The sequence below is a fragment of the Erithacus rubecula genome (assembly GCF_903797595.1).
Source record: "Erithacus rubecula genome assembly, chromosome: 3".
In the NCBI taxonomy this organism is placed as follows: domain Eukaryota; kingdom Metazoa; phylum Chordata; class Aves; order Passeriformes; family Muscicapidae; genus Erithacus; species Erithacus rubecula.
This window is the reverse complement of record NC_136689.1, coordinates 39,727,285-40,294,797: the sequence shown is the minus strand read 5'-3', so window position 1 is coordinate 40,294,797 and position 567,513 is coordinate 39,727,285. Positions and strand designations below refer to the sequence as shown.

At 39.0% G+C, this 567,513-nt stretch overlaps 5 protein-coding genes and 1 long non-coding RNA gene across 10 annotated transcripts; 3 read left to right on the top strand and 3 right to left on the bottom strand.

The window, feature by feature from the left end:
- Window positions 1-14,455: 14,455 nt before the first annotated feature.
- GPD1L (glycerol-3-phosphate dehydrogenase 1 like) lies at window positions 14,456-39,498 on the bottom strand. Of its 2 annotated transcripts, none has more exons than XM_079301236.1 (8): window positions 39,360-39,498; window positions 34,674-34,851; window positions 33,820-33,960; window positions 29,967-30,105; window positions 28,677-28,789; window positions 20,788-21,021; window positions 20,285-20,391; window positions 14,456-17,407 (listed from the first exon to the last, which is right to left on the bottom strand). In XM_079301236.1, exons 1-8 carry the CDS (start codon window positions 39,410-39,412, stop codon window positions 17,311-17,313), a joined length of 1,062 nt encoding a protein of 353 aa, XP_079157362.1. In that variant the 5' UTR covers window positions 39,413-39,498; the 3' UTR covers window positions 14,456-17,310. The 2 variants fall into 2 exon arrangements, with proteins under 2 accessions (XP_079157362.1, XP_079157363.1); XM_079301237.1 differs by lacking the exon at window positions 39,360-39,498 and adding an exon at window positions 38,983-39,332.
- A 23,178-nt stretch (window positions 39,499-62,676) lies between these two features.
- On the top strand, window positions 62,677-173,971 carry OSBPL10 (oxysterol binding protein like 10). Its single transcript, XM_079301440.1, has 12 exons — window positions 62,677-63,332; window positions 93,674-93,855; window positions 95,576-95,655; window positions 105,675-105,866; window positions 125,527-125,737; window positions 133,914-134,068; window positions 151,486-151,632; window positions 157,886-158,369; window positions 166,917-167,103; window positions 168,511-168,693; window positions 170,365-170,518; window positions 171,202-173,971. Exons 1-12 carry the CDS (start codon window positions 62,692-62,694, stop codon window positions 171,244-171,246), a joined length of 2,661 nt encoding a protein of 886 aa, XP_079157566.1. The 5' UTR covers window positions 62,677-62,691; the 3' UTR covers window positions 171,247-173,971.
- A 2,050-nt stretch (window positions 173,972-176,021) lies between these two features.
- On the bottom strand, window positions 176,022-227,015 carry STT3B (STT3 oligosaccharyltransferase complex catalytic subunit B). Its single transcript, XM_079301439.1, has 16 exons — window positions 226,282-227,015; window positions 204,459-204,567; window positions 202,371-202,658; window positions 200,649-200,714; window positions 196,982-197,081; window positions 192,410-192,508; window positions 190,800-190,946; window positions 188,933-188,981; window positions 187,157-187,311; window positions 185,333-185,544; window positions 185,055-185,242; window positions 184,411-184,582; window positions 181,943-182,116; window positions 180,865-180,978; window positions 179,629-179,841; window positions 176,022-177,679 (listed from the first exon to the last, which is right to left on the bottom strand). The coding sequence occupies exons 1-16, from the start codon at window positions 226,791-226,793 to the stop codon at window positions 177,599-177,601; spliced, it is 2,679 nt and encodes an 892-aa protein (XP_079157565.1). The 5' UTR covers window positions 226,794-227,015; the 3' UTR covers window positions 176,022-177,598.
- Window positions 227,016-227,028: 13 nt separating this feature from the next.
- LOC306799867 lies at window positions 227,029-241,517 on the top strand. Its single transcript, XR_013773701.1, has 4 exons — window positions 227,029-227,124; window positions 236,741-236,805; window positions 240,278-240,417; window positions 241,361-241,517. It is a non-coding gene; the product is annotated as an uncharacterized lncRNA (long non-coding RNA).
- A 50,845-nt stretch (window positions 241,518-292,362) lies between these two features.
- Window positions 292,363-467,601, top strand: GADL1 (glutamate decarboxylase like 1). Of its 4 annotated transcripts, XM_079301443.1 has the most exons (17): window positions 292,388-292,406; window positions 292,490-292,563; window positions 298,071-298,206; window positions 398,312-398,481; window positions 399,273-399,399; window positions 401,077-401,167; window positions 401,785-401,891; window positions 403,384-403,499; window positions 409,427-409,506; window positions 409,622-409,676; window positions 412,999-413,115; window positions 419,033-419,097; window positions 419,342-419,423; window positions 426,203-426,402; window positions 430,901-430,952; window positions 433,905-433,994; window positions 465,695-467,601. In XM_079301443.1, the coding sequence occupies exons 4-17, from the start codon at window positions 398,332-398,334 to the stop codon at window positions 465,866-465,868; spliced, it is 1,506 nt and encodes a 501-aa protein (XP_079157569.1). In that variant the 5' UTR covers window positions 292,388-292,406; window positions 292,490-292,563; window positions 298,071-298,206; window positions 398,312-398,331; the 3' UTR covers window positions 465,869-467,601. The 4 variants fall into 4 exon arrangements, with proteins under 4 accessions (XP_079157568.1, XP_079157569.1, XP_079157571.1 ...); XM_079301442.1 differs by having other exon boundaries at window positions 292,363-292,563; XM_079301445.1 differs by lacking the exons at window positions 292,388-292,406; window positions 292,490-292,563; window positions 298,071-298,206 and adding an exon at window positions 303,402-303,422.
- A 15,183-nt stretch (window positions 467,602-482,784) lies between these two features.
- TGFBR2 (transforming growth factor beta receptor 2) lies at window positions 482,785-541,442 on the bottom strand. Its single transcript, XM_079301441.1, has 7 exons — window positions 541,314-541,442; window positions 514,402-514,573; window positions 512,550-512,740; window positions 499,796-500,595; window positions 497,072-497,213; window positions 489,273-489,400; window positions 482,785-485,164 (listed from the first exon to the last, which is right to left on the bottom strand). Exons 1-7 carry the CDS (start codon window positions 541,405-541,407, stop codon window positions 484,985-484,987), a joined length of 1,707 nt encoding a protein of 568 aa, XP_079157567.1. The 5' UTR covers window positions 541,408-541,442; the 3' UTR covers window positions 482,785-484,984.
- Window positions 541,443-567,513: the final 26,071 nt, after the last annotated feature.

Below are 567,513 nucleotides of genomic sequence, written 5' to 3'. Positions count from 1 at the left end.
TTATTGTGCCTCTGCTCACAGTGTAAGTCTGTCACAATACAAGCTCCATGGGCTTCTTGGAATGTGTATCTTGGCTCAGGCTCTGTGGAGCCTTCATGCCCTCTAAACTCTGACTAGGAAAAGAAGTAAACTGATTAGGAAAAAAATATGCAATTTGGTGAAGCCTTTCAAAGTAAATGTTTTAGACACAGGTGACTTTTTTATTTAAGATAGCAGAAGAAATGTGGTAGAGTTTTGCAAACATGAACTGCAGGTCATCAGAACATGATGCCTGTCACTCAACACGATAAGATATACAGATAGCATTTTTTTTTTTTTGTGAGGGATAAAAAAGACCCTTAGTAAACCATACAAACTACTGAAATGATTTCTTAATCATGAAACAAGGAATTTTACACTTTTTGGCAAAACTTTCTTTTTTTTTGTGACATTAACAGCACTCTTTATTTTTTGTTCTCATGTTTTATCCCCTCCTATTAAATAAGAGTTGATATTTAAAAGGAACAGAACACACCTGTGCACTGGTCTGTTTGGAGGCCTGCTTCAACTGGCTTGCAAGTAAAAAGTGCTTTATCTGATTGTTCAGTACTGCCAAGGTTCCTTCCAATGCCAGAACTACTTTGCCATGCCCCTGTTGCTGTGAGAATCTATTGTAACAGCATCGATTTTCCCCTCTGAGAGATTCCTGCCTTTTCAGTTTTCCACCTAGAAGATCAGTAAGTAAAAGTGAGGAAATGTGGGGCTAAAATTCATGCTGCTATCAAAATTAACATTAATTTTAAAGCTGTTTGAGCTATTCACATCACTTTCCCTTTGAGAGCTGATTTATTTTACATTGGATGTGTATTCTCACCATGCTTCCAGGATGCTATTCAGTGTTCATGTGTAATTATAAAGCTCTATTTTGCTCCCTAAACTCTTGAGGGTCAGTGTTGGTATTCTTTCAACCATCAGAACCAGAGCAATAAATTTCATGGCTTTTGGTCTGCACATTGTTGTTTGAGCATCCCAGTTCCTGTAGGGGAAGAAAAAAAGCAAAGTAAAAACACAAGGAACAAATTGTTTTCTCCTTCAGCTATATTAATATACTGTACACTCTCAATGTCTGTTGTGGAGGTCTAGTATCATGATTAATTCAACAAGAACTGGAGGGTTACACTTGTGGGCAATTTCTCTGAACACTGGCTGCCACTCTGACTTCCCTAGTTAGCCTATTTTTCTCCAGCAAACATATTCAAAGAATGAGTTTCACTAAAAAATGGGTAAACGCTCCAGAAGCTTTTCTGTGTCTGATATTCCTGGAAGCAAATTTCATTCTTTAACTTCACAACATAATACTTGACATTTTGAATGTTAATTGTGAGGCTTTAATTTTTTTGTTTTGCATCCTTGCACTGAGGGCTAGAACTGGAAAGCCTTCAGGGACCAGCTAAGCCTAGCTAGATTTTTTTTTTACATGTAGATAGCATCAGAAACAGAATAATTGAATGCTGCTGCTTGAACAATCAACCTTTTATTACAGAACTACCAAGAGAGAATAAGGTGGCCCATTCTCCTTATTTTAAATTAACCTTTCAAGGGAAGGATCGGCAAGGCTTTTAAACACCAGTCAAGATTGTAACCTCTTGTTTGTCAACTACTATAAGGAAGTAAACTCTGATTAGGAAAAAAAACATGCACTTTGGTGAATGTAAATGTGTTAGTAAAAGCAGAATAGTGGATAAAAGTATTATCAGGTTTCTCAGTAAATGGATTAATCCTGAATGTCTCATTATCTAATTAACAGAGTCTTCCATTTAAGCTGGTTTTGTTCTCAAAGCCTGAGGTATCAACATTTTTGACATTACAATCGAGCTCTCTAGAACTACTTTCTTAGCAACAATCTGGCCAGCTGGAAGTGCTAATTAAAGTAGACTCACAGGCCCAAGGAGTGGAGCTGACTGGAATTTCCTGAACGGTTTTTCTGGTTCTGAAATACAGCTTCCCTTCCCCCTTCCCAAATCCTAGGATTTTCAAATGTCAAACTCACTCAGACTTTTTTTTTAGGTAAGTAAAACATGTTAACATATAAAAGATGAATGAGATTTTTCACTGGTTATCAGCAGGTTTCAGTCCAAACAAAAAACTTGCTGTATTTAAACCACCTAGAAGTGAATTAAGAAAGCTAAGGGAACTTACTCTGAAGAGAGCAATAAAGGAACTGTATTTTCCATGAGACTCAGGTCTCACACAAGGAACAGGGATTTATGTCGGATGTCCAGGACAAATGTTCTCACCCTTGACATCCTCCTGTGCTAATCTGAGGATGAGGTATTTTCAGTTAGCATTAAATCAAAAAATGATTGGGAATATCCTAGTGGCTTTTCAGAATTAGCAAAGTGTAGGCTTTGAGCTACAAAAGTATTCAAGTAAATGATTTATAACATATTTTACCCTTCAGCAGCTTACAACCATATGGAAAAGCTGATTTATACCAACCCAAACCAGAAATACTTGATTTTTACTTTGGTAGTAACCTGTGCCATAGGCACATGATCAATCAAGGCAAATATTTCTCTGTAGGAATCCATATTTCACAAAGTAAAGATGGTTTTCATTACTGAGATACTTGGTTCTTCAAATGTTGCTGCAACAGAGAGAATAGATGAGACACCATATTTTCAAAATGGCCATTATTTGGCAAATCCATAGAAAATCTTTGTACATGGAGTTACTGAACATGAGGATTGTTCTGTTTTACAGCTTGGGCACCTAAAAATAATGAACATAAAATCAATACCAATTCAAGCAACAATCAAAGTAATGACAGTGCATGGGATTTTATCACCAGATGCTTGTTGCTACCCTAATGCTGGAAAAGGCAGGATTTAGCTGTATACATTCTGTACTCCTCTTATCACAAGTATTTCTTTCTTTACATGAAGATTATTTGAATTATATGGACAAAGTCCTGACTGTAGACACACAGTCATTGTACCTGCCAGAAAGCAGTCTTACAACATATTTCACCATACAGATAATTAACTTGGTGTTGGAAACAGTAACATACTGACTTTTAGATTTTATTTTTCAGTTTTGAAACCCATGACACTAAGTAAACTGTGTGGTGATAGAGACTGTGCTAAGAAAAGAAAGCACAGAGTACATAAGCCGTGTATTTTCTTTGCATTAGGTTTTCACCAGCTGTTTTATCTGCTCTGGGAATCTAAAGATCCCTCCCAGCCCAGTAACACAACTATGTCACAGATACTGTACTGTGAAAAAATTGCTTACTTTCAGAGCTGACTTCTGGTTGGAACACACTGTCCCTGTATACTGAATGTGTATGCTTAACTTCAGGGCAGAGAGAGCACATCTACGCAGTTTAAAAGGAGTTTGTAGTGAGAAGTGTGAAGTCTACGTACAAATCTTCTCAGGTCTGGAGTTGTGATTTTCATGCTTTGGGGCAGGGACCTGAGCTCTGCAGTGCACCTGCAAGAGAATGTCTGCATTTTATTTCCCAGGCTGCTTCCCAGCTGCTCTCGGCCGTCTTGCTCTCCAGCGAGCCTGTAAGCACAGCTCCAAGCACAGCTGGTGGCTCTGCCTTTGCACACCTGCAAATCAGAGGCCACCCCAACACTCAAGAGCGTCTGGTGCCCTGTGAGGAAGGAGCTTATTCTGCCCCTGAGCATGTCCAGGCAGGCTGTCCCTGAGGCACACTCATAAATACTTTCATTAGGGTCAGCAGTCTGCCACAGACCTTTAAATATTATCATGGAGCAAACGCGTCCTAGTGATTACATCATGGAGAATATAAACATTTCCACTGAAGACGTGCATTTTCTACTTGGTAAGAGTGGTGCTTGCCTAAGTGTTTATGTAAATCTCAGCAGGTAATGTTTATACAGCACCCAAGCCCAGTGCAAAACAGCTGGAGGAAAATATCACCTTCAATGATTGTCAATGCCATATTTGTTTTTAGATAATTAATGAAAGACTGTATAATTCTACTGTGGTTTCTTCACAGCACCATCCAAGTTTAAGGAGTGAGTTCACAGCCAACTCAGTTTGCTTGCAGGCTTAAATAAAATAATAAACAGTGAGCTATGTTGCTCTGCTGTGGTTGATACAACACCATGACACAGGGCTGAGACTTTAAGTGTGCCTTATATTATCCCAAATTATGAGGAGGCGACTTGAGCTTGCTGTGAGTGTAAATACACTGAGAGAAGACATGGCTGGCAGGTAAAAACCTAACCAAATATTATGGCTAAAAGCTGAAACTAGACAAATTCAGACAGCAAATAAAGTGGCTTTGCTGCTGGGGCATTTTGAATTTATTTTTTTTTAACACAGCATGATTAGCTATTTGACGGATCTATTAAATAAAACAGACTCTCCATCATTTTAAATCTCTTATTCTAAGCTATAGGTTTATTTGAAATGTACCCTTTACCAGACTTACATTGCCAAATTTTGTGGTCTTTGTTATACAGAACACAACAAGAGATGACTCAAATGATTTGGGAAACTACATTAATTAATTCAAATTATTTCCATAAAGTGACAGTCTTGTTAACACTGTAGTCATCCAGCTGTACAGTACACATGCAGTACCAATGCCTGACACATCTCCTGGAGTGGCAGCAGAATAAAGGATCTCATGAATCTCACCATGTCTGGACAATGAAAACTGGTAATGAAACTTCTGTACAGGGAGAATCAATTCTATGCAGAAGGACTGCAAGGTTTAAGGGTGGAAAAACTGTCATCCAGAGGAAGTTCAAAAGCCAGTGGGCTGAGTGCAGGATATGCAGAGAAAGGTGCCAGCTGACTGGGGCAAGGTGCCAGAGTGTACATGCTCTGTCTTAGGGGGCTGAAGTGCAGGAGAAGAGAACTGAGCCTTGCAGGGAACCTTGGGGATTCTAAATCTTGGGGAACACAACAGTGGAAGGAGAAGGCAGAGAAGTGCATGCAGATGTTTTACTGCCCCTCATACTAACTTTCTGTTAGTATGGAATAAGGACATTTGACAGCTATCCATTAACTGGAGAGAAAAAATTTAAGAGGACACAGTACATCACATAGTGGCCTGAAATCTCCAAGCAGCTGAGCAATATAGTATTGGTATTTTCAAATCAGCAGTTTATCTTTGCATCTAGACAAGTGCCAAAAGATTTCTGTGCAGCAAAGAACAAAGCAAAGAACCTGATGTTTGTATTCACAGAGCAGTCTTAGCCCTGAAACAAAACAAAACCAAAGAAACAATTCTCCCTAGTATAAGACACAGTCAAGTTCAACTCAAAGCAGGACACAGAAGTGCAGGCACCAGTGTTTTAGGATACCCAGCATGCCGCTCATGACTGTAAATCATTGGACGCTTTCATAGCATTAATATTACAGATATGCAAAGAACCAGCATGCAAAGCTCCTGATACCTGGTAGGTCTTGTGTCAGTGCATAAAAAAATACCTGCAGTGATACAAGGCACTTAGTGCACGCTCCAGTTCTAGCTTCCCAAAAAAATCCTTTGCAAGAGAAGCGGGAGTTTGAAGAAACAGGAGAGAGAATAATGTTTGTTATGACTGCATGTATTTATGGGGAACAGAGTGTGTTTTCTATTGCTGGCCTAGTAAAACCTGGGATTTTAAAATCAGAAATACAAATGTATTATTCAATTTCTCAATTCACTTAGTTTTCGACAAAAATTGCAGGCTTTGGGCTGTGTGAGAACAATGCATGATGTGAGACTATGGAACAGTCAGGGGGTGGATGATGGGCTGCCTTTTGGAGGGATTGGGATTTCCTCAGAACAAAGGCTGATACCATTTATGCCATGTCTTGAGAAAGCTTATCCTGTCAAGTCATTTATCACCCTGCTAACTAGCTACTCAGCATGGATAATGCTTCTTCCCTAGATCAGTGAGGGAAAAGAGAATTTTAGAAGAAAGGAAGGTTTTCATTTGGGGATTTGAGGAGATTGGGAGAAGAGCTGATAGGAGTTAGGATACCTAAGCTCTTTGAAAGATGAGAAAAACATACTAGGATTTTTCTAACAGCTCATAGTGCAGCTAAAATAGTCTTTCTGCTGAGGGCATCCCAGGTATTTAAACAATGTGAATTGGCACAGCCCTGTGGTTTGCAGTACTAGATTTGGAGTAAGTAGTGGATGTTCTGTAATAGATGTGGCTCTAATTACTGATATTAAGGTGAATGAAGTCCATCATATATTTGCAAATGTCTGGCTTAATGCTAACTATGAGACAATTATGATGTGACATTTTTAATTTTACAGATGTCCCCATCCCTACAATGAAAAGCTTCTTTTCCTATAAGCTTTGAGGTTGGCTCACCTAAATGATCAGGAAAGGTTCAGACTCTCTTGGTTGTGCTAGCTGCATGGGGGTATTTGTAAGAGCAATCTATTCCATGTAGATTTTTCTACAGAGAGCATATTCCTCAGTTGCCACATTTTTGGCATTTACAAGAATTTGATATCTTCTGGTAACCTCCCTCTTTGTCATGTTCACCTAGAATTGACCAATCAGTTAAGACTATGAAGATGAGGACAGGTAGTGTGATAGCTTAACCTTCATCTCCTCAGCACATCAGAAATCTGATAATATATATTAATATACACACACACACAGGCATACGAGAGCATGTCTCATAGATCCTGACAACTATTAAAAAAAAAAAAAAAGAGGTCACTAAATAAATCAAATCTATGATGTTACAAGAGCAGTGTGATTCTCTGAATATACCAATCAAATAATTACTCACTTGCCATCCTCACAAGGATTCAATCAGAGGCCCAGGAAAGAAGCTGTATCAGTGTGTGCAAATGAAGGTCATGCATCAAACTGCTGGGCTTTCTTTTTAAGTGATGCTATGATTGCCATTTCAGTGAGGGAGTAATCAGGGAGGGCATCATTTCATGATTCATTGTTCCAGCAAGAAAAAATATTGAAGTTAGCAATGATATATTTAAACCAGGTGTTACTTTGATGAAATCTCATTTGTTCCAAGGGAGATTTAGATTTGATATCAGAAAAAAATTTCTTCACTGAAAGAGTGGTCAGGCATTGGAATAAGCTGCCCAGGGAAATGGTGGAATCACCATCCTTGGAAGTGTTAAAAAAACCAGGTGGGTGGGTATGGCACTTGGGGGCACAGTTTCATGGTGAAGATGGCAGTACTGGGTTAACAGGTGGACTCAATGATCTTAGAGGTCTTTTCCAACCTAAATGATTCTATTATTTTTCCATGCAAGGATCCTTCTTATACTAGAATACTTCTTTTATGGGCTGTCTGAAATCACTAGTGAAAGTTTACTTGATGTAATTGGCAAGTAAGGGAAATATGAGTAATTTGATTACTTCAGTTCATCAGTGCTGAAATGCAGGATTTAATAAATTATCTTCATCAATAGCAATGAACAACACTGGGATACCTCAATGGGTATTTCAAGGCATCTATCTAACCAGATTTATAGGTGATGTCCTCCAGCCTGCAAAAATACTCCAATATATAAAGCAACACAGTGGAAAGCAACCAGTGATAAGAAAAAAACACACATAGAAAAGGAAAAAAGTGCTGGTGAAGACAATTCTACTACAAGGATAAGTATTCCATCATGTGTTTATAAGAGCACATAAAGGGAGCCATGAAAAGGAGCCTCTCTAGGAGAGGGGAACAGAGGGTTTGCAAATTCTCAGACTCCCTCACCTGAGTGTGAGTGATGCAGTTCAAGCACACCTCTGAATTTGGGGAAGTGATGAAGAGGCAGGACTTGAAGGACTACACCCCCCATGTACCTCCTCTCTGTGTATTCCTGCCTTGAGAAAGAAACCATTATTTCCCAGTTCTTCATAAATGTGATTGAAAATAATTTTTTTGAGATGAGTGACAGAGAGGCATAGACTCTCCATGATCATTATGCAGAGAAACTACCTTTACCCTGTGTGTGTGGTAGTGAAACCCCTGACACAAGATCTTCCAAAAAAAGCCACCAATTCATTATAATCAGTCAAGACTGCTGGACTAAAGCAGATGCAGTAAGCTGTGTTCATTCAAAGGCAGCACAGAAAATAAAAAAATTGCCAACCCAAATCATCACCAACCCCAAACACTGAATCCATATCAAACAGAAGATCAGCTATTTCTTGAGGTTAGACTACTGGATTTCCACATATTTACTAATAATATCAAAACAGATAATTCCTTTGAAAGCAAAATAATCTTTCTAAAGCTCTGTCTAGCTACACAAAGACTTGGAAATAGGTATGCCTGAGAAAACTGCATTGAATAGAGATAAATCACATGTTAAGACTAATACTTCAGAACTGAAAGCAGATTTGAAAATTAAACATTTTTCCTGTTCAAGTGTTGTCTGTGAATGCATTTCCTTTTTTAAAATACAAATTTAACACACAGAAACAGGTAGATAGCAAGCAGTCCCAGGGAATGATGTCACTGGTTCCTTAAGGCATGTACAGCAAGGTCAGCAATCTGAGGAACTGCCTTCTAACAGTCCAGTTGAAATGTTTTTATCCTGACTCAAGCAGGATAGTTTTCCTGCCTTGAATAGTTTAGGCTCCCTGCTCATTCACCATATAACATTATTATTACCATATATTATTATTACCATATAACTAATAGTTAATAGTAATAGTAAATCACATTCTCATTTTTAGTGATGCATTCAAGGAGGAGTCATGTGAAGCCTTGTTACCTGGTGCAGAGTTCCCAGTCATTTTAACATAATGAGTTTTAAATCAGTCTAGTCAAGCTCAATAATTGACACAAGGTACCTTCAGCTGAGCTTCTTCAGTGTTACCATTCTGTTTCCTAAAATATGTCTGGCCATGCTGGGCCTAATTACTGTCCCAACATTACAAGAACAGAGATGTTCAAACCTTCCAATATTTGCTCACTGCTCCTTGGATGCTCCCCTGATCCAGCCCACATGCTGACATGACAGGTTCTAGCTAAACACGGTCATTTCACATTAATGCCTCTTCAAAAGTCACATAACCACATCCACTACTCTTCACTTTAGGACTGATTACAGTAGCAATTAAAAAAAAAAAACAAACAAAAACCAAAATAGTGGTGCTGGCTTTGTGCCAGGGAAGAGAGCTTGGGTACAACACACAAGTTCTCAGATAGAAGCAACCAGGAAGATTTTCAGCCCTATTTTAGATGAATAAAATCACATCTAGAGTCAGATGTGTCCCTGGAGTGTTTTTGCTCAATTATTTTCATTTAACCTCAACCTCTGGTGACAATAGGGCAGAGCTGCTGGCAGCATTATACTTACTTGTTTTTAAGATCACATGAAAACGTTAATAGCCAAGGTTATGGCTCCCTTGCCATTACCTAGGGCTCCTGCTTCTAGCTCTGAATCTGCAATTACAAAAGAGAAGGAAGATAATTCCCACAGAAATTCAAGAGGAGCATTTTGAGGAGCTTTGCTTTGAGGGCTTATCTCTGACTACTTAGTCAGACATAATCCTGCTTAGCTTAGCTCTAAGAAAAATCACAAACTGATGAGGAGGTAACCAACACTTCTGATTACTTCTCACTTGTTAAACACAGGATGTGCAACCCTGAGGAAGCAGCAGCTATTTCTCTTGCCAGCCTTTCGCATGACCATCACCACATTTTCATGAATCCTCATGATCCTACAGCAAAGTGAGTGCAGTGCATGTTTCCTCTGTATAAGTTGTCTAGAATGCATGAACAGCATACTTTTCTCATCTTAGTTTTCCATTTCTTGCTTGTAGAAACAATACATGGAATGGAAAGGGAACTTGAATAGCAATGGTTTTATCTCTATGCATTTTGATAACACCAAGTGTGCTTGTAAAATCTCTTTTCTACTTCAGCAACTGATAGGTTCTCTGAAGAGACATTTTCCAGGTTTTAGTTTTGAAAGGAAAGCTGCTGCACTAAGCTGTTACCATGAAGCCATGCCTGGTACAGACTGACAGGCCAAAAGGGGCTTCAATCAACCCTCAACAGCTTTGTCTTCACTCTTCCTGTATTTCAGGGCATGTTCTTCTATTACCACCTCTTGCACTGATTAAAACTGACTTGGGCTCATTCTTTATGTTCCAACAAATGCAATAGTCTCCATCCTGTCTTCTCCACACATAGTACATGCAAGTTAACACTTAAATCAATTTACCTGTAGGGTTTGCAGTGCAACCCCATTCCCCTATAACCTGATTGCTTTTAGAAAACTAATTGTGCCTGCTAGCAAACACCTCAGCTGCTGTAGTCTTGCCCAGCCTTGTCAAGCCAACCACACTGTATTTTGGAAGAACAGCCACACCTGGAAATTGTCATACCTGGAAACTGCACATTCCTCTGTCAAATGGTTTCAAGGAGCTGAATTACCAGTTTTTGAATGCACCTGTGAATAATGTATAGTTATTCATAAGATGGAGATTAAATTTCTCAGGGGGAAAAATTATGTAAATGAGTATACTAACTAGGGAGACTACACCTAAGTGTAGGACACTACAGCTCCAGAGCAGGAATACATTAGGATCAATATGAGCAGCTTTTGTTACAAAGTTTAAGCAGTGGTGGGTTAAAGACCATTGCTAGCTACCAAGATCTTGGTGTGATCACCTACTCTAGAGACTTAAAGCAGCCTGAACAACTGCACCAGGAAATACCACTAAGAAACAACTTGAGCTTCTGCTATTTTAAAACAGTCAATATATGAATGAAGATGGGAGTGGCATAAGGATTAAACCTGAGAGTATGAAAGCTTGGAAGACCTTATTCCACTTAACCTCTCTGCTGGACATCAAATGTTAAGGCTAAATGCACATGGCAGTATGCTGATCCTTTTTTCCCATGCTGGCTAAAGCTCTGGGAGTAATGAAAGGTATTCCTTATCTATAGTTCCCTACAGCTTGAAAAAATGCAGATAAAGAAAAGAGGAGGCTAAGACTAAACAAAGGGAAGACTGGCAAGACTAAGTGCTACTGCAATTACCACCTAGCTTGAAGCTTGAAGAAAATGCTATTGATGACACCTACATTAAATTTTAAAAAAGCCCATAAACAACAAAATACCCTAAGCATCTCTGTCACATTCCATTGCAAATCTACACGGTAAGTGGGAATTAAAAAAAAATATAAATTTGGTTCAAACATACTGCTAAAAATACTTCTATAAAACCCGGGCTTTAATCCAAATCCACAAGCACAGCCAGGGCTGGCTCTACTTAGCTATCACAGTACAGAGCAGCTTGCTTCGTGCTCACTTTGCTTTCAAGTATTTAGAGCCTCCTAAAGCATGAATCCCAATACATATAGGTTTATTTCTCAATGCAACAATACAGAGAGTGGGTACCACAAAAAAAGAACACCATGTTTAAAATAAAAAAAAAAAATAAAAGCCTCAAAGCCTGAGCAGATGCTGTGATGCAAGTGCTTGTGTTTGACTTTGCATTTCAAATACTAGCATTTAAAATTATGTAGATCAGGAACCCAGCCAGTGCTTGCTAATAGATTTGGTTTGCTTTCCAGCTCTCTCCAGCCTTTAAATAGCAAAAAAAAACTAACTAAAAATCCCCAAGGCTGTACTTTCTGAGCCTACCACATTCCTACCACATTCAGTAATCATCAAACTGAAAGATACTCACAAAGTCATCAAAAACACAAACCATACAGAAAAAATCTATCACACTGAGAGGTGAGGTATGTTCCTATGACAAGAACTTGGTTCATAATAAACCTGGATTTGGAGAAAGAAAGGGCAAAGTGGTTCAATTAATGTCACTATTATTTTCACCTGAACATGAAATATGCACTATTCTTTACAAACGTGGCATTTCCGAGCTTCAGGGACCAGCAGCTCGGATGTGATACTGTTCCCCTGAAATAGTAGCAATGTTTTCAATTATCCCAACATGACTTATTGCCATCCCAGGCACCGAGGACAGGCTGGAAGAAATCTGTGCACTAGCTTCACAGCCAGACAGTTTTAAATGGATAGACAGACATTAGCTAGTGCAAAGGCAGCTGAACATTAATCCTCTTGGTGGCCTTGCTAAAATCCTGTGCAAAATTCCCAGCACCTTACAATGCTTATTTGTGCACACAAGCATTCAAAAGCAAGGTAAGTAGTGATTCACCTGTGCAGATGAGCAAGTGTGAGCATGTGCACACATCCACCTTCTGATGTGAAGAACTCTTCTTAAGGTTCACTACAACACAGCACATGCAGGTGCAGCTACACAAAGGTGAGAAGGAAGCTGGAAAAACAGGCATGAAGAAAAGCTGTAGGGTGAAGGACAGGACATGACTCTCATCCAGGCAAGAAAAGAAAACATGCAGTGGAGCAACAAACAGCAACACTAACATCAGACTGCAATGTGGATTAGACTGAACAGATCTGGCAGGTACATCCACCTAAACAACCAGGACTGCCCACAAAGGTCAGAGCAGTTACTTTATCTATCATTCACTGAATCCTTCAGAATAACTTACAGGAAGAGCATACTTTTAAAATCAGTAATTCAAACAGTTTCTAGTGACTTACAGAAATAATCAACAAATGGTTCCTAATTTCCCTTCAATTACCCTTCATTAAACTTAAAACAGATACTGTTAAGGAACATACAAATATAACAAATAGGTAAATTCAATTTAGACATAGGGAACTCTGACAGAGATACCATTATGCTGGATGCCACCCCATTGTTCTCTTCTAAAAATCTGGTTCTGCAATTGTTTTCAGTAAGAGCAGGATTAGACTGACAAATCAAGAGTTATCTCAAAGCCCTCACCCAAAGCAGGGATCGAAAATCAAGTTAGAACAGATTGAGAGAGAACCATGTTTCACTTAACCTGAACGCCAAACACTCTCCTTTGCACATGTTGGGATTGAAGGCAGATGCTCTTCTCATCCATTATTCAAAATGGAAGTATTACCTTTTAGTGCTTAGATTTCTATCAGCTCATGGCAAATCACAGGAGAAAAATCCCTGCAGCCAGGAGACAGGCATATTATTATTTTGCTTTTTAATAACATGATGGGCCATGTATTTCAGGAAATTTTATTTCAGCATTATCCAGTTTCACTGCTGTGAAATCTATGCAATTAATTCATAGGATTCCAGGCTTACAATGAAGTCCAGATTGGGAGCATGATGAAGAACCATCAGGACAGGCCATTGGACACTGACTACTTCTTTGCTGTATTTCTTGTACAGCCTGTACAGGATGTTATTTGCAGTCACACAATGAGAGACACCCAGCCTGTTTGCACTGATTTAGTGAGAAAGCACCACTCCTTTAGAAGATACATAAAACAAAGGTGTCCATCATAAATCTCTTGTGATGGTTTTTACTTTGCTGTTGACTCAGGCTAATTAGAATTTAAGCCCTTTTGGATGGACGTTTGAGATACTTGCATATTTATTCTGTTGGTTGATTTCATGCACTCTTAAAATAAATACAATTTTGAGGTAAAAGTACCACAAGAAATGACCTAATGGCTAAAAATCCATTTTAAAATTAGTAATAAAATACATCCAGGCACAGATTTGCTGGGCAACCATCTTTACTCATCTCAGTATCCCTATGTGTAAATGACGGATTAGGAAATTGCTCTAATTTTATTAACTGCTCTGAGGCTTTCAGTAGACAATGCATTATTCTGGTCACCAAGAAAACCATACTTGTTTTACAGTATGATATCCCACACTAAGTATCAGATCTTCCTTTCCCAGCATAAACACTTGTGACACCTCCCACCCCTTTGGCTGATGTACAGACTGACAGAACTGAGCACTATGTGCTCTTGTTACTTCCTTACGTCTTTCAACTTTTACGCCCAACAGAAACAAACATTGCTGGGTACAGAGTACATGAATCCCAGTGATACTGAAAGATCTCACTGACCATACTGGCCAACAACTGAGGTAGTGGCTATTGCCCTGTACTTGGGAGGGACTTAGATGACAGGCAAGGCAGTGCCTTGGGTGGAGGGCATATGTTGGGCATTTTATACCGCTCCTTCCCTCAATTCCAGTGGATCTACAACACATTCATCTGATGCTGAACTATAACCATCTTCTAAATACAAGGAGCACACTGTAAGACACGAGCAGTCATACAGAAACCTCGGGAAATTCAGAAATGGTCAAAAAAGTAACTCCAGAGCAGGCAGAATCAGCCATTTACCGACCAGTGCCCTCCAGTGGCTCCCACAGCAACTGAAGGAACTGAAGACAAGAACCTGCTCTCAGAGGCAAAAGACACAACTGTATTACTAATGGAAAGAAAGAAAGCGATGAACGCCAAATAGCTCTTTTTAAAACATATGTTCTTGCATGGCAACCTTATATCTGCTATCATTACATATCACAACCAGAAAAACCTACATTCCATCAAGTAAATAAAATATTTATTGCAAGCCTTGTAAAATGAGGCAACAGAAATCAAAGTGATTCCCAAGACAAAAAATGTTTATTTGTACTAACTCTTCAAACAGGTATACATTCAACATCTCTAAACAAAATCAGTACATATGATGAGGGCAAATTGAGTATCATTAGAATGTAATGTCTTCCTTAACAAAGTTCATAAACCAAGAATTAGTTAACAAGAATTATTAATTTAAATTATTAAATTTATGACCCCCTTACACAGAGGCTTTCAGTAAGACTATCCCAGTACTAGGCAAAACAGTATTTGCAGAGCAGGCTTCTAATCCTTCAGTTCCAGTACCATGTCACAGTATTTTAATGAACAGCAAATATTAGTGGGGATAAAATACCTAGTGTCAAGCTGAGTGTTCTCCAGCACTGAAAAGGAAATGCAAATAGTGAACTATCAATAGAAATTTAAATAAACTATTTTAGTTATTTTAGTTACTGAAACGTCACTTTTTGTCTGAAAAACAGAGTATTGTAACAGACTGGAGGAAAGAATTCCATAAAAACCTTTTCTCTGGGTTTGCCTTAGATTATAGGCTTCTCTACAAAACAAGAACAATGAAGATTTGGGACTTTCAGTGGTAGAAGAATTATCAGAATTAAAAAGAAATAATTTAAAAATATATATTAATTTACCACATTTAGCTCATATAGCCCTTTATGTATATTACAAAATGCTACTGTCCTACATACTGCATGTAAAAAAAAAGTTTATATATATAATGTATATAATGTACACATACAAAGAAAAAGCCACCAATTTGGTATTAAAAAAACAGAACAAAACAAAGCATAAGCAAACACACTGAAAGTTATGAAGTAATGAGGAGTGTATGCTCCACGTGTGCGTTAACATAACAGTGCTTCCAACCTTAGAACAAGGTTTCCTCTTATAAAGGTCTAAGCAGAGTGCTTGCTCCAAGTCAGCTCTGCCAGTGATGTTCCCAACTGCCACAAATGTCTGATGTCACTTAACTTCCAGACATCTTTTATATTTAGCACTAAATCAGAAGTAAGGCAAAATAACTTCTCACATCCCTGAATATCTGAGGACATTCACGAGATTTTCCAAATATTAATTTAAAACAATACAGGAACACAAAAAAATGTGGAAGGGTCTTCCTGTCTACATAAAGCTGTCCCAAAGCCTCCTTATTTCAGAGTAATCCATATGCAAGAATGAAAATTATTCCCAGGGATATGTTTTAGCAAATTTTGAATGACAACCTAAAGTTTCAGGATGGGTGTGTGCTCATGATTTCTGTTCTAAAACCACCACTGAGAACAGTGAACAACAGAACAACTGCTCAGATGTTAGGCATGGATATTCAGAACAGATGGGTAGTCTTGTTCTATAAATTCTAATGCCAACCCTTGTCTCCCAGCTGGAAGGAGTCCACTCTTAATGCACCTAGCATATATTTCACAAAAAAACCCCCACACTTTAGTACACAAGAAAAGCAAAAGTGATTTTACTTATCTATCTTCTCTTGCATCAGTCTTAAAAAACATCTAAAAAGAACCAACCAAATCAACCTCCCCCTTTAAATTCAATATAATCACAGATTTTCCAATAAAAAATAAAATTAACCTCCCTGATAAAATAAAGGCTCTTGAAAAAAACCTAGTTGAGATCCTGGGGAATAAAAGATATGGATGCTTTTGAGAAGCTTTCTGGGAGATTAGTTGTAAAGGATTTGATTCAGCACCCATAAAAGTTTTGCCCCGTGAAAGAGTGACTCCAGAACTGGGCAGATTGGATCAGGACTACAGCCCAGTAGATGTGCCAGTCACTGGTAGGCACTGAAATGAATGCAGTCATCATACTGGCACACAACCCTTCTGATGACACAGGCGTGTGCTGTATCAGGGAATTGCCCTGACATTCCTGGAAGTGTTGTGGGGAGCCCAACACTTTGCAGCAAAGCTAAAAACACAGCAGAACAACTTGGAGCAGTGGATACCCAACGGTATTCTTCACCACCCAACCAACAATACCAGTGAAGAACAACCACAGGTAAAACAAGAAAATGAACTGTAGGCTCTAGGGTCCAGAACCCCCAGGTCACCATCTCTGACTTGATTTGGGGAACTGGATTCTGCAAGAGCCAAACACTGAAGAACAGTAAGGGAGAAAGAGAAATACAAAAATACAAGGATTAAAAAACAGAAGGGGAGGCAGTGATCCCCCTCTAGAATATTCCCTTTAAAACAGTGTAATTAAAAACTTTAAATTCACTTAGAAATTGGTTTCAAAGTAGCCTGACAATTTCAACGACTGAAAAATCAAAATATTCTTCACTAGAGTTCATTGAAATATCCCTGTAGCCCCCTGAATAACTGCTACAACTTGTTTTGCATTAGCATTGCTTAAATTAACATAGTCATAAGCATGCAAAATGTTAACATTTAATTGTGTATACAGAATAAAACAAAGTTCTAACAGATATATTTCTAATACTTCACGGTTACAGGCTTGATTCTGATCAAAACCACTGGGATTCTTTCCACAATGTCCAGCGGATTTTGGATTAGGCTTTAACAAGAGACAACAAAGCATTGTGTTTTATGGTGTAGGAGCAAACTCAAAGTACACTTGTGTATATATACCAGGCATGTAGTGCGACTTTTGCATTGTGTATCTTAAAGGAGTTGCATTTTAGCCAGTAAAAGGACAATCACCAAGCCAACACTGCATGCTGTGTCAAACCAAGCCAGGTGACAAACACCGATACCCACTAGAGACATTCATGTTCCTGTTGCCTAAGAGCAGCTTTGAACAAAGCTTAATGATAGCTACATCCACTTGAACCCAGATATGAATTCGAAAGGCAGAAAGCTGCATTAGTATAACAGCCTGATGGATTTTACATGTGCTCTGGATGACTTTGAAGGCAGGATATTATCTCTTCAACAGGTCTCCCTTCATAGCAGATTTGATACACAGCTGTGAAGAGCGGAAACCTGAGGAAAGAGGGTGGGGAAAGTGAACACAGCATAAATTTACTCTTTAACATTTTCTTAAATTAAAGAAGCATAAAGGGGTGACCAGAGGGAGGGGGAAAAGGTAGAGATAGAAAAAATGTTTTCTTTTTTCTATTCGTCAGGTGCAAATGCTGGGCTGAAAAGCAGGGCATAACTACAGAAGCTGCACGCATCTCAGACAGAGTGACTCTCAGAAGCCTAGCTAGCTATAATGGAGCCTGAGACATTCATTATGTATGGCACAACCATAAAGTGATCCAAAAAATAACTTAAAAACATTTTTCCTGGCTGTTCTTACAGCATTACCCATCTGTGGTTAAAAAGGATGACTGGCACATCTGTTATGCAGCAGGTCTGTATCAAGCAGTAACTTGATAATACAGAATATGACAGGAAAAAAAAAAAAAAAGATCCAAGAAGACATTGAAAGTCAAATTTTTAATAAGAATCCAATATTAAACCTGGATTTTGAAATACAAAATTCCACATCTACTGTTTTTCTTTTTTTTTTTTTTTTTTTTTTTTTGGGTTTGGTTTTTTTTTTTGTTTTTGTTTTTCTATTGGCCACATCTTCAACAACCTCCAAATTATTCAGGCTTCTCTGATAATTTTATTTTCTATAAAGCCAAGATGGTTTACTGAAATTTGTATTTGCTTTCTGTCTATCCCAGACAGTAACAGCCAGACAAGTTCCATTTTCATTTGAAACCTGGTTTTAGGGGTTGATCTGTTCTCCAAGTACATATACCATTTCAGCATGGCCTTTTACATTGATGAATTTTCACCAATTGAAATAAATAATAAGGATCATTGGAGATGGTGAAATATTTAATTTCTGAGTTATTCAGAATGCAGCTGGACTAGGACTTTCTCCTTAGGAAAGGTGTCCCACCAGTGCCTCTAAAGCTTTATCAGTAATGCACATTTCAGTGTTGAGCAGTACAGAGCACCATATATGTGATGGGTTATACACTCTGCTCTCATGTATTACATTGCAGTAACTCTGCTATCAGCATGTTGCCCTGGACTAGACCGACTTGAGTTTTGTTTCTACTTCATTGGTGGAAAAAAAAAATCATGATATAGCCCCATAGCTAAAAACAATGACTTCTCCATTCCTTAAAAAAACCTCACTTATCACTCACGTGGTATGAAGTACTGGGCTGAAGCAAGGTTAAATTTGATGTTACCATAAAAACTCACATACAGGCACTAATAAAATTTGCTATGCCTATGTGAGAGGTGGCCACAAAACAGCTGAACCTTCTGAAAATAAAGTAGGTTTCCCACAGGTTTAGGTACAGTACTGGCAGTTACTTCTCAGTGAAGAAGCACCACTACTACAAATCCAGCCTGATACCTAAGTCCTGCTGCTTATCCCAGAGAACATTACTGCATAGGTCTGCCACACTTCACATGGAGAAACCTGTAACAAGGCTGATTGCAGGCACGGGGCCAGTAAACTCCAAATGCATCTTAGGCCTGAGCACATCAAGAGAGCAAGGACTACAACTTGAAAAAAAGTGACTGCATGAGTATCAACAGGCATCAACCCTGCTACCAAGGCTCTTCTGCTGAACGTTGATGTTTCAACACTTTTACACAGCCTTGGGACTAATTTTGTAGGACCTAAGTATGAAATTCTATCCTTATGAGACTCTTACCTTTTACTTTGAAACCATGGCTGCTCCATTGTGTTTTATATTTTAAAGTAGTAGTTTTTGAAAACCACTTTGAAAATTGCTTTCCAAAGTCTTGTTGTTGAATGAGACATTTTACAAAGAACTGACACATATATGTTGGCATACCAAAAGGAAATTAGCAACACTTTTTTCATATCTTTCATCAAAACCACAACCCAAAATCATCTATAATGTACTCAATTTGTTGTAAGATAGGACAGGATACAAAACAACCCTCAAACACAGCATCCTGTTTCATTTAGGGAGTCATAAACAGCAAAGAATGAAGCCAATGTTTTAATCAATTTTTTCTGCAATTAGCTTAATTACTGCACACTGAGGAGACAGACTTAAGTATTTTACATCCAAAGATAATATTAAAACATGAATCATTTAATGCAGCTGATCCTTTAAAACTAGACTTTAAAAAATGCTTTTGAAAAAAACAAATTAACAAGGCCTGGTCTTTTTACTGGCAGTTTTTTAATTTCTGATTTTTCTTCTTTTACAAACAGGAACAGATAAATGTAAGGAGACAACTGTGTGTGTGCGGCTATAGGAATCATTCGTGCTCCGACTCGAATACAAGTGAACCAAGCCAGGACAATTTGCTTAATTTCATACCACAAAAAAAACAAACCCTGACCTACAGAGGCAGATGGGAGGCTTTAACCTACGGCAAACTGGAAGTCACATTAAGAAGGAGAACTGCAGTATCTAAGCTAGAATTCATGAGGTGGAGGCAGTCACTCTATTCAGACAAATACCAAGCTCCTCTCCTTACAGGTCAGTAATGAATTTCCTGCTATGAAATGAGATATAGCAACTTTTCACAGCCTCTTTAGGAAGCTCTACTTTACTTCCATGCATTTTTTTCTTTTCACATATTAAAGCACACTTGCTATGCTCTTCTGTAGCAGCAGAAGGCAATAATACACTCTGCAAACAAAAGGACATTCACAAATTTAATACTACACTAACAGCTCTATCTACACCAATATTATTTTCAGGGTCTATTCACTTTTCTCTTTGATTCTAACTTTTAATCTGCTGTTATTACAGTGATTTTCTTTTCAGCTATTACTTTTATGAAGATATCAGAATTAAATATGCAGAAAGAATTATGGAGATAAAAAAGGGGTATGTGGAAGTTGTTTCATCTGCTCTTACTCACTTGTCCAGCATTTCTTTCCGCTTCAGGATGCGATACACTTCTGCGGAAGTCTGTGGTCCTTGGAGTTTCTGACCATTCAACAATTCATTCTCCAATTCTTCAATAGACTAAGCAATAGAGGGGAAAAAGAGAAAGCAAAGGAGAGCTATGATACACTTTTCAGAAGCCTGACAACATAATCTGGATGAAAAAAAAGTTACTGAGTTTTTTTCTTTTTCAACAGTGATCTTGAGCGAGCATATAGAATATTCTCCTATGTTCTTGTTTGTAAGTATTCTTAAATTTGCATCTCACAATGTCTTAGCTCTCAAGCTTTTTTTTTTTAAATCACCACGTCCCCACCTTTTAATTCTTTTACATTAATTCTAGCCAACAGACTCAGAAAACAAGAGGAAAGAGAAGGGTATGCTCTCAGTGAGCTACTGTGACTCAGACTACTACTACTGCAGCAAATGAGGAGTGCAGTACTTATAGGAACAGATTTCACCCAGTGAGTAAGGTACCTTTCCAGTTTTAACGAACGCTTCTGCTACACGTCGATTCCGGCCCCCGTAACACGTTGTGATGAGATCAGCAATGCCACAGCTCTCCAGGAAAGTGGCAGTAGAAACTTGTCCTTTGCAAAAAAATTTGGCAAAGGCGATCATCTCCATTAGGCCAAGGCGAATAACAGCAGCTTTGGTATTGTCACCGTAGCAAAGGCCATCACAGAAACCAGCTCCTACTGCTACTATATTCTAATAGGAAGAGAAATGGGAAATTACTCAATTACTGTTTACAGATGCCCTTAAGAATTCCAAACTTCACTACTGAAAGACTAGGTTGTTAGTTTGGATTTTTTGGTTTGGGGATTTTGAAGTTTGTGTGATAACCCAAAAAAAAAAAGAAAAAAAAGTACAGCAAGTCTTACATTTCCAAGGATAAAAGCATAGTTAAATCACTGACATAAGTTGCCCCTGAGGCTGTGGAGCAACTATTATCGACCACCTTTAAGAAAAAACAGGTTGCACTACACCCTAACAAAGTTTTAGCTAGATTGAGCTATTCCTGCCCTGTAGGGGTGAAGTTAGACTGACATGCTACAGTCCTTTTATCCAGATTTTCTGTATGATTAAAGCAATAGTACAGCCAAAAAGCATTTAATTACTTCTGTGATGACATGCTAAGGGACCAAATTCAGCCAAGCCAACAGTATCCAGCCTTTTTAAGTATGCAGAGTTTCTATAACCGTAATAGTTAATAAAGGATTCCCAAAAGGTTCATGACACAGGAAGACCTCCCTTAGCAAAAAAAGTGCTTCCTTTTCCTTAGACCCGGTGACAGCCTTCTACAAAGAATGTGCTGTTAACATTCAGCTATATGATCCCTGCTTTGGTTAAAGAACATAGACATTTCATGAGACACATTTGAGTGAAGTGACTATAAAAAACTGTTTTCTGGCTTGGGAGTCAGAGCAGACACTAGCCACAGTTCCACTATCCCCACTAAACAAATCCATCTAACACAATAAACCCTACCAAAACCCCCCAAAAATGGCATTCTGACATATTGATACAGCAAACAAGGAAGTAATGAATGTTAATATCTTCCTGCATGCAACTTTAGCAGCAGTGACCTCGACAGAAAGCACGGGAGAATCAACATTATGACTCTTAATATACACCCAATGCAGGGAAAAAATAAAATTAAAAAATCAACTTTAACTGTTGATGAAGAAAGAACAACAATCAGAAGATGTTACTGAAAACAACCAGCTGAATAACAGCTGGTTTGGTTTTGGACTGTAAAAACCACAAATGCCAGACAGCTGCAGAGCTGTGTGGCCAGTTATGGCTAGTTATGACTCTGAATCAAATTAGGCCAGAGGACCAGTAATTGCTTTTTGAGGCGCTGAGGTCTAAAGGTGATCCTAAAAATTGCAGATAATAATTACAACATTAAACCTGAAGCAGCCCAAGACAACTTTAAAATTTGGTCATTTAAATCATCTTGGCTTAGATCTTGGTTGTGGTGATTCAGTCAAGGTACGTTTTCCTCACACACACCTCTTGCAGAGCAACCTCTAACATTTTTTCATGCCAAAGCAAGATGAAGTCAAACAGACATTTAAGAAGTTTTCAGATGGGATAACCCATTCAAATGGATTTTACATGTATGTGAAGTCTAAGTATTTAGTACTCAGCTAAAAATACAAACACAAGCAACTTCAGGGCTTTTCCCATATACTGCTTGAACACCCCTATACTAAAGCCTCCCCTTTCCTCCAGCTTTGTCTGCTTGTCTTTCCACTTTGAAGCAGTCTACTTGATCATAACTTACAATACGATTTGGCCTACAGTATTTTGTTGTCTACTTGTACTTTTGCAGTGTTTGTCCTTGAAGCAACAGAAATACTCTTTTAAATAAGCCATACTAAGACTATTTACTTCTGAGGAAATGGGCTAGAGAACAAGGGGAGTTGTGAGTCCTGCTCTAAAACACTGAGATCCTTGTTTGGACAATGTTCCCATTGTATGTTGTTACACAGTTTGCAAATAATGAGAAAATGACAACAGATTATGCTCTAGAACACACCCCCATGCCTAGGAGACTGTTAGATTCTGGCATACATATCCCTCAGGCCACAACTATTAACTTGCAAGGTTCACCATCTGGTTTTATTAAAATCCTTCAAAAATCTCTGACAACTGCCTTGTGCCTAATTATACCTTGCTCAAAGATGAGGCACTTCTTTAAAAACAACAACAAAAAAAAGTCTCACAAAACTTAGAAATGAGTTATTCTTCAGTCCCAAACAAGACCAAAACAGACGGTTACTTGAAATCTCTGGCTGTAGGCACTAAGCTGAGCTTGTTTCAGGAAGATGCACAAGCAAAACACAAATCTACACACAAGAGCCTAGTGGAATTATCACTATTGTGAATCTCTGAGAAGTAAATGAGGAAGGAAGGGTGATTGACCTGGCAAAAACATCTTTCAGTATCTCATATGGTTGATTTTGAATGCTGCCACTGACTAAGACTACACCTGAAGTGTCCTGGTTTCAGTTAACTTCCTCCTTAGCAGCTGGTACAGTGCTGTGGTTTGAGTCATGAGAATAATGTTAACACATTGACGTTTCAGTTGTTTGCTAAGTAGTGCTTACTTTAAGAAAGGAACATTTTAGTGTTTCATGCTCTGCCAGTGAGGAGGTGAAGAAGAGTCTGGGGAGGTGGGAACATAGCCAGGACAGTTGATCCAAACTGGCCAAAGGGGTATTCCATAGCATAGAATGCCATGCCCAGTATATAACCTAGAGGCAGTTGTCCAGGAGCCATCAATTGCTGGCTGGGGAGAGGCTGGGCATTGGTCAGTGGGTGGTGAGCAACTGTAGTGTGAATCACTTGTTCTTCTTGGGTTTTCACTCTGTTTTCATTACAATTACTATTACTACTGCTCTTCTTGTCATTGTATTTTCTTTTATTTCCATTATTAAACTGTTTGTCCACTTATTCTCCTTCCCACCCCTGATGGCCAGAGGATTACTGAGTAAGCAGCTGCGTGATATATAGTTGCCAGCTAGGATTAAACCACAACATGAAGTTACAGGAATTCCTGCAAAAGCAATGGGTATGCATTTTCCAAGAGGAGAGAGTCCACATTTCTGTGAGATTAGAAACTGACTGTATTTGCATGCACGCATGGGAGTCTGAGAGCCCAAGAAGCAAGTGCCTGCTGACAAGTATGTTCCACAGGCTGGAAGATACTGTCACAATAACCTCAAAAACGCTACGACACAATGTTCCCCTTGGCCTGAGGCATTCAGAGCTCTCAAAATCACTACACGCTTAAGCAAACACACTTCCCCTACCTTGGCATTAATAGCTTTTTAACCTGTAACCACGCACAATGTGTTTTCACACTGCATATGGTTTTAAGTTACTAAAATACTTTGCCCTAAACAGCCAAGCTGTTCTGGTATCCTGAAGCTGGTGTTAGTCCTGGTCCTAGTTATTCTAGAACATTAACAGGGAATGGATTTAGTTATTTTATCACTAGGACAGTGAAGCTATGCTCCAGAAAAGAAATGCTGAAGCCAGGCAGTGCTCACAGTATGTGTCAGAACAAATGAGAGAAAGTGTCCTTTACTTGCACACAACCTGCTGCAAACATGCAAGAAGTCACAAATGCAAGATCAACAGCTGATCAAGAAAACAAGTACAAGCCTGTAGACTTTGCTTAGACAGTCAGTGCTCAGAAGTATCCAATATCCAGTGTACAGCACGTTTGTGGAGTGCTCATGAAGACAGCTTCAGCAGCCATTTCTGAGGCAACCATTACTTCTCTGTAACTAAACGGATCAATAAGAGAACTAAGCAGAAATGTTATTTCACCTTCCTTGAGGCAGTGTCACAGCTCAGCACAGCCTGCTTTCCCTCTGTTTACACATGAACCTGGAGAAGCTCATTGCTTCCCCTGATGGCTGAGAAAAGGTCAAATGAAAAGACTCAAAAAATCAGAGAGTATCAGCAGGACTGTCAGAGAGGTTAAGTATAAACTGTTTGCTGTCTCCTGGCAAACTCAAATTTCATTTCCACTTAATCTCAGGAAAAAGTAAAAAACTCTCACAATCAACTTCTATAGTACCTAGACTGACTATCCAACAGTGACTGCCCTGAACACATTTTGCAAGTAACAATGGTGAGTTACATAACCTGGTAAATCATCACTATACTTCTTTACTTAAGGCTTAGCTGGAAAGTTTAGACGAGCCTGAAGAAACCTGAAAGGCAACCACAGCTGCTGCTGCTTCTCCTTCCTACAGTAACTCACATCTGTCTTGATCCTTGTCTGCTGCCACTTGAGGGCTTTTAACTCTCCAGAACCCTGATCATCAGGCAGCTGGAGCATGGCCATTTTGCCATATCCAGAGGTTAGATTATTAATCCCCCTCCTATCAGCCACCCCTGGCACTGCTGCACTGGGTAAACCTGGGTACAGTTTACTCCCAAGATTGCAGCTACTACCAGTGTTTACATGGTCTCTCAAGGATGTGGCCAGGTTTGTACCCCAGCTCAGTCTTTAAGCATTTCCTAGGAAGGCCCATTCACCATCTGGCAAATGGCAGGTGTACTTGTAGGTGGCCTTGAGTCACGCTGCCTGTAAAGCAAATTGAGCACCTTGAAACACCTATCCAAATTTCAACTTCCTCAATTTCTGTTCTCAACCCTTAGATAAGGTCAACAGATAAATGTGAAATGCTCATCAGACCTCAAAAGAAAAAAAAAAAATCTTCACAGAGAACATGCCAAGCACTTCTTGTTCCAACAGTCAGGTTATGGTAGAAAATTGTTTCTCCTCAGTACCATCAGATTGTGTAAAGTCACTGCTACTATCTATTCAGCCAGCCTCCAAGCTGACACAAGACTGCATTTACACAGCACTGATTTCTGCACCAGCCCATTGTCACAAATCCAGATACAGTGAATGAAGTGGATATTCTATACATATCCACATATAAATAGCAATCAAGCACATGTTCTCTTATGATCACCCAGCTGCACTACCTAGTATTACAGTCTGAACTCAAACAGGCTTTGGAAACAAATTTCAAACCTATAATTATCATTGCAAGGGAAAGCTGTGCTCAGAGCATTCTTTGTTACCCTTCTGTATTTTTCCTAGGCTTTAGGCAACCATCCACAATGAAAATCTTCCCTGTTTAGAAAGGTTTGCAGAAATAAAATGTGAGGTAGAGTACAGGCTTTTAACAGCTAGTCCATTATGCCAGTAATACCAGGAAACTCTCCTGTTCCTAAACTGGTATTTCCAGAAAAGTGCAGAAGCTGGGAAAATATACTTTTGTCCATAGTGTACAGTTTCTCATCCTTTAAATATCAACACAGAAATTGCTGTTACTATTTCCACATCCAAAAAGACAGTCTGGAGTGACATGTTTGCCTGTTTACCTCTGTCTTCCTTGTTGTAGTCTGCAGTGCCACTACTGACATTTTGAATTGGCAATGCCATAGAAAGAGTAGAGCCTCTCTTTTCATGCCTGTCTCTCCATGCAATGTGACACTGTCACCTTCTGAAATTGGAACTTCCTCCAAGAGGAAGTTAAGCAAAGCTAATTTTTACTATTTTTTTATGAAGAAATTTTCCAAGTTTAACAAATTGTCAGCTGACTGAAGCTACACATTAGATATTACTCTAAAAAAATATAAAAAGACAATTTTTTATTACAAAGACTATCAGATGAATGATAAAAAACGAAGTTCTAGTTGATACCCTTAGCAAACAATTCTCCTAATAGAAAATATGTACAGCTTCTAACAAAAACCAATATTCACATCTTAGTTTTGCATTTTGCTTTGCACTATGGCAATAAAACCTTATCCATAGGTTTAATTTGAGCTTTCTCATTTTCTTTCAGAGCCAGACATGCTCCCAATGCATCAATAAAATTTTGTAATCTTTGACAGTAAAACAGCTCAGGACATTATTTACATGCTGCTAGCACAAGATTTAGGATCAACTATAAAGGGTTTTAAATGAAAAATTGCTTTAAAAATACAGTTTTATTAATATTTTCTTTTAGATTTAGGCAGTGTGGTATGTTTAAAGACATCACCTATACTTGAATGACAGATCTATGCTACTTTATACCAGTTTTGCTTTTAATTATGCAAGAAATCCACAGTAGATTTAAACCAGTTAATCTGTCCTTAATTCACTTTTTGTTTAGACCTTTTACCAGACATTTTTTGGAAATCTCAACTCAATTAACAAAATATACTGCAATCAATATGAAATGACTAGAGCACACAGAATATAAACAGCTTTTTGAAGTACAACTAGACAGTTCAGTCTGCAGGATGCATGGTGAATAATGAAGCAGAAGAGAGCAATAATGGAAGGCTACAAAAAAACCCCAGAAGTTTCACCTTAGTATCTTCCCAGGTCAAGAACAACAATCTATTTAAATTCTACTGCAGCTCCAAAGAAATATTGGTATGTTGCCTGATTTAGACCTCTACAGTGGAATTTGGAGTGTACGTTTACTACCTGCTCTGTTTGATAGGCATGCTCATCTCTAATGCCCTTTCATGAGATTTGTCTGAATAAAAATTTCCTGGGACAGAACTCCTCTATCAGACAAGAATTTAAGCTAGTCAGAAAACATCTTGCTGAGCAGATTTCAAAGAAAAAGAAAATCTGAAAAAATTTTCAAGTGTCTATACACAGGGATTTCTGTTCTGGTGACTCCCACGTCACCAGAGTATTTTAAAGTAATGGCTGTGGGGCTGAATTACAAGCTCCATAATCTCAAGAAATTGCTATCTATACAGTAACTCCACAGCATGTTGTCTCAAAACACCTAATCCTATCAGTGCACAGTGCACTGTGCACATAACCTCCTTTTTTCTCAGGCCTTCCAGTATGACAGCTGTCAAGATGAAATTAAGGAAATTAATATGACAAAAATTACACTATTACAGCTATCCACCTACTTTCACTAAGTAGGAATTAGAATTCCTTATGTTAAGACATCATTGCTTGGTATGAGAGCTTTGCAAGCTAATTAATTTAGTTTACACAAAATTTCAACAGCAAAACCAAAGGCAGACAAAATAATTATCCAAAACACAAATAAATAAGCAAGACAAATTAATTATTAAACCACTACACCCATCAGGAATTATTCAGGATAGGTATAATGTGAACTACAGTACTGTTTCCTAGGGTGCCAAACAACTAATGCCTCCTCTTCACAAATGGCCTGTAAATTAACCTGAAAAAATAGCCATTAAACAATGTTTAAGTTAGCCTTTTCTTCCTGCCAGCATCAATTTTATTATGAAAAGAAATTCTGGATGAGTAACTGTCCAAAATAACTTTTTTCCTATTCAGGTCATTTCTGTATGTGGTTATCCACAAAAAACTTATGTAGTATATGTCCACAAAATATAAAACATGAGTGCTCACATAGCTTCAATGAATGAAGAAGGGGATTGTTTTGTTAACAGGTAAGAAGCATTAATGCCAATTTCTTTCTCCCTTTCTTTTGGTGAACACACTGCTGCAAAATGAAAAAAGGGAACTAAAATAGATTTAGAATTGTATCAGCCAATTAGATGAAATCAATACCTGCCTCATGACCCTGTGAGAGATTAGTGGAAGATGTAGAAAGCAAACCTAGCAGATGATGAGACACAGATCTAAAAGGCAGCTCTCAGAAAATGCTGCTCCTTCATTTCCCCTCTAGTTCTTCTGGAAATGTTATGTGTCAGTTTTACATATTATATACAATGAACTTATTTTTTCAAATGGAAATACCCTCTTTTTTTTTTTTTTTTTGTACAAGGATCACTATTTTATCTGTGTATCACCTGCAGCCTGTTAATCTTACCTTCAGAGCACCACACAGCTCAACTGCATCTGCATCGTCTACTACAGTTATTCGGAAGTTTGGAGTCTGTAGGAGCTCTTTGAAGAGAAGGCCATTTTCCAAGATTTTGGAGCCTATTGAGAGAAACAAAGGAAAGCAAAAAAATAGTAATAATTTATTTGTATGTTAATTAGCCTTCCCTGTGCAAGTCAAAATGCCTAAAAAGCAGAGATAAGGTTGTTCTATCTCAATCCTGAACAAAATCCCTGTTTTAAGGGACCAATCACATGTCGACATTGCACTTGAAAGCTCTGCACTGAGTTACTCAGTACTTTTTCACAATTTATTGTCTGCTCAGCAACAGGTTCTAAATAACAACTCTGTTAATTCTCTATACACTGTTCATTTAACGATCACTGTCTTTAAAAAGAACAGCTAATAATAAAACAGAGGTGAATTAAGAATATGGTAGGAGCAATTCTACCAATTTTTTTGAAGTCTGCATTCCAGAAACATACCTACTGATAAAGGTATGTCAAGGCTGCTTTATTAAACAGGCATGCTGCCTCTGACAATTGTTTCTGAACACTAAGATGTTGTTCAGCCATTCAAAATTAAGTTCAAGGCAAAAACTCTGAATGAGATATTAGCTAGCAGTGCACAAAACTATAAAAATTAACACTGAAAAAACCCCTTAATATGAACTCTGTGCTATAAAGTATGAGTATCTGCATGCATATACACACATACAAACACATGCCTTTCTTGAAACTGTAAAATCCAAGACTAGGCACATCCTCAGGCTGCAAAGGTGTGTAGACACCAAAACAGAACTAAAACAATTTCTAGTTTGTGTGGGAATGAGGTATTTTGAGAAATTAAAACATGATACCTAAAAAAAAACCAAACAAAAAAGTCAAACCAAAACAAACATGCATGAAGGTACCATCTTTGACCATAGCATCTGAGGTGGGGTACAGAATTTATAATTGTTTATCCCAATTGGACCCCCCAAAAAATCTTAAAACACCATAATAAAATGAAGCAGTTTGTTATATAAAGGGTGATAAGAAACACGCTTTTATTTGACATGCTAAGGTTATAACCCTAGTATGAATAGGTAAAATTGTAGTCTTCTCCTCTATTCCAATATTGTCCTAGCACTTGGGAAATGTAAACATTCTAGGACATTCAACCAACAGCTTCTGGTAACAGTCAGCTAATGTTGAAAACAGTGAAATTTGAGCTATTTGGTGTGCACCTGTGAGGACAGGTGCGTGTTTTAAATATTCTTACAACTTGGAACAGTACCTATTGTGGTTTCACAGAATTTCTCTGCTGCCACCTCATTGGCAATGTTAGCTCCCATCAGCACACTGATGTCTATTCCCATCTTCTCTCGAATAATGTCAGAGATCAGTTTGAGTCCCTCCGGGCCTTCATCTATTCCCTGCAGCCAACATTAAATGGAATTACTTAGAAGTCATTCATTAGGCAAGCAAAGTAGAGATGCAAGCAGAACATAATTAGTCTTGTCCACAGGTCAGAAGTGAAACAAGGCCTATTCAGACACAGACTAAAGATGACAGGGGTACAACTACAGACACTTCTGCTATTTTGACCTCTCCAAGATGTCTTAGAATTGTTGGATGGAGCACCTCAGGATTTAGGACTAAACTCTAGATGATCAAACTGGTTTTTATTCTATCCTCAAAGACCTGATTCTAAGAAGTGCTGAACATTCTGCTTCATTAGTTCAGAAATCAGGTGCTTATTATCAGTGTATCCTTAATCAGTGAAGCATAACCAATTCATCAGTTATAAACCAGACCTGAACTTAGATTTGAAATTGCACTGAAAATCACAAAATGGCATCTGAATAATTTGTTTTGTGAAGAGATACCTGAACTAAAATAGCAGAGGCAGGTTCCCCACTGTATAACACCAACAACAGTTTACTAGTAGAAATACAAATGGAACAGCCATTCACAGATATGTAGAAAGCTGAACAACTGAGAATAATTTAACTTCTAAGGATATTTTTAATCTGTATTTATAATACATTCTTTACAAAGTGTGAAAAAAGGGTAGAAATAGGGCCTTAGAAAAGATCACTCCACATATTAACGCTGCAGGGAAGAATAGAGTCTGGTACCCTGAATTGCCTAAACTAGAATTCCAAATGAGACCACTTTCTTTCCACAACACTTTGGGAGGCTTTTCTCCCAGCCTGCTAAGTGTAGAATCCTTTCCAGCTTTTATTACAGGGGTATGACAGACCAGCTATTGAAATAGCAGTTCTTTCCTACAGTACACCACCTGTTACACAATACTCTTTTTTAATGCTGAGGATTTGATACTTTCAGGAATTGGTAATTTTGAATTATGATTTATAGGCAAAAAGTCTGATCCTGTATTATTTCCATATATACAAATACATACACAATTTGTAGGCTGCCAGTACTGACACTTACACAGATTAAAGGTGTTGCTCCTGATATAACATGGGGCAATTAAAAGACATGCAGAAATGCCTGTAAAAAATCTGCCAATCAAAACTAGTGCTTGCATTTCTGCATGATTTTTTAATTTGTATTGCGTAATGCACAACTCTGCTTTCTCACCTCTAATGAGCCATACAGAGACAACTTGAAAGTAAGCACACAATACATTGTTCCCTTATAGTGCCAAAAACGTCCCCACAAAATAACTATAAGGCCCCTCTTCCTAAACAGGCAATAATAAACAGAATAATAAACTGAAAAGCATGCACACATTGGGAACAACTCCAAAAATGTGAGTACCTCCACAACAATTATTCATGCCAGTGAAAGGAGACCAGAAAGGCTAAGGTGCCAGATTCTGCTCCATTGTGAAGCAGATGCAACTCCTGACAAAGTCAAGGAGAGCTGTATCTGTTTCTAATAGAGTTATATCCAATACTGAATGACAGAATAAAATCCAAACAGCCCTTCCTGCCTGCAAAAACAAGGCTCCAGCATGAGCATTTTCACTGGGCAGCAATGGTCTGCAGGCAGTACAAGTGACTATGGCTTGCACTCTAATATGCCTGTCAGAGCAATCCCTGGGGCTGGTAATAGGGAAATGAAATTGAGGCTGGTGTTCAGGCTGGCTGAAGAGTATTTTGAATGACTTTCAGCTACCCTGCTTCCTGTGCTTACTGCTGTACTGCACTCTAAGTTTCATATGGTTCCTCTCTCCACAGCCACACAGCCACTTGTTAGGTTTTCATAGACACAGAGCTAATGTAAAGCAACACAGATGCAAATGTTTCAAAGAAAATGCATATTAACCAGCAGACAAACATCTTTATTTCCCAAAGAGTCAGTTTTATTGTCAGACATTAGGTTCAGATTAGACTGATTGTCAGAAAGAAAAAAACAAGAAAAAAGGACTAAAAGATGACACACTGCTAATTTGACAATCAATTTAGAAAGCATGGAAACAAGATGTCCCACAAAAATTATTTTTCAGAACAGAACTGCACTTTAACTATCAAGACACTTTAAGAGGATTAGCATGAAATCTAAAAACAAGGACACTGATGAAAACAGCATGTCTAAAGAATATGTAAAAGTAGAGGAAAGAATGAATTGTTGTGTTAAATCTCTACTCTTTCTTCTCAAATGATACTTTTAATTATGCACAGTTATGTCTTTTCATTAAAACTGACATGTACGTTGCATTCTCCTGCAAAATATTAAGGGGCCTCACAGCATTTCTTTGGAAAGGCTGCCTATGGATGGATGAAGTGTTGCAATGTGACAGTGGGAAGATACCCAGTAACCAACTCTGCACTGCATAGCAAGTGCCATGTTTTCACTTCCACCACTACACTAAGTGTGGACATTTTGTTTTTTGTTTTGCTCAGGGTTTCTGTTTAGAATTTGGCGGTGGATTTTTTAAATATCTAAGTATTTCTTACCTTTCCCCACCCCCCAACCCCCTTTTTTTTTTTTTCTTTTTGGTCAAATATAGCCATTAACCAACACTCCATTAGAACACTGGTAATTAGTACCCACAACAGTAATTCCAAGCAAATACAGACCCAGGACCCTGACTTCACATATGCTGACATAAATCCTCATTTAGTTCAGCAATTTCATTAGTTATTCCTATCACTAGGAGAATATAAATCACATTTAGCAAGTGAAAGGAGAATAAAGTTCATCTTGAGCACTTTTAACAGTGCCTAATTTTAACCTTTTATGATATGAGGAGTTTTTTTTCTACAATTTGGAGCAAGAACACTTGGGAAGCATTACCTTTTCATACATCTCAGCAATACACCAGTCAGCACTGACAAAACAATAGATTTGATGGGCTTTGTTAGCCAAACTAAAGAGACAAGCTTGCAGTATGCAGTGATAGGAGTTTTTCGTTCTTTTTTGAACACAGATCCATAAATGTCATTTTCCAGAAATGACAGGAAATAAGTGAATGTGTGCTGAGAAAATGGCCTACAAAGCAACAAGAAGTCAGAATCTTCCAAACCTTGTGGGAATATGGGAATAGACTGTTATTTCCAGCTAAACATACAGAGGAAAAAAGCCCATCTACCCAAAAATAATCTCAAGAATAAGCTAATCCACATTTTAAAATTTTTCTGCCAGCAAAACTACAAACACTCCAGTGAAATGCCTCCTGCACCTCTGCCCTCTCCTGTTTCCTATGCTCAAACTGTCTTTGGGCGATGCTGAACAGATTCTGTTGTTGCACATAATATTTGACATGAACAAGAACACTATCCTTTCAGTCACATGAAATTCTCTCAGCAGCTCTTGAAATAATCAACTCAGCATGTGGGATGTGCATTAACAATCAAACCATTATGCTTGTTCTCTGCTCATCATCTAATGATGCTTTTGGAAACAAATAAAAGACTGAGAAGCTTAGTGGTGCAAAACATATTGACTCCCTCTTTCTAAAAGTCTTGTGAAAAGCCTCATTTTCCTCTTCCTGCAAGTGCTGTGTAACAATCCACTAATGACCGAGACAAATTCTAATCTTACACCTAGAAAGGTTTAATGGACCAATCAAGTGAATAGTGCACAGAGACTTTGCACATCAAAATATCAAATCACCTTGCCTTAGAAGATTCCATGACACAATCTCAGTTATTAATGCATGGTATTTATTGTACCTTTATGAGAGTTATGCCAAGTGCTTTCCTGGGTACTTGTCCTGTGATTTCATCGCAGACTTTATGGATGAACTGATGAGGAATGACAAAAACCAGCAAGTCTGCATCCTGTACCGCTTCACGAAGGTTTGGGATTGCAACCTGCATAGTCATGGGAGAGAAAGGCTGCATAACTTTTCAAAATTAACACTACACATAAGTATTATAAAAGCAGAAACACAGAATCAGTTAGTTTGGAAAAGACCTCTGAGATCATTTGAGTCCAACCTTGGAATGAACACCACCCAGTCCACTGGACCATGGCACTGAGTGCCCTTATCAAGTCTTTTCTCAAACACCACTTCCCTGGGCATCCCACTCTAATCTTTAGTCACCCTTTCTGTGAAGAAACTCCTCCTAATGTCCAAACTGAATCCCCCAGTTTCATCTTGAACCTCAGCAGTTTGGTCTGATGCTGAATGCTAAAAACTACTGCGTTTCATCACTGAAAATAAACAACAGCAGCATAAACTTCCCAGACCAACAGCTGCAATCCAAGGTTGAGGCCAATTTTTTTTAAATGGGTATAGTCAAAGCTGTTAATCTTGCTTTTGTTTTCACGTTTGCTTTCTAATACAGAAATGAGAATAACATAAAGATAATAGTGACACCAAAGAAGAAAGAGTGCCTTGGATTTATTTAACTGCATAATTACATCATTTTACTTGTTTAAATTTCTGATGTCATCAGTAAAACAGCATAGTCTGAAATATTATAAACCCTAGAGGTGTTAACAAAACAAATTTCTAACTCCATTTACAGCATAAGCAATATTCCCTCTGCTCCATAACTATAATTTAGCTTCTGAGCCTTACCACATTATCTGGAAGCTTGCATCCAGGGAGATACTTTACATTTTCATGGTCATTATTTATGATATCTGTCAGTTTTCTCCCATTAATATTCTCTTCAAAGACCCACATGTTCACTGTAGAAGCAAACTTCTGCAATTTTTTTACATTATTACCTATTATTTTGGCAACCGCAGAACCCCTGCACAAAAGAAAACAAAAACAGTCTTAAAAATTATGATTTTGCTGTAGAAAAAAAGATACTGTCTTTAAAACAATCACAATTTCACAGATTATTTGACCAGTTACCATACAGCATTTTGATCTAGCAAAATAAGTGGAAAAACACACAAGTCATTCACACCTGCTGCTTTCTCTCAACTACAGCTAGAGTAGGTTGGACTGAAACATTTACTAAATCATCCTTACTTATTTTGTTTTCTTATTGGCTATCCACTGAGAGTTTAGATTACTGCATTCCCCAAATCAAATTCACTGTATCTTCAAAGCTGAAGTAAATGTGACATACTAAATTTTATAAAATGTGTCATTTTCAACTTTAAGAGATAAGAAACTTCTTTGCTAAGATGAGTGACTCATAAGTTGTTGTACAATACTGATAGGCATTAAAAGCTAAGAATCATTTATATGTTGCAGAAGTTACAAGCTTCATGGCTATGCAGCCAACCTCACAGAACTTAACCATTGTAACAGCATCCTCTGAAACTGCAGGCAGACAAGTCCATTACTGTTACCCTCATATTGTCCCCAAGAACAGCATACAGTGAGATCTGTACTACAGTGATCAATTTTACTTCTCAAATCTCTAAGGAATAACAAAATTAATCACAATTACAAGAGGAGGAACAAATACAATCTTCCCTTCCATCATTCCATTAAACCTGTTAACCTAAGTTCCTGGGATAGGAAGTAGTTTCATAATTACAGACAACCTACTAAGGAGACACAAAAATTTTTAAGAGATGTGATAAAAATACAGAGTCATTGATCTGAGGCCTTCGTGTGTGTAGGTGTGTGTAAGCTGCAGTTTATCAGGAGGTAAGAACACTTTCCCAGCCTAGTTGTATTCACACAATCCCCCAGATTTATACTGGATGTTGCTTGTAATAAACCCATAGCTAGCAACTGAACAAAATGGGTTCATTCTGTTTCAAGAGCTTTTGATATGGCACAGCTCATTGTGCTGCTTTAAAGATGTGTGCTGGCACATGGCTAAGGTCACTTACTAAGTAGCAGGGGAAAAAAAATTTAGTACTCTAAGTAGATCTTTTATAGTTAAACCATAAAACTGTGTGTCTTGAAAGATTGGAATTTACTTCTCTAATAGTACTTCACACACTAAAAATGACCCTGGGTTCAGGAGGTGATACAGAAGACAATTGCAAGCCATCTCTCATCAGCTCATCCAGTATGGCTTCTGCTGCACTGGTACACAGCTCACCAGCTCAGCCTCCAAATGTCAGATCCACACAAACAGCAGACCTCACACCCTCACAGCACAGGTATCTGTTCCTTGAATGAAGGCACATTTACTCCTAGAGATTTATATACAAAGTCAGGATCCTGGCAAACCCACTGCCTTCTATTTTGAACTTCACTACACATTCTCTGTGCTTGCTGGTGACAGCAAGACTAATAACTGATTCAGCAACTCTTTGCCTGGGACTTTTAGTCTGCCAGCAGAAAGTCTGGCAGTGTGTACTACTTAAGTGAGACATTAATTCCATTACTATTTAACATTAAATGCCTGAGCTTTTTATTTTTTTACACCCTTTGAATGCAGTATTAAGAAAAGTGAAGTTTTTCCTAGTCTTAGTTTCTGAATTCAAGAAGATTCTCCTGATTGGCTTCTCTGGTTCATCATTTCCCATGATGATGCAACCACTCTTTTAGGACCATTTCACAGTTGGTCTGCTTTTCCCCCACCACTTTTTAACTGAAGCACAATGCCAAAAATCTCCTTAACTTGCCCTGATAACAGCAGCAGTGGAGGTCACAACATGCAAGTGCAAATGATACCATTATCTAACTCTACCATTGTCCTTGTAAAACTACCTCAGTCTGGCCACAGCTCCTCACAGTTTTCTACAAGTTCCTAGCTCCATAAACTCTTTGGTCCAGTAACTTCCCATCTCTTCTCAAATTTTACAGTTTCTGTTCAAGTTTGGCAATCAGGTTAATTAACAACTGGTTCCAAGAAAACAGTGAGGGATAAATTCTGGCTGTGCACATCTCATTAACCTGCCCTGGAAGTGGTATCAGAACAGGCTTGCAGTGCTGGAAATTACTCTGGGCACTGTCCTGGAATCCCAGGGCTCCAAGGCATATTCCCAAGGTGTATACCCTCTCTACACTCCAGACAGTTTACTTTATCCCCTGTCTTAAAAGGTCCTAATTACTTATCCACCAGCTGAGCAACCCTAAAAGGGCAAGGTCAGCAGACAGCACAGCTCCTGCTCGTCCATGCTGAGCCATCTGTCCTGTCCCATGATCTTCCATCAGGTGTCAAGTGACCCCTGCCAAGTCAACTTCATTGTTAAGGTGACCTTCCTGCAGCAAACCAACCAAACAAGTCTGACTGGAAGCAATTAATCAACAAAGGTGACTGGCTTAACCCTTCTAAAACTACTGTCCTGCCATGCTCCTTTAGGGTTTTTTAATCCCACATAGAGGTTAAAGGGCTATGAAAAAACAAAGATTTGTCTGATGGAATCATCTCACACAGAACCCCAAAATCACTGTATCCAACCTGCTCAAGATGCCAAACTCCACACAGATCAACTACTTACAATGCTTACAATTTAGGCACCACCAATCACACTCTCACAACTCAGGCTTCAAAAGTATATAATCCCCAAATATCAATGATCAGATGTTTATAAATGCTTCAGTTTCTTCGTAGTTACCTGCTGTAATGCATTAAATACTAATACTGTAATTATATATTTTAGGACCGCAGGCCACAGTTCAAAAGGCATTTAGAAGGTATACAAATTTAGTATAATTGAGTTAAATGGTTACACAGTGCTCTTTGCAGTCAGGGTTTGGTGTCTGTTATCCTGTAGTCTTTGAGGAAGAAACCACCTACCACTCCAGGAATTACTACTTTCAATTTTTGATTACTTTAGTTTCTGCTTTCCCGACATGAAAAACCCTGCCATTACTTATGAAAGAAGTTGTAAGCTATTTAAATACATTTATCCCCAAAAGAAATAGAGAATGCTACTACCAGGCATCAGCTTTTTTCTTCTCTCAGCACAGGAGACATGGGCATTTTGCCATCAACTCATCCTATTAGGCAGGAACTTTTCTTATTTATTAAATTGATCCAGTGAGGTGAAAACAAAATACATTTGCATGAGGTTATTGCTAGTAGGCAATATCTACAAATCCTTTTGCTTCTGCAACTGTTTGACAGTGAATCAAATACAAATGGAGTCAAAATTCCTGGAAAACTTTATCTAGACTTCAACTATGGAACAACAGCCACAACACTCTAAAAGATGAGGTCTAACTGCATAATTTCCTTGTGATATATAGTACAATGCACACATTTTACAAGCTAGTGCAAGGAAAGCAAGAGATGCTGCACTGAAATATCTGCCATTCCCTCAACGAGGGGATCACAAAGAAAAATAAAATTTGGCAGCTGCTGGTATTTTTTACAGCAGCAAAATCCAACTGCATGGAGTGGATAACAAGTCTAAGATTATCCTGATGAAAGACTGGCAAGTCTGGTTTAATAAAACACAGGGCCTTGCTCTACAGAATTCCTCCGAGTTTAATGTCTTACAACCCAATGCAACATGAATAATGTGTGCTTAGCATTAGTAATTGGAAGTGACAAACTGTGAAGACCTATTTCTATAACACATTGTACTTAATTTATTCAATGTAAAGAGGGATCTGGTGTAAGAAAAAAAAAACTAAAGAAGACAGGGTTATTAACACGATACTCCTCTTGAAGCATGATGTCAAGTAAGTCTATTGCTTTCAGAGGAAGAAGAAGCAAGTTTATTTAAGTCTAATTATAAACTAGAGATAAAGACAGCAATAAAACCTTGTCTCAAGCTCTCAGTGTGCCTCAGCATAATCAACTTGGGGGAAAAACTAAGGGATTTCAAATAATCTAGCGTCTCTTTTTTGAACTGTCTTTGAAAATTGGCACACAGGAACACAGAAAGCATTTTAGTAGACAAGTGAGGTTGTTATTGAAGCTCGACAGGGCGCAGTTGGAAAAAAAAATGTTTAAAATATACAGCATCTTTAATGTCTAGGTCATCTGCTATCGGACAAAGCACACAGCAAATACCAGGTTAAAAATATCTTAGAACAACTTCTTCGCAGGACACGCGGGCGTTCACAAGCACTAAAACTGCGGCTTAATTCTGCCGCTTCTTCCTCGGAGCACGTCACGGCAGCAGCTGCGCTCCGAGGGACGCGACAAGCCCCCGGCACGGCAGGACGAGCCCTCCCACACGGAACAAGCGCCACCAGAGCCCGCCACGGCCCGGCGACACCGTGTTCCACCGCCGGCACCGGGTGGCCTCACGGCCGCCAGCCCTGAGCGGAGCGCGGCCACGGCGCCCGGCGGGAACCGACAGCCAGGCCCGGGCGGGCACAGCCTCGGGAAGGCCGGGCGGCGGCGGCCGCCGAGCTGCCTGCCCTGCCGGGGGCCGCCGCACTCACCAGTTGCCCGAGCCCACGACGCACACCTTGAGCGGGGCGGCGGAGAGCGCCATGGCAGCGCCGCCCGCGCCCCGCCACAGCGGCCGCGGCCAAGAGCGCCGTGAGGCGACCGCCCCCCCTGCCGCTCCCGCCTCCGCCGTCAGGGCATCGCCCGCTCTCCCCCCGCCCCTGCGGCGTGACGGGAACTGTAGTTCCGCACCCCGCCCGCCGGCTCGGCGGAGAACGGGGGTAAACGGGGCCCTCGAGCAAAGCAGGCAGCCCCGGGGGCATGTGCCGTATCACAGAGCCACAGAATCGCTTGGGTTCGGAAAGGCTTCCGAGAGCATCGAATCCAACCTGTGGCCGAACACCACAACTGGAGCATGATACCGAGTGGCACGGCTTGTCTTTCCTTAAACACCTCCAGGGACGGGGCTCTACCACCTCTCCGGACAGACCATTCCAATATCTAATCCCCCTCTCTGTGAAGAAATTCCTTCTAATGTCCAACCTGAACCTCAGCTTAAGACTATGTCCTCCTATCCTGTCGCTTGTTACTTGGAGAAGAGGCTAGGCCCTACCTGGCTACACCCTCCTTTCAGGTAGTTCAAGATATCAGTAAGGTCTCCCCTGAGTCTTCATTTCCCAGGCTAAACACCCCCAGCTCCCTCAGCCCCTCCTCACAGGATTCATGCTCCAGACCCTTCACCAGCTCTGCTGCCCTTCCCTGGACTCGCTCCAGCCCCTCAATGTCCTTCCTGAACTGAGAGCCCAGAACTGGACACAGCGCTCGAGGTGTGGCCTCACCAGTACCAAGTGCGGGGGAAGAATCCTTATTGTCACCATTATCTGCTGAACTAGTGCCATATATTTCAGTCACATATGTAACAACAAAAATTCTGCTCTTTCCTAGCACTCTACAGCTTTGAAGAAAGTCTGTGAAAGTTCCCAGGTGTGGAGGAACCGATGTATCAGGTAATAAAGCAGTTTAGGTCTGGAGGGATCTTAAAAACAGAAATATAAGTGTTTTCAAATACTCCTTTGCCCTCAGCCTTCAGCCAAAATCATATTGTTCTCTGTCCCACGTGCTTCTCCGGGCAGGGGGAAACATTGGATGAGTTGCTGGTCTGATAGATGAGTGTGAGTCATCTGTGATAAACTTTTCCATAAATGTGTATTTCTACTGACACTTTTACTGTATTTGACAATAAATTATCAAGGAAAGACTGAGGCATGATCTCGTCATGGTCTGCTACTTCCTCAGGAAGGGAACTGGAGGGGAGAACATTCATCTCTTTTCTCTGATGACCAGTGAGGGCCCAAGGAAACAGCAGGAAGCTGGGGTGGGGGGTTAGGTTGGATATTAGGAAGAGGTTCTTCACCTAGAGAGTTGTTGGGAATTGGAACAGGCTTTCCAGGGAAGTGGTCACAGCACCAAGCCTACCAGAGTTCGAGAAGCATTTGGACAAAGAACATTGGTGTGATTTTTGGGGCTGTCCTGTGCAGGGCCAGGAGCTAGACTTAGTGGGTCCCTTCCAACTCAGCCTATTCTATGATTCTATGACAATGCCCTTGTCCCTGTGCCCAGGACAGTGCCCTCTCCCCCCCTTTATTAAAATCCACCACATATAAAGACTACACCCTTTTGAGCTTTTCATTGCAGCACATTTCTTTGCTCATATCTCTTCCAAGTGGCTTGCTAGGTGTTAGTTGTCAATGAAATGCTCTTTCAGTTAGAGGCTATATAAGACAAAAAGCTGGATTAACTGTTGTGTTATGGGTCATCATAGCTGAAGCAGTGTGAACTGCTACCAGTGTTTTCCTTTCAATTTAAAAGCAGGGTTTTCACTTACTCCATTTGCTCCACTGCCAGTTTGCTATCAAACTATAACAGATGGGGAAAAAAACCCAAAACAACAACCAAAATCAACATACCTAAATCCAATCTGCTTGCACTAGTGTCTTTATTTATCTATACCTAATGTGGAGAAAGCCCTCATCTCATTGTTTGAGCCCAGTGAGAGAAGGTTTTGCTTATGCTTGCTTTAGGCATTCAGAGACCAGGGTTGATAGTATCTGGTCTAGGTTTTGGGATTAGGGAGGGGTAGTCCTATAAAGTTGAGTAGTAAGTAAGTGACTGGAATCTAAATTCTTAATGAAATTCAGGGAACTGAATTTTATGCAAAATGTGCATCCTGAATATGAGCACTTCAGGATCATTTTGACAGTCTGGACAGAAATGTTAAAGTCTTTATTAGGCTTAATGTAATATTAAAAAATACAGACAAATTATAATTTCTATAGATTTTCTCAAAAAGCTGACAGTTCTTCAACAGTCTAGAAAGCTATGATCCATCAGTCTGCAGCATATTGTGAGGCTGTGGGTGTACTTCTGTATTTTATATAGGATTGCCAGTTTCTCACTGGTAACCTGCAACCTGAAATTTAACATACATTTACACAATGAACTAAACTGCATTCTACTTAGATCAAGTTTACACAAACTTGAAAAAAAGCCAAGATATAAACACAAATTCATCTTGAAGAACCCTCAGATGCATTGCAGAAGTACATTATGCAGGTCTACCATGCCACTTTAAATTTTAGAACAGAAAAAGGTAAAACAGACTATTTCAGTTGGAAGGAAACTACAACATATAGTCCAACTGCCTGATGAATTTAGGGCTGATTAATTTAAACTGCTTTTGAAGTAAGAAATGCCCAATCCTTTAAATAAAAACATTGCAGAAAATGGAGAAGAAAGGGCAAGAATCTTTCTACTGCTAAAACAAGTACTGCCTGGTCATTCATGTTAGCCTGAATACAATATCTTATTTTATGCTTCGTCTGCAGTCTCAGACAGCTGTGTTCAGGCAATCTAGCTGTACTGACTGCAGGTATTGTCCTCTTATCCTAGTGGGCCAAACTGACCCCAGCTGGAGATTTTAATCTTTTTCTCAAGGTTGGCAGAAGAAATTACATGTCAGCAGCTTGTGTTTGGAATCTGACATCTCACCTTAAATTGCTAATGAGAAGGATCAGGAGCAAAGGCAATCTGAAAGGTAATCTCAGGGAAATCAGACTTGCAGTTTCTTTCATAAAAAACCCCATCCTGATGCTGTAGCTGTGATAGTCCAGGTATAATCAATGAATTGAAGTCACAGATACTTGCATCCATATTCCATTCTCCTAAGCCTTGTAGAGCAACCACCCATAGAGAAGTGACAGTAAGATAAGATATAGATAAGTCAAACAACTGTTTGCTTGAATTATGGGTTTTAAGACCTTCAGATTCCGGGCTTTGTATGGAATCAGCAGCAGTAGGAGCACATGTTCCCTTATGCCAGCCTTACTATGGCAACAGTATGAGCTCCTCTGACAGCTGAAGCAGGCAACTGGGTTTATTAAGCCACCACTAAGATTTGACAGGTTTGATCTGACAACATCCCAAAATACAAAGTCAATATTAACTTTATTTAGTGCATATCAGAAAGCAGCTAGTTTGGTACCCATAATTTCATATTCCATTACAGAAAAAAAAAAAAGGACGTTTATTAACATAAAAAATGAATTTTGGATGGGGGAGAAAGTGATACACAATGGTATCACTGTAATTGTTTTTAGTTTTCCTTTGCATCTAAGTGGTTTGTAGGTCTAGTGTCAACAGCCATAGATTTGTTTTCTTCAGTGCTTCATTTGACTTCACACATGGTGATGAAAAAGACAGCATGGATTGAGCATCATTAGGAAGAAAAAAGGCAGCTCATGAAAGGACAGCATAAAGCTCTGATACTCTCTAGTTGCATTTTCTAGACTACCTATAGGCAGAGTCACTGTGCTTACAGCTTAATGTATTGATCTATTTTAGCTATTCTAGCTATTGCTGGGATACCTGTTCCTCTTTTTCTCAGGAGTTCTTTATTTGTCTGACAATCCAAGCATTTGTCGAAACCTGACAAGTTTCTTTCAAGACTCAGTTCCCAGAAATAATGAGATTCATCAGTGCTAATCTACAGCCACAGAGTCCTGTAGAAAGCAGAAACATCTGGCAACTGCAAAATACAGAAGAGGTACAGTAATATAAAATGTTTTGCTTCAATTGCAAGTTTCTGAGAAAAGGTCCTGATAACGTACTTAGAAATTTTCCCTTTGATAGGCTGGGTTTCTTGCTGAATATATGATAAAAAAAAGTTTTCTTAGGATATAATTAAATTATTTAAATAGCAGTTTTCTTTTAGTTTATTCTTAGTATTCTGCACAAAAGATAAGAATCTGTGTTGTATGTAATTAGATAATTATTTCACAAGAACATTTAAGCACCTTGAAAAACATTTCGAGTCACTCTAAATTCTGGTGATTTGCTAGGAATTTCTCTTACTCTGTTGTGAGAGTGTGGGACTTATAAAATTCTGTGACTCCTTTAGTGCTGTAAACTCCTGTCTATGGATATGGATTAGGCAGTATAGCTCAGCCTCTCTGAGTAGGTGACCTCAAGGGGAAGGAGATTAAGATGTAATAATTAAGACTTTCTTAAGACATCTCAATTTCTAAAGCATCTCAAATACAGACTTGGGGATGAAGTCCTGCCTAAATTAAACAAACATAGACATAACTGAATAATAGAATTAAGAAAGTCCCAGTCTTTTACTCTTTTGAAGGTGTATAGGATGAGGAGTTAGGTTTGACTTTTAACTTTTGGGATTTTATTCCCAGTGACTGCTGGGTCACTTTGAAGTCCTGCAAAAAGATGTGTACATGAAGGCCAGGAAATTCTAAGAAGCACAAACATTTTACCTTCCCTCCCCTTCACATCCACTCCCTATTCATCCTTTCCTCACATAACCTGTTTTCCCACTTCTTATCTGTATTTATTTTGTCAGGTCTCCGCAACTTTATTAAAAAGTTTCTCTTTCCAGTCCTGTTCTATTTTGTCTGACAAATCTGCATTTTTGAGGAGAAAAAGTTAATGAGGAAAGAAAAGTGATTTTGGGTTAAAAGCTATTTTGCTTTTCCTTACATTGAGGGAAAGGTGCTTACTTTATGTTTAGGGAACTACCCACCTCATGCAAGTGCCTTTGAAATATGTCAATCTTCCAAGCACATTACACTTCTATTCTCAAAGAAGAAAGAATGTTTTCAACTCTATCATATTGCATTTTGGCATACCTTGCAAAACACATACCATTTTAATCTATCTGTGAACCTAGGTCAAGCATAGATTATAAAGCTTAATAAATAAGGAGAAATGTGTGAAAGAAATATCTGATTTTAGCTTCATAAAGACCTTCTGTCTGTATCTTACATGTTGTAGTGGTACTGGCTTTTCCTCTGCCTGCACAACTTTTTTCAGGTTGTTTGTTGCAAGTTATTCCATTAAACTTCTGTGTAATATCTTTATTAATTAAGGTCATAGCATGATAAACATTTTGTGTCAGTAAAACGGCCATCCTCTCTCAATTGCCCATTTTCCTTTCTGCACTTTCTTTCTCCACCTTGTGCTAATACAAAAGTTGTCATTTGTGCTATCCATGCAGAAAATCATGATTCAGCTGAGAATCAGCTGTGTTTCTCTGTTTTTCGAACTTAAACTGTTTAACTACTGTCTCAGCCCATAACAGGAAGTCAAATATCTGACTAAGCAATTTAGTGCTATTAGATTTGTATTCTGGAATACAGAGTCTAAATATAAAATGGAGACAGAATTATGTGGGCTGAGGGCAATACACAAAAATGATCTTTGTGAATACGGGTGTCTGCCAGGAAACTGTTTCATGCCTACAATCATTAGGCAGTGGAGAACTATTTTTAGAAGATTTGCTTGTCATTGCTCTGTACTATATATAAACAGCATTAAAGTCTATTCCTTACAAAACAAAAAATAAAGGCAAGTTTTGCTCTAGAGATGTGGATTTTTCCCTTGTTCTTTGAAGTGCAGATGACCTCAAATCATTCCTTTCTTTTCTCTCTTCCATTCCTCTTGAAATTGAACTAGACTTCATCTCACCTTTCTCACTGAACCACTCAATGGCATGCAGAGAATGCTTTCCTTCTAAGCTTTCCTCAGCAAAGCACACAATAACAAGCTTTGTCTTTGGAAGCTAGGAAAATGGTGTAGGAATGATGATGTAGGAATATAGGTCTAGTTCCCTGCTGTTTAACAGTCAGCTTTAATAAAGCCTTAAATTTGCAATGCACAGATCAGCATCTCTGATGTGACCCTTACAGCTGCCAGAGGTTAACTAGTGCCTCTACTCTGGTGCTTATTCCAGCTATGTCCTGCACTCATCATTGGGTTCTGCTTTGTGCTCCATAGTTTCTCTGCCTTACAGATAGTGCAGTGAGAGGATCTCTTACAAAACTCTAAAATGAGCCTCCCACTACTGTGCAGCCTCAATCCATGGAACTGTGTTCCTGTTGCTGCACAGAGCTATTGTCAGCTATGTATAGTGTATAAATGAGGTTTAAGACGAGCAAATTGAAATTATTTACCTTCATTAGTCAAAAATGTTTTAATCGTGTTGCTTTTTTTTTTTTTTTTACCTCATGTCTGCTGACTGCAAAGGGATTATTGAGGGAGGAAAAAAGCCTCTGCTTTAACTTGAGTGGAAGTTTTTTACTTCTTTGTTGATTACTGTGATGCCACAGATGGTGGCAGAACTGCTGCACATTCACCATCATCATTGCCTCCACATTTTATGTAGGAGAGTTCTAAGTGGGCTTTCAAGCTCCTAACAAGCAGTAGTCATGATTAACTGCTACTGATTTCTTGGATTCCTAAGCACAGTGCAGTTCCCTATCATCATGCTGACTGGGCAGCTCTGGAGGGACACTTGGCACCAGCACATTGTTGCAGTGAAGGATCTGTGAGCAAAGAAGTATCTGGACTTGCAGTGAAAACTACTTCTGACTGGTCAAGATGTAAAGTGTCTGACTGGTCAGCTGAGTTATAGAATCATAAGTTCATGGATGTCAGTGACATTCACAAGATGGGAAGCACGGCTAAGTGACTGCACAGTTCTTTCAGCCGTAATGGAATCTGATGTGCTGTCCAATGATCTGGAATCAGGACAGATCACTTAGAATCTCTCTCTACTATGCTCCCATGACAATTACTACATCTAGAATGAATTTTGACTGGCATGCAACTAGACTTCCAGCTTTCTGAAAAGACAGAACCAGTTTTTCCCAAATTTTTAGTAACACAAGACATGAAGTTTGGAACTTCCAAAATAAGGATTCAGACAATAAAGGTATTTCTGTTAACACAGGGAATGTTGAGTTATATGTGTATATCCTCATTTCTCTTCATATATCAGATACTCAGCTTTATGCAGCCTGAAGAGAACATTCAGATAAAGTTATTGTAGGAAGATGTATTGACTGATTTTTTTAGAAGTAATTGTTCCCAGCAGTCCCTGCTAGTCAATAATATGCTTAGCTGATGCTCTCAATAGCTGTCTCTGAAAGTTGGTTTGTTACTGCTTAATAGCTTTTATTGACATAGACTATGTGAAATTGTATGCAGTTTCAAAATTGATTTTCTTTTTTCTTTATTTTTTTGCATTCAAATTTGATTACATGCTATTGTAATTTTCTGAAACAAAATAGTGAACTGTCGTGTCTGTCAAGAGAAACTGAACTGAGAACCATGGAATGTGTTTTTCATCATGTAAACACTATACAACAATAAATAATAGGAATTCACTATGAAACAGTTAATGTAATGTACTAAAATCAGAAAGTAACTTGGTTCATTTTAAGCAAAATGACAGTCTTGGTGTGCATGGACTGGTTAATATTTGATGTAGCAAGGAGACAAAAATACAAGAAGGATACTCAATTTTTAAATGGAAATGAGTAACTAGAAAAGTCTTTACAGAGCATTTTAACTCTGCTGCTGTCAGGGCCCTCCGTGGGCTCACAGGCTCTAGTTATCTTGACCGATCTGTAACCATCATTTTCCACGAGCCTTCTCTGGAACATCTTCCTCATCTCCCAGGCTTTGGCTGCCTTTGTTCACAGGTAACTGTAGTGTGGCAAAGCTATGTGATGTTGGATCAGGCTGCTCTGTAAACAGCTGGGTCAGGAGACAGCTGTGAGAAGCCTCAGAGGGACTAGGATGCACGTTTCCATCCGTGCACATTCCACCCGTTGTCTCAGGAGCTGCATTTCAGCCCAGCCCTTGCTGCTATGTAGATGCACCTGTGCTAATCCTGCATCACTGAGAGGAGTGAGACTACCAACAGGACAAAGATCAGCTGCACAGAAAGGCAGTTGATTTGTATTTCTAACTGTCTTTATTTGTTTAAGCAACCATAGAGTGAGTTTATTTGAGTAAAATTATGCAGGATTAAGGACTAGGGATGTATGAAGTAACAATGAATGCATGACTCATTCATGCCAGGTATGTAAAAAGCACAAGTTATTCCTGATTACAAAATTATTTAAGAATGGAAGTGAAAATACCTTCTTATTCCCTTGTACTATGATTATGTGAGATTAAAATGAAAATAAACCAGGTAGGATAAACAAATCTATATCTATACTGCATATAGTATTTAGTCTAATTATTCATGTAAAATATAAAAACTCCATCAACTACACCAGCTGGTGTTCCATTAGCCACAAAATACCTAATAGATATTGAAATCTATTTTCAATAACCTTAAGAGATTCTTGTGAGACTTAAGAGGATTACCTTATCCCATGGCTCCACCTGGGCAGTCTGGCTGGTTATTTGATTAAATCTCAGGTAACCTTCTCATAGTGGATTTTTTTTATGGCAGGAAAGAAGTTTGTGAGCCTTTGAGCTCAATACCAAGCCAAGATGTTTAATGAACACCAGATTGTGGTCTATCAGTTGTGTAAAGCCAAACAGCCTGCAGTAGTTCTACTATGTGGGACTCACAGGGTGTCAGTGAGGCCAGGGTAAAAAAAGTATAGGCTGCAAGAGTAAAAAAGCCAAATTGCACTTGGCACTTGCACTGGGATAGTCATGTCATTTCTTGGCCCCACTATCTGCATCCCTTCTATTTGCTCTTTAGAGTTCCTAATGCTCTGAATGCAGACTCTGTGATATTTTAGCTGGTTCACTGTACAGAACTCTGCCACACTGCAGCATACAGCTACAAACCTTGCTGTTCTCAGTCTGTACAGGGCATGAATATTGCCATGTGCTTGTCTGCTTTGTGAGTGGCCACCACATACACTATGGGAAAGTCAGCTTGTACCTCAGCTTCTGACCCAAAAACAGCTGGGCAGCTGCTTGTTTCCTGTGTTCATCTTTTTCTGTATAGTAGGTCATGGTAAGTGACCCTGTAAAGGTTTAGAACCACATGGTTTTGGACATCGGGTTATTGTCTAATTTTGGATCATTGTAATGGGAGTTTCTAATGAGATCTTTCCTATAAGCCCCACCTCCTAGTCTTTTCCACCCATGCAACTTATTGAAGGATGGAGGGCAGATGTAGTTTTGCAGGCTAGTCCCCTCTCTGTGATGGAGGCAGGACAGCTTCCCTGCTGCCTCTGGCCACCCTTAATGAGATGTAACCTTATTTCTTCCCAGCACTGTGCTGTATTTTTGCCTTTATCACTTAGTTTCATGCTGTTCCATTGCTGTGCCACCAAAAACAAAGCAAGCTGTGCAATCCTAATGTACACAAAGCTTCTCTGCATTGAGTGTGACAACTCCAGTAACCTTTGTATCCAGTATGTGCAGTCTAACAGTACCAGCAGCATCCAAACTCGGTTATCAGCACACCAAGCCAGCATGGAATGCCCCGAGTGGAACTGATCTGCAGCAGCTAGTTTGTAACTCAAGGGCATAGGACTTTTATTTATCTTATCTTCAGAGGATAAAAGCTCCCACAAGGCTTGCAACTTTCTGCTTTGTTATTCCGTGGTAGATTCCATGCATATTAACTAGCTGAGTATCAACACCTAGGACAAATTTAGCAACCAGAGTAACTGTGACTGATTCCAATGTTGTTGTTTGCTTGGAAATCATACACTTACCATAAATTGTAAAAGCCACAGGGTTCTGAAACAGTATTCAAAGACAGCAGAGAGTCAGCTTTTAGTGCCAGTCTAATAGAGTTTGAGTATGTTAACCAAAGTTTAACATCATGTGTTTCAGGAAAAAAATCATCAATGTCTGAGTGTGTCCTAATTTGCAAACACAGAAGTTATTTTTGCTTCTATTAAATTTTAGTTCCTGTTAACACTTGTGTCAGCAGATACAACAAAACACACTAACAGGAAAAAGACTTCTGAATGCTACTGTATAAAAAGATCACAACATTAATTAGCAATTAATGACTTTCACAGGAGAATAATTTTGTGTGCTGTAAGGAAGCAACTGCCTTTGGCACTAGAGGGAGTTGCTGTTTTCTAGCAGTAAACCTGTACCATGCAGCTGAAGTTCAAACATATGGGGACTTTATTGGTTTACAGACTTTGTATGCAAACTGACAGAGCAAAAGACGGGATAGAGACAAAAGAAGCATTAGACCAAATGTTTCTAAACAAGATGTGGTATAAAGTGAAATTTACAGCCAGTAAATATGTTACTTTTTATTGCAATTCTAAAAGTTAATGAATGAGTTGAATTAATGTCCCAATTTGGACTTAATTTGAGTCTCCAGTCTTTATGTTTAAAAAAGGCTGGGATGTCCTTCATTATCAAAATATAAAATCTAAAGATCTGTAGCTTCTGGATAGCTTAATAGTTTTTAGCAGCTAACTTAGATCCCTACTCAACAGAGATATTGAGTAAAGAGTTCTGAATTTCACATTCCTGAGTGATGCTTTAGTTAGTTACTTGAGTGCGGGAGAAGCAACAGAAAAAGAAATATCCCAAGTGTTTGGAAAAATAATGATGAACTATGGCAATATTAACAGTTTCATCACTAGTTTTGATTTTCCTAGAATCATAGAAACATTTAGTTTTGAAAAGATCTCTAAGATCACTGAGTCCAACCATTAACTCAGTACTGCCAAGACCATCACTATACCACGTCCCTAAGCACCACATCTATATTTTCAGACTTAAAATAAAATTCTAGAACTTGAAGTATGAATCTCCAAAGCTGGTGCAACTTATTTGCTGTAGATAGGGTTGTACAGGCATAAATGATGGGCCTGTAAGATACAATCATGTTGATTAATAAATAGGGTGAGGAAGGGCTGAGTTTTGGTCACTACTAGTAGGAAACAAACCCAGTAAATATCAGTAGATAGACATCAATAGATAACTCCACAGATATCAGTAAATATCAGTGGATGTCTTCAGTAGAAGATAAGGGATAAATCTACTTTCATTTCCATAAATGCATTTTGTGAATCAATAGCATGCCATGAAGTAATGCCTCAAAATAAAATAGCAATGATTTTATGTAGAGGAGAGGCTTTAGCACTCTTTGATATCCATTTGTTTAAAAAGGAAAATTCTCTTCAATTATTAGCACAGAGGGATTATCCTCTCTATAGTTATTCTCATCTCTGCAAACTTGTCTCCTCTGCTTTGATATTCTAGTTTATATCTAATACATAAGAATGGATACCAAGATGGTGTAGAAAAATTTGGATTGAAGAATAAATTAATTCAGTAGATAATGAAACCTCTTGTTATTCTTATTTCTTTTCTTAACTGCTATATAACTTGCTGTGTCTTTCAGAAGAAATATTATCAGTTCTCTTGGACATTCAGATCCTCATATTTGCTGCTAGTAGAGATGATACATTGTCATTTTTTTGTCTGTGCACCCATAAACTCCATAGCATGACTAATTAATCTGCTGTAATAACAGTGAACTTGTAGTTTATAGCTTAGCTTTCAAGTTTGCAAGAGTATTTATTTGAATGTTTTAAACTGTTTAGTGTGTTGGCCTTGAGGGCAGTAAAATGTGCACAAAACATACAAGCTTTGACCATTCAACACCTGTCATCAGTGACACAATTAGAAGTCTTCTGAAGTGTGTGAGCTGTCCAAATTATAATGCAAGGAAAAGTTGGCTTTCTAGTCATTAATTACCACATTATCTGGGCAATTTCCTACACCTTTAAACCTTGAAAATTTAATTAGAATATTGGATTAAAGAAAAATATGACTTAGCCTTTACTCACAGGGAAGAGTGAAATACATAAGCATTGTAGGTTAGGTTATTGCAAATGTATACATGCAATTTTGAGAAACCATTCAGTGAAGAAAAATCCTTGGCATCAGCCACATTCTCTGAGTGTTCTTCCCTTTTGAAGAAATAGAGTATGTTTCTTTTTTAAATATTTGCTTAATTCTTTGGAATCCATGCTTAAGTGGAATATTTTTTCTACAATGCTGAAATGTATTTGCTCTTTTGGTTCTTCTGTTTGCTCTGTGACTCCCAAAATAATGCATTCAGGTTCTCTCCTCATGCTGTGGTAGGTCTGGGGGAACTTTTTTGGAGGCATGAAATCTGAAATTCTTAAACTTTTCCAGCTTTTTTCAAAACTCTGTGAGGACTTTTATATTTATCTAGGAGAAGTCTTCATAATAGTGTGAATTATTTTGCTTTTCATTTGCATCTGAGCATGGCCTCCTTAGTAAGACCAAAGATATGAATTGCTTTAAATCCAAAAAGTTAGGGCTTTTCTTTCCTTTGACACTGTTATAATTTATAGAAATACAACTTAATTAATGTATTATTTCTGTGGGGAAAGTTAACCATTGTGAAGTCTGGATCCTATTGCTTAACTTCTATGATTAGTGTCTTTTTATTAGAAACTCTGCAGTTCTGGCAATACATTAGTTTTAAGCAGGACACTGGTGCACAAAGCAATACATTTCCCATTTGCTTTTTAGCTGGCAGTCCATTCATCTCCTGGTAGAACTCCTGTGAGGAATTAATCAGATTTAATGAGGCCCTCATTGTCTCCTTTTCGATACTATGAACTCTGCTGGTACACCCTTGCAAAATGACAAAATGTATTAGATGTTTTTCTTCTTCCTACTTGCATTTTGTGACATGTTTTCCTAGATTGTGCTGGCTGTCACAGAATGTAAGGCTTCATGTGGTATTTTGCTTGACTTTGATTTTGAGCTTTGTAAGCATATTCCTTAGTACCCTGCGGAGGTGAGCTTCATACCCAAGCCATCTTTTTTACTGACATTTTGAATTTTCAGTCATGTCTGCTGAGTTAGATTGCCATCCATCTGCTAGAAGCCTTGCTCTGGATTGAGTAGATCTTGAGCTAGGTCTAAATAATGTGCCCAGATTTAATTCTAAATCTGCCAGTCTTTTAAGCCCTTTCTGAAGCTTTTTAGTTGTGCCCTGCATTTCAATATTCTTTTCCTTCATGAGAAAACAAATTTGATTTTCCTGTTTTCATTCCACAGACAATCTAATGTACATTGATTCCATAGATAAAACCACAATTTTACTTCTAACATTTCTATGCTGCAGTTTCACTGCCTCCTTTGATCTGTATTAACAAGAGATGCCTAAATGTACCATGTATTTCAGCACCAGCCACTGTAAAAAGGTGACCTTCTCAATGTCATTTTTACTTTCAACAGCACCTATTGCTTTTGTGTAAAGTGTTTAACAGTGTTTGAACTTCCTGCCATTGTCTGGTGGATTTCTGGAGAGCAAGAGCTGTGATTAAACCTTTAAAATATGTATTTTGATTTTATTTCTGATGTTATATGACGTTAGACTCTGGGAAACAGGATGCATAGCAGAGATCAACCACATTAATTTTATTCCAGCTGGGTTTGAATTTTTTATCTTCTACATTATGTAGCACAATTTTTTCAGAGGCCCAGTTCTTCCCAAAGGGTGCCACTAACAGTACACAGGAAGTTCAGTGACCAGTGAAAAAGGAAGCTGTGTGCTTCCTGGTCAGTCCTTCCATGAGTGTATTCCTGGATAGCTAAGGGCAGAGAAAACTACAACTTTATTCTATTTATTTCTAGGGAGAAATATTAATTCCATTGTGTTACACATTATAAATGAAAAATATACTGTCTTGGCTCGATGTTACAACTGGAGAGTCATCCCTTTTGTGCAAACTTACATGGTTTATTTCTATAGCCTCAGTCTTGGATGAAACAAACTGCTCTTGACCAAATAAGAAGTTGGTAACCTTTGACTTGAACTAAAATGGAGAATTTTCCCAAGAAAGAGGCTGATATAAGAAAATTTTTCTATCTTTCCTTCACTTTTATTTTTCCCTTTTACCAAGACTCAAGCCTGAAGGACATGTACTACATTTAATCAACTTCATAGAGTTATGCTTATTTTATGTTAGGGATATGTTAGGAAATAACAAAGTAGAAATAAATTGTTTAATAAATTGTTTCTTTTTTCCCTATATGTATTAATTAATAAGGCTACAGTACCTCTGAATGCACATACGTTCTTCCTATCCTCCGTGAAGAAAATTTTCTTAAGCACAAGGAATGTGTCAGAATTGTTATGCATAAAGTTTGTGTTGATAGAAGTGGTATTTTCCTTCAAAACTTCTAAACTAAAAAAAAACCCCAAACCTGAAATCCTGTGACATCAGCTCATCAGTTTACTTTCATGTAGAAAGTACTCTTTTTTCCCTTAAAACCTTCTCTTTCTCATGTGATGGCTTGGGTTAGCTTGGTTACCTATGTTTCCCTTTGTAATATTTTCCTAAGATTCAAAATACCCTGAGTTGCTTGCCTGTGGGTGATGTCCTCTGCCTTATTTCTGATGCACTGCCTCATCAAACATCAGTTTTCCTTCTCAAACTCTATGAAAGTGAGAAAATGCTGTGGTTATGTCAGGAGGTTTGTCTTCTCTTTCTCCCTGGGTTATAAACTTTCTGGCAGTTAACTGCCAGGATTTTGACACATTTGGTTTTTGTAGCCTCTGAAGACTTCATCTAACCTAGCCTTTTTTGGCAAACTCCCCATTACACTCTTAGGCTGACACTGGAGCAGCTCCATCTCCTCTGGGATTTCTAAAGCAGACCAGCTGCTTTTGTTGCTATCAGAAGTGTTGTCTAAACTTGGTTAGAACGGAACTTGCTGGCAAAAATAAGGTGATAGCAACTGCCAAAGGCCTTGCTGGTGTTCTGAATGTGGAGTGGCAGTCCTCAGTGTTGTTAGCAAAAACACATGAATATCTAAATATCTTTCAAACTGACTGATTCCTGTCTTTATTTCTGCCCATAAACCCTGTTTTTCCTGGTCAGAAATACAATTCTATGCCCTTCTCTACTAAAAGCAGTATGAATTTTATTTCTGACATGAAGGAATCTGGGAGTGGATTAAATTAATGTGGGCTCTGGATTTTCCCATAATAAAGCCCTATTCTAGTTTATGAAGCACATGCTGTGTATGAGCTTATTTATAGCTTTTAGATGATGATTTTGTTCAAGGAGCTTTCTGAAAAAAAAAACAACAAAAAACCAACAAAACAGTGCATGATCTTTTAAAGACCTTTCCTGTTCCATTTGATATTTATACTAAAACCTCACATCTTTTCTACTTGTTTTTCATTAAGCATTTTGAATTGAAAAGTCTATGGAGAACATATTTGGACAGGGAAAGTTTTTATTGAGACCATTCAAAGCTTTGTTATGTTGTTTGTTTAAATTTTCATTTCTGATGACAGTTTCAAATATTTGTGAGATGATTTTAGAGATCCAATGCTTGTCTTGTCAGTTGGGGGTTGACCTCTCCTGATCAGGATTTCAAGGTCCCCCAGAATTGTTTCCTATTTTTCCCCAATAGGATAGTAAGAATAAATATTTATCTTTCATTTTATACAAATGGGATGTCAGAAAAAGAAAACAAATTACTCCAACCTCCTGTGTAGCTTATAAAGTAGGAAGAAAATTGTCTGTGTGTGCAAACCCTTAGATTCTTCTTCTCATTGTCTTTCAGGTGGCTAGCATCTGGAATCTGTTTTATCCACTTTTATAGCTTTAATGCTACCTCATTTTCTGAAAGTATAGCCCTATTTTTAGGCTGTAACACAGTACAGTATGGAGAAGTTTATGATTGATTGAAGCTGGCACAGCTGAGTTTAGAATGTCTGGATTTGTGGAACTGCATCTAAGGAGTGCCTGTTCCAGGCATCCTCTATGGAAAAGGCCAAGGTCAGGAAAAATTAAACTGAAAAATGGCTGCTTCCTGAACTTATACTATACATATCCTAAAAATTTAACATTTGTTTCTACCTTTGAAATCATGGCAAATACTTTTATATCAAGCCATGAATGCACATTCTATTTTGAAGAACAGGCTCTCAAAAGTCAAAGATCAAAGCTGACAGCTGAGTTTTAGAAACCAGAGGGACTGAATTATAATTCAGCTCTTTGCATATTTGAGGTTATCTCCACTGGATACTTCTGTCAAGGCTGAGTATGATATGAAAGAGTAAGCATTACAAGCAAATTCACCAGAGAAGAGGGAGAAACAAATATGCCTGTCTTTTTCTGTCCAGCAACCAGAAGAGGATTGGATAAATGATCTTGTCAGGCTTTTATAAACCCTAGTTTATACTGTTCTTCAGAATCAGGGAAGATAACAGTGTGTGCTGTGGGATCCTGTTGAACATGTTGCCTATCTGTTATAACAGCTTTAAACCTACAGGCCCTATTTGCATCAGGTGGACAATACACAGCACATCCATTTTATGTTTTGTATTGTTTGGGTTTTTTAAAGCTAATCTGTTATTTTAATATGTAAGAAAAATTTAATTCATGTGTTTTTCACAAGCTATTATAATTTGCCTGTTATCAGCCAAATTTAAAATCATTCAGTGGTGAGCCCTGGTAAAAAAAAAAGAGACATCATCCACAGCTTGGGATAATTACACACCTCACATAATCTAGAGTTAATTAAAGCATGACCCCCAAAACTATAAACCCCCAAACTGTAACAAAAGCCCAAACTTTACTACCTTTTACTGTCTTCTATGTGCTTATTGACTTTTTTTTTTTATTGGTAGGAGCTAAAATTTAAAACCAAGTGGTAAAATATATTTCAGTAGTTTATTGAATTTAGAAGAGATTTACTTTGATAGTAAAAAGCAGTTAAAATATAGGTGTCATGACTTGCTCAAAAGGTCTTGGCTTTTTTGTGTATTTACAGTACTCATAAAGAACTAGGAAATCTGTACAGTCTGCACAGCTTCCAAAACATTGTCATGAAAAATGGAGTGAACATTATGCATGTTTGAATATGACATTCTGCAGCTTCAGGAAGTGTTTCAAACAGACTCTGCCATTTGACATGTCTATATATTTTAATCCTACATATTGAAATATGCAAAGTGTTCTTAATGCAGATTTGTAGGTAAAAAAAAGAGGCAGTTGTGTTGCATTAGAAACTTGTGTTTGTTTTAATTAGATTTCTGCAGATGCTTGCAGAATGGAGACTGAAATTAGTAATCAAAGGTACTTTCTGCATAAGTAGTTGTTGGAAAATTTTATTGACTGAATCTTTCTGCCTTTTCTCAGTGCCAAAAAATCTTAAATGCTTGTGTTTTGGTTTTGATTTCTAGTACATAGTTCTTTCCTTTTATTTTTTTTTCAACTGTCACCTTATTGTGTGGTGGATTCTAACATTGCCTAAAGAGTATTTTTAAAGATCATGTGAGTAAAATAGAGCTCTGCTGTAGCTGAGTAATGGGCTTAGAGACCAGTCCAATTTGAATGAGAGTTGTTTTTAATCTGTAAGATACTGTTTGCTGATATCAACTACACAAATTGCTGTTGGTGGAGTGTGAGACCAGAGCCCAAGTGGCATAAACTAGCATTATTTTATGAATAAATACACACTCTGCAGCATAAATGCTCTATAGCAATACTTTTTGGATATGCAAATGGTTTTGCAGTTTAGACATAAGATTACAGGTGCACAGATATCTCATTTAGAAATCTGGGTGTTATTACACTGATATATGGCCTTATGCCTTATGAATAATAAATTTGAAATATAGCAGATTCCACTGGAACCACCCAGCTCTCCAAAAAATCAGGATAAAAGAGAACTTTAGCACTGGTTTGAGACATGAAAGCAACACTGAGTAACCTCAGTTTGGTCTTGAATCTGAATTTGACCTTTAGTGGCCTAGTATACTTTTCAAATCCCTAAATGTTTAACTACAGAGCTAGAAAAACAAGCAGTAAAAATGCCTGCAGATTGTTAGGGTCTGGTATATTGACATTTATCTGTAATTCCGCATCAAATAAAAAATGGTTTCTGTTATCCAGCTGGTTATGGATAATCACAGTGTTTTCTTCTGGCCTCAGTGTATAAAGGAATTTATTTTGAAGAACTGTATTTGTGACTGCCTATAAAAACTGTTCAAAGATGAGCTGGTACAGAATAAAACTGTTCTCACTAGCTAAAATACACAATATATAGTGTAAATTATATTTGTGCTCACTTAGTTTCTTTATGTACTGGCTTCCTATTTGTTTCCCATTGCAGTTCAAAGGGTTGATTTTAGCCATGCAGAAAATACCTTTCATGGTGGTTGTCATACTTATCACTTCCTCATGCACATCTAATGACATCCAATGCAAATATATACATAACGTGCATCATATAAATTAGTATTTTCTCCAGCTAACCATCCCAAAGTTTGTATTCCAGAGGATAAGCCATTTTGATCAAGTTTTGTTTCAACTGGTCTAACCTGCAAATTACAGAGCAATGCAGTGTAGCTGAGTAAACAAGCTGTGAGAGTCTAGCTGTGACAGCAGAAGCCTCAGCCCACATGCAATGCCTTGTGGTTGAGTATATTAACCTGCAGGCAAGTGCCTGTCTCCTGAGCTCAATTGTTCCTGGCAGTAAAGGTAGGCTGAATGCTCTTTGCCATATGCCATGTCTCTCTTGGCTGTTTCCCCATCACCAGCTTTGAGTTGAGGTTTAGATGTGTGATTATGGTGGTGGAGAAGCTGCTGACAACAGGATGAAGTGTGGCAAAGCAGCATGTTTGGCATACATTGCAGGCTTACATGCACCATGGAGGGAGGATAAGGTGAATACTGGCTCAGCAAAGCTAATGCTGAAGCTGGCAGGCTGCAGAGTTTGTGGCTGTTTCTCTGTGTTCTCAGAATCCTCAGGTTGGAAGCCTGCTACTCATGGAAGATGTCCTGCTTAATTTTAAGTAAAACAATTATATAAGAGAGAATATTACAGTTCTTGTACTGTGTTATTTAAAAGGCCAGATTAGAGAGTCACTGCTTCTTTTAGACCTTCAATCCCAGGAACCATGACACTGAATCTAAGGAAGGACTGGAGGACATGGTGCTGCACACTGTTCCACCTGCTGCATTCACTCTCTTGCTGTGGACAACTGGGAAGCCTCAGGGATGGTAGGCTTGGTGCAGGTGTTACCATGGCATGAGATGAACTTTAGGGATAATGTCCCAGTCATTCTGTTGCTGACACCTATAGACAAGGGGTGAAAAAGTGCACAACAGTATGTTTTTGCCATAAGTATTGCCTATGGTTTAGTGACAGATGGACTTAAGTCTCCAAAGCTCATGTGAAGTGAAGCAGTGTCTCAGAAGGACTCTGTAAGGTAAGAAGGAAGCCATGGTACAGCTGAGCAAGCCTTGGGCTTTTCCATGGACTGTGTTCAATACTTGAATGTAGACCAGGCAGAAATAGTTTCTGTAGACCATAGAGCTAAATTCCTCCATATAATTACGATGGTGAGAAGTTGTGTGACAATGTGGTGGTGGAAGGAGATAAAAAGAAATCAGAAATTTATTTTCTCAAATTGGTAATTTGAGAAAACTGTTTACTAGGAGAGTGTTAAAAAGGCAGAGAAACGCAAACCACTGTGTCCAGGAAACATAAGTTAGCAAATTAATTATGTGCTGACCTTGTTGTAGAAGCTAAACCTGTGTAGTTTAGCAAAGGACAGAGAAAGGTCTCTGTTTTCTGATAAGAACAAAGAGTACTGAATATGTTATCTTACCAGAAGTTTTACCTTCTAAAAGGTGCGATAAGTAATGAGTTACTTTGATTCTTTTGGATTCTGAATAAAGAAGTAAAATTTTGGTTTGGTCAGAGAGTGAAAGTAACATTCTAAAGGAGGACTGCAACATAGCAGCTGTGTTACCTTGGAAACGGTGTGAACCTTCATCATGCAGGTTGCATTAATAAATAGATAATTAAGAATACTTGTAACAAAGCTTACACCATGTGGTATTGCATCAGACTAAGTCAGTGTGTATTACCCTGAACTCTAGCTCTACTGGGACAAACCATTAGCTAAAATAAATGCAGATTCAGTAATTTTAAATAACAATACTTAAATGAGGTTAGGAGCTCACTCATATCAAGACTGCTATGAAAGGTTGTCCAGCTCTGCTAGGTTGCAGTATGTACAAACTAGGAAGGGAAAAGGGATGAAAAGAATGAAACATTCTCTTTCTTCAACACAATATAAAAGTTGCAAACTGTGACTCAAAACCACCATGGGTTGACCCAGAAAAAGGAATCCTTAGTATATGAAAGGCTATACCATAGGTTAAACCAGATGTCTTTCTAGTCCAGCACTTTATTCCTCCCACAAGTAGGTGTTTAGGGAAAGACTAAGAACAAGGCAGGTATTAATTAATCGATAAAGTAAAAACAATCTTTGAGGAGTCAGTAGAGCCTTTCTGAACTTCAAATGCACCCAAAATACTTTGGTCAACCTTGTTTAAAGGTTCTTTAAGAACAATTTCTTTTTATGTCCTTCTAGATATTTAGCATCCAAAGCCATCTCCATAAAAATGAGTTTCATGAGTGTAAATCATGTGAGAAAGCAGTTTCTTGTGCTTGTTTTAAACCAGTTCTCCATAGTTCTTGTTTCATGAGAAACAGTGAAGAATAACTCCTATTAACCTGAATATCATTTTATACATTGGTTGTTTATTTTTCAACTGAAAACCCTGCCCAGTAAGTTCTCTCCATATAAAAGCTGGAATTTACACTTTTCTCTTTCTACTCTGCCCTTTTTGAAGGAATATTATAAATGCAGGGTTGTACAGATACTGGCTGTACTATGGATTTATATAGCAGCAAGCTGTTATTTCTGTTTTTCCTAATGAGCTTATCACAGCTGTTTGTTTGATTACCCTTGAACACTGACTGAGATGGAGTTTTCAGAGGACTGTTTAAAATGTCTCGGAAATCTCTTGCCTGAGAGGCTATAGCTAATTTATAGATCATCATGCCTGCATAGTGAAAGCTATTTTCTCCCCATGTGCTTTACCTTGGCTTTTATCAGGATTAAATTTCAGGTGCCATTTTATCAGTGATTTAGTCACCACTGTGATATCCTTTTGCTATTTTTTCATATTCAATTGTAGTTTTAACTATAAGCAAATGAAGAGATTCTGATTTAAGAAGACACTGAACAACACAGAACCCAACTCATGGCGGTTTTCATCTATTTGAGAATTGCCCATTTATTCCTGTGCTTTGTTTCCCATCTACTAACTAGTTTATAACTTACAAGAAGATTTCTTATGTTACCACATCACAACAATCCTTCTAGCACCACTGAAGTGTGTTTTACGATTTGGCAAAACTCTCTTGGGGCGTAATATACTTCCAGCCTGTTACCCCTTTTATTTAAGAAACTTCCTGATAAGTTGAATTTTATTGTACAGAAATGTATGGAGAGGCTTCTCTATTCTTGTGTAAGGTCAGTTGTTTTCCTCATGAATTCCTGCAGAATTATCTTCCAATGAATTCTGTGGAATATACTACAATACTACATTCATTATCTATAATGTAGAAGATACACATGTAATGTGTTGAAGTGGCTAATGTGGTGACACAGTTCATTAAAACATATTGTTTCACAGTTTTGGCCTGTCATTGTAACATTATGAAGACAAATGAAGGGGTCTCATCCTTATCTCCACCAAGCAGGATCTGAGCTTCCCAAAGGAGCATTCCTTGTTCATCCAAATGTTTCCTGAAAACTGTGGTCATCAAAACTAGAGTTGAGCTTGAAAATGAGTATTTTTAGGTTGTGGTAATGGAGTTTCTTTCCATGGAAAATTGATCTGGGAATTTTACATGAACAGCTCAAGTAACAGATGTGGAAAAATAGTTACTATGAAATATTATATATTTCAAAATAATTAAATCCCTAATCTTTGTCTGTACCTCAAGAGTTGAGCGTTATATGTCCCACCTATGACATATTAAAATTCGAGGCAGCGCCTCAGTATTTAACTACAACATGAGAAGTTTAACCACCCAAAATTCAGGATCAGGTTGCCCAACATTTCAGCTACCCAACCACAACCCATATGGTAGGATTTTTCAGAGAGAAAACTGGGAGAATCTAAGTCAGGATCCTTCCTCTCTGTGCTGATTTATAAAAGAAGTGTACATATCTAACTGTGTGTGGATTTGTGTAGTTTGAGTATCTTCTGAGGTGCAGAACAGAAGGCACACGTGATACTATACACTCAAAAAATCTCTAGTACAAAGGATTGTTAAAACTGTTCCACAGTTTTTTTTTTTTTTTGTTTGTTTTGTTTGTTTTGTTTTTTAACTGTTAAACCTGTTCCGTATGGTTAAAGCGCAAAACCAGGATCAGTTTATACTTCTCAAAGACTCTCGAGTCTTCTCCACATTTCAGGTCCACAATTATAAAATGTCAAGAAAAATAGTTGCATCTCTGCTATGCAGAGAGGATAAACACTGTAACATAACTGAGGCACTTGTCTAAGATAGCAAGGAGGGCCATAAAAGTGATTTCGTGGGTCTGGGCTGAAAGTACAGAAGCTGCTTAGCTTGTTATGGTGATCTTGAGGTTGCATCCTCTCCTTATAGGAGGTGTGGACTTACAGCATTTTTTGTAAAGCCTGGATGAATGACATGACTGATGCGGTATGTTGATACACACTACCTGCTGTGGCTTGAGCAAGAATACTATGTTCATGACTGCTGGGCACAACACCCAGCTCACAAGTGTGCTACTGGTGTAGTGTACCACGGACCGCCACCTCTTCGGTGGTGACGGGGCACAGCCTGTGCAAGCGTCAGCCACACGCCTTGCGGCTCGGGCATCCCGCCGCTGTCCCCGGGCACATCCCGCCGCTGTCCCCGGGCACATCCCGCCGCTGTCCCCGGGCACATCCCGCCGCTGTCCCGGCCCGCATCCCGCCGCTGCTCGGTGAGTGCCTGTCATGTGGCGGGCGCGTCACGGGGGCGCGGTGCGGCCGCCTGGGCCGGAGGCGGTCTCGGTGCGCGCTCTGCCCCCGCCACACGCGTGGGTCTGCACGCCCGCCCCACACGCGGGCACCGCGTCCCTTGGGGTCACTCCCCGTGTCGCACGGCGTGTGCGTGTGTGTGCCGGCCGCGGGCACCATGCAGTCCGTGTGCGTGCTGTGCCTCTCCCCGTTCGCCCTGTGCCTCCGCGTGTGCGTGTGCGGCCCCCGCCCCTGCGCGGCCCCCGCCGCGGCGGCAGCGGCAGCGCCCTGCCCCTGGCTCGGGCGGGCGGGGCGCCCGGGGGGCCGGCGGGCGGGACCCCGCGGAGCCGAGGGGCGCCGACCGCCGCCCAGCTCCCCGCAACGCCTGGCGAGGAGGAGGCGGCGCGGCGGTTCCCTCGCCCGCCGCGGCCCGGCCCCTTCTCCCCCGGGCGCCGCCCCTCTCCGCGCCGCCTGTGAGTCAGGGCTTTGCCGGGCACGGGCGGCAGCCGCGGCCGGAGCGGACGGGCAGCCTCCGCCGCGGGGCTCCATGGAGAAAGCGGCGGGCGAAGGCGGCGGCAGCAACAGCAGCAGCCGTAGCAGCAGCCGCCCCACGTCGGCGGGCTCGTCCCCCTCGTCCTCCTCCGCCAGCCGCGGGCTCCCGGGCCGGGCGGCGGCCGCGGGCAGGCTGGATGGAGGCGGGGGCGGCGGCAGCAGCCCCGGCTCGGCGGCGGCCAGCCCGGGGGGCGGCAGGCGGCGGGAGCTGGTGCTGGAAGGGACGCTCAGCAAATACACCAACCTCCTGCAGGGCTGGCAGAGCAGGTAAAGCGCCGGGCCGGCCCCCGGCGGCGCTGCGGGGCCGCGTCCTCGCCCCCGGCCGCCCCCAAGATGGTGCCCGGGCAACCGGCGCTGCCACCCGACCCGACCCCAGCCCTCCTCGCTGCCGCGTCCCGAGACCGGGCTCCATTCCCCCCTGAGCCCGCTCTCCTTCCTTTTGTTTGGCTTGTTTCTGTGCCGAGTTTGGCATTAGGGCGGGCGAGGAGCTGGCCCGGCGCAGGGTCGGAGCGGTGCCCCCAGTGCGGCCGCCGCAGGTGCGGGCGGGGGCAGGGGAGGGCTGGGGCTGCTCATGCTCCCGTCCCTGCGTGGCAGGGTTCCTTTTTTGAGATCCTTTTTCTATCATGTTAGTCTCCGTCTCCTGTGAAGTTAGCTGGATAACTTAAGAATTAAAAACTTAGAGCCTCCCAAAATATATGCCATGCTTGTGATTATTACTGTGATTTTTTTTTCCCTATGAGGTGGGACAGTGGAAACAGTTACCTTTGTATTCAATAAATAACTTGCGTTGCTATGTCCTACCTGTTTGACAAGCCCTAATTTATGCTGATATGGTGACAGGCCTAGGTCCTGCAATGTGTTGGGTGTGGACAGGCTGACTTGCATCTGTCCTGAGGAAGGTCTGGTTTTGGTCTAGCTGTAGTGCAAAAAATTTTTAGAGTTGGAGCCAGACTGTGTAGTTAATAGTGCTGTTTTGGGATTTGTTGAAACAAAAGAGTTTTCCTGTTAATAGCCTGCTTTTTGTTACTCAACTTTGTCCTCTTAGTGGATGGATGAAGATGTGTGTCCAAAGCTCAACTTTTCAATATAAAGCGAAGCTGTGGTGATTTTAAAGAGAAGAAAATGCTATAGAGAGAAAAAAAGTACAGGACTAGTTATAAAGTTCTGTACAGACCTTTAAAAAAACTAAGAAAAAGACCTAAATGTGCTGTTCTTTATATTAGGTGATCACAAGCAATAAGAACACAGGAATGGCTGGGATCTTGATGTTCTCACAATAAATTTAAAGCATTTATAAGTGACAGTTGCGTAAATGCCAGTGATGCTCTGGTGCTGACTCCTGTGTGGTTAAATCAGTGCTAGAACTACTGTAGCAGTACTTCCTGAAGAATTTCTGGAGCTGGTCTGATTCCATACACTGGAGGCCATGCGTAGGTGTCCCAGCTATAAATTACAAGGAGCGAGTTTGGTATGAACTGGAGACACACTCATCTCTATTAAGCTTGACTGCTCAGCATAGGTATAGAGAACACCCTTTGCTGTCACTTGGGTTACTGTAGTTTTGTTCTAGATGCACATTAGACTTCTATCTGTTGGTTTATTTAGTCCTCCTGTAGTTTTGTTTAAGAAGCAAACACATTTTGATACTAAAATGTAGGATTGAAATCTATTACTAAAAATTAAAAGCCCCCCTTGCCCACTTTTTTCTCCCTGACACCTCCAATCTCTTTTTTTGTAGAAACAATAGCTCCTTTTACTGTGTGTGATTTTTAAGGGTTGTTATCTGAAATGACAAAAGAGAGGTAATTGCTTAGAAATCTTTGGGTCTAAAGCTGCCTTTTTTTTGTATTTGGAAACACTAGATCTTTGATAAGGCTACAGCTGGAAATAGTGTGCCTAATCTGTACACATCCAAGAAATTTTACCTGAAAACATAATGGAAAAAAGACAAGTGTCACTTAAATAGTTCTACCACACCACTTGGAAATTAATGATGGTTTACTTTCAGCTGTCTTTTTTAATACTACTTTATTGTCCTTTGTCAATTGCCCGTTTTATTTTCTTTTAGTGTGGCTTTTTGAGCAAGTGGTTTATCAAGAGGCAGCTTTTAGGCTAAGTAACTTTTTTAGTTTGCTCACTATGGTCTGTTGATGCGTGTAGCTGTGGTTTGGGATGTGGAATCTGATACAAGTTCTAAACAGATCATTTGAAACTTGAGGCTCACAGAAGCTGATCTTACTATATGATGTTCAATCAATGAGTAGTGATCCATGGGCTTGAGCATGATTGTCCGTTTGACCTTTGAATATTTGTTATGGAATGTGTTTACTGTGAATTGAAGCTCATTCTGTAATAGTGTTAGTGACTTTGTAGCTGGCACCTGCAGTGTATTTGTTAGCAGACAAATTAGTTTTGCATTTACTTCATTTGAAAAAACACAAGATTGTTTAACTGCATGATCAATACAACCAGATGGCATGAATATAAATAAAACGGAAAAATAAAGCAAAAACTGACAGAGTTCACTTATCATGGATTTGGAATGTTCTTCTTTAAAGCTCCTTATCCATTAGCCTAAAGTCATTTAAATGTAGTTGATGTTAGCTCTTGCCTGTGTGGTGTTGAAGTTGAAAGGCTTTCCTAGGTTATCCAACACTCAGTGTGCAGAGTAGCCTTTACAAGTTGAAGCAATTACTGTAATTTGAATTATAATGGTGTCACTTCTGAATAAATACTCCTTTAGCAGGCATATGCAAGGTAGTCTGATTTTGGATGAGGAAACTCAATATGATTAGTAAAGCATGACACTTCATTTGTAAGCATTAACTAAAGTACTTGAAGGCCTCAAAATCAGTCAATCTGGATAGCCACATTGCTTCTTATTTTGAGAATTTCTGAGGGTTTGTTGTTTTTTTACTAAAGAAATCTGTTTGTTCTGCTCTAGCAGATCAGGAACAACCTGATCTGGAAATGAGCGAGGCGATTCCTCACCTTTATGACAAGCAGCAGGAAACTGGTTTTGTGTTTTGGTTTTTTTTGAGGCAGTTTGTTGTGTGAGAAAGGTGTCAAGTGGCCTGGGCATTTGGAGTATCTCTGCTTAAATCTGTAACTTTCTGTGGATTTATTCAGGTATGGATTCAGAGAGTGGAGCTTAATCTGAAACAGACTCTTTGACATGAGAACACTTGTGTCTGGTCTGAGACATTAGGGCATCTGGCTGTCTTTACTATGAAATTACAAGTAATTGTGTTCTTAATTGAAGTACTGTTACGATGAATTTCTATTGGGATTTACTTGTTACGTGTGCGTGGGAGGGTAGAGCTTGTAGTTTAAGTAGAAGTTATGTGGATTTGAGATGGGGAAGTATGTTTGTCATGCAAGTCCTATTTTTCATTAATTAATTTGAAATTATTGAAATACTGCCTGTGACATTAATATCCTGTTTTTTGAGTAGACTGGCAAAATGTAAAAAAAATCTTAAAACTCCCACTTGCCTGAGGTAGTGGGAAATTCATGGTGTCTGCATCCCCTTCTCTGCTTTTTCCTTGAAAATACTTAGTAGTTCCTACACTTGCAGGGTATTATCCTGCAAGCATGTATAAAGTCCTGGATCATTTGCATTTGAGCTGGGACTTAAATTTGGGTTTGTAACAACAATAAATGGAGCTCTAGCTGATGGATGTTGTTGCTTTTCTGAGCTGAACTCTGTATAAGTTGTTCTGTAGCCCAGGTGTTTTCTAAAGCATTATTTTGGCCTACTCCTGTTTCCTCTCTGTTGGGAGATGTATTGTGTTACCAGCCTGCATGAATCATGCCTGACTTCTTGTGCTTGGGCACCACCAGACTCCTTTTGGGGATTAGCTGCATTCCCTGTAGGTCAACAAAGAGTGTAGTTTGGGGCAGTCTGGGGATTTTTTGCTCTCAGGATCTTTTATCAGGCTCTCCAATGCTGTGGTGTAGTCTCGTGTAGTTGCACAAAGCAGTCTCAGTCTGACTCCTGCCACAGTCCTTTCTTATTACCAGTGTCCCAAGCAGCAGGTAGCCATCAGATTTTAGTGCCACTTTAGGGACTGATTTCACTGGCTCCCAGAGCTTATGCTGCTCTTACTGCAGCTGTTATAGGAGGGTTTTCTATGTATGCTGGCAAAATGTGTCAACAGTGTATTGTGCTGTAGCACAAATATCTGAGTGTAACGTTATTATTATTATTTAAATTTTATATATATATTCCAGAGAACAGATTGTGACCTCTTAGAAGAATTGACAAAGTTATCTTCAGAGTAATAACCTTCCTCTGTCTGAATTAGCTGACTAGTCTTTCACAGAATTGTGTGATTGACACATCTGTTTGTGGAATTTTGGGGTAGTTAGCACCTCTAGTATTTGCCAGTTCTTCAATGCTAGTCAAGTTGTTCAAGCAATGAATTGGGGCATTTTTTCAGTATAAAAAATTAGTATATGGTTACTGAACAAGCTATTTGACTATGGTTGTATGGGTATACCTGTATAGCTGCTGAGAGGGAAATCTGTCCTGGAGAAATGAACTGGGGTTTTTAGTATAAAAATAATCCTCACTCCTAATAAGCCATACTAGCCATATTAAATAGACTAACAGTAGACAGTATCTGAGAATGAGAAAATAGCCACACACTTAATTTAATGTTTGCAAAGTTTGCTGAAATGGGCATTTCTTGTGTTCTTACTGGAATTAGATGAACACCAGCTCTCCCAGTGTGTATTTTTTCATCTTAGTTTGATTCTGTGGCATGTCTATCCAGGGCTTTGTGTAGTGTTGTAATACCTTCCAGGATTTATTTGCAGGATCTCTGAACAGGGAGACTCCCTGTTAAGGAGCTGGAGATACAATATATTCTGTTTCTTCTGCTTCTCTACATCCCCTCGTTGAATTTTGGAACCTTGCTTATAATTTGTTAGAAATTGTGGAAACCTTAAAATTTCATTACTTTTTTTATATTTTTGTGCTAACATTCTATTAAAGATTTTACTTGCAAAAGAGATTTTACTGGAGACTGTGTTGTCCCTTCACTTGTAGGCTCTCTTTGTAGTAGGTGGCAGTGTGAAAAGGAAGAAATCCACTTAAACCCAATTTATTTTAGTTCTCTGGGGCAAATGACGTTTCCTGTGGCAAACACTCAGTAGATGCATATTTTACATTATTTAAATCAAGACATATGTCATTAGTCTTAAATAAACTTGGAATTCAAAATGCCAAAAAGTCAGTTATTAGTAAATTCTGTTTTGGATTAAGGCACTAATCTGTTTTCTTAATCCTAAGATCGATGTAGCAAAAATAATCACATTGAAATGTAAGCTTTCTTTTTTCTTCCTCTCGTTCCTTTACTTTTTGCTGTTGAAACTTTCCCCCTTAAGTATCATTAATGCTCACTAAAAACAAATAAATAAAAATAAACAAATCAATATTTTAAAATGCATATTGCTAGTTTCTTTGTAGGAAAATTGAAGATAAGGTGTACTTCATCTTTGTTTAGTTAGTAGTTGATTGAACCTAACTGGTTTAATGACAGACTAGTTTGAATGGCTTTTGCTGCTGCCTCTAAACAGCTCTGTTGGGAGAATGGAGAAGGCATTTCAAGCAGTAAAGCTGGAGAAAGAATTCTAACAAGGTAAGAGAGAGGCTGAGAAATCCATCATTCTCTGCCCTTCAGTAATGCTTGCAGGCAGCATTTGGAAGAAGACAGCTTTGAACCTCAGGCTAAAAGTGAAAAGGATGGTCTTTCAGTTAAGGAATTGGCTTGCACTGTGGGGGTGTGGATTCTGGTTGGAGAACTGCCACGGACATTTCTCTTGTCCCCAGGCAGGTAACCCAAGCTCTTTGTTCCTCAGCTGCTTGTGTCACATGGTGTTGGGGCTGCTTATGCCTATGCAGAGGGTAAATTCATATAGTGGATAATAACCTAATGCAGAAATGCTTGGTGATAATGTAGGAAAAATCTGTTTGAAAGAGATGAGGCTCGGGCATTTTCACTCAGGCAGTGTGTTTGGGGTTTGCGAATGCTCTTCAGAGCTGAGCAGCAGTCTTGTACCAGAGGGAGTGAAGTGACAGTCAAAATAGAGTGTGGTCTTCCTTTCACCCAGATGTCACACTTAGCTTTCAGGCTGTGCAAAGAAGTGTCAGTTGGCACTAGCACTGAAACAGGCACTTGCCCTTCTCTGGGTATCTCTATTACTGGCTCATTTTGCTGCTGGCTTTTTTCAATGGTGATTTCTGTGCTTAGCAAGGCAATGATAAATGTGGTTAGAGGGAGCACATATGCACTTGCTGGCTCATTTAAAAAGCCTCACCAATTTATGAATATGGATTTTGTTCATGTAGGAGAAGTGATAGTAGGTTGTTAAACTAAGTAAGGTGCCTGGAGTAATTTTATGAGTATATAACTATTCAAAAGTTTTCCCTAGACATTTTATATTTAAAACCAATTGTTCAATAAGAATCTATTTCGTCTTTAACTTCACCTAATACTCTTACTTTGTTCTTTATGACATATTTAGAAGACTAACTTTCTAAGTGAAAAGGTTGCTGAAAATTGCCACAACAATGGCTTTTTAATGTACAACTATATTTGTTAAATATGTATTATAATGAATGATGGAAAAAAAGTAGTGAATTCGTTTCATTGAAAAATGCAGTTTGTCTCTATCTAATAAACTAATGCAACTTTATTTACAAGTATCTCGGCATTGTGCTTTAGATCTTGGGGACTTTTGTGAATATCTTCCTGAGATATTTGATTACTTTTCAGGACATAATCCAGAGAGGTGAAGCTTGCTTAGTACTTACTTGTTGCATATAAAAACGTTGCCGTAAATGCCATCTAAATGCTGCTGCACTTCACTTTCCAAGATGGCATTTAATTAGTAGGTAATTTAGAGCTGAAGGGTGGAAATTCTTAACTACTCAGTTGTATAGCACAAGCCACAGTTTTTGCTGTGCTTTATGTTTTGTCTAGACTTGTGTTTCTCTTTGGATATTGATCTGAGAATTTATCTTCTGGTGGTAGAGGATTCTTCATAGCCATGGGAACAATTTGCTGAGAGTTAATCACTACTTAAAAAACTGCCTGTTGTACTTAATGTGTATCGGCCTTTAACTCTTCACCGAATCTCATTATGCTGCACTGAAGATACCTCTAATCACATTTGGGCTCTTTGTTCATTATTTTTGGGCAGGCTAAGTGGTTATCTTTTGTCTGGGTTTGGAGTATCTAGACCAATGGAGTTTTCTTGCTGCAAGTCTTCTCTCCCAGTAACTTTAGTAATTTATTATAGTCCTGATGGTTATTCAGTGTTTCAGAGATTTTATTTACATGGGACACCAGAACTGTGTATGCATTCAGTTGTAGTTGCACTTGGGATCAAATACAAGGATAATGGATTCTGTTTGCTCCACCTCAGTATTGGCTGCTTAAAATGTTCAAAGACCATTAGCATTTTAGGTATTTTTTTGGTTATTTCTTAAAAATTAGGTTGTTTTGCCTCCTAAGTTTAATTGTTAGTCTGATTACAGCAACACTCATGTTCCCTAGTGCTGCTTGGATTCTTCAGGCAGGTATCTCCATGCCCACGCTCTTGTTATTTTCTATTTACTTAAGCTGCAACATCTTGCTGCTTGATATGCCATTTTCTCCTGGTATCCAGTATAGTACTTGATCCAGGGCCATATGGTATAATACTACCCAAGTGAGTGCCGGAACTGTCAAAATGAGGGGTAGCACTTCCCTTTTTTTTTGTCTGGGAAGATGTTGGAAAGGATTGCAGTGGTAGCTGTCAACCTGCAGACTGCTTTCTCCACAGTTGGCATGCTTCTGCATATCCCCAGTGATCTTTCTTGGGCTTTCTCATGGTTTGTGTAGGCCCTGTTTTTTGAGGGGGTAAGAATAACAGTTAATTATTTGTTTAGGAAGACAATTGAAAAATATAGTGGAGGAAAGTTATTATTAGTTGGAAGAATTATTTTACCAAAGTAATCAGTAGGTTTTCCTTGTGCTGAAGTTTTATGAGTCAGTTCTTTTCCAGGTGAATCCTGTATCTTGTAATTATGACTTTTCTGTCACTAGAGATATAATTTTATTTTGACAGTATTGGAAAGCATGATGTTGGCTGATGATAACCTATTTTCATATCATCAGCAATCTTTATGGAAATTTTTCCTCCCATGTAGGTCATTGCTAAGCACTCCAAAGTCAAGTACTGATTGCCAAAAAACGCTATTAGAAATACATTCACTCAAATAACCTCATTTAGTTATATTTTCAGGCTAGCTCCATCTTTTAACTGTTTCTAAGTGCACTTAATGTATAATTTTCTGTGATTTGGGTGCTTGCCCATTGTTTTTGATGAAGAGGAGCTAAATGCACCAGGTATTGATGTACCTTAACCTTTTTTTGTCATTCACTAAATGTGTGGTGTAATCTAACAATTTTTTTGGTGGTTTTTTTTGTTTAAATGGCAATTTGAAATTTGGAATATGAGTCTTCAGAATAAAAGATGGGGATACACTGATGTGTAGTATTAATTGCTATATGCTTGGTGCTTGTTTAGGACCCTCCTGCAGGCTGAATGTGGTTGCTGTTGGGTATCAGCATTTGTAGGTGCCTTAAGAGGTACTTGACTGAAAAAATCTTAGGCTGTCAGTTGGATGGTTGGAAGTTGAAATCCCTAAATCACTGTTTTTATTGTGGTTTTGAGTAAGTTACTACTTCAAGTTTATGTACCTTGTACATATTTCTCAGTGACTGAGGAAATTACTTTTTCCAATTGCACAGCCTTTCAGGGGTTATCTGTTCCTGTGTTAAGAGCTATGCCTTATATAGTGTGCATTTAGTCAGGTGTACAAGATTTTTTATTAAATAAGTTGATGTTTATTTGATTTGCTTGAGAATGGACTTGGAACACAGTTAAGAATAATGGTGAGACAGGAAGCACATGACTGTGAGTTGGGGTTATGTGTTGATAAAGCTTCAATGTTTACCTTATATACAGAATTGTGAACCACACTCCACTTTCAGCTAGGTTGTTTGCTACATCTTTCATTGAGGTGGGGCACACACACTGTGAGAAAATCAGCACACTCCAGTCAGAGTAGTGTGTTTAACCTCAGCTGGAGAGGGGGGGGTGTGTTTTTCCAGCTTTGGTGTGTAGAGAAAATCTTCCTAGTAAAAGATTTGTTTAAGCAAATGCAGGCAAGACCAGGCATTCTGCTATTTGTGTGCTTGAATTTATGAAATGCAAAAAGAGAGGAGGGAAGAAGAGAGGAAAAGGCTGATTTCTTATCTGTTGCCATTATTTGGACTTGTGTCAAGTTTCTGTGTAGTGCTTTTATCATGGTGATAGGATGAAAATAATGAGCTTAGTCATGAAAAAGATACCAAGGTGTAGACAAATTAACTTTATCCCAGTGCAAACCAGCACAGTGGAGGAGCAAAACAGGTTATTTACTTCTGCAAGCATTGAACATTTGGCATTTTTGTTTGTTTAGTTGGTGTGGGTTTTGGTGTTCTTGTTTTGGTTGTTTTTTAGCTGAAAGAATTGCCTTCCACACCAGAAAGTGTAGTGTGCGTTTTGTCTCTACTTTCTTCACTTCTCTGCTTTTCTCCTGTTTTATCAGCTTAGTGAGTTTAGCTTATGATCATCATGTTCATGTGTCAAAATTAATCCTGTTTTTATTATGCAAGTATAAAGAAGGGATAGTTTGGCAACAGAACAAGGGAGGAAAAAAAAGAGTAGAATGGCTGGAGAGTTTTAGAAAAGGGGTGAAAGCATCTGGAGGATGGATTGATCAAGGCAAATGGCACATGTAGTGACAGGACAAGAGGGAATAGTTTCACACTGAAAGAGAGTAGATTTAGATGAGATGTTGGGAAGAAATTCTTTACTGTGAGACTGATGAGGCACTGGCATAGGTTACCCAGAGAAGTTGTGGATGTCCCATCCCTGGAAGTGTTAAAGGCCAAGTTGGATGGGGCTTTAAAGAACCTGCTCTAGTGAAAGGTGTCCTCCACAATGGCAAGGGGTTGGAACTGGATGAGTTTCAAGGTCCCTTCCAACCCAAACCATCCTGTGATTCTCTGAAAGGGAAGAAACAGGGGTGGGACAGAAGTAAATGCAGCTTAAGACAGCACAAGGCTAGACCTTTATTTCTTTCCAAAAAAAAGTCTGAAAGTTGCAGAATGTGAATGCAGAATGAAGTCTTGAAAACCAAAATGAGAGAATTTGCTCTTACTGATACATTTTCATACTGCCATTAAGAATGGCACACAAGGAGTAGTGAAGAAAGTAGTATTTTTTAAATTGCAGAATGCATAGTGAGGATTTTTCTGGTTTTTCTTTCTTCCCTTTGCCACCTTCTGTAGCAGAGCTAATTTCAGGCAAGTAGAGTACTGATGTGAATAGCAGCCAGAGGAAGCTACTGACAGTGTCCACCTGGGTATACATTAACGTGCCAGACTTACCTTTGCCCTTTTAAACACAGTTTTGTTTATATGGGAATTTAAGCATCTGTGATGATGAAACTGTTTTCTTGCTAGAGGTTGTAAGGATTGTTTCTTCATTTTTGATTAGTACACTGATGATCTGGATTTTTGTAGAACAGTGTTTCTGGAAAAGTATATATGTTTACAAAGCAGCAACCTAATGCATAATGCATAACTTCTTCAGAAGTTATGATTGCTCACAAATCTATTCTTTCTTCAGAAGGATCAAGGTAAATACTCTGTATATCTCACAACACGTTAATGAAACCACCCTTTTATGGATTCTGTGGACTGTATACGTGTTTCTAAGAGACAGTGTTGACAAGATACTTGGTAAAGATGGCTGAATATCAGCTGTCAGGATAAAGACCAAACATAGAAACTTAAACTTATTGTTTCAGTCAATGAATTAATAGTCCTAAGAATAAAGGCAAGGGAAACACTATTGGATTGTGAAGTATTGGCGCAGAAAGTTGAAAAGTTCCAACTATTCTAAGATGATGTAAGAAACGTTTGGTTTCTGCAAAGCTTTGTTTGAACATGCTGGGTGCAGAAGAGCTGGAAGGAAACCAGCATGCTGATCTTGTTATCAAGATTCTTAGTTTGTATATTGTATTTTCTCCATATGATGTGTAAAGAAAATATTGCATTGGATATATTTGTTCTTCCCAGTTGGGAACTTCTTAGGCTGTGGATATAAAGAAAAATTTAAAATGCTAGGAAGAACAAACAGAAGGGAAGACATAAGATTGAGAACTTCAGAAATTGTCAAAGACCTTAACTTGCCTTTTGCTCCTTTTTTTTCTTCTCTGTATTTCTCTCCCTGTATATAAGAAATGTATGCAGTTCACAAAAATGGCATTAGTATAACATAGATGAGTTCTCAGCCCCTTGTATATGACAGTGAAATTAATATTTCTTGTCCAATGGGTTTTGCCAGTGAAATAATATTTTAAAAGATAGTTATAGTTGGGAGAAATGCCAATATTCATGGGGTTCAAGTTTGAGAATCTACATGATAAATTATCTGCAGTTTGAAAGTGAAAATAACAACTCCTATAACCATTGCTGTAAAAAACACAGAAGAAATTTAAAACCAGATGTTTTATTCCATCAACTTGCACAAAAAATGTTGTTGAAATAGATGTGTCCAGAAGGTGTTTGGCTGCTAGAAAGTATCTGGCATTTAATGTATTCACTTAGAATATATCATAGTACTTTGTGTCTAGAACAGCTATAGAGAATATACCCTCAATTAATTATGTAAGAAGTCCAGAATGGAATGGAGGAGTGAAGAATTGGCTTGAGGACTGGTTTCTCCTGGCATCATGTATGTATCTTTTTCTCCTGGAAATGGCCTTTAAAATTTTTGTTTTCCTTTTACTGGTGGTAATCAGATCTTATTACTATGATTTCTTTTGACATGAGTAATTACATGAGTAATGTAGATATGTCCACAAGCCAGAAATAACTAAATGAATATGAGGCAAGTATTAGAAAGCCAGATTCTTTAATACAGAAGCTTTGTATAGGCATTGTAACTCTGGTGACCTAGATTGATGAAGATAAGCATGCTTCTGACAAAAAGTGTTTCAAACTATTTCACTTTCTGTTTTGTTAGAAATGGTAAAGGAAAAGAACTGAAACCCATGCATTTATGTCTTTGTCAGTGTTGCAATGCATTACTCAATAAAAATAAAATACTTACTAAAACTGGTTTGTAGCACAACTTTTCTATTGTTTAATCTTTTGACACCATATTTCATGGTGATAGTGTATTCTTAAAAAACCCGAAGTTGTTTTTGTTTTTGTTTTTTTTCCCTAAGTTTATATTTTTCATCTGAAAACACCACAGGTACTTCACAAAATTTGGAGCATCAGATGTGATGCTTAACATTCCTGAGGTTAGATTAAGAGATGCTGGATCTCTAACTGACCACATCTTTCCTCATTAAATCATTGCTAGATTAAATATATATATTATTTTTCTTTTCTTGGTGTAATGGTGAGGTCTGCAAATGACTCTCATTGATTGATTACAAGATGGTTTTCAAATCTAAACATTGACTTTTCAGTTTACAGGAAGGTTATTATTTCCTGAGGTCTTTTATTCCTTGATGTTTTTAGCTGCAGACTAGAAAGTAACAGTGAAGAGTTTCTGTCTCCTGGCAATGATTCTTGCTGAGGACAGGGCATTTCAAAACAAGGATGAACTCTGAAGGTCTGGCAAAGAAGTTGGTGAAATGTGGTACGACCTCAGCAGAACTCTGCTGACTTAAGGCAGCTAATTGAAAATTCATGCTGTAATATCCATCGATGGGATGTGGTTATGCTTTCAACCTCATTGGATTGCATTATTGTAATACTGTACGGTCAGTGTCTTTCTTTGACAGGTTCTTGTTCTTAAAAAGTTGACTTCAACAAAGTAGCTTTTGAATATTGAAAAGATATCAACTTGAAATCTAATGGATCTAAAAACAAACTAGGAGTAATCTTGAATATACTTGAAACTTTTTCTGTCATTTAAAAAACACAAATGAAATGCTTACCAGTCCTTAACATAACATGTACTGAGAAAAAAAAAAAATCTTACCTAGTATGGCAGTCTATAATACAGTTACTTCCTTTTGTAGAAAATCACTATGTAAAATTCAGTTTTTTAAAAATTAACTGTAATCATGCTGTATTCCCTGTCCACCCTTCTGTTGCCAGTACCCCTGTTGTCTTTTGTTTCTTCAAGCTGTTTTGATCATCCTAAGACATTTCTGTGATTCCATATTCTGTTTGTAAAAACTACAGTTATAATTGATGCTGATGCAAGTCTTGTCCAGTTAAGTCTATGTATATATATAATACTTACCAGGCATCATACAGTGTATCTGCAACTGTTCCACACCCAATAAGGAATGCATGCAGTTTACTGTGCCAAGTAAAGTCATCATCAGGGAGACAGTGCAAGGGATCTGGAGGCTGCTGATAACATGTGTGGTTCATATTTTTCTTTTCTATTCCTTCTTTTCTCTGTTTCTCTCTGGGAGATTGCTTTAATCCAAACGTGCTTTTGAGGCTTTCTTCATAATTATCTCTTCTCCTCTCAAGTCCCAAATTGCATTGGTTAGGGGAAAGTTGATAATTTTCCCCAGAAGTGAAAGCTGGGGCACCTGATCTGGGAGTAGTTCTGTCTTGCTGGGTATGTTTCCTCCTGGATGAGAAAAATACAGCCAGAGACTGGAACACTAGAAACTTTTAATTTCTTGGGTTTTTTTCTGTCATTAAATAACTTGCTAACAGGACTGCTAGTTTTTCCCTCCAGTCGTCATATTTTGATAGTAAAAACCCTAGTGAAAATGTAATTATGCTGGGAAAAGCACTGGTACTCTTTTCCTTCTTTTCTAATTAAGATACCAATTTAGACTGGATAGTCATAGGAAGCTGTGAGAACAGCCAGTATCTTAAAGCAGAGCTCACAAATCTGAGAATGAATTGCAGTGAGCAATTGATAACCTGTGGGCTGTGACAGCCGTGTTCAGCTGCTCTGTCCTTGCCAGGGGGTCAGGGGTTCAAACTGCTGGTTTGCTTCTGAAGCTTTCTGGTAATCCAGTGCTTTTCCAGCCTTTATGTCCTTGCCTGCCCTGTGCTGCTTATGGGGTGAAGGCAGGCAGGTGATGCTGATGTTTGGCAATAAAGGGGAGTTGTTTTGCTGTGGTGGTTTGTGCTGGCTGCCCTCAGCTTTGGTGTGCTCAGCACTGCATGGCCTGGGGTTCCTCTGCAGTCTGAGCTCAGTGGTGGGAGCTGCTCAGCTGTGCTGAGCTGATTCGCAGCCCCTGGGCCCAAAGGGTAGGTCAGCATGGCACAGCTTGCTTCATTCATAACTGCTGTTGGCCAAAGGAAATGCTGTGACAGATCCTGTTATTTTGCTGTGCTCTGAACCAAAAGGCTGGCAGATTATTCAGGTATAGCTCGGGGCTTCCTGTAGCACACTGGGAGGTAAAAGCATTGGAAGTGTCTCCCTGTGCTTTGACCTTTTGCAGAGGGATCAGGTGATTGTGGAAAGTGGTGGGAGGCTTAGGTGGCTGCTCCTTGGGCATGGGGTTTCTTGTGGGAATCCCTGAGTTGAGGGATGAGCTGCAGAAAATAGCTGGACCGTCTAAGCAGACTGGAGCAGCTTACCACTGCTCATCACTTAGGTTATCTTTTCTCTATGCTAGTTTGTAAATGGAAGATTTAAAGCCTTGAGGAGGAGAGCTGAGCAGCTGCCAGCTGTAGTCTTGCTGCTTGAGCTGAATAAACAGATTGCCTGTGGAATATTAAGCTTTTCTGCAGGATCGGATAAATAATACGAGTCCTGTCTTCCTGCCCATGTTCTAAGGATCTCTGTCTTTCCCATTTATTATTTGATCTTGATTTTGGATACGGTGACAGCAAATGTAGGGGAGAGTAGTGCTATAGGAGATTGACTGGGGAGAAGAAAACATTTAAAAGTAGGGAGATCAGATATGAAAATGTTACGGGTGCTAAAAATTTGGGGCAGATGAGCTGTGACCTCAGGTTCCAGAGAGGAGGCTAATGACAAGATGTTTTTTGTAGGTTTTATTCCCCTTGAGCTTAATAATTGATTTTTCAAAAGTGACACTTGAACAGATTGAGCACAAGGGGTGGAAATTGGTATCTTAACCGAGGAAGCTGGAAAGCTTAGTGGAACTGTCACTAGTAATAGAGAAAGCAGCTGGTACAGGCAAAAATACAGTACAGTTTCTCACAGATATTTTTTACTTGAGATGGTGTCAGGACATCAGGAACAGATGTCTGAGAGACTGAAAATTGCCTACTCTGAGTTCTCATGTTGAGTTTTAACTTTCATTAAATAATTCTGTCCACTGGATTTAATTATTAGAATGTGGAATTGCTTGCTTTTTAACAGAAAAATAATAAATTATGAAATTAACTTGGTTCTGGATATGTGAAAACTATTTATGCTCTTGCAATTTATGTATCTATTACTTCCATTTGTTCTGTGCTTACATTTTTGGTTTGTTGGTGGTATTGTCTTCTGTTAGGTACTTGGGCTCTTGGATGGGTCTCTTCTGTTTAAAAGAGTATTTTACACTTGTGTGGTAGTTTATTCCACTCCCCTCACACTTTCATGCTGTGCACATTTGCCAACAGAGGGTTCAAAGGTTCACTTTAGTTGTTTCATGTTTGTATTGCTGAAGGAAAAAAATGAAACTACCCTTTGTGTTTCTCTTCACAGGAAAAAGTTCATTTCTCGAAATCCCTGCTATCAGTTTTTTTTCCTGAAAAAATTCTTTTTGTGCATTGTTACCTGCTCTTTCATTCTTTCAGAGACTGCATAGTAGGCAAGCTGGCTACTGCAATTCTAAAAGCAAGCATGAGATTTACTCTTAAAGGAGTCTAATAATACACCTAAATTTATTACTGATGTTTTAGTCTGTTATTAAGAAGTTTTTGCTCCAACTAATTTGTGGGGCTTTTTATTTTTTGTTTTTGTTGTTGTTATTTTGTTTTATATGTGGGGTTTTTTGTGTGTGTGCCTTTTTTTTCCCCTGTTCTTTGATCATGCTGTCTGCTTTTCAGTGCTCAAAATGAAATGAAAAGCAGAGAAGGATACCTTGTCAAATGTTGCAGTGCTGGACCAGTGTGAGTACTGAGGAGTGTGGTGAAGGCAGGTAGTAGAGTACCAAAGAGCACTGCAGAGAAGTAGTGACCTTCAAATGTCAAAAATTCTATGTAGGGAAAGAGATTAACAGCTTGTGCTCCATAAAGTGAATGAATAATACTGCTTTGCAATGTTTTATTTTGAGAAATAGTAAGTTTTTTGAAAAAAGCATGTCTCTGTAGTTCAAATTTTTAGTTGGGATATTTCTTTTTGGAATTTTCCCTACCCTCTGTTTTTTTGCTTGAGCGTTTCTGATTGTAATCTGGATGTCTCAGATACAATGAGCAAGAGGAGTTATTTTTTTGGGGAAGGAGGAAGTGGAAGTAAATCCTATGTTGTCTGTTTGTAGTGTCATGTAAGAGAAACTATTAGCTAAGGAGCAGCATCTGTTAAGACTTTGCTAACAGTTGATGACACTTGATAAACTAAAATAAGACTACAAGCAAGTGGAGAAGTATTTAACACACCATTGATTTTTTAATCATAATTAGTGACAAGGAAAAAAGCTAGTTGGAAGAAGTCTTTAAACTACAGTTCCAGGAAAGACATAGAAATAAATTCTAGGTCATTACTGAAGAGAACTTAGTGTGGCTGAGTAATTTTACTTGCTTCTGTTTTTTAAAGTTGTGGGCTTCTGGTAACTGAAGGAAAACATACTGCTTGTATTTGCAAGTTGAGGAAATGGTTAATCTATAGCAACAATCTATTCCTTACTACAAATCTCCCTGTAGCATTTCATTATGTCTGTGGAGTTTTTTTAAGAAGTTTGAAATGTAGCCTAAATGTTGAGGTACTAAAAGTAAGACTTGGGGTTTCAGCTGTTATTAGAACCATAAAATTTCAAGTCTGGTAGATATCTGACAACTTGGTGTTATTTCCTATCATGTGGAAAAAAAGCCTGCTGTTTTGCTATTTTTAATGCTGGTTTTTACCTTTACTTGAAGGTGAGAGCCTTTAAAACCTGACCTGAGACACTGTAAAAATCTGAAGTTGAACTAGAAGCCGACTCTGAGATGTTTTATTTGTCTTACTAAGATAGTTCATTGTTCCATAGTTTTGTCTTTTCTAGGCAGGTCATTCTGCTTTATGCCTCTGATGAGCAGAGACATTGTCAGCATGCTTAAAATATTTTTATTTTGCTGTAATATTGTCATTATTGGTCTAATTTCTTTAATACTTAGTACTAGCTTATTTCAAAAGGGAAGAATTCAAAGTTTCCTTTTGAAGTTGTTGGTTCATAGATGTTCATAGCTCGAAAGTTCATAGTTTCAGTTATGGCAAAGGAGTTATTTTTGTGTGGGAGGGTGGATTAGATCAGCAATTCCCAAATTGTTTTTAATAGTAGTGTGATTGTAACTATAGGAATGGCAGCAAAAATTGTTAACCTTTAAAGAAGATACTAGTGAGTTTGACTTCTGTAGAGCAGACTGATTGCTTTTGTATTAAGAATGACATCAAATTTTAGTTGAAAATACTTACCTGTCAGCTGATAAGCCACGTTGACTCTTCTCAGTCATTCAGTAAGATGCAACAGGGGATTTGACTGAAACATATGTAATGCAGGAGGCTCCTGAAAAAAGGAGTTTTGTAATTTTAAAATGTGAGCACAGTGGAAAATAATTTGGCAGGACTGCTAGTGCTGAGTGGTACAAATTGTTCTTACTATTGGTTTTTTTTTTACTAAGATTCTTATTAGTAAAGTAGTTGCTGTTGTGGGGCAGGCTGTGTTTTCAGCCTGGGAGAAAGTAGTTCCTAATTGAGTAAAAGCTTACTTGGCAGGAGTTTGGGGTAGTTGAAAGTTGGTAATGGGGCAACAAGTGAGCTTCTCTGTGCTGTCAAGTCAGGACTGCTGTGTACAATCACAAATGCATGTGACCTTGTGGATGAGTAGAATATGCTCCTCATTCAAAAGATAGAAGCAGCAATGTGTTTTACTGAGGCAAAATTGACAGAGTTAATAAATTTGATGGAATTAAGAAAGGTTTAGCAATGTTTTGACAAGGTTCAACAAGCGTGATGGCAAGGTTCACCTAATTAATTACTGAATGGAATAAATATACATAGGAAAAGTGAAATAGAATCAAGTGAGAATGATTCACAGGTAGACCTGGGATGTGAAGAGAAAGGAGGACCCTTATGTTAAGTCACAACGTTCAGGGGGGACCCCCTTGCTTACTTAACTCCTTATGGAGAATTTGTGGAGCTGGATCCAATCTTAGTCTCAGATTTGGACAAAAGTTGATCTGTAATGGAATTATCTGTACAATATCTGCAATAATGTTTAGCAGCTATGTGGACTGGCAGTGTTTCATTACAGTTAACTCAGCACGCTATCAGTCTGTCTCCAAGAATCTGTCACACGTAAGGGGTCTCTGTTTTGCATAAGGAAGGAATCTTAAACCTTGAGAGGCCTCCCTGCTCAAGGGGAGAGTCACCTGGCAGTTCAGCTACAGTTCAGGGAGAGCTCTGGTTGAATCCATCCTGATAGGAATACTTATGCAGTGAAGTAGTTGACTTCTTGGTGATGGTGTATACCAGGTAGGTGTCTTCATTTCAGCTGTTATCTTGTTATGTACTTTGGTTCCTTGCATTTTTGGCTTTTGAAACCACCTTTTGAAATATTTTTCCTGAGGCACCTTCTCTCCCTTGTACCGGAGTCAGGAGCTTTCCAGCCAACAGGTTCAAAGAGACCTGTGGCTTCTTAGTCAGCCTGTACCAAATTGCAGCCTGGGGTCAAGTGTATCCACACAGACCTACAGCTGAAAATACTGACAATCCAGTGGTTTCCATGTGATGTTTGTAGCTGCAGAGGATTTTTTTTTTCCTGCTGTGTGCATGACTCAGCTAAGTTCCCCTGGTACCCAAAGACTGGCCTGGCTGTGTTATTCTGACTCTGTCTCTCATTCCTAGATTGGCTGTACTGGGATGTGTTGCTGTGTGCTGCTGCTGGGCAGTGATGGGGAACTTTGCTCCCATCAAATAGGGGAAGGCTAGTGCAGCTGAGCTAGGCTTTTAAGGACCAAATCAGTAATTCTTCCTTGAGGAGGGAGAGTGAACTGATTTCACTTGATCTGTATTTTTCACTTTGCTCAATTATGTGACATAACACTTGATTGAGATTTTGAGGGAACAGTTGCTCTTTATTTTGCACCATTGCTGTGGACTGTGGTGTAAACATGTTTCAGCCTAAATCAAGTGATTAGAGTTTGGAGATATAAATTGAACTTTTATCTTAAGTTTAACCGTCTCTTTCCTCCTTCATTTTAGTTAACTGATTGGAGAAGAATTGTATATATTGAGAAATACCAAATCTATTTCATGTATTTTCTTGGAATGGAATTGTTCACCTAGAATGGAAGCAATGATAAGAGGATATCTGTGCTGATTTCTTAAGTCTTCATCCATGGCGATTACATAAAATGTAAATAAGATTAAATATAGTTTTTGAAAAGGTTTTAGTTTCCAGGGAAGTGTCATGTTCTTTAGAATTTCATATCAGTAACTTGAACAGAATTAAATATCTCTGAAATTGGTGAGAAGTAGCAAAACCCCTCAATTTTCACTAACCTGATAATTAGCCAAATGTACATATAATCAGGTGCAGAATAGTGTTTTGCTCTGGATAGTGGTTAGAAGTCTAGCTATTAAAGTGCTTTTTTAGTCTGCAGTGTCAAATGATTCTTCAGACTTCTGTTTATTTAGTTTGAGGCAGATTTAATAGAAACCTTTTGGCACATTCCATTGCCAAACTGTTCCGCTTGTCTGCTCCTTCAAGCCTCCATTTCATTTCCTCTCTAGATTGTGTCTTGTTTGTTGACAGCAGAGTGGTTTTAGTAGATGTTCTGATGTTCTGTCTCAATAAATCATGACATGTGACTGTTTTAATTAATTTCCAGCAACATGCTTCTGTTGAAAGAGAAGAAGAGAGAAGTAACAGTGAAGATAGTTCAGTGATTTAGATATTTAGTTTAATAATTACTATATACAAAATAGTGCAGGTATTAGAATAGAATTTTCAGTAGAGTTGTATGTCTTTCCTCTGACTTTAAGGTTTTTGCAGTGTGTCTTAAAGCAACTTTGATTTCCAGTAAGCAGTAAAAATGAATTTGAAAGAACTCTAATGACTATTTTGCTTGCATTGACATTTACTCCTTTTTTTATTTATGTGCAGGTTCTTGACTTACCACTATAGGCTGTTATTGTTGAATATAGGACTGTATTCACTGTGAGGAGCATTAGGGTTTACCTACGTAGATAATTTCCCTGGCTTTTAAAGTGGAGAGTCCAAGGCCAAATAGCTTGGGCTGCAATAACAGACTCCTTTTGTCTTTGTAATTGGCTTAAGATGTGACTTGAATGATAGTCCTGATTTCTGTACTCTCATTGTTAAATTGACCAAACAGCAGTACTTGAAAGTAGCTGAGCTACTCTACAGCTACTTTAATTGAAACTGGAGTAGTCTTGTTAATTTGAGCTACTTCTTCTTGCAGTCTTTGCTGTTTGTTTTGTGATCTGATTGCCTGAATAGTTTGCCTGATATTCACAACTGGAGATGTTAGGCCATCTCTTGGTTTGTCATCCAGTGCTTGTCTTCTTTTCAGCATCAGTGTTTGTGCTGCTGTCTAGGGTCACTCCCTACCTTTGCTGTTTGTTTCATTAATATTTCAGTCTCTGAAAGTGTTTTATCTCCAGGTGAAATCCTAACTAACATCAGGTCTGGCATAAAAACAAAACTCAGGATCATATTGGTTTTCTCATAGCTGAGTGTTTTTCTGTATTGCTTGGCAGCAGAAGATAACTCAAAAAATCTATGATACCTGAGGATGCTTCTCCTAGATTGGACATAATATTCAATAGCAGTAGTGCTGGGTTAATTCTTACCAGTGAGGAATTCAAGTTATTGAAGAGAGGGGAAGAGTTGGGAGAAAAGTCAGAAACAAATCAACTTTACCTCTGCAAATAAAGGTTCATCACTGGTGCACCTTAAGAGGGAAGCAATAATGAAGCTTAGGATGCAGCCAGTGGGATATAGTGTGTATTGGACACAGGGTGTGTGACTTTGTGAGGTTTTACTGCTTCCTTCATACATTTTATGACCTTCTAGTAACATAGTTCAGAGGGCAAGCTCTAGTTGCTGAGGTGAATGAGAGGGTTGTGGGGATATTTCAACTGACTGTAAATTTTCTGTTGAACAGCCTTTTCAGGGGTGTTTGTGTTTGGGACTGCTAAAATTTAGTAGCTGCAAATTGTAGAGAATTTGGATTACAGATGATAGTATTTTGAGATAAAACTGTGATTTAGGCCTGGCTGTCTTACACAAACTCAGTGAGAGATGGTTTTCTTTAAACTCTGTTGCATGGTAATGCTGATACAAAACCAGCAGTTCCAGGCTCTGAGACTGTGTGTTGTGGGGGCATTGTGTTAGGTGACTGAATTTGCTGCAAGTCTCTCATTAAGTTTCATGAGAACCAGGCTGTCAAATGAGTGGATTTGATTTGTTTGTGGATATTGTAATAGCAAGTAGCAAAAAAAACAAGCAAAGGTCACATTTTCTGTAGTCAATCCGAGAAGCCTCCTGGAAGATGTGACAAGTAGCAGACAGAAATCTCCATAAAATACTGCCCTTGGTTAAATCTCACTTCATCATTGATTTGTCTTCATATATTACCATCTTGGAAGTGTGTTCTCTGTGTGTGTGTGTGTGTGTCCCTACTTAAAGGAGAGACTGTTGAAAGAATAATACATAGTAGTGTCAGTCACTGTTGGACTCATTAGTGCTCTGAGCAGCTGCCTTCCCAGTGGCTGCCTTCACTGCTGCCTTCTTTTTCATTACTTTCCTTCAAATTTGGTATTTAGTTTGTTAGAGAGTTGTATCTTTTGGTATGCTAGGCCAACTTTTAAGCTGTTTTTTTAATTCTGTATTTTGTTTAAGTATTTCATGAAAGATAAATGGATGCTAAGCACCAGGCAATTTTTGATGTGAAGTGTGCCTGCCAAACCTGTCAGATCTTTTGAAATGTACTACAGAAAGTGTCAAGCAAAAAAAGTGACATATTTTTTCATAAGGTCTAATATTTCTGTATCACTTGCAATTTTGGTGGGGTTTTGTGTTGCAGAAAAGAATAGGCAATAAGTTTCCTGGCATAGCTGGTGTAGTTTTGGGAGGTGTTTAAAGCTGTGTGGTAATATACCTGTTTCCTCAGCAGCAGTTTTGATAACTGCTAATGTGAATAGAGGGATTTACAAATATTAAGGTGTAAAAGCTTCTTTCACAAGCTAGGTATAATTTATTGTCTCATTATATATATATATATATCTCTAAAACACATGCATATAATTTTTTTTTTAATTTTGAGAAAGAAAATAATATTTTTTCCTGATTTTCAATGTATGTGTGTCCCTCTCCCCCCAGCGTTTAAGCTTGGGGGACTTGTGTGTTTCTACTTTTGGAATTTCTTGGTAGGTGATTTGTTATGAAAATAAAAGCAAATTAGTTTTTGACATTTGCTTACTGACTCTCACCAAGTTTGGTAATAATAATAAGTTCTTCTAACAGTTGTTTCTGTGGGTATTCTTAAGGTACTTAGCAACTACAATATTCCTTGACTAACTACATGTATTCTACTTCTTTGCATCCTCTTGAGGATGACTAGGTGAAAGCTGAACATCTGAATGTAAAGCCCAATTTAGCTAGATTTAGGGATAATAGAAGAAAGTCAAGTACTTGATTTCTGATAGCTACCTTGTTTATTGGTGGGATTTTTATTGCTGGTTGGGACAGAAGAGTACTGCACATAGACTTGGAGCAGAGAAGCAGTTGTCCATGCAGGCTGCAAGGTAGGCACCTGTAATTTAACTTTCTCAAAGGAGCAAAGCCTTGCTCCTAGATAAAGTGGAAAGGTGGGACTGGGAGAAGATGAACCAGACTGCTTCCTTCCTTTTGGTGTCCCAATGACTGCAAACAACTCCTGTGGACTTGGCTTCAGTGAGAACTGATTTAGCTGGTGAGCCTTGTGTCATGCAGAGCACTGCCTTCTCCTAAGATGGGGAATGAAGTTGGTGTGTGTACTGCTGATTTTCTTGTGTGTCTTTCCTTCATCTTGTTTTAGAATCTCATTGAACTGTGCCTTTCTAAAGGTTAGCATCCTTTCATTACATTCAGTTCATTAGAAGTGACATGTAAGTACTCGATTCTTGCTTTGTTTTAGGTCTTTGTTGTTTTTCTTATGAAGGAAAGCATATTTTCCTGCCTGGAAGCTCTGTTTTTAATCTGTGATGTGAATTAAGCTGGGTAATAACATTTCCAGAATTAAAATTACAGCAGCCTGCTTATTCCCCCAGTTACCTCCCTTTTCTCTTGACCCACAGTACAAAAATTTGAGTCTGCTTAATTGTTAAATAGTAAATTCATAACTAGGAAAAGGAAGGTAGCAAGGATTACTAAATTCAACAAAGATTACTACCCATCACTGGGTAGCCAGCCAGTGTGATGGGCTGTGAGCAGTAGGTGCTGTTAATGTGTACCTTTTGTTTATGTTTGCTCATAAACTGCAACTCAGCATGGCCATGTTATACTGAAGCATAGATTAGTATGATGAATGTGCTTCTCCACCATTCTCTATGAATTCAAAGCCTGATGGGTACAAATGGATGCATTATTTTAGGCCTATTCTTCCTCTCTCTTTCTTAAAAAGCAAGCCCTAAGCAATTTTTAATGTTTATCCTTACTGTAGTCTCTTTTTTTCTGTAAAATCTGGGGAACATATCCATTCATCACTACAGGGAAGTTCAGACAGTTGAAAATAATTGGCATTGTAAGCAGAGGTTGATGACCTGATGAGCTGGGCAGTAGCAATTGTTTCTTCACTGAGAAAGAAGTGACATTCTGCTTCATAAAGAGGGCTTGCTGGTACTTGACAAGACAGAAGATGAGATTTCTCTGAATATTTTATTTGTGTGAGAATTCTGTGGGTACTAAAATCGTGAAGGGCATGATCAGCAAAAATAATCTGTTCATCTGTTGGCTGTGGATGCTACTTCCTCTTTTTCTTAACTGCATTTTAGATGTGGAACACCTCTAAAAGTATCCAGCAAATTGTAGTTCATCTTGACTGAATTCCAGTAATGCTGAAAGATTACTCTTCTAAAAACTCAGTTTTCTAACAGGGATGCTCAAAGTCAGTAAAGCTTTTAATGAATACTGTGGTTCTTAATGCTTTCTTATGTTAGCAAATGATAAATTGAGGAACCTCAATGTGGAAAGGATGGTAGAGTTCCTGAAATGTAAACATGTTCTCCTCATCATCAGTCTTTAAATGACAACTTTGGAGATAATTTTTTATAATAAAGTCCTTGGCTATTGAATGTGTGTGTGGCGTTATCTTTATTGGCTTGAATAATTCCATTAATTCTATGGATCAAGGTAAAAGTGGAAAGAAAGTAGCACATTGTGTAAATGTGGTGTTCAAGATGTCCTAATAAGATACAGTTTCCTAAAAATGAAATATTTCTATGTGACATCTCATTTAGTTACCGAAGCCATTAATTTTGCTTTTCTTTGACACAGTAATTTACTGTCTATCCTACAGCCCTTACCTATTTTAAAACTACTTCTAAAAAAAGGAAGAAAATTACAGAATAGTTTGGTTCTTTATTCTTGAAAAATATTCCTTTAGAGGGTTGTGGAATCAGTGAAGAATATGTGCTGGCTGTGACTGTGGGGAGATTGGAGTGGAGGAATAGGACAGCATGTTTGGAAACTCAGAAATGTTGAGAACAGTGGTTGAAGAAGAAGGTAGTGAAATTCTTCTGTAGTGAGCTGCTTCTGTTCTTGAGTTTATTTGGTGCTGAAGTATGGAGTAGAGCATAGTATTTGTCACATTGTCTGGAACGATGAATTCAGCAGTCTGAGAAGGGAAAATATAAGAATGTTTACTATTCCAGTGTGTAGGGAAGGTGATTCTGCTTATCAGAGTTTTAAATATGAGTGAATACGGTCTTGTTTCAAGTAAATGTACTGTATGAAACAATTTGCATTTTTATGGCTAAAGCAAAATAAAAAACAAATAATAAAGTATGTATTTTGAGACTGGTTTAGGAGAAAAGATGTGTGCAGAAGACCTAAAGCGGTGTTTTAGAAAGAAAAGTTCCTCTATGCATCAGTGAGTTAAGTAACTGGGAAAAAAATCTTTCAAAAGGTGAAACAAAGCTAGCTTGCTGTAGCAACAACACAGCATCCCTCTCCATCCAGCAATACTTGCTGTGTTAGGTCATAATACAATTACAGCAATTGTATTGTTTGGAAATTGTGGAAAATTGGAAGATTTTTGTCTTTGGTCAGAAGGATTTGTCTGTGCTAGTGTGCAGTATTCAGACACACATACCAATTTTTAACATAAAGTCTGGGATTGGACAGAATCCAACTATGAAGCATGGGCTCCAGCATAGGCTGCCTTCATGAACTCAAGGATGTGATTAATACAGTGCTGCTTTCCAAAAGAGTTGAGGTTGTTGCAGAAGTTTGAATCAGAAATCGAAGGTTTGATTAGGACTCTAGTTGTCCAGCTGCATATGTCTATAAAAAACTTATGTCACATTATGGATTCAAACTGGAAGTTGTACAAAATCTGGTCCAGAAAACTGACTCGAATGGTAAAGAAGGGTGTGAGGGGTATTCAAATTGCTAGGAATGCATTACACAATGGAAAGATTTAGCAATCCTACTTTGAAAATTTCTTGGGATTACAGAGTAGTGAAAACAGGGGTTCAGATCGTTGGTTTCTGAGATGTGCTCAGAGTAAGGGAAGAAAAGGAGAAACTTGTTTTGAGGTGTTTTTTCTGTTGGGAGCATAATTTTGGGTACTTTGCAGGTTTGCCTTCAAGTGACAGCTTCAAGGAGCAGTGCACCATGTTATGATGTGTAATTGAATTATGAAATACATAGAAATGTGATTCATTTTTTATTTACTTACTACAGTGTTGTTTCCTCTGGAGAATATGGAAATTATTAATTTGACTGGAAATGGGGAAATTAAAATTCTTAAATCCAGTGAGGTGAATGAATTACATGGGTAATGTTCATATTGTGTGCTTCTGATACCTATGTGTGGCTTTTAAAATCTTTCTTAAAGAATTCTTTATTGCCTCAAATCTTTTACACTGGTGAAATTCAATTTTTCTCATGGAAGACCTAATGTTCTTTGTTGGCAGGCTCTAGTGGTAAAGCCTATCTCCTTATCTCCTGCCATACTACCAGCATTTTATCACTCTTCAAAAGCACAGTCATTGCTTTTTCTTGAAGCCTTCTTAGATAGGGAACTAATAATAAATCATTGTAATACTATTTAATTATATGAACATGTTATAATTATTATTCTAATAAATGCTCGTATTAGTAGAAGCAAACCCAGTTGAAATACTTTATTAGTACAGTGTTTGACCTTCCCTCATAAGAATTCAGGAGGCAGCATATTACACTTCCTGGCATAACATGCATGTGCTACTTGACACTTTAAAATTCTTTTTAAATGGCTGTGAATGAATGAGTGAAGGAATGAAGGGCATGGTGAAACAAAAGTGTTTAATGAAGACAGTTGTAGAATTTATAAGACTTTTTATTTTTACAGAGAGGGCATTAATTTGAAATATGGGAAGTAAAAGAGAAATAAATTGTCATCAGGCCATATTTACAAACTCCTGGGTGACATAACAATTCTGGTAGTCAGATTTCAGCTTTGCAGAGGGTAGTGAATGTTTTCGCTTGTAATTGCTGTCAGGTGGTAATGGCTCTGCCTTTGGTTGGAATGGCAGAGGGGGAGTATCCTGATGGATCTCAGGAGCTTAAGGGAAGCTAGGCCAGAGGATCAGGAAGCTTTTAGTCTCTGAATGGATTTGAATCTGAAATGAGAAATCCATTGGCTTTTTTTTTTGTGAAGTAGCCTGCATTTTCTTGCCTGTAGTATTGTATGTCTATTTTGAACTGTGCTTAAGCAGTTAAATCTACTTAAAATATGCTTAAGTGGTGATTTTCTACCTTATCTCTAGATAGACTCTTTCAAAGACTGTTTATTTAAAAAAAATGTTACTCTGGTTTTGGAATAACAGAAAAATTCAGCAGTCTTTTGTAAGTGTCTTTCAGTAACAGTTGTTTCATAATTTCACTATAGCACTAGTTTTTTGTATGAGAAGTATGACATGACTGGGCTCTGCTATCTTCTGCCTGACTGTTCTCTAAAGAGTACATTTGTTTTCATTGCTGGTATCTGAGATTTAATTACAGAAATATGACATCATGGTTAAATGTGAGTAGAGAAATAAGGATGAGGTGGCAAGATGAATCAGTTGTAGAGAGATTACTGCTGTTATTTCCCTGGTAGGCAGAACAAATGACTTTTAGAAGTTAAAAGAGATCTTTTTCTTTTTGATTCAGCCCACAGCGCTTCTAAAACGGGACACGTACCTTCCTCTTCTCTCTGTTCTGCTTTATATGTGTAATGCTTTTCCATCCTCAGTTAATGAAAGACACTGGTCTCCATTTCTTCTGTGGTTTTGTGATGGTTTGAACTGGGTCATCATTTGGTCTGTGATGCGAGAAAATGTTTTTGAAAGCTGCTCCTGTTTTTCCTATCTCTTTGTGTTCCTCTTTCCTCCACATCTTTTGTGTGAAGCCTCACACTGCTTGATTTGACGTTTAATTCCTTATTCCTTCTCCTGGCTTTTTCTATCCTTTTAGCAATTTTCAAAGTGTATTATCTCCCTGCTTCTTTTGTGAAGCTATATTTGTCTGTGCAGTTTATTCTTGTCTTTTTTCTGTGGTACCACTGTGTGAAAGGTGAAGAGGGGACTTGCACATCAAACCATAACCTCTGAAAAGGAAATGATTGATTCTCTGTGATGTGAACAGTGTCATGACCAAGATGGTTGCAAAAATGTCCTGGTTCTTTTGGGACAAGAAAGAAGGCAGGATACTTAAGGGTGAAGTGAGGGCTTGTGAGAACTGGTTACCTTTTTCTTTCTTAAAATTACTGCTTGATTTCTACTGGAAACATTTCTTGCTTTTACAGGCTTCTAAGACATCATCACAAAAAAAACCTAAGGTACAAGGCCAGGGATGATGTTTGTCTGTGACTGTACATAAAATAGGTTGTGGTTGGCCAGAATTCCAGTTGCCACTACTGCTGTAGGAGTTACAACAAGGATGTGGAAGGATGCCATCTCTGCATTTGGGAATTTGCAGGAGTTGCTACTGTCGGATGTTATTATGCTGATAAAGGTATATTCTGTACTCGAATGGCTGGTTTCCTTCCCTGGGGTAGCTTTAAACCAATGCAAAGCCCATTTTTGTGAAGTTTACAGTCATTCTGGGAGTGCTTTGCTGGTCTAGCATGCGGAAGTTTCTGAGCTGAAGTGCTCGTAGTGTTTATGTAACTTAATAGATTCTGTTCTAATAGACTCAGAGGAACTTTTTTCCGTAAATCCATTGGTCTTAATAGGAGAAGAAGAGACTTGTTCTTGCCTCTCTTTTTCTTTCCTTTTTTTTTCTCTTCCAGCTGTTGTTCCTCCTTTTGTTAATTGTAGAGCTGTACTTTAGTAACCACAGTGGTGATTTCCCAGGTAGTAATCGATTGAAAAATGGCCAAATAACAAAGAATGAAATAAATTATTTGTACCTGAACACTAAAAGGACAATGAAATTATAATGAGGATGCACAGGCTCGGATTGAACATCATATGAAGTCTAGACTTGTTTGCTGAGCTCAGGGTTGATGAGGGGAAGCATTAGCTCTAGGGTCAAACTACTCAAGGGTGTGGCATCACTTCTGTCTAGTGCTCTGCTTTTCCTCTTGAGTATGTAACAAATATTCCCAAAATACCTGGAAAATGAGTATGAGCAAAATTAAAATTTACTATGAAATATGCAAGTCGGACTTAAAAAAAAAAAAGTTTTCCAATTCTGCTGTTTTGCACTGCATTTAAGTGCATTATTTTCTCCTACTAAGCAACCTGAAGAGAAAATAATTGTTTTTATAAGTGGAAGAATAGTACTGTAAAATAATTTAAAAGTCAAACACAAAAGGAAGGTTATGAACCAGTACAATACAAGTCAGTAAGGTAATCTGAAATTTTGGCAGTTTCCTTTTAGGGCATGCTTATTTTTAACTCTGCTATTGAAAACGTGCTTGTTATTCAGCTTGCTATTCGTCTAGTCCTTCTTTGTGTCAAAGATAACCTGTAGAGGGAAGGTGATGTGATGTGCTACATGTTTACAAAAGGGAGGCTTTCCATTTGTTTCTTGAGGAAAAGGATGCAGAAGATGGAGTCAGGGCAGAAGTGAAGGGTGTAATGATGCACTAGCTTAAAATTCTTTGGGACAGTCTTGTTCCTCTGTAGCAATTGAAAGAGAATTTGATCTTTGCTCTGATGCAAAGGCCATGGCAGTAGAGAGTTAAGCATAACTGCAGCAAAGGAAGGGGTCCCAAACAGAATATCTGGACTGTAAATCTTAGGCAGTAACTGCTTGCATCATGTCCAGGCTTATTTGGTGTGAATAAAGAAAGGAGCAGACCACCAACAATAACTGTAGGCTGTGAAGACAATCCTGGAAATGTTCTGTAATGGGAAATGGGAAAAGATGTTCTGTATTGGGGATACTGTGAAAGAGCTAAGCAAAATTTGGTAATTAGCAAAGTTGGGATGTACATAGTTACGGAAGTCTGAATAGTCACAGTTTCTGAAATACTGTACCCAAATTCTTATGATCTATGGTAATCTTATCTTAGAGGAAAATTAACAAATATTGTGCATTACAAATACCCATGTTAGTGGGATTAGCCACTAGGGGTGTTTTTTTAGAAGCAGCTGAGGGGGTTGACCTGCATTTGGGTGATCTTTGCTCTAGTCTCTTGAGGGTTATAGTAGATTGATCTTCATGTGAGCCAGGAGATTGCTGTCTGTTCCCTCTTGGTCAAGGGTTGGTGTTAAATAATTGTTCTGTTTAGTAGCTAGAAAAGTTCCAGAGGGAAATGAAACTTAGGATCTGTGCTGTTGTCAAAGATGGATTTATTTGTTGAGGAAAGGAAATATTTTCTACTCTTGAGACTAATATGCCAACTTTGAAATATCTTCACTTTCCTTTAGTGCACTTGGGCAACCCAGTTAGTTTACTTTTTGTTTGTATGATCTTTCAGTCCTAGGTATTGGTTTATTGTGAAATGGCATGTGTTATGAATAAAGGAATAGGTTGCCTACCCCTGAAAAGCCAAGCCTAGTAACAGTGCGTTATTGAACTGTAATTAGAAACATTACTTTAACCTCATTTGTATATTTATTGTCTTGCTTTAAGATCAGTCTGTGCCCTTTGTTTGGCAAGTGCATAAATAACTTCTGTGGAAATGCTATATGCTTGTAATTTCTTTCAACAGGTACTTTGTGCTGGACTTTGAGACGGGGATTCTTCAGTATTTCATGAATGAACAAACTAAAAACCAGAGCCCAAAGCCACGAGGAGCCTTGTCTTTAGCTGGAGCTATAATATCGCCCAGTGATGAAGTGCCACACATGCTGGTGGTCTACTCTGCTAATGGAGAGATGTACAAGTTGAGAGGTACAGTGCTGCTCACAGTGCCAGTGGAATTATTCTCTTCCACTCCCACTTCTGCTTATCTTTTCTCATGTCTCATTTCTCTTTTCCTTCCCTGTGCTGTCAGAAGTAGTGACTGTACTTTCTTACTACACAGTGTGTTTTAAAATACAGTGGAGGAGCAATCTGGAGTTAAGTACATGTGACTTGACAATGTACAGACTTCCAGGGATGGAAGGTACTGTGGCATTTTGATTGAATTCTATATCTTACTTGAAGAAGAAGGAAGGAAGAAGAAGCTGCTTTCCTTGCTGTCCACAGCATAACATTTGTTTTCTAATACTGTTCTTCCCTGCCACCATCCTGCAGATAATGTGCAGTAATGAATCTGATGATGGGAAAGAGAGAAAGAAAAAGGGAAGGGAAAGGAGAAAGGAAAAATGCCAATGAGAGTCTGCTAAGATATTACATAATCAGTCTTGAAGTAATTGAATGCTCAATGGGAATGAGCATAATGTTTTCCCTTCCCTTGTTCCCAAGTATAAGACAGGCAATATAGGGTATATAGGAGTTACTTTGGAATATTTATAAATAAGGAAGGAAAAAGAGGCAGTGTTCTGATTTTAAGATATTTTCAGTATGTTTGATTATTATGCTTCCAAATCAAACTCATTTTTAAAAAATAAACTGTTACTAAATATATATATATATATATACATAATGCAAGAAGTATTCTTAGTTTTTATTTTGACCACAGTTTGTCAGTTGTCCAGCAGGACTGAGCATGCAGGAGTTCCCTGTGGTGCAGTGTGTTGCTCTTACATACACAGAAGAATTCAGAAGCACCCAGGGAGAATTTCTGTTAAAACACTTTGAAAGTTGCACAGCTAGAAATCAGGAACCCTTGTTATTTCATTATGCTTTTTCAATCACTTGAAATTATCAAATGCTTACAATATGCTGCTTTTAATTTAATGATGTCTGTGAATTTGATTAAAATCAGTAAACAATTTTTATGTGGAGTCAATAGCCATTAAGATACTCAGTAGCAGAAGAAATAAGAGGAAATATTTACTGAAATTATCAACCCTGTATTGCCATTCTTAATGAGGATCCCTGTAGTAGTTGTTTAAGAAAAAAGCCACTCTTCTAAACCTTACTGTATTACACACGAACCATCTGAGACAAACTCTTCAATAATTTTTAAAGCTGGTTTTTAAAGATGTGTGGGGGAAATTGTGATGTTTACTCCTGTGTCTTTAAGTTGCATGTGAATGACATGGGTTTAGAGAGAGATTTAGCTGAACTCCATTAAAAGAGAAGCACTTAAGTACCTGGGGACCTGGTAGCTTGTCTGGTAGCTGATTGACAACCCGAGTGTAGAGCTTTTATGGATTTAAATGCTGTGATGTGACCCTTTGCCTTCACAAAGACAGACAAGTAAAACAAAAGAGGACGAAAAATTTTGAACAAAAATATCTTCTTGAGGTAGGTAGTTCTGCTTTTGCTAACATGTAAAGGAGATAACTGTGAAGAAGACTCAGAAGCTTATTTCTTCCAATTGGCCTCCTAAGTACAGGTTTAGATGTGTTGCTCAGAAAAACTGAAGTGTACTTACGTAGCATCAATTAGGATTTATACTGCATCCTAATCAATAATTAATCTTTCCTGCTCTGTCACCTCTTGTGCAAAAATGTGTATTGATTTATGTGTGATAGCCTGCATTTTCTTCTTTCTCTTCTAGCTGCTGATGCAAAGGAGAAACAGTACTGGATAACTCAGCTTCGATCCTGTGCCAGGCATCACAAGGAAAGTGATTCTAAGGTAAATAATTAAGAGTGAGAAGTAATTATTATGTCTTGAGTGGAGTAGGTGAAGATTAGCATAGCCTGGATGATTGGCTGCTGTAGTGAGTGGGTTGATGTTCAGATGGTTTTGAGTAAAAGCAGCAAGCTGTCATTTGTCACTAACTGGAGCAGGCTTGAGTCAGTTTGGGTGATCTTAGTAATGATACATTTTCCTACTTATGACAAATTAGTGAATTGCATGGGTAATTGAGTTGCTGAATCAACCATTTATTAATAAATACCATGTGATGTCCTGATTAGTATTAGAAGTGTTAACTAATATAGTTTTATTTAATTTTATGAAATTTAGTGACTTTTATTATAGGAAGCTTCAGATAGATGTTAGCAGCAGTCAGTCTTCATCTTCTTTACTAAATTGGAAGGAGCTCATCATATGAAGTTTTATTATTTACTTCTCTTTGCAACTAATTTTCCACAGTTTTTATCCTCAAACAGCTAAATATGTTGGGTAGCTGAAAAGACTGTGTAGACTTAGCTAAATAGTGGGTTGAGGCTGTCTCCAACCTCAAAGTAAAAATGGCATGAACTGTGGTACAACTAAAACCCTTTTTGAAGGAGAATTAAGTTGCTTGAGTATTCCAGTACTTTTAAAATTCTTATTCATTGGAATTCAATATAGTTTTTATATGGATGTGGTCCAGTACTACTCAGGTGCAACTCTATTTGATCAGGGTACTCTTACAGTTGCTGTTGATCTGCCACTCCTGTGCCAGATAGTGATTCCAACTTTTTATACTCAATTGTCATCACGGAATTATTCCTCAGAATATTTTCTGATCACTTCTGAAATGCATTTAAATGTTTAGCATCTATAATTTAACTGTGATGAGGTGGTAAAACTGCTGTTCAGTCTCTATGATATTGGTGACTTGTGCAATGGCATAATGCTTCTTATACTTCTACACTCTATTAATTTTCATAATATTTCTTATTACTGGTATTGTTTTTATTCTTTTCCTGCTTGTGATAATGATTCCATTTTAATAGTGAAATTTTATTTAGAATGGCAGTAATTTAGTTGAAGCTGATTTTTGTAGAACTGAAGCTGGGATCATATTTCCTCCTTAGGTAAACACTGTTGCACTTAGTAATAATTTCTGTTCAGACTACTTTTCCATGTTGAGCTCCTTCAACAGGAGTAGTATCTACCAATTTTCTTCTGAATTCATTAGTGTGTCATGAGAAAAATTTTGGTGTTACTACAGTGAAAATAAAGAGCAATTAGTAGAGATCCAAAGAAAGCAAACAGAGTTTTAGAAATTATCAGGAAGAAAAAGGGATAATACTTAGACTGCTCTAACTCTCTCAAATACTTGTCATGAATACTTTTATCAGTACCTTCCATTTCTGAAATGAAAACATGGAGTGGGGAAAATGAAGTACTTTTCCTCATATTTGTTATTCTTCTGTACAGGATGAACTCTGTGTGATGAAGTTTGACTTCACTGTAGTCTTTTTTTTCTGACGATGAAAATGGAAAGGGCAAATCAGTATAGTGAGTTCTCTGCAGTGGCTGAGTAGGAAGTATTTGCTGACTGTTAATAATATTGGTATGGGGAGCCTCAAAGAAAAGCAGTTGAAATCAGGCAAAACAAAAAACAAAAAACAAGCCCCAAAAAGGCATGAATAGAAAGAGGAGAATACTTTGGGATGCTTTTGGGATGCCAAAAGTGTCTATAGATTTGAGAAGTATTTGAAAAGTAAAATTTTATTAGAAGTCTTGAGTAAATGAGTGAGAGACTAGTAAATACAGTTTTTGTCACAGAAGATCTAAGGCACAACTTCTGGAAACAGGAAGGCTTTAGAATGGGGACCATCTTACTGATTTTTCTTGAGTATTCTTGCATAGTCACCAACGATGCTGTGGTTTGCTCCTGGTTCTTATGCTCATTGTACAAGAAAATAAAAGCATTTCCTTAACTGAGGTGTGGTGGACATGTGTAGCAGAGGCACTAAATGAAAGAATGTTTCAGCTAGTAGGAAGAGAGCTCTTGCATTTTTCTTTAAAACCAATGAGTTACAGAAACTTGGCATAGGAAGTTGCAGTATAGATGTACTTTGGAATAGATATGTTTTAATTAGCTAGAATCTGTTGAGTATAAAATAGAAAGCTGAAGAAAACAATTCTTCTTAGTTCTGTTACAAATCAGACTAGGTCACTGTTCACTTGAAATATTTGTTAGTGAAGCACTTTTAATTCTCTGCTTTTGTAAGCCCCAGAGCAAATAGAGAATATCTATCTTCTGTATTTTTAAACTTAGTAGTCCAGAAAATAAAATGTTGGGAATGTGCTTCAGTGAGACCACTGATGACTCTATTTCTTACTTCAAAAGTGGACTTGTAGCAATTTTATGCTTACCTGTTCCTAGAAACCTTTCTTGTGACAAGATTTCTCTCTTGTTTTGAATATGCTTTTTTTCCTTTTCCACCTCCTATTTTCTTAGTCCTGGCTTTAGCCCTGCATATAGTGCTAACTTGAATTTCACCTACAAGTACGTTTTAAAACTTCTCTCTGTTTTTCCTTATTAAAGGAAAGGATCAAAAGCTAGAATGCTACAATAATTAGACTTTGGGGATCAGATATTGTTTGTAAGGTAGCAATCCTTCACAGAAATTTCAGAAACTAGAAAAAAACCCCCTGCATTTCTCTTCTTTTAATTTTCTTTTTTTGTGTTCTTTTCCTCTAAGTTTCTTCATATCCACTGCCTGGTAGGAGGTAAGAGAAGCAAGAACTGCTTCATTTCTTTGTGGTTTTTTTTTTCTTTCTCTTGAAGATGATGGTACTTTATGCTAAATTATTATTGGCGTGGGAGTAGAAACATGCTCTTTAAAATATTTCAAATTTACATAAAATAGCATTATGCTATTTTTAGCCACCTTACTGTTTCTTTTGTGTTTAGCTTAGGGTCTGAAATTACATAGAAAGGTCTCTAATGACACAGAGATGGGTATATGTTTGGCTTACTTTTGCATAGTCAAGGACTTTGCAAAAATCTGTGGTTTTGGGTTTTGTTAAAATAGCTCTTCCATTGATAGCACTGTTGAGATTTGTTATTCTGCTGGCTGCAGGGCTGGATCTCTTTATTCCTCCCTCTCTGTATGCTTTAAGGGCTGTAGTAAGTGAAAACTGCAAGTTATCTGTCTCTCATTGTGTTCTGAGCTTCTGGAGTTTGAATAGATTCCAAGCTCTGTCTCTGCTGGGAACAGCATCTGGAAAGTTGGAATCTTTTGGAGTGTTTGCTCCCAGCTTCTTCTGCAGCTCAAATCCACCTTTTTCACAGGAATACTGAGGTGCAGAAATTTCTAGCTGTTCTTTAGGAGTCATATACTTGAATGGGCTAGAATGGGAAGTGAAAAATATGCAGTGAGAAGTATATTTTATGTTACACAGGTGGGATATAGTTTAAATGTGAAAATAATAATAATGAGATAACCAGGCAAGAGTGGGAAGGTTCTGAAGAATTCCAGCAAAGTAACTCTTAGTGACAGGTCATTCATGCTGGAGAGAGAACACATTTTTAACTCTTGAATAGATGTTATTGGAAGGGAATTTGTAGAAAAGCATGATAATTTGGAGGATGTTTTTGAAAGCTGAAGCTGTGTCGCTGTTTCTGTGAAATACTTAGAGATGATCATTCCTTCTTGTTGCACTGGATCTAGATCAGCATTAGTTTCCTTTCTTTTTCAAGCTACTGCCTGCTTCAAAATGCTGCTGAATGACTAGCTGTCATGACTATTTTTAAAGCTTCAGCTGGGGATTGGAATGGTGGAGGAAATTAAATAGGGAAGTGATTGAAAAAAGAAAGAAAAAATTGTATATTAAACACTAAATTTAGTTGCATCCTAATGAATGGTCCAAAGGTGAGCAGTACAGTTAATGAGTGGATGTGACATAAGCTAAGTCTCTGACTTTCTTTTAATTAAATTTTACATGGTAATGACAAAAGCAGTAAAAGAAAAGTGTTTCTGGCAAATAATTCCCATGCTGTCAGATAGTCTTAATATTCTTGGTATTCCCATGCAAGTCTCATTTCACTTAATTACAGTTTGCTCAACCTCTGTAAGTGCCAAATCAACTGTATTGGAAGAAATCTCCTGTCTGGATAGGATTGCTGGTTCTTTGAGACTATTTTAAGTGAATATTTTGTACAAGCTTTAATTAAAGCATTAGTCAAATTTGAATTCAGTGATATAAAATGCTTTCAAGAAGGAGTAGGCTTATGCATAATTTCTGTAGTAACTTGCAAGGACAATTTTGTATCCAGAAATTGTCACAAGCTTTTTAGTTTTTCTGTTTCATACACCTTTTTTTCTTGACTATTTAATGATGATGGCTGTAAAAGCACTACTGAAAACGAACACAGGTTTTTAAACCAGCCCTTAGTGCCACTGTGTAGATTGGTTGCTGGATTTGCATATAATCCTTGTATATCTCAGTGTGTCTGTATCAAGAATGTGACAGGGAGCAGAACCTTTATCTTATGAAGTTGGTTCTGAGCTCACGTGGTAACTTTCAGCTTAGGTCTGTGTTAGAGTAAGGACAAACTCTCCTTTGTTTCAGCTTTTGGGTTGGAGCTGCACAGTGAGCTAGCTGCTTAAAATTGGATGGTCTGGATTCATCTTTAAGCTGAGCTCATTTGCTGATTGCTTGCAGCTATAAATTGCAAATCAGTTCCCTTCCTTCTGCTGGCGCCTTTTGTGTGGGTTTTGTTGTGTTTCCCGTTCTTTGTTAACTTGGGCAACGGAAGTAGAAAAAATTGCATCCTACTAAAAAGAACTTGACCAGCTCTCTAAGGAATGTGGGGATCTGTCTCTGGTTCTCTACTTGATTACCTCCTGGAGTAATGGTGAGAAAAAAAAAAAGTCCAAACTGGCCCCTTTCAAGTGTCAGGTGCAGTAGCAGTTTGGCCATTATGTGAAACATCACCTGCAGGAATGCCTCAAACTTAATAGTTTTATCGAATTGTTATGAGGCAGATGTGCAATTTTTCTCCACAGCTGGAAGGATGACTATCACAGATCTTTGGTTTTTTCAACTGCCTTTTTGCCTTAATGAGTGGCCACAGAGATCCTTTTACATTTTTAAATGGATCATTGTCTGGGTATTTTTAACATCTGCATGGTAACTTTTCACAAAGCCAAATTAGTCCTCCGTGTTGTTTTGGTTGTTCTGTGCACGTCAAATTACTTTGTCTTTTGAGCTTCACTGTTCCCTCTCTTGGTGTGCTTGTCTGCTTCCTCTTCTCATCCCTGACCTATAGAAGTCAACTAAAGAATGGCACTTCTAATTGAAATATGCACTGAAATCCTTACAGTAGTGAGGCTGAGAGGGAAGCTGTGCTTGACTGTTGATAGGTGTATTTGACATCTTTTTTCCTCCCTTTGAAAGCTTCATGAAAATAAGAGTTGCTCACTGCTTATAAAATCTTTCTACAGAAATAGAAGAAAATCAATTTAGGATTGAATATGGTAAAATGATTCTTGATGAAGAAAAGATTTTTTTGATAGAATAATTATCATAGTCTCTTGCTTAAAAAACAGATGTATATTGCCTTACTGAAAATGAGGAAGCAATATGATATTCTACCAGAAAAGTTACTACCATAGATGGTACTTGACAGAAATGTGCAAAACTTCATAAGCTGGTCCCTTTGCAATGCTGAAGCTTGGATGTTATGTAGATTTTGTAATTTGCATTTTAATATTTGTGAATGATTATGATGTAAATGAAGCAGAACTGTGTCTACATTTATCTTTTATCAGTGTTTGTTTACTTAGGATGCATTGGAAAAGAAGTAGATGGGAATCAAAACACTGAATGGTGGTGTCTCAAAATTGTAATTACTTTCTGATAGCATGTGACTTCCCATAGCTCTAAAGCTGCATGCAGGGATTGGTTTTCTGCTGTATATATGCAGAGGAGTAAAGGAGTGTCATTTTGGTAATTATTATTATGAGAAAAACATCTGTGGCACAGTTCCTGTGAAAATGATGATTATCAATCATAAGCAGATATGACAATTTACTTCAGAAATTATTTTATTGATCTCTGGAACATTGCATTTACTTTCCAAAATAAACAAAATTGTTTGCTTCTGGTAAACGGTGAAGAACACTTCAGCTTCTTTGTGAACAGGAAGAAAAATCTCCTGGGAGAATGAGTCATGAAAACATTACTATAGTTCGTACTTACTGTTCTGAAATTCCATTATTTTAATTGTTAGGATTTTTGATATCCAAATAGAAGCATTCATTGCACTGTTTTTTTTTATCTTAGAGATGGACAAGCTACTAAAATTAAAATCTTAACCCAAATCTGTTTTAGCTAAGCATAGTTTAGCTAGCTTTAGGTCATAAAACCCATATGAATGCAAGTTGCAGATTAATCTTTTATTAACTTCTTTTTTATTCTTTTATTGGTTTCATTTTATTAGCAGGTGAACTGTTGGTACAATGGTAAAATGTAGCCTCAGGAAAGAAAATTTGCAGTCCTTTTGGAATGCTTCAGCCTGTGGATTTCTTGACTCATTATTGGCACCATGCATTACTAATTGTTGAAGAGCTTACATCTTCCTTTCATCAGACTTTTCAGTTATTTAGTTGTGAGCCAGAAAGCAGTGAGACCAAAGAAAATTACATATGATAATAAAGTGGGGCAGATCAGTCATATGAGCAGTGCTGGGGGAAGAGAGGGGAATTAGGCACAAAGGCCCATCAGTTACTGTCATTGCTTTGATTTCCTGTGAGAGTGACTTTAATGGCTGTTGTAGTATGATTTATAATGAGTGCTTTTAGCAGTGGAAAACTTTGCACAGGTTTTCACATTTAAAAGAAATGGAAAATTCTGATCTTTGCACAGCTGTGTGTCAGTGCAAAAGGGATGCTTGTCATTCCCAGTGTTTAATCTCAAGAAATTCTGCAAAAGAGGAGTCAAGTATTTGGCTGAGACATAGGTGTTGACAATGTGCTATAAAATTCAGAAGTGCCTTAGGGGCTGAGTGTGCAGTTCCTGGAGAGTCCTCTTCTGGCAGTGACAGGAAGAAGCTGTCAGAAGGAATTGGATGCTTCCCCCATTTTCTTGGATGCAGCAGGCACAGTGCTCTGGTGCTGTTCTCTGTGGCAGTGAAGAAGTGGAGTCCAACTTGAAAAGGTTTTGAGTGGTTGTAAAAACTGTCTCCTACAGACATTCACATGCATACTGGCTGTGACTGATTTTTCAAGTTTTAAGTTGTAAATTTTTGTGTTTGTCATGGGGCCTTGCCTAGAGATAGCTTCATGGGTAGCCAGAGGCCCTGGTACTGGTATAAAGGGACAGAATACAATGAGGTGAGGGGAACTTGCTTACAGATATGTCGAAGCTGGTATGTAGGTCTGATACTTGTCACAGACAAGACTATGTATGTATGAATTCCAGATTGCCAGTCTCCCTGACTGGGTGAGCTACATAGGATTGGTGACTCTTCTGTGCAGCAAGGAAAAGCAGAGGGCTCTAGGAGACTCTCTGGCAGAGGAGATATCTTCCTGGAGATCCCAAAGCTCTGTGCCTTGCCCTACATCTGAGCTGAGTGTCAGGTGCACCAGGCAGTGGACTGTGGGCAGCCCTTGCCAGGCTGTGCACCTGTGTATGTAGAGATTTGGGTTTACCTGGTTTCTCTGTAGCAGGGCAGCCTTCTTGAGCACCACCCACGGCTGAAACTAGAGATGAGCTCTTTTTTGTTTTTTTCTCTCCTGCTCCACTGATCCCTAAACTCCATGCCCTAAATGACTGTTCATCAGAAATTGCTGTGAGCTGCCACATACCTTGGCAAAACTTAGGAAGAGCCATCTTAAATGCACTGTGGTTCCACAGTGTGAACCAGTGCATGGATTTTTCCATGCATGAATATTGTTTTCTTTTAAGTGAAACTAATGGGAAAACTCACTGTTTTACATAGCTGCTGTTTGTTTGAATCTTAGGATCTGTTCAGCAATATGAAAGTAGCAGCTGTGTATTTTTATTCTTGTGATAGAATGGTACTAAAATGTCAGTGAATCTCAAAAGATTTCATTCTAAAACAAAAATAACTTTTATTAACCTAAAAGAGAAGTTGATTTTTTCAATTAAAAATAAAACTGTTTTGTTCTTCCTTTAACCCTAATTTAGTTTATAAGGATTGTGATGCTAGTTGGTTTGGAAAACAAACATTAGTGAAGTGTATTCTGCTCTTATATACTAAGAATACCCTTTTTCTCTGGAATATATGTTTGAGAAAGGAAATGCAGTTTCTCTCCTCCTCTTCTTTCTCCCAAATACCTTTTCCTCTGGCTCTTATTTTAATTGTAATTATGTCTAAGCCATGCTCTTTCAAATGGAAGATGAATTATAAACCTAGCAACCTTCTGTGCCCTTCTGACAAATTACACCTCGTGCTGCTTTTTTGCCTTAGAGTCAAATCCAGTTTTAATGCAATTGTGATTTATCAGCCAGGGTAGATAATTTTTGAACAAATGATTATTATTGTAATCTTATTGGCCATGGTAGTAAAGAATATATTCATTTTAAAAATAGTCAGACCATCATTCTTGAAAGCATTTGTAAATGTTACGTCTAGACCAATGGAATAATAAGTATTTCTATGAGATTAGTAGCTCTTTGCACGCTGGCAATGTGATAACCCATTTTTTAAACCTTCAAAAAGTCTAAAGTGTAGTTTTTTGTGTGGCGGTGGCAGAAGCATTGTTTCACTCCTCCTTGGCAGTGCCAAATAATCTGCCTTGTCCTTTACAGTCAGTGTGGTGGTAACATGAGGCCTGATTTTAACTGCAGTGCTAATGGGAACCTTTTCACCTTGATTTGAAGATTACCACAGAATTGCAAAAAGTGACCTGTAAGGTGTAAGAAGAGAGATAATACCCAAGGAATACTTTTGTATACTCACCAAAAGGCTCAGGAGAAGTACCTCATGTTGATGGTGACTGTCTTAGCAGTGTTGTAGGTTGCCATTGTTATTTGTGCAGAGTTAGGAGGAGAGGTGGAAGGGTGTTTTACTCAACAGGCTGTGTATTTTCTTCACTGTCTTAAAGTGCTGCTTAATGTTACTCTCTGAATTGGTTTGTGTTTCACGAGGTAAAAGTTATTCTGTGTCGGTTTTAATCTTACAGATGCAATCAACAATTCAAACAAAAGGGAAAAACTTTCTTATATTGCACTTTTATATATGATGTCCCATGGTGATCTGGTGCCCATCTGAGCTTGATTGAGAATTGGTCCTACAGACCTCCAGGATAACTTGTGTTTGAGGTCTGTGGAGAGCAAACTTAGATAGCAACACTGACAGATGGTTAGATAAAACCCAAATGTCCTGACTGATTTTATGAGTTAAAAGTATTTATACTGCAGGTACTGTTGGAGACTTATTTCTGGCCTTTTTTGTATATTGGGTTTATCCCAAGCTTACTCCAAAATGTGTTTATTTCTTTAAGCCATGTTTTGATTCAAATGTTAGTGTTTAATTGGTGTGTGGATTGGCCTTGCCCAAATTGCACCTCCTCTGATGTTGAAAACAATACTACACTATTTCAGAAGTTCATCAAATGAAGCTGTTAAGATTTTTTTTCTTCCTTGCTGTTCACACAAATTTGGTGAATTGTAGATCAATGGTTTCTTTAAAAATATTTGTGTTGGTGTTGTTGCTCCATCTGTAAAATCTTTCCTAAGCTTTCCTAAAAAGTAGGATTGTAAGAACTAAGCAGTATATTGTTATGTAAGAATTGGTGAAAATTTTTGCAAAGACCACTTTCAGGCAAGCCAAGAAACAAAGGCAATAGCTCTGATGTTTCCAAGAACATCTCTGCTGAGCCATGCATATGGTCCTGAAGTTACACCTCCAAATTTAGATTTGTGAGAAAAATAGAACAATACAAATGTATAGCCTGAATTGTAATTTTTTACTTGTGTAAAGGTTGCTAATACCACAGTCCTATTGCCTGTTCTAGAGCATCTCATCCTCACGAAGTAGAAGCTCATCTCTGCTGCCACCTGGGACAGTTAATTCTGCATCTCCAAGTGGCCAGAAATACACGAATCAGAGTGGGCCAACTGTTGTAACCATCACACATCACAAATCACCTGCAGCCGCTCGGAGAGCGAAGAGCCAGCGATCTGGTCAGCTCCACGAAGTCAGAGAGGTAAGAGAGCTGCTGTTTTGCTGTAACTTGGAAGTTATTTTGCTTCAGAAATAGCACTGTTGAGTCTTTTGAGTCTGACAAGTGAATGTTTTCTCTTTGTTTCCAACTGTACAACTGCTTTGTTTTGATCCCCTTGCTGAGCAGGAGGTGGGCTTTAGGTCTGGTTCAGCATCAGGTCAGGTGTTTACAGATTTTTTTTATGCTGATGTTAAAATTGGTGTGTGCACATGCTTAAAAGTGAAGTAGATTGCCAGCAACTCCCAGACTCTGCAGTGATGTTGCAGTACTGGAGGAAAATCTCTTTGAAGCTGTGTGCAGCAATACCTTTCAGATTGGGAAGTGGGCCCTGAAGCATTTATATATAGCTGGAAAAAAACCTACTTGAATAAGTCTGATGAATGTGTGAATGAAGGTGTAGCTCCCCACACTCAGCAGTTTGTTGCTATACTGCTGTAGTTTTAACTTTGTGTCAAGTTTATATTCCTGTCCTTGCAAAGGAAAAATGGTTTGTCTGTATCAAGTGAGTGAAAACCAGAGAAGAAAGCTTGTTTCTTTTAAAGCCTGTCTGTACCAGTGTTTAAGAAATTTAATTCATGCTGATTTAAGTCTATCTTCCAGACAACAAAAATAGTACAGAATTTTAAGCTTAAGTAGTATGGCAGATTTTCACAGAACACACTTTCATCTTTCATCCCTTACTATTTTTTGGTTTGTCTTTCATGTTAAGAATTTGAATAAATATTTTGGGACGTGCTCTCCATGAAGGCTTAAATTGATATCCTGAGGAGGAATGCTTGTTTTTCTTCTAGTTAACATGAGAAATAAAGAACTCACTGTCTGAATGTCACCCACATTTTCTTTACATTATAGAAAACACACCTCTGTTTATTTTTTATAAAAATTTCTTGTCTTTGTGTATCAATCATCTCCCTCAGGTTGTTTCTAGTGTACTAAATGTATTTGCTTTCATAGGTTGAATTCAGAGTGCACCTTAAACCTATTAATAAAATAAACAGTGGGAGCTGTTGCAATTTTGTCAAATGAAGCCGAGTAAGGCTGAAAGCAATTTAAAAGAGAGTGTTAGTGTATGTGCTGATCATAATAAGTTGGGAAGGGAAAAAGCCATCAGTTGTAAAGAACTACATCTGGAAGAAATAAATACTAACCTATAGTAAAACAATGAGAAAGAGGTCAGGTATCATCCCTGCAGAAAAGGCCAGTGAATTGCTGACTCGCTTGCGGTGTATTGCAGTGTGATATCATTCAAAAAAGGTATCTATTGCAGGACTTCAATCTGTAATGATGAAAGGTAATTATTTTGTTCTGTTTGATGTGAACAGTACCTAAGCTGCAGCACTAACTCCTTTTAGAGGGCCACAAAAAATAACAAAAAAAACCCCTCAGTCATTGAAGATATGGTAATGGCTGAAAGAAATGAGTGCTTTTCAGGGAGAGAAAATGGTACTAAGATGAATGATGCATAAGCAAATTTCATAAGAGGATGTGTGAAGTTTACCTTTTTATGTGTTGGATATTTTGTGTGTGTGTGTGTGCAGCTTCCTAAAGAAGAGCATGTGGAGAAATCTGACCTTCTGCCCTCTTTCCCAGTCTTGTGTAAAAAGTGGCTGCTTAACTGATGTTGTTCCCATCTTGTGAAAGTTGGGGACAAGTTGTGTCTGTTTTTTCCACATTAAGGAAGCAAATTTTATTTCAACATCATGCTGTCTGCACTGTCTTCTGTCCCTTTTTCCAGAGTGAATGCAATAGACTTGGGTATATGATACCTGTGTTTTCAGGGAATATCTTTGCTCCTTATATGAGTCAATCAGTGACTGTTAGATCCCTCCCTGGTTAAATTTAGCAATAAAGGAGTATGTCCAGAGCCCTCACTAAAGAGTGCTTAAATCTGTTCTAGTCCTGGATTTTTTAATCTGAAAAAATGAAAAATAGGCGCTGAAAGTACAGTTTCCTCAATGCCCAAATCTTTGCTTTTTATTTGAAATGTATTTGGTATGATCTGGATGAAGGGAAGAGACTGCAAAACAATTATAGATCAATGTCAGATTGAGTGATGCCACTGAAGCTCTGACTTGCAAATAAGTTTTTTTAATTTGTTCTATAAGTAGGACTGCATTAGTTAATTTTGCACCTTAAAAATACAGTTGTTGAGTCAATGGAAAAGTTGATCTGCTTCTGGAGAATGAGAGGAAGCATGCATGTGTTTTAAATTTCACAACAGTGTTATGATAGGGTAATGCTACCGTGTTATATATGAGATCTTTCATAAATAATAATGCTGCAGAAGAAGGCATCCTTCATTTGGCACATGTGGTGTTTTGTAGCTTGGACAATGTTCCTGAGAAAGTTGTATTTGAAATTGCTGCTCAATTCTGAACTTTTTTGATCTGGCTGTATTATTCAGAAAAAAGTGAGGTGTCTCTCCATGTTGCAAATAGGGCAGAATATACTCCTATATTTTATATAATGCAAGATGTTTGGTAATACTTGATTGATCTCTTCCCCTTCTTTTTACTTCATAATAAGAATAAACAACACAGAATAAATGATATTTCCTTCTGTAGTTTGTTCTGGTTAATTCAGTTTTATTTTTAACAGGGTAGAGAATTTTAGCATGAAATTAATTGTAGCAACGAGGTCTATTGAGCACCAAACTGACATGCAAAATCATATAATTGTAGTAAATATAACTTTCTAGGTCTGCAAAATGACACATGTAATAAGTGTTTCTGTTGTTAAATTGGGATTTCACCTTTTTTCTGAATTTTGATGAGTTAAAATTGAGCATAAGTATGGAGCTTTTGACTGCTATAAAGAATTTATGTTTTAATACTTGACCTACTTTTTTATAGTGTTGGAATTGAAAAGGTGCTCAGGAGCATTACTTTTCATCATAATGTAATTATTTATGGTGCTTAATATTGTTTTCTTAAATCAGATTTTTGCTTATATTAACTTGGTGTTAATAGTACAGTCCACACTGATTTATGGAATGTTACATTGAAACTAAAATTAACCATACATTAACTTGCGAGAAATGATCTACATCGTGTTGCACTTTATGCAGAATAATTAGAGATACTACCTCTTTATTTGAACCATAACTTAGTGTTAAAGTGGTACTTTGAGCTAATTTTTTTAGTAAGTGATTTTTTGGTAACCTGAGTCTCTGTGGTCTTGACATTTAATTCTGTTTTTAAAACTGTGCATTTTATTATCCTGTTAGAAATTTATGATAAGAGTTATGCTTTCTGATTTCTTTACTATAGGTGGTTAAAATCAACTGGAAGGTTAAGCCAAGTGGCCACATCACACTTCATATTAAATTTTAGCTGTCATTGAAATAAATGACAGAATGATCAGAATAGTGTTTATTTTGGCTGAGAGTGTCTGACTCTTGTACAACCTCTGCCAATGTTATTACCATTGTTGTTAAAGATCCAAGAAAGAGCCAGGTGTGTTCAGATTTTGTAGTAATTTATATTAATTATTTACAGATATTTAGAGAATTAAAACTAAAAGAAGTCCAGAGAAGTATTTCTTCCCACTCCTTAAAAAATCCAATGAAGGGTTTTCGGATAATTTTGAAATGTTACAACTTTTGATACCCTGACTGGTCATCAGCATGAGTTTCTGAATATTTGGTACAGGGAAATCCAGATTTCACAGGGCCTCTACCAGTGTAACATCTCTATTATGTGCCAGTGGGCAGTTCTAGAATTTGGAAAGGACTGCTTTTTGGTAAGATGAGTCCTACTGCTTCTTGCATGTCCTCTTCCATATTTAAACAGTTATTATTTTTTCCCTCCAAGAATTATGCAACTAAGTGCATCCTTCCTTATCATATGGGGAAATCTAGGACTTGGACCTAGGGCTTCATGGACTGAGGTTTAACAGCAATTTTGGGGGGCTACAGTTGTCCAATTTTATGTGGTTACTGGGAGAAAGAGGTGATTCTAAAACATTTCTGAGGATTTTTCAAGTGAGAAGTGAATGTCTTCAGGTTACTGTAATATTTGGATAACAAAGTCAGGAGCTGTGACTTGCTGCTGTTAGCAAAAAAGGATGCTGTTGTCTATAGACAAGTGTTTGTTGGGTCACAGAATTATAGCACTGCACAGGCAGCATTGTAGGTGACAAAGGACATGCAGTGCTTAAACCACTTGGGGAGACATTCAGACTTGAAGGACTTTCACGTGTTGATGTAAAACTTTGTAGTAAATGTTTAAGCTGATAGTGGGGGAAATCTAGATGTTTTTTGATCTATGCCAGATTTTACTTTGCAGCTTTGAAAAAATCAGGTTTTGCTTTTTATTTCAATTTTTGTTGTCCTTTTATTTCTCTGAAAGTATGTATGTGGAAAGGTCGATGGATAAGGCTAATGTGAGTCCTAGCAAAAAGAATGCTGTAGCCCTAGATGTTTGGCATAGTATTGAAGTTCTGTGGGGTTGTGCAATAAGAGTGCATAAGAAAATGGATTAAACTCCTTTAACAGGACATCATGCTTAGACTGTGAAGTATGCACAAAGAACATTATAAAATCCTGTTAACAATTTAAGTGGTTTTGGAAGTATGTGTCTAATTTTGTGGTAAATTACTTTGTGTAAGTGGGGAGAAATGCTTTATATTAGATCATTGCTTTCACTGACTGTTCTCACCTTGATTTGGAGTGCAGGAAGATGAGAGCTGCTTTGTTACAAAGATGACCTTTAGGAGTGCATGAGTAATGAATCAAATATTTGCTTTTAGGAGATGAAAATGATCTCACATTCACCTAAAGTATGGAGGTAGGATGGGCTTCTGAACTGTGCTAACTTCAGTCTTTCTGGCCTAGTAATGTGGGTGCTTTTATTTGGGGAGAGCTGATAACCATGATAACCATGGACTACAGCTACAGTAGCATTGCTCAAGTCTGTGTTGCTGTGCCTTTGCTAGTCAGGTATATAACTAGTTACCTAAAATCATGTCCATTTTTCTTTCTAGATATGTTTTAGTATAAGAAGTTACTTTGTGATGTTTTCTTTGTGGCAGTTTGTGGTTGATTCTTTGGATCTTCCTGCATTTCAAAACTAGTATAGTAAATACACTCTAGACAGATTTCTCAGTTGGACTGGCCAAGGCATTTCTTCTCTCATGGATACTGCAGAAAGTATTATACTGTTTCAGTTTTGAAATCCAAGTGGTCCTGTATTATATTCATTTGAGGAAATAATACAGTGGTGGCAATTTTGGAAAAGGAAGGGAGAGAATACAGGGGAGTAGCCTTTGCTAGTTACAGCTCTACAGTTTTTCCTGGACTTGTGTTTAAAATAACTTCCTCCAGTCCTCCACTGTACATAAGAAATTAGTGAAGGTTCATCCTATTGATCATCTTTTATTAAGTATATCATCATATATATAAGATAAGTAGTCTTTAACTATGGGTGGATGCTAATCACAAAATGAGATGTTACTGAAGAGGTTTCATCCTCATAACACTGCAACTATACTTTATATGGATTGTATGTATTGCACTTCCATTTGTCTGCAAACTCACTGTCAGAAAATTTTCACTTTAATTATCTGGGTGTGGAAAAGGAAATAATGTGTCCACTCTAAATCAGGTAATGTAAAAGTGCTTGGAAAAAACTTAAACTAAAACCAGTTTTTTCTCAGAAAGCAGTGGATACTTCTTGGCTTGAAGAACAGTGAAGCAGAAGAGACAGAAAACTCTTTGTGTCAGTTTTGTGTCCGTTGAAGTCAATACAACATGAACGAGGCCTTAAGCCTCAGTAGTTGCTATTTATTTGGCACAGAACATAATAGTGTAAGTTATACTGCAGCTACTGCTATTTAACTGTGCTTAGACACACTCTTCGACTTCAGAAGTGTTGGTGATACACGTTTGTGTAACAGGTGCATTTAACAGCCTCATTTGCAGCTGAGCTGGTTGATACCAAAAGGGTTGCTCCCAGCTGGGTTTGACCATGAGCCATTATGACTTGTTTAGAGACATTAAATGTGTAGCAGTATAAACCAGTTTCAAACCTAGCATGAGGTCTAAAAGGGGCAGCTGCACTTTCTTCTGAATTGGTGTTAACCTCTATTCTAGAAACCTGTGATTCTTGAACTCTACGAAAATACTGGTGTGAGCACACAGAGCTATTCTTCTGGCTGTACAGCAATGTTTGTGTGATTGCCTGCTCTTCATCTCCTTAGAGAGAAAAACAGAATTGTGAGCATGTAGAACACATGCAGTTATTTGTTGCCTTTTGTGGCAGTTTCTTTGGAAGGTGTTTGTCTTGTCTACAGTTGTCTCTTCTCCTGTATCTGATTATTCTATCTCAAGTTAGTCCTGCTAAGATCAGTAGAAATGTGTCTCCTAGGGAGGTAAATGGGATGCTTAAATCTCTGACACTCTTAGTCTAGTACATCCCAGAGTAGTGAATGTACATGTGCTTATAAAAATTATTCAGTAAGTAGTATTAACTGTCTCACTTTGTGGATGAGGAGATGGAAATTATTCTAATACCATAAACCCATTGTTATCATTACATAATGTGAGCTGAATACTTCTCTGATCTCTGAACCTTTACCTTGTGTTTGCAATACGTTTGAGGTCACTTAAGAGTGCATGTAAGTAGCATCTTCCTAAACTACCTTTTGTCCTGTGCATTTGATTTTGTATTCATGTAAAGGTTGACTCATCCTGGGTTCCAGATACCCAGGCAGGGAGAATTAAGGTTGCTATGGGAATCATAGAGCAAATGTTCTACTGAAATTACGCTGTTGGTCCATACGGGTTATGTCAAGAATGAACCTGGCTCATTATTTCTGATATTTCCTTTTACCAGCCCCCCTTCCAACCTGAAAAATATGGCTTATACAAACATGATCTTTTCAGCCTGTACTTCAGCATTGGTTGGGCATGTGCAAAGATGATAATTTTCCATCATTTAATAAATGGTAATTTATAAATTAGGGATAATACAGTATGTATGACAACTACATTCAGAAATTGCTGCAGCCTTCATTTTCTTAAGCAACTGCAGAGAAGCCAAGATTATTCTTTACAGTTATTAAAACATTTAATTGCATTTCAAGTAAATGGTAGGTTCCCAAGGGATCCTGAGAGAAGTTACATTTGAAGGGAATTCAGCCTCCAGTTTCTGTGTACCTTCAAAACATCCACTTAATTCTGCTTTATCTACAAAATTCAACTGTTTTGTTTTATGTGCATGTATAAAACAGCATAGCTTATCATATACATACTTGCATTTTTTGAAAAATACAGGGTTGTTTTCTTTCACAATTAGAGCACAAATACTGTAGATATTTAAAATCAGAGTTCTCAGTTTGAAAATTAAGCTTTAAGGAAAACATACTTCAGTAAATCTTTTCTTGGATGAGGGTGTCACATCTCATGGTCTTGTTCTCAGTGCAGGTTTCTGGGTGGCTGGCTGGTGTAGCAGTGGTTTTCACAGCAAACCCTGAACAAGGGTGGCAAGGGGCACCTTCTGCAACTCTCTAATGCAAATTACTGCTTCCAAGATACATGGGCCATTTTGTTAACCCACACTTACATGCATTTTTTTATTCAATTAAGTAGAAGGTATTTTTGAATGTTCCCAGTGGTAATATATGACAGTGTATTGTTAGGTGGCTGCCCAATTTCAAATACTAAATACAGAAAGTACTTCTGTAAATGCCTTCTAGAAGAAAGTCACCATAGAAATGGCTCATGTATTTTAAGCATAGCATTAAGTTTACATTATTATACACTTTCAGTGAGGGCTTACTATAATCTTCAACTCCTTGTGCAACACCTAAGGTACTGAATGCTACTCTAAGAAATACAGGAAACATTGTGAATTTGGAACAAATGTGAACAGTAAGCACTGTAGCTCTTAGTTATTTAACAACAGCCTGACAGCTTTTGCTACATGTTCTTACTGTAATGCTTGTCTTGCAGGTGTTGAATGCTTTGGAAATTTTGCTACATAGGTGCTTTTCAGCAGCTGCTTACCTGCTTCTTGGTTTAAATTCTGATTTTTGGCAGTATGCTTTTAAAAAATGGCTAATAAGATGATGGCTTGCAACATCTCATCCAACAATCAAACCTGAACTGCATCTGCCCAAATCTGATATATGCTTTAAATTAGCATTTTATTATAGGTACTAGATGCATATCTATCACTGATGAATTATTTTTAATTTTTATTATGGTTCATGTGTTTTTCTCTTCCCTGAGCCACTTTCTAGGCAGCATAGTCATACATTCTTACACATACCTAGCATATTTTTCTGGTGGTATCTCCTATGTTTTGGGATTACTGCTTACATTTGTTCTCCAAGAACCCCAGTTGTCTAATTGCAGTTTTATTGATGGGTCTAGACTGACAGAAACAAAGCAGATGGATGGAAAAGTTGCTGTATAAAGGTGGTTCAGCCATATTCCAGTGTGTCACAAAACGGCTACTGAAAATTATGGTGGTGTGTGTTGAGTCACTCAGGAATGATAAGATTAGATAGCCTTGATACTGACAGCTCACTGACCTCTTAGAAAATGTGAGGTGAATTGACTGAAAGATAGGAAAATAGTATCTGAACGTGAGTTTTTCTAAATGACAGGAACAAAATTCAGTTTTATGCTTGGACGCTGTAAGTTAAGTGGCTAATTGAGGGGTGGTGGTGAAAGGATCTATAAGCAGTCTTGGGAAAGGGAAGAAGCACTGGGACTTTGCATCAGAAATTTGCATATTGTATGGGATATTGGACATCTCTGAGTGGCAGTATGTATGTTTGCATATTCCCAGGTGGAATGGAATAATAATAATAATAATTTTGCATGATTCAGAGTCACTTTTTCCAGCACCAGATGTTGTGACAGAAACCTCTGCATCCTTGAAAATACTCATGTTGAAATGTGTAATTTATGTTCAACATGGCCTGTTCTCTTCTGAAGACTGATTTCACTCAAAGTCCATACCCTATCTTTTATCATTTGTGTCCTATGCTGCAGTAAACTGATAGAATTTTCCTGTGATTGCTGATGTTGACCTGATGGCTAGTAGTAACATTTTAGGAGCTCTTTGGAATGTTTGAAATTAACAAATGAGCCTAAATTCCTGATAATCAAAATATGCTTTCCAGATTAGGGCTATAGCTGTTAACTTCAACAAAATGATCCTTCTGAAGAAAAACTGCTACTCAGAAGAGCCTACAGAATAACATCTGCTTATGAGTAACATTTAATGACTTAAAATAATGACTTTGTGAGGTAATTTTTATAGTAAAATTACATAAGAATGATTTCCCACAAAGTTCTTTTTATAAACGGCTCTCAGTGCTGTATTTTGTGGTTTAAAATAGAACAGTGTGCTTCCTGCTTGGCTAGATGGCAGCCAGCATCCAAGATTTACTTGAATTTGTACATTGCTTCCTTTGCTTCCCTAATTTTATGGGTTATGGGTTGCTGGAAACAACTTGAGGTGGGGGAAAAAACCTTAGTAGCTGCTTTTTCTCTTCCCTGTGATTTTTTCCTTGCAATCCCAACTCTCTGTTCCCATTGAGTTGTGCTTGACAGTAAATGCAAAGTCTCAATAGATGGCTATTAATAGGATATGGTTAATAGAAAATACTCAAGAAAAGGGGTCACGGCAAGGGAACCCACTACTTACTAGTTCTTTTTGTACAAAATGTCATGTGTTACCCAGATACATGGAGTATTCACAAGGAGCTCTGACATAACAGGCAAAAGAGGAAAACTGTCATGTTTCCTACAACATGGGTTCACTTGGGTATTTCTAATGGCAACCAGCTCTTTTTAGAAAGATTTCACTTTTCACCTTGTGACTTGTGGAAGTGTCTCCACAAAATATTCCTGATGCTATCAGAGGAATTTTATTTTTCTCCAGTGTTTTAATACTTTGGCTTGTTTGTAAATCATCCACAGGGAAACAACATGAAGTTGATGTTGTTTTCTGAGGAAGAAGTGTTCTCCTTAGAATTTAGGCAGACAGGAGGTATTGTCAGAATAATTAAAAGATTTTGAGAGAAAGACAGGAAAAGCTTCCCTCCCCTCCCATTTTTTCCCTCTCCTGTATAATACGAAGCCACTCACAGAAAGTTGAATATATATCAGAGTATTGATTAAGACTAAAAACATTCTTTAGTTTAGAAAATCCAAGATTGTCTGTCTACTTAAATATTAGCTGGCAAAATCTGAATTTTTTTTTTGTCCTAGTCTATCTGCATGGATGTAAGGTTTTTTTCTCACCCTGGCCCCCTGTTGCTTTTCTATCATTCAGTAGCTCATTATACAGAAAGGATGCATTTAACCTTATGTCTGGGGTTGTCATGTGTGGTAAGGAGGTAGCAAAGGGAAACATTTGATTTGTTTTGGCTTGACATAGGTGGACTGTTTTGCTGAGATTTCTGAAGGCATTCTCAAGGATCCTGTCAGAACTGTTTCCATCCTCTTTACTCACCCTTTGTGTTGTTTACTGACCCTTTGTGTTCTATCTGGTGTCTCTGCTTAGCAGATATAAGAAGTGTACTTCTTTTGAAACTCAGACTGCTGAGATTGTCCTTGGGAGTGTTTTGCATGCAAGTAAAGTGTCTTCATGAAGTCCCAGAGAGCACTGACAATTACAGATATCATATACTTTTTGGTGTTTGGAGATAATTCTGTTAAATGTATCCTGTCTTTCATTCCTTTGAACTGAATGATGCTTCTGTAAAACAGGTAGTTAAGTTTGGTCAACTCCCTTTCTTGCTGAGCTTCTGCCTGTTTTAAAGGGAGGAAGGGAGCAACTTACTTTCATATACCTGAGCTGCAACCAACTGAGAATTTCTTGGAAGGGTAGATTAATTTTTCCTCCTCTGCCACTGCATGGAATGTTTAAGGCTTCCAAACCATTCAGCAAAAAAGACCTGTGTCTCCCTTTTCCCCTCTCCCCCACATCTGGTAATGTCATGGACTAAAGCAATAGTATTCAGACCTACCAAATAGGAAGTTTTACTATTGTAGTTGTGCAGCTAATAACAAGGGAGCTTGCAGGTGTGATTAACAAGCTACTGGCTAGTAGCAATGAGAAGATGTCTGTAGTTCATCAAATGATTAATGAATATTGTCTGTGCAAAAAAGAACTATATGATATTGTAAGGGTATGCAGTAGGTGTCCAAGTTGCAGAATTTGAAGATACAAAATAGGAATCAAATGTGTAAAAAAAAGAGGCACAGTTTCATGTTTAGTATATGAAAAAATTAACTAGCCAATTCAAAATTTTCATGATAGAGGTAAATAAGAGCTGCTCTGTGGAGAGTAAACCCTGTGCTGAGGTCTGTGAAGAGCTTGTAGCCCCAGGAGGTGCTGATGGCAACCAGTGGGACAGCAGCAGATTGGTAAGAGCTGAGAACAGGAAACAATTGAGTCAGCCTGCCACCTCCGCTCCCTGGTTTTCTGGTTGTCTTAGACCTGGCTTTTAGACTCAGTCCTGATGACATTTGAATTTTGCTCTGTAAGGTTTTCCTCACAAGGATCCACCCTGTGGAGCGTGTGGTGAGAGGGCTGAGCACAAAAAGCCAAAACAAAACCCTAAAGGAAATAATGTTTTGTTGGCTGAGACAATGAAGTTATGTAGCAACTGACTTTTCAGTTTTTCCTGTAACAAAGATTATGTGTTCCTGATTAGGGAAAAGACAACAAAATAGCAGATGGGGGTGGAGAGTGCTTGTTTTCATTCTCCTTTGAGGGAAAAAATTGAATTGTGGAAGCAGAGGCAAGGACTGAAGAGAAGAAATGTGCCCTAGTGATTAGCTTCCATCCTGATTGTCAGAGGTACAGTTCAGTTTGTTCCGACGCTTTTTGTGTCTCTGTCTGCAAATTACATGCCAAATGAAAATTAACTTGCTTCTTTGAAGCTTTGTTGATGGGATGTGTGTGTCTGAGCCTTAATAACCATTATATAACAAGTCATTCCAATTTTAATGTTCATTGTTTGCTTCGTTAAAATAATTGAGGTCAAGCTGGTTGCTACCCTGAGGTGATGATAATGGAGAATTTCCTGCTTGTTCCTGGTAATGGGAGGGAAGCAGTAATCAGGAAGGGACAGCTGATACAGGTGTCATTATCTGCTTCCATCTTTCCAAGACTCTTTCAGAGTCTCTCACTTGATGTTCTAGGATCCTTCCTTAAAACATTATCATTAGCATAATAATGTTCATAGGGGCTGCTCTGGGTCTTACTCCAGATTGAAGCTTGGTGGGTAGAATTCTTTCCTGTTTACAGTTTGAGGTTCTTTTTTGATCTGAAGGTCAGGTTTTATTGCAGGCAAAGTGTACAGATATGTTACTGGTGGTCATCTGATCTTTTAAGTGTTTCTACATGTGATGTTTTAAAAGTGCAAAATCATCTTGATAAGAGATTTCTGTTAGCTGTTGGAGTACTTCCAGCAGCAACCTCTGTTTTTAGTTATTTCACCTTAGTTATATATTAAGCTATAATTTTGGCTTCCGGGCTTGCATGCTATAAATGGAATCCCTTTGAAAGATTTGTTATGTGATTTTACTGAAGAAAATAATCAAGTCTGTAAATCCTCATCAGAAAATTTATTTTGTCAAGTGGTAAAGTGAATATAGCAAGTAATCTTGAGCAGTCTGGGAATGCTTTTCAGTAGTTCAGGCAGAAGTTCAGTTGCTCTGCAGTGGTTATACTTAATTCAAAACAACAGTGCATTAAAAAAACCCCAAAAAACATTCACTTTTACTGCATTTATACAAATTACCTTCATTTGCCAGACATCTCAATTGGTGAGCTGATGATTAACAGTAGTCTTGCATGTGTGTTGATTCTCTTTTCTTTTTCAGAATAAATAGTGGAAAGTGGTCCAGTTTAATGGAAAAAATGTTGGATTTGTGAATATGAGCTGAATTGGTAGGTAGTGTGTCCAATTAGTGACTGTGTGATTGCTTTAGTGACACTGGAGTTCCAGGTATCTTACATTTTGATATATATTCTTGATAGATGTCTGTGTGTATATATACACATATATTCTACTTACACTAGCTGTTTTAACTTTTGATTTTTACAATATGACAATTAGTGGTGTTGATGAAATATAGGTCAAGATTACAAGAGGAGTCCTTGCTCAAGGTCACAATTGATGACTGTATTAGGTTCATGTGGCAGCACAATATATCACATTTACAGTGACTTAGAAGGTTTTTATTTCTTGTGTGTAGACTCTTCTGTTCTTCATTTGCTTTTAGGAAAAAAGGTGTTTTCTATGAAATAGAAGAAAAAAATCCAAATCCCTGTGATATATGCATGTTTAACAATGGTTAAATGTCCTAACACACATATGACTTGTGACTTATTCTAGAATAGTTTGAAAAGCTGGTCTCACATCCTGTCGTTTCCCAGTGTTTTCTGAAAAGTTATTTTTTCTGGTACTATTTTCTAAAAAGCAAAAAACTAGTATTTCCAGAAAGTGTGTGTTTGTGTGTGTGTGTGCATGTGTCAGAGAGAGAGACTGTGTTTTTATATTAGAAAAACCCACCCCAAATAAAATGCCAACCAATTGAATCCTGCCAAAAAAGAGTGCAGTAGCAAACTGGCTATTCCTTGTTTTAAAAGGTAAACTTCTCTCAAGGACATCTTGACTTAGAGTTTTAAGGAAGTGATGCATGATGCATTTCTTTTACTATTTAAGTGTCTAAAGATTTTTCCACACAACTGTTTATTTTTGTAGATGCTCTTTTATTTTTTTTGTATAAGCACTTTTTTATTGTGTTGTTTGTTTTCCCATGTTTTTAATAACTGCTTTCAACTTGCATGCAGTCAATAATGGAAAGGATTTAAAAATAAAAATCACTGCATTAAATCTTTTGGAGGGATTGCCTACAGATAAGTCGTCAGACCACGTGCTGCTGGTGATGGTGCGCAGAGATTACTGCAGTGGAGAAAAAGAGTTATTAACTGATGGAGCAGAATGTCTCATGAATGATTTCTAGCATGTCACAGAGGAGCTTGATGATGCAGAATTTCTGTGGTTTTTCAGTGCTAAAAGAACATTTTCTTTTTTCTCTGGAGTGTTTTGGATTTTTGCTCATGCATGGGTAGGCATATCTTAATACTGACTGTAAAAGGATTCAATTATGCTATCAACACTATTTAAACTACATTTAAACAACATTTTAAAAACATTTAAAATAAATATAAACTAAAATTGAAGTTGCTCATATGGTTGGATTGTGGCTGGCACAGTCTGAAGAATCTCTCTCATGTTTTATAGTCTGGAAGGAGAGTAGGATGATCTGAAGTATTTAAATCATTATGTAGAAAGACAAGATTGGTGATGCTACTTGTTTTCTTGGCCAGCTCCATGTGGCCCCTGTGACAAGGGAGAGTGTCTGCTTGCCCTCTGAGGTAATATGGCTGATGTCATTCTTCCTTTGCTTTGAGAAATCTGAAATCACTGTCCTGGGAGGTGCCCTTGTGGCAGCTGTGGATTGAGAAGTTTTACAGATGGCAGTAAAGCTGGTGTTTGCTTTAGGTTGTTGTGATGCACTGTGTTAATTGGGCAAAATCCTGTAATAATTCTAGAAAGAAAGATGTTCTGATGATACACATTTGTCCATTGTCCATAAGACAGACTTATGCCTTAATGTTAGTCTTGGAGTCTGGATAGCAAAAGCATTTAAAATAAAATGATGTCAAAAGCAATCATGCTGAATGCTCTTGCATTCAGGTGTGGCTGTTCAGTTTTCTTCCTTTGAAGTTTCCATTTATTTTTGTTGTTGGATAGGAGAAAAAATCTTGAATAGAGATTATTTATTATTATACTTAATAATTTGGAATCTCTCCCTTTCTCTTTCTAGTTTCAGAAACAAATCGAAGCCTTAAATCAAAAATGGTATTCAGATTTTGTATGATGATTTCTCTGCATGGTAAAGATTCATGTATCATTTGCATTTTAACAAAATGTTGAATTCCTGTATTTTTTTCTTTTTGCAGGAAAAATAGCACTTCAGTTTTTCATTTTTACTTTCTAAATTAAATTTTAATAACTAATTTTGGCTTATTTACCGCATGAAAGAATGTTCTTTCATCTTATTACATCTGAAATAAATTTCTTTGCAAACCTAGGGTATCTCATGGCTTTTTCTGCTTATCTTCCACATACTGTAGAAATAACCCTGAAAAATAGTAATTTCTACTTACCATTTGTTTGGTAAGTGTTTGCATAAGTTTTTCATCTCCCATATTGTGGTTGGCTATGTGCTCACAGCAGGAGGTGGTGCAGTTCCAGCTGTGAAGGAGTAGGTAGCAGTTGCTGTGGCTGGGGTAAATAGGGGAAGATGTTGAATCAGCCCTGAGGAGGAAGAAGCAGGCAGCAACAAAAGCTGTGGATTGTCTGTTTTGGAGCAAGTGGTAGGGAGGGGATGACCTAGAGAGGAAAACATCACAGATGTTTCCTGTTGCATTCTGATATTCATGAGAGGGATGTTGGGTGGCATGTTTCTTTGAGTGTAGTGTTGTTCAGGAGAGTTGTGTGGCTTTGTATGGCAGGGCTTGGGCATGAGAGGAACCACAGACATGACTTCTTTGAGAAGCTGTCAGAAGCTGTCCTGTGTCAGAGGCAAGGCCAGCTGGCTCCAGGATGGACCCCCAGTTGGCCAAGCCCGTCAGCCTTAGTGGTAGACAGATTTAAGAAGGGGGAAGGAACTGCTGCTCAACAGCAGCCAGAGAAGAGAGCAGTGAGAATATGAGAGAAGCGACTGCAGACACCAAGGCTGGTGGTGAAGGAGGGGAAGGTGGTGCTCTCGTGCTGGGGTTGTGCCCATGCTGAAGCAGGATGTCCCTGTGCTGCCCATGGAGGTCCATGGTGAGCAGAGATCCAGCTGCAGCCTGGAGCACCCTGCCAGAGCAGATGCATGCCTGAAGAGCTGACACAGGTGTGCGTACAGGGTCTGTGACCCTGCGAGGGACCTGTGCTGGGGCAGTTCGTGGAGGACTGTTTGCCATGGCAGGGCCCCATCCTGGAGCAGGCAGAGAGCAAGGAGGATGCAGTGGCAGAGACAATGTGTCACAAACAGGATGTAACTCCCTCAACTGCCTCCCTGTACTACTCTGGGAAAGGATTTCGTGAAACTGGGAATGAAGTTGAGCCTGGGAAGAAGGGAGGGGTGGGGGAAAATACTTGGTTTTATTTTCTTGTTAGCTTACTCTGATTGGTACTAGTTACACTGATTTCCCCGAGTCAAGTCTGTTTTACCTGTGATGATAATTGAGTGACCTCTCTGTCCTTATCTCGACCACCCACCCCAAACTGTTTGTTGTTCAGCCAAGGAAGGGCAGTGATGGGCACTGGGTAACCAGCCAAAGTCAATCCACTGTAAGAACACAGGCAACACCTGAGAGTTTGTGACAAGCTAAAAGGTCTGAATCCCCTTCACACTTCAGGAGCAGCTGTTAATAGGGAGCACATGTCATCTGCTTGTTCTCCTGCACCAAGCAGAAGATGGAGAAAGAAGCAGACCATGTGTTTGAGCTGGTGTCTTCCTAGGATGAGGCTTTCTCTTACTGAACATTCTGCAATTAAGTAAATGCAGGCCTAATAATGCAATTTTCACACATGTAATTCCTTTTAATACATGTAGTCCTGATGGTTCTTTCAGTATTTTTATTGTGCATCTATCATAGAATTGTATTTTTGAAGTTTCAGAGCATTTTTGAGAATGTGAAGTTGTTTTGTGATATTATGAGAAGAAAATATGGATGAAGAGGAGGTGTCAAATCCAAAACAAGAGTGGAAAGAGAAATGGGTTAATACTTGGTGAGGAGACATGGGCAAATAGCCTTTGCTGTTGTTACTAGTAGAGAGCTACTACTTTGAGCTGTCTGTATTTGCAAATGGGAAGGATGGAGAATTGTAAGGTGCTAAAATAGCCCCATGTAAGAGCAAAATAATTCAAAATTAGGTTATTTCTCTTTGGAAAAGGAAAATTAAAAACTTGCCTTTCTCAAAAACAAAGTTTCTCATTCTGGTTTTGAAATGAGCTTAGAGTGCTAGTAGGTCAGGCATTTTGCCTCTCCTCTCCTGAGAGAGCAAAAAACAGAGTCACCAGTAAGACAGAAGATGATGCTATAACTGCATGACTTAGTGGCTGTTCTGTTAAGGGTTGATGTGTTCAAAGAGTTTCATCTTGTATGTTTTGGTGTTTCTGTGTTCGCTCCTCCTTGATTTACTCTCTGTAGAGCAACTACACTTCAGCCCTTCTAAAATGTTTTGTCAAGGTCTTTAAAAAAATTGGCAAACATGTAAAAAAATTCAGTTATTTCAATAATATATGTGATTTCCTTGTCTGTTGTGCCATGGAGTTGATCTGTCACTTTAGAATAAGGGAGGTTCTTCATCTTTGTTCTGGGCATTCAGCACTTTGAAGAGTGGTTTTGATCAGTGTTTGAGCAGTAGATGCTTAGCACATTCTAATACTTTGAATTCTACATAGAAGTTGCAGCTCCAGATGTCTTCTGCTGTGTCAGGTCCATAGACCAGCTGCTGGTATCACAACTATAGCATGCAACTAGGGAAAAGATGAATCAAAGGGCTGCTTTAAAACTGTTTTAGGTCAGCTAGAAAACAGTAAGACTTGGTCATTGTTTTGGATAAGGGTAGAAAATAATTGATTTTATTGAAATTGCTCCTAATCTAGGAAGAATACAGCTGACAAAAGCCTGTAAAGTTTTGGGTTGGATGGTAGCTGCAAACATTCAGTTAATTTTCCAAATATTTTTTAAACTCCCTGATCAGTTTATCTTACGCTCCTGTCTTATCTGCAAAAGAATGTAGCCCTGTATTAAGAGGGAGGGGAAAATTGAAATGTTTGAAGTTTTCAAAGTTTTGCTTTTAGTTTTATTTTTGATTTTATTTTTTATGGATGCAGATCTTGAATTTGTAAGCTGTTTCCAACAAAAAAAAAAAAAAAAAAAAAAAAAAAAAAAAAGTAGGAAAACTAGTCACTTGGAAATGAAAATGGAACATTTCTGTCACCATGAAGTATGAGAAAGTCAGGTTTTCAATTTCACACTCTTATGCAGGATGGGAAAAGGAGAGAAGCAGTTTTCCATACAATTATATTGTTTAGTCTTCCAGGGAGATGGTCATATTTTTTCTCCTGGCTATTCCTTCTGTTTGCCTCCTTGTGCTCTTTGCATGAAGGAGGAATACTTGCATAAGTGTGTGTCTGTGGTATTTTTTTGTTGTTTTATCTTTGAAGCAGCCACCTTGTCCATGCTGTGGAGCTCAGGTTCATGCTGTGTGACTTATGAAAGCAGAGCATTGCCTGGGGTTGATTCTGTGGTTCCCTAAAGCTGCATATTGGAAGGGTCTCTGTCACCTTCTGGCAGGTCTTGGTTTCTGCCAAAGGGAATTAAGATTGTCTGTGGCTTTACTGAAGTTTTGGCCTCTGTTTTATATGTTGATTATTAAAATGTCATGTTAACCTTCAGCAAGGCATTTGGCTAAATTTATGAACTGCAACAACAGCTTCTTGTGTAATTCCAGTCTCTTATTTGCAAGAGTGGTTATTTGCATCTCTCAGTTCAGTTTCCTTTCTAGCTTTTCAGTGCACTCAACATATATTTTTTTAATCAGTCAATTTACAGTAGTGCAGGAAGGCTGCAGGAAGCACACAATGCTTAAAAATATAATAATGATAATAAAAAAGTCATTAAGTTTATAATACATTTTTACAGTACAGTAGTGGGGACAAATGGAGCTTGAATCTTTGTTTATTATGATGTCTTCAATATATTTTTCTGAAAGCTTTGGATACCTCAGGTGTTAACCTGTAAGTTTTTGCAGTAAGTTTTTTGCAAGGTAAGTGTAAGAGGCTTGTCACAAGCATATATGATTTCCTACAGGCTGTAAAAATGGAGAAATTTGAACAACTCCTTTTTCTTTTGGCTTTAGGATTTTGAAAGCTTGATATTTTGCTTAAAGTGCAGCCTGCTCAAATACTGTTTTTACCTGCTGTACAAGCACCCCTTTCATCTTCATCTGGATGGTTCAAATCTAGAAAGAGGTTAACTTTCTGCCTGACAGCTGGTATTCATATTGGATATGAAATAAATACTCTTAAGTTGCTTCCTATGCTAATGTCTGTAAAGTTAAAAATTACTGCCTTTTGGAAAAACAGTTGCTTTGTGATGCTTGAGAAATGGGTAATGCCCATTTTTAAACTATGATGAGATAGTTTATGTAGGAAAGGAGGAGGGCCAGTGTAGCTTCCTTGGATGTCTCAGACCACATACAAAGGCAAGAAAATCAAAGCCTAAATTAATAATGGAGAAGGAAGTAGAATTGTCATACTTTTCCTTACAAAGACTTTCAGAAAGTATGAGTCACTATTAAACCTACTGTGAACCTACTATTTTAAGAGACTATTTTCTCTAACATAGTCTTGACATTTTTACAGGCCTTTGGTAGTCTCAAGCCCTTCGTTTTTGTAGGTGAGTATATGGTATGTTTGGATCAGAACATTAACATCCATTCGTGGCAGTTCTTCACATTTAGTCACTATTTCAATCCATAAGAATTTAACAGCTACACAGTGATATTTCCTGTAACAGCAGATGTTTTTTGACCTTTGCAGATCATGAGCCAAGCTGAAGGACAACAGAAGAATCTTGTACAAGCCATTGAAGCTCTCCCAAATTCTGGACCCCTTACTGCCTTGGATCAGGACTTGCTACTTTTAAAAGCTACCTCTGCTGCCACCCTGAGCTGCCTTGGAGAATGCCTGAGTCTACTACAGCAAAGTATTCATCAAGTGGGCCATCAGCATAACAGGACACTGTCATCAGGTGAGCACAGGCTGCCTTGGGTGTTGTTTAATGTGCATTGGGTGTTTTACTATGACATGAAGAAGGCAAAATTAACCATTCTCAGAGAGGCAGGTTGGGATGAGCAACTTGTGAGCTTCTGCAGCCTCAAGCACTGTAATTCTTTGCCTAAAAAAAGGATGCAAAATGTATTGCAGTCAGAAGAGAGGAGGAAAAGAAGTGGTCCTGAGTCTTCTCAGAGAAGTCCAATCCTAAAGAAAGCAACACAAAAAAAACAGGGCATGGAAAGGAGGTATATATAAACCTACATTTTTGATGTTAGTGGCAGTGCAGAACCAGCTTGGTTGTTTTGGTTTGCTCCCCTTGATTTTTCCTTTTTAAATAGATTTCAGTCTCAATACAGATTTATTGATAAAAATAATGCTATGCAGTCCTACAGTGAAAATAATTTTTCTAGTTTTCTGCATGGAAGGATGCTGCTGAGGTGGATTTATTTTGGTCTGTGGTTTTCTTTGAAACTGGAAAGAGTTCTCCATGCTTAACAGAAAACCAGAAACTAAAATTGGTAGCAAGTTTTATGAGCTTAAAATGTCAGTGTGATACTACACTGAGCTCTGCAAGCATGAGCCTTTCAGTCCCCTTGTACCTCAGTTTTTCCAGTTCACCCAGTTCTGGATCTGTCCATAATATTTGAAGTTGGATCTTGAGCTTTGTGGAAGGGTGGTTAGCATCTTCCCATGCATAAACTGCACTGCCAAGTCTTAACAACAAGAGCAAGTGTTGATCTAGGGAGTAGCAGCAGCAGCAGAACTCTGGGTGTGGGGTCCCTTTTTGTATTTTCTTTGGGTGCTTCCACAGCAATCCCCACAGCCTGCCCTTACTTGCAGTAGGTTCAGTACAGGGCAGGATGTGCCCTCAAGGCTGCTGAGATATTGCATGGTGGGACTGCCTCTGAGGCATCCCATTGTGAGAAGAATAGAAATGTGAGGGGTACTTGTGAAGCAGGAAAGTGATATGAAAGTAGTTCTTGGAAAAAACCAGTATTAATCCTTTTGACCCCAGTCCTATGGTATGTACTGATTTTCCCATATCCAGATTCTTATTGATTTCATGAAGGAACGTGATTTTTAAAAATTGCCATTTTCTTGTAGAAAATGCAAACCCTCCCCTTGCACTTAGCTAAGTAGTAATGATAAAGTGCATTGAATTAAACTATTTGCTATAACTTCATTTCAGAAAAGAATGGTTTGAAACAGAGATGAAAAGCATCCTTCGAAGAAAAGTTACTTTCTAGTTTCAAGGTCCCTGAAGGTTGTTTTTCATCTTGATGTGATCTAAGTGAGCTGTCAAGAGATAGATGACTTGAGGTGTACATGTCCTTGAATCTATCCACATAATCTTCTGTTAAATCCATGTCTTTGTTTTGACTTAATAATGCCTTTTGAGGATCTGTGGGAGAGAAGGGAGAAAAGCAAGCAAAACATTAGCAATTGCTAAAGGGAATCCCCACTTTTTTTTATTGAAAGGAATGACTATGAAATACTGATTTATAAAATCTAATAAGTGTTTTTGTTTGTCTTGCATGAGAATTCTTTCAGGAATCAAAATTCTGTAGCACTGGTTCACACCAGCATCTTTGTTGTAACTGTGAGAACTTGAATGCAAGCAGTTAATTCTTCAGTGTCTTCTTTGGTATGGAAGTAAAAAAAACCAACCAAACTAAGGAGGGCACTAAAAGCTGTTGAAATATTTAGTCTCTTCTCCCTGACTGAAATGATTTTTTTTCCCTAGGCCTTATTATGCAACACAGTTGCCTGAAAGAACCTGGCCTACAAGTCTTGATTACTGATTTTCCTACACACTTAATCTTTTCCAGGCATACTTTGATAGACTTAATGTTTCTGCTGAGTTGGTAGAGTTTCAGAGTCATCAAAGCTGCATAAGCTCATACCTATTCAGACTAAAGCCTTTAAGTAATCCCCTAGCAAACTCTAATTCTGAGAGATGATCTAGTTCATTTTGATTGTGTCCTCCAGGTGAATTCTTTTAATTTTATACCCAGCAGGTACAACAGAAGATGACCTTTACTGTCACTGTCAGGTGAAAATGACTCTTGTTAGTTTAAAAACCATGTGCTCCTGTGATAGGAATTCTCAAACCCCTTTCTTGTGAGATGCCATGACCCTGTGCAATCTGTTGCTGAATGCTTCCATCCCAGTGCTGTCTCATTACCTGCTGTGTGGTGTTAAGATTCTAGTGGGCATTGTGGGGCATAGATAAAGACAAGATAGGAATTTGGTAATTTATTTTCTTGCTTCTAGCCTACAGTTCATGAAAGCAATCCAGTCCAGGCAGGCAACAGTGTTCCTTGAGTGGAGTGTGAGAAATACTCAATTGCTTAGCTTGGGTGGCTTGAACTTACCTTTGAGTTTGCTTTCCTTCAACATCCAAAGCTTTCATTATTATGCCATAGAGAGGGAGAACTGCCTTAAAAGTGGATATATATCTACTTAATCTGCTTTCTCTGTACCTTTCCTCATGTCCTTGGGGTCTTTATACCCAATTGTGCAAGTTTTTATGACTTCCCTGGAGACCTTGCAGTCTTACTGCCTGTAAAGGAAATTAAGTGGCTGAGAGTTTCTGACCTAGTACTTAGGGAATGCTCTCATGAAGATTATAATTAGTTACTATTTTTAATAGACTTACTGACATTTATTGTTGTAAACAAGAGAAAAAAGGGTATTTTTTCTTTTGATGTAAATATTTTTGTTGCTTTGTTTTCCACTAATTAGAGTAGAAGGAAATCACCTTGATATTCACTTTAGTGGATTCTTTTTCAGAATCTACAATTATGCAGGTCATGACTTAAAATATTTTTATGGCATCCTTTCTAATGGAATAGTTTAAGGATTGCGTGATTTTTCCATTTCATATTTCTCACGAATTGCCTTAGACCTCAAGCCTACAAGCAGACATGAAGATTAAACTGAAGTCTTCAGTCTTGAAGGCTAGTCAATAAATTTTTTATTTCTCTGAAGCTTCATGGAAAGGTTTTGTTAATTGTCTATTTTGGAAGTTCGTCAACAAGATCAGTCAGTGAAGCAAAATCCTGTGTTTCTACTTGGGAGTTAAAATAATTTCAAAAATAATTTCTAGCTGTAATTATTAAAGATATGTGCATTGATCACTGGCTAAATTTTTTTGTAATTTTTTTCTTTCATTGAAATATCTGCCAGAGAAGGGTATTATTATCTGAAAGTGTTGACTACATATAGTGTGAGTTGAGGAGGAGAGATTGCATCTCTATAAAATGTGGAGAAGAGACTTTTGTCTACATTTCTAACTTTAGAAGTTCTAGTGTTATTTTTTTCAGCTCTGTATACAGCCTTTGGCAGAAGAGTATCTCCAGAGCCTGTTGACTGCAATTGTTAACATTCTTCCCTCCCAGACTGTGAACAGAGCAAACTTGAATGTTTGTTTTAATGTAGCTCTACCAGCGTATGTTGTATTTTAGGTCTGGGGGTTTTTTTTATATTTTATTCTAGGGTTTTGGCAGGCAGAATCCTCTCTTGTAGTAGCAGCCTGTACAGATCAATCCATTCTTTTAGTCTGCATTTCACATTAACCATTTATTCATTTATTCATTTACTGAATAAAGCATCTTTCTAATAGGAATTCTCTCCTATTTTTTTCTATCTCTCCTTTGCCTGCTTTTCCAAACTATAGAATGTTTCATTTTTAAAAGATTTTTTAAAAACAAAAGCCAAACTCATCTAGACAATGGATTTTCTGAAGTTCACTTTAATGTGCAAATGCGGCTGATTTTGGCAGCCATTGAAACAAATGGATTGGAGATAGTTCTGGAGTTGGGTACAGGATATACTTGAGGTTTTTTTTCTCTATTGCCTCCTTTTTGGAGAAAATAAATGGATAGGAAATACAAAATCTAGATATTTCAATCTGACAAATGACAGCTAGGAATTGTCTTGCAGCTGAGATGACAAGAGAGAAAAATGAACAGATAAGTCCTTATTTGTGTTTAAATGCATGTGGGCAGGGAAGAGTGAGGAAAGCAGACAGGGGAGTACATATGTTTTGTTACTAGGTACTTTACTAAAGTTGTCTTGGTCAGTCAGTTCTCCCTTAAATGCACCATCAACAGCCTTTCTTCTGTCAAGACTAACCAAAACAATTTGCTGCTCTATCTAAAGGCTAATACATTATTCCTTATATGTTCTTCTTTCATTGAAAGATAACATTATTTTCTAGTCCCCACACAACATCAGCAAATACAATCTCACATGAAAAGCAGAGATGCAGTTGCCATGTGCTGTTGCTGGTACAGTGTGCTGTAGGGATTCAGCAGAGAGACCAAGCTCACATCCATCCCTGGCAGGGCAAGGAGTCCAGATCTGGTACTGGTTTCTCCTCAAGGCCTACCACTGCACTGTTAGGAGATATTTGTTAGAGTATATTTTAAATATGTCATGAAAGTGTTATCAGTAGATGCTAGTTTATGATTGTGCCAGGGAAAAAAATAGGTTTGGTTGTTTTTTTTTGGGGGGGGTTTTTTTTTTTTGTTTTTTTTTGTTTTTTTTGTTTTTTTGTTTTTCTGTAGTCTCCCAGGCAAGACCAGAGGACTTAAAATTAGAAAGGTTTTTGTCATGGAATTGAGATAGGTGTTAAGCATATTTCATGCATCAGTTATCATGCAGAAGTGGGTTTGAAGATACATCAGGTACCCAGAAAATCAAAACCAATAAAAGGAAATTATCAACATTGCTTAACTGAAAAATCTCCTGTAAACCTTCTTTTTGGAGAGAACTCCCCCCACTCCTGCAGTGTGCATTTGTAGCAGGGATAGATGTTTCTCTTGAGGGCATTTGTGTGGGATACAACCTATTGTGCCCTATAAAATAGATGTTTGTGACCTGTAGTATTGCTTTAGGGAGAGGATAAATAGGTTGTGTCAGGATACTTGTACTTTGCTTAGGTACAGGTGTTCTCCAGTGCCTTAGTGTGCTTGTCTGCTGTGTGTTCATCACACAGTGGAAGCTGGTGTTGAGGAGAAGAGGGAAAGAAGCTATTTTTTTGGCATGTTCTGTAGGAACTCTTGTTTTGTATATACATATGCTCTGAACTTTCAGAGTAATCAGACTTGGGTTTTTACTCCTGGAACTACAGAACCAACACCCTGCAGGTAGAAGAGATCTGGCTGATTTACTAGTTGTGTATCTGGTATGTCTAAATTTTGCATCTTCATTATTGCAGAAACAGATGTTTTGTTTTAATTAGTGTAGTGCTTTGCGTAGTTTTAAAGCAAGTAGTAGTTATATAGCTGTCAATACTTTTATATAATTTGTGACTGTCTTTCTGGAGAATTCCTTTAGAGCTCTGGAATGTATCAAAATAGATTAGAATTTACCTTCTGTCACTGTCTTTGGCTATGACTGAGAACAGGAAAAAAAAAAATCTGGCTTAAAAAATCCAAACCAATGACAGCAGTTTTTTCCTATTCGTATCCAACTCAGAAGATAAACTTCTTCATATTATATTTTTATATATATATATATATTTTTTTTAAAGTCTTTATAAGAACAGGGATTTAACTAGTGATAGAGACTTTTGAGTCCCATGAAGTGGCAAAGATGGCAATGCCATTAGAGTGGATCAAATGATTTACAGATGGCAGCTCAGTCTGTGGGGAGTAAATTCTGGTAAAACAGCTGGATCAGTTGTGCCACAGCTATATCTGTACTATTTTGTGATAAGGGTAATTGTGCTAGTGCAGATCTGAGCATTTTGGGTGCACTGAAAAACTGAAGCCCCCCCCCCCCCCCCCCCCCCAAAAACTGTCCTGAAAAGTTTTGTAAAACTGATAATATCAGTAAAGTAGAACCAATATTTTTGTGGCCTTTTACTTCCTACATAGAGATTGTATTCTAGTCTTAGTTGATTTGAAGATGATTTCTGATGAGTTCTCTCATCAGAGATTGCTTTTGCCTGAAGTGTGAGCTGCTGTATTAGATATATGGCGGGAATTTTTTTCAATCTGTCCAGAGAAGAGATACTCTTTATTTCTTTAGATTTCTGTGCTGTGTGACTTAATATTTGTCTTCTGCAAAAGTAGTCAAATTTCAGATGCACAGTTTAACAAAACAGTTTTTCACATATGCAGAAGTGTTGTGGAAATGAATGTGCTTTAATATCTTTTGGACTTTAACTGCTGGGCGTCCTGTTGGTGTTGGCTAGGACATAATGTATTTTTAAGATCTATTTAAAAATTGATTAGGCTGACAAGATTTGTTGTTTTGTGAGGGTAGCATTGCCCTTGGTACAGGAGAAAAAAACATGCTTGCCTAGTTCTAACAGTTTCTATTTCTCTTAGAGACTCTAAAATGTGCAGAGAAATTCAAAGGTCTTTTTACACTGTATTTGCACTGAAGAGGAAAATTATTATAGTGTTTTTAAAATTATGATGAAGTAAATTTTCACACTTAAAAATTTCCCCTGAAGTGAGATACTTCTTCATGTGGGAGCTTTTTATTGTGCTTATTTACATAAACTAGATTTAAAAAATCAAAAATAACTGTTTAGAGTGAAGGCCACATAGATTGTTTGTGGAGAGAGAAAATGGATCGCCCAAGGAAATGATGAGATGACATATTTTTAAGGATTGGCATAAAGAGAAGTTAGTTCAATTTTTTTTTAGTGTCTCTGTAATAGGAAAGTAGCAGCAGTAATCCATTATTCAGCTTTTTTGACAGAGAAAACCAGAAAAATAGATCAAGATCTGTTATTGCAAAATAATGAAGAGTGAGAAACATAATTTGACAGCAGAACCACAGAAATGTTCATCCTTTGGCAAGGGGAATTTTGTGTAATTATATGAAATACACATTTTATAAAAGAAAAACTGGATTTTTTTTTCCCCTGTCAGTTACTCAGACCTTTGAAAATAATTTTATTCTTAATTATTTTCTTTTGCTTTCCTCAGCAAAAGATGGTGCCACAAAAGCACCCTAAGCAAAGTAGATCTGAACTTCTGCCATGTCTTCATAACTTAGTGCCATTTTATGGCACTAAGAATGTTCTGTAACTGTTTTGTCTAGCATTTGGTAAAGGCTCAGTCAGCTATGGGATTTGTGGCCCATTTTTTAATAATGGAAGTGCTAATGTAAGACTACACAGCATAACCTCTCGAGATCTAACCATTTACTTCACTTAGGAGGCAGTCTCTGGTAACCCTGGTAATATGGAGAGGAGAAATTGCAGATTCTTTAATGTACTTTGTGTTGCTCTGCATCATGTTAAAAGTTTGTCAGTGATGAGAGGAGATCCTCCCTGTGGCACTAATTGTATATTCATATATAAGTTATGGTAATGACTGAAGAGCTGTGATTTTTTTTTAATCTGTATCTCTACATTTTATAGTGGCATGTAATTAATAGCTGAAATTTTAAATCCTGTGCTGAGAGCTACTGATTTGACTGTTGAGACTATGTTTTAGAGCAGTTAGGGAGGAACAACTGTGTGCTTGCCTTAGCTGATCATACTTTCTGTATGATACAGACCTATCCAGGAAATCAAGTGCCCCCAGAAATAAGAGTTGTTCTGATGCCAAGTTCTGTTTGATTCATATTTAATGTATATCTTTCTAATGAGACCTCTTTCAAACTGTGGTCTTGGTACCAGTAAAGCATTTTAGTACTTAATCTAGAAAAAAAATTTAATAGTAGAAATTTTAATAGACAGAAATAAATACAGCTGCTAGGCTTAAAACTTTGATTTCAAGCAAAAGAAATGGATGGTTTACTTGGATAACTTTATAACTATGAAAATAGTGGGTAGAGAATTCTTGCTTAATTTCCAAGGTATGCCAGATAGAATTATACATAAGGATTATACAGTCTGGCAGTAGGACTAACATTCATTGACTTAAAAAAAATCACAAATAAGTTGGCCTGCAAGTTGCTTACTTTGGTTAATTAGGGTGTTTCTTGCTTCCAAAGGCAGGGATATTATTAGAGATACTGCATAAGCTAGTTCAGAAAGTACAGGATCATTTTTTACTGAAGTAAAACTGTGCATGGAAGCAGAGAAGATATACAACTCATTTACATGGGTAGAGTGGTGAGGTGAATGGAGGGAATCTGTAATCTTTCTCTCATAAACTGATAGCTATTTTCTGCTTCAGAAGGTATCCTGGGATGGCCTGGGCCCAAGTCACACTCCACAGAGGAACTGAAAAATGGTGCTCTCAGCTCCTTATCATCTGCTAGTGCCAACATTACATGGGCAATAGTACCATCTGCAGCCCAGGATGCACAGGCACTACAGCCAAACACTGAGGTAAGCATGCTTGTCTCTGTAGGGCATTGGTTAGACACAGACCATGTGTGATGGTGGATACTTTCATTGAGAAACTATCATATTTGTCTTTATAGTGTACTCCTTGTTTGAAGTTACTTGTGAAAATAAGTTCCATGCAAAAGTGCACTTCAAAAACTTGAAAAATATGTTGATGATATGTTTTTACTTCTCTGAGGTACTTGTATCAGCAAACCTTGGCAAGTGTACAATTTCTTTCCTAATCTTAAAAGCAATCCACCGATTGTCAGTGCACATTTCTATCCTCTGATGCAACTAAAAGCTATTTATTTATTTTTCATTCAGGTTTGAGATAGACAGGAGACATGACTTGCTACTTGTTCTTTCATGTTGCTGTTTGCTCTTGGGCACCTTTTGTATATAACTGACTGTTCTTTGAATTGAAAAATGATGTTATTTCCTGATCCCTTTTCCTGTTAAGTGATATGGGCAGAACTTGCCCACATCATCCTGCATCAACCAGCTGATTTGTGCTTTTGTGGCATTTACTTGGTAAAGGGCAGTTCTGAAGCATCCACTCTTTGAGGAGACTCACAGCTGCGTATCAGACATCTCATGCACTGAAAATTTCTCATCATGACAAACTTCTCCAGCTTCTGCTGTCTGCTTCAGTAACCAGTCCTGCCCACAAGGAAAACACCTCACTCTGAGACCCTAGAGATTATAGGGCACCTGGAGCACGTGAGACCTGGAGAACTGGAACAGAGTTTTTGAAAGAGCTGAAGAAACCAATGAATGTTTTGGGCAGTTGGAACAGCTTAAATTAAATTACATTGCCTTTAACAAAATATGTAATGGCTGAAGACATCAATAAAGCTGTTTTTCCAGTTCTTTTGTAGTATGTTGAATTGAATATAGTTTAAAAAACTTCACAGATAAATGAGGGGTTTTTTTTTAACATATTCCTTTGGTTCTCTGTCCTTAGAAAGGAATTTTGAATTCTGTTACTCCTAGCGTCCATTGACCAAGATATTTAATTTACCTGTAATTACTTTATATTAGGAAGTTGTGTAATTTCTTTTTTGAGATAAGCCAAGTGTACTTTTTACAGTGTGTTTTAAGACAAGAAGCTATTCAAGAGTTACTACTTATTAAACCACTGAAATCTGTTTCATTAGGATTTTTTTAGTCTTTGTTGGTATTCTTTCTTATTTTTGATCATCCTCTAAAGCCAATTGTGATGTGTAAGCATGAACTTTGTAGTGAGAACATAAAGAGCAGCAGCTGATTTTACTCACATTAAGGTATCATTTTACAGTAGAGTTGAGCCATTTATGACATGTTTTAAATGACAATACTTTTTATGACTCCAGTCTCTTCCTGTTGATTTGCTGATGAGACACTGAGTTGTGTGTGTGGCTTGAGGTATAGTGCTTTGCTTGTGGAACTCATGATTTATTGAGAAGGGAGTACCCTTGAAGGGGTGAATAGAAACAAGGAAGTGTGGCACTGTTCCTAGTACAGAATCCTCAGTGCTTTGTGGGCAGTCTTTGTGAAGTCAGCAGCCTGCATTTGAGGCCCTGAGGCATTAGCCATTAAAAAGAAGAAAAAGAGATGGGGACAGAAAAAGAGTAAGATTTTTGAGTTACAAAAGGTCAGCTCAATATGGTGTTTTTGGTAGAAACAGTAAGTAGAGGTTTGTGGATTGGTGGGGCAACAAGAAGCAGCTGGAATCAGGCATGCAATTTTTGTTACGTAATAATGCAGTGTAATGAGCAGAAGTTTGGTTTTGCCCCAAGGAAGTGGCTTAAACTAGGATTCATTCCTAGAAGTTCTTTACAAACCTCTTCCCTTAACACAAAGTCTGTGTGTATGGTGCTGAGATTGATACTGTTGGCTCTGAATTTAAGTGTTTTTTAAATGTAGCTGATGCACTTACCAGTTTTGATAATTTTGATGATTTTTGTTCTGAGAAACTTAACAGTTACCTGGTAAGAATGCTGTCTGAGCCAGGTAGTCATGCAGGAGATGATGTCTGACATGCTCAAAGTTATCAAAGATGTTTGATTTGACATAGTTTAACAGCTCTGTGAGCAGGATGTAGTAATATTTTAAAATGTATTGTGGCCTTGTGTGTCCAAAGCAAGAACCTAGATCTGGCACTGAGTAGGCACTTGATTTTCAAAGGTATAAAAGCACTGACTGTGCTAATTACTTAGAATGTATAATAATATATAAAAGGATATGCAAATCATCACTTGTTTGTAGTCCAGATAGTTTGTTGTTAGTGGTGATATTAGCAGAGAATGAGAAAATGCTTCTAGATGTCATTAGTTGACATTTTATTGACACTGAATGCACTGATTTCTTATTTTAAATTTTTCTGGTAGCTTCTTTTAGAATAAAAGCGGAATCCACAAGTGTAATTCAATTGAAGCTTATTTCTCTTAATGATTTTCTTTTTAAGAAAACCCAAATAGGCAGCAGATAATCTTGGTTTCCTGAAGAAGCTTCTGGGGTATTAATGGGACTCAACTTTCCAAGTATACCTGCCAGAAGAAATAAGCCTTGCTTTTACAGAAGTTATGAGATGAGAGTTCCTTTATCAGTGCTATCAAAATTAATTCCAATCTCTTCTTTGACTGGTCTGGATTTTTATTAAAAAAAAAAAAAATCTGTAATTTAAAAAAAAAAAAAAATCTGTAATCTCTTAGTCAGAAGCTGTACCCCAAAGGAATGGAGAGAGCTTTTGGCTAACTCTCAGTTTCATATAGTAGATGCACCAACCAAACAAATTGTGAATTGTCCTCTAGTCTGAGACAGAAAATCCTATTAAATGGTTCACCTTGAGGAGCAGCAGACTCAGCTGCTTATATTATCGAGCATTATTTATAAGGAAAAGATAATTTAGGAATGTGGATCAGCAGTGATTCTAAGAAGAAAACAGAGATGTTATGGTGGGGCAGAGTGGGTTGTGGGTGACTCTGAGGAATCTTTCCCATACAGCTGCCTGCCAGTGGCAGTAGTTTCCTGGCAGCATGAACGAGTGGCCCAGTGTTTTTAGTGATAACTGTGCTGACTCTCAGCACAGCATTCAGGCAGCACTGCATCAAGTGGCATCATTAACAAACCAGTGACAGGTTTTATATGTTTATGAAGAAATGTGTGGATCTTTGCAATTCTCTGGAATAACGAGGTTCATCTAATACAATTTTCTTTGAATAGTTAAGCATTCTTGAGGGATGTCACAAGTTTTGTAGCTGAATTTTGTTGCCATAGGTAACCAAGGTAAAACTTTTTGGTCTGTTTCTGTCAGGGTTTCAGGAATGCAGAGTTCCTTCTCTGGTGAAATAGAGTAGAAGCCAAAGATTACCCTCTTTAGATAATATGTTGGTGTTTACTTGCTTTGGTTTATTTAGGGTGTTTCCTGCTTCCAAATGAGGTGGGGGTATTGTTTGAGATACTGCTTAAACTAGTTCAGAAAATAAAAGATTTTGTGACAGATTATTTTCTTGTGTGTTCCTTGCCTGTTACTCCTTTAGAGTTCTGATATAGGACAGCATGAAGTTAAAGCCTGTTACCTTTACTAAAAGAAACAGCCTCTGAGAGTGAATTGCCAGATCAAGCAATTTTATCTCTTATTTTCCATATTTTAAAAGTTTTATAATTATATTTTAGAAGTTTGGTAAGTCTCTAAATATTAGTTAGTTTCTTCTTTTTGTTTTTTTTTTTTGGTCTGTCCACCTGAAGCATCAGATGGATGGGATAAGGGTTGAGCTGCACAGAACTGTTCTCAGTTTAATGATAGTTGATGTAAAATGCTCCTGTGCATCCCCTAGTGTACCACTTTGGATTTTCTAGCATAAGCTATGTTACAATTTCAAGATAACTTTTAGGGTTTTTCCTTAAAGCACAACAGAAAAAATCTGGTGTGAAATATGCCAGAGGTGCACTCTTCAGACCTGTGATGTGAACTTGGTCTCTGTCTAATCTGCCATAAATGAAACCCTGCTTTCTTCATGTAAAGTTTAATAATTTTGAAATTCTTTTCAAGAAATACTGAAATTAATTAGTTTGAATCTCATAGTAAATTCAGTTGTAATAAACTCAATGTCATAGTAGAATAAAGGTATGAATCACTTTAATGGGTGAACTACTACTCCAGTTCAACTAATTGTCATTTTGGGTGTCAGAATTCCTGTCTGAGCTGACAAAGAGTGACTGCAGTCCAAATGATTCCTCTGACAGCCAAATTCAAATAGGTAACAGGCTGTTTTTATGTGGGGTCTGAAAGGGAAGCAGTTATTTTCTTTGGACCTAATACTTTAGCTAAGAATTATTTTAAAAATTGTTCTGTAGTGAGATCTGGAATATAGCCCCTCTTCATGTGATTTTTATGCCTTAAAATGCCATGCCAGCTGATTCTTCCCATCCTGTGGATCAGTGCTCTCTGCTTTTCTGTCCCTAACTTTCCCCTGCCTGTGAGCATGAGCAGCTGTACGCATGCTCCAAATTGAAGTGTCTTTTTAATAGGATTGAAGTTTGAGCTCTGCAGGATTGAGCCTTTAGCTCTGATTATCTAACTGCTAAACCAGGTTTTAATTGTGATAGTGATTGCAAGGGCAGTCAAGTCCAGGTTATTAAAGATATTTTGGGCCTCTGGAGGATCTGAACCTTGATGTTTTCAGCTGTAGCAGGGAACTGTTCTATTTAGAGGAGGTACTGAATTGCTTAATTTTATAAGCTTATATATTTTTTCCCATTTTTTCAGGTGATAGTTTCTTTCTATCAAGCTATAATTTGTTTTTTTATCTGTATGTAAGTATATGTAGTATGACTTTAGAGCTATTACAGAATGTATTAGAGATGCTAAGAAATAATTTAAAAAATGCTCATGCAATTTTAGAAACTACGCTGGACAAAATAAATGATTTCTAGTTCAATATTATCTTTATTTATCTGTGTCTCAGCAGATGTGCCCAGGTCTGTGGATTGTTTCCTAGTATAATTTGTTTCTAGTGTTTCCTAATTCCTTTTTTGCAGTTGTCAGAAATCTGTATATTTTATGTTGGGAGATGAGCTTAGCCATGGACATACAGTGCTAGCCACAAGTGCAGTAATGGAAGAACAAAAGATGAGGATGGGAAAGTAATGTTTGCAGAATTACAGATGGTCCCTTTTCACTGTTTAGTACAGACATTACAGGGTTTTTCAATGTGCTCTGCTTTTTGTACTTTGCATGATTAAGTACTTTTCAGGCTGAAGAGCACAGTGAATGGCCTGTAATGATTTAGCTAAATTAATCTCTAGGCAAAGATGGTACCAGTTAATCCATTCACTATGCAGACCATCTAAAAAATGAAATCTGAGGTAATCAATTCAAGGTATATTTAGGGATAACCAAGGGAATGTATATTTAAGGATTAAATGTACAATTAGACTAAAAGTAGAATTAAATGACCCTAAGCCTGCTATAGAGCACTGACAATGACTAAGATAATCTAGCTAATTGTGATTTTTTTTTTTTTTTTGCTAGCTTTCTGGAATAGCTACTGTGTCAGCAAACAGTCCTCTAGTAAAACTGTTTATGCAAATAATTAATAAAAAATTTTATCACCAGTCAAACCCACTACATATTCTTGAATCACTTCCACCTCCAAAATGCTTGTGTTCCAGCTGCTGTCTATATAATTGAGAGTAATACTCTGTTAAAAAAAAAAAAACACCTTTATTCCAAATCTGCTTCTAATTTAAATAAACATGAGGTTCTGATTCATGTGGCATTCCATAATTACTAGTGAAAAGTCAATGAAATCTAATCCTTGGAGTATAAAGAACGTGGATTCCCTTGCACTAAGGCTTAAAAATTAACTTTAAGTGGATCAATTGCTTACTCTATTCAGTATAAAACTTGGGCCCCTTGCTAAAGGAACTCTGAAGTCAATGTTAATTTTATTTCAGGGTTGTGTGCCCATTTGTTATGTGCCAGTTAATTTGCTTTGTGCTATCAGTTTTATTTCTTAGTATGTGTATATAAGTGGGCTTGGTGATACTGCCCATTAGAAATCTTACTCATCTCAATAAGACTGTCAATTACTTGACTAAGTTGAGCTCAACTCTTTTACAGGGAAGGTTTGTCTCAGGTTGGCATTACTTTGTCTTGCTTAGTGAATCATCCAAACTGGCTTCAGCTGTTCTGTCTGGACTTGCTAGAAAAAAAACTGTTTTTTTCAGCTTGTGGTGATGAACTGTAGTGGTTCTTCATTTGAAAAGCCCAGAATGTGGAAATAAATCCCAGGTGTGATAACAGAATTTAATTCAAAAATCTGTCCCAGAGGAGAAGTTGGAAGGAGCAGGTGAAAAAGGCAGAACATTAATAGAGAGTTTTCATTTGGAGATGGACCAAGCAGTTGATTCATCAGACTGAGAACAATTCTTGGAAGTGTTTTAAGCAGAGTTCCACTGGCCTCAAGAAGTTAGACATGTAAAAGAAGACAATTTTCTAGCCCTAATTTGTTTCACATGCACATTGAATGTTCTCCTGCTATGATTTATAATGATTCAATTTTCTTTTGAAAGACTTAAAGATTTTTTGTTTTGTTTTAATTTTTTTTTGTGTGTTTATCAACAATATGAGTGTGTGCAGTGGATGAGCAGTGAAATTGCAGGAAGAGTCAGGGTGGTTTAATAAATATGTTGTCTTGGGGCAAGACTGTTAGTACTGCTTGGATTAACATGTCTTTACCATTTCTGTCCTCTTACAAATATGCTGACATGTGATACTGCGTCCAAGAAATAGCACTGTGAGAACTGGATTTACATATAGATTGGTACTGCAAGACCAGATGATTGTAAAGGTTAAATTTGTAGTTGTCCATCTTTTTGTGCCCTCTTTGCATATGTGAGTGGTGTATTATTGACTAATGTGGCAGTATTTTTCTGCTGTAAATTTGCTTAGCTAGCATACAAAGCGACATAAAAGAGAATTACAGCTGGCTAAACGACTTCATCTGTTACTTCCTAACTTTTCAGTTACTGGGCATTGCAGGCAGAATCATAATGGAATCACAGAGTACTCTGGCTTGAAAGGGACCTCCAGAGCTCCTGCAGCTCAACACTGTGAGAGCAGTGCTAATCAGGTCAGCTTGTCCCATGCTGAACACCTCCCACAGGGGAGGCCCCACAGCCTCTCTGCACAAAATCTTGCAGTTTCTCTAGGGATTTTGTCAGTGGGAGCAAAGGGTTGTTTGATAAGGAAGGGCATCAAACTCAGTGTGCTGTACTGTCAGGTGAGCAGCTAGAAGGGACCTACCTTCTGGGGCCCTTACCAGAAGGTATTTGTCCTCCTTTTCTTCACAGGAATATGAATAACCTGCTACTTCAGGTTTTTCCCCTAGAATCTCATTCTAGAGAGGATGCCTTGTTATTACAAGGGGGTGTAATAGAGTGGCACAGGGGAGTGTTTATAAAGTGCAGTTCTCTGCCAGGCTTTTCCCCATGCTGCTCTCCTGCACTGAACTGCAGCTCAGTGCAGTCTCTTGTCTTTAGCTCCCCAGAAGTTATAACCATGCGACTTTCAGGGTCCTTCTAGTGTCTGAAGTGCTGCCTGGCAGTGACTAGAATCTGTCCTGCTGCACTCTGAGATTTGTAAGCTTTTACACTTATTTTGGATAGTGTCAGATACTCTATGTGTTGCCATTTGCAAATTTAATTTGCAAAATAAAACTGAATATGTTTCAGGAAATTGTTCTTCATGAGTCTCTGTATTGCATTACAATGAGGTTTTGTTAAAATTGTTTGTGATATGATACTGTCTGTCTTATGGCTGTGATTTATGCTAGCATTCAAGGGTTTTTTTTGCTTTAATTTAGGGCAAGTCCGTGGGGCTTTTTTCTTTGCACATTTTTGTTTTAGAGTCTCATGTTATTATTTCTTTCTGATGATACCAGCGATGAAATATATTTATTCCCAGTTCTTACTGAATTTATGCAATACTGCAAAGTCCTCTTATATTTTAGGATTCAGATTAAACAGTTCTGTACTTAAGTAGTCCTCATTTCATGAAAGGTGCTCACAAAGAATGTGTGGACTGGTACTGATACTTAATATTTCCCTGCAGAGTCTGTGTGTTGGGAATTAGCTGCTTTCCAGCCTGTTTTCAGAATTGACTACCTTAGGTTTATGAAAATCTATTTTTGCAAGAGGGATTGTCTTATAAAGAAAATTTGAACATGTGGGGAAAAAGTGGTCCAACAAACATTATTTGGTGCATAACAAGATTATAGTGCTGTAGATAACCCAAATGAGGAGCTCTGTTTAACAGAATGTTTAGTCACTGATAAATTCTTTATTTTTAGACATAGTCTCTTTCAGAGATTATGAATTTATTTAAGATTTAAGAATTTTCTCTGAATGCTTGCACAAGCTATACTGCAATGTAAACATAGATGTTCTTTGTTTCATGTTACATGCATTTGTTCCTATTCTTTAAACAACAAACCAGTCCTTTTTCTTCTAAAATCTCTTATTGTCTGGTCCTCATCACTGCTACATTGCTATGTTCAGCCCTAAATATAGTCAGAGGTCAAACACATCTGCAATGTGGGAAGGTTCCTCAGCTTGTTCTTTAATGATTAAAAGACTTCTGTTCCCAGACATACTCCTGAAAAACATTAGCAAAAGGCATTAGTGCAGTTCTCTAAATGGTCACTATCTGGATGATGTGCTTGTTTCCAGATGCCTGGCAGATTGTTTCTGTTGAGAAGGAAAAAGATTGCAGACCTGTTTGTTACTCAAGGTAGAGGTTTTGTGATTGTTTTCTTTGCTTGCATTGTCTGTGTGTCAGCCTGTCTATGCAGCCTTAGTGTCAAGGTTCATTTCTTCTTTGCTCCCTTGCTGTGCAGTGACAGGATATCTCCTGAAGAAGGATAGGTATTTCTTGCTTCAGTAGATGTGTCTGCTATTACATGTTGTATCCAATTAATCTTGTGTGATAGATTGCCACACTTTGATCCTTGTGCTTGTCCCTAGCTGAGAGATTTTCTGAACATCAAGTGTGTTTAGCATATTCAATGAAAAACAACCCCAAGCAATAAACCACAAAATACATACAAATTTTCCATACACACAAAAAAGAGATGTTTTAATCACTGATGGTCCTAGTTTGAAGAATTTTATTTTCTCTGGAAACCTGAATTATCAAACACACAAAAAAATTGGCAAGAAATGAATTTCTGGGTACTCTAGATATTCTTTCCTGTTGTAAGTTTTTCTATCAAATAATACCTGGTTTGACCTATTAGTGCTGAATGATGAGTCCACAGTTACATAAATGCTTTGACCCCACACTGTCAGAACACAAACTTGGATACAGCAGTTACCTATTCAGATAGATATGCCTGGATTATTTTTCTTGGCATACATAACTTAAGGTAAGTAGAAAATCTGCCTATTGTACCATTAATGCTTTTTTATATGAAGGAGAAAGTAACTTGCTGATTGATTCTGTATGCAGATAACAGAAAGAAAGTGATGTTTTTGCTTACCATAGTGGTGGTGTGTGTAAGTTACAGTGTATTCACTTCTCCATTGTAAAATCTTTCTCATTTGATTCTCGTCGTCTATTACTTGCTTTAATATTTTAAAAGTTAACTTCAATTTTTATTCATCATTGTTAGAACTAAGCTCTAATGACAAAATGCTAGGAGAAATGTGACTGTGAGTGTGTGTTTTGGGGTTTGAGAGGGGTGGGTTCCCCTGGATTAGAGGAAAAAGCTTCTATGAAATACTCAGAGTAAATTTAGAAAATGCAGCTGAACTGAGCCTGCCTATTTTGCTACATTTAAGAAACCTTTTCAGGATTAAATGAAGGGTGTACACAGGCAATAAGTTTTGCTCTCTAAGTTCTCCATTTGAGATCTGCTTTGCTTCTGGGCTCATTACATGGCTTTGAAAACATAAAACTTTGAACACTGAACATCTTAAGTCTCTTTGAAAGTTACTGTAACTTTGGTATCCAGCTGCCAACATTGCAGTGGGCATATGGGATGTGAGGTTTTGTCTTTGATCTCCTCATCCTTTGCAGTCACAGATGCCACCAGAAGCAAAGGATAAATAAGACTACAGTAAGATGGAGGGAGGCCAGGGCTCAAGCAATGAGTTGACTCTACCACCACTTTTCCAGCTCCATTTTTCACCTTCTGCTGGTTAAGTTGTGTGGTGATAAACATTGAGAACACTATTTTCTAATTTTTTTTTAATCTGACCTGTTCTTGAAGAGTAGAAAATCTTATATAAAGAGTTCATGTACAAGAACTCCTTACATACAGGAGTTTGTTGGATGTTAACAAGTGTTACTGCCTTATAGTATAGGTTTGATAATCTGTAAATGACAATGCATTTGGAAGTTAGAGGAAAAGTGAGTGGATAAGGATGATGTCAGGAATCAGTCTTCATGGTGGGTAGTCAATGTGTTTCAGACTGTTTTGTTTCAAGATTAGGTTGAAGTAAATGAAGTTCCTATTAATTTAATTTTCTGTGTGGGACTGATTTATCTTTCAAAGCCTATAGTGGGTTTGTGTGGTGAGATTTTGGTAGTTGGGAGGCTACGGGGATGGTTTCTGTGAGAAGCTCTGGAAGCTTCCTCCATGTTTGACAGAGCCAGTGCCTACTGGCTCCAGGATGGACCTGCTGCTGGCTGAGGCTGAGCCCAGTGATGGTTGTAGTGCCTCTGTGATAACAGACTTAGGAAGGGAGGAACCAGGGAACCTGCAGAACAGCAGCACAGAGAGAATGTGAGAGAAGCTGCAGACACCAAGGTCAGTGAAGAAGGAGGGGAAGGACATAAAATGATGCAGATACCTACCACAGCCCCTTGAGGACCCTGTGCTGGAGCAGGGACCCTCTGGGGGCTTATGTTGGAGCAGGTTCCTTGTAGGATCTGGATCTGTGGATCTGTGGAGAGAAGCCCATGCTGGAGCAGGCTGTGCCTGAAGGATTGTACCCTGTGGAAGGGACCCATGGAAGTGCAGTTTGTGAACTGCAGCCCATGGGAAGGACTCGTGCTGGTGAAGTTTGTGGATGACTGTCCCCGTTGGGAGGGAGTCTGTGCTGGAGCAGGGGAAGAATGTGGATCACAGTTCCTCTCAGGCAAGGTGTGAAGTACTGACTGCAGCTCCCATTCCCTGTCCCCCTGCACCACTGTGGGGAAGCTGGTAGGATTTATTGGTAATAAATTGAACTAATTTCCTCAAGTCACGTCTGTGTTAGCCATGAGGTAATGGGTGAGTGATTTCTCCCTGTCCTTAATTCAACCCATGAGCCTTCAATTGTATTTTCTCTGTCCTGCACAGCTGAGAAAGGGAGTGAAAGAGAGCTGTTGGTGGGCACCTGGCTCCTAGCCAGGGACAGCCCACCACAAGCAGTAGCATGACAGTTTGCTAGTCTGTATATAAAATACTTCAGTAAGTACAACTTAGTGCACAAGTTACATTTGGTCAGTGCTAATGAGGGATGGGTACAGTAAACATGCCTGCTTTTCTGCCAGGTGCATTCTACAGTAACTGCAATTAAATGTGTGGTGCCCAGTGGAAGAAGAGAAGTGGCATATGCAAGTTAGTGCAGTGTTGTCATTTCTGATCCAGTGACAAGCCCTGCAAGAAGCTAACAGCTTATTATATGCTACTACTTTGGGGTGTTCTTACTGTATGTGCTTTACAAAAAGAAGTCTAACTTTAGTATTGGGACTGGTGAAAATCTTAGGGGGGCAATTTCTCACATAAATGTATGCATGCTAAAGCTCCCTGACCTTGTGGAATTATATTTAATCTAACACCCACAGAAAACCTGCTTGCAAGCTCTCAAGTTACACAAATGCGAGTATAAATGATGCTTGCAAAGCTGTGCTGTTATTGAAGGAAATCTTGACTTTTATATGCACTAGTAGGGACCAAAGATAATTAGAGGACTCTGCAGAAAACATGACAGTCCTTGTCTAGTCTGAAAATGCTAATTCTGTTTAATATTGCTTCTAACTTATTCTGTCATTCTCTAGATGCAAACGTGCTTTGTAAATGGGTTTTTTGCATTTTTTTGAGCACAGAAAGACTTAAAGAATGCTTCCCTTGGAATATTACAAAATGGTATATTTTTATCTTGATGTTTTAAGTTCCTAAGATTCATCCTCTTGCTCCTGACTACAGTCCTTTTTATAGTACATAAAAATGTTTTTATGCCTAAATGAAGATTCTTGGGAGTATTTTCTTGTAATTATATGAAGAATATGAGGTCCTCAGTTTGTCGCTGATATACATGGATAAGCATGTCCCTGATATCCCAGGATGTACATGGTCTCTGCTTACTACCATGGTCAAGAAAAGGCTGAGTTGCTCTATGTCTTCTTTACCTTGGCCTTTCTGGTAACAGACTTGGAGATCAGAGGGGAAGTCTGGAGGTAGACTGACCCTTGGGGGAGGGAGAACAGGTTAGGCAGCGTTTAAGCTGCACATATACAGCTCCAGGGTCTCTAACAGGTTATGGAATTTGGGAGAGGTTTGTGTAGACTAGAGGAAAGTGAATGACATTCATTTTTTTAAAAAAGGGCAAGAAGAAACACTCTGGGTGTTCTGGTAGTCATTTGGAGGCCAGTCACTAGTGTGTACCCCAGGGGTCCATACTGGAGCTGGCACTGTTCCACATCTTCACTAATGACCTGGATGATGATGCAGAGTGCACTCCTGGAAAGTTTGTAGGTGGTGAAAAACATGGGAGGAGAAAAACAGGGGGTTTTGCTGCCATAGAGAGAGAAATCTTGGCAGTCTGGACAGAGAGGAGTCTCTTAACGATAAGCTCAGGCAAGTGGCAAGTCCTGTATCTGGAGACATTTGAGAGTAAATTCTTGTATCAGTACAGGCTGGAGGCCACCTGGTTGGAAAGCAGTTCTGCAGGATCTTGAGGGGAGAACAAGCGGCTTCCTGGGCTGCTTTAGGAAGAGTGTTGCCAGCAGGTCGAGATCCTTCCCCTCTACTTGGCAGAGGTGCTGTGTGCAGTTCTGGGCTCCCCAGTGCAAGAGGGGCATGGGCTTACTGGGGTAAATCCTGCACAGGCCTACAAAGATGGTGAAGGTTCTGGAGCATCCTTCCCATGGGAGGGTCTGAGAGAACTGGGACTGTTCATCCTGGAGAAGGCTCAATGGTATCAATGTTCTCACAGAATGAAGAACAGCAAGACAGATTTTTCTCAATAGACTGACAAGACAAGAGGCTATGGGCACTTGGAAATGAAACTGAGTGCCAGAAAATGCAATTCTACTGTGGGCAGTGTTGAACACTGCCGTGGGTTGCCCAGAAAAGTTGTGGAGTCTCCATCCTTGGAGATAATCAAAACTCAGCTGGACACTATTCTGGGCAATTGGTTCTGCACTGCTTGAGCAGGGTATGGGGAAAGAAGATACCAAGAAGTCTCTTCCAATCTAAATGAGACTGATTCTATTACTTTCTTCCTTTTTCAAAAAACTAACCAAGATGAGACCCAAGTCATTCTTGACAGTATTGTTGCATTGTATGGTTTGTGAAATATGTTGGAAAACAAAGCTCTGAGCTGTATATCTATATTAATTACCTAACAGTTAATTTGCAGCACAGCAGTTAATTTGAAAAAGTAATTTGTGGAAGAAGCTGTAGAAGGACAGAGACACATTTGCCCTTTCACAGAAGAATAGCTTTTGACTCTGTGATTCTATCTCAGGCTTGTCAAAGTGTCTTTTTCCTAAAAGCATTTTTTAAAATGCAGAATGTTTCCTTCAGAAACAATTTCTTACCCATACAGGTTTCATCTGTTAAAAAAGATTCAGCATGTTTTCTGATGGAGACTGCTGACTAGAACATCCGTTCTGTGTCCCAGCAGATGACCTCTCTAAATTAATCGATCCCAGTTCTAATGAGGTGACCTGTTTAAAATAGCTCTATGCCGGTGTGTATTTTCATGTCTTTGGCATTTCAGCTTTGAAATGCATCTCTTCCTGGGATTTTTAGAAATAGTCTTTAATTCTCTCTTCAGATTTTTCCAAAAAATGCTGGTGCTTCAGCCCAGTATTGGAAACTAATTTTGATTAAAATTATTTTAAATATAAGCCCCTTTTTTGTGGTTGTTTGTAACTGGTTCAGTATTGGATTTCTCAGGGTCAGCACCTAAACTAGGCTGTGCTGTTCATTCCCAGGCTGGGCAGTGCACAGCTCGATGGCTTTTACATTATGCTCTGACCACTCAGAGGTGGAGCAGATTGCCACTTTCCTAGGTCAGTTTTGCAGTTACGTTTCACAGGACGAGGTAAAAAAAAAAAAGAAAAAGTCTGTGTCTGATGATTCAGAAAAGCTTCCGTTAAAGGATAATCACTCCACATAATCCTTTGCATTCTGCTGAATGCTTACGCATTGGATACTATAAACTGCATGCTATTTTCATGGAAAGAAAAAGAATTAAAGAATGGACTTTTATGACACTTTAAAGATACACTAGCTTTGTATTTTGTGGCTGTGTGTCCACTTGCACGGTGTTGTGCTTACATGTTGGTTTAAGAAAATGTGTTAGTTACAGAAATATGTGTTAAAGTTAGTTTATGTGCTCCTAAAAACATATTTAATAGTTATATAGAACAGCTAATGAGGAGAGAGGGAAATATAGAAAAGATACTGCTTTCTGAAGATGATTGCTCTTCAGTTCCTGTAGCATAAATTGTTAACTGCTTCTTTAAATTCTTTTCCTTGGAAAGTGAGAAAAGAGCAATTGTCTGCATGTCATTCACTGAAGGTCACTACTGTGTTGATGACTGTAAAAGCAGAGTTGTGTTTTGTGACCTTGCACAAGTCCTTAGAATAGGTATAGTTAAGGTAATTAAAATCTTAGTCTTTACAGTGTGGTCATTAAACACAATATATCGTAGTGTTACATAGTACTACTCATCCTCCCTCACGAGCAGAAAGGGTTTCATTTACAACAGTGCAAATGCTACTTTCCTGAGCATCCCAAGTGTCCGTAGGGTGGCTTGCTCTGACCGTGGATCTTTGCAGGGTAGCAGAGAGAGGTAATTTCACAGAATATTCTGAGTTGGTTGCTATTTTGTTAGTAACAATTAAGAGGAAAGTAAAACCTTACACCTATTTCATCAAGAAAGAAAGAAAAGATTTCCTGGCCCTGGGTGAATGTACATCTTTGGGAGAAAAAGCAAATTTTTAGTGCATAATTGAGTCTGCAGATGGGTAATGAGTAACTTGTTTGTTTTTCTGGTGCTGTTAACAACTTAAGGCTACGCAGTTGTTACATGTTCTTGTAAAGGGACATTACCTGCTAGCATGTTCTCTTTGTGTCCTTTTCTGTCTCCCAAAATTGTGCCGGTTCCCCTCCGTGCAGGAGAAGCACCAATCAGGATATCCTCTGGGAGTAGCAGCACCATTTCCCAGTTGGAGCTGCGTGCGTTTAAGCTCACTGATCTCAATGCCATGTGACTGGAAATGCAAGGAGCAGATTGCCATCCGGTGCACACTCTCCAACCCATCACATAGCAAAAAAAAAAAAAAAGTGGAAAAAAAAGAGGGGGTGGGAGTGAGGAGGGGAGGTTCCCTTGCTTTTTTTGTAGCGCTGTTAATTCCTGCCGGAGCTTGTTTGCCGCAAGCTCGGTTCATGGCAGTAACAGAAGCAGCAGAGCCCGTTCGGTAGCTCAGTGCTCTCAATGAGGTCAAGCTGGATCAAAGGGAAGCCTCCTGTGGAAGCATCTACTGTAAGTTCTGATACTGCTTTTTCCATGCTACCTCCAAATGAATCACAGCCTGTACCACTGAGCCGGGCTTCGGTGCTTTATCCTTCCCCCACTGATAATTTTGTGTGAGGTTGTCAGGTTTTGTGTTAATTGAACTTGTCAGTGAGGCGTCAGTTGGGTAATAATGCTGTGCAGTTTGGGAGAAAAGGGCTTTTCGGTCTCTCCTTTTATTTTCAGGGAGAGTGGGAAGAAGAAAGTGTGGTTTTGTCCTTTTGAAAAGCTCCAAGCTGTTGAGGTTACAGCTCACCAGATTCTGTTTTATGTAATATACATATTCTACTTTCTAAATAAAGCAACTGTAAAGTGCCTTGCAGATGTCCTTGGGTTTCACCAAATAGCTATTCTTTTACGAATAGCTACCTAAGCATTTAAGTAATTAAAAAAAAAAAAAAAAAAAAAAGAGGAAAAAGAGAAAGTACTTTATTCAAATATTGTAGTCCTCGGTAGTAACTAAATTTCAAAGAAACTCCCCTTACACAAGCTGCAGTTCACCTGAGGGGTCTCTAATGTGATCATTCAGAAATATTCCTTTGAAACCTAATTCTGGATATCAGCTGGTTTTAGTGAAACTTTTCAGTTGTGTGGGCTTCCACAGTGAGATGAAAAATTTCTTGTTTTATGTAATGAACTAGCTGTTCCTGCAGAAATGCAATTTAGCATGAAAGAATGCTAACTTTTGCAGGGAGTATTGTCTCATTTACAGCCCGGAATCTTTGGGCAGTCATGACATGCTGGGCTGTAATTTTTCATCTACATAACCCAATTTTTTTTTTTCTCTTGAAGTACAAAAAGCTTACTTGAATACATATCTGGAAGGCTTGCAGAGTGGTTTCAATGGATTGAACAAAGTAACTACCACCTGTTTGGATTATTGTTAGTTATATATTGTGAACCCTGAGGAAAAATAAAATATCACAAGCCATTATCCCTTTTGTTGTAAAGTTTCTCTTGAAGGGACTGGCATGGTGCCTGTCTATTGATATTCAGCTTGTATTTTTGGAAACTCAGCAGCACTTGCATTGTGCTGAGAATTGATGAAGTGTTGCAATAGTTATAAAGAGTTATGACACTGCTCTGCTTCCCAAAATCTAATGTCTGTGGGTTTTTTTTCAGAAGTGTGTTCTTTAATTATAGTTGTCTTTTTATCTTCTTTAGTTAATGTCTTGGCTTTCTTAAATATCTAACTTTGAAATTGGATAGAAAAAGAAAAAAAACTCTGAAATCGGGTCATGTCAGCACCTGTGTATGACATGAATATTTGCTGGGGAGATTTATGAAACAAACTTGAAGACTAATTTTCACCTGTGTACTTCTGTTTATTGAAAAGATGACTTGTTACTTAAATATGCTGTGAGTTTTATCTGACATCACTGCACTATAAATATGAGAAGAGAATGTGTAAATTAGCATCTTGTACTTCGTACTCCTATTCTGAGGAAAGGATCAAAATGCTTTATGAATCCATCACTGGATTTTTGAGTTTATTTTGACTTTGTATCTTTTCTTGGTTTTAACAGAGGCTGTCTTCAGTTCCATCGAGACAGCTCCATTTTTAAACATACATAGTGGGGGGAAAATACCCATTCTGTATCTTTTTGTTCAGATGTGACATTTCTTTTCATTTCAGCATTCATCTTCTGAGTTGATCCTAGTTGAAGATGAAATGACAGATACTGAAGATAATGAAGAGGAGGATTTAGGAGTCATGGATGATCAACGTAGTGTAATTCTCCATCTCATCTCTCAGCTCAAACTTGGCATGGACCTTACCAGGGTATGAACACTGTGTACATTTCTTATTTCTTTGCTATTGTTTTTTTCTTCTCATCCTTCCGTGTGTTTGTGTGCACAGCTGGTCTTGTGAGTGTGTTTTGCCCCTGTGGACAGTGAAGTTTTCTTCTTTATAAAAGTGTGGTCCCAGAGAGCTGTGGAGTGCTGTCTCTTGCCAGGCAGGCATCCACATGAAATGACCACGTCAGATATTTTAGAGATAGAGGGGGAGGGACAGTAAAAAGAAGAAGAAAAAAAAATCCTCCAAAACCCTTGCTTATTTTCTTGCAAGTCTTTAGAGAGTAACCATATACTGTGTGTGTAACTCACAAATATGTCAGGGTGCACTGGGAGTTTAAGGAACAATAATGGGAATTGTGTGGATAAAGGATATACATGCTCACATAACTGCTTTGTGGATTGTATTCCATGTAATTGCAAGTCAGCTTCAAAAAAAAAACTCAGGATGGTAAAGAAATTACAGTCTTCAGTATCTGTTCTTGTATGTGTTGAGCAGCTCATCAGTTTAACCTTCTGTGCATTCTAATGGTCCTAGAACCAGTATTGTCACAAGCTTTTCCATACGGATAGGAGCAAAGATATTACAGTGTCTTAGAAATTTTCCCTTAAGTCCACACTTCTTAGAGTTTTGGAAATGATATGGATGTTAAAGAAGCAAGGAATGCTTATTTTTGAATAGTCTTGTATTCCAGTGATATCTTCTCATGGGTTTTAATAAATAATCAAGCAGATTTTCGTAAATATATGGAATCTCCGTTCTTTGCACAAGGGTGTTCTCCTTAAAAATCCTCCAAAATAAATACCTATAGTCCACTTTTCACAAATAAGAGCTAATTCTGACACTCTTCACAAGTAGTACAAAGTTTGGAAAGACCTAAGAATTTCTCTGGTACATGAAGTAGTTTTGCAGGAAGTTGTTCTCATGGGCATTTTGATATTCTGAAGAGTTTCTCTGCTTTTCTTTCTTTTTGTTTTTATTTTACATATTAATCAAAACTTTAACTTCCATACAAAATAAAGTTTTCTCAATATTGTTTTTTTCTGCTTCCTCTGGAACAATTGTTAGTGGTTTAGAATAATTGCATTTTTAAGACTGAGCAATCCTGTGTTTTGGTGCTGAGTACCTGCATAGAAATGAATGATTTATTCTAAATAAAATGAAAGTTTCATAATTTAATTTTGAATAATTTATGCCTATCACTTTTTAGTATGTCTGGGGTTATATACAGTTCATTTTTGGTTTTGTTTTTCTTACATTCTTGCTTTTCTTAAGTCTTCCTTTTTTTCTGTGTTGGTTTTCTAAGGCTGTCTGAGTCTATAATATTCAAACTAGTCTAAGATTTCTCATCCACATTTTGTCTTTGGCAACAAACAAGATTTTTCTTTCCTGATTTGCACTGTCATCTTTTTATCATGGTGGAGTAGGCAAAGCCCAAAGACACACTGTTAATGTAAATAAGAGAAGTATAGACACTTATAAGAAAAATACTGAGGTAAATACCTATATGATAGCCTGTTTCTTACATGGGGCTCTTAGTGCACAGTTTTTAAAGATAATGATAAATGTTGAAATGGAAGAGAAACAGGCATATGGCATAGTTAGATCTGTTTGTAGTCTGTGTGATGCATGGATACACATATGATAAGTATTAATGAGACATGCCACATGTGCACATCACTTTTCTGCCCATTTTGAGGATTAAAAAAAAAATACAGGACAGCTGGCTGCTTTTTTTATCAACTTTGCTTACTGACATGAGGCCCTAAGGGCCACTGACATGTGATGGTAAAGCTGGGTCTGTTGGCTGCACTTCTTCCCATTTTTTGTTATTCCTCTGAAAGTCAGATTCCAGAGCACCTTGATGCTCATCACCTTCTGCTCAAAGTGGTTGTGGAGCAGTAGTTGCTAATATCAGAGGATGTTTTACATGTTTCCATTTTCCTGTGCCTCCTTCCCTAGGGCTGTGTCTTTTTGGTTCATTCTGAGAGCTCTGGATTGCTGCAAGATACTCACATGAACAAACAGCTTTTTCTGAGCCCTTGGTGGTTTTGGGTTCTGGATGCCTGAGTGTTACCTTCACATTCCATATCACAGGAAACAGCATCTTTTCCCTTTGTTGGCCATGGCCTTGCCCTTGCTGACAGCAGTCTCCCACAGTGAAGACAGTCACATTTGATGTTGTGGAGGTGCTTCACTTCTGGAATGTGTCATACTGCTGTGCCTTTTAATGAGGAGTTGAGGAGTAAAAACTGCTGTGAAGGAGATCACCTGCACTGTAGTATCAAACCTGCCTGGGGATTTGCTAGAAGGGGCTGGACACTGTGGTGGCCAAATAGACTTCAGCTGCTGGAGAGAGTTGGGTGGGGAGCAGTCCACAGCAGCAGGATGTGGTACACAGCTGATGCTTCAGTCTGGGATAGGGCTTTCAACCTCATTTGAAACTAGAATGGCTGGGAAAAAAAAACCCAAGTTCCTAAATTGTTTGTTCTTCAGACTTTTAAAAATTGAAAAATAGTGCCAAAACCCACTGACAGCCTTTTTTGGCAAATGGCATCTAATGGATTGCAATTAAAGCTAACAGTTTGTACAGATGGGTGATCACTCCCCTGCATAGCCACACCTTCCTTTAACAGTTAAAATGTATTAAAAACATAGGGTTGCCATTCTGTCTAAAAGGGCTGCCAGCAATTCTGCAGTGTCAACCTGTTGCAAATTAACATTGTGGTGTATTCATGATGTCATAAGTTTTTATTTTGGTTGCCAATATTCTTTTAACTTGCAATTTTGAAATATAAGTGGCATGAAAATGGCTTGTTTTATTCCCACAATGACACAGATGACAGCAAAAAGAAAATTTCTACGCCTCTAAGAGAAGGATATCTCAGCATGAGGTACCTTGGCTGGATTTCTGAAAAAATTAGGGGATGATCATGGCACCAATGTTTTTCCTCACAGTAAATAATAGTGGGGATAAATATCTCTGTTCTTTAGATGTTGTGCTTGTTTTTCTCAATTGCATTCAGTTCTAATTAAGTGATTCAAACCTAGGAGGTTATAATCAAGTTTTGATCCAGTATGGTCTTTTTAATCTCAATAAAAATGGAGGCATGCCTCTTAAACTGTTTTTTTTTTTCTTCTGAAGCCTGAGAAAGAATAAGAATAGATTATTATAACATTTTAGAATGCAGTGAGGTGATTTTTTTGCTTCAAACTTCAGCAACTTGATATTTATTCTAGAGAGTTTTGTCCAATTGGTTGTCATGCTTGCATTTTCTTAGAGGAGAAAATTAGCCAGTTTTGACTTCTTATGCAATTAAAAAAAAATTCGTAGTCCTGTCCAAAGCCAGTACAAAGAACATAGGTCCTAAGTGTATTTTTCAGGACACTTCATTCTGTCTGGCTGCAGAAGAGTTGAAAACCTCATTCCTTTAAAAGCTGGAGTGCTAACACAAGTGCACAACAGCCCTGTGTTGGCAAGAAGAATGCTGTACACTTGCAAATTTTTTTATTTCTGTTTTTCTTATTTCTGCAGAAATCAAGATAGAACCAATTAAAGAAAAATGATTGGTGTGATTTTTTTTTTGTTTGTTTTGCTGTATTAATGTGTGGTGGTGTTGCATATTGAAACTTTGTGAGATTATTTAGTGAAAGACAATGTTTTGAAGGCATATTTTATAATTCTGCAGTTGTGTAAGCTTTAAAACTCAAGTATTTTTATTTCATAGCTCTGCCTCCTTGTGTGGAAACAATTCAGTTCTTCAGTGAATCCTTTCCTGCCACAGTTAGGGATGTCATTTCCAGCTTAGTTGGAGTTTTAAAGCGAGATCATTTGAGCTGGAGTTCAGGCCTTATTCAGATTTTAAATTGATTCTTGAAACTCAGTAAGAGTCCAGTGATTCATCACACCTTGTTTAGTGGCAGTGCTGGTGTAGCTGTGTTAAGCAAAGCACATCTGGGGCTTAAGGGAGGAGATTCCAAGACTCTCTGACCACATACATCAGTGGGATAAAACCATGGCAGTCTTGGTGTTGTGCAATAAAATCTCCACCATCTGAAGTATGGTCTGCAGTTTTCTTCTCCTCCATTTGTGCTAATAAAGGTCACTGTCTTTAGAGAGAGGCTCTTGGACACAGGGAGATGCAGAGTGCTGTTTATTCAAATGAGTTTGCCCTTTCAAGTCTCTGCTGAAGGCACTACTGGTATTTCTATACAGAAGTTATGGAGGTTTTTTTTATGTTTTGCTTTCACTTTCCCCTCTGGTAACCTGATCTTTTAGTGTACAATTTATATTAAAATGAGATCCTGAATTCAGGATCTCAACTGCTGAATTGCATTTTTTTTTAAGATTATATTGGATAATGCATATTTGGTCAGAATGAGAATGCTGCAAGTAAGATGGAATTGTTTAAAGAGCTGAAAATAAGAAAACTTTACTGGCTTTCCACTTTGCCTGCAAAGTTTTGGATTTCACTTTTGAAAACCAGTTTCCTCAGCCTGTCACTGTCACTTCACCAGGACTGTAGGCTGTCTTTAGCTCTCAATCTGCCACACATAGTGTAAAATGAAGGTCCTGCATCATTCAGGGTCTCAATAGATTGGTAGCAGAAGTCATGTGGAGTCCTGAAGGCTTAGAGAGTACAGTCAGAGGAATCCTACAGATGGAACTTTGCTTGATTTATATCTAAACTTGTAAAAATCATTAGCCTATAAAGGATTATAGGAACACAAAGTGCAGAAAGAGAGCCAGCAAGCAGAGAAGTTACCAGACACAGCAGTTCTCTCTTTTTGCAGGGAGGTTCTGTGTCTTGCTGTGTAGCTGTAAAGACACTGTTTGAGCTGCTGTGACTGGAATTCTTGTTCCTGTTTACAAGTTCTCTTTGAGAAGGGCTGAATGATTAATAAAAGTTTGACAGCTTCTATTTCATTATCCATGGGATCCAAAAGGGCTGATCTGTGCTTTGGTCCCACTTAGAATAGCGAGCTGGGCCAGCAGGGGGGAAAGCAAAAGTGTTTGTGACAAACAGTGGCTCCCTGCCTGCTGTAAATAACCCTTGCTTTTGGGAAAGGGAAAAAGTAAATGCAATGAAGAATTTAAGAGCATAGCAGAAGAATTGCTGTGATAGAGGGCAGCTGTTGGTTTGCATCTGGCATCATCGAGCCACTTGTGTTCACATAAGATAAATTTGTGTGTGTCAGAAGTTCCTTCTGGTCATACCAGAGCAACCTGTGACAGACCTGCACAATGGGGGGAGCATGGGGGAGAAATAAATTATGTCCTGTAGCCCTTGTTTGCCTTGCAGTGCCCTCCAGGATGTTTCAATGGAAACTTCTAACAAAGTGTAATTGTGAAGTGGCTTTGGCAACATCTGCCTTGCTAGCGCAGGCCCTTGAGACTGTGTCCAAATCACTTGGGGCTGGCTCCCTCCAGGGCAGACTGCCTAGTGCTCAGCCCCAGGTTTTTTTCTGGGCCCATGGGAGCCTCTCTATTCCCACGCTATGATTGTAATGCTTTGTGCAGTTTTTGTTTCAACTTGTGTGAAATAAAGCGCAGCCATGCAGGGGCCCACCCCAGTGACATGGCACCCTCTGAAACTGAGGGGTGTGCCATGGGCTTGGGGGACACAGGAGAATTTAGGGATGGCAAGGGGTTTGACTTGGGAGTTATGGGGGGACATGACATACCATGACACTCTAGGGCAAATGGGGAGTGCTTTCTTGCCTGTAGCCTCTTGTGAAGGCTCCTTGAAATGGTTTTATACCTGGAAATAGACTTGAGATTTGGTTAGGATTTGTTGTAGTGGAGGGTGTGCCCCTCCCATTTTGGAGGGTTATGATTAGTTTGGTTTGTTGATGTTTGCTGTAAATTAGTTTATATCAAAGCATGTTTTTGTGTCCTGTAAACAAGGAAAACAATGGCTGGTTTGTTAACTGAGAGGGGAGGAAAAGGTGGATTTCCATGTATGTGGAACAACCCATCCCTGTTGCGTGAGCAGCTCTTGAAAGTCATAATGAAATAGGAAGCAGCTTGCATGGGTATCAAGGCCACTGCTTTTTCCTTCACTCATTATTTACACTGCAAAGAAAATTAAATTGTTGTGGCACGGGAGGGAAATAGACGATCCCAAAATTTGGCAGGGTCAGAATTGCAGCTGTCCTAACTGTTCTCTCTCCCCCTTTCCCCTCGGTAGTGTGATCACAGGGAAATCATATATGCCTTTGTCTGCTTTGCATACAGGTAGTGCTTCCAACATTTATTTTGGAGAAAAGATCCCTGCTGGAGATGTATGCAAATTTCATGGCCCATCCAGACCTGTTTTTGTCAATTGCAGCTGGAGCCACTCCCGAGGAAAGAATTATCTGCTTTGTGGAGTATTATCTCACAGCTTTTCACGAAGGCCGAAAGGGAGCAGTTGCCAAGAAGCCCTATAACCCAATAATTGGTGAAACCTTTCATTGCTCGTGGGATGTGCCTAAAGATAAAGTGAGAGCTTTCAGAACTAACGGTGCCTCCACAGCTCCTAAGGACTCAGCCAGGGAGCCTGGCCAGGACCAGTCCACGTGCTACAAGCTGAGGTTTGTAGCTGAACAAGTGTCTCACCATCCACCAGTATCCTGCTTTTACTGTGAGTGCAAAGAGAAGAAAATGTGTGTGAACGCTCACGTGTGGACCAAAAGCAAGTTCATGGGCATGTCAATAGGTGTTTCTATGGTAGGTGAAGGTAAGAAATGTGCTTTTGTTCTGCTTTTTTTGAGCTAATATATCTGAGTGTCAACAGAAATCCAAATGTTCTCTTACTTGCTTTCCCTCTGACCTTTCATTTTAACCTTATGAATGTTTGCTTTTGTGAAGTTTGGAATTAAAACTGTAGGATTCATATAACCTTTTCCTGTCCAGACATCATGTGAAATGCATATTACATGTATAAATGTGTGCTTATATGTGTGAGACTCTGTTAATATATATGGCCAGATTTCAGAAACAATTAAGTTACAATAGCAAATGGCAAATTATAGTGTATTATGTAAGAATATTTTTTTATCCTGTTCATTTTTAAAGTAGTGTGGGATTTGGTGTTCACAGTTGGAACAAAGCAATGAAAAAAGCCACATTTTTGCATAAGCCTAACATTTGTTTTTCATAGTTTCTGCAGAGAGTCATGATTTCTGTAGTGTTTGCAGTTAGTATTTTCATAAGCTTTCTAGAAAGTCACATAGTTGAGGTGTGAATCCTGATTTTCTTTACCATACATATGCAGACATACAATGCAGTGTCTGCATTGCAATAAGTCATAGCTCAACTTGAGTTCAGAAGTAGAAGGAGTCATAATAAATCCTGATCTGTATGGTACACACACTTGTGCCACTGACTGTTAATGCATTGAGATAAGTGTGTTTCTGAGAGATTTAGTCCCTTTGGCCATTTGAGGGTAAGATGCTATGTTTGGATTTCAGTGTTTTGCCTTAACTAGTTTTCAGACTGTAGTCTCAGAAGTATGAGGACAACTTGTTTATTTTTGTCACCATTAAGTTGAATACTATGGTATGAAAGACAGTGAAAAGGTGGAGTGGAAAGTGCAGTGGTTTGGTTTTGCGTATTAACAAGAAATTAATTATGATGAAAAAATACAGGTATATTCTGCTATTTCCACTATCTAAAAGTAAAGGCCAGTGGAAAGGTCTACAGGAGCTCCTTCCCTGATGGCAATCTATTCCTTTTTTTTAATAGAAGAGACATAAAACCTCCTAACTACTGTTTTTTATGTCCTTGTGATAAAGTCTGTATTAGCACGTGTGTTTCCTTCTTCCTATGACTTAGGTATTTTGCTTTGAATACAGAGTTAAGGAAGTTGGGAAGGGAGTGTCAGAAGGGAAATTGGTCTGTCTGTCTCCTGCCTGTACTACTGCCAGCCTTGGCTTAACATTCTGCATTTTTCTGGTACACATTCATTTCTAGTACTCTTCTGCTCAGTGAAGGGAACTATTTAATGGAAATAAAATTAAGCACAAAGTCACTTATGATTATGTAGGAGTAGGGAAATTTCTTTCTCTTGCTGCTAGCGCACAGAGTTCCCTGGGATTGGGGGTGTCTACTGTGGGGATTATTTAAGACTTCAAAGTCCTGATGTGTCCCAGTTTTGAGAGAGAAAGGGTCTAAGAATTAACCACTTACTCACCTCAAGGATTGTTTAATGTGTGCTTGTGAGAATAAATTCTTCCCTACACAATTACTTTTTTTATAATCCTGGACATATCCCAGGAGTGGAGGCTGGCTTTGGGGAACATCTGCACTAGCAAACTCTTTTATTCCAAGGTTTGCTGCTGTCTTTGTGATGTGCATTCTGGGAGGAAGTCTGGGTTCACCAGTTCGTAGTTACTATTCATCCTTTTGTTCATATAAGCAGTGCAAGAGCAGGGCCCTTCACAGTGACAGCATTTCTGGGAAGTGATGGAGACACTTCAGTGCAGCCCAAGCATTTCTGGGAAGTGATGGAGACACTTCAGTGCAGCCCAAGCATTTCTGTTACATGCTGAGGGCTGGCAGTGGGCAGCAAGAAATTGTGTACCACTGGGGCTTTTCTGTCATCTGAAAACAGCAAGCCTAAACCCGACAGCCTCAGTTTAAAATGTCAGCTTTGCAGTGCAGTTCCTTCACTTGAATCTGCACTTAAAAATTTTTTTTTGTTTATTTATTTTAGGTCCAGGGAAGTCTTCGTAATTAAGTTGTTGTGTGGATTTGTCAAGCTGTGCAAAAATTAGAATCCACTGCAGCTGCTTCTTTCTTATGTGCTGCATAAGTATAAATTCTTTGTAGATTGAGGTCAGCTTGAGTGCCAGGGAATAGATTGCTGAACTGACAAAAAGGAACTGCTGGACTAAAAGTGTGGAAAACTTAAGCCTGTATTTCCATGCCTAGTAATGCAGGGCTTAACACTTTATTTAATGTGAAATGTAATTTGGAGATTTTTTTTCCCTTGTATTTAGGGACATGTTAGAGTTGCCGTATTTCATATGGGGTGAATTAGTCTAGTAGAATTAGTGAGCTGGGCTGTGGAAAGGTGCTGTTAGTCAGAAGGCACTTGAAGCTACTTAAGGTGGGTAGAAACTAAACTTAGCTCCTTTGAGAAAGTTTTTGCACACCAAGACCTGACAGTAAGATTGTAGAATATTATTTTAAACTGTTAAAAGCAGATTAGGTAAATTTCTGGGGAATGGAGTATCACTGATCCTGCTTTTGATGGGAGACAAAGTAACATTTCATGGATCATCAAAATCTGTAGGTTTTGATTGTTGTGGGGCTTTTTTGCTACTGTGCTACTGGATGACCAAACTAATAATGTACCATTGTTGGGATTTTGTCTTATCCCTTTCTCCTTTTTTTTTTTACATTTCCCCTCATTAGTAGCATTCAGCCCTTTTTTTGCCTGTTGCTGTATATAAGTTAAATTATATACATGTGGGGGGCTTTGACTTTTTGTAAGACAAGTAAGGATTTTAGATGTGGCATCATGTTACTTGAAAGACAGTTTCTCTGATACCCCCAATATGCCTGTGTCCATTTTGACACTTGGTTTAAATAATTCTGCTGTTTGTTCAATATTAGTTTCATTATACTACAGATTAAATCAGTACTTATCAATATATGAGAGGTGAAAAAAAAATCTTTCCAAACAGACTGCTAAAGAACTGTAATTAATTTTGGATAGTTTAGTAGTGAGTGACCATCTTGTTCTAGTGAGGTATGTATCAGAAAAGTTCTGTTTGACCAGGTTACCCAGAGAAGTTGTGGATGCCACATCCTTGGAGGTTTCCAAGGCCAGGTTGGATGAGGCTGTGAGCAGCCTGGTCCCTGTCCACAGCAGAGGGTTTGGAAAAAGATGATTTTTAAGGTCCTTTCCTTAAAGGTCATTCTAAGATGAGTCTGTGACAATGACCAGAAACTTCATTGTATCCTAATGTTGAATACAAGCAGTTGGGGTGTGTTTTGAAACTTTGCTCTCTACTGAACAATATTGTGTGTGTGGCACCAACAGTTCAATGAAGCCAACTTCTACTGCAGCTGGCTCTTTGCAGAAATAAAGTAGCACTGAATTTTTGGACCTACAGTGTGCATGGATTATGGTAGTGTTTCTGTGGAGGCTTTGAATCATAATTTTATAGGGAGTCCTTAGCTGTATAGAGCACATTGCTTTTTATGCTTTCCATTAGAAGCTGACATAGAATGTCGTGGAAATACAAAGGTTTATAAAGGAATTTAAAGAATTCAGGGATTTAAGGATGCTATGGTCTTGGCACACAAAGGGTCCAGGTCAGTGTCTCAGTGGTGTGGTGTTTTAAGTCGCACCTCAAAGTGACTAAGATTTTTTTTTTCTGTCTGTGTTTTTTGTTTGTTGATTCAAAGTAACTATCTGTTGCAGAGATGCAGAGCAAGTGGGAGAGCACTGCTGGAAATCCATGCAGGGAGCTGTTTTACATGCTAGCCTTTCCTCATCTCTGCTTATGAGTGGTCTAAATCTGGCTTGCTAATGAAATGTCACAACTTTTCTTTGCTGTGTGACAAAACCCCCATTCTTCAGGGTAGTCAGCACTGAGTTTCCTCACGAGAAAGCCACCCTGAATAGAAAAGAGGGTATTTTGCATAAAAGAGCTTCCGTTGCATGTGCAGTCCCTAATTCTGGTTAATGTTAATTATGTACTAATGAAAGGGTGAGGAAGGAGATGAGGCTGTAATGAACAGGGTCACATTAAGATTTAAATTAGCAAAGGATGAGAAAGTCAATATAAATATTTAATAGTTTGTACGTGGTCCATAGAATCTTTAAATGGATACTGGTTGTAGGGTAAGGATGCTGTGGTGAGCACACCTCAGTGTCAGCTGTGCCTGTTCCTTTTCTGCTCTTGGATTTTGGTCCAGAGCAGCAAAATCCAACAAAATGTGTCATCTCTGATTTATGGGTTAATTTTGCAGAGAGCATAAAGTACATTAAATGGATTGCTCTGTATTGTCAAGTGGCTAGTTACATCTGGTGTTTTCACTTCTGCTGTTTTAAATGTTTTAAAAAGTAGTGAGGTATAGGCTTCCAAAAATCATTTTTCTAAATTGAAAATCAACTGGAAAAGATATGATACATAGGTAAAAGGTCCAGTGCTCTTTCCAGGGTAAATTTAAAAGAAAGCAGTGAATGTTCTTTCTTCTTTTTTTTTTTTTTTTTTTTTATCTGTTCAAATACATGTATGTGTATGTATTAATAGATAAAAACAGGTCTATAATTTCTATTACTGAGAAATGAGTGACTTTTTAATTTACCAATCCCAAAACTTGATTGCTCCATGCAATTAGAGCTATCTAAATATTTCCCTAAGTACTCATTTTTGAGTTATTTTTTAGCCCAGTGTTTTTAAAACCATTTTCATATGGCATGATACTCATTACTGAATTTAGCAAATGATTCCAGTCTTTTAAAAATGAGCAGTGCTCATCAGAGCTGCCTGGAAGGTTTGAGAAGTGAGAGCCCAGTTCTGGCATCTCCTGTTTTCCTGTGGGGATCTGGGCAGTTGGTGATGCCCAGCACCTGTGTGGGGCTCATCCCACACATAACTTTGTGTGTTCTGAGAAACACAGACAGGGTGAAGAGTTTAAACAAAGAAACTGCCCCAGCTCCCCCCTGTCCCACGTGCCATTTGTTCAGATTGATCTCCATGCATTAAATCCCACATGTCTCTTCTGCAGCTTATTGATCCAGAGCCTCCTCTGGGTTTTTTTGTGTTACTGGGAAATCAATTCACAAAGCTGCAGCATCAGTGAGGGACATGTAAGAGTCAAACTGGGAAGATGATATGCCAGGACTGTCACTTCCTTTAATGCAGGCTGGGGGGTCATGGATAGGGGTGTGACTCTGAATACATTGCTGTAGTCAAAAGGAGGAGTAAATGCTGCTTAGGGCATTTCAAGGGGGAATTACAATATTCTGTAATGGTTTGTCACAAATTCACCCTTCTCTGTAGCATTTTTTTTCTAACAAACTAGATTACTAAATCCACTGTTTCTCCCAGAGTACTAGTCTGGTGCATTCTGTGTGTAATTGTTGCCTATAAATACTTCAGATTTTTTCTTTAAAGAACTGTAAGTTTTTGAAAGAACTGTTTGATGTGAGAATAAAAAACTGAAAATGGGAGAATATTCTACAACCTTTTATGACTATTTACTTGTAGTCATTTTCAAACTAAATATGAATCATCTCTTACAGCAGGGAAGCAAGGGAAGAAAAATAGCCTGTGTGTTTTCCAGCAGTTGTTTTTAAAGATCAGTTGCAATGTCCTGATTATAAGCAGATGTTAAAATTACACATTGCAAAGTAACTGTTAGCTTTGGGATAATTGGATTTTAATTTCTCGAGACTGACATGTGGCAGGGTAGGGATTTAATTCAAAGTGTGGTACCTGTTAGAAATGTTGAATCCCTGTGTAATTTTTGGCTTCCTCTCCCCTAAGGGAGCACAGGTCACTGTTCGGGTGTGGTGGTGCAGCCACAGTGTTTGTGGTGCTTCTCTTAAACGAGGTTTTGCATGTGGGCTCTGCAAACAATGGAATGCAAAAGAGTCAGGTTAATACTAAAAGTGTTATCAAGTTGTGAGTATTTCACATCTGCCCTTTAATCTCTGTTAGACTGTAATTATGGAGCTGGAGTCATATTTCAAGTGAGATAGCACTTCATAAAAGAATGTATTTATTCAGGTGTTTAAGGAACCCAGAAAATATGCTACCGGGTGCTAAAAATACTGCCAATGGAGCTGGGATCAGTTTTTAATATCTAACCTGCTGTGGTGGTTAAATATTTACATTGAAGGTCACTGCTGCTGTTTGCTCTCCACTTTAAATATGCTTGGCAGCACTGCAGCTCTGAGTCCCTCCCTCTTGACTAGGGAGAAAAAAACTCTTGATCCCATCAGGGGGAAAGAAGCAAACGTGTACTCACCCATAAGGAAATTGTGTTTATCATACCAGTTTCATCTCATATGAGGAAACATCACATACAGGGATGGTCAGAGGAGGATGGGAGATAGAGGGAGACATGGAGGGCATGTAGAGAAAGGAAAAGGGGGGAGAGGGGAAATGGCTTTAAAATGGGAGAGTAGATTTAGGTTAGATAGTAGGAAAAAATTCTTTACTGAGGTGGTGGAGAGGCTGCCCAAAGGAACTGTGGGTGCCCCATCCCTGGCAATGTTCAAGGCCAGGTTGGATGGGGCTCTGAGCAGCCTGGTCTGGTGGGAGTTGTCCCTGCCCATGGCAGGGGAATTGGAACTCGATGATCTTTGAGGTCCCTTCCAACCCAGGCCATTCTGTGATTCTACAGTAGTTCTTTATGAACTGAATCCTGTTACAGCATCCATTTAATGAGTTTGATAACCAGAGCCATTTTTTGAGTAAAAGTTCTTCCTGGCTGTGTGTCCAGCATGAGTTGGGTAGTTCAGCCTTCCTGCAGTGTGTTCAGCTTGGATGTCTCAGCCAAGGAAACTTGAGGTAAAATGTGTGTGTGTGTTCTGGCTGTGTCCTCCTGGCCCCTCCCTGCTGGTGGAAGTTCAGCACATGACACCAGGAACTTGTAACTTGCCAGGACGAGATGATTAAAGGTCCTTTCAAGACATGACTTTTCTGTGTGCTTTTGCACTCCCAGCCCCTTGTGCCAGACCTGCAGGAGTGAGTGTGCTGTGTCACTGCTGGGAGGCTGAGCTTGCAGAGGTGCTGAGAACAACTGCATGAAGCTGTTCTGGTTTGCAAATGTTTTCCTGTGAAACAGTTTCAGAAGGCAGAAGTGGCAAATTGCAGTTTCCTGTGCTTGTATTCAGTTTTGTTAGCTGGTGCCAATATTCAAGATCAGGGATCTCTTAGAGCTCTGTGCTTTTTTATTTTGTGTTTCCAAGTTTGTGTTTCCATGCAACATTAAAGGCATATTTTCATATTGGCAGCAGTAATGTTGTGTTCCTATTTAATGCTTTTTCCTCATTAAATGTGAGATCACTTTGAAAAAGTAGTGTCAGTATTCCCTTAAACAGAGAGATCAATCAATACCACTTACAGTGTGTTCTTTCCCTGCCTGCCCCAGGATGAAGGCAAATGGGCTCAACCTCATCTTGTTTCTAAACAGATACTATTACTGTGTCAAAATAACTTTCCTGCTCTTTTTTTCCAAATATTTCTGGGTTCTGAATTCTTCCTGTGATGGGCTATTTTCAGTCCCTGTTGTGAAAAAATATTTTCAAAGCTGTCATTTTTGCCTTTAGGCAGTTAGTAAATGGGACACAAAAGATGTAAAACTCTAATAAAAATACACTGCAGACATTTGGCATGATCTAATTCTGCGTGCAAGGTTTATGGTGCTCTTTTGCTGGTCTTATGTCCTGTTATCCTGAAGACCAAACTGCACTTTTTTATGGGAATAGAGCTGTACCCTTAGCCCCAGGGGAAGCTGCAAAGGTCTGACCAGGAAAGCAACTTTCTTTGTGCAACTTCCAAGTAATGTTGAAAAACTGCTGCTGTTGTATATTCCTTTTAGTTGCAGCCCTACAGTGCTGAGAGTGGAGGAACCTTTACAGAATGAGATGGAATTACCAGTAATTTTCTCTGCCTGGTAGAGACATTGGACTTAGCGCTAGTAGAGCAGTTGCCCTGCTAGGCCCCTCTTTCATTATGTAAGATTTTTTCAAAGCCCATGTGAGAAACCAGCATTTGGAAATTAAGGAGCAAATTAATGGGAAATTTGTAGATGCCATGTTACCTTGTTGTACCCATGGAGACTTAGAGCCTTTCACAGCATCAAGAGGAAATTAGGGGAGGATGGGGCTTTTTCAAACTGAATGGATAAGTGAAGAGTCCCTTGGCCATGCCCATATTTTTTGTGGAGGGAGATAGTGATACAACACTGAGAGAGCATCTGAATTTTCAGTATGGCTTTTTAGGTGCACATTCTATGTTTTTCCAGCTTTTAACAGTAACACAAAGTAAGGAATCCAGTCAGATTTTCTGAAAAGTCATTTGGTACCATGCAGGACCACAGGGTACACAGTCAAATTGGATGCTTTTGAAAATGCTTGTTGGAAGAAACTTGTTCCAGAGAGCAGAGTTTCTTAGCAAACAGTGCCCTCCTCCAAGGAGAGGGGCACGTTGTTTTCTCTGTGATGTGCATTTTGGTGGTGGTAATTGATGGTCACTGACCATCAGCTCTTACCAGTGAACCTTTTATCACCCCACCTTCTCCTCTTCCTGCACAGGTGTTCTGCACTTGCTGGAACATGAAGAAGAGTATGTCTTCACCCTGCCCAGTGCCTACGCTCGCTCAATCCTCACCATCCCATGGGTGGAGCTTGGAGGGAAGGTCAACATCAATTGTGCCAGAACAGGCTATTCTGCCACAGTCACGTTCCACACCAAGCCCTTCTATGGAGGGAAGGTCCACAGGTACAGGAATTACTGCCTTACTCTTGTTCACCTGCTGCTGGATTTCAGGGGAAAGGCTCTTGGGCATCTGTTCAGTTCTTCTGTTGCAGTACTTTATAGCCAGACAGCTGAAGTTCTTTTCCTGTTAGTGCTGGAGATGACTTAAGCTTAAAGCTTAAGAGCTTTAGGGTAGTTTATTGTAGCAATACATATTATGTTGTTTAACTGAATTGGATGTATTTCTCTCATTAAAATAAAGTGAATGTATCTCTCCAGGCTTGCTTGTAGAAGTTAATGTAAGTGCAGGATCAGAAAAATATATGTGGAAAAAGCAGTATTTCTGCTACCCTAGCTGCTGCTTCTGTGTGAATCTTGTAGATGAACTGGTGTTCTAGGTGGAGCTGCTGCAAAGAGGAGAGAAGCAAAAGTGTCACTGCCCATAGGGGTAGCTCCCTCCTGGGGACTCCCACCTCTGCACTGAAATTCTAGATGGTGAAAATGTTATTTACATTCTTTGGTTCCCCTTTACTAAGGGTGCAAAGAGGCACTGTGCCAGACAGCCTCCTGTCTTGCTTCCATGCTCAAGCTGATGTCCCAGTCATTAACATCAGACCCCTTTCTTGTTATGCTGTGGACTGTGCTTTGCATGGCTACCTCAGTTTTATTTCAGATGGTGTAAATATTCTTCTGTATGTGTGTCAACCATTTCAATGTTGTGTTCAGATGAATGTTCTTCACATGGGGCTGTTTTGACAGGGTTTTTCTTTAAAAGTTGTAGAAAATAATTGATGCCATCAGGGTGAGTGAAAATTTGAAGAAGTCATGCTGTAATACTTCAGCAGTTATAAAATTTGAGTTTACAGATTACTTGACATGGCTTTCTAAAGCACACGTGTGCATGCTTGTGGACACACATATGAAACTTCTCCCTGCAGTTCAGTTTTCCAGTCCTACCTGTCTATTTTGCTCACTCTCAGACCAGTTCTTTGACTGGTGAGGTGGTTTAACTATTGCCCCTCAGCAGCTGAGAAGTGAACTTGCAGAGCTAAAGAAGAAAACAAAGATACCTGAAGTTTTTGACTTGGGTCAATGACATCATTATGTTCAGGTGTGAAGGTATCCTATATTGAAAATGGCTCATGAATGTCAGGGATTGTTTTTCATGCTGCTGAGGTAACCATTTGGCTCTGGGCTTGAGTCAAGTATCAGAATTTTAGGCTTGGTTACTGCTGCACTTAGCTAGAATGTCATCTGTGTTAGAAGAGCTTTCATGGAATGAGTCTTTCTTTTTTGGAGGCAGCATCACTGCTTTGCTTGAATAATTGATTGGTGCTGGTAGAAAGCTGCTTGCACCCTTATCAAGATAGTGCTTTCATGTGCTGATAATAAATGGTACTGGTTATTTCTGTGTTATCCCCCTTGAATCAGGGTAACAGCTGAAGTGAAGCACAATCCAACAAACACCATTGTGTGCAAGGCACAGGGAGAATGGAATGGCACCCTGGAATTCACTTACAGCAATGGAGACACCAAAGTGATTGACACCACCAAGCTGCCTGTGATCAGGAAAAAGATCAGGCCTATAGCAAACCAAGGGCCCCTGGAATCGAGGTAAGGGCAGAGACTTTGCAGTGCTGTCCTGAGCTTTGGGTGGGAGCAGAGCAGGGAAGCCAACTGCAGGTCTGAGTGCTGTGGTTCAAAAATTCCTTGCTTCCTACAGCACAGAAATCTGGACAGAGAGGCTGTGTGTTGGTTCCCTGGAGCATTAATTACACTGTAGTGACGAGTACATTGATTTTGTAGATGGGGAAAGTGCCTGTATTTGTTTTAATGAGCATCTGGAAAATGGTAGTGCAGTGTTTTCACCTGCTTCTTGGAGTGATTGCAACATGGTAGGAAACTCAGTCAGTTTGTTGCAAGTATATATATTGCATATCATTGAAACTGGTACTTCATGTTTAATATATTTTAGAATATATATTTATATAAACATATATATTATGTGAGGCAGTATGAGATATAAAGACACACATAGGAGGTTGTTTTGAGGCTCTTGGCACCTACATGATGTGTCTAACTCTGTCTAGGTACATTAGAAAAAAACTGTTCTGTATTCACTGTCAATAACAGTTGATGTTTATCTTCAGAAAAATCAATACTTTAATTGAATTTAGGAACATTTTATTGGGGGATTTAAAAATATGAGTTAAACTACATTTTATTATCTATAAATGTCTGTTTTACAATGGTGTCTTGAGTCATTGTGCAGGGTCAAATACAATTTGTCTACTTTCTAGACCACTTGCTTATCCACAAACTTATTTTTCCCCTGTAGTGTGGAACATAAAGATTGTAGTAAATAAGGAAACCAGTAGCTTTTCAGTGTATTTATTGTGTTTTGTTAGATACTAGTCAGCAAATTGCATCCATCCAGTGTCTCTGCAGGATCTACAGTTTATCACATTGTAAACACAGACTCATTTAAACAGCCCTGGACATAAATGAAAGCTATGGTTGCTTTCAGACAGAGGGTAGTTTGGATTAGATATTAGGAGGAAATTCTTTACTGTGTGGGTGGTGAGCCACTGGAACAGGTTGCCCAGAGAAGGTGTGGGTGCCCCATCCCTGGCAGTGTTCAAGGCCAGGTTGGATGGGGCTCTGAGCAGCCTGGTCTAGTGGGAGGTGTTCCTACCTGTGGCAGGGAGGGTGGAACCAGAGGATTTTTAAGGTCTCTTCCAACCCAAACCATTCAATGAGGGTTTTTTCAGTGCTTTTCTGGGCAAAGTTTCTGCTAGACTGATACAAGGCACTGTATCTGAGTGTGGTCAGCTGTGTGAGAAACGTGTAGCTCTGTGCTGGTAAATATTGTAACTGGGAATAGAGCACAGACCTAGAGGGGCTCCCCAGAATCAGTTCCTCTGTTAGTGATCTCATTGGGCCAGTCAGTGACCCAATTCAATGCACTCTTGGGTTTTGGCTGACACTCCATTATAATTCAAAAATGTGACTGCAAAAAACTACAGAATTAAATGCCTGTCTGTCATTTGGTGGGCAGAGGGACATCAATAAGAAATGTGAACTGGAAATGGTAGTTGAGTGAATCTGAAAATCTGGTCCACAAACCTGATGAATATCCTAGGAGAGTGATGGTTCCTGAGCTGTGGGACCTGGAAAACCGGCATGGATAGTGTGGCCTCAGCCTGCTGCTCACCAGCCTGGTGCCCAGCAGCCCTGGGCTGTGGCAGAGCTGTTGTCACCTCCCCTGTGCCCTCTCCCTGGCAGGCGCCTGTGGCAGCACGTCACCAGCTCTCTGAAGGAGGGGAACATCGATGCCGCCACGGAGCACAAGCACCGCCTGGAAGAGAGGCAGCGAGCGGAGGAGAGGCAGCGTGCTGCACTCACCACTCCCTGGAAACCCAAATACTTTGCCAAAGAGGTACTTGGAGTCTCTTGGTTTACAGTCCGTGGATTTTGTCATGGGCTGGTGTTGTTATGTAGCACTGATGGCTTAAATTTTCTTTTTGACAGAGTCTAGCTCTTGAAAGAGAGCAGTGGACTTTTCCATGTGAACTTGTTCACTTTTTTTCAATTTGATTGCTTTTGATCTGGTTTCAGTTTGATTGCTTTTGATTTTTGGTGCCTAGTGTTAGGCACATAAGTGATGTGTTTTTCTGTAAAATCCAGTCCTTATTTCTCAAATTCTGCATGCTCACATCCACTATAATCTTAGCATACCAAAATGGGCATAATCCAGGGAGATTTTATCTAATGTAAGCATTGACAGCCCAAACACAGTCTTGGGTTTCATGTGTGTGAAAGGAAACAGATTTTAGCAAGTTCATCTTTCCCCTTTCTTGGAGGAAGGGTGGAGGGGAAATGAGACCAAGTGAGGGAATTGTTGTATGAGCTCATATTTAAACCAGCATCTCTTGCATCTTCTCATTGCATCTCTTCCCCCTTGTAATTTTTTCCCTTCTGCCCACATGATTGTCAATTCATTAAACACAGAATTTTCAGCTGACGGGGATGGCTTCTTGCTTGATCTTATTTTAGCTTTTGTGTGGATATATACAGAGTGTATAAACCTTGTGTGTAAACTCTGCTTAAATTTTCTTACAGGGTGACGGTTGGCTGTACGTGAATCCTCTCTGGAAGACCCATTGACAGGAGAGAGCAGTTGCCTCCTAACTTTACCTGAAAGGCATTAAAATGATACAGTATGTAACTTCAGGATGTCCTTGGATAGGTCCTGTTCCCAGAAGATCCCCACAGGAAGTTATGTACTGTGAATGACACATCTCAAAATAACCCTGAGCTCGAGTTTATTCAGGAGCCATTTGGTGTGTGCAGATCCACAGACACACAGGCACACGTCCCTAAGTACCCACGGTGTGCATGTGTTGTGTGTGTTATTTACACTACATGTAACAGTTCCAGCACCAATAGCGACTCAAAGACCTTTTCCTCCAAGTGTTAGGGCACAGAACCCTGGCTGGACTTGGCCAGGGTTCCCCGAGTTGTGTGCTTGCAGGATCAGGCCCTGTGCTAGTATTTAAGAAAATACTTTTTTATTAGTACTGGTTAAGGTTTTTCTATTTTTCACTTTTGCCAAAAATGTTTTGCACTTAAAACGTGACGTGTCTCTTAATGGCAGTCATTCTGTCTGAACAGTCACCGAGAAACTCACTTTGACATAAGAATGATCCACTGGCTGTGCTCGCTCTGCTTGCTGAGTTCAGGGCGTGTTTCCTGTCACTGATGAGTGTGAATTTCCTGCCACCCTGTAAGAAGTAGCAATACCTTCTCCAGAATGTTGTTCTTCACACTGGCCCGTTGTGTCCTCGCTGCTTTGTCTGTTCATGCTCCAGCTGTTCAGTCAATCTCTGGTCACCACCCCTGAGCCAGCTGCTCTGGGAACTTTGATCTTGCTGTGTAATGTTCTCTGGCTGCTGTCATGCCAACACTTCTGGCTTACATGTTCCACTAAATGGGATTGCTTCTGATAAAACATTTGGATGAGTAGAGATGATGTAACTGGCCTTCCCAGGTAAATGATTCCCTGATGTAAAAATAACAATTTAGTAAATTATTCCACTGAGACACTAACTTTATGAATGAAGCAAATGAAATGGGGTACAATTTGTTTTGTAGTGTTAAAGAAACCATAATTTAAAACTCCTGTTGTTTGATCTTGCTTTGTAAGGTACCCACTGTGACACTGGCAAAGTGGATTCTGGAAGTGTGTTAAGGCTTTGTCACTTTTTAGTTTGCATTTGTTGGAAGTGAAGATGTTTTTGAGAGATGGCAGCAAAGGGCACATGTAAAATGTGCTCAGTGCTTCTTTCCACAGTGCCCTGGAAGGGAACCACCATATTTCCAACACACAGTAGCATGGATGCCTGTCTGTAGAGCTGAGTAATTTTGTGCCTTTTGTCTGCTTTGTTCATAGAATGACTTATGCTTGATAGTTACTACACAAAGACATCTAGGTAAAGCACTGCTCACATCTGTCCTTGTGCATCCTGCATTTTGTTTTTTTGGTAGATGTTAAAATGTCTTGAGCAGCTCAGAAGACTGAGCAGAGGTGGTGTGTGTACACAAGGAAACATTCCATTAGTTGTTCCTTTGGATTTGAACTTTAGATTTCTATTTAATGAAGGTGTGGCTACTTTTTCTTCCTAAATGCTATTTAGTCTTGTCTGTCTTGTTTTTTTTTCTTTTTTTCTTTTTCTTTTTCACATTAGAAAGATTCATATTCTAAATTATTTAAATCCTATTTTTTAAAAAAAGTGGATTGTATGAGCTTGGTTTTCTAACTGACACTTTTTTTTAAGAGAAAAAGAAAAAAATCTTATTTTTTAGAAATAGTTGATGTAATAGTTTTCTGTAACAAAACCAAAATGATGCTGTTGTAGTAATTACTGAACTGCTACTGAGTATCATCAGGAACACTTGTACTTTATCACCTGCAAGAATTTGCTTTGTAATGGATCCTCTCTTGTTCTAGAGATTACTCTGATAAATACCTAAAAGTATTCCTACAGTTTGTAGTATCATCACAAAAAACAATGGAAAAAACAGAGTAAAACCCATGGAACATCCTCCCAGAGCTCTCCCACACACCAAAGAACAAGACACATCCTCACTAAATAGCCATGGCAAACCTCTGTGCCAGGCATGCAGGCCTGGGCCCCTGAAGGAGTAGACCTCTTTCAGCTGGGATGGTGTGACTGTCAGGGCTACAGAGATGCTGTAGCTGTCCTTTCAAGGAGAAATTTGAATAATTTTCTGCTTGTAATTTATTGAAGATTTTCTCTGTCTGCATGGTTGGTTGTTTCTGCATGCTGAGGACATTCCACTTGTGCTCTGACCAATGTTTTGTTCTGTTCTGATGCTATGAAGAATCCCCTGATGCCATTTCCAGTTTCTTTCCCATGTTAACTTGGGAGACACAAAAGTAAAAAGTCCTTTCAGAAAAGATCCCATCAGCAAGAGATTCCAGAACAAGATTCACAAGTGTCATTTTATTTTTCTGATAGTATGTTTTCAGTATATTTTGCAGGACTGAAAAGTAAATATTCATAAGCCTTATTTTCTGTAGGTAGTTCCAATAGATGTCTTGGAATTGCAAGTAAATACTTTCCTTCTCAAGTAGCCAATGTACACTGAATTGTAATGTAAAAACTTCCATGTACTCCATTTTTTTTTTGTGCACACCTGTAGAAAGCCTATGCAACCTTTTTCTTTCTTAAATTAGAAATGTTCAGAAAGAAAATTTATACCTTTATCATTTAAAAGATGCTCTGGCAGTCTCTTCTGATTTGCCTTCCTTTCATAATTTGTGAATTTCAAATGAGAATGCTCATGAATAAAAGATTTGTTTCATTTAGTAGTGGGATGCCCTTTCTCTTTCCATGGAAGCCTTAGTTCAGTGGTGTCAGTCACTGACTGTCCAGGAACTGTACAACACCCCAGCATGGTTCCCATGGAAGTGATTTTCCAGGTTAATCCAGGTTTGGTGTGGGGCTTTTCTGCTCTTCTTATTCCCCCAGACACTCTGGAGGTAAGTTTTTTGTTTAAGTTGGATAGTTGTATCTAGGGAAAATGGGGCTGTGAAGCAATAACAGCTTTAGGAAAGGCTGGGGAACATTTGCTTCATTTTGGCAAGTAAAAAGGAAATAGGTAAAGTGTACCCTTGCTTCTGAAAAACCCACATCATTTAATCTTTATCACCAAGAGAGATTCTTGATTAGAACCTCTTGAAACACTAATTATTGCAGCATTGGACACGTGCACGGGGAGGAAAACTGTTCTTAACAGATTGTGGTCAGCATTTTTCAAGTGTTAGATAATGCCCTTCTGGTTTTCTTTAAACAGTCATCCACAGTGCTGGAAACAATCTTGCTGGAACACTTTGTTTTTATGCAAAACAGAAAACAACACTGCCTGTAAATGGGGCAGGAAACACTACCCAGTCCTGTTCCTTGCCTTCCATGGCATTGCTTCAAGGCCCCATCTTGGAGCAGTTTATCCACTTGGGTTAAAGGTGTGAGGGGTTTTAGTCACAGCCAAATAGGATTTTTTTTCATTTTCATTTTTTTTTCATCACTCATGATGAGACTGGTATGTACCAATGGTTCTGTCAAAGCATCCATCTGCTTTTAAAGAGTAAATCTGTCATGATATTTAATTAATGACTTTTCTCCTTGTTATGAAATTACTTCTGCAAGTCAAAATATTTCTTCTGGGATTACAAACAGTGCTGTTGCTGCCTCATTGCTTCCACCAGAAATGATTAGGAGATACAGAACCTATGCAGTATTGAGATCTAGACACTTGCAGCTTTAGTTCCTTAGCAACTGCTGACCTGAGCCTACTGGCTCAGGTGTTTTTTGGTTTTTTTTTTACTGTTTTGTGGTAATTATGCTTCAAAATTTGACATAGTAGAACAACAAAAGGAAAAAGGATGCCTGGAGCTAAGGAAATAATGAGTTTATTAAGGGAGGTGTATGTGATGAAGAGGGAAGATGCTAATAGTCTTCACTAGCAGAAGTGCTGTTGAGCTCTCATAAAGAGGAGGCAGGAGCTTTTGATTCCAGGATCCATCTACACAGTGTGCAGATTCCTGAGGAACCAAGGAAGGTGAGACAGTGCCAATTCTTCCTTGTAATGTTGCTTTTTCTAAGTGGATGCCTCAATGACTCCCAACTTTTTATTTAATTTTAACTGCAGAACATTGGCAGAATCCTTGAAGTCATGTTACATTTAAGAAAAAATAAAGCTCAGGTAAGTAGTAGGCAGCTTTAGGCCCAGGCTGGCTGGGATCCCTGCAGTTGGCTTATTTCTGTTTCACATGCCTCAGGTTCAGTTTTTTTCTGCTGTTGAACAGAACACTGTCACCTAAGGCTGAAGACAGTCTGTCCAACTGTAAAGGTACCTGGAGAGGGGACAGCAATCTTGTATTTCCTTTTTTAAAACAAGGCTGTTACTGCCAAGCCACAGACTGACTGGCAGCCTTCTGGTGTTCTTCCAAATGTTGGATCCCTTATTTCTTAGCCACAGTCAGGATTCAGACTGGCTTGGAAGCAGCATGACACTAGAGATTATGCATCACATAATCAGTCAGCCCTTCTGCTGGTGAGTGAGCAGCTGTAGCAGCTTCAGGAGCTCCAGATGCTGGAAGGAGTTGCTGCAACGTGTGGTTGAGAAGGCAGGCTGCTCTCCCCTGGAAATATGACAGCCACCTTCATCTCATCACAGCACAGGCCCTAGATTTGGCTCAGTTTAAATTGAAGGGATGTTAAGAAGATACCATGGCTTCATTACAGCAGCTTGGTGAAGTCAGGGGAATTGCATTACAGAATTCTAATGTCTTAATTTATGACTAGGACTACAAGCAACCTGTATCAAGTTAATCACAACAAAACTGACACAACAGCTTTAACACAAAACTTGAATTAACTTTATTTTCCCCTACAGTTGACAACTGGTCTGCATTGAGCTTTAAAGCAACAAAATAAAATGAAATCTCCAAACGACAGGGGCCAGAAATCCAGATTTTAATTATCTTTGTGAAAATGTTGCAGCTGTAGTATTGGTCTGTATAAACCATTGGAGTCAAAAATGAGTTCATAAATCAAAAAAATATTCTACACCTTGGGAAAGAAGTCAGCAGTAACATTCTCACAGAACACTGTAAATTTACATTTTCTTCATGAAAGGTACATACTATTCTGCATTTTACATCAAGTTATTGATGCAAGTTTTGTTTCTATAAAAAGTTACAACCTGTGGCAGGAAAACAAATGGCAAAAAACCCTTTCATTTTAATTAAAGAAAAATTTCAAGTCTGTATAGTTTCCTTATAGCTGGAAAGTGAACACTTTCAGTCTCCATTCATATTTTAGTGCATTTAATCTGACAGTTTTCACCACTTAAAAAATAAAACCTAACTGAAACCAGTATAAAAGACAGACAAAGCAAATAGCACTAGAGCAGGAATTTCTTCAATTGATTTAAGCACTCTAAATAAAAATGCAGAGAAAGAGGATTTCCAGAAAAACTTCCACCCTTGCCAGAAAGGCAGTGAGGGCTGAAGAGGTTTGCAAATCTACCTCTGATAGCCACAGAAAAGGGGTTTTGTATACCTGTCAACCTTCTTTTCCCCAATAACCAGGCTATACTTGTTTTACCAATGTAAACATTCACCTGAAATAGTTTACTTTCTGTTCTTGAAGCACCAGCAGCTCCATGGTGCTCAGTTGTATGTTGTTAACAGCATTCATTACTGTCGTTTCAGATCTTTCAGGAGGTTACAAATTTAGCCCTTGTATCTACAGTGTGCAAGATTTGCCTTGTCTACCTTGTGAAATGACAGTGTAAGGCAGCAATACTGCAATCCTGTGTTGAACAAAAGCAGCTTGTCCAATTAATCTGTCCTGTCACCTCTTGTGAAAACTGCAGCTTTGCTTCTTGCACTCCAGCTCAAAACCAGCCTGCAGCAAGAGTAAAAGGACATTGAAAGAAACCATTGAAAAATAATCATGGGAGTAACTTGTTTTGAAAGTTGAATTTGAGAGAGCTCTGCCACCTCTTTCTTGTTGAAAAAGAGTCATTTTCAGATGTCACCATTCCAGTTTTCATACTGCTGCTATTCAGCTGAACAGTGTTCTCCAGAAAAGATTGACAAGTAATGCATGTGCCAAGGACCAAATTACAGGGTTCTTTGGTAAAGTCAGTCCAAATTTTCAACAGATTTGAAGGATAATATGTACCAATAAAAAAAATGCTGCTAGACTTGGATAGCAGCTCTGTCTTGCTTCACATTACAAATCTAAAACAGCTGTTCTCAATAAGCCAATATTTTTAATCAGACATTGCCTGAAAATTTTGTACAATAATCTGGACCAATGATGGTTCTGTACCCTCATGTTGCTGTGAAACATGATTTGAGCTAAAGGCAAAGACTGGTTATCTCAAGGACAACTGCTTCGTATTAGCAATCAGAACAGTGTGTTTAAACTGTCTTCCTGTTGGGTCTCTTGCCTTTCTTTAAAATTAGTTTATTCTTAATGTAGCCACGCTTCCTTTTGGAGGTCTAAAAAGAAAAACAGAATAACAGGTATTAGTTAATGATTTAGTCTTGACCGCGGTTTAATGATGTGCATTCAATGTCTGAGCTTTAGACTGATTTTAAAGAGCTTAAATGCTAAACCCTCAACTAGGCATTATCCAGTTATTATTTTTAATGTTGGGATTGTTAATTCCTGCCCAACAGTTGCTTTTGCACAAGATGTGCTTTTGTAACCCTGTCTACCAGATCTGTAGAATTCTTTCCAAAGCATGTGCTGAGGCAGAATTAATAATTAACCAACATCATAAAATTCTAATATGTCCAAAGAGCACAACTGCTGTAAGTGTTAGGTTTTTTTGGAAATACCTTCTTGCATCTTTTGTACTGTTTGAGTCTCTTAAAAGCTAGGTGGAAGTATTTGCTCAAAGCAGCATTTTTCAGAAGAAAAAACCTTGAATAATCCCATTTTAGTCTTCTAAATTCTGCTGTTGATCTGTAGGTTGCTTAGTTAGCTTCTTGCACGTTCCTTTATCAGCATATTTTAGATTTTTTTTAAGGTAATAACAGGGGTGAGGGGAACATTAATGTTGGTCATAGGTAAAATTAACTTCAAATTTGTGCACATAGTTTGTGGCAGGTAGAACTGTACATTCAACACACCTGCCAGGAGGCAGCTCCCACCCTTGCTGCACTTTGATGTGGGTCTATTATTATTTTAAAAAGCTGTATTTAATCAACATGACATCAACAATGTGATTATAATAAAGTGAGATAGATGCAAACTAATATGTAATATTGTATCTCTGAGCTTGAGCAATATCATTCCTAACATGACAGGAGGTGGACTGAATTTCCAGTAAGGAAGCAACTGCTGGAAAACTGTGGCTACGAAGGGGCCCTTAGAGTATATTTAAGAAATCCTAGTTTGGACACTTGCCCCCTCCTCTCCACTGGTTCTCTGATTTCTTAATGGGAAGTAGAGCCTGTTTGTACTGCAGCAGTTGGTGATGGGTCAGGAACTGCATCTACTTCTAGACAGAGAATCTACACAACCAAGGCTCAAGTGGGGTCAGTGCATCTACCATAGATAAATACAGCTTTGCTTGTCACTTAAGATCACAAGTTACAGTGTGAAGTGTGTGACAGGCACAATAAAGCTTATAATTTCAAGATATGTCTTGCTTCAGTGGCAACTCCTAAATGCCCTATTTTATGTACTTCCCATCAAATCACAGAAATAAGCATCTTTACCATTTAACATTCTCTACTTGCAGAGAATGTTTTCTACTTGTATTTCCACGACACAGTGTAAGTCTACTGCCTATACCAGTTTGTTAGACAGGATTCTAGACTTGCTTTTGCAACATCTATTTAAATATATAGGAAACAGATGTTGTGAAGGAGAGTGCTGCTAAGTCTCCCCAGCTCCCTTGGGAACAGGCCTTTCTTAATAAGCTGAAGGAGGGCAGCACAACAAACACTTTAAAACCATGAGGATGACTTCAAGCAGTAAGCAGACAGACACTAAAGTTCCATCAACAAAAGTTTCATATTTAATTTATTTCATACAAAATTGCCATTTGTAAACTTCTAGGCATCACTACTTTCAAACAAAGTCAGAAAGCAACTTCCACATTTACTTAGTGAGCCATAGTTACTGAAACATGAATTGATGTACTTTAGAGATTATACTTCAGTTACATGAAGACTTAAGAGTTGTAACAGCCAGTGACAGACTCTATGTCCAGTTAGCATTCTGCCTAAAAAAAATCTAGCCTTGTGTCTTCACATGCTTTTAAGTTAAGCAGACAGTAAATTAACAATTATTACCAGCAGGCAGGTCTGATATTGGACACTAACATGAAGAGTATCCATAACATTCTGGCTAGTGGAAATATATAATTCACCAGCTATGTGATTCACTGTTAAAAATAAACTCCTGACCCCTTTCAGTTACTTCACTGGGAACCCACCTTCTTTGACAAATACTTCTGTTTCGGTACAATGTTGGTTACTCTAGGTTTATGATCCAGTGTCTCTCTGTTGTCTAGTTGTTTGACCTTGTATATTCTAACAAGCCAGTGCTCTGAGGTAAAGGCTTCCTCCAGATGTTTAAATTTAATGTCTTTGTTGCCTATCTCCGCATTGCGTGTACGGTCAAATCCTGGGGGTGTCCGAAAATCCAGCTATAAAAATTAAAGTTGCATGTTAGTTTGAGACAAAACCCAGAACACCAACCACTGCAAACTGTGAAACTTCATAAGGCAATGCTTTCAGCTGGCCCAAGCCAAAGGGCAACACTTCTCTTGCACTGGTTACTACTACACAGAAAAACCTTTAAGATCCTAAGGGCCAAATTAATTCTTACTCAACGTCACAGGAGACAGTACTTAATGTCTCAGCAAAAATACCCTGTCTGCAGTCAGAGATGAAACAATTCAAAGAACAATTTGAGGTGCAGCAGCCTGCAGTGTTTTTTCAGCAGAGCTGCTGCCTTTGTGCTCTTGCTTATACTGCAATAATTTGCACTTCCATGGTTTTCCGTGTAGTCCAGAAGCAGTTCACAATTATCAGTTAAATTGGGCCCCGCTCTGTTACAAGTGAAGTCCACTGAAGAAAGGATTCTTGTGCTAATACACCAGAAGGAAGGGCTTCTGGTGGGGGCAGGGAAGAAAGGGAAAAAAAGGAAAGGAGAAAACCAAACAGGTTTAGCTCCATCCATGTGTCTGGTGTTCCCAAAGGAAGTGACAACTGCTGCCCTTAGCATACAGTGTAGTGTTGTTTTATACAGATGTGACTTGGATGGAAATCGTGTAGTTTCTGACAGACATTAAACAGTCAATAGTTCCACTTGTGTGTTGCTATTACAACAAAACAAATCTAAAGCTCTCCACAATACCACAGTTGATGCTTTAGTGAGCACACAGCGCACAGTGCAATCAAGATACTCATCTGGGGCAATGTGAAGGACACAAAAAAAAAAGAAGTACAAGTGTGGGTTAACAGCAGAAATGCTTTTTGCTAAAGGTTATAAACAGCAGACCACGACTTTTTATTTTTAATTTGTAAATCTCACTCTAACTGCAGATTCTGCTACTACAAGCAATGCTTAATTTAAAAGCATTTAATTTAAAAGAGAGAAGATACATCAACATAATACTTGTTTTCTCACATTTCAGTTAAGATTCAGAAGAAGTTGTAGCACTAACCTGCATCTCTCCAAATCTGTAATAGGACATTTTATACATGAGGCAGTTCAGCAAAGTTGGAGAGCCTGCCTTGTCTACCCGGAATTCTCCCTGAGGGGTAAAGTAATCACTTTCCTTTAAAAAGAAAAGAAGATATAAAGAGTCAGTGTAAACTAAAATCATAAGGGTATCTCTCATTCCTTTCCCCACAGAAAGACCCCTAAGAATTTCAACTGGCTATTACAGTTTAAAAGTTGATTTAAAGGAACCCTTAAATGAAAGGGATGGTGCTCATTAAAAGTGACATAGTTGCAAACTACCTGTTTGTAACCAGACCCCAGTGGATCAGTTTTCCTAAATCTGTACTTTTTTTCTGTTAAAAGTTGTCACATCACTGTAAGTGGTTCTGGAAAAGTTACCTAAAACTGCAAAATTTAGTTGGGCATCTATTCTTCAGAAAGGCAACAAACACAATATTGTTAATATACGAGATCTGCAGGGTCACTATAAACTTCATATATTCTCTGTGTTGAAACAAAAAATTTCTGCCATTTTCATCTCAACTACAAGATGAAAGTACGCACACAGGCTACTCCCTTAAGCCTGTGTTCAATATCTAGGAGTTTTTGTTAGGCTTAAGAAAATATTACTACACCCTTCTGCCATCTCAGAGGTGTTTGAACAGCTTAAACCCTACATGAGTCAATATTAACACTTTCATTTGTCTCCTACTATTACAGATTTTGAAGAAATTTGTAATGCTGTTTAAACATCCTGAATGCTCCTACTTTTTTCAATCATGTGATGATGCACAGAGAGACATACAGACTAGAATTACAAAAAAATCCTACTTTTAGTATCGTGCAAAAATGTGAAAAGCTTTTGAGGCCACTGACCTTTCAGAATCAGAAACATTGAAAGAAACTGGGCTACAGGCAACAGCACTCCTACTATTCTAGAAAAACAACCGCAGCATGTTTCAAGTAAAATGGCAATAAAGTAGAAGAGATTTCCCTCCACTGTAGTGACCACTCCCAGACAAGTGATAACACAAATGAAAGGGTTTTTTAAAAGAACAAAAAGCAGAGGTTCCACTTACCCGTATATCTTTGGGATGTTCCCCCTCTGCTATTCTCACCATCCACAAGAACTTATTAATATCATCACCAGAGTAGCCAATCACACCACCAAAAATAATCAAAACATAATCCACATCCAGGCTTCTCATGATCTCGTATGCTGCAGACTCATTTGATGACATTGCCTTTCCCACCTGTATCATTGCAAAAATATCTTAAATTTCTGATAGCTGCCCACTGAACAGCTGATCAATACAGCCAGACCAAAGCCCAGGAATCCTGTGCCATGTGCTCTAGCATGGCTCTGCTTGAGCAGGGAGGTTGGAGCAGGTGACCCACTCCTTTCCAGCCTGTGGTTCTGTGATTCTCTAACACCTACTTGTCAACAAAAGCCATCATTTTTGTGAATATTTAGAAACTTAAAAGCCCAAACTAAACTGAAATACCTTCTCTTCTGTAAGAGGAGTGCTGCCGGTTGAAAGGAGTGTTTTGAGTATGAAATGTATCAAGAAGAGTTTTCCTGTTGTGGCACCCACAGAATTTTCAAGTCAAAACTTAATTACCAAAAGCTTAAGTATTGCAGAAAATACCTAATTACGAATTATTTTCAAAGCTTTAGACACTGCCCAAAGTGCACAAATTATTTGAAATGCGAATTCTTTTTTTTTTCTTGAACTCTGTACTTCATTAATGAAGCAGCCATTGTGCATTGCACTAAGCAGCACACAAGCACCCTCAGCACTGAATTCAAGGTAAATCTACACAGATAAAATGTCAGAATAAAACTTTTTAGAGCTGTATCCAGCACCTCTTGTATCCTGGTCACTTCCCACACTTAGAACAATTTGGTCAGCAACTGGCATGCAGTTCAGCAGTTTTGTTTGCTCTTGAAGCCCTTGCACCTAAGGCATAATAAGATATCGCTGTGGTGTAAGGGATTAACTGCAATATACATAATATTGCATCTGACTTAGTATCATTCAGCTAAGAATGTAATCAGAGAGCACTAAGCTTAGGCAGCAAGCTGTCAAAAGACCAAGAACCTCAGCTTCTTGGCCTCTATCCTAATTAATGTGAGGTTATTTGCCAGATTTCCATCTCTGTGCAGGAGAAAATCATCTGGACGTCTCCTGGGCATGCCCTATTTACAGCACAAGTGCAGGTATTGGCCACAACACCATTTATTGCTTGGGTCCCCCTTTATGGAGCTTCATTCCAAAATGGAACTTGACAATGCAGCAGCCATTACTCAGGAGAATTCTTTACTGAAAGCCATTATTGCTAGTTGCTGCAATGTGGTTACTGTCCTTAGGCAGCACAGATGACTTCCACAGTCTTTATTCACATGATGCACCTTGTCCTACAAGAAACTGAGTATAGATGCAGTATCTGCATTTCTACCTCCTGTAAATATCTCTGCACAGAGATATCAGAGGTGAGTGTCCCTTAAGACACACCAATGCTGTCAGGTCAACAACCAAATTAGAAGTGCCTCAGAGCATGTGGCATTGCAGGTTGAGTGACATCAGACTAATATTAACACCATCAGTACAATTTCCCAAGCTTGCTTCTAGCTGAATGTGAGTTTCCTATCCTGGAAGAAGTGTGGATGTATGATCCCTCTTCCCCCAGTACACATTTTTTGCTCAAAGCACAGCTTCATTAATTTGTTGGCTTTTTACACTGCTTTTGGGCAGATCTGGTCCACAGCTGTACTCACTTCTGACATAAGACAGAAAGAACACAAGAAATTATCCTAACTTCTTCAGCCCTTCCCATTTTGCCCTTGTAGCAAAACATTCTGGGAAGAAATATGATTGACGACAACTCATTGTACAGCACAGGTTGGTTGCCCAAGGTGGTGGCCTCTAACCACAGGCAATGTTAACACCCCACCTTTAAGCACACATACAAAGCTTAAACTTACTCTTCAGAAGTGAAAGAAATTAAACACGCAGACTTTTTGTCTATCTGCAAATGTGAGAGTACAGAAGCGCATTCAGTCTGCTGCACTTCCACAGCTAATCATAAATAATCACTCCCTGTGATTTCCCACGTCTGAACATTTGTCAAGTCATGATCAGTTTTCATAATGCCATTCAAAAATTCACTCAGCAGTGACACTGCTGAAATGCAAGGATCCTTACTTTGACAGGCCAGTAATGCAGTGGTACCAGTTGTTACAGCATTCCCAAGGGGAATGGTTACCTTACGTTTTGTCAAACCTCCCCCAAAGAAAAGAGAAGAAACTGAAGTGGAAGTGAAGTTTTGGATGCTCCAAGCAAACAAAATGAAAACTCTGAAGCAAAACTGATGCTTATATTTGGGTTTTAACAAATGAAAAAAGTATGTTCCTTCCACAACTGTGTTTCTCACTCTATGCAATTTCTCCTTAATATCGATCACTCTAAGAGACATCTGCAATTTCCTACTGGACTGCAGTACACACATTTTGTGTTTCTGCTCCATAGAGAGCTGCCACCCTTACCAAGGCGATGTGGCTGTTGTTCCAAGTGTTGTTATCAACCAGGGTTGTCCTGTTGGCCATTCCTGCTATCTGATATCCATAATCCCACCATGACATCACTCTGGCGTGCTCGTCCGTGTTCTGTCTGAGCCAGTAATAGGCTTCTCTGAAGTCATCCAGGATATTCCGAGTGCTGGAAAACAGTTCATTCCATCTGCATCTGTACAAATACTACCAACAAACTAACTGCACCATGATAAGTCTGGGTTTATAAATAAGGATCTTCTTATGAGTTCAGCTCCCTTTGAGGGATTTTGTCACTAGCAGTCATAAGTTTGAACTCTCTGACAGCTGAATGTTGAACTGCTTTTGAAGATGACTAAATGTGTTTCCAGTAAAATACATATTCTGAAACAAGTTCTCAGTTGATTCCAAGGCTTTTTTTTAACCATCATTTTTATTGGTTTTGGGTAGGATTATTTTTATTTATTAAATATTTCAGAAAATGTTGCATCTTTTTGAAAATTAGAGTTTTTTTTTTATTCGGGTCACAATTCCTTTATATACTAAAGAATGATTTAAAGAAGGCAAAGCAAATTGCTAATACAATAGCAGTAAAAAAGGCTTTTGCCCTTTAATCACTTCAGACTGTAGACCTTACTTACCCATCATGGTTATAGGAGGCGAGAACCACGCTGGGGCTGGAGTATGCATTGCTGGTTACCCAGGTACAGTGAACAGCAAACATCATCAACAACATCAGCATCAGCATAGTCACGATGTTTTTAATATTGGGACCCAGCCCTTCTTCTGTTTTTTCCTGCTCAGACACATGCTTCCTCACTTTGCCTGCCTAAACAAACACAAATGAATCTGTTATGGCAACTTCTATCATCCTTGACACTGGAACCCTACTTTTCCAACTCTTGCTTCCTCTCCTCACCTTATCATACAGGTTGCCAGGGTTCCTTTTGTCATCCTCATCACTGCTGTCTTCTACTGGCGGATTTTCCCTCTTCATATCATCACCCAAGTAACGCTCAAAGACATTGGAGAAAGCAATTGCTGACAGCATACAGACCACTGGAGTCAAAGTGAGCATCAGGCGAACCATCACTCCAGCAAAGTAAACAGCGCTGATTGCATACAGAGCAACTGCAAGGAAACACATCTAATGGTGACACTTAGAAAATAATACTCACTCTGATGGCACACGTACATGCTCTCCATAAAACTACTTCTGGAAGTGGATTGAGCATCTGTGTGTATAAAGGCTTGAGTGTGCATCTTGCATTTAATTGCTTTTTAATTTACAGACATACAGCTGAATTAACATTTATCCCTTTGAAGCCTCAAACCCTTCCTGAGATTCATCTCAACAACTGTTAACAAAAACACAACTCCATTTTCACTATTCATTAGTAACGTGTCAGAAGATACATTATTAGTGAAATTTAATATTACACACCAACAATACTACTGGAATAATAGGTAACTTCATTTGATTAAAAGAGTCAAACAGCTCTAGACAAAACAAGTTATTAGAACTGAAAAAGCAAAAGGAAGTGTTAAAATTTAATATTTACATGGAATTGTAAGTCGGAGTTATCTGTGAACAAATTGGGGGCTTGTCTACATTATAATTCTATACAGATGAATAACATGGTATTAGAAGTCCTATTCTGAAGAAAATATTCCTGAGCAGTATTACCTCCATTCTGTCTTCCACAAAACAAAGATTTTCAGAATACTAGAAAACATTAAGAACACATTTATTGAAAAGATAAAAAACCCAAACAATCCTGTATACAGGATTTCTGATTGGGAATATCCAATAGTGGGTTCCTGGTGGTAGAGTCCTTGTCTGTTACAGTTTAACACTATCTTCTTGTGAAAGATTTCCACAGAGATCAAGGGACACTGATTTATCAGATTACATCATATAAATATTTTCTACATTGTAGTGAGGGCATTATGGTTCTCCATCTTCACTCACAGGTCTCTTTATGCTGTGTTAAATGGAAGGTGCAGCCTTCTAGTAGGAGGCTGAAAGCATATTGCCCAGCACTGGTCTTGACAAACATTCATTGTAAGGCACACATGTCTTAGGTAGCCTAGGTGACAGTTCTATTAGCCTGGAGCCTCCTGTCCCTCTGAAAGTCCAAGAACCAAGTGATCTTCACTCCTCCATATGGGTTACAACTGTTTACAAGCCTCATTCAAAATCAGAAGCTGGCTTTCACAATACAGCTTTGCACAAAAAAAAAGTTGTCACTGACATAGGGAGACTCCACACTTCCATTTCGGCTTGTGCCTTATGCAGCACTTGTTCCAAAGCAAGTGATTCACTAAAATAGCAGGAAACTGGAAAGTAAAGGCATTTTGAATGGGATTTGTGATGGGATGAATGCCAGATGCCCAGAGTAGGGACCCTGCCTTTGCACTGAGCTGTTCTCCTGGATGATCTGTATTGTGGAACTGTATCCTGCCAGAACATGCAGCTCCTGCTGCAGAACTGAACACAACAAATAACTGCATCCCACCTCCTGGGACTACACTCCATCACCACTTCAGCAACCTCTGCACTTTCTATAAACTGTTTTAAAGACTGCTGGGTGCAAGCAAATCTTAATAATTGCTTTTAAACACATCACTTTTAAATCATATTTTAGAACTAGCCACACAGCAGCTTCGAGCAAACAAAACCAAAGTAAAATCAAGTTGAATGTAAACTTTTTCAAAATAATTTAAAATTTTTTTCTCTTACCAAAGACTCTTTCATCATTGATGTTTTTGATACAGAACCACAGCCCTGCTGGGAAAGTACACACGAGAATATGCAGATCAAAAAAGAAGGAAACCCATGTTGTAGGCTGATGCTCAGACACAGAGGCAATGATCGGGATGTGAATTTTCGCATACCTTTTTTAAAAAAAATTCAGTTCAAATTATTTTGAAAAGATAAAATTATTAAAACTTGTAAACATTAGGAATTCTGAAATTCATCTCAAAGGAAGCATTTCAATTTTAAATGGCAAGAGCCCTAATCAGCAGAAATCTGATGAAACTCTCACACCAAAGAAGTCCCCAGGCCTTACTGTATCTAGAAAGCATTTGGTGTATAGTTATTTTAAACAACAATTATTTCCATACTTACTAAGACAATGAAAATTACGGATGTTTAATTTGTTTATGGCTAAATATGAAGCCATATTCACCAAAATGAAAACACAGAGCTATGGCAGCACCGTTACTACATTTTTTAAGAGAATTATCAATGCCAGTAAATCTCCTAAATTTTCAACATTTTATTGCAAAACCTTTACACAGAATATCTTAATTTTCTTAGTAAAGAAAGTTACAGTATTAAATACCAGATCAGTTACTGATGCATCCTCATTCTTTCAGATGCTGGAAAAAATCAGGCCTTGTCTACACTTGGAAACACATGTCATCTAAACAACATGTCAAACACTCAGTGCAGACAAGGACAGAACTGTGCTCTATATTACAGACAACGATACATATGGACCTAATCTAGGGTGCTACCATGATTGAATGGTGAGGTATCAAACATATGTCCTTTTCTTCACTGAGATCTAGACAGCATTCAAAACTGTATTGTGCAGTTTAACACAATATGTTTTTCTAATGTAGACAAGCCCTCAAAAGTTTCATGCTTTCTACATATACATATATGTGTGTGTGTATATATATATACACACACATATATACATACATATACAGGCAAAGAACAACATGTATATATTCCTCAAGTAAATCTGAGGCTTCTTTACTGACATCTGTTCTACTACATTTATTATAGAGCTGGATCAGTATTCTATATGAGCTGGATTTTTAAGCCTGAATAAAAGTCTGAACTGCACAAAGGTTGAAGTTCTATCCTTGCTTTAAATATATTTTAAAAAAATATTACCAACTGAATTTCACTTTATAATAATTATCTGAGAAAAATACTTTCTATTTTATTCTTTTTCTTTGGGCTGACTAAAAAATCCAATAAATCCAATATAATATTTTCAAAGGTTAACAAAAATAAAAGATTAACAAGATTTTTTCCTGTAAATATGCAGTAATAAAACCATTGTTCAGAGCAGACATCTGTATATACAAAAGGAATGTATTAACGTAATATAGAGGCAACGTGCAAGATCATATGAGCAACATTTTTGGGATTTCATGCAATGTTGCACAATTAAAATAGTCTAAGGCTCTTAGTAATTTTTAAATGTGTACTCAAGTGTTGGCATAGCTTTCAGTTATTTCACACTGACATACACACTAGATTTTCATACAGAAAAAACAGAACATTGCATATTCAAATACTTGAAAAAAGCAAGAAATTTCATAGACGAATTAGTGAAATGGTTGTAAAGACCATGAAACAGCTACTACAAATACTCTTTTTAGGTAACTGATTCTCCTTGACTGAAATACTAAATGGATTGGGGATGAGGAGAGCAAATGATTGTTCGTTTTCAGTAAAATGCTACTGATATCTAAATCTTAAATCCCTACTTACCCAGTGTCCCATAATGAATAAAATCTGCCACTCCAAGGAGCAATATAACCTGAAAAAGAGAAGGAGGAAGAAAAACCTTTTTGCTGCCTAGGTTTTTAAATGCAATAATTTTTCTACTCCCTCAAGTTATAACACAAAGCCAAAGAAATTTTCATTTGACTTGTAATATATCTGAACCATACCTACTGCATTAGGCAGGCTATAAAATCTACCAACCATGAAGCAAACTGGTTTTAGAACACACTTACAGGATAACATTGTACTTGTTAAGTACAATCTGAGTATCAAGACACGCACACTTCCAAAAGTCAAAGCAATGCAACACTAACTATTTCTCAAATAATATGACAGATTGCAAACTATACTCTGTGAAGGAGCATTAGAAAAAGAAAGCATAATTGATAAGAAAGTATTTCAGTTTTCTGAAATGTCAGAGCAGGAAACTGGGAACAGTCCATAGCCAAAACACAAACACTAAATGAAACGCTGGTTTCCTTTTATTTCTCTCCTGGTGTATCTACTTGTGGCATGGAATATAAAAGCCACTATTAGACATGCTGATAAGCTTTGCATATTATTTTATAAAACAAGGCTTTTAGGCAAGTTGAATATGATATTTCTTTGCAACTGTTTCAACTCCTCCTGAAGAGAGATACAGACAAGGAGAAAAAGAATAGGTTAAATCCTTTTATGATTACCCAAGTTTTTGGGCATGACTCACTCTTCCCCCATCTTACATTCAAAATTAGTATAATGTGACTGAAAGGATTAGTTCAATACCTAATTTAGACATTTAAATATTGTGGTTAATATTCTTAAATACAAGACATATTTTTCCCTTCAGTATTCAAATGAAGAAATTGCTCCCAGTCCACTGCATGCACATGAAGAAGGAGCTATCAGCACACAGGGAACTACTGGTTATGATCTTCTCTAGATGTAGAAAGCCTTCACCTGAGGGTGCTGGAAGAGCTGGCCAGCATGAGAGCTGCCCACCATCTTCACCTGGGTGATAAGGGTGCCTGGTGCCTGGGAACTGGCTACTGCTGCACCTCCAGACAAGGCAGGATGTTATATGCAGGAACCTACAGGGACTAACTGAGCTGCTGGAAAGACCATGGAACACAGTCTCCTGAAATACACTGATAACTGTTTTCCTCATTGCTCATTTAGAAGAAGAATGGAAAGGACAAATGGACCATTTGACTGGTTGAAAACTGGCTGTCCTGACAAGCTCAAGATAGTACACAGTGGATCAGGGTCCAGCTGGTGGCTCATAGAAAGTAAAAATATCCCAGAGGCCAAAAGGAACTGTACTAAATTGAAAAGAGTGGCTGACATGCCTTGCAGCAGGCAGGACTTCAGTCCAAAACCTGAAGCTCATTCTTTCAAATGTTGCACCTGGGATAAAGGGTCCTGATGTGGGCACCCTCTTCTGAAAGAGGATTGTTACAAAAATTGAGAGAGATCAGAGTGTTGTGAGGTGGTCAGGAGCCCAGATTGCACAGACTGTCAGAAGCTGATGAAGCAGGGATACTGATCAGTGAATTTCAGAAGATGAAAACAACACTTCCCAAGAACTCCAACAGAATACATATTTGGCTGCATGCTGAGATTTTTGTTTTGTTTTGTATGTCCATCTGAAAACTTTGCTAACTTATGCATGGAAAAGCAAATCAAACCACCATGTTTTAGAAGACAAACAAACAGACGCTAAGAATTCTTTTGGAATAATGATACCATAAGTAACAAAAATAAAGCTGCAATTAAATAGTCCAAAATGTTGAAACAACTACTTTAGGCTAAACCAAATGTTGATCATCTGGCTTACAAGCTGTAAAGGTAAATGAGTTTCACATTTATTTACCTGTGTATGTCAGATAGATGACACTCAGGAATACAGTACCAGCAGCTAATGAGACGCCCAAGAAGAACAATGTCTGAAATTCTTGCTTTGTTAATCTGTCTCTCAAATACTGCAAAAATGCATAAGCCTGCAGCAGTGCAAAAACACCTATGGAAAGAGGAAAGTTCTTGTTTAAATGCTCAAAAAGAGTACATCTGTTAATAAAGGAACCAGCATATTTGCCCATATTTGAATTGGAAAAAATAAACACAAGGAACACCCTAACATCTAGAAACTATATAACATCACTTTCTGAGAAATAATCTTTAATACGTAATAGGTATGACACTTTCTTGCAATAACAAACTTCCAATGAGATAAAATATTCTAAAGGAAAGAATCACCTGAAAACCAGATTGCATTGATTATAACACAGGTTAACATACCCAGCTAGATGTGGTGAAAAATTAAGAGACAGACTTCAGGCAACAGACAATGCTAATACAGAAATACAGATATTGAATAAAACAGGAGGAACTGATGAAAGGAAAAACCAAACCAAATAAGTATTAAATCAACTGAATTATATAAAGTTCATGTTGAAACACCAGAATTCACTGGTGAAGCACCTGACACCCTTCAAAAGGAGATTTAGAGTTTAACATTAAAACCAAAACTTGGATATGCTAGTTCAGCTATTATTCATTTCACAGTACATATTCAGATCAATCTACTGATGCATCCTTTCAAAAGTGAAAATTCAATGCTGGCTGACAGCGGAATAAAATAAAACAAGTTCATCATCTTTCTTCAAATTAACAACGAATTCGAGGTACACAATGAAATTCACTAATTCTGAACTCCTAGAGAATGGCAAAAATTCTATTCACCAAATAAAAGTAAAATTCTTCAGAATACAAATATGGCTTGTTAATTTTTTTCCCCATTATATTCGGACTGCTGCAAGTCTCCATTTTGAAAGTATTTTTGTGCTAAATTTTAACGATGGTCCCATCACTGTCCCAAATACATTTTGGTAAGTGACTAAATGTAGGAGAAAATCTGGGGAATCTAATGAATTAAACTATATCACACAAACAGTGCATGAACTTAAATTCAGTGTTGGCAGAGGTTATTGCTGTCTAGAAATCAAGATCCCTGCCAACAACTACTGAAAAATCAACTCAAAGAAATAAAAAACAACCCAAACAAGATTGAAATCACTTATTTAAAAAACACCCTCCTGATTAGTAATTTAGCCTGCTTAAAAAAATTACAGAAGATTATCAACTCCAAAACCAAATTGCTCAGTAAAAACTGTTACCAGTAAGGAATACTTCAATTATACAATTCGTGAAGGCAACATTGTATTGTAAACCAGCAGAGATTATCAATGTGTAAAGCTTGTCAGAATGCTAATTGATCCAATCTTAAGGAATCATTTTACTTCCATTATCCCACACAAAAAGAGGATAATGTGTCAATTGGAAAGAAGACTTCCCAATGGACATTAAATTATGCCTCTTTCTTTAACAATTTGCTTTGTTAGCTTGTGTTTTTTCTAATACAAGGAAACAAAGCTGCAAGTGTTCGATGTTTTCCTGTGTTAAGCAGAAGTTTAATTTTCTTACCTGCAGCTGCCATGTGTTCACTAGTTCTAATTGGCTGAAATCCCACAAAAGGTATTTGCATCGATAATATTAACCCCACAATGTAGAAAGTGCTATATGCTAGGAGAGAAAAACATGAGAGGGGAAGACAAAGATGGGAACAAAATTAATACACGTTTGAAAAAGCATTGGCTCCATCTTCAAAGAGAAGTCCATCTTCTCCCCTAAGTTCACTGACAGCAAAACAGAACTGTACTATGTTAAATATTTCAGACATCTTAATTACTTTTTTCTTCTTTGACTAGAATAAAGCTGTCTATTGCAACCAATTTTAGTGGATATAGCACAGTATTGTTCTTTCTAACTTCACTGTTTTTTTCTCCTCGAAGGTAAATAAGCCATTTACCTAAGATTCTCCATCCTGAAAAAAAGTTCTCTTCCCATCTTGTTTTTGAGAATTGTGAATGTGGAAAGAACTCTCAAATGACAAATGACATAGGAAGCTTTCTATATGAGGAGCAATTAAAAGGACCAGACCTTAAAAAAGCGAAGAGTCCACTACTTCTTCAGAAAATGCAAACAGGCGCCATTGCTCTTTATTTAACAGAAGAGCAGAGGGAATGCAAGAAACAGAACAACAATCCAACTAAAAATTAATATTAAAGGTATGTATGATAGAGCTGTATCAACCCAGGGGATTTATAACTCCCCAGAAAATAGAGGCCAAGAGCATCATTAATATTAAAATTACTATTATTAATATGAATTCTTATTGCATATGCATTAACATTTCATATACTTTATTTTGAAAGAGTTTTTGGTCTTCAATATTACAGGGTGAAGAGGAGATGGAAGGGGAAAAAAATACCAAATGTGAAAAGCCATGAGGCTGATTACATTTGAAGTAATCAGCCAACCTGAAGCCCAAATGAAGTTCTGGTCCCTCAGTGGCAACCAGCAATAATCCACCTGTCAGATTTATTAACTCCTACAAATCCTAAACCACCATCTGGCTATAGATAACCTGATCTTACAAAGAGATCCCTGTTCTCAGAGTCCTGTACTAACCTCCATGAGATCAGTTCATCATTGAGCAGTGGTGTTATTTCCACAGCACCTATGTGGTCTCACTGAGGGATTATGCTCCCAGGGCACTGAGTCCCAAACCAGTCAGAAGTGACAGGGAAAATATTTCCAAGCACTCAGTTTATTTTTTCAAGCACCTGTATTGCATAGCTTGGCCTAGCTACTCATCTATGCCCTCTTAAGTCACTGAAATGCATTTTCCTGTAGGAAGCTCAATTTTTGAAGAATCCACTACAACATAAATCATTTACTGTACCATGCAACTGTTACAACACTGCCATCCTGTGGAAGTTCAATGATTGGCATAAATCACTGTATTTCACATTTGTTAGACCATTGTAAATTATCATTTTTAAGCCCAGTCCTGCAACTGCTATACTGGCTATGTGCACTGCTCATCCCCACCCCAATTCCTTACTCCCACTTCTTTCAAAAAGCTATGTACTACCTGGTACAGAAAAGATTTAAAAAAAGGTAATTTACACAACACAACAATTTTTCTAGGAACTTAGAAACATCAGGATGATATATCATGACAAACTTTTCATGTTCCTTTATATTCCACAGTTTGCACAGTCTTTGCAAAAACAGTATGTTAATTTTGATTCCTGCATGTTGTCCTTATGGTTATAATTTTGACCAACTCCAGAACAAATCCATTCTGATCTACTGGATAAAGTCATTTTACAAATAATTTAATTTGCAGTACACCACACAAATACAGGAGTGACCTGCTGAAAAGCTCCAGAGAGTATAATCATACATTTGCCACATACTTCAAAATTAATGGATTACAATCACCATAAATAAAGTATCAAATTTTAGTATATTGAAGTAGTTGATACAAATATATGCCTGTTCACTGTTTGAATGATATAATCCAAGACCTATAACAAGAATTACTGAAATGAAGTTTTAAATTCTGGAAGATCCTCAAGTATTTTATTAAATATTCTGATAATTATACAGAACCTAAAAAAATTGTACCAAAAACTATTAAATTGAAGTGTGCAAGCCTAACATAAATCTCTACCCTTCCAAGTGTAAAATAATTTATTTTTTAAACATATGAGAAACTAAAGAGAGACTACAATAATAGAAAATAGAGTCAATGGTTGCTGTATCTGAATAAAGAAGTTGTTCACCTCTCTGCTAATACACTGCAATTGTAAGCACTTGTTCATAATGACTAAATTGGAGTATCTGAATGAAAGGCACTGGCCATTCTCAAGATGAACAAATAAAAGCACAGCTTGAGCTTTCAAATGGAGGTAGCATCATCACTATTGATGCCAAATGGGTCAGAAACTATCTGGCTAATAGAGTCATCTGCCTTCCAGCCCTAAAATACTTTAAAATTGGCAAACCCTTCACATTCTAGAAATTTTTACTCACTACATGATTCTGAATTATACTCCCAGATTTATCAATCATGTCCCATTAACCTTTTCCTTGGTGTATGCACACTCTTATGAAAAACATATACAAGGAAACCACCACTATTTTAAAAAATTTGGTTCTGCCAAATACTGTTTCTCTACCTTTATGTTATGCTGGATTAAACTTAATACATCCTTTATAAAATTGCTCATGCTAGCTTGAAATAAATTTAAATAACTGATCTAGAGATTAAAACCCCAAAAATTCTGCATAATAATGAACATAATGTCGATTTCGCTAGCCATTGTCAGCTGACAATATTTTTCAAATGTTTTAGCTGCACATGGATAGTTTTTTTAAAGAATTATGAGACTGCTACAGGCATAGTAGCAATTGCAACAGAAACTCCCCAAATATCTTTATTCTCCCTATTTCAAGGAGCTTTTGCAAACTCTTTTGCCTATCTGAATAGTTTGGAGGTGAAGCACACTTGAATTTCCTCTCAGAAGTACTTGAACATTCTTACCTGTTTTACAAAAATATCCTGTTAAACAAACCTAGAAATGACACAGTAATATGAGATGTACAGACTTCTCTAGGGCTTCCCATGAAAGCTTAAATTAAGACAGCAGTTGCAATGAAACAGCAGAGCAGTGATCACATTTTCACTCTGACAACTCCATGGCAGCACATATCCCTCACTGCTGAAGGGCAATAACAGCTCAAAACACTGTAGCTATTTGCAAAACAAACATCTGCCAAACCCTTTAATTCCTATGAACATGCAGTACTATTTTCCCCACATGAGTTCAAAGACTAGTTCATCGCAAACTGAAAAAGCAAGAGCACTTATTCTTTATTGTTTCTGGCTACCATATTGCTTCAGGATTTTATAATTAGTAGATTTAATTTTCTCTTGACTAATTTATAGAAATCAGAAAATTAAAAAATTCAATAAAACAATTTTAAAGGGAAATAAATTACTTTTCCCTTAAGATGAGAAGTAGTTAATGAATAAGTTAAGTAATACTAGCATTAAAAATTAAAGATGGGTTAAAGCTTTTTCTTCCTCTCTTTTTTTAATTTTAATGAATTTCCAATTCCCAATTACATAGAGGAACAAATAAGTATGGAAGCAATATTTATAGTTTTGATAACAAAAATTCAAAACTCAACTTGAGTAAATGGAGGAATTATTGTGGCATATAATGGTTCACAAAGATGTATACAAAGTAATTTCTCTAGCAGGGACTAAAAACCCATTAAAATAATTAAAAATACCAAGATAAAACAGTATTAAAATGAGGAATGAAAATATATTTACAAATATGAAATGCCTTGTGATTATGCTTCAGTTCACATTATGTTCCCCACTTACCTATGGTAAAGGCTTTACATTAAAAATGTTCCAGCTAATTTCTAAATCTCAGAATACCTGAATTGCTTCCTAATGATTCCATTCACACACCTACATCATGGCTGACTGATTTTATTGGTAAAGTGTCAGTAAAAACAGTTTACACAGTATGTAAATGTTAGGCAAATCAATAAAAAGTTAGGCTCCCAGGATTCCTATTCACACATTCCTGAAACTGGAAGGAAGGCTGAACAGTTAATCCAATAAAATTTTAAGGATTCCCATGGAGTGGTCAGACTCTTACTGTGTATGCCTTGTCTCAGTGATCTTAAACTTACACAGCTGCTAGCATTTCCTATGTCTTTATCTATATGTTTGCATAATTTCTGGTGCATACTTTTAAAAATGCTAGTTGTTTTATATACTTGGAAAAAAAAAAAAAACATGATTAAAGGCACACATATGTAATGCATACTTAAAAGTATTAACAGGATTATTTTACATCAAACCATCCATTTTTCTTTCCCATGCACTAAAAAGGAAAAAATTAATTAGTAGCTACATATACAAAATTTTGGAAGTGTGACTATGTTTCAACTCCTTATTTCCATGTTGTAGAAAATAACTGACTATATTCAGTAATCAAATTAAAACAACTCAATCTGATGTGCAATTACTTAACACCCACTTGATACAAAACACATCAGTACAATAATTTTGTATCTCATGTTTAAGTATTTGAGCATGACTTTGCAATGAACAGAACTTACCAATGTAGACTCTCCTGCTGTACCTTTGCATCAGCAACAGAACAAACACATGCAGTGGAATAAGGTTGATGATGAAAACATAACCACCCCATGCAGAGACCTACGACAAATGGAACAGGAAATCAGATCTGAAAATATCTGCAAATTCTGAGGACAGCACATGCTGGATTTATACATCTTGATGGTCTAACAAGAAAACACAAAGCTTGTCTACACAAGCAGTCAGAACTAAAACTAGTACAAACAGAATCCTTCTCAATATCTATTACAAAAGTAAAACAAGCCACAACAAAGCCCACATATCAAAGGTGTTTGAAATGGGCTGATGGATTTCCTAGGCTACCCTTCCTGGATCTCCTCCTTCCAGGATAATCTGGTCATTATGGCAAATGAAAATGTGATCCTGGAAGCTTTTCCCAATGGTCAAGGTTGCAACACAAGGCAGTGGTAGGAACTGTAGAGCTATGAGCTGGACTTTGATGATCTCTGTGGGTCCCATCCAACTCAGGATATTCTATGATCTCATGTAGGATTCAAAACTTTCTTTTGACAAATTTAGCACCATGCACTTTTTGCTGAAGACAGGGAACATTGTCTCCAGGTAGAAAGGGAGCAAGGTACATCTCCAGGAGCAGAACTCCAGGACTAGAGCAGCCAATGCAGTGTAAGGAAATAAACAAAAAGAATAGTATAGATGCACATGAAAGCAGGACTGAGCACTGTGGAATTATATACAACAATATTACAGGTACTGCAGACCTGTGGCAACAAGAGCTGTTGAGAAGGACTGCTATGGTGTACTTAGAACTGAAACTGAAACTACAGTGGTATTAGCAGATCACTGATTGCTGGTTTAGGTAAGGATTTAATGAGCTATCATTACAATGTGTTATTGAAATTTCTAACATATTTAAAAGAGCTTATATTGACTAGACAATCTGTATTTTAACACGTCCTTTTATCAAATTACAGTCTAGACTTCTCTCATATGCACCATGCTTACCCTAGATCTTCATTTTTAGCATATAGTAGCTAATGTGGTTTTCACTTTAATTGTACTTTAGGCTTTAGATTCATGTAGCTATTTTTAAAGCCCTACAAGCCAAGAAGAAATCCAAATTACTCTGTTTTATAGAACAGATTCTAAAAAAAACATGAGGCCAAGTATTACTGTCTTTTGACACTAATACTACAAACCCCAGCATTTCAAAATTTATGGTAAGCAATTCAGACAACGTGAAACAAGTAGAAAAAAATAATCTAAGTTTCCTAGTAACTCATTTCAGATTATCAAAATCCTATTGCCTAATTACTTGTTTGAAGTATCATGGTTTACAGAGGTAAGTTTATTTAATAGGAGAAAACAGTGTATAAAGACACATAAGATAGAACAGAGTTCAAACTTGGAAATAAAACACTGTCAAATTCAGGAACAGGTTTGAATGAAGGAGGTTGCAGTTTGCATGGACCAGAGACCTGCATCCCTAATTGCCAAAATATGAACCCAAATTTAAGCACCAAAAATTACATTGAAGATGCACTTTGGAACTATTCAAACAAAACTGAGGCATCCTCACAGATTGGTAAAAAGGGTGGAGACATGCTGTTACTCCAATAGGATTGCTTCAGTGTAAAGCTTTCTCATGAAAAGCTGTATGAAGCAGAAGCTGAAGAAGTAAAATGAAGGCTAAAAATATAAATCCTAAGAGAAAACACCCTTCTCTATACTGAATGCAATGCAAGGCTATGAGTCAAATTACCACAGTGAGTTAGGTATATATTACAAGGCAGATTTAGTTATCAGGAAAGATTTGTCAGTTCATACTATCCATTCACCTTTCAAGCTGTTCTCCAAACTTCCCATTCAAGGACTGACTCTCACTACCTCAAAATTGTGATCTACCTTCCAACTTACACTGAAAATGACTAATTCAATCAGAGAAAGACAAATTATTGCAGTGAAACAAACAGTACAACTATGCTTTGTCCTAAAAATTTACTCAAGCAAAATATCTAGAAGGGCAAGTCCTCGAAATTCTTTCCAAAAGGGAAATACAATGTAGGGAAAGCCATCACCTATGTGGGATGAAGTAGATACAATGAAGTAAAATTCTATCATCTAATCACTGAGATTTGAAGCTAAAATACAGATGAATCTGAATCTTTCATGAGCTGACAGAACTTGAAAAGAAAATTACCAGCACCCCCATTTATATTCAAGGATTGATTGTCATGATGACATTGATTCTTAAGTTCTGATACCATGCACACACATGATCACACACTCTCACATATAATCCCACATACCAACATGATAAAAACCTGTTATTTTGTGATTTTTTATCAGTAAAATTGTGAAAGTATTGTATTTGTTCTCTGTATGTTTATGAAGGTATCTTTAGAGAATCTTGCCAATAAATTGGCACAATATAAAAAAAATACTGTGCTATATAAATATAATGATGCAAAAACTTACTTTCAGCTTTTGTACTGCACTCAAAGATGCACCAAAGCTGCAGGACCCTTTCACTATAATGCTATATAAACAGTAATGCTGTGTATAAAGAAGTGGCTCTCTATTAAGCAATGTGGCAAAAAGGAGGAGAAATTGAATGAAATAAAGGCACTCTTAACAAGAAACAGCTATCTTAGCCTCTTTGGTGACAAACAAAAGGTTATTATTTCCTATATTAACTGCAAAAGTCTCCCAGGAAACCAAACGGACATTAAAACCAGAGGAAAACTAGACAGCATCCAGACAACCTTTGAATTAACCTTGACTTTAAGACACATAAACCAATCCAGAAGTTCCTTGTTCTTGCAAACCTAGTTACCTGATGGTAGAAAGCAGTATTTGAGACCTCAGTCTTAACTGTCACCAAGCAATTAGCCTGGCTGTCCTATCACTGGCTATTTGGAGGATAACTTATTTTTCATGCAGCCCCAAAGTTTATCAGTTGGGGGCAGAGGGGGAAAAGCCTTGATTCAAACAGGAGCATTCTTCAAGTCCTTAAATTTCAATGGATGGAGGAGGGGGAAAACCAATTCCCTCCACTTTTCTATTAGTTTTATCTCCTCATTTTTGCAACTATTTTCCCCTTCCGTTAGCCCTTAGGAAAATCTCTGCAATAGCCTCCATTTTCACAGATCAAGAATGAAAAGTGCATTTATGATCATTTATTATGACACTGAAGTCATTCATCAGTTCTGGTGGTAAGCTTTACATAATTATACCCATAGAAATAGCTTTCAAAATTATAAAAATGTAATTTTGCCCTTACATTCTAAATATTCTGATCATTATTGCATTATAGTAATGACACACAGACACATATATATCAAAATTATACCTTAATTTACCTGTACCCAAATAAAAATCCAAATGAATCAGAGCACCTATTCACAGTATGGGAGAAATTTGTAAGTAAAGTTATTATATTTAATTTTTTTCCCAAAAAGTGCTTTAATCATGTTGATTTAAATACTTTTACTGTTACATATTATGTTGTTTAGTCATATATTTAAGGTTTTAATAACAATACAAAGCAAGAATTTTATATTATGGCTCCAACAAAGAATAAAACATCCTTATTTTCTTCTTTGTCAACATATAGATTATGTAAGTTACTCAAATAGTTTAGCTATTATATATATATAAAAGCCTTACCATGTAAAAGTAGGATAGACAGCAGCAGATTGTCCAAAAGACTGACCCAGTTTTCACAGACTTCACCTGGAAAAATAGCCAAGTATTTATGAATGACAAATCCTGGACAATACTCTAAAGTTTAATTTCAAAACAATTGTTGAGAGAACTTCTTTAGCCCACATCAAGTTATATTTTATGCTTCTGAACTGACATCCATAAAACCATAACACAAATGCAATTCTTTCACACACAAAAGCAGGTCAGGTGTATTTCTCTAGCAAAAGCTACAATCCAACTCCCTGCCTTATGATTTGATATAGAAAGGTAGTTGCAATGGCTACTTTCTCTGAGACATCAGAGCACTTTATAATTCTAAGTGAAGAACATCCACGCCTTAATTTGTCTGGCATCTGACCCAACTCTGCCATTATAGAAAAAAGAGTTATCCTGTAATTTCAAAAAACTCACTTAAGGTTAACGAGAACATCAGATACCATTAAAGTTTTAGCAGGATCCAGAAACTACTCCAGAAATAAGAATTTGTCTGAAACTCCTGGGGTGACTGTGGTGAGGGAGAGCAGGAATGAAGAACAGATATTAAAAAAAGCTAGAAAGTTGTTTATAAAATGTATTTGATTCTACAAGAGTTCATGCAAACAGTATTGAACTCTGCAGTTTAATTAAATATGAATTCCATGAGAACAGATAACTACTATCACTCTAAAGTAACAACATAGGTTGATTCTATTATTGTTATCAAACACAGCACACCTTTCCAGCTGCAGCTTATTTTAAAACCAGATTTTAAAAAACTGCATTTAAGTAACACCAGTCATGAAAAAATTCTCTTCCATTATATTCCTACCAACTATATCCCAAGTTTGAAATATTCTAAAGCTAAAACATTTGTGAATATGCATCTTCTTATGCAAATGAGAACTCTTGACAAAATTATGGAGAAAGTTATAGTGACCATGTACTTACATGGAGTCACTCTAAATGAAAAGGACAAGCATTTCAGAATACACAAGAGACAGTACCCTACAGTGTCTGTGCTGAATTAACAATATGGTTATGCTATTTTTGTTATTTCCAAAGTAGGTCCAACAGTCAAAAAAAACTCCAGCTTCCCTTAACTCCTTCCTGCAACACCACCTTACACATGAAACTATGCACAGATTAAGGAGAGGCAGACATTCTGCTTTAGCAAGCAGAATAAAAAGACATAAGGCTGCTTTTTTTAAGCACACAAGTAACACTAGTATCTGAATCTAGATAGCTTTGACTATTTAATTTGGATCCTTAGCTCAAAGCCCAAACCCTCCATACAGTCAAAAGTCTTCCCAGAAGACAATTTAAAGCACTTCATATTCAGAGACTACTGCTTTTCACCAGCTGTATAAGGAGGCTAACATTTGATGGACACAATACTAATACCCCAAACTGGAAAACAAACAACCCCTCTGTTTGCTTTAAATTTATAGACTCATCATCATTTTTTACTACTCCAGGGGACACATGCTTCAGTGGAACTGTGCTTTTACACAGCAAACTGAAGAGCATGATTATGGAGTGGTTCAGACCACGTGACTTCTCAGCACTTGCTTAATCAAGAGCCAAGGGGAAGAGGGATGAGAGGGAGGAAAATAACAATTCAATGGATTCTAAGAAAAATCACTCATTTGGCTGGAGGAGGAACCAAAAAACCTTTCCAAAGCAAAAGACTCAGCAATTACTTACCCATAAATAGTATGTGAACTGCAGTGCAAAAATAGCTATGCCTTCATTGTCAAACGATCCTGCTACTGATCGGGATATGTAACCTGGAACTATGGCGATAAAACAGGCAGCTAAAAGCCCTGCTCCCTGGTTCCACAGTTCTCTGGTGAGCAGGAAAGTAGAAATTGCTGTAAGGCCGCTGAAAACTGGTGCTAGAAACACACATACATCTCTTATATGGACTGTCACATTAAGCATATTTAAAATCCAATGTATAAGGCCTGCTGTCACCATCAGTCCTGGGTATACCTACATGGAGATAAAAACCAAAACAAACCAGAACACTGGTTATTACAGGAAACTATCATGGTAGGTTTGTTTACATAGAACTTGCAATGAAACAGTAATTTTTTGAACAGATATAGCTGTGAGTATTAGCATAAGCTAACAGAATTATTTTAGTACTACTTTAATCATGTTTTGACAACATCACTGAATAGCCTAGGCTCTTTAAATTTTATCCAAATGCTAACAATAACATATAAACTACTTCATAAATGAATGAGCAGCATACAGATAATATTCCATCTTGCTTGACATTTATCATACAATGAAAAGAACTTGTCATTAAGACATGGAAGCAGAAAGCAGAATCTGCAAGAGAATTTGAAGCCAGCTACCAGTTTAAAGGAAAAAATAAATCAAAAAACAAGCCCCAAAAGCCTAAGACACCAAGAAGAAAGCCAAAATTTCCCAGTTAAACCCATTTTCCTTTAAAATATATCATGCTATTCTTTTACTTCTTGGTACCAATGAAGAAAGAAAATGTGCTTCAACAAGACTTAATTTTTTAAAGTTGAAAAGATGATGGTCAGGCAGTTGAGTAATATATTTTTGCAAGATATCTGGAGACATCCTTGGATATGAGGGAGTAAAACAAATTTCTGTAAAACTGAATTAAGATGTGCTCCAGGAAAGGTACCATAGACTTACACTAATCTATTGAACACAACACAGAATACTAGAGAACTTCAGAATATTCTTAATAGGAATTCTACCCTCCCACATTTATCAACATTAGAAAAATCAATACATCCTAGAACAGTTAATATGCACTTCACCTGCCTTAGTTTCTTTCAAAAACTAAGAAGGACATTGTACTAAATTAAATTAACAGATCACTGAACGTTGTTCCCCTGCATGTAGCTAAATTACTTTTCCTAAGAGATTTTATTTTGTAAAAGACAGGTATGGAAAACATGCACTTACACGCTGCATAAAGAGTGTCCAGTATCTCAAAGATACTAAAACAAACAGTGATCTAACCCCTAGAAAAAACTTGTAAAAGCCTTTAAGTGGTATATACTAAAAAGCCTTAATGAAGTATCACACTTTAAGAAACACATGGCTGCCTTACTTAGTGTTCCTAAAGCTATTTCAATGAATGATATTTGCATTCTGATTTGATAACATTGCTTTGTACACCTTTTCTGTCTTGTAACTTGCATTAATACCAATCTTAACTAGTCCTGATACTTTGTACAGGTGATGTATGAATGATGATGATGATCAGATGCCACACTGATCTAATTTCACAAGGTTTTCTCCCAGTGAAATCCTAACTTTTTTCCATACATACATGAAGCCTAGTCAGCATACATCATTGCATTAAGACTTGTACTTTAAGAGACTTAGGTAACAATTAAAAAAAAAAGTTTTTTAAAAAAATTGCTTTTCCTGTTTTGATTTCATATACCAGAATTTTGTTTTTGATTTCATATACCAGAATTGCAGGAGTCGTAATACCCTTATTTGTTACTATTTAAAATTTCACATGTAAGGAAGTTCTGTATTTCTTGGTCACAATGTGCTACTGGATATAGACTAAGGCATGTTGACTTACTCTATTTCTGCAACTGAAATTTAAAAACATCTTGATATTCTCACTGCAGCAATTTGACAATTAAAAGCATATTTTCTTAAGATTCTCCTTTCAGCAGTGTCAAATTTGTATTGAAAGTTCAAAAAATGTCCTGAAAAGTAATCTTTAATTATTTTTTACTTATTAAATTGATTTTCTTTTAATAAAGTTATTATTGCAATACTTACAGTTCCACCTACTATTCTTCCTAGTGGATACCATGCTCTTTCGTCAAACCAATTTAAAAATTCATAAAACCCATGAGATGCAAGATGATGTGTTGATCTATAGTTAAACCTAGAAAGAAAAAGAAGGATAAGATAAAAATCAAGAACTTTAGCATCTCATCTACTATGTAAGTACAATGACCCTCTCTAAACCTGTGGACTAAATTATTAAGTTCTCAGCTACTAACCACTGTATTTTCTTCTCTTCTACAGCCAGTGCATATATCACAGATGACAGTTTACAGTTTTTGGTGAGTTCATTTTTATGTGTAAACATTAAAAGTTTTCTTTCACTCTGACACAACAGTGGTTATTTTTTTAATTACTTCCTAAAACCAGTCATTTTCAAATACAGTCTTCCAAATGCAGTCAATGCAAGACTCCCATTCTGAGACAGGACAGCTACATGCTACATTTGCTGCTGCCCTACTTCATGTAAAATTGACAGGTGACTCATTCAATAACAGGCAACAGGAATCAGACTGTTCACACTATCAACCTTCTTTCAATCAGTAAGAATTTACACAATGTAGAACCTCTGTAGATGAAGTTTTATCTTCAAAGTTTGTACATTCTCTGTGGCAGAGAATTTCTTGTACAACAAAAGGTCTCTCATGCACACCTTCAGTTCAGCCTTCTCCACTGTGTAAAAACCATTAGAAAACACCAACAGACTGATATTAAAGCATTCATCTTCTACCTTTCTGGCACAAAATACCTCAAACACCCAACAACAAATCTTTTAAACTATTAAAATGTCCATTAGTTCTTGAAATTAAGTCTAAGGCTGCAAGAAGCACTACAGTGCATGTTATCCTAAAACAACTCTTTCATGATTATTCAAAGGCCAAACTAAAAAGGCTACAGATTCTGAGAATGTGAAGCTTTGTAGAGAAAAGCCTGGGTGAACACAACTTCTAAAACAAGCAGTACTCACAAAGCCAACCCTTCTAATAGATACGTCAATTGAATTTTGGTTAACCATGTGAAATTCATCAGTTAAAGAAGTGTTAAAGATTTTATTCATTAATTAAGTAGAAGTTCTGGTGACGAAATGCAATACCATAAGAGACAAAAGGTTAGACTGCCAAACTATCACGAACGACTTTCAAAGACAGTGCTAAAATTCAAGCCCAGAAAAGCTTGTGTTTTTATCTATTTTATGGAAGTATCCCCTTACATCAGAAATACGCATCCCTTCTGACAAAAATTTTTAAACTAAATCAAATTACTTTGCATATCTAGGATTCCCAAAATATCACAGGTTTACTTTGAACTAATTCGTTTCCACAGAATAAAGTTAAGGTCATTTAAGACTGCAAACCCTATTAAGTTCCTAATTGTTTAATCTGTACAAGTAATATCTGAAATAAAGCCACATTGAGGTCATGAGCAGATATCTTATCTACACAGTGGAAGAACAAAAAGAACTGAAATTCAGGCTCAGATGTCAGCAAATTTGCATATTTCAAGTATCTGAACTATCACAGTGTCAGTCAAATGACATTAAAAATAAATAAATAACGAAGAGTGAAGTACTTTCAGGAACACTCTTACATATGTTAAACAGATGTACAGGATACATTAACTGATAAAACTGTGGACTTTCAGAAGTCATTAGCCACGTTTCTATAAGAAAATTCACATGAACATCAGTCATTCTGACCTAGAAATCTCTGATTCGAACAGCAATGTGACATTGGTTTCTAATAAGCCTACAACTATTCCCGTTTGACAAGATTTCTAAATATTAATTAATTCTCCAGTTCTGAACTGTCATCTCTAATGTGATTTCTGAAATGCTGTACCTATAAAATTAGCCTCTTATCTTAGGATAGCAAGGTCTGTTGTTAATTTGTTTAGTGCCAAGTGCCTGCAGTATGGTACGTAACAAATCAGGAGTTTCATATTGCACAGGACACACAGAATCCATCCAGCTAGATTGGACTGAAAACACTGACAACCCAGAGAATGTTATCCTAGAACTTCAAAAAGGGAACAAGAAAGATGTTTACTAACATGGATTACTTTCAAATTTTTAAGTCATGACTCAAACTCACAGAGGCTACAAAAGTATGACTAATATTTACTTTTACAGCATCAAAAGATTAGTTAAACAAATGAAATAGGCAAGAAGAATACATATTGACATTCTCGTCATGTTTCCAAATAGCAAAGCTTCGTAACTGACTTCAGAAGGATGCGAACAACTGTCTTGAGCTTTGGCAGCATCCCATTAAGTCTCTAATAAGAATGAATTACCACTCAAAATTGAAATGCAACCTAACAGCATTTTACTTCTACCACTTCAGAGGTAAGAATTTAATCTTCCCTCCTAATATGCTCTTAGACAGATAAATCTATTAGCCCTTCTTTCAAAAAAAGTGATTCTTTTGACACAAATGAAAGCATGCAGTGACAGCTGGGCATGTCTTTACAGCAGAAATTACTGGCAATACTATAGGTACATTAATTTTTCACCGTGAGAAGACCCACGAGAACAAGACACAACCTTCTAGACACAAAACCTAAATCTAAAAATATTTAGAATCTTTGACTTTAAAAAAAAAAAGTGCCCACTTCACCTCCCACTAGGCTACCTGCAAACAAAAATAAGTAAAAATGTCAACATAAACATATGCACACATCAGGAAAAGATTGCTGTGATGTTGCTATCAAAGCCAGTTTCAGGCATCAACAAATTGGCAGCAATGGGCAGTGCACCAGAGAAAACTGTAGTCTGGCAATCACATGATCCAGCATTATGCTTTGATAGCTCTCCATGGCACTTTTCTCTGTTAGGGACAAGCCTGAATCTTGTGAAAATGTTTCCCTTTAAGACAGAATGGAGAGCACTGCTAACAAACAGTGAGAATCACAAACCAGTCACACCTTCTTACTATCTCGGTACTTTTCAAACTGTGCTTGAAATGCAGCACAGTTGTATTGTATTTCTACTGCAATGCAATCACAGTACCTGCAACTATCTATAGGTTTCACAGGGGCGTAAAATAGCCCTGGAAGATATTAGAAAAACCACCTTTGCCTATACCTGCATTTGGGAGATTCAGGGGCTGCACGTGAGGGAAGAATCAGAACAGAGGCAAGAACAGCCAGTGCTGGGTAGCAGTTGCATGTCAGGTTTGGGGATCACTGCATGCCCCAGTTCTTTGACTTGCAGCAGCAATAAGAGGTGGTATTTATGGATTTTATCCAACCCTCCTTCTGACCTACTCCATCCTATCCAAGGAGACACTGGAACTGAAGTACACTGCTGGCTGCACTGACTAAACAGCATGCAGTACGATGTGTCAAAACCAGAGTGAAGGACAGGATCCCTTTTCTGCCACTCTCAACCCTCACATTTGATCTTGAGGTATGGAAACAGATTATCCATTTCCCAAGATTCCCTCAATCCTGCCTCACCCCCTTGAGGCAAGTCGATTTGAAACAGACCTGAGAAGAATAAAGAACAAAATTATGTGAAGCACATGTTAATTAAATACTTAGCTAGAAAAACTGAGTTAAATATTCAAGTTCTCAGTCCATGCTGTGAAGAAGATACACACTTGATAATATTCAGCTAAGGGCCTTACACCAGGAAACACTGACTTATTTCAGTTCACGCTTTAGGAGGAAAAGTGATGCTTTGCTTTCTTTCTTGCCTCTTTCTGTCATGTCTGTAGTTTGAACTATTTCCTCCTCCAAGCTAAGCTTTAAAGGAATAAACAATCCTAAGTCTGCTCATTTCAGAATTCAAAGCATCAACCACCAAACTAGGCTGGTATTGTAGTTTGAACCTTTGGGGGCATGCCCTAATGATCACCTAAGTGCTCTGTGTATGGTACCATTAATTTTGTGGCACTGTTGGAGATACCTACATTACAGATTATTCAGTAGACAACTGGAGATAAGTTAATAAAAATACAGTTCTTGTTTCATATATTTTAACAGAACAGAATACAAGCAGCAACAGTAAAATAACTGAAACAGAGGCATAATCTTTTTTTTAGTAGCAACATTAATTTAGAAAGCTTAACTAGGCAACTTACAAAGCAAAGCCTGTGAAGTTTTCACTTATATATTATGCACTGTTAATACATAATCTTAACTATCTGTTCATGCTTAGGTTTGATTTTTATTCCTTGCTACGAAGTGCCTTTTTGATGACACAAGGCAATACTGTAGGATGATTACTTAATGCTAGTCACAGCAATCACTTTCTATCCAGGAGCTACAGAATTCTTCAGCACTTCACAGCAACAATTACTGCTATATTTATAAAGAGACATCTTTGACGTTCCTAGGTTTAGTATTTTCTTGACAAAGTACTATTTAAGGTGAGTATTAAAATAAAATTCAGCCTACTGAGAAAAAAGAACATACAGAAAAGATCAGCACATGTATGGCAATGCAGTTACTTCATCCAGATATTAACAACACTTATGGAAAATTACACCGACAGCAATGGAATTCATTTGACCCCTCCATTCCAAGAGTGCAAGACCAGTGTGTTGCTTCTTGTGGGAATGGTGACTGTCTAAACCCCAATCAATTTCATGCTATTATTGCCCCATCATCTAGACTTTTTATCCAGCATTTTACAGCCATCTGAGAATATGTAATCTCCTTACAAGCAGAATCTGTTGAAAATTTTCTAAGCCTTCAATTATAAAGGCTTCTGTGCTCTAAAAGTCTTCAGCTGCAGATGCACAAAATTTTCACATCTGCAGACTCAGAAAAATGACAAGATACAAACTGTGAACATTACAAGCGATCTGAGTAATTCTAGGAGTCAGTTTTTAATGCAAATGTAGATTACAGAATCAATTCGGCCATACAGAATCTAATTAGAGATAGCAAGTCTAGATTCTTGAAAAAAGATAGTTGGGATTGACTCTGTATCCGACATATTCTGTGCATCCAAAAGAAGAATATATTCAGCAACACTTTATGGAAAATCTAATGAGAAGCTTCAGTAACTTCTATTGAAATAAAGAAACATATATACAGTATTCAAAATTAAATTTTAAAACACCTGCTTGCCCACAGACTATACTACAAGCACAACATCCTGCAAGTCTCATTCTGAGCTCTGTATCTGCAAATGAGCAATTAACACAATGAGTTCAACACAAGGTTTTTAAAATGGAAGTGTAGCACCCATCAACCACATAATGAATCCAAGCACTAATGAAGTCTCTCATCAGGAAGATTTTTACTTGTGTTACTTTATAACCTCAGTAAGTGTATGTATGGGCATTTAACCCATATTCAAATAATCAAGATTAGAATTTTGGAGCAGCAATACCTCCACGCAAAAGTACTAATGACACGTAAATTGCTTTTCCTAGTCCCCACAACCCAAACCTAAGGTGTTAGACCTGACAGTAAGACTGCAGAAAACATACACCAAGTGCTAACTCTCTCATGTGTAAGAACCCATGAGATAGAGGGCGATCCTCTGTTTATCTGAGCCAAAACTGACTGCAAAAGGAACCAACCAGGTGATTTTATTTCAGGAAAATCTCACATTACTTTATTTTTAACTTACATTACTGTCAGTGGAATGGTTTCATTAGGTCCTAAGTGTAATACAGACACCATATAATTTGTCCCTAATTAGCACATTGATATATATTTTAAGTCCTTATGTGACCACAAATCTTTTTTTTTTTTTTTTTTTTTTTTTTTTTTTATTTCTCTGGATACACAACTTCCATGGTTTAATGTGGAAATTGTTATCACTTTGCAAACTCAAGTTTCTGTACCTCCCCAGACAACAACCACCCAGGGAGTGATGAGCACATGAACTCTACCCCATCTTTCACAAGGGACACAGAACAGGTTTGCACAGTTCTTGCTAAACTTGATTGAAAGATGATTATTAAGACAAGTCCACCATAAAAAAAACAAACCAAAACAAAAAACCCTTTGACTGATGCAGAGTTTAGTATCATCCTAATTCTGGTGGTTTTAGGGGGTTAAATAAGTGATTTTTGATTGTTTAGTTTTTGCATTTTTCTATCAAAAATATCTGGATACATAATTTCTTTTAGCATTCTTAGCGGGTCCCGAGGCTGCCCTACATTTAGGGAGGATCTGATGACCTGTACAGGTTTTGATGCAGGTAGGGCCATTTGAAAAGAGGAATACACGTCCTTCAAGCTGTCAATCACAAGCCTTTGACAAAAGAATTGAAAGCAGTATGCCATTCTGAGTTTCCTCAGGTTCAAATTTGGTCGTGGACCTGCTTCTGATTTCAGATTTCATAACTCTGAACAAACCCACCCACTCAGAAAAATGTGACAAAGGGCTCCCTTGTTATACTAAGATTATTAAGAATAATGATGTAACAAAATGGCAGTGATGTGGCCACCTAGCTTCAAAAACAATGGAAATTTTGAGTCAAATGAGGAAGAATTTTCTGTTCCTGGAATCCAGCTGAGAAACAAAACTCCTTTCGTAAAATGTTTAGAATAATCCCTGAAGGTAAACCAGGAGAAAGCCAAGGCAGGAAAAAGGGTAGATGACACAATTAGCAGGGCACCCATTTTCTGAGGCCCAACATACAACTGAGCTCAATGGAAATCCCAAAGAATACCAGAATGTTTATAGAATAACCATTAATAATTACCATTAAGAATATCAGAATGTCCCCAATGTGTTTAAGAAGGATTACAGCCTTTCTACTGCCACTACTTGGCATGGAATTTTCCCTGCCTGCAATAAGATGTTACGCTTCACAAGTGCTAAAATCAGGAACTGCAGGCTGCCAGTAGTTTAACGATACAAAATTCTACAAGGAGCATACAGTCACTCTGCTTCTTCAGAGAACCCAGGGCACCTCCAGTAATTTTGCTAAGAAACTGTGAGCTTTTGAGAGCACTCCATGATCACAATTTGTATTTTTCACACCATATACCACCATCCAAAACCACGATATGCTTCCCATCACCATGTAGTGGGCGTGTATCTGTCTACAACTTCAGACACTTCCCCTGATGCCTATTAGGTTTTTTATGACTTTTTCTCTGTCTTGCTTTTAACTACTCCATATCTCAAGGCAAATTATTATGAAAAGCACTGGTTTTATCAATATTAAAAGGCATACTTTGCCAACCAATTCTGCCATTCATAAGATGTAAGGACATTTTAGACCTAAGAAGAAAGTGATGATGACATTTTTCTTGGGACAGTCAAAAATTCCCTAGAGGTTTCAAAGAAAAGATGGAAACAGAGTAATTTGAAATTTTTACAGGCAAAACCGGAATGTCTATTTTCTTTTTTATAGACATACACTTTACCTCAGATACCACACTACAACTGACATCCAAATTGATGACAATGTTGGCTCTACACCTTTTGACTGCATCACCCTCTCGAGAGGTATCAATTCTCTCCTCAATACAGTATTAACTACCACAAACTCAAAAACTCCTATAGTGCTATGTTTGTTTCTTTCTGAGTGCTTTTGGGCTAGTCTGTGGCACAATAAGCCTGGTATGCTGCAACTCTGAAGGCTTTACACAGAATTCAAGAGTATGTTCAAGAGGGTGTTTTTCCAGATCAGATTTTGTGCTGTACTTGTTTTAAACATGATGGATACAGATTAACTCCAAGGTCTTCTAAGTTAAAGGCTGATACATGAGGATGTGCTTGGCAGGAAGGAATTAAAAAGCTATTAGCTAAACAATATATTTTAAGAGTAAAATATCCTTTCTGTGAAAAATTTGATACTAAAAATCATTGAGGTGAACATGACTACTTCATAAAAAGTAACAGGGAACAGAGGACATCTAGCTCCCAAGACACTTTTTTCACCTTCTCCCAGTATAGAAAAGCAACCTGTAGCACCTAAATATCTACAATATGAAGTGAATACTAGCTTTTGTAATAGTCTGGAATACAGAGTACAACAAAGGAAATCTGCTATTCATTGCAGATATTTAATAATATTTTAACTTCTTAGAAGTATGTGGCACAGCCATCATCTGTATTACATAATAAAGTCACCTATATGAAATCGAGAAAGTACCAGCTACATCCAAAATGCATTTGAACAAACTTCACTTTCCATTAAGTGAAATTTAAGACATCAGTCTGACTGCTTCTACCCTGTAAAATACAAGACATGGTAAAAAGCAAACAGGACCCTTAGAAAGGCTCCAGATCCCTCAAACCACAGACAATATTTAAGCAATGACAATCTTATTTCTAACAGAACGCTTAAACAATTATAGCACCATAGAAAAGCTTTAGCAGAAATTATTTTGTACAACCCTCAATAGTCAAGAGTCAGTTACTTTAACTTCTTCATAACACAAAGGGTAAATCCAGCCAGAATCAGAAATTAGATATCAAACCACTGTGCAAATTATGGCAACAGAAAGCTCTTTAGCTGACAGGAACTAAAAGTATCTACAGTGTTGTGGCTGCACATCTAAGTCAGTTTAGTAAGTTAAAATAAGGTAGCTTCTAATCCAAAAATCCTTACATATTTGCTCTTTAGTACATTTCTTAATGTATCTGCTATTCTTCCTCCTGCATGTAGGTCAGTCTCCCTTGCCTGAATTCTCTGACTATACTTGCTATCCATTGGTCTCTCTGTAGGTAGATCATGTTTAGTCCAAGAATCTGGATCTCTCATAGTGCACCTGTTGAACTTCATCCATTGCCATATCAACTTACTGACTTTTTTTTTGTGGATAATACAAAGGGTCATCAGAGCAGAACAGACACAGTCTAACTTGAAGAATTTCTGTCCTGTTAAAGACCTAATTTTATCTAACTTAAATATGTCTGCTCAAATTCTGCTTAACCTTTCAGTAAGCTGACATAAATAGACACAGACATTGCATTCCTAACGACTATAGAATCAATCAGGCAATTTTCACCTGTGGGTATGTATGTATATAGATAGAACCACCTGCAGAACAAACCAAACAATACACATAGGGTTTACAGGAACCTAGAGACATATCTAATTATGCCCTACAATATAAACCTGAAAAGAAAAACACATGAATAAAGCCCAAAGTACAAAGGTGTTAATGGTAAAAAAGGTATAGAATGCCTTGCACTAAATTACATATGCAAATTTAACTGTGGCAGTTATCCTTCAACTAACCTTTGCTAGCTACAAGGACTGCAGAAGCACTCCTAATCTGCTTCTGTCCACAAATAGGATAAATTAGATTGAATCACAGCAAAAAAGCAAACCACTTTAAAGAAACTGTAAAAGACAACAAAAAAATGCTTCTATAAATACATCGGCATCAAAGGGAGGGCAAAGGAAGACCTCCATGCTTTGCTGGATGTGGAAGGAAACAGTGACAAAGGATGGAGTACCCAATGCTTCTTTGCCTTTTACACTAAGACCAGCTGTTGTTTGAGTACCCAGCTCCCTGAGTTGGAACACTGGGATGAGCAGCAGAATGAAACTCCCATACTACAAGGAGAAATGGTCAGAAATCTACTGCACCACTCAAACACATGTGAAGCTGCATGGGGCCACCCAAAGGCACTGAGGGAGCTGACAGAAGTGCTCACCAAGCCATTTTCAATCATTTCCCAGCAGTCCTGACTAACCAGAGAGATCCCAGTAGACCGAAGTCAGATAACGTAATGCCCACCTACAAGAAGGATGTGAAGGAGGATCCAGGTAACTCCAGGCCTGTCAACCTCACCTTGGTGCCAGGGAAGGTTATGGAGCAGGTCATCTCCAGCATAAACACCCAGTGCATGCAGGACAACCAGGACATCAGGCCCAGTCAGGATGGTTTAAGAGGAGCAGGTACCTCTTGACCAACCTGATCTCCTCCTATGACAAGGTGACACACTTAGGGAAATACTGTGGATGTTGTTTATCTAGGCTTTACTGCAGCCTTTGACAACATTTCCATATTATTCTGGAGAAACTGGACTGCTCATGGCTTAGACAGGTGCACTCTTTGCTGGAGAAACAACTGTCTGGATGGCCAAGCCCAAAGAGTGATGGTGAATGGAATTACATCCAGTTGGCAGCTGGTCACAAGTGGTGATCAATGTTGGGGCAGGGCCAGGCAAGTTTAATTTCTTTATCAATTATCTGGATGAGGGATCAGGTGCACCCTCAGTCAGTCTGCAGATGTTGGGTGGGAGTGCTGATCTGCTGCAGGGCAGGAAGACTCTGCAGAGGGATCTGGACAGGCTGGAATAATGTGCCAAGGCCAGTTACAAGAGGTTCAACAAAGTTAAGTGCTGGGTCCTACACTTGGATCACAACTTCACTGAACACTGCAGGCTTGGAAAAGAGTGGCTAGAAAGCTGAATGGTGGAAAAGGACATGGTTTAACAGCAGCTGAACATGAGCCAGTGTGTGCCCAGGTGTCAAGAGGACCCATGGCATCCTGGCTTGCATCAGAAATAGTATGGCCAGCAGGATCAGGGCTTGTCCCCCTTGATCATCCCCCTGTGCTCAGCACTAGTGAAGCCACATCTCTAATCCTGTATACAGTTTTGGGACCAAAAAGAACACTGAAGTGCTGGAGTGAGTCCAGAGAAGAGCAGTGAAGGTGGTGAAGGGCCTGGAGCACAGTGGGGAGCAGCTGAAAGAGCTGGGTTTGTTCAATCTGGAGAAAAAAAAAAAAAAAAAGGCTTATGGGGAACTTTATAACTCTCTGCAAACACCTCAAAAGAAGTTGCAGCCAGGTGGGGGTCAGTCTCTTCTCCCACATAACAAGTACGATAACAAGAAGAAATGTCAAGTTGCACCAGAGGAGATTGAGATAGGTATTCGGAAAAAATTCTTCACCAAAAGAGTTGTTAAGCATTGGAACAGGCTAGCCAGGAAGTGGCTGACTCGCCAACCCTTGAAGAGTTCAAAAGAGGTTGGATGTGCTAGTGCTGGGTTATTGGCTGGACCCATTGCTCTAAGAGGTCTTCTTCAACCTAAATAATTCTGAGACCTCAACTATTGTTATTGATTTTATTCTGAAGCAGATTAAAAGTGTCCAGATGCTCTATTAATACAGTCCAACAGAAGGGGTGATGGCCCCTAGCTAAGGGCAAAAAGAGTTCCAGCTGTTTGCAAAGTACCGTATATTTCCACACTGGAGCAAATTAATGTAGGAATAGGATGTCAGCAATAAAATAAACAAAGATCAAGAAAGTAGCTGAAAACTGAAAGTGGCCTTCATCCTCTCTCATAATACACTGAGTGGAGTCTATCTTTCTAACCATATTTTGCATTCAGATACTTTCAGTGTCTGATTTAGCCTCAAATAAGTATGGCAAGCAGAATTTAATATGAGTTATCAACTACTTCTATTTTATATCTTTCATAACATTTCAAGTCAGTCTAAATTAAAAAGAAACCCTAAGTTTTCCGTGAATTTAATGTAACCTGTGGATTGTACTTAATGGTTACCAGTGTTTCTTCAAAGACTGTGCACAGGAAGCACAAGGGTAATAACAAAATGTTATTTGCTTTTTAGGTATTCTCGCAGAATTGCTAACGATGAGGTGTACTGTGATGACTGCAGTGCTCAGCATTTAAGACAGTATTTATAATTAATATTAAATTCCTGCCATGTACAATCTGAAATTGAAGTTACATGTTTATTTTCTCATTACGTGATAGAACTTCTAGTATTGCTCAGTCTTCCTCTACCATAGATATTGACCTATTTCACTGTGCTCCTCTATAATTTTAGTAAAATCTCATGCTTGCTTAGAAATGACCTTAAAATGTGAAGGTGGGGGAACACTGTTATGATGAGCTAGGCTTGCTATTACACACATATGCTTTGAAGCTGTCACAAATGTTATTACAAAAATATTCAGAGACTACACTCACCACTGCCTCCTCTATACTATGTTCAGGAACATTCCCCTTTAAAAGCAAACCACCTCTGACCAGCCAGCTACACTGGCATATACAGTTTGTTAGCTACAGCCCCTCTGTCTTAGAACAGTAAAAGGATGGGTTTCATTTCTAAAGCCATTTTATTAAATCAAAGCATATCCTTTCGCTGCTGCCCCACTGACATAAAGTGAATGAGTGATTGCCCATGAAAATGGGGAAAGTAGGATGCTAAAGCAAGAGGTTCAGTTTCAATTTAGGTGGGGTTGAAAAGTCATGTACTGCAGGGGTATATGCGAGTTGTTGGGAATGACCTGGTGTAAGCTCCCAAGGGACAGTTCTTAGGTCACATAATCCTAAATCTTCCCTCTCCTTGCTCTCCAAATGTGAATTAAGCTGGTTTGTTCCAGGACCTTTCATGCTTCAATCCCCACCAGACCATATGCCCTCTCAACTCTCTCTCCACAAATGTGCTGTTCTGTGGCTTTTTCTTCTTGAAGGTAGCCCTGAAAGAAGACAGCAGATGGCACCGTGTGGAACATGCTCTCACAAAGCAAAACCAGGATGTGCATAGCTAAGAATGTTTTGTTGAAACCAGAGTGCAATGGAAGCATAAGAAAACCCAAAAAAAACCCTGAAGCTGACTTACAAAAGCAAAAGCCAGAAAATAAAATTCAGTGATGGACCAATTATAAGCATGATATATTTCACACAAAATATATCTTATCTAAGCTTGTATATAGCAAAAACTGGGTGGGGCTAATGGTGGTGAAGTAAAGGCGAAATAAAAAATTAAATCACTACAAATTCCTCAGCTCCCATTTAGCCATAGGAGAATAATTACAGTCGTCATTACTAGCTGACCTGAGACATCACAAATTAAGATACTGTTGCTAATGTTTAAGCTAGTCTCTCCCATGTCAAGATTCATTTTCTAGTCGGAGAATGAAAGATTAAAACTGTTACAGAGTAAAATTAATTGTGAGACACATGCAATAGCTTTTCAGATGTAACTTCAGACATCTGACAATAGATGAATCATTCCAGTCACCTGAGTAAGACAAAACAGTCAAAACACAGTACCATCACACAGCTGCTTGGAAACCCCAAACACTGCCTTGGCTTTCATGACTTTCATTCTGCAATAGTGAGTCGAAGAGACATCCATTTACTGTCATTGTAACCACCGATACAATGCCAAAGCTCCAATTTTGTTTTGCTGACTTTCTAAATTAGAAGAATTGCAACTTTAAGGCATTTTACCTATTGCCAAAGAAAGAATTAAAGATGCTTTAAACACCTTTAATACCCACACATGAAGATGAAAGCACTTTATCAAGATATTTCAAAATTATTTATGAAATTCTAAGTTATTTAACTGAACTTCCAAATGCTAAACTTAAGTTTAGAATAAAGAGTTATCATATTCAACGTATGCAGTAGACTCTATATATATATGTAAAGCCAATAAACATAGAAAAGTACTCAGGACAGAAAAGCTGGTTTTGTTGTTTTGCCTGTGCATCACTCTAGTTTCAAATCCTTTGGTTACAGCACACACATATTCTATTAAATGTGTTACTCTGAATCAGCTGCATCCTTAAAGAGGTGCCTTCCATGCCCAGCCTTTTTAACATATCAATCTATTGTGAAGATAGGATTAAAAATAAATAAAATCACACTTCTTGAATTTAAAGAAGTTGGCTATCATTTATAGCAAAATTACAAAAAGAGAATACAGAGACTGAAAAAAATAAAGCCAAAACATGTAGGCTGCCCAGTCACATGTACTAGAACAGTTTAAAATTACTTAATTACATGTTATTTCTTCCTTCTGCAAAATCCATATTAAATCAACAGGATAGAGTGCCTATCCATACAGTGAGCCATTATTTTAAATAAATGTAAATAATACTGTGTAAAATAGTCTAGAGGAAAACAGCTATCCCACTAAGAACACTACCAAAAATCAATAATCAAGCAAACTCATATCTTCCAGTGCAATGTAGTTTCCCAAGGAATTTGTTTAAGTGAGGGAAGTTTTGAAAAGGTGTTTTGCAATTCCTCAAGGATTATCAGCTGAAGAGAACTTGAACATGCTCTTTTACCTAACAAACTAACATAACCCACATAAATTGTCTGCCACAGAAAATTGTATGATAAGCATTGTAACACCTGGAAGAAATTATCATTTACAGTTACTTAAGTTGGATGGGCTCTGAAAAAGTAATATTTGATACTGGACTTGGGTCTCCCATAGCAGACAGACATTTTAAAAACTGTTTCCTGCTCTTGAAGTGCTCATGTACAAATACGAAATTACTCCATGTTTAAAAAAGACCATTTCTTTTTCTAAAGCACAGGAATATTGCCCCACATAATAGCAAGAACTTTTGAAGTATAGCAAGTATTTAATTCTCGAAAATGCCAAAGGAACTTTCACCCTGGGAAAGCAGCAGTAAGTTGGGAAATACAGTTCGTTTCTATATCCTTAAATTCATTCCCCAGGCTGCTTCAACTTATGTAAGGTGTGGTGCAGCATTAGGGTCAATTTCACGGTACCTCTCCTGCCCAGACCTAGCAGCTATCCACATTTAAAACACCTCAGTTTGATTCCCAAGAACAGCTCAGATAAAGACCACAAACTTTGCTCAGCTATGGGGCTGGAAACAAAGTCCATGTGCTGGACATACTATAAAAAGGCTGCAGCAATACATGTCCTAAGTTCACTTTGTTCTCCAAGAAAGTAGTAAGACTGATGGCTCCAAGTTTTGCTAAAGGAATTAATAATAAAAACATTGTCACACATCCTTCACCTGCACCTACAGGGTGCAGGGCTCCACAGGTCCCAAAACCAGCAGCTTTAATGGCTTTCCTACGTCAAAAGAAGCCCTCAGAAGTAGCCCTAAATGTCAGTACAAATGTACCTCAAAGGGCTTGCAAGAATGAAATTTTCAAAAAATCAGGAGGAAAATCTGCAACACATGCACAGTTAGACATTAAATGGAAAATAACCTGACTAAATTAGAGGAGATTCTGGTGGAACAGCAAAGACAGCTCCCTAAACTTAGTGTACCCTCAATCCATTAAAAACCTATTAGTTCCTACAGGATTTTGAATTTTCTTGCTAACTATATTGGCCAAAATTTTTATTTTCCCCTTCCCCCACCAGTTCAACATGAGACAGATTCAAAAACACGAGTATTAGGATTACAGGCTGCCCAAACTAGAGACTATTAGAGAGAGTTCTGATAGGAAGCAAAAGCTAACCTTTATAAACCACTCTAACCCTACGTAATCAAATCAAATTTCTGTTTTAAAAATGGAACATATTAAGCTCTTCAAATAATAGGATATCTGCCAAAAAAAGAAGTCCATTCAAGGATTTTCATCGTAGCATTTGCTCTAGTTAGTCAAGTGTTCGTAAGTGTTTGCTGAAGACCATTATAAAAAAACCAACATAGCATTAAAAGCTAAACTCGATGGTTCAGTTGACCTAGCCTACATAAAACATTTGGATATGTTTTCCTTTTCATGTTTCATTCTACTCCCCATAAATCAATAAAAGGGTCAACACCTTGCAAGCACTCTATCTCACCTCACTCCAAAAGAAGTCTGTAGGGAGTCTCTGGACTCAACCATACTCTGAACGTGTTTTATGAACCTGCCCCTCCTACCTATCATGCATAACCCCATTACTACACCCACATGAAATCTGATGAGGTGTTCACCCCAATTACAAGTAGTGCAAATGAGGAAAGAAGCACTGTGTGCTAAGTAGAGATGGCAGAAGACAATAGTAATGCAGAGCAGGGATTTGATTCTTGCATGACTGCTATTTTATGAGGCCACACAGTGAACTGCTTTTCAGCTGCATCACTCCAACTGAACAAATCTAGCCTGAGGTCTCCCCACTCACAAAGCAGTTTCTGCTATGCCTTCAACTCTGTCCAATGTTCTTTTTCCAAATTATCCTCTTTCCATTACATTTCTAATATTTACCTATATTTGCAATTTCACAAGCAGTAGAGAAGTCCAGTGCAGTCAAGTGCACATCATCTTGATCTGTTACCACCATATCAACCGTACAGAAAAATTTACTTGTCTTCAATACAGCTCTCTCCAAGTAGGTGAACAATACCTTACAACTGAGAAACCCCAAAAGCCAGGCTAACCTGTGCTAACAGTTTCTCAACCCGTGTCATACTGTAACAGAAATGATCATAAAAGATGCCTGATTTGGGTCCTCCTCCTTAAGTGCTAGGTGGTGGTGTGGTGGTGAAGCCTGGAAGACTATTCTCACATAAAAGTCTCTAACCTTTCCTTTCACGAACACACAGGCACTACTGAATCAGATCTGGACTTCATGCTAGAATATTTTTCCTACTATAATAAAATAGCAGAAACAAGTTTGAGTTACCTGAAATTCGGTTAAAATTATTATTATTACTAGAGTATAAAAAACCATTCAAATGTTAACAGTAAATATAATCTTAAAAAACATATTTCGATAAAATAGAAATAGAATACTTTTCACTTCACAGAATCAAAACACTTTTGAATGTAGTAGAGCATGTAGTATGTTTTTAATATGAATCTCATGAAATTTCCAACATCTCAAAATTAATTCAAAGTGATTATATTCAAACTGAACTGGAATCAAATTCTTTCCTGAGGTCTGGAAGTTGTCTAAGATTATAAACAAAAGGAATTGTTTTGGGAAAAAATAAAAGTCTGTGAGAAATCTTTCCTAAACAGATCCACATTTATGTACTTCACTTGAACAGGACTGTGGGATGGGTTGAAAGGCTCCAGAAAGACAGATACAGTTAGGAGACCAAAGTGGCTGTTAACTCTCAAGAACACATTTAGTACACAATCTGCTGTCTATTTTCCCAGCAAAAGGCACTAGCAAGAGAAGCAGTGGCCAGATCAATCACCTGGGTGGGCATTGGTTATTGATATTATTGACACTATCCTCTTTGCAGGATTTTCCACTCTCCTTATGAGCACCAGCTTAACACGCTGTTATTCACTTCTTCTTTCATCACCTGCTGCTCCAGTGTCTTAACATGCTCTGGTTTTATTTGTATACACCTTCCTTCTGTCACTCAATCCCAGTTTATCCTCTAGCATCAGTCATGATGTTCAGATGTTTCAGATGTCTGATGTTCAGATTCTTCCTCAAAAATAAGAGAATAAACTGTAATATAAAAACTGGTGGCAAACCAGCTCAGGAAACTAAATTGTTGTATTATTTTGAATTTACTATGACTGCTTTATAGCAAGCAAGAAGAAAAAAACCAGGACTGCACAGTGGGCAACAGAGAACTCCCAAAGTCAACTATCTGACCAGGTAACATAACACAAACTCATTAACCACCAGTGATCAATCAATTCCATGCACATTTTTAGATTCACTTCAGTTACACTTCGAATTTTAAGGGAAGTTTCATGTCATATTTATAGATGTTAAATTTTGTTTTCATTAATGAAACAAGTTTACAACAGCTAAAGGATCCATCTGGCAAACACAATCTGAACATAACAAAAGTGGTATATTTGACGGTGCCAGAGATAAAATTCTCAACTTCCTTTAACCTGCCTGTCTCTGAAACTCGAACAATGACACCGACCATCGGTTTATTTTCACCAGTTCATCCCCATTCACGAAACCCCACTAACACTAGATCATGGTATCCGTGAAGAAATTGGATTGCTTTTCTATCTATATGTCATATTTGCTACCAGGACACTTATGTTACCTCAGAGCAAGGCACAATAAACAATAGTCATCCCTAATGGCAGGTAAAAAGCTGGTGGTTTGAGCAATCAGTGCTGCTGATTTGGAAGAGCCAAAGATGTATGTGAGATTATGGTAGTGCTTTCCAGCACCAAGAACTGGCAGGGGTGCAGAAGACAACATTCCCACAGGAGAAGGTAGGCAAATGGAACTGACAAAGCCTGCACTGGTGCACCACCCTGCACGTGCAAACTGGTACAGAGAGGGTCTCGTGCTCACACATGAGCTTTGGTATTCCAACCTAAGAAAGCTTTCACTAAGGTAACTGGGATTAGTATCTTTTAGCAAGATGTTAAAATTCTCGGGGGAAAGAGCAGTTTGATCTCATGTCATGGGATATGATTAATGATCCAGATACAGATCTCACATGTGTGACTTAATGGCAAGAACTGCACAAACAGAATGAATGCACTATTTTGACAGTACTCCCTGAAGACTACTGATGCACCAAAAGTTGTTATAATTTCACTTGGAAGCAGTATCAGAATGCAACAGTCTTGATAGATATATACATATCTACATACACCTTATACATATACATATATGTATACATATGGACACATATAATTATTTTCTATTAATGTATACACACACATATATATATGATGCAAGCAGCCAAAAGAAATAGAGTAAGGACATGCTGGAGCTTTACTTTAGTGCATAGAAAGTAGCCCCTGTGAAGGGCTCCACAATTTTGGTTGCCTCGGTTCTGCAGCTAGGTTAGCATTTAAGGGAACATCTGACAGTAACAATGTTCTCAACTCAACAACTGAGTTAAATCTGCTGCTGTCCTTTCATCTGCAGCTTTCACTCTGCACTTGTGTGTACACAGCACCAAAATTAAGTTCCTGGTCGACCCAGCTACCAAACTAGCCAACACAAGAACCACATTTCAGACATGAAATCTATCAATTCCAATGTACCATCACTATCCATGTTTCAAGTTCTTGGCCTTAGAATGAAATCCTGGAATTAAATGCTGGGAGCCTGTCAATGGCACATCTTAATGTCAGTGCTGCCTGACTTCATGTATCAGCTCACCTGATCTAGAAGCTGCCAAGAAGTACACACATTTCTCAAAGTCTCTGGACCAGCTCAAGTATGGAAAGTAAACACGACATAAGAAATAAATCAAAAAGTGAAAATATTGCACAAAGTAGGTAGTCAGTGTGAAAAACATCTCTAGTGAACCTAGTCCTAATGTACAGGTCACAGGTTCTTAAGCAACAGCACGGTGACCTCAAAACACCAGTTTGGTTTTACCTTGCACAGGCATTGTATTTCAGTGGAGATCAAAAACCAAACACTGTCCTCTCTCTACTGCCTGGCCTATCGTACTACATTTGGGTCACTTCTGGAAGAAATGCCAACACAAGTGAGTTGCAGTGGCTGATTTTACAAAAGCAGCAAATCTCCCTTCTATCCCAAATTAAAACCTAATTTTACTGTCAAAAAGGCAGCTCGAAAGGGATGTTAGGGAAAAAAAAAAAAAAGAGTGGTATTTGATTCAATTAATATGTAGAAAACCCAAGGTAATTCTGCCTTTCTTCCCATCCTTGATGGTTTCATATGTCCATACCAGGAAACTGGATTTCTAGGTAAATGGAAAAGCTTCCTATACCATAGGGGCAATAATATTTTTCCATTCAAAAGAATAAATGATTAGCCTAATGCTCCTCATTTCATGAGATATACCTCAGTTTCCTTTCTGGAGCACAAAACAAATACTAGAGAATAGGTGACTGACTTAACAACACACTGCAAAATATCCTACGCCAGCTTGACAGGAAAAGCCAAAAGAATTGAGAAAAATATCAAACTGTTCCACAGAAAAGTCTACAGCCACTGTCCTGAAAAAAAAAAAATCTCGTTTACCTGGAGAAGCTGCTAAAGAAGTGGTTAAAAAAATTTTGAAACAGAGCACTGCTACCAGTCTTTTCATAAGCTCCTTTCCCATATTACGTTCAGACTTGTAAGACCCTTGCAACTCTAAAAAACCATTCCTACCTAGCTACTCCACACTGCTTAAGAGAGCAACATCAGTTTATACTTTCCAACAGTTTTTCTGCTGCAATAGAGAATGCCCTTTGTTTTCATTCAGTTTCTACCATTTTAGGTTCTCTTTCCTACTAATTAACTTAAGTGCATTTGCCTCTACCATTTCTGGCATGCAGCAACACGACACTGGCATGATTCTTGACATTTCAACTGCTTCTCACAAACCTGCATTAAAATCAATGAGTTTTGTCAACTTCATCTATTCCCTAATTAACAAGGGTACATCCAGCAGCTCGGGCAGCAATGCCTTCTGTTTGTGTACTCAGGAAGATGACTTTGCATCAATTTACACATTGCTTTAAACAGGAGTTTATCTTTACAGCTAGATCATTACTATGAACTTAACTCCCACAGCACCATTTTAGTGTCCTTCAGGGCTTAGTAACAAGTTACACAACTCAGCACTGTAAAATTTTCGTTTATCCAACAAGGATGAGTCTTGATTATAAAAATCAGGTAAAATTTGCACAAAAATTCAAGTTGCATGCTTAAAAATTTCCTCCATAAGAGAAAGGTAAGCCTTTATGCTTAAATTTAGATTAGAAGAGAACTACTCCACAGGATATAACCTCAGATTCATAGTCTCATTGTAGATGTGTTTAAACTATGCTCCCACTCATTCTTAACTCTATTAATTAGAAGTTGGCACTTCTTCCATTCATTTGTGTTTGCAGAAAAAACACTTAAATCATGGACAATTACTCGGCATTTTGAAGATATTTTGAGATACTTGACTTTCACATCACAAAGGTTTATTACTTCACACAGCATTTAAAAACAAAGCAATTCCTTGTTCTCTACTATTCTGAGCCATGATTTGTGAATGGATTACATTTGCGGGTGGGGGGGGAGAGAAGTGAGGGGGGAAAAGCCAACTAGAAAAGAGGAAGTTGCGCTTTTGAAAGTATCAAAGTGGAGCGCATGCTTTGCAGAGAACGCAATTCCAGCAACAAATTCAGATGAAATTTAACACAGAATATCTAGCGTGCACTTCAAAACGAAGCATCTCCTTCCTTCGTGCAATTAACAGTGAGACCCAAGACCTAAAATTTTAAATTAAAATCAGACAATTCACTATTCTAAAGTCATCTGCCACTTACCCTACTTAAAGTTCTAAAAACCCTACGGATTCCCAGGATGAAGTAACCAGTAGTATAAAAATTCATTGTCACGTTTTTGAATTACAACAACCCTGCCCCACAAGTCTTGTCATCTTTCACTTCGCCTTGCTGCAAGGAACGAGTGCAGCATTTCTTGATCTCATGCATAAAATGGTTTCGGTCCCCTGCAAGGGGGAAAAAGAACAGGCGGCTTCTACAGGAGGGAAAGTAATCTCTGGAAAAATCAAGATGTGTGGGAAACAGCAAAAGTCCTTGGGCTCAGAAACGCAGCTTCGAAACACCTGGCAGTAAATCAATGTCACCCATTTCGCCGTAATCCCTCAAGTCACTTTTATGAAGATTACTTCCTGCAGTGCATTCCTCACTCTGCTCCCTCCCCGGCCGACAAGGACTCTAGTAAAGACCACTTCGGGAAGCCGCACCGCACACGCGGGACCGGCGCCGGGGCGCGGGTCACGCCTGGCACAAGCGTATCGCTACGAGCCCCCGACTCCTGCCCGACTCCCGATTCTCCGCCAGCGCCACAACTTTCTTTCCCCTTGCCCCTCGGAGAGTCCTGCCGCAACTCCAAGGGATGCGGGGGAGCTGCCGCCGCCCCGTTCCCGAGGTCTCCGCCGCAGGGGACACCCCAGCGCCCGGCACCGCCGCTCGCACCCGGCGCTTCCCTTCTCCCGCGCCGCGGCGGCGACCCCTCACGCTCCCTCCGACCTGCCACAGCGTGTCCCGTCGCACCGCCTCCATCTCTATCTCCTCGCCTCCCTCCTCGCTCCCGGGGCGGCCGCGGCTGCCGGCTCACTCCGGGGAGCAGGCAGGGGCGCAACTTGGTGGCGGAGCGGGGGGCGGGCTGCGGGGCCCTCCCGCCGTCCCCGCGGCCACGGCGGAGGGAACGCGCGGCTCTCCCCCGCCGCGCCGCGCTTTCCCGCCTCCCCGTCCCGCCCGGCGGCGCCGGCGACTGACCAGGGGTCGAACTCGTGGATGATGCTCTCGAAGCGGATGACGGCGAAGAGCCGGGAGCTGAATCCAGCCAGCCAGGCCAGAAAGAGGATGGTGAAGGAGAGCAGGGACTGCCAGCCCGCCGGCTGCGACAGGCCCCCCGACAGGCCGCCGCCCGCCCCGGCGCGGCTGTGGAGCGGCGCCGCGGAGTTGGCGGCGGGTCTGTGCTTGTGGTCGGGGGCCGAGTGCTCCGCCATGTTGTACCCGGGGCTCCCTCGCAGCCTCTCCCTCCGCCCGGCGCGTGCGGGGAGGAGGAGGCGGAGGAGGGGAGGAGAGGAGGGAGGAAGGGCAGGGGGCGGGGGGCTCGGCGAGGGGCGGGGCGGAGCCCGCCCGTTCTTGCTCGGCGCTCCTCGCTGGCTCTCCGCCGCCTCCTGGCGCACCCGGGCTCTGCCGCCGCCTCCTCCTCCCGCCGTCACCGACCCGCGGGGCCGGGGGGGAAACGGCGCGGCGCGCGCGGACCCGGGGGGCGGGGCCATCGGCAGGAACGGGGCCGGGCCAAGGAGCGGAGGGCGGGGATCGGGCCGGCCCGGGGAGCCCGCGCGGCTCCGAGCGGCAGCGCCGCGGTGGGGAGAGGGGCTCTGCCAGCAGGGGCTGCGGACGGGATCTAGGCGGGAGGGAAAGGGGCGGATCGCCTTTCCCTTCCTCCCTCCCTCCCGAGCGCGCCGTTTGACATTGCCGCCCCTCCGGAGCGGGAGGAGCTACCGCGGGAGGGCGGGGCTCCCAGGAGAAGGCGAAGGGGCGGGACCAGTCCCCTCCGGTAGCGCCTCCTAACAGGAACTCTAGTGACGGCCTGTCACGGAGCGACAGGTATTTAAAAGGGGCGGGTCATCCCCGGGCAGCCAATTGGAGCAGCACGGCTCCGCGCGCAGGGGAACATCGCGCCCGGTGCCTGCCGTTGGGGCAGTTGATTGGCAGCGGTTTGGTCCAATCGGAGCGCGGCGTGCCAGTCACGTGGGCGCCCCCCGGAGCCATGCCAAGGCGCTGCGGCGCGTGTGGGCCGGAGGGTGGTGCCGTTCCCGGCGTGCTCTGGGGCGGTGCGGTGTGGAGTATGCCGGGAGTTGTAGTCCGCCATGTGGGGGCGCAGCGAGCCCCAGAGCGTGTGAACGGTAACTCCGTTTGTTAGGAATGTTTTTTTGTCCTGGTGAAAGCTGCCTTGGCCTGAGACAGAGTCATTTGGGAGAGCTTCGCCTTCATGCAGTTGAGAGGAGTAGTTTAGGGCAAGGTCAGCACGCTGCGTGTACTCCTTGCCGTAGCTGGGAGCACTTTTACAGAAACCATCAGCGCATCGGTTGGGTTGGAAGAGACCTTTGAGGCCGTCGAGTCCAACCTATGGCCGAGCACCACCATGGCAACTCGACCATGGCACTGAGAGCCAGATCCAATCTTTCCTTAAACACCTCCAGGAATGGTGACTCTGCCACCTCGGCACAGTGACCAGCAAATGGACATCCTGGATTTTTTTGGGGGGGCTGGTGGGATGGGATTTTTTTGCGTTTTGTTAATTGCTTTTTGGGAGTTTTCCTGCTGAAATGATATTTGGGAGCCTTGGAACTTCCTCAAATATTTTGCAAAACCTGTGGATAAAAGGAGAAGGTGAGGAAAACTGGAGGTTTCCAAGGTTGCACAGCCAATGGTGTTTGAGTGCTGGCCTTCTTTCTACCCTGAGATGGCAAAAGACAGCCTGCTTTTAGAAAAAGTATAATACTAAACACAGCCAGAGTAAAAGTACGTGGCTCTTTGCAGTGATCACACGGCCAATGTGTTTTGTGGCTTTTATGTAGGAGTTCAGTTTTGAAATTTTGAAGTATTGGAGCTTGGTGTTTGTCGTCTGAGATCTTTGATGCACAAATGTGGCTCTTCAAAGGTATTGAAGACTTGCAGTTCAAGTCCACTAGTATTGTGCCTTAGTTGACTAATACAATTCTAATTAGTCCTTGCTGTTGTCTCTGGTTTTATTTTGTTTGGCCAAGAAAGAAAGCTGTCTTTATGCACAGTGGAAACCTTTCTATTACAGATTCATACAATGGTTTGGGTTGGAAGGGATCTTACTTACAACCTCCCTTCTATGAGCAGAAGCATCTTCCACTACACCAGGTCGCTCAAAGCCTCATCCAGCCTGGCCTTGAACACTTCCAGGGATGGGGCATCCACAGCTTCTCTGGGGCAGCGTGTTCTAGTGGTTCACCACCCTCCCAGTAAAGAATTTTTTCCTAACATCAATCTAGACCTACTTCCTCTCAGTTTAAAGCAATTCCCCCTCTTCCTGTCACTACCTGCCCTTGTAAAAAGTCTGTCTCCAGCTCTCTTCTAGGGCTGCTTTACGTACAGGAGGGTGCTCTGAGGTCTCCTTGGAGACTCCTCCAGGCAGAAAATCCCCAACTCTCTCAGCCTGTCTCCATAGGAGAGGTGTTCCAGCCCTCTGATTATTTTTGCGGGCCTCCTCTGGGCCCATTCCAAGAGGTCCAGCACTAATGTGCTGGATACTCCAGAGGTGGGTGCAGCCTTCCATTGAAGCTGTTCCTTTAGTGGAAAGCTCTGTTCAACAACCCTTAGAGAATGTAGCTATTTTTCCTCAATCCCTGCAGTAGCCGAGGGGTGTGACTTGGTCAGTGTATTTGCAGCAGAGTAACTGTATTGTCAGGTGTGTGTATATATGTTTTGTTCTGAGCACTTTGATACGCTATTGCTCCTGAAGGACTCCATTTCACAGAGCCACAGAATGAGGCTTAGGAAAACTTCTAGAAGATATGGAGGTTCAGTTTTGCTCAATCTAGTCTTTAAAAGGCTAAATTTTTATTAGGTAAGGATTTTTATTTGTGTTGGTTGTGGTTTGTTTGTTGTTGCTTTTTAATGCACTGTATTTTTTCTTATTCTTGTTTAAATAGGCCAATAATATGTTCAAGACAGACTATATTAGATATTTGCCCCTTTTCTAGTGTTGTCAGTGAGGCTTTTTTAATGAGCTGACCAACTGGCATTTCAAGTGAAGGATTTTTTTTTTTTTTTAATTGGCTCATGAACGCAGAGCAAATGCAAGCAGAAATTTGCAGCCATCAAAGTGTTTTATAAAAGGTACTGGCTGATTTTACAACAGGCTCAGTCCTGGTCTACTTTTCTGAATTTCTGTTCTCTCAGTTGGCATCCTGTTTTTGGTAACAGCAGTTCAGGCTTAACGATGCAGCAGAGGAGCTGTTTCAAATGGCAGTGTTGTATGCTGAGAGAATACCTTTGTGTTTTCTTTCCTTCCTGACAATTTTTTTAGATGTTAAGGAGCCAAAAAGGACCAATGATTCATATTAGCTGGGAAAAAAGATGTGTATATCAGAGCTTTTTGAATGTATAATTTACTACTAATGTTAACTTTCCCTGATTTGGAATCTGATTTATTTAAAAATTATTGCAGATCATGATGTGGATAAGGTTATATGGTGTTTACTTTAAATTTCAGTGCTATAACTTTTACTTGCTACAGGGAGGTTATATCATTGTGACTGTACTGTCAGAGTTAGATAAGACAATTTTTTGAGCATAGACAAGCCCAGACAATGTGATTTATTTGAATGCTGACTAATGGTAAAGTGTTTCTTTGTCATTGGTAACAAATGATATTGTTGCCTATTCATTTTCAAACTGTTCAAAAGGTTGTACTCTTGAATATCTCAGAGCTCAGGCAATGAAATTTAGTGGCAGCAAAAGATTTATTAACGTTTCTGTAAATATATTGTTTGACAAAATCAATCAAGCAAATACGCACAGATGGAAATTAAGAGACTCCTATAGGTGCAGGAAGGATTGAGTGGGTTTGGTGCTCTACTGCCATGACAGTGGAGTCATGGAAATGAAAAGTAGATTTCTGTAGAAAAGATGCAAAATGTGCCTACTGGAAACTGCATTCAACCCACACTAATAGCTTGATAGGGAAGGACATTTGCCTTTTCTCTCTTTTTATTTTATATTTTCTTATTTTTACTTCCTCCATTACGTGCCCCCTTCCCCCCCAGTCCCCTTGTGTTCTTTGATTTGTTTCAAGATAATTTGGTTTGATTTGTTCCACTGTGTGTGGTGGTGCATTATTTGAACACAAAACCCTGCAAAAATGTCCACGTTAGTGACTGAGAGGTTGACTTTTCATAGCGGTTATGAACCATTTTGTGTACAGAAAATCAGTTTCCTATTCTGAGCGTGTAAAATAATGGACAAATGCCTTAAGGAAGGGAAAAAGTCTTTCATTTTCAAGCTTCCTTAATAATGGAATTATTCAGGGGATAATGCCAAATGCAGAATTCATACTATGTTTGTACAAACTAGAAAATCTCGAAAGCTGTGGAACTGCATATAGGAAAATGTCAAATGAGAGCTCTTCATTCCTCAGCAGAGCTACTGTGTGTCAGTACTGCTGAAAGAATGGCAGCAAAATTCCTGCAGAAAAAATTGCACCTGGACACATCCAGGAAATCAATTATTAATCAGAAGTACAGGCTCATGGTTCATATTTCTCATCGAACTTCATTAACAACAATTCAGCAGTGTTCAATAACAGGAGTAGACACTCCTTAGTTTAGAAAGCCATTTGAAGAACAGTTCAGGTTTGAAGTGAATCAACGAGTTTCTTAAACAGTTTTTCCAACTTTGTGCTCCTGCAGCTGAGCAAGTTGTTAAGCTTAGTATTAAGATATTTTGAGAATGTCTTTAGAAATTAATGATACAATACCTCCTGAAATGAAGAATATTAAAGTAGCACAGTTAAGCATAATTTGGTGTGGTGGAGGATACTTGATTTCAGCTATGTGCTCAGATGGTCATTGTTTAAAAATGCTCAAATGAAAGGAAACATAGTCCTATTGCCTGAAATTATCTTTGGGAACCTGATGTTTAATACACTTTAAAAAATTACTCTTAGTCTCCATATAGACAAAAATGGCATGAGTTTATTCTAATTGTAAAATGGGTTTAATTCAGCAGCTGCAACCCTTTGTGGATATGTGTAAATCACTTAAGCAGTGATACAAGACAGTCTGTAAAGAGTTTTGCACCTGTGTAACTATAATGAGGTTTGTAATTGATTTGAGTAGAAATTGCACAACTGGTGTGTTTAGACAAGGCCTTCATCTGGCATTTAATTCAATAACAGGAGGAACTCAAACCTTACAGCGTTTTATTGCTGATTCTTCCTCTCCCTTTCCAATAGTTTAAATGTGTTGATGTTGCTCGTCTGCTTCTTCTGTCTTAATTATCCTGCTTAACTTGCCTTTCCCATGGCCTGTACAGTGGTAAAAGTCACTCTAGTCTGCATACACAGGCCTACTTTTTACTCTTGCTAGCCAAGCCCTGACAATAATCATCTGCCACCATAACCTTTTGCATTAACCTGACCTCTTAGGAAGAAATGAGTCCTTTCCATCTGCTGGGCTGGTGCCAGCCCTGCTAAATCTTCATCCTTTGTTAAAAAAAAAACTGAGGAAGAGACATACATTGGGCCTTTCATTAAATCAATCAATAAATAAATGGCCTTACTCAATGTTCTACATGTGTATTTTCTAACCCACAAACGTAAGTGCTGTGCAGCATTTAAAATCTGTGGATCTCTGAAGTACCTATCTTGAAACATGTTTTATCATCTGTAGTGTTTGCAGGCACCTTAATCAGCATTTGGTTGTTCTTGGAAAATCCTGCACTCAAGTGTTTTTGCAAAACTTTCATTTTATTCCTTCTGGTATGAAGGAAAGTGCAGCCTTGGGGATGATCAACAAAAAGTTTTTAAAAAGGCAATTTTCTTCAGGGGCATCACTAAATGGCCCATCTGAAAAGTGATGTTTAACATATGAATGCAAGGTACTACCTAGATTTTGTAGGTAGTGGGTCTTATTAAAATGCTTTGTTGGAACAGCAAAGCTGCTCAGGGAACAAGCTGGAGAGTAAAACCAACTTCTGGGGAGTGGCGTGAAAGCTATATTCAGTTTAAGTATATGAGATCTCTCACTGCTTAGTCGCAGTTAAGGTGAATTTTGTTGAAGTGAGAGGGGAGAGCCGAGTACAGGAAGGAGGCATTCTGCTGTTTGCTGTAACACCAGATACTGTTACAGCATCAGGGTAAGATGTGTGGAAACAGCAAAGAACAGAGGGGTAGAGAGGAAAAAGAATTTTTAAAAGTTATTTAAAGCCTGTTGAAATCAGTGGGAGATTTTTCTTGGTAGCATGTTGATCATCCTTAAATTGAATTTTTCTTCATTGCCTCCCTCGCCAGAGCATTCCACATAGTTTCTGGTAGCAATTGAATGTAGGAGAAGGTGAAAAAGCTTTTATTTGCACATTGTCTGTAAACTGTTCCCATAATTCATTAAAGCTTAGCAGTTCTGAGTTTAGTTTGGCTGATAAATTTGAGCCTTCTCAAAATTCATGTGCAGTATCAAAGAATACTTCAGTGCATTAACTAATTCAGTAGCTAAAAAAAAAAAAAAAAAAAGAAAATCAAGTAGTAAAATATCAGCAAAGAATTCCCTGTGCCTGGAAATTTCACTATAAGTATTGTGCAGTATCTTCCCATAACTGAGTTTGTAGTCTAAATGTGCACAGCCTTGAGGAAAGAGAGTTTTACAAAAGACTGTTTCTAGTGCTTTTCTCTTGGTAGCGATTCAAACTAATTGCCTCTTTTCTGTTTTCTAGACTACTTGTAGGTATTTTTCTGGTCAACAGCTGCATTAATAACTACATTAGAATTGCAAAAGATTTTAAGTCACATTCTTGTGGAAAAAACTGTGCCAAAATTCACTATGCAATACAAAACAAGAGCTTATAGGTGGTTTGGGATAGTGTAATTTCAAACCATCCTTGCATGTAGATCTGAAGTGAGAACTCCATATCACAAAGAGGACTCAGCAATGACTGCTTTGACTTTATATGACTTGAATTTCTTTTACTTCTGCAGTGGCGTCAGATGATTCAAGGCTTCAGAAAAATGGATGTATTGAGGTGAAGTTACTTCAAGGTTTGTCCTGCCTTCTGTCCACATATGAACTGGAACACCATGTTCTGTAGTATATAATCTGCAGTCTTCTGTTCAGGTCTTCAGGTCCCCAGCAATCTCTTTTTGCAAATGACTCTAGTGCCTGAATCCCAGATATATTGTTATCCAGATGAGTTTCTGGGTTGTTGTTTTTCCTTTCCTTTCTTTTTTTCCTCCTTTCTTTTGTTTTGTTTTTTTTTTTCTTCCTTATCATATGTGTTGTGAAACAACATATCTTAATGTTTAAAGTCCTCTCCTGGGGAAACTGACCCCACAGCCCCACAGTAACTAATCCTTACTCCTAAACTCTCTTCTTGTGCCTTTCTCTCTTAAATAATTGTTCCACTTTATGTAGAATCTTAAATGTTGTAATCCCAGACATAAAAATCATAGTATTTCAAATTATTTTCTTTAGAATTAATTTCTAATTGCTAAAGGAAAACAGCCACATAAATTTGATGCAAAAATGAAGATCTTTTCATATCTGACTATAGCAGAAGTACTGATGCAAAAACAGGACTAGAGGACAGACTCTTCTGCCAAAGCAGCCAAGCCACTGTTCAAGGCAGGGTGCATTGGGCAGGTTATTCAAGCATTTCATTCTCCTTCGTTGACGTGGCAATCAGCAAGTAATACAACCTTAACATAACAAGCCATGTCATAACTATTAAATACCTCTTTGCTGTCTTCTGGTGTGAATTCTGTCCTCTAACATTTTTTCCTAGTTTTTTCTTTTGTGGTCTCTGTACTTCTGCATTTAGAGACACTTGGGAGGGAGGAAAGGTTGCATGGGGTTGTCTTAAACACAAAGATACAAAATTGCCTTACAAATGCTGATTTAATAACTCTGCTACTCTGACACATGCATACAGCCTCCCTGGTCTCTTCCTTCTCCCACGTTGTTTGATACTGTGCTTTATTTTTACAGGAAACCAGTGTTGCTTGAGATCACTCAAAATGGTCAAGACAAGTGTAATAACCCTAATTTCAATATTTCTCCTTTCTGAGCTAGAACAGATGCACTTTGGTCTTGTATGAAGGACTACAGTCAGTTTTGTTTTAGCTTCTTTGTGCCATGGATTTTGTGCCAAAATATTGACCTTCAAAATTGTAAGTGTGAGAGACTGGACAAATCTTCCAGCTGTTCCCTATACATTCTACATGCCTCAAGTGTGGCCCTGTATGTACAGTATTCAAGATCCAACCTGAGATTCTTTCCAGTCCCATAACCTACTTGTCACATAGGTGCTGTTAAGGGGGAGTAGAGAGGTAGAAGGAAGCACCAGCCTCAAAACTGTATGGCAGCTTCCATGCTTGATCTCATCCTTAACAGAAATATCTAACAAAATGACATAAAGAACTTCTCAACTTTAATTTAACAGAGATGTATTTTGTGAGTGCAGTTTCAGTCTTTCAAGTGCATGGTATAAAGTTGTGTTTCATGGGCTGCAGGGATATCTGTCATGGAGCATTTCTTCCCCTCCTCCTCCTTCTCCTTGGAACTTGGTGTTCCCTCTGTTGTTTCTAATTCTTTTATAACTCTTCCTCCTCCTTTCTCTAGCTGATTTCTTCTTGTATTTCTTGGATATGTTTCAGCTTGGCTGTTGGGCTCAGCCTTGGCCTACAGTGGATCCACTGTAAAACTTCCTAGAACTGTGTCTGGCACAGAGCAGTCCCTGACCTCTTCCCACAGGTTTCCAAGTCCACATAGGCAAACTGGATGGGGAATATAACCAAGCTATCTGCATCATGAGATCTTTTTGCTGCTTACCAGGATATTTTTCCTTTACTCAAATGTCTTTTTGTACATACTGTTCTATTTATACAATGTCATGTGTTGAATATTATGTTTGGAGACTGTATGTATTTATGGAGTCATAAAACTTTTGAGAATATCCTATTTCTTAATATTGAGAATAAATTCAGGAATTTCTATGGTAATGGGCCTCTTTTTTAGAGAAAATATCCCCATTTTCTTACAAGGTTCTTTAATTTGCTGAATTGGTTTACTTACATCTCTTTCATGTGAGTTCCACCTGAAGCAGAGATGCACTTCATGATTTTTATTGCAGGCAGATGGTAAGATTTGTATGGAGATCCTAGACAATTTTTATTGGACTGTTAATTACTAGCATTTGAATTATTAGTGTAGAATTATGCTAATATTTTGTTATTTCTGCAACAGTTGCCCTTCTTCTGGAGAAAAGCATGACTTGTATTTGTGATTTTCTTGTTTTCTTCATTAACTCATTGTGGTAGGTAACAACAAGGGGAAGACAGTGTTCAAATGCTCTTTCAAAAGCAGTAGAGTAATTCTGCCAGACTTGGAAAAAATGCAGTGTCATTTTACTGCAGGCCCACCATCCTACTGTGACCTGTAGCTTAATGTGCATTGTCCTAACCTGGACTGTCAAGTATTACTTGTATATGGTTTCTTCTAATGGGATAGGAGAAAATTTTTATGAATACAGCCAGCACTGGTTCTCACAGCTAGAGACTAAAAAAGCTGTGAATATTAAGTACAAAGACTGACCATCTTTTACTTAATTCTCTATTTTAGTTGAGAATGATAATATGCCTCTGAAGATCAGCCAGGTCCTCCAGAGTATTATAAGGCCTGTCTGTCAGCTTATATATAATACAATTATAATACAATATACTTATACAATACATTTTTGTTTTGGACTCCTACAGAGACTCCTAAAAATTCAGAAATGCAAGGTCAAAACCTGAGCGCTTTTAGGCAGACAAACGTGACTCATAAATTTGTGATGGTAAGAAGTTTTCTCTCTCTGTTACATATTAGAACAATCTAAAGAATGACAGATCCCCAGTAGGATGAAAAAATGAAATATCAATATTTTAGTTCCTCTGCCTCCATATGGTATTATTATCCTTTTACTCATACATCCAACATTATGGCACCTAGATTCTTGAAAAGGAAGCAGAAGCAATTGGATTCCTAAGCACTGGTGCAAGGTAGGTCTGTAAGAAATGCATGTGCTGAAGGATGAGAGATATAATCATGGCTTGTTTCACCCATCCATACTGGAGAAATGAATACCTCTCAATGCAGATTTTAAATTTGGTAATTAGACATTCTTATGCTTGATCTTAAGTTCATTTTGGAAGTAATACTCTTGTAATTTCTAACCCTCCTGTTTTATTAACTCTTAGGAAGCCACACTTTTGTGTATTGGGACATCAAGTGTAATCAGATTCCATCTCACTAAAGCACTGCTGTGTAAACCACTGCATCTCCTGTTTAACTGAGAAACTGAACATGCAGAGGCTTTATGTTAACAAGGAAAGGATGAATATTTAAATTGTCCAGAATGGTATTATGGCTCTTCTGAGCCACTTAGTACATAGTTGCTGGCATTGCCTCTTTGCCTATGCTTATGTTGTCCTTATTTTCAGGCATCTGCAAAGATTGGGAAATGCTCTGGAGTTATGAATAATACACTGGTAATAGAGTTGAGATGGTAAGTGTTCAAAACAAGCTCATCAGTATGTCATGAACAAACAAACACTGTGTTTCTACCTGCATTTCTAGTCAACTCTGAATTTTTGGAAAAATACAGTTTCTGAGGCCTAACTTACCTGTGGCAGAGCCTTTTCCCACTGGAGGAAAAGAGAGCAGTTCTTTTGGTAACAACTTTGTTTACAGTTTTCAGTGTGATTCAGTGGGCACTTGTAATGACTCCCTACATGGAGTTTTCCAAGCACCTGCTTCCAATGACCTTTGATTGCCTGGAGAAACTGCTCTTCATTGAAAATTGAAAAGAACTGAAGACAGTTATTCTGTTGCAATGATTATACTCTTGGTCTACTGTGAGCAAGGAACTATTCAAGTCACTGCTGATGAACGGAATTTACACATAAAGTAAAGAACTGTGAGGATGTGGTGGTGTATTTTGCCTTTTAGACTCTGTTTTAAATGTCTGTCCTGAAACCTAATAAAATCTACGTTTTGTAGGGCTCTGAAGAGCAGTAGTGTGGATTGGCATATGTTTTGATCTGATGGGAGCTGAAATTCTATTCTTAAACCATTAATACTAAATAGACCTAAATTTCCTGCACTTCAGCTGTGTTGCAAGGGAATTGATTGTGATAGCTGAGATAGAAAAGAAAAAAAAAAAAAAACTGTGATGGTAGTTGTGGAAGATTTTACTTCAGTTTTAGAGAAATGTGAGAAATATTTTTAAACCAAAACTTTTATCCTATCCTTATGGTGGAGGGAAAAGAAAAATGTCTCTGCCTTAAGGAACACATATGAAATCATAACCAGCAGGAACATTCTTGCTGCTTAGCTTCTTGGTTAATCTAATAACTTGCCTACAGTGACAGAGTTAAGCATTTCTTGCTGTGAGATTTCAAATTCTTTTGAAGATAGAGTGGCTTGGATTCTGATTGGACTGAATCCATGACAAAAGAACTGGGACTATGAGATGAGAAAAATTGGTAGACTTTCCTACAAGAGTTTCTATCTAGGTGTGGTGAATTGTTACCAGAGCACACTTATGGTGATGTATCTGTTGGACTTGTGTCTTTTATGTCTTGTCCTTCCTAGAAGCCAGGAGATACTGCTGCTACTGTCAGGATCAGTGATAGCCTCTTGCAGAAGCCCTTTGGCTTAGTTATTGGATCAAGAAACCATCTTTCTTGCCAGTTTTCTTGGCAGTTTTCTGGGTATATTTTTCAAATATCTTTTTTTCCCTCTAGGATAAGTAACTGATGAGCTCTGAAAAAATGTATTTCTGTGCTTCCTCTAGAGATCAGGATGTCTTGGACATTTGTATTTTGTTTATTTATCAGGGTATATTAAAGAGACAGATATGAGGATTCTCTCTAGAAATAGATGAGGTAAGGATACCTGCAGATTTTGGGTAATATGGAAAAGTTGCTGGTGAGCTAGGAATATTTTTCAAGATTTATTTTTAATAAAATCTATTTTTGCATGTTTTATTTCAAGACATTAATTTTCAAGTTGTTAAAATATGTAATTCTTAAGTTCAGCACTTATGCTTGTATTTCTCTTTAAGCACGTGAATAACCCAAATAAAGTGCACAGAGTTAGTCTTATGCTGAAGTATTTTTGCTGAATCGTGTCCCTAGAAAATTTGATACATGCAAAGAAAAACATATCTGAATATATGAGCATTGTTCCCAGGTTTGGTAGAAATATTTCTGCATTCTATGTGTACTTCTTATTATAAGTTTCCCTTGAATGCTGTTTGAATATAATTCTGCTGTTCAGCAAACCAGATGCAAGAAACATGCCATAAATATCTTGCCCTTCTCTCCTTCCTTCCCTCCCTCCCCCAAAGTTGCATTTGGCAATTGTATCATGCTTTATATTGATGTTACTATTTTATAAAGAATTTATAAAATTTTGGACAGTAACAACCAGCTTTTGTGCACTTTTCCATAAGCACAGAGAAAGTGCAAGACCATTTACTCTCCTATTCCAATCCAATATAATATTGATCATTATGCCCAAGAAACTCTATTATCACTCTGGAAACAGGATTAAACCACCCTTGTCTGTAAGAGTTACTCATAATTCATTTAGGAAGAATCAGCCCATAGGAGTGGATCTCAAATTTTTACTTTTGGTGACTGGGGTGTATAAGCTCTCAAGAAGGTGCATGGGATATATCCTGAGGAAGGTGAGTTTGTGAGGTTACTCATGGGTCACCAAACTGTAATAAAGAATAGCTGATAGGCATAGGCAGTGCAAAGCCCAGTTATTACTCTTTCTGTCCAATAGGAAACTCGGCATGGTTCCACAATGTATCCCTTCTATTCCCTGTGGAGAAAAGGAAGCCATGGCTGGGTCTGCATGTCACAGCTCTCTGCTGTAAGAGTTGAGTAGCTGGGGTTATGCAGAGCAGTGGCTGCTAACATTTCCATGGGAGGATTCACAGCTGGGCTCCCAGGAGTCTTTCAGGCTCTCTTCAGGGACATGGATCAATAACTGAGTCTCACTGTTTTCCTTGGGGGTGTAGGTAGCAAGAATTGCACGGCAGATCAGCTCTCTTGTAAATGGTTGTATGTGGAACTCCAGGTGACAATGTTAAATTTAGATATTTTGGTCAATATCCCAAGTGAGGCTGGAAAGACTGGAGGCCACTGTGTAATTTCAGGAATTCTCACTAATGTGATCAATCACTGATGTGATTGCTCTAACTTGATTTACAACTACAATTTTTCTTAAATACTTGTTGTGTACCCTTTGTTTACCTGTGTGTACCTTTGTTTACCTTTGCTCTTTCACTTTGCCCTGGGCATGCAAATTATGTTGGACCACAATAAAATGTAAATGTGTCAGAGTCATGTTTTAGAAGTGTAATTATGATACAGTACTTGTGAAATGGTGCTTAAATAGAAATGGTTTTGTTGTGATTTTAGAATTGTTAATGGGCTTGTCAGACTTTTCAAACTTAGTATGTCCAGGAATAAGGAAGGACAGAGTTTTCAAAAGATGCTGGTTTTTTTTTTTTTAATTGGTTAAAAAAAATTATTGATCATCTTCATTTATTCTATGAGTCATGGAATCTAGACATGGGAAAGACTTCTTACTTTATGTAGTCTATTGCCTTCCCCAGCAAAATGGTTTTCTGCCATAAACTTTTCCCGTGCTTTGGGCAATTGAGTTTTAAATATCCCTGCAAATAAACAGCATTTTCACTGCTTCTCTAGGTAAGTTATTGAACACCTTATTTTTTTTTTCCCAAGCAATTTCATTATATTTTACTTTATTTTTAGCATACATATATAGATAGCTAGAAGGATATAGATATCTTTTAAAAGACAGAAATTTGTTATCTGATATTTTCTGGGTTAGATAGAGTGGAAAAAAAAAAGTTCTTTCCAGTCCAATGCTGTAGATACCCAATTCCTCAGCAAATGTTGAGGTTTTACAATTATGTTTTCATATCTATTTCGGTGCAGAAAGGATCCCCTGAAAAGTGAGAGAGGATATACTACTGAAAAAAATACTTTCAAATACATAATGACTTAAAAAAAAAGAGTCTCCTATTGCCATGACTACTTATCACAGCCATTTTGCATACTGCTAATTGCAATGTCAGGTAAGCAAAATGAGATTTGTAAATTATATCTCTCTATTTTAAATTCATTACTAACTCTTGGCTACTGTCCCTAATAATTCTTGCTGGCAGGCACTGCAGATCTTTGTAGGCATTCCTTCTGAACTAAAGGAGTTTTTGTTGAAACAAATTGCACTGGTCTTCTTCTTTTAATTTCTCTAAAAGATTAAAGATCAAGTAAAGAAAAACATTATAGAGGTACAAAAAGCTAGCATTCACTTTCATTTTGTTTCACCTTTAATCAAACTGTAACTGCTCCTGCTAGAAGTGTTTTTGTAGGACATCTATTTATCCAGAAATGTAATGGTTTGTCACCTCTTTGGGACAACTTATGTGATAACAATGACTTAGTGTGTTAGACTGTACAATAAGGGGATGATTAAAAGGAATTTCAGGACAGAAAACAGGTCAGTTTAAGAAAATAAGCCTAAAAAATACAGCTTGCTAAAACAGTTCATATCAAAATAAAGATAGCATCCTCTAATTAAAATTTAAATATATCTTTAATATTTCAAGTTTTAAAATATTATTTTTATTCTTTTTCTAAATAGCTAGAATCCAAATAGATTAAAGTCTTCCAATATTTTTATTCTTGGTAATAGAATAATTTGTGTTTAAAATTTGGCAGGCTTACATTCCTTAATAAATGGTATCTTAATGAAACCACATGATTGACTACATAGCTGTAGATCAGTTCATGACCAAAAAAAGGATTTGAGACTATTGCCTTCATCCCTTAATTTCATATAACAAACTTCTGGTGTTTTCCCTCAAAAATGATAAAGTTCTTAAGAAGCAGATCTGCAGCCCTCCCTTCCCAAAAATATTGTTGGGATTTCCATGCATGTTAAAATGCTTGAAGTACTTAATGAATTTTAAATAAGTTGTGTTTGATTTTTTTTTTTTTCATACTTTCTTTTGCAAGGATTTTGGCTTTATCCATAGGATACCTATAGAGATATTTTGCTCAAAATAAAACAAAAATGAGGTAGAAATGAATCCATAAAGAAGTAGTGCTTCCATCTGAGGAGTTGTTTTCTACCTTTGGTTGGCAAAATTGCAGAGCAAAATAAGCAAGTGAGCAAGCTCAAGAAGTTAAAGATAGAAATCTTCTGAATTTGTGCATTCCTGTGAGGAACCTTTGGACTGGGATTAGTTTCTTGTGAGAAATATTCGCACCAAAGCTTCAGATGGAACTGAGAAAACATAATGTATTTAATTGATTAGGACTTTACTGGATAACCAGCAGTGGTGAGACCTCTAACTACCATGAGTAAATGTGATTAGATGTTAAAAAATTGCCAGATTTTCATTAATCAGACTTTATGTCCAAATGCAATTTCCAGAAAGTAAAATCTTATTTCCTTTACAAATTTGTCTTTGTCTCTTTACTGCTCTTATCCTGAGAAATTTTTAATTTTCAAAGCTGATGAATATCTGCAGTCATCTCTCATATCATACATCTGCACTCCAGTCTAGCAATGTAGCTATAGCTCCTCAGGATACACCTGACCTGGCTTTAAAACTGCTCCTGTGGGTACCCAGCACAGTGTAGCCAGACTGGGGCCTGGAGTTTTATTTAGGCTGTTTAATGCATTTAGGCTTTAACAGTCTGTCCTGAGACCCGTCCTGCCTTGGGATGGACTTTTGTTGGGCACTCAATAGGTTAGTTAAGTCAGCTTGGATATGTACATCCAAGCTACCCTGTCTAGTGTCAAACTAGCTTATTCTTTATTCCACTAAGTTGCATAGGGTAAAGAAAGGTCAGTGTGTTCAGACTCCTGTGGAGGGAATAAAGGGATTTGCAACGTCTAAGTGGCCTGCAGTAGCTTGAAACTGAAAAAAATACAATGCGGGAGTTAGATCATTGCCTTGAGTGTTTATAATATTTGATTTCTCTCCCCAGTAGATGTATAAATGACCAAACTCTGACAAGAGTAATGGATTTGAACAAATCAACCTTAACAGAGAATATTACAGTCTAGAGTATTCAGCCCAATCCCTATGTCATTTAGCATAAAAGCAGTCAAGCAAACCAGTACCAATTTCTTGTATCACTCCCACACTCCTTAGATTACTTGTCTGAGATTTATTTTATGTAAATAATACTATAAAGTGGAAATTATAGTGTTAAATGTAAATTATAGTATTAAAATATATATATTTATTACCAGTGATAGAAATATATTTATTTAAACCAGGATGTAACAATATTGCAGTTTATTGCCCTTTGTTCAATACCATACTTTACTCTTTTCTTCTAAGTACTAGTAATGATAATAATACTTAGCACTTATAGTACCCCATGTATTGAAAAGACCTTTGCTGCCAACAGCTCAGTATCTTGTGTAGACTAGTTAGATATTGTATCTCCATTTTAGAAATAATCTGAGACAGAAGATCTTTAACAACTAGCCTTTGAAAAGTGTTCCTAATAGTCTCTCACTGAATTCTTGTATGTATAATTTCCAAAGGTTCCTGGTCTCTTCTGTTACTTTCAACAAGGGAATAAACTCTTACACTAAAAAGAGGAGCCAAGGAGGATAATTGAGAGTGTGTTTGCAATTGAGTAAGATGCTGTTTCCTCTAATGTGGGCTTTTTCTTTCAGTCTCCATCCACAGATCCACTGCTGCAGAGCTCAGCAGGCAAACCTCAGGTAGTTACACAACTTTTCCTTCTCACTTTCTGTCCATCAGTCATCTCAGTATTCTTGCATGTTATCTGCTGATTTATCATTGGCATTGCCTCTAATTGTAGTCCCTTCCTCCCATTCTTCTGTTCTTACATTCCTATGCTTGCTTGCAAGTGGCTGGAGAATCTTAGTGGTATAATTGTCTTGGGTTTACCCATCCAAAAGAATGTTAAAATCAAGAACAGTGTTCCAACATATGCTACACCCTACACTTGCTACCACCATCTTTTATATGCAGGAGTTCACATTTGGTTCTGGCTTTTCTTCCCTCCTACACTTACATTTCTTACACATGCACACATACACACACACATCTAGTTTCCTTTCTCCAATCAAGAGTAAAATTTAGCTGCTTAAGTAAAAGTGTATATTGGTACATACCCCCAGTATTGGTATATTTGAGGGTCTGCAGATATAACATTCAGAATGAAAATATAATGTATTTTATCTGTCTATGGTAAATCTTGTAGAAGAACCTGCCATGAGGCATTTATACTCCAGGAAAAGAACTGAAGACAGCATTAAAAGCTGTCCTGTGGGTCTTTTTGGTCTCTCGTATTATTTTACAGTGTAGGGCTGATGACTTTCATATATTGTATTTAACATGCATTAAAAGTTTCTTATATTTTTAGGATTCTGTTTATGTATCAGTGTATTATGTAGGATAGCATATGAGGGTTTTTATCACTGAGGTTTTATCAAAACTGGACGGAAAATAAAATTGGATAATCCTCTTTTTTCATTTGGAGGGATTTCTTTTTTTAAATAGTTCACCTCTTCCAGTGTTGGTTTAAGGAAAAAAAAATCTGATCTGAAATGGGCTTTTGAACAAAGGTCTAATTTAAATATAGATAGAAGAGGGCAACATTTTTTCCTTTACTGTGTATTGTGCATTCCAGCCAAATCTGCCAGTACATGTTGATGATTATTTACAAATAAGTTTCTGTTTCTCTCCCACAAAATATTTTCCATCTTGAGAATATAGTCTTCCAGTAACAGTTTTATGGTTAAAGTTGTAAAAAAATATTTTATTAAAAGCTTTTAATGCTGACTTTCATAAACAGAAACTTTTCTCTTTTAAATTTTGAAGTGTGATATGTAGTCAAGAAAGGGACTTTTTTGGACTTGGGACTTGGAAGAGACTCAAGTTTAGCTGCACAAACTGTTTTTTTGAGAGGATGGAAGCTGAAAAGAAATTGTTTAAATTTTTAGAGCAAGAAAATATTTCCTTTTGATAAAGATGGAGAAATGTCTTGTCAGGACTAGTGTGAGAAAGCATTGCAGTTATTATTAAGTAGGCAGGTCTTTCCCTATTAGATTGTGTTCAATGCAGTGGAAATACTACAAATGCTTGAACATAAATTAAAAAGAAATGTTTCTTAAATCTTACAAGACCAAATACCTCTTCTTAGCAGAAAGGGAAGTGCAAAGGGCAGAGAGGCTTTGCTTGTTTTTATATGTCATACTTGGGTTTTTAAACCAGCAAAGATGAGATCTCTGAGCATATTCAATAGTTTGACACTGCTGAAAGGAGAATTTCAGGTAGTTATCTCTGATTCCTCTTCCACTTTCCCTTACTTCTGCCCCAAGGTCCAACTTCTTTTTTTATAGCCACTGTTACTTGTTCAACCAGTCATAAGTGGATTCAGCTCATTAAGTAAGCAGAAAACAGGGTGTTATTTTGCTGAACTAAGCAGGCTTTTGCAATTTTACTTGTTATGTTGGTCATGAAAAAGTGAGTACATAGCAAACAAACAATCATAGTTCTGAAAAACGTACAATATTTCAGAAATCAGAGGGATTACTTGTGTGTTTAAGCCCTTATGGGTTCAAAACCTGAGAATGAAACAATTTATCTTTTCTGATGGAAAATAAAATCAGGATACTTTTATAGTAGAACCACAGAATTTCTGCAGTCGCTATCACCCCAGAGTAATTGAGAAACAAGGTTATTTTTTTCATTTAAAGGTCTGCATGGATGCTAGGATTTCACAAACACTGACTAAGTCAAGGTAAAATTGGCTTCCTCTTTAGTTTAAAGCTGGCAAACTTTCTTCTCCTTAACCTCTCTGATTTTAGCCCCTTCTGTTTTCCAGAAAGTTTGGAGACAAACTTGTCTGGAAATGCAACTCCTTTCCCCCTTTTGTTGGTTTGTTCAGTGCTCTGGAATAAGCAAGTTATGTTTCCTTTCTATTGAAAATGATGATGTAATGGGCAAAACATAAGAAATTGCTAATGAAAATGCTGATGTCTTCATTCCACAGGAGAAAAAATAAAAAGTGCCAAACTAGGCTCTTCTATAAGCTTTTTAGGTTTTCTTTTCCTTGAAGAGCTTTGGCTGGTTTTTTCAGACCATACTTGATGAAAATAATATAATGTCTTCGGCTTTTGTTGCAAAATATATTTTATTTTTTTAAGTGAGGAGAAAACACCAGATGAATGTTGATTTTCAAAACTTGGTTTCTACTGAATCAACATGTGCTATATTTCTGCAAGTATCCTATGACTTCAATAAAATGGGTTCTGAAAATAGATACCCTTCCAAAAGGCCAAAATTAGACATAACATCCTTGTAAGTGCATGTGTTCAAGAGCAGTGTATTTTAAGACCTGCATTTTAATCTAAACATGTGTTTGCTATCAGCTACAAAGGTTAGGCTTTCACAGTTTGTTCTTTGCACAAGGAAAATCAGTGAGGGGTTTTATTGAAGCGTAAAATATGGGTGCTTTTACCTTTACTAACTGACAGTGGTGAAGACAAAAGAAATCAAACCAATGGTTCAGCATATTTTAGCCTGGTTCCAGCCCTTTTTTCTCCCTCTGAGTATAGACACACTCTCTGAACTGCAATAACAACCCACCTACAGTGTTAAGGTGCTCATTACTGCACATGTCACAAGGGGAACTCAGAAAACTATCTCTTTGTAAGGAAAAACTATTTATAATGTCTGATATTAAAATTTAAATGCTTATTCTTGTATTACTCATCTTGAGGAAAAGGAAATCTTGTATGAGGTAATGAAGTTTTATGTACACCCTGAGTATGAATATCTGTGATAGCAATTGTTCTGTAGACAGAAATATCACAGAAGCATTTCTAGATGCACAATAGAAGGATCACAATGATTAATTACCTGAATTTACAACAAAAGAAGTGTTGCACAATTTAACTCAAATATCAGTAATATAATGGAACTAGGTAGCTCCTTCCACTCTGGAAATAGGGTATTGAAAAAAACTCAGAAAGGTCAGTAATGCCATTTGTCCCGTTGGCTTTCTGATACAATGCAAGAAATAGATTGGTTATGAGTTGTTATCCATGGATTGCATAGATTACAGAAACAGAAAAAAAAAAACAACAGAGTTATGAGGGATTTTTTTTTTTTTCATTTTGCATCCAGCACTTAAACTGGGAACGCAAATAAAAAAAGGGTACTCCCTTGATGCACCAGTAGTTTACAGCTCTTAATTATAAATCTTAACTCAGGCCTAAATGCATTCCAAAATGTTTAGAGTTTCCTAAAATCTAAAACCTTGTTTTAGGGCTTGCAGAGCAAGCACTTTTCAATCTGAGATGTATAGAAGAAGCCTCAGTTGGGCATTGTCACAAGAAGACTTATTTGAGAGCCTGTTACTAAATCTTGTCCTTCAATATGCAGATCCAGAGTCATTGTGATTGCTATTGCCTTTGCAGATGAACAAGCTGTGTTGCAACTGGTTTTAGGAATGTTGTGTTGCCATTAATTTAGCAGCCACTTTTCTTTTTATGGGCTTTCCTCATTTCAGAACTTGAGACTTATCTACATGGAGCAATTCATGAAAATTAATGTGAGTCAACTAAAGATGTGACTTAGAAATAGATCAGTTAAACGTCATTAAAACCCCTAAGGACCTTCTTATCCAGAATTCAAGTAGTCTTAATTTAATTTAATTTACTTCATCAGTGAAGTTAGATCATTCAAATGTAGTTTCTAAAGGAGAACATCCACATTAGGATTTAATGTAGTTTTACAGCTTCTCTTTAAAGTAACATTTTTAGTTAATTCACTTTCCTGATTGTCCTCATATAAATAAATCCCTAATCCCACAAGTGTTTTTAGTTCTGGCTAATCCTTGACACTACTTAATAAGGGACTGCATAATCCAGATAGTGTCTATACCAATTGCTGTGTTGGAAAACATCCAATTTTCAGTCTCTGCTGCATCTGGTAAGACTCTTTTCTGACTATTCAGCTTTACCAGCAAACTATAGGGCAGTTGCAAGGCAGGCTAAACCTACAGCAAGAGGGTTTTGTTCCCCAAAATCAATTAGCTGATCTAATACAAGGAGACTTCCATCTATTAGCCAAGCCAAAAAGCTTTTAAGATGATCTGCAGGGGATATCTTTAGCATCTTCATCCAGACTTTCCCTGAGGGGTGAACCATTTTCAGCTAAATGTCATGCTTGAGAGGATGCTTGAACCTTGCTGTGATGTTGCAATTGTTGGACAGAGCTGGAGAGGTCTGTGTAGGGGGCCATTTAAATTCCATACTGGATTTCATAGGTGTCAATCAGCAAGGGCTGCAGAGAAGATGTATAGGATCAGTATATTTTCATCAGGTGGCTCAGGCACTTGGGTAATTTTAGATATTTTGTGTAGATTATGGTGTTATATATTTCTCTAAAAGGGCTTAATGCTGGTATGAAATTAAAACATTTAAACTGTGTTTTTAAACCAAATCTGAACTGCTGTGCTTTTCCTTTGCTTGCTTTACAGTGGACCTTTGAAGTAAAGACACAGAGATGAGTAAAAATATAGGAATTAGTGACATAGTTGAAGTAGAGTAGTGTTTATGGTATGTAGAGATGTGAATTTCTGTGTTGTGATGAAACTGCATAATGGATCCTGCTGTGCATGAGAGCTGGTTTGAGCTGGGATAGAGTTAATTGTCTTCCCAGTGGCTCCTGTGGGGCTCTGCTTTGGATTCCTGATGAAAAGAGTTGAGAATAGAGAGATGTTTTTGTTATTGCTGAGCAGGGCTTGTACAGAGTCAAGGTCTTTTCTGCCTCTGGTACTGCCCCACCAGTGAGAGGGCTGGGTGTGCACAGGGAGTTGGGGAGGCACAGCTGGAACAGCTGTTTCCCACTGACCAGAGGCATTTTTCATACCATATGGAGTCATGCTCAGTGTACAGGGAAAGGAAGAAGGAAGGGGGGGGACTTTTGGGGGATGGTGTTTGTCTTCCCAAGTCACCATTAGATGTGATGGAGTCCTGCTCTCCTGGGGATGCTGTAGCACCTGCCTGTCCATGGGAAGCAGTTCATTAATTGCTTGCTTTGCTTTCATTGCATGTATGTGTGTCTTTTGCTTTACCTTATTGATCTGTCTTTATGTCAACTCATAAATTTTCTCACTTTCACCCTTCTGATTTTTTTCCTCCATGCCACCAGGGGGGAATGAACATGTGGCTAAGCTGCTGAATGAGGTTACACCACAACAGCATGCATCCCTGGTCATTTGGGTTGAGTAGCTGAAAGTAATGAAGTGGGTGGACAGATGCATCCATCATTTGTATAAAATTGGCCACAGAAACGGTGCTTTTAACTGTGCTGGCTTACTGAGCTGCCAAATTCAGAAGGGACTTTTGAGCTGAATTGCTTTTGGATTCTACCAACTACATTGACCAGTTCTCCACTAGCTACAGTGGGAGTGAGAGCATCTAGCTCACATGTAGAATCTGATTTTTACAGGTCTTAATCTAGAGGTAAGTCCTAACTTTTTACTAAGCATCTAATGGGGCTTTTTGATCTTTGAATCTGTGTATAAACACTAACATGATGGTACAGTAAATTCCACATTAGAGCTCTTAGTCTTGGATGGAAACCACCCTGACCACAAGACTAAACAATCCCACTCACATGCCTAGGTTAGACTTCTTTGAAAATTTTTGGTAGATTAGGTTTCTCCTGCTGACATTATGCCAATTGCCCGTGGATGGTCTGTATAACTCCAATTTTAGGGATCACTGAAATAGGAGTATAGACATTTGCTCTTGTGGGGAAAAAAACCACACAAAAATCCAACCAAAAACCAACACCTCAATAATATTTTGAAATTCTTCTGTTAATTACATTTGTATTTTAGGTCTTGGTCAAAAGAAAGCAGTTTCAGTGGCTAGGTCCCAACTAATTCTGAGTTTATAATGGTGCAATGGTATCATTGCTACTTCCTTGGGAACCAAGTTTTCCAAAAAGGTTTCTTTCCCACATATTTAAAAAGGCCCTAAAACCTAGCATCTGAGCTCTGATAAATCATAGCCTAAGGTGGTCTGGTTGGAAAATGAGAAGCCACTGAATAAGGAAAATGCTGAAATTTCACTCTCCATAGGGATTACCAGTTTCATTAGCCTTGGTGAAAACCACATTTCACTAAATTTAGAGCTGCAGCAGAGCTCAATACAGATAATGCATTTAATGTATGCTCTGGGCAGTGAAGTTGAAACTATTTTCAAGTAATTTTCTTCTGTGTTGGATGCAGCCATCCTGTAAGTCTCCTGATAACTTAGAATTTTTCTTTCTCAAAACAGCAAGTGATGCTGTTCCAAAACACCTAACATTTTCTATGACAAAAATGTATCATCATAGAGTCATGTTTTATCACCACCTGGTAATATAATGTCACAGTATGATAGCACATGCAATTTAAAGATATGTTTTTTTCCTAGTTCTGTAGTCATGTCAAACACTGTTGAATAATGTAGAAGCTTTTTTTTTTTTTCTTTTTTTGTTCCCACACATGACTCTTAACTCTACCAAATTAAAGACAGTTCAGGTTAGGTGGGGGGGCAGAACCCCCCCATGCATTCTCCTTAGAAAATTGAAAATGTAGAGATGGTGTATTTACACAAGGCAATATAAGTGTGCAAATAAGAAAAGAAATGATGATATGGGAGACAAAGCATAATTCTATGGCAAATGTGGGTTTTTTTCATAATATTGTTAGCCATGGAAATATGCCGTTGAATTTTTATTATGGGCAGATACCAGACATTTATCTCATTTTTCATAGCATCAACTGTTCAGTTTTCTGCCCTGAAGCCTTTAAAATTTATTTTTAACAATGCACAAGTAAACTCAATTATATAGTAAATATAAACTTTGTAATAGTTAAGGTGAGGTGACTTCATGGCCCATCACTATGGCTCTTGGTGACAACAGTGATCAAACAATACTAAAATTAAACAGTAGTTTACTTAGATCTTTATGTTGGTTCTGGAGAGATTAATTTTAGCAATAAGCTTTATACTTCTTCCAGATTAAATCTGCAATTTTCTAGGACAAAAATTTTTGTCTCATAGTAGCTTTTTGGCTATATATTTTAATCAAATTGTCTACGTGGTTTTTAACCTATGTTTAAGAATTTGGAGATTTTAAACAATCCTTTGATTCAGAGGACCCTGAACTAGATGGTATATGTCCCATCCATGTTGAATGGCCACCTTATGTGTTCTTTATTTCAAAATGGGAGAAATGCCAGTACTTGCAGAGGCTTAAGACATAGGGGAGTCTGGCCAGGTAGAGTTAAATATGTGGTGATAGAATTAATACAAGGTGATAGAATTAATGTCTTGTGAAAAGACAACTGTTTTCAAAGTTATGTACTATGTTCTGTATGGCTGAGTAGTAACTAAACCCTTCAAGCCTCTTGCACACCATTTCTCTAAAGGGCATGTATCTTACAGGATTTTTAACAGATTTGCAGTTCTCAGCAGGGACTTGTGTTCCTTGGGACTGGAACAGCAGCAAGTTGCAGTCTTTCCCACATTACTAAACAGGCAGAAGAATAGAATAGAATAGAATAGAATAGAATAGAATAGAATAGAATAGAATAGAATAGAATAGAATAGAATAGAATAGAACTCTACTATAGGGAAAATTAACTGATCTACAGTATTTTGCTTTATTTCTAGTGTGCAATTTATTTTGAAAGGCTCAAGGGTGGCTGGAAATAGAAATCTCAGAGATAAATGTTTTTGTCGTTGTTTCTTTAAACAGAGGCATTATCTGAAAATGGCACTGCTAGAGTACCTACCAGTTTTTTCAGCTTTTTCACTTTCCCCCCCTTGGTGTGAAGGAAGGAGAAGCTAAGAAGTTAAATTGTATTAAAAGGATTTCCATGAAATATATCACAGCAGCAGTGAGGAAATCTGTTGTCAAACTTGGAATCAGATGATACAGATAACCATTCATGAGTAGGTTCCATCTCAAACCCTGTAATTTATAGTTCACAGGAATTGTGAACCAAGTAAGCAACAACTGGGGCACTGTTCCATATTTAAAATCCTGCCTAAATCCAGAGGGATGAATTTTAAGTGTGAAGTCTGACTCTAGGGATGGTGAAGAGCTGTCTAAAAGTGAGTAGGTTTTTTGGGGTGACAGATGCGATCACTTTTTCCATGAGGCCTAAACACTGAGGAGTGCATAGGCTTACTACTGAGAATTATTTGGCTTTTTTCAAACTTGATTTAGTGGCTGAAAAAGTGTTTTCCAGATAATTGCTGAAATTGAGCCAATGCAGTGTCTACTGTGACCTCCATATGGTAGATCATAGACTCTGCTAGCAAAGGCATTGCTTAAAGGATTTTTGGAAGAGGAACTCTGTCTTCTACTCTAGTGAATTGCACAATTCTTCTTGCATTTCTTGACCTCTGTAGAAGAGTAATGACATAAGGGAAAGAAATACACTTCTGTATATAAACAGGTGGATCACAACTGTCTTCTTCTTGCTGGGAGGCTAATAGAGCTTTTTCTTGTTTAGCAGTTGTGGGAAAAAAAAACCCTCCAGTCTGCAGGGTTGGGAATTGCCTATTGCCTACTAAATTTCCTAATAGCTTCAGTTAGATGCTTTATTTTGTCCCCTAAGTTGTGGTGGAATGTTACTCATTGTGCAACAGGTGCACATTCCCCACTAGAACTGACTGTGGAGAGCAGTGCAGGGTTGTCATATCTGTGGTCTTTTTCCACAGGTGGCTGTCAGGTCAGCTAGATGTTAATGAACTGTCTTTGCCTCTGGGTCTACGCCCTCTCAACTGCACAAACTTTCCACATGCTGTTCTATCAGACTATACTTCCTTCAAGGTTTTACAGATCCTTATTTTCCCCTCATGGCTTCCTTTTAGTCAGTCTGCTTGCCTTCACCCTCTTCTCTATTACTCTGGTATGGAGCTTACTCCAGGTGTGTTGGAAGGATGAGGACAAGGAAATTAATCTTCTTGTCAGGAAGACTTTGGGCATACTTTTTCCTCTTGCCTGGTTCCTCAGAGGCATCTCCACTTTGACAAAAGCTTTGGTTTTGAATTCCCTTGCTGAAAGAGACTATAAAATGCAGCTTTCACAAAGTGTTATGAGATGTAGGTGAGATGAAGAGCCAAGTGATATTAGTATTAGAAGAGATAGGTAACTACCCTTCTTCAAAAACAGCATTTGTCATTCTTCTGTCTAATGGACTTGTTTGTATCTCTTGAGAAAGAGGCAGTAAGCTAATAACCTACCATCTCTCTTAGGAAGCCAGTTTAAGGAATTGTTTTCAGTATCTCTTTGAGTGGAGTTGACTACAAATTAGTATATTTCTTCCCTGAAATGGATGTATTTTCTATTATTATTCTGTCACACCACAGCCTGTCTGTTACTCTCTGTGGTACTGCTAATATTGTGGCATCTTCATTCCACTGCTCTCTGGAAGCAGTTACCTCTTGTCTACAGTGTTAAGATGAATAAAAGAGAAAGCCTTTAATATGGTGTCTGAAGATAATGATCACCAGAATACTTTTGCTTCAAAGGCTTTTTAAAATTTTGCTAGCTTTGCTAGCATTTTTTATTTAATCCCACTTTTATTTATTAATAAAAAGCATTAGTTTACAGAAATAAGTAAAGACAGCTGAAGATGATAATTTTTGCAAGGATATAGAGGTGTCATAAAAGTATTTTCCCCAGAAAAATAATGAAACAGAAATGAGATTGATGAAGGCTTGCAAGTAAGCTTGCTCCCTCTTAAAATGTTATGTTTTTTTCTTTGTCAATAGTGCTGACTATGTTGGTAGATTCTGAAGGGAAGATGTGATTAAAATGGGCAAGAGCTCATTTCTGATTACCCTCCGAACTCCAAAGAAGAAAACAGACTAAATGAAAATAATAGGGGCCAGTGCAACAGACCAGCTTTTTAAAATTAGCTCACCTGTTTAATATGTGGGAGAAATAATTTGTAGACGATGTAACCTACTGGTTATGTGTTGCCTTTTTTCTTGTTGTTTCTTTGTGTTTGCCTTTAATTACAGCAAACTCAAATACCCCAAAACTTTGGACAATAACAGACCTGTCATAGAACTGACTCTTTTCCAAGCAGTTTTGAATGCAAGGTCTTGAGTATTTAATAGGATCCTCATAGTAAGAGCTTGGAATTCTTTGTTGAGAAAGAGGAAGGAACTGAGTTGGAAGGGACCCACAAGAATCATCAAGTCCAACTTCTGGCCCAATACATCACCATTCCCAAGAGTCACACCAAGTGCCTGAGAGCACTGTCCAAACTCCTCTTGAGCTCTGTCAGTTTTGGTGCTGTGACCACTTCCCTGGGGAGCCTGTTCCAGAGCCCAAACACCCTCTGAGTAAGAAACCTTCTCCTAATATTCTACCTAAACCTCCCCTGACACAACTTCAGTCCATGAAGAAAAGCAACAGGCTAGGAAAGGATAAATGTCTGTGTAACAGTTATCAGAACAAGTAAAGCTATATTTGGCCATGTGACTTTCTTATTATATACTTTATGTAACTCAGCAGGTAGATATTCCAGCTGTTAATAACTTCTGGCTGTACCTACACACTTCATGTGAGCTGCATGGTTCCACAATGCTTGGAAACATTGAAACCTTCAAATGGCATGTCTCTGTTACAAGCAGTTTTCCTTGAGCTGGAGCTTGAGCTCACACAAAGCCCCTGCAGTAGGACTCAGTGGGCCTCAGAAGGCAAGTTCATTTTGCTGACCTCCACAATAAGATGCATTCTGAGGGCAAATCAGTCACAGTATCTTGCAGCACATCCCTGAAGAAAGCTTATGTGCTCTCAAAAATATAGGGGGTTTCTCTGCTAGATGCACTGGTTGGGTTGCTGTAGAGCTGACCCTTTAGAGGCTTTTGCAGGGAAGCACTGCAAAGAAGTGACAAATTGAGCTTGGGCCTGAGCTTTGGGCTATTTCTCCACAGTTGTTGAGATGTTATCAGTTAGCTGACGACTTATTCTCTCACTAAGCTATAAGCAAAACAGTAATTTTGAAGTTCATAGTTTCTTAAACCTTCTGATTCCTTGCATCATAATTTTTTAGCATTCCATTTTATTGATTCTGTTCTGTAATGTTAGTGTTCTGTACTTCCCTTGTCCTCTTTGCTCTAGCTTGCTGTAACAGTTCACATTAATGTTAGAAACTGACTTCCAAAAATCTGTTTTAAAACCCACTATTTATTACAAAAGTTCCTGCCTAGTTTATAATTTAGAAATCAATTTCCCAGTAGAGTCATTCCAGAAGAAAAAAAAGGAGGTCTATCCATAGAGCTGATGAATGCCAAAATTAGTAAGAATTGTCTGTCCAATTGAATATATATGGATGTTGATAATATTTACCTGATATGGCCTGCCTAAAACTGCTCATAGTCCTGCACTCTCATGACAAAAGGAAACCACTGTGATCGATATCAGAGATGATGGAGTTCTGTTGCAAAAAGATTTATTTATTTTTGAAGAGCAAGTGTTCATTTTAAAATAAAAATCTATGTGAACAGAACACATTTTAGGATTATGCTAAACAAACAACCCTGAGTTCACTGTGAGTTAAATTTTTGTTCTAGCAACTCACAGGCTGAATGTTTGCTTGTTCAAGCTGTGTATCTTTGTCTTCCATTCATTGCCCAGTGAAGGGTTGAGTGTAGTCTGTGTGTGTCATGCCTACCCAGTGTATAACATGTGTGTCCCTGTCTGCAAAACACATCTGTTCTCTACAGGGCTCTGCCCATTTCAAACGAGGTGTACTGCAAACTGCACAGCGGCTGAGTATGGTGGTAGATTATTCTTTAAAAATGTATGTTTTGGACTGTGTTACAAAGCTTTGTGGTTTTATTATGTTTCTAATCGACTCTTGCTATCTCAAAGGCCAAATCTCTTAAATCTCCCTTTTACTATTTAGATAATTTGGCTACTTGCTATTAGGTATCTGTAATTGAAAGAGTTGACATGTATACGCTTGCTGGAGTTGCAGAAATGAAAGGAATTCAATGTTTTAAAACCATTCAGCAGTGATAAAATTGAATAGATCAACAATAAGTTATGATATGTATAGATTTCATGTTTCAGATTTCATGCTGGTGCTCTTTTATTGCTAAGATGTTTGTACCTATGTAGCTATCAATTTAGCAAACACCTCTTTAATTGTATAAACTCTTGATCAGGAAAGGGAATCTGGCAGAAAAAAATGGAAATATTTGCATCAATAACTATATTTGTAAAAAATTCACCATTGAAACTGAGAAGCTTTCACATTTGTTTATGTTGAAGAGTTGTAAAAAGTTTCTCTCTCCTGAGAGAGGGAAATAGCACCCGATTGTTACTGCCCTTCACAGAAACACTGCAGGGAAATACTTACTCCTAATATTTCTTGACCCAAGCACTAAAAGCATTTTTATAGAAATAGGTTGTCTGGTCATGTATCCTGGTCATATATCTCCAGTAAATTAAAATCCCAGAAAAATGCTAGAAAATACGAAATGCAAGTATGCATTGTGCAGTGCACACTCCAGTGTGTCCTTAGTTATCATGTCTTTATGACCTGAGGCAATCCGAGTGAATTTCACATCAGGGTATATGAAATAAGATGAATAAAGGGCTGCTCTTGGAAGCTATTATTCATCAATCAATTAACTCAGAAAAATTTTTAAAATTCTCATCTTCCTGCTTCAGCTATATTGAATTAAAGTGTGACACCCAGGCAGCTAAGTTTTCTCCCTGAAATATATGCCTCAATGCAGTGTTTGAACATCTGTATGCTTTCTGAGGTGAGCAGATGCAGCCACTTCTTCTGCAGTGTGAAGTAAGGAAACATGCTATGTCTCTTCTCCTGGAAAATTACAATATACCCTTACATAGATCTCATTTTTAAGTAAGATTGAACATATTTGGATGAATGAAAAACAGCTGGATTTTCTTAAAGGCAACATAGTCTTCATTTTATAATTTGTGCTGTATCCTACAATTCTAGCTGCTTGTTTAATTTTTGAATGTGTAATGAATCTTTAATTTCTGATTTACAGTGAAGAACACAATGCTTTAAGCACAAAGTCTAAAGGCCATATTGCTTCAGACTGGCCTGAATTATTAGGGGACATTTCTAGATTAATAACTAAAGAGCCCTGCACAGTAGAGAATACATTTTAATGGTCATGTTTTAATACTCTATCAAAATATTGTGCTATATTTTGCTATGTTTAGCTGCTTGAGTCAAACACTAGAGGAAGAGCTTGGAGTTTATTTTTAGTAGGTCATATGTTTTAGAATGTCTCTATATAAATTTCAATTTAGAAATAGTAATGTATAAATATTTAACCTAAAGTAATTTTAAATGTGCCTTTTATCCTTTTCTTGGCAATGCGATCATAGTCTATGATCAAAGAGTAAATTTCAGTGTGCTAAAGGTACTTCTATCAGCATAATATACTGCTTTATCAGGCACAGTCTTTTTGGATGTCCCTTATGGTTGACCCAGTTCAAGGGAGATAAGATCTATAAGGGATGGATTCAAGTAGAGCTCATCAGTTCTCAAAACTGCTTATTTTATCTGTGTATTTTTGTGTTACAATGTGCAACATGAGCACAAAGTTTCAAAAATGTAGTTTCCTAGGAAGTAAATAAAATTGTGAGAGCTAATGCTTAAAATTGGCTTGTTTGAAAGGAATTCTGTTTAACACAGTCTTGCTTAAGTGAGTACCTAAATATAAGGTATTTTCCAGCCAAGCTGGAAAAGACAGATTTATTGGACTAACAGCTGCCACCACTACTGATAAGTGCTCAGCATCTGACTTTCCTAGCTGCTGTTAAATCACGTACAATTCCTTAGGCTGGGCAAGTAAATAAAGATAACTGAGTGCAGTAATCTGTGTGAAACCAGGGGAAAGAACATGGGCTGCAGGGAGATCTGAAAGACCACACATAAGCTAATCCATATGCATGTGGCTTTGCTGTTAATTGCAGCCTCAGCATCTGTGTAAATAGCTTGTTAAAAAGCCAGGCTGATGTTATAAGCATGGTACTATTCTGGTACTATTGTCCAGTACATGGTGCAGAAACATGTCAGCAGCAATAATTGCAGAGAGACACACCTTCCCCTTCAAATATTATTAAATGGGAAACAAAACTAGGAATAAACAGTTGGTATGGAGAGACTTTAAAAAATGTATTGGTGGATCTCCAAACAAAATAGCCTACACAAACAAGAAAGCAGTTAAAAAAGTAATTGAGCATGTGCACAAAGGAATGAAGGTGAGAAAATAACAGTAAAGGTTTTCTTTGCTATCTTTCTGGGAAAAGATGGAAGAGAAGCAAATAAGATGCTGTTGTGTCTGAAACACTGGGAAGACTGATATAAAAGTGCTTATGGAGTAATATGACCCCACAGAAGGAGATCATGGACAGGAGGCTGTTGAAATAGCATCTTGCTATTTTCTACTTAAAGAAAAGTGGAAGAGGAAATAATTTTAAAAAGAGCTGAGAAGTCTTGTAGCCCTGGAATCTCTGGAAACATTAAGATTCCTTGTTAATGACAAATTTGTATGTGGCAGACAAGTTTCTTATGGGAAAGACTGCCAGGAAACATATATCCTGTGCAACAGTAAAGTTGCATTCTCCTGGGAAGGTATCAAAGTTACAGTGGCTACTAGGAAAAAAGCCCAAACCAATCTACTGGGTTGCAATAAAGAAAATGAGGAATTAGGATATATTGAGGCTGATGCTGTGGTTTAGGGTGGACATCAGAAGGCAGCATGAAAAGAAGAAAAAACAAGTGCCCAGTCTGTGGACAGGTATAAGGACTAGAAATGCTTCTTACCCCAAAGCAAAACTAACATCTTAGTGGTCAGCAGCAGTATGGGGATTGAAAGAAACCTATTGAAGTGATCACCACATGTAAGTGATCCCCAAAGTAATGTATACATATTTATATGTATTCATGTCAAATAATGTTTCAAGTTATGTTATTGGACTGGCAACCAATTACATTCCAGTTGCCTTGTAATTCCACCTGATAGCTGAGCCTAGAAAGTGGTTAGATTTAGGAAGAATGTCTACAAAGTGATCAAAGGTAGTAAAACCTTTCTGAAGTCAGTGAAGTGAGTACATATTCTCTGTAAAAACCCATCCTCCTCCAGTGATAAGTTATTTTTTAGAATTTCCTGTGGTCCAAATAGGGCTGTACCTCCCACTGTTGAACAGCAATGAAGTCCTTGATGGAAAAGAGAAATGAAAAGTGTCTAGCAGCATGCAAATATATTTCAAGGAGAAGGATACATACAGGGCAGGGTTGTTTTAGAAGTATATTCCCATGTTTACTGTATGAGACAATGAAATGTTTTTAAACTCCCCATAGAAAAGAATTGGCAAACAAACCAACTACCATACTGTGTACAGTAATTATTTGCAGCAGACTACAGTGGTAATGTAATTCCACAAGAAACGAGGGAGGTAATATTCAGATAATATCAGAACTTGTACTGAAGTCACACTAAAAAAAAAGTCACTGGCCTTATCCAGAGACTGTGGATATAGGATCTGTTTTAGGATAAAAATACCATTTTAGGTGAACTCAAGTACATGTTTTGGTATCACAAGGAAGGCAACTACCTTTACAGTTAGTATTGGGCTGACCACAAGTAGCTTTAAGTATCTGTCTGTCTTCAAAGGAATTCTAATGTCAGTTGAAACGTGCACCAGAAAACGTCCTGAGAGCAGTACTGATGGCATTCTTGAAGGTATATGAGGCATCAAGGAACAAGCAACACATATTATGAAGGTGCAACAAATTATGAGAGCATTCTGTGGAAAGTATATTAATGAAAACATGGCCGAGGGGAAGGTGAGAGGAACTGAGCTCTGTAGATTTCTAGGAAATAATTTTCAGGCCTTGAGATGCCATTAGGAATATGTAATATTGATGTATATTAGAGGGGCAATGAGGATGGAGAACTGTCTTCTTGGATGCTGCATGCTCTTGCAACTTGCCTTTGATACAAGTTTTGATACATAGCAGTCCAATGTAAGATAAGTCATGTGTCCAAGAACAAACATTTGAAGAATAAATGTGCTATAGCCAAAGTATTTGCCTAAGGTACTTGCTCAGCTGAAAGGCAAGGATTCTGTGGTTACTAAAGGTCTTAGCTTGCAGAAGTTGTTAGCATCAAGAGACAAAAAGAATTTGCTTTAAGAAAGAGTTGTGGACCTACCTTTTGAAAACCAATATTTTCACCAACTCACCTCTGTGTACCACCACTGTGAGCATCCCATCAGAAAAACTGCATTCCAAGTTGAGGGTTGTGAAAGCTGCAGAACTATGTAGTGTGGAGCAAGAGTCACTGTTTATAGCTGATACTGAACTGACTTTCCTGAACACAATGCTCACATCTCTGTGAGATGGATTCCAGCAATGGACTATACTGTTGTATTTGCTTCTTTTCTTGAGCGGTATATGTGCTCTATCTCTCAACATAACTCTAAGCAGGGACTAAGGAGTAAAAGAGTCTATTCTGTGGCATTGACCAGTAAGGACCATGTAATGCATGAAGCTATTTCTTACGTGAGATGATGGGTGAGCTCTGTGGTGGGGACATTCTGTTTAGAGAGAATTGAGTCATAATCTTAGGAGTTGGCATGAAATGCACAGCAGCTCATATATAAAATGTGAGACATCACTAAGTCTGGTCAGAGAGCTGCCTGCTTGGTGGACATAAATATCTAATTGAGGGCATGTATATTACCGGATGATGAATTCAAAGACAGTATGTGCTACAGTCTTTACCCATCTCAGTTCTGGCAGAAGGTAAGAATACATTTTACTTCTGGTCACAGTCAGCCATAAGACAAGTGACATATTTCTGTGAAGTATCTGATGAAGGACATGCAGTCAAGAGCTCTGCCTAGGGAGCCCCAGGGTTGTTTTGCAAAGTATGTGTTTGGCCTGGGATTACTGTACTCACACAATAGTCCACACTGTGCTGCAGCTGGATTTAGCTAAATTGGCATCAACAGGACTTGGAGCACGAGGGCACCTTCCGATGGGTAGCACAAAATGATGGTACAGCACAGTTGGTGTGCTGTACAGACAGGCAGGAGACTGTTGACTTAATGCAAAACAGAAAGGAAGGCAGACAGGAAAATATTCTAACAGATAAGCAGGAGAAGATAAAGGAATGCAAAGCTAAACAGAGAACATTTTTCAGAGTGAAATGGATGAGTGAAGGTCTTATTATTGTGCTTAGATGGTCAGGTTTGGATTCATGCAAAACAATGGCATAAGGCAGCAATACAAGATGTGGTAGGATCCTAAATATTTGAGCAACAAATAAAGTTGAAGACAACCCAGGATTTTTGAGCAAATCTTAGGAAAAAGCTGTACTGACATAAGAGAGACAGAATAAATTAATAAGAGCAAAATGGAAAGAATACCACAGTGCAGAATGCTGAGAACTGCTGTTTGGAAGCCTGGACTCCAACAGCAGCTGATAAAGTAAGAAAAGATCAGCAGACAGTGGAAAAATAATATTAGACTTGCTAGTTCAGCCAGAGAAATACTAACTGATCAGCAGCTATATTCAGAGAAAAGACTATACTCATACTGTGACCTTTCTGTTGAAAACACCTACATACACAAGGGGAAAAAAAGAAAATATCCTGAAATAAATCAAATGTATTACGGGCATCTTACATGAAACAATAGTAATCCTCCATTTGGACTATTTATTCAGTTTGGTCACTTAATTTCATTTAGGCCATAAATGAAATAGGAGATAGGGAATAGTAATGAGAAGGATCAGAGGCATGGATAGAGTTCCATACATGCAGAGATTAAAAAGATTAGGGTATTTACGTAACAACAGGGATGAATAAGAGGTGAAATGAAAGAGGTGTATAAATTATTAATGGTTTAGAGAGGGTCAAGGGGGTGCACTGATTTAACTGTCTTAGAACTCAAGAACAAAGGGTTCACAAAAAAATCACAGACTTTCGGTTTTAAACTGGCAGCAGAAAATCGTTTTTACACAAATGTGGCATCACTCCCTCAAGATCTGAGGCAGTGAACTTCCTGGCATCAGTAAAAGGGTCTGACATTTCTTGCTAACTTGGTTCATCATCCAATAACATTTGATCTGAATATTTAAGAATCCTTAACATATTGATCCTTACAAAATGCTTCTAACACAGAAAAGTGGTATCATGCCACTAATGGAGTGAACAGAATTGGCACTGGGGCATCACTAGATGATTTGCCTTGGACCACAGACAGAATCTCATGTAGAGCAAAACTGAATTTTAGATTGGTACCTTGATATGAGGACAATCTTTTCTTTTTTTTTTTTTTTTTCCCCATTATTTATTTATGTTGGTGATGCACAGCTGTTCTAATACAGCTGGCTGCATAGCTTCTTATGAAAGCACTTGGGTCATGTGTCATGGTGCTTTCCATAGTCATGTGTTCAGCACCTAATGGACTGACCAGAGGATTTGCACTTAAATTTGATTAGTCCTCATGGAACTGGGTTTACTGAACATGCCCAAATCAATGAGGTTGGGTATACTTGCAAGAAGTGGTGCTTCCCTGAAGCAGTGGAAATAGTGCTGATTCTCCACACAGCATATGTTTGTCCATGTCTATCAAAGAAAGCTTTGGCTGTTTTTCAATGCCACCTCCAGAATCAATGATCTATCACAGTCCCTGCTGTTTGCTTCCATGGAAGCTTTTCACTGACATTTTCTCATTTTTCTCTGACTACCCTGTGCTGGGCTGGTGGAAAAGAAGACTGGGCATAGAGCTATTCAGGTGTCTGGCAGCTCCCTCCTCACTTGTGCCTCAGGAAAAATAAGAGAAGAGAGTAGAAAGACTTGATCAGTTGTTTTGATGAGTCATGTATAGATGAATATTTCCAGTTAACAGTGGTGTTTAGTGCATGACAACAGTAATGTAGCTTGTATTAGAAATATTCAAAGCATGGCTATTATCTGGGATGTAAGTTTTCAGGGTGTAAGCTGACTTCTACCTACCAGAGGTGAAGAAGGAACTTTATGCATCAGTATGGTATCAAACAGCTCCTTATTGAGGGAGAAAGTTTAAACTGTTGCATGAATTATCTGCCTGTGGCTACTATGGCAGACATAATAACAGATTCAACAAACTGTTACTTTGATTGAATGCAAAAAATCTAAAGTATAAACCAGTAAAAATGCAACAGTGAGCTATTTGGAAGTTACTGGCTCTTCCTTTGAGTGTAAAATGGTACAATGCACCCTTCACAGTGCGTGAAAGACAAACTGTGCAAATAAATTTGTTATTTTGTTAATGTACATTCTATGTCTGTGATCTTGGTTCTACATGAATGGCTAAGTATAAATGCAGAGTTTTTCTGAAAAAGCCTGTTAGGATATTTGTACTCTAATGAGACCAAAAAACCCCCAACCCCCCCAAAAAACAGCAAAGCAAAACTACACAAGATTTTTGCTTATAGTTCAGAACTGTCACTTTGCTTCCAATAGAGACAGACTAACAAAAGCTGCCAATTCAGCCTGAGGCAAAGGGATTGGCCAAGACCTGCAGCTTCAGGTTCTGAACTCTTCTATTACACCAACCATAATCTTGTTTCCTAGTAGTCTCTTTTCCTAGTAGCCTCTCTCCACTTCCTTTTATTTAATGGCAGTACAGAATTTCACTGGTTACCAATGCCAAATAATGACACACACAGTTTTCTGTGTCCACAGAAAATACCTCAAAAATATATTCTGATTTTGCCTTCATTCTTGCCACAAGCTGGGGATCTGAATAGATGAAATTGCATCACATGCAGTGGGAGTGTGTGTTGTACTTATATGTTTACCCTCAGATAATGGGGGTGCAAGAGAAGAAGGGTGTTCTATTTTTCTAGTAAATCTGTGCCTCATAGCCAAGATAGATCCTTTTCTTCAGTTATTTTTTGCTAGTAATTTCCTAAATTTATGGCAAAACCATTTGCAATTAACTCCTCAAGTAAATAGTGTTTTAAACCAAGCTCTTCTTTCCATTACTCCTGTCCTCAGATCATTCCAATTTTAATCTTCAGTGGCTTAATTTTGTTTTGTATTGACAATGCTTCTTTGTTTGAGTCATCATACCACTTATTTGTATGCCATGATCATGTTAAAAACAACTCACCCCAGAACTGATCCTTGAGTAAATACAAATAAGTGCCTTCCAGTGTCAAAGTGCCCCTTTCAAACTGTCAGCTACCCAACACTCTATTTCCATTTTTCCTTTCCATCTAACAGTTCATCTTTTACCTCTTTCTTCTCTAGCATTATTTATTAGCTTTCCACATAGCCCTGTATCAGCTATTTTGCTGTAGACTGGACAGAGGACATCTGAGGATTTTCTTTTAAAGCCAGTTCTCTTTAAAAAAAGAACGCTGTCAAGTTTAGTCTGGACTTACCTGCCCTTGAATTAATTTTGTATTTATTTCTGTCTATCAGCATTATCTGTTTGAAAGCACTATGTTCTGTTGAGGTCCAAATAGTGCAGTAACTGGATCACTTTTTCTGTTTCACTGCTTCATAAATACAATAAATGCTGGTACCTTTTCATATGACAACTTGAGACATCTATTAAAAGTGTTTTCATGTGAATGCATGTGCTAAGGCTTTCAGAATACCATCTTGGAAATTGGTAGATGCTGTAGAAAGCCCCCTGAGTTTTATTTCTAACTCCTCTGTGGTAAGTAACATCCCACACTTGCATTGCCAATATTCAACTTTGCCTCCAGGTCAAAATCAGTAGCCTGAGGAAATATTAATTTAGTTTTGGATCTGTACATCTTGTTTTTCACCCTATGTCACACATCAGGGAAGCTGCTAATCTTGGGGACTTTCTAGGCTGTTCCAAAGACTCCACCCCACTGGTGCATTCTCTCATCATATGGTAATTTTGAGAGCATTTCATCCAGTTTCTTTGTAATTGAAGACTTGGAAGAAAATCTTTGCCCCAGGAAAACTTCCAGTAATTCAAGCCAACACACTTTAGCTTTTTGTCAAAGCCTCTTTGGTGCTCAGTGCATGTACATATATATACATACACAAATAAAGTTAATTCCTCAATTGCCATGAGTCTCAGCAAGAGGCCCCTGATTTTTTTTTTCCTTTTTCTTTTTAAATAACCTTTTGGGATCTAAATGGTGGGGAGGTTTTTCAAAGACCTGCCTAACCTACTTTTTTTAAATCCATGTATCCATGTCTGCTGTCTTGAGCAAGGCTTTAGCTGCTAGCACACCTAAGCACTTTTGCTAATTCTCTTGGCCTCTTTCACTGAGCTCCGAGTCAAACTTTCCTTCATCTTATTTTCTGTTGTATTCTACTGCTGAAGTGTTATCTGTGGTTTCTTGATGTTGAATTTCTGTCTTGTAAGTTCTTTGTGGTCTGAAATTGATGTGTAGATAAGAGCAGCTTCCTGTATTGCTGAAAGGACCGAGATGGGCGGCTGGCTTGTCACGGCAGGATTTTAGCTTATCAGGCTCAAACTTTGCCTTTACAAGCCCTGTTCTAGCTGTTTGAGTTCAATATTCCCATTAACGTAAGCAGCTCAAGAGAGGTAAACCATCAGAATCCTTACTGGCTGGGCTGCCTTTGCATTAGCCCTGTAGCACTGCTAGTACCTTGAATGCTGCACCCTTCTGTCACCAGAACTGATGCATAAACTTTTTCCTACCATGCAATATGCATACACATCTCTTGTTCACCTTAGCAGAAGAAACTGGATTGTTTTATTTGCCTTGGTGGCCTGGAATTCACATCTCTCAAAGAAACATCATTTTTCACTGTGATTTAGCACTTCCACTCAGCACTTCTATGCTGAGTGACACAAGACCTCTGTTGGTGCACTGACATGCATAGTGACTAAAATAATAATAATAATAATGTTGTGAGGAAAAATGCAATGTTACAGAACGTGAAGTGTTAAGTGCAAGGGATACCTATGCATCTGGGAAATGCCACAGCACAAAAAGACAGATAAGATTACCAAAATAACTGAATTTCTTTTGTTCTCAGAGGGACTGACAGTTGTGAAAAAGATTAGATCTTTGATGATCAAATAGACATTCATGGCAGGTGTAAAAGCCTCCTATTTGCCAACAGGAAGTCATAATATGCAGGTCTTATGAAGGAACAAACATTTCTTTTGGATGTGACTGATTACTGCAGGATTTGAAGTGAGTGTGGGGTAGTATCATGTGTGAGTATAAATTCAGCATCTCAGACAAGATGAGCAATCCGATCTTTTGGATTTTACCTTAGAAGAGCAATGGCCACTGATCGTGAGCAAAGATAAATGCCTGAACTACATTTCAAAGATTTGTTTCAAAGGTTTGTTTCAAAAGAAATCATAACTCTATCATGACTGCTCACTTGATAAATTTCCTGTTTCATTCTGAAAACAGATCCAAGGTTAACTGAGAGCATCTACATGTTTTCTTTTTGGTTCAGATGATGCTGCTCTTTTTTGTTTAGAGGTAGAGGGGGAAAAGAAAGAAAATGTAGCTTTCAGCTGAAGTTTACACTGTAAAAGTTATTCTCATTTTGGGACCAATTCTTTACTGGTGTGACTCATTAAGAGGACTCCTTTCACAAGTTGGGATTACTCACTCAAGTAAATGAACTAAAATGAAGGCATTATCTTTTAAGATTAAATGATAAAATCTATGAATTAGACACTTATAATAGAACCATTAACAATTTTTAATTACAGTACAACTACCACCCGTAGCAGTAGTATATGGTAATAACTACTCATTCTTTTGCCTGCTCTTTCACTGTGACATATCATTATGGAAGGATTATTTAAGTCCTATTTTTAGATTCAGAATTATGCAGACAGAGAACAACCAAAACTGGAGGTGCTGTATTAACAGCTCACATGTTATTTCAGGTGGTTTGAGCTAAAAATAAACACAGTAAAAAATAATTATGTCTTGTGCTCAGAGGGGCAGTTTATGGGGCCCAGAGGGATTCAGGGCCAAATGCTGTGTGGTGTGCAGCCAGAGAACAGTCTGTGGACTCATTAAATGACCTTATAATCTTAACAATTCCAATTAGGTGCCAAAAAAAAAAAAAAAGGATTTGGAGGCCTATGGTGGACTTTTAACAATGAGAAAATTATGACAGATTCCGTATATACTGTTCAGGTCTGCAAGACTTGTTTGTCCATGCAACCTACTAAAAAAACTGAGAAATCTGGTCTGGGACCATATCTGACCAAATTAAGCACTGCTTCAAACTCTCCACCTACAAACTTTGTAATGCATACTGTGGATAATTGATTGTTGCTCAATAGAGATTCCTAGGCAGGCTCCTAAATCCTCTTTGTGCACTGTTATCATAGTCCCTAAACTGTCTGTCTTTCTGTCTGCCTCAGGTATGGGTTTTATTAAGAATATATTACAATCCTTCTGTGGAAGTACCCTAATGAAAAAAGGTGTTGGTAAAAAATATCTCTATGAGGATGCTCAAGAATTTGGATAATGATTCTCTGATGAAACATTCTTTTTCGAAAAAAGGGGTCATTTAGTAAAACTAAAACTTTCTGCAGAAGTACACTCATTTTCATGAAGTATCTGCAGGGTGAAAGCTTTCCAGGTGCAAAGACAAAGACTCAGCTCTCCCATCATCAGTTGCTGGCACTTACCAGAGGTATGAAAGACTAAGAGTTCAGGGACATAAGTTGGTTTAATTATCAGCTCTGTAGAGCTGTAAGCTATAGTAAAAGCTCTATTACCTTAATTGTTAGGATGTTGATTGGGAGGTGCTTTTCCTTGCATGCTTCTCTTTCAGAATTCTGGCTTCTGAATATTGTGTAAATTAATGATGTTGTAACTTATGCAGAAAAAATACTCACTTCCATAAACACCTGATTTGTTCTTGTTTCTAAATGCCATCTATTTTATCTCTGATACAGAAATTGTTTCCTGTTTTCCATACTCTCATGTGATTTCTCTCTAGTAGACTGTGTGGGCTTTGAGTCTCAGATGATCCAAATTATTTTTCATTTGTGATGAAATGAAAATATTCTTGCCTTAACATTATCAAAAAGCTCATAAAAAGGAATGCATTGAGGTACACTTTAAAGGTTTTTCTCAAAAGGTAAGAAAGATCTTGCTGTCATAAGATGGAAAGCAGTTGGAATTTTTATAATAAACTGCATTTTTGTGTGCAAAATGTAAAAAAAATCCCTGCCACTGCCTTGTATAAATCAAGGTTGTAACATTTATTAATATCTTCTGAATAGACATGGTCATTTTTTTCCTGTGGAGGTGTCTTGATATGATTTGCCTTGACACTGTTCTGCTGAGGAATAAATAAGATAACTGAGAAAACACAGGATGATGGAGAATCTGTACAGCATTTAGAACACATAAAGCAAAACATTTAGTGTGTTGAACTTCTAAAAATGCACTTTGAATTGCTGTTTATTTTTTGAGATACAAGTTCACTTCTTCTAATATGGGCAAAGTAAAAAAAAAAAAAAATTAACCTCCCCTCCCATAATTTCTGATACAGCCTTAACCAAACCTCTCCATTTGCAAATTTCTACATTGATAGCATTTATAGCTCTATTTCCTAATTCCTTATTATATGGCCATCAAAATATGTGCCTAGATCTGTTAAGATCCATGTAATTCCTACTGCAGTGTACTTCAGGATCTGTCTTTTTGGTTAGGTGAATGGCTAAAAATTATAGGAAAGGAATGTATGTGGGAGTGTTAATCATCTACACGTGTTGCTGAAATGAAGAATTGATATAAAGATTAACAGACTGACGTTAGTGCAAATGAAAATTTGGTATAGCTTTTAAAAATACAGACCCTTTTGGCTTTGGTTTATGAGATCTGTCAAAACTTTACATTATCTTTAAAACAAATCAAAACACTTTCCACTGAATCACTCTAATATTACTTAGCTCTTTTGCAATACAAAGTATCTACCAGAATATGTGATCTATAATGCTAGAAAGAACTGTGTGTTCATCACTGATGGTAGGTAAAACCATTCAAGCAATCACATCCAAATTGTCCTGGGGTATTCAGTGTTCAGGCTGTGCCAAGCATCTCTTATTTTTCCCACTGTGTTTTGGACTAGTAATTGGGAAAAAATGGTACAATCACATGGATCTAGTGTTCTTGTTGCTTAGAAATACATGACATTTTGGAAATAACAGAATTGTAAATTTAAAGCTACTTCCACACAAATGTCACCTGAACAAACAGTGCTTCTTCAGCAACAGATTGGATTCACACAAGTGCCATTAGGTTTAGGAGTCCCATTCAAATGAAATTAAAATTCTTTGGTTGCTAAATAAACCTCTAAATCCAGTATAATGGTAACAAACAGGTTAATAATCAATATTAGATGTGTCTCATCTCTTATCCTATTTTAAAGATAAAAACAGTGACTAACACCATATCAAGCAAGATTTCACCTATTTTTTTTTTTTTATATTTCTCCATTTTTCTATTGAAATATCTCAGCATAATGCCAGTGGATTACTCCCTTTATGGCTCCTCTTTAAGGAACCAACAATTGTGTTGCAGTGTTGCCCTGTGTGTACATTATCCCATTATTAGAAATGTGGGATAGAATCTGAATAGTTCTCACCTTGGTATGTAATGCTGTAGAATGGATCCAGTCCTGCAGTGACAAAAAACAAGTGTGTGTAAGCATTCACCTTCTTCCTCTCACTTCATTATCAGCCACATTTTTAAACTAGAATTTAATTTCAGCCAGGTGATTCTGCCCTGCATTTCTTCAAAGCATGAAGTCTTTATACACAAACATGTTCACACTTGCCTGCAGCAATGAAAGCAGGTAAGAAAATGAAAAAACAAAAAAATTCACAACTTTCCCTTTTCATGTGTTCAATATTATACATGATATGTGTTCCATTACTGAGGTACTGTATTGAAAGATTTATAACTTGTTTGTCAGTGTAAGGCACAAGGATATTTTCTGGATAGACACTACTCCTGAATGGAATGGAATTCAGCAAGCAGGCATCTGACTTCAGAGCAGTTTTCAGTTTTGTTTTGAAATCAGTGGCCAAGCACAGTGGCCCTGAGCTAAATAGTTAACCTTTGTGTGGCTTTTTTTTAATCTCTGAAATGAAAATGAAACTCTTTCCTTATTTCCAGATAAATTATAATGCTTTACATGTACATCAATATTTGTACAGCTTTCTGAGATCTTAAGAAAGAAGTTGCCAGTGTTATTATTATTTTATTACTCTACCTTTTGAATTATGTAACTGTACTACTTTTTACCCTTTGAAAGATGGATTTTACTTTGAGATTTTATAATTGTCTCCTATGACATTCCTGCTTTGAGAATTAACATCTTAAAAAAAGAAGGAATTTAACTCTCATTCTAAAGGAACATATTTAGAAGTTTTTGGATGTTCATGTAAAGAGGTGAATAATTTGTAAGCATACCTCAATTTGAATATGAAGTTTGTCTGAAAGAAAGAAACCACACTGGAGTAAAATATGTAATGAATATACAGTTTTATGTTGCTCTTAATGACTTTCCATTTTGGATTTCCATTCATTTCTAGTTACTTTTCTGCCACCAAAGCTGTCCCCCCCCCTTTTTTTTTTTTTTCCCCAAAGGACCCCTTGGTTCATTCATTAAACAAGATGATCCTGCTCTGGGGTTTAATCAAAGCTGAATAGCAATGAAGGCTTTTGTCTCTGAAAAGTCTTTTATTGTGTCAACATTCCTTCTTTTGTTCTGTTAGTGATTTTAACTTTTCATGTCCTGCTTTTTGTTTCTTTTTTTCAAGGACTGTGAGGTACAGGACATTCCAATTACCAGACCATAATTCTCTGTTCTTTCAGGCATCTCATAGGCACATCCTCAAGGATACCTCAAATAAGTGAATTTATAAAGAAAAAAGGTTAACAAAGTAAAAAAAAAGCATGATTTTGGTTGCTTCTTTATTTTTCTTGCTCTCTCTTCAGTATTAAAGGCTGATTCCTGGCCTAGTGTGTAAGAAGTAATGAATAACTGATTTCAGGGGCAATGAACTAGCTGATAAATGCCAAATGTATAACCTATTCTCTATTACCAATGTTAACCACAGCACACTGGGAATATTGATGTGTAAATAAACAATAAAAGAACATGAGAGGAAATCATGACTGGTACACTTAAGAGCAGTAGGTACTGCATTCCTTGACTTCCAGAGATGCTCACAGAGGAGCTGAAGTGTGGCTGCATGAGCAGGCAGTGAGGGGGATTGAAAAGTGAGTGAACAGCTGAGCCTTGAGGGTTGTGATCTGTGGCACAAAATCCAGTTCAAGGCCGGTAACAAGCAATGTGTCCCAATGATTGATACTGGATTCAGTACTCTCCCTTGAAGTGTTTATATTTTTCTCTTGACCTGATGGTAACACTCTAATTCAGCCCAAGGAAATGTTACTCTTCTTTTTTCTTTCTTTTTTTTTTTTTTTTTTTTTTTTTTTTTCATGCAAGGGCACAGAGCTGGCTTATGTTGAACATGGGGATGAGCAACCCCTTACAACAATAAATACTGGGGGCCATTCAGCTGGAAAGCAGCTTGGAAGAAAAAGGCCAGTGAGTGCTGATGGTATCCAAATTGAAAATGAGCCAGCTCTGTGCCCTTGCAGCAAAAAAAACCTACTTTATTGTTGGGATGCATTAGGCAGGTCAGGGGAGGTGATCCTTCCTCTTTACTCAGCATTGGTGAGGCCACACCCGAGAGTGCTGGGTCCAGTTCTGGGCTCCCCATTACAAGAGAGACTTGGACATACTGGAGACAGGCCAAAGAAGTGCCATGAAAACTATTAAGAAACTGGAGCATCTCTCCTATGAGTAAAGGCTGAGAGAGCTGGGCTTGTTCAGCTCAAGAAGAGAAAGCTGAGGAGGATCTCACCAATGTACACAAATAATCACAGGGAGAGGGCAAAGAGGACAGACACAGGCTCCTTCCTGTGGTACCTAGTGACAGGAACAGGGCTGATGGGCACAAACTGACATACAAAACATCAGAACATCCTCTGAGCATCAGAAACCACTTTTCCCCAGTGAGGGTGACACAATGGAGATATTCAAAAGCTGTCTGGATGTGGCCCTGGACAACAAACTCTAGGTGGTACTGCTTGTGCTGGGGGCTTGCACAAGATGCTCCCTTCCAATGTCCACTTTGATCATTTTTAAGTAAGTGTTTTAAATGAAAATTAAAATGCAGATTCCAAATAAGTTGAAAAACATATTATCTATGATTATGAGGGCAAATTCTCAGCATAGTATAGGAGATTTTTAGGCTTTTCATTAGTGTGTATGAGAAAATGCTGGTATATCTTGAAATGTCACAGACTAAGTTTACCTCTAAATATGCTGTGGAAAATACAATAAAAAAGATTTCCAGACAGATGGATGTCAGAATTAGATATATTCTTGTGTGGAAAATGAGACTGCCTCCATGTAGACATTTTTGTAAAGAAAATTATAATAAAAATGTGAAAATAATTGAAAACTGAAATACAAATTCAATATACATTACTGCTATTATTGAAACTTCATGCCCTTTAACTCAAAAGAAGCTTTATAAAATGTTATGCTGAACTGTGACAAGACTGAAGTTATTAAAAAGGACCATAGTAAAAGTACTGCATTAGGAATTGAATATTTTTTTTGTGGGAAGTATAGACTGAGAATCTCTAGTGATAATAATAGAGTGGACATGTAGAAGTACATTTGGACACCCCTGATATCTGAGCACAGTTATGCAGAATAGTTAATTCAAGCAGCACTGTTCTTATTACTAAAGTAGAACACTTAAAAAATTCTAACTCTGCAGATAACAGAATTTATTCCAAAAGTACTCTTTGATGTATAATTAGGTAGATACCATTTTCCCCCCCCTGTTAAGGTTCTTAAGATATGTTATCTTAAACTTCAGCTGACTTCACAATGATTCATTGTAGCAAAAGAAATTATATAGTCTAGAAATAGAAATTATATAGTGTAGAAATATTTTTACTGTGGTAAAAAGGTCTAAAACTAGTCTCTTTAGCTATCTACAGTTTTCAGTGAAATCCTCCTGTTAAAGAGAAGCAAGAATTGTAGGAAAACGTTGTTGACATACTCAGGAGAAGACAGAAACCCTGGAAACAAATCTTGCATCTGTTTCCTAGAGGAACAGTAGAAGCATAATTTTTCTCCATAAAGGATATTCACATCTGTTTGGAATATCACTTTAGAGGATTCTTTCTGTTCTTGTGGGCTTTTTTTTTTTTTTTTTTCACTGATCCTGCCTGTGCTAGAGCAATCTGTCTGCTAGCAAACTACATCCAGTGAACCAGCTTGCTTCCCAAGAGCCACTCTTGCACCAGTGCACCATCATTGTCCAGACCTGGTTCTGTGAAATGTTGGATGGTAGAAATTAAACTGAAAAATGAAAAATGAAAATCTGATCTAGTCTCCTATTTTACCTTCTGATTTTCCAGTAGAATTGCATGGTTCCTCTCTGCAATGAGTGCATGTCTGTGCACCTCCTAGAAATTTCCATAGAATCATGGAGTTGTTAAGGTTTGAAAAGAACATTTCAGATCATCAGGCCCAGCTGTTTGGCTCTTTGTGCCTTGCTGACTATTGTTGAGTTTGTCCACTGGGTGAGGGTGTTCTAAGCAAGCCTTGACTCCTTTCCCACCCATTCCACCTCTTGGTATAGCTTTTATACCTCCTGGCCCCATGTCAGGGCACCAGCTATCTGATGTACTGCACACCCTGTAATTCCTTGAGGAAGAGTATGTGCAATGGAATTTAAAGTTAGAATATATAGACTGTTCCTACTGCTGTGTGTTTAAACTAGAAAGAGGAGAAGGTGAGAGAAAATCAACCTTTTGTGTGGAGTTTTGGATTACTCCCAAAATACAGGCTTGGACTGTGGGATTGAGCCGATCATCATGTAAATTTTGGAAGTTTTGTTGATCTTTTAGATACCCTGACATCTGTAGAGCTAGAGCTTCATTTGTTGCCTGTTGTGAAGCCACTTTCAGGTGAGGAGAATGGACTGGACGTACTGACAGCACATGTGTTTCAGAGGGTGCATGCTGCTCTACACTGTGCCAGCTGGAATTTCCAAAATGTTAGATGGCTTGTGTTGAAGTACATAGAAATTGTACACAAGTCAAGGAAGATCAAAGACAGAAATAAATGTGGCCAAGGTTCCTCTTTTACCAGAATGGGATGGTGTTTCTGAGTCAAGCAGATACAGTAAAAATTGTTATTTAACCGTCTGCTCTAGAAATGGGGCAAGATCCGTGGAGCATTTCCAGTCCTAAATAAATAGTTTTTCCTGCATATCTTTGACAAAAAGAGACTGTACTTTGATTTCAAACTCTTCAAAGCATTTCTCTGTGCCTACCAGCACAGTTTCCTCCTTCAAATAGCACTACTTCATCACAGTCAGGAGAGGATCATCCTCGCAGTAGTGGTAAAGCCATGTGGTGAAAGATAGATGGAGTTACTGATTTCAACAGAAGGTGCCAGGCTCTGAAAAATCTGAAAAATCCATAGTTATGTCTGGTTTGATATATTAGTACAGGCTTAGTAAAGTAACTTTATGGACCAGTGTTAAAAAAGAAAAAAAAAAAAAAAAAAAAAAAAAGATTATTTATTCCTTTGTTTCCTGATGCTGTTACATTTGAAGAAAGTTAGTTTAAAATAATCCCTTGAGAAATCAGACCCAGCTATTAAAAACAGAGACTCACAAGTAACCTAGCTTTGGTTTGCTCTTTTGTACAGCTTGTTCATTTTGATTGTATCTTGGTATAAATCCTTGTCATTAAGTGCTCATATACCTTACAGGCAGCATTTGATGTTTCCTTCTGAATGAATTGGATCCGTTCCAGTAGCAGATACTGTAATACTTATAATTTACTTTGACAGTGGATTATGTGGAACTGAATGTCCTAAGGCATGCAAGTAAATCACATCAGCCTCAGGTTCTCAGCCATTGTGACTTTTGCTCCTTTGATACTGGTGCTATAGATTCCTTTGCTGGTTTGGCTTGACTTGTTTGCCTTGTCTTACCCCTCCTTTCCTTTACACTCCTACCCACTCACTGACTAATTTCTTCCTTGATTTTTAGAATTCAGTGACACCTCAAGGAAAGTCAGAAATGACTTATGCAGGAAAAAGGTAAAGAGGAAGAGAGGTCCCCTTGCTGTGTTTTCAGGCAGTGCAGTCATGGTGTTGTAGATGAGAACTAGAAAGTGAAACTATAAGGAAACGTGGTTCTTTGTTGCTATTTCCCATCTCACCACTGAAAGAGTTAATTATTGTTAGTTGAAGGAATCACATGGGACTCTTTATCTGGACAATTGTGCTTTTACCTCTTTTTAAATTCATCATCTTCTCCTTTCCTTGAGCCCCATGGGACGTTAGCTTTTTTCACACTTGACAAGTATGCCCCTGCTGTGTCTCTTCATGCTCTCATTCAAGAGTAAAAGGATGGGATAACTACATCCACTCATTAAATCTCTCCTAGCTTCTTCAGAAATCCTTTGATTCCCCTTTTTTTTCTTTCTTTCTTTCTTTTTTTTTTTTTTTTTTTTTTTTTTTTTTTTTTGATAGCCATGATCATATTGATCCATTTTTAACTGCTGTTGGTGAACATACTCTGCTTCATGGCCACACCTGTATTTGTTGTGCTGGGCATGATTACATCAATTGCCAACTGGATTGAGAATGGGTAGAAGACGCCCTCAAAGGTTTTCAAGTATGTTAATATACTCCCTAATCCAGACTCCAGTTGTATCAGTAATGGAGGAAAGTTCAAATGGAAGGAAGGGCACTATTAGTTATGGGTCAAATGACAGAGGAAAAGCAGACTGTGAAGTACAGCCTTTGTTTACCTGAAGCCAGCTGCTAGTCTCAGTTGTGCTGGAGCTACAGCACAGATAACTGTTTTTACAGGTGTTTTGGTTTCAAACATCTGCATAGGAGTGGAGGAACCTTTTGATGTGTGTAAAAACCTGTTCTGTATTTATTCCGGTCTGATCAGATGCTGTGGTTGTATCAGGCCTCTGGTCATGTTTGGACTGATAGTCCTGGAATTCCTCACATCTGTCTTCCAGGAAACAGTCTGATGGCCAGTCACCCTGAATGGCATCTGCACCAGCAGAGGGGAAATAAGCACCTTTTCAGATTTTGCCACCACATTGTGACACACATGCCACTCCTACTGTCAGAGTCCTCAGGTGCCATCAGCTGTGAGGGAGATCCTTACATCAGCCCTGCTACACCACACAAACACAAGGAATTGCAGCCTGGAGGGAGTGCCACACAAAACTGTGCTGCTTTATTTGCCCAGGATGAGTTTGCAGCTGTGTCAGGGGCTGCAGAGGCCACAGTTTAGCTAATAATGGCTGAAGCAAAACCCCTGGTGTCTACTTTGGTAGACAGGCAGTCAACAAACACAAGTGAGAGGAGGCTCAGTGCAGAGGTGACCAGATGAAACATAATAATAGATCATGATGAAGCTTAAGCAGATGGGATGATCTCATGGTGTCCTTTGATTTAAAACTTTACAAAGCCATGAAATATCTCAGTACTGTTCCCTGCTGGGAAAAGTGTCTGCCTTTTGCTTTTCACTTAATGCAGTCAAAATCGGAGAAGCATACAAGCTCTATGGTGGAGCAGATTTTTTTGGAATAAATTAAATTCTTTTAAGCTAATGGATGGAAACTGTAGATATAGTGTGAATTTTTAAGTACAGTGCAACTTCTCTCAATTTTCCCTGCAAATTTTCCAAGGGTAGTATGAGTTGCTGAGAATAACTAACTGTGCATCAGCAATAGCTTCAATAGCAGCTAAACAAGAAATGTTGAAGGCTCAGCCTTTATCACAGCACTGAGAAGGTTGCTTTATTTTAGAACCTGTGCCAGCACTTGAATCACAACAGCTCAGAATGACCTTTCTCCATAACCAGCAGTTTACAACCCCTATATCCACAAGGACGAGCTGAAAAACTTTTTAATGAAAATGAAAGGTATTTGGAAGTTTGCCGAGAGGAGAGGAGAGGAGAGGAGAGGAGAGGAGAGGAGAGGAGAGGAGAGGAGGAGAGGAGAGGAGAGGAGAGGAGAGGATGGAGAGGAGAGGAGAGGAGAGGAGAGGAGAGGAGAGGAGAGGAGAGGAGAGGAGAGGAGAGGAGAGGAGAGGAGAGGAGAGGAGAGGAGAGGAGAGGAGAGGAGAGGAGGAGAGGAGAGGAGAGGAGAATAATTTGTGGGCTGACTTGCGGCTGACTCCACATTAGATTTCTTAGCTCTTCCAAACCTTTTTTCTACCTATGAAGTAATTACTGAATATTACATTACATTACATTACTGAATATTACAATACATGTAAAATTATTTCTTACAAATTTTTTGGTACTTTTATAATGTCTCCTTTTTACTATTGAAAAATGTTAAGAATAAAATAAAGCTTGCTTGTCCTCATATCTTACTATAAGATTTAGAAGGCACAACTAAAATGGAAAATTAAAAAAAAATGCAGAAGGGGCTTTCTGTTGAAGTGAGAGGAAATTCGGTTTTCTTTTAGACTTTTCTTAAGATTTTTAGCCTCAGTTTTATGAACTGCTCTGAATAAGCCATGTCCCATGTTGATGCTGAGTCTAACTGATCTCAGGTAGTCTCAACAGGGAGCAGTTTCCTGGATCAAGGACTTGTTTATTTCTGTGTGTGCCAAGATGTTTTGCTCCATCATTTCAGTCTGAGTGATTCCCTAACCACTGGGATTCCTTTAATGGATGAAGCTCAGGCTATTACTTGCTTTGTTTAGAAATCAAATTGGACAGTAATATTTTTCTGTATATTTTGGCACTTCCAACCAAAAGCAATAAACCTGGTGAATCTCTTTTTGAGATGTTCCTGCATCAAAACACGTAGAGAAATTCTCTTTTATACAGTTTGATCTTAAAAGAGACTGACAGCAAACCCTTTGATACTGATTTGCAGAATCATGAACAATTTACTGGTTTTGTTACTTTAAGTTGTTTTTTTCCTAGTCTTTTAAATATGCTTATTTTAATATGTATTGGGTTTTAAAGGAGCATTATAATTCAGTGTAATTAGCTATAGTCCTTGAGTCTGTGGAGTAAAAGGTTTTACATTTTCCATTTGGATTGTTGAAGCTGTAGAAATACTTAATTTCTTCCAAGGATAATAACTAACTATTTTTGAGTTACCTCAGAGTACTTCCTCAGGTAGGACTAAATTTCAGCCATGAGTAAAGTAGATATTTATAATAAACTTGCATATGGAAATATTTCCACTTTTGGGTCATTTGCAGGTGCAAAAAACTATTGGAATTAAAAACTTGGCTACAAATGGAAATATTAATTTTGGCCTGTCTGATGAGAATGTTTTAAAATGAGAAAGTATTTAACCCTACAGGTTATTTCAAAATAGAAAAAGTTTATATCAGAGTTGTGGTAATCGAATCCAGGATTCTGATTTAAGAATATGTTGGTTTAATTTAAAGACATTCCTAATCAATTTAAGGCAAATTAAAATAATCCTGCTTTAAATGTAGTGGATTGAATTGAGTTACATGCAGTGATTTAAAATGCACACTTAATCAAACTGGCGCTACATTTTATAGACATCTCTGTAGGTTTCCATTTAGCTATAGAAAATTGGCACCAGTACCAGTTAGTTTATGCCAGCACAGATCCCTGACAAATGTAGCAACTGGAACAAAATGCAGTTTATTCCATTTTACCTTGGTCATTTAGCTATTTTTCTTGTGCAAGGCCAGACCAATTTTACTCCATTCTCCCATTCCTCATCCAGTGATGCACCTTGAAAAGATATTGCACATCAGCCGATGTACAGTGACTGTGCACCTGTCCAAGGGGGATGATGAATAATGTGAATCAGCTTAGGTGTCATGGAGAGACAGCCAGGCTGCCTTTGGTTACCTCACTACTTGCTGGGGATTAAAAAACTGACATGGACTGTGACTGTGTGTCAGCTGATGCTTGGTAGCCTGTTCCCTTACTGCAGTTTTTCTGTACAGCAATTTCTGGGGCTTCCCAGACAGCTTTTTTTCTGTACCTGAGTAAACGCCTTTAAAATGTTAGCCTAAATTAAATGGAATCTATTTTCTTCTGTTGACATGCATATACCCAAGTTAGGTTACACTGCTTTAATCTTTTATTAATCTAGAATACCTCTAAATACTTCTCTCACTTTACATCGCTGTAAGTTGTGTGGTTGCACAAACTTCTAGGAGTTTGGAGTAATGTAACTTATTTGATAGTTACAATAAAACTTGTGTTTTGACAGTTTTTAAAATCTAAATGAGCAAATAAATAAGTAATTTGATCCAGATGTTGTCATAGCTGGCTATAGTAACACTTGTGTGTCACCACTGTGTAAACCTCACAGCATACAGAATGAGCAACTGTCCATGTAAAGAGATTGAAAATTCTGGTTCATGTTTGTGCTGTAGCCCTGCACACACTAAAAATTAAGTCAGGTAATTAATCATTGTTAGAGTAAAACCAACATTGCCATTAAACTGCAGAGCTCACATGATTTGCTTGTCTGCTCTTTTCATAGCTGAGGGTAGTACCTTACCTTGTTGCTAAAAATGGATCTCAATACACATCCTTTTGCACCTAGGTCAGTAATCTGGTTCTCATCTTGTTTTCTTTCCCTTGGCCTCTCAAGTAAAAAACTCATGAAAAACCTTTTGTTTTGCTCTGTTTTTATTTCCAGCTTGAATACCATGAATGTGCATAAATCGTGTGGTTTCCCTAGCAAGTGATTATGATGAGCTTGGAACTGTTTGAGCAGCAGCAATAAACAGTTGTTGACTTCTCTGAGGCTTTTTTTTCTGTGTCAGAATTGAGATCTACCCCATTGTATGGCTCCAAGGTTTTGTTCCAAAGGGAAAAAAAAAAAGCTGAGCACTACATTTTTAATGGCTGAGTCATTTGCCTGTGTCCCAACAGCAGAATCTCATTTTAGGGCTCCTCTGAAATTCAAGTTTGTTTCTACTTGCAAGCCTACAGTCTGTAGGCTAATGTAATTTATATTATTGTAGTAGCTGATCACAGTGATTTTTGGATGTCATTGTTTTTGAGATTGCATGGTGCCTTTGACTGAAGGATTTCAAAGTATCTAAGAACAACATATTTAATTAACCATTACCTCAGCTTTACCACCAGCTCTGCTTGAAGTAGATTATGGTCTGTGCACCTAGAGTGGGCTGTGAGAGAGTTCACCTTCTGAAAATATTACTTGTTTACAGTTTTTCTCTTCAGCCCACATATTTGCATTTCTAATTGAGTGGTATATCACTTTAGCTCATAAGAAAAAATACCTCAAGTTTATAATGGTTATGGCACACATGGAAGTGATTGCTCTGTCTGTGAAACAAAAAGATCAATCTGAAGAATTTTCTTGCATTCTCATAAAGAAAAATTGTACAACTAACATTTGAAATTTATAGAATAACTGCAAATTTTGCTACAAAACAAATTTGTAACTTGAAGTATAATGAGATGTTGTTCAACACCAAGAAAGAGTTGTCAATGTACCATAAAAAAGAGTCTGTGCACTCCTAAGTTGCAAAACACTTACTCATGACATCCCAAGGTATATAAATGTGATTAATTTTTAAGGTTCTGTTTATTACAGAATCATCTATTAGCATTTAATGAGAATACTGTCAAGACTATGTAGGAAATAGTTTATATTTAAAGGGATGTTGCAATTTTAAACATTCTAAAATTAATAATTCATCTTGCTATTACATCTTGTTCCTATAACTTGTCCTGTGCATACAACTTTTCTGTCTGAAGGGAATCCCACTGACTTCAGAACAACCCATTGGGGGCAGTTGGATTTGTTTGTCTGGGATGCCATCTGAAACCAAGCCAAGAAACACAGTCTTAGCACTCCAGGCTGCTTATTGATCTGGTGACTGTGTTGGCTGTAAGAAGGGAAAAAAAATAAGTGCTTTTTTTCTGTAGGCTTTAAGTGTCTGTCTCCCTTGCTGACTGCACCTCTGAAAAGTCAGGTCTTTATCATTGTCCAAGAACAACTGTCTCCTTTTTCTCCTGAAAAGCTCGTGACTAGACTTAATGAGGATTTAAGAGAACTGGTTTCTGTTTTTAGCTCTAATAGTAGCTTGTCAAATCTTGATGAAGCTTTTTGCCTCAATTTCCTAATCTGTAAAATGGGCATAATGATACTGGCATCTTTCTTGTGGGGCTTTGAGGTGTACTGATTAAAAATGCTACTGTGACCTTTCCTGTAGCTACTATCCCCTCGTAAAAGGCCTGATTCTGTTAGATGTTACCTGAATGGTAATGAGACCTCTTAATGCTTAGTAATGCTTAATATTTAATGTTCATTCTGTGCTCAGTACTGTGTAGAAGGAGGTTCAAATAATGATACTTTTCTTTTTTTTTTTCTTTTTTTCTTTTTTATTCACATCAGGGATTTTAAAATTATTTTTCCCTATTACAAGACTGTGTTATATTTTCTATTTAATGTTTTGGAAGTCTTCAGCTACACTAACAGAAGGACATTAGTTTTGCATCCTGTTCAAAAGAATTAGGAGTGCAACTATGCTGGTGCCACCATTGCTTCCAGTGTTAAATTACATATGTTTTCTCATTGTTTGGGGCTAAAATATCCTTGAGTGCCATGCATAACAGTTAATTCTGACTCACTAATACTAATGAGTGTGGGTCTGATGTATGACAGAATGCTTTTCTGCCAAGAAGCCACTCATACCTCCTGCAGCTGCTGTTTTTGCTGTTCAGCCTGGAAGGAATTTTATAGACCTGTTCTTCCTACTTCCCAGTAAAAAAACAAAAAACAAAAAAACAAACCAACACTGTTTCAGGAGAGAGAAGAGGCTGAAATTCATTCCAAGTAAAAATGTTGACATATTAACAGGATCCTTTCAATAGCTTCTTGAGGTGAAGAAATACTAAGATGTGAATATGTGAAAATATATGTGATTTCTCTCTGACACATCTTATGCCCCATCTTCCACATATACTTAACATATTAGTTAAGTGCACTTATTTGGTAGCTTGCTATTGTTACAGATCATCTAAGGAAGCTTCTTTGTAAGTTTGTACTCCATTTAAGCGAATTGCAAACTGTCCTCTAGTCAGTTAAAGAAGCTTCTCAGATAACTGAAGCAATTCAATAATTCTGTTATGGAGAAGGTAGAGTGAAATTTCTCCTGTCCTACGGTAAAGGTAAAAGTTTATTCCTAGATAATATAGTTTTGTTGATTGCATCTGAAAATAATGCTCTTGTATTTTTACTGAAGTTGTGGGACAAGGTGACCACAGTAAGGAATCCAGTGTTCCATCTACTCCTTATATTTGCAGAGATAAAGAAAATATAAGACTGAAAAAGGCAGCAATCTGATTAGTTAAAAGTGATTGTAATTTGTTTTGCTGTAGGTCAACAGCTGTCTAGAGGATAAGATCAAAACCTGTTCTACTTTGCTTTCTTTAGTCTTGTGCTGAAATGGTTTTATTTTTACTACTTGGCCCTTTTCCCGGGGATTCTTGGGAATTTAGCTCAAATGAATCGGAATGCTTTTTTTTCCCAAGCAAAGAGTGAATTGTTCTAGGTGTAAAAATTACCCTTGCTTTATTAATGATTTCTTTACATGACAGTGTAGAGCCTAAAGGCATCAAATCAAGACTCAAGTAATCTTGTTTAGAACTTGGCTATTTGATGAAGCTGCAGCCCTTTTTGTAGAAGTGCCTAATTTTATGCGCCAGGAAAGTGAGATATTTCAGGAGGTTTCCAGAATTATTTCTTTAGGCAACAAATTAATGGCAAGAGGCATGAGAGTCAGCAGCAAGGAATGGAGGCAATTGGTGCAAATATTGAGCAATCTGAAAGGAGCAAATAACAAGGTATGGCACAGAAAATAATTCATAGAGGGTGCAAATATTTTCTGTGTAACTCATACACAAAGATCTAATTCTCCAGTCTTAAGAAACTGATTTGTTAGCGGGGAGGGAAAAGAAATTGTGATTTTCAGATTGCAGGTTTTCTGAGTTGTGGTGTGATCAATTTTTCAGAATTTTATTCTTGGGTCTCATATGTGGCCACCTCTGAGCATGCATAAAATCTTCCTTAATTGCTTCTGACTTGCTCTTTGGTTTATGTCTTACAAGCTGATCTATTAGATGGTAACTGATGAGAAGAGGAAGAAAGGGTTATTTTAATTTAAATTAATCTCTTTGTGACAGCAAGGTTTGGCTGAGTGGGTCTATTTATTAGTAGGACCAACAGGTCAGGTGGCTAAGAGTGTCTCAGTACAATTTTGTTTAAAACACGCTTTAAAATGCACACAGCCTGAAATCTTGACTTCATGATTGATTATAGAGCTGGGGGCTTGGATGTTTGGTGAGTTGACCTCGCCACCCGATCTGGAGAGCTCAGCTTCAGACAAGGTTCAGTTTACAAGGTATTTTAAAATTAGCTGGGACCCACAGTGTGGCTGCACCGGGATTTGTGAAGGAAATTGACAAATGAAGAGCCCAGGGATAAGTATTGACTTCTTGTTTCAAGAAGGAGTATCTGTGTTCTCTAGCCTGAAAGCCCTTGACAGCATCTTGTGAAGTTATCTGTTTCACAGATCATTACATTAGAGAGGCTCCTTATGCCTTAATTTCGTGTTTATATTGCTGTGCTGATGAATTATTGTGTATGACAATGCCCTTTGTAAGGAAACATTAGCACAAAATGATTTTTTTAGATTGCAGACCCGTAGGTAGAGATGCTTCTGTAACTGCATGCAACACACATCCTGCTCCTGTAATTTCCAATTAGGAAAAGCAAGGAGCACATGGGCAGCACCACACAGGGGTACCACAGGTGGCTGACACTGTAATGGGAAGCAGCCTTGTGCTGTTGGGATAGCACAGGACCTGAGATCTGCTGAGGGGTCTAATTTATAACCTGCTGCAGGAGCTCCTTTAGCACAGATTCCTGGTACAGAAAGACAGGAGCAATAGTGTGACAGTGTGGCGAGGATGCCTCTCTCAGGACAAGAATTTTTCTTTGTTTTATGAGCATCATTTATGGCTGTGACCTTCAATGTAAAGAAAAAAATATCTGTTTTATGGTAGTAGTGAATGCATCTAGGAAGCAGTAAGAGGCCAATCCAGGTCTCAGCAGATGTTTCCACTGTGGTAGAATAGAAAGGTTGCTACTGAAGAATCACTGATTTTTATGTGATCCCTGCTCAGCTGTTGATAAAGAAGGAGAGATGGGGCAAACTTGGGAAAATTTCAACTAGATGATGAAGAAAAATTATAGTGCTCCAATGCTGTAAAGGAGACATATCTCCTTTAAGAAAAGAAATGTGAAAGAAAAGAAGGTAAGTCCAATGTCCTTCTGCAAAAGAAGGGATCAATGCTCCAAAGGAAGATGTTTTCCAAGTATTTGAGGGGCTTTTTTTGCAAATGCTACAATGCTCTGGCACTAGCTAAAATCAAAATGTTTGTAGGAAATGCCATTGTAAGATCTATCTGTCTGTCTGTCTGTCTGTCTATCTATCTATCTATCTATCTATCTATCTTTAAGATGAACCAGAACAGCTACAGCTAGGTCTGAATTTGGGGAAAATGTGCCTATTATCAGACTTAAGTTGGGCTTTAACACTAGTTCCTGTTCCTTGCCACTAGGACTAAAAAAACCCTTTCAGAGGGCTTTATACAGGACTTCTATATCCAGAAATTTTCTGGAGAGACCCAGAGTAAAGACAGTACTTGGAATCTTGCCAGATTCTGCTGGCTTGGAAATGTGTGGGTTGTAACTATTGGGTCCAATTACTGCAGATTGATGACTCCCTGTGAAAGGGACTCAGCCACATTAAGATAAATAGTAAATTGACTTTCCTTTACATTTTTTCAAAATCTTTAATGGGAAAAATTATATATATGTATGCAAATATGTCCTGAATCAGTAAAGAGATGAGGCCATAAATAAAAAAGATGGCACATTCTTGCATTTATTTTTCCAGGGGCAAAAAGATGTTTCTTCTTCTCTGACATTTTTCTGCATTTCTCAGCTTTTAACAATTTCGGAATGGAAAGACAAGGGAATCCTAAAGTGATGTTAGAGATGATCAATTCAGACTTCTCACTATTTGTCTGTCATCCATCTGTCCTGGTCCCCAGAGCATGCTGTTTCTTATTGATGGAAATGGGTATGTTTTCTGCAAGCACTTCAATTAAGACAGCATGTTTTCTTTTTATTTGCATTTTTCTCTTTAAGAAGTCAGTACTGTAAATTAAATTTTAACACTTAATAAAAGTTAACATTAAAGGAGGATTCTTTTGGTTGATTTGTTTGTGGAATGTATTTTTTAAAATGGAAATATCCTTAAATAGATTTTAACCATTTTCTAAAGTCTCTATCTTTTTTTAACTTATTCACTGGTGTCTGAAATAAAGTGGCCTGTGCTCCTTCAGTGATCTACAGTTAATGCCTTTGAGTCCTAAAGGAGAACTGTGCATTTCGCATTCATTTATTTGGGGAAACTGAGAGGTTTCTACCTTCTACCTTTCCCCTAGACAGCTCAAAATCTCTGCTACACTGGATCTTCTTTTTAAAGGCTTAGAGTCCTGAAGTTGGTGTCTCTGCTCAAAAGAATAGTATCTCTGCCCTTTCTGTGATCTTTTCCTGACTGTACTACATTGTACCAGCTAGTGAGTTCTCTCTGATAAACATGGTCATAAGTAATATTTTGTATTTTTAATTGGTAGCTGTTGTCAAACAGATTCCATTGTCTGTTCTTAACTTCTTGGCTATTGTCTAGCTAGCTTGGATTCTGATGTTTTACTACCTTGCAGAGTGACTTGGTTTTATTGGCTTTGTAGAGAAAAAAAAATTACTCTGTAAAATCTATGTTGAAAAAGCAGTAGGCAGAAAAAAAGAAGACTTTCAGTTTTCTAAGCAAGCACATGTTTTTGGTTTTTAACAGTGTGATTTTGTCAAACTTCTTGGAGCAGGAGACCTTTAAGTGTACTTTGCACAACTCCACATACATCACTTAGGCAGGCAATGTGTGAATTCTTGTTCATAACTGAAATGTTTGTCATTAGACACTAATTTGTACTATAACGCCAATAGCTGTTCAAATTGGTTCCTGGGCTCCTATTGTATTTTCAGGGCTTGTTTTTGTCTTTGTTTTTGTGTAGTACTGATGACACATTCATTTAGGAAAAAGGAATTTTATTAATACTCCTTCAGCAGGAAGGAATTTTGGCACCTACATCAATGCTGGTAGTAGAGAGCATCTGCACTGTTTGCTGTGATCATGCAGAGAAAGAGTTGACTTCAATTCTACAGCAGTTATGTCTATAATTTCCCTCAATTGCAGTCTACTTTCATTTAATTTGTGCTCAAGGGCCCTTCACATAGAATGATTTCTGCTGGGTGAAAGATCTTGCTACAGCTGAGAGGTCACAATATAATACACTCTATTGATTGTAAGGAATACTTGGTGTTTGCTGTATGTAGGATGCATGGAGAAATCCATTTTTAATCCAGAAATAAAAGTAAAATATAGATTGATTGTATCTACAGCTTGCAATTGAATTCATGGAGCCTTGGTTTCTGTTTTGAGTGGTCTGTCACCAGCTTAACTATACAAACTCTTTGGGTTTTGAATTTACCTTTGTGTGACAGCTGTTTTGTGGTGTTATCATTGCCAGATGTACATGTAAACAAAGGCCTGCAGAGGAAATGGTTGTGTGACCATTAGTCCTTTCCCAAATTCCAGAAAACAGATAATTTAATGCAATTTGAGAAACAGTTATAGTACTCAGAAAAAAGTATTTCTAATTCTAACATGACCACAGTCTTTACTAGCAGGCAATGAATAAAAATAAATCAATTCTATTTGGGAAAGAAATCAGTCCACAGGTGCCTTCACAAAAGACAGAGGAGGATAAGGACAAGGCTATTCATTCTTCTCCGTTCTGTCTTTGTTCCCAGGACTTATTGGACCATCTGTGAGTTTTCTGTCTGCACAGGTCACAAGTGCTCAGATTGTTCCCAGGTAAAAAAATCACAGCTTCTGCTTTAAATTCCCTCCTCTATGCATTTGTGAAGGAAGGAAAAGAAACATTTATGAGTATTGGGGAAGGCTGCAGGTGGTCTAAAGCATTTTTAGTGGTGAAGTGTTCCTTATGTTGAGCAATACAGCTGGAGACAACACTTCCAGTTTTGTTTGTACGTCGTGGCAGCACTTGGTGAAGGAGAAACAGCTGTGTTGTGAGATCTAGAGAACAGGCACTAACATATATGAGATTCCTGGCCATACTACTGCGTCATACTGCCTGACATGGCTAATGTGACCACCTCAGAAACAGGGTATTTCCCCTGCTGTTTGAATTCAGTCTCCTTACATAAAACCCCTTTGTGTATTCAGGAGCTAATATGTTAAAGGAAACACAATTGTGTGTATTTTTTTATTAAAATCCAATAAAACCCTACTTAAAAAGAAGAAGGACTGCAATAAAAGCTCAAAACTCATATCCAGCCAACCTATACAATCTACAGGACAAATCTATAATGATATAAATTATGCCAAATTGTTGACTTTAGAGTCACAGTACATCTGCACATGATGGTGGAATTTGTCTCAGAGGATTCACCATATCAAATTAGGCTTGATATCAATCAACTCTGAACTTGTCTCTGAATGTGGCCAGCACCAGATGTTTCAGAGGAAAGGTGGAGGAAACCACCTGCTTCATATAGAAGTGGAGCTAATGTGTTCTTTGCTCTAAGTGCCCTTCTGAGTAGTGGTTAGATACAGGTCTAAGTCTGAAAGCAGAAAATGTATTATTATTGTTGTTATTATTATCATCATCACCACCACAAAAATCTGTGGAAACTAGATATTTATGCTGGTATTATGCATGCAAGTTTGCTTATACGTTTGTACAAAGCTCTTTTATTTCAAGCTGTTTCAGTATCAATATGTCCTTCATCTGTGGCAAGAAAGTCAGCCTGTATCTCCAGAGAAACTGAATTTGTGATGCCAACCCCCCAACAAACAGCAGCAGGAGAGGAAGTGACAAATTTTGGAACTCTTTTTAATGGGTTTCTCATATGTAGGAAGAAGTTTTGCGTTTATTAATTTAATGTTTTACATTAGCTGCAATACATAATGAAACCCTTTCTAGTGTTTCTGAACCTTCTGTAGCAGTCCTGCTTATTTTCATGCTCATCAGAATTAATATGAATTCAGTTAGACTATTGAGTTTCAAGCTGCATTTCCTATGATTATGGTTTAGGTCAGCATGGATGGAACTCAGGCATCCATCAAATGCTATGCAATAATTAAAAGTGTATGAAGAAATTTGGATATTTATTGTCTGTGTGAAAGGGTGATTCTTAACGCATAGAAAATAGCAAAAAGTTACAGAAATGGCATTGTGTTTACTTCCAGTTTAGCTGCTTACTTGAGCAGGTGTTGTCAAGAGTAGGAGTAGGACATTAAGTGTTGTGGTGTGGGCTGCATGACCTCAGAGCTCAAGGTCAGGCTGTCCCAGAGGAACAGTTGTGCTGCAGCCTCTTTGGACTGACTGAGATGAATGGCTGTTATGAGGTGGAGAGCATTTTCCAGATTGTTTGAAGTTTGTGACTGAAGGACAGTTGTGAGCTTTTGTTCTTTCAGTGTTTTAGTAAGTTATTGAGTAATGCTCTTGGCTAAATTAGTTCTGCTATTTCTGTCAGTTATAATTCTTTTTTCATTACAGCTCTCTATCTGTGCTTTACCTACCAAAGTTACAACGCTAAAAATCACATAGGAGCACACAGAATGTCAAACTGTGGTCTTCCAACATCAACATATTTGCACAAGTAATATCAGCCCAATAGCCCAAGACACCTAATATTATTCTTTTACAAAGTGGAAAAAGAAAATGCATCTTAGAATTTTAATAAGTAAAAATAACCATCACATGATGTGTACAGTATTTAAATTTGGGGGAAAAAAAAAAAAAAGAAGGAAAAACAAGCCAGAGAATATCCGGTAGACTGTCAAAGCTGAGACTGAGTCTTTTCCTCTCTTTCCCTGTGCACTGTGAGGAAACTGATAACAGCAAAAATTGGAATTTCTCTTATGTCACCAAAGGCAGGCTGGCTGCTAGGAGTGCCTGGATTTCATGGCTGATGTGACCTTTGCAGTGACAGTGTATTGCCACAAGTGCTAAGGAATCACAGCTCATCAAACTCAAGAGATGGGGCTGTCTCAGGATTTTCAGCCTGGTCTGAAACCACTGAAAAGACTTGTGTTGGCTCTGGTTGCTTTAGTCCAGGTTATAACAACATGAGGAGTTTTCTTATCTTGTATCTTAATGAGTTTTAAAGACAGTATTAGCAGTATTTGCTAGGAAGGACCTAGCTCCCCTGCCTGTTATGTGTACATTGGAATTCTGAGTTCAAAAATTGGTGTGTATGCCAGTCTTTAATGATTGCAGGAAAAAAAGAAATCTCACTAATACCTAGTTCTAATTTGGTTTTAGTTCTTAATGATTCCTAAGGTGGTTAAACTGAAAGATGAACAACAAAATTCCTCTGAAACTTCAAGGACAGATAATAATATTTATTTTTATTTTTTTTTTTAAAGGACAAAATCATTCTATTGAGGCTTTTTCTACTTAGCATCTATATTGCCATTTCTTTAGTTGCTTTTCAACTGCTGGGTATATTTATAACCAACTTCTATAAAACTAAGAACAAAAAGTCTGGTCCTCTTTTTAAGAGGCTTTTTTTCATGCTTCTTTTTTTGACTTTGGGAAAATGAAGTCTATTTTTCGGTTGTTATATTGGAAGGTATGGTTTGGGTCAAACTTAATGATGGCCTTGTGGTCACGCAGGAATCCCATCCTACCTTACATCTAGTTTGATTTTTTTAAACTCAGGGCTCCTGTTGTTTTTGATTCTGATAATTAGAAAACCCTTTCCTATACATGTCAGAAAATGCCTCCTGTTTTTCTCTCATATCTCTCCTTAAAACTGTCTATTTTAAAGCAATATCCCTTAAGAACTCTGGCAATATCCTGGCTACAGAGATAACGAGCTAATGTACAGAAAAATAAATGCTTGACTCTCATTGTACAGTCAGCAAAAGTTCTTGTTCATGTTCTTATCTCACAGATTATAAGCAAGGATGCAACTGGTAGGCAAAGATGAGGTGGTGTGGAGACCTGATGTTACTGATGTATAATGAACACAGAATACGAGTTGCTTTAAAGTTAAACACTTCTGAGACATGCAAGAGAGGTGTTGAGTTTTGACTTATTGGAGATTTGTCACATAGTGAGTTCTTCAGTGAAATAGTCCCCTAGAATTAGAGGAATTTAAGATGAGCTGTTACATGTTGGTGAAGATTGAAAGCTTTATTTCTTTCACATTCATATGGTAGTATGCATGGAAAACCTGGTCAAAGTACAATAGGCCTGAATTACCTACAAAATGATAGTAATTCATCACAGAACAGAATAATCTTCCTCAGATTCTGCTAGAAAATAGGTCCTTGAACACAATGGAGGCCTTCACTGCCTAAGTCTTTGAAGGAAGAGACCTCTTCCAAGTCATGAACAATTCATGAAAAGCAGAGTTGAGTTCTATTTGTGGGCTAGTTCATCTTCCATTGCTGTGGTCTGTGGTCCAAGCTGTTCACACAAACACTTAAGGGTAGCAGTCCTGCCAGGCAGCAGGTGTCCTGGTGTAAGAGGATTGAGTACCAATAAAAAGTCAAACCTGCAATATCTGATGCATTAACCTACACATAATGAGGCAAATCTTTCTTATCTCATACAATAGAGCTGAAACCCAGACAATAAATATAGCTTCAAACCTCCCCATCCCCCTTTTACAAAGTAAGCTTCATTTTGACACAGAAATGAGGAAAGTCATTTACTGCTGGCTTGGGTACAATGCTCTTGTTATCAGACTAGAGTCATAGCTGCAATAGCAGAGTATAGCAGAAATACATGGAAATATTATTAACTTCCAAATTAAGCTCAGTATTTGTGAGTTGCAGTTGGGAGCAGAGGATTTTTAATTAGAAATCTTGACAAGGCTTAAATGAATTGTATTTGTCCCAGTAAAAAGTGTGGCCTTGATAAATTTCTGCTACTGAAAAGCAAGTTAATTTCCCCTGTTCAATTCTTCTTTTAGTGACTGTTATACATCATAGGAACTAATTTATGGGGGAAAGCACTGAGCGGGAATTGATGATTATTTTAAGAACAGATCAGCACAAAATTACTCACATGAGTAAAGCAGACTGGGATTTGGTTCCCCATTCAAACTCCACAAATGCTATTATCAGATGCTTCAGCAGCTGGAATCACTTCCCCTCATCTTTGTGGCATATAAGAATATAGTGTAACCCAAGGGTTTGCACTTCATTCTCATACTTGAGGGTCATGGGAGTCCTGGCATCCATTTTGTGCTTTATTGATTAAATAAAAACAAATAATTAGTACTGTTTTACCAGTTTTAAACAGGTTAACTCTTAAACCTGTAGAGGCATGCTGTGTTCTGCTTGCAATAAGAAGCAGATACCATTAGAAGCACATGCCACAACTGCTTATCACCACCCTTTGTGGTGTGAGATGCTGTCACTCATTCAGGGCTTCCAGCAATGCCTAACCCTCTTCCATTGAAATGAATCCTGTCAGTCTACATTTGCAATGTAAACTGTTTATGTTCAGGTGGGTGTTGTGGCCAAAGTAGGTTAGGGAATGCATTAACAAGGGGATGCAGAGTACCCTTCACAAGTAAGGCACAATCTGCTTGTTTCTTTCTTTCTGCTGGTTTCTGTTATCATGGCCACATTACTATCCTTTCCTAATAAAAGCTGATGCTTTCCCAACCACTTTTCCCACCTCAGGAAAAATGAGTCCTGTGGAAGTCTATGAGCCTTTTTTACTGCAAAAAGGCCTTCTGGGCTGATACCCATTAAAGCCACATCACTGCATGGAAGGGAATGTTCACTGGTCTTTGTTAGAACTATCACAGTCACAGACCATGGCAGTGTTTCTCCAATGTGTTTGGTTGTGATTTGAAAATGGCACTGCCACAGGAAAGGCAGAGGAATCAGAAATTTTCCTATTTTTCAGTGGAACACCAGCCCTATTCGTGACACTCTCTCCAAACTATGGAGAAATGCTGGGGGAATGCATGGAGCAGATATCTGGAGAATAGACCATTTCTGTAAAGGAAAGGGTTTTTTTTTCAAATGCTGTGTGTTTGAAACCTTTGTCACCAGTCCCTGGGCAGATGTAATTCTGATGGTTGGCTCCAAGAGACCAGTCCAGGCTGCTACATTTTTGTAGACATTGCAGACTGAGCCTCTGCAGAAGTGTGGTCTTCTGAACACACAAAATTCCCAGAGCAGTCAGTGATTTCAAGAACAGCATTTGGCCTCATGCTGTCAGCTTCAGTAATTATGCAATTCAATTAAATTCAAGTGGGAAAGTCACTTGGACAATTTTGAAAAATCATACCTTTAATGAAGAAGAAGGAGGAAACAGACATAAATTTATATATCTATAAATAAATAGGGTGCATACAGACTGTAGTATATGTTGAAAGTTTTGCTACTAAGATAATTCTATTTTCTTAAGCTGTTAGACTGTGCTCATCCCTGTGGCACATGACAGCTTTCCATTACTGCATCAAGCCATATATCTTACATGTCTCTTACGTAATTATTGTCAGATTCTTCTTCTAGCAGACAAATCTTGTTCAATTAGTTCTCTTATTTTGATGGACCTCAGGGATTTTATTTATTTGGGGTTTTTTTCAGGTTACATGCTCCTCTGCAAATATGCAGATAAAGGAAGATCAAAGGATTTTGCCTTGCACTTGAAACAGAAGGTACAAAGGTCTGCCAAAGGCTCGTTAATCCATGACTGATCCTGAGGTTTCCAACTTATCCTCTGTTACTTTGTCATATGAAGCCTTACACAGGGCACTTGGAGTGCAGAAGGAGTATGCCCTGGATGCCAGCCAAATGAAAGAAGACAGCTGAGGGGTAAGTGCTAATGCTGCTGAGGGCTGGGGGATCTGAAAATAGAAGGAAAATAATTGCTGCTGATGTGAATTTTCCAGTACACATGTGAGAATATGAGGATAGAGCCAAATAGATTCAGAAAGGGTTTTCACTAACACCTGCCTAAAACTCAGCCTCTGTCAGGCACAGAGGCTTTGTTTAGATCAACCATTCCAGCACTTTAACGCAGCATCTACTGCCAGGTCTCCTCCACCATCCTGTTGAGTTTGGGACTCTCTCCCTCTCTCTGTGTTATTTTTTGGCTCTTTCACAGCAAAATTATTCTGACTTTCCTCTCTAATTCGTCAGAATTCCAATGCTGGTTTTCAGCATCAGTGTCAGTCTTTTCCATAATGCCCAACCTGGGGTAAGATGAGGACCTGCACAATTATCATAAGACCATCTCCTGTGCTGTTTTTAAAGTAAAACTTCTTGTTACCTAAAGTGTCCCAGGCAAATACCTTGTACTACCTTTATTTACATGTACTTCACAGCATTTTGTGCTGCAGTGACAGCTTTTAAAGGCAAATTATTTATTCTCTCAGGTGTCTGAGAAATCTGGTCTCTCTGTGTCATGCTAGGCAGTTACCCAGTACATGATTGCTGTGATGTTGAGTAGGATAATCAGCTTTTAGGAGTGTGTGATTATCAGTGGAGTGCATGGACTTGCATATTCTTTTTAAAAAGAGTGAGTTAGCAGCTGGTCAGCTTGACTCTGGTGCACTCCAGGGCAGGTAGGTGATCTGACAGACTCAACATGGTGTGACACACCAAAGGGCAGCACAGTAGTGGAAAGTTTAAAAAATGACATCTGACATATACAGATACAACCATACAAACTCTTCCTTCCCCTGCTTCAACTCATCATGGTGCCCTTTTGGAAGGGTTTCTCCAGTTGGCTGAAGCTTGCTAGCTCATTTGGGAGAGCTCCATAATGAAGTTGCAGGGATTTAGAACTGAAAACATCAGAAAAACCCACATATTCACTCTTTGCCCTCCCAGCTGATGTAGAATAGCCCATAGCCAGAATGACTGGGTGGAAAACTGAGTTCTGCTGGTTTGATCTAGTTCCCTGATCCTAAAAGCCAACTAGCTTGATTTTAAAACCTTTATCACATATATGGTAAAAGAGAAGTTTGGGTTATATACAGAAAATTGAGATTTTTGAGCTGCAAATAGTTTTGATTTTGGTATAAAGAAAAATTATTCATTCTACTGTATACAGCCTTAAAGAGTCTTACACAGAAGAAATCTTTTACCATTGTGATCTCTCTTGTGGAAGAGAAAGCTTTGGCTGGAAGAGGAGTGAGGGCCCCTGGCCACTTTCCTTACACAGTTTCTGGACCAGGCTTCTAAACAGAGAAAAACTGCAAGGATTTATCAGAAGAATTATTCCTGGCATGTTTTGTCAGCTTTGAGTTATTTCTATTGCTGCTCTCAGTTGGTGAGAACTGATTTATGTAAGAATATAGCTAGATTTAGGTAGTACTAGACTCAAACAAGTATACACTGACTTTCATAAAGTTTATGATACAAGCTTGGCACTACACTAACTTGGTAAATGGAGATTTGGTTCACATCGAATTCATATTTTCTCAGTAATTTTACTTACTCAGTCTTGCCTATCCTTGGTAAGTCAATATCTTATATGTACATATATAACAGGTAAATGCTATCTGTCTATGTCAGACATGAAACACTTGCCTTCCCCCAGAACTGTTATAATGAGATATATTTGCCCTCAATGTAACATCTGATGATCTTGAAATATCCGAACCATATAATTTCACGCAATTTATTCAAGATGACATAGTTTATTTTTGAATATAATTTATTCTCAAGCAGTCAGTTATTAAAATCTACTAGAGAATGCATTTAGATCTGTTTTAGCACTTATTTCTCCTCCACACTCCACAGAAGATTTAAAACATTCAAGTATCTCATTTCAACTCCATTATACTTGTGCTGCTTGCTTGACAGAAAATGCACTTCTCATAAACACGTTTTTCTTGTATCAACACTTAGAATTGACTGGGAATCAACAGAACAGAATTGGCTGCCAAGGCCTCGTGTGAGCCACAACTCCTGGGAGCTTGTGCTTTGAATGTGTATCAGCTCTCCTTCAGAATCAGCAGGGTCACTACATCCACAAAGTACAGGGCCATATACTTTCTTTTACCTCTGAGTGTGTAGGAATGCCAATCAAATAACATCTCCTGAGGGATGTAGTGGTCCAATTAGGTTCCCAGACACTCACCAGCTGCAGCATTTTCCTTAACATGAGGGAGAAGAAACATGGTCTGCTGTCAGCTGCAGCCTAAAGGATGTCCTTGGGACATCACCCAAAATGTTTTTGTTATTGTCAGCTTGGTTTTTACTACATAGAGTCTTTTTGGTATCTGGGATCAGGATCTCCCTTTCTCATGCTTGGACTAGATGATCTGAGATGGACTTTTCCAAGTTTGATAATTCAATGATTCTAATTGAGTGAAATGGGCTCTCTCTGTGCTCATGGAAGTACAGGCAATCTGTGTTCCTACAAAAATATAAGGTTTAAACAGTTAACAGGAGAGCTCAAAAAAAAGATTCTTAGGTTTTGTTTTTTTTAAATTTTTCTTTTTATTTTCTTGAACTCTGAATAGATAGAGGAAAAAAGGAAAAAGGAAGTTCTACTCTACTGACTTGAAACATATACGGACATTATTTTCAAGAGCTTACTAATGTGACTGTCACGTCTTTTACACAAAAATCATCATTTGCATTTTCCATTTAAGGACTTCATATGCTTTATAAACTGACTTGAATCCTGTAGAGATAGCTGACAGTTCCTAAAGAGAAAAAAGACCACATTATTATTATGTCACTTCTAGAAATGCTAATGGCAGGATGTGAAGGACAGTGTAATTATAGTGTTGCTCTAGTGATTCTTCAGTAAAGGTTTTCTCAGTACTTTAATTATAAACTACATATTTCAGCAGTTTAACTTTCTAAATTCTCAGTCAAACAGCCTTTGGTTTGATTCACACTTTATGATGTTTGTTGGTATAAAAAAGCCTCGTCTCCTCAAAGGCAAAATCCCACACAATTGGGAGAAGCTACATCTATGGAGGGCAGCTGGACTGAGGAGAAGAGGCAGAGAAAGAACTGTCTTTTTCCGCATAAGAACTAAAATGTTGTGGAGAAGTAGGTACACTGAAGTAAACAGGAGTGATAAAACCCTTGGAAGAGAACCCAAGGAGAGAATTAGGCATATATCAAGCAAATTTGGCAGGCCAAGCTGAAAATCTGCAGAATATGTAAATGAAATCAGATGAGGTCAAAGCACAGGAAGAGTAAGAGATTTCTGCAACTCTCTAGACAGCATTATAGGGACCTGCTACCTCAGCATATCTGAACTTAGGGAAGGAAATTTAACACAGGGAAAGAACAAAACCATCAAAATAACAGCTTCTTAGATGCTTGTCCAGCAGACAGAATTGTACATATTCTAGAAAATTATTTTTAGTTGCTAAATCCATTTGCAAAACTTTGGTTGAAGAAATTTACTTCTCAGGCAATCTACACTGAAATTCCATTGGGATTTATATGCAATATTTTCAGACTCATGCCTATGAATTTATGAATAAGAGCTGACTTACTGTGTGACCAAACACTTTCCTGAAGCAGGGCCAAGAGAAGGGACAGATAATTCTGTTAAGCTCTTTAAGAAAGAAATCTAAAAGCCGATAATATCATTTGAACAACACTGCAAACTTCTCAACATTGGAAAGCACAAATCCAATGATTAGCAAGATTCCTTTGTTCAGAGAACAGCAATTTGAGAAGCCTGGTCTGCAAAGCCTCCAAGACCTCATTAGGAGCTTGTAATCCTTAGTTTGTTTACATACTGTTACAAGGGTACACTGACAGTTTTGCCTCAAGAGCTCTTTGTCCTTGGTGGGGAAGAATATGAAGGTCAGAGGTTTAACTTTTGTGATAAGACAATGTGTTGTGTTTGATTTTAGAAATGATGACATGGGAGCTGGGGATGGGGATTGAGAGATGGAGCCAACACATGCAGTTCTGAAACAGTTTGCAACAGCTTTTGAATAGGATTGGAGAATACCTTGATTTCCTCTTGTTACTGTCTGTTGCCAAACCCTCCCTCATTCACCCGTCTTTTTACTTTAAGCAAAGGATTTTTGAAAGTGGGAGGTATCAGAACAGTTCAGATATTTAATTTCCTGTAAAAATATTATTTTTTTCTCCTTGACAAGGAAGGTGTAACTGGCTTCATTCTGAGAAACCACAAAATTCATGGGAAAGCTGAGTTATCAGCTTTGGTGACATTCATTTTCTCAAGACTATGCTACAGCTGGTTGTCTCCCCCTTCATTTTCCTGCTGTGAGATGCAGTGCTCTGCTGTGGAAATGGGAGTGCATTTATGTGCCTGTGTGTGGGGAAATAGCCAGCACTCAAAAAATCTTAACAAAGATTTATGAAGCAAATTATGTTGTTTGTTAAATTCCCAGATGGAAAATCAGAAGCTCTGACATGGTGAGCAGGGAGGGTATCAGAAAAAAGCTGTGATTCAGGCAAATAGAAAGCCTCATGATTTAATTAAAGATGAATTAGTGTTCTCTTTCACTAATAGCAAAAAAGGTGTTTTGCACTGCGTGTATCCCACCTGCTGACACCCTACCTGTAGTGGAGTCCTGCATTCTCCATTTTTGTTCATTTACTACTGGTATAAGAAGTATGTGGCTTAGGGAGGGGCAGTACCTACCTGGTGAATATATAGTAATACTGGTAATAGAAGGAATATGCTGCCACAAATCTCTGCAATGCAGTTGATTTCAGTCTAGGAATTAGTCGGCTTGGGGAGAAACACTGTTGAGCTGGGACTTGTCAAAAGAGAGATTCACAGGCTACCAGAGGCAGGACTGATGGGGCACTGACGGGTGGCAGCACTGATGCTCATCCTGGGTGAGGAAAGGAGAGCATCCAGCTAACTGGGAGGCAGAGCCATCCCTGTTCCTCCAGCTGTTTGCTGATCTGCCACTACTACCAGGCTTACATGGGCAGGAAACAGGAGAAACAGTGTTAGTACTGAATAGAGACACCATGGCAGCACCAGCAGATATTAATTTTCTAATTATGTGGTGCTGCGTATTTTTGAATCATGACACTGCTGTGTCAGCAAGTGCTGCCTGTCACTAAGGTCTTTGTGCTGTGACTCACTGTTGCCTCATGCAGCACAGGGGAACTGTAAAGCAGTGTTATCTGAAAATTTCTCATTTCCAACATTTTGTTTTCAGTAACATTGTCAATGTTTCTGAAAATCACATTATTCTTCAGTTCAAAGGTTTTCCTTTTAAATGCTGTGTATTGTGTTTCAAGTGAAAAGGGTATTCACCAGCACTCAGGCCTATAACTAACCAAGATGCTTCTGGAAATGCTGAACTACCTCTTCTGTGTACTAATAAGAAATAATAATGTTTTCTTTGCAGGAATTCCAGCTGTTATGGGGAATGATGCTGCAGAAGGGCTGCTTAGTTTGGAGCATTTCTATTCCAGTGATGCTGTGGCAAGCAAATCAACAGGTTTCAACAATCTGTATTTGTTAGTCTAGCTCAGCAGTGACAGGTGGGTAAACTGCATTTCTCATTGACCTGTCTGCTCAGGCTCTGCTCCCTCCTCTAGACAGTGGTGTTGCATCTCAAGTAAACAGAAAATTTAAAAATTGAAAAACAAACAAGTCAGTGCCATTGCAGGTGGGAGGCATTCCTGGTCCAGACAGCTGCAGACAGTGGCTTTTTTTGGCTCTGTTTGTCTGTGAATTGAATCCAGGGTGCTCAACATGTATGGAGTTACCCACAAATTTACAGTATGTGGGCAGCAAATGACAACCTGCAGCTGTATTTTATTGCTGCTGTATTTTATGACTGCTGTGTGCTCTGTGTTTTCTCCATGATATCTACTTTTACCTAATTGTAGCTATTAAATCAAAATCAGATAACAAGGCCTTTTTAGAAGGCTGAATGGAATGGTAATTTGGCAAAATGCAGATGACTCTCTTAAAGTTGTTTATTTTTTCTCTTCTTCTCTTCTTTCCTCTGGGAAATGTCCATCATGAGTAGAAAAGTTCCAAATATTTTTCATTTGATGAATCCATAATTATTGCCCATTTGTTTCACCCTGCTGTGCTTCAAAGTGAGAGTAACTGAAATTCTGCAACAAAAAAATTAATCAGAGCTTTAAAAAAAAGTGGATTATTTTAAAGCTTGTAAAGTACACAGTATGAGGATATTCTCTAATCTACTTTTGTGTACTCTGATAATGTTTCTTACTGCTCAGAGCTGCAATGCTATGAGGACACTAATGGAAAAGATTCTTTGTTATGACTAGGAGAAAAAGAGCTGAGAATTCTTCTCCTGCTGTGATGCCAGTGAAAGTGTTAAAATACAAGCTGCAGTAAAGGACAAGACTAGAGATAAATGCAGTATTTGAGAGAGAAGGCAAGAAGTCCAGAACCACCTAGTAAGGTATTTGTTCAGCAGAGCTTTTAAAAAGTGCACTAATGGCCCATTTTACCTATCACCTCAAATCAATGAAAAATGCTCATTGACTTAAATAGGCATTGCTTCAAATGCTGAGATTTCACAAATAATTATACTCAGCATAGTGATGTTACCAGTATTTCTCTTCAGGCTGAATGCTGCTCCCTCCATTGAGTGTCCTTGACTTCAAAAAATAAACAAGCATTCTGCTTTTCCTACCTACATGAAGTGAAGCCATGGTACTCCCACCACTACTCCCAAACCAGCTGGCAGATGTTGAAGAAATTATTTTAGATTGAAGCTGTAGTCTGGACCCAGATAACACTGCTGGGTGGGAAAACCACGTGAAAAATATGTCTTTGTTGCATATCATCTTACTGGAGCACAGTTGGTGACTTTGGAAACCATCTGACTTTTGAAGGTGGTTTTTCACTTCCTGCTGTCAGGCTGTTGTTTGTCCCCAAAACTGCCCTAATCCACACTTCCCAAGGAATCTCTTCTAAGTACAGTGGCAAAAAGGGTAACAATGTTCAGTGCACTGCCCTCTCACCTAAGTTTTTTTTTCAACAGTTTGAACCCTGACTTGATTTTTTTCCTTAATGGTATGACCATCATTAGTTTTCTTAGCTAATATTGCCCACTTTGATATGTATTGAAACCCTCAGCAATGTATTTTATCAGATGTATATTATTATCAGAAATCTGTCCAAAAATATATAATATCCAATGAAGAATAAATAAGATGGTGACTGGAAACATAACTGGATTCCCTCCAACCTACTAGCATTATCAAGAATAGTAATAGCAATAGAAAAATCTTACCTCAATTTCTTGGCATCGTCTTATCTCAGATAAAGGCATGATGATATTAAGGAGCATAAGCTGGTTCTGGAGGGCATGAATGAAGCCACTGGAATGTATCCTACAGCTAAGCATCCACTTTTAAAGTTAGTACAAATGCCACCTTACCTTGTGTGGACAACGAAAAACTCACACTGAAGACACAGTAAGACAGGAATAACTTACTGAGGTAAAAAAGGAACTGCCTAGGAAGGAACACTTTCAGTGTTAGGAGATTTGTGTGTTATCTGTGATGGTCTCCTATCAAAGTATTAGTACCTGCACTGTACTGCATTTCAGGAACCTGAGTATTTTCTAAGTTTTTATGTTTATATCAGCTCAGGACTGATAAGGACAGAAATTGAACTACTTATCCACCTTCTCTGCTTTGAATTTATCTCTTTCTTATGAATATAATCATTCTCTCATAAATAATCCAGAGGTGTAAACTAATAAGAGAAAGAATTATAGAGTCATAGATTTGTAGAATAATTTAGGGTGTAAGGGATGGAGCTTACCAAATCCAACATAAAGATATCTGTTTCAAAGCTAATTTTTCTGTCTTTTGATAAAAAGTAGAACCTCATGGGCCACTAGGAATATCTTTCTGGATTTTCTGTATACATACATTTCAAATTCAGGAGGAAAAGGTTTATAATTTAGAAAAATTAATTTAGAGCTTCCATACTAAAATCAAAATATTATTTACTGGACAAAATATTGGGGAAAGTTTCATTGTGCTTTTCAAGGAGGAAAATAATATGTGAATGTCTTGTTTGCTGTTTTTTTGAAGGTGGAAAACTTGATGCACGAGGGGCTAGTTATACAGACAGACTGGTACATAAACAAATAAGCTGATCACAGATCACCAGCTTGGAGATCAGTTACTGCAAATATGCAAAGAACTAAAAAGCATCTATGTGAATTATACAGATGCAGAAAAATCTTTCTGAAGTGCTCTACAAAGGTATGTGATAAAAGTGTTCATGTGTTCAGAGGTGAACCTGACAACTAATAGACTAAAATCACCTTTTTTGCCCCACCAATTTGAACCCAAGGAACTCAAAGTTCTTTGTTCGCAAATTAAATATTAAAAAAGGTTTGCCATCTCTCAAGAGCTGATATGGAATGTGACACTTACTGGCAACCTCACACAGGATCATGAGATGAGGTGTGCAAACAATGCCATGTTAGGATAGGCAGGATATTACTGTGTGATGTATTATTGGGCCAGCACACCTGGTTTACTTCAGGTGTATTGGACAGGTGCTTTGCAGAGCTCCTCTTTCTGTACCAGATGTGCCAGTGGCTTTGCAGCCTCCCTTAGTGCTCTACCTGTACTGCTCTCTTCCTGAGTCAGGTGGAGGTAGGTTTCTTACACATCTCTCTGAAGCCCAAGCATGGTACTTAAAAAGCCTTGCAATCAAAATAAAATAGTGTTTGCTACTTTTGCCACCAAATACTGCTTTGCAAGGCTGTGGTACTTGGCTCCCCTGAGCCATCACAGCTCTGTTGAGCCTGACATGGGTGGCCAAGAATGGCAGGCAGCTCTGTGGATGGTGATTTCCTCTTGAAATGATGTGAACTTGCCTTGACTGTTGACAGTTTGGAAAAGAGCAGCTTGATCTTCAAAATGCTGCATTCTTCAACAAGAGTTGAAATAATTTTCTTTCTTCTCTAGTCCCTCCTCCCTTTGAGGTAGATATGTGCTGAGTTCTTAGGAGAATGCACCATTTCTTAACCTATTTTAGAAGAGTTTGCTTTGATGTTCCTGTCTATGCTCTGTGAAATTAAAGTGAAACACTCCTGTTACTTCACAAAAGAAGAAACAAATATGTTCATATCTGAAGATAAAGAAAGCTGGCATTAACAGAGTAATTATGCACAGCTATGTTAGACAAAATGGTTAACTTGTTTATAGGTGATTGTTGTAAAGGAGATGTCGGCATCTGCCTTCCTCATTTTCTGTGTTATGAGAGGAATTTGAAAAAGAGCTGTGGAAGTCCAGTGGCAGCTTCGGAGGGGGCCTTTGCCACCATCTATTGGTGAACGAGGGGAAGAGGCAGAGTGATCTGACCTTGCTGGTGTTCCCTTCTGTACCCACTGCAAGATTTGCTTTATTTCGAGGTTCTGGGGTAACAAACCTGTGTTTTCCTCATCTTTCTGTGTGATAGAGTGCAACATGACTGTAGTTATGCCCCCTGAGTGAAGAACTGTCATAGACAAATCTTAGCAGCTGGCCTGTTGTCCCACACACCTCTCAGTGGAGCAGAAGGGAGCTTGTAAGTCACAGAGAAAAATGCTTTTCTAGTGTAAAGTCTCTTGTTGAATAATTTTTGTCCTGGTTTCTGGCAATGGAATAGGGCCTGGTTTCTTTGCTGGTTTCAAGAAAAATCACATTGGTACTTGAGTAGAGCCCCATTGCTGCTGACAAAATTTGGAATACTGCAAAGCTAGAGAAACTGCTGGCATTCCTGCACAGTCCACCAAGAGGGGCACTTGTGAAAGGACATCACTTACAAATAAAATGTTTGCAGAATCAATCTATGCCTCTAAAGAGACAGGCAAGAAGAAAAGTGAAGAGGGCCAGTGTCAGCAGCTGAACCAAAAGTAAATCTGCAAAGTCGTCTCTAGATATGAAATCAGCCTATTTTATTGGATTCATCAACTCTACTTGCATATGCAAATCCCTCATGAATAAAGCTTTTGTAATGCAGGCTCCAAAATGAATTCAGGTAGAGTTAGTGATAGCAGTGGATGAGCACAGAGACAGTTTAAAGGGATTGCTTCGTTTTCAAATCAACAAATTGCTGTGGCTCTACTTAATCCATCAAAAAAAGGAAAAGAGAACAATCTGGCAGCCAGGCAGGAAGATAGAATGGTAAAGGACATAATGTTCCCACTATTTTGGGATTCATTTTCACTGTGAAACTGATGGCATTAGAGAACAGTTGTTGAACACATTTGGGGAACAGCTGTGTTATTGCTGAAGTGTGAAGACCAAAGTGTGTGTAGACCTGTCGGGGTGCTCAAGAAGAATAGTCTGGTGGTGGTGGGGAGAGGCTTCTCTTCATTGTTAACCATACTCTTACTCATTTTAACTATGAGTAAAGAAGGACTGGCAGAGTCAAATGACTTCGTGAGCACTTTTTATTTCCATGAAAATGGCAGTTATTATATATGATAACTTTGATAGCTGTATCAATCTTTCTTAAATAAGATTAAATAACTTGGATCAAAAATGCGCCTTCAACATTCATTCACAAATACTCTGGTCATTGTTAAAGTATCTCTGTTCCTTGAATAAGACACTTACTCTCCCTTTCTTTTTCCTTTTCTCTCGGTGGGGCTGCTATTTTGCTTGTGCTTCCGAATGGACCGACCACAGAGAAATAAATTGAGAATAAAGAAATGTGTCTCATCTCAAGATGACATGAAAAAGACTTCTGAAGTTATCTTAAGGTAATTTTTGTTCTGAAAAAAGTTTTATTCACTGCTTCACTCACTTATCAGAGCCTCCTTGCCAATTCTAACCTGCATGATGTATTTGAAATCTGTATATATTTGTTATTTCTGGATGAATAACTGAAGTGAAAGGATGAATTGCTCTGTAGGAATTTTAGTATGTTTCACATTGGCTTATCTACCTGTTCACAACCACATACATGTACAGATCTTGGACAAGGATTTGCTGTAGCCAGGGAATAGTGAGCAATCTGTGATGGTGAAAAGATGTCAGCTCAGGTCTGCTGAAGTGCAAGGGCTCTCAACTATTTTCAGAAATACAGAGTCAAACAATCTCTGCTTTTCCCACTGTCTCAGTGTGAGAGATATGACTGTCATCTCACTACTGTTTTGTACCTGAAAAATTAATATTTCCCCCTTACTGGATTATTGTTAGTTTCTGAAAACAAATATTAATGTTATTGAATGCATGATGCTGAAGCATGAGAAGTATAACATGGATGTAGAAGGTACTTAGTAGTAGCTTCTTGTAATTAGGGTGTCTTTTGTGTTTTCTTGTTGGTAGCACAGTTGCTTGCACTAATTGTGTGCAGGCATATTGAACATTTTCTACTCTGCTATGTGAATAAATGTCCAATTTACATTAACAATGGTGTCCTTTGCTAATGCAAATGAGAATTCAAAATCTTCTGAGTAGCTGAAATTCAATTTGTGAAGATCAGAGCAGGTGTTCCATCTCTCTTTAGTCTATATTGAGACAGCCAAAATGCCACTACAACTTAATCTTGACTCATATTTCTTGCATTTACAGCTATGCAGTCTAGGACAATTTATATCAGCCTTTTATTATTTGTGGTGATTTAATGTCTTTACATTAGATTATGTCTTTAAATTCAATATGTTCTTACTGTGCTATAAATTCAAAACACAAACACAGCTCTTGTTCTTGAAAACGGACAGATGAAAGAGAAACAAAATAAGAAAAAGTAACTACCTGCCAAACTGTGTGGGAAGAGAGAAACAAGCAGTATATACCTTAAAAAACACAAGAGAATAAAAAATACGTGTTTTTAAGAACCTGTGGTTGTAGCACTAACAGAGGACAGGAATCTTAGTAGGGTTATTATGACATTGTTCCTTCAAAATTTACCATTCTTCACCCTCTTTGCAGTATCACACCTTTTCTCACTTGGAATGCTGAGGTGAAGAAAGCTTTTAGTGCCCAAAAAGACTTGTGGGACATACTTAGAGGGCATGTTTGCTTTATGCTGGGGAGTTTGAGCCATTCATTTGCTGTCACTCACAGATCCTGTTTGCTCTCTTTCTGGGGAAGGCAAAGAGTTTAGCATTCCCTGGCTGCAGTGGCTCTCTGGCTTTGCTATGATGATATTTACCTGCCTTAGGTAAATATATTTGGTTTAGTAGGAGAGAACAGAGTAAGTCATGGGATACTTGTCTCTTTTCACCAGCCCATCTCACAGATGTTCCTATGGGAAGAACAAATTCTGCCTGAATAAATTAAATATGACCTACTGTGATTTAGGTTATAACAGTAAGATTTTCAGTAGTATTAATGATATTATAGAGATATCTGGGTTTATTGTGACGGAATTTGGGGATTTCAACCTTTCCTACACTTACAGATGACATTTATAAGGGCAAACACTCTGGTGTTTCATGGTTTACCATTCACAGAATCACACAATGGGTCAGGTTGGAAAGGATCACAGTGGGGTCATCTCACCCAAGCTCCCTGCTTGAGTAGGGCCATCCCAGAACACATGCATTGTGTCCAGCTGATTCTGGAATATCTCCAGTAGGGGAGACTCCACAAGCTTTCTGGGCAACCTGTTCCAGTGCACAGTCACACAGCCAATAACTTCTTCCTTCCTTGTGTTCAGGGAAGCTTCCTGTGCTTCAGTTTCTGGCTGTTGCCTCTTGTCCTATTGTTTGGCACACCAAGAAAAGCCTTGCTCCATCCTCCTGCCACCCCTCCTTTAGATACTGTAGATATTTGTAGACAAAACTTCACCTTGTTTATAGATACTTCACATGCTGATACATTGCCAGGTACATTATTGACAAAATTTTAGAATTTAGTTCTATGGAGGTTTTAGTCTGTTTATATCGTTTTGGAAAAAAAAATAAAGGTTTTGTCAAAACACTTGAATATGGAACACTGAATTCAAATCAGTTATATTTGGATTCCAAAATATTTCCCTGTTGGCTCATATTTTCCTCTCCTCATAATGGGACTGTGACTGTCTGATCCCTTGTGAGAGGAGATCTTTAATGATGGAAGAGAAAATGCAGCTAGGGAGCACAATGCACAGGGGAGAATAGGAGCATTCAGCAACCAGTGTATGGCTTCCATGGGGTATTGTAATTAAACAATCACATAAAAGAGTCAGATTTTCATATATAAACAAAAAATAGAGACCTTTCCAGCTTTATGATATGTTTGTTTTATTTTGCACATGAAGTAAATATTTTTAAGACAGGAAATTGTCTAATGAAAATTCTGTGTAGTTGCTAAAATATAGATTAGCATCACAAAAACCACATTTAGGAACTGGAAGAAATTTGAAATAAAAACTGAGATCATCTTATAAATTTATTCATTTTCATTTTGGTCTATTATTAGCAACAACACATAAAATTCCTTTTCCTTGCAAGGGTCTAATGACTCTTCCTGGTGTTCCTACAGTCTTTGTAGGTTTCTTAGAGACTCCAAAATAGTGTTATTTCTTCTTCAGTCTGTGGGACACCATCTCATCATCCACAGGACTGCAAATCAATTTGGATCTTCTTTGTATGCTATTAACTTTGTGAAAAATCATGTTTATTTCTGGATCTATGTGAGATACATAATTATTGAGGCAATACAAAGACTATAAGAAAATTTATCAGCACTCCAGTCATTCTTGAAAAATCCATCTGACCTGAGACATCCAATCAGCAAAGGTGCTTGGGGAAATCATAGCAGGAAATGAAATAAAAATAATGTTCTAAAGGGAAGATGCTTTTCTGATCAGCAAGAGGAGTATTAGGAACAAACTGGAGTTTTGATTTCTTATAAGATATTTAAATTAATCAAAACCTTTTAATTGAGTGGGGTTTCAACTTGTTATGCTCTGCCTTTTTCAATTGAGGCTCTCCCACACCATAGTTTCTGACACTTCTAGCCTTGACATTTCTAATAATGCTTTCAATACATCTTGAAAATTCCTGTGAAAGAGGATTTATGTGATGAGTTAATCAAAGCAGACTATATAGCAATGTGTTTTTATCTCAGATAAATGTATCCATGTTCTGCTGCTGAAATTGATAGAATAGTTGAATGGATGCCGGTGACCTGCTTCTTACTGTTTCTATGCTACTGGATTTTAATTTTTTTTTTTTTCATTCAGAAATGCATAAGCAGGATATATGTTTGGTTTTCTTCCTAATCTTGCAGCTGATTGCATAAAACCTCCCATCTGTGGCTTATGCTGGTTGAGCATACAAGCACTTGCTTTGATAAAATAGATGCTGCAGAGATTTGATGCAAATGAGTTTTTCATGCAGACTGTTTCTGTGGGGCTGCTGGCAGAAAGTTCCTAGGGAAAGCACATGCCTGGCAGAGCTCTGTAACCCAAAGAAACCTAGAGGGTAGCTGATGAGGACTGACACACAATGAATAACAAAAGATTGTTTTAAGGTAAGGCTCACTTGGAGAGTAGTAGTTCTCTGTCCAAGATGGGCAGCTGTAGACTGTGAGATAAAAACCCCAATTATTTTTACAATCAGCTTGCCCAGGGTGTCTCCCACTGTACATATGAATGGTGAAAGATCCAGTGGACTCCAGAACAGCAGCTCTTGCCCCTCTTTCTTCTTGCAATCCCAGCTGATTTATCTGCAGTCCTCTGGAGGGTTCAGTATGAATTAGTATGCTGAGAAACAAAGGCATTTATTACCACTGAAGGGAAACAAGAAGTTTCAACAGTTGCTTCTGTTAGCAAAAAAAGGATGGTTTGTAGTGTTACCAGTAAAGCATTGTGACCATATGACTTTCAGAAAGGTTACTGAGGTTATGTTAGTATTTGCCTGGCTTCTTTTAAGCTGTCCCTAAATTATGGAAGCAGGGAAAGGAAAAATAACTGGAAATTTCCCAGATGTGATGCCTCAGGCTTTGCCTAGAGTCCCAGGATACTGCTCATCCATCTGCTCTTTGCAAGAGAAATGCTGATTTGTGTCTGCCACAGGGAACTCATTTTCCAAGGCTTGGCAGTAATGGCAGCAACTGCAGATTGGGGTCATTAACAGTGTAGCAAGAAATACCCTCAGCACTGGGTCTCCTAAAAATGCCTTCAGGTCCACAATTGTCGTTGCCACACTAGAATTTTTACTATCTGCTCACCTTGGAGGGTTTTCTCCAAGCCACCTTGTAGACAGTGTCAGACAAGCTTAACCAGCAAAGCAAGGCCAAGCAGAAAATGTAATTTTCTGCCAGTATAGAAGGAAATGTTATAAACACACACACAGAGTCCAGTTAGTCTAAGTAAGTGGGTAGCCACACTTATCCTTTCTCAACCAGAGCCTAAATGAGTCTGTGTTCCATCTCTCTCCAGTGTCACTCCCCACTTATTTATACTGCCTCAGCTTCAAAGTTTGCACTGAGTAGCAAATGGGACTCTCATCCTCTTCTCTGTAGGAATTTAATCTCCTGTCATCTGTTTCAAAGGCTTGAGTGTCTTCAATCACCCGTGGTCTATATCATTGAGAACTGAGGTTTGGAATAAAAAAGTGAAGGCTTGGTGTCTTGATCTGGAGACAGACAATGGGGCCAGCTGGCTGGCTACTCTTCTCCAAGTTGGGTTGAGGAATTTATACTTTAGTATTCTGTGGGAGCTACTGATGTCACTTATATAGTTATGGAAGAGATGGATTATCCATGAATTCTTGGAGTTCATGGTCTCCAGTATATTGTCAGTTTTCAAAGGACATTTTACATGACAGTTCCTGCAGAAAGACAAATAGTCCAGCACACATCATCCACATTTGCCTTTAGTGTTTGCACCTTCAGTGTTATACAGTCTATCTCTCACCCATTACTAGACAGCCTCTGACTACATTTGCTCAGGGCTTCCTTTTGGAGAACAGCAGCTTTGTCTAGTCAGCACCTTTGGCAGAGGCTTACCAGCAGAGCTGCTCAGTGGAATTAGTGCACCATCTGCACTCTCACTTGGGTTGCTCCTTGTGTGGATGGTGCCTCCCATTTGTGACACTTGATGCCCTCAATCCTGTACTGAATGAGGCTGGAATAATTTTTCACTATCGGTGTCTCTATTACATGTCCCTAGGGAAGGACAGGGATGTGCTGGTGGATGAGAGGCTGGACATGAGCTGGCAATGTGGGCTTGCTGCCCAGAAAACAAATCCTATCCCAGCCTGCATCCAAAACCATGTGGTCAGAAGGGCAAGGAAGGGGATTCTTCTCTACTCTTCTCTGTGAGACCCCACCTGGAACACTGCATATAGGTCTGGGGTCCTCAGCAGAGGAAGGACATGGACCTTGGAGTGAGTCCATAGGAGAGAAGCCAAGATGATAAGAAGGATGGTGCACCTGTCCTGCAAGAAAAGGCTAAGATAATTAAATTTGTTCAGCCTGGAAGAGAAGCAACTTTAGGGTGACCTAATTGCTGCCTTCCAGTACCTGAAGGGAGCCTACAAGAGAGATGTAGAGAGACTTATGAGAGACAGGACAAGGGAGAATAGATTCAAACTGAAAGAGAGTAAGGTTAGATAGATATTAGGGAAAAAAATTCTTTACTGTGAGGGTGGTGAGGCGCTGGAAAAATTACCTGAAAAAAAATTAAGTAGTGGATGTCCAATCCCTGGAATTGTTCTAAGTCAAGTTGAATGGAGCTCTGAGCAACCTGGCCCTGTGAAAGGAGTAGGGGAGTTGGAAGTAGATAATCTTTAAGGTCCCTTCCAACCCAAGCTATCCTATTATTCTATTTATTTAATTGATCTTTGGATTTATTTGGACTACTATCACTGTATTTATTCGGACTACTATCACTGTTTCCCTGGACTTCTAGTCATATCTATCTCTCTGTCTGTCTGTCTGCCTGTCTCTATATCAAAAAATGTTTCTCCAGCTGTTGTTTGTAGGACTTTTCCTGTGTTTTTCTGTGTTGCACATATTACTAAACCTTTCAGCAGTAGTATTAGTTACAATCTTCCTTCATCCTTCTGTTCACCTTTTGCACTATCTTTTTAAGAGTTAAATTATCCAGGGAATTAATGTTGTGCCAATTTAGTACAGAAAGCTCTCAGTAATTATTAGACTAACCAAATAATTAAAGTGTTAACATGTGTCTTTATAGTATTTGATCTAGCAAAGCATATGAAATGTGGGAAGTATAAGTGATTTTATCCTCTTGAGAAGTGCAATATTCACTCAAGTATATGCTGATTTTAGAGTCTTCTCTTATGAACTGGAAATTTAAATGTTGCTTGAAAAGACCTCCTACTGAATTTATTGACCTGTTGTTAGGAGTTTGACATGAGGGAAATCACCTCCAATTAACTCAGAAATTAAAAAGTGTTCCTAGCACTTCAGATCATGAAAGTTTATGCAAGCTTCTTAAAATACCCAGGAAGGATTTAATTATGTATCACAAGCTGAGAAGGTGTATAGGTGTTTGCAAGATTGGATTTTTTGGATAATAAATCCTTCAAGGCAGAGATTTTATTTTCAAGTATACATCTGTACGTGAAAGCTGTTTCAAAACAATCTAGAATGTGACTTTGAGGCCTGCCAGCTATTTTTGCACCAGCACCTCATGTGGCCATTCTTAATCCAAAGAGAGGATCTTTCTGAAACTGCTTCAAGGTGGTTTGGAAGTGGATTAATATAAAGGCCTCCTTACTGGGGCATTAGAGTGAGCATAGGAGGGGAGTGCCCATGGAGCTGCTTTTGTGGGAAAACTCTGGCCTGGCTGTTTTCCCACATCGATACAGCTCATCACAGTAGGGCCCTGATATTGACTGGAGCTTTTCTCTGCTCCTGCACCACATAAGCATTTATGACTGACAGCACTGCAGATTATTGAGTTGTTTGAACTGTTTATAGCTGCACTCTTGTTTGAAACATAAAAAATATCTCTTTTGGGTAGATTTCCTCCTGGTAGCAAACTGTCACTTTCCAGGTTGTGTGCTGCAGTGAGATGAATGCTTAGAAAGCAGGATACACTTGATTTTATTCATAAAGCATTGCTCATGTGATAGAACATCCTGGCTGCATCTAATTAATGATAATTCACTGTGGGCAGGAGTGTCTTTCAAAGCAGTTATTGACTGCCTCAGCTGGATACCTGAAGGGTTTATGCTGCAGGCCACACACCTGGAAGAGCATTAGTCTGCTGGGAATTTATTTTCCAGAATGCTTTACTAATACTAAGTAAGTCGTTTTGTCCTGTGATAAGGTTTTTCTGCTTATGTGGTGTTTATAATCTACACTGGGTAATGCCTGGCTTTGTAGAGCACAGCAGCATCTGTCTGACACTGATGTGAAAGCCAAGACAGCTGAGTGCAATAATTTCCTCTTCCAGGTGTGTTACCTGAATAGAGTTGGTTTGCCCTCCTTAAAGGCCACCAGAGCTAAACTTTGCTGGAGGATGGAGCTCTGATCTGGGCTTTACTACTGCTTGCTTTCTTTTCTACCTTCTGTTTAGTTTTTGTGGAATGAAGCTTCAAAATCAAATGTAAGAAAGAAAGATCAGAGTGTAGGATGACTGGAGAACAGAAGCATACACAGCCTCTAAGAGAGGGGAGAAAAGGGCATATTGAACCATTTGTGAAAAGAAAAGGAAGAAATTGTAAGTACCAAAAAGTGCAGAAGAGAAAAGGGAGAGTAAGGAACCAGGTAGCATCTTTAAAGAAACATGGAAAAGCTGAGGGTAAAGAAAATATGGTTACAAGAGATGCTGAAAAAGGGTTGCTTTTAGGAAAAATGGGCCATGAGAAGGTTTATGAGCAGTATGATTTGGGATGGAAGGGAAGAAGTCTGGAAAATATCTGGTTAGAAGCTATGTTGATAGCTTCACAAATCTGAGATCTAGATGGAAGAAAAGGCTCAGAAGCTCCAGTGGGTTTTGGGACAGGCAGGAAGGAGACTGGTGGCTGAGGGGATTAGGCATTTTGGGGAGCTGATCTGTAGTCCTTACGTTATAGGGAAAAGTGCTAAGGCTGATCAAAGTATGAAGGCAGGAGCTACTGTCAAGAAGGAAGAAGGTAGCTAGGAAACACTTTTTCACACAAAGGAGCTTCAATGTCATCCAGGACTTGTACTGAGATATGATTCTTGTTCATATACCTTGGAAGCTGCATTATGGGTTCACAGCTCTGCAGGAGTAGATTTTGTGGCAGAAGTGAGTAACTTGTGTTTTTACCCTTCCCATGAAAGAGTCCAAGAGCAGTATGAGTGAAGATATTTCTTTGCATTGCTGAGCCCAGTGCCTTCACAACCAGAGTTCCTGTGGGCCTTCAAGCCTGGTACAGAAAAAAGCAACAAACAAAAAATCTTCCCTTTGTGTCTTGAATTTATATTCTGTTAAAATTTGTGAAAAGTCATAGCATCTGAATCATTTAAGGTAGCAAAATTCTATATATTTCTCTCTTGCTTAATTGCTTAGTATGGAACATTGTGTTGCATTGTTTTCTAGAAATATCTTTTATATATCTACATATAATTTATTTGAAAACATAGAGCCCATGTGGATGAGAACCTGCATGGTGAATTATCCATCTGCAACAGCACTTTTGAGAGGCTCTTCCCTTACCTTTATTCTTGTGGAAAATACCTTTACCCTTCTTCTCTCTTGTGGAGAAGATAAATATACACAGAGCACCATACTTAGAAAATCTTGTTAATTGTGGATTCCTGCTTGTTCTTTTTCCATCCAAAAGTTAAAGGAGATGGGCTAGAGATTGTTAAGGCACAAAATGGTTATGGAGATACTCTGTTACCTATCACTTGCATGAAATAAGTACAGCAACACCTTGCTGTAGCCTGCTGTAGACTGTGAGCATTGTTTTCCTGTTGTCTGCTGCTTATGGTGCTCATTCAGGACAGGAAAAGTGAAATGTTGCCTGGAGTTATTGGGCAACAAAGCCAGCTTGGGTCCTGGCACTGCTGCATTTGCACTTCTTGTAAGGCTTGTCCTGCTTTGGTTCAGGAGGCTCCTGCTACCACACAGCCACTTCCTAATTCCCCCTGGTGGGATGGGGGAGAGAGTTAAGGGTATGAAAACTCATGGGTTGAGATAGAGACAGTTTAATAGGCAAAGAAGAACTGTACAAACAAAGCAAAGCAAGTAATTAATTCACTGTTTGCTGTGGGCAGGCAGGTGTTCAGCCATCCCCAGGAAAACAGGGCTCCATCACATCTAATGGGTACCTGGGAAGACAAACACCAATGCTTTGAATCTTTTCCCCTGCCTCACCCAAATTTTTTTTGTATGCTGTACATGATGACATGGAATATCCCTTTGGTCTGTTGGCCCTATTACCAGGCCATCCCAGCTGTGTCCACTCCCAGTTTCTTGTGCAGCCCCAGCCCACTCACTGTGGGGGTGGTGTGAGGAGAAAAGGATTGTGTGAGCACATCTGAGCAAAAACACCCCTATGTTATCAACATGGTATTCAGAACAAATCCTAACCCCAGCCCCACACTATCTACTGTGAAGAAAATTAGCTTTACTGCAGCCCACTGCTGTAACTGACAGTGAGGTAATAATATGATTAAGACATAAGATTTTATTTCTCTATTAATCACAGACATTGGCTTTTATTGTAAATATATTTTGTTTACAGGGTTAGTGAGGTCCTTATTTTCTTGCTTTAATGTCAGGGCAGCAGAAAATGTGTCTTTTTCTAAGTCAATAAAGAAACTCCAGCAATAGCACTTGCTTGTGTGTGTGTAAGATAGCAGTTTTTACTGTATAAATATGCCTTAAAACAGAAAGTTCTTTTCAGTGCTAAATTTAGGGGTTTGCTGTTGTAGAAATTTAGCCATCTTGGAGAAGGTTAACCACACAGAACTATGTCTTTTCCAGGCCTGTTACAACCTTCTAGAGTTAACTTTCTAGATGAAGGAGTGACACCCTTTCCTGCTAAGAGTAGACCTGGTTTGATGTCTTTACCATGTCCTGGTGTTTTCCTGAGTTTTGTGCTGGAATCTGCACCTCCCAGTCCCTCTTTCTGGTGGCCAGAAGGAACACTAGCATGGATTCAGTATATCCTGCCCCACAGTTCTGTTCCATATCAGGTTAAACATGTCCTCTGGAAAGCAGAGTGCCTTAGCCCAAGCTGCACTCACTCCTACCTTCTGGGGCAATGAAGATATAAGGTAGTGAGAGTAGAAGCCCTTCACTGAGAGGGCTGGGACAATGAGAAGTGTGAAGACTGAGTTCTCCTTGAAGCATTCTTAGTTGAAAACTACAGGTAATATTTGGGCTGGGTTGGCAAGAGTAAGGCTGTTTTCTGCATGTTCCCTGCAGCAAGCCTGTGATACCTGACTCACAAGTGTCACAAAACCCAAATGAGTAACTGCAGCAGGCTTGACTTCAGCATGTCTTTCCTTGAGTGTATTTGCATTTGTGTCACTTGTTCAGATTTCCCCTAATCTAATGGTGATTTCCATCCTCTGAAGAACAGCTAAATAATCAACCTATTTGACCTTTCTTAGGTCATGGATGGAAAAGTTTGAAAATACTGAGCAAGGCTTATACCTGCACCAGGTGATGTATTGCTGCCTCAGGGCCACCTGGAAGTTTCTGCCTCAGAGGATGTATCCTGTTTGCCTATCAATTGCTCTAGGAGAAACTTTTAAAAACCTGGATTGAAAGCCAATATAAACATAAAGTCAGAGAAAAGTTCTATATTTTCTTCCTTTTGAGATGCATTTCCAATATTTTCAGTGTACCAGTCCTGCTGATAAAACAATCTGACCCATAAAACCTCCAACCACCGTCAGCTAAAAGCCTCTTGAGCAACAGAGTATCTGGTGAACCTGGCAAAATGAGTCTGTTGTGTTTAGTGTACACATGACCTGTTCTGTAGACCACTGAAGGTGATTAATCTCTTTTGTTCTGCAAATATAATTGTATTAAGATCACAGAATTATTTAATGAGGTTTAGCCATGGAGATGCTAATCTGTATCTGGAATGTGCTCCTTAAGCTGTTCCATCTAGATCTTCAAGCTCAGACTCTGACAATTAGGGTGAAAGTGGTTTTGTCTGCACAGGAAAACTCAAGAATCTGAAATAATTAATGGATTTAATAGGTGGATTTGTTAAATCAGATTAATTCCTGAACTTCTTCCAAAGCAAATTAAACTAAACCAAGTTAAGACCACTTTCATTCTGACTAAAAGCATCCACTTGCCAACTTAATGCAGTTTAACTAATCTTATTAAAAAGTGAATTAGGATTACTTTTCCTGAATACTCTCCCTAGTTCCTTTGCATTAAAACATAAATGACTTTACTTGTGCCTTCTTCAGGGCTTGGTTAAATCTGACACTAAGATTAGATCCTATGATTAATACTCAGGAAAATATCTACATGGCTGCTAGGAATAAAGTGAATAGATTTTTATGAAGTTTGATGTGCAAAATTAAAACATTCCAGGCTATGCATCTTACCTATTTTCCATGTTTGTACTGTGGATGCTTACGAGCAGAGTGACAAAGGCATCTAATTTTATCAGCAAACTGGATGGAAGTAGTGTAAAGGGTGGGCAGGTAGAATCACCTGAATTCTTATTGTTCTAGGACCAGAGTACTCTGAGGGTGTTATGATCCTCCTTATGTAATCTGATTTTCAGCTATTCAATGTTAGAGGTGAGTTGTACCTTAAGTCCTGCTGAGTGCTGAATGACTGGGAAAGTTTTGAAGTTCTTCTCTGTTACATATCTTGACTTTGAGCTGCTGGCAGCTCAGGTGGAAAGATCACTCTGTGTGCCCAACTCCCTGGCCTTTTCATGAGTGTGGCAGAACCTTTGTCTCCTGCAGTTTCACTCTAAGGAGTGTGCCTTTTTCCACTTTTTGTTGGTCTAATCCCAGTGGAGACCAAGTCCTGGGAACTTCTGTATTTGATCTGGCTAGTCTATAGCAAATCTGTCTTAGCTATGAAGTGGTTAAAATAAAAGAATACAGTGATATTTTCATTGTACTTTATATTTGTTTATTTTCTCAGGTCAGTAATAAAATCTAGTTTTCTCACTTTAAAAAGAAGACATATATTCAGTATGAAGTTGAAAATAGCACTATCTGCTCTTTAGCACAGTGTGTATGTAACTATAAAATACTTATTGTTGAAAACTGGTGTGCAATCAGCTTACTCACTAAAGGCCAGGAGAAAGAAAAATCATAACCATGCAGAAAATCATAATCAGTATTTAAAAACACGAGTAGATAAATAATTTTCTCTCTCAGTGAATTTGCCCTTCTTTAAATATCCTCCTACAAGATTGCAATATGTAGTTCAAATTCAGGAACCAGTGGCAGCAGAGTAGAAAGGGGGCTGTGAAAGCACATCTTTTGGTTTTTAGTGTGACAGTGTGTGTCTCAGCAGTTGGTCTGTGTGCTCTCATGTGGGATATCAGTGCTTAAAATCCTTATGATCTTTCTGATTTTGATGAGACTTGTCATGTGAAGAAGTCGTGATTCCTGTCAGCTGAATTATAATGCACAATTATGCTGCTACTTTTTTAGATCTGTTGAATCGTGATTCACAAAATCATCCTAAAGCTGTCCTTGCTTTATTGACTTATGTCTCAGTTGCTGGAAATGGATTTTTTTGATTGTAAGAGGGTTTCAAAGGCTAAGAAAGGCACCTCTCTTGTGAAATTTTTTGAGAGAACATGTCATGCTGTGTTTGAGCCAGTCAGTGTCAGAAGCAAGATGGGCACATTGTTCCAGTGTGGCACCTGAGCTCATCAGACACATCTTGACCTGAACTAGTTACCACACAGCTCTGTGTTGTGCTTTTATATTAGCTTCCTAGAAACTCTTGTGTGTTACTTCATTGCATGGTGTAGTTAGCCCTGAAGGAGACACACCAGCTGCCAATTAGGTGTCTAGAAAATATTTGGGTAAAGGTTTTTGAAGATGGGAAGTGACTCTATCTTAATTAACACCATGACCTCTTTATATCACTCAAGGAATGTAAAAATGAACTTAGAAAGAAGGTAACTGTAGCTCAAAATTACAGAAATTTTTTTCTCCATTAGTGGTGATACAGGAGGTCCTTGGTCTTGAATACTTTTTGGTTCCTTTGCAAAAAAAATCTTCTCTACAGTGCATGCTAAATAAAATAATAATTCTCTCTGAACCGACAATCCACAAACTGTTATCTTATATACCTGTGGGGGTTTTTTATGTGACTTTGTTTGAAAGGACAAAGTGGATATCAAAATATGAAAAGTTTTCTTCCTTGGCAAGTGGCCAGGTTTTACTCAAGAAGAAGGCAACACACTTTAAATGTTGATCTGTGGCACTTCCCCCAAACCTATTTGATCTGATCTGTTACTAAATCCCAACACTTTGTAATGCAATAAACTCCCAGTCTTTGATTACATCTGACACCAACAGAGGAGCACTGATCAGAAAAATCTCTCTTTGATTTCTCTGGGTAGTGGATCAGATGCAGCAGTCAGAAGGAAGGAGATAAAGAATAAATGAACAACACAAAAAAGTGAACTTTTCATCCCTGTCCACAAGATGTTCTTTGGAACTTCAGATATTCAGTTCTTTTTTATTCTTAGAGTGAGCAAAACTGTTCTATATAAAAGTCACTGAATAATATGAAATGGCTTTCATAAAAAATATATATCAATGCATACATGGTGATGGGGCATTTCCAGTTGGTCCTTATGGCATATAACCCTCCACACCCATGCATTTGCAGACTCCTAGCCTATTCTTAGAAGCAGATACAAGTCACAGATCTATTCAAATGCCAGCATTGTATTTATCAGTCTTCTGTGTTTAAATCTGATTAGAGATAGTTGAAAACTTTCAGATTCTTGAATCTAATAATTCAAACACTACTCATATCCACAAGTCTTCAGATCACCTCTTGGGATGCAGATACCATGTCCTCTCTGGTGTCTCCATTCTGAGACCAGAGGTTTCCACAACATGAGAACTCTCAGTCTCAGAGAGTTGTTGCTGGTCCTTCATATTTCTGTTGTAGCATTGACAAATTCACAACTCTTTCTTCATCTTCAACAGTATGGAAGCTCTAGCTATTGTGTAGGTTTCTCAAGCATTCAGAGTAGTCTCTGTTTGTCCAGAATCCCATCCCACTCCAAGATCTTCCTCTTCCAAAGCTGATATAATTGCTTGTGCATGTCCTGAGCTCACTACATAGTCCCATGCCACTACAGGTGTGACAGATTTTAGGTGCCTTCACATGGAGGAATTGTGTGTTCTTCTTAGCTGTACTTTTAAACAGAAATATTTCCTTGAGTTATGGATTTGAGCTATAATTTTTCATGTTGCCTTCCATATTCACACTGTTTCTGTGACTTGGGTAAGTGATGATTAGAGCTATTCTGAAAGTAACTGTTTTCATATCAGTAGCAGAGCTGAAGTGAGAAAGGACAGGCACATTAATTATACAGCATACTTTATTTTCAATGCCAGCTCCTGCTAGGGCAGGAAATGTTTCTCCTTACTCCAGAGCCTCTTTTGGCTCATGCACCTTTGGAGTTGGAAGCCAAGGTATTTCAGGAAGTTTCTGGTTCATTTAAAATAAAATGTACAGTAATTAGACAAAGCAACCAGTGCCAAATGCAGTGCATCACATATGAAATACTTAATTACAGAGAAAAGTTATGTGTTCCAATTGACAGAGTAATCTGTACTCTAATTTACTTGTCTTACAACTCATTACATCTGAGATATTGATTTTCCAGTAGATGGCTTTACTGCTTTTTATCTTGGAGTCCTTGGTCTGAGTCTGATCTGTGAACCTCTGTCAAATGAGCTTGGGAAGCTCAAACCTCTCTATTAGGTGGTGCCTGTGGAATAATCAAAGTAGACAAACTTCAATAGCACTGGTAATTTGTAAATAAAGGGCAGATAGAAATAAGTCACTTCAAATGAGGTGTCTTTTGAGACTTATAAGATGATGTCCTGGCAGGTAGCTGAAGTGAGTAGTGATTACTTTTTAATTATATGTACCTTGACTTTTAGGGTTTAATATCTCATTTATTTCAATTATACTGTGTGAAGCTTCCTACATTAAGCCGAAGGGGGTAGAAAAACTGGAATCATTAAACCTTGTTCTGATCTTTCATAAAAAGTTGAATACCTTGAGAGTGTGCTTTGCTACATGAAGTAGTAGCTCAATTACAGAAGAGATCAAGTGCTAACCTTGGTGGGGGAGGCATGAGAAACTATTAACCTTTTTAGCAATTAGCTAAAGCACTGCATTTAGAGGAGTTTTTAGAAATCATATTTTTCAGGAGTTTTCATAATTTCTTGGTGTCAAACATATTGGCAAAAGTTATTTGTGCTAAGCAACTCAAAGCAACAAGACTTCATTGATATGAATCATGCTCCCCATATTTTCTTTGTAAAGGTTTTTTTTGTTTGTTTGTTTTGGTTAATTTCTTTTTTTTGACAGATAACTCACTGGGACATTATCTTTTGCATTTAACTTTTTATTTTTTCCCCCTGTAGTAAATGGGCAATTTCCAAAGTGTTTCCTGACTAAATTATTAGTGGGTTCATTGTACTAATAAGTTTTCCAAGTAACTCTGGGATCTTGACCAGCCTCAAGATCCATTTAAACCTGTATTTCCTAAGACCAGCAGTATCCAATCTTGCATCTTAAGATTAGAATCTAATCTTTCATTGGAAGATTTGCAGTTACATCTCAATGCACACTGATATCTGAAAGCAAACAGATTAGTGTTACTGAAATATATTTTTTTTCAAGTAGCTTCTTTTTAATCCTAGTGAAATCTTTATTTCAGTAGTATCTTGTGGAACTGAGTTTGTTTTATCAGTTTTAAAAATCTCTTCTGTTTTAGAATGTTTCCTTATTAGCTAGGATCCAGTTGCTGCATTTCCCTATACGTTACTTATTTCATAGATATGTTACATTCCCAGATTTTGACTTTTTTTGCTTTTCAAGCAAAAATTGTATTTCTTTTTCTTTGCTTTCAATCTGTTCCAAAATGCAAATATTTCTGTGTATTTAATTGTTTTTATTGCCCTTCCCTGTTCTGTACTATTTGTGCTTTGGTTTTGGAGATATTGGATGACCAGAAAGCAAATGTGATTGTGCTGTTGATTTCATATAATGGCACTTTGATATTTTCCAGATTGCTTGTTATCTGTTTCTAAATGAAGGCTAAAAGGTTATTTGTGGTTTTCATACTGCCACTGGACTTTGTGCTATTCAGAAAGATGTCTAATTCTTTTACTAAGTGATTATGGGCACAAGCCATCAGAGCATGCAAAGAGTTCATCCTGTTCCTTTCATTATTCAGCATTCAACTCCATTTAAGATGCATTTGCTGCTAGGTTATTCAGTTCCCTAATTACATTAGGTTCCTTAGTCACGGATCATTCTGTAAACCGTGTGAGTTAGAAGAAAATAAAAAGGTTCTCTCTCCTTTCAAAAAAGACAGTTTACTTTCCTCAGTATCAAATCTCAGATCACTTGCATTTTATAATATTTCTTTTCAATCTTATAGTCACATGGGAAGACATCTGCCTTTTGGGAGTGCCATTTCTTTTCAAGGGATGTCCTCACTTAAAGGCTTAAGCACAGGGAACAGAGTGCAGGCTTAGAGTCCAAATTATTCCAGTCCTATTGGTTATTCTTAGATCTAACTTCTTTCTTCCACATGATTTTTGTGACAGGTTTGAACTGGTAGTGCTTTCAACAATTTCTTTTTCATATGAGGTTGTTTCTGAAGATGTTGCCTTGAGGCTAAGCAGAATCTGGATTTTATTTAATTTTTGCCTTTCTGTACCAATTGGAAAGTTGTTTAGTCCAGGGGCTGGCAATCTTTTTGGATCACTGCTATATCCTGCCTGAGTGCTGCCTTTTCTCCCCCATTATTTAGACCTTTTCCTTGCTGTGTGGTGATGAGAACCATCTGGCACCTGAATTAGGTAGTCCCTGCAGAAGAAATAGGTTCTTATTTATCAAAGGAAACCTTGCCCATTTACAATAAGGGACTGGTACACGTTTCAGTTTCTGACTTCCAGAACAAGGCAAATGTTATAGTGCAGGCCTGAGGCACAGCAGCCTGAATATTATTTAACTCACAGAATGAGGCAGCACTGTAATGAGATCACTGAGGATATCATAAGGATGTGTCTGTGGGATCACAAGTTACTAGGGCTACTGGAAGCAATATAGCAACCTTGGGGTATAAACTTGCCAAGAGCTGCTTAGCCTTGCTGATGTATCTAAACAAAAAGAACTCATGTATTCACTCACAGCCTTGCTCAGGGCTGCATGAGCATGTCTGCAAAAACTACAGCAAATTTCTGCTTTAGGAGCTCTAGTTCATCACTTCAGATTGTAATTTTTCTTTCACATGGATGCTTGTTTTCTCCTACAACATAAGTTTATTAAAACTAAGAATGGAAGCTGAGGAGTTTATATTTAGAGTGTAGAAAAATCTGGAGGTCATTTAAGTGGTCTTGCTCAGAAGAAGAAAAACATGTCTGCCTTTCAGTCAAACACTTGTAAATTATTATGGTTTTGATTTATAGCAATTCTTTCTCATTTTACACATGATTGTGTAAAGATGACCTGCATGCCTAGGTGCAATAGACCAGAAAGGCTGAGTGGAGTAATAATGAGAATAACAGAACTGTAAAGCTTGTCATGCTGGTATTTGCATTCCCAGTGTCAATGCTGCTTGGCATCATGACAACCCCATTTGTATCTGTTCATACCTAAAATTGACTAATTGCCAGTTTTCAGCAGTGTGCAGAAATTTAATACATCATTAAAAGATCACCTAAGAAAGATTTCCTGAAAGTGGTTTTTCCTTTCCCTTATCCTTCAGAGTCTATCAGGTTCTTAAACTTTAAACTTGTATCTAGTAAAAGTTTCAATTCATTTTGGATGCTAACAGTAAACAGGCACTAATTAAAAGTAAAGACAAAATAACAGCAAAAGTATTTGTTACTGTCTTCATCATCCCTGGAGAAGGCTGAGGTGCTTGGGCACTTTTTGTTCTACCTTTTGTTGCATTTGTGACCTCGGTTTTTGATTAATCTGAACGGTGTAGAATAGTAATGATCTTTCTTGTACATGCCAAGATTGTGGCACTTTATAAAATTTTTGCTTTCTCTCTAATCTTTACAGCTCCACATTCCCTCCAATCAATTAGTTCTGTGAAATCTCCTTCAACATCACTATCAGGGGTGAGAAAAATATTATTGATTTCAGCGTGCAGTCATTCCAGGAGTTTCTTTATGAAGCATTATGCTATCAGAAGCTGTGGTAATAGGGACCTTGCAATGAGAAAGCAAAATCTCAACAAGACATGAGTACTGACCCCATGTGCTGTTTCCATAACAATAAGGTGGAGCATGACCTTGACCTTATCTCAGAAGTGCTGTATTTGAACTTAGATTCAAGCAGTGAAGATAATAAGGAAATTAATAGCATTCGTCCCATGTTAAAGGAAAGGAAGACAAAGGAAGACATACTGTTCTTTTTTGTCTTCTTCCTTGTTCTATAGATTTTTTAGATGATGTATGAGTGTCTACTATGCTGAGAATTTGTACATTGTGCTGCATCCACTAAGAAAAGTCCCATATTTACTGACAAGCATTTTGTTTGGTGTGAACTCAGTTAGAAACTTCATTGTCACTAGAACAGAGCAAACAACTAAGAAAATGGAGCTGAGAATATATCTGTACTTCATGCTGTACTTGTGTGTAAAATTAGAGTGGGTGAATGCTTTGGTACTCTAAAATCTATTTAGAATGCACTGTTGTATGGAGCAGTGCAGATATTTGGGGGAGAGCAGGGGACTTGCAGGGACTGCATGAGAAGTAATACCAAAAAAATGAAACTGTATTGTTTCCACTGTATAATGGAAATTAGTTACACAGGTACTGATAGAAAGACACAGGGACACATTTGCATAATTTTATTTTGCTCCTAATATTCTCATAACACTTACAGAAAATATTAATGTCAAAAGTTGAACGGGAGGCATTGTTAAGTGGTTCAAGCACATGCAACGTCCTTGAAAGTTAATTAAGGGTATTTCTGAGTCTTGGTTAACTGTGTAGTTGTATAATCCAGAGCATCTTTATTTTGAAAAGATGTACCTAATGATTTGTCAGGGATCTAATCAAATCTTTGCAGTACTGACACTTGACCCTATTTTATTGAGCTCATCTGCTAGAAGTTTTTGTACGTACAAATGGACTGTAGTTCTGTTTCTTCCCTTGTGCTTCTGATGGTTTCCTAGCTTAGGTCTAAAATTGGCCACAATATCTCCAAACATTTGGGTATGTTAAGCACCTATTCCCACAATTCCAACTACAGGTGTAGTTGGACCAGGACTCTCTGGGAAGCTGAGGTAAGTGCTGTTCATGTGCCTTTTGACAGTGGCAGTACCCTTAATTGCTTGGGGGTTAAAAAGAGCCAGAAAACAATAAATCCTGGACGTGCTTGTATACCTCAATTTTCTTACCACTCTGAAGTGTTTTTTAGACTTTAGCATCTGTCCCCCTGGGACGGTCCAGAATTGCTTTTCACAGCTTGTGAGTGGTCTCCCAAGCTGCTGAATCTTCCCAGTTTAGCTCCTCTTTAACCTCAGTCCTTCCTGGAGATGGACCAGCATTTCTGCTAAAAATGAATGTTCCTCTCTTATCTCCTTCCCAGAGATTTTTCTTCTTACATTACAAACCTCTTTTGGTTTCTCTGGTAACTTTTCACTGCACAGAATTCCCATCTTACAGACAGATAAGTACAGTGTTAAGCATCCTTCATTAGTTTCCTAGGTAGGGAGAAATGCATAAAGACACAGAGGCCTTTCATGAGGCTGTGCTTGTCTTTGCACTTGGTTCAAAACACTGCATAGACTCTTATCCTTGCATTTTTCAAACAGATCCTCAATGGTTAGGTTTTTTTTTCTGTTTTCTCTTTTTTTCTTCCCCCCACCCCCCCTTTTTTTTTCTGTTATAATATTTCTTAGATGGTTCTGTACATAGGTATATTTGCAGTCTTAACAAATGTAGTGGTCAGAGCAGGGGTACATAATGCTTTTGTGGACACTTTGACATCCTGGCATCCTTGTTTGTCTCATTTCCTTTATGCAGAGGGTGCTTGTACACAATGTACTTGCACACCCTTGCCAGCTTCAACCATTTTGTGCTTGTGAGTGCACCCAAGATAAAATGAAGGAGGGTTAGGGCACATAGAACACAAGCCACTAGGAACTCAAGTTGTTTTAATCCTTACCATCATATTCTCAGCAAAGGTCCCTGGGGGTGTTACAGATCGTATTTTGTTGTATTATTTCTACCAGGTCTGAAAACAAGATGTGATGGGTGAATAAAGTGTCTGGTTAATAGGAAATTCATGCTTTTCTGTCTTTTGAACCCTTACATTTAGCAATCCATGGGTTTATTGAGGTCTTCTATATAGTTTGTTTCCCATACCACCTCAGAACAATGTTTTCAAGGCTGAATAGGGGAGATATTCTGTGCTCTATGTGTCTGTAGCTTCCTGTTTCTTACCCATGTTGCCTCTATTTACATAAGAAACACAAAGCCACAAGTTTGGCTTACCACATGATAAACGAGCTTTCACTGGCATCATTGCATGTCCAATATGCAATCAATCTTAAAACTCCTGTGACCCTCTAAAAACTGACCAACAATTTCCATCCTGTAGCTCCTGAAGAGTGTGAGAGCTGTGTACACAAATGAAACAAGGCTGTAACATGTAATATTTTTATCTTCTCGGACAGACAACACAGCATTGCCACCAACACACACACAAACGCATATTCAAACACACTGCTGACTTCTTCAGTGATCTTGATCTTTAGTTTTCCACACCATCTTTTCCTTTTGTTTCAGGAGGGCCCTGAAACACCTTTCAAAGGACTGAAAGGATCTCACTCTCTGCTTTGCAGAGTTGTTGTTTCTGAGTTCAGTGCACCATGGAGCAGAGTGAAGCAAAGGGGCAGTGTGTATCCATATGCATCTGGATGATCTAATTTCAGGCCTGCCAGTTTTTTCAGTGATAAGCTGGCAATATAGAGCACATATAAGCTGCATCAAAATGATTTTTGAATGAGATTTATCCCCATAAAGTGGATGATAAATGGTTTTCTTTTATCAGACTTTTGCAAATGAGATTAAAACAACATTATTTTCTTGGAGTAAGAGAACAGCTGGCACAAAGTTAATGTCTGTAGGTTGTACTGTGCTTACCTGACCTTGCAGAGATGTGTAACAACAATGGGGAACATCCAGGCAGTTTTTCTGCTTCCTAAATCCTGTTTGTGTTTTACAACCAGATGCTGCCTGGAGTACTGGTAGGCTTAGGTGGGTTATGTGAGCAGTGGGAGAGGCTTTGGCAGGAGCAGGCAGTGGACAAGACAGCACCAAGTCTGCCCCAGCCTTTCAGGGAATCATGTATACATGCCAAGTCTCTCCCAAAACTGTGGGAAGCACTGCTCTGTGTTTCTTCAGCATTTTAGAAGGGCTAGCATATTTTGCAGAATATCTTGAGTATGGTCTCCGCAGGGTTTGCTCATCCTGTTGCTCACTTGGTCTTGGTCTCTCTTGGATTCCAGGAAATATCCTGATTTTTTTCCCCTGGCTCAGATACTGTGAAACAATCTAAGACCTGCATAATAAGCCTTATAGCCCATTGCAATTCTCAATTTGTAGCATGGCACGAAGAATTTGTGTTGCATGCCCTTAAGATGACACGAGAAGATAAAGGGAGCCAAATGTATATGGACTTGTCAGTATTACTTACGCAAAGTAGCTCCTGAAATGAACTCTTCTGAGAATTTTTTTGAGGAAACAAGCTGGTTCAATCTGGGCCACTGGGAGAGATAACTTCTCATTATCAGGGAGAGCAGTGGATTTTTTTTCCCTTGGATGAATTCTCAGTCTACATGATAAAACTTTTCCTGTTCTTTATTGCATTCAGGCAGAGGTCCTGTCCTTGTCTCAGGAGCTCTCTTGGCAGGAGGCTGTACTGAAGAAGAAAACAGGATTGCAAAGGGTTGCCCTCACAATAAAGAAAAGGACTTGAGAGGTCAGGGACGAGCTGACAATGACACTAGAGTCCTTCTGTTCCACTGACTTCACAAATTTCTTCCTGCCCCAGAACTTTGCAGAGGTGGGAGATGGAAGGGAGATTTTACAATCTGACAGTGATTCCTCTCACATCATATTTTGGTATTACATCTACATTTCCTTCTGGTGATTTTGCTCAGAGATATCCTATGGTATATTTATCTGTAACTGTTCCTTTCTTGCCTATATTTCCTCCAGTGACAGAAGAAATAAAGTCAGGCAGTCGACTTACCATATGTCATTGGTGAATGAGCTTTGACTGGCATCCTTACTCCAGGGGAATAAAGGACTTTGTTATGCAGAGTACGTGGTTTGTAATCTCCTGTTTCTCCCATGACACTTCTCTTCAGCATCTCTCCTATGAAAGGGAAATGCAATTGCCACTGCTTGATTTTTCTCCTGCTTCTCAGATGTTATTTTTCTAAGAATTCCTAGCTATGAGTCTGTCAACAAAGTCTGTAGCTGATGGCATTTTGCCCCGTCTGTCACAACTCTGTATGCTCTGATAAATTAGCTGTATAGGATTGCAGATTTAAATTGGAAAGTAGTACAAAGTAATGTTTTCTTACTGTTTTTTTCCTTTTGATCTTGGATGGCTAGTCTATAATCTACTCTGCACCTAGTGATCTGTGTACTCCCTTTTGCTAAAAGTAGCTATTTCAAAGTTTTGGGTTCAGTCCAATGTTGAATATCAGGCTACATAGTGGGCAGGAGAGGAAACTAATTAATTCCCTGTTTTATTTTTGGGCAATACTCTATAAATATTCTTCAGTTTGAGAAGTGAAGTTTGCACACTCTCCAAGCAGAACAGATCCTCTAGATCCGGTGATGGTTCATCAGTTGTCCCTTGGCATCCCTTTGTGTAGTCATGCACAGCACACAGGACAAATAGAGACATGAAGTGCTGAAGATTAATTCAGTTAAATTCTCATGCAAGACCCCGCTAGCTCTTGCAGTAAGCTCCTATACATAAAAATATTCTTATAAAATATTATGTTGGGGCTTTTTTCCATTCTGGAGAAAAAGGAAAGGGATAGTCCCCCCAGAAATGGGAGGTTAGTTAAACATCTAAAAGCACTAGATGTTTGAAATGCATCTATAGACATATGTCTATAAACAAGCTCTGAGAACTGTGGAGAACAAAACATCCTGCTGTGCCTCTGTGCCTGGTGCCTACAGAAAGAGTTCAATGGAAGTGGTCTGTGTTAATCTTTTGTGCTTGGAAATCTGAACTCTGATGTTCAGCTCCTCTAAACATACGTGAAACAAGGAGTATTAGTGATTCTACTGAGCAGACAAAAATCAAAGCCTGAACAACAGAGAAAAATGTTCTCTCTTTCAAACCACTCTTCAGCTTTTCTGGAGAACATCACTACAGGACTGGCCTAGAAAAGAAAAAAGAAATTGGGGATTTCAGAGTGCTCAATGTCCTTGCAGTATGTATGAACACTGCCACTAAAGGTATGCTGAAAATAAATTCCTTTGAAAAAAAGCATTGTTAGCAATCAATAGGAATTCATGAGTACAATATTTTATAGATCAGAAATTGAGATTAGAACAAGTAAAGGTTATAGACCTCGTGTGCTCATCAGGCTTGATAGAATTTAGTTTTCTTCCAGGTTGAATAAACTTTATTTCATACTGTTTCATTTTAATCATAATGATAGTGTGCTAGTCTGAAGAAAAAGTATGTTCTAATTTATGCTTCAAAATAATTTCTAAGAAATTTATTCAGAATAGAATCACTCAATTTATGAGATAAAGAATGCACTGGTGGATATAAGATGTCAAACTTAAAAATATAACTCTAAAATTTGAGACATTTAGTGCAATACATTTCTCTGTATACTGACCTTGTTCTATTTGTTTTTCCTGTGTATTTTTTATCATTATATCTGTAGCTGTTAATTTGTGAGGTGTTGCCTGTGCAAATGTGAAGGGGAAAAAGCAAGGATGAGAACACCTCATTTAGTGTGAGGTTATTTTAAATGTATATAGCTCTATCTCATTGTTCATTAGTGATATAAATTGAACCCAATATCCAACTCTGATGTACATCTGCATATTTAAGTTGGCCAGAACTGCATCCCAGAGAACCTTGAATTACATGCCTGTTTCCAGTAGACTAATATAACCCCACAAATCTGACCAGCTTTGTGCAGGAGTGTGTGTATTACTCTGTACATAATTTTTAATCTTTGGGTCATAAATAACTTAGTGGAGCATTATATTAGTTTGTTTTATATAATTCTAATGCTGCAGCTGTTTTATGTTGTAGTATTTGGCCTCCATCTTACTGGGTGGATAACACAAATAAGCAAGCACTTTTAAATAATTTCAATTTCTCTGAAGTGGTTGGGATTTCTTCCCCAGCTCCTTAGGTCGCTGTCAATTAAAAACTGTTACAGGGTTATTACCAAGACCTGTATTGCTTTGGAATGAACCCTCACTTTTAAACAAGATTCCTGCCCTTATGATCTTTCAGTTTTAAAGCCTTTTCTCCTGACCCTGACTCTAGACAGACATCCTCTTCCACCTTTGCTCATGGAATAAACAAACATTATGATTTGATTTCCTCTGAGAAGGAAGAGGGAAACAATGGTACAAAGACTGCTGTGGCTTCTCACAGGTAAAAGAGAAGGGCTGTGTGACCTTAGGGTAGAGAATCAGGCCATGGCAGAGAGAAATTAAGCCCCAAAGGCCTTCAAAAGATATTTAAATAGAACAATCCTTTCTTTAATGGGCATGCAGTATGAATTAGTACATGAAATGTGAGCTACTAGTGGTGGCAGAAGAATTCTGGTTGAACTTTGTGTGGGAGAACACAAAGGGGTTATAAAATGTGGGGTGGCATATGAAAATAATAGATCATGCAGGTGAATGAACACATCCTGTTAATTTTGAGGCATTATTTTAGGTTTTTAGTCTTCTATATGTGACTGTTATTTTAAGTGGCGCAGAGAGAAAACAGCAGATGAGGTGGGTAGATGGTGGCAGAAGAAGGGATATTTGCAATGGAATTAGGAAGAACAAATGGTGCCCTTTGGCATGCTAGAAGGGATTTAACATTCTGGGCATGAGGAAGTGTAGAGAAACATTAGGACAAATGGCCCAGGGGTTGTGGGTTCACAGAGAAGGACAAATATGGAAAAACCCCTGAAGTACAGGATTTTTCTGAATGCACAGAAGTGCATTAAATGGAAAGAAGCTTTAAAGGATGGTGTAGTGAAAACCATGAAACAGGCAGGCAAAGCAACCTCAGACAGGCTGAAAATTATCAAATTTCAACTAGTTGTAGAATGGGACTGTGTCTGAGGAGCTCACAAGGGATGGTGAGCACAATTAGAGAGCAAAGCAGAGAATTTAATTCAACAGCACCAAAGAAAAGCTTGATTAATTGCCAAAGGAGCTTGTAGAAAGCATAGCTATGTAGAAGATGTGAAATATCCTATGATTGTGATCATCACATGAGCTACAGTTAATTTTTTCTACCAAGCATGTAACACTAAATCTTCTGATTTAAACCTATTTCAATTTGTATGTATCTATGGCAGATGTAAGGAAAAGTGTAAAAACTGGTGTCTTTTAGGTTTACTATCATTAGTCCTTTGGGGTAAGGAAATTTTTCTGTTGAGTATGGGTCACCACTTGTACCAAAATCTGATTTGCCCATAGATTATTGCTCTACTTTCTTGAATAAACAGAAATTTATAAAATACCAGAGTTCTATGTCCTAAAAATGGCCTGTGAGGACCTGGATAAGTAACAGCTGAAGCAACTTTTATGATGGCAAATTCTGATTTTATATGTCAGCGCTCTCCAGTGAGATGATCCAGCACTCATGCTCCTGCCACTATGAGGCCCATTCAGATGAAACAAACAGCATTAGCTTACATGTTGCAGCTCCCATTAAGGATGCTTTCATTGGTAGGCACACTCAGTGCATCATCTACCATTGATGTAATTAACAAAGTATCTTCGCATGTTAATGACTCTCAAAGCTCATTTCACGGCACAACTAATTTGACAGCTGTCTAAATTACAACAATGTGTGTTAATATTATATTTTCTTAATGCTGGAATTAAAGTTTGTCTTTGAGACCAAAATTACTGTCTCAATCTGTACTTCACAACACTGACATTGATAGTCTGATAAATTGCTCAAAACAATTTTCAACCAGTCAGAACAGATATGATTTTCTTCACTTTGGATGAATATCAAAAGTGTTTAGATCCCCATCCAACTGTTTCATCTTGCCAGATATTGCTCGATAACACAATGTCATTTTGTAGTGACAGACCATAATTTTGTTCATATTCCAAACATTGCCCTTTATAGGATACAGAAGCAATGCTTGAGCGCTGAAGTTCATTTCACAACTTACAATCTAAAATAGTATCATAAACACACATCACATAGAATATCCTAGTGAAGGGTTATTTTAGGAATAGTTTCAGAAAATATGGTGCGATATCACACTTTTTAGATCCAATTTGTAGCTTACATAAATTCTGACAAAAGAGTCAATCACAAACAGAGGCTGAAAATCCAATGAAGCAATGGGACAAAACTCTTGGGATACAGGTTTCAGTAGCAGCTAGTGATAATTCCCAAGGAAAAAGATTTTTTTATTTTCAAGTGCAGTTTTCTAGGATCCTGAAATGAATAAGCAGAACTACAGATCATAAAAATACAAATACCAAAGGTGAATTGTTGGTAATATATCCTATATTTGACATGAAACATGAAATCCTTGACACCCTGGCAGGTGTATTTTAATTTCTGTACATTGTTTTAACCAAATTTTTCTTTATTAATCAAAGTAAAAATGCTCATGAAACTCTGGCAAACTTTTGATGATATTAAATCATACCATATTTTCCATAATTTGAAAAATAATTTAGTTCTTTTTTCCTTTCTACTTCACCTTTCTTTATTTTTTTTGCTTTTAATTTTGACTGACATTGCAGAAACTTTGCAGAGCACATATTTGTGCTGATGACAACAGAGAGTCTATGCAGGAAATTTTTTGAGCACTCTAAATATAGATGACAGGATTTTAAACTACTTGACCACCTGACTTTTCAGAGATTTGAAGGGGATTGATCTTACACAGAGGGGGAAAAATATTAAAGGCAGCTGAGTCAGAATCATGCTCATATATTTTAAGAATCCTTTTTCCTTTGCTTCCCAGCCTTTTGTCTAAGACACTTGGTCACATTTATATCATTTGCTAGATAGAGGAGACAGGGATAGGTCAATTTCTTGAACAATTTTCTCTGCTCTGTTGTGTTGCCTGTCAAGAGTATATTTTGTTGTAGTTACCATTCAGAATAACATTTTCTTAAATTTTGTTTAGGATCCAGAAAAAACCCCAAAGGCATTTCTTTATCATACTTTAGAAAAAGAAAATACTATAGGGCAAAAACTATAATTTAAACAATGGGTAAATTTTAGGACTTGCTTTCTGTTTTTAATGCATAAAAATATATAAAAAACAAAATTTAAGAACTGTGGTATCTTCACACATCAAGCCTTTGTACTGCAATCACCAGTCTAAGAGAGTCTTTCTCTATAGCTGCTACATCGTGTATCTAAGCCACAACAGTTTTTATAATGGGTAATTTACAGGATAACTTAATTAAATAGGTGGTATTTGATAGCAAAAGCTGACTGTTAATCAAGGCTAATTCTGTGCGCAAATGAACTGGCATATCTTGGCAAGATGTGCTTCAGTCATATACACCATGTTACTTCATACTTCTATTACCTCAGGGCTTCTTTCTTTGTACACAGTTTTACCCTGCCTCTACTGGTGACTACACAGTGATCCTGTAGATCCAGGAGTTTATTTTCAAGGAGCAGGGCAATCCCTGGAGGAAATAATATGTACAATCACCCTATTGCAGCAGCACAGATGACCAGAGTTTTTTTGCAATAGATGCTTTATATACATGAAGGTGGAAAGGGTCTCTGCCTCAAATGGCTTAGTAAATAAACACAACTAGGAAAAGTTAACTAATACTGTCTTCACTGACAAGAATTGAATAAAAGAGTAATTTACTGGCTGGCCCTAGGTCATGCAAGAAGCTGATAGTAGTGCTGTTGATTAAATGTAAGCATCCTCAGTTCCAGTGCAGGGCTTCATCCAAAAATAAATCCTTATTTGTTAGACATCTGAGTAAGAGCATCCTGGTAGATATCCTGACAATTCGTTCTTTAGAAAACATTCTCATAGTGTTAAGTTTAATTTTAACTTTTTTTTTTTTTTTCTTTTAAGTCCCACAAATCTTTAAACTTATATTAAATTATTGGAAGAAAGACTGAGAAGTGGTTAAAGGTGGTATACACGATAACTAAAATACTCTTGGGATTCAGTTCTGTTTTATTGCATTTAGCCTGCTCAGCCAAGTAATATATATCTAGTTCCAGGTATTTTCTTCTTGTCTCAGTTTGTATAGTGTTGGTAGGAAATTGGTACCATAGATATTCTTTACAAGAGGGAATGATGTATGTCCCTCCATAAAACAATTTTGAACAGCTCACAAAAGCTGAGAAATGCTGGTTAATTTTCCCTTTGATTTTCTGCAGTGTTGAGGAACAGCTCCCAGGGTATTTATTGGCTGACCTTGGAACCTGGAACATCACAGTCTGGTGTTACATCCTGCAGACCAGTTGACAACCTCAGTTTGGATGTGTTATAAATGTGTGAACACCATCTGTATGTGTGTTTTAGTGCAGCTCTCTTCTCCCTCCAGCACAAAGCCTTAAGGCCTTTGATTATTCCTTCTGTGGTTTGCTGAGGGCTTGATAACCAAAGGATGATGTTAAAGTTTCATTCTTAAGAGACCTGTCAACACACAACCCAGCAGTTTGCTGGGAGGAAGGGATGCAGGGAAGAGAAGCTGCATTATGATTCAATGTATTACCTCACACATCTTTTGCTTATGAAATGAAATATTCCATTCAACCTAATAACACTTTTACAACATTCAAAGTGGAAGATGTAGTCTGCTGCTACTGGGTTTGATAGAGCAGATATAACAACTTCCATCAGGTTGTCATGGGGAATGTCACAGCCAGAGCACCTCAGTGTGGAGCATTTACCTGCTCTGCCATTTGCCAGGAGCTGCTGCAGAGCCCAGCCTAGAACAGTCCTATAACATTTGTTTCTGTTATGCAAATATCTGGAAGATCTAAAATGAGAACTTAATCACATTTTTTGCCACCTGTTGGGTGCAGGGCTTTGCAAGGGAAATTTACTGGTGGACCTTACAGGCTTTTATCAGCTGGATTGGCTTTTCCCAACAGGAGAAGCAGCTGTTCCATGCCAGACCTGTGTTGGACCTCAGCACCAGCCAGGTAAAAAACAAGTGGAGTTATTATTGTCTTCTGCCTGATGTTATCTGGGTTCTTCTAATGTGCTGATCATTGTTTTAGCTCATCACTTAATAATTTGATGAAATTAGTAGCAACTACCATACGGATGTTAGCAGAAGTACTGGGATTCTTGCCTTATGAGAAAAAAAAACAGGAAGTAATGCAGGTCAGTCTCTATTATTGGAGTGATTTGTAGGTTCTCTCAGATATGTATGAAAATAAGATTGCCCTGAGGACAGCCAGGATATTTAAGAATATTGTCTAAATCTATTTACAGATACTGAATTCTAAGTTCTGATGCTTTATCTCTATATTTTTATATGATGAAAGCAAGCTGTCTTCCCAATTTTAAGGAGATGTTATTATATGACTGTATAAATCTGCATTAGGCTTGGATCTTGGATGCTTTAAACAATTCTGGTTCCCCCATCTGTAATAAAATGAAAAATAGCTTAAAAAGTTAGTGAGATGAATAACAAAGATAATCACGGGTATTGAAAATTTCCATAATATGAAGTTAAGTATGCTAACACTGTTTGGTCTGGAGAAAAGCTGGCTAAGGGACAACAAGCTAGAAGCCCCTAAAGCTTGACATAAAGAAAGTGAGTAGAGTTCATTATCCTTTCCAGGGCAAAACATAGACACCTGAAATGAAATTAGGAGGTGTCAGTTTCACAGCAAAAAGAAGCACTTCTGAATATAATGGGTAGTTCAGCCAAGAAAGCTATCAACATAAGATGCTGAAAAATATTAAGGTTTTATAGAGCAGTTGACAGATTCATGAAAGAAAATTTAAGCAAAGCTGCCTAAAGAAAATTCTTACATCTGCCTCAATAAACTGCAGGAAGCTGGGGCAGTATTCTGGGTAAATGTTTATTTTCTTACACTCTGCTCTAGGCAGAGTGGTATTGGCCAGTGGCAGAGTTGATGATGTGGCAGAGATCCAGCATGGTACAGCTGTTCTTTCCAGTCCTACATCCTGGAATCAGAATCACTGCTAGAAATGGGAAATCTACTCTGTTTCTGAGATGAAAAGTTCTATCTAGATAAAAAACTTCATTTTCCAAAAAGAATACATTCATGAGGACAGATGCATTTTTAATACCAAATTAGATAGCTATTGAATGATTGTAGGAGAAATAAAGGCAAAACTTTAAAAGGCTACCTTTTTTTTTTTTTTTTTTTTTCAATCATGTCCTTTCAAATATTTTGTTGCCATGTGCAACTGAGACATCGGCATTCAGGGTTGCCTCTGCCCTGGTCTGGATCTGCCAAGGCACCTGGATGAGTCAGGCATCCCTTTCTTGCTGAGGTTCTGCAGAAGCTGGCACCTTTTTGTGTGACCTTCTAGAAATCCTTGACTGAATGCCTGTGCCCAGTGCTGTGTCTGGGAATTACAGTTGTATTATCTGGGTCACATGTAAGAAAACCTGGCCAGGTATCCTAACAAAGCAGATTAACATTCATCTGACACACACATCCTGGAATAGTGAGTGCCTCTTCCTCACAGAGATGCAGATCTGAATAGCAAACACTTTCTCCTTTTGTTTGGATTTTTGCTGTTCACCTGTGTTTTGATTTTATGTTCTGTAAAGGTATTCCAGAAGCATTTTTCTTTCTAATGGCTAGCTAAACATAAAGAAAGACTAAATCTTAAACTATTCATCTAAACCCCAAGCTGTATCTCTGATTATATTTCTGGAATAAGTAGCTTTTTTTTCTTTTAGATTTTTTTGTTTTTTGTTTTGTTTTTGTTTTTGTTTCCCAGTCTTACTAAGTCTTTTGTAGTAATTCTTGGAGTAAAGCAGCATGATACTCCTACCCATTACTAGTTTTCTACATGGCCAAGAAATGCTGGCAGTATCTTTGGACTTCAATTCAGATATAAAATAAAAAGAATACTGGTTTACAATTTATTTTACTCTAGTAACTATTTCATAAGCACCATTATTGTATACAGTAGGAAATAGGTATAGCTATATCCATAGAATAAAGCAATTTGTGAGGTCTGTCATAAAAGGCTAAGAGAATGCTGCCTTTGCTTGACATCCCTTTTAACTGCCTCTATAAAATTTAAGGAATTGCAATAAAACTTGGGAAAGTGCTTTGACTGGTGAGCACTATTTGACAGCACTTATGAGATTACTATGTGCTCAAAGCCACTCGGAATGTTTGCACATAAGACATTATTTAAAATTATATTTATTTTCTGATTTTTTTCTTATTTTTAGCTTAAAATACCTCTGAACCTGTTTATTTTTTTTTTCTTTAAACAGAAAGATCTTTAAACAGTTCGCTGCCTCCTTGGCATTTCTTCATTTTGCTTTTCATTTTGTGTGAAGTCTCCTGGGCTCTGACCAGTTCAAAAGACAACTCTGTAGTTTTCTGTGGTAAATGACTGACAGTGTTGGAAATTATGCTCTTTGTCTGACAGACAATTGTATTCACACTGCTAAGCAGTGTTTGGACAGAACTTTTAATTTAACCCTCCTGGCTTCTTTTTTTCTTTCTTTCAGCATTGTCTGTATTGTGATTCCTACCATGGCAATATACCTTCTGTCTATTGCAGCTGCAATTTTTTCTGTGATTCCAAATGCATCTTTGGTGAACAGTTTGGGGTCTAATGAAGATATGCTTTGTGTATTTGTTGTTGCACAGAATAACCTGAGACATCCATATTAAAGCAGGTTAAAGGGCAGCTCCTGCCAATCAGTAGGAATAGAGACCATAACTTTCTGACAGCTGGTAGTGATTGATGGTGTCAGTCAAATAACTAATAAAAAAAGAAGTGCTAATAAAACTATGAGTTTTATGAAAACTGTAAACAAAACAGCTGAAGGTTGAATATAGCTGGAGTTTGAATAACTCTTATCATCAAAGTTTTGGCATGTTCATGAGAGGGTTTGGGAGTTTTTTCATACACTGTAATTATCTTTCTGATATTTGACCCAGAAGAGAACTATGCATAGGTCTCATGAGCTCACATGCTTAAAATTGCTCATGTTTTTTGATGCTCTCAGTCTGAAACTTGCAATATAGTGCTGCTGGATTTGTGAAGTGTTGGATTTGTGGGGGTTGTGAGACATTTCCATGAGGCTGGCCAATTCTTCCTTGGAAGACATGTACAGTAGATGTTGGGGCAGTGTGTTTTACTCTGCTGGTCAAACATATGTACCAGCTCAGGGCTAGAATCTGTACTGCTTCAAAGAGAGGGCAAAGTATGTGTGACCTCCATCTCTACTTCAGACTCAGACTTACTGCCAGGATGCACCACAGAGACAACCCAGCTTGTATAGAGGTTCTCTAACTCAGATCTAGCCGCAGTCATTGCTATTTTCAGGCCACTCAGGCCCACATTAAAAATGTTGATGCTTAATAAAATAAAGAACACAGTCCTAGTTCTGCTGTCAACAGTCCTGGCAATGTATAAGCTTTCATGAGTAATTGATTTACTTTAATAACTGGGAAATGTGAAAAGGTAGAAAGCTTTTAAATTAGGAAAGTTATGAAATATTTGTGTATATAAAAAGAAGAATGAATTTAGTATCTAGCACAGACAGCATGCCATGTTTTCATTCCAATGTAAGAATTTATGTCATTTGAAAGAAATTATGCTGTTACCCATATGTCTCTTTTCTACAGCCCTCAATTTTGAGATATATAAACATCTTAGAAACTGTATTGCATTTATATCAGTTTTATCTGTACATGTTGCAAGTGGATGTATAAAAGTTTTCTGAATGTTATTTGTTACAGGTCATCTCTTGCTTTGAGACAAGAAGTGAATAAAGCTTTGGAAGCTCAAGTTCAGATACACAGTTCACAGAATGGGGTTCCAAGATACAACAAACACCATTAAAATCCCAACTTTGCTTTTCTTCTCTTTCTACTCATGTAAATGCAGTTGTAGACCACCATTCTCACCTTTACTCATATCAATTAATTTCTAGTGCAAGCTACAAGATACCTACAGAGTGCCCTACAGGATCTGTTTCTCTTGTGAGCCAAAAGATGCCTTTGTTTCCATCCGTCTAAAAAAGAACCAGAGACTTAACCATCCTCCATTTTTTTTTTTTTTAATAGTTAAAAGATGACAACATATTCCACTATACTTGTCTGTACTTGTGTGGTGTGCAGAATTATTCCATACTGCACAATAATTAAGCAGAAAGTGTATTCGGTGTATCTTGAGGTGCCTTTTAACTACAAATGGTAAATCTTCTCAGATTATGGAATCCTGTGGTCTGCTCAAGATTCAAGGTTCTGTGAGGAGTCCAAAGAGCAAGAGGCAAAAACTTGAGGCTGTAGTTTAAAGCAGTCTCAGGAACATCCTTTCCAAGCAAACATGAGCAGCTCAAAGCAAACACTGATGTCTGGAACTGAGTGATATTCTATTTATATGCATACTTGCAATATAACATATGCTTATTATAGAATTATATAAATAATTTAATTTCATAATAGAATTAAATTGAATAAGTTTAGCATGTATTAATAATCATACTAGCTATATTCTGCTATATTACCATGATATAACTGTCTCTGTATGTATAATCCTGATAAGGACTTGCACAAACAGAACAGGTTTTTTTGCCTATATAGATAATTATAGTAATAATCAATAAATGCATTCATTAATCATACAGACCGGTGAAGGTTAGTTCCTTTTGTATGCAGCTGCTCTCATGAGCCTTTTGGGCACAGAACAAGAGTGGGGGTTATTAAAGAGCTCATGGACTGATTAAAAGGATATTACCCTTTTGCTGTATATTGCCTATTGTAGAGCTCACACACCTCAGAATGTGCTATTACTAAATAATTTATTGACTCTGAATAAGGCATGTTGATGCACATGTGAGTCTGATTCTGATTTTATTTATGGGGTGGTTCTGAAAGAGCAGTGTGATTTATGTATCTATCTCCAAGTCAGTGGAGAAAAATCTACAGTCCCACATCCCTTCCTGTTTCAATTTTTTTTTTTTCATTTCTACATGTGCTTTTCTTAGCTTCAGCTGACCAAGTATTAATATGAAGAATGTCCCCATTCACCCTATCTTTCACATCTCCCAAGTAACATAATGTAGCACTTCTGTTTTCTAAGCAGCATCCTACAAAGAATGCAGAAGCTACTGTAAATTTGAGACGGTTCATGGAAGTGGTGACAACATTTTTTAGAGTGATCCTTTGGTTTGTTATATGGGAAGAGTAGATATAACAGGCAATCTGAATTAAAGAGGATGTTGGAAAAGTGCATTAATTTTTAGGAGTGGGATAAACTCACCCACCTTTTGATTTCATGGCCAGAATTCTCCCCATTATTTAAATTATTCTGTCTCTGGCTTCTCACTTGTCCTTTCATCTTCAAGATGCATATATTTAATGTCTTAGCTCAGGTTGGATTCTGTGGGCTTTAAAAGATTGAAGCCTTTTTTAAGAGAATGGTGAAGGACAATGATTGGAAGGAGAGGGTATTTCAAATAAGCAAAACTGTGAGGGTAGTAGAGATGATTGAGATGATAAAGAAAATAAGAGAAATTTTATAAGATCTCTTTCCCTGCTGTTCATGTTCACACCTCTTCATTATGAAAATTTGCCACTTCTTTCTACGTTAGTCTTCCTGAGGTGAAATCTGCCTGTTGAGATTCAGTCCTGTTCCTTCAGGCCTCTTGGATAGTCATTGATGTTTGTCCAACAGCAGAAGAAATGTCTCACCAGCTTTCATTTCTCTCCATTCAGCTTGTGGCCGCAATTTGGCCTCAAATAGCTGTGAATCCACAGTTTCTCTAACTGTTATGACAATTGCACAGACTCTTTCTTTGCCTTTGCTGATAAACTTATACAACCTCTCTGTTTTCCCCAAATCCCACAGCTGCCTGCAGTTCCAAGGACGGTTTTGAATGGCAGGATGGAGCATCCCCTTGCTGCATAGAATGCAGGCCATGGAGCTTCTGCTGTGTGTTAACTGGTTAGCACCTCCTTGTACAAATAACAAGATCATTTCTGCATCATGTTCAGCGTGCTCCTTGCTGTGTTAGTGGCAGAGTTTACAGGTGGAAATAGAATCTATAGCCACATTGATTTCTCTCAGTTGGCTTCAACAGTTGTTGGTTGTGGATTTCTTTTTGTGAAATAACAAAGCTTTTGATTGATGTTGTTACATTAGGAAGGCTAGGACTGTGTTTACAGTGAATCTGCAAAGCTATAGACAAAATGCATTTTGACTGTTTTTCATGATCTTTATACTCTCCCATCCTTGAAGAAAAATAAGTACAAAACAATGGACTTCTTTTGGAAGTTGTAAGGTGCTCAAATTCTATAGGGCTAAGGACTTATAACTACACAGAAAACATAAAAATGTATATCTACAAACACGTCAAGAACATTTTATAAAGTAACATAAATGAAAGTTTTTAATATTAATGAAGTGTTGAAGATAATTTTTTTTGTCATATAAGCTTATATATTAATACCATTATGCTGATCTTAATTGATTCTCTCATAAGAATTACAGTTGGTAATTCTGTATTCATAGGAAGTGAATTTCTTCATTAGCAATTATTTTATGGCTCATTTTAGCTGTGAAATGACAGTCTAACTACATTTTCTTTACCTTCCTTTTTCTATCTTTCCAATACTGCCAATATGAAAATTCAGCATGTCAGACTTCTGGAGAGCTCTGATTTTTTGTCTCCCTCTGAGCCCTCAGTCTGTTAGCCAACCAAATGGGATTCAGAGGTCATACTTTTAATCTGCTGTTGCAAAGCTAGACTGAAAGGTGCTGCTAAGCTACACATGTCTAAGCAGGGATGTCTGCAAGCTATTGAAACGATGTCAGAATTTTTGTTAGCGCTCATTTCTGCATTTTCCAAAGGAGAAGTTAGGGACAGAAGGAGCAACTGAGAGGCAGTCCATGAAAGACATTTTATTGTACTGGAGTGTCTCTTATGGTAGAAATGAGGTCTTTCTCAAGTAAATGGGGAGATGTACAGCATCTCAAGCATCTAAAAGCAAGCACACTGAATTGCTCTCTGAGAACTCAGAACATGGTTGTGTCTGCTACTTCCCTGTATTAAGGGTCATTTTTTGACCACCGTGTGGTGGTGATGATAGAAGAACTGTAATTTTCTGCAGCTGATATACACAAGTTTGTTTTAAGGGGATAATGTCTGCTGGAAATAACCTGGAGGACAGCATTAATATTTTTTTCAGATGGCAGGTGAAAGCTTACTTTCCCTTGCTTGGTCTAAGTGGATTTGTTGCCCTTGCCATTTGTGCAGTATTAAATGAAAACAGTGCTCACTGAATAATAATAATGCTTTAAGCTAATAAAGCTTTTAAAATTATTTATATTATTATATATTACTGTTTTTAAATTATTTTTCCCTGTCTAAATCTGTCTTTTTCGTGCCCTGAAAGAAAAGCAAAAATCTGAAACATTTAGCTGATTGTGATTTTTAGAAAACAGGTGCACTGACATGTGTGCAATATATATTTCTGGTAAACAGAGCCAGATCATCCACATTTCAGCTCATTTTTTCCAGCAAGGAGATTTTTGAAGACCTAGCGAGTTGAAAAGAGCAGAGCAGGCAAAGCAAGGGATTGTATTATCCATCCCTTTCACACTCAGCACGTGATGTTTTTCTGAGAAGCAAGAAATTTGTTTTCCAAAGACATTGTCAAGTTCACTGAGATTGGCTGACTCCTGGTAGCAATGTAAGCTTGAGACAGCAGTGACAGGCTTTATTTCAGCATATCATACAGAATAATCTTCCTTCAACTGGAATGATGTCTGAGTTACAGCACCACCGTGAAAATTAACAGACACATAGATCAGCCAAGCAGTAAGTGTGCAGGACTTCTGATCATGCACATACAGCTCCTCTCAGCTCTGCTGGTGATACTTTCCATAGGCAGCTTCTGTTTGAGGGGTTATTCTGCAGTTGAGCACCCCGTGTTCCCTCTCCAGCCTGTCCTTCCAGGATCTGCAGAGAGAGCAGAATATTGCAGCAACATTTGGGCACTAATTATTTTTGCAGGCAGGAGCTCATTTTGGCCTTTGATTTTGAACTGACAGTTAATAGATAGGGCAGTTTCAGAAGTGGGTGTGTTTTACAGCACTTGGCAAATAACTGCCTAAATCACAGTTTGCAATCACAGTGATATAAAACATCTCACTCTTTACTCCCTTTGTTGAAGATATGTGTTCACAAAGAAGATATATTTTTTTCAATACAATGAACAGCATATTGGCATTGATAAGGTGAACTTTATGAAGAGTAATTGGATAAATGTTATTATCATTGCATTGCAGGCAGAAACTGAGTTTGCATTTGGCTGCACAAGATGTATTCCTACAGGGAAGGGCAGCCTGAGGCAGCCAGGTACAGGGTGGAGCCTACAGTATGGACCAGGGCAGCTGGAGTGTGCAGGGATCCATGGCTGTGTCTCTCCTGCAGGAGAGACAAGGGACAGGGAAGGAGCCTTGGGGCTGCTAATACTTGTTTTGCAGTCTGGCATTGTTCTGTGTTGTCAGGACCAGTTTTGTGGTCCCCTTCTCCCTAATGATATCCTAAGATGTTTTGCACCTTCAAGGCTTCTGTTAAACCACAGATAATGCAAGCTATAGCCTGCATTTTGTACTGATGAAATGTTGTTTTGATGAGTTGTGACACTGCCATAGCATTATTTAAAATGCTCTGAACTGAGAATAATGCACAATTAAATAGTGTTTATGCAATCAGGCTATGGGGCAACCACAGGGGACTGAAGGGAAACCCTTGGCCAAACATTATACAGAGTGATGAGGCAATGCCACACAGCTTGAACTTTATTTAGCAGTGTGGGTAAGGTCCCAAACCTTAGCTTGGTGTATCTGAGCTGATGTAAGCTGCTGTCTACTAATAAGTGTGACATTTGTGGTTATTTTCTAGCAGTCATCTGATAATCCTGTGTGGGAGCAAGAACTGAAATTAAAGACCTCTGGTTTTCTAATTCTTGTGTTCCTCCTCTCCAGAAAATGCTGCACTGAAGTACAGTAAAAGAGAAATGGCACCTAAATAATGTAAAATTATGGTTCCTGATGACATACTGTTTTTGTTGTCTCATCAGTTCAATGGAGAATTGCAGTAGAGCAGGAGTAATTCTTTTCTCTGGAGCCTCTGGGAATTCTGACTTTATTTGCAGTAGAAGTTGGGCTGAATTTTGGAGCAATAAGAGCTCTAAGTCAAATGCATTACTAAAATTATATGCTATGGATGCATGAGGGATTAAAGAGTTTAAAAATAATGATTTACTTAAGTCAGCCTTGAGGATCAAAACTTTGCCTTCAATGGTGTCTCAAGGTGGACTTTAGTATCTCATGGGAGAGTATCATGGCTCAGTGTAACACAGATAATTTGGCATTTGTCAACACTGTGGATTAATAAAGCATTTACAGTATCTTTTAAGTTATTAGTGCAGGCCAAGTGTCATGCTCTTACTGTTGTAAGTGTTTGTTACTGAAATGCACAATTTCTGTTTGTTTTATTTTGTTTCTTTTTTTAGGAAAATGTCCTTGACATTGGGAGTAAGTGATTAAAAGCAGCAGGAAATGTAGAAGAGAATTCTTGGTGGTCTAATAAGGGATTTAGAGACTCCAGCAGGGGAGAATTATTTTATAAATTTAGTATGAGAATAAATAGTATTATCTCTGTTTTGCAAATGCAGAAACTTATTCAAGATGATTTCTCATGGCCCTTTGTGTTTCTTTTCTTAGCTAACTACATCATGCCCCTGTCTCCAGCAGAAGGGCAGGAAGATGCATAGAAACTGAACTTCTTAGCTGGGATTATCTCATAAGACAACCTTAAATTTTGGCAGCAAGTCAAAGGTTTACAGCACATCAAGAAATGAAACATGAGGACAGTTCGTGGTGCTGCTATCAACTCTCTCTGTATGCACATCTAACAAGCAGAGGTCAGAGTAATTATCTCCCAGTCACTTTTGGGGTCTTTGTGGCAAAGGAGGCACTATGGAAGAGCACTGTAATGCTTGGGCAGTTTTGGCACAAGGCAGTTTCTCTGTGGCCCTCTCACAGCAAGCTCATGGCCTGCTCTCAGTTTGGTAGGAAAGGATCTGATGGTCAGTGTGCCTGGTTCCTCTCACTGAGCCTTTTCCAAAGTGGGAAATATTTTATTTGCTTCCTTGCCATGTGCTTGTTGGAGCAGAGTTCAAATCCTCTCAAAGGGGCCTCTTAGGAAATTGGTACAGTGAAGTTGAATATTGTACTTTGCACAGGTTTGCTGCCTTAAGCTGGAGGTTCTATTGACAGACCAATGGAGTAATTGAGAAGGGTTGTATGGATAAAATTAACTGCTAGCTTCTAATGTAAATATGAACATTTAGACAAAATGAGAAAAAGGGCAAAGTGACTACCTAATTATTATGAAAAATGGTATTCATGTTTTGTACAATTATGGCTATATTAAGCCTATTTCAACAACTAATATGCAGATCTGATTCAGAAGAGATTAATTGGTGATATGAACACTTAAGCTATATAATTTACTCTGATTGAAGAGGCAATCCTAAAATGTGGCATTAGCAGATGTTGGATGAATTTTTGCTCTGATTCCATTCACTGAAAAGGCTAGGTAAAACTCCCCTTATTCTAAACGATTAAATACTCTAATTTCTGGATTTGACTTGCATCTCTGTTTTGTTTCTTTGAATTATTAGTCAAGAGTCGTTGCTGTGGCAATAGCCAGTTCTGTGATGAAATGAAGCACATTCCAGATTCAGCTGTTAAGGTCTATATGGGGGCCTTGGGCAGGATTCAGCAGGGTGCTTATTAGAAAACACCTGCCCCTTTCTGTTTAATATTCAACACCATATTTTTGTTCTCCACAAAATCACTGGTTATCACAGGGCAAGTCTCTGGGCACTCCACTAGTTGCTGTGAATAATTCACTGCCACTCTTCTCACCCTAGAACAGAGAAGCTGTGTTTCATGTATCATGCTGGCACCAGAAATTCCCTAAATCCATATTTTCTGAAATGGGTGGGAAGATGCAAGTTATCTTAATTCCATTGACAATGAAATAGTTAAATATATTAATTCACTCAAGCTCATGGATTCTGATCCAGAACCAAAATTTCATCTGCACTGTGTGGATACCCCTGAAAATTAAAGTAGGGGAAGAAGTAGACAAATGAATAAACTGCACTATCTCAAATTCACACCATAAAGCCTGATTATGATTAGAGTTCAATTGGAGGCCAACAATATCTATAGTAGGGCATAGTTCAGTTTCATTTGCCATAAGCACAGAAATCACACCTGGATGCCAGTACACATGCTATGCAAACTTGCCTAAATGCTGTAAAGTCCTGAAGTATTAGCAGAGCAGAATCCTGTAACAACTGTGTCCAAAAAGCCTAACTATGTGCAGCTAACACAGATATTAAATTGAATGCTTCTCTTACTGTTATAAATGGCTGCTTTGCTGTCTTTGTCAGCAGAGTTGTGGCATTCATCCCATTGCTAAGAATAAGAATAAGATGACCATCTGCATTTCTGCAGAGTGATGGCTACCCAGAGTGAGTTCAATAAAAGAAAATTATGGCTTTGTGCTTTGCTACAGCCGATAAATCACAAGCAGGTCTTGCACTGAGGCAAAAAATGAAAAATAACATTATGTGGCAAGACTCTTTATAGGGTACCAGCTGAGCAGCCACTTGAATTGTAATACCCCCAAAATGAATGTCATGCAAGTGGTAAGTAATGACCTATTCATGAGGAGCTGAGCACGCTGTTATTAGGAACACTGGTGGATACATGTCAGGGACCCTGGAGATTGTGTGGAACAGTGTCAGCACACATAGGCCAGCTAAGAGGGTGTTTTCTTCCTTCAGAATAATTCTCTTCAGTGCTACTTCAGCATATCATTCCTCTCCCTTTCTGTGACCTGGGGTCTTCTGCAGCAGCCTATTCTTTTAGCCTAAAAGACTGTATCCTGGAAATCAAAGCTGGTTTAAAGACAGCCTCAGGGACCCCTTGGAGGTGGTATAGACCTTCTTTTTAGGGTTTGGATATGACTGGGGTTCTCTGACCATATACATCACTTTAAAACTTCCAGTTATCTTATTTCTCAAGTAATAAAGACCTTTCCCATTGGTAGGGATTCTAAAATCATCTGAAACTTAAGCAGGAATTTTTGGTCTCCCAAATCAGTTCTTCCTAAAGGCAGTTGATTTTCTGATTGTGTTTCCTCTTTCAGCTTACTTCAAAATCAATGGTTAAGGTTCTAGTAGTTTCTCCCCAGTTTAGTTATCCTGAGTGAGGAGTGCATTGCATGCATGGTTTTGCAAATGAACAGAAATATATACTAAATGAAGATGGAGTAAATGCTGTGGAAAGTGCTTTTCTAAGTAGAGTTTTGTCTGTTATCTCATAAATATTCATTGGTGTCTACAATATAGTAAGGTATTTTCAAGATAGTAGTAAACAAAATTATAATTTAGAGACTATTTCTAGCCATTTACTTACAATAATAGGTTAACAACTGCTTAAAGACAGATTTTGGTCTGAATTTAGTAGGAAAATCATTAGGAGTCTCTGATCAAATCAGGTGCAATACAGATCCTACTGTGGCTCCAGACATGCAGAACTGCAAACCCATCTATTTCTTTTTCAATTTTACAGTCTCTGCTTAAACACATGGTGATTGTCAGTCAAGAAATGCCTCCAGGTGGATTTTCCCAAAGGACTCAGCATGGTGTCAATGGGAACAGTGCTTTAGAAAACATCAGCTTGAACAAATATTGAAAAGCACAATAATCACTAAAATTCAGTTATCTAGAACACTATTACATGCGCAGTGGGGGGAAAGGAAGAAAAGCGAAAAAATTCATTTTTGAATCTGAGATTATTATTCTTTATTGCTGATTAATAAGTGTTTGGGCTGTATTTATTCTCTAAAGGCCCACTAGATGTCAGCACATATCTAGGCTACCACAACTGGAACAACAACCATCTGGTAGTAAAAAAACAAAACCCTCTGCCCTGGAACAAAGTAATTTAGGCAGCACATAGTCACTGGCTTGAAGTGTTTTGTTTGATTTCATAAAGATTTTAGGTACCCACATGTAACAGACTTTTTTTGGCCATCAAAGCAGGGGGATTTTGTGCATGTTACTTTCTGTTCTTGTTTTGCATAGTACTTTCATTGCCATCTCCATTTGGTCCATTGCCTTTCAGGATGCACTTCTTGTATGAAAGTCTACCAGGTGCAGCTTTGTAGTGAGGATGGCTAAAGTTTTGCTTTTACTCAAGGTTTAATGGCCAAACTTATTTTAAACACGATTATGACAATTCTGTTTAAAGTGGCAAAAAATCTGAGTAAAACTTCAGATATATTATTCATAGCATAATATGACATGAAGGAAAACCCTCGCCCCATGTGTATTACAAGTGTGTTCAACTCACCTGTATTTCATGTAAGAAATAATGAAGAAAAAAATCACTCTGTTATGCATTCAGACTGTTTAAAATGCATAGACACAGTTCACTGCTTGCACTATTTTAAAGTTAGATCAAAACCCTGCTTGATCAATTTTGCCACACAGTAGCAAGGATTAGTATTCAACCATATATATGTTCATATGCTGTGTATTCATTACTTAATATTTGCCTAGATCCAATGTCAAAACAGAGAAGAATTTGGGTGATTTTGGCAGGTAATCAATTTTTCTTAACCATCCATATCTTTAGGCCAGCACTGTTTTGGAAAATATGACATATAAACTGGAAACTGTTGTTTGGGGTTTTTTTCTAATGCTGTGCAGTGCATGGTCCTTAGCTATTCTAACAATTCAGACTTACACCTCTTGCTAGCTGGAATTAGGGGACATCATGTCACCACTGAATGAAGCTGTAGTGAGCTATAGTGCAAGCCCTGCAGCTGATCAGTTATCAAGAAAGGGATCTGTGCTCCTTGTTCACCCCACTTCATCAGACACTCAGCTGGGGTATGAGGGCTAAAACAGCTAACTTACCTGCAGACACCATCAGAGCTGCTCACTAAGGGCAGGTACAGGGGAAGCCAGGGGATTGGTGCCTCAGTGAAGGATCTGAAGTTGGCTGTGGTGATATACATAACATGAAGTCATGCCCTTGAGCCTCTAGCACTAAGGCTTTAATTTCTCTGTTGCCGCTGGGGCAGTGGCACTGCACATAGGCATGGCACTGAGTTACAGTTTCCTGCAGACTCTGTGGGTATGGGGAGCTGGAGAAAAAGCAGAGAGGATTTTTGTTGGCTTCGAGTGGCTCTAGCCTGTCCTCAGATGTGTCCTGGCACGAGAGGTGTAATGTCATAGCAGTTGTAGCCATTCTATTTGCACTTAGCATATTTTACTAAGTCCCTATCCCAGCATCTGGTCTGCATTGTGTGTTTGCAGCATGGCAGAACATCCAGCAGGTTTCCAGGCTAAAGTGTGTTGCACTAACTGGCCCCGTCCATTATGCCTGTGTTAGAGCACCAGTCCATGTGAGGAGGTGCTTCATCCTTGCAGTATTTCAAACCTGATAAAGAACTGACCAAATACAAGACAGGGAGGGATGCAGAGTAAGGGATAACTTGGATTCCAGAGCGAGGTCAAGTCTGCCACCAAATTTTGCTCACAGGAAATACATCCTGCTGAACTAGAAACTTTACTGACCTTATTCACACTATGCTTAAGGCATGTTGCCTAGCAGCAGAGATCTTTGCAGAATTTAGCCACAAACAATGTCTTGCTGTCTCATTTGTTAATGAAATTTAGGATGCATTGGAATTTCCATGCCAAAGATGGAAGACAGCCCCTGTGGATCTCACACAAGCAAAACAATGCAAATCTTGGTAGGCTGGCTTTATTGCTCCTGGAAAATGAAGACTATTTTAATTGTGCTTGACAACTTATCTTTTTCTAATGTGAAATAAAGGAATTAATCTTGTTTTTAAAACAGATTGCTCTGAATTCTTAGTATCTAAGCAGGTTAAAAAATGCTGATAAGTGGGAAGGAGCTGAGGAGGAGTAGTACTTGGTTTAAAAGTAAATTTTGTGTGACCACTTGCTGGTTTCCTATCACATGAATGCTTGAGAAGTCCGTGAGGAGCCTGGATGAATAAATGTCAGTGTTGGAATTTATTAATACTATGTCTGCCTGGGATAAAATCAGTGATTTTTATAATTTTTCTGATTTGGAAACCTGATCCATATGGCTTTTCCCCCTTAGCACAGCCCTGTGCCTCTCTGATACAAAGCTGAGAATGATTGTCTGCAGTGTTAATGAAGGAACGACAGTAGTCCTTTAGCTGGCCTTTGAGTGAGAAGAGGTTCAGCAAAGGAGAAGTGAACCTTGCAGTTTTCCAACATATTCAATATTCTCTATTACTATAGCATCAGCCAAGGATAAACAGGGAAGATTTTGGCTCACCATTTAGTGTTCTCTTTCTCAGATTTGGTCTTTCTCCATGGATGAGTTTTCCTTCTTAGAAAAGTTTTTGGTTTTTCAGATTTTAAAACCAGAAAGAAAAATAATGCTCAAGAATTTTAAGTCTGGTGAAAGACTGGAAGGTGATTTTCAGTGTTAATGAAGTACTTCAAAACATTTTCATTTCTGCTTGGTTCTTGAAAATGGACTATAACATTGACTGGTGGAAGCTTGCACATCTTTGCTGCAGTCTGTGCTGGGAATTAAAATTGGCAGGTAACTTGATTTAATAGCTCTGCAAACTGTTGCAATGTGATATAATATGCACATGTACATTGTTTCTTAGTGTTGTGTTTTGTCTCGTAAGAGCATTCCTCAAAAGAAGCATCCTCAAAATCCATTCACACCAGTCCCCATCACTTGAATCAGGCCTTCTCCTTGTGGAGGATCTGTACATTTTTACTTGTTAGCCCTTCCTTGGTATTTAAGTTTTGTGTTCATCTTTGTCCCATTTTGTAAGTAATTCTTGGTAATAAATAAAGTCAAACCTGAGGTTTTCAGTCACTATGTTTTGCTCCTTAGAGCAGATATCTTCCTTCCCAAAAGAAAAAGATTGTAGGAATTGATTTCACATCTCCAGTTCAGACATTAGGTATAATACAAGGTATAAGCTGTGTGGGGATCTGTTTTGTCCAGTACTTGATATCAGTTGCTTTTCCTCCTCTAGCCTTATTTTTGCTCCTAAAAGGATCAAAAAAAAGATAACTTTGTATCTTATCCATGATGGTGGATACTGGGATTCAGAGACATAAGGTACACCTTTTGAACAAGGAAGAAAATTAATCACTGGAAATAATTAATGTAAAATAGTACTGGGTTCTTGAAAATTTCTAATGTAGAAAATCAGAATTCAATGCTTTCTTTTGAAAGATTTGTTCAATTTGAATTGCACACAATCATTAGTCTTGATGCAGGAATTATCAGATGAAGATCTTATGGTTTTGAATATGTTGAAGTTCATTAATCATTAATCCAAAATAATTGGTTTATTGCTAAGAAGAAATAACAGTGTCAGAATAGGTCCTTGCCTCTCAATGCCAAAACCTTACTTGCCAAAAGGAGGTAACAGGTTCAGAGATGTTTTGATTAATTCAATATTGTTTTTAAAAATGAGAACCTTTTTCTATGTAAATTATATCCTCTTTCTATTTATAGCATTTCACTTTTGGTGAAAAGTGGCTTCTTTTCTCAAAGTAAGATTTCTTTTATCAGTTATTCATCATGGCCACATCTTTTTGGACAGGACTTTTTGGGGATGCAGTGCTGCCCCATGTAGCTATAAAACCTGGATTTTGGTGTGTCATGGAGTTAGAGTACTTTAATGTCCTGAAGCAGCAGAGGAACTCTGCAAGCTGAGTGACTAGTAAACCCCTAGTTATACATTCTGCAGGGGTGCTTGTCGCTTTCCATGATGAATCAGACAAAATGAAGCTGGCCATTAGAGTGCAGTTGATGTTAATTGAAGCCATGACTCATTCATTTGCATTTTTCCTTCCCACAAAGAATATTTAAGTGAGACCCTTTTCTCCTTATAAGGTCTTTAAATCTGTGTCTAACTACATATCTGAGAAGCTACTGATCCCTGTGGTTGAGCAGAAGATCTGGAATCATGGCCATATACAGCACTTTGCAATCCAAAGCTGACCAGGATTTTTGGGCAGCTTGCCTTTCTGTAGCACTTGTGGGCCACTGGTTTCTTTGCATCTCTTTGCCCAAGACCTATTCCTCAGTCAATTTACTCATCATGAACCCACACCACTAAAGTAAAAGGCAACCAAAGACAGTTTTTTACATTTCTTCTTTTTTTTTTTGTTTTCCCTGCTGAAAATTAACTAAACAACAAGTTGCAATGAGCATACCACTTGCCTTGTTATAGTAAATCATGCAGTAAGTGACAGTCCTGGGCTCATTTTCAATTTGAATTGTATTTGAATTGACCATGAAATATAGAAAGAAAAACATTGCAGACAGCAGCCGAATTAGTTGTGTCACCCAGCAGGCAGCATCTAAATAAGGATCCTGTCTTCACAAGGTAGGAATGGGTTGGCTAGAGTTCCCTAAATATTAAAGCTTTGCAACAACAGAATGTCATTATAAAATGTGTCCCTTTTTTATACACTATGAATAAAAAATCCTGTGGTGTTGTGCAGTAAGGATATAATTTTCATCTGAGTTCTGCAGCTTGCTTGAAGGTTCTTCACAAGATTTTTACCACTTTTCTATTACATACTAATGGACTATAAAAACTGGGGATTAATTAGGCCCATTAAATGCTAAAAGATTAACACTTTTATAATTTTTCTAACAATTTAGAAGTGAATTATACAGTTGCACTGCAATCATTCCACTTAATTTTACTTTTCATGTCATTTTTCTCCCAGCATTAATTTTGTCCCTGTTGCAGCATCCAGCTCATGACATATCTCACTGCAGTCCATTATCTGACCAGTGGAGCCTGCTGAAACAGGGAATTTTACTTAATTGGAAAAATGCACTGATGCAGAAAAGGTACATGTAACTTCTTGCACCAGCTATACCTTTTAAAAATGCATCATTACAAAGATGACAAACTGCCATCCCTTCTTTGATCAGAAAGATTTTTGGGAGCTGCTGGAGTCAGGAAGTAGAAGGACTGAAGCCAAAAATCACTTTCATGTTATATTATGGAATAGATGTATAAAGAATGATAGTGCTGGGAAGCACCAGGTCAGAATTTTTAGAAGCTCTTCAAAGTCATCAGTGAAATCTGATATGAGAGTCCCACTTCATTCTCCACTTAGTAGTGTTCTCCAGGTAGACAGTATTCCAATGTTCTTCACAGGCTTACCTGGATAAATGAAAGTAGAAGGAGTAGTCAGTCAGTCAGCGAGTTATAGGATTGGGGAACAGCTGTTTTTCAGCTGAGATTTAAAATAAACTGGCAAAATTACAGTACATTATTCTACTCCATAGTGGCTAGAGGATTTCGGCAAACCACACCTGAAAGCTATCAAATAATAAGCAAAATTAATCAGACAAGAAGAGTGTCTGGAAGAGTTCAATGACCTGAGTCCTGCTGACACAACCTCTCGTGAAAATGAACCATGCTGACACCAGATCAAATGTCACATGGCATTAATTTTCTTTTTTCTGACCTTGCCTGGCTGAACGTGCTGGAGCTGTTAATTCTGTATACTCACATCAGAAGGACCTAGTGGAAGAGTCCAGTGGTAGCCAAGCCTGTCCAGTAGTGCAGTGTGTGAGCTTGGGCAGCTCATTCCTGGAGTAGGGTCCAAGTTTGACTCCTTGGTGGTTGGCAATTGTGATCTCTTTTCCTTGATCCTGATAACAGAGCAGATTTCCAAGTCACCTACAGCAAAATCAGCATTCTTGTGGAGGTGAAAAGAGCAAACCTCAACCTGAAAAATACAGTAGAAATATCTCAGTTTATACCTACTGAGAAGTATGATAAAGCAGCTGTAGCTGATCAGCTTCTGTATTCTTAGCTCAGACACAAATCATAATCAGAGACAGTTTTAACATTTTGAATAGTATGGGGAGAAAAAGATGGAGATACATGCCATAATATATCATCTGAAAAGGTCTTGTAGGCATAGTCATCAACTGTTTAAAGATTTCACCATTCATATATCTTTTTTAACAATCTGTTTCTTTCAGAACCTGTACACTTTAGATTTGACACACTTCAGGCAGAGAGGTGATACTGCTACAATACCATATCCCAAGCCTAAAGAAACACAAATAATGCTATAAAAGTTGTGCACATTCTACCACTGGCTCATTTTTTTACTGCAGAAATGTTGATTTAGTTAGAACCTTAACTGTCTTTTGCCTGTAGTACCCTCAGCATCCCAGTAACAAAAAGCCATCTGCTTTTTCCAGCCTCCATTTAACACCCAAGCAGGAGGAGTCATGCTGTGCCCAGCATTATTTGCACTCATGAGGAAGAAATGGGGATATGTTCAATGCACTTTTTAGGGTTTGCCTAACAGCTTTGGAAATCAGTGGCAAGATTCCCCCTGATGTTAGGAGCTTGTATATATATATATATATATATATATATATATTGCTCATCTAAAATACCATATTTTAGGTGCTCCCCATAGATTGTTCCTTCTTCCACAATAAAAGACAAGATGCACTCCACAGAAATCTGGAGGGGTAAACATCTCACTTCAGGTATGCTCCGTGCTCATTTTAGAGCCTGATAAATGTTGAACAATGCAAACTGATCTGCAGTTATTTTGTGGGAATGCTTATTGTGTTAATATTAAAGACTTGTATGGATGAAGGATATAAATGTCACATCATTGAGAATTTTACAAGAACACCTATCTTTGTTAAATGTAGTGAGTTGGTGCTGTTAATGACATTCTGGGAATCAGAATTTGTGGGCGAAAAAAAGATCTTCTGTATCTGTATCCTCTGCATCTGTAAATGTTCACTTGTAAGAAACACATTCAACATTTGAGATGCTCTGCTTTGTCATTCTTGCAGTAGAGCTTTACTTACTTAGGCCTAATTAATTTTCGGTTTAATCTTTCTGTGCTTCAAGATACATGGACTGAATTTTGCTCATCATCCCACCCACTTATGCCACTTATGTCAGGTTTAAATATGAAAAAGAAATCAGTGTTGTACAAAAGGGATACAGCGTGACGACAAAACATTCTGTGCAGCAGAGGATTTGGTTTTTTAATATATATTAGGGCTAAAAGGACGACTGTTTTGCAGAAAAGTGATTAAAATTATTACAAGATAAATGCTCTGCTCAGGAAAATTATAGAATGCAACTTGCATCAAAAGGATAATCTCAAGGGGATAAAAATCATAGCAATGCTAAATGGAAATGCTTGATGAATTTACAAGGAGACTAATTAGCCATGACACTGCTAACATTGCTTCTCATTGCCCAGTATCTCAATCTAACATCAGAAAGGTATGAAGAAATGGAAAATATTTGTAATCCATACATTGTGAGAATCCAGTCGGTCTACCACAGGAGAAAGAAAAAATTGATGGTTTTTAGGTAAGTGTTCCACACAACTGGTAGCTGAAAACAAGTTTTTAATTACCATCTGCCAGCAAGCACAGTGTTGAAATACACATGGTGGTAAACATTTTGGAATCCATAAGTCTTTCTGGGCTGCCTTCCTAAGAGATAAAGAAAACAATTTTGGTGTGTATTTAGCTGATGAACATTTGGTCACCCACAAAGTCATCTGCTTGAAAATGTCTTTGCCATTACTAAGTGTCTATGAGAAGTGAATCTAGCATGACAGTGTTTAGAGGAAGAGAGGTAAAGATGTGGGGCCAAACTTAGACTACATTTAAAAGTAAGACGTGTATAAAGCCTATATTCTCTTTGACATTGCCCTGCACTTCCAAATTCTTTGAGGTGGGTAATGAAATGTAGGTGAGATTGGCTTTTTCCAACTGTGGAGCTTGTAAGAGAGTGACTGTGAGGAGAATAAGACCCTTTTTTTGTCAATGTTGGTGGCAACAATGGGAGGATGTATCTTCAGAGGGCTGTGGTACTGTAGGTAATGGAGCTGAACACAGTGCTCATTGAAGCTTATCCAAAAGCCCTGTTTGTCCAAAACAGCCTGTATGTAAATATTAAATGCATATTGAATGCATGGTTGTGAAAAATCTGTATTTTTAGCAACAGAAAGCAAAATAGAAAATTGTGTTGCCAAGACATAAAATGTGTACTATATACTTCTGGAATTTATTATTGTTTTCTGAAACTACTGAGGGAATTGTTTGTTCCCATGACTGAAAAGAGAGCACTTTTTAGAATGTTTACATTGGGAGATAAAAGTTCTAGTCCCAGCTTTTGCATGAAATTAAAACAATTTTAGTTCCAGTAGTTCTTAGCCTCCCCATCAACACTGAATTGGCTTTAGACAGCTTTTCCCTCTTTTAAAATTGTTAGCTTAAAAAGATAAAAGTGTTCTGCAGGAGTTCAGGGTACAGACACCTATCTTTATTTTTACTTCTGTGAAAACTGAGTCAGATGAGTATGATGTCTGATTTTCTAAGGACTCAACACAGTAAGATAGATGTCAGCATATGAAGAAATCAAAACAAAAAATATTCTATGACACCAATAAGCTAAGTTTCTGGGTTTGCAGTAGAATATCAAAGTTGCTTTCAGCAAATATTTTATTCTCCTCTGTATATTCCCCTCAGCAAGAAGATGGCATCCTGTGGTATATACAGAAACAAGTGAACTAAAGATCTACTGTGCATCATTAAAAAGTTCCCAGCTCTGATTCCACAATTACCAGGTATGGGTAAATCTGTGGCCCTTTGAAGGCTGAGTATGGAATGTGCAGTCTGGATATATGGGTGCTGAGGTAATGCAGACATTAACTGGTGAATGGGTTGCCAATGCAAGCTTGAATTTTCATAAAAAAAATCCAGGCTCGGGAGGAGGGGGGGAACACTCAAGAAATCAAACTGACAGTGTGTAAGAAACCCCAGCTTATCAAGAAAAGCTGCTGTGGCAGAGCTAGCAGGCCAACAGGATTCCAGCTCCTGGTGCCACTCGCTGGTGTCTGCTGGAACGTGTCAAACGACTGAATACAAATGGGCTCCAGTGGGAGGGATGGCCTTTCCTTGCAAATATTTCTTCAGCTCTTAAGTTGCCCCACAGCAATAATGCTTGGCTTTTTATAGAACACTGCCTGATTCATTGGCAACCTTTAGCTATTTTATTGATTTAGCATTTCTTCAGAGATGCAGTGAAATATATGACCTGTGGACAATGTGATTTTTTTTGAAAGCCAATGCTGATGTCAGGGGTATGTTGGCTGGTTCAAGCTCTACTGCCTCTGGAGTTCATTAGAAGTTGTTTTAAATATGCTTTCTACTCTGTTTATGAACTATATTTCTTTTTCCACACTTGGTAAGGGTGCTGTTTTACACTGCCTTTGGTGTGTATTTCAAATCTTCTTGGCTGAATTGAGTCATTTCACGGTGAAGTAAGTGGAATGTAAGAGAAATGTGCCATGGTTAGGACACTGTGGCTTAGTATATCAAAACCAATAAAAAATGCGGGAGAGGTTGGGAGGACTTCTGGAATCCATTTTATTTATTTGTTAGAAGTAATGAAGCAAAATGTTTATTGTTTGTGTCCTCTGAATGTTAATCTGCTCAGCAGTTGAAATCACAGTGAGAGGCAATAGCAGGCTCTGATGGAATTGTGTGTAGCTTTTCTGAACACAAGGCTAGTTGGTAGGTTACTGGATCAGAAGCTAATGAGCAGGCAGGGCTCAGGATTTGGGGTGTGGTGAAAGTGGGTTCACCACACAAGGATTTTAGGAAAAGAGGCACAGACCTGAGCAGCTAACATGTTGACACATGGGTGGGTTAACTCTGAAAACTTCTGAGCCTGTGACAGCCACCACTCACCATTTGATGCTGATGTCTAAATGTAGATCTAACTTCAGGTTTCTATTTCTGAAAACTGATCTAAGTTTTGGGAGCTTTTGCTGCTAAGGACAAAATGTAGCACAACAGACATAATGGTATTCACTGTCCTTTGGCAGATACTTTGCAATACCAACATGTCAGGCTGAGCATCCTTCAGCTCCTGTACCTCTGTGTGTATCAAAATATGAATTCGACTGAAGGAGCTCCTACTTTCTTCCTCTCTTTCCTTACTCTTGTTTTATCTCTCCAGGGATCCCCACAGGTATTATGATTGCAGCTGCTCAGCTACTATTGCTGCACAGTTCCCATTCTTCTTTTCCACCGTAGAGATGGAGCAAGAAGACCCTTGATAAGATTAAAGGTGCTTCCAGTGCAGTGAAACTTGAGCCAAGGAGCTCAGAGGCAACATAGTATGGCAGCACCACTCCACACCACTGAGCATAGCACAGTGACAGCACTGAATAAACAGGAGAGAAGACTGGAGCTGATGCATCTGGATTTGGTGGCAGAGGCAGTAGCTGTTGTTGCCACACACGATTAACAAGATGTGAAAATAGCCTCATCTAGAAATAGAGGGATTTCCAAACCTGATGGGTCAGGTTCATGCTAGAGCCAGCGATAGTGTAATACAGAGTGAAAGCAGCTGGCCTTTCCAAATTCTGTCATGAGCTGTAAATCACGACGTGCCTCTTCTCATGTAAACAGACCTACTGTAACAGCTCATCTCTGTGAAACTTTAAATAGCCAGGGCTGAAATAACTCCTGTGTCACTCCAGGTTTGTGCTGATGCATAAAATTACACTGGGATGGAAATACCATGGTGAACCAGACTGGAGCACAAATGGTTGTGACTTTTTCATGTTTGCCTGAAGCCAGGCTGAACTATAAGTGGTTTGTTCTTTACCCAGAATCCTGCAATGGCCAGCTTTTATGGCTGGTAAGGGCTGCTACATTGAATGGTTGGTGTTGAAGGGTGGATTAGAGCTCCCAAAAGAAGTTCAGATGAAATCTTCCCATTCCTCCCACCAGCACAGGCCACAGAACTCAGGGTTTTGTGATTGTGAGTGGCAGCAGGTGTTACAGGCTCTCGGGAGTGGCTCAGAATTTGTCTGAGGACCTCAGCTGACACAGGCATCCTCTTTCTCTTCCTAAAAAAATGGTGTCTTAGAATTGATTCTGATGTTTTAATCTTTAAAGCAGGGAGCAGTAAGAGCAATAAAATTTAATCAACAGAGCACTTGTTTTATCAAGTAAATGGATAATTGTGACATTTGACATTCTTATGAGGCTCTGTCTCTCGAACATTTGCCTAATTATCTCCCTCCTTTAAAGATTCTACTCAGATTCCTGTTTAGCAGTTCACTGCATAATCAGATTCAGCTTTTCTGGAACATTTCATTACTGTTTTTGTTATTGTTATATAGTGCATTTTCTTGGAAATGTCAAGTATGTTGTCAAATATTGTACTAATTTCAGTTTTCTTTGTGTCAGAGCCCTGGACTTTATTAAGAAAACACATACTGTGAGTAGGTCATTCCAGTAACTAGCTCCATCCTAAAGAGCCGTGGCATCACTCAGTTGAGAGAAACTCTGTGTAGTTAAAGGGATCCTCTCAGAATCCCTTTTAACTCTGTTTTCTGTGTTCCTTGGATCACCCATTTAGAGCAAAGGTCTTTGCATTCCAGAAGCATGCTTTGGGCAATGCATGTGTCACCTAGCTATAGCTGTCAGAAGTGAGGCTTTCATTAGTCTGCCTTCTAAGTTAATGGAGGAAAAACATCTCCATGAGATAACTCATCCCCAGTGTTTGCAATAACTAATCTTATGATGAGTGGAATTTCCCTCTGCTTCTCCCAGCTGATAGAGGAACTGTAGAAAATAGCCTAGACCAGATATTCAAGACCTATACAGCAAAAGTTAGGTGAAAATTTGGTCTGCCCTGTCGAAGTATCATTCTGTTCCTGACAAGGCTGTGCAGGTTTCAAAAGTGACAGGACAAATGCATGGACTGAAAAATAAAAATACATCAATACTTCAGGGAGCTGTATAGTGCTAAGGGTTTCCATCCACTGTTGGATGGTTTTTCTATATGTTAACTGTTGATTTTGTTTTCCTTAAACACCCGGTTCTGCCTCTGTCAGAGAGAGGATTCCAGCAGGAAGGACCTCTGGACACACCTGCCATCTGCTGCTTTTACATTCCTGAGCTGTGCCTACATGGAACATTTCTTAGTGATCCCTGAGGTGCAGTTACAAGGGATAGATGTTGTGATTTGGAGAAATAGTACAATTATTCTGTATGATCTGAGCTCCCTTCCTGCTTCCAGTAGTCCACAGACCATGTGCCAGCCCTCGGCATGGAGCTGGCATTGAGTCCACAAAGTGAGCTGGTTTCCTGAATAGATGAGAAGGCAGGTGGCAAGCCAAAAAAAGCTAGTTTAAAAGCTTATGAATGGAGAATGAAAGGCACAGATGTGTAAAGAAATACTCATATGATAGCTCTAGACAGACATTAATGAGTGTATGTCCTAACTATCATACCAAGGTTATGAGCCCCTGCTTATGTGCAAGACAGATCTAGTTTGTCTGGCTCAAACACTGGCAGTTCAAACTCTCCCTTAATTACAAGATTTATGCCTTTGCCTTTATCCAAAGAAATTAAAGAGTAATTAATTCTCTCAAGTTCCTTTGGTTTTGTTCTCATTACCATAAAGGTAAAGGTGCCAGTTAGAGTTGGTCAGACATTTTTATAATTAAAGATTTAAAATTTAATAGTGAAGAGAATGTTTTACACTTTGGCACTTCTGGTTGCTCCATCAAATATTTTGTGTGATCTTCATAAGAGTATGAACACAGTGGGGTGCTGAAATACTTAAAATAATTTGTCCTCGGGGTCTCCTCCTCTTGATTTTAAAAAATTGTTGTCCTGTGGTGGAATGGTTTATGAAGTTTCAGCAGTGTCACAGTAGTACAGAGATTAGTCCTGAGTCCCCCACAGGATAAGGAGTCACAGGTGGATGTTCTGTGTGGCTGGCACTCCTCTGAATCTGCCAGCACATCTGTCATTTGTCCCAGGGCCAGTGGAGAGTCATGATGGCTCATTTAGCGTATTGATGGCAGGGCAACTGGAGCTTTTCACTCATTCAGAGCATGATTTTCCTTCTTGTACAGCTCACTAGTCTATCAGAGCGATTTCATGTTGGGGTTTCACTCACAGCTTCCAATTTATTCGGATTTATCTCTAAAAACACCAGGAAGCATTTTGGCCCTGCTGGTTTTGGTGGGAAGAATCACAGAGGTATTCCAAGGGAAGTTAAAATACGTCTCCTCTTGCATCTTTGATCTGGTAGATGACCTTGTCCTTTCTCCCCTTCTTCCTCCTGCCTCCTTTTCCCATGCACTCATGTGAAACACACTTTCTTGCTGTGTTTCCTCTCCCCAGCATTCCCACAGATGCCTTACCTGCACTAAGTGCCCACCTGGTGGTGGTTTGTGTTGGAGGCCTTTGATCCCTGCCTGGTGTGTCCTGGCAGGTGGAGCTCCTTCTTCAAAGGGAGGAGAGCAAGCACTGCTGTCCCTGCACACAGAGATCAGCAGTTTCCTTGCCACAGGAGCAGTGGCTGTAGTGCTCCTCCATTGCCTGCCTGCTGAGACCAACAATTCAGATTATTGTGTGCTTTCAGGGAGATGTGGGAAGAGCACAACAAGCTCCCTGTGCTTTGGAAGTTATTCCTTTTATAACTGATTCTTCCAGATAGACATGACTGTTTATATTAAGAGAATAAATAAATATGTGTTTGTTTTGAGAAACACGACATCGTAGAATAGATTTAATTTCATTGCAACATTATCAACATTGATAGCAAATATCTTTAAGGAAGAACAGAAGGTTAATGTATTTCTTTGTTTCTTCTTATCATCTTTGTATTGTTTTTCCTTCAATTTGATCCTGCTGCTGCAGTCTGAGAACCTTTATGCAAAGCACAGAGACAACTTGGCTCTCATCAGATTACTCATTGCCTTGCAAAACTGGATTTTAATGGGTACTTGATGTCATGTTGGAAAAATATTCTTTTGGGCTGCTCCATGACAACATAATTTTGATATTCAAATCCTTGAAAAAAAGTGCTTGCATGCTGATTGGATCAAAAACTGGATCTTGCTTTTAAGAATGCCCCACTGAAAGCATTGATTATGTTTAAATGTCTATCAAAATGAGCATAACTTTTTAACCAAATGAGGAATCTCTCTTTAACTGCCCTTTTTTTGAAATAGCACCAGTGACACATGATACTTTCCTGAGTGTGTTTCTGTCCTGTTGCACCTAAGCAGTGAAATGTAATAGAAAGGAAAATCCTCACGAGCAAATACTGAAAAATCCACGTCTTTTATGGCCGTGCCTACCATGGAGGGAAGTGGCACAGCATGAACACACTTACAGGAAGTATCATATGCACTAAGGGCACTTCTGCAAGACTGTAGGAATTCACAACCTCTCTGTTTCACTAAAAGCCTTCATGAAAACAATTTTTTTTTGCTTACCTGTGGCATTTCTGCAGTTTTTCAGAGGAATATTCATATTTATCCTAAACCCTTGGGAGGAAATTCAGCTCCATTCATGAGCCAGGAAAATGTATATACGACCATTATCTCTCACTTATAGCCTTGTTTTGAAGGCTTAAGTGCAATTTTCTACACAGAGATGAATTTCATTCTCCAGTAGTTCTAAGGATGCTGTTAAAATTTGCCATATGTCACACTAAAAGGACAGCTCATCTCACAGTCCCTGTCCTTAACCTTTTTTTACACATACACAACCTATAAAATATCTTTACGCAAAGCAGAATTGCATCCTGCCTGCTTCCTATCTTTCTTCAATATCAAATAGGTTTTATTTGGTTGGTCAGAACAATATTTGAATTTGAGATTAATGCAGCAAATTCTGCTGGCTGCAACAACAACAACAACAAAGCCTAGAAAGAAGAGATGGAAATGTTGACCAGAATAGTTCTAATATTTTCCAAACATGAGTATTTTCAGGATTAGAATCACAGAATCAGCTAATCATAAACATTGGGAAAAACCTCGGAGATAATCAAGCCAAACCATTAATCAGAGATTTCATGGAGAAGGGAACTTACAACAATAAAGAAAGGGAAGATATCATCCCATCCTCCATTAATAGCCCAAAATCCAGTGGTTCTTGCTTGGCCTTTGTATGAGGAAGTGTTAAATCTAGGCTCAACCCAAATTACAACAGCTGTTCTCACGTCTTGGAACATCACTTGTTATCCATCTCTAGGATGGTGTGTATTGACTCTTCCTGGAACAATATTTTTAATATGCATAATACAGAAGCGTTTATTGCAGCAGATGAGGCAGGCCACATAGTTTCCTTTACTAAAAGGCCTGAAGCCATCCAGAGTGATTCCTCTCTGGTCAAGCAAATATTTGGATATGGTCTATTCTAAAGATAATATTCAAACTGAAAACAAATAGGTTAGTGTTAAAATACTTTTCCGTTCCTTGGCTTGGTGTCTGAACCATAAAAATTGGATTTTTTTTCAGTTTTATTAATAACTGGGAAGAGCTTCAAAATAATATACTTTTAGTAATGTACATATTAATTATGATGTGCACTAGTAAGTGTTAGAGCAGGAAGCTTTAAGCAAGTCAAACAGTGCAGACTATATTATGCAAACACGTTTTTTGTAGTTGCAAACTCCCACCAAAGGTAAAACTGATGTAAAATCTTATAGATATTTTATTAACAAGATACAGCTGAATCATCTTAATGAATTGCAGGGCTAACCTTGGCCTGTAAAAATTTTCTGTGAAAATAGATAATATTTGGACCTATTTGTGGCTGAAGGACCCACCCATGGTGTGTGCCTATAGTGTATCTTGGATCTGAACCGACTCACCAAAAGGCAAAGGTGCCAGACCCGAATCAGAGTCCTCCTGGGCTTCTGTCCAGCAGAGCGCAGGGAGAGGAATTCCCGGGATCCTCCCTTCCAACAAGAGTCTGGTAACTGGCTTTTCTGGCACCAGCTCAAGGTCTCTCTTCTGCAGCTTTCTTCAGGTGGATTTTCAGGGTTTGGCGGTCGTATTCACCTCTGTGAAATACGTGCTGCCAACACTCACGAGTCCAGGAATCCAGACGCGCACCCAGGGACGCCACGTGTCCCGTCTCTGAGGGTCTCTTCAGGCATGAGACCTCCCCAGAGAGGGCATGCAGGTGGTCACAAGTCTGGTTCTCTCGGAGGCACCGGCAAGAAAGCAGCTTGAGACAACCTTGTGTTGTTTTAGGGCTGTTTATTTATCTTATCTTTAAAAATGTTTCTGCCAGCCTGACACAGGTCCGCTCTGCAGGTCGACCATTGCAGAAGAACCCCTGGGCGGGCTGTGCCAAGGCCTTTATACTCTAAACTACGTATACAATATTTACAAATTCTCCCCAGTGCCGTGCAATCTCTTTACAATGTCCAGTTCTTTCCCCATCCAATCTGTGGTTCCCAGGGTGCAACTTCAGCATGGATGACATGAAGAAGAAGGAGGAAGAAGCCCACCACACCCAGGATCCTCCATCTTGGCCACATGGCCCTTAATATAAACTATCTAAAAACCTACATATACTACATTCTAATATTCTAATTTGCACTCTACTTGTCATCATTTTCTGCGTCTCTTCTCTCAGCGTTGGCAGATTCTCCCAAGGAGCCAAATCCAGCCCCTGCAGCTCCTGGGCAGCACTCGGGGGTCTCAGAGGGGTCTGCCAGGGGGGTCTTTGCATCCCCAGAGGAGCCAGGGAGATACCCTGGACTCACATACCTTCAGCTCAAGAGTCAGTGAAAATTGTGTTACTAAAACAACAGGCTGGAGGGATGACCATTAATATGTAAATAACTGGTCATTCTTTGCTGAGCTGTAGCCCCTTTTCTGGTTTGTCAAGGTTAAGATTTAACTCAGAAATGGAACTGGTATGATAATTATTGAAAAATAGCATTGCTGTTTCCTTTGTAATAATCCTGCTATGCAGTAGTGCTTTTCCAGTTCCCAAGAAGTATTCCTTTTCATATAGAACTTAATCTTGGTACAGAATCAATATTTTTCATCTTGTGGCTATGGAAGTCTGCTGAAGTAGGACAAGTTACATGGCTTTTGCATTTTTTTTTGTTGCTGGAGGAATGTATCCTGGAAGATCCTCGGAAGTGTATTCCTTAATATGGGTTCAATTTCTCTCTACCTCTGGCATTTACAACACCATATCCAGCCAATGTATTATGTTTAAAATTAAACTTCTTCTATAGTTTTGGTGGAATGACCCAGTTATTTCATAAGATTTCCCTACATACATGGTATCCTCTTATTAACAGGTGTATCAACTATCTTATACCAGTTTCTCATTCCCTGCCTGTCACCCTCAGGAAACAAAACTAAGGGCTTCTGCTTGAACTGTTACCATTTCCATTGGGTAGCTAAGCAAATTTTACATGTAGGCTGTCATTTTTTCCTTTGCTTGCTTTTCCCCTCCTCTCTTTCCCCCCCGCTTTGTCTCCAAGTCCATTTCTAATATATTTGTGGAGTTGCCCTTCAGCTTCATTAAAGCATTGATTTTTTTTTTTTTGGTTAATTTATCTAATTCCCAGTCAAATGAGGACATGGTACTTGTAAATCATTTAGTTCCTCATTAATCTCTTCCAGTGCTGGTTCCATTTTTCAGCTGTCTTCCAATTTACTATCTCTAGTGAAAAATATCCACTGTTCCCATCACTTGTCACAAGTAATGTCACGGTTGCTGTGGATCCATTGGCCTGAATAATCAACATGATTTTTTTTATTAGAAATCAAAATATTTGCTGCTGCTGTAGAAAGCTGAATCTTTAATCCCATGCAAGGAAGTTCACAAAATGAAATGCAATAAACAGAAGATCTAAAGCTTGCCCTGTTACTTTGTGCCAAGTCTTATTCATTAGTTTTTCTTTAACAATAGCTGCAGAATTTTAAGATGCAGCTGAGAACAGCAGAAACCCTGAGAACTGCATCCTTATGCCTTGATACCTCACTGGCAGAAATCCCATTGAGGGAAGAGGAACAAGGACTTCAGCATTCACTTGAGAGTAGCAAGTATGAGCTTAGTCAGAACCCACAGATAAAGAATTCTCTGCTGCCATCCTTGCCTCTAAAAAATGATATCAAATCAGGCTTACAAGCTGCTTATAGGTAGATTGGCAGGACAGGCAGGGTGCCTGCTCATACAGCAAACTGGCAAGAAAATAATTTTCCTCTGAAATGGAACAGTGCTTTTAAGGGCAGTAGGTGACACTCCCCCTTCCTGATCAGCACCAAACGCTGCCCTAGCAGAGTAAGAAAGGGAATTAGACTGAATTCCCTGCTGAAGGAAAGGGCTGTGGTTGCCCATAACTGTTACATCAGTTTTATTGTTGAGGCAGAATAGGCCTCCCCTTTAATGCTCCTTGGCCAAATCTGTCCTGCAGCTGTACAAGACTCGACTCGTGTCCCCTAACACTGCTCTGGACTCTAGGACAGCTTTGCAAAGTGGTTTTCCTTGCATTTCAGATATCTGCAGTGTATTTTGGTGTGAGCAAATATATACTTTGTGATCTTTAAGACATTAATCTCAACAACTGTTGTTATCTTATTTTGAAGAGAGGCAGATTTTACCAGTAGACTCTTGATGTCACTCATCCTGATTTTTTTCCACAGTCTTTGTGCAACAGTCACTGAAAACAACTTCAATGCCATGGTTATTTTAGTTGCCATCCAGTGACTCATCTTCTGTAATGGGATTTAAGGAGCATTTAATGTTCCTTGCCATGCATGGGGTAATTGCTTGGACAATAGAATGATAAGCATCTTCAATTTACTATAGATAGAGATGTTAGACTGATGGTAAGAATTAAAATACGTGGGCATTTTGGAGGCATCAAAAAAACTCCACTGCCTTTTCAAGAACAGAAGTTCTGCACACAGAAAATCAGGCCACAGTGTTTCTTCATGTGGCAAAAGGAGGAAATTGGTGTAGCTTTGTTTGTAAAGTATATGCTGGTTAAATTGCAGCCCCTTGCTGATCTGTCTAATCCTTTTAATGAGGCTAGGTAAGCAAAAAGGAGGCAGTAATGATGCTGATGACTCAGAGATTTCTCCTTGTGGAAGAAAACAAGCAAAAGATGATTGTCTAAACAGAACAGCACAGTGGCTCTCCAGGTGTCCTTTGCACCTGTAAAATGATTGCTGGATGGCAAAGGAACCAAGCTCAGAGGCTCCCAGTGTCCCTGGGCACAAGTGCTAGAATACAAATTTGTACATTGTGAGAGTGTAAGATTTGCTGTGTTTCAGCCACCCTTCAGCTTGCAGGAAGCCTAGATTTGTGTTGGTCCTTTATGTTTGAAAAATGAGACAGCACCATAACAGCTCAGAGGCAATAACCAGCAGACAGAGACACTGGGGCACTTTGTTCTGCTCTGATGAGTGGAATTTAACACATCTTTTTCACTGCAACTGTGTGAACTTATCTGAGGATAAGGGATGGTACTTCTTTTACACTCCCTTTTTGTTGTTGTTGTTGTTGTTGTTGTTGTTGTTGTTTGTTTTTGTTTTTGGTTGGTTGGTTGGTTGGTTTGGTTTGTGGTTTAAGGGGTACTCTTTGTATTCAATGATTCCCCCATGTGAAGTTCTGGGACATCATCTCTACACCAACATTGACTGTTTATTGTGACTTTTCTTTGCAAAATTTGTACTCACTCCTGTTGGCCTGGGACTGCAAACTCCATGGAGAGAATCCTGATCACTAGGTGACAGAGTTAAATTACTTTCCTTCACTCAATGAGCTTTTAATTTCTCATGTAAATTGAAGCTAACTCTGTTGTTAGGATACTACTGGGAGCCAAGACAGCAACCTTTCTCAGGCTGTTTAAAGAGAAGAAATTATAACAATGATTAAACACCTGCTGGAGATGTGATATTTTGCAGAAAGCATGTTTTCAAAGAAGTGTTGCCTTCTTGGACCAATGAGTCTTTTCTATTCTGTTTTGCACAAAGTACTCTATGTATGTGTAGAGTTTCTTTAAATAAAGCTCTCTTTCTTCTCCATTACATGAAGAACTATGTTGCATTATCCTTTTCGCTGCCCTCCTATAGCCAAAATGCAACATAACTCAGCCAGAGAGACTGTAAGGACTTCTGCTCCATAAAACAGGAAAGCACTTTTGTTAAGAGGAGCTTTTTGAGGGGCCATTTGAATCCCATTGGGCAGAAGATGACTGTAAATGCATGTCTTCATTTTCTGAATTTACCACTAGATTGTGGTAGAAAAGGGGGAGCGGTGGCTTGTCTGCTAGCTGTGCTTCCAAAGGCAGGAATAACACTCCTCCTTTAGACATGCTGATAGTCTACCAGCTGGATCACCCCTCAGATGGAGCAACAACTGGTGGAACCTGGCAGGGCCTGGCACCAGGCTGCCAAGTGATGTTAAATATCAGTGTGCATGGCCAGACGTATTCCAGAGAGCCAGAAAACACTCACATTTGCTCTTGAGTCCCTTGAGGGAGTTCAGGGTTTATATGCCAAGAGGGAAAGCAGACAGCCAGCAGTTTTACTTATCCAAGCTTCAGGGTAGGGAGGTAAATACAGAGAGAAGTGAAATGTATATGCCCTAGCCCTTCTGTGCATCTGGTACTGAGTATCTATTTCACTTGAACAACATGGCCTTCTGCCATTTCAACCTCGTGCCAAGAAAACCACAGCAATATATGTTTGGTGCCAGCTGCACAAGTTACACACACACACACACACAAAAAAAAAAAAAAAAAAAAAAAAAAAGCTAGCTAGAAGAAAGTTTAGCAAGTTTAGAAGATTTAGATGATTTCTGCAGGGGATTATTTTTTTCACCTGCAAGGCTTAATTAGTAGGATTCCAGACTGTAATCATGCAGTGCTTGAAAACATGTTGGATTGCATTAAGACAGGTGGGTTTTTTCATGGGATGCAAGTTTTGATGATATAGTGAAGTTGTTGAAATATCCATTAGAACTTCCTCAGACAGCTCCAGCTCACGCACAGTGCTTTGGATATTGGAACCCATTTTGTTGCAGACCAGAAAGTTCCACAATTGACTTCCTTTTTCTTCACACAGTTGTTACATCAGTTTTATTTTTGAATTTGTCACTATATAAATCTACATGACCTTTACCATAATCTTGAATAGTTGTATCAGGGTTAGTACAATGCATGCTCAAATGTACAAGGTAGGTGAGAATGTCAGAGGCAGCACTGAACATCCCTGTGCTCTGCCTGGGGAGCTGTTACCCTGCTATACACATGAAGATAGAACAGACCATAGTGCATTTCACAGAGCAGAAGGCTAACTGAGCACTGCCTAGTATTTTTCACTTTCTATCCATACACTATAAAGCAAAAATGTTGGTATACATATTTCTAGCAACTGTGAGTTTTTACACATTGGTAAATACCATAATTCTCTTCTGCTTGTCAAGATGTGCTACTTTTGAGTGTGGGGCTTCAAAGGAGGCCATTTAGAAACATGATTTTCCAATTTGGATTGGCACTTATGTGCCCCCCTAAAAGCAAGTCACTGAGACTGCAATTTTGAAATCCTGCTTAAAAGAAGCAGTATCTCTGTCTTGACATGTCTGTGCACTTACTGCTGGAAAACAGTTAAATCACGGGAATATTTATAGCACCAGTGGGAGAATAAAGTTGGTCCCTTAACTGTGACAGAGCCCATTTCAGCCCTGTCAGCTGTCTCTCTTCTTAGCTGAACATCAGAAAACAAGTTCCATTCCATGGTGGCTTCATGCTGCTCTCTGCTGTGAGCTGAAGCTTCAGTCAGTGTAAGTGTGAGTCTCTTATTAGACCCTTCTGTCTGTACTGGCTACAGCTTCCTGCTTCTCATCCCTGGTCTCTTGAATCTAACATCCATTTGTTCTCTGGGTTGTGTAATGCTTCATGGAAGTTTTCCAGTCCTTCTGTGTGTAGGAGATTTTAAGCATATGCTAATTTAATTGTAAATTATTGACAAGATGCATACGGAAAGATCTGTTTGTATGCTTTTGATACTGGAGAAATCTGATCAGATATTTTCCATCAAGGAAGCCTCTTGTCCTGGTTTCCCCTCTTTGTATGCTTCATTGAGACTATCTCCTGCTTGGCAAGTGGCCTGAGAAACTGAGAGCTAGCCCTCACAATATCCATAGCTGCACATCCATGAGGGGTACAGTCAAGTTTAGGCAGCTCAAGCAGACTCATTATGTTCATGTTTGCACTTTCAGCTCTTCAGTGACAACCATAAATTCCTTTCCTGCTGTTTGGAGTAGGGAGGCTCAGTGAATGTGTTGTGAGACATGCTCAAAAGAGCCCAAAGAACAGTTTTCAGGCCAGTTGGATATGATTAATTAAAACCACAAGTGAATTTCCTTAGCTAAACCCAGCAGCAATCCTTCTTTGACCTTTCAGTTACTGTGGGTTGTTCTTAGGATTATTTTTAGGATGTTGTTAGGATGATTGTCACTACAATTAAGGGCCCCAAGCTTTTTTCCTCCTAAAAGGATAACATGTTCTTTTTATTTCAGATTATGGAAATCACAGACCTGTCCAATCTTGCACTTGCTCAAAGGCTCCTGCCTGCTCCTGCCATGGCACTGCATCTCATTTTTCTCACCTGGTTGTCCTTTGCCTTAGAAACCCACTAGAAACACCCTGTCATTTCTCTTGCTTTTTGGAGGCTGATGATGGAGGATGTGCATGACCAGTGTGCCCTGTGATGCCCCTGTTGGCAACTGATGAGAGGGTTGGCAGAGGCAAGACCACAGTACTGCATGGAGCACAGATATACCCTCTCATGAGACCCAGTATATATGTGTGTATATCTATATATATCTATATATATCTATATATATCTATATATATCTATATATATCTATATATATCTATATATATCTATATATATCTATATATATCTAAAAGGAGCCTTTTGCAGGGTCTTCCCCGAATCTTTGTACAGATCCCTGCTAATTAGCTTTGTTGTAGAGAATATAGTTTACATTTTCATCCAGCAAATTGATCTTGTACAGACTTCTCTGGCACATGAAGGTTCAAAAAATATTTCTTTTTCAGGTCCAGAGACTGTAGTGCTGAGGCCCCGAGTTCCTCCAGTTAGCTGCTGGAAATTAAATCCTGCTCTTTGATTCATGACTATGTCTCTTTCCTATTATACCTGAGCACTGCTACCCTAAACACTGAATTCTGGAAATTTGATTCTGAGCTTCACAGTCTTGGCCTCTCCATCTGTGTGCACAATGTCCTTATATGTTCTGAACTGGTGTCTCTGTTTAGGGGTTGCTGTCTAATATTTCTGGGACTTGGAATTTGCTCTTTTAGATTCTTGGCAGAGGGACCTGAAGCTGTCCCTCTGCTTTATTATTTTGGCCTTTAGCCTTTGTAAGGGTATGTTCTTCTTTCCTGAGACCTGTCTTTAGCTCAGAAACCTGTGAGAAATCTGTGGTTTTCTCATCTTTTGTCCTCTAGTTCTGCAGGGACTCTGACCTAGTTGTAATCTGCACAGGTCACTGTTATTGCAGGGCATGGGATCTCTGAGACATTTTGGTCTTGATATTCTTTTTTCCATTTCCTTTTACAAGTATTAACCATCTTCCTTTTCCTCTTGGCCTCAATTTAGTATCTCATGCAACTTCATACTTTGCCCACTTCACAACATTTTATCTACTTGATGATGTTGGAACAATTCAAAATGTCTTGAAGGTCCTTGATTCAGTTGTAAGATTATGAAAATATCCATATGGAGAACATTTCCTGAAGATGAATCAAAACAAGATAGTGAAATTCTGTCTTATCATTGTTTTTAAAACCAGCATATATTTGCATATATTGCACTTGGACATAGATTGCTGGAGCTGAAATTGTCCTTGTCAGGGTAAACATTGCAGGAAAAAATCATGTGAGATCATTAATGATTCCAAAATAAAACAGCTGGTTTTTTTTTATCTTCCTCCTGTATAAACAAAAATAAAACCAAACCAAACCAAAACAACAACAACAACAAAAAAGATTTGGTGACTAAACTTTGATGATCTGAACTCTTCCAGTGAAAATTTTACAGATTTTTCAGAGCAGTGTCAAATGACTTCTATTGTTGGAAAAATATTCTGGTTTTATCACACCTAAATATATACCTATTCTATTTCAGAGAACTTTTTTAATAAATAGCCCCTCTTGGCCATATGTTGATGATTAAAATTGCTTCACTGAGGAGACTCAGTGAGCTGAGAGTGAGATCAGAGCCCTTTGGTAGATAAGCACACCTGTAAGTGTACTGCAAAGCCTAAGATGCATCTGAGGTCAGCTTCTGTCTCTGACTGTCATTGGATTCAACATGAACAAATGTAGAGGGCTTTCTAGGCAGCAATTAGTTCAGCAATTTGGCCTTAAATGGGCCTCTGCTACACAGTGTGAATATTGTGTAGGGGCAGTGTTTCTAAAGCTGGACAAATCTGGGGCCAGGTAGTGTAGCTTAGCTCATTTTCACATGGCTGAATTCTCTTCCCAGCTTTGAATGTGATGACTGAGCTGAAATGGCTTAGTAGGAACATGCCAATACTGTTCCACCCCAAAATGGGGCCCAGGTAGGATGTGGGAGAGTGGGAGTCTGGATGGGTGAATGCTAACCCCTAAATGGCATTGATGATCACAGTGCAGAGCTCAGGGCAGTACACAGCCCTGCTTATTTCATAGAATCACAGAATCATGAAATGGCTTGGGTTGTAAAGGACCTTAAAGACCATCTTGTTCCAACCCCTTGCCATTGGCAGGGACACTGCCTACTGCACCAGATTGCTCAGTGTCCCATCCAGCCTGGCCTTGAACATTTCCAGGGTGGGGCATCCACAGCTCCTCTGGGCAATGTGTCTGTACCAGGCCAGCTTCAAAAGTGAAGAATTTCTTCTGTGTATATATTACAGTATTTAGTTATTATGATTGAACTACTTGAGTGTTTTGTGTTCCACTGCAACACATTGTAATGATGATCACTGTGGTGGTAGTGCCATAATGAGGCCAATTAGCTACAAGGCTAACAAGGATCGTTTCCAACAAGGAAAAAGTCCTTTGCTATTAATGCCTATCAATTTCCAGCAATAGCAGGGAAACTTTGTGAAAATGTGAATACTCAGTCCACTCACAAAGTCCATTGTCTTTGAAATGGTTCCATATTCTGTGACTATGTGTGTGTAAGTGGAGTAAGACTGGAAAACATTTGTTTCTTCAAGAGGGAAAAAACTATGCCCACATGGTCCTTTTGCCTTAGAAGTGTTGCCCCACTTTGAATTCAAAGTAGCCTCCTTTTGGACCAAAATAATTTATTCCCATGGAAACTCTGCATTTGCACATCACTGCTCTGAGCCAAGTCCTTTCAGGCTTTTGTCTCCAAGTGCTCTGTCCTGTACAATTCTGATCATGTAGTCATAATCCTGTGCTTTGGTTCCCTTTCCCTTTTATCCCTAAAAATGCATGGGTTTCATCTCAGTTATAAGGTGACCTAGCAAATACATCTCCTGTCACCTCATTCATTTGTTTAATGGTCAGTGCAGTCCAGCAACAAATGTCAGACCTTTCACTCTTTGACTTTCACTTGCAGGGGGAAGAAGCAAAGTTCAATGTGTGGCATGTCAGGGATGGACAGAGAAGCACAGGCCTAATTAGAATTCTGTTGGTGATTTTCATCCAGTTCATTTTTAAAAACCTTGACAGGACAGTACTGTTTTCATAGGTCTCTGATCTGCAAGTCATAAGTGTCAAAATGTATCAGTGTTCTCCTCCTCTGTGTTGTGACTGTTAATTTATTTTTCTGCTTTTAGAAGAATAATGGTCATCCACTCAGTTGGGTTAAAATCCAAAGTTATCTGGAAATCCTAGGGTATTTTTTTCTGGATAACTCCAGTTAAAAGGATTTCTGATAAAGAATGAAATTGATAATATATTTGAAATATATAGGATTTTTGTATTCTTTTTTAATTTAAAAAAAAATTATCATTTGGAGGTTAAGTTTTATTTATCCAGGAAGAGGTATTATGAAAGATCTTATTATGACATCGTGTAGTGTGTGATTGTCTCTGGCCCCTGCAACTTGATCTTGGCAGAGGGATTTATCTGAGTACTGTACAGAGACACTTGAGGTCATGGGGGATGTTTGTGTATTAAGTAATGAAACTCAACACTTGGACCTCTGGGGTATGACTGGTTTGCACTCACACATGCACATGATGCAGAGATGCTCACCCAGTGCTCTGCAGACCCTTCCACCAAGCCACTGTGCAAAGATCTCCTGGCTATGACTGGTGGCAAAAGGGATCACTGGAGTGAGGCTTAGACTAAAAAGGGTTGGTAGACAGTAGTCTGCAATATGTCACACTGAAGACTTTTGTAACACAATAATTCCCAGCTGAGCTGCTCACAGGAATGGCTGGTGTTGTCAGAGGCATGGGGATAGTCCTGCATGGAGGTTTGGCTGGATTTGTTTAGTAATAAGTAGAAATAATTCCTTCTGACAATGAGGAGGCTCCTGACAGGCTCGTTCAGAGACATGACTTGGTTTATTCAGCCTGTCCCCAGCAGAGAAGGGACAGGAAGGTGTCCCACTGGGAAACCACACAGAATCCTGGTGGTGAACCTGAGCTGGATGCAGCCTTTTGTCACAGATAACTCTACTCAGACCATAGTCAAGAAAGGGAATGTGACAAGGGATAACATTGTACCACCCATTTGGTGAGGGTGGTAGAACCATGTGTTTGCAGTTAAGGCTAAGTTGGCTGCTAAGAAAACAGCTGCACAGGTTTAAGATCTTATAGTCTCCTTGCTGATTGCTACTCTGCCAGTATTTACTACTGCAGTGGGAAACGTGGCAAGAAGAAAGGTGTACCCATGCCTCTGCCATTTCCAGTCACAGTCTGTCATAGTGGAGACACGTCCTTTGGTATTGCCAGCTATCAGGTATGTTGGGACATCATGGAACTTCGTTGTAAACTTTTTGAGAGGGGTAGAAACTAACACTTCATGCTGAAATTAATTTTAAATTAATTGAAAATCATGTAAAATAATGCTCTTTCAGTGTCAAATTAAATCCTCAGATTCATATCTAAATACTCAGAGATGTGAGCACTTGTGAAGATTTTTTTTTTCTTTATCATGGAATTATGAATTTATTGAAGACTCAAATAGTGGTTTTTGGTACTTTGCCATCATAGATGCATGCTACTTGAATCTTTATTGCAGCAGATCAAATTCTTCTATGCAAATGGCAAAAATGAAATCCAAGAAAACTGCCTTCATTAAGGTATAAATGAAACCATTTGCCATACTTACAAAGACATTCCCAACCTGCTTTTGGCATAAAATGTGTCTTTTACAGCTTGTCTTGGCACACACATCTTCTGCTCCTAATTATGAATGCCTTGCAGTGACACCAAATAAGCAATAATTCCAGCTGCTCCTGACAAAAGAAGACACTGCTGCACTGCATTATTTCTTTGATGAATGTATCTTCCCAATAAGCTGAAGCAGGCTTTGCATCAGCAACATCTGCAGCAACAGGGAGCTAGAAAGTGGGTCAGGTATATTGATGGTTTGGAGAAGGAGAATGGATGAAGGAGGGTGTGTATGAATGTGGATCTGCTTTTGCCTTTGTATTTTCCTACAAATACCTTGCTAATTGATTCTGGTGGCAGCCACAGGGGAGGCTTTCAGTGCTTTACTTGGAGCTTCAGTAACCAGGGCTGAAAAATCTGACTCTGTTAGAGTTAGTAGTAATTCATTTTCTTGACTCATATGGGGACAGCATTTCTCCTTGTAATTCCTAAACATGCTGAGGGCAGGATCTTAGGTAGCACCTGGATTATGCTATTTGCCCTCAGCACTGCTCATTACTACTGGCTCTGAAATAGTGTATGTGACAATGACAGCTTGAGGTGAAAAAATGTCTAAAATAAAATGACAAATTTCAGGAGGGAAGGAATTAAAATATGTGGCCAAAGAGTTACAATCACCCAAAGAAAAAGGTAGATGAAGACCATGTGTTGTTTTGAGCCTGGTGTTAACATGCCAGGTAACCAGGCAGGAGGAGGCATTGTGAAAATATTTGCAGTGTGAAGTTTGATTCCCTGGGGAAGAAAAGAGATGGTGGAAGCAGCAGCAGCTGCAGTCAAACAGAGAAATCTCTGCTTCTGCTGTTTATTTTAAGAGCAATATTGAGTTTATGTTGTGTTGATGGCTCTGGAGACTGTCTAGGTTTCTTTTTGCTGGCTGGGCAGGGCAGATTTAGAGCATGCTCCCTTTGAGCTGCACATTAAATTCTCTAATGCATAATCTGTTAAGATCACCTCGAAAGAGGAAGAATCTTGGAGGAATCACCTCAGCCATCAAATACAGTCTTTTGCAGTAGCAGGAAGCCCTGTGATAAATGCTTCAAACAGGTAAGTCAACAGAAACGCTACTCTTATATCCTGGAAGCCACAGAACTTCCCTCAAACTCGTAATTACAAAAGACCATGATGCAAAAGGCAGAAACACAAAAAGCACACCACATGGCAGGAAAAGAGCAGAATAGACTGGGGCAATACCAGTGTGTTCAGACTCTAAAGTACACAAAGAATTTGTCCTTTTAAGATGTTTAGAAGGTCCTACAAAGCAAACAATCCATCATGTTATTGATAGAGACCAAAACCTTCCAAGCTTTTCCTTCCAATCTAGTTTGGAAGGATTTTTTGGCTTCATTCCTGGGGACCAGCTTAACCCTTGGTGCCTGAGCAAGATGCATCTTGATTTGGACAATAATTCATCCTCTATGTCCATTCTGATTTTTAGTGGCCTCTGAGACAGCTAATTAGATTCTGTGTTAGAATTGATGATCCTGGATGTAGTGATAGTGAGACCCAGAAGAAACTGGACACAGACTTTCAGATGCATCTGATGTTGACTGTTAACTCACTGTCAGAGAGATTGTGTCAAATCTTGTAAAAACAACTCTGAAAATAAGCTAATTCTTTTTTTTTTTAATTTTTTTTTTTTATTTTTTAGTGTTTGCTTGTTTTTCTGTTAGAGCTTTCTGGTGAGGGAGAAGGAGCTCATTAGAGACTAGCACAGGAGTCTTGTTTTCCTGTGTTGTCACTCTGTGCATCTATCTTATTTTACTCTCTTGTTTATAGTAGCATGGATCAAATGGAAAATCCGTCCTTTCCTATACATTTTTTATAAATTAAACTCCTTCAGGTGGGACTGCTGTCAAACTAGGTTAAATTTTTGAGTCTCTATCATGAACAATGTCTGTTAAAATTACCGTTTGGTGTTTCAAGGCCACTAAGGGCCACATGCTTCTAGCCTTTAAACAAAAGGGAAAATAGCAGAAGTGTTGACATTGTGCTGAAGCTTTCACTTGATTTCTTGTTCACATTCTTTACATCAAGAGGTTGTATACTGCACTCTGGAGCAGGACTCAGAGAAGAGGAGACTGTGAAAGAGGCAGTAGTTATGCTGTCCTTAGACAGAAAATGGCACTGCAGCACACAAATCACCAGGTAGTTCCCAAACAGACAAACTCCACTCCGAGTAGCAAACCTTTGAAAAGTCTCATACGTAGTTCCCAACATGTGGGAAAGGTTGGATTTACAATCCCACAATATACCAAAAGATCCCTATTCCTTTTAGTGCTGACTATAATCTGGAAACTCCCTGAATGGAGTTCTGTTGTTTATCATTTTGCTGCAACATTTTTATTGAGTAGAATTTTTTCTTGGACCGGTAAGGGAGAAATACTAATTAACTATCTCAATTTTTGATAATTTGCCTAATTATAAAACTAATCAGCATCTAATTTTTATTGTTCTGAGAATTAGAATACTGAAAAAAGCCTTAGAGTAACAAAATGATAAATATTTTTTTCCTAATGATTCTGGACTGGGCCAGACATTTAGCTATTTCCTCCAACAAACTTATATATACTTTGGAAAGGAAAAGAGAGTACTCTTTGGCATATTTCTCTTATTAAACCAGTTCTTAAAAGTAGCCTCTGAGAAAATGAGAGTGATAGAGTGTTCAAAATAATCAGGGATGGGATTGTCAAGCAGAAAGTTCTGTTTGCTGTCAACAAAAGTTTTTCTTGAAAACTCTAATGGCACAGTTACTCCATCCATTCTAGTACTAAGAATACTCAGGAATTTGTTTGACATCTGTAAAGAACACAAGACATCCATAATGGAAAAAAAGCCCTTACTGTCACTCTGCCCCCTGTAAATGAACTGAGTTACAAGAGGTTAGGATTGAAGACTATGTTCATGCATTTACAGAGAGGGGTCAAAAATAGTAGCAGAGTTGTCTTTTGATGGACAAACACTGTAATAAAAAGCAGATGATCTTAAAGAGTTATCTTGTAAAAGGGGAAGTAATCTGAGACACCTGATTTTGCTACGGTAAATCAATTTATATTAGGGAACTACACTATTTATTGAGAAGTTCTAAACTATAGAGATTGACCTTTGAAGTGAAATCAAATATCTACACGATTAAGAAGAATTATCTATGTCAATATATGTAGATCTATTCTAAAAGGCAATATGCTGGTCTAATCTAGTGATCTAGTGATTTAACGCTTCTAAATACCAGTGGTAAAAGAATTTGTTTCAGTGGTTTTGATAGTTTTTCTGTGTCTGAACTGATAGCAGAAGTGTATCTAGACAAACCTTCCTAAATAGATTCCTTATGTGCAGGATGCAACACAGAGGATGTGAAATTACGTATTTTGGTTTTAAGTTGCTCTTGGCATTAAATGTTTGAGGACAGTTATGATTCAGCAGGGAGTGCAACCAGGTTTAATGTACTATAGCTGGTTGTGAAGTATATAATTTAATAGCATCTTTCTCTCTAAATGTATTATATACTTCTCTGTACTGCTTTATGTAAGTAGGTACTGAAAGAATGCATTAAAATGATGCATTTTCTCTTTATTTAATTCTTAATAGTATGTGTGTTCATACATCTTGGTTTACACATTTGGCAGATATTCCCTATAGTTCAGCTTATTTGTAAAATATTACTGGGGTCTTTTCTAAAACAAGGTGGAAGTTAATTTTACTTTCTTTCCATTTCACTGCTGACAAGCCTTGTATTTCATGACTCATTTGGCTCTACTCCTTCTGATGTGCTTGTAGAGTAAGTCTTTGTATTCTTTCATTTTGTCAAGTACAGAAGACTATGCAGTGTTGTCATCTCTACTATTTTTAGTACAATTGGTTGAGTGAGCAGTCACAGTTGGCATTTCTTTACCTCTATAATCCAGAGAGACCCCAAGAGAAAAGATGTCTTGGCAAAGAATGCAACTAAAGTTTGAATGGGTGATGTCTCCGGAGAAAATCAGTTCTAAATGTTTAAATTTAAAAAAATAGCATTGGTAATAATGATTCCTCCTCTTTACTGCCTAAGCTGCCCATACCGTGAAGGAGTCTACATAACTGAAAGATCCAGGATTTTAAAATGTATCCTTTAAGTTGCAATTGTTGGTTTTCAGCTAAGTTTTTATCTATTTTTCACCTTAAAATTTCTCAAAACCACTGTGTGAATTGCTGTTTTCAGGAGACCAATACACACAATCCTAATACCTAATAGTACTCCAAAAGCATTTGATGGTGAAAGAAATAGCAGCTCACAGACTCCAGCCCTTCAGCTGTGTCTTTGCCAAATTGAAAATGTAACTGAAAACAGTGAAAACAACCTTTTATTCAATTCTTTTCTATTTTCTCATGCAGACACACTGCCATTTCTACCTAGAAGCTCCAGTTTCTTTCTTATTTATATGATAGTCGTATTGCAAAAGGTCTCCTAAGGTATTCATGTCAGAAAGATACAATCCAGGGATAAAGTTGTGCTATAACCATTAGGTGCCTCATCTTGTATCAGCACCTTCCTCAGTTAAACTTGTCCTAGGTTTGCCTCAGCTCCAAGAGCAGAAACATCTGGCACTTTTCATGGTGTTTTCTTTGGAGGAAGTGGTCTTCTGAGTCCTTGAGAAGCAGAAAGAGGGATTATAATGTTTTAACAACAAGAATTTGGATTTTCTCCTAGTTAGGGGCTGGTACTTCCACTTCTGTTTTGCCCAGTCATAATTTAAATTGGCTCTTTCTCAACTCAAAGTGTGAAATGTGCTCCATGTGCAGGGATGCAGGAGATGGGAGTTCAGATCCTTGACCTCTCAGGAGTATATTGTTAACTTTCAGCAGCACATTGGTGTTGCTTTGAACTTCCTGTCCCTTTATTGGCTGCATGCAGGGCTGTTTTCTTTAATCTAACAAAGGAGACTTTTAAAGTTATGTAAGAGCTTAGAATGCTAAGAGGAGTGAGCTGCTTATCTTAATTCTTGGCCTGAGAGGTGCTTTTATTTCTTGTTTATCTCCTTTGATCTCAGAATATATGCTCTGTCACCAACTAACCTTTTTCTTTGCTAGAAAAAGGCTGCTGGGGAAAAAAAACCAAAAAAGAGTAATAAGATTTGCAAATATTACTGATATGCACTGTGCAGTGTCCAGCTTCTTTCCTGCTTTTAAGCTTGATTTTGGAAGGTCAGCTTGTTGCATATGCTGCCTATTTGCACCAGGGACACAGCTCTGTGTTGTGAAAGCTGTGTGAAAATCAGATGCAGCAGGACAGACTTGAATTGCAGTTGAATGTGTGTCCACTGGAAATAAGTGTTCACTTCCCCTCCTGCATGGGGACTTAGATATCAGGACTGCTTTTAGTTATCACAGTCACAGTGTTTGGTGTAGCTGTGCTTTTTTACAAAGTGTATCCTCAGACAAAAAGGAGCCATTGAAATACTTAACTTCTGCCTGTGCTAGCATGAGAGAGCAGACATAGGCCAAAAATCCCTTCTGGTTTCACATAGCTAATACTAGGATGAAGTTATGCCTTTCCCTATTGCTGCTCCATTTCTCTTGGAAGACTGAAAAGTAGTAAGCCACTTAACTGAAACCATCTCTCTAATCTACATGCAGTATTTACATTATCTAAAACTTGCTCCTATTAAAAAACCTCTTTGTTCTGGGTGTGGGATGCTGACAGCTGTTTGCATCTTGTCTGTTCCTAGTCTTTGTATCCCAGCTATGACATCAACTGTTATAATCCCTGCATGCAGCAATTTTTTTTTACCTCAGACTTCTTTATCCATAACAGGTGCTCACACAAAGAGAAGAAATTGTGCTCATTGCAGTGAAATTGTCAAAGGTCAAATCAGGTTTGAAGATGGCTCAAAGAAGCTTTTTTTCTTTGTCCCCAAATGCAGTCTTATGCTGCTTGGTGTACATTGTTTGTACACAGAATTCTACATTTTCCATGGAAGCAAGTGTTGGGAGTAATTTCATTTACAGAACCCACAGACTAGTTTTTTTTTTGCTAAATAACATTGCTCAGTGTGGTTCTGAAATTGCCTGCTGCTTCGCATCCTTTTAAAATATTATGTGGTCAGACTCCTGATTTGCAACAGGAAAGAATTCATGTGAAATCTGTCTTGAATTGATATAAACTTCATTCTTTCCTCAAGTTTACAGAGATGGGAAGCTGAAGCATTAACCTTCCTTAGCAAGGTTACATGCTCTGGAAGACAATAGAAATATCTTGCAGTCTTGGAAATGCAGATATCTTTACAGTCTGGTGTCTCTATCTGCTTCCAAATGTTTCCACACAATGAGCTGTACTGGATGGAGTGCTAGACCTGTTTGAGTTCATTTCTTGGACTCGTGTTACCTTCTGGGGGCTGTGTGTTACAAAGGACATGAATCTTGACTCTAGAAACAATACTCATGCCTTTTATTTTATGGCTTGCTAATGTGAAAATTACAGCCTTTGCTGCAAAGGTATTTCAGGGTGGCATGTACTTAGCCTGCTCAAAATTTCCTAGTTTTATATTTTTTGGAAAACTGCAAAGGAATAATTTTTTTTTTAGTGTGGAATAAATTTGTAAATGCATTACTTTATGTGAAAAACTGGATATATAGGGTTTTCTTAAGATTCTTGACATTTCAAAACCTCAAAATGGAGAGTTTACTCATTCTCTGCTTTGTCACGTCTGCTCTTGTGCCCTTCAGAGTTTATTGTCTCAGGAATACCTAGTGAAACCTGATTCAAAAGCATCTATAAAAAAATTTAGGAAAAGAGACTTTGTGGGAGAATCTAATGATGATGTAGCTGACTGAGGAGAGAAACCCTGTCTTTTTACTAATTTCATCTTCAACTTTTGTAATATTCCTACAGGGATTTTATCTCCTAACTTCCAAGATAACCTAGGGGCTGATCTAAGGTCTGTTCAGCCAGCACATACAATCATTTGCTACCTTCCTGTCCAAGGCAGTTTCCAGCTGCAGCAGCGTGTGGCTCCAGTGGGCCATGACTCAAATACCCAGCCTTGAGCAAGAATTTGCAGCTTGCCCTCAACACTGTGTTTCTTTTGGTACTTTGGCATATCTAACCCTGCTAATTTAGAGAGAGCTCATACATGCCCACACTAGCTGCAATAACCACAGTAGAGTGATATCTACTGTTACTCTAATTTTTTCTATCCCTCTCTGTGATTCCCTTGGCCTAAACTAGGTTAACATTCTTCCATTAAAAATGGAAAGACAAAAGCTATGTGCATGTTTATATATTTTTGTTTATTGAAATAAATCAAATGCAGACACATAATGAGGGTGAAACCACTTTGCTTTTTTAGCTATTTTCCCCTAAGCTTTGCTGTCTAGAACACAATGACATAGGCAAAAAGAGGTTATATATCTATGAAAATATTTTGGTGATATTGTAAACCATAGGAATGAGGCTTGTTAAGACATTTTCTTTGTAATCAACTAAATCTTCAGATAAAACTAGGCTCTTATTTTTAGATTCTCACTTTTGTTGCAGTTTTTGACTGTGATTTCCTTATTGCACCCATTCCTTTTTGTCTGATTCAAAAGTCAAACTGAAGGCTTGCTCTAATAGGTTAATAGGTTGCTCATCCTATTTTTAATTTGCAGGAGTGATTTAATCCTTCTGAATTAAAGAAGGGGCAACTCCATAAACCTGAGTAATGAGATTCATTCAGCATTATTTCAACATGAGGATCTTTTCCAGAAAAATACTTGATTAATACATAATGGGTGAAACTGTGTGCTGATTCCCAAATCTTGAGAGGTTCCTCCTTCTAAGAGATTTTAAATTTTTTTGCCTCCCACCAAAATCAGCTTTAGGGAAGGGATAGGACATGACCTGGTTTGCCAAGATTGATTAAAGTAAAATGTACAAGACATACCAGTTGTTCAAAAATAGTATAACAATTTTAAGATCAGGAATTGAAGGCAGTCTACTGTTAAATAATATATGTTGCATGGCTGTTTTTATTAAACATGGGCATAATAAGATCTGTAAGTCTCATTATTGACTTGAATGAACTACAGTCAGTCTTGAAAGGTTATAGACAGATCTATTTGGATTATCCCATTTTTTTTTCCCCCCAAGAAAATACAGATGTGATTTAACTACACAACATGGATATCTAAGCTGGGTCTGTGAAACCACAAAAGACTTGCCAGCTAGTGGAGTAAGTTTCCATTTAAGCAGCAAGTGGGGATAAAACTAGCAGCATGAGATTGTCAGAAGACTGAGCTGGATGTCCAGCCCAGGCCTCCAGTGGAATGCTGAAAAGTCCTTCCAGTACCTCTGAATTTTGGGCTGGTGTTTCCTGCTCATCCTGGCCCTGGCATCACCAGCAGGGACAGCACTGGGTCCTGGCATTTGGCATGTCCTTGCCCTGCCTCCCAATGGTCCAGAATATTTTGCTTTTTGTGAACTGCTCCCTGTCTTTCCTCCACCCAGTCTTTTTTATATATGTGACTCTGGGCAGCTGCAGATGTGCTGTCCAAAAGAACATGTGGCCTATTTGTGTGTCAAGGGAACGACATTTGTTCACCTCTGGTTTGCAAAATATCATCTCCAGAAAATGTCCTGCACTGCAGCTTAAATTCAGTATTTGCACATTCCTGCTGGCTTTGTTGTCTTTGCTGATCCCTTGAGAGTCCAAACCTTGGCAGCTGATGTTTTGTTGCTTTCATGTTCTGAACAATGTGTTTTGCCAGCCATCTAATGCCATATTGCTCCTTTGAAAGCATCAGATGCTGCAACTCGAGAACCCAACTGCATCTCCTCTTTACTGTGTAGAATGATCAGTCTTCACCTCTGCTTGGCCTCCTCTAGCACGGCAACACTATTCCTCTAGGCATCAAAAAGGTAATTAATGGTCTTCAACTCCTTAATGCTTTTTCTCCCCTGTCTCAGTTACCTGCACCAGACTGCTAGTGTTTGAGTCCCACAGGTGATGTTTACACCAGTGGAGGTAACCATGACACTTCAGTTATTCATGGCCCAGGATCTGGATCTGGTTTTCACAAGCTCAGGAATCCTGCAACTTTTTTTTTTTTTCCCCTCCATTTGTAGTTGTGAATTCTTTTTTGGTCTAAAATGGAGCCCACAGCTTCTTCTGGGGAAAAGACAGAGGAAGAGCTGAGACCCTAATTTATGCACCCTCCAGGTTAGATTTGTAGAGGATACAGTAATTTTAAAAGCTTCCATCTTTAAGGCAATCTAAGGGCCTGGCATTTATCTAAATAATTTCTAAAAGTCAAGACCAATCACATGTTATTAGAGTGTGCATACCAGTATTATGTATTACGAAATCTTTGAGCCTCTTTTGGATAAAATTAAGGTTTTTTGTTTGAAAAGCATCCTTGTTCTGAATTTTTTAGTAGTGGATTTGAAAAAAAAAAAAAAATACATCTTATCTGCAAAAGGAACTTGCCCTCTTTACCACAATTCTTTTTCCCTTCAGTAAAGAATGAATTGTTATTCTAATCTTCTGTGTTAACAATTTGTTTACAGCGTTGGGATTCTGCATAGTTTGGAGGAGGTTCCTGACTTGTTGAAAAGGTTTTGTGCTCAGAGAATAAGCTTCAGCCAGGGGACAGGTAATGAGATCAGAAAGGCCACTGAGACCTTCCAGCTTTGTAATATCAGCAAGTGGATGTTGTAATTTTGCCATATCAGCCTGGTAAGCAGCAGAGAGAAGATGCAAGTTCACATCCTGGCAAATGCAACAATTTAAGAAGAATGTTAGTTCATCAATATTTTAATGCAGTTCTCAATAGTTTATGTGCAACACAATTCAGTTGTGTGGTCCTGGCTGCTTTCAGGGAGGTAGGCATTACTCGTCGTGTCAAACCTTTTAGTCTTCACTGTATACCACAGCTCATTATGGGGGATCATAGCTTCAGGTGAGGTAACCTAATTCATTTATGCACAAACTGGGCAAGAAATTCATAAATATTTAAAACTGATGTATATTTACCAGTGTAATATTGCATATTGAATTAGTTGTCTGGTTTGCCTGCCAGCATTTCAAATTCCGAGTTTAATTATCACGTTACCTTAGTCTGATGGCCAGTGTTTTAATGGATTCATGCTGCTGCCCTTTCCTTCAGCTCCTCCTTAAGCTCTTCTGAGCTCATTTTTGACACAAATGAACTGAAATCTTGTCAGCTTGTGCACTGACAAATGAAAATAGGTGACTAATGTTGATTGTCTTTTGGTATTTCTTCTGCTGCTTGCCAAGAATGTCTTTTATACTGCAATAATTTAGAATCTTACACACTCAGGGTAGTCATCTTTTTCAGACTGATTGCAGTCAGTTGACAAAGAATATCATCTTGAGCAGATGCTCACCAGTAGTCAACCCTACTTATAATTACTTAGCATAAGAAGAAAAAATTAAATAAGACACAGAGGACCATTTAGTCATATGGTCTGCTCTGCTCTGTATTCTGTGCCATTAAATTTCACACATGTACAAGCACTGAGAGGAGTAGCAGTAGCCTGCATTTGGCTAAAACCTGTCTCCCAGAAAGGCATCTTGTCCTGGTTGAGGGACACAAAACCATTAAAAATTTCTTGGTGCCTTTATTAGTTGCTCCAGTGATATGTTGTCACCTTAAAAAGAAAAATTGTGTGCTACTTTTGAATTTGTCTGAGTTCAGTTTCTACCACAGCTTCTTGTTATGCCATTCTCCACTAGATTAAAGAGCCCTTCAGAATCCAGTATTTTTTTTTCTGCATCGGGTACTCATATGCTGTAATCAAGTCAATCTTTTTGATACGATAAACAGATTGTGCTCTTTACGTCTCACTTAGCAGCATTTTTCTTCAACTCTCAAATCACATTTTCAGCTCTTAATCTGCCCCCACTGCTATTTTTCAACCTTTTTTTTTCAAAACATGTGCAGGAACACAGTATGTAAGATTTGTATCATGAGAGATATATCCAGAGAGAAAACATTGTTCCCTGTTTCCTACTCCCTTGATGCAGGTTAATCCTTCCTTTTAGCAACATCACAGTCAGTGTTTAGGATGAGTTGGTGACTACAGCCCCTAAATCCTTTCCAGCGAGTGCCGTCACCCTCTCAGTACACAACACCTACAATCCTTCAAGCTTATTACAGGGATTTAGCTATAGTAGATGTATTTTGTTTGACAAGGTCCAGTTTGCCACTCAATTCTGACTATTTCACTTGGTTGCTTGGTACCTTTGCCAGTTTTTTCCTTTTGGAATGGGTCATTTTCAAACATACCCATTCAAAGAAGGTTCTTTTTCTTGCTTTTTGTCATCAGTCATTTAGGCAAGGCCTAGTCAATTTTGTGCTTTAAATGGTTGCTGCTTTAATAGTATCATGGGGTACCATATTTTTCTTCAGACTTAAAATCTGAACCATCAGTGTGCATGTAACCAAACAAGAAATCTCATTGAAGAATGAATTTAGGCAAATTTGATTAGACCTGGTCTTCATAAAAAAACCCTGGAATTATTTCTATTAATTACTTTGAAATATTTTTAAATTAAATGTTTCTCCCTTTATTATTTAGGGTGCCAGTGTTGGCCTGTATTTTCTTCTCATTGTACTTGATCATTTTTTGACTACTGGTATAAGATTAACCCCTCTTTGGAATTTCACAAATCACTATTCTTACCTTTCTTCATTACTAGCAGGTTGGAGCTGCTCTTCATAATCCTCTTGAGATACGTCTACTTGTTTCTTTTGTAGCACAGAAGTATTTACAGAACATATTTACATTTTACACATCAGCACAAAACCACTTATGAACTACATTTACTGCATGGGCCAGTATCATCACTGGGTTTTCTTTTGTTCCTAACACACTTTAAATGTCCTCTTTGTCTTCAGCTTTCACAACTGTGGATATTTTTTCTTCCCTATTAAATTATTGATTTCTGATATTGTAACTTGCTATTTGCAGCAACTGTAATTTATATAATTTATCTTTGTTTTCCATTTGCTTTGTGACTGCCTCATTTGAGGTTTTATGGTAAAGGTACTGCTCTCTGTGATTGCAAAGTCACAGTCTTTTGGCCATTTAAGAGGGGTTTTATGAGAGCCCCTCTTTTGACGTTCACACTAAATATGTTTTTCCTTGTCAGCCGTCCCTACTGCTTTTCTCAGAAATTTGGGGAAATTAGCTCTTTGAAGCAGCAGAAATGCAGTTTTGATGGGGCTTGTCTTTCATTTACCCATGATGAATACAATCAGACCACAATTGCTTGTTCCCAGGCAACTACAAACTCTTAATTTAGTGATACCAACCCCTTTTATCTATCAAAATGAGGTTAAAGTACTTATCTCTTGCAGTGTAGGGTATCTATTGGGCTACAAAATTACCTTCCCCAATTGTACAAGTCATTAGTGTCTTGGTAGGATCTGCTGTTAAGCTACAAAAGAGCTACGTCTGTTTCCCTGCAAATAAGAAAAATTAGGGTACTACGGTGAATAGATGTTTAATTCACATGTGAATATTTCACTACTTCTAAACATCTCTGTCGAATTTTAAACAGGATTGAATTTTAAGGCCAGGACATAAAATTTTGGGGGCATTGGTAGTTAATTTTTGGATGCTGCTAGACCTTCCTGCCACAGCATCACTCAAAGCTTGTTTACCTTTTTCTTTCAGAAGGTAGTAATTAGGAGGAAATTTATTTTAAGAGTTAGTAATTAGGAGGAAATCAAGGGATGAGGATTAAGAAGGCCTATGTTGCGCTGAACAGGGTGGGTGTCCTGGAATGAACTAGAACAGGGATGTCAGCCACAACTCATCTAAAGCCCTTAAAACTTGTTCTGTCAAGTTGGAGAAGTAGAATGGGAAGGGACCTCACTGCAGTATACAGCTATATGGGGTAGCAGAGGGGCAGACATTGATCTCTTCTCTTCTGACCAGTGACAGGACTGGAGGGAATGGCCTGAAGATGAGTCAGGGGAGGTTTAGGTTGGATGTTAGAAAAAGGTTTTTCACCCAGAGGGTGGTTGGGCACTGAAGCAGGCTCTCCAGGGCAGTGGTCACAGCACAAACCCGACAGAGTTCAAACAGAGTTTGGACTCAGTGCTCTCAGGCACACGGTGGGATTCCTGGGGATGTCTGTGCAGCAGTAAGAGCTGGACTTGATAATCCTTGTGGATCCCTGCAACTCAGACTGCTCTGTGATGCAGTGCATGTTCGGGGCTGCTGCCAGCGGGCTGGGCGAGCCCCGCTCAGGGCTGCTTGCCCGCAGGGGAGCCAGGCAGCCCCGGCCAGGGCTTTAAGGCACCGGCTCAGCCTTCAGAGGCAGCGAAACCAACCCGCTACCACAGGCAGCGACCGCCACAGCCCCTGGGTTTGGCACCGAGGGCAGCCCCGGGCGCGGTGCGGGGCAGTGGTTGGCAGCCGGGGCCGCGGCTGGCAGCCGTGCCCGTCGCCCTGCCCCGCGGGAGGGGCGCTGGCCCGGAGTGCCGAGGGTATTTATAGCGGCCCGGCAGCCCGCAGGCTGCGGCAGCGGGCAGGGCTGAGCGGGAGCGGCCCCGCTATTCTCCGGTGCAGCGCGGCGCCGAGATGCAGGGCGATGGCAATGGTAACTGTAATGGCAATGGCAATGGTAGTTGTAATGGCAATGGTAGTTGTAATGGCAATGGCTGCGGGCGCGGCCGCTTGTCCCCGCCGTGCCCGGGGGCGGGGGCGGGCTCGGTCCGGGCTGGGAGCGGGGAGCCGCTCGCTCTCCGCGGTTCTAACACTTCCCTGGCCCCGGGGGCTCCTGCAGCCTCCCCCCCGCGGGTGTCCCGGGCTGGGCGAGCAGAGGGGCTCGGGGCCGGAGGAAGGAGGCAGGGTGAGCTCCAAGTGCAGGTGCAGGGCTGCCCGCCGGGGACACACCGTAATATCCTCCTTTTGTTACAGCGCAGCAGCAGCTCAGCCAGGGTGGTTTAATAAGGCACTTGCTGTGCAACAGTTGTCATACAAACATTGCAGAGCAGTATTTTTTGTTGAAATAAGTGATCTTTAAAGAGGGGTGCCTTTTATTTAAACTTTTAATTTTTGTTCATCAGGCACCAGAATAACATAGTGATATATAGTGATTTGCTTTCAAGTTAATCCTGTTTTATAAAGGTGTTATCAACTTCTTTACCTGCATGAAGAGAAAGGCCTTGCATCATTAATGAAAAGCAAAAGTAGACCATATGTTTATGAAAGTTGGGACTGTGGATGAACTATGGCTAATACAATAATGACACTGTTGGAGGAGCTCAGAAAATGCAGATTAAGCTTGCAAGGTTAAGAGAAGAGGAAGTCCTTAGGGTTGTGAATGGAAGCTGATTGCTAAGTCAGAAAATAGTAAAAGTGTTTGCAGATGGCTCTCCCTCTCTCCCACAAGATCAATATTTTTGATCACAATTTCTTTACTGATCTCAAATTGTGACTCTCCTATGAAAACCATCAAAAATACTTGAGACCTAATAAGTTTCTTTTATATTTTACCCTAAACATGGATGAAACAGTGAAAAAGCTTTTATTCCCAGGCTGAGAAGTCTCCTCTTAGATTTGTGGGTGATCCAAATTATTAGCACTATATTGGTTAAAAAATCTCAGAAAAAAATAATGTATTTGAAAGAAAACTGCAGAAACTTAATATTTAAGAAACAGTCGATCCTTTTTGCTTTATTTAGTGTAAATTGAATGAGCATTGTAAAGTTACATGACAGTTCTGGCGTGGAGTAAATATGTTCTGGTGCCCGTAGTAGTTTCAGGCTGTACTGTAAGGACAGCTGTACAACGTGAGTAGCAGGAGCAGTACTGTAGGAGTGAGAGCAGCTCTCAAAGTCATTTGCTTCAGATGCAGCTTATATTTATATCCTCTGCCAAAGCAACACCAAAGATAACACTGCCAGCAGTCACTAAGACTGAGATACTGGTGGTTTAGCTGGGTAATATTCTTCTTGTTCAAATATTGCCTGTTGTACGCTGCCAGAAGTCCTAATTTCCTCCCTCATTTCCTTCCAAACCATTCGTGCGTGCTGGTGAGGCAGAATGTGTCTAATGGTAATGTGATCTCCACCCTTGTTGCTGCAGGTTTTCCAGTCTCTCTACCTCATTAATGAGTAACATCTGTTATTTCTTTGCATTTTCCCTCTCATGAAGAATTCTTTACTCTCACACCTGTGTTTCCACTGTTTTTGGTGATTTGCTGTGTTTTCTGCCAGGTTATGTCTGGTGAATGAGCTCCTTTTAAGTAGGATGGGGAATGAAGTTAAGCTACATTGTAGCCTTCTCTATAAGCTCAAGCTATTGTAAAAATTTTGCTCTGTGGTTCCTGGGGCTGTACAACTTTGCTGCCAGCTGAATTTGGGTTTTTTTTTTTCCCCATAAACAAATGTGAGCCCATTGTTAAAACTAGACCTTCTGGGCTGATCAGTGCAGTTCTCCTTTCAGTACTGATATTATGGGCTCTTATCTTTTAAAGTCCTATTGGAAAGCATGTGGGAGAGAGACTGAAAAAACCTGCCTTGTGTTTGCTTTGCACAGCTGGAGCAGCTGGCAAAGTGAACGTGCAGAGAGTTAACACTTGCCATAGCTGCTGTGGTGAGCACAGTGGGGGGCAATCTGGGGGGGTGACAGTTCGGGCTCTTATCCTTATTTTTTTTTTTTTTCCTTTTCTTTTCTAACCCCCCTCAATGCATCTGAAAGTGACGACTTAAATTTCTTCTTGCTGGTTGTTAGTTGAGCCTAATTTCTTTCAGATGTTACCATTGTCTACAAGGCAAGCCTTAATGACTGCAGGGATGAGTAAGAGGATGTTTTTTTTAGCTGTGCTTCCATTCACACTGAAGACAGCAAAATCCCATCAATGAGAGAGTGTAAATTCCTACTGCTAGCTGCAGAAAGAGATCTTCACTGCATATATACTTCAATCATTTAGCATCAGGGTGGTTTTCCAAGGTTGATTTGGCATGGAGAATTTGCTCCAAGCAAATTCTGTGCTTGGAGAAAAAAAATAGGTGAGCTGTTTTCTTGTAGGGTGTAAGTCTGAGTGTGTTAAGCAGAGTTTAAAGCAGGTTGCTAGCTCATCAACAGTCAGAGCTGGCAGTCACAAGAGGAAGGGAGCAGCCAGCATTTGAGCAATATGCTGCTTTTTAACTTCTGAATTGCTGGTGGCTCAGGGTGTATTTGGTATCAATGGGAAGTTACGTGGTTTTATGCCACCAGCAGACTGGGGAGACGAGCTGGCAAACATTTCGTGTGAAGTGTTGCCATGTTGCCATCTCAGACAGCTGTAATGTGAGGCGTGGTAAAACACCCTGGAATAAGGCACTGGTAATGTGACACTCAGATTAGTATTTTGGTCAGAGCAGCAGAAGAGGATCTCTCCTGTGTCTTAAAATCTGATCTGATAAAAGAGGTACTTAGATCTTTTCTAATGTCACTTCATCAGAGGAAGGGAGACTTCATTTTACAAGAAACGAAGCTTGCATCAAATAAATCCATTCTGTGTGAGTGCATTCAAAATTGCTTTAAAATTAATAGGAATTTTCTCGGCAGTTAATGAACATTTAGTGAAGAAGCTTAATTTGACATTTGAGAAGTTCAATAAACAATTTTTATTTCTTGATTAAGGTATCTTTTAAACTGTCACTTATACAACCAAAAATTGTCACTTTTTCCTGCATTATGCGATCTTGTTGCGTACTGATTCAGCTATTATTGCCTATTAAACAGTTTCGATTTCGTGTGCCTTAATTTCCCAGCTCTTGACTATTTTAAGCTGCCTGCTTCTGTAAAGATCATTTATATTTGCATAAGCTTTTATTACGTATTCAAGGCAGAAAAAATGGACACACTGAAGTACATGTCTTTGTATTTCTGACTTCCCCCCACTCTGGTTCAGTTGGAGATAGTTTTTTATGCTCATTCCAGATGTTTATGGAAACTACTTCTTCAAGCTTTGCAAAAATCAGAAGTTAAATTTCTTATGGCCTTTTTTTGCTTTGTCTTGTGTCACAAACTGCAGAGGTTGTAGAAGGTAGTGGTTGGTAAAGCATTGATAAGTCCAGGATACTCAGCAGGACATGGCTAAATTTGGGCTGTTTCCCCTTTTGTTCTCCCATATGTGCACACTAGTAATCTTATTTTAGCATTACTGGCGTTTATACATGTGCAATGAAGGAATAATAAATTGAAAAGGCAAGTTGTTGTGGTTTTGTACTATGTCAGTAGTGGCTGTTTCTGTTGATAATTGTTGTCAGCCTCATCTAAGGGCTATAAAAGGTGTCTTTGACCTGTTTCAAAAGTATGTATGTATGACCATCTCTATTACCATTTCTTGAGTATATGTGATCTTTTTTCTTTTTAATGAAAAACTTGTCAAGTGTCACAATTGAAATAGAATTGTCTTTCAAAGTAAAATCCACTGGACTAGAAGCTTTTCAGTACCATGAATGTTGTGAGAAAGGTGGTTCTTAGTGACTGTGGTCTTTTGTCAGCAAGGTAGCAATGGGTCTTTCCAAATCTTGATAATTTGGAAAAGCTTGTATCTCTAAAGCTTAGCAATCTCTGCCCTTTGCCACATCTCGTTTTATGTATGCTGAAAAGCCTTATAAATATGATCTTATCCATTGGCAAATGTCACAGTTTCCACAAGAAAGATTGTCTTTAAGTGGCTTGGCATCCCTCTGCTGGTTGCACTGCAGGACAGCTTGCAGGGTCTCATTGAGCTGTTTATACCAATTTTTCACAAGCAGCCCTACTCCATTGTTCAGGGATTATTGAGCCCTCTTTGGGGCCAATATATCATGTTAAAAAGCTCTGGCACCAGCCTGAAGGGGAAAGAGCAAGTGACAAATGTTGTATGTAACTGGTATTTGGTTGCAGCACGAGGTCAAACTGATTTAAGTTTTGGCATGGTCCAAATAAACAAACCCCAAACAAAATAAGGTATCCATTTTCTGCCTTCATTGGAGGAAAGATGGGTGCAGGCAGTGTGGTGGCTCTGTTTGGGTCTCTTTCAGTTTGCCATTGCTGAGCCCTAGCGTGCACAGTCAGATCAGATCTGTATTTCCACCAGGCACCATCCAGACTGATGCCCTAAGAAAGAACTGCTGGTGTTTTCTGCTGGCACCTGCCAGTGCCATACAGCAGCCTGGCCTCTTGCAGCTCAGGAGTGCTTTCCCAAAATCAGGTAGTAAGCCCATGGCAGGGGGTTTAAACATGCAATACTGTGTCCAGAGCCCTGTTGGGTCCCTCATCTGTGTGACTGATCTCTGCTGATGTGACTAGCAGCATTAAAATAGCCTGGACAAGGGAATTTGGTCCATTTTGAAAGTGCATGGAGCTACTTTAAACTACTTTTACATTGAACTGATAGGCTAATAAATTATGAATATCTGTGTAGGAATTAGTTCAGAGAACCAGTGGTCTGGAAAGTTACATCCTGATTAGCTATGCACTAGTTTCCCCATGTTTGTAAATGAGGGTCTATCTCAGAGTTATGTTGTGGATGTGAGTTATTGAGCAGCAATTGGAAATCCTTTGTAGGAAGCAGAAAATCTGGAAGTGTTTATGATATTAAAAAATGAGAGGAAAAGACTTGTTTTGACTGTAGTTTGAAAATGCAGGTAAAACTTCCTAGACTTCTCATCTATTTCTACATTTTAACCTGCACTGAATCCCATAAAACTCGGTTTTAGCAAATTACTGCCTTAGTTGATTTTTGAAAGACTGGATCTAAAATTTGATTTTATATTATATTAAAAATATAGTTCTTGCATGAAATTGCAGGCTGTCAGAAACCCTTTTAAAACAAGTTGCAGAGCTTCCATTTGGAAAAAACCCCTATTTGTGTTTTCATTTTTTATTTTTTTTTTCCAATGGGAACCAGAAAAATCTCAGGAATTCTGTATGCTCTGTGGGTCACACCTCTATTCACCATTTCTGTTTGAACTCAGCTTCCTGAAGTTAACTTAGCTATCCCATGCATAGTGTTTTGACTGAATTGAATGTTGCAGATTCAGCCATTTCCCACTGAAAAAGGAATGAAATTAAATGTTCATCATCAATACTCAACTTTTAATTAAAATGAAAAGAGTTTTGTTTCTCATATACTTCCTACAGTGTTAGCAGATGTTAAGATTTAGAGCATGTGAGAAGGAATCCCACGGGGGTCAGGGAGTTGGGATTTCCATTTCATAGTTGACATTTACCATTTCTCAGTTTTGCATCAAGGTGAATTCCAATTCTCCGCAGCCTTTCTTCCAACTGGAAATGTTACAGCACGAATCATTCCTGCATTTACTTGGCTAGGGCACTGCAGATTTGTTATGAAAAATTAACATCAATTCCTGAGAACTGGCTGCAGAAGAATGTATGAATCTTATTTTGTGACTTTTACCTGGTTTTTTTTGTTTTGTTTTGTTTGTTTTTTCTTTAGCGAGTCCTGCCTAGGACTGTACAACAAGTGTGAGCACTGAGCTAGGAAGAGTGCCCCTCAGAACTCAGGAAATACCTCTGAAAGCCTCTGTCACAGCATGGTCCTTGCATTCCCTGTCAGATATTCATCACTGGGTCTTCTCATTTCATTCTCCCAACCCTTTTTTTTGGAAAGGGAAATTCAGGTGTGGGATGGAGAATAGGATCCATTTGTTGTGCTGTCACTGTTCAGTGCTAGCATGTGCTCAATGAGTCTATTCAGGGGTTTTGGAGCCCAGACACAAGCACTTTTGTTTTTCTTGGGTCCTTCTCTATAAAGGTCACATTTGCCTTTTCACATTCGGAGGATTCCTGTGTGGGGGTGGCTGTTGCTGACCTACTGAGAGGAAGCACCTAACTTGTTCTCTATGCACAGGCCTGGTCCATAAATCTGCAAAACAAGAATATGTAATATAGGGGGAATTGCATAAGCCCTACCATACTCATGCATACTTCTTTTTTTCATGTGGATAGCTTTTCCAGGACAACAAGTAATTTTATATACTGGATTTTAAGAAAACTGCATCTCCTTTACTTGGGGACAGGCCTGGGAAATCAGTTTACCAAGAAACAATATATTTTTGCCTTAAGACTGGAGTGGCTTTGCTTTATTCATATGTACAGAGAGCAGTGATTAAAGAAACAGAAGTGTCTTTAAAGATTATTTATACCAAGGGACTCAAATAGCTGCATAGTGTGGGACAAGTATGTGTTTTAATGCTTTGATACATGATATGGCACCACAGTAATTCATTAAACATGGTGGTGTGGAGTCTCAGTGCTGAAGGCACTTGTTTTGTTTTGCTGGACACACTGAAAGAAGACCCATGACTTGATCATACAGAATGAGAAATTTATTTTTTTTTTTCTGATTAATGCTGGCAATTACTACTGCATTTGTTACAAAGCAGAAACAGGCCTTTGGCCAAAGCCAGCATTTTGCATTCCCTTGAATAGTCAGTGGTGCTAATACAGTATAAACTGAACAGGATTTGGCTCTGGCATTCAAGCACAAGCTACTCTTTTACAAGAACCCCCTTCTGTTTTCTCATTTGCTTTGCAAGCAGTAAATCTTTCTGGTCATTTCATGCTACTCTCCCAAATACTGTTAGAACAGACCAAGTATGATGCTTCAGCTTTTTTTCATAGTGCAAGAATTTAGCAGTCAAATATGGAAACACAGATGAAGCTTTTAAAATATATGGTAGTACTTACATAAAGATATAGAAACATCTGAAAAAATGTTTATTTTTTTCTGTACATTATTCCAACTCCAATTAATTTATGTTTTCTGCTGGGAAAATAATATTGATCATAAAAATGAAATGTTGGTTGGAAATACTTAGGCTTTTGTAATAGAATATTTCTTTCAGGATGAAATATGAGAATTATGTACTTGATTTTGCTGCTGCTGAAGCCAGTGGCTGAATGCCCAATTGCCTTCAACTAGAGCAGAATTGAGTCTTCTCTTTTGCAGAAGGATATTTTAAACAGTCAGTAATTCTTAATCTCTGTGTTAAAGCACTTCCATTTGCTAAATTTTTATTTCTGTTTCAAGCCTGGAGCCATTTGGATGAAATTGTATTTGATGTATTTTCTGGAAGCCTATTTTCTGAGTCTGCTTCAGAGTGTATTTCTGTATTCTCAAAAAGGAAAGAAAACATTTATTATAGTCACATCTCTAGATGGTTTCCCTCTCATATTTGAAAACAAAAGAGGTGTATGTGACAAGATGCTGTTTCAAGAAGTGGGCTTTCCCTCTTCAAAGAAAATTGTTCCTTTAGTGCAATCAGGTGTGTTTGAGACAGATACATAAAAGGCCCAAAATTTTTGTAAAATATTGTGAGCATTAGATGATTTTTTTTTTTTAAATTTTTTCTTAAGAGACAACATGTATCATCAGCATAGTGTGTTTCTTAGCCTGGATGTTGATAATGTGTCAGAGGCACCTATTTAACTGTGGCATAGAAAGTGAACCTGGAATCTTTTTGGAGGTTCATCTCTAAAGCATAATAAATTGGTCATTGTCCTCTTTTAAAAAATGTGATGAAAAAATAATGTTATGGAATTTCAGAGGTTTATCATCTACTTAGTTTTCCTCTTCAGTGTTTTACTGCAACCGAGTGGAAGCACAATAATTTTTTGATAGAGTTTACTCATCTCATAAGACCTCCAGAAGTCAGATTAATAAAAGTGCAAGATTAAGTATCACTAGCTGCAGAAAGATCATGAGGGATGAGAAGAATGTATTATCCAGTAGTGGTTTCAAAAACCTGAAGACTACCTCAGAAAAACGTGTGGTTTTTGGGGCTTGATTTAGCACCTGATTATGAAATAATAGTTTCTGCTACTTTCAAGTAATGGTCTTCAGGTATATTCCAGGGCAGAATTTGCAACAAATTCAGATTGAAATCATAAGTGATAATCAAAAAGTTATTGAGGAAATGGTAAATAATTGTAGAGAGTATTATTCCATTCAATAAAATATGGGGAAAGTTATAAACTTTTTGCTGGACCTTTACAGAGGTAAAATGCTGTTGAAATTAAGTCTGTCTTCCATCTCTTCATTCTAACCTCTCTGCTTTGCCTTTATTTCATAGACTGTGCTCATGTTCTGTAAAAGACAGAACATTGGGGGAGACAATCACCCATTTTCCAGAGCACATCTTCTTCCTCAGGATCCACAAAGCATCCCAGGCAGGCTGTAAAACTGTGTGCAGAGGTGAACAGACCTGCTTCAAACAGGCAGCTGTTAGTCCTATGACTCAGCTCCCTAAAGACCTGGTAGAAAAAGTAATGTAAAGTTCTGCTTTTGCAGAATTCCTGTGAAAAGATCGTTGTAAAGTCATGGAAATAGTAGTATCTTGTCTCTGTGCAAAAGTGACAGAAATAGGGCTCAGGGAGTTACCGATAGAAACCTTTTACACAACTCTGTTTCTAGCAGACACCTGAGAGTTTGAAGGAGAATAAAACCCCCAAAACTAATGCATCAAACAACAACAACAACAACAAAATACCCCATACAAACAAACAAAAAAAAGAAGTTGAAGAGTTATGAGTGGTCTTGCTATGCCATCTGTTCTGTTTGTAACAAAAGAAAGTATTAATTGTAACAAAGGAAGTATCTGTGCCCTGCTATAGATATTAATCTTCCTCGCATTTTTTTTAAGATCCTGTCCTCTTTTTTTTTGTAGAAACAAAACATCTTTGGCATACATAGAGATCATAGACTCTCCAGGTGATGTTAAGGCTGATATTCTTTTTGGTGTTTTTTGAATTCTGAACAGTACTTAAGGCAGCTATTTATGCTTCAAAAAGCTAAGTCTCAACACAAAATTAGTCTCTGTTCTCTCTGCCCAAAGCCCTGATGCCTTCCATTTCCTAGTAATACCCAGGGTTTCAAATCTTGTAAAATTGACCTACTAGCTTATGTTTCCAGAGATAAACATCTAAGACTTTTCCAAAGCTGCAGTTTTTTTACAGTGCCTCTGCTGAGGTGTGCTGGAAAGCATGATGAGAAATGACATTTTTGATTTCTGTGATTTTTCCCTCTTTACCTATTGAAGATTTAATACTGTTTGCCCGCTTGTTCTCCATCTGTCCGGTAAAAACATCTATGCCTTTCCTATAACAATGGACTGAAGGCTACTCGGTTCAGAAAAATTTAGTATGCTGCCCCAATTGGATTAAAAATAGAAGTAATTTCAGAAATGCATGGTGGGGAGGGGTGGGGGGGGTGGGGAGAAAGGTGTGTGTGTCATTTTTGTTGGCAGCATTATGAGAAGTGTGAGGTCCCATCTCATGCTAGAATTTTATCTTGCTTGTCATATCTCTCCTGATAAATCAAAATGAACTGAATAGCTTCTCTGAGTCACCAGAAAATAAAAGCTCATGGGATTAGCAGGGTTTCTTTCAATCAATGGACCTTGAAGTGACGCACACTTCTAAGCAGCACTGTTGTTCTTCTATGTCCTCCTGTGCATGAGGAGCTGTAATTATGATAAGCATGATGAATGTGTCAGGCTGCAGTGCTTGGCAGTCCTCTGGAAATTCAGTTGTTCAGACCTGTGAAGGAGCTGCCTGTCTTCTCTACTTTGTAAGTGGAGCAAAAGGTAAAGCAGTAAGATAAAGCGGTTTTGGGCACAGAATTTTCTCCATACACCCCAGCCTTGCACCATCCTCACTGTAAAGGAGGACAGTGCTGCCCACGGTGGCAGTGCTGCCTGGGGTTACAGATCTCAGCTGTCCCAAAGCAGGACCAGTGAACAGATACTGCCTGTAACCCAGATAATTGCCTACAGTAGTTCCTGCTTCTCCTTTCAGCGCGATACCGTTTCAAATATCTATTCCCTTGATATCTCCAGATGTCTCAATTTCATCTTCATCCTCATGCTGATGAAAACCAGAGTCCTGATCTCACCATATGAAATCAATACATGAAAGAGATACGTGGTTGCCACTGCTGGCCAGTGTCTTACAAGCATCTTGGATAAGCTCTCAGGGGTGATGTAAAGGAGGAAGTAAAAATGTGTTCATGCAGCACATAAGGAGAGTGTCTCATGGGTAAAGGTGAGGGAGGGGAAGGAGATCATCACTGGAGAAAGGAATAAACAAGATAATCTGCCCAACAGATTATTGTAATCCAGGACTGAGGGCACTTAATAGGATAAGGGCAGAAGGAAGTACAGGTATGTGACATAGAAATGTTTTATTTTCATGGAGTGTGGGTCAGTGAAGCATTCTGCAAAGAATAGAGAAGATTCCGAGCAAGAGGACTGGCTGGGGGGAAGGAACAGCATAAAGATACAGGAAACAAAGCTGAACATTATTTCATGAAAGAGTGGGAGCAGAGGGATGGCTTGTGGGGGGAAACATTTTCAGCTAAGAAAAATGTCCATTATCTTTCACTGTATTTCTATTTATACAGCTGTAACATTTTCTAAGCCAGAACTGTATTTTCCTCTGTGTTTGGAATGTCCCTTGCATGCTTTTGTATGTTAGAGAAAGCAGTAGATACAATAGAAGTAGGCTATTATTGCCTGCAGAATAACAGTTTGTGTTTGAAGTAATGTGGTTTTTTTTTTTGTCTGTAAATACTCTTCCACCAAAATCTAGGATTTTTGTACAGGTAAAAAGTCCATATGAGCTTTTTCTAGAGTTGACTAAATCTCCAGCAGTGAAAGAATATTGTTTTAGTTTATTATTTATTTACTCTGGCTTTAATGATGAGTTATTTCTCTTACAGTTGGTGTTTGCAAGCAGGAGATGCTGCAGAAGAAGAATGCTGTTTTGGTGGATGGGGTCATCCTAAATGGTCCAATAATGGACTCCAAAGCAGGAGAGAAGTTTGTGGAAGAGGCCTGTAAGATTATAATGGAAGAAATTGTCCAGAAAGCGGATGATGTAACAGAAAAGGTAAAGCCATAGAGTGTTGTTGAGACTTTGCAGTGAAGATCGTGAACAATCAATCAATTTCTTATAAGCTGTATTTTATTGCACTCTAAGTAGCCTCAAAATTGCTTCTAGTCCTTGCTTGGCTCCAAAAGAAAATACAGCCTTACAAGTTAATAAAGAATGTATTATAAAACCTTCCAATAACCTAATTAGCATACATATCTGCCGGAAAGTTATGGTGTTTTTTAAAATCTTAGAATACAAAGGTCATTTTCTTTGAGATCACAGATGGCTGAAGTGTTTTTCATGTTTGGAGTGGGGTTATTTGTTTGCTCCTCAGGGCCACTGGTGGTGGAGAAGGAGGGAAGTGGGTGTGGTACCACAGTGAAAGGAAAACATTTTAACATTGCTGTGGGTTCTGCAGAACCTGCTTAAGAGGCTGTATGGGAAGAGGTCCTGCAAACACACCATGCTTGCATTTGGGCAAGCACTGCTTGCTCCCACTCCTTGGCAGAACAACATCTGAATATGCCGTGATTTACAAATCCTTACCTAAGGACAGGATTTGAGCTGCAGGCCTCTTTTTTTTTATGCCTTTCAGCACACATTTATGGTTGAGTGCTGCCTGAGACATATAAAACCACCATCCCATGAGGCCAGTTTACTGGATGTATTTTCTGGTGGCACACTGCCCTGTCATGGGAAGTTTTGTGAAAGCAGTGCTGAACGGGGTGATTACTTTGTACCTCTACAACCTCTTGCTCCTGGCTAAGCTGTTCACTGATGCTGTCTGCCCTGCTCTCCATCTCTAGGTCTGTGAGTGGCAAGCCCCTGAAAAGCTGAAGCAGATTCTTGACCTGGAAATGAGGGACACTGGAGAATGTCATCAGAAGATCCTGCAGCTCTGCCGTGATGTTATAAAATTCAGCGTCAAAACCAGTAGGAATGAGATTTTTAGCACAGTTGCTCTGCAGGCTGACTTAGATGGGATAATGTTCACAAAGCTCTGTCACTTTTGGGGACCTGGGAGCATGAATGCTTGTTTCCCTCCTGCCTATACAAGTGTGCAAATAGCTGTTTTAATGGATTCTGGTCACCATAAGTTTGACTAAAATATGTAATAATGGCCAAATAATGAAAAAATAATTAAAGTAATGCCATTTGCATTAATAGTAGATTCTGTAATTTTGAAGTCTTGGGAAAGTCACCTAGACAGATAATGTAACAGTCTAGCAAAATAGGCAGGAGAAGGACCTTTTTTTGTGATTTCCTGCAGTCTGAGTGATGAGATTTGGAGTCACCATCCTTGCCCTCGTGTGCTCTTAGTGATGATGATTACCCTCCATTTGTTATTGTTCTATTTGAGCAATAGTCTTGTAGGGTGTTAATTTGCTGATAGGCAGTAATTCCTGTTCCAGACACCATGAGAAGAGAGCCTGCAGTGTTTCAGAGACAGTATGCCACATCTCTGCAGGATTAGCTCTCTACAGCTAACCTTCCTGCAGCATGTGCAGGGTAATTCAATCTTGATGGAAAGGGATGCACAACACCTGCTCAGGAAATAGCACTGTGAATCAGTAGCTCAGAATCTCAGATGTCATGTGGCTTAGGCTGTATTTTGGTAAGAAAGACATCTGATGTAGTTAGTTGTGCATTTCTGTTCTGCATTCCCTGCTACAATCACTGTTGCTGCAGAGTAAAACTGTAAAATAATTTGGAGACAGAATTTATGCTTTTGAAAACCACAGAAGAGTAGTGATACTGACCTGCAGGGGGAGTGTACTAATAATATGTTGATATAATTAAAGAGCTAGTGGAAGATGTTTTGTTTATCTTACTTTTGCAAATTGCCTTTAGATTATAATTTGTTACACTGTCACATTAGCAAGCATGTAGTATATAAAAATATGCTGTGCAAATAGTCTTTAGTTTGAGCATAGACATTTTTGAAGCCTCTGTTATAATATAAATGGAATCATACTGTTTACCTGGTCTTGCATGTAAAAATGTTGTGCTATGGATTAAAATTTAGGTGGTGACTCCACTGTTGAACTGAGTTGTTTTTATAGGCAGCAATAGAATTTTGTCAAAATTAGTTATATCTCAGTATTTCAAGGCAGGTAAACAAATTCTCTTAACTTCTTATTAATTTTAAATATGCAGCAAAACTTTCCAAGCTGTTAGACTGCCTCTCTCTCTGTTGAGACTTTGGTGGGAGAGAAGCCACAGCTGCTTGGGATCAGCAGGCTCTTGTATTCTACTGCTTAGCAAAATTTGGCTAAGCATCAACTGTGGCCTCTCAAAACCCCTGTTTAAAGCCACTATGTACCCTCAATTGTCAATCCCTTTCATTTTTTGTTGTATAAAACTTGTAAACAACTTGCATTTGTTCTGTGCACCACTTGCGTTTCTCAATACATGCTTAGGGGTTTGAAAGTGCTTATCAAATTTACTTTCAATGGAATGTCCAACTTTGGGAAAGGACAGCAAATCCAGAGAATACTGAGTGAATGGAGTCAATTGTGGTTTGCAGTAATCAGCATTCAACTGAGAGGGAGGGTGATGTATTATCTTTTCTGGAATATCCTGTCACTTGCTTTTCATCTGTATTTTCAGATCATCCAAGATTTTTCAATCAGCTGTATGCAGGAATAGATTATTACTCGTTAGTGGCTCGTTTCCTTACAGAAGCACTGAACCCCAGTGTGTAAGTGTGGTTCTTTGTCCTCCTGATGATAAATTAACATAACGTGCTTTTTGCAAGAAGAACTTCTTTGGCTTCGTTGCTTTTGATTTCTGTTTTCAGTGTTACAGAAGAAGTAGTAATTGTCCAAGATTTTGGGAGACAAAACAGGCTGATTCTGATTGGCTGGAGATGGGGTTTAGGAGGACAGTTGTTTTTTTTTTCAGTGCTATTAAACCTACACTTTTACCTTACTTGGTACATAAAAAGGGATTAATCAGACTTCAATTAGTTGTTCATTCCTTTGAGGCATTCTGAACAGAGTTGAATGTGAATGGTTACCAGCCTACTGTTTATTTGAAAATGTAAAGCTGAAATTTGAGCATGTGACCTGCATTAAGACCAAACTCAGGTGCACTACTTTGAGAGTGGAAGTGTCAATGAGATGCTGCCAGAAAATAAGCAATTGCTCTACTGGGTCAGATCCATAATGTTTTTAGTTCAGAGTCCTACTGCTGGTGGTGATCAGCTGCTGATTGATTAGAGAAAGGAGCAAGAAGCCTTTACCTAGTTTTAGCAATGTTCTGTGCCATGAGTGCTGTAGTTTTAATACCAATTATCATGCTATTATTTCTCTTTAGATACACATATGAAGTATCCCCTGTGTTTCTGTTGGTGGAAGAAGCAGTCATCAAGAAAATGATTGAATTCATAGGCTGGGAAGAAGGAGATGGTATATTTAATCCAGGTAGGAACCTCAAGCTGAGTTATTATAAACTGCCTAATTCCATTAATTCTATGAACGTTGGCATAATGTAAAATATTTGAAAATGCATGCAAAAGTGTAGTGATACAAAAAAAAAAAAAAATCTAGGCTTATCTTATGTGTTTCTAGTAATAATTCAATGATTCTGACCAGTGAATGAATGAAAACACTTCTACATTAAATATAATTATATGGAATTATTGGAAATTAATTGTTTAATGGTTGGAATTAATTGTAGCTGGTGCCCTTCTTGACCTTATTAACAATACCAACAGCCTCATTGGAAGGAGTCAACTTAGCTGACAGACAAGGAGCTGATTTATGTGCTGGATGCCAACCCATAGTGCCTGAGGGCATGGATCTGTGTATCCTGCCTGTGAACTGTGGGAGCAAGAGTTTACATGATCTTAACTCATTTGAATTTTTATAATTTTATTAAATGTTATGGTAAGGCAGGCCAAACAGATATTTCTTAGTCTGCTTGATAAAACATATTTTTCAAATATTCTGTAAGGCAGTGCTTCAGCCCACTGAACTGAAATTATGAAGCACAATGGTGTTATTTCACAGATTATTCAGAAAACAATTAATTGTGCTAGATGTGAAGCTTTTATATCTATTTAAAGGGTGAGAAAGAAATTAAATGAATACATGAGCTTAAACTCCTTCCCCCAAAACTGAAACAAAGTAGTAATTCTAGCCTACACATGAGTAGTAGAAAAATAAATAAGCTAAAAATACCCATTTTTAAAATATGTTACTGGCATGGAATTCTTTTTCACATCAAATTTTATGTGTATTTTTGGTAGAAGCCTTACTTTTACGGGAGAATTTCTGGCTTAAAACTTAGTGATCTACTGAGAGAAGAGAAATTAATTGTCCCTTTTTTTAGTTCTAGTTTCATGTAAAAGTTTTTCTTCCTGCTTTGTTTTTTTTTCCTTCTAGATGAATAAAACCTGTCCTGAGTGAATAAAACATGTTCAGATCTTACCTTGTAGTTCCCACTCACTGTGTTTGTTTTTATTTTTTTCCAAAGATCTTTTTGTTGTTTTTTTTTTCCAGACATTTTTGGTTTTTTTCCCAAAGACTTTTTTCTCCTATGGTCCTCTGAGGTTTGGTTGCCCAAGAGACCTCCAAGGCTCTGAGCTTGGTGCAGGCAGCTGAGCCTGCTCTGCTTCAGTGCAGAGGGGAAGGTGCTGTGGCAGGGTTTCCTCTATTGGGAAGGACTGGTGGGACACAGCTCTTATTCCTCAGGAGACATCCCCAAAGAGCCTCCAAGAGCCTCTTTCCATGCCTGCTGCAGAGCCCCAGGCTCATTTTATGTATGCAGCCTTCAGGGGAGGAAATAAACTGTGATGGATGCATCACTAGGATGCCTGTGGGGTTTATTTTTCCCTTAATAGGTCAAGCACTCAGATGCAGGAATGGTTCTCGTGCTGTGGCTAATACAATATTTTTATGTCTCTTTTTGCAGGTGGCTCTGTTTCTAATATGTATGCCATGAACTTGGCAAGGTACAAATTTTGCCCTGAGATAAAGGAGAAAGGGCTTTCAGGTCTGCCAAGACTGGTTCTGTTCGCTTCAGAAGAGGTAAAATGGAAACAAAGAAAAGCTTTTTCAACTTTATTTTTTCAGTAGCTGCAAAATGATATAATTTACATATCTGATGGGGCACTGGTGCAATAATTCTGACATCAGTGTATGATGTGGAATATTGGAGCTAACTGGAGAAGTCTGATGGTTAATTTCCCTGCAGAAGCTTTCTTGCTTTCAGAAAACAAACACAGATGTTCCTGCTTTGAAAACTGCTGATCTAAGAATAGGTTGTGCATGGGGCAAACCTGAAGCAGAATGCATGTGCTGTATTGTGGAGGTCTGCAGCATTTGATTTCCCACAGCATTTGGTCTAGCAGGAGCTGTAGGTAGGTTTTGGATGTCAAAGGTTTTTTTCTGCATGTTTAAATTTGTACTAAACTGAGTTCTTGTGGACCTGTGAGATGGCTCTCAGCAGCTCCCATTTTGCCCTGTGTCTGAGTACAGATTGGTTGTGGTACAGAATCAAACCCACCATATGCCCCTCAGAAAAAAAATGCTGGACCTCTAGACATTTTTTCTTTAAATAATTGAAAATATGTGGCTATTTTTTGAAGTTTTTGAATAATATCAGTCCAAAATGCCTGTGGAAAATTGAGTTACATTCATAAATTTATTCTGAAGGTAGTTTTTGGAGGCTTTTTTCTCTTCCCTGTCCCCTCAGTTTTGAGAGTTTATCATTTGATTAGTGCAGAGTTGTTATTGATTCTGACTCTACTGTATAAAGACCTCAGTGGAAGCCTCCACAAAACCTTGTTGTATTAGAAAATATAGACTTAGTAGAATAATTTTAGCTCAGACATTTATGCTCCAAACAGTTTGCAGTGTAAATTGATGAAAGGCTTATTTTGAAGAAGCCTAAGGGATGAAGGCATTGTATGTTTTCTAGGACAACATCTCTTTTGAAACTGAGCCCACATGTCCTAAATAAAGGTGGTTTTTAGTTTTTTTCCCGCAACAGAATATATTTTCTTGTTTGTTTTCATTTTTTTTCCTGTAAAGTGTGTGTATGAAATGACATACCAGTTCTTACTTAATCCACCATGTTGCATCTTCAAAACAGGGAGGAAAAAATTTGAAGTTTGAAGAAAGTTCCATAAATACTTGTGAAGTGAAGCCCATGAAACTTTTATCATGAAGTAACATTTTATTTCATTGCATGGTTTAACTACAATGTATTTTCTTACTCTGAAATAAGCAAACAATGTCAAAATAAATTTCAACTGGCTGCCAGAATAAATTTATTTTTATGTCTTTGGTCCACCAGGAAGGCCAAAACCATAAAACATAGAACTGACCAGGAAAAATAAATTGGTGAATTATTTGTAAAGCCATGCTTTTGATCTCTAATACTTAGTTTGCTTCACACAACCACGTAGTCTTTAGTACTCAATTATTTACTGTAAAACTGATGTTTTTAATGGCTAGATAATGTGACTATTTTCTAGGATCACTAGTGTTTATTCAGTGTTATGAGGGAGGAAATGGGTATATTCATTTATATTTATTTTAGATCTGCCTGTATTGAGTCCAAGCTACATGACCTTTAGGAAACTTTGGTTCAGATATGCCATATTAAGAATATATGTAACCAGTATTTAAAGTAACACTTCATATGGATATTTCTTTCTCCTTTTTTAGAAAGGGAACTAAGAAAGCTGAATTAGTTGGTCCTCTTATGACCATAGCTGCTAAATGTTCTCTGATGTATTTTTTCTTAAAATTATGCAATGGGATTTAGCATAATGACTTCTTGTAATGAGGAGGGGGGAAGAAATTCTTACATATTTTCAATCACTGTAACAGAAAGGATGAGGACTGTGAGCTTTGATTTGTTGAATGCCACACCCTTGGCCTTGCCCATCAGTCCAGCCTGTTCAGATTCCTCTGGAAATCCTTCCTACCTTCCAGCAGATCAATGTCCCATGCAGCTTGATGTCATCCTGAGGGTGCACTCAATCCCCTCATCCCAACATCCTTCCTTTTTGTTGGATTTGTTTTCTTTTGTTTTAACTGAAGAGGTACCTGGAGAAGGAAATTGTAAAACCTCCACCCCACCCAACAAAACAAACAAAAAGTAAAACAATACTTGGAGAAGTCAACAACCTGGGTTTATCTTCATCATGAATCATGGCATGAGGCTGCAATGAACTGAGTATTAATAATGAGTCAAAACACGACTGTCCAGGGCCCTTGTGCCATTTTAGGGCTTGGCTGCTGTGCTGAAATGAAATGATTTTTGCCTTGATTTGCCAAGTCTCTGAGTTCCAGTTTGGCACTTGTCAGGTTGAAAGCGTTGCCCTGCTGCAGGCCAGGGAATGCACAGACTGTCAATGACTTATGTGACTGGGGCTATGCATTTTTTGTATGTTTTTTGGTAACAAAGATGGATATTTAATGCATTGCCCACCCAAGGTCCTCACATATTCTGCTTGGCCTTCAGGAATAAAAAGGCTCCTGCAAGTAAATGCTTAGTTATTCAAAACGGTGGTGATAACACAGTGAACACTGTTTATGCTGATACTCTGTAATATTTTTGCTGGACCATTACAGATTCCCCTTGAGACAGTAGCAGCAGAAGAGTAATTGTTATGTCCTGTTTTCTAAAGGCATGATTTGTGACTCTGGAGGAGATAAATACGGTTCTAGTTATAGATACCAGCCCATCTTTTTATTCCCTTCTGCTATTTGAGTCCCATCTAAACTTTATTCTGGCACAAGTATGTGTTACACTGATCTGAAAGGTAGAAATGTGATAAGTTTGAGATAAGCAAGGGTAGGAGAAGATGTGTAAACAGTTGAAATGTACATGCTGATATGAGCAATTTTTTAGATGAAATGAAACTAAATTCCTCCCCAGTGCAACTTGATCATGAAGGTAGTAAAGTGAGAGAACACAACATTAACTTATCATGTTGTCTCCTGTTGGAATTACAGCAGACAAAAATGGGTAATAAAACAATCTCATAATAATGTAATTGTTTTATGCAATTATGTTACTAGGAAACTTTTTAAAATCAAGAAAATACAAATTTATCTTCTGTTTTAATGAGCACAGGTAGAAAGTGCCTTGTTTTTTTGCAAACATTATTAGGAAATGGAAACTATGTCTAGATATAGGTAAAATAGTACAGCAGTACATCTTAAATGCACCAATTTGATCTTGTGCTCAAAGATGGCAATTTCTTACTACAAATGAATACAGATTTAATAATTTTTCCAGGCAAACTAAACTGTAAAACACATGGCAAGAGTAATCTGAACTCACAGTATTTAAAATAATATTTTTTCACCTGGGTTTTTCTTTATCTTTTTTTTTGGAAAGGAAACTATGGAAAGTGAATTACACTCACAAGGCACACTAAATGCTGCTAAATGTTCTCTGATATATTTTTTCTTAAAATGGTGCAATGTGATTTAGCATAATGGCTTCTAGTAATGAAGAGGGGGGAAGAAATTCTTGCATGTTTCCAATCAATGTAAATGGAAGACCTCTTCTTTCATCAAAGGAAGCATATTCCAAGTCTATGTAGTATTATGGGTCTTGTTCTTTTTTCTGTCTTACTGAAGGACAGAATTTTCCAAGAAGTACAGAAGTACTTCTGGAGGGAAAAGAAGGTATCTTGCAGCCTGTTTGCTTTTGTATTCCCTCTTCTCTTTTCCTCTGCTTTTTGGTATAATCTCTTGGGTACTCAAGCCTCTTTTATCTTTCTTCCAGTCTCTCCTACCATTGTTTATAATAAAATATATAATTTACTGATTGTCTGCTTGCTAGTATACTGAATGTGCAGGTCTGCTGCTCACTCAGTTTGGAGCAATCTGATTATTCTTGGTGATTCATACCTTTCATTTGAAAGTAATGGCTAGATATCAGTGATGGAGGCAACTTGTATTTGAAGTGATTCACCAGTCAATCAAAAACATCTCCAAGCTTCTGCTGAACAGCACACAGCCACTTACAATCATTATTACCTTTATTGATGCAATGTAAGACTAATTATCCACCTATGTATGTTATTATTCTTGCAAGAGTCTAAATGATTAAGCCCTAAAGGCCTTGTGGATGTGTCATGTTACAAATTAAGGTTTTTTTAAAACTACTCAGTGGCATCAGGTAATGCCTTTGTATGCCTTTATTTAAAAGGTGGGTGATGGTGGGGGAAACCTCTTTGTCAAAAAGAAAAAGAGCCCTCTGAGATCATCCATCTCATCAAAAGAAGCGTGACAGGCTTTAATACCCTTAATATATTCATGCCCACACATTAAAATATTGTACATTTTTCATAATTATGTTCTGCAGTAACTGCATTTGTGTGAACTCTCAGGAAGAAAATGGAATTAATTAACCACCTGGCTTCACCTCCTGTATGAAAAGTAACAATTCTAGACATCTTTACATTTGCTGGAGTATGCATTATTTTAACCCTTCAGTAATAATGTGCTAAAGAGACAATTTCATTTTTGTGAGAAGGGCAGTGATAATCCAAAGGTTGGATGGTCTTGGTTCTGAGAAGAACTGCCTGGTCCTACAGGACGTGGTCTACTCTCAAAAGTGACTCCACTGCTATAAGTGGGTAGTTTTGACTTCTAAATATCTTTGGGTTAAGAAGTATCTTGAATTCCCAGGCTAATCTTGAAGACAAATTAAGCAGAGATCAGTGTACTCTTGTTCTGGAATAAGACAAATTGTCCTTGTGCTGGAATAACAGTATCCACAGTACAGCAGGTCCTTATAAAGGAAGTATGGTTAGATAAACCATTACTATTAGTTGAAAAAAAAAAGTTCATAAAAAGTATATAGTGACCTGTGGGCTTGAATAGCATTCTCACCTTAGTAATTTTACCACATTCTGATTAAATAAACACCCATTTCTAAAATCCAATTTTAGACTCACTTTGCAGACTTCACAGACTGATGCCCTTTATCCAGTGCAATGTGAGAAGTGGGCTGCATGTGTCTGTGTACACATTCAGATATGTCTCTGTGATGAGACCTAGCTGAAATTTGCTAAAATAAGTAACTCAATTTTCTGAAAAATGTAGACTGGCCCACACTGGAACCTTTTGCAAAATCCACAGTAAAATCTGAAGATGTACTGAGTCCTGTCTAAAGTCTGCTTGCTTTCATAATAGTTTCTAAGGTTCACATTCACAGGAATATCTTCACACACCATGATTTCCAGACCCTTTTGCAGAGACAGGATGTTGAAAGCCTTGCAAATCCCCACTTTACCACATCTGAAGCTTTGGAAGGTCTTGGGACTTGAGCTCCTTGGTCCTGTGAACATGGCCACAGGTCAGTTCAGCAGAATATCCTGTCTTTGGAGTATCTGGTCTCTGGTAGTGGCCACCAGCTGAGTATTAGAGAAAGCATACAGAATTTTACAAGCATAAAGTAGAAGAGGCTTCAAATATGCATCTTAACTAAGGATCCAGTTTCCAAGGAGTGGTGTTTTTGGACTTTCAGACCTAATTAACTGCTTCCAGGCTGTTGAGTTACATAGCCTTTAGACCCTTTTCCTCATGCATTTCCTAACTCTTACACTTATTGATAGTTTTGACTCAGTACTATTAAAACATTTTGAAACAATTAGTAATTCTTCCCTGATAACACTTAAAAGCTTCTACTTTTCATTCTAAGAAAAATTGCATGAAATAGAGCTTCTAACTTTTTTTGTTAAGCCTGCATTTAAAACATGGTGCACAATCTTTTTTGTCTTGTTTTCTCCAGTTTTCTGTATGTGTTAAGTACAAGATGGGCTTTGAGATATGTACCTTATCAATTTGCTTTTTGTGTTAGAATATGCTGTTGTCGTGGCTGTTAGGTGGTGTTGTATTTGTTACTGTTCCCTATGTTAAGCAATTAGTTTCTCTTGCTTAATTGTGTGTGCACTTTTTTTTTTTTATGCCTCTCTCACCTACAGTGCCATTACTCCATGAAGAAGGCAGCCTCCTTCCTAGGTATTGGTACAGAGAACGTGTACTTCATCAAAACAGATGAAAGGTAAGAAAGTAAAAGCCATGACTCTGATCTCTGAGCCTTTTTGAAATGCAGTAGTGCTGTACATAACTAACCTATTTGAATGTAACTGAAAAAGTTTTAAATCTGTGTCCCTTAGAGGTAAGATGATACCTGAGGAACTGGAGAAACAAGTCCAGCGGGCCAGGAAAGAGGTGAGAGGGGGAGAGAGCATGAAGGAGAGAGGAGTGTATGCAGACTGTGTGCTTGTGTCTGAGTGAAAGGAAGGAAAACTAAGAGTGACCAAAATCCTAAAAATAGGGCAGTTAATGTAACAATGTCTTTCTTACAGGTGCAATCTGTTTGCCACAAACTTGTGGAACAAGGCAAGGCTTATGGGTTCTACACTCTTAGAAGGGAGGAAAATTCCACAGGGTGTTTCCTGCTAATGAAAGTCCCGAGTACAATGCTGCTCTGAAGTGTTTAGCACATTTCTTATAGGATTTCTTTTGCCCTTGATCCCTTTTTAAATGGATGCAGTATGTTTTCCTAAAACGATTTTTCAGTTAATTACAGCAGCTATTGCTCTACTGCCTCTGCAGTGAGCAGGAACTGTAACATGTGGCTTAGTCTCTAAAACTGTCTTACGAGCTTCAAACTCTGTCCTTTCCATTATTCTAGTGAGAGTGCAGAGATGTGCCTCTTTTCCCCTAGGGATTTTGCCAAGTAGAAAGTAGAAGGCAAGAATTTGGAAAGGCACTGATGCATGTAGACATACATTCCCACACTCTATAAGACAGCTCTTACCTATAGTCAACATAATTTATTTTGGAGAGCTGGTAGGACTAGATGTGGCTTCGAGGAGGATCTTCTTTCTGCTTGGTTAGCTCACCCTATTTCTCACTTCCAGTTTGTGCATCAGAGCAGTAGAATTCAGAGCTCAGCCCTTAGTCCATGGTGACTGAATACAAAGTAACTAGTGCAGCAACCATGGCATGGATGGTGATTTCCATGGGATACTGTCTTGGGAAATCTACCTTTGTGGCTGAGAGAAAAGCCAAGGCAGTCCTGTCCTGTCCTGCACTGGCATGGCCACAACAGCTCTTAGTAAGTTCTGATTTGGATACATTTTCTGCCAAACCACCATCTCCTACTTGGGTTTCATGCTGGATAGCAGAGCTGTTGATACAGGGGCCCCTAATGACCATGCAAACTCTCTTGCTTGCCTCTTTCTGTACTTTGCATTTTCTGAGGAAGACAACCTGTACTTTACTCATTTGAGCAAGCTGAGGGGAAGGGTGGGGTGGAGAATGGGATGAAATAAAATAAAGCAAAACAAAGCAGGCTTCCAGGAGAATCAACCCTTTGCTTTTGCATAAACAGTATTCTTGTTTGTTCTTGTAACAATACATGTAATGGCCATTTGAAAGAAATCATCTTGCATTTATGACTTTTTTAGAATGGTCAACCTCAGTATGCTACTCTGCAATTTAAAAACAAATGTTCTATATTAAAATGCTCTGCTTACAGGAAAACACTATTTCACTTGCATTTTGAAGGAAGTTACAGGTGTATTGGAAGGTTTTCATTTCATCAGAGCTTCAGTGTGTCCTTGACAAAGTGCTACTTTACAGCTTTTACAGAAGGACACTTCAGTGAATTACAGAAAATATTTTAATGACTCTAGACAACAGAGGATGTATTTGCTAGTGATTGAAGCACAAAATGATCGCTGAATATGAATGGCAAGAGTCTTTTCTTTTAAAAGAATTTAAGCAGGAAGATTAGTTTAACTATATTGTCAAGAGTAATAAAAATTTAATTCCCTGCTTTGTGGGAAAAGTATAATGGTAGCAATTACTGGAATTTGTAGAGATCTGAGACATGTTCCTGCATTCAGTTGTGCTAGCAATTGGCTGCTTGAGAACCTTTGACTTTGATGTAGCTGTGGGACAAAATTGCTGGGAACACTAGCAGAAAATAGATGCATTGGATACATCTTTGCCTCACTTGCAAGTGTTCTGAACTCAAGCTTCAGGCTGATTAGTAAGTTTGATTAACTATTTTGCTAGCTTGTACTCAGAATAAATGACCACGAAGTGAATTAAAGACTGGTAAGTCTTTGTGAATGTATGGGATTAATTTAAGTTCATTCCAGTGTTACTTTTCACTGCTTTAGCCATTTGTAAAGAAAATCTAAAATATAAATAAATTATGATTATGTACCATTCTAACAGTCCTCTACATTGTAAAGAAGTACAAAACTGTCAGGGTGTAAACATGAATCAAGCCTTTCTGTCTCTGTAGATGCTTAGCAACATTTAAAAAAAAATATATATAAAAAAAGAAAAGAAAAAAAGAGAAAAATTATTGGATTTCAGATGAGTGAAGATACATGGAAGATTTATGTGGAGTTTGATTTTTCAGCTGCTGTCTGATTTCACTAAAGCTCCATTGAGTTACCTCCACAGACACACTTACATCATCTGAAGATCTAATTCACTGCAAATGAACTTCAGTGATCCCAGCTTGTACAGCTTAATAACAACTTTAGTGCCTCCTCAGTAAGTGTGTTGCTGTTCTGTAGGCCAGATGCTGACCTGTGCTGAGCAGTTCTTCCAGCATGCATTTATCAGCAAATGAGGCTGCACAGTCATTGCTGGGGCTCATACCCCCAATTTCATGGAGTTGTTACAGACTCCACCAATTCTTTTCATTGCTGCAGTTTCTGCTCCTAACTGGACCAGACACAGGGATCTGTGAGCCTTAGCTGAAGGGAAGCAAAGGTGGATGGCTGTCAGTGGCTGACTGAGACCACAACCCAACAAAATTTTCCTTATCCCACCTGCCTGGCCTTGACTCCATCTGAGATTTCCAGCATCTCTCTCCTAATATTCATTTACTACCTACAGCTCTTCTTCTTTCCTAGGCAGAGGAGTGGGAGCCAGGGAAGAGCATGGAGCTGTAGGTCAGACCACACCAATTGCCACACCAAAGTGGCTGCAGGCAAACCACATTCCCTTGCTGAAGTTTCCTCTTCACCAGGCAGAGAGCAGGGCTTTGTAGAGACAGTGCAGGTCTAAACCCTAAAGGGATGAGCCCTTTCCTTGCATGGGTACTCTGCTGGCTGAGCTAAGAGCTTTATTTTATCAGTCAGAATGACAGCATATATGGTAGGGAAATGTGAAAGACTGAGAATTGAAAATCAGGGTATAAAGAGAGATGTCATAGGTCCAGTATGTTTTGATTTTGACAAAACTAGCATCTGTCAAAACAGTCTGAAGCTGCAGAAGTCTGCCCTGGGAAGGTGTTAACTAGAAATAGAAAATGCATTTTTTTTTTAATGAAGAAAAAAAAAAAAAAGCGCTTCAGCACTATTAAATGCAGTAACTTCTGCTGGAAAACTAAAATGTAGATTGTCACAACTTTGTCCTACATTCCTAGATCTTTTTGTACTTTAGCTCTGCAAGTATACAAGGAAGAGATGAGCAATGCAAATGATAATTTTTTTTTGTTATGTTTTGGATCCTATTGCAGGGGTCAGCACCATTTCTTGTCTGTGCTACAGCAGGCACAACTGTGCTGGGAGCATTTGATCCTCTGGATAAAATTGCTGATATCTGTGAAAAGCATGGCCTCTGGCTTCATGTTGATGTGAGTTTGTATACTGCATGGTTTTGTTTAGCACTGCTTTTTTATAATTGCTATTTTACTTTGACTGTTGATATTTCTTTTTAGAAGCTGGGCTCTAATAACATTGCTTTCTCCTTGCATGGGGGCCAGAAATATGTTCTGATTTGACTATGTTAATATACTGCAAAACAGCAAATAACTTAGTTCTGACGAACAGCCAAAGCCGTTTTGTTATTGTTGGCTTATATTTCAAAATTATTTTATAATTTTCTTGCTCCCTCCTAAAATGCTTCAAGAGTGATTATATACAAACAGAAGTTTTGATTCTCCCAATGTTCTGTTGTGGTATAGACACATTAGAACTGTGGTGTGAGGTTTGTACCCGTTAAAATAAAAATATGCTTCTGGCTCAACCAGTCATAAATTATTCTGTTTCATATTTACAGTTTTGAATTTCCTTTATATGTCCTTACATTTTCCTAAACTGTTCATAAATTTGTATTAAAAAAAATTCTTTGTAATTTTAGCTTTTGATATTAAAATCTATTCAATAATCTTTTTGGAATAATAACTGTGCCTATTTATGACTTGAAAGGGTTGTCTGTAAATGTATTTTTCTAAAGATAGGCCACTTCATATTTTCTAAAATTGCATTCTCTTTATAATTGCGATGCCACAAATCCAGAATGGCTAGATTAAAAGTCATGGAGCAATAGGAGAATCTGGAGCAATATTTGTGGAGATTTCCAGACCTGCTCTAAATTTCTGAAATGTTTGTGTAGTGTTGAATCTCTAAAGAAAGATCACAAAGGCAGTGATGCATGTTTCAAATGAATGTCTCACAGACATTAATAAATAAAGTCGCTGTACGTGTAAGTCAAAAGAGTTTTCCTATATTCTTGGAGACAAAAATGCAGAATTTAGGGCTAATATTTAAAATGTCTGCCAAGCCTCCTCATGGCTGTGTGCTGCTAGAAGGACTCATCAGATTTTCTGCGGAAGTGCATCACTCACTTAGACATCTCTCTTGCATGTCTGTGTTTAGCGGGTGGAATGAGGGATGTGGTTGGGATCTGTGTTGGACCTTAGGTGAGTCAGATGTGGCTGCAGCCATCTCCAGAGGCTGTAGAACTGTGAGCAGTCTCCCTGTAGCTGAACTAAAATATGGTGGGGTAAGCCTGGGTCTTGTTCTGAACCTCAGCAGGCTGGTAATGTTTTGAACAGAGCTCACTTTATTCTGATTTGTGTTAAACTCAGATAAAATGTCCAGGAATATCTCTATGTTATTTTCTGTTAATTGTTAATTGTTTTCTGGTTGAAGGACAAATGCCGAGTGATATATTGTTTTTACAGTCTGGAAGATCAATTGTTCTCTTTAAATATGATTCATATCATGAGCCTCCCAGTGGTTCTCAGAAGTTCTATCAGTATTTTCTCTATCTTTCACACTATATGAAGGGTTGGGTGGATGGCTGTTTCTCTAGTTTTCATTAAAGTTTTCTAGCTGTATTTGTAAGAGAACAGGATATGAGAAAAGAGGGTAAGCCTTCCAGAGAAGGGACATCAGGCACACATGTATATATGAGTGTGCTATGGTAAAATGAGCAGACTGTGATTCTTAGTGTGGCATTTCTCTCACAGAACCACTAGAAATAGATTTACTGGAATTGTATGTGAGCAGGTACAATTAAACTGGGTCTCTGCCATTCAGAAAGACTATAAGAAAGAGTTGGGTTTTTTTCTTTGTCTTTTTTTTTGTTTGTTTTCCTTTTAAGAAAGCATACCTGCTATCACTATAGGATGGAATGCAATATTTTTGAAATCTTAGAGAATCTAAAGTCTGCTAAAAGGCCTGGTTTTTGTTGAATGATTTACACATTATTATGCAGTCTAACAAGTGTGTACTGCTGTTTAGGCCTGTTGTAATTTTGAAGGAAAAAAGATACAACATAATCAAAATAAAGAGCAAAACCCAGGTAAAGTTGTCTAATTTAGGACTTTTCATGCATCATTGCTAGGCATCAGGATTATCTACTGTAAGTGCTCTCCCAAGCTGTTACTAAGAATATCTTCTATGAATGTCAGTGGTGTTGTTTCCAGATTTACACTGATTTATCTCATTTCAGAATATTTTCTGATCCCAAAAATTGATGTGTTTGCCTTAGGGAGACTCTTTTCATTAAATATGAAATGATAAAGCTTGTGATTCTTAGGAAGGGCAAAAGAGAGAATGTCAACAGAAATTCAGTAAGCTTCAGGAAGATAAATTTCAATAAAGTCAGAAATAGTAGATAAGCTCTGATATGAAGACAAATCATAGAGGAAAAAGTGAGTTAAGGAAAATGTTTTAAGAAGATAATACCAGTAGGTCCAAACTGCCCAAGCAGTCAAGCTGTTCAGACAAGCTCTAAGAGCAGAGGCTATACCAAGATTATTTTGTTCACATTATAGCATTCCAGTTGCTTACTGTATTTTAATCTCCATCTCTTCCTTCTTTATAACTTGTTTTGTATCCTCAATATACCCTCCATCATTTGTATGTCATGTATTGTCTTCACATAGCTTTAAATGATATTTATTTCTTTCCTGATGGTCCTGGTTTTGACTATTTTTTTTCCCTCCTATTATTAGTCCAGTAGAGAAAATCAGGCTTGGCCTATTAGCCCTTGCTTAGGTAATTAGCTTAATCAGGCAGTGCACACTGTGATTCCTATCATTCATCTGTAAGTTATTTGTTGCCTATGAAACAGCAATTTTCCCATACCTTGCTACCAATTACATGGTGTGGGACAGTCCTGTTTTGACCTGCCCTGCCTTGCTCTCAGCTGGATTTGTCTTCAAACAAAATGTGTTACTCTAGTCTGATCAATCTGCCTTCCTTCTGTAGTCTCATGGATGGAGGAGAAGCAGTCAATTGTACTGTGTCTTTGCAATATCTCATAAAAAAACAGAGAAATGGGCCAAGCTGCAGCTCTGGTAGTGGGTGAAAACCTGGCTGGAAAACCATTCCCACAGAGCAGTTAGCAGTGCTTCACTGAAAGGGGAAAAATTTTGAGCTGGATTCCACAGAGGTCTATCTTAGGGTAGAAATTATCTGGTATTTTCATTAAATAACTTGCGTGAAAAAGAGTATGCTGACAAATGTGAAAATGACATAAGACTTCTGAAAAAGGCAGTGGGAGGACAGGATTAGAAATCAAAGAGATTTTGACAAATTGGAGGAAAAAGTGGAAAAACTAGGCTACAGTTCAGTAAAGATAGAACTCTAAGCTGGTGTGCTCAAGTACACAAACACAGGCTGGGGATTGTTGGCTAGATAACAGATCTTTATTGTAAAGCCCAGATATTTTTCTAGTTCACAAACCAGTGATATTTTCAAATAGAGTTAAATACCTTTCAGAATTGTATAAAGGAGGTGCATAAAATTCTTTGTTTCTGCTTCACATGCCATCTGCTTTATCTAAATTTTGTCCAAATAAAAAGATGCTTTTCAGGAAGGCCCTACAGGAGAAAGATGAAGAAATGTGAGAGCAATGTAGATAAACAGAATAATATCTAGAAATTATGACCAATGAGGAAAGAAGGAAAGCACTGATGTTATTTAAACTAGAAAAGGCAAATAAACAGAACACAATAGTCTACAGAAGCTTTAAAAGGTGCTGCTGAAAGAAAATTACTAATCTGTTCCCCTGAACTGCTGGAGGTGTGACAAATGGTAACATTGTTTAGGACTGGCATTTTAAATTAAAATGGTGTTATTCCTGTTGGACACAAAATAAGTGGTTAAATTGTGCAGCCTCCATTGTTAGAGAAGCCTTCAAAACCAGACAATGCCAGTAATTCTCAGCCTTCTTAAATGCCTTCTCCTCCATGGTGTTTTGGTTTTTGTTTTGGTTGGTTTTGCTTTTATTTTTTTGCTTTTTTTTTTTTTTTTTTTTTTTGGGGGGGGGGTAGATTTTTTGGTTGTTTTGATGTTTTTCACCCCTGGATCCTTAAGCACTTGCTCTTTGAATTAGGTAAAGAAACACGGATCACAAATTCATTTTGTATTACTGTGTCTCAAGGAGAGTAGTATCATTTCTCTCATCTTGATCTCCATTTGTAGTCTTTTTAAAAAAGGCAGAACGTAGGGCCAATAATGCTGTGGAGGCAGCAATTGCTGGTCTCTCTCTGCATTTTATTTTTCCCTTCAATGCTCATTACAGGTGTAATTTATTTGTTGATTAATAACCTCTAGAAAAGGTGTGGTTGAGAGAAATGAGAGTATGGCTAATCTTGCCTTTGGGGGTGGCACACTATTGAGATGACCTCTCAAATGCCTTTCTAGTCCTGTTTTTCACAAACAGTGAGAGTGTCAGCTTTTTCAAACACAAAAGTTTTGTTTGCAAATTTTGTAAAAGTTTATTATATTTTAATGGATTGTTTATAAATTCTGAAAATCAGGGAGTAACTTAGTGATTGTTTTGACTTTATTGAATCATATGATGAGAGGAGTAAAATTTATCTCTGAATAGGAAGTTCAGTTTGACTGTCATCCTATAGCATGGCAAATTTGGACTAGCTGGAGAAAAAAGTTGCAAGTCATGGTTCTGCAGGATTGCCATGAAATTTGAGGCAAAAAAATTTCCTACCTTAGGTCCCACCTGTAGTTTGTGCAGCAGCCCTTGTCTCAGCAAGGATGTTGTGAGCATGACAATGTAAAATATGATGCAATCTATTAATTTGTGGCATTAATGAGAATGACTTTTTAAGACAAGTTAATAACTTACATCTCCCTTGTGAGCCTTTGCCATCCTGTCTCTCAGAGATAGCAGATCTTGTTCCTGATGTATGGCCTGTGAAGCAAATACTGATGATAAATTAGCTTATCAGCTATCACATATTTTTATTTCAAGGAAAGAGAAAAAGAACAAAAACCAAACAAGCATATATTTTCTATGCTTAGGTAGTTTGCTTAAGTGTATTCTGCCTGCATGAATATTGAAAATCGTTTTATATACTTATTTATTTAGCAGTAGCTTCTCATATGTACCGTGTGACATGTTCTAGTGTTTGCATGGTCTCCTCACATTCACACTGTGCATAAATGTTGTTATTTGGGAGCTGAAGGTTTACAGCACCTGATGATCCTTGAAGAATTCATGAATAAAATCACATTCCCTGGTTCAGGTTTTCCAGAAATCAAACTTATTAATAAAAGCTTGTTGTCTGGGTTCCTTCTCTAGTCCCTGGAGAGACACACCTGCCAAAGCAGTCACCCAGAAATGGATGCTTAGAGTAGATGGAACTTAATAAGGAGTTTCAGTGGAGAGCTCCTCCCTACAGAGAAGATCTAAGTGACTCTTAGAGCACACACTTAGTTCTTAGATGAGCTGAGGGAGTCTTAAGTCATTTTAAGGTCAGTTGGGTTGATGGTAGCAGAAATGATGCTGCTGCCCACTGACAGACTGCTTTTCATATCTGTGCAAAGTCTGAGCCTGGCCTTTCAGTTGCTGGAGATTATCACTGTCCACTGTTTCCTCTGTGAAATTCTCAGAAAGGAATTGGCTAGCAGGAAGAAGATGTGCAAAGTGGGGCTTTCTAGTGTCATTGCTAGTTTAAGGCTGGGGGCAAGGAAGCAACTCTATATGGAATCAGGAATGAGTCTGGTTATGCAAGGATATTTCATTTCATTGCCCTTGCTCACACAGAAGGGCCACTCTGGTTTGTGGCTCTTGTAGTGGCACAGACCACAACCTCCTCTATTTCAGGCATGGCCCCAGACTGCCATCTTTATTTCAGGAAATGAAATTAAAGGCAAAAATGTAGCCTTTTAGCCCTGGTCACTTAAAACAACGTTTTAAATGAGATAAAACCTCTCTAGAAATTATTAGTTGAAGTATTATCACAATAACTGTATACAAATAATATTTTCTTGGCTCTGTAAATGTTCCAACAGGCTTCTTGGGGTGGCTCAGCTTTGATATCGAGGAAGCATCACAGACTTCTTCATGGTATCCACAGGTAAGTCAGTTTAGTCCATGGGTTCACTTACTAGGGATTAAGGTGGAATTTGTGTGGCCTGTTGGCTTCCATAAGTGCTGCAATTTTAAAAATAGTTGGAGAGATTTCTGAATCTGTGGTAGGGGTGGGTGTGTGGGAAATCTGATTTGTTTGCTTGGATTGTGTTTGGTCTTTTTTGATTCTTGAGCAGCCATGATTATAGATGCAATTTTCACCTCCCTTTTTCCATTTATGATTTTTGCAGGGCTGATTCTGTTGCCTGGAATCCCCATAAAATGCTGTTGGCAGGAATCCAGTGCTGTGCTCTTCTGGTGAAAGACAACTCTGTAAGCCCTCCTGACCTCTTTTTTATTTTAATTTTCTTTTTTTCCTTTTTTTTTTTTTTTCAATTCTAATAGGCTGTCATTTCTGTAATATAAAAGTGGAAATAATTAGAAAACAGCTGATAGTCAGTTTTACTATGCTGCAGTACAAAGACTGAATTATATTATTTTGTATTTCACCATTTAATTAATAAAGAGTGAATAAAAGAGCAGGGTGAAAACGATCCAAGTCACTATACTCACAAGTGGTCAGATTTTGCAGCTGCTGCCCTTGCTAGTTAACTTCTGCACATGATTTGCATTCAGAATGGAGTATTTCATCACCTGGGCCTGGCACACTTGCCCACAGAGCTCATCAAAGCCCTCAGAATAGCTGCCACCCATGGGGACTGCAGCAGAGCTGCGTCTGTTCCAGGCAGCCAGATCTCATCTGCACGTCCCCCTGTCCAGGGGACACCAGGGCAGGGCAGGGATGGCAGTCAGGGCACAGCTAAAGGGGCTGAGCCTGCTCCCCACACTCCACCAGCTCTTCCTCAGCAGCAGGGTGATTTGGACTTCCCAAAAGCTGTGATTAATTTAAAGGTCTAGCAAGAGAACAACAGAGTTTTGATCTCAAGATGACTCTGCAATGTAGCAAAAATCCCTTCCTGTGTTTTTGGGACATTTTTTTATCTTAAAATCCACCAAAAACAATAAGGGGTTCATTATTTCAAGCTTCATTTTAAAATCAGATCTACTAAAACCATCTGCCCACCATTATGGGTGAGTTTTACCTCATACTCCATAGGTTATAAATGACTGAACATCACAAAGATATCGAGCACTAAGGTTTGCATCACTATTTTATGGTCATGATTTGTAAATTGCTTTTATAAATCTCTGTCAAAACACTTGATATTTTCTAGTCAGCTGCTGGGGTTACCTATCCATGTAATTTGTTACTAACTTCTGTTAGTAAGGACTGCTGAGGACCAAAGAGCACAGTTGGTAGTCAGCACTCTCTTGGAGCTGATTGCTCCAGGTCAGGGGTGAGACTTCTCAGCAAGGAGAAGTGTGCCACCTCATTTCCTTAGATTAGAGCCTGTGGGATTGAAGAGGATTAGATTTCAGGGTTACCATCCATCACATTATCTTTATTCCAAGCTGAAAAACAGAATAAAGCTATTGACTAAGATTAATGTGGTGTCTTAATTGCAGGCTTGGCAAGATTTCAGTGTTGTATTTTTAACTAATTAGGCCCAGCACATAGATATCGCCCCAGGTGATGATAAGGCTATTTGCACTGAATAGTGGAAATTTCTCAGGAAGAAAAAGGAAAGAAATGCAGAGGATTGAAATGTTCTAGCTGCTCCAGCCTTTCGAGTCACTTTATGAACTCTGTTCCTGCTTCAGAGCTCTGGCAGCCTTTTTGTGGTTCCCTTCTGTGCATTGTGAAGTCTGGTAGAGCAATCCTATTGCACTTTTAAACCACAGCAAGGCAATATTGTATTAGAAATACTTGTAAAGCTGAATCTTGAGTCTTTGAGGGGTGAAAACAAGTATTATGGATCATAGCATCAGACCCCATTGTAGAGTGAGACATGTTCTGGAATGCAGGTTTGTCTGCACTGGGAAGAAAGGTTGTTTTACTCTGTGTCTAATTCCTGGAATATGGGCTCTTACACATTCTGTGTGTGTGCCAATAAAGTCTTTATGTGCAAACAGACACACACATACAGATTTGAGTACCTTCTTATTAACTAGCTGGAGTATAAATCCTTAAGAAAAAAAGATCAAATGCATATTTAAGACATTTTGACAGAAAAGTGTTGCTTCACTTTGATCCTCTCCATACCAGAACAGGCAGCTGAACCCAGTTTCTCATTAAAAATGCTATTTTTGCACCAGTAAGGGAAGAGAAAAGTACATGTCTCAGTTTCTCACTCGGGAGCTTGTTCCACTTCTCCTAAAGCACTAAATACCTATGGCTGGGATGTATATTCACATGTTTATATGTGAACAGAAGTCCTTCACACTGTGGTTAGGATGCATCAGTGGGAACTGGATGCTGACATGCAAGCTGAATCTGGCACACATTGCTCTGCTAGTGAATGTTCAAGGAACCTCAGGTAGATTCTGAAGTTCTGAATTATGTAAGAAATCAAAGCAGCAAAATGTTAATCATGAATGTTAAGTCCCATTTATGAATTGCCCTATCTCCCTTTGAAAGACTGAGGAAATTTTGTTAGCCCATCTTCCCATTTGCTTTGTGGTCCATTTGGAAATTGTGGAATACTTCAGAACTAAGCTTAGTTGATTATAATTAAGCAAATTAACCCCCTTTCTTTTTCATACTTTCTGTATGAAAGATAATCTTTAGAAGACATCATCACATTTCAGTTGTACTGGCAACACTGTAATTTTCCATTAACAAAAGTAATAGTGGCTTTTTTTTGTTTAGCTTTTTCTTTTGCCATATTGCTTCAACGGGGTTTAGCAGTGTTAATTTATTTAAGGCACTGCAGCTGGTTTGTTAGAATGAAACATTGTAATTAAATATTCTCCTGTGCAGATTAAAAAAAAAACTTAAAAAAAGATCAACTGCAGTGAAATGTTGATAAAATAATATCTTCCAGCCTTAGTGAAACAAAATTGGAATATTTCCAAGGAAGGTAGATATAGAAAAGAGACATATGTGTTTGTCTTGATTAGAAGAGAGAAGCAATTTCACCAAAGGGAAAACAAGATTGGTTAATCCTTTGTAAAAGCTCAGATCAATGACTGCAGTTCTTCAGCGCTTGAAGCACTCAAGAAGGGCTCAGCTATTCCTTTTTCACTGTCATGCCCTGAGTAATTTTCATCACTTCTCCAAGAAGTCTTACTCAGAAAACACTGGTATTGCTGATTCATGACTTGCAGTGACTGTTCAAACACAAAGCTAGATGGACCAAAAAATCTCAAAACATTGGTGAAGCCAGTTTGGATCTCCTATGTTCCTAAAACACTGGGAATCAGTGTTGGGTGGTACATACTCCCTTAAAATCACAGAGCTACTCCAATTTGTCCTTGCTGCCATCCATATCTGTGTGAAAATTATTACATACAAGCAGAGAACTCCTGTTCATCACCAGTGCCAAAGTTCTGTGACTCATGGGAGTGAAGCACTAGTTAAGGTAATTAAGAATCAGTTCTAGGTATTTAACAGAATTTTAACTTATTAGTTAAGAATAAAGTCTCAATGTAGCTAATGAAATCTCATTTTAGTTCAGAATGTAATTGATTAAGGTGATGGTGGTAGCCATCCACATGTAATCTCTTTTTCATCATTAGCAATGTCATTGAGATATCTACCTCCCAGATTCCCCTCCAGGAGAGCTGCAGGAAATTCTCTATTTTCATTGTTTTTGCTTGGGTTTAATACAACTGACAGCATCTTCTCACCTCTTGAGACAAATTGCAATAGTATCTTTTCACATTGTACTGCTTTTGACAATTTTCAAGTATACTATTCAAAAGATTGTCCTTATTGCCACAGAAAAGACAAATCAGGGCTTGTCTTGGGGAAAAAGATAATTTATTAATAAAATTGAAATTCACTTTTAAGTAGCAATGTAAATGGTAAGAGAAAGAAGACTTGCTATAAGTAAGTCTGTTCAATGAGAAAAATATGTTGAATTATGAAACTGGAGCTCTTGCTTTCAGTATCAATATTTTTTCATCAATTTGCCAATAATTAGAACACACAAAAGCTATACATAGACTTGATCAAAATCAAAAGCTCTTTGAAACTTCACAGCAGACTGGGGCCTCTATGAAAATAGTATTTCCATTTCCTAAACTTAAACTTACTATAAAGCTGAGAATTTGCATTAAAAAAGGTAGAAAGATAAAAGATGCTGAAGAAAGAAAAAGTTGTCCAATGGGGCAGTTCTAATGAAACTTTTGCAATTCTTCTGTTGGTGCCTTCTTGGAACTGAGAATGCTAAGTCAGAAAGCATATTTAAACCTTTTTTTTTTTTCTTTCTTTTTTTTTTTTTTTTTTTTTTTCTTTTTCTTTTCTGCTTTTTCTTTGCTTGACTAGGAAAATTGAGATTGACTTTTTTATCTTCCCTTTCTTTCTTTTCCCTTCCCTTTCTCTTCTGGAACATTTCTCTCTTTGTCACAAAGGGTGATTTTTGTTTCTTCTCTCTGCTCCAGTGGCATGCAGGAAGATGTCACTGTACTTACCTCTGGAGATTGATGCTATCAGTATCTTCAGCAGTTCTTAGTAAGAAAAGTAGGTGGAAAAGGATCATCAAGCCAACATGTATTGTCAGCTTCAGATGCACCAGGAGACCCTGATACTACCTGCCTTTTTTACATTACCAACAATACAAGCTGACTCAGGGCCATCAAAATATTTGTTGCATTTTCACTCTAGAGCATTTTTTAAAAACTGTAACTCTGCAACTGTCCTGTGATCTTAAGTGAACTTCTCAGTCTTTTGTAATATTGCCAAGTGTATTTAGGTTTCTTGTGACAAACAATAGTTACTATTTATTGGATGACAGGCATGAGGGGAACTACTGTTCTATGACATCCTCTATTGTGCAGCTGCATTGCATTCTGACAAGGCAGAAGATAGTTCCAGATTGATCAACCCTGCTGTACACTTGCTGCAGATAGATCATTCAACATTTTAAGTCAGAAAGAGACAGAGCAATTAGCTTAAATTTGTGGATGCTGCTGCCTTTTTGCTTATTTTCTTTTTTTTTTAAACACCATGTCTAGTGAACTTGCTATTCTCCTGAAAGTAAAGGTATGAAGGTCTAAATGAATAGAGCACAATGTCTTGACAGAATGACTCCTGTTTCTGTTGTGCAGCTGCTAGCCAGAGGAAAACAAGCCGTGAAAAACCTCAAAAGTATGGATGACTCAGTGCTTGACTATTCTGTCGTTTCTAATGTCATCTTCTTGATTTGAGAAAATTGGAAAGTAGGTGTTAGAATATTATATGCTGCAAAACACTGCATCCATCATTGGCTTTCCAGCTGTGGCTACCCTGTGCTGCAGCTGCACATTATCACTATGCAAAGGGAGAGCACACACCAGCCTTTTTTTCCCCCAAGCTGTCATATAAACTGTCTTTTCACAAGGCTGAACGTGCTGTTCCTGTGACTAAGCAGCTCAGACCAAATTTGCTGTATTTTTTTCAAACAAATATTACAATGGGATTGTCAAACCCTCACAGAAATTGTGGAGAAATCTTGGTGGTGTTTTCTTTTCGTGGCCTATAAATAGGTGTATAGGTGGGGTTTTTTATTTTCATTGCTTTTTTGGAGGGAATTGAAAAGTGTTGGAGAGATGCAGAGTTACTCTGTGCCAGGTTGGTGGGTTTTTTTTTTTTTTTTGGTTGGTTTTTTTTGGGGTTTTTTGGTTTTTTTTTTGGTTTTTTTTTGCTTAACCTTTTTACTCCATTTTATTGCCAGTCTCAAAGTCATAAGTAGGCTATTGGAATGTAGATCAAGAATTGTATCTCTGTTGTGGGAGTATGACACTTTGATTAAGAATGATATCAGACACTGTGCCATTTCCAAATCAGACTTGCAGCAGATGCAGAGGAAAGGGCAAAATGAGAAATGCTTTTTTTGTTGGTTCAGATTGAAGAGTGATATTGAACTGGAAAATGAGTTGTGCTCTTAGCAGTGACAGATGCACGTTTTCTGTCTCCTGGGGCCCTCCTGGGGCCACCCTCATCTCTGCTCTTGTAAACTGCTTTCTACCAGCCCTTCTCTCTACTTAATAGTTTTGCAGGGTATATTTTGGTATTACACTCTTCAGCCAATGGTCAGTCCTGTGTCTCTTCTCTTCCTCTTTAAACCTGTAACATCTTTAAACCTGTAACAGCCTCTCTGCTTTCTGTTTCCCAGCCTTGTTCTCTCCTGGAACTTGCCACATCACTCATTAATCTGTGTCTGTTTTGTGCTACTCATCTCTGCCCAGATTGTATCTCAGAAATCGTAGGCTAGAGATTGCTGAATAAAAATAATTTTATTTGGAAATCATGATTAGCATATGTAAATATCTTTTCTTAAGTTTGTTTTCAAATGTTGCATTTTTTCTGAAATGTGAAAGAGAAAAAATTGGGTTATACTATTCTGTTTGTGGTTTTTCTGCTACAACAGTCAGCTTATGCTAAATCCACAATGACTGTTTGATGGTTAGAGCTAAACATTTATTTCTTTGGGCTAAAATCTGCCCTACCTGCAGCTAACCAAATCAGGAATGGATTGAGTCACTTGTGAACTGTAGGCAGTTCCTCAGGGATTGTTCTTGATCGGGGTTATTACAATGCCAAGACTGTGAGTTCACGCATGGGCCATTCAGTTGGATTGGACTCAATGATCCTTGTGGTCCCTTCCAACTTAAAATATTCAGTGATTCTGTGATCTAAAGACTGGAGCAGTGGACATAGGTGTCTTCTTCTCTCTCTTTCACATCCATATATGCTTTAGGGCAACTGTTTCTGTAGTGCCTACTCCCATGGTTTCTTGAGATACGAATCAAAATTTCTCCAGCTTGCTGCTCTTTCGTGACACTATGAAGAAAATAATAATAAAAAAAGTTACTGGTTGTCAATGTGAATTAGCTGACTTTGGGCTCATTCAGGGTTCTTAAATCACACCACAGGCTCTGGGTGTCATCCTGCATATCCAGATCTGTTTTAATAAGCATTTGATACAGACAGAAGAAGAAAGTCTTTGGCTTATGAGGAGGCTTGGAAATGCTTATCACCAATTGAAATTCACCGTGTTTCCTCACAGGGCCTGCTGAAGAGGTGTTACTCTGCTGAGGCTGCATACCTGTTCCAGCAGGACAAGTTCTATGATGTCAGCTACGACACTGGTGACAAGTCCATCCAGTGCAGCAGGCGTCCCGACGCTTTCAAATTCTGGCTGATGTGGAAAGCATTGGGAACTACAGGCCTTGAGGAGAGAGTGAACAGGGCACTGGCCTTGGCAAGGTACCACCTGACAGTTTTGAGAAAGTCTAGTCTGTTTGATTGGCTGAAATGTTGGCACTGCTGGTACTCCATATCCTGGGACAGACCCCATTGTCATATTTTGCCTCTATCCTTTTGTTTGTGCATAATAGGTGGAACTAATAATGATAATAATCAGTGTTACTACATTTGCTACAATATTAAATAGTAATTATGGCTTTTAGCAATAAGCATAAATGTTGGTAAACATGGAGGTCAAAATTACGCTATCAGTCTATATTGTGGAACATTTATATTATCTGAACTAGACATAGGACAGAGCTACTAAACACTTTCTTTTATCTCAACTATGTGTTCTGGTGTTGGTGTAAAAGAAGTTTTATGTGCCACTATCCAAGCTGTGTCTGGCAAGGACCAAATTGTCCTGTTCACATCATTCCTTGTGAAAGAGGAAATGCAAAAAAACTGAGCATGGAAAACTCATATTAGAACATTGTGATAATATTAGGATCTAGCAGAGGTGTATGAAAGCAATGTTGTTCTGATGTACTGAATGTTTTTTCTCAAGTTTGCTGAAGTTCTTAATACTTACAGTTTGTTCTGTTAGGGACTGAAACACCTTTTTCTTGTGGTCTTCCCGACACCTGTCCTCTTCCATTTCATTTAGTTTTTGGTCTTGCAAAACTGAGCTTCACAAGTTAATTCAGCAGAATTCTTGGTAGAAGGTGTCTATAAAGTGATGGTGATGTCTTGGTTTCTGGGAAGAGACTTCCACACACAGGGGCTTTCTCTTCTCTTAGAATAAATTATTTTGAAATAATATAATGGCCCATTAAAAACAGTTCACTTTAAGTAAAATGTTTGTTCAGAATTTATGCAAGAAAACCACAATGAAAGCTACACCAAACTAGCTACACACTACCTTAAGTCAAATAATTGGCACTGACATTTTACTTTTTGTATGAAATGACAAGTAGAAGAGAATTGAATGTTTACTTCAGTCAAAATTAAAGGAATAGTCTAACTCTAATGAAGTTACTTTAAAAGAAAATAAAAATGTCCCTGACATAAACCCAGAGTGGATTTGAAAGGAATAGAAAGAACCAAAACCAGAAAAGCTCAAAAAAGCTGAGATTTTATCTCTATTTAATTTCTTTAAAGTGTCTCAGTTTTTTTGGCTGGCTGTGTGTTTTTTAATATGTTCTGGTTAAATTGCATCTTGTTTTTCTTGTGAAGCATTGTGCTGCTCTTTGTCTGTTCAGAGTAAGTAATTCTTTCCACTATCAGTAGGAGAATTCAGCCTTATCAAGGTCACTGGCCAAGGTCATTTGACTGACTGTGTGGTGATTAATGACCTTTCTGGGATCGATATTTCTGTTTAACATTAGGATTCAGATGGTAACACTTCTAAGGAGTGACTGGCTTGTCTCTTCTGGTTTTTGGTTTGTTTTTCCTTTAGGAAGTAATTTAATTTTTAGGCATTATCTGATGAAATAGATTCTTCATCTTGAGTTTGCATGGACATGGGCACTGTACCAGGTTTGCCAACTACTCAGCTGTGCAGCCTTTCTCCTCTTTTGTTACATTAGATGTTGCTTTGATGCAAGGGTAGTATTTCAGTGTTCCTGAACACAGACCTGTATTAATTCTGGAATTAGTCGACTGACTATAGAATTTAAGGGCAAGATTGCTTTTAATTTTTTTGTTTGTAGAGAAGCAGAGCTGCAAGGTTTTAGGGTAACTGCAGGCATGTATTTCTGATGCAGCAAATCTTGCCTATTGGCTATTGCAGTAATATCTTCTTGTTCTGGAGAATGAATCATGCTTCCAGGGTATTAAATATCCCAGGAATATTGTGATGCTATCTATTTGGAAAGGCTTACTTTTTAAATACAGAGTAGAGCATCCAGCTGATCACTTCAGAATTTTTTTGTGTATTTTCTTCCCCCCAATAATTTTTGATGTAAGGATGTTTCTTTATAAAGTACACTGAAAAGAAAATTGAAGTAAACTGCTTTTAGAATACAATTATAGTTACTATATAAGCACCTCTGCTTTATATGCTTCATCTTCTCTGGAATTTTTCTGCCTGTTTCCTCTTCTGACACCCACTGTTAGCAGACATATGTCTACTTTCACAGCAGATCTCCACCCCTCATTTTCTGCAAGGCTTAATCATAGTAAATGACATTTCTCTGTGTACTTTGGTCTTCACTAAGACTCAAGCCCTTCTAACATACTACAAGTGTGACATGATAATAAAACTTCACTGTCAACTGTGGAAAGATGCACAAAGTAAATTGCTCCACTGCCATCAAATGATCCTGCCAAGATAAATCATGGGGAATGGATTTTCTAGTGGCTGCCTTCTTAGGATATTGGCAGTGTAGTTAAGAACATGATTAACAGTGTTGTGAACGTGACCTGACCATCAGGTAGCCTACGTCAGATTTTATACCAGGGTGATATAAAATAAAGATGCTTGAGGTAAGAGGGAAAGGTTAAGCATTGCAAAATTCCTCTAACCATTCAATACCTTAGAAGAAAAAAGAAAGTGGTTATGCATAGGTTTCACTTTCATAATTTATCAAATGACAAAAATAAATTGAAGGCTACTGTCATACGAATAGCCTGCAGATTTTGCAGAATATTGGTTTTATGGCTTGGACAAGTATATTCTAATAAACAGGACAGAAGCAGCAAGCTTTTTGGACATAATTACCCTGCAGGTAATCATGTCTCTCTCTTTCAATCTAAGCAGTAGTGTGGACATTAACAGCCATTTGTTTGTCAAACAAACAAATGCACACAGGAGGATCTGAATGGTCATGGCAGAAATGACCAGAACTGTGACTTGTTCCAGCTGGAGGAAACACCTCACAGAGCACAGCACATCTCCTGAGCTGCTGTGACTTGCTCCAGGGAGAGAAAACACCTCAATGGTGCACAGCACAGCTCCTGGGCTGCTGTGACTTGCTCCAGGGAGAGAAAACACCTCACCAGAGCACAGCACAGCTCCTGGGCTGCTGTGACTTGCTCCAGGGAGAGGAAACACCTCACCAGAGCACAGCATAGCTCCTGGGCTGCTGTGACTTGTTCCAGGGAGAGGAAACACCTCACAGAGCACAGCACAGCTCCTGGGCTGCTGTGACTTGTTCCTGTGAGAGGAAACACCTCACAGAGCACAGCACAGCTCCTGGGCTGTGTGTTGTGGGTGCTGTCCCTCCTCCACAGCAGTGGCTTTGCTGGATTTGTGCTGGAGCTGGTGAGTCACAGGCACAGAGCTGGCTGGTGATAAACAGCATGACAGCTCCCCAGGCACTGTTTGGAAAAATGTGTGCCATCTGGGGTATTGTTTATTGCTTCCCCAGCCAGCCTGCTTCTGCAGCACCTCTGCTGAGGAGAAGGCATTGCAGAGACAACTGTGCTAGAGGTGTCCCTGCCAGAGGCAATTTTGAGGCATGTGGGTAGGACCAAGAGAGGTTGTTCTCACAATACTTCTCTTTCTCACCAAAAAGAATTACTAGTGTGATGACCAGTAATGCAGCTTCTGTCAGGAAAATGCCAAATAGTGAATGCAAGGCAAGAACAGATTTGTGCACAATCATTAATTTAACTGTGTCAGGTTTATTAATGTTAGACAGCAATATCTTCATGAGGAAGACTAAAATTCTGTTGTAATGGAAAGGCAGTGTGAACGTGTAGTGAAATTCTTTGCATTTTTCTTTGTAAGGCTTTGAAGGGGGGAGAAAAAGGAGAGAATTCCCATCTATGCCCTCTTTGCTTCAGAATTCCTCTGTGATATGTGCCATGGTGAAGTTATAGTCATGTTTTAAAAAAATATCTGTAAATTTAAGCTGTTTGTATCCAAAATTTTGGTCCAAATCAATCTTTCCATTGAATGCTTCAGTGTTTTTCACATGTGTCAGATGGGAAAGAAAAGAAAATTTTCATTTTAATACACTGTTAGCACAGAAGGTCCAGGGATTGTTGTACATAAGCAGTGGCCCACTGAATGGATGCTTGGGCTGTTGTACTGTGTGGAATGTGGACAGCACTGGGAAAATTGCTGAGCTTGAAGTATGTTCAAGTTTTTAAAATCTGGGTTAAGCTAAGAGATTCTGGTGGTAGTGAATGCCAGAGGTGTCAGAGTGACCTTAAATAACATGGCAGCCCAGCACTGGCACTTGAGAACAAGGGATGGAGGTAATAATTTGCCTTGGGAAAGTTCACAACCTGATGCAAATAGGATCAATTTGTGGCTCTGCTGAAAATCTGTGCCTGAGGCCAGAAGTTGGCTTCTCCTCAGGGCTTCTTGGCTGGCTGTAGCCTTCTTTTGTTTCCAGGAACTGATAGCTATTGCATTTTCACAACAGGTAGAAATGAGGTTTAACTCTGTTGTTTTCTTAGTGTGAAAAAAAAAAAGGAAAAATAATTACATGTGTTTACCCTGTGTTTTGTGGTTGACTGTGATTATTGTTTTGTTCTGTGCTTTAACCCCCTGTTTTTTTAATTACAGATATCTAGTGGAGGAAATTAAAAAAAGAGAGGGATTCCAGCTTCTTTTGGAGGTAAGTGAAAAGAGAACTGAACTATTATAATTGTTAAGAAGTGTCAATTGCTTGATTTTGTTCTTTTTAGTCAATTATCAATTTGTATTTAAAGTATCTAATCTAGTAAGTTTATGTATTGGAGATCCACAGGTATGATTGAGCACACATAACATGTGCTGTGCTCCCTACCATCATTCCACCTAATTTCCTCACTTCTGGTCCTGTATTGCCTCAGGGGGTGTAGATGGAGCACTTCCCTTTGAGAGCAAAGATGCTGGCTGTAAAAAAAGCAATGCTTGCCAGACCTACAGATAAGACTGTGTGCTGGATGGAAAAATAGTTTGATCCTAAAAATGGAATTTTCATTTTTAAAGTCCATATTTTTTCCCCTTGTTCTATTTTGACTCCCTAAAAATCTTGATCTTCCTAAAAACTACCCAAAATTTGCGTGTTTCACTTGTTTTGCTAAACCTGTCAGCTTATATCCTGTTTTATCTTGCTTGGGGGAGAGTGAGTGAAGGCAATAGAGCTTAAGTATTGTTTTTCCACCTGTCCTCAGCTCTTTGGTTAATAAGGCTGATATCTGAGGATGTTGCAAAGACCTGTCATTTTCATAAAAAAATCTTTTTGAATTGTTGGAAAAGTACTTGTATGAAAGACAGGCTGGTATGTGGGATAAAGAGGAAGAGAGTACATGGAGGAAGATGGGAAATGGAATAAGTGCGACCATGAGCATTCCAGGTTAGGCTAGACAAAATATAAAATGTGAAAAATATTTTATATCCTTCATATCATGTAAATTTGCTCTTGAACTTTGAAAACTGCTGGTCAGTTGAAGAGTTTTTGGCCAGCAGCACAGGATGGGGTTAGCTGTTAAAAGCTGTCCATTTCTTATTATTGTTAACCTTAGCAGAGAGGCCAGATCTGCTGTAGGTGTGAAAACTCTTGGTAAGAGCAGAGGCTGCTGTGTAGTTCCTGCAGGAATGGGACACCTGGATTAAAAGTGGGTTTGCAGGGAGTGTTGTAGCATGGACTATGAGAAAAAAGTTGAGCTGCTTGAGTTCTATGAGTTCTTCTGTGAGTTGAGAAGTCAAAAGGGTTAAGAGAGTTTTCAGGAGTGCAGGGGGATAAGCAATGAGAATAAAAAGAGAAATGCTATGAGGCAGCAGGGACCAGCTGTGCAAGGCCTCTCTGAAGGGAAGATGGGCTTCAGACAAGAATCTTAGAAAGATGATCCTCTGATACATGCAGTGAGGAAAAAACATGTAATGAGAATTGCTCTGCAGCCTGGAAATGCCACTTGAGCTCGAGTCATCTTGAGCTCTCCAAGAGTGGTATAATTGCCTACCTGCTTGGATAAGACCTGTGACAAGATAACCAGAAATAGAGTGTGAAGCATGGCTGGGGGTAGTTTTCTAAGATGAATGGTATTTTCAGAGGGCAATGATGTATTTGATGTGTGAAAGGAAACTGAGATAATCAAGAAGGCAATATGGTGATGTATGCCATCTGTCTGCTCCTGCCATCTGATTTTAAATAGTTTTTCAGAAAACCCTGTAACACTGAGCTAGTGCTTGTTCTTATGGGGAAGGCACTGCCTTTTCAGGGTCTGTGTTTACATGTGTACACAAAGCAAGCTCTTTGGGGGAAGAAATGGGACTTCAAGAACCAATCTTCATTCCATTCAGCACATGGCAGGTTTGCAGCTCAGTTCCTGCTGACAATTGTATTGTTCTTGATGATTAAATTGTATAACATATTCTTTGAAGTGAAGCAGAAAATGATGTGAGCAGCTCTCAGTGACCTTTCATAGAAAAACGTGTCTCAGCTGTTGGGCTCTCCTTGTTCAAGGGACTGCCTGGGATTATAATAGCAAAGAGGGGATGTGATTCAGCTGCCAAGCTCCCTTTTAACAGTGCTTTTTATTTTCCACTAGTACTGATGGCATGTGAGATGGGAATGGGGTGTGTGAGTTTGCAATCCAAGTTATAATCCATAATATAATCTAGATGGCATCTGCATGCTGTGCTGCAGATAGTGGAGGTCAAGATTGACTTTGTGATTTACGGATTGTGTTGGATAGGATCAGAATGTATATCTATTCCTCATATTATTGTTCTCTATGCAGGTAAACAAAAAAAAAAGTTCCAAATTAGCAGGAAATAGTAGAGTCCCTGGACTGGCCTGCTAGGAACATTTTCTCTATCATATATGATACAAATACCTCATAAGCACAAAATGCCTAATTTTATAATGCATAATGAACAGCCACTTCTGCTAGGAGACTTGCAGCCAGCTCTGCTGAGTTTAAAGGCAAAATTTCCCTGGAGAGAAGCAGACGTGGAGATTCAGCCTTCACTCAAAAGGCCTGCTTAGATGTTAGACAAGACATTCAGGATGTAGTGCACACCCTGCAAGGTGTCTTGAGATTCATATAAATTGTGGAAAGTGAGAAATTCAGCATTAACTCCAGCACTGTATAGAGTGCTCTATGACATGAGAGGAGATTGGCATTGTTCAGTAGAAAAATGGCAAGGTGTGCATCTGTTAAAATGGTCACAAAAATTGAGTTTTTGTGTTTTGTATAAAAGCCATCATTGGAAATTTCTATTTTAAAACCCCCAGAACACTAAAAAGAATATGTATTCTTTAAAGTTGCTTCAAATATGAATTCTGTAAGTTACCTTTCTGTGCCTCTATTATATTTTTCTAACCAAAGTTTTTTACTGAGTAAAACAGACTTAAAGATGGATATAGGAAGAAGAAATTAAAAAGGAGCCCCTGGAAGCAGGAAGAGGAATGGATGATAATGGATGAAAAATTATTTTTAGTTTCAAAAAAGGGAAACAAAATGTGACTCGGAGAAGGAAGTTTTAAAGGAAAGTACAAAAAATAAATCAGAACTCTTTGAAAAGCTGTGATATATATCCTTATTGCAACTTATAACCTATCACTTGTTCTCTTGTTTAGCCTGAGTATGCAAATGTCTGCTTTTGGTACATTCCACCAAGCTTAAGAAAAATGGAGGATGGACCTGAATTTTGGCAAAAGCTGCACCAGGTGAGTGTCATGTGTTACCTGAGGCTTACTGATTTATCTGTGTGCCAGGTAAGAATGTGAAATATCCCTTGGCTTTGCCTCACCATTATATAACCAATCAGTAGACTGAGGATTTAATCCTTGAATATATATTGGTAAAAATTGAGTTTTTTCTTGGTTTTGACAAATCTAATTAGTTTTCCTGTAATAAAGTGATGTAGGCATTAACAAGTATTCAGTTTGTTATCCAAGATGTTAGCAGCTGGCAGACTGAGAGAAGAGGAACAGTGCTGGACCATCTTTTGTCTTGGCAGGTTATACATTACCTGTTTAATATATTTAGTGCTGTCCTTGGAACTTGGTTTGCATTATCTGTGATAATCTATGATAAGGCAAGCAAGGAAGTGCTTCAGAATATATTTCTGATGTTGAACATAAATGACAACATGAATACAATGGGAAAGACTGTGGGAAAAACTTCACAGATGAGTGTTTTGTAACTTTGTTATCCTTGGAAAAAAAAGCAGCAGTAAAATTTTGAATTTTCTAGTGGAGAATCATTAATTAAGACTTAATTAAGAAGCCACTAGACATTGTGGTATTATGTTTTGCTGAATAAGTTATTCTGTGAGGAATTGAATTTAATTCATTGTTTGTTCATCTCTGGAAGATCTTTGGTATTCTGTATTTATTTTTTTCATAGAATTTGCTACTAGAAATTAAAGCTGGAACAAAGATGTGTATATCATCTGCATGCTATGTAAACGAGCTTACATTCTTTATATACATGCTTCCTGTAACATCTGCTCTCATTTCAGCAGCTTTCACAGGAATTGCTTTCAATTTTTGCTGGAGACTGGTGTCTTTAGGAGGAAGATCTTCCTTAACCCCATCTGTATTGTTTTGGAAAGCATGCTTTTGTAATACAGATGCATGCATAGCCACAGTATGGATGCAAGGGCATGGAATTGACCATGTTTTCACAAAGTTATGTTCCTTTTGTTTGGGGCTTCCCCTCCTCAGCATGGAAGGCTTATATATGAAAATGTGTTTATGTATAAGTGTGTGTGTGTGTGTATGCATACAGAGCTGTATCACAGCTCATCTACTCATGGAGGAGTGAGAATTTGGGAAGGAGCAACCAGAAGGCATAGAAGAAACAATGCTGCAACTGGCTCTGATTTACATGGCTGCAGATGGGACCAAGGAGGGAAGGGATGAAGCACAACAAATGGCTTGGAGCACGTATATTTGAGTGGCTTAAAGAGTGTAACCTACTGGTTCTTTGCTCTGTCACTCTATGGTGCTTCTAGTCAAGGTAGGGAATAGATACCTGCCTTTATTTTATGTACCAATACAGATAGATTGATTCTGGAAATACAGATTTCCTAGACAGTTTTTGGAAAAGAACTTGGAGGGAGAGAAGCTTGCATGCAATTCCTTCCAACAACTGGCCTCTGCTGCAGATCTCAACCACTCTTTTCATGGGCAAGATGATTTTTGTATCTCCTTTGATGAAAATCTAAGAAATCCCAAATCCTAAGACAAACACTATTTCTTCCCCACAAAAGCCTGAAAAAAAAATCTAGTGCAAAACAGACCAAAGCTCCCTAGGAAATTGCACAAATTTCTCTCCTGGAGGAAACAAAAAATTATGATTGTTAGTTGTGTTATTTTAGACACTGCTGGGAAGTAGTTTGACACTACTGAAGTGAGCCTGTTTCACAGTGAAAACATGTTATTTCACCTCTCTGATTCTCTGCAGGCGTAGGTCTGGGGTTACTCTGCTTTTTGGATGCTGAGGGCCAGTTTGGGACACAACATGTATCAGTGAGCAGATGAGATGACAGCACTGGGTCAGAAAAATAAGACTGACTTGACTTTTCCAGCTAAGATCAATTTGTTTTAACATTGCTGATGCAAACAGCATGGTCATTATATTACATTAATCAATACAAATATATTGCTGGACAAGAAGGAATGCATCCTTCTCAGCAAGGTGTAAATGATAAAAGCATTAAGGCTGGAGAGATTGTTACATGGTGCTTTGATGGACAGATGGGGCTCTGATGGTTCCTTGATTGCAAGCAGTTCCTGAATATTCCCATAATATCACTAAAATGAGCATTAAAATGCTTTCATTCACAATTTCTTTTTTCACATCACATTTTAACCTCACAATTATTCTCTTTATCCAGAAATCAATCTTCCTTTTTGTTGACCTGCATAACTGACGATAATTAAGGAAACATATGTCTTAAAAATCCCCAGGGCAAGTAATTGATTTTATTCAACTACTTGTTCAGCAATATTGTTCAGAATAACATGCTGTCTTCCAAGGCTAGTTATATGAGTTTTAGTGCTGGTGAATGTTGATAAGCAAATTGTTCAGCTCTAAAGTCCTCAGTTTTGTGAAGTATTTGCATAGTCCTGTGCAAAATAATCCTGGAGGTTTTCTGCTGTACTGGCTCTTCTCCAGTTTCCATGGCCCACTTTATATGGAAATGTGTCAGGACTGACTGGATGGTAGCATGATGCCTGATTCTGTCAGCCTTCTTGTTGTCCTACATAGAATGTGTCTCTCAGAAGCTTACTTTTTTTTTCTTTTTCCCCTTTTGGGTAGGCTGTTTGTTTTAAATTCTGGAGCCTTCACCTTCAGGTGTGAAATTTGCACTTTTCAGAGTCTCCTACATTCAGAAGTGCTAGCAGCCTGAAAGATTTGGAGCAGCCACTAACTGGTCATTTGATTCATCCCCTGAACAATTTAGGGAGTGAGAAAACACCACAGTGGGAAGTAAAGAACAGCAGGAATAGTGCATTCTTCTGTTCTGTGTGAAATTGGGAATTCTGTGCACATCCACAGTCTGACAGCACTTTGATGTTTTGGGGTTGCAGCAGGAGTTGGCTGTGTAGTGAAACTAGTCCTATAAAGAGTGCAGCAGGGCTTTGGATGCAGTTAGATGTCCATGAGACAGTGCATGCCCCGAGCACTGAGCAGCACTGAGGCAATGGCAGGCAGTGCAGCCTGTAAATGATCTAGCTGTGTAAGGTGTGCTCCAGTGCCATCCTTCACAAGTAAGGAGAGATTTCTTATTGTAGAAACCATGCAAACAGACCCTCTGTGGTCCTGAGGAGTTGCTGGTATGACCGACTATAGGTATCTGTAAGTGGTGTTAGTTTGTCACTGCAGACTGGGGGCTGCTGCCTCTGACCTGGAACTGACATAATTGTGGGGATGAAGGAGCCATGGCTTTGCTAGTGCTGTATGCGCCCCCCAGTGGGAATTTTTCTCCTTTTCCTTTGCTGACACACTGCAGGATTTATTCTGTTTACTGCTGAGAATGGTCAGTGTGTCACAGGGTCACGGTGAGAAAAGCTGAACTGGAAATTGCAAGCCAGAAATGGGAGTGAGTAAAGAAGTAAAAACACACAAGCAGATATCATTTTAATTTTTGTATTTTCTCCATACATACAAATACCTATGCATATTTTTTCTCATAATAATGTTATCTTTAGAAAAGCCAGCTTTCTCAGCTCATACTGAAAGGCCTGCAGATGATGTAGAATTAGCAGATTGTTAGTGATAGCATCTCTGGAAAGCCTCCTGGCAGCACAGAGGATGCTAGAGCACAAGGAAGAGTTTGAGGGGATACATTTGGTACTATCTTATTGCCAGCCAGCCATGTCTTGCTCATTCTGGATCAGTTTGTAGACTGCTGACACTCAGACTTTAGTCTTGCAGAGTGAAAAACAGCACAGAAGTTACTGTCTTTAACACACCCATCCTCCTGGAGCATTACTGTAGGTAGAATACCATGTAATGAATGCTGCTTACTAAAGGAGGCTAGTGGTTTATTGCTAAGTATCACTTTAGACCTCAAAATCTAGGTTCAAAAAGTGGCAGTAGGTTTCTAGTAGTCTTTTGTGATTTACTAAACTTTGCCTACTTTGTGGTTCTAAAGAACTATGCTGGAGTATTAGATTTCAAATGGTTCAGTAAAGCTTTTATACACAGTTGTTAGTTTCAGTAATTCAGATTTCTAGTGTCTTGTGTGGTGCAGTTGGTGTGTTTTGGTTTTGTTCTGTTTCTTTCCTTTCCTTTTGAGAATTTTTGGCCAAGAAATACAAAATTTATTCACTCTAATAGAAGGCTCAGAATGCAGTCATATTAAGGTTGTAATGTCCTACTAAAGCCTGTATAGCTTGGAATGCCATTTTGCCCCTCGCCTCTTAGTGAAAAGTAACCTTATTGCAGCCTTTCTCTCCTATTTAGGAGAAGAATAAATCTGTTATCTGATGGCATATTTGTAAAATAGACTGTCACGCTGAATGATGTTGTGATACATTTGCATAATGAGACATTTCATATCAAAGCATAAGTGTAAAGAGGGTGAAGAGGTGTTGCCTTGGCAACCCCTGAATCTTGTGGTCTTAATCAAGGACCAGATTCAGCAGTATTTATGTATTCAAAATACCTATTGATTATGGTACAAAATTTGAATGGGAAAGGAAAACAAGACCTCCAGTTGGTTATAGTAACAAAGTTTGTCCTCTGGAAGAAGAACAAGAGAATTTTGGAACAAAAGAATATCAGTTTTGGAGGAGCAAGAGAAAAACTACGTAAGTTATAACCACAGTACTAAATGCAGTGAAATCAGTTTTATGCATAAGAAAGGTCCCAAATATGTCACTGCAAGTATATTTCTACTTGGGATTTTTGTGCAAAATGTTATTTGATTTGTTGCATCCCTGTGTACCACTTTGTGTGTGGTACACAGAAAGAAAAACTTTGAGTTTTTCTTACACTTATGATGTGTTCAATACTTTAATGAGTGTGTTTGAAGAATAATGACAGGGACAAGTTTCTGTGAACTTTCCTTACATAAGTAACTTTTATGGTAGTAAGAAGACTCCTTCCTCTAGCATCTAGCTCAGTTTGACACGAGTTTCAGTGGAGGGCCACAACAAATGACAGGAAAACAAATGATAAGATTCGCATAGAAATATTTGGGAGTTAGATTGGACAAATTGTTGGCTTCCAAGACAAGGTGACCAGCTTAGTGATGAAGGAAAGGCTGAGGATGTTGTCTATCTAGACTTCAGTAGTGCCATCCCTCAATGTCTTTGCTTTCTCTTAAAGCACCCTTCAAATCTATTGTGAACTTCAAGAAACAAAAGTCTACAGGTGGAAGAGATTGCCAAAGCAATCTTTTAGACCTTCCAGGGGAAGGTGGATTGCCATTTCAGCATATCACATGGGAACTCAGTAGGGTCTGTTTGAAGAAATTTGATTTTTCAGGGAAATCAAGGTCAACAGAAGATTCAGATTCATCCTATAAAACTTAATGGAGTTACCCAAGGAAGTTACTTGAGGAATTTACTATTTTCCACCATCTTTAATGTGGAGAACAAGAAAGGGAGCTCCCAGATCATGACTTAGGCAACCTGCAGTCAGAAACACCATTGGGAAAAACTTAATTATTCAGAAGGGGAACCTAAGAGATACCATGATCCTTGATTGGCTTCATTAATAAATACAAGTAAAAAGAGCCTAACACTAAATCCTCAGCATGCTGTATGCTGTTTTAGATCTCTATTTCACAGGCTTCTGGGGAGAAGGGTTGCAAAATCACCTCCCTATGAGCAGACCTAGCTGCATTCTCAGTATTGTGCTCAAGAGGGGCAGAAATGCAGCATTCCAGGAGAGGTGAGATCAGGAAACCCTGTGGAGGCAGGGCTGCAGGCAAGGACCCTAGGGGAGAGAGGCACAAGCAGCACTGAAGCCACAAAATAAGTAACATGGTAATAATCAGGACTTATGTTGTAGTGTGACCATTCCTCAGCAGAAGGTGATGCTCAAAAGTTTAATCATAAAATAAGCATTAGTTTTTTTAAGTAACAACACCTCTTATTTTGCAACTAATTCTGCATAATATACAGCAGCAGATGAATAAAATTTTTGTAGTTTGGCTGCATATAAATGACTGTTGGTATTAAGAAGAAAGGTCTAAGCTTTGATAAATGAGAAGAAACAGTACAGTATAATATAATAGCTGAGAAAAATTATAGCAGTGTTTCAGTACCTCATTAATGAGGGATTTGCACACTTTGCCTTTTAATATGTGTCTTTTTCTGCAGTTTTATATAACTCATGAGTACAAAAGTGACTGTAGCTCTTAATTAAACAAGGTATTTAACATTACCTTGTTTTAAATGTATCCTCCATAGAATTGGGTTATAAGAATAAAAATGCATGAATCAATGCACTTGGCAGTGTCCATTTTACCTTAGTACTTGACCCATGTGTTAGGGGCACTTCAGTGTCTATTTTACATTGGTGAGGCTGTACACATGCTTAACTTTCAGCCACATATAATGGTGTGTGGGAGTGACCTGATCTCACACTTGCTCTTTTGTGGGATGTCTGGCATACCAGGTGTGTGTATGGGGCTAGAACAGGGGTATTTTTGTATGACTCTATTGTAATTACAGTAGATGTAATAAGACAAGGCAAGGATCTGAGCTGCTACTTCCAGCCCGTGCTTTCTATGATAGTCCTAAGTGATACTGTAGTAATTCACAACATGACAGTCATAGATATTTCTGTTCTAACTTTTTACTTTGCCCTTTATTCCAGTCTGAATTTTCAGGGGTGTGTAGTGTCAGTTGGGCTCCAGTTAGAGGCAGTCCCATTCATGCAGAAATCTTTACATTTGATAGGTCAGTGGTACCTGTGTCAATTGATGCAAATAGGCAACAATCAACATCACTAAATAATGCATCTGGCAGCAAAACAACTCTATTTTAAAAGCACTGCTGCACAGCTGCTAAAACTACTCCTCAATTCTTGGGAGGAAAAAGAAAAGAGAAGAAACCCCAATGATTTTGATGCTGAATGGTTTACTAGATGAGAATGCAGGGCAACTTTTGTCAGAGACTTAACACTGAGCTGTGTGTGTTCAAGGCACACTGGGGACTGAGGTCTATTGATCCCTGGTGCTCAGCCTACTGAAACAATCAAGGCTGGAGGGAGGGAGTCTGCTGCAGCTCCATATGCTGCATTCAAGTTGAACAAGGATTTCATCTTCCCCAAGCCACCTGCAGAGCAAGATTGCTCACATCTCCAGAGATGAAGTAGGTTTCACACTAGTCATTTCTTGCTCAAAATCCTTTTAGGGATAATGGAGGGTCTCATAATTTCTCCATGTGGTAATACACATAATGGCATGAAATGAAGCTGGGGGTGACAGACAAAGTGGAGAGGAATATTCTCAGAAAATGCAATCACAAGAGTCCCACAGATTTAAATTCAAAGTAAATGACCAAGCCTTGCAGGGAGATGACTGCAAGGTGTGCTTCCATCATGGTATGTAATGCTTGTGACAATGCCTTACCTGGCTCAGGTACCAGGAGACTATGGCCACAGGCTGAATATGGTACTTAATTGGTTAAAAAGGAACAGTTGACATGACTGCTCTTTCAGGACCAAAGCAAATCATCTATGGTGGTGTTATATATTTTGTGTAGGCATACTCCTTTCTTACAGGGAAAGCGTGGGTTCCACTGGTCCAATATCTTAAAATTTTTGCATACTGCCTGAGGGTCATCCTAGCTTTCAGTTCAGGTATAGAAAATAACCTTTTTCATATCTTTGCATTGTTAAAAGCTTCACATGTAATGAATCTTTCTGTTTGTAGACAGGAAGCTTCTAAAAAGTCTTATTTTGTAACTGATAGGTCGACAGAAGTGGTGGGGATTCAGTGGAACTGCACTCTGCTTTATTGCACAGACTCAGTTGACTAAAGGGCGCTTAAGCACTGCATAAGAGCTCCTTGGTATTTCAGTGTGAACAAAGACAGTACTTTTTAACTTGTATGGCTTTCAAACAGATACAGCCTGTTACCTGGAGCAGCAGATGCTTTACTCCCATTGTTAAGCATCTCTTAAACTGTGGAAAGACCAAGAGGGTTACACAGCCCCATTTCTTTTCCAGAAACGTGAAAGTGGTGTAATTCATAGAAATTAAGCAGGCAGTTGGCAACATGCCTCAGAAAATTGTTTCCTTTGTGTTTGAGCAGAATTGAAAAAGCTAATCTGAAAACTATGTCAACTATGACATTTTTAAAAAGCAAATATTAAACAATTTTCTGAGTATAGAAAACAAAAATGAATTTGTAATGACTATGAGTTTATCCTCTCTTTGTTTGCATTAAGAGCACTTCAGTGTCATCATTGTTTGTACCTTTCACCATTTCCCAACAGCATAACAAAAATAAGTAATTCTTACTTGGAGTCTTGTTGCCCCACAGAACAGTATTGCATTTTTATTCATTTCTGAAATAGACATTAAAAAAATTTACGTATATTTTGTAATGCAACACTGTGAAACTCTTTAGAGCTGTCCATATGCAGTGTTTCAATGTGTGTTCCTATGCATACACATGTATATGGGGGTGTATTTTCCCCCTGGGATTATATAAAACAAAATTATTATTGGAAGGGAGAGGATGGAATAACATACAGTATTACTCAAGTAACTCCATTGTAAAAAAGGCTTGTGAAAGGAATCACAGAACAGTTGGTGTTTGCATTGCAGGTCTTTGAGCTCCCTGCTTAAGCAGGTTCCCCAGGAGTTGGTTGTCTGGGTAAATGTCCAGGTGATTTTAGAGTATCTCCAAGGATGAGATACTCCACAACCTCCCTGAGCAGGTGTTTAGTCACCCTGACAATGAAAAAGTACAGACAGATTCCTGAATAAATAGCACTTGTTTTCCCAATCAGCATGTATTTTCCTCTGCTTAAATGAGACTAATTACACTTCCTTTGCTTAATTTTGGAGTTAGAACATACTGGCTAATATTTTAAATGGCCTTTTGTGCCTCCCTGTGAAGAGAACTGCTTTCAGTAAGAAAGCAGAGTTTGAAGGCACTCAACAGAGTTTGTTCTGTCTGACCTTATGGACTTTGTTCTCCTACAGCAGCACTGTGCTCCTGAATATCTGTGCACCCTTTATTCTGCTCTCTCAGTGCTGTATGCCCATTAATAACCAATGATAGAAGAAAAGAAGTTCGAGTTACAGGTTGAACTCCAAACTAGTGCTTTTCTGAAAGTATCATAGATCATGTTTAATAGCCTGTGGATCAAAATGAAACCCAGTATATATCACAGGGGAACTCAATAATTGAAGCATTCTGGGAATGTCTAAGTGCTGGAGTGCCAAGGTGTCTAGAAGCTTCATTCTCTGCTAAGTTTTTACCTGAATAAAAGCCCTATAATCTATTTTTTTAATAATAAATTGTAATAAAATTTTAATGCACTGACTTAAATTATTTTATCTGATATTCAGGGTAACAATAAACTCCCTTTTTCTGCCCCTTCCACCTCCTTATTTTCTGCAAATGAGGAAAACAGTCCTTGAGAGACATTAGCATTTCAGATTATCTCCAGCACACTTGACTTGTGGCTATCTGGTCTCTGTCCTGGGTGTCTGCAGAATGGTCCCTCAGGAGCACTGAACCAGTTCTCTGGCTCTGTGAAGCTGATCTATCTGTCTGCCAGCTCTGAATTTACTCCTTTCATATGAGAAGCCTCAAGGGCTCTCTGAAGGATCCTAACTGGTCTCCTGGTGATGGGAAAGCTATAATTTGCAAGGCTGAAGCTGCACAGGTGGTACTGTGTGGGTATGGGGAGGATGTATAGTTTTGTCTCAGAAAAACAGCAGTAACAGAAGGGTTTTGTGGACTTGCTGCTCTGTGGTTTTGCACAAGGGATAAATCATTTTACTATTTAAATGTGATAGAAGGAAGGTTGACTTTTGCAGCACCCTGACAGAGAAAATATTTGGAATGAAACTGTAGTAATCCTGGCAAAATTGAGACCCTTGGACCTTTCTTGACTGAGTATTGGAGGGCTGGTGTGCCAGGGCTGCATTGTGTGACTGTGCCAGACCTGGGCTGGTGCAGGCAGGGCTGGCTGGTCTGGAGCCCTCAGGGTCTGGGCAGCAAGACCAGGTAAATTCCCTCTTTTAATGGTTTTAATGGTGCCCCTTGAGGACCATCAACTTTCCACTGCATAGTTTCACCTTGTGCCTGTAAGCTGCTCCTAGAGCTGCCTTCCTGCAGCTGCCCAAGCTGTGGCTCCTTGGCCCTGGGAGGATTTTGGTGTGCAGTTCAGAGGATGTGTTTCACAGTGGGAGCTTGAACTGAACGGGGTTGCTTTTTAGGTGAGCATTTGCAGTGAACATTTTAAGGTGCACTAGGGACTGATAAGGGAGCTGCCCACCAGAGCCACTAGCTAGATACATGATGGCTATTTATATTCCTTTATGATGGTTATATATATTCATTAACCTGGCTAATAATTGGTGTTTCAATGCTGAAGGGTATGTGTAGGATAACAGTAATATCTACCCCTCCCCTTGCTCCTGGGCATAGGATAAATCTCACTGTGAGTGAAAGTGAAGAGCATGGCCCAGCAAAAGTCACTCTCAGCAGTTGTTTAATTGCTGATGCATGATTTGTTTTGCTTTTGCACTAGTTAAACTGCAATGAAGGCACCATTTCTTGGCACCTTAAGTGCTGCCTTTCCCTCTGCAAGGGTGTGGTAAGACCTTCTCTGAGTGCTTTAGATATAGAGGTATTTGAATATCAGAAGTTGCAGGTGGATGAATAAACAGTGAGGAGCAGTGTGGTCTGTTGGTGGTGATTTATTTTAAATGAACCATTTCTACACTACTCAGTAAAATTCCTTCTCATTACAAATATTTCTGGTGGTATTGGTGGGGGTACCAGCCCTGCCAGCTGGTACCTGGTTTCTGAAGGAAGCAAGGGTATTCTAGCATTCTGCTGTGTTTGACATTTTTAATAAATAACAGCAATGAGTTGACCATAGTGCAATAATAGTGATCATGAGATAAAATAGCATAGTGATTTTATTTTGTCATTTTGTAATGAGTTGGACGGAAGGAAAATAAAATCTTTGAGTTTCACCCTTAATTAATGGATTGCTACAACATGAGTTAATATGTGTTTGATGGAAAATAAGATATTTTTTCTGCTTTACCAGCCAGAAAAGATCAGCTGCTGAATAATAAGTCTTTATTTTGCCTCACAAGAAAGGCAAACTTCCACCATAGTCTGAAACCTGGGTGACAATGTCTTAGCCTATGTGGGGAAATATTTCATTCTATTTGTTATATCAGGTATAAGTGGGGAACTTCCATATCGAAGGAGTTTCAAAAGATGTGAGCAACTGAGCAAATGCAGCATCTCTGAAAAAGAATTGCAATCATAATTCAGAGTTCACAAATATTCACTCAACTGTTTAGAGGATGTTGTAGGGTACTATCATTGTCTACTTGGCCAGCTCTGCATTTTGGGCACTCTTCTCTGGGTAGACAGTGATTTTTTTAATAAGCACATCTTCTAGAAAGGCATCTATTCTTGACTGGAAAACATCAAGGAATGGTAGAACTAACACTTTGTTTGGTACCTCCTTTCAATGGCAAATTAGCCTTCCTGTACAAAATGTGATGAAAAAAAATGCTTTTCCACACTAAAAAAGTCTTTTCTAATGTGTTTTTTCCTTTTGCTCATAAGTTATCATCAATTCATCTTTCATTCTTCTATTTTTAAACTAAATAGATTAATATCTTTAGGTCTTCATTAGACATTGAGTTGTTTCTGTGGTTGTCATCATCATCCTTCTCATTTTCCATTATTGTAAAAAACCCAGCAAACATCTGAACTGTGTATGGCTTGCCAGCACCTGTGTTTTCACTACTGTATGTGGAGGAAAAATTGTCTCCCTAATACCTATGCACTTTTGGAGGCTCTGCAAAATACATACATTTTTATACATATATATATATTTGTGATCAATGCTGAAATTAAAAGTTTTCTTGTGTGTATAAATTACTAAGTTGAGAACAAAATAAACTGTCAAGGCATCTTGGGTGGTTTGGGTTATTTTTCCCACTGGCCTATGGAAAACAAACTGATATCCCAGATAAACCAGTAGTCCTATGGTCTGGGAATCTTTGTTTAAGAACAGTCTTGACTGTTTTAAAGCATTCACATAAATGACCTAATTACAAAACTTTGTAGTCTGCCACTTGACAGAACTTTTCAAAGTTGATTTTGGCTTGAGTGTAGAGTGAAACAATTGCAGAGAATCAGTTGCTTGCCAGGAAGGATTTTCAGCTTCTGATGTGTGACCTGGAAGCTCATATGAATTTTGTTTTATTGTTGACTGCTATAGTCTTTTCAGAGTCACTGTTTTTAGGGTAGTCATCCATTTTGAGCTGTCTCTGTTTTTTTCTCTGCATGCATAACTTACCTTTTGGGTGAGTTTGAGCAGCTCAGGTCTGTGCAATGGTTTGTCTTCCTCGTTTTTCTCCCTTTGTGAGTCTCTCTTGCAAATGGTATCAGCTGTCATTTACTGACTTTCAGAAAACCAACAGTGAGGATCAGCATCAAGGTTAATCCTGGTCTCTGTGGAGCCTCACTAGCAGCAATGTTTGATTGCTGTTCTGTTTTTCCTGCATGGGGAGATATGCTAGTTATTCAAATCTTGCTTAGTTCTACTGCACTCCTATTGTGTGGTCCTAATTTCTTTTGTGCTGTTCCTGTGTGAGTTGTTCCTGCTATTTTTCATTTAAATGGCTTGTGTAAGGCTTTCCTATTAATGCTCTAAGTGCAAATAAATCATGAAGAAAACTTGGAATATCAGCAAAATAATGAAGGTGGGCAGACCCAAAAAAATGGTGCTCAGCAAAGATATAAATATAACTGAACAAAAAAGACTGCATATTGAATCTATTCCTATACATTTTAGAATTTCTATGTATTCTTACCCTTTAACTCATTGTAAATTAAATCTAGCATGAGCTTTTCTTTTTAAACTTTAGGTTCACATTGACTTAAACAACCTTATTTCACTAGGTCTATCTTCTTACCACTTCTAATTCTAGTGCTTGTTTTCTGAAATTTCCACAGGATCCTCAAAAATTACCCACAGCTTCAGTGGACTGTTTCTAATCTTAGCCATCCAGGTCTATAGATCTAAAAAAATATTTTCAGTAGATCTTTAGCATCCCAATGGCTGCTGATGGAAAGCTCATCAGACTTGTGGTAGGAATCTCTCCCAGCAGAAAAAGAAAGCTTATTGAACATTTCTGCCTTGCCTGAATTTTTAATGATTTAACCATGGATAGGGCTTCAGTTATCCCTAATGTACATACTAAACTGCTTCTTCTTTCCTTAGTCCTGTCAATCAAGGTTTTCTTTTCCCTCTGATAAATTTTCTTCATGTCACATTTGTATTGATTGCTATCTGATCTGCTTCCCTCTTTCAACTTGTTAAATATTGCTTTGTTATCTTCCCTTTGCCAATAAATAGGGATGGGCTTTTAGATAAAGCTGTCTTCTTTCTTGATTGAAAGTATTGCAGCTTTTGGCCATCTAATCTCTTCTTAAAGAGCCTTAAGCCCTCATCTATCTTTTCCACCTGAAGTTTTTTTTGAAATTAAGTCTTTTAAGACAGTCTTTGTGATTTGGACCATCCTTTTCCTTAGGCTTCACTGAGTATAGTCAGGCTATGATGAGTTCACAGGGGGAAGTGCTGATTTGTAGAACAATGTGTAATTTCTTTGGGCCTCATTAAGATTGGAAATAGAGATGTATCTGTACAGATGTATACTGGGTCTGCACCACTGTGCTGGTGAGTTGGGACAGGCTGTGCAAAACTGATTGTTGTATGAATTAGAGTCTGTGGATGTGATGGGTCACTGTGTGGTAATGGGATGTGGTGGCTGCTGGGGAAGGAAGGTAAGACAAAGCCAATGCTGGGTATTATCCATGTGTCTTGGCTGCTTGAATGATGCCCCAGTTTGACTAATATAATGTAGATTTCTACAGCTATCCCATCCCTGGAGAGACTCAGGGTCAGGCTGGATGAGGCTTTGAACAACCTTGATGTAGTTGAAGGTTTCCCTGCTCACTGCAGGGCTGTGGGACCAGATGACTTTGAAAGGTCAGTGCAGACTGTTCTGTCTAGCGTTTGTGCTTGAGAATCAGGTTGTTTTTCACAACCACCAGCAGCTGTGAGGCAGTTGTGTTGCCTGGAGGACTCTGCCACAGCTGGCAAGGTGCTGTGCTGGGAGTGGTTAGGGATGGTGGGCAGGAGCTGGCTGGAGGAGCTGCCCTGGGTGCCCCGCCTGGATCCCAAGGATGGGAATTCTGCTGTTCCAGGGCTCAGGGCTGGGCTCCAGCCGGCTGAAGAGCTACAGGTGCAGCTGGGGTCAGACCCGGAGCACTGCTGTTCCAGCAGGAATTGCAGCCGCAGCAGTGGAGCCAGGAGACCATCGGGGGGCAGCCGAATAACAGCGATGCCTCGGAGCTGCTAATTAGCGCTCAGGCTGTTAATATCGCGCTGCCACGGGAAAAACCCTCTGTGCTTGGGGGGGCAAGAAATGTCTGCCACTTCTTAAATCAACGTAATTTCCTCACTAGTACTGCAAGCTCTATTTTGAAGCCATGAACTGTTAAAGAATAAACTAGCAACCCACAAGTTTCCCTTTTCCTTTTCCTTTCTCCCTTTTCCTTTTCCTTTCTCCCTTCCCCTATTTATTTGCAAGGTTTAGACTTAAAAGTTACCTTGAATAAGATGAATTGAATAATAATCATCGAGAGATCAGTATATAATAAAATGTGAAACTTGCAAGGATTTTACAGTTCTTCCCAGGCATTTGAGGGTCCTGTATGGAGTCTGAACACAGTAATATTTGAGGAGTTAGTATACATTTTTAACAGTAGTTGTGTGCTCTGTTTGGTTTTTTTTTTTGTTGTTTTTTTTTTTTTTTTCCCTGAGAGTTCAGCTGATGGTTTGAATTCCAGATGTGAAGGGATATCTATAGACATTATTTTTGGCCTGATGCTGTATGAGGTTATTAGCATGGGTAGGTATTGTATAACAGTGAATATAGGCTACTGGTAAGTCATGGGGTTGAAGCATTTTTGGCTGCTCCTCCTCCTGGCCTCCTAACAAAATGGATGGAAGGAAGCATTGTTTCCCTTAAATAGAAAGCTCTCCTGTCTACAGACAAAATCTTCTTCCCAGTGTCTCCCAAAACTCCTGCTAATCTTTGATGGAAATTCACAGTATTAATATTTAATACGGATGGTATAAGCCTGTTTTAGTAAAGATATATTTTCTGTTTTGTTTTGGTCTTTTAAAGTAAGCTCCTGAGGGTGAAGAATTTCTGTGAGCCACAGTATGATTTCTGAAAAATGAGTCTGTTATCCAAGAATTGGCCTTGGTTGGCCAGTACTGTTTAAAAGCATAGTCCACATTGCCCTGAGTCATCTGCAATGGTCAACACCTAAAGCTGCCAGGGGCTTTTATCCCCAGTGGTACTGATAGTCTTCCTCTGCCCAGTTATCCCACTGATTTACCAGCCTTGATGTCCCCATTGCATGGATAAATGTTGAAGAGCAATTAGCACATGGACTTTATAACAATGCACACAATTAATTTTTGTAAGTGAAGAATTTTGCGAAAAGTGTTTCTGTCTTGACAAAAAATCAGGAAAAAAATGAAATGAATGTAGCATTTAAACACATGGAAAGGGCTTGGTGAAAGGACTCCTTGCTTGAAACCATGTTGCTCCTTCTCACTAAGTTGGACTAAAAAGACCTTATTTCACTATGCAGGTTTGCTTTCTTTGTATCCCTAGACCATCATAGTCAAGACTACTAGAGAACAGCATTTTCATGAAACATCTGACTTTCATCAGGCTGCTAGGGCCATCTGGAAATTCCTGCTTTTTCACTAAGCCTATTTGAGGTCTTCTAGAAATGATGAAAATAATTGTTAATTCTGTTACTGCTTAATTTTAAATCAGTAAGTCAGTCCTTAAACCTGTGCAGTTCTGTAAGTCATGCACTAGATGGTGATCAAAAGCAGCCCAAGCTGTGTTCTCTTTTCTTCCCAAAATCACAGCTGGCATTGGAAAATGAAAGCAAAAGATTGACAGTTTTCCCTGCCAAGCTTTTAAACTTTTCTTGCTGTCCATTAATGATTCATCTATTTAGTAGAATAATTTTAGAGATTAAGACAGAGGTGCTGCTAAATTCATATATCCTGTTCTAACTATGATTTTCTAAAATCAGTTATTGGATAAAAGTGTAGGAAGTTCTTCTCTCTGTCTGATGGTAAAACATCCATCAAATATTCCAGAACTTCAAGCTGGGGTTAGTGTTGTTTCCAAAATGCAGGAATTCAAATATGCTAGCTGCTAAAATAATTGCTATGGACTGAAACTTAAGTTTTTTTATGTAGAGATTGATTACCATTAGCTAATGCAATATAGTAATGAAAAAGTGTGTGTGTGTAGGGGGGCATTACTCTGAAAATATGATTGCAGGTTTTTTTATAATATTAAAAACAAACCAAGGAAAAAGCATTTCTTTACTGCCCTCCCTGAAATTATAAAACCTGCTCTAGTCCTGTACTACTGGCTTCAAGGGGAAAGATTGCAAGATGTGTTTTGGATCCTGTAACTGGAAAGAATGCATTCCACTGAAGAGAATCAGTCAAAAATACTATTTTTCTGAAAAAAAAAAGGTATAATATTCAGAAGTGGAGGCTGATAAGTGGACCTAGACAGATCTGGGACAAGGGGAAGTCTAGTACAGTACAGTGCAGTGACTGTAGGTAGAAAATATCAATGGTGCAGAGTTCAGATGGCAGGGAGGAAATGTACGAAACACAGGACTGTAAGATGATGATGTACAACACACTGGACTGTACTGCAGCAGTTACAGGCCAAATAAATATAGTTCAAATAAACAGCTGAAAAAGGGAGGGTGTCACATGAACAGTAAATGTTAATAGCAGGGAAAAGTTCTTTTTTGTTCTGTGTTAATGTGTAAGGAAGCAGAAGCCTGTCTTGTGACTGATGCTCAGAGCCACTCACATCCTTCCTCTAACAAGGTTAAAAGCTGGTGGAAACATTCTGCTCCAGTGTGGGAGGAGGTGCCATGGGTGGTGTCTGTGGCAGAAGATGCAGAGCTCTGGAGTCACCTCCATGTATGGAAAGATGGATGAGATCTGATGGAGCATGGAGCATTGGCATGGCTTAAATTAGGCTTAAGTTGAACATCTGGGTTGTCCTTTCCTTCTTTCCCTTCTTTCATTTTTTTTTTCCCCTTCCCTGAGCACAACACAGGCACTTGGTACAGAGGCTTTATCCCAGAAGCTGGATAAAGAGATCCCTCTTGGATTTAACCTCAGTGTAAATATTTGTAACTCTTTGTGACCTCTGTGAGGCAGGCAGTGAAGGCACAGATCATCAGTGGTTAGGAAGCTGGATAGCAGCAAATATGTATCTGCTCACAGGCAATTGTAGGGTTAAAAGAGCAAAGGAAATTTGATGCAGTTACAACGTGTTTTACACTGGTGATCTGTGTAGCAATGAGGAAATGCATGGAAAAGCAAAATTCCAGACAACTGAGTTGATGATATGATTCATACAGTGACTTTTAAACTCAGCACTCTTCCCAGTTATAATGAGAATCATCTGAGTGAAGTAAAATAACCACAGTTTGAAGCTTGTAGGAGGGCAGTAGCCTATAGCCATGCTAGATGTGACAGTCATTTGCTTTTTAGCCTGTTGGAGAGCTATGCCAGGCAAAATATGGAGCTTTCCTTTGTTTTTTGTGTTTGTGTTTTTTGGAGGTGTCAACTTCAACCCTGACTTTCATTCTAAATTTGTTCTACACAGCTGCATGCATGCATACATGTAAAATATGCATACAAATAATCTGTGCTTACAAAAAAAAAATGATTTTTGCATGTACACATGGCCAGCTTGGCAGCAGTGCACCAAAGGAATTTGTATGTGCTAAATTTATAAAAACTGGCTCCAAACACAGAAGGGAAATAGCGTCAGGGGAATTGAGGCACACCCTTAGGATGGTGTTAGCACGTATTCTCACAACTGTTCCTGCTTAAAGATGGCTCTTGCTCAAACAGCATCAGAAATGCAAACCTCACGTTGCCTCATTCTGTGCAGTTTAAGTTTTTGATCTTAGAGAACTTGAAGTACAATGAAATAATGAGGTAAAAACGTATGTGGATGTAATCCTAGTCTGAAGTTCTATTTCTAATTCATGCCAGATGAAGTTCCACCCCAGAGTTTTCTAATGATCAGTGTGCATTTGTGGGACCAATGGGATGATCCTGGGATAAAATGCAAATGATTTCTTACACATAGAAAAATATTCAAAGCACAGATCCCTACCATTTCAGTGAAAACCACAGAATCATAGAATGGTTTGGGTTGGGTTATCAATCACAGAAAAAACTTCAGAGCAGTGGCAATTCAGTACAGTGTCAGAAGGTGGCTGGCCTTAGGATCCAGCAACATCCCTCCATTTCCAGCCCAATAGGTGTGAGACCACTGTGGTTCCCTGTTCTCAAGTCCACTGAGTACATAAATTCCAGGAGGTGCAAATGTGCACACATGTGTGCAAGCACACACACACAAAATACATGATATACACACAGCTGGCTGCAGAGATCAGTACAGAGAGCAGTGTCCTTACTGGCATCCCCATGAACACATCTGAAATCATGTCATACAGAAATAGGCACTACAAACCATCATACATTCTTCATGTTTTCCCTCTGCTAAGGTCTGGAGTCTTGAAATATATTTACATTCTCATCTCTCTAGTAGCTGGTTCTGGAAATTGAGTCTATCCAGTTGCTGGCACCTTGGGTGCAGATATTCAGACCTCCTGTCCTGCCATCTGGCATCTCCATCTTGGAGTTTATTAATGTTCACACACCCACACAGAATAAACAAATTTGATTTAATAAGAATAAAGGATAGTCCACAGTGATTAAGTGCAGGATTGAGATAGGTAAGGGTGTTTATGTCTGCCCTGTTAATCTTATTTTTCCTGTATTTTAATGACAAAATCACTTAGGTTGGAAAAGACCTCTAAGGTCTTATCCAATCTTGCACTGACCACCACCTTGTCAACTAGACCATGGAACTAAGTGTCACATTCAGTTGTTTCTTGAACATCTCCAAGGATGGTGCCCTCACCACCTCCCTGGGCCATCCATTCCAAAGTTGAATACCCTTTCTGTTCAGCAATTCCCCTGCAGTCCAGCCTGCACCTCCCCTTGTTCCGCTTGGGAGGAGAGGCTGCCCCTCATCTGGCTGTGCTCTCTTTCAGGTACTTACAGAGGGTGAGAAGGTGCTCTCTGAGCCTCCATTGCTCCACACTAAACATTCCCAGCTCCCTAGCAGCTCCTCATAGGACTTACTTTCCAGACCTTTCCCTATCTCTGTTGCCCTTCTCTGGGCTTTGCCCAGCCTCTCAATGTCTTTCTTGTAGTGAGTGGCCCAAAACCGTACACAGGGCTTGATGTGTGCCCTTCCCATTGCTGAGCACAGCGGGACAGTCACTGCCTTGGTCCTGCTGGGCACACTATTTTTGATACAGGCCAGGATGCCTTTGGCTTTCTTGGCCATCTGGGCACACCGTGGCTCATGTTCAGCTGCTGTCAACCAGCATCCCCAGGTCTTTTCCCACTGACCCATATTCCAGCCACTCTGCCCCAAGCCTGTAATGCTGCATGGGGTTTTCCTCACTTTCCCCCATGCTCCTGACCTCTCTCTGTCCACACCTTTGGTTCTTCACCTAAACATTGCATACTGCATTCTCCATACTTGGTTACCCTTGAATCTTCTTGTACTCTGGATATCCTTCTCTGTATTTCATCCAGTGCAGCTTTGGGGGCAATCCACCAGTTAGAAACAGCAGAGGTTTTAGATAGCCTTGATTCAAGGTAAGTTGTCTGCCTGGATTTCATCTTACCTTGCTTTAGCCAACTAAAACTTAGGCAGAGGTCTTCCTCTGAAGCCCATGCAGGAGGAGAGAAGCTTTTCCAAACTGAGACTGTCTTATCTCAAGGCCTGTCTTATTCTAGGATGAGATTAATCATTCTCTAGCAGTGCCTCTCTCTCCATTAACTATAGACAAAGCCTAGATGGCTAACATAGGCTGGATGTCTAACCTTTAGACTGCCAAATGATGGGAACAGAATCCTATTTCCACGTTTTATCCTCAGGGCTGGAGGCTGTCTCTGGTAACATGTTGTACAGTTCAATGTGCCTAACACTTCCTCTCAAGGAAGCTGTTGCTCTATTTATGTGTGAGGCTCTTACAAAAACAACCAACTGCAGCCTGTAAACACTGTGGGTCCTGAAGGAAAAATACTGCCAAAGATCAATCTAAGCCAAAATACAGAGCTGGAACTTGGGCAATGGTAGTCTGTGTTAGTGATGTGTGTGGTATAAAGAAGATGGAGTGACCAGGGTTTGATTTTCTGTGATCCCTCACCAGGAATGCAGCCAGCAGCCCTGGGTGTGCCCTGTGGGCTGCTACCCCCTGGAGGATTTGGCATCTGCACTGTGAGGGAGGCACTCTGCATTGCATCCTGCTGCTGCTCTTCAGCTGAGGGTCCCCCAGGCAGGAACCCTCTGTGGCCCAGTGGGATGAGCTTCTGTGTATTCTGCAAAACTATTTACAAGGCCATTTTGCACTTAAAATACCCTGTCCTTCTTACTAATGTACTTGAGGGATGTCTAGCTTTGGCATAGGTTGTGATTAAGATCTCAGTCATTACCTCTTTTCTATGTGACTCAGTTCCTTTCAGAGATTATGGTGGATATAACAGTATTTCTTCTTATCTAAGAAGTACATTGAAATGTGAGGATGGACAGCACTGTAAAACTCCAAAATAGAAGAAATTTTTCACTTATATTTAGGAGTGTGGCTTCTTTTTCTTTTCCCTAACAGTGGCTACTTAACTGATTTGTGCCTCTCCTTACCTGCCTAGAGCATGACAACTAGGTGGATGTGGCTTTAAGAGCATCAGGCTTTTAAGACAAACGAAAAAGTTTTAAAAATTATGTCGTTCAAACATAGCTTTTGGTTCATTAGCTGTGCTGGTCCTGGCAGGAGAATGTAAGAAAGGTCTAAATCAGCATGAAAAACAACCTAATGAAATGTGCAAAAATATAGTCATGATAGAGGAAATTAAATATTTCTGTCACCATATATTTAGTTTTATTGAATACTATATTATTTATTTATCAAAACACACTAATAATGACCCATGCAATGCTAATGACTATTGGCAACAAGGCTCATGAGGACACACAGTCTAATTGGCTTTAATGGGATGGATTTAATAATACATTGGATTAACATCTGTTAGAACAAAGTATAAAGATTTATTGTTCTCTGGATAAATATTGACCTCTTGCTCTCAGGTCAATAAATCTTAAGCTTCTGTCCACTTAAATTAGTATCTACTTATTATGTTTGGACTCTTCTGTTTCCTGCCACCAACTTCACTAGGAGGAGAGGGGAGCTGCACTTCTCTCCTGCTGCATCAAACACTTCTTTCAGGAACTGAAGGTAAACACTGAATTTGCAGATAAAAGATAAATGCTCTGGGCCCCAAACTATCCTTTCTTCACATTAAACTTCCTTGCTGTTGCTTGATGAAAAATTTCAGAAATGTTCAGAAAAAATCAGTTGCTATTAGTGCTACAGAAAAGGTTGTATCATCTGCACAATTAAGCAGTCTTTACTTGTGTGATGTTGTGAGTGGTGTCAAAAATTTTTGGGGATGAGTGGGAAGAAATCCTGCTCCTTCATGTGTAGTGAGATACAAAGTTCTTTCTAGGACTTCAGATTGCATTTTGTGTTTCAGATATTAATGCACAGATTCCTTTATAGCTGTAAGAGTTTCAAGGGGAATGAGATGGAATTTATTTCTTTTTCATGCTTGCAAGGGAGGGATTTCTTGTTACTCTTTGAAGAAGTCAGTGTGGTTAGAAATATCTACAAGCCTAAAAAAATTATAACTGAGAAGTATTCCTCTAAAAGCAGTAGAAAATCCTTGAGACTGATATCCAATTAGCAGATATTTAGACTTTCCTTTCAAATTTAATAGATTATTTAATAGGTGATATTTATAAGGAAATGTGGGTTAGTCTAACTCTATCTCAGGTGAATTTAGCTATAAAACTCCTTGACTTCAATGGCAGATTTCTGTTGGTGAATGTTGATTAATGTAGAGAATCTTTTCCAGACACACTGAAAAATCAGGAAATGTATAAATTTTTGTAGGAAAATTATTTTTAATTATTGAGAAGTGCAGAACTTTTTCAATAAAGGAAGGTGAAATCTATCAGACTTCAATGGATGAGTTTTGTATAGCAGATCATAATTGCTTTCAAAGCTCAAAACATTCTTGCTTTCTCTCCTTCTCTGTAAGAATATCTATGTTGGTGCAGAGCCCTCATAAAAACATGCAAGTACTTTACCCTACTTTTATTTTCTTTCTGATTGTGTGTGATTTATAGGTAGTTGTAGCTCTAAGGGAAATTGTGGCATTTACCATGGTATGTAGGGAATACCTGGTCAGACTGGTGAAAGAATAAGGTCCTCAGAGCAATTTGGTGTACAGGATTAGAAAATTTCATCTGTGCCTCTGAATACTGAGCCATATCTATGTCTCTAAGGGTTTTGGCCCAAGGTTAGCAGATTTTTTATTTCATGTATTCCTTTGAGGGTACAAATCCTTGGAAAATGGATTCTAAATTTTGTGCCCAGACTGCTGTTCCCCCTTTAACTGACCTTAAATTATCTAGGGATTGACTGCAGTCTAGTTCTACTTACCTAAGACTGTTATTAATCATCATTACCTATACTCTGACTCTTTAGTTTGCAAATACTCATAGGTGCAAATCATTATTTTCCTTTCATTATTCACCCTTTCAGGCCTCAATAGAATTGCACATTTTGACACCCTGGAGATCTTGCTTTGTACTTGCAGTTTCCTGGTTGTCCATGCATTAATCACAGAGGTTTGTAATATATATTTGGTTTCAGTTGGGATTAAAAAAAAAAGATAGAACAGCTCACTGGGATTGAGTAGAGGAGCAAGGTTGAACTGGAGTGAACGTTGTCTGGGGGCAAGATGTACATGGGAAAAATGTGTTGACTTTCATAGGGCTCAGTGACTTTTATTTCATAGACATATCTGGCTTTACAAAAAGGAGTCTCAGGTAGAAAAAAACAATTTTCATAACTGACAATTACTGGTCTTGTATTTCACTGTGTGGAGGGGCAAATGGGATCATTTACTTTGTTAAACTGGGTGATCAAATTAGACAGCTGCCTTGCTTTTGTGTTAGTATTTTGGGTCATAGTAGAAACCATCCCCTCATGCTCCCCATGGAATTGAATGCAACCTCTGAGAAAGTCAGTAAGATGAGGAGAAAGGAGAGAAAAGGAGGAAAAACAAGGCATGAAAGTTACCTAGTTTTGTTGAAATACACATTTTTCCTTATATTTGGTTAAAGAATGTGCATTGCTGCTCTGTAGTTCTTATTGTACTGCAAATACAGAAGGTGTTGATATCTTATACCAGAAGCTGACTTGTGCAAATAGTAAATAAGATCTTAGCAGTGGGGAATAATTCCAAGTTTCTGAAGTGATGTTCCTTTTTCTACACTAGAAGCATGTTGAGTTTTTGAACTTGTGTCACTACATAATGCAAATATCTCCTGTTGTAAAGTGTTCCTCCCAGACCCAGACACTCACATTGCATTGTGATTTCTCTTTTCCTTCAGTGGAATAGTATGGAATCTCAGCCCTGTGTATGCAAACAAAAAAGAATAGGTTTTTTTGTTACTCTTGCTTTCAAGATGGCATGCTACCCTTTCATCCTGGGTGGGGAAGGGGAGCTTTGGCAGGGTTGAAAGACTGGAAACCCTAGTCACTAAAATAGAACTTAATTAAATGGTGCACAGAAGAGCCTTGTGTATGCTGTGAAAGCTTTTAAAATGATTACTTTTATAAAACCAGTAATGCTCAAGTCTTTTGAACAGATCAGGACACTGGAATCATGGTGTTTTGTGCTAGCCTCTGGAGCTGTCTTAATGCTTGCACTTTCTACATGGCTTGTCAGTAAGATCTTGGTAAAGCAACACAGAAAGGACAGAAAAATAATTAGAATTCCATGTGAATTCTCTTGAAAAACCACATGTGCTCAGACAGCAGCAGACACGGGTCTGTGCACCAGGAAAACCATGTTATTCACCAATGTACTTTTCAGCTATAAGTAAAAACACCCATAAACTTGTTCAAGTGCTAATTCTGTTCTGGAAGCTGTTTGTCCTGGCTCCTCCTTTTCAGAGGCCAATATCATTAGTGTGAATGCCTTTGTCTGAAGGCCATTTTCTCTTGCATAAATGACCAGCCTAAAGAAGCCATTGAAGACAATCAAAATCTGAATCTCCTATTATTCAGGTAATTTTCAGGGATATTTGGGATTCATAACATGTCCTCTGGCAAAAAGCAGTGGAGGGGAAGATGATGTGCAATGTATGGTAGTGTGGACATATTGTGCAGCCCCGAGTGGGAATGTTGGTACTGGGACAAAAATACAGCAACATCTGTTCTTCTTTGATATGTTAGTTGCCCAAAGAACGTGGAAGTGGTTACTGCTATTTTGACAAATGCACTTATTTCTGCTTTTGTTACGTGGTATGGCATAAGGGGAGCACTGGCGCAATAGTGTAAGGCAATAATTTATTAGTGGTTTAGGGATGTGGGCCCAGAACAAATTCTAGACAAAAGAAAAACATGTTTGGGTTTTACAGAGAGCCTTGGCTACAGGAACAAAGCTGTCATTGGGTGTGCAAATATTTGGTATTTTGATTGTCCTGGTTGCTGTGACGGCTGACAAATGGTCTGAGTTTGTTTTTAATTATCACCAAGAGGGGAAAAGCTTGTTTTAAAGCCAGAAAACTGATGTTGCAGCAAATGGCAAGAAAAGATATTTAACAGTGGGGAATATACTTTCTCGGTGTTAAAATATGATGAAAGCATTATTACTTAATATTTATAGTATTTAGCTAGTTTTGTGATTACAGCCAACCAAAGAAAGTGTTTTGTTCATTTGTATTGCATCCAGTGATGGATATTATAATATCAGGCTACTGTTCTTACTTGATACTGACTGGTATAATTGATATCAAGCTTATCTTCTGCAGCCACACTGGGAAAAGCAGCAGGCATGTTGTGGCAGGTGTTTGTGAGACCTGCTTAACAGAGAAATTATAAAATATATCATACTTTGTGGATGCTCTGCCCACTTCTATCAGGGTGCAGTGGGTTAGCCAACTGCAATAGATAGAATCATAGAATCATGGAATCATTTAGGTTGGAAAAGACATTTTCGGTGATTTAGTCCAACCATTAACCCAGCACTGCCAAGTCCATCACTAAGCTATCTATATGGCTTTTAAATATACTCAGGGATAGTGATTCACCCACTTTCCTGGGCAGACTCCTCCAGTGCCTGACAACCCTTTCAGTGAAGAAATTTTCCAATAAATTCCATCTAAGCCTCCTCTGGTAAAACTTGAGTCCATTTCCTCTTGTCTTGTGACTTGAAATGAGAGATTGACCCTCACCAATGTATGAATACATAAAGACTTCACTATTCTGAAGGATTATATAGGAAAAAAAAAGCATGTTACCCAAAAGAGATGTAGTAATTGGTCCAAACAGCCTCTGGCAGGGTTTGGGTCCAGTCCTATTTGTGGAGTCTTCATCCAGTACTTCAAACCACTGTTCTGTCATTTAAGCAAGATAACAAACTGTATTGTGAAAAAACACTGAAATTAATAGATTATTATGTAAAAATTTAAGATTGTGTCCAAATACTTCACAAAATTGAGTTTTATTGACTCTTTTTGTGGCAATTGCTGTACAATAGCTGTTTTGTTATGAATATGCATGAATTCAAACTGGTGATTTCTAGCAGGAAGAATAACTTGTCAGAGTTTGAACAGCCAATAGTTGCCTTTTAAGTAAAAATCATAAACTTCCAAATGAAAATTTGCCCCTTCTGTGGGAGGCAAAATAGATTTTTGTGGTCAGATGGGAGGGACTGTTCTGTATAAACTTGTCTTTCATCACAAAGAACAATTTAGACAAGGACACAAAATGTGTTTCCCATATCTGTGAAATCGTGGGAATGTGATCTTTCCATTTTGTCAGAAGGGCAGCTTTTTTGTCTTTCAGCTACGAATCTTCAGCCAGTTTCTCATGTGGTGCTCTGTACCTTGGAAAATTTAATCAAGGCTGTATTTGAGGAAGAGAAATAGTTTGAGCTGCTAATATGCTCCTGTTCTTCCAGTGCTGCCTAGCCTACTTTTATGGATCCCTAGAAAGGTTATTGATTTACTGCAAATGTGGCTTTCTGCAGTAAAAGCTGAAGGCTGTTTGCAAACTGCCACCTGAAGCAGAGGCTTAAGCAGGAAATTTAGGTAATTGCATTCTGCTTCCATTGAAGTCCATGGCAATTTGGAAATTAATATCAGGAGAAGCAGAATGGAGTCCCATGACTGGGAGTTACTGCTGCCAGCAACTGGAAATACTCTTCAGCTTTATGTGGCAGAGGTGCTCAGCCACCTGGGAACTGTGTAGAAGACTTGGAAAAATGTTTCTGGTAGCAGTGGCCAATATTAACACTAGTTTTTGAAGGCATTCTGTCTTTGCAGTACTTGCTGGGGTAGTACATTTGGACTCATCCACACTGTTCAAAGCTGTTCACGTGGGATATGCAGACAGGTTTTGCCAACAGAATGGGCAGTCCCATGAGCTTTCTCATGCTTTCTGTCTTTTCTGAAGGACAAGAATTCTACAGATGTTTTATTTAAGCAGTGTCAGTACTTTTGATCCCACATACTTATGCTTGTACAAATAATGAATTCTTTCTTTGCTTGGCCATTGAATTGAGAAACTGGAAGAAATTCTTGGTTTTAGTTGACCAGAAAGTTGTTTTCAGGCAAGCTAAAATGAAGCAATTTGCATAGTTTCAATTTCCTCAGTCCTTTTCTATTGGTTTTAATAAAAATGGGTCGATTTCCAATTGAATTTAAGTTTTAATTGAAAACACTATTTTGAAAGAAATACTCAAAATATGATTGTTTTCAAAGTTTAGAAAAAGTTTATTTTTTTCTGGTTTCTCTATTTTTCTGGTTGATGATATGTTAGGCTATTTTTCAGATTCGCAATATTTTTTTGCCCCTGAAGCAATATATTTTCATAAACTCATTGCTTTGCAGAATATTTTTACCCAGCATTGTTAGCAATTTTGCAACTCACTCCTTTTGCCTTAGTGTTTAAACAAAAAGAAAAAACCAAAACCAAAAACAGAATGTTGCTTTTAAAGCTTATAGCCTCTAGCCCACAGTTTGGAAAAACTGTTGTGATATATAACTAGAGAAATCCAGCTGGAGTCTGTGAGAATGAGGGCAGTACTGGTGCCATCCAGGTAACAGAGGTACAGTGTCAGGGTAGGGAATATCGTTTGTGGTGGCACAATTTGAAAATACTCAATTAGGTCTAAAATGAGATCACTTACAGATGAAAGGAGGGTACTAGAGAAAGAAATTTATAATCAAGGTTGACAAGGTCTTCCATTATCAGCAAGCCAGTCTGTAATTGTCCAGTCTGAGCTTTCCTGCACTTTCACTTATCTGTTAATTGCAATTGTCAAGGACATTATTAGCACAGAAAAGTAAGGGGTTAATTCAAACCAATAGGTGCTGATTTCTTTGTTTTAGCAAAAAAAAGAACAAGATAGCATATTTCTGGGGAAATTCTGCTTTTTCTTTAGCACCAGTGCAGGTGGGGCTGGGGGCTCAGTGCACTTACCTTGTATGAACAAAGGAGACAGATTACTCTATTTTGTCCTTTGGCATCAGAAGGTATCTGCTATTTTGGACTAAGTGTACAAATTGAACTACTAACTGGTGATAGTGGGGTATGTATTTTAGAAGTCAATGAGATTATGTGCTTTGAACAAATCAAGTACTTTGTTATCTTACTACAATTTTTCTTTTTTGTTTTTTTTTTATTAGAATAAAATTTACAAACCAGTTCTTCTTACAAATGTCCATAATGTTTGCCAAAAGGCAGCTAAAAGTGCATGAATTCCAAAAATGTGCCATGAGTATTGGAGTAAGAACATTACCTATTTAACAGAACTGCTCTGAAGGTTTCCCTCTTCACAACAAACCCATGTGCTAGAAGGCTGTTCTTGGCCTAAGAGCAAGGTTTGCGTAGCTTGACCAAGGTGAGGATGGTTTTGGAGGCCTTGCTATATGGAAGAAGAAATTTTCTCAAAAAGGGGTTTCATCAAGTCCTCTGATTAGATTTTTATTGTCCAAAATTGGGAACTATCCCTTGGAGACACTATGGGATTCTTCTGCTGAGAATGTGCTTAATCCTTTTGTTGAGTCAGCCTGTAATGGTGGGTGCTGAAGTGTGTTATGCTCCTATAAACTGAGCCTGATGGAGATTCTTAAAGTGCTGGAGAAATTTGAATTTAATGTCATTGATGAGTAGGAAGCTGTGGATTAAAGGTAAATGTTGCCCTGTGGTGTGACTGTGCAGAATCACTTTTCTCATGGATACTTGAGATATGGAGAAGGAGATATGCTGCTCTTCTGATCCCCCTGGTGCACTAAATACCTCAGCTGTAGTGTCTAAGCTGATCCCAGCTACTTATCATACTTCTCTCTGTGTGCATGTGCTGGGAAGAAGCATTGACATCTTCCATGTAAATATGTATGAGGATCAGCTGTGGTCTGGACTCTTGATAGAAACAGCTTAAAGTTTAGGGCTAAAACTTTTTATTGTTAGTAGTGGGGCTGAGTGCTGGCTGAGAGTGAGAAAAGAGATTAATCTGTCACTCAAGCAGGTAGAGAAGGAGCTAAACTGCTCTGCAATCTTTGGTCTGTTTTAAAAAGCTCTGCTATCAGTAGTAAGGGAAGTTCCAGCCCCTGTGCAGCTCTGCACAGGCAGACTGTGATGCACCCATCAATCCTTAGGAGAAGCTCCCTGGGCTCTGGCTGCACAGTGCAATGTAGGAAATCCTGGTGTAGAATGGCCTTGCACAAAGGACACCTCCTGCCCACATTCCTAGGTGGAAGAAGGACCTGTCTGATAGATTTTATGGTGCTGTAGTGTTTGAAACAAGTCTCCAGGGTGGATTGGCAGGGGAGGCTAGCAGTGGGAAGGAAGAGGTAAAGGGAGCAAAGGAGAGAAAAGACCTTCGGGTTTAGGATACATTACACTTAAAATTCTGAGACTGCTCCACACATAGGCCACATAAAGAATTAGATTTGCAATTTGAACTAAGTTCCATAGGAAAATAATTGGACTGGTGAAGCAATCTCACTCTCACTAAATTGCTTTCCAAGGAGCCTATCCTGAATGGGGCTGTGCAGCTCTTTCTGATATTTGAGCATCCTCACTTCTCCTTGACTTCAGTGAGAATTAAACTCATTGAACTCCTCACCAGGCAATTAGTTTCTTCTAGGTCTAATTTTTCTGCTGCAAAGTGGTAGCTGCCTTTCCCTTCTATTAGCAGTCATACCCTGTGCCACTCGTGTCCAAACTTCAGCATGCAGGTATCACTTAATGGTTCTTTTGTAAGACATGTGCTTAAGCGTTTGGACATAGATTCTGTTCCTTACTGTTCTCTGTGTTACACTGACTGCACCACTTTAGCAAAAAGAACATGTAAAATATGTCATGGAAAGTCTTTCCAAAATGAATCCTGTTAAAAGCTTATAAATCAAGTTTTTGCTTTGTTTTATTTATGCAAGAAGAGCTTGTTTGGCCTTCAAAAAGGGATGAACACACTTCAAATTAAAAGGACAGCTTCATTAGCATGGAGGATGAATGAGATAATAAATGAGATCATGAAAGTGAGGTTTTTCTACCTTTCCTTTCCAAGAGAGAAAACCTACTGAGATGCAGTATATTTACAGTCCTCAAATTACTGAAGCTGTAAATGTTTTTGCTTTCATGGCCTCTGTTTGTGCTACTGCACATTTTGGGATGATGGATTATGGAGCACCAGGTGTTGGGATGAAGAGAATCAATAGTGTGATACAAAAGATGAAATAACTGTGATGGAACATCAATAAAGGCTAAAAGCTGCCATAGGGATTTGAATCTTAAAGAAGAGCCTGAGAAAGTGTATTAAGAAGAATTTGCTTCTCCCCTTGCACTTGTAATGTCTTTATTCCATGAGCAGAAGTCACCTGGGGGCTCTGTCAAGGACAGAGGCAAAGGAATTTTTTCTTTTCTGTATGTACATGGTGCTCAGCACAGCACCTCTGGGGCACAATGTCATAGTGTCAAGGTAATGTCAGGACACGGCTGGTGTGTCCTGACTGTGGGTGCAGTTTGTAATTTTGGTTTGAAGTGGAGAGGATTTTATTTTATTTTATTTTATTATTTCAAGAAATAAATTAAATTAAATTTGTTATTAATTTGCACACTACTCCAACAAGCAAACTAGATTAATATATTTACAAGTAACTCGTTGCAGTTCATGTCTGTGCTGTTGGGACATTGATCTGAGGAAATGGCAGCTGCTCCTCTGCTGCTGTGACCCATTCTCAGGGGACCTGGCCACTAAAGAAGCATAGTAAAGCTAGGCTGTTATTGTTGAGAGCCTCATCTGTTTCTATCTAAGCAAAAAAGATTACTGAAATATGTCATGTAAAGCTATTAGGTAAGTTTGGCATCATTACTTTTCTTTTGCAAATCAGGCACAAAGTTTTAGAGCTGAAATAAATTAATGCAGAAACCAAGGTTAGGTCACACGCCTATTTTCTTAGTTCAAAGTCAAACCATCAGAAAAGAGAAGGAGAGGAACACACAATTCTGAAATACTTTGGTGTTATTACTAAGATGTTAAAATGCAAGATCTTTTAAAAAATACTCCTCTCAAAATACTTAGGTTTGTCTTCCAAGGAATAGTCCAGCAATGCATTTAACCTATTTCAAGCATGACAATGTAGAGCTAATCACATGCTTTAAGCCATGCACAAGATTAATCGGCTGAAGTTAACAGTCCTGCTGGGATGAGATCAAATGCTCTGCTATAAGGACCTGACTCTGCCAATCTCACCCATGGGTTTTTTCTGCAGTAAGACAGCTATGGGATGTCATCCCCTGCAACACAAGACTGGTGTAGCCAAAAGCTACTCATGTCTTAAATCTATGAGATGAAGTCTTAAGCACCAGGATCAGGCCCTGTCCTTTAATATTGCATCACACTGACTTTTTTGGCAACTTGAGTTTCACAGGGGTTCCGTGCAGAATGTCCTCTAGGGACAGCTGCTTTGCAGATGTGGTGGAGAAGGGTCATCCAGGGCAAGAAGTCATGCTTAGCCTAGTTAGCACAAGGAGACAAACCCTGCCTTTAACCAGCTGTGGCTGATGTTCTTTCCAAGTTCAAACTTTTGATCTAAAGCTGGAAAACTAGGGACCTTAACCCAACCTTTCCCATGTCACTGAATGCCTCAAGCACCAGGGTTGAGGTCTTGCTCCAATTCTTTCAGGAATTACAGAACACAAGGGTCTCAGTGCTTTAAACCTGCAGGTCTGAGCTTGCCTTTCCTTGGGGCAAGCAGTGGAGTGCAAATCTCAGTTTAGAAGAACTTTTTGAGGCAAAGAATACACTTCCTGCCCAAACATGCTGCATTTCTGTGTGACATAAAAACTTATCTTTTTTTTAATCTCTACTTCCAGGTTGCTCCTATAATTAAGGAGAGGATGATGAAGAAGGGCAGCATGATGCTTGGGTACCAGCCTCACCGGGGCAAAGTCAACTTCTTCCGCCAGGTGGTCATCAGCCCCCAAGTGAGCCGAGAGGACATGGACTTCCTGCTGGATGAAATCCAGCTCCTTGCTGAGGACTTGTAGCTGGAGATCACAGCACCAGGTGCTGCTCATGTGTGGTATTTATGGAGAGAGAGTGGCAGCAGCATTCTGGTGCTATTTTGTGAAAAGGTAGTAAAAAGCTTGGCATATAGTTTGGAGGCTGTCATTTTACAGATTGGTGTTGAGAACTTTGCAGGTAGAACACCCCTTCACAGGAAAGTGCTGATGGGGGCTGGGGGGCAGGCTAGTGCTTCCAGCACCATTGCTGCCATTCTGGGAAGTGTTTCCTCAAGAAGGCAATGCTTCTGAAAATGGTGTCTGTGTCCCAGGAAAGGCAGCTATTTACTGGGTGCCTATGCACAGTGTAACTCCAACTGGTCACTTATGCATGCAGGCACAATTCCTCTGAAGCTGCTATGAGTGGATTTGTCAGTGAGCCTTAAGATGGTAGTTAATTCTCTTCTCTACTCTGTCAATATTTTAATTTGGTAATTAAGATGATAAGACTGGAAATTGTGAGCTTGTATGAAATGAGTTCCTCAAGGCCACTTAACTAGGTGGATTGCCCAGGGTTTCTGCAGTGAGCACAGGCAGGCAGTACAATGAGGCTCAGTGCAGTCATCACACCTGGAGGTTTGCAGGAATCTCCTGCACAAAGCCCTGAGTAACTAATGTTGACCCTGCTGGGAGCAGGTTGTACCAGATGACCTTCCAACCCACAGGATTTTGTGAAAACACAAAACTCTATGAAACGTGGTCATTTGGTCCAGTCAGTGTGTGCCAGTGTTGCCCAAAATATCACCACTTTCGGAGAGCTGAAAACATTGGAATAACATTTAGAACTTCTTACTTTGTTAACAGGAGTTACCTATGATTTCTGAGCTGCTGTTCATCTTCATCTATTTTTAAAGTGTAAAGATTTGTTTAGAAGCTTTTAGATGCACTTTAAAATTTTAACGAAGAAAAAAATATATATTTACCCAGAAGATACATATTTTTATGCATGGTGACTTTATATTAATAATATAGAAAAATTGCTTATTTGTCATTGTTTGTTTATATTTTCCTACAGATTTGAGATGACTTGATTTTATGTTATCAGTGTATAATTTGTAATTTTACTCTGAAATTACAGTAGTGGTGATCAGAGAAGGGCTTCCTGTGATTTTAGGATATGAACAGTTTGAACATTTTTGGTAAGTCTTAAGTTACAAAATTAAGTTCTGCACTTTGTCTTTGTGGTAAGAATTAGACTTTACTTTTCATCTGTTTTGTATTCCATAAAAAGAATCCATTTATAAAGATAGAAATGTATTTCTTGTGATGAAGTTGTTGCAGCAAACCAATGGAAATAGCCATGTCTTTTACCTTGTAATCAGTATCTACTCAATGTTAATGTTTTGCTGTTTGTTTTTTATTCTGCATTTGAGGTATCACTGACCAGTATGAACCTTTCTGCTATAATGTTTTCTGTCTTCCTGAAAGCTGTTTTTAAACAGAATGCTTCCTTGTTTTCATTTCCTATATTGTACTAGGATCCAACATTGCATGAAATTCCTGTTTCCATCTCCAGGATGATGGTGTGCAAAGCTTAACAAGGTCATGGTAACCATGGAGGACACACTGTCAGAGCAGTAGTTAAGAGCAGGGGTCACCTGCAGCCCTTGACAGGTGCCTTTTAACAGTGTCCTGGGAGTGGATATACTTGTGCTATCATAGGGATCCACTGGACTTAAAGCAAAACTCACGGTGATAATAAAATGAGTATCACAACACGGCCCCTGAATTTTGCTCTTTAATACCCACACATCACTCCATCATTTATTGATGGAGTGTGCTTCTGGCTGTACCAGTTATCCTGGTCTTGGAAAACCTAAATTCAGGTCCATCAGATTTTTTTTGCCTCCCAGTCACTTGGGGTGGAGTGCAGAGTGCACAAAGATTGCTGCATGAAGGAGATGACTTTGCTCTTTCATCTTGAGTTAGAAAGGACCATTACCCCTTCTCCTCCTCTTTTTTTGACCTTGAAGGAAAAAGCAGAATACAGTGTCAGGATGTTTTGTTTGTGGTCTAGATCCTTGGTGAGTACTTGATTTTTTGTTTCAAGGAGAACTTATGACACCTTTCATCAGCTAAGAATTTGGTCCCTGGTGTTTTGTGACACCACCACTATGAAAAAAGTGTTACTGTCTTGTTTCTCTTCATGTTCTTAGTGCATTTCTCTGCTTCCAGACTCGGTGACACATGTCAGGTGCATGTAACACAGTTCCTTTCTGTAGCAGTAGGTGGCTATAGTGTTTTTAAATGAGAGTGAACTGGAACTTCTTTTCATAGTTGCAGAAAATCAGTCTCTGATCAACATATGCACTGATTTCTTTGAAGCTATAGGCTAACCTTCCAGTGTGATGTGAGCACCTTATCCAATCTCCATATATATTCCATTGTTTCTGACTCCTCACCATGTCCCAGGTGCTCAATATGATGGTTTCATTTCAGGACTAATATAATTTTGTCATTGTTGCTTATGTAGAAGTAGTCTGTACAAAATGTCTATTTTGTAGCTGGTGATTTTAATAAAACATGAAGTAAATTATACCCTTATAGATACAGGCTGTGTTTGTAATTTGTCGATCTAAAACTGCATATACAAATATAGAAGGTACCTCTAAGCACTCCAGATAAATAGCACTTCAGCTTTAAACAGTGAAACTTAATTTAGCCCTGCTTCAGGATGTGGTTTATCTGTGTGCTGTACCCACATCATCTTTAATAAACATTTTGGTGAAAACATGTCACGATTTATCTTACTCCTGCTTTCAAATGCAGAAGCTTAATTGTGCAGAAAGACATTTAATTTTTATTATATTTTGCTATTCTAGCTAGTTGGGATTGGACCATGAACTCCCTCTCTTAGTTACTGACAAGCTCCATCTTCAGGATACTAAACAAAATTCTGGAAGTAATGGGGTACATGCCTAAATCAGTGTAAGAAGACTTCTTACCTGTAATTTCTTGTGTCTATCTCTAATATTTTTTTCAATAGAAAAGGAAAGAATTGTTTAGACAGAAGGGATACAGAGGCAGATTTTGCTCTTAGTTGTGTGGCTAGGTCTTGTGAGAAATTTGGGCATTTTGTGATGGGTCCATGCACAAAATCGCCTACATAAATCATTGTGCCTAGAGCTAGCAGTCCCTGTCTCAGGACCTCTATTATGATTTTCTGTGATAAATGGACACTCATCATCAGAGTCTGGCTACATATGCTTTCAGTTCTTCTAACTCCCACTGATTTAACTGGAAACCCTTGCTGGATTGGACCCTGAGTCTCATCACTGGGATCTCTCATTTCAACACCAGCTGGCACTCTGAACATCTCAGTTTACCTGCTCAAGATTCATGCCTAGAGATTCAGATTTATCTTTATTTTTGTGAGACTGAATTGAAATGTATTTTCATTTGGATCTTCAATGATGCATTAAGATGCTTTTCAAGTATCATTTGACCTGTCCTTAAAGGACAAGCAATGTCCTTTAAGAAAAACCTAGTAGAACTGGTAGAGTTGCATTCCCAATATGCCAAATAAGAGTATGTAAAAACCTGTTATGGGCCTGAGGCTTCCTTATACACACAGCCCACAGTACTGATTTATGCTCAAATAATTCTCATTTTTAAATCTCCAGGTATTGTGACAAGGCTTAGAAAACTGATATGAAACGTTGAAGGCAGAGGATAATAATTCAGAATTACTAAATGTTGAGTTTGCTCTCTTCTGTTAGGTCACACATCAACTCTTTTAGCTCAGAAATGAGCTAAAAGTGACATTTGAGCCCTGTATTTTCAACAGTGCCAAATCTGCCCAGCCTCTTTTCCCCATTGGCTACTTCCATGGTTTTCAGTGGCTGAGTGACATGTGGAAAATCAATTGTTGGAAACCAGATGTTGCAGGTACAGCCCACTCATTCCTGTCCTCCTTTCTCTGGTGTAACTGGTAAATGCTGGTAATTATTTGAGCTTATGAGCACTGTATCTAGTGCAGTAACTGCTAAATATTGCTAGTGTTAAATCCTGAAATAATGCAATTGCACACGTTAATTTTGTCTTAATTGCTCACTCTAATTGCAGGTTAGATGAAATCAAAGCCACACTGCCTGGCAAATGCACAGTGTACACCCTGGTGGAGGGATTTTCTTTCTTTAAATTGAATCTAGTTTCCCACAATTACATGTTTTTTTTCTTCAGATATACAATTAGATGTTATTACTCTAATTTTGTAACTGCACAGTAATCAACCAAAAAATTACTTTGAGAAATAAAACAAAAGGAAACAAATCGAGGAAATTTGCCCTGCAAGAGGAACAAAAAAGAGAATGTCAAAGGTTCCAAGGCAAGCCCACAGAAGGAAGAAATGGCTGTGTGGATGATTAACCTCTGCTGAGTGAATTGCTGTGTGCCTGTGCTGCAGGAGTGGAGCAGGGAAGTTGTTCCAGTTGTGGAGTCATCCAAGAACTTGCACATGCCCTGGTACTGCAGCAGTCTGCCCCACCATGCCATGGCCCATCCACTACCCTAGAGAAGCCCTTCCACAAGTCTTGACACTTTGTAGTACACTGATGGTTTTTGTGTGTATCAAAGTAAAGTTTGTTTTAAAGTGGTCTTAGTGAGAACAGTGACACTGAAGGGGTAATCTTTTAAAAGTCCAAGAGAAAGGACCACTTTCAACCTTGGTAGCTCATGCACAACTAAAGAACAATAGATCACATTTCTAAAATTCATGAAAGAAAACTTGTAAAATCTTTATTTTATCAAGGATGAAGGCAAATAATAGAAAGATACAGATTCTTAATCTGTCAAACAGATGTTCTGTTTTGATTAAGTAATTTCTTTCTTGTAAATTGTACAAAGCTATTTAAAGATGGAAAGTATGATGAAAAAGCTTTCCATGAAATAGCACAGACCCATGGAAAGTAACATTTTTCTGTAGGACACAACACCATTCTTCCAATAAACTCTCACCCAGCTTGTCCTTCTGGGAAGTGACTCCTTCAATCTGTCAGGCACTGACACTGGCAGATTTATGTTTATATGTTATATATATGTTATATGTACATATGTTTTATGTTGAGTTGGATTTTTATTTTTTCTCTATTTCTGCACCCTCTCTCATGCCTGTATTTTTTGTTTTTTCAGAGGGATATTTTCAGTATTTGGAGCTATAAGGAAAAATGTCAGAGTAGCATAAGGGCTAAGGTTGAAAGCTGAAGCAAACTTAGCACTCAGGTTATCTTGATGGCATGTTTTGCCTTCCTTTTCCCAGTAATGGATTAGTCCAGATGCTCAGATGATGAGGAGCCACTGCTTCTCCTTGAACTATGGTAACACCAAAATCCAGACTTCACATGGGATTCCAGTTTGGCCTTGAGAAACTGAATAAGATACAGAGTGGCAGAGAGAAATGTTACTTGTCCTCTTTTACAGATGAATGATACACAAGGAACTAAAAGCTTCTGTTTTTGTGAAAACTTGTACCATAGCATTAGAAAAAATGTGGAAGGAGTCACCAACAGGAGACAGCAGTGAGTGAACAATGGGACATACCTGATACTGCCTTAGCAGAGGGAGATGCTACTAGACTAGCCAGAGAACTTTATGGGAATAAAAACTTGATTTTCTAAACTAGATTCTTCAAGTATTTGCTGTTTTATCATTTGTGACAATCTACATAAGATGGGAAGCAGGACTGAAAATGTAAAGTGAATAGGATGACTAGTGAAAGATGAAAATGAGTAATGGGGACAGGATGGTGCTTTGGTACTGATTCAGAGCTACTCTAACATCATACTGTCATCACTAACATTTCCAGAAAGATCAGACATATGTTCATGAAATTTGCTGATGGAGTTTTCTTGGAAGTTTTAGAGTTTGATGTGCATGGACAACTAGGTGATTTCTAAGTATGTATGGCAGGAGAGACAGTAAAAAAAAGTGCAAAATCTTTGCAGACTTGCAAAAAGCAGCAAGCATTTTTTTGTTTAAGGTAGGAAAAACTAAACACTTGCAAAACAGAAAATTTTGGAGAGAAGTATAATGATGTCATAAAAAGCAGTGTTTGAGTTAAGCCTAAATGGCATATATTTAAAGCCACCCAGTCAAGAAATTCAGTGGTCATCAAAGACCTAGCCTCTCATCTGGAGCACAGCAGCAAGGAAACTCAGCAGGCTCAGTGGCTGGTCCAGCTCTGTTGTACCTCAGGCTGTGAGCAGTGAACAGTGAAAATATTAATTGGTGCTAGAGAGCCAAAGCCCAGCACTGCAGAGTCGTGTGCTCCATCTACTGGTGTATCCTCGGGTAACCCACTTGTACCACACTCAGGAGGTCTCCCAAAGAGCACTCCAGGACCTCTCACATGTGGCAGAGGAGGGAACTGGAAGTGAAAGATCTTGGGACTTTTCTGGCAAAAATTTTTTCTCAGAAAATGTTGCTTTGCTTTTGGCATTGGATTTCGATGGACTTAGGGGAAAAATAAGCAGACCCATAATTATTTGATTTAAGCCTGCCTTAAATAGTTACCAGAATGTATTTCCATGCTGTCTAGCCCATTGTGACACTGGGGCACTTGAGGCATCCAAGATGAGCAATGGAGAACTTATGGCAACATGAAAAAATTAACTTCCCTGATTCTGAGCCACTCAGCCAAGCAGTAATTCCTTACCCTTGCTTTTTACCAAGATAAAAAATGGAGTTCAGGAATGTACAAACCTCTTTTCAGTTGTATGGCTTCAGAATGCTCAGTTTCCAGGCTTGATTTTATCATAGAATCATAAAATAAGCTGAGTTGGAAGAGACCCATCAGGATTATCAAGTCCAGCTCCTGGACCTTCACAGGACACCCCAAGAGTCACACCATGTACCTGAGAGCATTGAGTCCAAACTCTTCTTGAACTCTGTCAGGTTTGTGCTGTGACCACTTCCCTGCGGCGCCTGAACCAGTGCCCAGCCACCCTCTGGGTGAGGAAGCTTTTCCTGATATCTGACCTAAACCTCTCCTGACCCAGCTTCATGCTGTTTCCTTGAGTTCCATCACTGACCATGAGAGTGAAGAGATCTGTAGCTGACCCTTTGTCCCCACCCCCTTTTCTCCTGAGGATGCTGAAGACCACAATGAAGTCTCTGCTCACCCTCCTCCAGGCTGAACAAAGTGACCTCAGCCACTCCTCACCAGGCTTCCCTTCCAGACCCTTCACCATCCTTGTGAAACTCTATAAAAGCTTACTGTCTTCTTTATATTGTGGTGCCCAAATTTGCACCCACAATTCCAGATAACTCTGCACCAGTGCAGAGCAGAGCATGACATTTATTCTGAAGCAATCCAAATGTCAGGCTTTTTAAAAAGTATTTTTCTTTCTGAGAGAAATATCAGTGTTTTTAGGGAGTTGCAAAAGAGGATGTCCTGCCCCCCAGCTCCAGCACATTTTGCAATTTCCCACAGAAGAAAATTTCCAGCTTCTTGGCCACTCTGAACTCAGACATTTGGGGGAATTGATTGAACACAGCCTTGCAATGTCTGTGGCAGGAAAAGATCTCAAGATCTCATTGAGAAAATATGAACTGAAACAGGATCAGTGATATCAGAGAAATAGTGTTCAGCCTTTTCCTGGTCTATAATTCATGACGAAAAATTCCAGAAAATTTGCAGCTTTCCCATGAGGTTTTTGTAAGAGATGTTGCAGATTTTCTCCTTGTCCTTGATCAACACTATGATTAGGGTCAACAAGTATTTTCCCTCTTGTGTTTTCTACATCTTTAAAGATTATAATCTAATTCCCCTTTAACTGTCTTCTTGTCTAGTCCTGCACTGCAGTCATTCCTCCAGTATTTCCTCAGAGGCCATGTTTTAAAACTGATTATTCTGTCCAAAATGAGGCAGAACCTTATCAGGTTTTAAAAAAGTGGCAGGATCACTCTGTACATCTCTCAGCTACCACTGCTGTTTATCCATCACAGTGTGGTGTTCACCTTCTTTGGTTAACAGCAAGATGATTCTTGCCAGGTTTGTGATCCCCCTGGGCATTAGAGCTTCTTTGGCCAACTGCTCCAAGTGGCTTTTCCCCATTAAATATCTGTACTTTTAATTAATCCTTAGTAAGTGTTTCCACTAAAGACAATCATGTTTTTTCAAAGTATTTTTTTAATCTGCCAAGAATTTGAATTGTCAGTCTGTCTTTCCTGCAGCACACTTGCAGCCTCTCAGAGCATGATGTAGTTTACAGATTTAATAAGCAGATATTTTTGTCCATCACCTAGGCCATTACTTAAAATGCTGGGTTGATGTGGAACCATATTTAAATGCTACCTAAATCTATGTTGGGTCCTATTCTTCTCTTATTGATTTCCAGTTGTCTTCAAATAGTTTGATTCTTCCCACACCTTTTAATTATCTGAGATACAAGGGACTGAACAGGTTCCTCAGCTCCTCTTGCACCTTTTCAAATGACAGGTGGCAGCTCTGCCCCTGGGACAGCATGGGAGCAAGGTGAGCAGCTGCAGAAATCCTCTCAGGGGCATGCTGCAGCTTGGAGAGTTGGGTCCTGAAGTGTCTGAGCCTCAGCTGGGATGTGGATGGAGCTGAGGCTGGCAGGTGCAGGAAAGCGTATCCAGGCCATGGCTGCTGGCTCCATGGGAAAGCAAGGACATGGGAAGGGGAAAATGGGGGAGCACTGGAGTCTTGGGACAGAGTCACAATGTGGCTGGGGTGTGTGTCTCCATTTGGAGCCAGACATGTACTCTCATTTTATGCAGGAAAGTCAGAGTAGTCAAAGGTAGGCATGGATAGGTATGAGATTGTGAGGATGAATTTCACCAAGATCAGGCAGGCTAGAACAATACACTAAGCATTCTTCACCCTATTGATATCCTGTGCTATTTTGAAAATTAATATGTTGTTGTCTGATTGTAGCTAGAGAGAAGACTAATATACCCAAACAAGTACAAAACAGTTTGACCTTTGCAGACACTTTTCTTTTTTTCAGTTCCTCCTGGTGGGTTTTATTTTCTGTGTTTCTGCGTGGTTTTTGATATTTAAAAAAAATGTTTTTCTTCATAAATAATACCCTCAGCATTTGCTATAGGTTTCTTTAGAACTGGAGGACAAAGGTGTTGCTCTGGACCCAGGGTGTTGAACCTTATGAGACAACCATATAGGAGATATGGCATTCAGAAAGCTACTTCCTCTTCCCAATTAAGAATTCTTCCCCCATAACTGCTGTCTTAATGAAAGCACAACATGAAGCTCACAATACCTATGATTTAATTTTAATTACTTCTGGAAGACAATTAAAGCAGTCATTAAAAAATGTAATTCTGCACACCATGGATGGGACCCATGCTGGAGCAGCTTGTGAAGAACTGCAGCCCATGGGAAGGACATAGGCTGGAGAAGTTCATGCTGGAGCAGGGAAAGGGCTCCTCTCCCTGAGCAGTGGTAGGAATAACCTGTGGTGAGCTGACTGTCACCCCCACTCCCTGTCTCCCTGTGCCACTGCAGGGGAGAAGGTAAAGCCTGTGAAGGAGGGAGGAGTAGGCAGAAGGTGTCTTAAGATTTGGTTTACTTCTCATTATGCTGCTCTGATTTTTATTAGTAATAAATTAAGTGAATTTCCCCAATTCAAGTTTCTTTTGCCTGTGATGATAATTGACTCTCCTGGTCCTTATCTCAACTGATGAACCTTTCACTTTATTTTCTCTCCCCTGTCCAGCTGACAAGGGGAGTGATAGAGCAGCTCTGGTGGGTGCCTGGCATCCAGCCAGTATCAACCCACCACAGGACAGTTTAACAGGGAAAGCAAAAGCCACATACACAAGCAAAGCAAAACAAGGAATTAATTCACTGCTTCCCATGGGCAGGCAGCTGTTCACCCATCCCCAGGAGAGCAGGGCCCATCACATGCAATAGTGACTTAAAAAGACAAACACTGTCACTCCAAATGTCCCCCCTCTTCCTCCTTCTTCCCCCACTTTATAAACTGAGCATGATGCCATAAGGTCTGAATGTGCCTTAGGTCAGTCTGGGTCGCCTGTCCCAGCTGTGTCTCCTCCCAGCCTCCCAAATTCCCGGCCAGTGTGGCAGTATGGAAAGCAGAAAAGGCTTGGCTCTGTGCAAGACCTGCTCAGCAACAACAAACACATCTCCATATTATCAACCCTGTGTTCAGCACAAAATCCAAAACACAGTCCCACACAAGCCACTGTTAAGAAAATTACTCAGCTAAACCCAGCATATATCCTCAAGCTAATAATTTTATGATTGACAAGATATGTGGCTCAAGCAAGAAGTGTGTTCCTATGATGGTAAAGAGAAGGCATTCACTCCATAACATTCATACATTCCTATTGCTAATGTGCTGGCCCTGCATTAAAAAAAGAAGATGAAAAAGATGAACATCAACATTTGACCTTTCTGACCCTGTATCCAAAGCTTATTTCATGCATTTCTCCATGAAAAAAATTTCCATCTCTTCTAGAAGCTAATAAAATTGATCTTGCACATCAGGACAGGTAATGCAAAAATAGAGAACTCCAGCCAGGCCATCCCACATGGCAATCAGGCCTCAGCAAGCATTGTCAAAATGCACATTGGAAAATTTAAAGGCAAAAATTTTTTTTTAAAAAATCCACTGTATCTTATTTGTTTTTGAACTAAATAATTTGTATTATTAGCAGTAATGTGAAGGCCTCTAAAGGATAGAACAACCAGTCTTTAAGCTATTCTGTGAGCACTTTCAATGTGTGGGTGGGAAAACCACAATACCAGTGCTGAAAACCTGCCTGCAGTCTCTAGACTTGAGAAGCCAAATTGATCTGAGCAGTGCTGGTAAGGGGAAGGGATGGTCCCAGAGTGAGCCCATGGCAGCACATGGAGCAGGCTTCTCCTCTCCAGGCTACAGCTGTGGGACCATTTGCTGCCCGTGCTCGGGCTGCCCCTGGCTGCTTGGACAGCCCTGCTCCAGCCTGGCCACAGGAGCCACACTGGGGCCAAGCTGCTGGTGTGCTGAGGATGCTGAGACTGCTGCTTGCTCTCAGGATGTTTTTAGACTGTTTCACATTGAAAAGCAAACCTTGTTCTGCCAAAATGTTTTCATCCAGACCTAATAAAAGCCAATTAGACTCTTCCCCAGATCAGGAATTAATTTTGTCTGGTTGTGTGTCATGGCTAGAGTAAACAGTTTATACTTGGGCAAAGGCTGTGTTTAAGTATGGCTGGATCCTGTTTGGTTTACTGTGATTAACCTAAACAATTGAGAAATGTTGAAACAAGTTAATTTAAATTCTTTCTTCCATTTCCTACAGCTTTCTTAAGTTTAGATTCTTAAAGCAACTATTCCAGAAATTATTAGAAAGCAAGAAAATTAATATTAACATTCTTGCCTTAAAATGAAATTATGGGGCTCCACTCCCCCTTATTTAATAACGTTTACATGTCCTTTCCAGATGTACACAAGCTAAAAAACCTGCTGCTTAATGGGAGATGTTCTTATGCACAAAACACAGGAGCGTTCCACTATGGCATGCAAAGAACTACAAGAAGTACTTCACATCATGGAATCACAGAATAAGCTGAGCTGGAAGGGACCCATCAGGACCATCAAGTCCAACTCCTGGCCCTGCACAGGACATTCCCAAGAGTCACACCATGTGCCTGAGAGCACTGTCCAAACACTTTTTGAATTCTGTCAGGTTGTGACCACTTCCCTGGGAAGCCTGTTCCAGTGCCCAGCCACCCTCTGGTGTTTTGCCTGATATCCAATCCCCTGCAAGTTGCTTTTGCAGACTCTTCCTCAGAGTTGGGGCTGAAGTGTCAGTGATGTCATGTCACAGAAACATTGCTCCTGCTGCTCACATGGGGATTAGATGAGCAAAAGGGGTGGTAGCCAAAGTACGTGAGTGAGTCTGCATAGAATTGTACAGGACTTACCAACTGGAAAATTAAAAGTCTTGCTATGAGATTTATGTCCTGTCTAAACTTTTTAGCTAATTAAAGGTATGGCCTATTTTTTTCTGCCTCCAGAAGCACCAGATGGCTTATGGAAAGCAAGTATTTTTGTTGAGAAGAATCAGTAGCTTGACTTTAATTTGATGAAAGGAGGAAACCTCATCTTTCTAGAAATGTCTGAATTCAAGTATCAGCAGCTATTATTTTTAGTGCCTGTCTTATTGATGGGCTGCTCCTGAATATGCTGTCTGCTAACCCATGTGCTGCAAATTGTAATTCTCCTTGGTGGCAGCATCACATAGCTGTTTAGAGCAGATGGGCTTTGTGTTTTCTTTCACTGGATCCTTTCCCTGACAGCCTTTATTTCAGTTTTGTTGGATCGAAGATATAACACTGTTTTTGTCATTCTAGGCATATAAAAAGCTTTTCTCTTTCAAAAAAATAGTATTGTATTTTAAATGATTCTCAAAAATCACTGTGAGAATGCACTGAAAGACCCCAGAGTAAGCCTTGTATTTCCATGTCAATCTCTGCAGCAGCAACCCTTGGCACTTCTGGGTCTGGGGAAGCATTTAGTATATGTTGCCAAACAATGAATTCCCAATTTAATACGGATATCTTTAAAATCCTTTTTTACTGAGTAGTCATAGCATAGACAGCCTTGATCAGTGAGTGCAGAGATCCTCTCAGCACTCACATACATGTATAAGGAAGTCAGATAAAGCCCAGCCTTAAAAGCTGAACATTTGCAGCCACAGACAGACAGATGTTTATCTGAGGAGAAGTTTATACTGGCTTCTGTTTGAGAACTAGAAAGACAGTTTTCACCTTCATGCAAAATCAAGAATTAGATGCGATCAATAGCTTCTGTAAAAAAAAATTCTAACCTTAAATGGTCTCCTGAAAGGTTGAATCATGAAGACCCTGGCATATTTTTAACAGAAGGGTATCTATTTCTGGAGCTCTTTGTGCAGCAGAGGCTTTATAGAGGTGGGGGTGGGGAGGGGGGAAGCTCCATTTCAGTGGCTCAGCATACAGCTCTGATAACAGGTCCTGCATCTCAAGCTGGTTTAGTTCATCCAAAATAAAGCACTTGCCTATTCCCTTCACACCACCAGCTGGTGGCTGAAGCACTCTGTAAAAACTGGGACATTTCAGAGAGCCTTATGTTATGCTGGCAGGAAGCTGAGCTGTACAATACAGAAACCCCTGCTCCAGCAGGGCTGAAAATGCTGTTTTCATTCCTGGCTTAGCACCTGGGATTCATGGGAGGGGAGGGTGAGAGTCGAGGGTGAGGTTGGGGGGCTTAATGCAAGTTGCTCATGTGTGTTTCAGACTGATGGAAGCTTTGCCCCAGGGGTACCAGGAGCAGATTACGTGGTTGTCCTCTCCTAAAGAAAGAGAAGAAAACAACTGTGGTCCAGGGAGCATCATTCAAATGCTCTGCTCATGGGAGCAAAAAGACAGCAAACCTGGCCAGAAACCTGACCACCATGTCTATGCAAGCCTGTTGTATGTGTGATGGTGTGATTCTGATGTGTGGTTCTCTTGGGCTTTGCTTCCTCTGCATCACTTCTGCCCCACATGAGCCAAGGGACAGTGTGTTAAACAGGGGAGTGCAATGGGTTTGCTGCTCAGGTGCTGCTTCTGGAAGACAGACCCTGGTGGTCAGGGCAGTCCCTGTTGGGGCAAAGATGAGGCAGGGGGGTAGAGTGGTGCAGGAGGAAGGGCACAGCTCCAGACTGATCAGAAACAATGGTGAGGTGCCCTTTGGGAGGTCCTGCAATATCTGGTGCAGGTCTTTTCTGAGACACAGACACAGAGGGGAGTTTTTGTGGGAGGAAGACCAGCACCCTGATGAAAAAACAGAGGCAGAGGGAGGTCACTGTGCAGCCCCTGCTGGGCTCTGAAGGTGCTGGGGAGGAGGAGTGGTTGGGAGGGGCTGCCTGCAGCCTGGGCTTAAAGCCGTGGATGAGTGAACAAAGTACAAGGGGAATTGCTTTTGTTTCTTCCGCAGAAAACCCTTGCTGCAGCAGAGGAGAAAGAGAAATGTTTTCAGCTGTGAGTGCTCCCTCCTGGGACACAGGAGAGGGTCAGCCTGGGCAGAAATACCAGGGATCTTTGCCCTCCCTGGTTTCACACATCTCTTTGCAAAAGAGACATTTCAGCAGCGAGGGTTTAATCATGCCAAACTTGATCAGGTGACTGTCTAATCTTTTTAAGAGTTTGGCTACCTAAATGAAACTGTCTGAAGAGATTGCTTTATCACCATTATAGCTGAGCAAATAATTCACAATAGATAATTTATGAGCTGCCTTTTGCCTTTGCCTCCTCATGAAGTGATTAGATGGTGCTCAAAGTATTCATTAGTCAAGAATTTTAAATCTATTTCCTGGGCTTGGTCCTCTCAGGAGCCTCACAATTTGGCTGCATTTCAAAAAACCACTGACTGTCTCCAGATTTCTGCCCATGAGCCATTCTGAATTCAGAGGTCAAAAATAGGTGAGAGCAGCCAGTAGGTCAAGGCATGGAGAGGAAATGGGGTCCAGACAACAAGGCTGGGGCACCATGGGCTCAGGCCAGCTGAGTCTTGTGGGTTGTGCTGTAAATGCAACCCAGTAGGACACAGGTGCCTGAAAGAAAAAAAAATAAGCAAGCACCAATAAAATCTTGCAAAAATAGAGTAGGAGAGAAAAATCCTGTATCACTTATACTGACCCAGGCTGAAACTCAGATTTTTGCCATCCCCCCCAGCAAGAGCCTTCTCAACAGGAACATGGTGTGCACCGACTTGCAGGACTGTTTGCCAAGTAATAAGCAGCATGAAGGCAGCCAAACTGCATTCAGGAACAGGCAGACAGTCTGGAACAGAATTCACTCCACCTTCTTTGTGGCCAGAGGAAAAAATTGCCACAGGCAGCATTTTATTAAAAACATAATGCCAAAAAAAAAAAAAAAAAAAGAAAAAAAAAAAAGAAGAAAAGAAATAGAAAAATGAAAGAAATGAAGCAGGAGTGAGAGAAAGAATTAAGGATCGAGATAGAAATTAATCAATGTTCCTCTGGAAGCAAAGGAAGCCCTTGGGCCCCAGTACAGCTGGCTTGACAAGAGGACAATATTGCAGGTGCTCTACATGTGGCCCAGTTTGTTTCCAGGTGCATTCAGAGTAACGATGTCTTAGTGATTTTCTAGTTCTTTTTTTTTTCTCCTCAGGAGCTGGGTCATGATTTTTCCTTCTTTTATCATTCATGTCTATTCCAGTAGAAATTTTGAATATCCTAGAAGGGGGTGGAATCCCCACTGTGCTGGAAATTATGTGAACTGGTGACACAGAGGCAGGTTGCACTGGGAAACTTCCTTATCCAGTACAGACCTCTGCAAGGTTCAGCAGTAAACCCAAGGGCTGCTTTCTGCACTGCACAGCTGGAGCCTCCTTGCTGTGCACCCTGGTGATAAAATGCTGCCCGACATGCTAATTAAGAGCTGCTCACAGCAGGATGTAGAATACAATATTTAGGATAAGAAAGGTAGGCAAAAGCCTTAACTAAAAAAAAATTATTAGAAGTATATAGGGTACTTTATTTCAAGGATATCATGTACTTCAAGACTAAAAGATCTGTGGAATTTGCCTGCTAAGTTTTTGAAAGGCATTTGCAACGCTTGCCTGCTGTGTTGTGCCAAAAGGACGCAGACTTTGAGCCAGCATAAACAGGATGTCCAGGCCTGAAGATCTTTGCCAACATGTGGCCAGTGGTGGGGACTGCTGAGGGGTGGCCACTGCCACCAGTGCACTGGCACACTCTAGGGCCAGCCACAGGGGTGCTTGGCTTGCCAAGGCTCAGCAGGGCACTCAGGAGGCTGAGAGCTGTTCTTGTATTGGCAGAGGGGAGCTGGCTGGAAGGAAGAGCTGCTCACCTGTGGCTGTCTGCTGGAGGGGCACCCAGGCAAGGCCTCCTTCACAATGCCCTCATTTTGCCAGCTTTAGACTAGATGTGGCCACTGCACACCTGACACTGCCTGTGTGTGTTGCTCTGTTCAGAGCACTAGGTGCCCAGAGAGATTGTGAAATCACTGACATGCTCAAAATCTCACACAAAAAACCTCCATGCTCAAAAGGCCTTGAGCAACCTGATTCAAGGTGCCTGTTTTGAACATGATCCTGGGCCAGATGCAAAAAAAAAGCCCCTGCCAGCCTCAGTTATTCTGTGATTTTGCTTGACCCATGAACAAAAGCATGTGGCTGCCTCTTTGAGGTATCCACACTTGAAGGTTCAAAAGGAGAAACTCAGTGCAGTCAAATGTGAGGGCCAGTGGAGATTTTGGCATGAAAATACAATCCATGAAAAAAATGGTGATGTCTGGAGCATCTTGGATGCCAGTATCAGGCACTGGTGGGAGGAGTATCAGCTTAAAAAGGTGAAAGCTCTTTGTGGAGAACAGTAGCTGTGAGGCACAAGCACATTCATCATGCACTTCTCAGTGACACAGATTTAGTGGGCTGTCTTCTGGCTCACTTAAATGTCAGCACCAAAATGACTGAGGTTTAACTATGGCCTTATCACAGAACCATAGAATCCATTAGGATGGAAAGACCTTGAAGATCACGGAGTTCAACCAGTAACCCAAAACTGCCAAGTCCATGACTAAACCATGTCTGTAAGTCACATCCACACTGAGACCTGAGCAATCCAGAAATAGCAAAGCATCATCTGTGAGCCCTCTCTCCCTCCCTTCCTTTGAGACTAGTGAAGGTGTAATAGTGCAGGGGCTATGGGGCCAGTAAGTTTGGCCATCTGCTAGTGCTGTTCTGCTGAAGGGCAGGGTGGAGACTAGGGGAAGGAATCATTAGCAGAGCAGGACACACATGCACACAGAGTGACATTCATTTCCCCAGTGGAAAGGAATGGACTTGAATCATCTTAGGGTTCATTTTAGGGAGAGCCCTCTCCCTATTCTGGATGCTCCAGAGTCAAACTTGAGTTGGTGTCATTTTATTTGCTCCAATAAACATTTCATTTATACAAAACAAGACAAAAACCCCCTCGAAACAGCTTAAAAAGCAAGGTAAGTGTTTGAAACTTTTGATATACAAGAGTATATATTGCTCACATTCCTATTTCATACATGATGTACATGTGAAATATTCCTTAAAAGAATAAAAATTTTCCTTTACATGTAGTGTTAAAAAACCCCATAAAAATGTCAGTACTGTAAGGAACTACTGGTTGCCATTGCTTGACCTTCTGTGTGGATGGAGGAAGAAAAATGGGCTGAGACATTTTACCTGCCTGGATGCACTCCCCACCCACATCTCCTACCTTTGCCTATGGCCCTGTGAATTTACAACATTCCATCCCTACAAAAGTGAACCTCTAAGTTCCATTGTAGGTGTGGAGGTTTTGCCCTGTTTTGCCCCTGTTGCTCTGTTTTAACATTTGTGAGCAGTTTGGTTAGAATAAAAAAAACCAAACAAATAAACAAAAAAACCCCCCCCCCAAAAAAAAAACAAAAACCAGTTACAAAACCATTTCAAATAAAGTATTTGCCATTATAAACCTTAACTCTTATTTGAATAAGCATGATTCCTATTGACTTGTATGGCAACATTTTCAAGAGAAATACTGATGTTTATCTGTCAAAGGTGTTTACTAAATCACACCAGATCCATCTATCCAGCACTGGTTTCTGCTGTTGAATTTCTAACTTGCAAGGCCTGCTGACATGCCATAAGGAAAAAGGGATAAATCACTGTAAAACACCTAAAGACAAAATTTTTAGCACTTCTTAAACACACATTGCTGTCATGTATTTAGGCCTGATGTGATGTCAACTGTCTCAAGCATTTTGGGGAACTGAAAGAATGTAAGCAAAGTCTGAAGTATCCTGTTGAAAAAGTCTTTCTTTGTTTCTGTTTTTTTTTTTTCTATTCTGTGAATTGCTGACTTGCTGAGGCAGCCCTAAATGCAAGCAATGCTGAGGGCAGGATATGCCATTAACCTACTTCTATGTAGCTTTCCCTCACCTCCAAGGTCTTTTTGCAAAAGTAAAGGCACCAGCTGTTGCCTCTTTGGAAAGCATAGAACAGAATCAGGCTGTGGTTTGTGTAGGAATTAGACACACTGTAGAGGGAAAAAAACACCATTGTTTTTACAGAAAAAAAAATCATGGTTAAAGACGGGGAAAAAAGTAGGATTGCCCATACTCAGAATGCACGGCAAGTATAAAACATCTGCTTGGATTGCTGCTGGCCCTGTCCTGTTCTGTATGGTTTGGGGGTGGGGATGGGAGGAGTGGAAAACTCATCCTGCTGATATTTTGCAACCTGTTTGCAAGCAGCACAAATTCAAAGCAATAAACATAAAACATTAATGAACTCAGTAACAAAACACACATGTGGGAAGGGCCAAACCTCCTCACATGCCTGTTCTGGAACACTCTGAGGACTCTGGGGTTCTGATGAGAGGGAAAAAGCATTCCTGAACCTTCCACAATGTGCTGCAGACAGGACCATGCAACTTGGCCTGTCTGCTGTAAGACTGCTCCCGCAACTGTGAAGAGCAAGACCACAGCCAGGTGGTCACAGCACATTCTTTGAAAGTCATCCTCTTATTGCATATTATTCCTATTTTTTGGCAGAACGCTTAGTGCACAATTGCTGGTGCGGTGCTATACCAGTCTCCCCAGGCTCAATCCCTAAGGGGTGGGATTTCTAATGCACTGGTAATTTCCTGGAAGCACATTTTTTTAATAACTTTTCTTTTCCCAGGACATGGTTGCTTATAGATACATAGATATATATATATACACATACATTTTATATATATATATATGTATATATATATAAATAAAAATAGCAATTTCATAGTTATATACAGGCATTAATAAAGTGCATAATGTTATTGGCTATTTTCAAATCCTTTTCCTGAGGAAGTGCTACCATATATAGCTCCTCCTACGACACGATGCCAGCCGCCAGTGCTAGGGTATGACCGCTACTCCCCCAGCTTTTAATTCCCAGAACACATCTCCCTGTCCGGAGCTGGAGCATAAAGGGAGTAGTGACAGCCTGAGTCCTCCAGGAAGCAAGTCGAGGCACAGATCAAGACTTCTTCCTTTGCCAAGGTGAACACGTCTAGGAGCGGCTCCCGTCCGTTCCGGAGCTCTCGGCAGCGCTACTTGGTGGTGGTGACGGAGCCGTCCTCGGGAATCTTCTCCTCCGAGCAGCTCCTTCCCGAGAGCCTGTCAAGGTGCTTGAGCTCGCTGAAGCGCTCGGCCACGCACTGCGCCGTCAGCCGCGCCTCGGGGTCGTGGTCCCAGCACTCAATCAGCGTCTCACACACCATCTGGATGCCCTGCGGGAGCACACGGGAGCCGTGAGTGAGCAACAACAGAGCCTCTCTCAGACACTGCCTCAGTGCCCTCAGAAATTCGGGGGTTAGTTCATTATGTATCCCTCTATGGGATCTGCTGCTTCTATTGTGGGGGCAACACTTTCTTTTTGTTTTTTAAAGAAACCCTACTGCACTATTTTCAACACTTTAATTTGTACTGTCATTTCTGAGCGTGCGGTCTGGTATGTTCTAACAATGATGCTTTGGACTAGTGCTATAGAAATAAGCAGGGTTTTTTTTTTTTTTAATAAACATGATCAAAATTCTTGGATAACATGCCCTCCTGCTTAACCCATTGTCTTGGGTTGCAATACAGGATGTGACCAGAAATGTGTATTCTATCACCATCTGCTGAAGCCGGGTGGGGCAGTGACCCTTATCTCCATGGCACATATTATTTGTTAATGGGCCATCTTTAAAACCAGGTGAGGCAATCATCCTCACTCCAGGAAGATATCATCTGCTGCTGGGCCATTCAGTCCCACTGTATGACTGACAAAATTACATCGTCCCACTGGGAGATGCTCCAGCCAGGGGGAGGAGCCAAGACTTTCCTACTTAGATAAAAACTGAGATTTTGGACAGCAAGATACCTTCTTTCAACTGGATTCCAGAGGAAAACCGGACCTTTCCACATCATCCCTGGACCTTCAGAGAAAAACTGCACCTTCTACAGGATCACTGCTTCAGCTGAACCACATCGGCCATTGCAGGAGGACTGTAGCCACCATTTAATTGGACTGACTGGTGTCAGGTTGTATTCTGACTCTGTCAGGGTTGGGATTTTTCTTTGTAATACTGTACTTCTATTTTAATTTTCCTAGTAAAGAACTGTTATTTCTAGTTCCCATATCTTTGTCTGAGAGCCCCTTAATTTTTAAATTATAATAATTTAGAAGGGGGGGGGGTTTACATTCCCTATTTCAAAGAGAAGCTTCTGCCTTTATTGGCAGACATATGTCCTCAAATCAGGGCACCCATGCCTTTCCATGCCTGAATTCTGCTTGGGTTTTTAAGACAAAATTCTGATTGCCAGCAACATTGGGCTGTACATCAGCTCTTTATGAATTCCTTGTAGACTACCTAAATCTATGTGCAAATATGGGCCACGGTCCCACAAACACTTAAACACATCACTCACAGTTGTAACTGTTTAACCTTCATTTCAATTCTCATGCAAATGTTTACAGGAGCAAAAAACCAGTTGCATCTCTGTGATGCATTTTATAAACATGAGGTATTTGCCAGGAAACTGTTTTTGCTTTATGACACTAAAAGCCCATTAACTAGGATTTATCTTAAACTTATTTTAAAAAATAACATTTTACAACACTGCATTAATTGTATAATTTACCTAATTGGTGATGTTGACTGATGTCAATGCTAATAGCAGAATGTTACTGTCTGTGTACAAATAACATTAGTTTTCTGCTGGCATTGAAATTACAAGCAGTAAATTAAATTAAATATTAAACATTAACTTGAAATCAATAGTGCAACAAATCTCATTAAGGGGGGTGTGGGGCTAATTTTAATATGTAAATCCATTCCAGAATTTTATCAGGATGAATAATGAGTTCATTACAAAAACACGACTGCAGAGGAAGGAAATGAATATGGAAGAGCCACAGTAAGAACAACTTCTATGGAGTTCAAAGCAGATACTCAGCTGCTGCAAACTCTCACACCCTGAGGAAATTGATGCATCACTGCATCTTAGATAGCACAGTGTGAAACACTGAAGGGATTCAGGCAAAGGGAATTAAATACACCTTTATTAAATGTTCTCTGAGTGTATTATCAGGCATCCATTTCCTTCCTTAGACTCTTGGCTGAACCCTGTTGGAGCCATCTGTGCCCATTCTGGTGATGCACAAGCACAAGTGCATGGCCCTCCCAGTTGGTGGGGTGCTCTGTGCTGGGGCAGATTGAGGTGTGGGTTTTATAATGGGAAGAAATCTCTGAAGTCAAATGCAGGACACCTAGGTCTAAATCCATGATCATTTTACTTGATTTATAAACTCAGAGGTGATGAAATCTGCAGTGTTCCTACAGTTCCTCAAGCTGCAACTCTCTGCACACTCAGCCTTGCTGTCAAGGGATGTTAGTGCTGGTAGTATCAAATATCCAGGTGTCCCTCAAAATTCAACTTTGAATTAAAAGCTTCTTCTCAACAGCCCTACTCTTCACACTGAGTACATAAGGAGCAAGTCCCAGCAGACCAGGAAGGGGCTGCACTCTTCCATTGTCATCAGGTGGCAGATGTTCTTGGTTGGGAAGATAATTGATTTTAGCCACTCACTTGGTCTTTTTTAAGTAGCTGTCAGACTGATTTTAACTTCCCAGATGGAATTTAAAAGTGAGTGTTACATTGCTCCTGATGGAAATAGGAGATGATATTCTTGGTTGCCTGGGCTTTTATAAACATTTGTGATACTTTCCTTTTATTGCTAAAGACCACTCAGCATATTTCATTGAGAAGTGGAATGACCAAGGCTCACTTCTCTGATATGATTCACATTTTATCTCTACTGATAAAACTAATGAGAGGAAAGGTGAAGAAATGCATCTGTTTGGCTTTTTTCCATTCAGTTTCATATACTGAAAAATCTACTATTGCCTAGGAATGGCAACCATGGTGTTCATGAATGGAAGAAGCTGACAGAGTGCTTTGTGATATGCAAGGGAAAGGGACTGCTAATGCACAACCTGAATAAAACCAGACTGGCTTGTTGAACTCTAATTTCATATTTCCTTAAAGCTGTCAACAACTGTGATACAACTATGATAGGTTTCCCTGGTAAAGTACTGAGATTTGCTTTCTCTGCTGAAGATCCTTTGTAGTAGGATGGTCTCCCTGGAAATTGGGTGCAACAAATTGAACAGTGCCCTGTTTGCAAAGCTACCATGGTGAATGGAGAAGGGGGTCATGCTGCTTTTGGTGTTGAGTAATGCTGAAACCAGCCTGACTCAAAGTGAAATATCCTGACAGTGAGATGAAGATATGGTAAAAGTGGTAAACTGCCCAACAAAGGAACAAACAAGTGATACTATTAATAACTTATCTAAACCTTCTGAGTTGACTGAGCTGACCCTGGAGACATCTCACTGACAGTTCATCACTTTATACTATGAAAGCCCAGTCCCACTTTTTAACAATAGCATCTTCTAACATAACCCTTCTTGGAGTGAGTGTAGAGATTCCTCCCCTTGAGGAGTCTAATGCCTCAAGGTTACTCCTCGAGGCTGAGTGGAAAAGATTTGTCTACGGTTGTTGGCATGGGTGGCTGACATCAATCTTTAGTTAATAAATGGTTTTTCCACCTTTAGTACAGTTGCTTTAATATGATTGCTTCAATATTGCTTCATAGTACACAGTATATGTGTAGTTATAGCTCCTATACTGTGTAGTACATAACTCTGATTAAGATGTTTTTGTCTAGTCAATATCATAATAAATAATTTATAATTTTATATCTGGTTTGCCATCCTTAATCGTGTGAGATAAAGTTGTATAATAGTTCAATTGCACCTATATAATCCTTAAAATGTGAACTGTTGACAAAATCTGGGGCTAAGAGTGGATCCAACCCCCTCTCTGAAAAGGAGTTTAGAAAGCAAGGGGATACTTTCTGTACCTCATGATTCAACAGGAGGGCTTCTCTCATAAATTTTGTCTGAAGCTCCCATTCTGCTTGCAACAGAGGCCCATGTGTGAAGTTGTCTCCTTTGCCCTTTCAGAGCCTACATACAGGTGCTTTAAGGGCCTAATTATTCTTTGTCTCTCCAGATTGTTGGATCTCAGGCTTCCAATGCTTCTGTTTTGATAGGTTTTAGATTACTGGTGTGCAGCAGGAATACCAGGGCATTGGGGCAGGCATGGGGCAGAGAACTGTGGTGTCTGAACCATGTCAGAGCAGTGCCACTCTGTGATAGAGCTTCTCCACGTGTGAAAGACCTTTCCATGAGAGGTCCAGCCTGTTGGGCAGGGCACTGAGGTGAGGCTCAGGCTTCAGGCAGCAGCCAAATGAACAGTGCAGCTCCCACTGCTCACGTGTGGTGCTCTTACCTGGTGGTTAAGCCAGGAGCTGGGGATCTCGGGCCGCCCTCTGTCTCTCAGGACATTGTCCTTCATGCTTTCCACACAAGGGTGCTCTCGCACTTTGGAGCCGAAGGGGGGCTCGTACTCTTTCACTTCTGACAAGAGAAGAAGCAAACACAGGCTATTTAGCTGGGCTGTGCTGGTGCCCAGAGTGAAGGCAGCTGGCTGTCCTCTGAGGAGCAGGAGCTACTGATTAGCTGCTCACTGCCCCTGCTCTGCTTGACCAGCTCCAAACAAAGCAAAGCCAGTTAGCATTTTCAAAAAATGTTTCAAATGTGCTTCTCCCACACCCTCCCTCCCTCCCCTTTAGTTTCCTAGCCAATAAAACAGTTCTCATTTAAACCCTTTAGTACATAATAATATTAGCAACAGTCCAAGAAGCAGAGTAGTCTATAATAGTTTGTAAGCCTTTCAATCTCTGCTGAGGTAAAATGCACAGGACCTTTAAGGTGAGTTTTGCATGAGCCAAGCTTTCGAAGAGTTCGTCACCCTTAGCTCTCCTGGAGTCCATATACTTACCAGGTGAAATACAAACTGAAATATTTCTAGGTCATGGTAGATGTGGATGTGCAGATTGCTGGATGAAACAGTTGCTTGGAAAGGACAAAGATATAGTTAAGGAGCTATGCTGGAAGCTGCCATACTGCCCTTGTTTACTCCTAAGCTGCATTCTTTTGTAGAAAGTAGTAGTCTGCTCTTATTTTAGATTTCCTTCCCAAAATGGATCAGTTTTGGCCTATGATACAGGGGTACAGTTTTCTGAAGAGGCTGCTGCCACTCTAGTTTTTGTTTGCATGTTGCATATTTTCTTTGGAGAGAGAAAGGAAGAGGCAGACATATGGGACCTTTGGAGAAAACTCAAGAAATCTCTGTGAGCGGAAATATTATAGTAAATGCTGACACAGTGTAGAAAATACTGTGGTTTCTTTGGGAACAGATGGAGACTTTACTCACAGGCCTAACGACTTGCTGCTATCAGATAAAGATTTATGAAGTTGGCCTGTTCTGCCGCCTCTTATTTCTTTCTAGGAATTAATTGAGGGCAAGAAAAACTGAAGTGTAATCCACAAAGCAGTCTGGAGAATGCATGTGAATGCCCAGATGATGTGTGAACAGAGATGAACGAGCAGAGAGACAAACCACAGCTGCATGATGCTACAACCAAGTTCAACTGCAGTGCCCAGTGTTGCTCACTCCTCTGAAAGGGTAAACAAGTGCCAAGAAATGTGAATAAGGATTAAAGGCCCAGAAGAAATGGGAAGAACCTTTAACACTTGGATTTGTTTACTTTGGGAGAAAAAGGTAAGGATGGGACCATAGGATATGCTACCGAAAATAACTAATGATCAAGATAACACAGGTCAGATCCTTCTGTCATGTCTCATGGTAAAACCAAGGTAGTATTGAAGACAACTAGCTTTGAACTTTTCCAGAGCCTTGAAGTCAAGCTGTAGATCTCACTTGTATGTGAAGGCCATGAGATGAAGACTTTATCAGCCTAATGCATAAAAAGAATAGTCAAGTTACAGTAACAAACATTTTGGAGGGGATATTAAACCTTGTGCTTCAAATGTTCAGCATTTAGAGATTCAGCTGCAAACAACTGTGTAATGCAGCAGATCACCCCATAGATGCCTCCTACAGAGCTCTCCTTCCTTCTCCCTAGCCATCTGCTGCTGGCCACCTTCCACAAAATGCTCTGGAGAATGGCTATAGTCCAGAAACAAAACTCCCATCTCCTAAGACCCAAGTGCCAAAGTCTGCTTCGCATTCTTTCCTGTACAAGAAGGCAAACCAGTTTCACCCACATTAATCTGAGTCTGAGATTACTCAGTCAAAATAAATTTACAAGACTCTAGCCCTAGAAGTGAATTGGGAAGCTGCCATCTTGCTAGTCAGACCTGGGTTAGCATACAGCAGATGCACAATGATTATATTGCACATACCTATACGTTCAAAGCTAACAAAAATATTAGAGTTCACCAGGAGAATTTAAATTGCATGACCTAGATGGCCATTTCCTGCACCATCTCCATCAGTCATGGTTCAGTGGTGGTAGTGGCCATGGACACCAGCCAAGGTTCTGAGATCTTCCAGGGTGAGGAGTCAGAGGAGTCTCAGTGTCCAACACAGGTGCTGAGGTGCTGACTTGTTGTTCCCTCCCACTGATTTAATCTCAGGGTTGTTCAGATTAATGAGATGGTTCAAGCAGGAGAAGGGAAAGCCTTTCCTGGGAATTGGTAGGTTCATAGTATACTTTTTCTGTTTGAGAAATTGTAAGTTATGAGCATTCCTCTTCCAAATATAAAGATGGAATAGGCTGTTCAGGTTTAGATTTTTTGTTGTTGCTTTGCTCTTATTTATGCTAAAGAAAGAGAAATTGAGGTGAGATGCCAATTCACTGCAATGACTTTCTACCAATACAGTCATGCCTTCCCTCAGCTTGAGAAGCAAGTGCCATCTTCTTGCTATTTATTATCATGCTTCTCTTTCCCTTGGAAAGTAAAAAAAAAGCCCACTAAATTCTCATGCAGTAAGTCATCCTAATGCTGTGGAATCTCAAGTGTCAGCCACATTTTGCAGTAATAGCTGGTTTATTCATGGTTTATGTTTATGTGCTACAGTAGATGCAAGAGATGTCAATTTGAGGTAGGTTAGGATATCTGTGCCTAGATGCCTGTGTGTGGATGAATACAGGTGCTGATTCTGTTTCTCATGTCTTCTATGTTTCTTTTCATTGGTTTTAGACTGGTTGGGCACTAAAAATGACAACTAATGAAGTGCCATAAATATGCCAGGAACCATGAACCACAGAATCTTTAGCATTCAAAAATGGCAGACTTCCTTCAGCATTTAATCTTTATAGCTGAGACCACACTTGCACTACTAACTGCTGTACCTCTAGTTCCTTTTGACATTGGCCTAGCTAAATTTTTCAGACAGGCTAGGATTGGATATTGAGCCCCAAACAGAGACATTACTTAAAATCTATTTGTTGAGTATAACAAAAGCTTGGAAAATTTGGCTCACCTGTGGTCTTTTTCTACTCTAAGTTTTTTGCACTGAACATTTCTTTGGGACAGAAAAGCATACCCACAAACCCTGTTGATACTCCCTTATGTGATCTATCTTGCTGATTTTTCTGTGGGACAACTTCTCATGCTGGATGATGAAGTTTTATGTACAGAATCAAAGCAGGAGTAAGGTGAAAGGCCAGCAGAACTCAACTGTGAGGCGCAGTCCACAGCATTGATCTTGTGTTTGGGAACTTGTTGGTCACTTTGAAAGGCTCATTTATTTAGAGTTTATGAGGGAGAAGAAGGGATAAATCAGTCACTGGTGGAGCTACTGTGACAACTCATGCAAACATAGGTAGAGTCCTTCAGACACTGTCTTTCTTCATGCTGGAGGAATTTGGGTAGTGAATCTGCTAATCTGTAGTAGTTGGGAAATGGGAAAATAATGTCCAAAGCAGAGGCCCAAAAGCTGTTCTATGGCCAGGTTTAAGATGCTGTTATATGCTTATGCATTTCCCTAGGTTTCCCTGTTGAGGGAAGGATGCATGGAGATGGGTGAACTCATTGTGTTCACATATCTCTTAAATGACTTTACATCTGATGATCAAAGACACAGTCACCCTTCTAAAGGTCTGGGAGTGCACAAGCCCTGCCATCAGAGTAGGCTTAGGGGCTGCTCAGTCAGCGTGCAGTGACTCCTAAAGTGGGAAAGTATCAAACCCAGAGCACATCAGTGCTCAGCACGGGCTGTGGTGCAGTGACCCTATCCACTGCCACGTGGGCTTGCTGAAGGACAGCACCTGCTACCTTACAGACAGCACTGGGGAGACACCTGGAGAATTTCCAGGGCAGGGGTGCCCCTCACAGGGTGATGCTGCTCTGTGTGGATCTACCAGCCAGGGCTGTAAGCATGACAAGCCAGTGCAGTGCAGGCATGCCCTAAGTGGGCTCTGCTTCACAGAAGGAGAAATTTAGATCAGCCCCCAGCTGCAGCTACCTCAGGGCCACTGCACAGGCACAGCCCTGCTGTACAGGACATCTCCCTGCTGCCAGAAATGCCACTGCTCCACTTCAGTGTGATGAAAGCTGAGCACTTCATGAGGTACGGGATGCACAAATGTTTAGTTGCCAAACTGTGGCTTTTGGCTGACTCTTTCCAAGTAAGCATAAGACTAATCCTGATTTTATTCACATGAAACACAGCTCTGGTAAAGCAAGACTGACATTTTAAACAAAGCCCTGCTACTATACTGAAGTCAGCCACCACTTCAGGCAGTGCAATACTGCTTAAGTAACATCATCATTTTTGGAGGGGTTTCTCTTCTGCCTCTTCCCCAAACCTGTGTTTCCAGAAGTTCCCTTTCCTCTCCTTCTCCCCTGCCACCCCCAACAGTCCCTCACCCATAGCAGTTGTGATGCAAACCAGATGGTTTTCTTTTCTTTCTAGGAGGCTGTCAGAGAAATTACACTTGTCTCAGTCACCAAAGCTGTGTCACTCTGAAAGCAAGTGGTTGAGATGAAAATTATATTTCTTGCAATGTGCAGCATCTGGTGCACAGCTGTTGTTCTGAATGAAATACTAAGTTAACAGCAGCGTGGAACAGTTGAAGTTCTCCCCAAAGTAGTATTGCTGAGTTTCTAAATATGCCTCTTAAATTATACTCTGGTGAAAAATCAGTCAACCTCGATCTTTGCCTCTGTCTCCCTTTCCCTTGTGCCCCATTTCTGCTTCTCCATATTTAGCACAACAAAGTAACAAGGAACAGCGTGGCCTTTCTCAAAAGCTGATCCCCACCTGCTTATTTACTACAGCAGCTTCACAGTATGGGCTGTGCTGCTGGGTATTTTTGTTTAAATGTCTGCTGAGGCCTGCAGAGGCCTGGCAGAGTGTGGAGGCTGTGTTTGACAAAGCATCTGTACTGAAAGGACCTGCCTGCATCACCTCGCACACTCACCAACACCTGCACACTGAAAAATGAACCCCGAGAGCTCCCTCTGAAAAAGAAATAAGTCCCTGTACCTCTACATGGCTGAATGGCAATTAGCCCCCCTCCTTGCATGCTTCTCTCCCTAAATAAAGTTGTTAATGCTGTTGCCTCGGCTAAGACTCCCTCTCTTGTCCTTAGAACTGCCCTGAGCTGACACCAGAGCCAAGGCTGCCCTGCAAAGACAGAGCCTAGATCTTTCGGGCACCTCTGAAAAGGCTGTCTGCAATCAGGTCAGCCTACTCTGCCTTACATGCAAAAACATTGCTCTCATTGCCAAACAGTCCAGGAGTAAAAGAGGGGTTTGCGTGAGCAGAGGCAGCTCCTCAGGAAGGCTGTGAGGAGAGGAGGGAGTCTCACAAGTGACAGATGGCGAAAGAAAGCAGAGGGGGAGCTGCAGTCATGAATCACTGTAAGGGTATTTCAGCAGCTGCCTGCAAAGATAACCAGACTGCACGAACCAGGGAAAATCTGAGAAGGAAATGAGAGTGATGGTGCAATGCTGTTGCAGCACAGTACCAATAACAAGTTAAGGGATCTGCATCCTGGGAATTGTGTTTAACTGCTTTAACCAGAGATGCCAAGAACAAGTTCCAACCCCTACAGATCTGCCCTAGTGCTCCTGGGGTTTTGCTGGGGACCTCACCTCAGGAAAGGTGACTGAAATAGGGAAATAAAATTCAAGAAATGTGTTTTTGGAGATGAAAATGACTGAGAGGTGAAATGAATAGGGAAAATCAGGATGTGGATGGGGGTTAATCATCAACTGAAAGGGGATGCTGAGAAATATTTCCCTGTATTGAAATTACTTCAGGTCTTCTCAAGGTAATAATGGGTCAATCTCTTCTAGATAAACATGCTGGTGATTTTCCTTCCTTATGAAACTCCCTTTATTTCCTCTTTTAGCAGTTGTCTTCTGAGAACAGCAGTAATAAGATTTGCTTTTGCTACAATCTGCATTTTGCCCTACTCAGCAAATCTGAACAATGAGGGACTCAGGCATCATCAAAGATAAAATACTCCACAGTGAACAGCTCATATTTATACTAATCAGGTGGGTTCCTAAAGGCAAGAAACGAGACAAGGCACAGTTTCTTTTTTTTTTTTCATGTCTTAAATCTCCCCTGCATCATTTACAAAAGTGCTAATGAAAGGCTGAGGTGCCAATACACTTAGAAACAGGCATGACCATGATCCATTAAGTATGGATAGGTTTGCCTTGGAATATGTCAGACTGAGGTCCAGTTCCTGAAGCACCAAATGTTTTACCCTTAAATGTTTGACTAGAAAAGAATTTGCTGTTCCTTTCATGCTTTTATGCTAGCACGTTCAGCACACATACTCGCTTTGTAGCTTTCCTGGCAGGGTGCAAACAGGGGCAAATCTGTTGCCCACAATACAGCCCACCCAGCAAGACCAAATGCAGAAAGACCAGCAAGACAGAGCAGGAGACTGAGGTGGAGGCAGTTCCTCCCTCCTGCACATGGCCATCGTGGTGCAGCCACACAGCCACTGTGCACAGCGGCTTCAGAGACCTCCCTTGTGGTGTCCCACAGATGCTGGTAGAGAAACAAGGAGCAGCTATGCACATCTTCCTCTGGGACATTGGTTTTCCTCCTGAACACTGTGTTCCTCATAGCACAGTGCTCTAGCCAGCAAGACTGTTCTGTCTCTGCATCTATGGCAGCCCTTCAAGGTGGAACCATGCCAAGTCCAATGAAAAGGGAGCCTCTGTGGTTTTGGAAGAAGGATAACAAATCAAATCACAGTTGTATATCTACTGTAATATCCAAATTAGTGTTACCTTTTACAGCCCCATTCCTTAGACTGCCTGTGTGAGCCCTGAACTGTGCAACAATATTTTTTTAGAATGACTCTTAGATGATTGCAGCAGGCTGAAGTATTTACATGCAACTTGGTCTTATTTTAGTTGCTGAAGTAAGGTGAAAAACTTCAAACATGGCAATAGGTACTGCAGATGTCCCAACAGCAACTTTTCTGATTTCTAGCACATACCAGCATTGCACACTAGGAATTCCAGGTCACCTTTAGGCAAAGGAGAAATGGAGATTTCTGTTTCAGAAGCAACTGAATATGAACAAGCACAGCAGCTTTTCCTGGAGCTCTTCTGACAGTCAGCTCCAATCATTTCTCTTTTGTTACTACACTTTATACAGCAAACATCCCTTGATTTCTCATATGGATGATCTCTTGCAAAATCACAAAGCATGATGTGCAGCAGCTGGTAATTTTGGGAAAACAGGAAACTTTCCATACCAATATGATGCCTGTTACTGAAATTATGAATTAGTAAATTAGACACTTAACTGGCCCTTATTAGGTTTGAGAATTAACATTCCATGAAAGTAAATGGGAAGCAGTTATCACTTCTTTCGTTTAATATTTCAAATTGACTTATGTTTACAATCATTTTGAGTGAGATGAACCAGACTGAGTCAATCCATGGCTACCCAAGATGTCACAGGGAAACCAAACTTCAATAATCTTTAGAAGTGACCTACCTAACAGCAAATTTATCCTTACACCAACTGAGGATCGATTTACTCTTGCTCTCAGTTGCTCAGTGTTCAAGCCTGCTCATGCACATGTGCATCTCACACTACTGAAGGACTGTTAATTTACAGCATCCAGATACACTAAAAAACCTGGTGATAGTCAAAAAGAATCACCCTCTCCCCAGACAACCATGAGAGCATGTCTGTCTCAACATACTTTTAGAGAGAAGAAAACAGATGGCACTTACCTCCGACAGCGTTACAGCGAGATGTCATTTCCCAGAGGACCAAAGCCATGGAGTACACATCTGTTTGTTTGAAGGACTCCATGTTCTCCAGGTTCATCCTGGACTCCAAAACCTCAGGGGCCATATACCTTGCTGTGCCAACCTACAGGAGAAGAGATTGGGGAGAGGTCATGAGCTGAAATAGCAATTCATGTTTTGGATTCCACTGTGATTTAACTTCAGCTTTCACAGAAACAGTGCCATTTGACATGCATCCAAAAATTCAGGCTATACTTGGCACAGGCCGTATTTCCTGCTGCCAGGAGAATCTGGCTTTGTCCTGAATACCAACTTACTTGCACCTCTCTTGGTGAGGAAAAGAAATAGTCCTTTTTAGTTCCTTAAGCAAATAATTTTGACACTGACAAGTTTTCTTATTCTTTGGCTATTCACAGATAAACCTTGACCTTTGGGCCTGAAGCAATTGCTGCTGACCAAGTGTCTTTCAGATGAGCAAGAAACACATTGTATAATATTGCACAGAATATTAAAGTGTTAGCTGTTTCTTTCCATGGTAGGCTTTAAATGAGAGTAAATGCAGGCTTGGGAGAAGAAAGCAAACACATAAATATTGAATGCAGAACCACACATTTGAATCGAAACCAAAAATCTGCCCCTTTGAAAAAACATTCTCTTAAACTTTATTCAGACTGAGCACTTTTCAGCAATGACTTTAGCAGCTTTGCTGAGATCTAAATATGATTTTGCTTTACACAAGGTGAAGTTAAAAAGTCTGTTTTTATCACAAGAAAGGATTTAAGGATGAATTCTTGGATCACTCAACAGCTGCTCTCAAATGACAAACTCTTCACAGGGTATAAATAACAAATCCCCCTTAAAAATCTGCAAACAGAAGTCTTTCATCAGGCAAAGACAGCTTCAAGTTGGAGACTGGTTAATGGCAGAGATGAACAAACACAAGTGGGTGATGCAGTAGGACATATGACTGAAACAAGCTGTTTACACTACAGCAATCACTCCAGAGCCCAGAGGCAAGCAGGGCTGTGAAAGATCATTTCAGTTACTGGGTCTGCAACTGCAGACAGCCACATAGTAAATGTACAGTCTTGAGAGAGCCCTATGACACCCATTTTATAAGCTTCTGTAAACATGTCTTACGACCTCAAGCTCAGGGCAAATGGGAAGATGTTCCACAAAAAGTGGAAAATATCATAAGAAGAAGGCAAGATCAAGAAAATAGCTTTGTCACAGGACCTTGCAATAGCAGAAAATCTCAGTGTCAAAAATATCTGAATGGCTGTAGGATCAAACCCTTTATAAACAGAAGACAGGAAAAAATTCAGTGTGAGCAGCCTCAAGGTTAAGTTCCCTGCTACAGTGACACTGATGAATTTAAGGCCAAGCATGTGACTAGCAGCTATACACTGAAGAGATACTTGGGACAGTCAGGTCCCAGCACCACTGAGGTGAGCACCAACTCCCTCCCCTACATTAAATAAGGAAACACTGAAGCAGAGGTTGTTGCTGCCTACCATTAACTCCCAGCACGTGTTTTTCCCCAAGCAGATGAATTTATCATGTATTCCATTCTGCTTATGGTCTTTTATCTGCATGTAGATTATTATCAGGTCTTTCAGTCAAAGACACTTTTTCTGTATCTTGAAAACAAATGACTCCCGAATTTCAAAGGCATTTTTAGGTCCCCAAACTGGCGATTCCAAGCTGGTTGCCCCTCTTGGGTCTGGATATGCTTCTTTACAAATACCAGTCTGCTTTCAGTTCTTGATTTTCCAAAACTTCTAGGGAGGGACCATCTCTCTTCCTGCACTGCATTATCATTTTTTGTGACATTTGAATCTTTTTTTACTGGAGAACTTACATTTCTTTCAAGCTGTTGAGAGATGTTTCATGTCCTGATGCGTGTCAGTCAGAGGCAGCAGATATTTCTCTTTATCTGATATGGTAAACCCTTTATTACAAGGGTGCTGATGCTGCTGAGGCACAGAACTGCTGGCCTTGCATGCACCTACCAGCTCTCTGAACACAGTGAGAAGAAGGTCCAGGTTTACACAGTCACATTAAGTAGTGTCTGCAAATATTAACCATCATGGATGACCAAACTCAAAAGACTGCAAAGGTTCTAATGGGGAAAAAGGTGGTTTCCACACTGGTTTTGTAGTCAATAATTATTTTTATTTGACATCCTTGTATTTGCTTGCATGTGGAGAATATATAATTCATTAAAGAGGTGTCTTCTTTCAAATTTTAAAATTATTATCTATCAGTAGTTATGTGCCTGCAGCTTTTGAGGACTGACTGACTGAGGACAAGACTGACTTCACATATGTTGGGGTAGACCAGGATTGGGTTGAGTCATGCAGAAGTGTAATACCATCAGGCATGAAAACTGTGTCAAAACCTCAAAACATGAAGCAGATCCTTATTGTATTTGTGTGTGTGTGTGTGTGTGTGTGTTGCAGCAGCACCACAAACAGTTGCTAACAAGCTTAAACATGGTTAATATAAGTGAGAGGATGGTTGCATCATACACACACACATAGATCATTGTTGCTTTAATGTTTACATCCTCTTTGTTTATAAACACATTCACATTGATTTTAAGACAACACTGCCATAGGAGCTTGAGGTTTTTTCATCTTCTCAGCCCAGGAATGGACAGACCAATCAGTACATTACCCGCCCCCCTTCAACCTTCTAACTTACCTGCCCACTGTTAGCCAAGTCATCCACAGACAGGGAAGGGTCCAGCCTCAGGGATAACCCAAAGTCACAGAGACAGCAGGTTAAATCATTTTTCACCAGGATGTTGGAACTCTTTAGGTCTCTGTGTACAATAGGTGTTTTGGGACGACCACAGGGTGTGTGATCACTGTGCAGGTGGGCAATCCCTCTGGCCAAGGACCCACCAAGTTTCCAGAGGTCCTCCCAGCTGATAATGTGCCGTGTGAGATATTCCTGCAAGTTTCCTTTGGCATGGAAGGCAGTGATCAACCAATACTGTTTGCCAAGATCTGTCTTACGCTCCTCTGCTGTCAAGAACTGGAGGATGTTTTCGTGCTTGAGGTTTACATCTGAAAAAATGTCTTTCTCAGTTTTCCAGGAAGCATATTCTTCATAGGAGAAAATCTTGACTGCCACAGTTTCATACTGTTCAGATGTGTTTTGCTTCAATTTGGCTTTATACACTTCAGCAAACCTCCCTTTGCCAACAACAATGTCCAGCTCAATGGGGAGCAGCTCCGTGTTGTGGTTGATGTTGTTGGCACACGTGGAGCTGATGTCAGAGCGGTCATCATCTAACATAATGGCACAGACATCACTGCAGTCCTTATGCTTCTTGGGCTTAACATTCTTCTCCCATGCCTTGTTGAGTTTCCTCTTCTTATGAGTGCGGTAGGCATAAAAGACAACAATCACAGCAACAGAAATCACCAGCAGCGGGACAAGGCTTATGATTGTGACTTTGGAAATTTCATCCTTCTCCTCTGGCTTATGAGGGTCATCTGTAAAGAAGAGAAGGAAAGCATGCATAGCGTTATATCACAGTTTGATATACAGAAGGCTGTCACTAATTATAATTTTTATCCAGAATGCAATACATTATCTTCTCCACTAACAGCAAACAAAGAAAACTGTCACAGCTTTCTTGCTTCAAAATGTTGTTTTGTATGTAGGCCTCTGTTTACCAGGACCTCCCTGTCTGCTTACTTTATAAAAAGCCAGAACTGAACAAGTAAGAACCTAATGTAATTTAGTAGCTTTGTTCTTCTCTCAGGCTTTTAATACATAATGGATGAAACCTTCACTTTCCTGAACACAATAGCCAAAGTCTTCTGTACTAACTCTGTCAATGTATTTCTGACAGAACTGCTCCTTTAATCACTAATTACTAGAACACATTATTTTTTCTATAAATAAATAGACAATGAAGCCTGTGAACTCCCACTTGCCCAGTTATTACTCCAAATACAGTATATTTTAATAGGATCCCTGCAAAACCATCTTCAGGAAGTCTGTTCACACACTGAAAATATTTATGTACAAATATATATGCTTGCATACAGACCTTGAAAGAACTAATTTTCATGCTTTTTTGTATGTGAGTGATGCTAGAACAAATTCAAACATCTGCATGAAAACAGACTCAGAGTGGTCACCACCATCACCCTCAGGTACTTCTGCATGGATTTATGTATCAGAAAACTTCCTCTGTGAGTTTCTTGCTGGCTGTACATTGGTTTTCTACTGCAAAGATGTTCACTCCAAACTACATGCCTGGTGCACTGCACACACCAACCATATTCCTAGGAGGAACATATAGGGAATAGCAGAACAACAGGAACCTATTCTAGAATAGAGATGTGTTCTAGGAAGAGTAAAAATTATAATCCTAGATATGAGAGTTGACCTGTCACCTTTAAAAACTACCTTCTAGTTGAGTATTTCTTAGGGAAGATAACAGTTTAAAAGGGAACAGTTTTGCTCCAAGAAGAGATTAAAAGAGGGCCAGAGTTTATATCTGAACCTGATTTGATTGAACACATGGAAATTTACTCTCTCAGTCTCTTCCTTTGAGTCAGATAAAATGTATTGTATCATCTTTGCATGAATGAGGGGATTGTTTGGAAGAAATCCTGGGAGCTAACCAGACTGGACTAAAATAAATGAAGTTGCAACTACAGTTAAGCAAGTGGCTTGTGGTGGCAGCATGATGCTCTGGAAGATGCTTACAGCCACGTCATTGACTCAGGCTCTGTGCATCAGGCCAAATAAGTCAATATGAACAGGAAAAGTTTAATAAGCTCTGAAGGGAAGCGGTCACTAACTGCATTGGCCACAAGCTTCTGGTTCCCCTGCTCTGTGCCTTTCAAAACAAAGGTGAGCAGTGCTAAATGGATGAGGCTAAGAAGTTTACAATTAGAACACAAGCAGTATCTCTGACCCACCAATTTCACTTGTAATCACTTTTCCATTGTAATCTCAGTTGGCAAGTAGCAGGAGCCACCAGCTATTCTAAGGCAGGTGATAGGACATCTGAAAAGTATATTCTTTTTATTTGGGAAAAGGCTTGAATCCTGAACCAGAATGTGCTTCCTGTCTTTGAAAGGTACATCAACCAGATGCAAGTGAGTAATTAAATCCTAGCCTCTCTCATAGTGTTTCAAGGAAGAAGAAGAACCTTTTTAGCAATTATTCCCAGCCTAGCACAGGTCAATGACATGCACTAGCAATACCTACAAAGAATCTATTTCCTACCATTATGCAAAGGAACTTAAAGCAAACCCATCCTTCCAGACCTATGCAAACCACAAATCCTTATTCTCCAGCAGTTTCTCTTGACACCAAAAATGTTAGTAAATTTTAAAATTATTAACTTTTAAATCAAAACAATACCTGAAAGTATATCACAGATTAAAGGCAACTCTTCTGCTTTTAAACATATTGAAGGGGGGAAAAAAACCACTGTGTTTGTATGGCTCTTACGGGAGGAATATATTTAGAAAGTCAAATGTCACTGTCAGTAAATAGATTTGCATTGCTTATTCCCTTGTGCATTCTTTGTTTCTAGAAAATCTGCTTTTTTAAGAACTTGGGAAACACCCTGGTGGAGGAGAACTGATTGCATGGTGGGATGGCTGTTTTGGAGTTTTGGCTGCAAGCAGGTGACTTTTGTCACAATAATGTGACACAACTGTGACCTGTAACAATCAGAGAAAGTAATTACATTGAACATTTGGGGTTCTGTTATAATGGTTTTGGTTTGTTTTTGTTTTTTTCTTGACCACAGAAAAAACATGCTGGTCTCTGCTCTTGGAAATGAATGATAGCTATCTCTATCATAGGGTAACCCGTTTCACAAAGATGAAAATGTTTTTTTAGTGCCTTTTAAGTCCTTTTTCTTTGACACAGAGCTGCAGTATGTAGACCAGATATTTGAAATACAAATATCTTTCAAAAAGAGTGACAAAAGCTCTAAGATGTACTAGCTGTCTTTCAAATTGCTCCCCCTCAGTCCAAGCAGCTGGTGGTAGCTGTGCATGTTCAGCTTTAATTGAGGAGAAACTCACCCAAATTCCCTGCTCCTTTGCTGTTATGGCTACCTGTGTGAGGATCTCCAATCATTCCTACAATGTCCTAGAGCAGGCTGTATTATTTTCCTCTGTAGCTGAGAACTCTCCAGCAGAGTTCAGAGCTCCTTCAGCTCTTCCTCTTTTTGCACAAGAGAAAGCTCAGCTTGTGGTGCAGGGGGATTTCTGGCAAGAAGGGAAAAACTGTCGATACTGCAAATGTTACTTGAAAAAGAATGCAAAAAAAAATTTAATCAAAGCAGAAGCTGAGGGGTTTGGCCACTTCCCCCTGAGCACTGTATCATGCTGCAGCCCTGCTGCAAAGTGACACATCCTCTTTGGCACAGTTGCTTGGAGGAAGCAGAGAAGCAGGGGGTGAAAAGCACACAGCTGCACAACCCCACCTAAAGCAGCAGGGACAAAGGGACTGCGCTGATTTTCAGTATTTAAGACACTAGGCAAACACCACTCAACATTTGGGAAGTGCAAGAATGAGCACACATCAGGGAGAGCTGAGTGTCAGGACTGACAAGGCTGAGCTCTAAACTTAGGAGGGGATCAAGCTGTCTGACAGGAGAATTAAAGGGGATAGCAATAGCAAAGAGCTGGTGGCACTGAGGTGTGTCCTGAGCAAGACATTTCTGGAACTGCCTTCGATTTTGCCTGATGATATGAGAAGAATAAAATCAGCCATTAGAGCACAAACTAAGGATGGGGTACTTCTCTGCAAAATCTGTGTACAAAATCAAGACAGGACCAAAATTCAGAGCATAACTGTATGTTTGCATAGTGGCTAGCCAACGTTTTATGGCATGACTACAGGAATCTAAGAATAAATACGTTCACTTATAAATAAATACCATGATTGGAACCTTATAATTTAAAAAAGGGAGTGCAGCTTCCTCTTTCTGAGCACTGGAATGAGCAAAACCTGACTGCACAGACAGGCAAGGAAATGGTTAAGTGAAACAACCTTTCATGTTTTGAAAACGTGCTCCTAAATAACTTTCCCCACCCAGAGCTATTATTTGGGTGGATCAGTCCTTTCTTAAGCATCAAAAGAGCCTATTAATATAGCATAACAATGGAGAAGTTGAGCTAAAATAAAGCTTCCTGTATGTGGTTTAAACTAAGCACAAACCATCTGCATAACCCTTAACACTGCCTAAGCCTTGAGGGAATAGGGCTCAGGTGCCAAGGAAAATGGAAACACTGTGCAGCCCCAGTTCAGTCAGGGAGCTTCAAAGCACAAGAGCTTGCAAATTCTTTAGGTTGGTTTTCATGCCTTTGATACAACTTCAGTGTCACTGAACTTTGGAAGGAATGAGTAAAACAATGGCAATGAAATGAGGACACAGGCTTGAATGGCAGGGCAGCAGAATGCTGACAGAACTACTTCCTCGCTGTCTGCTGCTCCTGTGAGCTCTAAAGCTGCTGCCCATTCATCTGCTGGTCAAAGCCACACAGCAGAGAAAGAATATATTTGATATTAGAGAACTCAAGTCAAGCATATGGACACTGATGTATTGCAAGCTTGCACAGTGTTTTAGTAACTCCCAGAAACACAAAGCCACAGAACATGGTCCCAGACACAGAACTGTGATCCAGTTATTTTGCAAGATCCAAGACACAAAGCAGTCCTTTGAGCTGACTGGAGGAAAACTCCATTTTGCAGAAATTCTGAGGTTTCAAAGTTTGATTTGAATTCCACACTGGAATGAAAACTAACACTTTTTGCATGCTTTTGCTTGAACAGAATTTCTGTTCAAATGTTGCAATTTGGCAAGAGATGTATGTGAGTGCTGAATACCCAGCAGTGAGTAGACTGCTATGGGTGGGGTACAGGAGCTTCAAGTTCAAGACCTGCTCTGTTTGAATCAAGGGAGAGCTTTTCACAAAATGGGAGTTGGAACCTTGCATGTGTAGTGATTTCTGAGCAAGGCACTAGGCAACAAAATATGGAAAAGCATGACCATCTCTTTAGTACTTTCTGGATGAAAACTAGCTTCATAAAATGCTTCACTTTCAGTGAAATGAAATTTACTCTGAGCAGCTGTTTGGAGTAATTTCGTTTATCTCTACTGAAAAATCATAAAGTGGAAATGAAATTCTGTAGCTCAGCGTCTCATGTACCTTTCTGACTGTGGCCTTTTTAGAATTAAAATGGCTTGGAAATCTTCAACTAAACATTTTTTTGGTGGGAAATACTGATTCTCAAAACAGAAACTCTGCTTCTGACTCTCCTATACTTTTCCCTGAAGCACCTACCTTGAGGACAAAAGTAGTCTGAAAGTTGATCCAACTTTTAAAAACTTCTGTTATTTTTACAGCCATTGTTTTGGGGGTTTGCAAATGGGGGTGGTGAGCTTTTTTTTACTCAGGCTGGAAGGTGTTTCCTTAGGAAAATGATTGATCCTGACACATAATATTTGATAATAATCAGATTCAAATGCTGCATCTCCAATTAACTTGCATTTTTTTATCATGATAGCTTCTTGGAAACATTTTAATTTTTCATACTTGCTGAAGATAATTTTTTTTCAATTTAATCAGTTTGTTGTGCAGGAAATCAGTTCCACCCCTCCCTCAGCTCTATGCTGAACCAGCTTATGGCAGAAGAGAGAGATTACTTTAAAACCTTAAACTAAACTAAACTAAACTAAACTAAACTAAACTAAAACTTTGTTACTTTAAAACCAAAGTGGGCTCTATTTTACCATTCAGTGGAAAACAAACCCTGGCATTTCTTGCAGACTTTCCTGAAGGTTGAATTCCTTCAACAAGTTCCTGTGTTTGACAGGAGCTTTTTTTGGACAAGGTAAACCAAGTCTGTCAAGGCCAGTAAGCAGTGCTTGAGCTGCATGTCTTCATCTTTTAGTCTGAAAAGGATATTACCAGGGTATCCAATAGAGTATCCCTCTCCTGGAGAGGCACTACCTCTAGTAGTTGGCAGGTTTGCCTGGCCTGCTATAGAATCATGGAATTGTTTAGGTTGGAAAAGATCTCTAAGATCATCAAGTCCAGCTGCAAACCCAGCACTGCCAAGTCCACCACTAACCATGTCTCCAAGTGCCACATCTACAGGTCTTTTAAATACCTCCAGGGTGGTCATTCAACCACTTCCTTGGGGAACCTATTCCAGTGCTTATCAACCCTCTTGGTAAAGAAATTTTCCCAGCTATCCAATCTAAACCTCCCTTGTATAACTTGAGGCCATTTCCTTTTGTTCCATCACTTCTTACTTGGAGGAAGAGGTTGACTCCCACCTTGCTACAAACTCCTTTCAGACAGTAGTAGAAAGCAAAGAAAGGGTCCCCCTCAACCCCATTTTCTCTTGGTTAGACAACCCCAGCTCCCTCAGACACTATTCCCAGAACCTGATCCTTCCCCAGCTTTGCTGCCCTTCTCTAGGACCTCAATATTCTTCTTGTAGTGAGGGGCCCACAGGACTTGATGTGTCCTCACCAGTGCTGAGTTCAGGGGGATAATCACTGCACTGGTTGTGCTGGCTCCACTCTTTCTGAAACAGGCCAGGATGCCATGGGCCCTCTTGGCCACATGCTCTCACTGCTGGCTCATGTTCAGCCACTGTTGACCAGCACCTCCAGGTCCCAGGCAGCTTTCCTGCCACTCTTCCTTCATCCTGCAGAATTTCATGGGGTTGCTGTGAACCAAGTGCAGGTTCCAGCTCTTTGTGCCCTGAGGGTTTACTTAAAGGTATGGGAACTCAGTCACCTATTCTTTTGGATATTTGGCTGCCTAAATGTTGCTCTGCAGTCAACAAATGGCTGGCAAACCAGACCAGCTCTCTTTTCCTGAAAGGCAGCAAGTATGAGCTATTTTGAAGACCAGTGGCACACCTATTGCTGCTCTCCCCTGCAGACCTGCAGCTTCAGCCTTGGCACACAACTGCTTAGGGGATCAGGACTCAAGACTTCTGTGTAATGCTCAGGGAAAATCCCCAGGTACATGTGTTACATGTTGGAAGAGTCGTGCATATGCATCTGTCACCTGATGGGAATGATTGCATCTTAGTCACAGGGGTGGGAGGCAGGCAACTTGATTGCCTCTGGGTGGCTTACTTCAGCAAAAAGGCTGGGCAGCGATGACCTAATGGATATTTCATCTATTGTAAGCAGAATTTCATTTTTCAACTGATTGCCAAGTATGCTATTCAGCACCCAGGAGGTCTAAGAAATTCTTAAGCCCTAAGACAGAACAAATAATTTGTTGCTGCTTTTATTCCCTCCCTGCTGGCTAGAAAGTGCAATTCCTTGGTTTGCTGGCACAGCACCCATTTGCTTAAAATCTTCCATCCCCCTACTGCATTCCCTTCTTATCTCTTCTATTCTAATAGGTCCCTTCACTGTGTGTACATGGCATCTCTCACACACTTTGACTTTTGTAGCTGAGCTTTCCTACTCAGCAATATGAAAGCAAACAGATTTTAACTTTACATGATGTGACTGAGTTTCTGTGATACATGGCTCAGTTGTAGAGCTTGGGTGTCTGCTGCTGTTTGCTGGTGGATTTCTGGAACAAATCAATCTCTCCAGTTTCAATATGTTTCAACAGATGCCACACATTAACCACTATTTTTATTCTCAGCCTGAGTTTCACCCCTCCAACCTTTCCCAAAATATTATGTTGCCAGTGTTAGTTACAGTTTGTTTCTGTCTGTAATTATTAAAATCTCTTCTATGACAACCTGATAAAAGGTTGGCCACATTCCCATACTTATTAAGCTCTCAAGTGATGCAAATTGTAACAAATACGCCAACAAGACTGGAAGAGCACTGCTTAGTTTGTTTTTACACAAATCTGTAACTGAGCATGGTTATTTTCCTAAGAAGCAAACAATATAAATAATACAGAGCAAAACAGAATTTTGGCTTCTTTAGCCTCTTTTCATTCTATTTCCTTTCTATGCCATTAAGTGAATCAGATGTTCAGCATTAGGCAGCCTCTCCTTTGGTTACACACAGCTGCAGGCACTGGGTGGGACTCTAGTGCCTGCAAATACCTAAGAGGAAATATAGAGAACAAAGCCAACATACAAGCAGTGAGAGGCTCTGTGCAATGTTATGCAATGTTACTGACCTCTTTTATGGGGCAGCTGGAAGACAGTTACCTTCTGAACATGTTAGTTGGATAACAGAAAAAGAGATAAATGAAAGCCTTTGTTAAAATTCACTTGGAAGCAGTCCAGCTGTAATCATCTCCCTTCTGATGTTCCTTGAGCACCGGACAACTCATCACATAAGTATTTATGGACTGGTGACTGTTTGTGCACAGATCTTAAGTCTGTTCTTAAGGCTGAGATCCTCCTATGTAGTCAAGTAAAATCACTAAAACTTTGACTCTAGTAAGGAGAGGAAGAGGAGAGAAAGAAAGGAAAAGACAGGGACAACATGTTAGAGACAAACGAGAGATCCGAAATTAAGGACACTTTGAAACATTATCTCCTGCAATCTGGGCACAGGACAGGCATCACACAGGCATGCTTGTGGTGGTGCAGGCAGCAGAGCAGCACCAGCTCTCCCAGGTAACAACTGCACACACTGAGCAATCACAGCACTGGACGCACTGCAAATCCACAGGCTGCAATTTGTTCAGGCAAATGACTCAGCTACAATTGATTAATCAAATAGGCATGTCTCTTGTACTCTCAATTAGCCAACTCTGTAAAAACATGATCAATGTGAAGATTTTTAGCAGCACAACACCCTTCCTCCCTTGACATGCTTCCCCAATTAGCTTCATTATTCTCATAAACTCTTGATGACCTATCAGTCATCTCTATCACTGAGGTTTTGGCACTTCAAGTCAAATGTCTGGATGGGCCAGAGCTGCTGCTAAAAGTTTCTCTCATTTGGGTGTGGTGGGAATACCCAAAATAATGACTTCATCTTGCAGTAGGTGAACACTAAACACAGTCTACCTGAACAATCCCACAGACACCTTGGTTGCAAGCTGCATGGAGATCTGCATAGCATGGCAAGAGACAGGTGAGGATAAAAAACTATCATCATGTAAACCATTAGAATGAAACAACTTTAAACCAAACAGAGTTGCATTGAAATCCCAGTTCCAACTTTTGAATTCTCTGCACTGTTGCTTGGATTTGAATTTGATGCCCAGGATAACAACTGCATATATACTGACAACAATATTTAAAGGATTTGTTTTCTTGTTTGCAGTCTCCACTGCTGGTTTGCACATTGCTGAATGACTGTGAATGTCTAAATGAACTGCACAAGAGGAAGGAGTTGCATGGTACAACAGATAGGGAGGTCATGCACTAAGAAACATGCAGGAATCCCATTTTCTTGTCTACAATGAGTACCTAGTCATCTCTGTCCATGGAGAATGGGTCAGATGTGGGGCTGGGAAGGGCACAGTCCTGCTTGGTCCCTTAGGGTAAACAAAGCTTGACTTCAGCCAAAGAGCTCAAGATTGTTAATAAAACCCAGCTTTGTTAGGCAGTTGTCATGCTTGCCCTGGCTAATGGCTGAGAGAGGTGGTGAAGGGAAAGGTGAGGAACAAAGCTGCCCAAACATTAGGGCAGGACTGGGACTGTGCAAACAACTAGACACAGACCTGATTCATCACAGCAGATCAAGTAGAAGAAAGTAAAGCAAGATGCAGAAGATCTGCCAGACACAACCAGACATCAGGGACCAAAAAACCCTCATAGTCTAATCCTGCTCTCATTTTTTCCATGACAGAAGGACCAAGCCTCTGTCTGCCACCTATCCAACTTCTCGCCACCCAAGGCTTTTTACCCCTGATTCTGGTTAATCTTTTCCAGTGGTTTTGCTCCCTGGATTTGCCTTGTGGTAACGCTAACATTAGACTTTTGAATAAATAATAATTACAACACATTGGCATTGAGATTTGCTGTGACAAGCATTTTTCCACCATAGGGGTGTAAGCTGCTTGCCAGTCACCCACAATTTTGTTTGGCAAAAAAGAGAGGGATTTAAAAAAATAAACTGAGTAGTCAGATCTACAATTGTTACCTGTCTCCTGCATGTTATTTCTCCAAGAACTACAGAACATTATTTGGACTGATTCTGCACTCTGTATTTTCCACCAGCTGCCTGTGGCCTGGAATGCCAGGGATCTGAATCAGGGTCAGTCCCCTGACACAGCAGAACTACAAGAATGTTTAGGCACATGTTTGATTATGTCTTGCTTATCTTGCAGATTGGTAATTTAAATAAACAGGTATTTGATTTTGATGTAACTACTTCAAATATTTCTAAAGTCACTCTTGACTAAGTCACAACACCTCCAATATCCAAAACCTTTAGATGCTTATGTCTAAAAATGGAGTCAGGAGCTTTGCCCTTCACCATCAAGACTCATGCAAGCCAATAGTGCTATAAACCATTTCTTCCACAAGCAATAACAGCTCAGCTGTGAATCACTGGAATTCAGTGACTAACCTTTGGTGGAAATTAGAACTTGTTGCCTTATCCAGGGTTTTCTCCTTACCTCAGAAATACCAGAAACAAACTAAATATGGCTTGTCCTAAGTGTGCATACAGGAAGAAGAGGTAAAACACTAGTCATCTAAAGCAATAGCTTAAAAGGAAATGCTGTGATTAACAGGTGAAAAACTGCAATCTTTTTTATCTCAGTTTCTGTGGATAAATTATTAAAATCACCATTTGATCAGGCTTTTTAGAACAGTTCTTGTCTTGCTCTCTAAAACTACAGAATGTGCAAAATCACTGCAAAAAAATTATTGTTCTGGTCTACAAGAAATGTAGAGGAAAAAAACCCCCACAAGAACAATGTACAGAATAGATCTGGATGACAGTCATTCCAAAGGCAAAATTATTGCAGGCCATTATCTAGTTGTCTGGAGGAGCCATGGACCAGCTGGCTGTGATATTCTGCTCAAAGTTAAACACAGACAGGAAACCGCATGTCTGATACTGTAAAAATCGTTTGTCTTCCTGCCATGGCTAACCAGGCAAGCAACCCAAAGGGGCTGTTTTCATTTAAAAGAAACACTAATCCACAACAATAAAAAAAGGAATGACAAAGCCTCAATTCTCCCCCCTCCTGACTGGAGTTAATGCCTGTGTTTGTGAATGAACTGGAAATGTTACAAAGTGAAGTTTTACATTACTTTAATTTTTATCTGTAGTTATTCACTTAATACATAAGAATGCAGCACATGGTTTTCATGAGTCACCTGAAGTGCTTACAGCACGTGACCTAGAAGGAAAGGCTCCACTCAGAAGAGTGAAAGGAATTTGGGTAAAAAGACTGGGTGTAAATTTCTACTATTCCTTTTAGGTTTGATCTGGAAGTGTGAGTGAGTTGCAGAGCTGGCAGGAATAAAGGCACTTGGTGCTGAATTTCTCAAACAGTTTTCATAAACATACACACCAAAGACACACATTTATCAGTGATTGCATTCAGCTACATAGCTCCAGGAAAAACAGCTATAACGTGGCTAATTTATAACAATTTAGCCAAAATCCACAAGGGTGTGGCTCATGTTGTACAAAAACACTAGACAGCTGACACAGAGTGAGATCTCTGGGAACACATTCTCTTCAATAAAAGCAAGGCAATATGTTACAATTAGGTCCTGGGTGTACCACTTGTGCTCATATCAATACCAGTATATATTCCAAATCCTTTAAAGATCACTCAAATAAGGGCTGGTCATACAAGCAGGGATCACCAGTCAGGTTGCCTGGTTTCAAATCAAGCTTGGGGAGGGGATGAGGAAGATGGGGATGAGGGGTGGCACCAGATATGGATAGCCTGGGCCAAGGGAAGCAAAGACTTGCTAGCTTGCTCTTGGCTGATTTGGTGTGGTTTTATGACTTAAACTAGTTGGCCTTCTTGGAGGCTGGGAAGTGAGAGCTCCAATTGCTAACACAGTCACTCACCTCAGTGTAGTCACACACCATGTTTCCCAGGAGTGGAAACTGCATCCCAACCCTTCTTTATCTCAGGTAACAAGGACCTAATTATACCCTTCTCTGAGGAGCTTACAGGTGATGAGGATGTGTGCAGAAGTGTGTGTACACAAGTTTCTCCATAGGAGACCTCACTTTTGCCTGTGAGAAACCTGTCTTTGTCTCAGTAAAAGAATCACAGAAGGTAGGGCAAAATAAAGCACATATCTTGAGCTTACTTCAAAAATGAGGACAGCCTGGCAGGAAGAAGTACCCTCAGAACATAGAAAAGAAAGGTTGTGATTTTGCAAGATTCAAAAAAGACCAAAATAGCTCCTGCCATTAGAAGTTCTCCCCAACAAAATGTACTTCCAAAGGACATCAGTATAACACAGTTAATATTACCACACTTAATATTACTCGCAAGGAATGTAGGAATGCAAGGTAAAAGATAAAACCTACCTGGTGTAAAAATGAGCATATCATTGCATTCTTCACCTGTGCAGGAGCACATGAACATCAATCCCCCATCGTCCTTCTTTTCCCTCATCAAACACTGCTCTGAATGATAGTCATCCAAAAAGTGACCATACAGTGTTTCCTGGGGATCGTGGCATATTGTTTCTAATGTCACATTTTCATCATTCTGTCTCCTAAAAATGAAAAGGAGAAAATTGAAATCAAAAAAGGAATATTTTGTAAAGGAAGCAGACAGGACTGTGACTGCCCAAAATTTACCTCTTTTGAGAATATAAATTACATTTAAAGAGCATCATATGTTCTTCTCTGTCTTTCCTGAATGGAGCAAATTTGGCACTGTCTGGGCTCCTCACATTTGTGCCATGGCATAGCTATTCCTGTATCATATTCCCACTAAGCTCCTCTGAAAATCTCACTTGGAATTACTCAAGCTAATGCTCAATGAACTGCTGTGAACTGCAGAACATATTTTTGGTTTTTGTGGTCATTGAGCAGACAGTAAAAATCTGTGGGAAATTACGATAAAAACGGAATTATTTCCTCAAAATCTGAGGAATTTCTAGTAAGTCGGTCTTTTCATTTTGCTTTTGAAGCCTATAATCAGCACAGTTTGTGCACTGAAGGAGTTATATACAAAAAAAAAACAAACCTCAACCAAGCACAAAAACTGCAGCAAAATACCAATCATGAAAACTGATGCAACTTAGAGTTGCCTCACAGTCAGGGAAATATTTACAGCTGATAATCTGGGCCATATTTCTGTGTTTTGTCCTGATCCACAGATTTAATTTCATTGACAAAAGACTCAAAAGTGCATAAAGCACTTTACAGCTCTCAACTTACTTGCCTTTTGGATAAATGGTCATGGAAAATTCAAAATGTATCTTAAATTGTACAACAACTCCTTTTGATGGAAATAATAGCCACTGATGACACACTAAAGAAGCACAGGACAAACACAGAAAAGCACACTGATCTGGACTGATTCTGAACTGAAATGCCTACTCCCAGTTATGCTGAACATCTCAAGTCAATGGACACAACTAATCCCACAGCACGACTTAGTTATGCCCCTCTGTAAGTGGTTCTAATTATTGTACTAAATCAGCAGCAATGATGCAAACACTCAGTTGTGTTCTTTTAGTCCAGTTATTAACTTATTAAGAGTGCTTCTGGCTTTCTTTGGTAGGACTGGATCCCCATTCCTGGAAGGGCAAGAGAAGCCTCAGTTTCTAGACTGGAACACAAGCTTAAAGCCAATAAATCCTTAAAAAGTATTACAGCTCATTTTCATAAACTCTTCATTTCTTTGAATGTAGACATAGGCTATATAAAAAGCATCATGCCTTAATCCAAGTCTCTACCCACACAAGTTTTTTCCCATTAGGAGGAAGTATTTCTACCTATATATGGCAATAAATCTCTTGTGATAAATCTAGATAATCTAGTTTCCTTGAAACCTGAGAGAGAATTGTCTTTGTTCAGCAACTGTCACTACAATCCTCTCTTGAGCCTCAAATCTGTTTCTGCTCTTGAGTTCTATGGGTGGATACAGCTTAATGGCTTGCACAAAGCCATGCCTTTTTTCCAATAACAGCTTAAGCTGGAACAGAACTGTTTTAGAAGAAAAAGAATTCCCCAGAACATTTCATATCAGAATTGTTAACCTCAAGCAACTCTAGGTATGCTGTGCAGAGATATGAGTTGGAAGCAGGAGAACAAAGCCTGCTGAGGTAGCAGGGACATTCTGAATATCAGAGTAATTGAGGAAAGCAATAAGCAATGATGAATGAGGGTGTGCTCCTGCTCCCACCTGTATGAAGAAATAACTTACCATATAGCAACACAGACTTCACTACTCTTCTCACAGATAGAAGTGATGTTGCAGTTGCTTCTGCATTGATGTTGGTTTGAGCAGGTTGTTACTTTAATATCACAAAATTTGCACAGGTTTGGCATTTTCAGTCCACCTTCCTTATTTCTGTCTACAGGTGATGTAAATTCAGCTTAAGGGAAAAAAAAAAAAGGGAACTCAATAATGGTAGATGATCAGACTGCATTATTGCTTATTATGAAGATAAGGTTTTCATCAGCAGAAAATATTTCCTCCCACCTTAAATTAGAAAATCTTTGATCTTTCACAGCTACCAATTTTCTTTACAACAAGGTAAGTGCCACGATGTCAAGACTAGGTTAACCAAAGTGAATTTGAAAGGTGAAACGAACTTCTACTGACTTCAGAGGGAGCAAAAGTTGCTTCATAGTTTGCAGAATCAGGCATTTTCCAAGACCAGTTTGCACTGAAATAGCTCCTCTGCACTCACCCATTTGCATTCACAGGCAGCATTTCTGTCCCCCATGTATAACACTGCATCTTGGTCTGTGTGCCACAGTAGCTGTGGGTTCCATGGTGAGAATGCACATTAGCTCATTATAACACATGCACATTGGCATCATTATAACATGGGCCAGGATGAATTTTGCAGTTTTGTCTTTACTAACCTAAGGCATAACCTAGGGTCATCCCTAATCTGATTACTGTTCACACATAAAAACCACAGAGGTGGAACAGACTTTGACCTTAAGGTAGGTGGTCTGCCAGAGACTGTGGGCAAACTGGAGCTAGAAATGCAATAGGGTGTCTGTGCAGCTCATGTGAGCCACTGCAGGAGTCTAACTGGGTAACTGCAGGGGACTTGAACTCAAACTAACTTGGAATGATAGCCTGTCTTGTAGATGCCTGCTTTGACCCAACACCTACTTTTCTGCACCCAGAAATTGAATAATTACATGCTTAGTGGTTCCAAGCCTTAGTACTCACATCTTCTTCACTGTGGCAGCAGTAAGGAAAGAGATATTTTTTGTGTCAGTTTTGAACTTCGGGAAACATACTTTTAGCTCAAAAACTATTTTGAAAAGACAGTGCAACTACAAGGAAGAGAAAACGCTGACACAAACTTCTTTCTAAAGCTGAAACGAACATGCAACTATCTGAAGTGGAGCAGACAACAACAGTTTCAGTCTGACTCACTCTGCAATGTAATTGGAAAAGTAGGGTGAACCACTTTGAGGAGACACTGGGCTTACATGCAGCACAGCCCCTCTCTTGTAGCCACCTGCATGTTAAAACTCTGTTCATATTGCTTTCTGTGGCCAAATGCTGCTAGTCAACCTGTAATAGGCAACAAGGGATTTATAATTTCCCCCTCTCTACTCAATTAGCTGAGAAATCAATTTTTTCCTTCTAGAACTTCACTCTTTACTACCATTAGACTATTTTATTACAGGAAATAAATATACATGATTTTTCCAGGAGGAAATAAAAGGGCCTGTTGCTAACATTTTCAATGGATTTCTGAATTATTGTGAGGGATGAGAGAAGAGTCTTCTCCATCTAAATCACATCCTTCTCATCACTAGCATGCTCTGGTACTGATCTAAGTTTCTGATCTAACAGCCACTATAATTAGTGGCAAAACTTCCAATTTTTTTATGGTATAGAAGAAGATGCTACACAGAGGGGATGGTTAGCATGAGCTCACTGGGTGTGGCAGTGCACTCCTCCCTGCTTTTGGCTCAAGGGAGAGCTAACAGTGGTGTGGGCTGCACCTGGCTCAAAGCTGGACTCTGGGAAGACAGATAACAACACAATAGCTGAGGGCCATAAAACTTTCTCAGCAGCTGAGGGCTGGTTGAGCATGCGCCAAACAAAATACAGCTGGATGCAAATACTGCTATAAGTCAATCATCTAACTCCATAAATAGGGAACAGCCCAGGTCTGCTGAGCTCTCCTGCACAGCAGTGGGCTGCATGCCAGGATCTCCCCTTGAGCAGGGATGCCTCTTGAGGTTGCTCCTCGAGACTGAGAGAATCCTTATTGCATCAAAAAGTAAGTGAAAGGGGAATAAGCATGCTGAAACTTTGAAATTTTACCTAAGTGAAATAAAGGACTGCTTGTGCATATATAATCCTTTAGACTTAAATTCCTAGCCTGGAACTAGGTCTGGATCTGGATCTGGAGACTTTTCCAGTCCCACCTGGAAATCCCCTGAGAAAGGAATGAGGGGGTCCTTTCTGAACCTCATAACTCAACATGAGGGTGTCTCTGACAGTTTTGTCCCACCTTGTCCTCTATGCAGCAAATAATCAAGTGTACATTGTCATCAAAGCTTGTTATAGCACTGTCACATGTACTATCAAACTTTGCTAAAATAAACATTACTACTTTTCTCATCCAAAGGAAGTGTGTCACCCCATTTGCAACACTGGGATCACTTACATGGGTGGAGAATGCTAGCAGTATATTATGGGCTGGCAGAATTTTAAGCCCCAGGTAAACATTTCTTGTTCTTAATTATATGTGTTGCAACAACTCCCAGTAGCCATGTAGAGGAACAGAGCCTCATTGAAGTAGGTGTGGTAGGAACTCACTCAGAAGGTCTCTACTGTAGTGTTCTGTGAAATACATGTTAATGTAATCCTCATTATGGCAAATTGTACATCTCTTCTGGATGGTGCCTCTTACCACAGGCTGAAGAGAAACTAACAGCTGTCACAACTTATCTAGGTTGCAGTAATGATCGAAACAACCTGATACTGAGGGACTGTCCCTCTACCCAGAAAAAAAAAGATCCATGGTCCTAAAAGCTTGGATTACAGACAAATACTGAAGTGACTCACCCAAATGTACACAGGAAACCTGTGGCAGGGTGCCAAGCATCTCACAACTGAGCAGAGGGGAAGGAATCTGCTGCTCAAACTGCAAGGACTTCAGCTGCATCTATGCTGCTTTCAGCTCTGAGCCCACATGGCAGCTGTGGCACAATAGAAGCCCTGCCATAAACATGACTCAGCCCCCTTAAGTGTCCAAGCACTGGAGCCAAGAGCCACAGGAAGGTGGGTCCTTAGGTAAACTGTTTCAAGCACATTGTATTTGTTGAGAGAAAGGGTTTGGTTGCTATGCTGTCCCTGGTTCTGCCAGGGACACCCACTGGAACAAATGGATGAAAATAAATATGTTTGGACCTCTTCCAAGGAGGGATATCTGAACCAAAATACTTCATAAAAAAAACAAAAAACCAAAAAAACCAAAAAAAAACCCATAAAGCAGCAATCCCCTGTAAGGTCACAAACCTTAAGTTTCTAAGGTAGGCATTAGTTTAGTCACTACCAACAGCAAAAGGTTGGGCAGTTAGGGCCAGGTAATTTCTGATCAGGTTTAATTACTGTCAAAAGGCAATGGGATTTAGGGACTTCGAGAACTGACTACACTTACATTTTCCCCCCGAAATTCTTCCAACAGAGGCTGACAGATCAGTGACTCTTTATTCATGCCTCTGGCAGTTCAAAGAATTGTCTAAACTGCCCAGGTGGACAAATTTTATTCCATGCTTCAACATTTGGTTTAAAGTGAGACTTTTACTTTCCCTAAGACTGCCATAATGTTCTAGCAGGTGTTGGTGTGTTGCTTGTTATTACTCCTTGGCCTTGTCTACTGTGATAACCCATCTAGCTCCAAACTAAAGCCAAGTTTGACTTTTTCTATCTGATGCTGGAACCACATCCTGCAGATGGCCTGAGAGGAAATCTGGAGTTAGATAGGAACTCTGACATCACTCTTTGATCACACCCTGCTACTAGACTCTGAGGACTTAGAAATCCTGAACAGATGGGTCTTCTTCCAAGTCACATGAACTCATACCTATCCTAAATCAACGAAGTCCTGCCTGGAGACTGACTAATTGGTAGGATTCTTTCCTAGGAAAGTGTATTCACTCATTCCCTGAGGGGCTCATAAGCAAGGAGTGGTTCAGGACCAGCAGATTGCACCTCTCCTTCTAGTCACTTAAATGTCATCTCTAAAAATATTTGACTATCCTGCTGCACACTTCATACCACACGAGCCAACTCATCAAGATTCTCTCCTGTTAAGACAACCAAAGTCACTTGAACACTGCGGACAAGGAAAAAAAAAAGTGGATATAATGGAAAAGTCAACAGAGAAATCACAGATTTGCACAGGTGAATGAAGCCATCCTAAAATGTGTACTTTTCTCCTGAAATTTACCATCCACTGTCTAATGTTAGTTTTCTTATTTTGACTTTTACAGGAAGCCTAATTCTAGCTTTCCTTGCTTTGTTGTCCATAAAGAGGGTTCCATATAAAAGACTGTGGTTTCTTTGCTATGAAACTTTCAGCCAACCAGGTCAGCAGAGATCAGCCACTGTGGTTAAAACGCATGGAACATGCAAGCCAACCTGTGGGCTGGACATTATGGAAGAGACACTAGAGCACTCAGCTAGAATTAGCAGTCACATGGATTCTGGTGGAGCCAGGCTTGCAGAACATGATTTCTCTTCTATGGTTCACATCTTTATTTATGATTTCTTGGGACATCATAAGCAGGACACCTCACCCAAAGTCTACTGACTTGGCTTGAAGTGGTTTGCTTTGCATATGTTGTCTGTAGGCATGCAACTTCTATTGAGGCCAAATGTTGTAGTTTATTTTCTCTTATTTTTAATATCTTTACAGAATTCTCACAAGATAACAACATTAAATAAAGCCCAAAACAACATGTTGTCTTTTTGGAAACATCTATGCTGGAAAACTTTTTATATCTTAGGATGCACTTCAGAAACAACAGCCAATTTCTCTTACTATCTTGTAAAATCCTGTCACAGCACTTCTGTTCTCTCCAGTGTCTCTGGCACGTGTATACTTATAAAACAGCAGCCAGATCCCACCCCTCCCCCCAGAAAAAAAAAAAAGTGCTGAGGGAGATCTTGGGATGGGAACTCAGCTACTCAGCTGCTGTGAGATAATTCCACCTGATGGGAGAGATTTTAGGATTTCTCTCCACAACATCATGGAAATGTGCCAGGAGGACAATGCCTTTATCAGAGAGCCTTGAAGCTGATTGTCCTTGTTGTCCCAAAGAGCACAGCTCCATGACATCATCTATCCATGTCTGGAAAGCACAGTAGCAGCTATGAAGAGCATCCAAACTGTACTGCCTTCTCATCCAACAGAAAGACATCAAGTTTTGCCAGGAACTGCACTAAACACAGCGTGACTTCTGCTTTGACTGCTATCCCCAGTACATGATTTACAGCCCCAGTGGAACTTTGACAGTTATGGAGACACTGCCACCTTCACTAAATTTGCCTTACACATGTTGATGAATTACTGGCAGGAGTGAGAGAGTCAAGGAAAATGTATGATCTGAGCTTTACTTTCAAGACCTGGATGTATATCCTGATGGCTATTCTTAATTACACTGATTATGCCCAGTGTGGTAATATAAGGAAGTGAAGATGGAAACATAATCAATCCTAAAGATAAAAAAAAAAAATCATGAGTTACAAAATCACAAGACTAGCCAGACAGATCAAGGAAATAAAAGAAGGGAAAAAACACAACTGAAAAAAACCCCAAACCCCAAACAACCAAAAAAACAACTGCTGGGTTCTCCCTTGCCATTGCTCTCTGTATTCTTAAGAGTAATTTTTGAGACATTTTTTTAAACATCTTACAAAAAAAAAAAAAAAAAAAAAAAAAAGATAAAATGAAAAGAAATCATTGGGATCCAGGAAATGGATCTTCAAAAAACATAGCTGTATTTTATCATCATAAAATCACAGGAGGTGGCAACACTGCATCTCACCTGGTAACTCCCACCATAACACCTTTGGGGTATGAAATATGTATTTTCAGTTTTTCAGTTGCAGCTGCCACTTCTAAGCTCAATGTCATCTGAGCTGAAATAGAGTCACTCTGGTACATACTCCTATTTTCATCATGTGAGTATTGAGCTCACAGTGCTCACACTATCTTGGACACTACTTTTGGTACAGTCCTTTATCTCAATTATGAGTTACCCCAGCAGGATTGCTATGGGTACAGTATTTTTGTGATTTTGTGACTGTTTCTATTAAGATTAACAACAATGATTATCAGGAGTGCTGGGACAGCCTCTGTAAAGCCAAACATGCACTATCTTTTACGTATGACTAAAATATGTCAGAGGAAAACAGGTTCCATGAATGTTTAACTATCCCTGTGGCAGGACTCCAGGAAACCACATTCCTCTGGATTGTTTTGCAGAATCTCTCAGCCTCAATCTTTATCATACATAGTCACAGATCACTGACTACCACAGAGCACAACAGCTGCCTTAGTCAGTACTTAAAGCTGTGCCTTTAAGTGTACTTATTGCACTTTTGCAAATTTCAGGGGCTCAGCAATGGACAAAAGCCAAAATAACTTCCTGTTTGAACACAGTACTTTGTGAACTACTTGGAGGAGACACATGTCATGCCTTCCCCCTGCCATGTAAAAGCTTTTGCGCACCATATGAAAAAGTGCAAGTCACACCTATCACACCAAAAAATGACTTGGTGGGGTCCACAGGCTTTTCTGAGTCTTGTGTGACCTGCTCTTCAGCCATGACTGAGAAGTCTGGTAGGAAAGAAGAGTGCAGACTATGTAAGCCATGCTGACCAGTCAGACCTAGCCAGGAGTAGTTTACCCATCCACAGCTGAAGGAAGGCTAAAACAGAAGAAAGGAAAAGCAGAAAGCCACTGATGAACTGCACTGAATTTGGGAAACCACCTTTTCTCACCTACCAGCAGTCAAGGCATAGGGTAAGGTACATGCAGAGGGAGAAGAGAAAAGGAGCAGGAGTTGGAAAACTTCATTTAAAATGCCTCTGCAATATAAGTGCCTGGCTTTTAACAGCAAGTGGAACTGGCAAAACTTTGCTTTAGGGATTGCTGCAGGCATTGACACAGACACAAAATCAAATCTGGCAGGAGCTGGGGGAAGGGAGACAACCAGAGAAAATAAGAGAGGGAACAGCACACTATGCTGGAGATCCTGAAGATGAAAATAATTTTTGCATTTAAAGCATTAAAATACCACTATTTTTATCCACTACTTCCAAAATGAGTGATCATCAGCAGTTTTAATCATGGACTAGGCTATTAAATGTGCCTCAAAACAGATGTCACTGTTGTGACTCCTGACTGACAGCAGTGCAGGTGAGAGGAGACTGCAGCTCAGCACTTACAACAGAATGGTGAAAGCATTCTGAAAACATTATTGTGATACCTCAAATAATGAGATGGATTTTCAGCTGTGGATTGTTAACTTGCAGCACATTTTCTGGCCACTATTAAGCACTCCATGGTTGGTGGAACAAAAGAACATTGTCTCCAAGCAGAGAGGGTAAAAAAAATCTAAATGATGGCTTCCCATAGGCTTAAATGGACATTTCATGAACATTTCATTTTCTCCTGACTTTAACGCACAGCCTCCCTAAAAAAGCTGGTAAACAGCACACAGAACTAGAGAACCATATGTGATATAACACCAAGTTCAATTTATTCAATTGTGACTACAGGGTCTAGGTTTTTTTCTGCATAATACATTGCATTTAGAATTTACTTGAAGTTGTCTTTGGTGGTTAACCCCTCCTGGGACTTCAGATATACAATGGACAGTGAACACAGCAATGCTCATCTGCTTCTCAAGATTAGCAAAAACAGCTTTCCTACTTTGTTGGAATAATGATTCATGATTCAGAACTGACATTTGCATAACTAACTCTGACCTGTGCACTAAAAAGAATATCATGCATCTAAACCCCCTTTTTTGTTCTCCTCTGCTCAGTGAAAGCTGCCATCACTTCACTTGAAACAGAGCTGAAATACTATAAACATTTCAGCTTTGTACAAATATTATTTTTGCAACTTATAGGGTCTGAAAATAGACAGCAGCCATTCAAGCATAATACAGTTATTTCTGTGATATTTTTTCATGACAGATGAGTCTCTGTGGAAGACCCCCTAACATTTAGAACATATATCATTAGGAACAATTCTGACTCAGAAAAACACAAATATACCTCTACTCTCTGCTGCAGAACCTTGCCAGTACAAACTCGTGCAATTGTACCTTCTTCATAGCTTGAATAGTTTCTGAACCCACTGCATCTCTTCCTTCAGACAGTTAGGAGAGCCTGTTTATAGTAACCTGCTTCTCTCCACTCCTGTTCCTTCAGTAGTCACACCACCACCTGCCTGCTTCGAAATATGAGCGAGCTCTTAATTCCTCATAATGGCAATGAGGAAGGTGAGTAATTTGTCCTGATGGAGGCCCATATTCCCTCTAAAAGCTTAATTTATATTGCTTCCCCTTATGTCTCTTACAACAAAAGTAATGAGGAACATCGATCTTAGAGAGCCATTTACCCTGTTTTCAAGGGTTTATTAATTAAACTCCCAGTTTCCAACAAAGAAATTCAGAAGCCCACCCAGTACAGGTGGAACAGAACTTATTTGCTAAAAATGTTATGACTAAGCTATTCCTATTAGCCATGAAGTATTCCACAGAGACACACCCTGGCACTTCAGCTTATCTGCAAGGCTGCTCAATGTGCTCAGTGTCACGTGCAAACCGAAAAGCTCATAAGATCATAAAAAAAAGTGATGACATTCTTAAGGTGACAGTGCTGCTTATTGGGAGGCATCACTTTCTTACTTGGAAGCAGTCCTAAATTACTGTCTTGGGATATCTACTTAATGCAAAGGTAATCTTGACTGCCTTTTTAGGTGCATCCTCACTAGACAGGCTACAGCTGGGAGGAAAGCAGAGAAGTTTTGTAGCCTATGTCTTAGGTCGAGGGACTGCATCTTCTGTTTAACTTCTGGGCAACAGAACACATTAGTATCCATGGTACAGAAAAAGAGGCAACTTTCAAAAGTGTTAGGAGCTTCCTGCCATAATGTATGGCCAAACTCTGCCATTCTTTCCCTGGGGAATTGCAGTTGTAGTACTTGTGATGGATAGTCAGTGGGTACAGTTCCCATTTTTATGCCAATTATTATGCTGTTTATTCACTGTGACAGCAGAGCAGGGTGTGCAGGGGGAGCCCTGCCCTCAACTCCCACAGATCACTGCACCACCAAAGACACAGAGAAACCTGAAATAGTAACATGCTTGCTTGGCCAAACACTCACAAATGACACTCCTACAGTGTCATTTATTATTTCACTCTTATTTAGTATAAGGCTTCATCCTGCTTAACTTTCTGAAAGGTGCAAGAAACTAAGTGCTGGCCTGGCACACACACACCATCAGATGAGTTTATTGCATTTAATTAAAGGGGTGGAGGTTTTAAAGTTTTCATGTGGATCATCAAATCCTGTTTAAGCTGGATCCTGTTAAGTTACCTCAATACAGGTTGTATTAGGAACAAGTCGAGTCAGACTCAAAATAGAGACTTACCACACATAAAGTTGTTGTGGTTTATCCAATTACTTTAAAATCAGCGATAAGTTCAAGAGGTCTGAATTCTGTATATGGAAAAAACTTTTGTTTGTTACCTGATTATCTACCTGCAGCATTTTCAGCAGTAATAAGAAAGGCTGGATAGACAGCAGAAAATAATCTCTTCCAAATGCAAAATGGAAATTATTTGAAGACTGTTCTCTACACTGGCAGCATACTCAGAAACTCAAGTGGCAAAAAGCCAAATCTCTCTGCTGAAACTACAGTTAACTCTCACTAGTTAACCCTTGCTATAGCTAAACTCTTGCCAAATGTATACCTTCTACTGCATTCAAAAAAGCACACTAAGATAACTATAACACAGAGGAAATGAAATTATAGTTAGAAGTTGTTGTGGCTTGCCAGGAGTTAATACAGATGGGCAAATGTTTATTAATGCTCTTTATTCACTTTATTCACTGGCAGACACTTCCAAACCCTCTCTGGTCTCAGAGACCTACCTCCAGGAAAGGTTATGAGAATATGCTACTTTGGGGGAAGACTTTTGCTTGCTTTTTAGAGCAGTGGAAATGAAGCACAGACATAAAGACTGCGACAAATCACACAAAACAGGAAAGTCAAAGTTATGTCTGACTCCCACAGGTTCCCTTTGATACAGCCAGGTTGCCTGGTGAATCAGAAAAAGCATCACTCCTGCATTTTACGCTTTTAATTCTCATTTTTATTCGCTTTGCTAGTAGGCCATAAAAACTACTGATACACACTTTCCTGACAGGTTTAGAAGTCAGAAAGTCATACCCATCTTCCCTTTTGAAAGTCATACCCATTTTCCCTCTGGCCACATGCAGCTTTACAGAGACTTCATCAGATCCCTCCTTTGGGGAACCCACTGCAAAGGCTCCCTTACACACATCTCTTCTGACATTCTATTTTAATGTTCCATTCTGATACAAAGAAACAACATATTTTGAGAACAACAATTGTCTGACTCATGGAGAAATTGTCAGACCATTTTCAGAAAAATGAAAAATCTTGTGAACACAACAGATCCTCCCTTTTTCCCTTTTCTCTCTAGTGAGGCCATAGAGGAATATCTGCACAAAGAATTTTGCAAACAACATCACTCATGCTCCCCTGCTCGTTATTAGTCCACATCCCTCATTGCATTTTCTCCTCCCTCCCAGAGGAATCAGACCACACCTTACCACACCTCCCTCCCCCCGCAAAGGGCAGCCTGACCCAGAAGAGCTCTCCAGTCTAGACATCTATCTGACAACACAAACACAATGAAGAATGTGGTATGAGGAGTGGCAGCCCACAGCTGGGGTAAGGCAAAACTGCACATTTCAGCTGCAGTAGGGCTGCTGAGGGCAGGGAAAAGTCTCTGTAGGTCTGTGGCTGGAGCTGCTTCTGGGGAAAGGTCAGGCTGGCCAACATGCCAGGGACATGGGGACCTGCTGTCTGCTGCTGCCTCCAGCCCACAGTCTGCTTTCAAATGTTAATTGCCCAGAGACAGGAGGTGTCACAGCCCTTCCAGGAGAGGAAACAGGGGCCCTGCAGTTAGTCCTTTCTGCCAGGCATCACCGCTGCCAGGGCAGATGGGATTTGTTAGAACTCATCAGCATGGGTTATGATGCTTTGGGGAGCACTCCAAGGATTGATGTTTCTTTCCAGACATATCTGCAAAAACACCTCAGGCCTCATACTTGTTTAAATCCACTGTAAAAGTAGATTGGAGGTTATTTTGATTTTGAAGTGCAGGAAAAGGGCCTTTGGTGTCTCAAGTTAACATTCACAGGAGACATCTGAGAAGACAGGTATTACTCTCTGTGACTGTTTCTTCAGTAGTACAGAGACCTATCAGATGCCTCCTCTTCACAGGATGCTGGAAGTCTTTTTTTAGAATACCATTTTTTTCAAGAGGAAGAATATGAAAGGTACAGAGAGTATGTGAACCACATATATCTGTCTGACATGAAACATTTGATTTTGCTGCAGTTCAACCAGTCACCCCAATTCTGCTTTGTTTCAGTGGTAAAGTGTGATGAATATTTACCTGAAACTGCCACTAGTCTGGGAAAACACTATGCAAACCCAAACAAAAGTTTTACCTTTTGTTCTGAAACTTCTGCTGAACTGCAACTTGTGTCTGATTTTAAAAATCCTGATTCTGACTACAATTCCTTTCTCTAAACTGGAATCAAGATCCTGTGGACCAACAAAAAAACACCTTAGTCAAACAAAGCCAAACCCAAATAATGGATTTGGGATTTAAAAAAAAATAAAGGAAATCAAAAGCAATCTTAAAATATAACACCGTAATTGGAATGGGCTGCATCTGTTCAAATATCAGTTTAAGCATCACATTTACAAGTAGGAGTACTTCAGAATTATGAAGCATGAGGGGCAGAAATAGCATAAGACATAAAAAGATTTTATGCTCAATGGCATGGTTTGGAGCACATAAATTGCAGGCCTGCCATTCAGTGTTGTAACTTCACCTAGGCAGAGATATTTGAACAGAAGCCTCTCTCTCTTTTTCCATGCACAGCTCTGTAGTGAGTCTCTGCACTGGCCCTTCACAAGCACACCTCTTGTGTCAGTGCCAGAGTAGGTTCCAGCTGTGAGTTAGGGGGTGCTTTGTGCCTCCAGTCTGAACCCACATTCCTTAGGCATGATTTTAGCAACCTATAGAGCCAGATTGGAGCTGACAGAGCAAACTGGCTTCAGCTCCTGAGGCCATCTTAATCAAGGATGAGGTCTGCATGGCAAGATCCTCTATCTGTGCAAAAACTGCACGTTGTACACTGGTTGCTGCTGAACAAAACCAGAATTTCTGTGGTATTTTGTAGCACTCCAGCAAGTGTGGGGAGAAGCTGTGTGCACATAAAGACTCACAGCTGCCCAATCAAAATAAGCATTTAAATGGATTAACCAGACAACTGTTCTTTCCAACTTGCTATCGTTACACAGCTACATAAATCAGAGGGATTTATAAATATTTGTTTTTCCAGATAAAAAGAGGATATTAGTGGGGCTTTTTTAAAAGTACATTCACTGCCCCTATCTGTCCCTCCCAGCCATTAACAAACAAACAAGGAAACAAAACCAAAAACAAGAACGTTATGCAGGCAAAAATGTAACAATTTTAGACTTAGAGATTTTGGTTTAAGCTTAACATAAAAAGACAATTTACTAATGTAAGCAGCATGAAAGGCCACATTTTAATTTAAGTTTAGAAGACCTCTGAACTTGAGGAATATTTGATTGATTTGGAATTTAAGTTAAGGCACATTCCATTACTAGAGGATGCTATGATAAGATAGAATCCTATGCATTTTCTTTCTCTAGACCTGAATATAATCTATCCTTCCTAGTCTATTTGAAAAACTGTTTCCAAATAAGAAGACTCATTTAACAAGTCCACATCCTTAACACACACACAGAGGCTCCTCTGTCAGCCACTGATGGGCAAACATGTTTATGCGGAAGCTCTGCTCAGAGCTCCTTTTTACTGTGAGAAGCCATTTTCCTCCAGGAAAATGGTGTTTATGAACCACTCTGCCCCCACACAGCAAGCTTTGAATGACAGATTCAGGAAAACAGTATTAAAAAGAAATTACTCTCTTTCATAATCCATCAGCCCAGCTAAAATAGTAAATCAGAGGAAAGTTAGACACAAATGTAATCCCCTAGGAGTAGAATCGCTTTGAATAGATTTGAAGAAAAATACACATCCTTCTCAAATTATGTAGCTTGGATGGTTATATTTGTCTCTGTCAAGTTACATGCAAAGAAGCAGAATAATAGAATTCAATACCCTGGGGATATGCTATCTTGATAGATGCATCTAACTGCCACAACTATTAATGGGAATTATATACCATATATTGAGAAAAGGGCATATGCATAAAACTACACACTTCTAATGACATTCAACCTTAGGGAAACTTTCTTTTTCAGACTTCTGTTGCAAAAATCCTGCTGCTGTGGCATACTGTTAGTGAGTTATCAGATTTCTTGGTTAAGAAGTACCTCTATCAACAAAGCAGCATCTCCTTTGTCTGCTAAAAGTAAATTTGCTAACATATCCCCTGGGTATTAGCTGTTCCTTTTCATACATTTGCAAATACTCCCTCCAGTTACCTTTAAGACTGTGAATCCCTAGCTGGCAATACCACCCTGCTGAAATAAGGGTATGAATGATCAGCTTCTTATTTTCTATTGGAGGTTCAAATTTTACTGGGCTTAAAAGAAAATAAAAGTGAAAACCTGCCCATTCTGAAAAAAATAGGTGTTTCACCCTTAACTACCTTTCTTGAAACTTCACTGAAAGGTCCTTATATTTGCCATTATTTCTCAATCCCATCCAAAGATAATTCATTCACCATATCATAAAACTGAATATTTTAGGGACACTTGCATCTATATGAGTGCATGATCCACTCACATTAAAAAGAATTAACCATGGACACTTAAAGACCTGCATGTAGGAATACAACATTTCCCATTATGGACAACAAACACATTACTCACTGCTTGCAGCACCCAGCCCCCAGCAGGGCTTGCATTACAGTTTAAGGGGAGGAAATTCTCACATTAGGTGCTGCTCAGCAGGAAGGGACTTGCCAATCTAAAATGTTTAGTCAACCTGCCTGTGTGAGGGACTGCAGGCTCTTACATTTAATTTACGATGGCAGAATATAATTGAAAATTTGAAATGTACACATCAAGTTGGATTTCCAGGGTTTTCCCCTTCCAGCTGTTTTACATAATAGCTGTTACTCTAAATCCACTATTTCAGTCCTCCAGCTATCTCTTCAGCCATTCTTAAGACCATCTTTCACCAGGACTCCAAGACAGCATATACACTTGCAAGCTTGTTTAAAAGAAACATTGCAAAGAAAATACTAATTTAAATATCTACAAAAACAATTCCTTCTATTCAAGAGAAAGCTGGGAAGAGATAAGACAGAATCATAACAGCAAATGTACCAAGCAGCAGTTCAGAACCTACCACTGCCTCTCAATTTTCAAAGTATCTCAAACTTCATCCACCATTTTTTTCCTAACAACTGAGAACTGTGAAAAGCAAAATATGATGACACTTGATAAATTTTTAAAAGGTGTCGCTCATTTCTGGAACAGTTTTTTGTTCCTCTGCTGCTACATAACACTCCTGCTACTGCAGGACAGAAGATGCTTGTTGCCATATATATGAGTTAAATTTAATAGGATGAGATCTTCAGCAGATGCTGTGATTTCTGAGTGTTGCTATGCCAAATTATACTCACTGATGTTTAATATTTTAGAGTTGTCAAATGTTTCTGGATATTGGTCATCATCATCCTTCATCTGGAGGGCACTTACTCAGCTGTAGAAATCAGTAAGAGTCTGCAGGATGTCTAAGGGCTTCCATGAAATGCCTGGATCTTTTTAATCAAATGCCAAGTGGACTAATAACTTTGTACTGAAAGTACTGTCATTGAGGAGACTGTGCAGAACATGGTCACAGCAGCTGAACCACTCAGCATCCCTTCAAACACCATGAGCCAGTTGCATGCTTTGTTATGGTTTCTGGTGAAACTACCCAGTGACATGGGCAGCTCATTCTCTAAAGCTGTCACTTTGGCATTTCTCACAAATACTGCACTCATGTAAAACACAGTTTGTTTTTAAAAGTGTTCTCATAAGGCAAAACAATTCCAAGCTTTCCCAACACAGTAACAGCTTAGACTAGAGTGCCAGAGGAAAATGTTCCATAGCAATAGAGACATTTTTAAAATTCCTTAGATGTAAAATTTTATAACTCATGCATGTTTGAAATATTCTTGTACAGCCTTAGTTAGCAGAGCAGTTTAACTGTTTTGTTACTTCTGGAGATGCTAGTTTTAATTCTGAGTGGGATGTGAGTAATACCAGCCTGGTGGTAGAAACCTGCTGATCACAGATTCAAAGAGCTCTATGACTTTATGGATGGTGATCCCAGTCTGGCCTTCTGAAAGTGAAGCCATTCCACTCAGCTAGTTTTGCAGAGCCCTAACTTACCTGGCTATGTGTTTAACAAGTCAAACCCTGTCTTAGAGATTCACTGATGGACTGAGAAGTCCATGACATTCCTTGGCCATACTCTAATAATGGAAATATCCTGTTTGCTAAAAATGCACCCCTTGTGTCTGGGGTGGTTTCATTCACCCAGAGCTTCCATTTGTCAGAACGGATGCTTTTTCACCTTTCATAATATCCTCCCCCACAGAGTCTAAAATATCAAGTTAGCACAGCTTAAAACCTTATTTTCCACCAGCTAACTGTGGCAAACTTCCATGTGAGCTCTGCTACCTATAGTTAAGCATTCTAGAAGAGCAGATTTAGCTAGGTTTCACTACTTTAACAGTGCCTTCAGGCAAATTATCTCAGTTAGTGGTGTTTATGTTATGTATGGTATCTTAACAAGGCATGGCAAAGTGCCTGCATATCTGACCAATCTGACCAACTGTATTTCATATCCAGCCAGAGAACAGCAGCTGTAGGTACGATTCCTAATTCTTTAGCTCTTCCTATGCCCAAAAACCACAACAGTCCATCATGTTGAAAAAGCAAGAAATTATTAGCATTAAACTCTCACCTGAAAATAAAAAAAAAAGACAGCATTGTTCCCTAAACAAACAGTACCTTCTCCTTCCTTGCCCACTGCAGGCTAAGAACAACAGAGTAGAAATTGATGCCCTGGTAAAAGCAAACTATATCTCATTTTCAAAAGCACAGTGGAAACTTAAATCAAAATCCACCTTTTAAAGGGAAAAGTGATGATTGTATGGGTAGTCTAAGTACTCATGCTAAGCAGCAGCTTGGAAAAGCAGGTGTCAGTGCTTTCTATTTCTAGGAATGTGGTTATGATAGTGGTGAATGTGCCTTGTCATTAGCTTTCAAGGGAAGATACTTCAAATAATTAGTGGTTTGCTTCTAGCATTTGCTACCCACCTTCACCCAGGAGAAGGCCAGTAAACTTCTGCCTTCAAACCACCAGCAGGTACATGCCTGATAATCACACTATAAGCTGCCAGAAGAGAAAAGCCTAGTTTGGGAATGTGCAAATTGGCTGAACCATGAATAATATGTATGTGGACAACTGAGGGAGAAGTTAGGCCTTCATTTGTCAAATAGGAGCAAGTTACCAATGCCTGCATGTGCCTCATCAAGCTCCTGGCACACAGCCTCTTAAACTGAGAAAAATAGGGGAGAAAAAAGTGATAATATATTATTGAACTTGACAGGCTGTTTGAGACTGTTGAGAATTTCTGGATGCTCTCAAGGCTTTAATCCAGAATTTCTGTAGAGAAGGAACAGGGGTTATGACTCTCTTTGAACCTCAGTTTCCCAATCACAATAGACAACTGTTGAAACAATCTGTGTTCATTTCCCACAAGTTCTAGAATTGTCTATAGAAACTGTAATTAACACGTGATTGCATTATTTTTTTGCCACATGTTAAGCAACACAAGTTGAAACTGTGGAAATACTATTATAAATGACTGTACTGAAGTTTAATGGTGGCATCAAAAATACAATGGATGAAATCATGGGAAGCTGGAAATCTGTCTTTGAGTCTCCAAAGACTAAGAGGCTTCTCATTTCCTAGTTCACTGCTTTAACCATAGGCCAAGATGCAAAAGGATTTTTTAGTTATAAGTCACCAACAAATCTTGTCTCCTACTCTCATGCAAAATAAGGAGCCTCTAATCCCTTCCAATCTGTATATGAGGAACTTTCATGTCTAATACAGATACTTCACCTTTTTAGGGTTAAGTCCATATTTTTAAAATAACAGGATATACCTGGTTCTTAATTCTGAACCCCAGTTTCTGAATATTGGCAATTTAGCTGGAATTAATTTTTTATTTGCCTTCATAAACATTACAATCAGGGGACATATATGTATAAAATCTCTAGGCTGCTCCTGCCATAATAAATATTCATCATACAGTGTGGCCTCAGGGAAAAGTGAGAATAGCAAAACCCTCAGCCAGCCAGAAACCTTAAGGCAAAAGTATAAAATGTGAGAAGTAAGAAGTGTGGGAGCAAGAAGCTGATGGAGAAAGAAAAACAAACAAACAAAGAAAAAAACCAAAAAACAACAACAACAACAAAACAAACAAACAAAAAAACCCCCAATAAAACAAAAAAAAGGAAACACATTTTGGTTGTATTTGCTTTTTCAGAATAGTTTACCAAACCCTTCCTGCTGAATGTCTTCCTGTATCTATTATCCAGAGCAAAGAGAGAGCAGATATGGGTTTAGTTACAACCAGACAGTGTGGTATTCCTGTTTGCATGCAAACTTGGGTTATGGCTTTCAGAGCTCAAAGCCTCATGGCCTGGCACTGTACTTACCAGATGAGAACACTACAAATGCAATAAAAGGATCAGCTTCCCAGATTTTTGACTTAAGGCATTCCCTCGTGGTAAAGTTGGGTGAGGAAATGGAAGAATAGACTGAGAGGAAGAAGGGAAATTCAATAGCCCAGAAGCATGTATTGCTGACCTAGTTGCTTTGTGAAGGCTTAAATAAAGAAGCTTACAGAGTCATGACTATTACATGGTCCCCTCTGATCTTTTCATGAGGATGAGAAACGGTTGTTTTCAGTTTAGAAAGGAAAAAGATTCTGTATGTAAAGTGTCTCTTTATTGTGCTGTGAACTCCCTGGAGAGAATATCAGTCACCCTGCAGGGGCTGGAATAATGAATGAATCCATCAGGCAACAGGCTTTCTTCTCCTATGACATGCTTTGGGGGACCACCCACACACATGTCAACCCTTTTTCTGCAAAGTGCTGCCTCTGAAGCCTTCCCCTGTCTCAGACAACAAGGATCCTTCATCCTAGAGCCCTTCATTGATGGAGTTTAGATACTCTCATGCTGAGGAGTGACATGACCATGGGTCTCCCACTTTCAGGGCAAAAGCTCTAACCACTGTAGGAAAAGGAGGCAAGGCAACCGTGAAAATTGGTAATAGGAGCTGTGGCGAGGTAGAAGGTGCACTGCAGGGCAGCTGGCCTACTGCCACAGCACAGCCACTGCAGAATCACAGATCTCCCTGTATGCCAGAGACAAATGAGAAGGGTAATTGCTGCATGCTGATGGGCAGAACCGGTCAAAGGGAATAAAAGATCAACCACCACCTGCAAATGACAGCTCTTCTCCATTGGCTCCTGACTGCAGATTGACAAATGGGTTCAAAATTTTTCAAAATCTCATTGAAGGCTTCCCATTAGTGAAACACACAAAGGTTTACTCCTTACTTCCTGCACCCTTTCTGTAAGTTTCTCAAGAAAAATGGAACAGTCTGAAATCACTACCCAGTCACATTAAAGGAAAGCTTAAGATCGCTACAGAGCTGAGAACGGAGCATCCCAAGTGGAGCCTGAATTTGCACAGTGGATACTAATTGCAAAAAGAAGGAATATTTTAAGAGACTAGACAGGTGGAGGAAAAAAGCTGGGAAAGGAAAAAGAGATAGTTACATCTATCCTGTTTTCCCAAGCACACACTTCAGTGGCCAGAAGTTATTCACATACACTGCTGGCTGCAGTACTTGAAGGTGTGCCTACTCCTGATGTAACTATAACTTCACATGTGCTTCAGCCACAGAGCTCCCAAAGCATATGGAAGTTGGTCAGGACAGCCTGGTAATGTTAAAATCAGGAGGACAGACAAAATGGTATGAATTTTAATCTTCCTTTAAACACTAAGACCTTTCTTAAATTGCTGAAGCTGGGCTATCCAAACCACTGATGTACTGCAACTTTATATAACAAGTTTTCAGCAGTATCTAAGCTGCTAATTAGCCTCAGGAATTAGACCAGATCAGTATCTCAAGATAGACAAGAATCCTGGATAGCTGCTTCTGCTTTCTTCCCAGAAAATAACCAAAAGAGATAACCCATTACTAATCATCTGTGGTCTGCTTCAAAGTTCGGCCCCTTGTACAGCAACATTAAAGACAGGCTTATATTAGTTAGTGAGATGAAATCTACAAAATTGCCACATTACCATCCAAAAGCCCCAGGCACCATCAAACCATGCCAACAGATGATGTACAGGCATGATGAACTTAACCCCATTCTGGGCTTCAGAATTCACAGCAGGATTAAAAACTGGAGGGAGATAGCTCACCTGCACTTCACATCTACAATATTTAGATCCAGGAAAATTACAGGTCAACATTTCATAAATCTAACTGAACCCCCTTTTCTTTTTAAGTCAATGAACTAATACCAGCTCACTTATGATCCTTCTGGGCAAAATGTTAAACAAAATTTAAAACCACACCCACATTCTGAGGAGGCATTTGTCCTTTAGTCCTCATATCCCATTCTCCACTTTTTTTCCATGTTACCTACACCAGCACTAGAAGTTTATCAGTGATGAGAAAATTTCAGTTTTCATACACTAAAGGAAATGTACAAAAGTGTTTTCAAAGGAAAGGCCTGCTCTTGATGAGAAATCATCCTTCTTAGATATTTATCTTTTTTTGGGACTACCTATCCCATATTAATTCATCTGCATCCTCCCAAATTCCCCTACCATGACTCTTCCTGGGCAAAAAATCCTTAAAGATACCTTACAAGAAGTTTGGAAGTATTCTCTTTCCCCTGACTGCCCGAAATATCCCATTCTTAATGTTCTGAGGACTTCAAAAAAGCTGCAGTCAAATTACTCTTTAGCTCCAAGAAAGAGAACCAGATCGCTCTGGCTCCTGTAAGACTGATACCACAAAAGCCCCCTCGAGGGAATTACAGCCTCATAACATACAGTTGCCTATTATTTATTCTGTGGCCAGATTCTGCCAGCTGGTATAAATCAGGGCAGGTTCCTCGCCTTCCACAGAGGAAGCTGATTTATGCCAGCTGACAGTCTGGCTGCACGCGCTCCACTTGCACAATGCTAGTTTTTAAAGAGACCTGCTAAAGTGCCCCAGGCACGTAAGAACCACGCTTGGGTCTTTACTTGGAAAACGTTGCTCTCAGCAATAGAGCTGTGAGACCTGCCCGCTGCTCTCTGGGTGTACTGTTCACATTCACTTGCTTTTCTAACAGAAGAAAGTCTCTAAGCCCTGACAGAGCCACTACAACCTTGGGAACAAATACACATTTTCTAATGGCCCCTACATAAACCAGTTTTTTTAACTGAGCTTTAATGCTGCATTAAATGAAGCCCATGGGAATACCAATGCAATGTTTTGGAGGAACTGATCAGCTGCACAGAGTGTAGAATTGATCTTTCAAAATTTGTGTTACTGGTAACTATAAACACACTATAAAGAATGTGGTGTGACTTGCAAATCACTGGCTGAGCGTGCAGCTTTGGCTGCTTGATAAATCTTTCCTCTTTACCTTAAAACCTCAGGTATCTACTTACAGAACAGGGAAACAGCTCATTTGAGGGTGTGGGCTGAAGTGCTTGGGTACAAACAGAAGACAGGAAACAGAAGACAGCTTTCTAATACCTCTGTTTTCAGACTGCCATTGGAAAGGCACACTGTTAATCCCAGGTGCCACTGTAGGGACATAACTGCTGAAGGATGCTTTAAGTGTAAGAAAGCAGACTCCTCTATCTGTTCCTGAAATCTATTAATTTCATTCAAAGGTTTGCCAAAATGCTATTCTGGGTGAGCAGAGAACTGGAATCCTGGAATCAGACAAACAGGACTGTTAATAATCAAAATTGTGGTTTCTTTGCATGACAGTAATTTCTGAATACAGCTTGTCATTATGATGTGAAACAAAGACTAGAAGACACCAGCCATTCAGAGCACTGCCATCCCCACCCAATGAGGAGCCAATGAACACATGGCTACAAGTCAACCTTAAAAACACTGTCAGGAAAATGTTTTTCCAGCCCCACAAAGAGCTTCAACATTTCATACATTTCCATATTCACAACAGAGTGAAACCAAAATCATTTGAGGTGGTAGGTGTAGAGATGTTTGCACATGTATACCTAGTGAGAGAGTGACAACCCTCCAATACCCTGGGAAGAATGGATAGGGGGAGCTCCAGTTTCAAATCACTCCACTGTGGACTATGGAAGAAAAAAAAAAAAAAGCAAAAAAAAAAAAAAAAGAAAAAAAAAAAAAAAAGAAATGTTTCCTTATGAAAGTTTCATGGAAACTGGTACATTTCCACAAATTGTTTCAGTTTTGACAAATCAGCATTTTCCCATGAAAAACAGTGTCAAAACCTCTCAACTAGCTCTAATTCTAACCAGATTAACTCAGGGATGAATGCCAGCAGGAAGTTCTTGCTCAATACCAGTTGTTTGAGCAAAGGAAAACTACTTCTTCCTGAGATGATCTTCCCAGAGGTGAAAAGGCTTTAAAACCCATATGAAAAAAGGACAGGTAGTTCCAGCTGTAACAACTACAATGGAATTCACAGCAAGAGAAGGAGCAAGGAAATGGCATATTCAAAAAAATATGCACAAACACCAACAAATCAGCAACTAGTGTTTCCCCTGACACTGCTAATGTTATTGTTTCCTAAAACCTAGAACAGTTGCTAAAGCTTTGCAGCAATGCTAACAAGCTGACATTTGTCCATGTGAACTTCTGGGCAGAGTTCTTAATACCTGCTTCAATTTAAATTCTGCTTAAATCCCTGGAAGCAGTGGAGATATGTTGCTACCAGGAAAAACAGAATTAGACAATTTCTGGTGAGATCTGTCAGTTCTATCTACTCCTCTGGATGAGATTCCATCAGTGGTTGGTATTTGAAGCAATTTGCCCTCTTTACATATCTTACCCGAAACTGTAAAACTGTTCAAAACTAAAACTGTTCTTTCAGACAGTAGGATATAAAATGTTGTAGTCAACAAATGCCAGAGCTGCTGTTCTGTTGCTATACCAGAGAGCAGACATAATATGAAAAAGAACTGTTGAAGACTTAGATGGGCCACTGAGAACCCAATTCTGCAAATGTTTAGTGTCAACCCATTGCTTGCAGTGGCATTTGCCCTGTCCCAGTGGGTGTGCCCACTCCATGCAGTAAAAGCAATCTATCCCCTACAGTAAGAAGCTTCTCCTCTGTTTTTTAATTCAACACCTGAAAGTGAAGTTAAACTTCAAAAGGACTTTGGCTATCAAGCTCAAAACATATTCTTTCTGACTTATTTTAGTCTAATTTAACCTTCCAGAATAAGAGTTCATAAAAAAGCGTAAGTATTTTTGCATTGCTTTTTATTTTATTCTTGAAACTATTTGATAAGGGTTTAAAAAGCACTTCCCATTATTCTGTAGGGGAAAAAAGGAACAAAAACCCCTCTAAAACCAACAAAATTTAGGACTAAAGTCCTATTAAGCAACCCAAATCTCAGCACTAACTCTCTTAGTTAGTGCTCTAACTCTCTTAGACTAGGATTCAGCCAACTTTCCTTTTTGTATCAGGACTGGCTCTCCAATCCTTCATGCTGGGAACCCCTTGTACTCTCCAATATCTTTAGAGACTGGTTGGTATCTCAGTCAAGTTTACCAAGTTTGCAATGCTCTGGCAATACAAACTACCTTGCCTGCTTGGGTATTTCCCCTGAGTCAAAAGGCTCCTCTGTGGCAAAGGAAATGATGCTGTTGCCTCCCACTTTCCTCAAGGCATCCTTTCATTCCTCCATTTCTCAGGTGCCAGAAGAGCTATGGGAACCATGGGCAAATCAAGACTTTAGCTCCTGCTGATGATCCCAGTACCCCAGAGGTGGCTGGAAGCCCTGCCTTTCACTGAGCCACCAATGCTGGTCTGCAGCCATGCCAGCCAGTGTGGAGATTGCATGGACCACTTTCCATAGCATCTGTCACTGCACTAGTGAGCATGCTTCATACCTAGCTGACACAAGAGCACCCTGTGATGCAAATCCAGGAGTAACACACTGGGCACAACCTGTTGGTTTTGCTCATTTTGGCAGTACAGAAAGTAAGGCACAGCTCTCTGAGCTCAGAGAAGTGGCAGTGAATGCTAGCAAAGTGCATATAGCACATAGTACATTATTGAGAAAAGAGTTACTACACCACAAATGCAAAAAACAACAAAATATCACTTTCAAATATCTTGCAGAGGAAATACAAGCATCGGAAACTCCAACAACTGGCGCTACAGTGATACTATGCTCTTTTTTTTTTCATTTTTCCCTCCCCTCAAAAGAGCAAATGCTTTCTAAAAGTCTGTGAAAAAAACAAACTTGCAAAAACCCCTGCAAACTAAACCACGAGGAATTTTCCTTCTGGTAAGAGCCTGACACCCTATTTCCTCCTATGCTCAGAGTTAACCTTGTCACAATGACAACTTTTATCTGGCACCATTACAGGATGCTGCATCTTTGAAACTGTAACAATTCATCCCAGAAAGCAGTATTTCATTTTGAAACAATGTTGTTTGACTAAATATAGGTCATATAATAGTGTTTTAAAATATGAGTGAAAAAATACTATGAATATGAAAAACTCTGAATTACTCCATAGCCCATTTTTGAAATTACTTTTGAAACTGTTTCAGGAAACCTGCTATAATTCTGTGTAACTCTACTAATGCTAATGGAACTATATTCATTTGCAGCAGCTTAAGAGCTGGCTCATAATTTTTTAATAGAAACCATTCCAATATGGAATTCACCACCTGAGTATTAGAGAAGCATGTTAATGCCAAGGAACTAAAAATAGCATGTAAACAAAAGTGTTTTTCAAAGTCTTAGGTATAAAAGCCTCACAATTCAAGGATACCCCATAAATAGAAGAAAATGCAATATCATCTATGATGTATCCCTACTTCCCTCCTGAAATACCTGGAAGAATTTCAGTTTTAATGGCGGGCAGGAATGCATTTTAGACTCAATTCTGTTACAAACATGTTCCATCCCGTTACAAAATGTTTGCTCTCCTACTTCCCTTTTGCAAATATCTGAAGCTCTAAATTTGATTTTCCTGCTATAAAATTAACTAACTCTGATATGGCTTTCAAAAAAACCAGACAATAATGTAAATAGAGTTTGGCTGAATGGAGAAATTAAGTTCCTGATGTTCAGATGACAATTACTCCATGGATGATTCCAAGGAACAAATTTCTGGTTATGATAACCCAAAGATAAAACTACAAATTCATATTCATTTCAGCACTAACACCAATTTCTTACATGGGCAACTGCTGGTTTGTACTGACATTAATTGATTAAATGCTCAATAAATAATTCAAAATCATTCCAAAAAATCACATCTTGGTCATTCACTCTATGCAAAAAAGGTCAATTACTTGTGTGTAGTACAGGACATGAGAGTATCTTTTTCAAAGGAGATAATTCCTATTGAACCTGTTAATGAATCTGTGGGTTTCACCAAAATCTTTATGGCAATGTGCCATTCTTGTCTAATATTTTGCTGTCAAGAATGTTAAAATGAAAATTAAGTTGGTACTTTGTTAACCAGCCATCTAGTTAGTTAGTTGCCATACCTGGGAATGGAGCTCTTCTGAGACTGATCTATCTTCTTTTTTCAGCCTCACTATACTGCTGAGTTATTACCAAAAAAAGGTCATTTTTTTGTCTTTTTTTTTTTAAATTCTATTATGTTTTCCCCCAAGCATTTGGCAGCTCTAATCTTCCTTCTGGTGCCAAATAACTACCAAGATCCAAACCTCACACTTTCTGCTCCACAGAACTGTTGCTTTTTGATCAACTCTTCTTGTCATAATAGAATTCTATGGCACAATGGAATCCAACAGTGATTATCAAAACAGCTTTTCGAGTTATGGGATAGATTATCTGACAACTGGTCTAATCAGTTTTGGTTATTGTAGGGGGTAGATGAAGATGAGATGAAAAATGCTGGAATTGTAACCAGCTTATGTTGTTTTTCCTCACTGGACCTGTGACAAGAAAGAACAAATGCTTGAGCCATGCCCATTTGTTAAAATCTACCCTTAGGATGAGATTGCCTGTAACTGATTGAGTGGGGAGAAAAGAAGTCTAATAATAAATAACATGAGATTAACAAAAGCTGAGCTTCTTCATTTAAAATTTTTTGCGATGAGAAAAAATTTGGCAAAAGTTTGGGGCTGGGGTCAAAATAAAAGCCATCACTAGTGGAATAGGATTTATATTAATCAAAAAATATTAAAAAATAGAAAAAATTGACAAGAATACACACACTGCAAATTTAATATAATTTTGAGTTGTGAGACACCTTAGCGTCTTATTCTTATATTGTTCTTTTCTTTTGCACTAAGCTTTGATGAGTAACTTTGCAGGTATGCAAGACCTTTGACTTTGACAGGGCTGTTAATGAAGCATGAAGTTATTCAAAACTGCATATAGCTAAAGGCAGCAGCTATTCAACAGTCATCTTCTTTATGTTACTATGTTTCAGCCAAAATTTGGGATCACTAGGGATCATGAATGGACCAAAGAGGAGAATCAGAGGGCTCAGAGCAAAGTTTGTAGAAGTCCACCGTACCTGAAGACTAAAACCAGATGTGGTATCACAAGGCATCTTAGAAATCTACTTAATTCTTCACAAATATTTCAGAAGCAGTTTGCTGCAATCTGTTCTCTTTTTAGGTTCACCACTTGTGCTGCAACATGATTTAGGGCCTAACCTTGATATTACAGATGTTAATTCACAGATGTGGATACCTACTGGTAGGGCAGACTGGAAGCTCCTCAGGCAGGAGTCTTGTTTTTGCAGTGGAACTTTTAGCTCATAATATATTATAAATTATGATATGAAGAATACAAGCCACAGACCCCAAAAACCGATCTAACGATGTCTTGGCAGAAGCAGGTAAGGATTATAAAGTGTCACTTTTAAAGAGTCAAACAGCATGCTCGGTCAGTGCTAGGGGAATGAGTGCAGCTGCTCACAGTCACGGCTGAACCCCGCTCAGAAACACACGAGCCCCAAGTTGTGGCAAGCAGCGCAGCCGCAGGCAGCAGCGGGCAGCGTGGGCAGGCACAGGCCCCGCTCGCAGAGCACCTTCCAGGCAGCGGCCGGGCCGTGCAGGCACAGCGGGTCCGCCGGGGCCGGGGCCGGGCGCTGCGGAGCGGCCGCGTTCCCCGGCGCGGCCCGGCCCGCGCCCTGCGCACCGGACCGGCATCAGCCGCGGGACGGGCCCGCAGCCCTTCCCCCGGCCGGCAGGCAGCCCCCGGTGCCCTCTCCGGGCTCCTCCGGCCCCAGTAGATCCTGCTTATTTCCTGCCAAATCCGCTCCTTTCTCTCCGCTACTCCCTCCGCGCTCGGACCTCGGATTTGTCCGCGAAACCCCGAGATCCCCCAAGCCCTTTCTTCCCCGCAGGGCCATCACCAAACACGCTCGCCCCCTCCCGAAACCTTTCCAGCCTCCAAACTTTCTCGGCGGCCGCGTCCCCCGCCTCCCCGCGCTGCCCTCCGGCCCGGCAGCTGTCAAGCGGCGGCGGCACTTACCGCGGAGCAGGGCGGGCAGCGCGCTGCCCAGCAGCGCGCAGAGGGACAGGCGCAGCAGCAGCGGCCGCGGGCTGCCGCGCAGCCGGGCGGGCATCGCGGAGCCGGGCGGCGCGGGGCGAGCGGCGGGGCGGGGGCAGCGGGGAGGCCGCGGCGGCGGGGCTGCAGGAGCGGGGCTGCGCCGCTCCGCTCCGCTGCTCGGGACCGCGGGTGACTCACTGAAACTTCACTTCGGCGCTGCAGGGGAAACAGGAAATCTTAAACTTCGCAAACAGCTGGGCAGGACTTTCTTACTCTTACAGTAGTTCCTTCTCCCCCTTCCCACAGTCACCCCCTCCCCTGCTCTCGCCCTTTTTCTTGCCTTTCCTTTTTCTTTCTTTTTTTTTTTCCCCTTTTAACATGAAACCTCACCCGGTTTGGTGTCAATCATCTGCCAGAGGCCAGCCCCTCTCAGGTCTGGCTCTCCCCCCACAAGCGCGTCGGGGCCAGCCCCGACGTGCAGCCCGGATCCTGCGCCTGCCTCCCTGCGAGGCGGGGACCGGGCACAGCCACCCGCCCGGAGCTGCGCCGTGCCCTGCGGGGAGGGAGGCTCGAGGTCCGCAGGAAACTGCCAGCTCTGAGGTCTCCTTCTCCCTGCGAGTTGAAAAGGACCCAGTCGTGTCATGTGGGACGTGCGGACTTTGCAGAGCTAGTCCTCGCATCCGTATCCCTGACCTTAACGATGCTGCTGCAGCAGCCTGTTTCCTCCTCTGCAGAGCCGGTATCGGAAAGAAGGACGCAACCCCCAGATGAGCTAAAGCAGGGAGCAGGGGAGGTTGAAGTCAGGGTAATAGCAGGAAATGTTCCCACAGACTAGCTGGGCACTCAGCTTGCAGATGTTGAAGCTGAACAACTGGAACAACTTGTCACCTGCTGCTTATTTTGCTCCCAAATAGGCTGGTTGTGCTCTACTTCATCTCAAATGCTGTGTATGTGACACAAATGAAGTTCGTATCTATCCCTCTCCAAAGGAATTTCCATCAGAGATTTTGGCTTCTCTGCAAGGGGGAAGTTTAACTTAGGATTCAGGGAGTAGGACCACACCGGTGGTGCCAGTTTTCCTTGGCCCAGTCGAGACTGTAAGAACTACTCCGTTTAGAACCTGTCTAAGGCTTGAGATCTCTGCCAGTGTAAATCCAGCCACTGCGTAGCCAGAAGTTGTATTGAGACCCATTTTCAGCTCTCAGCCTTCCTTCCTCTCTGAATTAAATGTCTGGACATTGACTGAAGGCTGAACTGATGCACATAGGGATAATTTGAGGGCGATTGTTCGAATGCTGTTGATTTGCTTTTGTCTCGGTTACGGCACTAGTTAGAGATACAGATCTGGGTATTTCAGAAAAAAGGACTAAGCCCTCGGGGGGAATGTGCTCTGAATGTTCCAGATCACCTCTGTTTGAATTTGGAAATGTTTGCATAAAAAATTTAATTGGCCTATAGCAGACAATTTAAAAAATAATCATTGTGATTTTATGTAAATTTAAACACTCCCTAAATGCATATTTTCACCATGAAGTCTCAGTTTATGGTACAAAGTCTCATAAAGCGTTCCAAGAGCATTTTCCTCTCCCTCACCCCCTTTTAATACAGCCAAGATTCACTCACACAGGTGGCAGTCACCACCCTCCAGAGGTAAGAAAAGTTGCAGACTCCCCTTTGAGATCAGACTGGAGTGTTCTTACCAGTTCCTGAGCACCAGCTCTGTGCTAGAAGGTGACTGTGTTTTCGGTATCCACTGAAACAAAAGCATTTTTCAACCCCCACAAGTACATACTGTGTGCTCTACACTGCTCTCCTTGGAGCTGTCAAGTTGCAGGTGCCAAAGAGCTGCTGCTGTTTCCTTAGAAAGTTGGCTGTGTGTGCTGAACTCTCCTGTTAGTTTTTGGTGATACCTTCCAACATGAAAAAGAAGCGTAAAAGAAAATAATTACTGATCAATATTGCTATTCAAACCGGTCACTATCCAGGAGTGACAAAATATATGAAACAAGACTAAGCTGATAATTTCTTTCCATTTCGTCGTTCATAGCTCTGACTTCCCTGTTTTCAGATAGCAGTTTCTTCTACATTTAAACTGTAAGTATTTAACCTCAACCTGAGGTTAGTATTTAACCAGGACTGAGGTAGAGAAAGAGTCTCCTTCAAAGAGCAGAAGATTAAAGGTGTAAATAATGATCTCCAGCCTGACAGGTAAGGGTAGACTGCTACTTTCAGTTCCTCACTTAGAAGGGCAAAGTATAAAAGCATCGAATACTGTGTTTTCTGTCTAAGCCTTTGACATATATACCCAGAACACAAACAATTTAGTACCTCCTGTATCTCAAGGCCTCCTAGTGAAAACACACTGACTGCTCCTTGCTGCAGGTTTTAAGTACAGCTTTTAAAACAGTCCATAAAACTACCAAGTATAAATGATCTCTCTTTGTTATTTTAACTATTTTCTAGCTTTCAGTATCATATTTCTGTCAAAATCCCATGTGAACTACAGCATTATCCTCATAGAAAAGCACTTTCAAGCTTCTACAAGACATGCATTGTTACTAAAAACTTTTGTTTCACTGTACTTAACATACACTCAAAACCATTCTGCTCACAGACACAAACTGCTGATGTGCACAATAAAGCAATTATTTTGATTAGTTTATTAACTCCAGTGTTGCTTTATTTAAGAATCCCAGAACAAGATGGTTCCCAGATGCAGAATTAAGTAAGGCTTATACGGTTGCACTAACACAACATAATATTCATGCCTGTGTAGAGCTGGTATATGTGGTGTAAGGTGAGACATCTCAACTTTAGCTGCCTTACAGTTAGCCTTGGACTGAAGTTCCAGGAGCTGGCTGAGAAAATCTGTCTCCTTTCTCACCATCTAATGGAGCAGTCCTGTTTGTTTGACTGTGATGGGATAGTCCCAGATCAGATTCAAGAATCAAAGGATGGAGGACAAACGCTGGATGGACAGAACTGCCTTTATGGTGGCAGCAGGCTATTAGATCACCCATTCCCTTGGTCATCCAAGGAGGGAAAGGAGTCTAGATATTTTAAAAACCTTGTAAACACAATGATGATAGGGAGCATGATTAACCCATCAGATACTTTTTAGGTATCTGATGTTAGATGTCATGAATCCTAAAGGAAATCCTCTGAATTGTATGCATCACATAAAGTAAGCTGCAAGAAGCTTTACCCACTGGCAATCATTGGAGTTAATGCCTGGGATTTTTGTCTGGAATGACACAAGGCAACCAAGTACATAGTATGCTGGTACTGCCTTACTGAATCTATTAATGGAGTAACTGGAGTAAATAGCTTGACCCAAACAAAAAACGTTGGTGACTCTGGACAAGTTTTATCATAACTACTTTCAAAATGAAAATAGGAAATCTGCCTGAAAAGCTGACATGTCCTATTTTGATGTTTTTGTTGTGATACAGATTGACTTTTTTTTTTTTAAAGCAGACTATTAATTTTAAAATGTTTTTTTTTTTTTGTTCTCACCATGTTAAAAAAAAAAAAAAAAGGCATGGGAACCACACACAACACTTTGATTTTACTACAGTTAGGCAAGGAGTTTATTTTTCAGAGAAATTTTGGCATTTCAGTTCAAATCAAAGTCAAATTTTGTAAGCCTGTATTATTTGAAACTCAAAACCTCTGTTCCCTGCAGCGCTCTGTTCACAAAACTGACATTTGCCTGCTAATTTTCAAATTGAGGGTGCTTGGCATGGAGTATTAGCCTTTCAGCATCCTTGATAAAAGCTCTGCCTGTCTCGTGTATCACTGGCTGAAGAACACATTGTCCTCTTTGGAGCAGTGTGAAACTGTTGTGCCCTGTATCACCCTTTGAATCATATTTCTCTCTTAATTTGGTTATCATGAAGCACAGAATTGCAACTACTGTCAAATGCAGTTTTCCTCTTTTGTACAATCACTGATTCCAACTTGTTATTGATAATTTGCACCATTTTATGAGAACACACACAGCCCCAAGCAAGGACATTTACAAAAGGTTACATTCATTGTAAAATGTTTTGAAAAACTTATAAACTGTGTTTGGACTTAACACAGCATTATGCTTATCTCATAGATATAATCAAATTAAAACATCTGTTGTATGTAATCATCCGTCAGAAAAAGGAAATCAGCTTGTTATCAACTCCTGCATACATCAGAGGCAGCAAGAATAATGTTATCTTCAAGATTTATCTTGGTAAAGCTTTCTGCACAAATCTCCTGAATGACACTTCGCAAAATAAGGTTTTGAAATATATTCAAATTAGCACTTGATTCTCAGGGCACTGCTGTTCACATGATCTCTAACTTTTAGCTATAATGCCAATCAACCATGTCTAAGATTCACTGAATTGGCTTGCTCTGTGTTTACTGTGAATGTGTAAATACCCTGCAACAGTGAAAGCAGAGCTACGTCAGTGTCAGAAGAGATATCTTCCTGCAGTGCTTCTGGCAGGAAACACCATTTAATCTCACCACACAACCTTTAAAATGAAAACTTCCATCCTACTTTTCCAAAAGCAAAGGACATTTGGAGAGTTTATACTGTTTTCTTCTGCTTCTACAATGAGTATCTGAGTGGAGGGAAACTTGCACATTTCCATAAGTGTGTTGTATTTTTGTGTGGAATCTTTTCCATATATAAAAACTTGTAAAATCAAGTATAGATGATGTGGCATTCTTAAAAGACATGGAAACAAATTATTACAGATGTACTCTGCATATAATTTAAGTTGCTCAAAAAATGGTTACCCATGGAACCTGTCTTCATTACCGCATAATTTGTAGTATTTACTATCATCAAAGCTTGTTTTTATAGGCTCTTCATTAGAAAGAATTTGAACATTGGATGCCAAGCCTCAGAAAATATCTGAGACTATCAAAGAACCTCAGTAGTATAACACAGAGGCCCTTCTGTTTCATTTTTCCCACAGGAACAAAAGGGAGTTGTGAATCTATCATAAAATATATCCCTAAATCTAATCTGAAGGAATCTCAATATTTCAACCACAAAGCCCCAGAACTGAGGAAAGCATCCTCCCACCCCACCAAGCAGGAGATCATGTCTGTGTTCAGGAATGCAGCACACTGATGATGTTGAGCTGGCTCATTTGACCACGATCTTTAAACAAATTTATTTGCGATAGCGCAGCTGTTCCTCTCAGGAAGGAAATGCACGGTTCCATAATTTTTATCTGCAAGGCAACTTTATGATCTGCGGTCACAGGAGGTGGCTACTGTGCTTTAGAGGTCAAAAGCAAGCAGTTCAAGAGGATCCAGAATGCCTTGGGAGTTGGAGATTTTTCCAACAGAGCTGACCCCATAACAAATGAGCTAACTGTGGCCTGCAAATAACCTAGCTAATAAAATTCACTTTTGCTATTTTCCTCTTCTGTGACTAAGATTTTCATCAAGCTAGCCTGCAAGCCCCATTTTCATTTTCAGTCCCCCACATATTCCAACTGGTGTGATATCTCCCCATTTGGATGATGCTCTCCATGCAATCCTGCCAGCCTTGACTGTCAGGCCAGCATTTCCAGTCACATCTCAGGCCAGAGTGGCCAGGCTACCATCAGTGGTTTCAACTCCTGGCTGTAGCAGTCTAATACTGAGCAGTGAAAATTACACCATGCTCACCTCAAACTCTCAGATGTGAAGGATACTGACTCTGTTGTTACCCAGCTGGTAAGTTGGGACAAACATTGGGGCATTAAAGACCTCTGCAAGGATGAGGCAAAGATTGTTAAACCACAGCTGCAGTGATACTCAACATTCTCTGCATCACCTGAACAGCGTAGGGGTATGAGAAAAAGCTCTAATGCAATTTGCCCCCATTTTGTTACCCTTTTCAATATTAAACTGTTCTCCATAGTCCTTAACTGAGAATTAAATGCTTTGAAGTGCTTTTTTTGCTAATAAAAGATTCATTATTGACTCCACTGTGAAGAAATAATGCTGTATTTTCTGTCAATCTGGCAATTCTGGAGTTTCAGTTTCCCAAGTTCTCTGCCCAGATATTGACTTCAGTGATATTGCTGGTTCAAAGTCAGTTTTCCCTTCCATAAAAATGTGTACATTTCTTGCTCAACTTTGCCCTGTCTGTAAGAATATTTCTGTCTTTGGAGAAAGCGGTTTGATAATTTTTCTGCCTACTACAAATGGAGGTGCAATTGACAACAGTGAAGGATGAGACTGTGAATGAATATTTGATGTCTCTTCACAAGTTTTGAAGTATAGGAAAGGAGATATCTTGCCCAGTGCTACTATAGTTTGATCTCTGAATCACGCAGCAGTTGGAGCCTTCCTGTCCTGAGGGACCTCTGCCAATATTTTATTGAAAATGCTCAGAAATGGAGGAATTTGTAGGCTTTATGATGAGTAAAACAAGACAGCTAGGCAGCAGAGTGGATGTTGCACAGAGAAGTGAAGTGATGCTCCTTAGGGAGTGAGAATATCCTCTTGAAGTCAGACTGAATTTTCTGAAAAGCTCTTGTAGTCCTTGCTATTTGATGCATGCATTTGCTTGCCATAAATACTAGCCTTTGATCATCATTGATGATTTTTTAGTGTGATTCAGAAATAAGAAAAGATTGAAAAATCAACGTCAATAATCTCCATCATAAATTAAAAATAATTTACAGCTGTCTGCATGACATTACTCTTGTATGATTTCAGTATTTTCCTTTAAAGGGCATGCTGCTCTGAATTGGCATGTCTTTCTTTTCTCTATTTTGTTGTCATTTTTTTCCCTCCATTCTTTGGGTTCTTTTCTCCCATTTCTCCTATACTCTGTTAAATCTTTCCTTTGTTTCTTTCAGTTAATTTGTTCTGAGTATTATAATCCATCCCTGTTGGTGTTTCCTTTGGGTGTCAACCACAGACTACTGCTTTAAAAATTAATTTTTTAAAAGTCTTTGCTATTACTACTATGTCAAACTATGTAATGTTAGACTTACAAACTGCTTTTTCAAAAGTGTCTTTGCTTGTGTGTGCACATTTCATAAAAAAAAAAAATCATGACTATTAGTTTCGCAGTTAGCAACTACCACACTCACTAAATTAAACAGTGGTAAAACCTCTGGGCCTCTCATAGTGTTTTTTAGTCAAAGCCCTGAATAAAGGGCACAGGGAAATGAGAGTGGCATAACATACTTCACAGCTCATTTATTTGCCCTCTTAACCACAATAAAGAATCCCAGCCCAGGCTGGTCTCCATTTCATTAACGCCCTCAAAAATTTCTAGGTATTTTCAGATGTGCTGATAAGCTGATCTGTAAAGTCCTGTAAAAAAACCATGGCATGAGGTCTCACCTTTTCTAGCAGTGCAACTGTGTAAGTGTGTGTGGTGCTGGCAGCTGAACTGGGGTTGGTGTAGCAGAACTGGCTTGGCCTCCTGTGCAGAACCTGTTTCCACTCCTGTCTGATCTGCTTATGGATCTTAGTGGCATGTTGGGGAGTACGGTTCCTATTCTCACTGTGAAAAGGTGTCTAATTTGCAGCAATAACATGAACTGGTTCATGAGAGTGCTGTCTGCTGGTGCTGTCCCACAGTCTGTCTGTCTGTCAGCTCATCCACCTTCTCCAGAGACTGGATCATTTGTACTGAGTGTTGCACTGTGACCACTCCCACACTTGTTTGACACTCACTCCTGAAACATACAGTGGGGACAGAGGCAGAGCAGGCTAGCCTGCACACCCAGATTCTATTACCAGAGCCCATGCTGACTGCAGTGAAGAACTATCTTCTGTGTAACTAAATGGGAAGTTAAAACACCAGCAGACTTTTACTGTAACCCAGAGCTGTAGCAGCATATTTCAGTCTCAGAGCATCTCCTCTCTGTCCTGCCTTCCCTTCTGCCATCAATAGGTTCTCTCACCTGCTCCTTCCAGTTCCTGAGTCCTCTCTCACAGTCTCCCTGCAGCTATTTCTTGCCCCCCTGAGCTCCTGCCAGCTGCCACTGCCTGCTCAGCCCACTCAGCACGCTGCATGGCTCGCTAGGCAGCAGCCCCCAGGGCTGGCATGGCTTGACACAGTTCCTTTGGGTTGTTGTGCCCTTCAAAGAAATGCTGGGGTACATGCCTTTGTCTGTCCTGTGTGGGTCACACTCTATGGCTCTTGTGAAAGATTTTACATGGTATTTTCTGTAAAGTTTCTTAAACCTAGAAAAGATTCAAGGTAAAATGTAGTCTGAAACACCTACTAGGTCACTGTTTAATTTCTTTCCTTACTTAGCTGCAGTGGGCAAGAGAATTTAAAAGGCAAACAAGATTTTTAACACTTCAGTGGTGTGATTAAAGTTTGCTGGTGTCACAGTCATATAGTCAATAATGATTGACAAAGAGGTTTTGATCTCTGAATTTCTACCCATAAAAATGTGAAGTTAGTGCTGTCTTGTAGTCTTTGAGAACTTAGATATCTAGATGTCGCTTATTGATTAGGTTTGATGTTCATCCTCTTGGGTGTTGGTGAGCACAATATGAATCTGCCAAGGAACAAATTTACACTGTTCAAGTATTGTTCCTTTCCTTGCCCACTCTAAGCCAGACATGGCTGTCAGCCCAATCATTTACAATGCAGGATCTAAGTCTCCAGTCCTACAGAACATCCCCTGAAAGTCACAATTTCTTCCATGTGCCATGAAAAATGGTGCCAGCTGTGGTGGTTTTGCATGATGCTTGGAGCAGAGAGCCAAGCTCCATTGCCTTCCTGTTTTCTGCTCTTTGTACACCCATGTCAAGGCAAAGGAAGCCACACCCTTGAAGGAGTTTTGCTGGCAACCACAGGCAGGCAAGTCATGGAGGTGATGAAGGGAGCAAGGTATCATTTTGCCTTTTCTACATGGAAATGTAGACCTCCCTCAAATGCTAGTGAAGCAAAAGTAAGCATAACTTAACCTTCCACTAGAGGAACCAGAGCAATTGCTAATTTTTATAAACAGCTTTGCTTTTTTTTGTTTTTGCACCACTCAAGGTGCAAATTATCACAGTTGCACCAGTCATGACCACAGACTCTTCCTCTCTTCAGGGAACCATAAAAGTTTTCTAAGAACCAGAGGAAGCCCAATAATTGTTATATACAAAGAGATAACTGCTTCTGACAAAGTGCTCAAAGATTCTCAGCTGGAATACATGGAGAAAGAGGCTCCTAGGAAGAACTGGCAAGTTTGTTTTCTCATCAGTGAACATTATGACCTAAAAAAATAATTGCTTTGCCTACAGCACTGAATGGGTTTTTAAACAAAGAAGTATATTTATTTCTGTTGTTTGCTTTTGTGTGTGGGACATGAGTGGACAAACTGGGGATAACTCATAACTCTGTGGACATGTTTTTTTCTGTGCAACATACAAGTAATAAATATTACCTCACAGTGTGGATAGGATTTATCTATTAGGATTTATAAGGCGGAATTCACTTCACAGGTGTAAAACACCATAAATTATATATGTACTTCATAACTCTAATATGTTTTCTTCTACACGATCTTTCAGGTGCCAACATCCATCTCTTTTCAGTGTTCATGCTGATGACTCTTAACAAGACATCTGTTGTATCAAAACAGATCCATCTAAGGCTTGCTAACCTCACCACTTACTGCTTGTAGCTGAGTACCAATCACAGACCAGCAATGTGAGCTTCCAGGTGTGAAAGAAGTGGTGACAAGTGAGAACTGCAGGTGTTGACAGAGAGTGCAAGCCAACATGTGATAAGCAGGAGCCAATGCGAACTTTGGTTTCAGAGACTAACACACATTCTGCAAAGGCAGCCCTTGCAGCCCTTGACAGGAATTAGAGGTTGTTTTGCAGCACCCACAGAACAGCCTTCTGCTGTTGTTCTACAAAGGGTGCACACCACTTTCAGCTTCTGCAAAGCAGTTTACCATGGACACTTCTTTGTGGGCTCACCCCTGCCATGCTGGTGCTCTTGTACACAGGCAGCTATGCTGAGTGCAGCTGCTAGGGGCTTTCTGCCTCCTTCTGCAGCAGGCAGCCATTCCTGGCTTTCACCTGCACCACTGGGAGATGGGCCCCACCTTGTAAAGTCTGAATCTGGATCCAAACACTATTTTCTTCAGCATTCACAGGAGTTCTTATCCTAGGTTTTTCAGATCAAAGACCAGCTGCAAAACTTGTATTCCAACCAAAACTTCCTCCAAGTCTTGGGGTCTGGGGTTGTAGCTCTGCTTTAGCTCCATTTCTAGCTAATTTAGAAAACTCTATATGTAGAAAATTTAAGGCCAGACATTTGTCCCATTGCAGTCAGTAGAGTCATGCTTTCTTGGCACTGATTAAAAAAGGGCACTTAGGTCATATACATAAGATTAATACTAACTAGAATATTCAGAAATTTTCCCTACAGGCCTAACATTTGGTTGCAAATCAGCCACCCTAGGTCTCTAGAATTCTCCATTTTATGATCTCATTATATTACATTACACACATAGACATCTCTATTTAATATTAACTCAAAAAACATGTCCAAAAGACTGTCCTTGTTTAGTTTGACCTCATACCTTCCAATGGTTGCTTCTGGAGGGGTAGGTTGTTTCCTCAAAGAGATTTAGTGCAGAGATAGGATAACAGACTAGAGTGGGCTATCAAGCCATTCCAAGGAAATCATTGCTAGATTCCTGCTATTGTATAAAAGAACCCAGGCAGGAGCCAGGTAGGTGAGAGCTGATGGTGCAGAGAGTGGCTCAGAACACCAAAAGGTGTAGCCCAAAGGAAAGGACAGAGCAGAGCACAGCACTCCCCCAGGGCACTCATGAGTTTTTAGAACAGTTTTTGCTTTTGGCTCTTTGTAGCAAAGGGTTTTGGCAAACATCTCGCTCTAGGAAAAAGAGTCTTTCTAAAGCATGTGTTATTAGTTTTCTTTCTTTGTTTGTTTGCTACAAAATTAAAATTGAATGGGTTGTGCTCACTGAGCAGCACAGAAACAGCAGTTGGCTTGAAACAAAATAAGCTTGAGTTGAAAATCCTCATCTTCTGATAAGATTTTTTCCTCATAAAAGTGTGATAAAGTTTATTTGTATAAACAGTTGCTTCTCCAGCAGTGTGCAAAGAAACACTGTCAGCAGCAGGGGGTGGCTGTGGTCACAGCTAAGCAGTCTCAGTGACCTTAGATTACTGACCTAGCACTACATTACTCCTGAGCTCTTGTCAGCCTCTGAAACACCAGCGGGTTCTGTTCAGTCTCTGTGTGAAACTTCATTGTGTTGGATGAAGGAAATTGTCTATCTGAGTTTCATTCCAGCTGATAATGACAGCTGTCTTTTAAGTGCTTAGAAAACCAACAAGAACAAAAAGACTCTATCAGATGTTAGAGGTCAGAATAGAGCCCTGGGAAAATCTACAGTTACAGCAGCACCTGTCATGTCAAGCTACTATTCATGTAGGTTAGGCCATGTAAGGAAGGAAAGAGGAATAAATTCCTGTGGTTACTTATGGCCCCATCTCAGCTCTGTTACTGCTCTTACCATATGAGTATAGGCAAGACATTTAAGATTTTCCATAAAGTAATTTCAGGCAAAATAATCCACAATGGAATTATTTAAATAGTTGTTGAAGAGACTGACAAGGGAATCGAGAGAAAAAGTGCCACCCCTTTTTAACTGGGTGGAAAGAAGTTCTTGGAAAGTAATGTGGTAAGAACTCATGTGTAGCATAGTATCTTGGCATTGTACAGCATTTTGTGTGATTGCTGTGACAGCAAACCTACCTACAGAGGTTTCACAGAGAGATTAAAGCAAGGAATGCAATTTTTACTGGAGAGATTTATAAAACAATGCCTCACAAGTGACAAGAAGCAGCTCTTCACGGCAATGCCCTTTACACATAGCTTGACAGAGCTAGCCAGTGTTTTTGCAACAGTGCCACCTGGCCTTCCTTTGGAGGAGAAGAGTGCAGCACACACATCCCTCGTTCAGGTGGAGCACAGCACAAATGCCTTGTTCAAAGCTGGCTGATAATTGTAATGGGGTCAATGTTCAGGTTCAAACACTTTTGCAAAATTTGTTAGCACAGGTAACTGGGTCTGCCTCTGGCCAAGAATAAACTATAGGCAGTCAGATTCAAAGGTGTCCAACTTTCTTCTTTGGACAAAGTATGACATTCTCAGTGGTTCTTGATTTGTAATCAGAACCAATTAGATGAAATCAGTAAGAGAGATATCTGTGGATTTATTTACCTCCATTAATGTCAAACAACATTGGACAATCAGGATTCAGTGTGAATCATCTGGAAAGGATGAAGACATTGCTATTCCTTTTGTTTACCTAACAAGGTCTTGCTTTTAATATTAAAGCATTCTAAACTCTTCCTCCGGGGCTATAAGTATCCTACTGCTATTTACTCTGAGTGCTTTTCTAATTTCTAACTGTTCCTAAGCTACTGAAGTCTTACTTGGTAGTAAGAACTCTTCTCATGCTGGAAGCTTAAACAATTCATATTGCTCAGCTGATCAGGAATGTTGTTTTTCTTCAGTGTGAATTATAGCCATTAGATCCATGTATTCATTTTTTGTGACACCCCTGAGAAATGACTCCACTGGGTTACTGCTCCACAAAGGAAGGAAAAGAGGGAAGCAGCAAATATAGCAGCTTTCCCTGATCTGAGGATGTTGCACAAGAAACATTCTTTATGATATCCCTAAGAGGATCCTTTGGATAAACCAGCTTAGTTCCATATTGCCCAGGAGTTCTCCTTGTTCATGACATTAGAAAGGACTAAGATTTGGTGAAGTCATCTCAGAAAATCTAAAGAAATACATGTTTTCTAAGCTTTGAAAGGGAATGGCATTTCATTTTCTAAGCCCATTCTGTTAAAATATTTCAAAAATATTTAGAATTTTACAAGTGTTTATCTTGCTAATTTTACTGTCACTCCTCTTCCCCCTGTACACTCCAGTTTGACACTAAAATGATCAAATGAAGGAATAATTAGAAGAACACTAAAATTTTTAATTTCAGACTACTCTGATAAATCTTCTCCAGATTTTAACAATAATAATAAAATATAGTCTTCAAAATAATGCAAATTTATCATTAAAGGAAAAATGCAATCTATTTTTTTATTACCTTTTTGGTTCTTAAGAGCACTGGCGGTAATTGTGGTGACTGCCTCTGGTCCCTAAAGAAGGGTGGTGATGGTAGAGAGTATTCTCTGCTAAGTAAAATGCAACACTAAAATGAATTATTTGAGTTAAAGCAAAGCTGTTTCTCCATGGACACTGTTAGACAGCTTTACTCGTGGTTTATATTGCCAGAGTTTAATTCAGCTGGGAAAAATAAGACTGAGATGTCTGCATTAATTATGTTCATCTAGAGAAAATACCAGGAAAAAAAAAAATCATGTGTAATAAATGACTAGAAGCTTAAGGGAGATGCTTATGAAATGACATTCATTCTTTCAAAAATTGGAAGGATGTCTGATCATTGGAAAAAAAAATCCCTGGTCCAGATAGTGGTAGATTCTGCACTTCTTGACTTTTTCAGATTGAGGAAATGTGTTGCAACTAAAGACAAGTTACTGGACTAAGTCAGAATTAAAGAAAACTTAGGTCAGACTAAGTTAAATAATAACCTTTTCTGACCATAAATTACAGCAATTTCAAAAAAGTATTAAAATCATAGGAAAAGTGTGGGCAGCAGCTGTCTTTGTCCAGCTCCATCTGCTTCTTTTCACTGGCTATGGGCTCAGGGCAGAACACTTCTCTAATCCACGGCAACTAAGAAAGTGAGATCCTTTAGCTTTCTTGTTTTTAGCAGGTTTCTCTTTCTCTCTGAGCTTTTTTTTGCCATTTCTACCAGGCTCTTTTTACATGGATAAATTTGGATTTCTTGCAGAAGTTTCTCCATGTATGGCAGAAAGGAAGAGCCATGGTTTCAGCTTCATGGGTCTACTTGGGGCAAACGTCCCTGCCTTTAGTCTGACAGAAATGTGGAAATTTATGCTGAAGTATTTGTGTGAATTTTATTAGATGCACATCAAATGCCTTGTGTATACACTCTGGGGTACCCATTTTCCCCAAAAACAATCACTAGGAATGGGAAAATGGCTCTTCTCATGAGTGGCTCCCACCAGTAAGTAACACCTGTGTTAGATGTTTCTTCCTGTCTGTCTGCCTACCCAGTTTTGCTGCAAGAATGGCGATTTCAAATTATTATTTTCCCCTTTTTTTTGAAGTTATTATATGCAGGAGATAGAGTAAATAATTAATTTCATTATAGAGCCACAGAACATCCTGGGCTGAAAGGGACCTCATAGGATCATCTAACCCAGCTTGCTGAATGCACAGAGCCAAAAGGCAGGCTCTGTTCCCAAAATACTGAAAATCATACATAAATGTGTGTTTTCTACCAGCCTTTTTTATTCTCCTCTATGAACTAGGTGCATTCATCAGATGTGCAGTTTAGGCTGAAATGTTGTCTCAAAGCACAGCAAGGATTTGTTTGGCCAATGTATGTCTCTTAGCCAGCAATGAAAACAGACACAGTGGTAGTAAAAATGGAAATTGGGGAAGAATTTTATATACACAACTTCTCTCTAGCCATATGAACAACCAAGACAACAACCCGTGACTGATGTAGATGAACTTTTAATCTTCTCCTCCATAGAAATGTGTGTTAGCCATAGATTTACAGCTCGCTTTCTGTCTAGAATTCCAGTCAGGTTCTGCTGCTCTGTTTAATTCAAAGCAGCAGCCCATTTCCCAGCTGGTGCTTCACAACTTAGGATCAAACACATCTCTGAGACCTGAGTCTGGTCCATACAGTTTGGTAAAACATGTGGCCATTGGCCTCTTAGCTCTGTAAGATATTCTAAAATGAAGAAGGTTGTAGTCAAGCCAGTTTGCCCATGAATTCTCCTTGTGACAGGTATACTGACTCAAGGCTGATTTATATTTTGAAGACCAAAAGCATTTTTCCTATGCAATTTACTCAGTCTTGCAAGCCTTTTGGCCTCAGTGCAATATCAGTCTGTGTATCCTCACTTTCACCTAAACTTTCTGTGTCAGCCTTTACTATCCTGCTTTTCCAAAGAAAAACACACATTTTGATGGAGTATTCCTTTCAGTTTAATTTACTTTTATTCACATTCTTTGCTATCATATGAAAACCACCTTTTCTACAGTGGTTTAACCTGCATCCCCTTGTATTTAGTCACTTGTCAAAACAAACCTAAATATTAAAGTGTTTTACTGTTTTAAAAGCAGTTTCTAAATACAACCTCCTTCCACCCTCCTGTGTTTTCATTCTGAATGAAACTGTTGATTTACTTGACTAATTCCAGCATTTTTGTTATTGGATAAGAAATACAGTGTCTTAGCAACCTCAAGTTGAGTATAAAGCAGCAGAGAACTTCTCAGTATTTAGGCAGAAACAAATTCTGTATCGTGAATAAATGACATGAACTGACCTTTGCACTCAGAAGGTCTTACTCATGGAACTCTAGAATTCACATTTTTCTAAACCCCAGAGTACTTGAAAACCTTTATGGCCTCCCTTGAAATAAATGTAACTGAAGCTGGAAAGAGCCTGAAGGTAAAAAAATGAGCTATTAAGCCTTAAATCCTAAACAGAACAAGGCACTATCTGAATGTCTTCCACAGAACATCAAAAGCAATAGTAAAGTCCTTGGTTACTTCTGCTTGTGGTCCTGTGGGATCAAGGTTTACTAAGTTTTGGGAGGTTTTGTTTTGTATTTTGGGGGTGAAAAGAAGAGGGGATTATGGAATAAAAACAGCTGTTGAATTGTGCCATATCTGGTAATAGACTCCTCTCCTCACCCACCCAATCACATAGGGAAAACACCAATATTTCATCAAGATGATCAGAATCCAGAAGAGCATTCCACAGCAGCATTACCTTGGCAAGAGGTACAGGCATCACAAAGCAAAACTTGATTGATTTTGCAAATAGTTCTCCCACACTTTCCCCTGAACACTGTGATCTAAAGCACATCAGAAGTACCCACTTTAGTCTGACATTTCTTCAATTCCTTTGAAAATTATGGCCAAGGCTGTAAACAGGTACTGAGAGAAAGTGGAGGCCTGCTGAGAGACCTGAGTTCAGACATTCAGTGCTAAAAGCACCTTACACTATGGAAAAACTCAGCAGTAACTTTCTGGATCTATTCACAGGTTTTGGATTCCAATTCTGCTACAAGAGTTCAGGATGGAGGTGACAACTGCATGAATCACTGGGACAACATGTCCATCCACAAGGAAATGACAGAGTTTCCCAGTGAGCTGAAAGTGAGAGAAAATATTTCTGGGAATTGGCGCAAATTTGATCATCCACGTCTAACGAGGAGTCAGCCATAACTTTGATGAATAAAGACTATATATCTTTGAGGAAAGGTGGCGACAATGTTTTGGCCAGCTCTTCAAAGTGTTTCTCCTTTCAGCCAACACACTTCAGTCTTGCCTGGGTTCAGCCTGAGCTGACTGTGCTTCATCTACACACTTCCCTGAAGGCATTTTGACATGGTACCAGTGCTGGTGGTTGCATCATTCAACAGGGGGTGTACAGGAGGACAGAGAAGACAATTTGAGTTTGGGTGGACGTGGTAACTGTGAGATAACTTGTACTAAGGCAGAATTCCTTTATAGGTACTTCACTGACACCTTAGCAACATCAACAGCCTCACAATGCACGCTGAGCCCTTAGGAAAAGGTGCCAACCTGTGTCTCCTGGTAGGAACTCACTTGTCCAGACTGAGCTGAGTTGTGCTAATGGGGATCAACTGGCAGAGCCTCCTACTGGAGTCCTTCTGAATAAGGCCTTGTGACACAAGATACATCAGAAGGCTCCCTTTACTTCAGCATAGCCCTGTGTTGTCAGTAGGTCATAAACTGGCTGTGCTGGCCAAGAGAGATTTCCCCCCACACACACTTCCGTCCCCTTATAAACATGCATGCAAATCACTGCATGCAAGTACAAACTTGCCATTCAGGAGGTCTGAACATCTCAAATAGATAACTAGATTTTCAAAAGCCACAGCACTCATGCAGGAACCAGAAAGAAATTTTCCAAACTCAATAAAGAAAAACCCACTCCAGTGATGCCAATGAGAGCAATAGGAACCTTGGACAGTCTGTGACTGAGATGGCCCAAAGGATCTGAGCTCCAAAAACAGGAGCTCTGCACAGGGCTGCTAACTCCTCCAGAATACATCCTTCATTGCCTCAGACTCATACTCTGGTACAGAAAAATCACCAATAGATGCTTTTAGCTATTTTTAGATGGTCTTAATGAAACCAGTGGATTCCCAGATTGCAAATCTGAAACTGCCATCTGCTCAGTGATCCTGCTTTCTGAGTGCACGTGTGCTCTTTTTTGATTCTGCCTAACACACATTCTTGATGCCATTGGAGTCAGTAACAGTTTATTGTTAAAGGTGACCATGGAGAAACTATCTGAAGAAGTTGGTAAATTGAGTACTACCCAGAGTACAAAGATGCTTCATAATGAATCAAAGAAGAAAATCAAGCTTTAAAACAGCAAAACATATGCTGGTCAATATTCCTCTGCTTTATAGTGAGAGGATGAAATACAGGTGAAATATGAATACTGTTATGTGAAATACATATAACAACATTTAAGAGTGCTAAATAAATTTATCTATTGCTTTAGCTGAAGAATTGTATACTGAAAATATTGTCCCTTTTGCAGGAGGAAAAATGCTCTGAAATAGAATTGTTCAAGAAAAGCTGTGCAAACTCAAACTATTCCCAAAGACAGAGAGCAAGTCACTAAAAAATTTGCTCTAGAAATCACTATGCTGATTGCATCGTTGCCTGCTATGTCATTTTCTCTTCCTGCAATTCATCCATAGTCTTCAAACTTGCAATCTCAGGATAATAATTTTCACAGTGCATGCAAACAGTATGGTCTGTGAGACTCAGGTAAATGCTGAAAAAAGCAAGCTGTTCATTCAGTTGTCTCATGGGCTGAAAATCAGTCAATTGCTGCTGTGAACTTACAGTTTTGCAGGTTACCTTTCAGTCCTTTTTTCAGCACAGCCTTGAATTACCAGATTCAAATGGATGCCTACAGTTTATTCATTCTTAAGGCACAATTTAATACTTAAAGTTGAGACATCCAACCCCTAAGACAAATACATCTACTCTTTTTAAATACGGAGAGATTTTTTTTCGAATATCAGATAATATACATTGGAAACCAGAACTATACTGTATCACTAGTTTCTTTTACTTGTTATTTAATACATATGTAGGCAAGAAAGAGAAAGAGGTGGGGGAGACTGGACAGAGATGGGGGCTTTTAAACATCTGCTACATTCCAGAATTCCATTCCTGGTAAGCCTTTGAAATGTCACAGCTGCTGCCCTTTTGCTTGTATGATTATTTCTCCAGCTGTGTCGAAATGCTCTGAAACCATTTTGTGACCTGTCACAGAAAATATTTTGACTCAACAATCAATAACATAGAAGTTTTTACTAAATGGTATTACCTAACTCTGTGTTAGAGCAGATGAAAACATTCAGTTGGTTCTTAATCATTGTATTTAGAGTGGAGGTGTTTAGAATGTATTTTCCTAGCAAAGTTGCATTCCTTACTCTTTTAAGAGTTTACAGCTTGGTTCTTCATATCTCCTCTACACACTTAAGCACAAGTTAGGGCAAGGAGACTGATTTCTGACTCTGAACTATGTGCAGGGATAAATCCCCTGCAAATCAGAAAGAATTATTTTGAGCAATAGATTTTAGAAGTGGCTACCCAAGTACCTGAAAAAATGAAAATGGATGAGAGGGAAAAGTTATCTAAGAGAGCTTGAGGCTGGAAAAGCACTACAGAGAAGTTATTCCAATTGCTTTATAAATACTTTCCCTGATGGTTATGAGTTCTTCTGGAAAATGCCTCAGTTATCAAACCCCACAGAAACACAATTCTGCCATGTATCAGACAGGGCTGCCTGGCTGCTGGACACCTAGCAAACCAGGGAGGTACTCCACAATAGTAAGTGTCACTGAGCTGCCAAGTAAAACCAATCATCTGCAGGAGGGTGAAGCATAGAGGGAGGCTCACCAACCTCACAGTAAAGAATTTCTTTCTAATATCTAATCTAAGCCTACTGTCTTTCAGTTTGAAGTAGTTTCTCCTTTTTCTATCACTACACACCCTTGTAGATAGTCTCTCTTCAGCCTTGATTGAAGCTCCCTTCAGGTACTAAAAGATCTCAGATAGGTCCCCCTGTAACTTTCTCTTCTCCAGGCTGAGCAAACCCAGTTCTTTCAGCCTTTCCTCACAGCAAAGGTGCCCCATCCCTCTGATGATCTTGGTGGCCTCCTCTGGACTCACTCCAACAGATCCATGTCCTTCCTGTGCTGGGGCCCCAGAGTTGGATGTGGCACTCCAGGTGGAGTCTCACCAGAGGGAAGCAGAGAGGCAGAATCCCCTCTCTCCCCTGCTGGCCATGCTGCTTTGGGTGCAGCCCAGGACATGTTTGGCTTTCTGGGCTGGGAGTGCCCATGGCTGGGTCATGTTCTGTCATCCACCAGCTCCCCTAAATCCCTCTCTCCGGGGCTGCTCTCCATCTGTTCATTCCCAGCCTGTACTCATATCAGAAAGCTGAGAAAACACAGCCAAGTGTTTTCTACCATCTTGTGATACTGCCCCATGAGATCAGACTGTGACCTCTAGATGTTACTTCTCTGCAGCCTTCAGGGGACAGAGGGAATCCTGTCACACACACAAGTGCAAGAACAATGTTACACACCTGGCTAAGTGTACACACCTCACTAGCAACATTAAACACCTGACAGTGTTTGTTTTCTTAACTTGTTGACTGTGTCTGAAAGCAGGAAAGTAGGCTAAAATGGACAGTGGTGATTTTTGTTTGTTGGCTTTTTTTATATTTGTTTCTTTTTTTGAGAAGAAATTGGGCAAAACTACTGCTGGGAACAACTGCCCACAGATTTCTCAATCTGTCATTATAAAGATGTTGAGGAGGAGATTCAAAATTTCGCAAAAGAAATGATTCTCAGTTAGATGCTTTCCCACCTCAGTGAAGAATGCCTTTAAGAAAAATCATTCAACCTTATCAGCAAACTCATGTTTTCTGGCTTTTTTCCCATAAAAAAGAGTTCCCAAGGGTCAATTCTTTAGACTCCTTCCAGTAATACTTGCACATGTAATAAAATCCCAGGATGATGGATTCTAGACTGACCAGACATTCTATGGTTACATTGGATTAATTTCTTAGAAAAACATTGCATTTTTTTGTAATTTGTTTCATAATCTGACACACAAGGTCAATTATTGAGCCAAATTTGTGAAAGAATTATGTTAAGTGGGATTTTCCAATATATCAGTGGGTGAAAATTAAGCCATTGCCACAATTTTCAAGGTTCTATTTGTTTGAAGTACTGCTGAGTTTCAGAGTTCCTCTTCAGGCTCTGTATGGAGGAATGCTTTGGGAAAATAAAAGGGTATCAGACTCTGAGCCCATGTTGCACTTGTTCAGTCTTTCAGATTTGCACCCAAAACACCTGACTGAGCTGCATTTTCAGAGGAACTCACGTGGGAAGCATAAAAAGAAGGGTTATCAGAGACTAACAAGGGAAAATGACAACCTGAGAAATAAAGATTTAGTGCTACAAGCAGGATAAAATCCTGAATGCATTCCCTTTTGTCAGGCCTCCTACAGTATATAGTGAAATAAATCAGGATGTAGATTCAAGTATGGATGATAATTTGTCTTTCTTCAATATCCTGTTGGTAAATGTAGTTTATCAAGGGATAAACCCTTGATGTGACTGAGTGACTTACTCAGTTTTCTAGAACTCTTTCAGTATTGGAAGTTGATACTGTGCAAAAAACTTTCAAGGGGAGCAACAGCTGGAGCTTCCCAGGAAATAGATATTCCAGAGAGGAGACATTTGGCAGGCTGTCTTGTGCCTACAGACTGTGTATTTGTCACAAGACAGCAAGTTGCTTTGCCAGAGAAGAGGATTTAAGATAAAACAATTCAGTTACCTAAGCATAGTCGTGACAGCCTCAAATGATGGGGGCCCTATAAAAGACAACTGAAAGCCTTAGGGAATACCCTAGGCATTCAAAGATCTCTGGACACCTATGTTTACACCTCTGTTTACATGAGTGAATCTCACTCTGACAAGCAAATGAAGCAGCAGAAGGGTTTTGGTGGGCAGAGACATCAGATGAGAAAGGACAAGGACTTGAGAAGACAGAGTATACCCACAACATTTTCTTCTACAAAACCTATGGGATTAAACAGCTCATTATAGAAAAAACAAGATAAGAGGGGAGAAGATGAAAAGTGGCAAAAAAAGAAGAACTTTGTTCAGAGTATGAACAGTCTAACAGGAGGCAAAAACAGGCACTAGAGAAACACGTCCTAGAAAGGGGATATGAAGGGTGAGGAGCAAAGAGGGAGGTAGATCTAATTTGGAGGAACATTTGCAACCCACCAGGTTCAAAATACATGAAGTAACACACCCTGCTTCATGAAAGTAGTTTCCAGTAATTTTTGAGCAGTTTTCCTTGAAAAAGATAAATCACTAGTTTCTGCAGCAATGCGGAGGATGATCTCTTAAAACTTTGCCCAGTTTTCCATAAGCTCTCAGAACAACTCAGTTTCTCTTTGTCACTTCTATAACACAGCTAACATGTTCCCAGACAATGAAATTAAAAATACATGAACCTGACAGTTAATAGGATAAAGGAAGAAACCACACAAGAGGGAAAGATATTACAGGGTTTTGATTTTTTCCTCTAAACAATCCAGTGGACAAAATTCTCTCAGGAGTTATCTTTCTGAAGTAAGGACAATTGCAATGCTGTAATTAAGACAGAAAAGATTACTAGTTAACTCTAATTACATTTTGATTTCTACTATTTTTTATGGTTCATTTTTCTTTGAAAGCTATTACTCACTGGAATGAGCCTGAACAGCTGTGAGCCTTTCTTGGTGATATGGGTTAGGAAATACTATCATTTGAACTGATTAAGTGTGCACATTCCACTTGTCTTTATCTCATTAAATTGTAATACACAATACACTGTACACATTGGAAAACACACAGATCACATGCACAGGAGACAATCACTTGAGAACTAGAGACACCAGGCTTTCCTGGAAGCCACCTGGGATTAATTCCCACATAGCACAATACATACCAGTTTAATAGACCTCATAAAACTGGGATTAAGATTTCAGCCCTATATTAAGGCACATGACAAATTTTCAGCTGTTTTAAAAATGAAAGAGAGAGAGAGAGAGAGAAGAAAATTCTATTAGAAGAAAATGTGGGGCACAATTTACATTACAAAACTGCCCTTATCTAGGCAATATAGTCTTTTGCCCAGTGCTCTATGTAGGTGGCAGCAGCTTATCTGAAAGAGTTGCATCAGGATGTAATTTTCTTCCCCTGAAATAGATATTAAAACCTGCCTGGTAAAAGATCACCAGAAATCCAGGACATGTTGCACCTCCAAGACAGAATATTTTACTGATGGTTATTTCAATTCTTTATGAGACAATGGTTTCCAGTGCAGTTTAAATTTAAAGAGAAGCAGAGAGATGTTTCCTTTAACAGCTCCCACTTCTATGATGTTGCTCCTATCTCTAGACCACACAACATGACAGAATGCCTGTGTGCCATCTTTGGTTTTCCTGCCTTCCTTGCTGATCTCTGTTGTGGACTATTGCAGCTCTTAGATCTATTTTTGGTAAATGAAATTACTCACAATAAGGTATGTTTCCTACATGAATAACAAAAATACAAATTCCTGTTACACTCCATATCCCTTATGTCTCTTGATGCTTGATTTGCTGAAATTATAGGGACTAGTCAAATATTACCAATCTTTAGAGCTTTTGCAAATGCAAAGGCTGTTTTGCCTAAGGTCAGAAATTATGAAAGAAGTTTTATTAATGAAAAAAATACTTAAAAATCCCAATTGAGTGCCACACATATATATAGATATACGGATGTCAGGTTATTCTCCAGTGAACTGCACTGAAAATCTCAAAGCCCCATTTAGCAATGCCCTGCCTGCCTCTCTTAGCCTGGGTCAGTTGCCATGGCATCTGCACAGCTCTTTAAAAAGAACCCAAAGCCAGCATAAGCTACATCTGAGTCAGCTCAGTGCCTGACCTAACAAAAATACTGTTGCCTAAAACTGGGCACTCTGAGTAGATTTTACCTGAAGCAGACTTGTTTAATCCAGACAGTAGCACTACTAAGGCAAGACAGTACATGCAACAGTTATGAGCAATAAAATAATTCATTTTGCCTCTGCATTTGTCAAAGAATTAGGAGGTGTCATAACACCAGGTGCCAGAGGAGCTGGTAACTAAGCACAAAATGATACACCAAGGCACAAACAAGCACCTAGTACCCAGGGTAAAGGACTTGACAGCTTTTTAAAATTATTATTTGGCATGGGTTAAAACTTCGGTTTTGTCTTCATTTAGATGTTTACAAAAATACATGGATAAGAAACATAGGTTTGCTAGGAAGGAAGGGGGTGACAGAGACTGTGCTCACACAAGTAGTGCTGATATGGCACATTTACCTCCAGGGAAGTGATGGAGAGATGCCTGCTCAGGAGAGGACCATGCTTATCTCCAAGGGGACACGTTTTTCAGCATGTGTGGAATCTCATTCAATGTCCAGGCTTATCACAGATGTTGTGACGGAAGGAAAAAAGCATGAGAAGCAAAGGCCAACAACTTTGTTTCTCAAGTCTCTGTCAGGCCCTGTCAAACTCCTTTTCCTGCCAATAAAAGCAAAAGAGTGTAATGCTTGAGTGTTTAATAGTGGGAGTTGGAATTCATAAGCACAGAGAAATCCCTCCTAAAATTTTAGTAAATACTAACAATTTTGAACACCACATTTCACGCAAAATACTGGACATCTTCTATTTTTTGCACAGCAAGCTATCTCTTTCTAAAGTAGTCACTATTAAATCCTTTTTGCAGTATGTGAAAGAGAAGGGAAGTTTGGTAGATTTTATTTTTTCTTATAGTATCACAAATGGAGGGGTTTTTTTGTTCTATGTGAACAAATGCCTATTTCTTCAGTCATCCACAACTGACAAACTAATAAAAAGTGTACATGCTACATGTCTAAATGAGAGTAGTGGGGAGTGTCTTGGGTCATTTGTTCATGCTCCAAACTCCAGTTTTTAAAAGCAGGGGCTGGGCACATCCTGCTGCTAATTCTGCTTTTCCAACTATTTGAGTCTGGAGAGCCAGAGGTGAATGACTCCATCTGGTAAGGAACTTTCTTTTGCTCCCCAAACTTTTGAGACCTCAGAAAATTTTCCTGGCCTTACAAGGGGAGCTGAAGCAGGAAAAGTCTCAGATACAATCTAGCAGAGCCCTAATCCAGGACAAAGAGGCACACACCATGTGAACCAAGGGCTGCCCCTTTGACTCTGCCATGGACAAGCCTTCTGCAGGCCTGCTAATGGAAACAGCACACATGCAGACACATGCAGGTTCCTTTGGAACATTCTGCCCACTGGAAGAGATCTGCCTTTCACATGAAGTCATTTTGCCAGTGTTTTGAATAGTATTTTCCGCATGTTTTTTCTATGAGATCAGCAGTCATGCCCTACTGTTCCACATTATCAGCCTTTTTTTTTTTTCCACCCTGTGTTTTACATTAGCAAATCAGCCAGCTCTGAGATCATATTACGTAAGTTTCTTGTTTTCTTTTTTTTTTTTTTTTTTTTTTTTTTTTTTTTTTTTTTTTTCCCAGTTTCTGTGTTTCTCTAATTAATAGGAAGTGGCTCTCCAGTAAGGCCTGGAGATGACAAATGGCTTCCTTTCCTCGTTTGTGCACAGCTCAGCTGTGCCCATTGTTCCTTGAGCTGCTCTTTCCCAGTGCTGCCAGCCCCAGCGCTGTTGTGTTCCACAGAGCAAGAGCCACCTCAGGAGAAGGACAGCCACGTCATGGGTATATTTGTCCCTCACCAGCCAGAGGCCCTTGTGACAAAATACAAACGTGCACATAACAAACTTTGACCTGTAATTTTAGCCTTTCCCTGAGGAGAATTCATCTCACTTGACATTAAGCTGCTGAAAGGCAGCTGTCTGAGCTATTGGGCTGGTTATTGGTGCTTCCTCTGGAATCAGTGGGGAGGAGTATTCAACCATCTGAGGTGGATGAGGAATTTCAGGAGGTTGCCCCTGGCTACAGAGAATACTGAGGCAGCTACTAAATTAAACATCTACTTTCCAGATGACTGAAGTGTTGTGACATGAATTCCACTGTACATGGTTTCCTGCACCAATTGAAGTCTGCTCTGAAGGAGAAATGTCTTCTTTATCCTTCAGTCTAAGACAGTCAGCACTACCTCCTTTTTCTATTTTGAAGCTGGTGTATGACTTTCTTTTCTCTTTTTTTCTGTCATTAATGAAATTGGTAAATATTTTGCAACAAATTATGTACTTCAATGAAATGAAAATTTTGGAAATAAACAGTGAGCACCTCCCAATTTTCTTTCAATGCACATGTTTTTTTAAAGTTTGGTGACTGCATCTTTTATAGCTGGGTAAGAATATTCAATAATTAAAATTCTAAGGCTGAGGGTTAGTCTGGTTTGTTCATTCACCACAGAGTACTTGTCCTGTTCTGTGGCAGAATAACAACTAGAGGTTATTTACAATAACCAATCTGACTCTGCTTGGTAGTGGTTTAAAAGCATGGCAGTGGTCTGTTACAATGACTCAGTTGGCAATAATTTTGAGCTGAGATGGAATTATTTAAGATAGAGAAATATGATGGAGATAATCTTGTCTAAAAGTTAAGTTTTATGAGTTGAAAATTTATTTTCTGCAGATGAACCCTAATGTGCATTTAAAATTCATAGTTTCTAAGAATGCTATTAGTGAATTTATTTGCTGCAATATTCCCCAAAAAAAAAAGGTAGAACAGAATGATGTATTGGAAATATAGTCACTACTTTTGTTTAGTAATTTAGAAGCTGAGCATTAACACAGAACTAACACCAGGTTAAAAAAAATTAAAAGGAAAGGTTGAATTTATATTCCTATTATATTTCTTAAACAAAATGTTTAAAATTATTCAGTTGTCTCTGATATATAAAATATTATGAGGGAATGGTCGTTTAAAGTATAACCATTCCTACTTGCAT

Bases quoted from the DNA above. Each gene is read 5' to 3' on its own strand.
- GPD1L (XM_079301236.1), bottom strand. From the start codon at position 39,412: ATGGCGCTCTCCGCCGCCCCGCTCAAGGTGTGCGTCGTGGGCTCGGGC. The intron at 33,961-34,673 runs GTAAGGCTCAGA...ATGACTATGCAG, and splicing joins GCAAGCTTCCAGATAATGTG to GTTGCAATCCCAAACCTTCG. The intron at 20,392-20,787 runs GTACCTTACTCA...TCTATTGCTTAG, and splicing joins CGTTCGTTAAAACTGGAAAG to TCTATTGAAGAATTGGAGAA.
- OSBPL10 (XM_079301440.1), top strand. From the start codon at position 62,692: ATGCAGTCCGTGTGCGTGCTGTGCCTCTCCCCGTTCGCCCTGTGCCTC. The intron at 125,738-133,913 runs GTGAGCACAGGC...TTTCTGCTTCAG, and splicing joins TAACAGGACACTGTCATCAG to AAGGTATCCTGGGATGGCCT. The intron at 158,370-166,916 runs GTAAGAAATGTG...CTTCCTGCACAG, and splicing joins TGTTTCTATGGTAGGTGAAG to GTGTTCTGCACTTGCTGGAA.
- STT3B (XM_079301439.1), bottom strand. From the start codon at position 226,793: ATGGCCCCGCCCCCCGGGTCCGCGCGCGCCGCGCCGTTTCCCCCCCGG. The intron at 204,568-226,281 runs GTCAGTCGCCGG...TTTTCTTTCTAG, and splicing joins ATCCACGAGTTCGACCCCTG to GTTTAACTATAGATCAACAC. The intron at 200,715-202,370 runs GTAAGTAATTGC...CTATTTTTCCAG, and splicing joins AGTTCACATACTATTTATGG to GTGAAGTCTGTGAAAACTGG.
- GADL1 (XM_079301442.1), top strand. From the start codon at position 398,332: ATGCTGCAGAAGAAGAATGCTGTTTTGGTGGATGGGGTCATCCTAAAT. The intron at 409,677-412,998 runs GTGAGAGGGGGA...ATCCTATTGCAG, and splicing joins TCCAGCGGGCCAGGAAAGAG to GGGTCAGCACCATTTCTTGT. The intron at 426,403-430,900 runs GTACCACCTGAC...TTTTAATTACAG, and splicing joins AGGGCACTGGCCTTGGCAAG to ATATCTAGTGGAGGAAATTA.
- TGFBR2 (XM_079301441.1), bottom strand. From the start codon at position 541,407: ATGCCCGCCCGGCTGCGCGGCAGCCCGCGGCCGCTGCTGCTGCGCCTG. The intron at 512,741-514,401 runs GTAAGTTATTTC...TTTCATTTTTAG, and splicing joins GAAGTCTGTGTTGCTATATG to GAGACAGAATGATGAAAATG. The intron at 489,401-497,071 runs GTAAGTGCCATC...TTCTCTTGTCAG, and splicing joins TCGCTGTAACGCTGTCGGAG to AAGTGAAAGAGTACGAGCCC.